Source organism: Narcine bancroftii, chromosome 1, assembly GCF_036971445.1.
Source record: "Narcine bancroftii isolate sNarBan1 chromosome 1, sNarBan1.hap1, whole genome shotgun sequence".
NCBI classification, from domain to species: Eukaryota; Metazoa; Chordata; class Chondrichthyes; order Torpediniformes; family Narcinidae; genus Narcine; species Narcine bancroftii.
In genome coordinates, this window is record NC_091469.1 from 154,986,687 (window position 1) to 155,563,402 (window position 576,716).

The window sequence follows — 576,716 nt, forward strand, 5'->3', positions numbered from 1 at the left end:
ACGGCCTATTAATTGTGGGTGAATGAGTGTGATTGGGCAGCACAGACTCGTGGAAAGGAAGGCGCTATTCAATGTGGGTGAATGTGTGTATATGGGCAACACAGACTCGTGGAATGGATAGGCCTATTAATTGTGTGTGAATGGGTGTGATTGGGCAACACAGACTCGTGGAATGGAAGGGCCTATTAATTGAGGGAGAATGGGTGTGATTGGGCAAAACAGACTCGTGGAAAGGAAGGGCCTATTAATTGTGGGTGAATAAGAGTGATTGGGCAACACAAACGTCTGGAATGGAAGGGCCTATTAATTGTGCGTTAGTGGTTGTGACTGGGCAATACAGAGCTCGTGGAATGGAAGGGCCTATTGATTGTGGGTGAATGTGTGTGATTGGGCAACACAGACTCGTGGAATGGAAGGGCCTATTAATTGTGGGTGAATGGGTGTGATTGGGCAAAACAGACTCGTGGAAAGGAAGGGCCTATTAATTGTGGATTAGTAGTTGTGATTGGGCAGCACAGACTCGTGGAATGGAAGGGCCTATTAATTGTGGGTTAAAGGGTGTGATTGGGCACACAGGCTCGTTAAATGGAAGGGCCTATTAATTGTGGGTGAATGAGTGTGATTGGGCAACACTGGCTCGTGGAAAGGAAGGGCCTATTAATTGTGGTTGAATGGGTGTGATTGGACAACACAGACTCGTGGAAAGCAAGGGCCTATTAATTGTGTGTCAATGAGTGTGATGGGCAGCACAAACTCATGGAATGGAAAGGATTATTAATTGTGGGTAAATGGGTGTGATTGGGCAGCACAGGCTCGTGGAAAGGAATTGCCGATTAACTGTGGGTGAATGAGTGTGATTGGGCAACACAGGCTCGTGGAAAGGAAGGGCCTATTAATTGTGGGTGAATGAGTGTTACTGGGCAGCACAGACTCGTCGAACGGAAGGGCATAAAAATTGTGGGTGAATAAGTGTGATTGGGCAACACAGACGTCTGGAATGGAAGGGCCTATTAATTGTGGGTAAATGGGTGTGATTGGGCAACACAGGCTCATGGAATGGAACGGCCTATTAATTGTGGGTGAATGAGTGTGATTGGGCAGCACAGACTCATGGAAAGGAAGGCGCTATTCATTGTGGGTGAATGTGTGTATATGGGCAACACAGACTCGTGGAATGGATAGGCCTATTAATTGTGTGTGAATGGGTGTGATTGGGCAACACAGACTCGTGGAATGGAAGGGCCTATTAATTGAGGGAGAATGGGTGTGATTGGGCAAAACAGACTCGTGGAAAGGAAGGGCCTATTAATTGTGGATTAATAGGTGTGATTGGGCAGCACAGGCTCATGTAATGGAACGGCCTATTAATTGTGGGTGAATGAGTGTGACTGGGCAGCACAGACTCGTGGAAAGGAAGGACCTATTAATTGTGGGTGAATGGTTGTGATTGGGCATTACAGACCCGTGGAAAGGATGGGCCTATTAATTGTGGGTGAATGTGTGTGACTGGTCAGCACAGACTCGTGAAATGGAATGGCCTATTAATTGTTGGTGAATGGTTGTGACTGGGCAACACAGCCTCGTGGAAACGAAGGGCCTATTAATTGTTGTTGAATGGGTGTGACTGGGCAACACAGGCTCGTGGAATGGAACTGCCTATTAATTGTGGGTGAATGAGTGTGATTGGGCAGTACAGGCTCGTGGAAAGGAATGGCCTATTAATGGTGGGTGAATAAGTGTGATTGGGCAACACAGACGACTGGAATGGAAGGGCCTATGAATTGTGCGTTAATGGTTGTGACTGGGCAATACAGAGCTCGTGGAATGGAAGCACCTATTAATTGTGGGTGAATGGGTGTGATTGGGCAAAACAGACTCGTGGAATGGAAGGGCCTATTAATTGTGGATTAGTAGGTGTGATTGGGCAACACAGGCTCATGGAAAGGAAGGCCCTATTAATTGTGGGTGAATGTGGGTAAGTGGGCAGCACAGACTCGTGAAAGTAAGGGCCTATTAATTGTGGGTGAATGGGTGTGATTGGGCAGCACAGACTCGTGGAGAGTAAGGGCCTATTAATTGTGGGTGAATGTGTGTGACTAGGCAACACACGATCTTGGAAATGAAGGGCCTATTAATTGTGGGAGAATGTTTGTGACTGGGCCGCACAGACTCGTGGAAAGGAAGAGCCTATTAATTGTGGGTGAATGTGTGTGACTGGGCATCACAGACTAGTGGAAAGGAAGGGCCCATTAACTGTTGGTGAATGAGTGTAACTGGGCAGCACAGACTCGTGGAAAGGAAGGAACTATTAATTGTGGGTGAATGCGTGTGACTGGGCAACACAGCCTCGTGGAAACGAAGGGCCTATTAATTGTTGGTGAATGGGTGTGACGGCGCAACACAGACTCGTGTAATGGAACGGCATATTAATTGTTGGTGAATGAGTGTGATTGGGCAGCACAGGCTCGTGATAAGGAAGGGGCTAATAATTGTGGGTGAATGCGTGTGGTTGGGCAGCACAGACTCGAGGAAAGGAAGGGCCTATTAATGGTGGGTGAATAAGAGTGATTGTGCAACACAGACGTCTGGAATGGAAGAGCCTATTAATTGTGCGTTAATGGTTGTGACTGGGCAATACAGAGCTCGTGGAATGGAAGGGCCTATTGATTGTGGGTGAATGTGTGTGATTGGGCAACACAGATTCGTGGAATGGAAGGGCCTATTAATTGTGGGTGAATGGGTGTGATTGGGCAAAACAGACTCGTGGAAAGGAAGGGCCTATTAATTGTGGATAGTAGTTGTGATTGGGCAGCACAGACTCGTAGAATGGAAATGCCTATTAATTGTGGGTTAAAGGGTGTGATTGGGCACACAGGCTCGTGAAATGGAACGGCCTATTAATTGTGGGTGAATGAGTTTGATTGGGCAACACTGGCTCGTGGAAAGGAAGGGCCTATTAATTGTGGTTGAATGGGTATGATTGGACAACACAGACTCGTGGAAAGGAAGGGCCTATTAATTGTGTGTCAATGAGTGTGATGGGCAGCACAAACTCATGGAATGGAAAGGATTATTAATTGTGGGTAAATGGGTGTGATTGGGCAGCACAGGCTCGTGGAAAGGAATTGCCGATTAACTGTGGGTGAATGAGTGTGATTGGGCAACACAGGCTCGTGGAAAGGAAGGGCCTATTAATTGTGGGTGAATGAGTGTAACTGGGCAGCACAGACTCGTCGAACGGAAGGGCATAAAAATTGTGGGTGAATAAGTGTGATTGGGCAACACAGACGTCTGGAATGGAAGGGCCTATTAATTGTGGGTAAATGGGTGTGATTGGGCAACACAGGCTCGTGGAATGGAACGGCCTATTAATTGTGGGTGAATGAGTGTGATTGGGCAGCACAGACTCGTGGAAAGGAAGGCACTATTCAATGTGGGTGAATGTGTGTATATGGGCAACACAGACTCGTGGAATGGATAGGCCTATTAATTGTGTGTGAATGGGTGTGATTGGGCAACACAGACTCGTTGAATGGAAGGGCCTATTAATTGAGGGAGAATGGGTGTGATTGGGCAAAACAGACTCGTGGAAAGGAAGGGCCTATTAATTGTGGATTAATAGGTGTGATTGGGCAGCACAGGCTCGTGGAATGGAATGGCCTATTAATTGTGGGTGAATGAGTGTGATTGAGCAGTACAGGCTCGTGATAAGGAAGGGGCTATTAATTGTGGGTGAATGCGTGTGGTTGGGCAGCACAGACTCGTGGATAGGAAGGGCCTATTAATGGTGGGTGAATAAGTGTGATTGGGCAACACTGACGTCTGGAATGGAAGGGCCTATTTATTGTTCGTTAATGGTTGTTACTGGGCAATACAGAGCTCGTGGAATGGAAGGGCCTATTGATTGTGGGTGAATGTGTGTGATTGGGCAACACAGACTCGTGGAATAGAAGGGCCTATTAATTGTGGGTGAATGGGTGTGATTGGGAAAACAGACTCGTGGAAAGGAAGGGCCTATTAATTGTGGATTAGTAGGTGTGATTGGGCAACACAGGCTCATGGAAAGGAAGGGCCTATTAATTGTGGGTGAATGTGGGTAAGTAGGCAGCACAGCCTTGTGAAAGTAAGGGCCTATTAATTGTGGGGTAATGTGTGTGACTGGGCAGCACAGACTCGAAAAATATAAGAGCCTATTAATTGTGGGTGAATGAGTTTGATTGGGCAACACTGGCTCGTGGAAAGGAAGGGCCTTTTAATTGTGGTTGAATGGGTATGATTGGACAACACAGACTCGTGGAAAGGAAGGGCCTATTAATTGTGTGTCAATGAGTGTGATGGGCAGCACAAACTCATGGAATGGAAAGGATTATTAATTGTGGGTAAATGGGTGTGATTGGGCAGCACAGGCTCGTGGAAAGGAATTGCCGATTAACTGTGGGTGAATGAGTGTGATTGGGCAACACATGCTCGTGGAAAGGAAGGGCCTATTAATTGTGGGTGAATGAGTGTAACTGGGCAGCACAGACTCGTCGAACGGAAGGGCATAAAAATTGTGGGTGAATAAGTGTGATTGGGCAAGACAGACGTCTGGAATGGAAGGGCCTATTAATTGTGGGTAAATGGGTGTGATTGGGCAACACAGGCTCGTGGAATGGAACGGCCTATTAATTGTGGGTGAATGAGTGTGATTGGGCAGCACAGACTCGTGGAAAGGAAGGCGCTATTCAATGTGGGTGAATGTGTGTATATGGGCAACACAGACTCGTGGAATGGATAGGCCTATTAATTGTGTGTGAATGGGTGTGATTGGGCAACACAGACTCGTGGAATGGAAGGGCCTATTAATTGAGGGAGAATGGGTGTGATTGGGCAAAACAGACTCGTGGAAAGGAAGGGCCTATTAATTGTGGATTAATAGGTGTGATTGGGCAGCACAGGCTCGTGGAATGGAATGGCCTATTAATTGTGGGTGAATGAGTGTGATTGGGCAGTACAGGCTCGTGATAAGGAAGGGGCTATTAATTGTGGGTGAATGCGTGTGGTTGGGCAGCACAGACTCGTGGATAGGAAGGGCCTATTAATGGTGGGTGAATAAGTGTGATTGGGCAACACTGACGTCTGGAATGGAAGGGCCTATTTATTGTTCGTTAATGGTTGTGACTGGGCAATACAGAGCTCGTGGAATGGAAGGGCCTATTGATTGTGGGTGAATGTGTGTGATTGGGCAACACAGACTCGTGGAATAGAAGGGCCTATTAATTGTGGGTGAATGGGTGTGATTGGGAAAACAGACTCGTGGAAAGGAAGGGCCTATTAATTGTGGATTAGTAGGTGTGATTGGGCAACACAGGCTCATGGAAAGGAAGGGCCTATTAATTGTGGGTGAATGTGGGTAAGTAGGCAGCACAGCCTTGTGAAAGTAAGGGCCTATTAATTGTGGGGTAATGTGTGTGACTGGGCAGCACAGACTCGAAAAATATAAGAGCCTATTAATTGTAGGTGAATGAGAGTGATTGGGCAGCACAGACTCATGGAATGGAAGGGCCTATTAATTGTGGGTAAATGGGTGTGATTGTGCAGCACAGGCTCGTGGAAAGGAAGGGCCTATTAACTGTGGGTGAATGAGTGTAACTGGGCAGCACAGACTCGTGGAAAGGAAGGGCCTATTAATTGTGGGTGAATGAGTGTGACTGTGGCAGCACAGACTCGTGGAAAGGAAGGACCTATTAATTGTGGGTGAATGGTTGTGATTGGGCATCACAGACCCGTGGAAAGGATGGGCCTATTAATTGTGGGTGAATGTGTGTGACTGGGCAGCACAGACTCGTGAAAAGGAATGGCCTATTAATTGTTGGTGAATGGTTGTGACTGGGCAACACAGCCTCGTGGAAACGAAGGGCCTATTAACTGTGGGTGAATGAGTGTAACTGGGCAGCACAGACTCATAGAAAGGAAGGGCCTATTAATTGTGGGTGAATGAGTGTGACTGGGCAGCACAGACTCGTGGAAAGGAAGGACCTATTAATTGTGGGTGAATGGTTGTGATTGGGCATCACAGACCCGTGGAAATGATGGGCCTATTAATTGTGGGTGAATGCGTGTGACTGGGCAACACAGGCTCGTGGAATGGAACGGCCTATTAATTGTGGGTGAATGAGTGTGATTGGGCAGTACAGGCTTGTGATAAGGAAGGGGCTATTAATTGTGGGTGAATGCGTGTGGTTGGGCAGCACAGACTCATGGAATGGAAGGGCCTATTAATTGTGGGTAAATGGGTGTGATTGTGCAGCACAGGCTCGTGGAAAGGAAGGGCCTATTAACTGTGGGTGAATGAATGTAACTGGGCAGCACAGACTCGTGGAAAGGAAGGGCCTATTAATTGTGGGTGAATGAGTGTGACTGTGGCAGCACAGATTCGTGGAAAGGAAGGACCTATTAATTGTGGGTGAATGGTTGTGATTGGGCATCACAGACCCGTGGAAAGGATGGGCCTATTAATTGTGGGTGAATGTGTGTGACTGGGCAGCACAGACTCGTGAAAAGGAATGGCCTATTAATTGTTGGTGAATGGTTGTGACTGGGCAACACAGCCTCGTGGAAACGAAGGGCCTATTAACTGTGGGTGAATGAGTGTAACTGGGCAGCACAGACTCATAGAAAGGAAGGGCCTATTAATTGTGGGTGAATGAGTGTGACTGGGCAGCACAGACTCGTGGAAAGGAAGGACCTATTAATTGTGGGTGAATGGTTGTGATTGGGCATCACAGACCCGTGGAAATGATGGGCCTATTAATTGTGGGTGAATGCGTGTGACTGGGCAACACAGGCTCGTGGAATGGAACGGCCTATTAATTGTGGGTGAATGAGTGTGATTGGGCAGTACAGGCTTGTGATAAGGAAGGGGCTATTAATTGTGGGTGAATGCGTGTGGTTGGGCAGCACAGACTCGTGGAAAGGAAGGGCCTATTAATGGTGGGTGAATGTGTGTGATTGGGCTGCACAGACTCGTGAAATGGAATGGCCTATTAATTGTTGGTGAATGGTTGTGACTGGGCAACACAGCCTCATGGAAACGAAGGGCCTATTAATTGTTGGTGAATGGGTGTGACTGGTCAACACAGGCTCGTGGATTGGACCGGCCTATTAATTGTGGGTGAATGAGTGTGATTGGGCAGTACAGGCTCGTGATAAGGAAGGGGCTATTAATTGTGGGTGAATGCGTGTGGTTGGGCAGCACACACTCGTGGAAAGGAAGGGGCTATTAATTGTGGATTAGTAGGTGTGATTGGGCAACACAGGCTCATGGAAAGGAAGGCCCTATTAATTGTGGGTGAATGTGGGTAAGTGGGCAGCACAGATTCGTGAAAGTAAGGGCCTATTAATTGTGGGTGAATGGGTGTGATTGGGCAGCACAGACTCGTGGAGAGTAAGGGCCTATTAATTGTGGGTGAATGTGTGTGACTACGCAACACACGATCTTGGAAAGGAAGGGCCTATTAATTGTGGGAGAATGTTTGTGACTGGGTCGCACAGTCTCGTGGAAAGGAAGAGCCTATTAATTGTGGGTGAATGTGTGTGACTGGGCATCACAGACTAGTGGAAAGGAAGGGCCTATTAATTGTGGGTGAATGTGTGTGACTGGGCAGCACAGACACGTGGAAAGGAAGGGCCTATTAATTGTGGGGTAATGTGTGTGACTGGGCAGCACAGACTCGAAAAATACAAGAGGCTATTAATTGTAGGTGAATTAGAGTGATTGGGCAGCACAGACTCATGGAATGGAAGGGCCTATTAATTGTGGGTAAATGGGTGTGATTGGGCAGTACAGGCTCGTGGAAAGGAAGGGCCTATTAACTGTGGGTGAATGAGTGTAACTGGGCAGCACCGACTCGTGGAAAGGATGGAACTATTAATTGTGGGTGAATGAGTGTGACTGGGCAGCACAGACTCGTGGAAAGGAAGGAACTATTAATTGTGGGTGAATGGTTGTGATTGGGCAGCACAGACCCGTGGAAAGGATGGGCCTATTAATTGTGGGTGAATGTGTGTGACTGGGCAGCACAGTCTCGTGAAAAGGAATGGCCTATTAATTGTTGGTGAATGGGTGTGAACACAGGCTCGTGGAATGGAACGGCCTATTAATTGTGGGTGAATGAGTGTGATTGTGCAGTACAGGCTCGTGATAAGGAAGGGGCTATTAATTGTGGGTGAATGCGTGTGGTTGGGCAGCACAGACTCGTGGAAAGGAATGGCCTATTAATGGTGGGTGAATAAGTGTGATTGTGCAACACAGACGTCTGGAATGGAAGGGCCTATTAATTGTGCGTTAATGGTTGTGACTGGGCAATACAGAGCTCATGGAATGGAAGGGTCTATTGATTGTGGGTGAGTGTGTGTGATTGGGCCACACAGACTCGTGGAATGGAAGGGCCTATTAATTGTGGGTGAATGGGTGTGATTGGGCAAAACAAACTCGTGGAAAGGAAGGGCCTATTAATTGTGGATTAGTAGTTGTGATTGGGCAGCACAGACTCGTGGATTGGAAGGGCCTATTAATTGTGGGTTAATGGGTGTGATTGGGCACACAGGCTCGTGAAATGGAAGGGCCTATTATTTGTGGGTGAATGAGTGTGATTGGGCAACACTGGCTCGTGGAAAGGAAGGGCCTATTAATTGTGGTTGAATGGGAGTGATTGGACAACACAGACTCGTGGAAAGGAAGGGCCTATTAATTGTGTGTGAATGAGTGTGATGGGCAGCACAAACTCATGGAATGGAAAGGACTATTAATTGTGGGTAAATGGGTGTGAATGGGCAGCACAGGCTCGTGGAAAGGAATTGCCGATTAACTGTGGGTGAATGAGTGTGATTGGGCAACACAGGATCGTGGAAAGGAATGGCCTATTAATTGTGGGTGAATGAGTGTAACTGGGCAGCACAGACTCGTCGAACGGAAGGGCATAAAAATTGTGGGTGAATAAGTGTGATTGGGCAACACAGACATCTGGAATGGAAGGGCCTATTAATTGTGGGTAAATGGGTGTGATTGGGCAATACAGGCTCGTGGAATGGAACGGCCTATTAATTGTGGGTGAATGAGTGTGATTGGGCAGCACAGACTCGTGGAAAGGAAGGCGCTATTCATTGTGGGTGAATGTGTGTATCTGGGCAACACAGACTCGTGGAATGGATAGGCCTATTAATTGTGGGTGAATGGGTGTGATTGGGCAACACAGACTCGTGGAATGGAAGGGCCTATTAATTGAGGGTGAATGGGTGTGACTGGGCAAAACAGACACGTGGAAAGGAAGGGCCTATTAATTGTGGATTAATAGGTGTGATTGGGCAGCACAGGCACGTGGAATGGAACGGCCTATTAATTGTGGGTGAATGAGTGTGATTGGGCAGTACAGGCTCGTGATAAAGAAGGGGCTATTAATTGTGGGTGAATGCGTGTGGTTGGGCAGCACAGACTCGTGGAAAGGAAGGGCCTATTAATGGTGGGTGAATAAGTGTGATTGGGCAACACAGACGTCTGGAATGGAAGGGCCTATTAATTGTGCGTTAATGGTTGTGACTGGGCAATACAGAGCTCGTGGAATGGAAGGGCCTATTGATTGTGGGTGAATGTGTGTGATTGGGCAACACAGACTCGTGGAATAGAAGGGCATATTAATTGTGGGTTAAAGGGTGTTATTGGGCACACAGGCTCGTGAAATGGAAGGGCCTATTAATTGTGGGTGAATGAGTTTGATTGGGCAACACTGTCTCGTGGAAAGGAAGGGCCTATTAATTGTGGTTGAATGGGTGTGGTTGGACAACACAGACTCGTGGATAGGAAGGGCCTATTAATGGTGGGTGAATAAGTGTGATTGGGCAACACTGACGTCTGGAATGGAAGGGCCTATTTATTGTTCTTAATGGTTGTGACTGGGCAATACAGAGTTCGTGGAATGGAAGGGCCTATTGATTGTGGGTGAATGTGTGTGATTGGGCAACACAGACTCGTGGAATAGAAGGGCCTATTAATTGTGGGTGAATGGGTGTGATTGGGAAAACAGACTCGTGGAAAGGAAGGGCCTATTAATTGTGGATTAGTAGGTGTGATTGGGCAACACAGGCTCATGGAAAGGAAGGGCCTATTAATTGTGGGTGAATGTGGGTAAGTAGGCAGCACAGCCTTGTGAAAGTAAGGGCCTATTAATTGTGGGGTAATGTGTGTGACTGGGCAGCACAGACTCGAAAAATATAAGAGCCTATTAATTGTGGGTGAATGAGTTTGATTGGGCAACACTGGCTCGTGGAAAGGAAGGGCCTATTAATTGTGGTTGAATGGGTATGATTGGACAACACAGACTCGTGGAAAGGAAGGGCCTATTAATTGTGTGTCAATGAGTGTGATGGGCAGCACAAACTCATGGAATGGAAAGGATTATTAATTGTGGGTAAATGGGTGTGATTGGGCAGCACAGGCTCGTGGAAAGGAATTGCCGATTAACTGTGGGTGAATGAGTGTGATTGGGCAACACAGGCTCGTGGAAAGGAAGGGCCTATTAATTGTGGGTGAATGAGTGTAACTGGGCAGCACAGACTCGTCGAACGGAAGGGCATAAAAATTGTGGGTGAATAAGTGTGATTGGGCAACACAGACGTCTGGAATGGAAGGGCCTATTAATTGTGGGTAAATGGGTGTGATTGGGCAACACAGGCTCGTGGAATGGAACGGCCTATTAATTGTGGGTGAATGAGTGTGATTGGGCAGCACAGACTCGTGGAAAGGAAGGCGCTATTCAATGTGGGTGAATGTGTGTATATGGGCAACACAGACTCGTGGAATGGATAGGCCTATTAATTGTGTGTGAATGGGTGTGATTGGGCAACACAGACTCGTGGAATGGAAGGGCCTATTAATTGAGGGAGAATGGGTGTGATTGGGCAAAACAGACTCGTGGAAAGGAAGGGCCTATTAATTGTGGATTAATAGGTGTGATTGGGCAGCACAGGCTCGTGGAATGGAATGGCCTATTAATTGTGGGTGAATGAGTGTGATTGGGCAGTACAGGCTCGTGATAAGGAAGGGGCTATTAATTGTGGGTGAATGCGTGTGGTTGGGCAGCACAGACTCGTGGATAGGAAGGGCCTATTACTGGTGGGTGAATAAGTGTGATTGGGCAACACTGACGTCTGGAATGGAAGGGCCTATTTATTGTTCGTTAATGGTTGTGACTGGGCAATACAGAGCTCGTGGAATGGAAGGGCCTATTGATTGTGGGTGAATGTGTGTGATTGGGCAACACAGACTCGTGGAATAGAAGGGCCTATTAATTGTGGGTGAATGGGTGTGATTGGGAAAACAGACTCGTGGAAGGGAAGGGCCTATTAATTGTGGATTAGTAGGTGTGATTGGGCAACACAGGCTCATGGAAAGGAAGGGCCTATTAATTGTGGGTGAATGTGGGTAAGTAGGCAGCACAGCCTTGTGAAAGTAAGGGCCTATTAATTGTGGGGTAATGTGTGTGACTGGGCAGCACAGACTCGAAAAATATAAGAGCCTATTAATTGTAGGTGAATGAGAGTGATTGGGCAGCACAGACTCATGGAATGGAAGGGCCTATTAATTGTGGGTAAATGGGTGTGATTGTGCAGCACAGGCTCGTGGAAAGGAAGGGCCTATTAACTGTGGGTGAATGAGTGTAACTGGGCAGCACAGACTCGTGGAAAGGAAGGGCCTATTAATTGTGGGTGAATGAGTGTGACTGTGGCAGCACAGACTCGTGGAAAGGAAGGACCTATTAATTGTGGGTGAATGGTTGTGATTGGGCATCACAGACCCGTGGAAAGGATGGGCCTATTAATTGTGGGTGAATGTGTGTGACTGGGCAGCACAGACTCGTGAAAAGGAATGGCCTATTAATTGTTGGTGAATGGTTGTGACTGGGCAACACAGCCTCGTGGAAACGAAGGGCCTATTAACTGTGGGTGAATGAGTGTAACTGGGCAGCACAGACTCATAGAAAGGAAGGGCCTATTAATTGTGGGTGAATGAGTGTGACTGGGCAGCACAGACTCGTGGAAAGGAAGGACCTATTAATTGTGGGTGAATGGTTGTGATTGGGCATCACAGACCCGTGGAAATGATGGGCCTATTAATTGTGGGTGAATGCGTGTGACTGGGCAACACAGGCTCGTGGAATGGAACGGCCTATTAATTGTGGGTGAATGAGTGTGATTGGGCAGTACAGGCTTGTGATAAGGAAGGGGCTATTAATTGTGGGTGAATGCGTGTGGTTGGGCAGCACAGACTCGTGGAAAGGAAGGGCCTATTCATGGTGGGTGAATGTGTGTGACTGGGCTGCACAGACTCGTGAAATGGAATGGCCTATTAATTGTTGGTGAATGGTTGTGACTGGGCAACACAGCCTCATGGATAGGAAGGGCCTATTAATGGTGGGTGAATAAGTGTGATTGGGCAACACTGACGTCTGGAATGGAAGGGCCTATTTATTGTTCGTTAATGGTTGTGACTGGGCAATACAGAGCTCGTGGAATGGAAGGGCCTATTGATTGTGGGTGAATGTGTGTGATTGGGCAACACAGACTCGTGGAATAGAAGGGCCTATTAATTGTGGGTGAATGGGTGTGATTGGGAAAACAGACTCGTGGAAAGGAAGGGCCTATTAATTGTGGATTAGTAGGTGTGATTGGGCAACACAGGCTCATGGAAAGGAAGGGCCTATTAATTGTGGGTGAATGTGGGTAAGTAGGCAGCACAGCCTTGTGAAAGTAAGGGCCTATTAATTGTGGGGTAATGTGTGTGACTGGGCAGCACAGACTCGAAAAATATAAGAGCCTATTAATTGTAGGTGAATGAGAGTGATTGGGCAGCACAGACTCATGGAATGGAAGGGCCTATTAATTGTGGGTAAATGGGTGTGATTGTGCAGCACAGGCTCGTGGAAAGGAAGGGCCTATTAACTGTGGGTGAATGAGTGTAACTGGGCAGCACAGACTCGTGGAAAGGAAGGGCCTATTAATTGTGGGTGAATGAGTGTGACAGTGGCAGCACAGATTCGTGGAAAGGAAGGACCTATTAATTGTGGGTGAATGGTTGTGATTGGGCATCACAGACCCGTGGAAAGGATGGGCCTATTAATTGTGGGTGAATGTGTGTGACTGGGCAGCACAGACTCGTGAAAAGGAATGGCCTATTAATTGTTGGTGAATGGTTGTGACTGGGCAACACAGCCTCGTGGAAACGAAGGGCCTATTAACTGTGGGTGAATGAGTGTAACTGGGCAGCACAGACTCATAGAAAGGAAGGGCCTATTAATTGTGGGTGAATGAGTGTGACTGGGCAGCACAGACTCGTGGAAAGGAAGGACCTATTAATTGTGGGTGAATGGTTGTGATTGGGCATCACAGACCCGTGGAAATGATGGGCCTATTAATTGTGGGTGAATGCGTGTGACTGGGCAACACAGGCTCGTGGAATGGAACGGCCTATTAATTGTGGGTGAATGAGTGTGATTGGGCAGTACAGGCTTGTGATAAGGAAGGGGCTATTAATTGTGGGTGAATGCGTGTGGTTGGGCAGCACAGACTCGTGGAAAGGAAGGGCCTATTAATGGTGGGTGAATGTGTGTGACTGGGCTGCACAGACTCGTGAAATGGAATGGCCTATTAATTGTTGGTGAATGGTTGTGACTGGGCAACACAGCCTCATGGAAACGAAGGGCCTATTAATTGTTGGTGAATGGGTGTGACTGGTCAACACAGGCTCGTGGATTGGACCGGCCTATTAATTGTGGGTGAATGAGTGTGATTGGGCAGTACAGGCTCGTGATAAGGAAGGGGCTATTAATTGTGGGTGAATGCGTGTGGTTGGGCAGCACACACTCGTGGAAAGGAAGGGGCTATTAATTGTGGATTAGTAGGTGTGATTGGGCAACACAGGCTCATGGAAAGGAAGGCCCTATTAATTGTGGGTGAATGTGGGTAAGTGGGCAGCACAGATTCGTGAAAGTAAGGGCCTATTAATTGTGGGTGAATGGGTGTGATTGGGCAGCACAGACTCGTGGAGAGTAAGGGCCTATTAATTGTGGGTGAATGTGTGTGACTACGCAACACACGATCTTGGAAAGGAAGGGCCTATTAATTGTGGGAGAATGTTTGTGACTGGGTCGCACAGTCTCGTGGAAAGGAAGAGCCTATTAATTGTGGGTGAATGTGTGTGACTGGGCATCACAGACTAGTGGAAAGGAAGGGCCTATTAATTGTGGGTGAATGTGTGTGACTGGGCAGCACAGACACGTGGAAAGGAAGGGCCTATTAATTGTGGGGTAATGTGTGTGACTGGGCAGCACAGACTCGAAAAATACAAGAGGCTATTAATTGTAGGTGAATTAGAGTGATTGGGCAGCACAGACTCATGGAATGGAAGGGCCTATTAATTGTGGGTAAATGGGTGTGATTGGGCAGTACAGGCTCGTGGAAAGGAAGGGCCTATTAACTGTGGGTGAATGAGTGTAACTGGGCAGCACCGACTCGTGGAAAGGATGGAACTATTAATTGTGGGTGAATGAGTGTGACTGGGCAGCACAGACTCGTGGAAAGGAAGGAACTATTAATTGTGGGTGAATGGTTGTGATTGGGCAGCACAGACCCGTGGAAAGGATGGGCCTATTAATTGTGGGTGAATGTGTGTGACTGGGCAGCACAGTCTCGTGAAAAGGAATGGCCTATTAATTGTTGGTGAATGGGTGTGAACACAGGCTCGTGGAATGGAACGGCCTATTAATTGTGGGTGAATGAGTGTGATTGTGCAGTACAGGCTCGTGATAAGGAAGGGGCTATTAATTGTGGGTGAATGCGTGTGGTTGGGCAGCACAGACTCGTGGAAAGGAATTTCCTATTAATGGTGGGTGAATAAGTGTGATTGTGCAACACAGACGTCTGGAATGGAAGGGCCTATTAATTGTGCGTTAATGGTTGTGACTGGGCAATACAGAGCTCATGGAATGGAAGGGTCTATTGATTGTGGGTGAGTGTGTGTGATTGGGCCACACAGACTCGTGGAATGGAAGGGCCTATTAATTGTGGGTGAATGGGTGTGATTGGGCAAAACAAACTCGTGGAAAGGAAGGGCCTATTAATTGTGGATTAGTAGTTGTGATTGGGCAGCACAGACTCGTGGATTGGAAGGGCCTATTAATTGTGGGTTAATGGGTGTGATTGGGCACACAGGCTCGTGAAATGGAAGGGCCTATTATTTGTGGGTGAATGAGTGTGATTGGGCAACACTGGCTCGTGGAAAGGAAGGGCCTATTAATTGTGGTTGAATGGGAGTGATTGGACAACACAGACTCGTGGAAAGGAAGGGCCTATTAATTGTGTGTGAATGAGTGTGATGGGCAGCACAAACTCATGGAATGGAAAGGACTATTAATTGTGGGTAAATGGGTGTGAATGGGCAGCACAGGCTCGTGGAAAGGAATTGCCGATTAACTGTGGGTGAATGAGTGTGATTGGGCAACACAGGATCGTGGAAAGGAATGGCCTATTAATTGTGGGTGAATGAGTGTAACTGGGCAGCACAGACTCGTCGAACGGAAGGGCATAAAAATTGTGGGTGAATAAGTGTGATTGGGCAACACAGACATCTGGAATGGAAGGGCCTATTAATTGTGGGTAAATGGGTGTGATTGGGCAATACAGGCTCGTGGAATGGAACGGCCTATTAATTGTGGGTGAATGAGTGTGATTGGGCAGCACAGACTCGTGGAAAGGAAGGCGCTATTCATTGTGGGTGAATGTGTGTATCTGGGCAACACAGACTCGTGGAATGGATAGGCCTATTAATTGTGGGTGAATGGGTGTGATTGGGCAACACAGACTCGTGGAATGGAAGGGCCTATTAATTGAGGGTGAATGGGTGTGACTGGGCAAAACAGACACGTGGAAAGGAAGGGCCTATTAATTGTGGATTAATAGGTGTGATTGGGCAGCACAGGCACGTGGAATGGAACGGCCTATTAATTGTGGGTGAATGAGTGTGATTGGGCAGTACAGGCTCGTGATAAAGAAGGGGCTATTAATTGTGGGTGAATGCGTGTGGTTGGGCAGCACAGACTCGTGGAAAGGAAGGGCCTATTAATGGTGGGTGAATAAGTGTGATTGGGCAACACAGACGTCTGGAATGGAAGGGCCTATTAATTGTGCGTTAATGGTTGTGACTGGGCAATACAGAGCTCGTGGAATGGAAGGGCCTATTGATTGTGGGTGAATGTGTGTGATTGGGCAACACAGACTCGTGGAATAGAAGGGCATATTAATTGTGGGTTAAAGGGTGTTATTGGGCACACAGGCTCGTGAAATGGAAGGGCCTATTAATTGTGGGTGAATGAGTTTGATTGGGCAACACTGGCTCGTGGAAAGGAAGGGCCTATTAATTGTGGTTGAATGGGTGTGGTTGGACAACACAGACTCGTGGATAGGAAGGGCCTATTAATGGTGGGTGAATAAGTGTGATTGGGCAACACTGACGTCTGGAATGGAAGGGCCTATTTATTGTTCGTTAATGGTTGTGACTGGGCAATACAGAGTTCGTGGAATGGAAGGGCCTATTGATTGTGGGTGAATGTGTGTGATTGGGCAACACAGACTCGTGGAATAGAAGGGCCTATTAATTGTGGGTGAATGGGTGTGATTGGGAAAACAGACTCGTGGAAAGGAAGGGCCTATTAATTGTGGATTAGTAGGTGTGATTGGGCAACACAGGCTCATGGAAAGGAAGGGCCTATTAATTGTGGGTGAATGTGGGTAAGTAGGCAGCACAGCCTTGTGAAAGTAAGGGCCTATTAATTGTGGGGTAATGTGTGTGACTGGGCAGCACAGACTCGAAAAATATAAGAGCCTATTAATTGTGGGTGAATGAGTTTGATTGGGCAACACTGGCTCGTGGAAAGGAAGGGCCTATTAATTGTGGTTGAATGGGTATGATTGGACAACACAGACTCGTGGAAAGGAAGGGCCTATTAATTGTGTGTCAATGAGTGTGATGGGCAGCACAAACTCATGGAATGGAAAGGATTATTAATTGTGGGTAAATGGGTGTGATTGGGCAGCACAGGCTCGTGGAAAGGAATTGCCGATTAACTGTGGGTGAATGAGTGTGATTGGGCAACACAGGCTCGTGGAAAGGAAGGGCCTATTAATTGTGGGTGAATGAGTGTAACTGGGCAGCACAGACTCGTCGAACGGAAGGGCATAAAAATTGTGGGTGAATAAGTGTGATTGGGCAACACAGACGTCTGGAATGGAAGGGCCTATTAATTGTGGGTAAATGGGTGTGATTGGGCAACACAGGCTCGTGGAATGGAACGGCCTATTAATTGTGGGTGAATGAGTGTGATTGGGCAGCACAGACTCGTGGAAAGGAAGGCGCTATTCAATGTGGGTGAATGTGTGTATATGGGCAACACAGACTCGTGGAATGGATAGGCCTATTAATTGTGTGTGAATGGGTGTGATTGGGCAACACAGACTCGTGGAATGGAAGGGCCTATTAATTGAGGGAGAATGGGTGTGATTGGGCAAAACAGACTCGTGGAAAGGAAGGGCCTATTAATTGTGGATTAATAGGTGTGATTGGGCAGCACAGGCTCGTGGAATGGAATGGCCTATTAATTGTGGGTGAATGAGTGTGATTGGGCAGTACAGGCTCGTGATAAGGAAGGGGCTATTAATTGTGGGTGAATGCGTGTGGTTGGGCAGCACAGACTCGTGGATAGGAAGGGCCTATTAATGGTGGGTGAATAAGTGTGATTGGGCAACACTGACGTCTGGAATGGAAGGGCCTATTTATTGTTCGTTAATGGTTGTGACTGGGCAATACAGAGCTCGTGGAATGGAAGGGCCTATTGATTGTGGGTGAATGTGTGTGATTGGGCAACACAGACTCGTGGAATAGAAGGGCCTATTAATTGTGGGTGAATGGGTGTGATTGGGAAAACAGACTCGTGGAAGGGAAGGGCCTATTAATTGTGGATTAGTAGGTGTGATTGGGCAACACAGGCTCATGGAAAGGAAGGGCCTATTAATTGTGGGTGAATGTGGGTAAGTAGGCAGCACAGCCTTGTGAAAGTAAGGGCCTATTAATTGTGGGGTAATGTGTGTGACTGGGCAGCACAGACTCGAAAAATATAAGAGCCTATTAATTGTAGGTGAATGAGAGTGATTGGGCAGCACAGACTCATGGAATGGAAGGGCCTATTAATTGTGGGTAAATGGGTGTGATTGTGCAGCACAGGCTCGTGGAAAGGAAGGGCCTATTAACTGTGGGTGAATGAGTGTAACTGGGCAGCACAGACTCGTGGAAAGGAAGGGCCTATTAATTGTGGGTGAATGAGTGTGACTGTGGCAGCACAGACTCGTGGAAAGGAAGGACCTATTAATTGTGGGTGAATGGTTGTGATTGGGCATCACAGACCCGTGGAAAGGATGGGCCTATTAATTGTGGGTGAATGTGTGTGACTGGGCAGCACAGACTCGTGAAAAGGAATGGCCTATTAATTGTTGGTGAATGGTTGTGACTGGGCAACACAGCCTCGTGGAAACGAAGGGCCTATTAACTGTGGGTGAATGAGTGTAACTGGGCAGCACAGACTCATAGAAAGGAAGGGCCTATTAATTGTGGGTGAATGAGTGTGACTGGGCAGCACAGACTCGTGGAAAGGAAGGACCTATTAATTGTGGGTGAATGGTTGTGATTGGGCATCACAGACCCGTGGAAATGATGGGCCTATTAATTGTGGGTGAATGCGTGTGACTGGGCAACACAGGCTCGTGGAATGGAACGGCCTATTAATTGTGGGTGAATGAGTGTGATTGGGCAGTACAGGCTTGTGATAAGGAAGGGGCTATTAATTGTGGGTGAATGCGTGTGGTTGGGCAGCACAGACTCGTGGAAAGGAAGGGCCTATTCATGGTGGGTGAATGTGTGTGACTGGGCTGCACAGACTCGTGAAATGGAATGGCCTATTAATTGTTGGTGAATGGTTGTGACTGGGCAACACAGCCTCATGGATAGGAAGGGCCTATTAATGGTGGGTGAATAAGTGTGATTGGGCAACACTGACGTCTGGAATGGAAGGGCCTATTTATTGTTCGTTAATGGTTGTGACTGGGCAATACAGAGCTCGTGGAATGGAAGGGCCTATTGATTGTGGGTGAATGTGTGTGATTGGGCAACACAGACTCGTGGAATAGAAGGGCCTATTAATTGTGGGTGAATGGGTGTGATTGGGAAAACAGACTCGTGGAAAGGAAGGGCCTATTAATTGTGGATTAGTAGGTGTGATTGGGCAACACAGGCTCATGGAAAGGAAGGGCCTATTAATTGTGGGTGAATGTGGGTAAGTAGGCAGCACAGCCTTGTGAAAGTAAGGGCCTATTAATTGTGGGGTAATGTGTGTGACTGGGCAGCACAGACTCGAAAAATATAAGAGCCTATTAATTGTAGGTGAATGAGAGTGATTGGGCAGCACAGACTCATGGAATGGAAGGGCCTATTAATTGTGGGTAAATGGGTGTGATTGTGCAGCACAGGCTCGTGGAAAGGAAGGGCCTATTAACTGTGGGTGAATGAGTGTAACTGGGCAGCACAGACTCGTGGAAAGGAAGGGCCTATTAATTGTGGGTGAATGAGTGTGACTGTGGCAGCACAGATTCGTGGAAAGGAAGGACCTATTAATTGTGGGTGAATGGTTGTGATTGGGCATCACAGACCCGTGGAAAGGATGGGCCTATTAATTGTGGGTGAATGTGTGTGACTGGGCAGCACAGACTCGTGAAAAGGAATGGCCTATTAATTGTTGGTGAATGGTTGTGACTGGGCAACACAGCCTCGTGGAAACGAAGGGCCTATTAACTGTGGGTGAATGAGTGTAACTGGGCAGCACAGACTCATAGAAAGGAAGGGCCTATTAATTGTGGGTGAATGAGTGTGACTGGGCAGCACAGACTCGTGGAAAGGAAGGACCTATTAATTGTGGGTGAATGGTTGTGATTGGGCATCACAGACCCGTGGAAATGATGGGCCTATTAATTGTGGGTGAATGCGTGTGACTGGGCAACACAGGCTCGTGGAATGGAACGGCCTATTAATTGTGGGTGAATGAGTGTGATTGGGCAGTACAGGCTTGTGATAAGGAAGGGGCTATTAATTGTGGGTGAATGCGTGTGGTTGGGCAGCACAGACTCGTGGAAAGGAAGGGCCTATTAATGGTGGGTGAATGTGTGTGACTGGGCTGCACAGACTCGTGAAATGGAATGGCCTATTAATTGTTGGTGAATGGTTGTGACTGGGCAACACAGCCTCATGGAAACGAAGGGCCTATTAATTGTTGGTGAATGGGTGTGACTGGTCAACACAGGCTCGTGGATTGGACCGGCCTATTAATTGTGGGTGAATGAGTGTGATTGGGCAGTACAGGCTCGTGATAAGGAAGGGGCTATTAATTGTGGGTGAATGCGTGTGGTTGGACAGCACACACTCGTGGAAAGGAAGGGGCTATTAATTGTGGATTAGTAGGTGTGATTGGGCAACACAGGCTCATGGAAAGGAAGGCCCTATTAATTGTGGGTGAATGTGGGTAAGTGGGCAGCACAGATTCGTGAAAGTAAGGGCCTATTAATTGTGGGTGAATGGGTGTGATTGGGCAGCACAGACTCGTGGAGAGTAAGGGCCTATTAATTGTGGGTGAATGTGTGTGACTACGCAACACACGATCTTGGAAAGGAAGGGCCTATTAATTGTGGGAGAATGTTTGTGACTGGGTCGCACAGTCTCGTGGAAAGGAAGAGCCTATTAATTGTGGGTGAATGTGTGTGACTGGGCATCACAGACTAGTGGAAAGGAAGGGCCTATTAATTGTGGGTGAATGTGTGTGACTGGGCAGCACAGACACGTGGAAAGGAAGGGCCTATTAATTGTGGGGTAATGTGTGTGACTGGGCAGCACAGACTCGAAAAATACAAGAGGCTATTAATTGTAGGTGAATTAGAGTGATTGGGCAGCACAGACTCATGGAATGGAAGGGCCTATTAATTGTGGGTAAATGGGTGTGATTGGGCAGTACAGGCTCGTGGAAAGGAAGGGCCTATTAACTGTGGGTGAATGAGTGTAACTGGGCAGCACCGACTCGTGAAAAGGAATGGCCTATTAATTGTTGGTGAATGGGTGTGAACACAGGCTCGTGGAATGGAACGGCCTATTAATTGTGGGTGAATGAGTGTGATTGTGCAGTACAGGCTCGTGATAAGGAAGGGGCTATTAATTGTGGGTGAATGCGTGTGGTTGGGCAGCACAGACTCGTGGAAAGGAATGGCCTATTAATGGTGGGTGAATAAGTGTGATTGTGCAACACAGACGTCTGGAATGGAAGGGCCTATTAATTGTGCGTTAATGGTTGTGACTGGGCAATACAGAGCTCATGGAATGGAAGGGTCTATTGATTGTGGGTGAGTGTGTGTGATTGGGCCACACAGACTCGTGGAATGGAAGGGCCTATTAATTGTGGGTGAATGGGTGTGATTGGGCAAAACAAACTCGTGGAAAGGAAGGGCCTATTAATTGTGGATTAGTAGTTGTGATTGGGCAGCACAGACTCGTGGATTGGAAGGGCCTATTAATTGTGGGTTAATGGGTGTGATTGGGCACACAGGCTCGTGAAATGGAAGGGCCTATTATTTGTGGGTGAATGAGTGTGATTGGGCAACACTGGCTCGTGGAAAGGAAGGGCCTATTAATTGTGGTTGAATGGGAGTGATTGGACAACACAGACTCGTGGAAAGGAAGGGCCTATTAATTGTGTGTGAATGAGTGTGATGGGCAGCACAAACTAATGGAATGGAAAGGACTATTAATTGTGGGTAAATGGGTGTGAATGGGCAGCACAGGCTCGTGGAAAGGAATTGCCGATTAACTGTGGGTGAATGAGTGTGATTGGGCAACACAGGATCGTGGAAAGGAATGGCCTATTAATTGTGGGTGAATGAGTGTAACTGGGCAGCACAGACTCGTCGAACGGAAGGGCATAAAAATTGTGGGTGAATAAGTGTGATTGGGCAACACAGACATCTGGAATGGAAGGGCCTATTAATTGTGGGTAAATGGGTGTGATTGGGCAATACAGGCTCGTGGAATGGAACTGCCTATTAATTGTGGGTGAATGAGTGTGATTGGGCAGCACAGACTCGTGGAAAGGAAGGCGCTATTCATTGTGGGTGAATGTGTGTATCTGGGCAACACAGACTCGTGGAATGGATAGGCCTATTAATTGTGGGTGAATGGGTGTGATTGGGCAACACAGACTCGTGGAATGGAAGGGCCTATTAATTGAGGGTGAATGGGTGTGACTGGGCAAAACAGACACGTGGAAAGGAAGGGCCTATTAATTGTGGATTAATAGGTGTGATTGGGCAGCACAGGCACGTGGAATGGAACGGCCTATTAATTGTGGGTGAATGAGTGTGATTGGGCAGTACAGGCTCGTGATAAAGAAGGGGCTATTAATTGTGGGTGAATGCGTGTGGTTGGGCAGCACAGACTCGTGGAAAGGAAGGGCCTATTAATGGTGGGTGAATAAGTGTGATTGGGCAACACAGACGTCTGGAATGGAAGGGCCTATTAATTGTGCGTTAATGGTTGTGACTGGGCAATACAGAGCTCGTGGAATGGAAGGGCCTATTGATTGTGGGTGAATGTGTGTGATTGGGCAACACAGACTCGTGGAATAGAAGGGCCTATTAATTGTGGGTTAAAGGGTGTTATTGGGCACACAGGCTCGTGAAATGGAAGGGCCTATTAATTGTGGGTGAATGAGTTTGATTGGGCAACACTGGCTCGTGGAAAGGAAGGGCCTATTAATTGTGGTTGAATGGGTGTGGTTGGACAACACAGACTCGTGGATAGGAAGGGCCTATTAATGGTGGGTGAATAAGTGTGATTGGGCAACACTGACGTCTGGAATGGAAGGGCCTATTTATTGTGCGTTAATGGTTGTGACTGGGCAATACAGAGTTCGTGGAATGGAAGGGCCTATTGATTGTGGGTGAATGTGTGTGATTGGGCAACACAGACTCGTGGAAAAGAAGGGCCTATTAATTGTGGGTGAATGGGTGTGATTGGGAAAACATACTCGTGGAAAGGAAGGGCCTATTAATTGTGGATTAGTAGGTGTGATTGGGCAACACAGGCTCATGGAAAGGAAGGGCCTATTAATTGTGGGTGAATGTGGGTAAGTAGGCAGCACAGCCTTGTGAAAGTAAGGGCCTATTAATTGTGGGGTAATGTGTGTGACTGGGCAGCACAGACTCGAAAAATATAAGAGCCTATTAATTGTAGGTGAATGAGAGTGATTGGGCAGCACAGACTCATGGAATGGAAGGGCCTATTAATTGTGGGTAAATGGGTGTGATTGGGCAGCACAGGCTCGTGGAAAGGAAGGGCCTATTAACTGTGGGTGAATGAGTGTAACTGGGCAGCACAGACTAGTGGAAAGGAAGTGCCTATTAATTGTTGGTGAATGGGTGTGACTGGGCAGCACAGACTCGTGGAAAGGAAGGGCCTATTAATTGTGGGCAAATGGGTGTGACTAGGTAGCACAGACTCGTGGAAAGGAAGGGCCTATTAATTGTTGGTGAATGGGTGTGAACACAGGCTCGTGGAATGGAACGGCCTATTAATTGTGGGTGAATGAGTGTGATTGTGCAGTACAGGCTCGTGATAAGGAAGGGGCTATTAATTGTGGGTGAATGCGTGTGGTTGGGCAGCACAGACTCGTGGAAAGGAATGGCCTATTAATGGTGGGTGAATAAGTGTGATTGTGCAACACAGACGTCTGGAATGGAAGGGCCTATTAATTGTGCGTTAATGGTTGTGACTGGGCAATACAGAGCTCATGGAATGGAAGGGTCTATTGATTGTGGGTGAGTGTGTGTGATTGGGCCACACAGACTCGTGGAATGGAAGGGCCTATTAATTGTGGGTGAATGGGTGTGATTGGGCAAAACAAACTCGTGGAAAGGAAGGGCCTATTAATTGTGGATTAGTAGTTGTGATTGGGCAGCACAGACTCGTGGATTGGAAGGGCCTATTAATTGTGGGTTAATGGGTGTGATTGGGCACACAGGCTCGTGAAATGGAAGGGCCTATTATTTGTGGGTGAATGAGTGTGATTGGGCAACACTGGCTCGTGGAAAGGAAGGGCCTATTAATTGTGGTTGAATGGGAGTGATTGGACAACACAGACTCGTGGAAAGGAAGGGCCTATTAATTGTGTGTGAATGAGTGTGATGGGCAGCACAAACTCATGGAATGGAAAGGACTATTAATTGTGGGTAAATGGGTGTGAATGGGCAGCACAGGCTCGTGGAAAGGAATTGCCGATTAACTGTGGGTGAATGAGTGTGATTGGGCAACACAGGATCGTGGAAAGGAATGGCCTATTAATTGTGGGTGAATGAGTGTAACTGGGCAGCACAGACTCGTCGAACGGAAGGGCATAAAAATTGTGGGTGAATAAGTGTGATTGGGCAACACAGACATCTGGAATGGAAGGGCCTATTAATTGTGGGTAAATGGGTGTGATTGGGCAATACAGGCTCGTGGAATGGAACGGCCTATTAATTGTGGGTGAATGAGTGTGATTGGGCAGCACAGACTCGTGGAAAGGAAGGCGCTATTCATTGTGGGTGAATGTGTGTATCTGGGCAACACAGACTCGTGGAATGGATAGGCCTATTAATTGTGGGTGAATGGGTGTGATTGGGCAACACAGACTCGTGGAATGGAAGGGCCTATTAATTGAGGGTGAATGGGTGTGACTGGGCAAAACAGACACGTGGAAAGGAAGGGCCTATTAATTGTGGATTAATAGGTGTGATTGGGCAGCACAGGCACGTGGAATGGAACGGCCTATTAATTGTGGGTGAATGAGTGTGATTGGGCAGTACAGGCTCGTGATAAAGAAGGGGCTATTAATTGTGGGTGAATGCGTGTGGTTGGGCAGCACAGACTCGTGGAAAGGAAGGGCCTATTAATGGTGGGTGAATAAGTGTGATTGGGCAACACAGACGTCTGGAATGGAAGGGCCTATTAATTGTGCGTTAATGGTTGTGACTGGGCAATACAGAGCTCGTGGAATGGAAGGGCCTATTGATTGTGGGTGAATGTGTGTGATTGGGCAACACAGACTCGTGGAATAGAAGGGCATATTAATTGTGGGTTAAAGGGTGTTATTGGGCACACAGGCTCGTGAAATGGAAGGGCCTATTAATTGTGGGTGAATGAGTTTGATTGGGCAACACTGGCTCGTGGAAAGGAAGGGCCTATTAATTGTGGTTGAATGGGTGTGGTTGGACAACACAGACTCGTGGATAGGAAGGGCCTATTAATGGTGGGTGAATAAGTGTGATTGGGCAACACTGACGTCTGGAATGGAAGGGCCTATTTATTGTTCGTTAATGGTTGTGACTGGGCAATACAGAGTTCGTGGAATGGAAGGGCCTATTGATTGTGGGTGAATGTGTGTGATTGGGCAACACAGACTCGTGGAATAGAAGGGCCTATTAATTGTGGGTGAATGGGTGTGATTGGGAAAACAGACTCGTGGAAAGGAAGGGCCTATTAATTGTGGATTAGTAGGTGTGATTGGGCAACACAGGCTCATGGAAAGGAAGGGCCTATTAATTGTGGGTGAATGTGGGTAAGTAGGCAGCACAGCCTTGTGAAAGTAAGGGCCTATTAATTGTGGGGTAATGTGTGTGACTGGGCAGCACAGACTCGAAAAATATAAGAGCCTATTAATTGTGGGTGAATGAGTTTGATTGGGCAACACTGGCTCGTGGAAAGGAAGGGCCTATTAATTGTGGTTGAATGGGTATGATTGGACAACACAGACTCGTGGAAAGGAAGGGCCTATTAATTGTGTGTCAATGAGTGTGATGGGCAGCACAAACTCATGGAATGGAAAGGATTATTAATTGTGGGTAAATGGGTGTGATTGGGCAGCACAGGCTCGTGGAAAGGAATTGCCGATTAACTGTGGGTGAATGAGTGTGATTGGGCAACACAGGCTCGTGGAAAGGAAGGGCCTATTAATTGTGGGTGAATGAGTGTAACTGGGCAGCACAGACTCGTCGAACGGAAGGGCATAAAAATTGTGGGTGAATAAGTGTGATTGGGCAACACAGACGTCTGGAATGGAAGGGCCTATTAATTGTGGGTAAATGGGTGTGATTGGGCAACACAGGCTCGTGGAATGGAACGGCCTATTAATTGTGGGTGAATGAGTGTGATTGGGCAGCACAGACTCGTGGAAAGGAAGGCGCTATTCAATGTGGGTGAATGTGTGTATATGGGCAACACAGACTCGTGGAATGGATAGGCCTATTAATTGTGTGTGAATGGGTGTGATTGGGCAACACAGACTCGTGGAATGGAAGGGCCTATTAATTGAGGGAGAATGGGTGTGATTGGGCAAAACAGACTCGTGGAAAGGAAGGGCCTATTAATTGTGGATTAATAGGTGTGATTGGGCAGCACAGGCTCGTGGAATGGAATGGCCTATTAATTGTGGGTGAATGAGTGTGATTGGGCAGTACAGGCTCGTGATAAGGAAGGGGCTATTAATTGTGGGTGAATGCGTGTGGTTGGGCAGCACAGACTCGTGGATAGGAAGGGCCTATTAATGGTGGGTGAATAAGTGTGATTGGGCAGTACAGGCTTGTGATAAGGAAGGGGCTATTAATTGTGAGTGAATGCGTGTGGTTGGGCAGCACAGACTCGTGGAAAGGAAGGGCCTATTCATGGTGGGTGAATGTGTGTGACTGGGCTGCACAGACTCGTGAAATGGAATGGCCTATTAATTGTTGGTGAATGGTTGTGACTGGGCAACACAGCCTCATGGATAGGAAGGGCCTATTAATGGTGGGTGAATAAGTGTGATTGGGCAACACTGACGTCTGGAATGGAAGGGCCTATTTATTGTTCGTTAATGGTTGTGACTGGGCAATACAGAGCTCGTGGAATGGAAGGGCCTATTGATTGTGGGTGAATGTGTGTGATTGGGCAACACAGACTCGTGGAATAGAAGGGCCTATTAATTGTGGGTGAATGGGTGTGATTGGGAAAACAGACTCGTGGAAAGGAAGGGCCTATTAATTGTGGATTAGTAGGTGTGATTGGGCAACACAGGCTCATGGAAAGGAAGGGCCTATTAATTGTGGGTGAATGTGGGTAAGTAGGCAGCACAGCCTTGTGAAAGTAAGGGCCTATTAATTGTGGGGTAATGTGTGTGACTGGGCAGCACAGACTCGAAAAATATAAGAGCCTATTAATTGTAGGTGAATGAGAGTGATTGGGCAGCACAGACTCATGGAATGGAAGGGCCTATTAATTGTGGGTAAATGGGTGTGATTGTGCAGCACAGGCTCGTGGAAAGGAAGGGCCTATTAACTGTGGGTGAATGAGTGTAACTGGGCAGCACAGACTCGTGGAAAGGAAGGGCCTATTAATTGTGGGTGAATGAGTGTGACTGTGGCAGCACAGATTCGTGGAAAGGAAGGACCTATTAATTGTGGGTGAATGGTTGTGATTGGGCATCACAGACCCGTGGAAAGGATGGGCCTATTAATTGTGGGTGAATGTGTGTGACTGGGCAGCACAGACTCGTGAAAAGGAATGGCCTATTAATTGTTGGTGAATGGTTGTGACTGGGCAACACAGCCTCGTGGAAACGAAGGGCCTATTAACTGTGGGTGAATGAGTGTAACTGGGCAGCACAGACTCATAGAAAGGAAGGGCCTATTAATTGTGGGTGAATGAGTGTGACTGGGCAGCACAGACTCGTGGAAAGGAAGGACCTATTAATTGTGGGTGAATGGTTGTGATTGGGCATCACAGACCCGTGGAAATGATGGGCCTATTAATTGTGGGTGAATGCGTGTGACTGGGCAACACAGGCTCGTGGAATGGAACGGCCTATTAATTGTGGGTGAATGAGTGTGATTGGGCAGTACAGGCTTGTGATAAGGAAGGGGCTATTAATTGTGGGTGAATGCGTGTGGTTGGGCAGCACAGACTCGTGGAAAGGAAGGGCCTATTAATGGTGGGTGAATGTGTGTGACTGGGCTGCACAGACTCGTGAAATGGAATGGCCTATTAATTGTTGGTGAATGGTTGTGACTGGGCAACACAGCCTCATGGAAACGAAGGGCCTATTAATTGTTGGTGAATGGGTGTGACTGGTCAACACAGGCTCGTGGATTGGACCGGCCTATTAATTGTGGGTGAATGAGTGTGATTGGGCAGTACAGGCTCGTGATAAGGAAGGGGCTATTAATTGTGGGTGAATGCGTGTGGTTGGGCAGCACACACTCGTGGAAAGGAAGGGGCTATTAATTGTGGATTAGTAGGTGTGATTGGGCAACACAGGCTCATGGAAAGGAAGGCCCTATTAATTGTGGGTGAATGTGGGTAAGTGGGCAGCACAGATTCGTGAAAGTAAGGGCCTATTAATTGTGGGTGAATGGGTGTGATTGGGCAGCACAGACTCGTGGAGAGTAAGGGCCTATTAATTGTGGGTGAATGTGTGTGACTACGCAACACACGATCTTGGAAAGGAAGGGCCTATTAATTGTGGGAGAATGTTTGTGACTGGGTCGCACAGTCTCGTGGAAAGGAAGAGCCTATTAATTGTGGGTGAATGTGTGTGACTGGGCATCACAGACTAGTGGAAAGGAAGGGCCTATTAATTGTGGGTGAATGTGTGTGACTGGGCAGCACAGACACGTGGAAAGGAAGGGCCTATTAATTGTGGGGTAATGTGTGTGACTGGGCAGCACAGACTCGAAAAATACAAGAGGCTATTAATTGTAGGTGAATTAGAGTGATTGGGCAGCACAGACTCATGGAATGGAAGGGCCTATTAATTGTGGGTAAATGGGTGTGATTGGGCAGTACAGGCTCGTGGAAAGGAAGGGCCTATTAACTGTGGGTGAATGAGTGTAACTGGGCAGCACCGACTCGTGGAAAGGATGGAACTATTAATTGTGGGTGAATGAGTGTGACTGGGCAGCACAGACTCGTGGAAAGGAAGGAACTATTAATTGTGGGTGAATGGTTGTGATTGGGCAGCACAGACCCGTGGAAAGGATGGGCCTATTAATTGTGGGTGAATGTGTGTGACTGGGCAGCACAGTCTCGTGAAAAGGAATGGCCTATTAATTGTTGGTGAATGGGTGTGAACACAGGCTCGTGGAATGGAACGGCCTATTAATTGTGGGTGAATGAGTGTGATTGTGCAGTACAGGCTCGTGATAAGGAAGGGGCTATTAATTGTGGGTGAATGCGTGTGGTTGGGCAGCACAGACTCGTGGAAAGGAATGGCCTATTAATGGTGGGTGAATAAGTGTGATTGTGCAACACAGACGTCTGGAATGGAAGGGCCTATTAATTGTGCGTTAATGGTTGTGACTGGGCAATACAGAGCTCATGGAATGGAAGGGTCTATTGATTGTGGGTGAGTGTGTGTGATTGGGCCACACAGACTCGTGGAATGGAAGGGCCTATTAATTGTGGGTGAATGGGTGTGATTGGGCAAAACAAACTCGTGGAAAGGAAGGGCCTATTAATTGTGGATTAGTAGTTGTGATTGGGCAGCACAGACTCGTGGATTGGAAGGGCCTATTAATTGTGGGTTAATGGGTGTGATTGGGCACACAGGCTCGTGAAATGGAAGGGCCTATTATTTGTGGGTGAATGAGTGTGATTGGGCAACACTGGCTCGTGGAAAGGAAGGGCCTATTAATTGTGGTTGAATGGGAGTGATTGGACAACACAGACTCGTGGAAAGGAAGGGCCTATTAATTGTGTGTGAATGAGTGTGATGGGCAGCACAAACTCATGGAATGGAAAGGACTATTAATTGTGGGTAAATGGGTGTGAATGGGCAGCACAGGCTCGTGGAAAGGAATTGCCGATTAACTGTGGGTGAATGAGTGTGATTGGGCAACACAGGATCGTGGAAAGGAATGGCCTATTAATTGTGGGTGAATGAGTGTAACTGGGCAGCACAGACTCGTCGAACGGAAGGGCATAAAAATTGTGGGTGAATAAGTGTGATTGGGCAACACAGACATCTGGAATGGAAGGGCCTATTAATTGTGGGTAAATGGGTGTGATTGGGCAATACAGGCTCGTGGAATGGAACGGCCTATTAATTGTGGGTGAATGAGTGTGATTGGGCAGCACAGACTCGTGGAAAGGAAGGCGCTATTCATTGTGGGTGAATGTGTGTATCTGGGCAACACAGACTCGTGGAATGGATAGGCCTATTAATTGTGGGTGAATGGGTGTGATTGGGCAACACAGACTCGTGGAATGGAAGGGCCTATTAATTGAGGGTGAATGGGTGTGACTGGGCAAAACAGACACGTGGAAAGGAAGGGCCTATTAATTGTGGATTAATAGGTGTGATTGGGCAGCACAGGCACGTGGAATGGAACGGCCTATTAATTGTGGGTGAATGAGTGTGATTGGGCAGTACAGGCTCGTGATAAAGAAGGGGCTATTAATTGTGGGTGAATGCGTGTGGTTGGGCAGCACAGACTCGTGGAAAGGAAGGGCCTATTAATGGTGGGTGAATAAGTGTGATTGGGCAACACAGACGTCTGGAATGGAAGGGCCTATTAATTGTGCGTTAATGGTTGTGACTGGGCAATACAGAGCTCGTGGAATGGAAGGGCCTATTGATTGTGGGTGAATGTGTGTGATTGGGCAACACAGACTCGTGGAATAGAAGGGCATATTAATTGTGGGTTAAAGGGTGTTATTGGGCACACAGGCTCGTGAAATGGAAGGGCCTATTAATTGTGGGTGAATGAGTTTGATTGGGCAACACTGGCTCGTGGAAAGGAAGGGCCTATTAATTGTGGTTGAATGGGTGTGGTTGGACAACACAGACTCGTGGATAGGAAGGGCCTATTAATGGTGGGTGAATAAGTGTGATTGGGCAACACTGACGTCTGGAATGGAAGGGCCTATTTATTGTTCTTAATGGTTGTGACTGGGCAATACAGAGTTCGTGGAATGGAAGGGCCTATTGATTGTGGGTGAATGTGTGTGATTGGGCAACACAGACTCGTGGAATAGAAGGGCCTATTAATTGTGGGTGAATGGGTGTGATTGGGAAAACAGACTCGTGGAAAGGAAGGGCCTATTAATTGTGGATTAGTAGGTGTGATTGGGCAACACAGGCTCATGGAAAGGAAGGGCCTATTAATTGTGGGTGAATGTGGGTAAGTAGGCAGCACAGCCTTGTGAAAGTAAGGGCCTATTAATTGTGGGGTAATGTGTGTGACTGGGCAGCACAGACTCGAAAAATATAAGAGCCTATTAATTGTGGGTGAATGAGTTTGATTGGGCAACACTGGCTCGTGGAAAGGAAGGGCCTATTAATTGTGGTTGAATGGGTATGATTGGACAACACAGACTCGTGGAAAGGAAGGGCCTATTAATTGTGTGTCAATGAGTGTGATGGGCAGCACAAACTCATGGAATGGAAAGGATTATTAATTGTGGGTAAATGGGTGTGATTGGGCAGCACAGGCTCGTGGAAAGGAATTGCCGATTAACTGTGGGTGAATGAGTGTGATTGGGCAACACAGGCTCGTGGAAAGGAAGGGCCTATTAATTGTGGGTGAATGAGTGTAACTGGGCAGCACAGACTCGTCGAACGGAAGGGCATAAAAATTGTGGGTGAATAAGTGTGATTGGGCAACACAGACGTCTGGAATGGAAGGGCCTATTAATTGTGGGTAAATGGGTGTGATTGGGCAACACAGGCTCGTGGAATGGAACGGCCTATTAATTGTGGGTGAATGAGTGTGATTGGGCAGCACAGACTCGTGGAAAGGAAGGCGCTATTCAATGTGGGTGAATGTGTGTATATGGGCAACACAGACTCGTGGAATGGATAGGCCTATTAATTGTGTGTGAATGGGTGTGATTGGGCAACACAGACTCGTGGAATGGAAGGGCCTATTAATTGAGGGAGAATGGGTGTGATTGGGCAAAACAGACTCGTGGAAAGGAAGGGCCTATTAATTGTGGATTAATAGGTGTGATTGGGCAGCACAGGCTCGTGGAATGGAATGGCCTATTAATTGTGGGTGAATGAGTGTGATTGGGCAGTACAGGCTCGTGATAAGGAAGGGGCTATTAATTGTGGGTGAATGCGTGTGGTTGGGCAGCACAGACTCGTGGATAGGAAGGGCCTATTAATGGTGGGTGAATAAGTGTGATTGGGCAACACTGACGTCTGGAATGGAAGGGCCTATTTATTGTTCGTTAATGGTTGTGACTGGGCAATACAGAGCTCGTGGAATGGAAGGGCCTATTGATTGTGGGTGAATGTGTGTGATTGGGCAACACAGACTCGTGGAATAGAAGGGCCTATTAATTGTGGGTGAATGGGTGTGATTGGGAAAACAGACTCGTGGAAGGGAAGGGCCTATTAATTGTGGATTAGTAGGTGTGATTGGGCAACACAGGCTCATGGAAAGGAAGGGCCTATTAATTGTGGGTGAATGTGGGTAAGTAGGCAGCACAGCCTTGTGAAAGTAAGGGCCTATTAATTGTGGGGTAATGTGTGTGACTGGGCAGCACAGACTCGAAAAATATAAGAGCCTATTAATTGTAGGTGAATGAGAGTGATTGGGCAGCACAGACTCATGGAATGGAAGGGCCTATTAATTGTGGGTAAATGGGTGTGATTGTGCAGCACAGGCTCGTGGAAAGGAAGGGCCTATTAACTGTGGGTGAATGAGTGTAACTGGGCAGCACAGACTCGTGGAAAGGAAGGGCCTATTAATTGTGGGTGAATGAGTGTGACTGTGGCAGCACAGACTCGTGGAAAGGAAGGACCTATTAATTGTGGGTGAATGGTTGTGATTGGGCATCACAGACCCGTGGAAAGGATGGGCCTATTAATTGTGGGTGAATGTGTGTGACTGGGCAGCACAGACTCGTGAAAAGGAATGGCCTATTAATTGTTGGTGAATGGTTGTGACTGGGCAACACAGCCTCGTGGAAACGAAGGGCCTATTAACTGTGGGTGAATGAGTGTAACTGGGCAGCACAGACTCATAGAAAGGAAGGGCCTATTAATTGTGGGTGAATGAGTGTGACTGGGCAGCACAGACTCGTGGAAAGGAAGGACCTATTAATTGTGGGTGAATGGTTGTGATTGGGCATCACAGACCCGTGGAAATGATGGGCCTATTAATTGTGGGTGAATGCGTGTGACTGGGCAACACAGGCTCGTGGAATGGAACGGCCTATTAATTGTGGGTGAATGAGTGTGATTGGGCAGTACAGGCTTGTGATAAGGAAGGGGCTATTAATTGTGGGTGAATGCGTGTGGTTGGGCAGCACAGACTCGTGGAAAGGAAGGGCCTATTCATGGTGGGTGAATGTGTGTGACTGGGCTGCACAGACTCGTGAAATGGAATGGCCTATTAATTGTTGGTGAATGGTTGTGACTGGGCAACACAGCCTCATGGATAGGAAGGGCCTATTAATGGTGGGTGAATAAGTGTGATTGGGCAACACTGACGTCTGGAATGGAAGGGCCTATTTATTGTTCGTTAATGGTTGTGACTGGGCAATACAGAGCTCGTGGAATGGAAGGGCCTATTGATTGTGGGTGAATGTGTGTGATTGGGCAACACAGACTCGTGGAATAGAAGGGCCTATTAATTGTGGGTGAATGGGTGTGATTGGGAAAACAGACTCGTGGAAAGGAAGGGCCTATTAATTGTGGATTAGTAGGTGTGATTGGGCAACACAGGCTCATGGAAAGGAAGGGCCTATTAATTGTGGGTGAATGTGGGTAAGTAGGCAGCACAGCCTTGTGAAAGTAAGGGCCTATTAATTGTGGGGTAATGTGTGTGACTGGGCAGCACAGACTCGAAAAATATAAGAGCCTATTAATTGTAGGTGAATGAGAGTGATTGGGCAGCACAGACTCATGGAATGGAAGGGCCTATTAATTGTGGGTAAATGGGTGTGATTGTGCAGCACAGGCTCGTGGAAAGGAAGGGCCTATTAACTGTGGGTGAATGAGTGTAACTGGGCAGCAAAGACTCGTGGAAAGGAAGGGCCTATTAATTGTGGGTGAATGAGTGTGACTGTGGCAGCACAGATTCGTGGAAAGGAAGGACCTATTAATTGTGGGTGAATGGTTGTGATTGGGCATCACAGACCCGTGGAAAGGATGGGCCTATTAATTGTGGGTGAATGTGTGTGACTGGGCAGCACAGACTCGTGAAAAGGAATGGCCTATTAATTGTTGGTGAATGGTTGTGACTGGGCAACACAGCCTCGTGGAAACGAAGGGCCTATTAACTGTGGGTGAATGAGTGTAACTGGGCAGCACAGACTCATAGAAAGGAAGGGCCTATTAATTGTGGGTGAATGAGTGTGACTGGGCAGCACAGACTCGTGGAAAGGAAGGACCTATTAATTGTGGGTGAATGGTTGTGATTGGGCATCACAGACCCGTGGAAATGATGGGCCTATTAATTGTGGGTGAATGCGTGTGACTGGGCAACACAGGCTCGTGGAATGGAACGGCCTATTAATTGTGGGTGAATGAGTGTGATTGGGCAGTACAGGCTTGTGATAAGGAAGGGGCTATTAATTGTGGGTGAATGCGTGTGGTTGGGCAGCACAGACTCGTGGAAAGGAAGGGCCTATTAATGGTGGGTGAATGTGTGTGACTGGGCTGCACAGACTCGTGAAATGGAATGGCCTATTAATTGTTGGTGAATGGTTGTGACTGGGCAACACAGCCTCATGGAAACGAAGGGCCTATTAATTGTTGGTGAATGGGTGTGACTGGTCAACACAGGCTCGTGGATTGGACCGGCCTATTAATTGTGGGTGAATGAGTGTGACTGGGCAGCACAGACTCGAAAAATATAAGAGCCTATTAATTGTAGGTGAATGAGAGTGATTGGGCAGCACAGACTCATGGAATGGAAGGGCCTATTAATTGTGGGTAAATGGGTGTGATTGGGCAGCACAGGCTCGTGGAAAGGAAGGGCCTATTAACTGTGGGTGAATGAGTGTAACTGGGCAGCACAGACTAGTGGAAAGGAAGTGCCTATTAATTGTTGGTGAATGAGTTTGATTGGGCAACACTGGCTCGTGGAAAGGAAGGGCCTATTAATTGTGGTTGAATGGGTGTGGTTGGACAACACAGACTCGTGGATAGGAAGGGCCTATTAATGGTGGGTGAATAAGTGTGATTGGGCAACACTGACGTCTGGAATGGAAGGGCCTATTTATTGTGCGTTAATGGTTGTGACTGGGCAATACAGAGTTCGTGGAATGGAAGGGCCTATTGATTGTGGGTGAATGTGTGTGATTGGGCAACACAGACTCGTGGAAAAGAAGGGCCTATTAATTGTGGGTGAATGGGTGTGATTGGGAAAACATACTCGTGGAAAGGAAGGGCCTATTAATTGTGGATTAGTAGGTGTGATTGGGCAACACAGGCTCATGGAAAGGAAGGGCCTATTAATTGTGGGTGAATGTGGGTAAGTAGGCAGCACAGCCTTGTGAAAGTAAGGGCCTATTAATTGTGGGGTAATGTGTGTGACTTGGCAGCACAGACTCGAAAAATATAAGAGCCTATTAATTGTAGGTGAATGAGAGTGATTGGGCAGCACAGACTCATGGAATGGAAGGGCCTATTAATTGTGGGTAAATGGGTGTGATTGGGCAGCACAGGCTCGTGGAAAGGAAGGGCCTATTAACTGTGGGTGAATGAGTGTAACTGGGCAGCACAGACTAGTGGAAAGGAAGTGCCTATTAATTGTTGGTGAATGGGTGTGACTGGGCAGCACAGACTCGTGGAAAGGAAGGGCCTATTAATTGTGGGCAAATGGGTGTGACTAGGTAGCACAGACTCGTGGAAAGGAAGGGCCTATTAATTGTGGGTGAATGTGTGTTACTGGGCAGCACAAACTCCTGGAAAGGAAGGGCCTATTAATTGTGGGTGATTGGTTGTGATCTGGCAGCACAGACTCGTGGAAAGGAAGGGCCTATTAATTGTTGGTGAATGGGTGTGACCGGGTCACACAGCCTCGTGGAAACGAAGGGCCTATTAATTTTGGGTGAATGGTTGTGACTATGCAGCACTGACTCGTGGAAAGGAAGGGCCTATTAATTGTGGGTGAATGGGTGTGACTGGGCAGCACAGACTTGTGGAAAGGAATGGCCTATTAATTGTGGGTGAATGAATGTGATTGGGCAGCACAGACTCGTGGAAAGGAAGGGCCTATTAATTGTTGGTGAATGGGTGTGATTGGGCAACACAGACTCGTGGAAAGGAAGGGCCTATTAATTGTGGGTTAATGGGTGTGATTTGGCCATACAGACTCATGGAAAGGAAGGGCCTATTAATTGTGGGTGAATGGGTGTGATTGGGCAGCACAGACTCGTGGAATGGAAGGGCATATTAATTGTGCGTTAATGGGTGTGACTGGGCAATACAGACTCGTGGAAAGGAAGGGCCTATTAATTGTGGGTTAGTGGGTGTGATTGGGCAATACAGGCTCGTGGAATGGAAGGTCCTATTAATTGTGGGTGAATGTGTGTGATTTGGCAGCTCAGACTCGTGGAAAGGAAGGGCCTATTAATTGTGGGTGAATGAGTGTGATTGGGCAACACAGACTCGTGGAATGGAAGGGCCTATGAATTGTGGGTTAATTTGTGTGATAGGGCAACACAGACGTCTGGAAAGAAGAATCAGAATAGGACATACTTGGTAAATGGGAGAGCAATGAGGAATACAGAAGAGCAGAAAGATTTAGGAGTGACGGTACATCGTTCCCTGAAGGAAGAAACTCACGTGAATAGGGTGGTGAAGAAGGCTTTTAGTATGCTGGCCTTTATCAATCATTGCATGGAATATGGGAGTTGGGAGGTAATGTTGAGATTGTATAAGACGTTGGTGCGGCCTAATTTGGGGTTCTGTGTGCAGTTCTGGTCGCCTAATTATAGGAAGGATATAAACAGAGTGGAGAGTGTGCAGAGAAGGTTTACCATAATGTTGCCTGGGTTTAAGCATCTGGAGTATGGGGAGAGATCGGACAGATTGGGTCTTTATTCTTTGGAGCGTAGAAGGTTGAGAGGGGATTTGATAGAAGTATTTAAGATTATGAAAGGGATAGACAGAATGGATGTGGATAGACTATTTCCATTAAGAGGAGGAATGATTAAAACAAGAGGACATGAGTTAAGAATTAAGGGGCAGAGGTTTAGAGGTAACATGAGGGGGAACTTCTTTTCTCAGAGAGTGGTAGCCGTGTGAAATGATCTTCCGGGAGAAATAGTGGCGGCGGAGTCAATTGTATTATTTAAGAAAAGGTTGGCCAGGTATATGGATGAGAAGAAGATGGAGGGTTATGGGCATTGTGCAGGGAGGTGGGACTAGAAAAGGGTGTTTGGTTCGGTGCGGATTAGAAGGGCCTAATGGCCTGTTTCCGTGCTGTAATTGTTATGTTATGTTATGTTCTGTTAACACAGGCTCGTGGAAATGAAGGGCCTATATATTGTGGGTTAATAGGTGTGATTGGTCAGCACAGACTCGTGGAATGGAAGGGCCTATTAATTGTAGGTTAATGGGTGTGATTGGGCAACACAGGCTCGTAGAAAGGAAGGGCCTATTAATTGTGGGTTAATGGGCGTGATTGAGCAGCACAGACTCGTGGAATGGAAGGGCCTATTAATTGTGGGTGAATGGGTGTGACTAGGCAGCACAGACTCGTGGAAAGGAAGGGCCTATTAATTGTGGGTGAATGGGTGAGACTGGGCTGCACAGGCTCATGGAAAGGAAGGGTCTATTAATTGTGGGTTAGTGGGTGTGATTGGGCAATACAGGCTCGTGGAATGGAAGGTCCTATTAATTGTGGGTGAATGTGTGTGATTGGGCAACACAGGATCGTGGAAAGGAATGGCCTATTAATTGTGGGTGAATGAGTGTAACTGGGCAGCACAGACTCGTCGAACGGAAGGGCATAAAAATTGTGGGTGAATAAGTGTGATTGGGCAACACAGACATCTGGAATGGAAGGGCCTATTAATTGTGGGTAAATGGGTGTGATTGGGCAATACAGGCTCGTGGAATGGAACGGCCTATTAATTGTGGGTGAATGAGTGTGATTGGGCAGCACAGACTCGTGGAAAGGAAGGCGCTATTCATTGTGGGTGAATGTGTGTATCTGGGCAACACAGACTCGTGGAATGGATAGGCCTATTAATTGTGGGTGAATGGGTGTGATTGGGCAACACAGACTCGTGGAATGGAAGGGCCTATTAATTGAGGGTGAATGGGTGTGACTGGGCAAAACAGACACGTGGAAAGGAAGGGCCTATTAATTGTGGATTAATAGGTGTGATTGGGCAGCACAGGCACGTGGAATGGAACGGCCTATTAATTGTGGGTGAATGAGTGTGATTGGGCAGTACAGGCTCGTGATAAAGAAGGGGCTATTAATTGTGGGTGAATGCGTGTGATTGGGCAACACAGACTCGTGGAAAAGAAGGGCCTATTAATTGTGGGTGAATGGGTGTGATTGGGAAAACATACTCGTGGAAAGGAAGGGCCTATTAATTGTGGATTAGTAGGTGTGATTGGGCAACACAGGCTCATGGAAAGGAAGGGCCTATTAATTTTGGGTGAATGTGGGTAAGTAGGCAGCACAGCCTTGTGAAAGTAAGGGCCTATTAATTGTGGGGTAATGTGTGTGACTGGGCAGCACAGACTCGAAAAATATAAGAGCCTATTAATTGTAGGTGAATGAGAGTGATTGGGCAGCACAGACTCATGGAATGGAAGGGCCTATTAATTGTGGGTAAATGGGTGTGATTGGGCAGCACAGGCTCGTGGAAAGGAAGGGCCTATTAACTGTGGGTGAATGAGTGTAACTGGGCAGCACAGACTAGTGGAAAGGAAGTGCCTATTAATTGTTGGTGAATGGGTGTGACTGGGCAGCACAGTCTCGTGGAAAGGAAGGGCCTATTAATTGTGGGCAAATGGGTGTGACTAGGTAGCACAGACTCGTGGAAAGGAAGGGCCTATTAATTGTGGGTGAATGTGTGTTACTGGGCAGCACAAACTCCTGGAAAGGAAGGGCCTATTAATTGTGGGTGATTGGTTGTGATCTGGCAGCACAGACTCGTGGAAAGGAAGGGCCTATTAATTGTTGGTGAATGGGTGTGACCGGGTCACACAGCCTCGTGGAAACGAAGGGCCTATTAATTTTGGGTGAATGGTTGTGACTATGCAGCACTGACTCGTGGAAAGGAAGGGCCTATTAATTGTGGGTGAATGGGTGTGACTGGGCAGCACAGACTTGTGGAAAGGAATGGCCTATTAATTGTGGGTGAATGAATGTGATTGGGCAGCACAGACTCGTGGAAAGGAAGGGCCTATTAATTGTTGGTGAATGGGTGTGATTGGGCAACACAGACTCGTGGAAAGGAAGGGCCTATTAATTGTGGGTTAATGGGTGTGATTTGGCCATACAGACTCATGGAAAGGAAGGGCCTATTAATTGTGGGTGAATGGGTGTGATTGGGCAGCACAGACTCGTGGAATGGAAGGGCATATTAATTGTGCGTTAATGGGTGTGACTGGGCAATACAGACTCGTGGAAAGGAAGGGCCTATTAATTGTGGGTTAGTGGGTGTGATTGGGCAATACAGGCTCGTGGAATGGAAGGTCCTATTAATTGTGGGTGAATGTGTGTGATTTGGCAGCTCAGACTCGTGGAAAGGAAGGGCCTATTAATTGTGGGTGAATGAGTGTGATTGGGCAACACAGACTCGTGGAATGGAAGGGCCTATGAATTGTGGGTTAAATTGTGTGATAGGGCAACACAGACGTCTGGAAAGAAGAATCAGAATAGGACATACTTGGTAAATGGGAGAGCAATGAGGAATACAGAAGAGCAGAAAGATTTAGGAGTGACGGTACATCGTTCCCTGAAGGAAGAAACTCACGTGAATAGGGTGGTGAAGAAGGCTTTTAGTATGCTGGCCTTTATCAATCATTGCATGGAATATGGGAGTTGGGAGGTAATGTTGAGATTGTATAAGACGTTGGTGCGGCCTAATTTGGGGTTCTGTGTGCAGTTCTGGTCGCCTAATTATAGGAAGGATATAAACAGAGTGGAGAGTGTGCAGAGAAGGTTTACCATAATGTTGCCTGGGTTTAAGCATCTGGAGTATGGGGAGAGATCGGACAGATTGGGTCTTTATTCTTTGGAGCGTAGAAGGTTGAGAGGGGATTTGATAGAAGTATTTAAGATTATGAAAGGGATAGACAGAATGGATGTGGATAGACTATTTCCATTAAGAGGAGGAATGATTAAAACAAGAGGACATGAGTTAAGAATTAAGGGGCAGAGGTTTAGAGGTAACATGAGGGGGAACTTCTTTTCTCAGAGAGTGGTAGCCGTGTGAAATGATCTTCCGGGAGAAATAGTGGCGGCGGAGTCAATTGTATTATTTAAGAAAAGGTTGGCCAGGTATATGGATGAGAAGAAGATGGAGGGTTATGGGCATTGTGCAGGGAGGTGGGACTAGAAAAGGGTGTTTGGTTCGGTGCGGATTAGAAGGGCCTAATGGCCTGTTTCCGTGCTGTAATTGTTATGTTATGTTATGTTCTGTTAACACAGGCTCGTGGAAATGAAGGGCCTATATATTGTGGGTTAATAGGTGTGATTGGTCAGCACAGACTCGTGGAATGGAAGGGCCTATTAATTGTAGGTTAATGGGTGTGATTGGGCAACACAGGCTCGTAGAAAGGAAGGGCCTATTAATTGTGGGTTAATGGGCGTGATTGAGCAGCACAGACTCGTGGAATGGAAGGGCCTATTAATTGTGGGTGAATGGGTGTGACTAGGCAGCACAGACTCGTGGAAAGGAAGGGCCTATTAATTGTGGGTGAATGGGTGAGACTGGGCTGCACAGGCTCATGGAAAGGAAGGGTCTATTAATTGTGGGTGAATGGGTGTGATTGGGCAGCACAGGCTCGTGGAATGGAAGGGCCTATTAATTGTGGGTGAATGGGGGTGACTGGGCAGCGCAGACTCGTGGAAAGGAAGAGCCTATTAATTGTTGGTGAATGTGTGAGACTGGGCAGCACAGACTAGTGGAAAGTGTGAGAGATGAGAAACACTGACATTGCAATATGAACATGAAGAAATGAAGAAAATAAAATTGATACATAAGTAAATGAATGAAGCCAGTGCAAACAACATGAGACATGGATATTAGAAGGCAGGAAGCTGATACTGTCGGAGTAAGATAAGAATCTCCTACACCAGCAAGTTCACTGAATGAAGGAGAGAAGGACAGACAATTAAGAATAGAAGTAGAGTTAGCTGAATGAGATAAGGGGTGCCAAGCCCCAGATAGAATTAGCAAGGCTTGCATAAATAATTAGAAGACCTTAGATAGTATTAGCAAGTTATACATATATAATTAGTAAGCCATACAACAGATTTTTCAAGTATGCATATTTAACTAGTAAACCCTAGACAAGATTAACGAACCCTGCAGATGAAGGGACTGTAGCCCTGAGAGTCGGGAAGGTGTGAATGGGGACAAGGGCTAGGATGTGAATAAGGAGAATGGGAATAATGGCATAAGAAGACACCGACAGGATACCCCCTGGTCCTCCAAATATACTGAAACTGTACGTACGCAAGAAGGATTGCCTCTGCCAAACCCATCCAGGGGGGCAGAAGAATGTAAGGGGGAGGGTATTCTGATACTGAAATTTACTGTATAAAAGTTGGGTGAGCCCCAGTGTATGTGTGTATTCCCAGGGTAAGGGGAAGCACCCAACTTTGTATTGTTGCTGTAATAAATGTTCTTTGTTCTCTATTTTTGTCTCGAGCAATTTCTTTAAAGGTACATCTATTTCTAACAAATGGGGACTCGTCCGGGATCACACTCCCTCCACTGACAGATTACTCCGACGACGAGAGCTGGTCTCACGGACGACGGGTGGCTGGTCAGTGGAAGAAGCGAGTGATATCCGAGAAGAGGCATTGAGAACAAACGACGGAAGAAACGTTCAGGAAGCGCGCTAGAACCTTGCTACTGGAACCCGGTAAGAGGAATTTTACTTGCCTTTCATTATGGGAAATACAGGTAGCAAGGAAGAGAGTCCTGGTTCAGGATGTGAGGATCAGATAACTACACACAGCCCGCTTGGTTTGATGTTATCTGAGTTGGGCACGGGAAGGACCCGTGGAAAGGACAAACTGACCATGGTCAGGTATTATTGTAGGGACTGGGTTAAATACCCGATAAAAGGGAGCTCCGTGTACTGGCCAAAACTCGGATCCGAGGATGACTGGATGTGTCAAGCATTGAACATCTGGCTCTATCAAAACCAGAGAGATAACCTAGAGAGCAGAGAGCTGGCTTAGGGGATCGTTTGATCAATTGGTTTTGAAAGAAAAAGAGTACAGGGACAAGAGAGAGGAGGAACCTTTTGTCCCTGAACCACAAGGGTGGGATGTGTTACATTCCCTCCCTCCACCTTATGTTCCTCCTATGCCAGCTCCTATCTTTCCTCCCCCTCCAGTAACCTACCCTTCTGCACCTTCCCCACCTCCGCCACCACTAGAGAAGAGAGAAGAGAGCAGGAGTGGTATGATGACTCGCTCACAAAGCACTGGATTACCACCCCCATTGACAGGAGAGAGAGGAGACTTTAATTTAGAACAGTGTGAGACTCTTCAGGAAGAAAGGGCAGAGCCCCCCAATCCATCTCCCAGGGAGCAGGAACCCAGACCTAATCAGCCAGAAACCAACTGGATGCGACCCCTGCGGGAGATTCCCGTAGGAGAGGGTCTCGGTTTCGTTAATGTGCCCCTGACCAGTACTGAAGTGTGTAACTTTAAGAAAGAACTCACCTCCCTGATAGAAGATCCCCAGGGATGTGCTGAACAGTTAGACCAATTTTTGGGACCAAATCTATATACTTGGGAAGAGTTAACATCTATCTTTAGGACCCTGTTTACTTTGGATGAGCGTGGGATGATCCACCAGGCAGGGATTAAAGTCTGGGATAGGGATCAACAAGGGGGACTAGATGCGGTACCAGGAGAAACTAAATTCCCCTTGGTAAGACCTAATTGGGATAAAAATACCAATGATGGTCGGGTATTGATGGAAGAATACAGGGTTAATTTGATAAGAGGAATCAAGGAATCTGTCCCAAAGGGACAGAATTTCAAGAAAGCCTTTGAGGTTCCCCAAGGTCCCGACGAGACCCCTTCCGCATTTCTGAACAGATTGCGTACGGCAATACAGCAATATGGGGGTCTCGACATAGAATCCCCAGCAGGGCAACAATTGGTTTTGTTACCAACTCAGCCCCAGACATTAGAAGAAAGTTACAAAAGACAGAAAATTGGCATGAGCAGGGAATAACCCAGCTTCTACAGATCGCACAAAAAGCATTTGTCCAGAGGTCCGAAGATAAGCAAATAGGGAAGGCAAAAACATTAATCCAAGCAGTCAGAGAGGTAGTAGATGAGCGACCTAAAAAGGATAGGGACTGTGTGCCAGCTCCTGTATGCCATGAGGGAAGCCATGGGTGGGGAAGTGCGGACCCCAGTGGATGGAGGAGTAGAGGAGGATTCCGGGGACGACGACCCTTCCCGGGGCACCTTAGAAACCCAGGTAGAGATTGGGAAACAGTAACATTTGTCTGTTTCCATTGTAAAAAGGAAGGACACTTTAAAAAGGATTGCCCACTGCGAGCCAGGGACACACGATCCTATGCCCTGATGGAAGCAGACTATGAATAGGGGGTTCACGATTCTCAGTCAATACACACTGTGGGGCTGCACGGAGAACCATTAGTTAATTTATGCATAGGACCCCACAGTGACAACATGATATTTTTAGTTGATTCTGGAGCAGCCCGATCTAGTATCTTACACCAACCAAAGGGGGTTAGAATAGAAGGGACAATGATAGTTTCAGGGGTGGGAGGAAGAGACTTCACAGTCCCTGTATTAAGAGAGGTCAGAATCCAAATGGGAAATAAGGTAATAGTAGAGGATCAGTTTCCGCAAAGCAGGCACACAAAACTCAAAACGGTCAACCAGTTTACCTATCTCGGCTGCACCATTTCATCAGATGCAAGGATCGACAATGAGATAGACAACAGACTCGCCAAGGCAAATAGCGCCTTTGGAAGACTACACAAAAGAGTCTGGAAAAACAACCAACTGAAAAACCTCACAAAGATAAGCGTATACAGAGCCGTTGTCATACCCACACTCCTGTTCGGCTCCGAATCATGGGTCCTCTACCGGCACCACCTACGGCTCCTAGAACGCTTCCACCAGCGTTGTCTCCGCTCCATCCTCAACATCCATTGGAGCGCTCACACCCCTAACGTCGAGGTACTCGAGATGGCAGAGGTCGACAGCATCGAGTCCACGCTGCTGAAGATCCAGCTGCGCTGGATGGGTCACGTCTCCAGAATGGAGGACCATCGCCTTCCCAAGATCGTATTATATGGCGAGCTCTCCACTGGCCACCGTGACAGAGGTGCACCAAAGAAAAGGTACAAGGACTGCCTAAAGAAATCTCTTGGTGCCTGCCACATTGACCACCGCCAGTGGGCTGATAACGCCTCAAACCGTGCATCTTGGCGCCTCACAGTTTGGCGGGCAGCAGCCTCCTTTGAAGAAGACCGCAGAGCCCACCTCACTGACAAAAGGCAAAGGAGGAAAAACCCAACACCCAACCCCAACCAACCAATTTTCCCTTGCAACCGCTGCAATCGTGTCTGCCTGTCCCGCATCGGACTGGTCAGCCACAAACGAGCCTGCAGCTGACGTGGACTTTTTACCCCCTCCATAAATCTTCGTCCGCGAAGCCAAGCCAAAGAAAAAAGAGAGGATCTTCTACTACTTCCCCAGGCTGGAGTATGCTTATTAGGACGAGACTTTTAAAACAGTATGAAATAAATGATTAATTAATGAGTGTATATTTACTGCATGGTTCAGGGAAAAAGGAATGTGATTAAGTGGCAATCACAGTATGGAGCAAAGTTGGCTGAGCAAAATTGTCTGCTCCAAAATACAGGGAGAGGAAATGCATAAAACGATTTAGGAGGAATGCTCAAACTAAAGGAGGTGGTGAGTAGCACAGGAGACACAGGCCAGATCAGAACAAAGAATGGTCTGTAAGAAACAAAGGGAATGGAAAACAAGTCTAGGAGGAAGATTAAGGCAGGAGGAGGTGTTAAAGAGAACAGCAGAAATTGGCCAGACAAGAACAGAATGGTGATTAGAAATATCTGGGGATGAATTAATTTCTGATCAACACAACAGGATAGTCTGGCCTGGAGGATTAAGATGGGAGTGCTACACCCCAGATATCTGCAAAACAGGAGATGACTTGTGATAACCCTTATGCAAAAAGATCTAGCAAAGGAAGACAACTTTTGTTCTGTATGATAAGGTTGACCTATATAAACTGGACAATAGGGGTCAGTCTTGGGGAGTAGCTCACTGTGCAAGTGACCTATGAACTAATGAGTGACCCAGAGCTCTGTTTATTCTTGTGCTGTGTAATAAATTGACTGTTGAACCGAATACCTTCTCCTATCACTTCATTCAAAGAACGCGCTGGACTCAGACTACACAGACTAAATTAAGAATAAGTTGAAGCCAGAGTCCGACAATTTGGTGACCCCGACGTGATGAAGATGGAGAAGTGACGGAAGAAAAAGATACGAAACACCGGTTGATTGTGGTGTGGTGATAACAAGTGACCATTCTACAAAGGGAGGTAAGCAGACACCTGTTTAAACAAAGTTCTGCTATTGGCAAAGATAAATTGTGTGTTGTCACTACTCTGCAAAAGCCCTCGTTAAAGCCAAAGAATAAAACAAAAGGGGGTTGGAGTCCCCCTAGTAGAACGGGGTTGGAGTCCCCTGTAGTAGAAGGGGGTTGGAGTCCTCCTAGTAGAACAGGGTTGGAGTCCCCTGTAGTAGAAGGGGGTTGGAGTCCCCCTAGTAGAACAGGGTTGGAGTCCCCTGTAGTAAAAAGGGGGTTGGAGTCCTCCTAGTAGAAAGGGGGTTGGAGTCCTCCTAGTAGAAAGGGGGTTGGAGTCCTCCTAGTCGAACGGGGTTGGAGTCCCCTCGTAGCGATCTCGAGAGATAGCTTTAGACACTTGGCCAATTAGTATAAGGTGTATGGTGATGGTTATTTGCTTCTATAGTGTGTAATAAGTATTTGATTAAGGATCGTGTACCATAGTAGTGTATAAGTATCTGTATAAGGTGCATTGTGATGGTTATTTGTTTTTAAAGTGTGTAATAAGTATTTGATTAAGGATCGTATACCATAGTAGTGTATAATCAGTATCTGTATAAGGTGTATTGTTTTATAGTTATTTGCTTCTATAGTGGTTAAGTATCTGTTTAGGAATCGTCTAGTGTATCATAATATTTTATAATAAGTATTTGTTTAAGGATCGTGGGTAGTGTGCTGCTGGTGTTTATAATAACGTGGGAAGGGACGAAGTAGATTGCAGGGTGTCAAAATCACGAAGTCTAAAGGGTTAAAGATCAGAACGGAGATGGAAGGAGTAAATAGGGATGTAGGGCAAGAGCTCGGGGGAGACAGAGGGGTTCCCCCATCTGTAAACCGACAGTGGGAGAAAACAAGGAATCAATTACTGGGAGGATTACCGAAGGGAGAGGAGGTACAGGCTATGGCACGGTACGAACAGATATGGAGAGAGCTGCAGAATCAGGGGAAGGTTCCACGAGGGTTTGAAAAAAATCCGGCTGGTACTGTACTTAGGAGAAGCAGAGAGGGAAGCAGCCAAGGAGGTACAGGAACATGAGGCAAAAGGACAAGGATCTATATGGAATAGAAGAAGGTTTAAACAACAGAGAGAAGTGAAGGAACAGAGAAGGGCAGATTTACACATTATGACATTGGCTTGCATGGCTGTGGAAGCGAACCTTCAACATGATATTAAAAAGGGATCCCATATCACTAAGGAGAATACGGGGGAGGTTAAGCCGTCAGCCCCGCTATATCCAAAGTTACCAGAGACATTGCCACCACCTTATCCTATTCCCCAAATGCCAGCGATGCAGATAAGTGAGGGAATAGTGAATGTCACTGAGTTAACAGGTCCAGAACTACATGAGGCGAAGGAGAGACTGAAGAGAGTTGCACAGGAGAGAGTGGAGGAAACAAAAGAGTGGGTGCACGAAGTACAGAACGATAGATGTGCAGTAAGGAAAAATAGTAGGGGCTTGGGAAGTACAGATGAGAGAGAGCTGGGACAAGAGGAGAATAGGAAGGGAAATGACCCAGCGAGTGTCAGATGGGAACGGGAGAGAGAGCAGAACGAGGATACTGATCTAGCTAGTGTGAGTGTTGAGAATGAAGAGGAGGAACAGCCAGTCACGATCAGGGGAAGCATGATCACACATAGAAGACAGAGTCAGGATGACCCTCGTTCCCTCGTTGCGGGACAGGGAGGAAGTACGGCTTCCAGAAAGGTATAGACAGATGCCGCTAATTTATAAGGGTCCGCAAATTGGGGAGAGGTATCAACCCTTCTCATTCACTGACATGAATTGTATTTTGGATAAAATGCCACCTCCGACTGAGGGAGGTGGAGCGTGGATGGGAAAGTTCTGCCAATATACGATGGGACATAAGATAGCCATAGGGGATTGGAGAGCATTATTGGGTAAACAGCTTGGGCTGTGGGAGATACAGCAGGTAGAAATGATCGCAGGAATCCCTAGGTGCCTCGATGCCGAGCCATTTGCCAACCATGCTACGGCAATAGGAGGGGCAATGAGAGATAAGTTCCCCGTTCCCCCCGGTGTCATGCAGTCCCTGACCTTTTCCATAAAGGAGGATGAGGAGGTCTCGACTTTTTTGAGTCAGTGTAGGGAGAGTTGGACTGATAAAGCAGGAGTACACCCAGCCACAGATCCCTTGCAGACTACACTCTTTAGGGCTGCAGTAACGAGTGGACTGCCAGCTGTAGTTAGGGAGGCATTAGAGAATAACCCTGATATTCCTGGCTGCTCGAGTGAGCAATGGGAAAAACATTTGACCCATCACATGAAACGTTACAGGGCTAAGCAAAAGGAGGACAAACATACTATGGAGTCGGCACAAGTGCAACTCCTTAAGCTTCAATTGGAAGAGGCTAGAAAAAAGGCAAACGAGGCAAAAAAGATTTCCTCAAAGGGTGCGAACCAGATGATTCAGCAGCCAACGCAGCCACCACAAGGGAATAATATGAGTTGGCACCCGGCCCCATATTTGGCACCGGGTCCCACCTTTGTGGTCAGAATGGGAGGTCCAATGGGGGGATTCCGAGTAAGAGGGAGAGGTCGGGGTGCTCCACGAATGCAGCCAGCCGTATGTTTTGTATGCGGTCAGCCAGGACACTGGAAGAGAGACTGCCCCCTGGCTTGGGATCCTCGGGACACTGGGGGAAGGGGATATGGACCACCACAAAATGAGCATTGGGTCCAGTCCCAGAGATCGTCAGTGCCACCCCCGGTACATCAGGCACCCCATGCGGCTTTAGCTCCAAAGAGACAATTCCCTTTGCTGACAGAGGAGGAGCAATATTGCCCACAGTGACGGAGCCCGAGCACCCACGAGCAGGCTAGGTTGGCAGACCCTTTCCTGCAGATTAAAGTAATGGACATGGAAGTATCCTTTTTAGTGGATACGGGAGCCAGATTTTCAAAACTCACTGGCACTGAATTTCAAGATAAAACATCATCCTCTAGCGTCCAGCTGATAGGGTTCTCGGGTACACCAGAAAATCTGCCGTTTTCTACACCACTAGTCACTTCTGTGGCGGGACAGACTTTTACACATCAATACATTTTGTCAGCCAGGTGCCCTACCAATCTCTTGGGCAGAGACCTGTTGGTCAAGTGCGGAGCATCGATCCTTTGTGGACCCAGCGGAATAGAGGTCACCTTTCCAAATGGATATTCTATGAACTGTTCATTAACTACACTGCATTCCAGTTCTCAGATGTTGTTGGCGGCAGCTGGAGGATCCGTGTCTGAGGGACAATGGGCTGACATTTACTGGGGGCTGTTGGAACCAGAGGACCCACAGAAGGGAGGGCTGATAAAGCTTTATAATCAATGGAAGCCGTGGATCCAGACGTTACACACGTATACCCCTCCCTCGGACCCTCCCCATATGACCCTCTTTTACGATAGGGATGGGGATGAAATGTATCAGCATGCCTTTTATGAAGAGGTAGAGGGCAGGCAATGGGAAATTAATTCAGACTACATAGTGATAGGAAAGGAGGGAGTGGCCGCTGCGGTGGCACTGACATCTGAACAGCTGGAATGGTATGAGATGGCAGGTGAGGCCATTCCTCATGTCACCCTTGCAATTGGCACTACTCATCAGGCAAAAGATTTGGGACCGATGTGTCGGAACTTGAAGTCCCTAAGGGACTGGTCTGACACCCAAATACCGACAGTGCAGTTCTCCTCATCTGGTCAGGCATACAGAATTTTGTCTCCGACACATGATCAAGTCCTCCTTGAGCATAGACAGATTGAACGCTTTCATGGTAGAGAGAAGATGGATCACCCCGACTCGGCCCCTATGCTAGATTCTCTCCCTGAGAACCTGTGGTCAGTGGGACCAGCAGATGTGGGTTTTTGTCAGCAGGTTGATCCCATAACCTTCGAACTGTCAGATTTCACCCCTATTTGGCAGATGCAGTATCCCCACAAACCTGATGCTGAGGAAGGTTTGGCAAAGACCATTGATGGCCTTATGTATTCAGGGGTGTTGGAACATTCGCGTTCTAGTTGGAATACACCCATTTTACCGGTTCCTAAACAAGACACGGGCAAATATCGGATGGCCCATGACTTAAGGCGCATCAATGGTATTGTGAGTACACCCACAGTTCCAGTACCAAACCCATATACTGCCATGACTGCTTTAACCCCCAACCACAAGTGGTTCTCTTGCATAGATTTAGCGAATGCTTTCTTTTGCTTGCCGCTGGCAGAACCATTAAGAGATGTGTTTTCGTTCACGTATAGAGGTAGAAAGTTGCGGTATACTAGGCATCCGCAGGGCTTTATCTTATCTCCAGGGATTTTCAATCAGGTGGTGAAAGAACAGCTGGGGGGGCTAGCACTGCCAGGTGGGGTAGTTCTGATCCAGTATGTAGATGACATCCTATTAGCAGCACCTGATCATACTTCCTGTTTGGAGGCGACCTGTCTCCTGCTAGTGCAGCTGTTCAAGGCAGGCTTTAAAGTCTCTCGCTCAAAGCTGCAATGCTGCAGGCAGGTGGTCACCTTTTTAGGTAGAATGGTCTCAGCGAAAGGCACAGGGATTTCCCCTGCACATCGAACAGCGATACTACATCATCCAAAACCAAAGACAGTAAAAGAGATGCTTTCGTTTTTGGGTTTGTCAGGTTATAGTAGGCAGTTTATCCCATCATATGGTGAGTTGACACATCCACTGCGAACTTTGGTGAATGAGCAGGGGATGAGGAATCTGGGAGCTACACTTGATTGGACTGCACAGGCTGAGATGAGTTTTATTCTATTGAAGCAAGCTCTTACAACAGCTACAGATTTGGCGATTCCAAATTATAAACTACCTTTCTTTTTGGATGTTTCTGAAAAAGCACACACAATTGATGGTGTTCTTTTTCAGAAAAAAGGGGGTGGAAGATGTGTGCTCATGTATGTGAGTATCACACTAGACCCAACGGAAGACAGACACCCACCATGTACGAGACATGCAGCGGGAGTAGCAAAGATTTTACAAAAGGTGGCACACATAGTAATGGGACATGGCCTGATGGTATTAACAACACATAGCATTGTAGCATTTGTGAGCTCGACAGCATTTACAATGACTTCACTAAGGCAGACGAGACTAGAAAAGATCCTGAATGCTCCAAATGTTACATTTACCCATGAAGGCATTAACATGGCAGACAATATGGGAGAGGGAGAACCACACTGTTGTGAGAAGAGGGTAGTGAAGGATATTAAAATAAGACCTGACTTACAGGCTACACCCTTAAGAGAACCAGATGAAACCTTGTTTACAGATGGGTGCTGTTACAGACACCCCACAGATGGATTGAAAGCTGCCTATGCGGTGGTACGAAAAACTACAGGAGGATTTGAAGAAATCATTACAGGGACAGTGAGTGGAAAGGAGTCAGCACAACTCACAGAACTACAGGGAATGATAGCAGCATTAGAATGGGCAGAAGGGAAGGAGGTGAATATATATACAGACTCGGCATATGTGGTAGGGACAATACAGGTTGAACTTAGTCAATGGATTAGAAGTGGGTTTTTAACAGCAGCAATGACCCCAATTAAACACGAGAAGGATGTTAGGAAACTGGCTGAGGCCCTCCTGAAACCAAGGGCATTAGCAGTTCTTAAATGTAAAGGACATGATAGAACAGATACGATGGTGGCTCGGGGAAATCAGGAAGCGGACATGGCCGCTAAAAGGGCAGCAGGATACGGCCCTCAGTTTATTATGATACAGACAGACAGAACAGCACATGACTTATTACCACCGTGTAGGGTAGAAGTAATAATACAGGACAAGCAAAGGCATCACCTCAGGAAAGGATGGTATGGGAGGAAAGGGGGGCAACCAAGGATCAAGGACTATGGAGATCGATAGACGGGAGGCCAGTTTTACCATCTGGACTCATGAAACCCCTCCTCGAGGAGGCGCATGGGCTAACACACTGTGGAAAGAAGCAGATGATAAGGTACTTGATACATTGGTGGCACCCCTTCCTGCCGGCGATGGTGGAGAACCATATTAGAGAGTGTGAGGTATGTATAGCTTTCAATGTAAAGGCGACTGTAAAGCCACATGAAGGTCAGTTCCCGCTACCTAAGTTACCAGGGCAGGAGATCGTACTTGATTATACGGACATGATTGAGAGGGTAAGTGGCTATCGATACCTCTTAGTAGCAGTAGATGTGTTCACAGGGTGGCCGGAGGCAATCCCTGCCAAAAGAGAAGATGCAAGGACGGTATGTAAATTCCTGATCAACCAGTATATTCCGAGACACGGATTTCCTAGAAAAATTAGGTCTGATAATGGAAGTCATTTTAAGAATAATGATCTACAGGAGGTAGAAGCAATATTGGGATTGAAACATGCCTTTGGAACGGTGTACCATCCGCAATCCCAAGGGAAAGTGGAGAGGATGAACCAAACAATAAAAGGTAAGATCGGGAAAGTACAGGCACGGGCCAAACTAAATTGGGTGGATGCGTTGCCCCTGGCATTAATGTCAGTAAGGAGTTCGGTAAGTTCTGTGACAGGATTTACTCCATATGAACTACAAACAGGGCACCAGTTTCCAGGACCGGGAGCCGGAATTCAGACAACGAAGAATGAGGTAAGCTCAATGGGAGGCAAGCTTTATTATGAAAAACTAACGGCTCTGGTGTCAGATTTTTCACAACAGGTCACAAGTCCCATCAGAGAAGGGGAAACACCGATACCTTCAGTCGCGGAGTGGGTTCTGCTAAAGGTCATCAAAAGAAAGTGGTCGGAGCCCAGGTGGACAGGACCCTACAGAGTGGTGGAGAGGACGTCCCACGCGGTTCGACTACAAGGAAAAGGCGAGACGTGGTATCATTGGAGTCAGTGTGCAGCAACGGACCCACCGACACGGACACTGGAACAGATTCGAACGGAGGTGACTGAGAACCTGTGAAGCAACCACGGACTAAGAACACTTAACGTCCCTTTTTTAAAGAGACTATTGGACTACAGTGACTGTGTATCAGTGGTTGACGGCATAATCAATTTATTGGCATCAAAACAATGAAAGGAGCTGGGATGAATACTATGTGGGGACTATGGGTGATGTTGTTCCTAGCCCTTGAAGCATCTGGAGAAGGAAACAACTGTACAAAGTGTTTATGATCAGCCTGGGAGGCCCATAATGAACCGAAACAGTACTTTGCGGAATGGACTGACGTTCCTGAGCACTGTGTTGGGGCCCCCACTGAACTGAAGTGTGTTCATAATGGCCAAGTTTGTGAGGTTAAGTTTAACAAGGGGTCGGAGATGCCGGTCCTTGCAAAAACTCCTGAGGTCTTGGTCCCATAAGTTAACTGGTGGTTGGTCTCATTTTCATGAGACCAAAAGGGGGACTGTGGAATCTAGGGGTTAAAACAGTATGAAATAAATGATTAATTAATGAGTGTATATTTACTGCATGGTTCAGGGAAAAAGGAATGTGATTAAGTGGCAATCACAGTATGGAGCAAAGTTGGCTGAGCAAAATTGTCTGCTCCAAAATACAGGGAGAGGAAATGCATAAAACGATTTAGGAGGAATGCTCAAACTAAAGGAGGTGGTGAGTAGCACAGGAGACACAGGCCAGATCAGAACAAAGAATGGCCTGTAAGAAACAAAGGGAATGGAAAACAAGTCTAGGAGGAAGATTAAGGCAGGAGGAGGTGTTAAAGAGAACAGCAGAAATTGGCCAGACAAGAACAGAATGGTGATTAGAAATATCTGGGGATGAATTAATTTCTGATCAACACAACAGGATAGTCTGGCCTGGAGGATTAAGATGGGAGTGCTACACCCCAGATATCTGCAAAACAGGAGATGACTTGTGATAACCCTTATGCAAAAAGATCTAGCAAAGGAAGACAACTTTTGTTCTGTATGATAATGAAATCTAGCAAAGGAAGCCAACTTTTGTTCTGTATGATAAGGTTGACCTATATAAACTGAACCAACTGGACAATAGGGGTCAGTCTTGGGGAGTAGCTCACTGTGCAAGTGACCTATGAACTAATGAGTGACCCAGAGCTCTGTTAAGTTTTATTCTTGTGCTGTGTAATAAATTGACTGTTGAACCGAATACCTTCTCCTATCACTTCATTCAAAGAACGCGCTGGACTCAGACTACACATAGACTAAATTAAGAGTAAGTTAAAGCCAGAGTCCGACACTATCGGTACCAGACCACTAGAATCAGGCATCGGGGTTCAATTTTATATTTTAAGCGAGGAAGATCGAGAACTTATCAATCCAAGAGTATGGGCAGAAAAAGGCAATAGAGGAGTTTTAGACATTCCTCCCCTCCAAGTTACTTTAAAAGACTCGCAACAAACAATTAGAAGAAAACAGTACCCAATTCCTATGGCTGGCCGCAAAGGTCTGCAGCCCGTAATTGACCAGCTGCTTAAGGATGGTATACTCGAACCTTGTATGTCACCCTTTAATACCCCGATTTTACCTGTCCAGAAACCTGACGGTACCTATTAATTAGTATAGGACTTAAGGGAGTTGAACAAAATCATTCTCACCCGTCACCCTGTTGTACCTAATCCCTATACGATCATGAGTAAAATCGATCCCCAGAGTAAATGGTTTAGTGTGATTGACCTCAAAGATGCTTTCTGGACCTGTCCCTTAGCAACAGAAAGCAGAGACATGTTTGCCTTTGAATGGGAAAACCCTTTTACTGGACGTAAAAATCAATACCGGTGGACTGTCCTTCCTCAGGGCTTTACAGAATCTCCAAATTTATTCGGTCAAGTCCTGGAACAGATATTAGATGAGGCTCCATGGAGAGACAATTGTCAGCTAATACAATACGTAGACGACTTGTTAATTACGGGAAGAACATACGAATTGGCTAAAGAATTTACTGTTGCACTTTTAAATTTTTTAGAAAAGAAAGGTCTTAGAGTGAGCGAATCCAAATTACAATTTGTTCAATCAGAAGTTAAATACTTAGGTCATCTGGTAAGTCAGGGAACTAGGAAAATAAGTCCAGAGAGGATACGTGGTATTCTGCAAATTCCCCCTCCCAAAAATGCCAAGGAACTTAGGAAATTCCTTGGCTTAGTGGGATTCTGTAGAATCTGGATGGAAAATTATTCTAGCCTTGTCAAATTTCTTTACGATAAACTCACGACTATAGAGACCGAACCTCTAGTCTGGACAGACGATGAGATCAAAGATTTTGACTTCGTTAAACATAGCCTTACGCGTGCCCCAGTCTCGGCACTACCCGACTTAAATAAGCCTTTTGATTTATATACTAATGCCAAGGGAGGTGTGGCCACTGGAGTACTAACCCAGGACAGGGCAGGCTATAGACAACCAGTGGCTTTTCTATCAAAGATTTTAGACCCCGTTTGTCGTGGCTGGCCAGAATGTGTACAAGCCATCGCAGCCACTGCTGTTTTAGTTGAGGAAGGATGGAAAATTACTTTCGGCGCCCCTATGATAGTTCACACCCCTCACACAGTCCGCAATATTCTCTTACAATGTGCTGGGAGATGGCTCACGGACCCTAGAATTTTAAAATATGAAACGATCCTAATGGATAGGGATGATTTGACCCTGCTCACGACTAAAACCCTTAACCCAGCAGCCTTCCTCGTTGCTCCAAATTTGGACAATTCCACAAATGAATTAGAACATGAGTGCTTAGAAGTCATAGACCTACAAACCAAGATTAGGGAAGATCTAACTGATGTCTCTTTAAAAGAAGGTGAAAGGTGGTTTATTGACGGCTCTTCACGATGCATTGCAGGAACTCGCTATAGTGGGTACAGTGTAGTGGATGGGAAGCAAGGACTAGTGATTGAAGCTGGTCGCCTCCCTGGTCATTGGTCAGTGCAATCCTGTGAATTATACGCCCTATGTAGAGCACTCCACGGCTTAGAGAACAAAATAGACACTATCTACACTGACTCTAAGTACGCTTTTGGTGTAGTCCACACCTTTGGGAAGATCTGGAAAGAACGGGGAATGATAACTGGTAAAGGACAGAAGTTAGCCCATGAACACTTAATTGTCCAATCCCTAGATGCTCTGACGCTCCCGACTGAAATAGCCGTAGTACATGTCCGAGGACATCAAAGTGGTGACAGTCCTGAAGCTAACGGCAACAGACAGGCTGATGCAGCTGCCAAACAGGCTGCACTTACGGAAAATATTCACATCCACCTATTACTGCCCACACCACTAGAGATTAAAAAAAAACCCCCATCTTTTCACGGGAAGAGGAGGTCTCATTGAAAGATCAGGGATTTCGCCAAACTGCCGACGGGTTGTGGTGGACAGTAGACGGACGTCAAGTCCTTAACTAAGCATTAACCCGCCAAGTGATAGATCAGCTACACCAACAGACACATTTGGGAACTCAGGTGCTTGTTGATGCCTTTCAACGATCTTTATACTGCTCCGGTATATATACAATTGCTAAACTTACAACTCGCAGCTGTCCGATCTGTCAGTGAATCAATAAGAAATCTATGCGCCCTGTAATGCCTGGCGGTCGTGACATCGCAGTTCGCCTGTTTCAGCGCATACAAGTTGATTTTACAGAACTTCCTAAAATTGGTATTTACAAATATCTTCTAGTCATGGTAGATCATTTTACACGATGGGTTGAAGCTTTCCCCACCCCGAATGATCGAGCTCTCACTGTAATCAGAATACTTATTGAATCTGTGATTCCAAGATATGGTCTGATTCAAACCATTGATTCAGACCGAGGAACACATTTTACCTCTCAGGTTCTCCAGGGTGTCTGCAAGAAACTGGGAATAGACTGGCAACTACATACCCCATGGCACCCCCAAAGTTCAGTCGAGTTGAAAGAATGAATCAAACTTTGAAAAATCAACTCACTCGGCTTCATGAAGAGACTGACCTCTCCTGGATTAAATCTTTACCATTAGCCCTGCTTAGAATTCGCACAGCCCCTCGTAAAGACCTTGCAGTCTCACCATACGAAATGATGTTTGGACTTCCATTTATGGGATTCCACACTGATACCCCTATCCCTGAGGCTAATGATCAATACATTTCCAAATTTCTACAGGGTCTTTCTACTTCTATACACGACCTGAAACAGAAGGGATTATTAGCCCAAACGTCAGCCCTGGAATTTCCTATCCATTCTATTAAACCTGGTGATTGGGTTTATGTCAAAGCATGGCAAGATAACCAACTGAAACCTGCCTGGGATGGTCTCTACTGTGTACTTTTGATTTCAGACGCTGCCGTGCGAACAAGAGAAAAAGGCTGGACCCAGATCCAACGGATTAAACCAGCTACCGAACCACAGGATCACGACAGTCAAACTCAACCCTCCACCTGGCGTGCAGTGCCTCATCCTTCTGACCTGAAACTTACACTACGCCGTGAAAAAGTGCCGTAATGTTGTTTTTATTCTTTATTGTATTGTTTAATTGTTGCTTCTCCATTTCTGGGACATCACTTAATTACTCACAATGTATTAAGTCCTCCTGGAATAGGGGCAGCAGAGGTCACAATTTTTTTCCTTTAGAGTTTAGACAAGGTGTAGATTTAGTTTTTAGCCATAGTAAGATATGTTTTAATAAGGGATTCCAATACGGACCAGGGGATCAGAACAGCTGTAGAGACTATCACTTTACTTCCCACATAGATATTAAAGGTATCAGTTCTAAATCTGTAGCACACAGAGAGCGATATGACACAGACACACTGAATGTTAGTAACCAATGCACCTGTCAGACAGAGAAAGAGAAGACGTTTGCTAATGTACACAGACAGGCTTCGACTACTCATACTGTCACAGACATCTCTGATCGTAATACACAATCCTCCCCAGACTGGTCTTTTCTCAAACATCCTTTGGGTTCCGCCGGCATTCACAATCCTACTGCATCGTTAAGGGAAGTCCCAGTTATAAACGGCAACAGCAGCTACAGATCGCTAACGCTCCTTGCCATCTGAAACATCTAATCAGACTCCATGCAGCCTTGGGCATTATCATCCAACACAACACAATGGCCCTGAGGTTACGGGCTGAAGATAAACAACGTTTAACAGACACACTTCAACAAAACCGCCTGCCTCTCGATTACAGCTTCGCTGCTGAACGCAGCACTTGTGAAGGACTCCTTAAAGACACTACTCACAACGGGCAGGCGGTTAAGAACACTTCTTCAGGACGTCGAAAAACTTCCCATGCCCAGGGACAGACTTTGCAACCTCGGTCCTCTGCGGGATGGACTGGACTTTTCACCGGTTACTGGAGTCTGATACTCGCAACCCTTTTAACAGCTGGACTTATTACTCTCACCATCTTACTGCTTCCCTACATACAGACTGTTACACATCGTTTAACTCATCAACCCTTTTGTCAGAACACTTACACCCAAAGGATGTACGATTCCCAACATCTTTCTGAGGACATGGAAACTGCTATCCGTTTATTGACCAGCTGGGAAAACCAACAAGTTCCACTCTACCGCATCAGTGATACTGATCTAAAAGAAAACGGAGGATTGTGAGAGATGAGAAAAACTGACATTGCAATATGAACATGAAGAAATTAAGAAAATAAAATTGATACACAGTAAATGAAGGAAGCCAGTGCAAACAACATGAGACATGGATATTAGAAGGCAGGAAGCTGACACTGTCTGAGTAAGATAAGAATCTCCTACAGCAGCAAGTTCACTGAATGAAGGAGAGAAGGACAGACAATTGATGATAGAAGTAGAGTTAGTCTGAACGAGATAAGGGTCTCCAAGCCGCAGATAGAATTAGCAAGCCTTGCATAAATAATTAGAAAACCTTAGACAGTATTAGCCAGTTCTACATATATAATTAGTAAGCCATACAACAGATTTTTCAAGTATGCATATTTAACTAGTAAACCCTAGACAAGATTAACGAACCCTGCAGATGAAGGGACTGTAGCCCTGAGAGTCGGGAAGGTGTGAATGGGGACAAGGGCTAGGATGTGAATAAGGACAATGGGAATAATGGCATAAAAAGACACCTGATACCCCCTGGTCCTCCAAGTATACTGAAACTGCACGTAGGCAGGAAGGATTGCCTCCGCCAAGCCCATCCAGGGGGCAGAAGAATGTAAGGGGGAGGGTATTCTGATACCGAAATCGACTGTATAAAAGTTGGGTGAGCCCCAGTGTATATGTGTATTCCCAGGGTAAGGGGAAGCACCCAACTTTGCATTGTTGCTGTAATAAATTTTCTTTGTTCTCAATTTTTCTCTCGAGCAATTTCTTTAAAGGTACATCTATTTCTAACAAAAGGAAGGCCTATTAATTGTGGGTGAATGTGTGTGACTGGGAAGCATAGACTCGTGGAAAGGAAGGGCCTATTAATTTTGGGTGAACGGGTGTGAATGGGAAGCACAGACTCGTGGAATGGAAGGGTCTATTAATTGTGGGTGAATGGTTGTAATTGGGCAGCACAGAATCGTGGAAAAGAAGGGCCTAATAATTATGGGTGAATGGGTGTGACTGGGAAACACAGGCTCGTGGAAAGGAAAAGCCTATTAATCGTGGGTGAATGTGTGTCACTGGGCATCACAGACTCGTGGAAAGGAAGGACTTATTATTTGTGGGTGAATGTGTGTGACTGGGCAGCATAGACTCGTGGAAAGGAAGGGCCTATTAATTGTGGGTGAATGGTTGTGATTGGGCAGCACAGACTCGTGGAAAGGAAGGGCCTATTATAATTGTTGGTGAATGGGTGTGACTGGGCAACACAGCCTCCTGGAAACGAAGGGCCTATAAATTGTGCGTGAATGGGGGTGACTGGGCAGCACAGACTCGTGGAAAGGAAGGGCCTATTAATTGTGGGTGAATGGGTGTGACTCGGCAACACAGGTTCGTGGAAAAGAAGGGCCTAATAATTATGGGTGAATGGGTGTGACTGGGAAACACAGGCTCGTGGAAAGGAAAGGCCTATTTATTGTGGGTGAATGTGTGTGACTGGGCATCACAGACTCGTGGAAAGGAAGGACTTATTAATTGTGGGTGAATGGGTGTGATTAGGCAGCACAGACTTGTGGAAAGGAAGAGCCTATTAATTGTGGGTGAACGGGTGTGAATGGGAAGCACAGACTCGTGGAATGGAACGGTCTATTAATTGTGGGTGAATGGGTGTGATTGGGCTACACAGGCTCGTGGAAAGGAAGGGCCTATTAATTGTGGGTGAATGGGTGTGACTCAGCAACACAGGCTCGTGGAAAGGAAGGGCGTATTAAATGTGGGTGAATGGTTGTGATTGGGCAGAACAAACCCGTGGAAAGGATGGGCCTATTAATTGTGGGTGAATGGGTGTGACTGGGCAACACAGGCTCGTGGAAAGGAAGGGCCTATTAATTGTGGATGAATGTGTGTGACTGGGCAGCGCAGATTCGTTGAAAGGAAGGGACTATTAATTGTGGGTGAATGGGTGCGACTGGGCAACACAGGCTCGTGGAAAGGAAGGGCCTATTAATTTTGGGTGAATGTGTGTGACTGGGCAGCACAGACTCGTGGAAAGGAAGGGCCTATTAATTTTGGGTGAACGGGTGTGAATGGGAAGCACAGACTCGTGGAATGGAAGGGTCTATTAATTGTGGGTGAATGGGTGTGATTGGGCTACACAGACTCGTGGAAAGAAAGGGTCTATTAATTGTGGGTGAATGTGTGTGACTGGGCAGCACAGGCTCGTGGAAAGGAAGGGTCTATTAATTGTGGGTGAATGTGTGTGACTGGGCAGCACAGGCTCGTGGAAAGGAAGGGCCTATTAATTGTGGGTGAATGGTTATGATTGGGCAGCACAGACTCGTTGAAAGGAAGGGCCTATTAATTGTGGGTGAATGGGTGTGACTCAGCAACACAGGCTCGTGGAAAGGAGGGGCCTATTAATTGTGGGTGAATGTGAGTGACTAGCCATCACAGACTCGTGGAAAGGAAGGACTTATTAATTGTGGGTGAATGGGTGTGATTAGGCAGCACAGACTCGTGGAAAGAAAGGGCCTATTAAATGTGGGTGAATGGGTGTGAATGGGAAGCACAGACTCGTGGAATGGAAGGGCCTATTAATTCTAGGTGAATGGGTGTGATTGTGCAACACAGGCTCGTGGAAAAGAAGGGCCTATTAATTGTGGGTGAATGGATGTGATTAGGCAACACAGGCTCGTGGAAAGGAAGCGCCTATTAATTGTGGGTGAAAGTGTGTGACTGGGCAGCACAGACTCGTGGAAAGGAAGGGCCTAATAATTATGGGTGAATGGGTGTGACTGGGAAACACAGGCTCGTGGAAAGGAAAAGCCTATTAATCGTGGGTGAATGTGTGTCACTGGGCATCACAGACTCGTGGAAAGGAAGGACTTATTATTTGTGGGTGAATGTGTGTGACTGGGCAGCATAGACTCGTGGAAAGGAAGGGCCTATTAATTGTGGGTGAATGGTTGTGATTGGGCAGCACAGACTCGTGGAAAGGAAGGGCCTATTATAATTGTTGGTGAATGGGTGTGACTGGGCAACACAGCCTCGTGGAAACGAAGGGCCTATAAATTGTGCGTGAATGGGGGTGACTGGGCAGCACAGACTCGTGGAAAGGAAGGGCCTATTTATTGTGGGTGAATGTGTGTGACTGGGCAGCACAGACTCGTGGAAAGGAAGGGCCTATTAATTGTGGGTGAAAGGGTGTGAATGGGAAGCACAGACTCGTGGAATGGAAGAGTCTATTAATTGTGGGTGAATGGGTGTGATTGGGCTACACAGGCTCGTGGAAAGAAAGGGCCTATTAATTGTGGGTGAACGAATGTGATTGGGCAAAAGAGGCTCGTGGAAAGGAAGGGCGTAATAAATGTGGGTGAATGGTTCTGATTGGGCAGCACAGACCCGTGGAAAGGATGGGCCTATTAAATGTGGGTGAATGGGTGTGACTGGGCAACACAGGCTCGAGGAAAGGAAGGGCCTATTAATTGTGGATGAATGTGTGTGACTGGGCAGCACAGACTCGTTGAAAGGAAGGGACTATTAATTTTGGGTGAATGTGTGTGACTGGGCAACACAGTCTCGTGGAAAGGAAGGGCCTATTAATTGTGGGTGAATGTGTGTGACTGGGTAGCACAGACTCGTGGAAAGGAAGGGCCTATTAAATGTGGGTGAATGGTTATGACTGGGCAGCACAGACTCGTGGAAAGGAAGGGCCTATTAATTGTGGGTGAATGGGTGTGACTCGGCAACACAGGTTCGTGGAAAAGAAGGGCCTAATAATTATGGGTGAATGGGTGTGACTGGGAAACACAGGCTCGTGGAAAGGAAAGGCCTATTTATTGTGGGTGAATGTGTGTGACTGGGCATCACAGACTCGTGGAAAGGAAGGACTAATTAATTGTGGGTGAATGGGTGTGATTAGGCAGCACAGACTTGTGGAAAGGAAGAGCCTATTAATTGTGGATGAATGTGTGTGACTGGGCAGCGCAGATTCGTTGAAAGGAAGGGACTATTAATTGTGGGTGAATGTGTGTGACTGGGCAGCGCAGATTCGTTGAAAGGAAGGGACTATTAATTGTGGGTGAATGGGTGCGACTGGGCAACACAGGCTCGTGGAAAGGAAGGGCCCATTAATTTTGGGTGAATGTGTGTGACTGGGCAGCACAGACTCGTGGAAAGGAAGGGCCTATTAATTTTGGGTGAACGGGTGTGAATGGGAAGCACAGACTCGTGGAATGGAAGGGTCTATTAATGGTGGGTGAATGGGTGTGATTGGGCTACACAGGGTCGTCGAAAGGAAGGTCCTATTAATTGTGGGTGAATGGGTGCGACTGGGCAACACAGGCTCGTGGAAAGGAAGGGCCTATTAATTTTGGGTGAATGTGTGTGACTGGGCAGCACAGACTCGTGGAAAGGAAGGGCCTATTAATTTTGGGTGAACGGGTGTGAATGGGAAGCACAGACTCGTGGAATGGAAGGGTCTATTAATTGTGGGTGAATGGGTGTGATTGGGCTACACAGGCTCGTCGAAAGGAAGGGCCTATTAATTGTGGGTGAATGGGTGTGATTGGGCAACACAGGCTCGTGGAAAGGAAGGGCGTATTAAATGTGGGTGAATGGTTGTGATTGGGCAGCACAGACCCGTGGAAAGGATGGGCCTATTAATTGTGGGTGAATGGGTGTGACTGGGCAACACAGGCTCGTGGAAAGGAAGGGCCTATTAATTGTGGATGAATGTGTGTGACTGGGCAGCACAGACTCGTTGAAAGGAAGGGACTATTAATTGTAGGTGAATGGGTGCGACTGGGCAACACATGCTCGTGGAAAGGAAGGGCCTATTAATTGTGGGTGAAAGGGTGTGAATGGGAAGCACAGACTCGTGGAATGGAAGGGTCTATTAATTGTGGGTGAATGGGTGTGATTGGGCTACACAGGCTCGTGGAAAGGAAGGGCCTATTATAATTGTTGGTGAATGGGTGTGACTGGGCAACACAGCCTCGTGGAAACGAAGGGCCTATAAATTGTGCGTGAATGGGGGTGACTGGGCAGCACAGACTCGTGGAAAGGAAGGGCCTATTAATTGTGGGTGAATGGGTGTGACTCGGCAACACAGGTTCGTGGAAAAGAAGGGCCTAATAATTATGGGTGAATGGGTGTGACTGGGAAACACAGGCCCGTGGAAAGGAAAGGCCTATTTATTGTGGGTGAATGTGTGTGACTGGGCATCACAGACTCGTGGAAAGGAAGGACTTATTAATTGTGGGTGAATGGGTGTGATTAGGCAGCACAGACTTGTGGAAAGGAAGAGCCTATTAATTGTGGGTGAACGGGTGTGAATGGGAAGCACAGACTCGTGGAATGGAACGGTCTATTAATTGTGGGTGAATGGGTGTGATTGGGCTACACAGGCTCGCGGAAAGGAAGGGCCTATTAATTGTGGGTGAATGGGTGTGACTCAGCAACACAGGCTCGTGGAAAGGAAGGGCGTATTAAATGTGGGTGAATGGTTGTGATTGGGCAGCACAAACCCGTGGAAAGGATGGGCCTATTAATTGTGGGTGAATGGGTGTGACTGGGCAACACAGGCTCGTGGAAAGGAAGGGCCTATTAATTGTGGATGAATGTGTGTGACTGGGCAGCGCAGATTCGTTGAAAGGAAGGGACTATTAATTGTGGGTGAATGGGTGCGACTGAGCAACACAGGCTCGTGGAAAGGAAGGGCCTATTAATTTTGGGTGAATGTGTGTGACTGGGCAGCACAGACTCGTGGAAAGGAAGGGCCTATTAATTTTGGGTGAACGGGTGTGAATGGGAAGCACAGACTCGTGGAATGGAAGGGTCTATTAATTGTGGGTGAATGTGTGTGATTGGGCTACACAGGCTCGTCGAAAGGAAGGGCCTATTAATTGTGGGTGAATAGGTGTGATTGGGCAACACAGGCTCGTGGAAAGGAAGGGCGTATTAAATGTGGGTGAATGGTTGTGATTGGGCAGCACAGACCCGTGGAAAGGATGGGCCTATTAATTGTGGGTGAATGGGTGTGACTGGGCAACACAGGCTCGTGGAAAGGAAGGGCCTATTAATTGTGGATGAATGTGTGTGACTGGGCAGCACAGACTCGTTGAAAGGAAGGGACTATTAATTGTAGGTGAATGGGTGCGACTGGGCAACACAGGCTCGTGGAAAGGAAGGGCCTATTAATTGTGGGTGAATGTGTGTGACTGGGCAGCACAGGCTCGTGGAAAGGAAGGGCCTATTAATTGTGGGTGAATGGTTATGATTGGGCAGCACAGACTCGTTGAAAGGAAGGGCCTATTAATTGTGGGTGAATGGGTGTGACTCAGCAACACAGGCTCGTGGAAAAGTAGGGCCTATTAATTGTGGGTGAATGGGTGTGACTGGGCAACACAGGCTCGTGGAAAGGAGGGGCCTATTAATTGTGGGTGAATGTGAGTGACTAGCCATCACAGACTCGTGGAAAGGAAGGACTTATTAATTGTGGGTGAATGGGTGTGATTAGGCAGCACAGACTCGTGGAAAGAAAGGGCCTATTAAATGTGGGTGAATGGGTGTGAATGGGAAGCACAGACTCGTGGAATGGAAGGGCCTATTAATTCTAGGTGAATGGGTGTGATTGTGCAACACAGGCTCGTGGAAAAGAAGAGCCTATTAATTGTGGGTGAATGGATGTGATTAGGCAACACAGGCTCGTGGAAAGGAAGCGCCTATTAATTGTGGGTGAACGTGTGTGACTCGGCAACACGGGTTCGTGGAAAAGAAGGGCCTAATGGGTGAATGGGTGTGATTGGGCAACACAGGCTCGTGGAAAGGAAAGGCCTATTTATTGTGGGTGAATGTGTGTGACTGGGCAGCACAGACTCGTGGAAAGGAAGGGCCTATTAATTGTGGGTGAAAGGGTGTGAATGGGAAGCACAGACTCGTGGAATGGAAGGGTCTATTAATTGTGGGTGAATGGGTGTGATTGGGCTACACAGGCTCGTGGAAAGAAAGGGCCTATTAATTGTGGGTGAATTAATGTGATTGGGCAAAAGAGGCTCGTGGAAAGGAAGGGCGTAATAAATGTGGGTGAATGGTTCTGATTGGGCAGCACAGACCCGTGGAAAGGATGGGCCTATTAAATGTGGGTGAATGGGTGTGACTGGGCAACACAGGCTCGAGGAAAGGAAGGGCCTATTAATTGTGGATGAATGTGTGTGACTGGGCAGCACAGACTCGAGGAAAGGAAGGGCCTATTAATTGTGGATGAATGTGTGTGACTGGGCAACACAGCCTCGTGGAAACGAAGGGCCTATAAATTGTGCGTGAATGGGGGTGACTGGGCAGCACAGACTCGTGGAAAGGAAGGGCCTATTAATTGTGGGTGAATGGGTGTGACTCGGCAACACAGGTTCGTGGAAAAGAAGGGCCTAATAATTATGGGTGAATGGGTGTGACTGGGAAACACAGGCCCGTGGAAAGGAAAGGCCTATTTATTGTGGGTGAATGTGTGTGACTGGGCATCACAGACTCGTGGAAAGGAAGGACTTATTAATTGTGGGTGAATGGGTGTGATTAGGCAGCACAGACTTGTGGAAAGGAAGAGCCTATTAATTGTGGGTGAACGGGTGTGAATGGGAAGCACAGACTCGTGGAATGGAACGGTCTATTAATTGTGGGTGAATGGGTGTGATTGGGCTACACAGGCTCGCGGAAAGGAAGGGCCTATTAATTGTGGGTGAATGGGTGTGACTCAGCAACACAGGCTCGTGGAAAGGAAGGGCGTATTAAATGTGGGTGAATGGTTGTGATTGGGCAGCACAAACCCGTGGAAAGGATGGGCCTATTAATTGTGGGTGAATGGGTGTGACTGGGCAACACAGGCTCGTGGAAAGGAAGGGCCTATTAATTGTGGATGAATGTGTGTGACTGGGCAGCGCAGATTCGTTGAAAGGAAGGGACTATTAATTGTGGGTGAATGGGTGCGACTGAGCAACACAGGCTCGTGGAAAGGAAGGGCCTATTAATTTTGGGTGAATGTGTGTGACTGGGCAGCACAGACTCGTGGAAAGGAAGGGCCTATTAATTTTGGGTGAACGGGTGTGAATGGGAAGCACAGACTCGTGGAATGGAAGGGTCTATTAATTGTGGGTGAATGTGTGTGATTGGGCTACACAGGCTCGTCGAAAGGAAGGGCCTATTAATTGTGGGTGAATAGGTGTGATTGGGCAACACAGGCTCGTGGAAAGGAAGGGCGTATTAAATGTGGGTGAATGGTTGTGATTGGGCAGCACAGACCCGTGGAAAGGATGGGCCTATTAATTGTGGGTGAATGGGTGTGACTGGGCAACACAGGCTCGTGGAAAGGAAGGGCCTATTAATTGTGGATGAATGTGTGTGACTGGGCAGCACAGACTCGTTGAAAGGAAGGGACTATTAATTGTAGGTGAATGGGTGCGACTGGGCAACACAGGCTCGTGGAAAGGAAGGGCCTATTAATTGTGGGTGAATGTGTGTGACTGGGCAGCACAGGCTCGTGGAAAGGAAGGGCCTATTAATTGTGGGTGAATGGTTATGATTGGGCAGCACAGACTCGTTGAAAGGAAGGGCCTATTAATTGTGGGTGAATGGGTGTGACTCAGCAACACAGGCTCGTGGAAAAGTAGGGCCTATTAATTGTGGGTGAATGGGTGTGACTGGGCAACACAGGCTCGTGGAAAGGAGGGGCCTATTAATTGTGGGTGAATGTGAGTGACTAGCCATCACAGACTCGTGGAAAGGAAGGACTTATTAATTGTGGGTGAATGGGTGTGATTAGGCAGCACAGACTCGTGGAAAGAAAGGGCCTATTAAATGTGGGTGAATGGGTGTGAATGGGAAGCACAGACTCGTGGAATGGAAGGGCCTATTAATTCTAGGTGAATGGGTGTGATTGTGCAACACAGGCTCGTGGAAAAGAAGAGCCTATTAATTGTGGGTGAATGGATGTGATTAGGCAACACAGGCTCGTGGAAAGGAAGCGCCTATTAATTGTGGGTGAACGTGTGTGACTCGGCAACACGGGTTCGTGGAAAAGAAGGGCCTAATGGGTGAATGGGTGTGATTGGGCAACACAGGCTCGTGGAAAGGAAAGGCCTATTTATTGTGGGTGAATGTGTGTGACTGGGCAGCACAGACTCGTGGAAAGGAAGGGCCTATTAATTGTGGGTGAAAGGGTGTGAATGGGAAGCACAGACTCGTGGAATGGAAGGGTCTATTAATTGTGGGTGAATGGGTGTGATTGGGCTACACAGGCTCGTGGAAAGAAAGGGCCTATTAATTGTGGGTGAATTAATGTGATTGGGCAAAAGAGGCTCGTGGAAAGGAAGGGCGTAATAAATGTGGGTGAATGGTTCTGATTGGGCAGCACAGACCCGTGGAAAGGATGGGCCTATTAAATGTGGGTGAATGGGTGTGACTGGGCAACACAGGCTCGAGGAAAGGAAGGGCCTATTAATTGTGGATGAATGTGTGTGACTGGGCAGCACAGACTCGAGGAAAGGAAGGGCCTATTAATTGTGGATGAATGTGTGTGACTGGGCAGCACAGACTCGTGGAATGGAAGGGCCTATTAATTCTAGGTGAATGGGTGTGACTGGGCAACACAGGCTCGTGGAAAGGAAAGGCCTATTTATTGTGGGTGAATGTGTGTGACTGGGCAGCACAGACTCGTGGAAAGGAAGGGCCTATTAATTGTGGGTGAAAGTGTATGACTGGGCAGCACAGACAAGTGGAAAGGAAGGGCCTATTAATTGTTGGTGAATGGTTGTGATTGGGCAGCACAGACTCGTAGAAAGGAAGGGCCTATTAATTGTGGATGAATGGGTGTGACTAGGCAACACAGGCTCGTGGAAAGGAAGGGCCCATTAATTGTGGTTGAATGTGTGTGTCTGGGCAGCACAGACTTGTGGAAAGGAAGGGCCTATTAATTGTTGGTGAATGTGTGTGACTGGGCAGCAAAGACTCGTGGATAGGAAGAGCTTATTAATTGTGGGTGAATGGGAGTGATTGGGCAGCATAGATTCGTGGAAAGGAAAGGCCTAAAAATTGTGGGTGAATAGGTGTGATTGGGCAGCACAGACTCGTGGAAAGGTAGGGCCTATCAATTGTTGGTGATGAGTGTGATTGGGCAACACAGACTCGTGGAACGAAAGGGCCTATAAATTGTGGGTGAATAGGTGTGATTAGGCAGCACTGACTCGTGGAATAGAAGGGCCTATTACTTGTGGGTTAATGGGTGTGATTGGGCAACACAGGCTCGTGGAAAGGAAGGGCCTATTAATTATGGATGAATGTGTGTGAGTGGGCAGCACAGACTCGTGGAAAGGAAGGGCCTATTAATTGTGGGTGAATGTTTGTGACTAGGCAGCACAGACTCATGGAAAGAAAGGGCCTATTAATTGTTGGTGAATGGGTGTGACTCGGCAACACAGCCTCGTGGAAACGAAGGGCATATTAATTGTTGGTGAATGGGTGTGACTGGGCAACACAGGCTCGTGGAATGGAACGGCCTATTAATTGTGGGTGAATGAGTGTGATTGGGCAGCAGAGACGCGTGGAAAGGAAGGGCCTATTAATGGTGGGTGTATAAGTGTGATTGGGCAACAGGCTCGTGGAAAGGAAGGGCCTATTAATTGTGGGTTAATGGATGTGATTGCGCAGCACAGACTCGTGGAAAGGAAGGACTTATGAATTGTGGGTGAATGGGTGTGATTGCGCAGCACAGACTCCTGGAAAGGAAGGGCCTATTAATTGTGGGTGAATGGGTGTGATTGGGCAGCACTGGCTCACGGAATGGACGGGCCTATTAATTGTGGGTTAATGGGTGTTACTGGTCAGTACAGACTCGTGGAAAGGAAGGGCCTATTATTTGTGGGTGAATGTGTGTGACTGGGCAGCACAGACTTGTGGAAAGGAAGGGCCTATTAATAGTGGGTGAATGGGTGTGATTGGGCTACACAGGCTCGTCGAAAGGAAGGGCCTATTAATTGTGGGTGAATGGGTGTGATTGGGCAACACAGGCTCGTGGAAAGGAAGGGCGTATTAAATGTGGGTGAATGGTTGTGATTGGGCAGTAGAGACCCGTGGAAAGGATGGGCCTATTAATTGTGGGTGAATGGGTGTGACTCAGCAACACAGGCTCGTGGAAAAGTAGGGCCTATTAATTGTGGGTGAATGGGTGTGACTGGGCAACACAGGCTCGTGGAAAGGAGGGCCTATTAATTGTGGGTGAATGTGAGTGACTAGCCATCACAGACTCGTGGAAAGGAAGGACTTATTAATTGTGGGTGAATGGGTGTGATTAGGCAGCACAGACTCGTGGAAAGAAAGGGCCTATTAAATGTGGGTGAATGGGTGTGAATGGGAAGCACAGACTCGTGGAATGGAAGGGCCTATTAATTCTAGGTGAATGGGTGTGATTGTGCAACACAGGCTCGTGGAAAAGAAGAGCCTATTAATTGTGGGTGAATGGATGTGATTAGGCAACACAGGCTCGTGGAAAGGAAGCGCCTATTAATTGTGGGTGAACGTGTGTGACTCGGCAACACGGGTTCGTGGAAAAGAAGGGCCTAATAATTATGGGTGAATGGGTGTGACTGGGCAACACAGGCTCGTGGAAAGGAAAGGCCTATTTATTGTGGGTGAATGTGTGTGACTGGGCAGCACAGACTCGTGGAAAGGAAGGGCCTATTAATTGTGAGTGAAAGGGTGTGAATGGGAAGCACAGACTCGTGGAATGGAAGGGTCTATTAATTGTGGGTGAATGGGTGTGATTGGGCTACACAGGCTCGTGGAAAGGAAGGGCCTATTATAATTGTTGGTGAATGGGTGTGACTGGGCAACACAGCCTCGTGGAAACGAAGGGCCTATAAATTGTGCGTGAATGGGGGTGACTGGGCAGCACAGACTCGTGGAAAGGAAGGGCCTATTAATTGTGGGTGAATGGGTGTGACTCGGCAACACAGGTTCGTGGAAAAGAAGGGCCTAATAATTATGGGTGAATGGGTGTGACTGGGAAACACAGGCTCGTGGAAAGGAAAGGCCTATTTATTGTGGGTGAATGTGTGTGACTGGGCATCACAGACTCGTGGAAAGGAAGGACTTATTAATTGTGGGTGAATGGGTGTGATTAGGCAGCACAGACTTGTGGAAAGGAAGAGCCTATTAATTGTGGGTGAACGGGTGTGAATGGGAAGCACAGACTCGTGGAATGGAACGGTCTATTAATTGTAGGTGAATGGGTGTGATTGGGCTACACAGGCTCGTGGAAAGGAAGGGCCTATTAATTGTGGGTGAATGGGTGTGACTCAGCAACACAGACTCGTGGAATGGAACGGTCTATTAATTGTAGGTGAATGGGTGTGATTGGGCTACACAAACCCGTGGAAAGGATGGGCCTATTAATTGTGGGTGAATGGGTGTGACTGGGCAACACAGGCTCGTGGAAAGGAAGGGCCTATTAATTGTGGATGAATGTGTGTGAATGGGCAGCGCAGATTCGTTGAAAGGAAGGGACTATTAATTGTGGGTGAATGGGTGTGACTCAGCAACACAGGCTCGTGGAAAGGAAGGGCCTATTAATTTTGGGTGAATGTGTGTGACTGGGCAGCACAGACTCGTGGAAAGGAAGGGCCTATTAATTTTGGGTGAACGGGTGTGAATGGGAAGCACAGACTCGTGGAATGGAAGGGTCTATTAATTGTGGGTGAATGGGTGTGATTGGGCTACACAGGCTCGTCGAAAGGAAGGGCCTATTAATTGTGGGTGAATGGGTGTGATTGGGCAACACAGGCTCGTGGAAAGGAAGGGCGTATTAAATGTGGGTGAATGGTTGTGATTGGGCAGCACAGACCCGTGGAAAGGATGGGCCTATTAATTGTGGGTGAATGGGTGTGACTGGGCAACACAGGCTCGTGGAAAGAAAGGGCCTATTAAATGTGGGTGAATGGGTGTGAATGGGAAGCACAGACTCGTGGAATGGAAGGGCCTATTAATTCTAGGTGAATGGGTGTGATTGTGCAACACAGGCTCGTGGAAAAGAAGAGCCTATTAATTGTGGGTGAATGGATGTGATTAGGCAACACAGGCTCGTGGAAAGGAAGCGCCTATTAATTGTGGGTGAACGTGTGTGACTCGGCAACACGGGTTCGTGGAAAAGAAGGGCCTAATAATTATGGGTGAATGGGTGTGACTGGGCAACACAGGCTCGTGGAAAGGAAAGGCCTATTTATTGTGGGTGAATGTGTGTGACTGGGCAGCACAGACTCGTGGAAAGGAAGGGCCTATTAATTGTGGGTGAAAGGGTGTGAATGGGAAGCACAGACTCGTGGAATGGAAGGGTCTATTAATTGTGGGTGAATGGGTGTGATTGGGCTACACAGGCTCGTGGAAAGGAAGGGCCTATTATAATTGTTGGTGAATGGGTGTGACTGGGCAACACAGCCTCGTGGAAACGAAGGGCCTATAAATTGTGCGTGAATGGGGGTGACTGGGCAGCACAGACTCGTGGAAAGGAAGGGCCTATTAATTGTGGGTGAATGGGTGTGACTCGGCAACACAGGTTCGTGGAAAAGAAGGGCCTAATAATTATGGGTGAATGGGTGTGACTGGGAAACACAGGCTCGTGGAAAGGAAAGGCCTATTTATTGTGGGTGAATGTGTGTGACTGGGCATCACAGACTCGTGGAAAGGAAGGACTTATTAATTGTGGGTGAATGGGTGTGATTAGGCAGCACAGACTTGTGGAAAGGAAGAGCCTATTAATTGTGGGTGAACGGGTGTGAATGGGAAGCACAGACTCGTGGAATGGAACGGTCTATTAATTGTAGGTGAATGGGTGTGATTGGGCTACACAGGCTCGTGGAAAGGAAGGGCCTATTAATTGTGGGTGAATGGGTGTGACTCAGCAACACAGGCTCGTGGAACGGAAGGGCGTATTAAATGTGGGTGAATGGTTGTGATTGGGCAGCACAAACCCGTGGAAAGGATGGGCCTATTAATTGTGGGTGAATGGGTGTGACTGGGCAACACAGGCTCGTGGAAAGGAAGGGCCTATTAATTGTGGATGAATGTGTGTGAATGGGCAGCGCAGATTCGTTGAAAGGAAGGGACTATTAATTGTGGGTGAATGGGTGTGACTCAGCAACACAGGCTCGTGGAAAGGAAGGGCCTATTAATTTTGGGTGAATGTGTGTGACTGGGCAGCACAGACTCGTGGAAAGGAAGGGCCTATTAATTTTGGGTGAACGGGTGTGAATGGGAAGCACAGACTCGTGGAATGGAAGGGTCTATTAATTGTGGGTGAATGGGTGTGATTGGGCTACACAGGCTCGTCGAAAGGAAGGGCCTATTAATTGTGGGTGAATGGGTGTGATTGGGCAACACAGGCTCGTGGAAAGGAAGGGCGTATTAAATGTGGGTGAATGGTTGTGATTGGGCAGCACAGACCCGTGGAAAGGATGGGCCTATTAATTGTGGGTGAATGGGTGTGACTGGGCAACACAGGCTCGTGGAAAGGAAGGGCCTATTAATTGTGGATGAATGTGTGTGACTGGGCAGCACAGACTCGTTGAAAGGAAGGGACTATTAATTGTAGGTGAATGGGTGCGACTGGGCAACACAGGCTCGTGGAAAGGAAGGGCCTATTAATTGTGGGTGAATGTGTGTGACTGGGCAGCACAGGCTCGTGGAAAGGAAGGGCCTATTAATTGTGGGTGAATGGTTATGATTGGGCAGCACAGACTCGTTGAAAGGAAGGGCCTATTAATTGTGGGTGAATGGGTGTGACTCAGCAACACAGGCTCATGGAAAAGTAGGGCCTATTAATTGTGGGTGAATGGGTGTGACTGGGCAACACAGGCTCGTGGAAAGGAGGGGCCTATTAATTGTGGGTGAATGTGAGTGACTAGCCATAACAGACTCGTGGAAAGGAAGGACTTATTAATTGTGGGTGAATGGGTGTGATTAGGCAGCACAGACTCGTGGAAAGAAAGGGCCTATTAAATGTGGGTGAATGGGTGTGAATGGGAAGCACAGACTCGTGGAATGGAAGGGCCTATTAATTCTAGGTGAATGGGTGTGATTGTGCAACACAGGCTCGTGGAAAAGAAGAGCCTATTAATTGTGGGTGAATGGATGTGATTAGGCAACACAGGCTCGTGGAAAGGAAGCGCCTATTAATTGTGGGTGAACGTGTGTGACTCGGCAACACGGGTTCGTGGAAAAGAAGGGCCTAATAATTATGGGTGAATGGGTGTGACTGGGCAACACAGGCTCGTGGAAAGGAAAGGCCTATTTATTGTGGGTGAATGTGTGTGACTGGGCAGCACAGACTCGTGGAAAGGAAGGGCCTATTAATTGTGGGTGAAAGGGTGTGAATGGGAAGCACAGACTCGTGGAATGGAAGGGTCTATTAATTGTGGGTGAATGGGTGTGATTGGGCTACACAGGCTCGTGGAAAGGAAGGGCCTATTATAATTGTTGGTGAATGGGTGTGACTGGGCAACACAGCCTCGTGGAAACGAAGGGCCTATAAATTGTGCGTGAATGGGGGTGACTGGGCAGCACAGACTCGTGGAAAGGAAGGGCCTATTAATTGTGGGTGAATGGGTGTGACTCGGCAACACAGGTTCGTGGAAAAGAAGGGCCTAATAATTATGGGTGAATGGGTGTGACTGGAAAACACAGGCTCGTGGAAAGGAAAGGCCTATTTATTGTGGGTGAATGTGTGTGACTGGGCATCACAGACTCGTGGAAAGGAAGGACTTATTAATTGTGGGTGAATGGGTGTGATTAGGCAGCACAGACTTGTGGAAAGGAAGAGCCTATTAATTGTGGGTGAACGGGTGTGAATGGGAAGCACAGACTCGTGGAATGGAACGGTCTATTAATTGTAGGTGAATGGGTGTGATTGGGCTACACAGGCTCGTGGAAAGGAAGGGCCTATTAATTGTGGGTGAATGGGTGTGACTCAGCAACACAGACTCGTGGAATGGAACGGTCTATTAATTGTAGGTGAATGGGTGTGATTGGGCTACACAAACCCGTGGAAAGGATGGGCCTATTAATTGTGGGTGAATGGGTGTGACTGGGCAACACAGGCTCGTGGAAAGGAAGGGCCTATTAATTGTGGATGAATGTGTGTGAATGGGCAGCGCAGATTCGTTGAAAGGAAGGGACTATTAATTGTGGGTGAATGGGTGTGACTCAGCAACACAGGCTCGTGGAAAGGAAGGGCCTATTAATTTTGGGTGAATGTGTGTGACTGGGCAGCACAGACTCGTGGAAAGGAAGGGCCTATTAATTTTGGGTGAACGGGTGTGAATGGGAAGCACAGACTCGTGGAATGGAAGGGTCTATTAATTGTGGGTGAATGGGTGTGATTGGGCTACACAGGCTCGTCGAAAGGAAGGGCCTATTAATTGTGGGTGAATGGGTGTGATTGGGCAACACAGGCTCGTGGAAAGGAAGGGCGTATTAAATGTGGGTGAATGGTTGTGATTGGGCAGCACAGACCCGTGGAAAGGATGGGCCTATTAATTGTGGGTGAATGGGTGTGACTGGGCAACACAGGCTCGTGGAAAGAAAGGGCCTATTAAATGTGGGTGAATGGGTGTGAATGGGAAGCACAGACTCGTGGAAAGGAAGGGCCTATTTATTGTGGGTGAATGTGTGTGACTGGGCAGCACAGACTCGTGGAAAGGAAGGGCCTATTAATTGTGGGTGAAAGGGTGTGAATGGGAAGCACAGACTCGTGGAATGGAAGAGTCTATTAATTGTGGGTGAATGGGTGTGATTGGGCTACACAGGCTCGTGGAAAGAAAGGGCCTATTAATTGTGGGTGAACGAATGTGATTGGGCAAAAGAGGCTCGTGGAAAGGAAGGGCGTAATAAATGTGGGTGAATGGTTCTGATTGGGCAGCACAGACCCGTGGAAAGGATGGGCCTATTAAATGTGGGTGAATGGGTGTGACTGGGCAACACAGGCTCGAGGAAAGGAAGGGCCTATTAATTGTGGATGAATGTGTGTGACTGGGCAGCACAGACTCGTTGAAAGGAAGGGACTATTAATTTTGGGTGAATGTGTGTGACTGGGCAACACAGTCTCGTGGAAAGGAAGGGCCTATTAATTGTGGGTGAATGTGTGTGACTGGGTAGCACAGACTCGTGGAAAGGAAGGGCCTATTAAATGTGGGTGAATGGTTATGACTGGGCAGCACAGACTCGTGGAAAGGAAGGGCCTATTAATTGTGGGTGAATGGGTGTGACTCGGCAACACAGGTTCGTGGAAAAGAAGGGCCTAATAATTATGGGTGAATGGGTGTGACTGGGAAACACAGGCTCGTGGAAAGGAAAGGCCTATTTATTGTGGGTGAATGTGTGTGACTGGGCATCACAGACTCGTGGAAAGGAAGGACTAATTAATTGTGGGTGAATGGGTGTGATTAGGCAGCACAGACTTGTGGAAAGGAAGAGCCTATTAATTGTGGATGAATGTGTGTGACTGGGCAGCGCAGATTCGTTGAAAGGAAGGGACTATTAATTGTGGGTGAATGTGTGTGACTGGGCAGCGCAGATTCGTTGAAAGGAAGGGACTATTAATTGTGGGTGAATGGGTGCGACTGGGCAACACAGGCTCGTGGAAAGGAAGGGCCCATTAATTTTGGGTGAATGTGTGTGACTGGGCAGCACAGACTCGTGGAAAGGAAGGGCCTATTAATTTTGGGTGAACGGGTGTGAATGGGAAGCACAGACTCGTGGAATGGAAGGGTCTATTAATGGTGGGTGAATGGGTGTGATTGGGCTACACAGGGTCGTCGAAAGGAAGGTCCTATTAATTGTGGGTGAATGGGTGCGACTGGGCAACACAGGCTCGTGGAAAGGAAGGGCCTATTAATTTTGGGTGAATGTGTGTGACTGGGCAGCACAGACTCGTGGAAAGGAAGGGCCTATTAATTTTGGGTGAACGGGTGTGAATGGGAAGCACAGACTCGTGGAATGGAAGGGTCTATTAACTGTGGGTGAATGGGTGTGATTGGGCTACACAGGCTCGTCGAAAGGAAGGGCCTATTAATTGTGGGTGAATGGGTGTGATTGGGCAACACAGGCTCGTGGAAAGGAAGGGCGTATTAAATGTGGGTGAATGGTTGTGATTGGGCAGCACAGACCCGTGGAAAGGATGGGCCTATTAATTGTGGGTGAATGGGTGTGACTGGGCAACACAGGCTCGTGGAAAGGAAGGGCCTATTAATTGTGGATGAATGTGTGTGACTGGGCAGCACAGACTCGTTGAAAGGAAGGGACTATTAATTGTAGGTGAATGGGTGCGACTGGGCAACACAAGCTCGTGGAAAGGAAGGGCCTATTAATTGTGGGTGAAAGGGTGTGAATGGGAAGCACAGACTCGTGGAATGGAAGGGTCTATTAATTGTGGGTGAATGGGTGTGATTGGGCTACACAGGCTCGTGGAAAGGAAGGGCCTATTATAATTGTTGGTGAATGGGTGTGACTGGGCAACACAGCCTCGTGGAAACGAAGGGCCTATAAATTGTGCGTGAATGGGGGTGACTGGGCAGCACAGACTCGTGGAAAGGAAGGGCCTATTAATTGTGGGTGAATGGGTGTGACTCGGCAACACAGGTTCGTGGAAAAGAAGGGCCTAATAATTATGGGTGAATGGGTGTGACTGGGAAACACAGGCCCGTGGAAAGGAAAGGCCTATTTATTGTGGGTGAATGTGTGTGACTGGGCATCACAGACTCGTGGAAAGGAAGGACTTATTAATTGTGGGTGAATGGGTGTGATTAGGCAGCACAGACTTGTGGAAAGGAAGAGCCTATTAATTGTGGGTGAACGGGTGTGAATGGGAAGCACAGACTCGTGGAATGGAACGGTCTATTAATTGTGGGTGAATGGGTGTGATTGGGCTACACAGGCTCGCGGAAAGGAAGGGCCTATTAATTGTGGGTGAATGGGTGTGACTCAGCAACACAGGCTCGTGGAAAGGAAGGGCGTATTAAATGTGGGTGAATGGTTGTGATTGGGCAGCACAAACCCGTGGAAAGGATGGGCCTATTAATTGTGGGTGAATGGGTGTGACTGGGCAACACAGGCTCGTGGAAAGGAAGGGCCTATTAATTGTGGATGAATGTGTGTGACTGGGCAGCGCAGATTCGTTGAAAGGAAGGGACTATTAATTGTGGGTGAATGGGTGCGACTGGGCAACACAGGCTCGTGGAAAGGAAGGGCCTATTAATTTTGGGTGAATGTGTGTGACTGGGCAGCACAGACTCGTGGAAAGGAAGGGCCTATTAATTTTGGGTGAACGGGTGTGAATGGGAAGCACAGACTCGTGGAATGGAAGGGTCTATTAATTGTGGGTGAATGTGTGTGATTGGGCTACACAGGCTCGTCGAAAGGAAGGGCCTATTAATTGTGGGTGAATAGGTGTGATTGGGCAACACAGGCTCGTGGAAAGGAAGGGCGTATTAAATGTGGGTGAATGGTTGTGATTGGGCAGCACAGACCCGTGGAAAGGATGGGCCTATTAATTGTGGGTGAATGGGTGTGACTGGGCAACACAGGCTCGTGGAAAGGAAGGGCCTATTAATTGTGGATGAATGTGTGTGACTGGGCAGCACAGACTCGTTGAAAGGAAGGGACTATTAATTGTAGGTGAATGGGTGCGACTGGGCAACACAGGCTCGTGGAAAGGAAGGGCCTATTAATTGTGGGTGAATGTGTGTGACTGGGCAGCACAGGCTCGTGGAAAGGAAGGGCCTATTAATTGTGGGTGAATGGTTATGATTGGGCAGCACAGACTCGTTGAAAGGAAGGGCCTATTAATTGTGGGTGAATGGGTGTGACTCAGCAACACAGGCTCGTGGAAAAGTAGGGCCTATTAATTGTGGGTGAATGGGTGTGACTGGGCAACACAGGCTCGTGGAAAGGAGGGGCCTATTAATTGTGGGTGAATGTGAGTGACTAGCCATCACAGACTCGTGGAAAGGAAGGACTTATTAATTGTGGGTGAATGGGTGTGATTAGGCAGCACAGACTCGTGGAAAGAAAGGGCCTATTAAATGTGGGTGAATGGGTGTGAATGGGAAGCACAGACTCGTGGAATGGAAGGGCCTATTAATTCTAGGTGAATGGGTGTGATTGTGCAACACAGGCTCGTGGAAAAGAAGAGCCTATTAATTGTGGGTGAATGGATGTGATTAGGCAACACAGGCTCGTGGAAAGGAAGCGCCTATTAATTGTGGGTGAACGTGTGTGACTCGGCAACACGGGTTCGTGGAAAAGAAGGGCCTAATGGGTGAATGGGTGTGATTGGGCAACACAGGCTCGTGGAAAGGAAAGGCCTATTTATTGTGGGTGAATGTGTGTGACTGGGCAGCACAGACTCGTGGAAAGGAAGGGCCTATTAATTGTGGGTGAAAGGGTGTGAATGGGAAGCACAGACTCGTGGAATGGAAGGGTCTATTAATTGTGGGTGAATGGGTGTGATTGGGCTACACAGGCTCGTGGAAAGAAAGGGCCTATTAATTGTGGGTGAATTAATGTGATTGGGCAAAAGAGGCTCGTGGAAAGGAAGGGCGTAATAAATGTGGGTGAATGGTTCTGATTGGGCAGCACAGACCCGTGGAAAGGATGGGCCTATTAAATGTGGGTGAATGGGTGTGACTGGGCAACACAGGCTCGAGGAAAGGAAGGGCCTATTAATTGTGGATGAATGTGTGTGACTGGGCAGCACAGACTCGAGGAAAGGAAGGGCCTATTAATTGTGGATGAATGTGTGTGACTGGGCAGCACAGACTCGTGGAATGGAAGGGCCTATTAATTCTAGGTGAATGGGTGTGACTGGGCAACACAGGCTCGTGGAAAGGAAAGGCCTATTTATTGTGGGTGAATGTGTGTGACTGGGCAGCACAGACTCGTGGAAAGGAAGGGCCTATTAATTGTGGGTGAAAGTGTATGACTGGGCAGCACAGACAAGTGGAAAGGAAGGGCCTATTAATTGTTGGTGAATGGTTGTGATTGGGCAGCACAGACTCGTAGAAAGGAAGGGCCTATTAATTGTGGATGAATGGGTGTGACTAGGCAACACAGGCTCGTGGAAAGGAAGGGCCCATTAATTGTGGTTGAATGTGTGTGTCTGGGCAGCACAGACTTGTGGAAAGGAAGGGCCTATTAATTGTTGGTGAATGTGTGTGACTGGGCAGCAAAGACTCGTGGATAGGAAGAGCTTATTAATTGTGGGTGAATGGGAGTGATTGGGCAGCATAGATTCGTGGAAAGGAAAGGCCTAAAAATTGTGGGTGAATAGGTGTGATTGGGCAGCACAGACTCGTGGAAAGGTAGGGCCTATCAATTGTTGGTGATGAGTGTGATTGGGCAACACAGACTCGTGGAACGAAAGGGCCTATAAATTGTGGGTGAATAGGTGTGATTAGGCAGCACTGACTCGTGGAATAGAAGGGCCTATTACTTGTGGGTTAATGGGTGTGATTGGGCAACACAGGCTCGTGGAAAGGAAGGGCCTATTAATTATGGATGAATGTGTGTGAGTGGGCAGCACAGACTCGTGGAAAGGAAGGGCCTATTAATTGTGGGTGAATGTTTGTGACTAGGCAGCACAGACTCATGGAAAGAAAGGGCCTATTAATTGTTGGTGAATGGGTGTGACTCGGCAACACAGCCTCGTGGAAACGAAGGGCATATTAATTGTTGGTGAATGGGTGTGACTGGGCAACACAGGCTCGTGGAATGGAACGGCCTATTAATTGTGGGTGAATGAGTGTGATTGGGCAGCAGAGACGCGTGGAAAGGAAGGGCCTATTAATGGTGGGTGTATAAGTGTGATTGGGCAACAGGCTCGTGGAAAGGAAGGGCCTATTAATTGTGGGTTAATGGATGTGATTGCGCAGCACAGACTCGTGGAAAGGAAGGACTTATGAATTGTGGGTGAATGGGTGTGATTGCGCAGCACAGACTCCTGGAAAGGAAGGGCCTATTAATTGTGGGTGAATGGGTGTGATTGGGCAGCACTGGCTCACGGAATGGACGGGCCTATTAATTGTGGGTTAATGGGTGTTACTGGTCAGTACAGACTCGTGGAAAGGAAGGGCCTATTATTTGTGGGTGAATGTGTGTGACTGGGCAGCACAGACTTGTGGAAAGGAAGGGCCTATTAATAGTGGGTGAATGGGTGTGATTGGGCTACACAGGCTCGTCGAAAGGAAGGGCCTATTAATTGTGGGTGAATGGGTGTGATTGGGCAACACAGGCTCGTGGAAAGGAAGGGCGTATTAAATGTGGGTGAATGGTTGTGATTGGGCAGTAGAGACCCGTGGAAAGGATGGGCCTATTAATTGTGGGTGAATGGGTGTGACTCAGCAACACAGGCTCGTGGAAAAGTAGGGCCTATTAATTGTGGGTGAATGGGTGTGACTGGGCAACACAGGCTCGTGGAAAGGAGGGCCTATTAATTGTGGGTGAATGTGAGTGACTAGCCATCACAGACTCGTGGAAAGGAAGGACTTATTAATTGTGGGTGAATGGGTGTGATTAGGCAGCACAGACTCGTGGAAAGAAAGGGCCTATTAAATGTGGGTGAATGGGTGTGAATGGGAAGCACAGACTCGTGGAATGGAAGGGCCTATTAATTCTAGGTGAATGGGTGTGATTGTGCAACACAGGCTCGTGGAAAAGAAGAGCCTATTAATTGTGGGTGAATGGATGTGATTAGGCAACACAGGCTCGTGGAAAGGAAGCGCCTATTAATTGTGGGTGAACGTGTGTGACTCGGCAACACGGGTTCGTGGAAAAGAAGGGCCTAATAATTATGGGTGAATGGGTGTGACTGGGCAACACAGGCTCGTGGAAAGGAAAGGCCTATTTATTGTGGGTGAATGTGTGTGACTGGGCAGCACAGACTCGTGGAAAGGAAGGGCCTATTAATTGTGAGTGAAAGGGTGTGAATGGGAAGCACAGACTCGTGGAATGGAAGGGTCTATTAATTGTGGGTGAATGGGTGTGATTGGGCTACACAGGCTCGTGGAAAGGAAGGGCCTATTATAATTGTTGGTGAATGGGTGTGACTGGGCAACACAGCCTCGTGGAAACGAAGGGCCTATAAATTGTGCGTGAATGGGGGTGACTGGGCAGCACAGACTCGTGGAAAGGAAGGGCCTATTAATTGTGGGTGAATGGGTGTGACTCGGCAACACAGGTTCGTGGAAAAGAAGGGCCTAATAATTATGGGTGAATGGGTGTGACTGGGAAACACAGGCTCGTGGAAAGGAAAGGCCTATTTATTGTGGGTGAATGTGTGTGACTGGGCATCACAGACTCGTGGAAAGGAAGGACTTATTAATTGTGGGTGAATGGGTGTGATTAGGCAGCACAGACTTGTGGAAAGGAAGAGCCTATTAATTGTGGGTGAACGGGTGTGAATGGGAAGCACAGACTCGTGGAATGGAACGGTCTATTAATTGTAGGTGAATGGGTGTGATTGGGCTACACAGGCTCGTGGAAAGGAAGGGCCTATTAATTGTGGGTGAATGGGTGTGACTCAGCAACACAGACTCGTGGAATGGAACGGTCTATTAATTGTAGGTGAATGGGTGTGATTGGGCTACACAAACCCGTGGAAAGGATGGGCCTATTAATTGTGGGTGAATGGGTGTGACTGGGCAACACAGGCTCGTGGAAAGGAAGGGCCTATTAATTGTGGATGAATGTGTGTGAATGGGCAGCGCAGATTCGTTGAAAGGAAGGGACTATTAATTGTGGGTGAATGGGTGTGACTCAGCAACACAGGCTCGTGGAAAGGAAGGGCCTATTAATTTTGGGTGAATGTGTGTGACTGGGCAGCACAGACTCGTGGAAAGGAAGGGCCTATTAATTTTGGGTGAACGGGTGTGAATGGGAAGCACAGACTCGTGGAATGGAAGGGTCTATTAATTGTGGGTGAATGGGTGTGATTGGGCTACACAGGCTCGTCGAAAGGAAGGGCCTATTAATTGTGGGTGAATGGGTGTGATTGGGCAACACAGGCTCGTGGAAAGGAAGGGCGTATTAAATGTGGGTGAATGGTTGTGATTGGGCAGCACAGACCCGTGGAAAGGATGGGCCTATTAATTGTGGGTGAATGGGTGTGACTGGGCAACACAGGCTCGTGGAAAGAAAGGGCCTATTAAATGTGGGTGAATGGGTGTGAATGGGAAGCACAGACTCGTGGAATGGAAGGGCCTATTAATTCTAGGTGAATGGGTGTGATTGTGCAACACAGGCTCGTGGAAAAGAAGAGCCTATTAATTGTGGGTGAATGGATGTGATTAGGCAACACAGGCTCGTGGAAAGGAAGCGCCTATTAATTGTGGGTGAACGTGTGTGACTCGGCAACACGGGTTCGTGGAAAAGAAGGGCCTAATAATTATGGGTGAATGGGTGTGACTGGGCAACACAGGCTCGTGGAAAGGAAAGGCCTATTTATTGTGGGTGAATGTGTGTGACTGGGCAGCACAGACTCGTGGAAAGGAAGGGCCTATTAATTGTGGGTGAAAGGGTGTGAATGGGAAGCACAGACTCGTGGAATGGAAGGGTCTATTAATTGTGGGTGAATGGGTGTGATTGGGCTACACAGGCTCGTGGAAAGGAAGGGCCTATTATAATTGTTGGTGAATGGGTGTGACTGGGCAACACAGCCTCGTGGAAACGAAGGGCCTATAAATTGTGCGTGAATGGGGGTGACTGGGCAGCACAGACTCGTGGAAAGGAAGGGCCTATTAATTGTGGGTGAATGGGTGTGACTCGGCAACACAGGTTCGTGGAAAAGAAGGGCCTAATAATTATGGGTGAATGGGTGTGACTGGGAAACACAGGCTCGTGGAAAGGAAAGGCCTATTTATTGTGGGTGAATGTGTGTGACTGGGCATCACAGACTCGTGGAAAGGAAGGACTTATTAATTGTGGGTGAATGGGTGTGATTAGGCAGCACAGACTTGTGGAAAGGAAGAGCCTATTAATTGTGGGTGAACGGGTGTGAATGGGAAGCACAGACTCGTGGAATGGAACGGTCTATTAATTGTAGGTGAATGGGTGTGATTGGGCTACACAGGCTCGTGGAAAGGAAGGGCCTATTAATTGTGGGTGAATGGGTGTGACTCAGCAACACAGGCTCGTGGAACGGAAGGGCGTATTAAATGTGGGTGAATGGTTGTGATTGGGCAGCACAAACCCGTGGAAAGGATGGGCCTATTAATTGTGGGTGAATGGGTGTGACTGGGCAACACAGGCTCGTGGAAAGGAAGGGCCTATTAATTGTGGATGAATGTGTGTGAATGGGCAGCGCAGATTCGTTGAAAGGAAGGGACTATTAATTGTGGGTGAATGGGTGTGACTCAGCAACACAGGCTCGTGGAAAGGAAGGGCCTATTAATTTTGGGTGAATGTGTGTGACTGGGCAGCACAGACTCGTGGAAAGGAAGGGCCTATTAATTTTGGGTGAACGGGTGTGAATGGGAAGCACAGACTCGTGGAATGGAAGGGTCTATTAATTGTGGGTGAATGGGTGTGATTGGGCTACACAGGCTCGTCGAAAGGAAGGGCCTATTAATTGTGGGTGAATGGGTGTGATTGGGCAACACAGGCTCGTGGAAAGGAAGGGCGTATTAAATGTGGGTGAATGGTTGTGATTGGGCAGCACAGACCCGTGGAAAGGATGGGCCTATTAATTGTGGGTGAATGGGTGTGACTGGGCAACACAGGCTCGTGGAAAGGAAGGGCCTATTAATTGTGGATGAATGTGTGTGACTGGGCAGCACAGACTCGTTGAAAGGAAGGGACTATTAATTGTAGGTGAATGGGTGCGACTGGGCAACACAGGCTCGTGGAAAGGAAGGGCCTATTAATTGTGGGTGAATGTGTGTGACTGGGCAGCACAGGCTCGTGGAAAGGAAGGGCCTATTAATTGTGGGTGAATGGTTATGATTGGGCAGCACAGACTCGTTGAAAGGAAGGGCCTATTAATTGTGGGTGAATGGGTGTGACTCAGCAACACAGGCTCATGGAAAAGTAGGGCCTATTAATTGTGGGTGAATGGGTGTGACTGGGCAACACAGGCTCGTGGAAAGGAGGGGCCTATTAATTGTGGGTGAATGTGAGTGACTAGCCATAACAGACTCGTGGAAAGGAAGGACTTATTAATTGTGGGTGAATGGGTGTGATTAGGCAGCACAGACTCGTGGAAAGAAAGGGCCTATTAAATGTGGGTGAATGGGTGTGAATGGGAAGCACAGACTCGTGGAATGGAAGGGCCTATTAATTCTAGGTGAATGGGTGTGATTGTGCAACACAGGCTCGTGGAAAAGAAGAGCCTATTAATTGTGGGTGAATGGATGTGATTAGGCAACACAGGCTCGTGGAAAGGAAGCGCCTATTAATTGTGGGTGAACGTGTGTGACTCGGCAACACGGGTTCGTGGAAAAGAAGGGCCTAATAATTATGGGTGAATGGGTGTGACTGGGCAACACAGGCTCGTGGAAAGGAAAGGCCTATTTATTGTGGGTGAATGTGTGTGACTGGGCAGCACAGACTCGTGGAAAGGAAGGGCCTATTAATTGTGGGTGAAAGGGTGTGAATGGGAAGCACAGACTCGTGGAATGGAAGGGTCTATTAATTGTGGGTGAATGGGTGTGATTGGGCTACACAGGCTCGTGGAAAGGAAGGGCCTATTATAATTGTTGGTGAATGGGTGTGACTGGGCAACACAGCCTCGTGGAAACGAAGGGCCTATAAATTGTGCGTGAATGGGGGTGACTGGGCAGCACAGACTCGTGGAAAGGAAGGGCCTATTAATTGTGGGTGAATGGGTGTGACTCGGCAACACAGGTTCGTGGAAAAGAAGGGCCTAATAATTATGGGTGAATGGGTGTGACTGGAAAACACAGGCTCGTGGAAAGGAAAGGCCTATTTATTGTGGGTGAATGTGTGTGACTGGGCATCACAGACTCGTGGAAAGGAAGGACTTATTAATTGTGGGTGAATGGGTGTGATTAGGCAGCACAGACTTGTGGAAAGGAAGAGCCTATTAATTGTGGGTGAACGGGTGTGAATGGGAAGCACAGACTCGTGGAATGGAACGGTCTATTAATTGTAGGTGAATGGGTGTGATTGGGCTACACAGGCTCGTGGAAAGGAAGGGCCTATTAATTGTGGGTGAATGGGTGTGACTCAGCAACACAGACTCGTGGAATGGAACGGTCTATTAATTGTAGGTGAATGGGTGTGATTGGGCTACACAAACCCGTGGAAAGGATGGGCCTATTAATTGTGGGTGAATGGGTGTGACTGGGCAACACAGGCTCGTGGAAAGGAAGGGCCTATTAATTGTGGATGAATGTGTGTGAATGGGCAGCGCAGATTCGTTGAAAGGAAGGGACTATTAATTGTGGGTGAATGGGTGTGACTCAGCAACACAGGCTCGTGGAAAGGAAGGGCCTATTAATTTTGGGTGAATGTGTGTGACTGGGCAGCACAGACTCGTGGAAAGGAAGGGCCTATTAATTTTGGGTGAACGGGTGTGAATGGGAAGCACAGACTCGTGGAATGGAAGGGTCTATTAATTGTGGGTGAATGGGTGTGATTGGGCTACACAGGCTCGTCGAAAGGAAGGGCCTATTAATTGTGGGTGAATGGGTGTGATTGGGCAACACAGGCTCGTGGAAAGGAAGGGCGTATTAAATGTGGGTGAATGGTTGTGATTGGGCAGCACAGACCCGTGGAAAGGATGGGCCTATTAATTGTGGGTGAATGGGTGTGACTGGGCAACACAGGCTCGTGGAAAGAAAGGGCCTATTAAATGTGGGTGAATGGGTGTGAATGGGAAGCACAGACTCGTGGAATGGAAGGGCCTATTAATTCTAGGTGAATGGGTGTGATTGTGCAACACAGGCTCGTGGAAAAGAAGAGCCTATTAATTGTGGGTGAATGGATGTGATTAGGCAACACAGGCTCGTGGAAAGGAAGCGCCTATTAATTGTGGGTGAACGTGTGTGACTCGGCAACACGGGTTCGTGGAAAAGAAGGGCCTAATAATTATGGGTGAATGGGTGTGACTGGGCAACACAGGCTCGTGGAAAGGAAAGGCCTATTTATTGTGGGTGAATGTGTGTGACTGGGCAGCACAGACTCGTGGAAAGGAAGGGCCTATTAATTGTGGGTGAAAGGGTGTGAATGGGAAGCACAGACTCGTGGAATGGAAGGGTCTATTAATTGTGGGTGAATGGGTGTGATTGGGCTACACAGGCTCGTGGAAAGGAAGGGCCTATTATAATTGTTGGTGAATGGGTGTGACTGGGCAACACAGCCTCGTGGAAACGAAGGGCCTATAAATTGTGCGTGAATGGGGGTGACTGGGCAGCACAGACTCGTGGAATGGAAGGGCCTATTAATTGTGGGTGAATGGGTGTGACTCGGCAACACAGGTTCGTGGAAAAGAAGGGCCTAATAATTATGGGTGAATGGGTGTGAGTGGGCAGCACAGACTCGTGGAAAGGAAGGGCCTATTAATTGTGGGTGAATGTTTCTGACTAGGCAGCACAGACTCATGGAAAGAAAGGGCCTATTAATTGTTGGTGAATGGGTGTGACTCGGCAACACAGCCTCGTGGAAACGAAGGGCATATTAATTGTTGGTGAATGGGTGTGACTGGGCAACACAGGCTCGTGGAATGGAACGGCCTATTAATTGTGGGTGAATGAGTGTGATTGGGCAGCAGAGTTTCGTGGAAAGGAAGGGCCTATTAATGGTGGGTGTATAAGTGTGATTGGGCAACAGGCTCGTGGAAAGGAAGGGCCTATTAATTGTGGGTTAATGGGTGTGATTGAGCAGCACAGACTCGTGGAAAGGAAGGACATGAATTGTGGGTGAATGGGTGTGATTGCGCAGCACAGACTCCTGGAAAGGAAGGGCCTATTAATTGTGGGTGAATGGGTGTGATTGGGCAGCACTGGCTCACGGAATGGACGGGCCTATTAATTGTGGGTTAATGGGTGTTACAGGTCAGTACAGACTCGTGGAAAGGAAGGGCCTATTATTTGTGGGTGAATGTGTGTGACTGGGCAGCACAGACTTGTGGAAAGGAAGGGCCTATTAATAGTGGGTGAATGGGTGTGATTGGGCTGCACAGGCTCGTCGAAAGGAAGGGCCTATTAATTGTGGGTGAATGGGTGTGATTGGGCAACACAGGCTCGTGGAAAGGAAGGGCGTATTAAATGTGGGTGAATGGTTGTGATTGGGCAGCACAGACCCGTGGAAAGGATGGGCCTATTAATTGTGGGTGAATGGGTGTGACTGGGCAACACAGGCTCGTGGAAAGGAAGGGCCTATTAATTGTGGATGAATGTGTGTGACTGGGCAGCACAGACTCGTTGAAAGGAAGGGACTATTAATTGTAGGTGAATGGGTGCGACTGGGCAACACAGGCTCGTGGAAAGGAAGGGCCTATTAATTGTGGGTGAATGTGTGTGACTGGTCAGCACAGGCTCGTGGAAAGGAAGGGCCTATTAATTGTGGGTGAATGGTTATGATTGGGCAGCACAGACTCGTTGAAAGGAAGGGCCTATTAATTGTGGGTGAATGGGTGTGACTCAGCAACACAGGCTCGTGGAAAAGTTGGGCCTATTAATTGTGGGTGAATGGGTGTGACTGGGCAACACAGGCTCGTGGAAAGGAGGGGGCTATTAATTGTGGGTGAATGTGAGTGACTAGCCATTACAGACTCGTGGAAAGGAAGGACTTATTAATTGTGGGTGAATGGGTGTGATTAGGCAGCACAGACTCGTGGAAAGAAAGGGCCTATTAAATGTGGGTGAATGGGTGTGAATGGGAAGCACAGACTCGTGGAATGGAAGGGCCTATTAATTCTAGGTGAATGGGTGTGATTGTGCAACACAGGCTCGTGGAAAAGAAGAGCCTATTAATTGTGGGTGAATGGATGTGATTAGGCAACACAGGGTCGTGGAAAGGAAAGGCCTATTTATTGGGGGTGAATGTGTGTGACTGGGCATCACAGACTCGTGGAAAGGAAGGACTTATTAATTGTGGGTGAATGGGTGTGATTAGGCAGCACAGACTTGTGGAAAGGAAGAGCCTATTAATTGTGGGTGAACGGGTGTGAATGGGAAGCACAGACTCGTGGAATGGAACGGTCTATTAATTGTGGGTGAATGGGTGTGATTGGGCGACACAGGCTCGTGGAAAGGAAGGGCCTATTAATTGTGGGTGAATGGGTGTGACTCAGCAACACAGGCTCGTGGAAAGGAAGGGCGTATTAAATGTGGGTGAATGGTTGTGATTGGGCAGCACAAACCCGTGTAAAGGATGGGCCTATTAATTGTGGGTGAATGGGTGTGACTGGGCAACACAGGCTCGTGGAAAGGAAGGGCCTATTAATTGTGGATGAATGTGTGTGACTGGGCAGCGCAGAATCGTTGAAAGGAAGGTACTATTAATTGTGGGTGAATGGGTGCGACTGGGCAACACAGGCTTGTGGAAAGGAAGGGCCTATTAATTTTGGGTGAATGTGTGTGACTGGGCAGCACAGACTCGTGGAAAGGAAGGGTCTATTAATTTTGGGTGAACGGGTGTGAATGGGAAGCACAGACTCGTGGAATGGAAGGGTCTATTAATTGTGGGTGAATGGGTGTGATTGGGCTACAGAGGCTCGTCGAAAGGAAGGGCCTATTAATTGTGGGTGAATGGGTGTGATTGGGCAACACAGGCTCGTGGAAAGGAAGGGCGTATTAAATGTGGGTGAATGGTTGTGATTGGGCAGCACAGACCCGTGGAAAGGATGGGCCTATTAATTGTGGGTGAATGGGTGTGACTGGGCAACACAGGCTCGTGGAAAGGAAGGGCCTATAAATTGTGGATGAATGTGTGTGACTGGGCAGCACAGACTCGTTGAAAGAAAGGGACTATTAATTGTAGTTGAATGGGTGCGACTGGGCAACACAGGCTCGTGGAAAGGAAGGGCCTATTAATTGTGGGTGAATGTGTGTGAATGGGTAGCACAGGCTCGTGGAAAGGAAGGGCCTATTAATTGTGGGTGAATGGTTATGATCGGGCAGCACAGACACGTTGAAAGGAAGGGCCTATTAATTGTGGGTGAATGGGTGTGACTCAGCAACACAGGCTCGTGGAAAAGTAGGGCCTATTAATTGTGGGTGAATGGGTGTGACTGGGCAACACAGGCTCGTGGAAAGGAGGGGCCTATTAATTGTGGGTGAATGTGAGTGACTAGCCATCACAGACTCGTGGAAAGGAAGGACTTATTAATTGTGGGTGAATGGGTGTGATAAGGCAGCACAGACTCGTGGAAAGAAAGGGCCTATTAAATGTGGGTGAATGGGTGTGAATGGGAAACACAGACTCGTGGAATGGAAGGGCCTATTAATTCTAGGTGAATGGGTGTGATTGTGCAACACAGGCTCGTGGAAAAGAAGAGCCTATTAATTGTGGGTGAATGGATGTGATTAGGCAACACAGGCTCGTGGAAAGGAAGCGCCTATTAATTGTGGGTGAACGTGTGTGACTCGGCAACACGGGTTCGTGGAAAAGAAGGGCCTAATAATTATGGGTGAATGGGTGTGACTGGGCAACACAGGCTCGTGGAAAGGAAAGGCCTATTTATTGTGGGTGAATGTGTGTGACTGGGCAGCACAGACTCGTGGAAAGGAAGGGCCTATTAATTGTGGGTGAAAGGGTGTGAATGGGAAGCACAGACTCGTGGAATAAAAGGGTCTATTAATTGTGGGTGAATGGGTGTGATTGGGCTACACAGGCTCGTGGAAAGAAAGGGCCTATTAATTGTGGGTGAATGAATGTGATTGGGCAAAAGAGGCTCGTGGAAAGGAAGGGCGTAATAAATGTGGGTGAATGGTTCTGATTGGGCAGCACAGACCCGTGGAAAGGATGGGCCTATTAAATGTGGGTGAATGGGTGTGACTGGGCAACACAGGCTCGAGGAAAGGAAGGGCCTATTAATTGTGGATGAATGTGTGTGACTGGGCAGCACAGACTCGTGGAATGGAAGGGCCTATTAATTCTAGGTGAATGGGTGTGATTGTGCAACACAGGCTCGTGGAAAAGAAGGGCCTATTAATTGTGGGAGAATGGATGTGATTAGGCAACACAGGCTCGTGGAAAGGAAGCGCCTATTAATTGTGGGTGAACGTGTGTGACCCGACAACACGGGTTCGTGGAAAAGAAGGGCCTAATAATTATGGGTGAATGGGTGTGACTGGGCAACACAGGCTCGTGGAAAGGAAAGGCCTATTTATTGTGGGTGAATGTGTGTGACTGGGCAGCACAGACTCGTGGAAAGGAAGGGCCTATTAATTGTGGGTGAAAGTGTATGACTGGGCAGCACAGACAAGTGGAAAGGAAGGGCCTATTAATTGTTGGTGAATGGTTGTGATTGGGCAGCACAGACTCGTAGAAAGGAAGGGCCTATTAATTGTGGATGAATGGGTGTGACTAGGCAACACAGGCTCGTGGAAAGGAAGGGCCCATTAATTGTGGTTGAATGTGTGTGTCTGGGCAGCACAGACTTGTGGAAAGGAAGGGCCTATTAATTGTTGGTGAATGTGTGTTACTGGGCAGCAAAGACTCGTGGATAGGAAGAGCTTATTAATTGTGGGTGAATTGGAGTGATTGGGCAGCATAGACTCGTGGAAAGGAAAGGCCTAAAAATTGTGGATGAATAGGTGTGATTGGGCAGCACAGACTCGTGGAAAGGTAGGGCCTATCAATTGTTGGTGATGAGTGTGATTGGGCAACACAGACTCGTGGAACGGAAGGGCCTATAAATTGTGGGTGAATAGGTGTGATTAGGCAGCACTGACTCGTGGAATGGAAGGGCCTATTACTTGTGGGTTAATGGGTGTGATTGGGCAACACAGGCTCGTGGAAAGGAAGGGCCTATTAATTATGGATGAATGTGTGTGAGTGGGCAGCACAGACTCGTGGAAAGGAAGGGCCTATTAATTGTGGGTGAATGTTTGTGACTAGGCAGCACAGACTCATGGAAAGAAAGGGCCTATTAATTGTTGGTGAATGGGTGTGACTCGGCAACACAGCCTCGTGGAAACGAAGGGCATATTAATTGTTGGTGAATGGGTGTGACTGGGCAACACAGGCTCGTGGAATGGAACGGCCTATTAATTGTGGGTGAATGAGTGTGATTGGGCAGAAGAGACTCGTGGAAAGGAAGGGCCTATTAATGGTGGGTGTATAAGTGTGATTGGGCAACAGGCTCGTGGAAAGGAAGGGCCTATTAATTGTGGGTTAATGGGTGTAATTGCCCAGCACAGACTCGTGGAAAGGAAGGACTTATGAATTGTGGGTGAATGGGTGTGATTGCGCAGCTCAGACTCCTGGAAAGGAAGGGCCTATTAATTGTGGGTGAATGGGTGTGATTGGGCAGCACTGGCTCACGGAATGGACGGGCCTATTAATTGTGGGTTAATGGGTGTTACTGGTCAGTACAGACTCGTGGAAAGGAAGGGCCTATTATTTGTGGGTGAATGTGTGTGACTGGGCAGCACAGACTTGTGGAAAGGAAGGGCCTATTAATAGTGGGTGAATGGGTGTGATTGGGGAACACAGGCTCGTGGAAAGGAAGGGCCTATTAATTGTGGGTGAAAGCTTGTGATTGGGCAACACAGACTCGTGGAAAGGAAGGGCCTATTAATGGTGGGTGAATGAGTATGATTGGGCAGCACAGAGTCGTGGAATGGAAGGCCCTATTAATTGTGGGTGAATGGGTGTGATTGGGCAACACAGGCTCGCGGAATAGACGGGCCTATTAATTGTGGGTTAATGGGTGTGACTGGGCAGTACAGACTCGTGGAAAGGAAGGGCCTATTAATTGTGGGTGAAAGGTGTGAATGGGTAACACAGACTCATGGAAAGGAAGGGCCTATTAATTGTGGGTGAATGGGTGTGATTGGGCAACACAGACTCGTGGAAAGGATGGGCCTATTAATTGTTGGTGATGGGTGTGATTGGGCAACACAGACTCGTGGAACGGAAGGGCCTATAAATTGTGGGTGAATAGGTGTGATTGGGCTGCACAGACTCGTGGAATGGAAGGGCCTATTAAATGTGGGTGAATGGATGTGATTAGGCAACACAGGCTCGTGGAAAAGAAGGGCCAATTAATTGTGGGAGAATGGATGTGATTAGGCAACACAGGCTCGTGGAAAGGAAGCGCCTGTAAATTATGGGTGAATGGGTGTGATTAGGCAGCACAGACTTGTGGAAAGGAAGAGCCTATTAATTGTGGGTGAACGGGTGTGAATGGGAAGCACAGACTCGTGGAATGGAACGGTCTATTAATTGTGGGTGAATGGGTGTGATTGGGCTACACAGGCTCGTGGAAAGTAAGGGCCTATTAATTGTGGGTGAATGGGTGTGACTCAGCAACACAGGCTCGTGGAAAGGAAGGGCGTATTAAATGTGGGTGAATGGTTGTGATTGGGCAGCACAAACCCGTGTAAAGGATGGGCCTATTAATTGTGGGTGAATGGGTGTTACTGGGCAACACAGGCTCGTGGAAAGGAAGGGCCTATTAATTGTGGATGAATGTGTGTGACTGGGCAGCGCAGAATCGTTGAAAGGAAGGTACTATTAATTGTGGGTGAATGGGTGCGACTGGGCAACACAGGCTCGTGGAAAGGAAGGGCCTATTAATTTTGGGTGAATGTGTGTGACTGGGCAGCACAGACTCGTGGAAAGGAAGGGCCTATTAATTTTGGGTGAACGGGTGTGAATGGGAAGCACAGACTCGTGGAATGGAAGGGTCTATTAATTGTGGGTGAATGGGTGTGATTGGGCTACACAGGCTCGTCGAAAGGAAGGGCCTATTAATTGTGGGTGAATGGGTGTGATTGGGCAACACAGGCTCGTGGAAAGGAAGGGCGTATTAAATGTGGGTGAATGGTTGTGATTGGGCAGCACAGACCCGTGGAAAGGATGGGCCTATTAATTGTGGGTGAATGGGTGTGACTGGGCAACACAGGCTCGTGGAAAGGAAGGGCCTATTAATTGTGGATGAATGTGTGTGACTGTGCAGCACAGACTCGTTGAAAGGAAGGGACTATTAATTGTAGGTGAATGGGTGCGACTGGGCAACACAGGCTCGTGGAAAGGAAGGGCCTTTTAATTGTGGGTGAATGTGTGTGACTGGGCAGCACAGGCTCGTGGAAAGGAAGGGCCTATTAATTGTGGGTGAATGGTTATGATTGGGCAGCACAGACTCGTTGAAAGGAAGGGCCTATTAATTGTGGGTGAATGGGTGTGACTCAGCAACACAGACTCGTGGAAAAGTAGGGCCTATTAATTGTGGGTGAATGGGTGTGACTGGGCAACACAGGCTCGTGGAAAGGAGGGGCCTATTAATTGTGGGTGAATGTGAGTGACTAGCCATCACAGACTCGTGGAAAGGAAGGACTTATTAATTCTGGGTGAATGGGTGTGATTAGGCAGCACAGACTCGTGGAAAGAAAGGGCCTATTAAATGTGGGTGAATGGGTGTGAATGGGAAGCACAGACTCGTGGAATGGAAGGGCCTATTAATTCTAGGTGAATGGGTGTGATTGTGCAACACAGGCTCGTGGAAAAGAAGAGCCTATTAATTGTGGGTGAATGGATGTGATTAGGCAACACAGGCTCGTGGTAAGGAAGCGCCTATTAATTGTGGGTGAACGTGTGTGACTCCGCAACACGGGTTCGTGGAAAAGAAGGGCCTAATAATTATGGGTGAATGGGTGTGACTGGGCAACACAGGCTCGTGGAAAGGAAAGGCCTATTTATTGTGGGTGAATGTGTGTGACTGGGCAGCACAGACTCGTGGAAAGGAAGGGCCTATTAATTGTGGGTGAAAGGGTGTGAATGGGAAGCACAGACTCGTGGAATGGAAGGGTCTATTAATTGTGGGTGAATGGGTGTGATTGGGCTACACAGGCTCGTGGAAAGAAAGGGCCAATTAATTGTGGGTGAATGAATGTGATTGGGCAAAAGAGGCTCGTGGAAAGGAAGGGCGTAATAAATGTGGGTGAATGGTTCTGATTGGGCAGCACAGACCCGTGGAAAGGATGGGCCTATTAAATGTGGGTGAATGGGTGTGACTGGGCAACACAGGCTCGAGGAAAGGAAGGGCCTATTAATTGTGGATGAATGTGTGTGACAAGGCAGCACAGACTCGTGGAATGGAAGGGCCTATTAATTCTAGGTGATTGGGTGTGATTGTGCAACACAGGCTCGTCGAAAAGAAGGGCCTATTAATATTGGGGGAATGGATGTGATTAGGCAACACAGGCTCGTGGAAAGGAAGCGCCTATTAATTGTGGGTGAACGTGTGTGACCCGACAACACGGGTTCGTGGAAAAGAAGGGCCTAATAATTATGGGTGAATGGGTGTGACTGGGCAACACAGGCTCGTGGAAAGGAAAGGCCTATTTATTGTGGGTGAATGTGTGTGACTGGGCAGCACAGACTCGTGGAAAGGAAGGGCCTATTAATTGTGGGTGAAAGTGTATGACTGGGCAGCACAGACAAGTTGAAAGGAAGGGCCTATTAATTGTTGGTGAATGGTTGTGATTGGGCAGCACAGACTCGTAGAAAGGAAGGGCCTATTAATTGTGGATGAATGGGTGTGACTAGGCAACACAGGCTCGTGGAAAGGAAGGGCCCATTAATTGTGGTTGAATGTGTGTGTCTGGGCAGCACAGAATTGTGGAAAGGAAGGGCCTATTAATTGTTGGTGAATGTGTGTGACTGGGCAGCAAAGACTCGTGGATAGGAAGAGCTTATTAATTGTGGGTGAATGGGAGTGATTGGGCAGCAAAGACTCGTGGAAAGGAAAGGCCTAAAAATTGTGGGTGAATAGGTGTGATTGGGCAGCACAGACTCGTGGAAAGGTAGGGCCTATCAATTGTTGGTGATGAGTGTGATTGGGCAACACAGACTCGTGGAACGGAAGGGCCTATAAATTGTGGGTGAATAGGTGTGATTAGGCAGCACTGACTCGTGGAATGGAAGGGCCTATTACTTGTGGGTTAATGGGTGTGATTGGGCAACACAGGCTCGTGGAAAGGAAGGGCCTATTAATTATGGATGAATGTGTGTGAGTGGGCAGCACAGACTCGTGGAAAGGAAGGGCCTATTAATTGTGGGTGAATGTTTGTGACTAGGCAGCACAGACTCATGGAAAGAAAGGGCCTATTAATTGTTGGTGAATGGGTGTGACTCGGCAACACAGCCTCGTGGAAACGAAGGGCATATTAATTGTTGGTGAATGGGTGTTACTGGGCAACACAGGCTCGTGGAATGGAACGGCCTATTAATTGTGGGTGAATGAGTGTGATTGGGCAGCAGAGACTCGTGGAAAGGAAGGGCCTATTAATGGTGGGTGTATAAGTGTGATTGGGCAACAGGCTCGTGGAAAGGAAGGGCCTATTAATTGTGGGTTAATGGGTGTAATTGCGCAGCACAGACTCGTGGAAAGGAAGGACTTATGAATTGTGGGTGAATGGGTGTGATTGCGCAGCACAGACTCCTGGAAAGGAAGGGCCTATTAATTGTGGGTGAATGGGTGTGATTGGGCAGCACTGGCTCACGGAATGGACGGGCCTATTAATTGTGGGTTAATGGGTGTTACTGGTCAGTACAGACTCGTGGAAATGAAGGGCCTATTATTTGTGGGTGAATGTGTGTGACTGGGCAGCACAGACTTGTGGAAAGGAAGGGCCTATTAATAGTGGGTGAATCGGTGTGATTGGGGAACACAGGCTCGTGGAAAGGAAGGGCCTATTAATTGTGGGTGAAAGCGTGTGATTGGGCAACACAGACTCGTGGAAAGGAAGGGCCTATTAATGGTGGGTGAATGAGTATGATTGGGCAGCACAGAGTCGTGGAATGGAAGGGCCTATTAATTGTGGGTGAAAGGTGTGAATGGGTAACACAGACTCATGGAAAGGAAGGGCCTATTAATTGTGGGTGAATGGGTGTGATTGGGCAACACAGACTCGTGGAAAGGATGGGCCTATTAATTGTTGGTGATGGGTGTGATTGGGCAACACAGACTCGTGGAACGGAAGGGCCTATAAATTGTGGGTGAATAGGTGTGATTGGGCTGCACAGACTCGTGGAATGGAAGGGCCTATTAAATGTGGGTGAATGGATGTGATTAGGCAACACAGGCTCGTGGAAAAGAAGGGCCAATTAATTGTGGGAGAATGGATGTGATTAGGCAACACAGGCTCGTGGAAAGGAAGCGCCTGTAAATTATGGGTGAATGGGTGTGATTAGGCAGCACAGACTTGTGGAAAGGAAGAGCCTATTAATTGTGGGTGAACGGGTGTGAATGGGAAGCACAGACTCGTGGAATGGAACGGTCTATTAATTGTGGGTGAATGGGTGTGATTGGGCTACACAGGCTCGTGGAAAGTAAGGGCCTATTAATTGTGGGTGAATGGGTGTGACTCAGCAACACAGGCTCGTGGAAAGGAAGGGCGTATTAAATGTGGGTGAATGGTTGTGATTGGGCAGCACAAACCCGTGTAAAGGATGGGCCTATTAATTGTGGGTGAATGGGTGTTACTGGGCAACACAGGCTCGTGGAAAGGAAGGGCCTATTAATTGTGGATGAATGTGTGTGACTGGGCAGCGCAGAATCGTTGAAAGGAAGGTACTATTAATTGTGGGTGAATGGGTGCGACTGGGCAACACAGGCTCGTGGAAAGGAAGGGCCTATTAATTTTGGGTGAATGTGTGTGACTGGGCAGCACAGACTCGTGGAAAGGAAGGGCCTATTAATTTTGGGTGAACGGGTGTGAATGGGAAGCACAGACTCGTGGAATGGAAGGGTCTATTAATTGTGGGTGAATGGGTGTGATTGGGCTACACAGGCTCGTCGAAAGGAAGGGCCTATTAATTGTGGGTGAATGGGTGTGATTGGGCAACACAGGCTCGTGGAAAGGAAGGGCGTATTAAATGTGGGTGAATGGTTGTGATTGGGCAGCACAGACCCGTGGAAAGGATGGGCCTATTAATTGTGGGTGAATGGGTGTGACTGGGCAACACAGGCTCGTGGAAAGGAAGGGCCTATTAATTGTGGATGAATGTGTGTGACTGTGCAGCACAGACTCGTTGAAAGGAAGGGACTATTAATTGTAGGTGAATGGGTGCGACTGGGCAACACAGGCTCGTGGAAAGGAAGGGCCTTTTAATTGTGGGTGAATGTGTGTGACTGGGCAGCACAGGCTCGTGGAAAGGAAGGGCCTATTAATTGTGGGTGAATGGTTATGATTGGGCAGCACAGACTCGTTGAAAGGAAGGGCCTATTAATTGTGGGTGAATGGGTGTGACTCAGCAACACAGACTCGTGGAAAAGTAGGGCCTATTAATTGTGGGTGAATGGGTGTGACTGGGCAACACAGGCTCGTGGAAAGGAGGGGCCTATTAATTGTGGGTGAATGTGAGTGACTAGCCATCACAGACTCGTGGAAAGGAAGGACTTATTAATTCTGGGTGAATGGGTGTGATTAGGCAGCACAGACTCGTGGAAAGAAAGGGCCTATTAAATGTGGGTGAATGGGTGTGAATGGGAAGCACAGACTCGTGGAATGGAAGGGCCTATTAATTCTAGGTGAATGGGTGTGATTGTGCAACACAGGCTCGTGGAAAAGAAGAGCCTATTAATTGTGGGTGAATGGATGTGATTAGGCAACACAGGCTCGTGGTAAGGAAGCGCCTATTAATTGTGGGTGAACGTGTGTGACTCCGCAACACGGGTTCGTGGAAAAGAAGGGCCTAATAATTATGGGTGAATGGGTGTGACTGGGCAACACAGGCTCGTGGAAAGGAAAGGCCTATTTATTGTGGGTGAATGTGTGTGACTGGGCAGCACAGACTCGTGGAAAGGAAGGGCCTATTAATTGTGGGTGAAAGGGTGTGAATGGGAAGCACAGACTCGTGGAATGGAAGGGTCTATTAATTGTGGGTGAATGGGTGTGATTGGGCTACACAGGCTCGTGGAAAGAAAGGGCCAATTAATTGTGGGTGAATGAATGTGATTGGGCAAAAGAGGCTCGTGGAAAGGAAGGGCGTAATAAATGTGGGTGAATGGTTCTGATTGGGCAGCACAGACCCGTGGAAAGGATGGGCCTATTAAATGTGGGTGAATGGGTGTGACTGGGCAACACAGGCTCGAGGAAAGGAAGGGCCTATTAATTGTGGATGAATGTGTGTGACAAGGCAGCACAGACTCGTGGAATGGAAGGGCCTATTAATTCTAGGTGATTGGGTGTGATTGTGCAACACAGGCTCGTCGAAAAGAAGGGCCTATTAATATTGGGGGAATGGATGTGATTAGGCAACACAGGCTCGTGGAAAGGAAGCGCCTATTAATTGTGGGTGAACGTGTGTGACCCGACAACACGGGTTCGTGGAAAAGAAGGGCCTAATAATTATGGGTGAATGGGTGTGACTGGGCAACACAGGCTCGTGGAAAGGAAAGGCCTATTTATTGTGGGTGAATGTGTGTGACTGGGCAGCACAGACTCGTGGAAAGGAAGGGCCTATTAATTGTGGGTGAAAGTGTATGACTGGGCAGCACAGACAAGTTGAAAGGAAGGGCCTATTAATTGTTGGTGAATGGTTGTGATTGGGCAGCACAGACTCGTAGAAAGGAAGGGCCTATTAATTGTGGATGAATGGGTGTGACTAGGCAACACAGGCTCGTGGAAAGGAAGGGCCCATTAATTGTGGTTGAATGTGTGTGTCTGGGCAGCACAGAATTGTGGAAAGGAAGGGCCTATTAATTGTTGGTGAATGTGTGTGACTGGGCAGCAAAGACTCGTGGATAGGAAGAGCTTATTAATTGTGGGTGAATGGGAGTGATTGGGCAGCAAAGACTCGTGGAAAGGAAAGGCCTAAAAATTGTGGGTGAATAGGTGTGATTGGGCAGCACAGACTCGTGGAAAGGTAGGGCCTATCAATTGTTGGTGATGAGTGTGATTGGGCAACACAGACTCGTGGAACGGAAGGGCCTATAAATTGTGGGTGAATAGGTGTGATTAGGCAGCACTGACTCGTGGAATGGAAGGGCCTATTACTTGTGGGTTAATGGGTGTGATTGGGCAACACAGGCTCGTGGAAAGGAAGGGCCTATTAATTATGGATGAATGTGTGTGAGTGGGCAGCACAGACTCGTGGAAAGGAAGGGCCTATTAATTGTGGGTGAATGTTTGTGACTAGGCAGCACAGACTCATGGAAAGAAAGGGCCTATTAATTGTTGGTGAATGGGTGTGACTCGGCAACACAGCCTCGTGGAAACGAAGGGCATATTAATTGTTGGTGAATGGGTGTTACTGGGCAACACAGGCTCGTGGAATGGAACGGCCTATTAATTGTGGGTGAATGAGTGTGATTGGGCAGCAGAGACTCGTGGAAAGGAAGGGCCTATTAATGGTGGGTGTATAAGTGTGATTGGGCAACAGGCTCGTGGAAAGGAAGGGCCTATTAATTGTGGGTTAATGGGTGTAATTGCGCAGCACAGACTCGTGGAAAGGAAGGACTTATGAATTGTGGGTGAATGGGTGTGATTGCGCAGCACAGACTCCTGGAAAGGAAGGGCCTATTAATTGTGGGTGAATGGGTGTGATTGGGCAGCACTGGCTCACGGAATGGACGGGCCTATTAATTGTGGGTTAATGGGTGTTACTGGTCAGTACAGACTCGTGGAAATGAAGGGCCTATTATTTGTGGGTGAATGTGTGTGACTGGGCAGCACAGACTTGTGGAAAGGAAGGGCCTATTAATAGTGGGTGAATCGGTGTGATTGGGGAACACAGGCTCGTGGAAAGGAAGGGCCTATTAATTGTGGGTGAAAGCGTGTGATTGGGCAACACAGACTCGTGGAAAGGAAGGGCCTATTAATGGTGGGTGAATGAGTATGATTGGGCAGCACAGAGTCGTGGAATGGAAGGGCCTATTAATTGTGGGTGAATGGGTGTGATTGGGCAACACAGGCTCGCGGAATGGACGGGCCTATTAATTGTGGGTTAATGGGTGTGACTGGGCAGTACAGACTCGTGGAAAGGAAGGGCCTATTAATTGTGGGTGAAAGGTGTGAATGGGTAACACAAACTCATGGAAAGGAAGGGCCTATTAATTGTGGGTGAATGGGTGTGATTGGGCAACACAGACTCGTGGAAAGGATGGGCCTATTAATTGTTGGTGATGGGTGTGATTGGGCAACACAGACTCGTGGAACGGAAGGGCCTATAAATTGTGGGTGAATAGGTGTGATTGGGCTGCACAGACTCGTGGAATGGAAGGGCCTATTAGTTGTGGGTGAATGGGTGTGATTGGGCAACTCAGGCTCGTGGAAAGGAAGGGCCTATTTTTTATGGGTGAATGTGTGTGAGTGGGCAGCACAGACTCGTGGAAACGAATGGCCTATTAATTGTTGGTGAATGTTTGTGACTGGGCAGTACAGACTCATGGAAAGGAAGGGCCTATTAATTGTTGGTGAATGGGTGTGAATGGGCAACACTGGCTTGTGGAAAGGAAGGGCCTGTAAATTGTGGGTGAATCGGTGTGACTGGGCAACACAGGCTCTTGGAAAAGAAGGGCCTATTAATTGTGGGTGAATGGTTATGGTTGGGCAGCACAGACTCGTTGAAAGGAAGGGCCTATTAATTGTGGGTGAATGGGTGTGACTCAGCAACACAGGCTCGTGGAAAAGTAGGGCCTATCAATTGTGGGTGAATAGGTGTGACTGGGCAACACAGGCTCGTGGAAAGGAGGGGCCTATTAATTGTGGGTGAATGTGAGTGACTGGCCATCACAGACTCGTGGAAAGGAAGGACTTATTAATTGTGGGTGAATGGGTGTGATTAGGCAGCACAGACTCGTGGAAAGGAAGGGCCTATTAAATGTAGGTGAATGGATGTGATTAGGCAACACAGGCTCGTGGAAAAGAAGGGCCTATTAATTGTGGGAGAATGGATGTGATTAGGCAACACAGTCTCGTGGAAAGGAAGCGCCTATTAATTGTGGGTGAACGTGTGTGACCCGACAACACGGGTTCGTGGAAAAGAAGGGCCTATTAATTATGGATGAATGTGTGTGAGTGGGCAGCACAGACTCGTGGAAAGGAAGGGCCTATTAATTGTGGGTGAATGTTTGTGACTAGGCAGCACAGACTCATGGAAAGAAAGGGCCTATTAATTGTTGGTGAATGGGTGTGACTCGGCAACACAGCCTCGTGGAAACGAAGGGCATATTAATTGTTGGTGAATGGGTGTGACTGGGCAACACAGGCTCGTGGAATGGAACGGCCTATTAATTGTGGGTGAATGAGTGTGATTGGGCAGCAGAGACTCGTGGAAAGGAAGGGCCTATTAATGGTGGGTGTATAAGTGTGATTGGTCAACAGGCTCGTGGAATGGAAGGGCCTATTAATTGTGGGTTAATGGGTGTGATTGCGCAGCACAGACTCGTGGAAAGGAAGGACTTATGAATTGTGGGTGAATGGGTGTCATTGCGCAGCACAGACTCCTGGAAAGGAAGGGCCTATTAATTGTGGGTGAATGGGTGTGATTGGGCAGCACAGGCTCACGGAATGGACGGGCCTATTAATTGTGGGTTAATGGGTGTTACTGGTCAGTACAGACTCGTGGAAAGGAAGGGCCTATTATTTGTGGGTGAATGTGTGTGACTGGGCAGCACAGACTTGTGGAAAGGAAGGGCCTATTAATAGTGGGTGAATGGGTGTGATTGGGGAACACAGGCTCGTGGAAAGGAAGGGCCTATTAATTGTGGGTGAAAGCGTGTGATTGGGCAACACAGACTCGTGGAAAGGAAGGGCGTATTAAATGTGGGTGAATGGTTGTGATTGGGCAGTAGAGAACCGTGGAATGGAAGGGCCTATTAATTGTGGGTGAATGGGTGTGATTGGGCAACACAGGCTCGCGGAATGGACGGGCCTATTAATTGTGGGTTAATGGGTGTGACTGGGCAGTACAGACTCGTGGAAAGGAAGGGCCTATTAATTGTGGGTGAAAGGTGTGAATGGGTAACACAGACTCATGGAAAGGAAGGGCCTATTAATTGTGGGTGAATGGGTGTGATTGGGCAACACAGACTCGTGGAAAGGATGGGCCTATTAATTGTTGGTGATGGGTGTGATTGGGCTGCACAGACTCGTGGAATGGAAGGGCCTATTAGTTGTGGGTGAATGGGTGTGATTGGGCAACTCAGGCTCGTGGAAAGGAAGGGCCTATTTTTTATGGGTGAATGTGTGTGACTCAGCAACACAGTCTCGTGGAAAAGTAGGGCCTCTCAATTGTGGGTGAATGGGTGTGACTGGGCAACACAGGCTCGTGGAAAGGAGGGGCCTATTAATTGACGGTGAATGTGAGTGACTGGCCATCACAGACTCGTGGAAAGGAAGGACTTATTAATTGTGGGTGAATGGGTGTGATTAGGCAGCACAGACTCGTGGAAAGGAAGGGCCTATTAAATGTGGGTGAATGGGTGTGAATGGGAAGCACAGACTCGTGGAATGGAAGGGCCTATTAATTTTAGGTGAATGGGTGTGATTGTGCAACACAGGCTCGTGGAAAAGAAGGGCCTATTAATTGTGGGAGAATGGATGTGATTAGGCAACACAGGCTCGTGGAAAGGAAGCTCCAATTAATTGTGGGTGAACGTGTGTGACCCGACAACACGGGTTCGTGGAAAAGAAGGGCCTAATAATTATGGGTGAATGGGTGTGACGGGGCAACACAGGCTCGTGGAAAGGAAAGGCCTATTTATTGTGTGATTGGGCTACACAGGCTCGTGGAAAGAAAGGGCCTATTAATTGTGGGTGAATGGGTGTGATTGGGCAGCAGGCTCGTTGAAAGGAAGGGTGTAATAAATGTGGGTGAATGGTTCTGATTGGGCAGCACAGACCCGTGGAAAGGATGGGCCTATAAAATGTGGGTGAATGGGTGAGACTGGGCAACACAGGCTCGAGGAAAGGAAGGGCCTATTAATTGTGGATGAATGTGTGTGACTGGGCAGCACAAACTCATTGACAGGAACGGACTATTAATTGTGGGTGAATGGGTGCGACTCGGCAACACAGGCTCGTGGAAAGGAAGGGCCTATTAATTTTGGGTGAATGTGTGTGACTGGGCAACACAGACTCGTGGAAAGGAAGGGCCTATTAATTGTGGGTGAATGTGTGTGACTGGGTAGCACAGACAAGTGGAAAGGAAGGGCCTATTAAATGTGGGTGAATGGTTATGATTCGGCAGCACAGACTCGTTGAAAGGAAGGGCCTATTAATTGTGGGTGAATGGGTGTGATTCAGCAACACAGGCTCGTGGAAAAGTAGGGCCTATTAATTGTGGGTGAATGGGTGTGACTGCGCAACACAGACTCGTGTAAAAGAAGGGCCTATTAATTGTGGGTGAAGGGGTGTGATTGGACAGCACAGACTCGTGGAAAGGAAGTGCCCATTAATTGTGGGTGAATGGGTGTGACTGGGCAACACAGGCTCGTGGAAAGGGCGTATTAATTGTACGTGAATGTGTGTGACTGGGCAGCACAGACTCGTGGAAAGAAAGGGACTATTATTTGTGGGTAAATGTGTGTGACTGGGAAGCACAGACTAGTGGAAAGGAAGGGCCTATTAATTGTGGCTGAATGGGTGTGATTGGGCAACAGGCTCGTGGAAAGGAAGGGCCTATTAATTGTGGGTGAATGGGTGTGATTGCACAGCACAGACTCGTGGAAAAGAAGGGCCTATTAATTGTCGATGAATGAGCGTGATTGGGCAACATAGGCTCGTGGAAAGGAAGGGCCTATTAATTGTGGGTGAATGGGTGTGACTGGGCAGCACAGGTTCGCGGAATGCACGGGCCTATTAATTGTGGGTTAATGGGTGTGACTGGGCAGCACAGACTCGTGGAAAGGAAGGGCCTATTAATTGTGGGTGAATGAGTGTGATTGGGCCACACAGGTTCGTGGAAAGGAACTGCCTATTAATTATACCTGAATGAGTGTGATTGCGCAGCACAGACTTGTGGAATGGAAGGGCCTATTAATTGTGGGTGAATGGGTGTGTATGGGCAACACTGGCTCGTGTAAAGAAAGGGCCTATGAATTGTGGGTGAATAGGTGTGACTGGGCAACACAGGCTCTTGGAAAGGATGGGCCTATTAATTGTGGGTGAATGTGTATGACTTGGCAGCACAGACAAGTGGAAAGGAAGGGCCTATTAATTGTTGGTGAATGGTTGTGATTGGGCAGCACAGACTCGTAGAAAGGAAGGGCCTATTAATTGTGGATGAATGGGTGTGACTAGGCAACACAGGCTCGTGGAAAGGAAGGGCCCATTAATTGTGGTTGAATGTGTGTGTCTGGGCAGCACAGACTTGTGGAAAGGAAGGGCCTATTAATTGTTGGTGAATGTGTGTGACTGGGCAGCAAAGACTCGTGGATAGGAAGAGCTTATTAATTGTGGGTGAATGGGAGTGATTGGGCAGCATAGACTCGTGGAAAGGAAAGGCCTAAAAATTGTGGGTGAATAGGTGTGATTGGGCAGCACAGACTCGTGGAAAGGTATGGCCTATCAATTGTTGGTGATGAGTGTGATTGGGCAACACAGACTCGTGGAACGGAAGGGCCTATAAATTGTGGGTGAATAGGTGTGATTAGGCAGCACTGACTCGTGGAATGGAAGGGCCTATTACTTGTGAGTTAATGGGTGTGATTGGGCAACACAGGCTCGTGGAAAGGAAGGGCCTATTAATTATGGATGAATGTGTGTGAGTGGGCAGCACAGACTCGTGGAAAGGAAGGGCCTATTAATTGTGGGTGAATGTTTGTGACTAGGCAGCACAGACTCATGGAAAGAAAGGGCCTATTAATTGTTGGTGAATGGGTGTGACTCGGCAACACAGCCTCGTGGAAACGAAGGGCATATTAATTGTTGGTGAATGGGTGTGACTGGGCAACACAGGCTCGTGGAATGGAACGGCCTATTAATTGTGGGTGAATGAGTGTGATTGGGCAGCAGAGACTCGTGGAAAGGAAGGGACTATTAATGGTGGGTGTATAAGTGTGATTGGGAAACAGGCTCGTGGAAAGTAAGGGCCTTTTAATTGTGGGTTAATTGGTGTGATTGGGCAGCACAGGCTCACGGAATGGACGGGCCTATTAATTGTGGGTTAATGGGTGTTACTGGTCAGTACAGACTCGTGGAAAGGAAGGGCCTATTATTTGTGGGTGAATGTGTGTGACTGGGCAGCACAGACTTGTGGAAAGGAAGGGCCTATTAATAGTGGGTGAATGGGTGTGATTGGGGAACACAGGCTCGTGGAAAGGAAGGGCCTATTAATTGTGGGTGAAAGCGTGTGATTGGGCAACACAGACTCGTGGAAAGGAAGGGCCTATTAATGGTGGGTGAATGAGTATGATTGGGCAGCACAGAGTCGTGGAATGGAAGGGCCTATTAATTGTGGGTGAATGGGTGTGATTGGGCAACACAGGCTCGCGGAATGGACGGGCCTATTAATTGTGGGTTAATGGGTGTGACTGGGCAGTACAGACTCGTGGAAAGGAAGGGCCTATTAATTGTGGGTGAAAGGTGTGAATGGGTAACACAGACTCATGGAAAGGAAGGGCCTATTAATTGTGGGTGAATGGGTGTGATTGGGCAACACAGACTCGTGGAAAGGATGGGCCTATTAATTGTTGGTGATGGGTGTGATTGGGCAACACAGACTCGTGGAACGGAAGGGCCTATAAATTGTGGGTGAATAGGTGTGATTGGGCTGCACAGACTCGTGGAATGGAAGGGCCTATTAGTTGTGGGTGAATGGGTGTGATTGGGCAACTCAGGCACGTGGAAAGGAAGGGCCTATTTTTTATGGGTGAATGTGTGTGAGTGGGCAGCACAGACTCGTGGAAAGGAATGGCCTATTAATTGTTGGTGAATGTTTGTGACTGGGCAGTACAGACTCATGGAAAGGAAGGGCCTATTAATTGTTGGTGAATGGGTGTGAATGGGCAACACTGGCTTGTGGAAAGGAAGGGCCTGTAAATTGTGGGTGAATCGGTGTGACTGGGCAACACAGGCTCTTGGAAAAGAAGGGCCTATTAGTTGTGGGTGAATGGGTGTGATTGGGCAACTCAGGCTCGTGGAAAGGAAGGGCCTATTTTTTATGGGTGAATGTGTGTGACTCAGCAACACAGTTTCGTGGAAAAGTAGGGCCTCTCAATTGTGGGTGAATGGGTGTGACTGGGCAACACAGGCTCGTGGAAAGGAGGGGCCTATTAATTGACGGTGAATGTGAGTGACTGGCCATCACAGACTCGTGGAAAGGAAGGACTTATTAATTGTGGGTGAATGGGTGTGATTAGGCAGCACAGACTCGTGGAAAGGAAGGGTCTATTAAATGTGGGTGAATGGGTGTGAATGGGAAGCACAGACTCGTGGAATGGAAGGGCCTATTAATTTTAGGTGAATGGGTGTGATTGTGCAACACAGGCTCGTGGAAAAGAAGGGCCTATTAATTGTGGGAGAATGGATGTGATTAGGCAACACAGGCTCGTGGAAAGGAAGCTCCAATTAATTGTGGGTGAACGTGTGTGACCCGACAACACGGGTTCGTGGAAAAGAAGGGCCTAATAATTATGGGTGAATGGGTGTGACGGGGCAACACAGGCTCGTGGAAAGGAAAGGCCTATTTATTGTGGGTGAATGGGTGTGATTGGGCTACACAGGCTCGTGGAAAGAAAGGGCCTATTAATTGTGGGTGAATGGGTGTGATTGGGCAGCAGGCTCGTTGAAAGGAAGGGTGTAATAAATGTGGGTGAATGGTTCTGATTGGGCAGCACAGACCCGTGGAAAGGATGGGCCTATAAAATGTGGGTGAATGGGTGAGACTGGGCAACACAGGCTCGAGGAAAGGAAGGGCCTATTAATTGTGGATGAATGTGTGTGACTGGGCAGCACAAACTCATTGACAGGAACGGACTATTAATTGTGGGTGAATGGGTGCGACTCGGCAACACAGGCTCGTGGAAAGGAAGGGCCTATTAATTTTGGGTGAATGTGTGTGACTGGGCAACACAGACTCGTGGAAAGGAAGGGCCTATTAATTGTGGGTGAATGTGTGTGACTGGGTAGCACAGACAAGTGGAAAGGAAGGGCCTATTAAATGTGGGTGAATGGTTATGATTCGGCAGCACAGACTCGTTGAAAGGAAGGGCCTATTAATTGTGGGTGAATGGGTGTGATTCAGCAACACAGGCTCGTGGAAAAGTAGGGCCTATTAATTGTGGGTGAATGGGTGTGACTGCGCAACACAGACTCGTGTAAAAGAAGGGCCTATTAATTGTGGGTGAAGGGGTGTGATTGGACAGCACAGACTCGTGGAAAGGAAGTGCCCATTAATTGTGGGTGAATGGGTGTGACTGGGCAACACAGGCTCGTGGAAAGGGCGTATTAATTGTACGTGAATGTGTGTGACTGGGCAGCACAGACTCGTGGAAAGAAAGGGACTATTATTTGTGGGTAAATGTGTGTGACTGGGAAGCACAGACTAGTGGAAAGGAAGGGCCTATTAATTGTGGCTGAATGGGTGTGATTGGGCAACAGGCTCGTGGAAAGGAAGGGCCTATTAATTGTGGGTGAATGGGTGTGATTGCACAGCACAGACTCGTGGAAAAGAAGGGCCTATTAATTGTCGATGAATGAGCGTGATTGGGCAACATAGGCTCGTGGAAAGGAAGGGCCTATTAATTGTGGGTGAATGGGTGTGACTGGGCAGCACAGGTTCGCGGAATGCACGGGCCTATTAATTGTGGGTTAATGGGTGTGACTGGGCAGCACAGACTCGTGGAAAGGAAGGGCCTATTAATTGTGGGTGAATGAGTGTGATTGGGCCACACAGGTTCGTGGAAAGGAACTGCCTATTAATTATACCTGAATGAGTGTGATTGCGCAGCACAGACTTGTGGAATGGAAGGGCCTATTAATTGTGGGTGAATGGGTGTGTATGGGCAACACTGGCTCGTGTAAAGAAAGGGCCTATGAATTGTGGGTGAATAGGTGTGACTGGGCAACACAGGCTCTTGGAAAGGATGGGCCTATTAATTGTGGGTGAATGTGTATGACTTGGCAGCACAGACAAGTGGAAAGGAAGGGCCTATTAATTGTTGGTGAATGGTTGTGATTGGGCAGCACAGACTCGTAGAAAGGAAGGGCCTATTAATTGTGGATGAATGGGTGTGACTAGGCAACACAGGCTCGTGGAAAGGAAGGGCCCATTAATTGTGGTTGAATGTGTGTGTCTGGGCAGCACAGACTTGTGGAAAGGAAGGGCCTATTAATTGTTGGTGAATGTGTGTGACTGGGCAGCAAAGACTCGTGGATAGGAAGAGCTTATTAATTGTGGGTGAATGGGAGTGATTGGGCAGCATAGACTCGTGGAAAGGAAAGGCCTAAAAATTGTGGGTGAATAGGTGTGATTGGGCAGCACAGACTCGTGGAAAGGTATGGCCTATCAATTGTTGGTGATGAGTGTGATTGGGCAACACAGACTCGTGGAACGGAAGGGCCTATAAATTGTGGGTGAATAGGTGTGATTAGGCAGCACTGACTCGTGGAATGGAAGGGCCTATTACTTGTGAGTTAATGGGTGTGATTGGGCAACACAGGCTCGTGGAAAGGAAGGGCCTATTAATTATGGATGAATGTGTGTGAGTGGGCAGCACAGACTCGTGGAAAGGAATGGCCTATTAATTGTGGGTGAATGTTTGTGACTAGGCAGCACAGACTCATGGAAAGAAAGGGCCTATTAATTGTTGGTGAATGGGTGTGACTCGGCAACACAGCCTCGTGGAAACGAAGGGCATATTAATTGTTGGTGAATGGGTGTGACTGGGCAACACAGGCTCGTGGAATGGAACGGCCTATTAATTGTGGGTGAATGAGTGTGATTGGGCAGCAGAGACTCGTGGAAAGGAAGGGACTATTAATGGTGGGTGTATAAGTGTGATTGGGAAACAGGCTCGTGGAAAGGAAGGGCCTTTTAATTGTGGGTTAATTGGTGTGATTGGGCAGCACAGGCTCACGGAATGGACGGGCCTATTAATTGTGGGTTAATGGGTGTTACTGGTCAGTACAGACTCGTGGAAAGGAAGGGCCTATTATTTGTGGGTGAATGTGTGTGACTGGGCAGCACAGACTTGTGGAAAGGAAGGGCCTATTAATAGTGGGTGAATGGGTGTGATTGGGGAACACAGGCTCGTGGAAAGGAAGGGCCTATTAATTGTGGGTGAAAGCGTGTGATTGGGCAACACAGACTCGTGGAAAGGAAGGGCCTATTAATGGTGGGTGAATGAGTATGATTGGGCAGCACAGAGTCGTGGAATGGAAGGGCCTATTAATTGTGGGTGAATGGGTGTGATTGGGCAACACAGGCTCGCGGAATGGACGGGCCTATTAATTGTGGGTTAATGGGTGTGACTGGGCAGTACAGACTCGTGGAAAGGAAGGGCCTATTAATTGTGGGTGAAAGGTGTGAATGGGTAACACAGACTCATGGAAAGGAAGGGCCTATTAATTGTGGGTGAATGGGTGTGATTGGGCAACACAGACTCGTGGAAAGGATGGGCCTATTAATTGTTGGTGATGGGTGTGATTGGGCAACACAGACTCGTGGAACGGAAGGGCCTATAAATTGTGGGTGAATAGGTGTGATTGGGCTGCACAGACTCGTGGAATGGAAGGGCCTATTAGTTGTGGGTGAATGGGTGTGATTGGGCAACTCAGGCACGTGGAAAGGAAGGGCCTATTTTTTATGGGTGAATGTGTGTGAGTGGGCAGCACAGACTCGTGGAAAGGAATGGCCTATTAATTGTTGGTGAATGTTTGTGACTGGGCAGTACAGACTCATGGAAAGGAAGGGCCTATTAATTGTTGGTGAATGGGTGTGAATGGGCAACACTGGCTTGTGGAAAGGAAGGGCCTGTAAATTGTGGGTGAATCGGTGTGACTGGGCAACACAGGCTCTTGGAAAAGAAGGGCCTATTAATTGTGGGTGAATGGTTATGGTTGGGCAGCACAGACTCGTTGAAAGGAAGGACTTATTAATTGTGGGTGAATGGGTGTTATTAGGCAGCACAGACTCGTGGAAAGAAAGGGCCTATTAAATGTGGGTGAATGGGTGTGAATGGGAAGCACAGACTCGTGGAATGGAAGGGCCTATTAATTCTAGGTGAATGGGTGTGATTGTGCAACACAGGCTCGTGGAAAAGAAGGGCCTATTAATTGTGGGTGAATGGATGTGATTAGGCAACACAGGCTCGTGGAAAGGAAGCGCCTATTAATTGTGGGTGAACGTGTGTGACTCGGCAACACGGGTTCGTGGAACAGAGGGGCCTAATAAATATGGGTGAATGGGTGTGACTGGGAAACACAGGCTCGTGGAAAGGAAAGGCCTATTTATTGTGGGTGAATGTGTGTGACTGGGCAGCACAGACTCGTGGAAAGGAAGGGCCTATTAATTGTGGGTGAATGGGTGTGATTGGGCTACACAGGCTCGTGGAAAGGAAGGGCCTATTAATTGTGGGTGAATGGATGTGATTGGGCAAAATAGGCTCGTGGAAAGGAAGGGCGTAATAAATGTGGGTGAATGGTTCTGATTGGGCAGCACAAACCCGTGGAAAGGATGGGCCTATTAAATGTGGGTGAATGGGTGTGACAGGGCAACACAGGCTCGAGGAAAGGAAGGGCCTATTAATTGTGGATGAATGTGTGTGACTGGGCAGCACAGACTCGTTGAAAGGAAGGGAATATTAATTGTGGGTGAATGGGTGCGACTGGGCAACACAGGATCGTGGAAAGGAAGTACCTATTAATTGTGGGTGAATGTGTGTGACTGGGTAGCACAGACTCGTGGAAAGGAAGGGCCTATTAAATGTGGGTGAATGGTTATGATTCGGCAGCACAGACTCGTTGAAAGGAAGGGCCTATTAATTGTGGGTGAATGGGTGTGACTCAGCAACACAGGCTCGTGCAAAAGTAGGGCCTATTAATTGTGGGAGAATGGGTGTGACTGGGCAGTACAGACTCGTGGAAAGGAGGGGCCTATTAAATGTGGGTGAATGTGAGTGACTGGCCATCACAGACTCGTGGAATGGAAGGACTTATTAATTGTGGGTGAATGGGTGTGATTAGGCAGCACAGACTCGTGGAAAGGAAGGGCCTATTAAATGTGGGTGAATGGATGTGATTAGGCAACACAGGCTCGTGGAAAAGAAGGGCCTATTAATTGTGGGAGAATGGATGTGATTAGGCAACACAGGCTCGTGGAAAGGAAGCGCCTATTAATTGTGGGTGAACGTGTGTGACCCGACAACACGGGTTCGTGGAAAAGAAGGGCCTATTAATTATGGATGAATGTGTGTGAGTGGGCAGCACAGACTCGTGGAAAGGAAGGGCCTATTAATTGTGGGTGAATGTTTGTGACTAGGCAGCACAGACTCATGGAAAGAAAGGGCCTATTAATTGTTGGTGAATGGGTGTGACTCGGCAACACAGCCTCGTGGAAACGAAGGGCATATTAATTGTTGGTGAATGGGTGTGACTGGGCAACACAGGCTCGTGGAATGGAACGGCCTATTAATTGTGGGTGAATGAGTGTGATTGGGAAGCAGAGACTCGTGGAAAGGAAGGGCCTATTAATGGTGGGTGTATAAGTGTGATTGGTCAACAGGCTCGTGGAATGGAAGGGCCTATTAATTGTGGGTTAATGGGTGTGATTGCGCAGCACAGACTCGTGGAAAGGAAGGACTTATGAATTGTGGGTGAATGGGTGTCATTGCGCAGCACAGACTCCTGGAAAGGAAGGGCCTATTAATTGTGGGTGAATGGGTGTGATTGGGCAGCACAGGCTCACGGAATGGACGGGCCTATTAATTGTGGGTTAATGGGTGTTACTGGTCAGTACAGACTCGTGGAAAGGAAGGGCCTATTATTTGTGGGTGAATGTGTGTGACTGGGCAGCACAGACTTGTGGAAAGGAAGGGCCTATTAATAGTGGGTGAATGGGTGTGATTGGGGAACACAGGCTCGTGGAAAGGAAGGGCCTATTAATTGTGGGTGAAAGCGTGTGATTGGGCAACACAGGCTCGTGGAAAGGAAGGGCGTATTAAATGTGGGTGAATGGTTGTGATTGGGCAGTAGAGAACCGTGGAATGGAAGGGCCTATTAATTGTGGGTGAAAGGTGTGAATGGGTAACACAGACTCATGGAAAGGAAGGGCCTATTAATTGTGGGTGAATGGGTGTGATTGGGCAACACAGACTCGTGGAAAGGATGGGCCTATTAATTGTTGGTGATGGGTGTGATTGGGCTGCACAGACTCGTGGAATGGAAGGGCCTATTAGTTGTGGGTGAATGGGTGTGATTGGGCAACTCAGGCTCGTGGAAAGGAAGGGCCTATTTTTTATGGGTGAATATGTGTGACTCAGCAACACAGTCTCGTGGAAAAGTAGGGCCTCTCAATTGTGGGTGAATGGGTGTGACTGGGCAACACAGGCTCGTGGAAAGGAGGGGCCTATTAATTGACGGTGAATGTGAGTGACTGGCCATCACAGACTCGTGGAAAGGAAGGACTTATTAATTGTGGGTGAATGGGTGTGATTAGGCAGCACAGACTCGTGGAAAGGAAGGGCCTATTAAATGTGGGTGAATGGGTGTGAATGGGAAGCACAGACTTGTGGAATGGAAGGGCCTATTAATTTTAGGTGAATGGGTGTGATTGTGCAACACAGGCTCGTGGAAAAGAAGGGCCTATTAATTGTGGGAGAATGGATGTGATTAGGCAACACAGGCTCGTGGAAAGGAAGCTCCAATTAATTGTGGGTGAACGTGTGTGACCCGACAACACGGGTTCGTGGAAAAGAAGGGCCTAATAATTATGGGTGAATGGGTGTGACGGGGCAACACAGGCTCGTGGAAAGGAAAGGCCTATTTATTGTGGGTGAATGGGTGTGATTGGGCTACACAGGCTCGTGGAAAGAAAGGGCCTATTAATTGTGTGTGAATGGGTGTGATTGGGCAGCAGGCTCGTTGAAAGGAAGGGTGTAATAAATGTGGGTGAATGGTTCTGATTGGGCAGCACAGACCCGTGGAAAGGATGGGCCTATAAAATGTGGGTGAATGGGTGAGACTGGGCAACACAGGCTCGAGGAAAGGAAGGGCCTATTAATTGTGGATGAATGTGTGTGACTGGGCAGCACAAACTCATTGACAGGAACGGACTATTAATTGTGGGTGAATGGGTGCGACTCGGCAACACAGGCTCGTGGAAAGGAAGGGCCTATTAATTTTGGGTGAATGTGTGTGACTGGGCAACACAGACTCGTGGAAAGGAAGGGCCTATTAATTGTGGGTGAATGTGTGTGACTGGGTAGCACAGACAAGTGGAAAGGAAGGGCCTATTAAATGTGGGTGAATGGTTATGATTCGGCAGCACAGACTCGTTGAAAGGAAGGGCCTATTAAATGTGGGTGAATGGATGTGATTAGGCAACACAGGCTCGTGGAAAAGAAGGGCCTATTAATTGTGGGAGAATGGATGTGATTAGGCAACACAGGCTCGTGGAAAGGAAGCGCCTATTAATTGTGGGTGAACGTGTGTGACCCGACAACACGGGTTCGTGGAAAAGAAGGGCCTATTAATTATGGATGAATGTGTGTGAGTGGGCAGCACAGACTCGTGGAAAGGAAGGGCCTATTAATTGTGGGTGAATGTTTGTGACTAGGCAGCACAGACTCATGGAAAGAAAGGGCCTATTAATTGTTGGTGAATGGGTGTGACTCGGCAACACAGCCTCGTGGAAACGAAGGGCATATTAATTGTTGGTGAATGGGTGTGACTGGGCAACACAGGCTCGTGGAATGGAACGGCCTATTAATTGTGGGTGAATGAGTGTGATTGGGAAGCAGAGACTCGTGGAAAGGAAGGGCCTATTAATGGTGGGTGTATAAGTGTGATTGGTCAACAGGCTCGTGGAATGGAAGGGCCTATTAATTGTGGGTTAATGGGTGTGATTGCGCAGCACAGACTCGTGGAAAGGAAGGACTTATGAATTGTGGGTGAATGGGTGTCATTGCGCAGAACAGACTCCTGGAAAGGAAGGGCCTATTAATTGTGGGTGAATGGGTGTGATTGGGCAGCACAGGCTCACGGAATGGACGGGCCTATTAATTGTGGGTTAATGGGTGTTACTGGTCAGTACAGACTCGTGGAAAGGAAGGGCCCATTATTTGTGGGTGAATGTGTGTGACTGGGCAGCACAGACTTGTGGAAAGGAAGGGCCTATTAATAGTGGGTGAATGGGTGTGATTGGGGAACACAGGCTCGTGGAAAGGAAGGGCCTATTAATTGTGGGTGAAAGCGTGTGATTGGGCAACACAGACTCGTGGAAAGGAAGGGCCTATTAATGGTGGGTGAATGAGTATGATTGGGAAGCACAGAGTCGTGGAATGGAAGGGCCTATTAATTGTGGGTGAATGGGTGTGATTGGGCAACACAGGCTCGCGGAATGGACGGGCCTATTAATTGTGGGTTAATGGGTGTGACTGGGCAGTACAGACTCGTGGAAAGGAAGGGCCTATTAATTGTGGGTGAAAGGTGTGAATGGGTAACACAGACTCATGGAAAGGAAGGGCCTATTAATTGTGGGTGAATGGGTGTGATTGGGCAACACAGACTCGTGGAAAGGATGGGCCTATTAATTGTTGGTGATGGGTGTGATTGGGCTGCACAGACTCGTGGAATGGAAGGGCCTATTAGTTGTGGGTGAATGGGTGTGATTGGGCAACTCAGGCTCGTGGAAAGGAAGGGCCTATTTTTTATGGGTGAATGTGTGTGACTCAGCAACACAGTCTCGTGGAAAAGTAGGGCCTCTCAATTGTGGGTGAATGGGTGTGACTGGGCAACACAGGCTCGTGGAAAGGAGGGGCCTATTAATTGTGGGTGAATGTGAGTGACTGGCCATCACAGACTCGTGGAAAGGAAGGACTTATTAATTGTGGGTGAATGGGTGTGACTGGGCAACACAGGCTCGTGGAAAGGGCCTATTAATTGTACGTTAATGTGTGTGACTGGGCAGCACAGACTCGTAGAAAGAAGGGGACTATTATTTGTGGGTAAATGTGTGTGACTTGGCAGCACAGACTAGTGGAAAGGAAGGGCCTATTAATTGTGGGTGAATGGGTGTGATTGGGCAACAGGCTCGTGGAAAGGAAGGGCCTATTAATTGTGGGTGAATGGGTGTGATTGCGCAGGACAGACTCGTGGAAAGGAAGGCCCTATTAATTGTGGGTGAAATAGTGTGATTGGGCAACATAGGCTCGTGGAAAGGAAGGGCCTATTAATTGAGGGTGAATGGGTGTGACTGGGCAGCACAGGTTCGCGGAATGCACGGGCCTATTAATTGTGGGTTAATGGGTGTGACTGGGCAGCACAGACTCGTGGAAAGGAAGGGCCTATTAATTGTGGGTGAATGAGTGTGATTGGGCCTCACAGGTTCGTGGAAAGGAAGGGCTTATTAATTGTGGGTGAATGGGTGTGATTGGGCAGCAGGCTCGTTGAAAGGAAGAGCCTATAAATTGTGGGTGAGTAGGTGTGATTGCGCAGCACAGACTTGTGGAATGGAAGGGACTATTAATTGTGGGTGAATGGGTGTGTATGGGCAACACTGGCTCGTGTAAAGAAAGGGCCTATAAATTGTGGGTGAATAGGTGTGACTGGGCAACACAGGCTCTTGGAAAGGAAGGGCCTATTAATTGTGGGTGAATGGGTGTGTATGGGCAACACTGGCTCATGTAAAGAAAGGGCCTATGAATTGTGGGTGAATAGGTGTGACTGGGCAACACAGGCTCTTGGAAAGGAAGGGCCTATTAATTGTGGGTGAATGTGTATGACTGGGCAGCACAGATAAGTGGAAAGGAAGGGCCTATTAATTGTTGGTGAATGGTTGTGATTGGGCAGCACAGACTCGTAGAAAGGAAGGGCCTATTAATTGTGGATGAATGGGTGTGACTAGGCAACACAGGCTCTTGGAAAGGAAGGGCCTATTAATTGTGGGTGAATGGGTGTGATTGGGCAGCACAGACTCGTGAAAAGGTAGGGCCTATTAATTGTTGGTGATGAGTGTGATTGGGCAACACAGACTCGTGGAACGGAAGGGCCTATAAATTGTGGGTGAATATGTGTGATTGGGCAGCACTGACTCGTGGAATGGAAGGGCCTATTACTTGTGGGTTAATGGGTGTGATTGGGCAACACAGGCTCGTGGAAAGGAAGGGCCTATTAATTATGGATGAATGTGTGTGAGTGGGCAGCACAGACTCGTGGAAAGGAAGGGCCTATTAATTGTGGGTAAATGTTTGTGACTAGGCAGCACAGACTCATGGAAAGAAAGGGCCTATTAATTGTTGGTGAATGGGTGTGACTCGGCAACACAGCCTCGTGGAAACGAAGGGCCTATTAATTGTGGATGAATGGGTGTGACTAGGCAACACAGGCTCTTGGAAAGGAAGGGCCTATTAATTGTGGGTGAATGGGTGTGATTGGGCAGCACAGACTCGTGAAAAGGTAGGGCCTATTAATTGTTGGTGATGAGTGTGATTGGGCAACACAGACTCGTGGAACGGAAGGGCCTATTAAATGTGGGTGAATGGATGTGATTAGGCAACACAGGCTCGTGGAAAAGAAGGGCCTATTAATTGTGGGAGAATGGATGTGATTAGGCAACATAGGCTCGTGGAAAGGAAGCGCCTATTAATTGTGGGTGAACGTGTGTGACCCGACAACACGGGTTCGTGGAAAAGAAGGGCCTATTAATTATGGATGAATGTGTGTGAGTGGGCAGCACAGACTCGTGGAAAGGAAGGGCCTATTAATTGTGGGTGAATGTTTGTGACTAGGCAGCACAGACTCATGGAAAGAAAGGGCCTATTAATTGTTGGTGAATGGGTGTGACTCGGCAACACAGCCTCGTGGAAACGAAGGGCATATTAATTGTTGGTGAATGGGTGTGACTGGGCAACACAGGCTCGTGGAATGGAACGGCCTATTAATTGTGGGTGAATGAGTGTGATTGGGAAGCAGAGACTCGTGGAAAGGAAGGGCCTATTAATGGTGGGTGTATAAGTGTGATTGGTCAACAGGCTCGTGGAATGGAAGGGCCTATTAATTGTGGGTTAATGGGTGTGATTGCGCAGCACAGACTCGTGGAAAGGAAGGACTTATGAATTTTGGGTGAATGGGTGTCATTGCGCAGCACAGACTCCTGGAAAGGAAGGGCCTATTAATTGTGGGTGAATGGGTGTGATTGGGCAGCACAGGCTCATGGAATGGACGGGCCTATTAATTGTGGGTTAATGGGTGTTACTGGTCAGTACAGACTCGTGGAAAGGAAGGGCCTATTATTTGTGGGTGAATGTGTGTGACTGGGCAGCACAGACTTGTGGAAAGGAAGGGCCTATTAATAGTGGGTGAATGGGTGTGATTGGGGAACACAGGCTCGTGGAAAGGAAGGGCCTATTAATTGTGGGTGAAAGCGTGTGATTGGGCAACACAGACTCGTGGAAAGGAAGGGCCTATTAATGGTGGGTGAATGAGTATGATTGGGAAGCACAGAGTCGTGGAATGGAAGGGCCTATTAATTGTGGGTGAATGGGTGTGATTGGGCAACACAGGCTCGCGGAATGGACGGGCCTATTAATTGTGGGTTAATGGGTGTGACTGGGCAGTACAGGCTCGTGGAAAGGAAGGGCCTATTAATTGTGGGTGAAAGGTGTGAATGGGTAACACAGACTCATGGAAAGGAAGGGCCTATTAATTGTGGGTGAATGGGTGTGATTGGGCAACACAGACTCGTGGAAAGGATGGGCCTATTAATTGTTGGTGATGGGTGTGATTGGGCTGCACAGACTCGTGGAATGGAAGGGCCTATTAGTTGTGGGTGAATGGGTGTGATTGGGCAACTCAGGCTCGTGGAAAGGAAGGGCCTATTTTTTATGGGTGAATGTGTGTGACTCAGCAACACAGTCTCGTGGAAAAGTAGGGCCTCTCAATTGTGGGTGAATGGGTGTGACTGGGCAACACAGGCTCGTGGAAAGGAGGGGCCTATTAATTGTGGGTGAATGTGAGTGACTGGCCATCACAGACTCGTGGAAAGGAAGGACTTATTAATTGTGGGTGAATGGGTGTGACTGGGCAACACAGGCTCGTGGAAAGGGCCTATTAATTGTACGTTAATGTGTGTGACTGGGCAGCACAGACTCGTAGAAAGAAGGGGACTATTATTTGTGGGTAAATGTGTGTGACTTGGCAGCACAGACTAGTGGAAAGGAAGGGCCTATTAATTGTGGGTGAATGGGTGTGATTGGGCAACAGGCTCGTGGAAAGGAAGGGCCTATTAATTGTGGGTGAATGGGTGTGATTGCGCAGGACAGACTCGTGGAAAGGAAGGCCCTATTAATTGTGGGTGAAATAGTGTGATTGGGCAACATAGGCTCGTGGAAAGGAAGGGCCTATTAATTGAGGGTGAATGGGTGTGACTGGGCAGCACAGGTTCGCGGAATGCACGGGCCTATTAATTGTGGGTTAATGGGTGTGACTGGGCAGCACAGACTCGTGGAAAGGAAGGGCCTATTAATTGTGGGTGAATGAGTGTGATTGGGCCTCACAGGTTCGTGGAAAGGAAGGGCTTATTAATTGTGGGTGAATGGGTGTGATTGGGCAGCAGGCTCGTTGAAAGGAAGAGCCTATAAATTGTGGGTGAGTAGGTGTGATTGCGCAGCACAGACTTGTGGAATGGAAGGGACTATTAATTGTGGGTGAATGGGTGTGTATGGGCATCACTGGCTCGTGTAAAGAAAGGGCCTATAAATTGTGGGTGAATAGGTGTGACTGGGCAACACAGGCTCTTGGAAAGGAAGGGCCTATTAATTGTGGGTGAATGGGTGTGTATGGGCAACACTGGCTCATGTAAAGAAAGGGCCTATGAATTGTGGGTGAATAGGTGTGACTGGGCAACACAGGCTCTTGGAAAGGAAGGGCCTATTAATTGTGGGTGAATGTGTATGACTGGGCAGCACAGACAAGTGGAAAGGAAGGGCCTATTAATTGTTGGTGAATGGTTGTGATTGGGCAGCACAGACTCGTAGAAAGGAAGGGCCTATTAATTGTGGATGAATGGGTGTGACTAGGCAACACAGGCTCTTGGAAAGGAAGGGCCTATTAATTGTGGGTGAATGGGTGTGATTGGGCAGCACAGACTCGTGAAAAGGTAGGGCCTATTAATTGTTGGTGATGAGTGTGATTGGGCAACACAGACTCGTGGAACGGAAGGGCCTATAAATTGTGGGTGAATATGTGTGATTGGGCAGCACTGACTCGTGGAATGGAAGGGCCTATTACTTGTGGGTTAATGGGTGTGATTGGGCAACACAGGCTCGTGGAAAGGAAGGGCCTATTAATTATGGATGAATGTGTGTGAGTGGGCAGCACAGACTCGTGGAAAGGAAGGGCCTATTAATTGTGGGTAAATGTTTGTGACTAGGCAGCACAGACTCATGGAAAGAAAGGGCCTATTAATTGTTGGTGAATGGGTGTGACTCGGCAACACAGCCTCGTGGAAACGAAGGGCCTATTAATTGTGGGTGAATGAGTGTGATTGGGCAGCAGAGACGCGTGGAAAGGAAGGGCCTATTAATGGTGGGTGTATAAGTGTGATTGGGCAACAGGCTCGTGGAAAGGAAGGGCCTATTAGTTGTGGGTTAATGGGTGTGATTGCGCAGCACAGACTCGTGGAAAGAAAGGACTTATGAATTGTAGGTGAATGGGTGTGATTGCGCAGCACAGACTCGTGGAAAGGAAGGGCCTATTAATTGTGGGTGAATGGGTGTGATTGGGCAGCACAGGCTCACGGAATGGACGGGGCTATTAATTGTGGGTTAATGGGTGTTACTAGTCAGTACAGACTCGTTGAAAGGAAGGGCCTATTATTTTTGGGTGAATGTGTGTGACTGGGCAGCACAGACTCGTGGAAAGGAAGGGCCTATTAATAGTGGGTGAATGGGTGTGATTGGGGAACACAGGCTCGTGGAAAGGAAGGGCCTATTAATTGTGGGTGAAAGCGTGTGATTGGGCAACACAGACTCGTGGAAAGGAAGGGCCTATTAATGGTGGGTGAATAAGTATGATTGGGCAGCACAGAGTCGTGGAATGGAAGGGCCTATTAATTGTGGGTGAATGGGTGTGATTGGGCAACACAGGCTCGCGGAATGGACGGGCCTATTAATTGTGTGTTAATGGGTGTGACAGGGCAGTACAGACTCGTGGAAAGGAAGGGCCTATTAATTGTGGGTGAATGGGTGTGATTGTGCAACACAGGCTCGTGGAAAAGAAGGGCCTATTAATTGTGGGTGAATGGATATGATTAGGCAACACAGGCTCGTGGAAAGGAAGCGCCTATTAATTGTGGGTGAACGTGTGTGACTCGGCAACACGAGTTCGTGGAACAGAAGGGCCTAATAAATATGGGTGAATGGGTGTGACTGGGAAACACAGGCTCGTGGAAAGGAAAGGCCTATTTATTGTGGGTGAATGTGTGTGACTGGGCAGCACAGACTCGTGGAAAGGAAGGGCCTATTAATTGTGGGTGAATGGGTGTGATTGGGCTACACAGGCTCGTGGAAAGGAAGGGCCTATTAATTGTGGGTGAATGGATGTGATTGGGCAAAATAGGCTCGTGGAAAGGAAGGGCGTAATAAATGTGGGTGAATGGTTCTGATTGGGCAGCACAAACCCGTGGAAAGGATGGGCCTATTAAATGTGGGTGAATGGGTGTGACAGGGCAACACAGGCTCGAGGAAAGGAAGGGCCTATTAATTGTGGATGAATGTGTGTGACTGGGCAGCACAGACTCGTTGAAAGGAAGGGAATATTAATTGTGGGTGAATGGGTGCGACTGGGCAACACAGGATCGTGGAAAGGAAGGACCTATTAATTGTGGGTGAATGTGTGTGACTGGGTAGCACAGACTCGTGGAAAGGAAGGGCCTATTAAATGTGGGTGAATGGTTATGATTCGGCAGCACAGACTCGTTGAAAGGAAGGGCCTATTAATTGTGGGTGAATGGGTGTGACTCAGCAACACAGGCTCGTGCAAAAGTAGGGCCTATTAATTGTGGGAGAATGGGTGTGACTGGGCAGTACAGACTCGTGGAAAGGAGGGGCCTATTAATTGTGGGTGAACGTGAGTGACTGGCCATCACAGACTCGTGGAAAGGAAGGACTTATTAATTGTGGGTGAATGGGTGTGATTAGGCAGCACAGACTCGTGGAAAGGAAGGGCCTATTAAATGTGGGTGAATGGATGTGATTAGGCAACACAGGCTCGTGGAAAAGAAGGGCCTATTAATTGTGGGAGAATGGATGTGATTAGGCAACACAGGCTCGTGGAAAGGAAGCGCCTATTAATTGTGGGTGAACGTGTGTGACCCGACAACACGGGTTCGTGGAAAAGAAGGGCCTATTAATTATGGATGAATGTGTGTGAGTGGGCAGCACAGACTCGTGGAAAGGAAGGGCCTATTAATTGTGGGTGAATGTTTGTGACTAGGCAGCACAGACTCATGGAAAGAAAGGGCCTATTAATTGTTGGTGAATGGGTGTGACTCGGCAACACAGCCTCGTGGAAACGAAGGGCATATTAATTGTTGGTGAATGGGTGTGACTGGGCAACACAGGCTCGTGGAATGGAACGGCCTATTAATTGTGGGTGAATGAGTGTGATTGGGAAGCAGAGACTCGTGGAAAGGAAGGGCCTATTAATGGTGGGTGTATAAGTGTGATTGGTCAACAGGCTCGTGGAATGGAAGGGCCTATTAATTGTGGGTTAATGGGTGTGATTGCGCAGCACAGACTCGTGGAAAGGAAGGACTTATGAATTGTGGGTGAATGGGTGTCATTGCGCAGCACAGACTCCTGGAAAGGAAGGGCCTATTAATTGTGGGTGAATGGGTGTGATTGGGCAGCACAGGCTCACGGAATGGACGGGCCTATTAATTGTGGGTTAATGGGTGTTACTGGTCAGTACAGACTCGTGGAAAGGAAGGGCCTATTATTTGTGGGTGAATGTGTGTGACTGGGCAGCACAGACTTGTGGAAAGGAAGGGCCTATTAATAGTGGGTGAATGGGTGTGATTGGGGAACACAGGCTCGTGGAAAGGAAGGGCCTATTAATTGTGGGTGAAAGCGTGTGATTGGGCAACACAGACTCGTGGAAAGGAAGGGCCTATTAATGGTGGGTGAATGAGTATGATTGGGAAGCACAGAGTCGTGGAATGGAAGGGCCTATTAATTGTGGGTGAATGGGTGTGATTGGGCAACACAGGCTCGCGGAATGGACGGGCCTATTAATTGTGGGTTAATGGGTGTGACTGGGCAGTACAGACTCGTGGAAAGGAAGGGCCTATTAATTGTGGGTGAAAGGTGTGAATGGGTAACACAGACTCATGGAAAGGAAGGGCCTATTAATTGTGGGTGAATGGGTGTGATTGGGCAACACAGACTCGTGGAAAGGATGGGCCTATTAATTGTTGGTGATGGGTGTGATTGGGCTGCACAGACTCGTGGAATGGAAGGGCCTATTAGTTGTGGGTGAATGGGTGTGATTGGGCAACTCAGGCTCGTGGAAAGGAAGGGCCTATTTTTTATGGGTGAATGTGTGTGACTCAGCAACACAGTCTCGTGGAAAAGTAGGGCCTCTCAATTGTGGGTGAATGGGTGTGACTGGGCAACACAGGCTCGTGGAAAGGAGGGGCCTATTAATTGTGGGTGAATGTGAGTGACTGGCCATCACAGACTCGTGGAAAGGAAGGACTTATTAATTGTGGGTGAATGGGTGTGACTGGGCAACACAGGCTCGTGGAAAGGGCCTATTAATTGTACGTTAATGTGTGTGACTGGGCAGCACAGACTCGTAGAAAGAAGGGGACTATTATTTGTGGGTAAATGTGTGTGACTTGGCAGCACAGACTAGTGGAAAGGAAGGGCATATTAATTGTGGGTGAATTGGTGTGATTGGGCAACAGGCTCGTGGAAAGGAAGGGCCTATTAATTGTGGGTGAATGGGTGTGATTGCGCAGGACAGACTCGTGGAAAGGAAGGCCCTATTAATTGTGGGTGAAATAGTGTGATTGGGCAACATAGGCTCGTGGAAAGGAAGGGCCTATTAATTGAGGGTGAATGGGTGTGACTGGGCAGCACAGGTTCGCGGAATGCACGGGCCTATTAATTGTGAGTTAATGGGTGTGACTGGGCAGCACAGACTCGTGGAAAGGAAGGGCCTATTAATTGTGGGTGAATGAGTGTGATTGGGCCTCACAGGTTCGTGGAAAGGAAGGGCTTATTAATTGTGGGTGAATGGGTGTGATTGGGCAGCAGGCTCGTTGAAAGGAAGAGCCTATAAATTGTGGGTGAGTAGGTGTGATTGCGCAGCACAGACTTGTGGAATGGAAGGGACTATTAATTGTGGGTGAATGGGTGTGTATGGGCAACACTGGCTCGTGTAAAGAAAGGGCCTATAAATTGTGGGTGAATAGGTGTGACTGGGCAACACAGGCTCTTGGAAAGGAAGGGCCTATTAATTGTGGGTGAATGGGTGTGTATGGGCAACACTGGCTCATGTAAAGAAAGGGCCTATGAATTGTGGGTGAATAGGTGTGACTGGGCAACACAGGCTCTTGGAAAGGAAGGGCCTATTAATTGTGGGTGAATGTGTATGACTGGGCAGCACAGACAAGTGGAAAGGAAGGGCCTATTAATTGTTGGTGAATGGTTGTGATTGGGCAGCACAGACTCGTAGAAAGGAAGGGCCTATTAATTGTGGATGAATGGGTGTGACTAGGCAACACAGGCTCTTGGAAAGGAAGGGCCTATTAATTGTGGGTGAATGGGTGTGATTGGGCAGCACAGACTCGTGAAAAGGTAGGGCCTATTAATTGTTGGTGATGAGTGTGATTGGGCAACACAGACTCGTGGAACGGAAGGGCCTATAAATTGTGGGTGAATATGTGTGATTGGGCAGCACTGACTCGTGGAATGGAAGGGCCTATTACTTGTGGGTTAATGGGTGTGATTGGGCAACACAGGCTCGTGGAAAGGAAGGGCCTTTTAATTGTGGGTTAATTGGTGTGATTGGGCAGCACAGGCTCACGGAATGGACGGGCCTATTAATTGTGGGTTAATGGGTGTTACTGGTCAGTACAGACTCGTGGAAAGGAAGGGCCTATTATTTGTGGGTGAATGTGTGTGACTGGGCAGCACAGACTTGTGGAAAGGAAGGGCCTATTAATAGTGGGTGAATGGGTGTGATTGGGGAACACAGGCTCGTGGAAAGGAAGGGCCTATTAATTGTGGGTGAAAGCGTGTGATTGGGCAACACAGACTCGTGGAAAGGAAGGGCCTATTAATGGTGGGTGAATGAGTATGATTGGGCAGCACAGAGTCGTGGAATGGAAGGGCCTATTAATTGTGGGTGAATGGGTGTGATTGGGCAACACAGGCTCGCGGAATGGACGGGCCTATTAATTGTGGGTTAATGGGTGTGACTGGGCAGTACAGACTCGTGGAAAGGAAGGGCCTATTAATTGTGGGTGAAAGGTGTGAATGGGTAACACAGACTCATGGAAAGGAAGGGCCTATTAATTGTGGGTGAATGGGTGTGATTGGGCAACACAGACTCGTGGAAAGGATGGGCCTATTAATTGTTGGTGATGGGTGTGATTGGGCAACACAGACTCGTGGAACGGAAGGGCCTATAAATTGTGGGTGAATAGGTGTGATTGGGCTGCACAGACTCGTGGAATGGAAGGGCCTATTAGTTGTGGGTGAATGGGTGTGATTGGGCAACTCAGGCACGTGGAAAGGAAGGGCCTATTTTTTATGGGTGAATGTGTGTGAGTGGGCAGCACAGACTCGTGGAAAGGAATGGCCTATTAATTGTTGGTGAATGTTTGTGACTGGGCAGTACAGACTCATGGAAAGGAAGGGCCTATTAATTGTTGGTGAATGGGTGTGAATGGGCAACACTGGCTTGTGGAAAGGAAGGGCCTGTAAATTGTGGGTGAATCGGTGTGACTGGGCAACACAGGCTCTTGGAAAAGAAGGGCCTATTAATTGTGGGTGAATGGTTATGGTTGGGCAGCACAGACTCGTTGAAAGGAAGGACTTATTAATTGTGGGTGAATGGGTGTTATTAGGCAGCACAGACTCGTGGAAAGAAAGGGCCTATTAAATGTGGGTGAATGGGTGTGAATGGGAAGCACAGACTCGTGGAATGGAAGGGCCTATTAATTCTAGGTGAATGGGTGTGATTGTGCAACACAGGCTCGTGGAAAAGAAGGGCCTATTAATTTTGGTGAATGGATGTGATTAGGCAACACAGGCTCGTGGAAAGGAAGCGCCTATTAATTGTGGGTGAACGTGTGTGACTCGGCAACACGGGTTCGTGGAACAGAGGGGCCTAATAAATATGGGTGAATGGGTGTGACTGGGAAACACAGGCTCGTGGAAAGGAAAGGCCTATATATTGTGGGTGAATGTGTGTGACTGGGCAGCACAGACTCGTGGAAAGGAAGGGCCTATTAATTGTGGGTGAATGGGTGTGATTGGGCTACACAGGCTCGTGGAAAGGAAGGGCCTATTAATTGTGGGTGAATGGATGTGATTGGGCAAAATAGGCTCGTGGAAAGGAAGGGCGTAATAAATGTGGGTGAATGGTTCTGATTGGGCAGCACAAACCCGTGGAAAGGATGGGCCTATTAAATGTGGGTGAATGGGTGTGACAGGGCAACACAGGCTCGAGGAAAGGAAGGGCCTATTAATTGTGGATGAATGTGTGTGACTGGGCAGCACAGACTCGTTGAAAGGAAGGGAATATTAATTGTGGGTGAATGGGTGCGACTGGGCAACACAGGATCGTGGAAAGGAAGGACCTATTAATTGTGGGTGAATGTGTGTGACTGGGTAGCACAGACTCGTGGAAAGGAAGGGCCTATTAAATGTGGGTGAATGGTTATGATTCGGCAGCACAGACTCGTTGAAAGGAAGGGCCTATTAATTGTGGGTGAATGGGTGTGTCTCAGCAACACAGGCTCGTGCAAAAGTAGGGCCTATTAATTGTGGGAGAATGGGTGTGACTGGGCAGTACAGACTCGTGGAAAGGAGGGGCCTATTAATTGTGGGTGAATGTGAGTGACTGGCCATCACAGACTCGTGGAATGGAAGGACTTATTAATTGTGGGTGAATGGGTGTGATTAGGCAGCACAGACTCGTGGAAAGGAAGGGCCTATTAAATGTGGGTGAATGGATGTGATTAGGCAACACAGGCTCGTGGAAAAGAAGGGCCTATTAATTGTGGGAGAATGGATGTGATTAGGCAACACAGGCTCGTGGAAAGGAAGCGCCTATTAATTGTGGGTGAACGTGTGTGACCCGACAACACGGGTTCGTGGAAAAGAAGGGCCTATTAATTATGGATGAATGTGTGTGAGTGGGCAGCACAGACTCGTGGAAAGGAAGGGCCTATTAATTGTGGGTGAATGTTTGTGACTAGGCAGCACAGACTCATGGAAAGAAAGGGCCTATTAATTGTTGGTGAATGGGTGTGACTCGGCAACACAGCCTCGTGGAAACGAAGGGCATATTAATTGTTGGTGAATGGGTGTGACTGGGCAACACAGGCTCGTGGAATGGAACGGCCTATTAATTGTGGGTGAATGAGTGTGATTGGGAAGCAGAGACTCGTGGAAAGGAAGGGCCTATTAATTGTGGGTGAATGGGTGTGATTGGGCAGCACAGGCTCACGGAATGGACGGGCCTATTAATTGTGGGTTAATGGGTGTTACTGGTCAGTACAGACTCGTGGAAAGGAAGGGCCTATTATTTGTGGGTGAATGTGTGTGACTGGGCAGCACAGACTTGTGGAAAGGAAGGGCCTATTAATAGTGGGTGAATGGGTGTGATTGGGGAACACAGGCTCGTGGAAAGGAAGGGCCTATTAATTGTGGGTGAAAGCGTGTGATTGGGCAACACAGACTCGTGGAAAGGAAGGGCGTATTAAATGTGGGTGAATGGTTGTGATTGGGCAGTAGAGAACCGTGGAATGGAAGGGCCTATTAATTGTGGGTGAAAGGTGTGAATGGGTAACACAGACTCATGGAAAGGAAGGGCCTATTAATTGTGGGTGAATGGGTGTGATTGGGCAACACAGACTCGTGGAAAGGATGGGCCTATTAATTGTTGGTGATGGGTGTGATTGGGCTGCACAGACTCGTGGAATGGAAGGGCCTATTAGTTGTGGGTGAATGGGTGTGATTGGGCAACTCAGGCTCGTGGAAAGGAAGGGCCTATTTTTTATGGGTGAATGTGTGTGACTCAGCAACACAGTCTCGTGGAAAAGTAGGGCCTCTCAATTGTGGGTGAATGGGTGTGACTGGGCAACACAGGCTCGTGGAAAGGAGGGGCCTATTAATTGACGGTGAATGTGAGTGACTGGCCATCACAGACTCGTGGAAAGGAAGGACTTATTAATTGTGGGTGAATGGGTGTGATTAGGCAGCACAGACTCGTGGAAAGGAAGGGCCTATTAAATGTGGGTGAATGGGTGTGAATGGGAAGCACAGACTTGTGGAATGGAAGGGCCTATTAATTTTAGGTGAATGGGTGTGATTGTGCAACACAGGCTCGTGGAAAAGAAGGGCCTATTAATTGTGGGAAAATGGATGTGATTAGGCAACACAGGCTCGTGGAAAGGAAGCTCCAATTAATTGTGGGTGAACGTGTGTGACCCGACAACACGGGTTCGTGGAAAAGAAGGGCCTAATAATTATGGGTGAATGGGTGTGACGGGGCAACACAGGCTCGTGGAAAGGAAAGGCCTATTTATTGTGGGTGAATGGGTGTGATTGGGCTACACAGGCTCGTGGAAAGAAAGGGCCTATTAGTTGTGGGTGAATGGGTGTGATTGGGCAACTCAGGCTCGTGGAAAGGAAGGGCCTATTTTTTATGGGTGAATGTGTGTGACTCAGCAACACAGTCTCGTGGAAAAGTAGGGCCTCTCAATTGTGGGTGAATGGGTGTGACTGGGCAACACAGGCTCGTGGAAAGGAGGGGCCTATTAATTGTGGGTGAATGTGAGTGACTGGCCATCACAGACTCGTGGAAAGGAAGGACTTATTAATTGTGGGTGAATGGGTGTGACTGGGCAACACAGGCTCGTGGAAAGGGCCTATTAATTGTACGTTAATGTGTGTGACTGGGCAGCACAGACTCGTAGAAAGAAGGGGACTATTATTTGTGGGTAAATGTGTGTGACTTGGCAGCACAGACTAGTGGAAAGGAAGGGCATATTAATTGTGGGTGAATTGGTGTGATTGGGCAACAGGCTCGTGGAAAGGAAGGGCCTATTAATTGTGGGTGAATGGGTGTGATTGCGCAGGACAGACTCGTGGAAAGGAAGGCCCTATTAATTGTGGGTGAAATAGTGTGATTGGGCAACATAGGCTCGTGGAAAGGAAGGGCCTATTAATTGAGGGTGAATGGGTGTGACTGGGCAGCACAGGTTCGCGGAATGCACGGGCCTATTAATTGTGGGTTAATGGGTGTGACTGGGCAGCACAGACTCGTGGAAAGGAAGGGCCTATTAATTGTGGGTGAATGAGTGTGATTGGGCCTCACAGGTTCGTGGAAAGGAAGGGCTTATTAATTGTGGGTGAATGGGTGTGATTGGGCAGCAGGCTCGTTGAAAGGAAGAGCCTATAAATTGTGGGTGAGTAGGTGTGATTGCGCAGCACAGACTTGTGGAATGGAAGGGACTATTAATTGTGGGTGAATGGGTGTGTATGGGCAACACTGGCTCGTGTAAAGAAAGGGCCTATAAATTGTGGGTGAATAGGTGTGACTGGGCAACACAGGCTCTTGGAAAGGAAGGGCCTATTAATTGTGGGTGAATGGGTGTGTATGGGCAACACTGGCTCATGTAAAGAAAGGGCCTATGAATTGTGGGTGAATAGGTGTGACTGGGCAACACAGGCTCTTGGAAAGGAAGGGCCTATTAATTGTGGGTGAATGTGTATGACTGGGCAGCACAGACAAGTGGAAAGGAAGGGCCTATTAATTGTTGGTGAATGGTTGTGATTGGGCAGCACAGACTCGTAGAAAGGAAGGGCCTATTAATTGTGGATGAATGGGTGTGACTAGGCAACACAGGCTCTTGGAAAGGAAGGGCCTATTAATTGTGGGTGAATGGGTGTGATTGGGCAGCACAGACTCGTGAAAAGGTAGGGCCTATTAATTGTTGGTGATGAGTGTGATTGGGCAACACAGACTCGTGGAACGGAAGGGCCTATAAATTGTGGGTGAATATGTGTGATTGGGCAGCACTGACTCGTGGAATGGAAGGGCCTATTACTTGTGGGTTAATGGGTGTGATTGGGCAACACAGGCTCGTGGAAAGGAAGGGCCTTTTAATTGTGGGTTAATTGGTGTGATTGGGCAGCACAGGCTCACGGAATGGACGGGCCTATTAATTGTGGGTTAATGGGTGTTACTGGTCAGTACAGACTCGTGGAAAGGAAGGGCCTATTATTTGTGGGTGAATGTGTGTGACTGGGCAGCACAGACTTGTGGAAAGGAAGGGCCTATTAATAGTGGGTGAATGGGTGTGATTGGGGAACACAGGCTCGTGGAAAGGAAGGGCCTATTAATTGTGGGTGAAAGCGTGTGATTGGGCAACACAGACTCGTGGAAAGGAAGGGCCTATTAATGGTGGGTGAATGAGTATGATTGGGCAGCACAGAGTCGTGGAATGGAAGGGCCTATTAATTGTGGGTGAATGGGTGTGATTGGGCAACACAGGCTCGCGGAATGGACGGGCCTATTAATTGTGGGTTAATGGGTGTGACTGGGCAGTACAGACTCGTGGAAAGGAAGGGCCTATTAATTGTGGGTGAAAGGTGTGAATGGGTAACACAGACTCATGGAAAGGAAGGGCCTATTAATTGTGGGTGAATGGGTGTGATTGGGCAACACAGACTCGTGGAAAGGATGGGCCTATTAATTGTTGGTGATGGGTGTGATTGGGCAACACAGACTCGTGGAACGGAAGGGCCTATAAATTGTGGGTGAATAGGTGTGATTGGGCTGCACAGACTCGTGGAATGGAAGGGCCTATTAGTTGTGGGTGAATGGGTGTGATTGGGCAACTCAGGCACGTGGAAAGGAAGGGCCTATTTTTTATGGGTGAATGTGTGTGAGTGGGCAGCACAGACTCGTGGAAAGGAATGGCCTATTAATTGTTGGTGAATGTTTGTGACTGGGCAGTACAGACTCATGGAAAGGAAGGGCCTATTAATTGTTGGTGAATGGGTGTGAATGGGCAACACTGGCTTGTGGAAAGGAAGGGCCTGTAAATTGTGGGTGAATCGGTGTGACTGGGCAACACAGGCTCTTGGAAAAGAAGGGCCTATTAATTGTGGGTGAATGGTTATGGTTGGGCAGCACAGACTCGTTGAAAGGAAGGACTTATTAATTGTGGGTGAATGGGTGTTATTAGGCAGCACAGACTCGTGGAAAGAAAGGGCCTATTAAATGTGGGTGAATGGGTGTGAATGGGAAGCACAGACTCGTGGAATGGAAGGGCCTATTAATTCTAGGTGAATGGGTGTGATTGTGCAACACAGGCTCGTGGAAAAGAAGGGCCTATTAATTTTGGTGAATGGATGTGATTAGGCAACACAGGCTCGTGGAAAGGAAGCGCCTATTAATTGTGGGTGAACGTGTGTGACTCGGCAACACGGGTTCGTGGAACAGAGGGGCCTAATAAATATGGGTGAATGGGTGTGACTGGGAAACACAGGCTCGTGGAAAGGAAAGGCCTATATATTGTGGGTGAATGTGTGTGACTGGGCAGCACAGACTCGTGGAAAGGAAGGGCCTATTAATTGTGGGTGAATGGGTGTGATTGGGCTACACAGGCTCGTGGAAAGGAAGGGCCTATTAATTGTGGGTGAATGGATGTGATTGGGCAAAATAGGCTCGTGGAAAGGAAGGGCGTAATAAATGTGGGTGAATGGTTCTGATTGGGCAGCACAAACCCGTGGAAAGGATGGGCCTATTAAATGTGGGTGAATGGGTGTGACAGGGCAACACAGGCTCGAGGAAAGGAAGGGCCTATTAATTGTGGATGAATGTGTGTGACTGGGCAGCACAGACTCGTTGAAAGGAAGGGAATATTAATTGTGGGTGAATGGGTGCGACTGGGCAACACAGGATCGTGGAAAGGAAGGACCTATTAATTGTGGGTGAATGTGTGTGACTGGGTAGCACAGACTCGTGGAAAGGAAGGGCCTATTAAATGTGGGTGAATGGTTATGATTCGGCAGCACAGACTCGTTGAAAGGAAGGGCCTATTAATTGTGGGTGAATGGGTGTGTCTCAGCAACACAGGCTCGTGCAAAAGTAGGGCCTATTAATTGTGGGAGAATGGGTGTGACTGGGCAGTACAGACTCGTGGAAAGGAGGGGCCTATTAATTGTGGGTGAATGTGAGTGACTGGCCATCACAGACTCGTGGAATGGAAGGACTTATTAATTGTGGGTGAATGGGTGTGATTAGGCAGCACAGACTCGTGGAAAGGAAGGGCCTATTAAATGTGGGTGAATGGATGTGATTAGGCAACACAGGCTCGTGGAAAAGAAGGGCCTATTAATTGTGGGAGAATGGATGTGATTAGGCAACACAGGCTCGTGGAAAGGAAGCGCCTATTAATTGTGGGTGAACGTGTGTGACCCGACAACACGGGTTCGTGGAAAAGAAGGGCCTATTAATTATGGATGAATGTGTGTGAGTGGGCAGCACAGACTCGTGGAAAGGAAGGGCCTATTAATTGTGGGTGAATGTTTGTGACTAGGCAGCACAGACTCATGGAAAGAAAGGGCCTATTAATTGTTGGTGAATGGGTGTGACTCGGCAACACAGCCTCGTGGAAACGAAGGGCATATTAATTGTTGGTGAATGGGTGTGACTGGGCAACACAGGCTCGTGGAATGGAACGGCCTATTAATTGTGGGTGAATGAGTGTGATTGGGAAGCAGAGACTCGTGGAAAGGAAGGGCCTATTAATTGTGGGTGAATGGGTGTGATTGGGCAGCACAGGCTCACGGAATGGACGGGCCTATTAATTGTGGGTTAATGGGTGTTACTGGTCAGTACAGACTCGTGGAAAGGAAGGGCCTATTATTTGTGGGTGAATGTGTGTGACTGGGCAGCACAGACTTGTGGAAAGGAAGGGCCTATTAATAGTGGGTGAATGGGTGTGATTGGGGAACACAGGCTCGTGGAAAGGAAGGGCCTATTAATTGTGGGTGAAAGCGTGTGATTGGGCAACACAGACTCGTGGAAAGGAAGGGCGTATTAAATGTGGGTGAATGGTTGTGATTGGGCAGTAGAGAACCGTGGAATGGAAGGGCCTATTAATTGTGGGTGAAAGGTGTGAATGGGTAACACAGACTCATGGAAAGGAAGGGCCTATTAATTGTGGGTGAATGGGTGTGATTGGGCAACACAGACTCGTGGAAAGGATGGGCCTATTAATTGTTGGTGATGGGTGTGATTGGGCTGCACAGACTCGTGGAATGGAAGGGCCTATTAGTTGTGGGTGAATGGGTGTGATTGGGCAACTCAGGCTCGTGGAAAGGAAGGGCCTATTTTTTATGGGTGAATGTGTGTGACTCAGCAACACAGTCTCGTGGAAAAGTAGGGCCTCTCAATTGTGGGTGAATGGGTGTGACTGGGCAACACAGGCTCGTGGAAAGGAGGGGCCTATTAATTGACGGTGAATGTGAGTGACTGGCCATCACAGACTCGTGGAAAGGAAGGACTTATTAATTGTGGGTGAATGGGTGTGATTAGGCAGCACAGACTCGTGGAAAGGAAGGGCCTATTAAATGTGGGTGAATGGGTGTGAATGGGAAGCACAGACTTGTGGAATGGAAGGGCCTATTAATTTTAGGTGAATGGGTGTGATTGTGCAACACAGGCTCGTGGAAAAGAAGGGCCTATTAATTGTGGGAAAATGGATGTGATTAGGCAACACAGGCTCGTGGAAAGGAAGCTCCAATTAATTGTGGGTGAACGTGTGTGACCCGACAACACGGGTTCGTGGAAAAGAAGGGCCTAATAATTATGGGTGAATGGGTGTGACGGGGCAACACAGGCTCGTGGAAAGGAAAGGCCTATTTATTGTGGGTGAATGGGTGTGATTGGGCTACACAGGCTCGTGGAAAGAAAGGGCCTATTAATTGTGGGTGAATGGGTGTGATTGGGCAGCAGGCTCGTTGAAAGGAAGGGTGTAATAAATGTGGGTGAATGGTTCTGATTGGGCAGCACAGACCCGTGGAAAGGATGGGCCTATAAAATGTGGGTGAATGGGTGAGACTGGGCAACACAGGCTCGAGGAAAGGAAGGGCCTATTAATTGTGGATGAATGTGTGTGACTGGGCAGCACAAACTCATTGACAGGAACGGACTATTAATTGTGGGTGAATGGGTGCGACTCGGCAACACAGGCTCGTGGAAAGGAAGGGCCTATTAATTTTGGGTGAATGTGTGTGACTGGGCAACACAGACTCGTGGAAAGGAAGGGCCTATTAATTGTGGGTGAATGTGTGTGACTGGGTAGCACAGACAAGTGGAAAGGAAGGGCCTATTAAATGTGGGTGAATGGTTATGATTCGGCAGCACAGACTCGTTGAAAGGAAGGGCCTATTAAATGTGGGTGAATGGATGTGATTAGGCAACACAGGCTCGTGGAAAAGAAGGGCCTATTAATTGTGGGAGAATGGATGTGATTAGGCAACACAGGCTCGTGGAAAGGAAGCGCCTATTAATTGTGGGTGAACGTGTGTGACCCGACAACACGGGTTCGTGGAAAAGAAGGGCCTATTAATTATGGATGAATGTGTGTGAGTGGGCAGCACAGACTCGTGGAAAGGAAGGGCCTATTAATTGTGGGTGAATGTTTGTGACTAGGCAGCACAGACTCATGGAAAGAAAGGGCCTATTAATTGTTGGTGAATGGGTGTGACTCGGCAACACAGCCTCGTGGAAACGAAGGGCATATTAATTGTTGGTGAATGGGTGTGACTGGGCAACACAGGCTCGTGGAATGGAACGGCCTATTAATTGTGGGTGAATGAGTGTGATTGGGAAGCAGAGACTCGTGGAAAGGAAGGGCCTATTAATGGTGGGTGTATAAGTGTGATTGGTCAACAGGCTCGTGGAATGGAAGGGCCTATTAATTGTGGGTTAATGGGTGTGATTGCGCAGCACAGACTCGTGGAAAGGAAGGACTTATGAATTGTGGGTGAATGGGTGTCATTGCGCAGAACAGACTCCTGGAAAGGAAGGGCCTATTAATTGTGGGTGAATGGGTGTGATTGGGCAGCACAGGCTCACGGAATGGACGGGCCTATTAATTGTGGGTTAATGGGTGTTACTGGTCAGTACAGACTCGTGGAAAGGAAGGGCCTATTATTTGTGGGTGAATGTGTGTGACTGGGCAGCACAGACTTGTGGAAAGGAAGGGCCTATTAATAGTGGGTGAATGGGTGTGATTGGGGAACACAGGCTCGTGGAAAGGAAGGGCCTATTAATTGTGGGTGAAAGCGTGTGATTGGGCAACACAGACTCGTGGAAAGGAAGGGCCTATTAATGGTGGGTGAATGAGTATGATTGGGAAGCACAGAGTCGTGGAATGGAAGGGCCTATTAATTGTGGGTGAATGGGTGTGATTGGGCAACACAGGCTCGCGGAATGGACGGGCCTATTAATTGTGGGTTAATGGGTGTGACTGGGCAGTACAGACTCGTGGAAAGGAAGGGCCTCTTAATTGTGGGTGAAAGGTGTGAATGGGTAACACAGACTCATGGAAAGGAAGGGCCTATTAATTGTGGGTGAATGGGTGTGATTGGGCAACACAGACTCGTGGAAAGGATGGGCCTATTAATTGTTGGTGATGGGTGTGATTGGGCTGCACAGACTCGTGGAATGGAAGGGCCTATTAGTTGTGGGTGAATGGGTGTGATTGGGCAACTCAGGCTCGTGGAAAGGAAGGGCCTATTTTTTATGGGTGAATGTGTGTGACTCAGCAACACAGTCTCGTGGAAAAGTAGGGCCTCTCAATTGTGGGTGAATGGGTGTGACTGGGCAACACAGGCTCGTGGAAAGGAGGGGCCTATTAATTGTGGGTGAATGTGAGTGACTGGCCATCACAGACTCGTGGAAAGGAAGGACTTATTAATTGTGGGTGAATGGGTGTGACTGGGCAACACAGGCTCGTGGAAAGGGCCTATTAATTGTACGTTAATGTGTGTGACTGGGCAGCACAGACTCGTAGAAAGAAGGGGACTATTATTTGTGGGTAAATGTGTGTGACTTGGCAGCACAGACTAGTGGAAAGGAAGGGCCTATTAATTGTGGGTGAATGGGTGTGATTGGGCAACAGGCTCGTGGAAAGGAAGGGCCTATTAATTGTGGGTGAATGGGTGTGATTGCGCAGGACAGACTCGTGGAAAGGAAGGCCCTATTAATTGTGGGTGAAATAGTGTGATTGGGCAACATAGGCTCGTGGAAAGGAAGGGCCTATTAATTGAGGGTGAATGGGTGTGACTGGGCAGCACAGGTTCGCGGAATGCACGGGCCTATTAATTGTGGGTTAATGGGTGTGACTGGGCAGCACAGACTCGTGGAAAGGAAGGGCCTATTAATTGTGGGTGAATGAGTGTGATTGGGCCTCACAGGTTCGTGGAAAGGAAGGGCTTATTAATTGTGGGTGAATGGGTGTGATTGGGCAGCAGGCTCGTTGAAAGGAAGAGCCTATAAATTGTGGGTGAGTAGGTGTGATTGCGCAGCACAGACTTGTGGAATGGAAGGGACTATTAATTGTGGGTGAATGGGTGTGTATGGGCAACACTGGCTCGTGTAAAGAAAGGGCCTATAAATTGTGGGTGAATAGGTGTGACTGGGCAACACAGGCTCTTGGAAAGGAAGGGCCTATTAATTGTGGGTGAATGGGTGTGTATGGGCAACACTGGCTCATGTAAAGAAAGGGCCTATGAATTGTGGGTGAATAGGTGTGACTGGGCAACACAGGCTCTTGGAAAGGAAGGGCCTATTAATTGTGGGTGAATGTGTATGACTGGGCAGCACAGACAAGTGGAAAGGAAGGGCCTATTAATTGTTGGTGAATGGTTGTGATTGGGCAGCACAGACTCGTAGAAAGGAAGGGCCTATTAATTGTGGATGAATGGGTGTGACTAGGCAACACAGGCTCTTGGAAAGGAAGGGCCTATTAATTGTGGGTGAATGGGTGTGATTGGGCAGCACAGACTCGTGAAAAGGTAGGGCCTATTAATTGTTGGTGATGAGTGTGATTGGGCAACACAGACTCGTGGAACGGAAGGGCCTATAAATTGTGGGTGAATATGTGTGATTGGGCAGCACTGACTCGTGGAATGGAAGGGCCTATTACTTGTGGGTTAATGGGTGTGATTGGGCAACACAGGCTCGTGGAAAGGAAGGGCCTATTAATTATGGATGAATGTGTGTGAGTGGGCAGCACAGACTCGTGGAAAGGAAGGGCCTATTAATTGTGGGTAAATGTTTGTGACTAGGCAGCACAGACTCATGGAAAGAAAGGGCCTATTAATTGTTGGTGAATGGGTGTGACTCGGCAACACAGCCTCGTGGAAACGAAGGGCCTATTAATTGTGGATGAATGGGTGTGACTAGGCAACACAGGCTCTTGGAAAGGAAGGGCCTATTAATTGTGGGTGAATGGGTGTGATTGGGCAGCACAGACTCGTGAAAAGGTAGGGCCTATTAATTGTTGGTGATGAGTGTGATTGGGCAACACAGACTCGTGGAACGGAAGGGCCTATTAAATGTGGGTGAATGGATGTGATTAGGCAACACAGGCTCGTGGAAAAGAAGGGCCTATTAATTGTGGGAGAATGGATGTGATTAGGCAACATAGGCTCGTGGAAAGGAAGCGCCTATTAATTGTGGGTGAACGTGTGTGACCCGACAACACGGGTTCGTGGAAAAGAAGGGCCTATTAATTATGGATGAATGTGTGTGAGTGGGCAGCACAGACTCGTGGAAAGGAAGGGCCTATTAATTGTGGGTGAATGTTTGTGACTAGGCAGCACAGACTCATGGAAAGAAAGGGCCTATTAATTGTTGGTGAATGGGTGTGACTCGGCAACACAGCCTCGTGGAAACGAAGGGCATATTAATTGTTGGTGAATGGGTGTGACTGGGCAACACAGGCTCGTGGAATGGAACGGCCTATTAATTGTGGGTGAATGAGTGTGATTGGGAAGCAGAGACTCGTGGAAAGGAAGGGCCTATTAATGGTGGGTGTATAAGTGTGATTGGTCAACAGGCTCGTGGAATGGAAGGGCCTATTAATTGTGGGTTAATGGGTGTGATTGCGCAGCACAGACTCGTGGAAAGGAAGGACTTATGAATTGTGGGTGAATGGGTGTCATTGCGCAGCACAGACTCCTGGAAAGGAAGGGCCTATTAATTGTGGGTGAATGGGTGTGATTGGGCAGCACAGGCTCACGGAATGGACGGGCCTATTAATTGTGGGTTAATGGGTGTTACTGGTCAGTACAGACTCGTGGAAAGGAAGGGCCTATTATTTGTGGGTGAATGTGTGTGACTGGGCAGCACAGACTTGTGGAAAGGAAGGGCCTATTAATAGTGGGTGAATGGGTGTGATTGGGGAACACAGGCTCGTGGAAAGGAAGGGCCTATTAATTGTGGGTGAAAGCGTGTGATTGGGCAACACAGACTCGTGGAAAGGAAGGGCCTATTAATGGTGGGTGAATGAGTATGATTGGGAAGCACAGAGTCGTGGAATGGAAGGGCCTATTAATTGTGGGTGAATGGGTGTGATTGGGCAACACAGGCTCGTGGAAAGGAAGGGCCTATTAATTGTGGGTGAAAGGTGTGAATGGGTAACACAGACTCATGGAAAGGAAGGGCCTATTAATTGTGGGTGAATGGGTGTGATTGGGCAACACAGACTCGTGGAAAGGATGGGCCTATTAATTGTTGGTGATGGGTGTGATTGGGCTGCACAGACTCGTGGAATGGAAGGGCCTATTAGTTGTGGGTGAATGGGTGTGATTGGGCAACTCAGGCTCGTGGAAAGGAAGGGCCTATTTTTTATGGGTGAATGTGTGTGACTCAGCAACACAGTCTCGTGGAAAAGTAGGGCCTCTCAATTGTGGGTGAATGGGTGTGACTGGGCAACACAGGCTCGTGGAAAGGAGGGGCCTATTAATTGTGGGTGAATGTGAGTGACTGGCCATCACAGACTCGTGGAAAGGAAGGACTTATTAATTGTGGGTGAATGGGTGTGACTGGGCAACACAGGCTCGTGGAAAGGGCCTATTAATTGTACGTTAATGTGTGTGACTGGGCAGCACAGACTCGTAGAAAGAAGGGGACTATTATTTGTGGGTAAATGTGTGTGACTTGGCAGCACAGACTAGTGGAAAGGAAGGGCCTATTAATTGTGGGTGAATGGGTGTGATTGGGCAACAGGCTCGTGGAAAGGAAGGGCCTATTAATTGTGGGTGAATGGGTGTGATTGCGCAGGACAGACTCGTGGAAAGGAAGGCCCTATTAATTGTGGGTGAAATAGTGTGATTGGGCAACATAGGCTCGTGGAAAGGAAGGGCCTATTAATTGAGGGTGAATGGGTGTGACTGGGCAGCACAGGTTCGCGGAATGCACGGGCCTATTAATTGTGGGTTAATGGGTGTGACTGGGCAGCACAGACTCGTGGAAAGGAAGGGCCTATTAATTGTGGGTGAATGAGTGTGATTGGGCCTCACAGGTTCGTGGAAAGGAAGGGCTTATTAATTGTGGGTGAATGGGTGTGATTGGGCAGCAGGCTCGTTGAAAGGAAGAGCCTATAAATTGTGGGTGAGTAGGTGTGATTGCGCAGCACAGACTTGTGGAATGGAAGGGACTATTAATTGTGGGTGAATGGGTGTGTATGGGCATCACTGGCTCGTGTAAAGAAAGGGCCTATAAATTGTGGGTGAATAGGTGTGACTGGGCAACACAGGCTCTTGGAAAGGAAGGGCCTATTAATTGTGGGTGAATGGGTGTGTATGGGCAACACTGGCTCATGTAAAGAAAGGGCCTATGAATTGTGGGTGAATAGGTGTGACTGGGCAACACAGGCTCTTGGAAAGGAACGGCCTATTAATTGTGGGTGAATGTGTATGACTGGGCAGCACAGACAAGTGGAAAGGAAGGGCCTATTAATTGTTGGTGAATGGTTGTGATTGGGCAGCACAGACTCGTAGAAAGGAAGGGCCTATTAATTGTGGATGAATGGGTGTGACTAGGCAACACAGGCTCTTGGAAAGGAAGGGCCTATTAATTGTGGGTGAATGGGTGTGATTGGGCAGCACAGACTCGTGAAAAGGTAGGGCCTATTAATTGTTGGTGATGAGTGTGATTGGGCAACACAGACTCGTGGAACGGAAGGGCCTATAAATTGTGGGTGAATATGTGTGATTGGGCAGCACTGACTCGTGGAATGGAAGGGCCTATTACTTGTGGGTTAATGGGTGTGATTGGGCAACACAGGCTCGTGGAAAGGAAGGGCCTATTAATTATGGATGAATGTGTGTGAGTGGGCAGCACAGACTCGTGGAAAGGAAGGGCCTATTAATTGTGGGTAAATGTTTGTGACTAGGCAGCACAGACTCATGGAAAGAAAGGGCCTATTAATTGTTGGTGAATGGGTGTGACTCGGCAACACAGCCTCGTGGAAACGAAGGGCCTATTAATTGTGGGTGAATGAGTGTGATTGGGCAGCAGAGACGCGTGGAAAGGAAGGGCCTATTAATGGTGGGTGTATAAGTGTGATTGGGCAACAGGCTCGTGGAAAGGAAGGGCCTATTAGTTGTGGGTTAATGGGTGTGATTGCGCAGCACAGACTCGTGGAAAGAAAGGACTTATGAATTGTAGGTGAATGGGTGTGATTGCGCAGCACAGACTCGTGGAAAGGAAGGGCCTATTAATTGTGGGTGAATGGGTGTGATTGGGCAGCACAGGCTCACGGAATGGACGGGGCTATTAATTGTGGGTTAATGGGTGTTACTAGTCAGTACAGACTCGTTGAAAGGAAGGGCCTATTATTTTTGGGTGAATGTGTGTGACTGGGCAGCACAGACTCGTGGAAAGGAAGGGCCTATTAATAGTGGGTGAATGGGTGTGATTGGGGAACACAGGCTCGTGGAAAGGAAGGGCCTATTAATTGTGGGTGAAAGCGTGTGATTGGGCAACACAGACTCGTGGAAAGGAAGGGCCTATTAATGGTGGGTGAATAAGTATGATTGGGCAGCACAGAGTCGTGGAATGGAAGGGCCTATTAATTGTGGGTGAATGGGTGTGATTGGGCAACACAGGCTCGCGGAATGGACGGGCCTATTAATTGTGTGTTAATGGGTGTGACAGGGCAGTACAGACTCGTGGAAAGGAAGGGCCTATTAATTGTGGGTGAATGGGTGTGATTGTGCAACACAGGCTCGTGGAAAAGAAGGGCCTATTAATTGTGGGTGAATGGATATGATTAGGCAACACAGGCTCGTGGAAAGGAAGCGCCTATTAATTGTGGGTGAACGTGTGTGACTCGGCAACACGGGTTCGTGGAACAGAAGGGCCTAATAAATATGGGTGAATGGGTGTGACTGGGAAACACAGGCTCGTGGAAAGGAAAGGCCTATTTATTGTGGGTGAATGTGTGTGACTGGGCAGCACAGACTCGTGGAAAGGAAGGGCCTATTAATTGTGGGTGAATGGGTGTGATTGGGCTACACAGGCTCGTGGAAAGGAAGGGCCTATTAATTGTGGGTGAATGGATGTGATTGGGCAAAATAGGCTCGTGGAAAGCAAGGGCGTAATAAATGTGGGTGAATGGTTCTGATTGGGCAGCACAAACCCGTGGAAAGGATGGGCCTATTAAATGTGGGTGAATGGGTGTGACAGGGCAACACAGGCTCGAGGAAAGGAAGGGCCTATTAATTGTGGATGAATGTGTGTGACTGGGCAGCACAGACTCGTTGAAAGGAAGGGAATATTAATTGTGGGTGAATGGGTGCGACTGGGCAACACAGGATCGTGGAAAGGAAGGACCTATTAATTGTGGGTGAATGTGTGTGACTGGGTAGCACAGACTCGTGGAAAGGAAGGGCCTATTAAATGTGGGTGAATGGTTATGATTCGGCAGCACAGACTCGTTGAAAGGAAGGGCCTATTAATTGTGGGTGAATGGGTGTGACTCAGCAACACAGGCTCGTGCAAAAGTAGGGCCTATTAATTGTGGGAGAATGGGTGTGACTGGGCAGTACAGACTCGTGGAAAGGAGGGGCCTATTAATTGTGGGTGAACGTGAGTGACTGGCCATCACAGACTCGTGGAAAGGAAGGACTTATTAATTGTGGGTGAATGGGTGTGATTAGGCAGCACAGACTCGTGGAAAGGAAGGGCCTATTAAATGTGGGTGAATGGATGTGATTAGGCAACACAGGCTCGTGGAAAAGAAGGGCCTATTAATTGTGGGAGAATGGATGTGATTAGGCAACACAGGCTCGTGGAAAGGAAGCGCCTATTAATTGTGGGTGAACGTGTGTGACCCGACAACACGGGTTCGTGGAAAAGAAGGGCCTATTAATTATGGATGAATGTGTGTGAGTGGGCAGCACAGACTCGTGGAAAGGAAGGGCCTATTAATTGTGGGTGAATGTTTGTGACTAGGCAGCACAGACTCATGGAAAGAAAGGGCCTATTAATTGTTGGTGAATGGGTGTGACTCGGCAACACAGCCTCGTGGAAACGAAGGGCATATTAATTGTTGGTGAATGGGTGTGACTGGGCAACACAGGCTCGTGGAATGGAACGGCCTATTAATTGTGGGTGAATGAGTGTGATTGGGAAGCAGAGACTCGTGGAAAGGAAGGGCCTATTAATGGTGGGTGTATAAGTGTGATTGGTCAACAGGCTCGTGGAATGGAAGGGCCTATTAATTGTGGGTTAATGGGTGTGATTGCGCAGCACAGACTCGTGGAAAGGAAGGACTTATGAATTGTGGGTGAATGGGTGTCATTGCGCAGCACAGACTCCTGGAAAGGAAGGGCCTATTAATTGTGGGTGAATGGGTGTGATTGGGCAGCACAGGCTCACGGAATGGACGGGCCTATTAATTGTGGGTTAATGGGTGTTACTGGTCAGTACAGACTCGTGGAAAGGAAGGGCCTATTATTTGTGGGTGAATGTGTGTGACTGGGCAGCACAGACTTGTGGAAAGGAAGGGCCTATTAATAGTGGGTGAATGGGTGTGATTGGGGAACACAGGCTCGTGGAAAGGAAGGGCCTATTAATTGTGGGTGAAAGCGTGTGATTGGGCAACACAGACTCGTGGAAAGGAAGGGCCTATTAATGGTGGGTGAATGAGTATGATTGGGAAGCACAGAGTCGTGGAATGGAAGGGCCTATTAATTGTGGGTGAATGGGTGTGATTGGGCAACACAGGCTCGCGGAATGGACGGGCCTATTAATTGTGGGTTAATGGGTGTGACTGGGCAGTACAGACTCGTGGAAAGGAAGGGCCTATTAATTGTGGGTGAAAGGTGTGAATGGGTAACACAGACTCATGGAAAGGAAGGGCCTATTAATTGTGGGTGAATGGGTGTGATTGGGCAACACAGACTCGTGGAAAGGATGGGCCTATTAATTGTTGGTGATGGGTGTGATTGGGCTGCACAGACTCGTGGAATGGAAGGGCCTATTAGTTGTGGGTGAATGGGTGTGATTGGGCAACTCAGGCTCGTTGAAAGGAAGGGCCTATTTTTTATGGGTGAATGTGTGTGACTCTGCAACACAGTCTCGTGGAAAAGTAGGGCCTCTCAATTGTGGGTGAATGGGTGTGACTGGGCAACACAGGCTCGTGGAAAGGAGGGGCCTATTAATTGTGGGTGAATGTGAGTGACTGGCCATCACAGACTCGTGGAAAGGAAGGACTTATTAATTGTGGGTGAATGGGTGTGACTGGGCAACACAGGCTCGTGGAAAGGGCCTATTAATTGTACGTTAATGTGTGTGACTGGGCAGCACAGACTCGTAGAAAGAAGGGGACTATTATTTGTGGGTAAATGTGTGTGACTTGGCAGCACAGACTAGTGGAAAGGAAGGGCATATTAATTGTGGGTGAATTGGTGTGATTGGGCAACAGGCTCGTGGAAAGGAAGGGCCTATTAATTGTGGGTGAATGGGTGTGATTGCGCAGGACAGACTCGTGGAAAGGAAGGCCCTATTAATTGTGGGTGAAATAGTGTGATTGGGCAACATAGGCTCGTGGAAAGGAAGGGCCTATTAATTGAGGGTGAATGGGTGTGACTGGGCAGCACAGGTTCGCGGAATGCACGGGCCTATTAATTGTGGGTTAATGGGTGTGACTGGGCAGCACAGACTCGTGGAAATGAAGGGCCTATTAATTGTGGGTGAATGAGTGTGATTGGGCCTCACAGGTTCGTGGAAAGGAAGGGCTTATTAATTGTGGGTGAATGGGTGTGATTGGGCAGCAGGCTCGTTGAAAGGAAGAGCCTATAAATTGTGGGTGAGTAGGTGTGATTGCGCAGCACAGACTTGTGGAATGGAAGGGACTATTAATTGTGGGTGAATGGGTGTGAATGGGCAACACTGGCTCGTGTAAAGAAAGGGCCTATAAATTGTGGGTGAATAGGTGTGACTGGGCAACACAGGCTCTTGGAAAGGAAGGGCCTATTAATTGTGGGTGAATGGGTGTGTATGGGCAACACTGGCTCATGTAAAGAAAGGGCCTATGAATTGTGGGTGAATAGGTGTGACTGGGCAACACAGGCTCTTGGAAAGGAAGGGCCTATTAATTGTGGGTGAATGTGTATGACTGGGCAGCACAGACAAGTGGAAAGGAAGGGCCTATTAATTGTTGGTGAATGGTTGTGATTGGGCAGCACAGACTCGTAGAAAGGAAGGGCCTATTAATTGTGGATGAATGGGTGTGACTAGGCAACACAGGCTCTTGGAAAGGAAGGGCCTATTAATTGTGGGTGAATGGGTGTGATTGGGCAGCACAGACTCGTGAAAAGGTAGGGCCTATTAATTGTTGGTGATGAGTGTGATTGGGCAACACAGACTCGTGGAACGGAAGGGCCTATAAATTGTGGGTGAATATGTGTGATTGGGCAGCACTGACTCGTGGAATGGAAGGGCCTATTACTTGTGGGTTAATGGGTGTGATTGGGCAACACAGGCTCGTGGAAAGGAAGGGCCTATTAATTATGGATGAATGTGTGTGAGTGGGCAGCACAGACTCGTGGAAAGGAAGGGCCTATTAATTGTGGGTAAATGTTTGTGACTAGGCAGCACAGACTCATGGAAAGAAAGGGCCTATTAATTGTTGGTGAATGGGTGTGACTCGGCAACACAGCCTCGTGGAAACGAAGGGCCTATTAATTGTTGGTGAATGGGTGTGACTGGGTAACACAGGCTCGTGGAATGGAACGGCCTATTAATTGTGGGTGAATGAGTGTGATTGGGCAGCAGAGACGCGTGGAAAGGAAGGGCCTATTAATGGTGGGTGTATAAGTGTGATTGGGCAACAGGCTCGTGGAAAGGAAGGGCCTATTAATTGTGGGTTAATGGGTGTGATTGCGCAGCACAGACTCGTGGAAAGAAAGGACTTATGAATTGTAGGTGAATGGGTGTGATTGCGCAGCACAGACTCGTGGAAAGGAAGGGCCTATTAATTGTGGGTGAATGGGTGTGATTGGGCAGCACAGGCTCACGGAATGGACGGGGCTATTAATTGTGGGTTAATGGGTGTTACTAGTCAGTACAGACTCGTTGAAGGGAAGGGCCTATTATTTTTGGGTGAATGTGTGTGACTGGGCAGCACAGACTCGTGGAAAGGAAGGGCCTATTAATAGTGGGTGAATGGGTGTGATTGGGGAACACAGGCTCGTGAAAAGGAAGGGCCTATTAATTGTGGGTGAAAGCGTGTGATTGGGCAACACAGACTCGTGGAAAGGAAGGGCCTATTAATGGTGGGTGAATAAGTATGATTGGGCAGCACAGAGTCGTGGAATGGAAGGGCCTATTAATTGTGGGTGAATGGGTGTGATTGGGCAACACAGGCTCGTGGAATGGACGGGCCTATTAATTGTGTGTTAATGGGTGTGACAGGGCAGTACAGACTCGTGGAAAGGAAGGGCCTATTAATTGTGGGTGAATGGGTGTGATTGTGCAACACAGGCTCGTGGAAAAGAAGGGCCTATTAATTGTGGGTGAATGGATGTGATTAGGCAACACAGGCTCGTGGAAAGGAAGCGCCTATTAATTGTGGGTGAACGTGTGTGACTCGGCAACACGGGTTCGTGGAACAGAAGGGCCTAATAAATATGGGTGAATGGGTGTGACTGGGAAACACAGGCTCGTGGAAAGGAAAGGCCTATTTATTGTGGGTGAATGTGTGTGACTGGGCAGCACAGACTCGTGGAAAGGAAGGGCCTATTAATTGTGGGTGAATGGGTGTGATTGGGCTACACAGGCTCGTGGAAAGGAAGGGCCTATTAATTGTGGGTGAATGGATGTGATTGGGCAAAATAGGCTCGTGGAAAGGAAGGGCGTAATAAATGTGGGTGACTGGTTCTGATTGGGCAGCACAAACCCGTGGAAAGGATGGGCCTATTAAATGTGGGTGAATTGGTGTGACAGGGCAACACAGGCTCGAGGAAAGGAAGGGCCTATTAATTGTGGATGAATGTGTGTGACTGGGCAGCACAGACTCGTTGAAAGGAAGGGAATATTAATTGTGGGTGAATGGGTGCGACTGGGCAACACAGGATCGTGGAAAGGAAGGACCTATTAATTGTGGGTGAATGTGTGTGACTGGGTAGCACAGACTCGTGGAAAGGAAGGGCCTATTAAATGTGGGTGAATGGTTATGATTCGGCAGCACAGACTCGTTGAAAGGAAGGGCCTATTAATTGTGGGTGAATGGGTGTGACTCAGCAACACAGGCTCGTGCAAAAGTAGGGCCTATTAATTGTGGGAGAATGGGTGTGACTGGGCAGTACAGACTCGTGGAAAGGAGGGGCCTATTAATTGTGGGTGAACGTGAGTGACTGGCCATCACAGACTCGTGGAAAGGAAGGACTTATTAATTGTGGGTGAATGGGTGTGATTAGGCAGCACAGACTCGTGGAAAGGAAGGGCCTATTAAATGTGGGTGAATGGATGTGATTAGGCAACACAGGCTCGTGGAAAAGAAGGGCCTATTAATTGTGGGAGAATGGATGTGATTAGGCAACACAGGCTCGTGGAAAGGAAGCGCCTATTAATTGTGGGTGAACGTGTGTGACCCGACAACACGGGTTCGTGGAAAAGAAGGGCCTATTAATTATGGATGAATGTGTGTGAGTGGGCAGCACAGACTCGTGGAAAGGAAGGGCCTATTAATTGTGGGTGAATGTTTGTGACTAGGCAGCACAGAATCATGGAAAGAAAGGGCCTATTAATTGTTGGTGAATGGGTGTGACTCGGCAACACAGCCTCGTGGAAACGAAGGGCATATTAATTGTTGGTGAATGGGTGTGACTGGGCAACACAGGCTCGTGGAATGGAACGGCCTATTAATTGTGGGTGACTGAGTGTGATTGGGAAGCAGAGACTCGTGGAAAGGAAGGGCCTATTAATGGTGGGTGTATAAGTGTGATTGGTCAACAGGCTCGTGGAATGGAAGGGCCTATTAATTGTGGGTTAATGGGTGTGATTGCGCAGCACAGACTCGTGGAAAGGAAGGACTTATGAATTGTGGGTGAATGGGTGTCATTGCGCAGCACAGACTCCTGGAAAGGAAGGGCCTATTAATTGTGGGTGAATGGGTGTGATTGGGCAGCACAGGCTCACGGAATGGACGGGCCTATTAATTGTGGGTTAATGGGTGTTACTGGTCAGTACAGACTCGTGGAAAGGAAGGGCCTATTATTTGTGGGTGAATGTGTGTGACTGGGCAGCACAGACTTGTGGAAAGGAAGGGCCTATTAATAGTGGGTGAATGGGTGTGATTGGGGAACACAGGCTCGTGGAAAGGAAGGGCCTATTAATTGTGGGTGAAAGCGTGTGATTGGGCAACACAGACTCGTGGAAAGGAAGGGCCTATTAATGGTGGGTGAATGAGTATGATTGGGAAGCACAGAGTCGTGGAATGGAAGGGCCTATTAATTGTGGGTGAATGGGTGTGATTGGGCAACACAGGCTCGCGGAATGGACGGGCCTATTAATTGTGGGTTAATGGGTGTGACTGGGCAGTACAGACTCGTGGAAAGGAAGGGCCTATTAATTGTGGGTGAAAGGTGTGAATGGGTAACACAGACTCATGGAAAGGAAGGGCCTATTAATTGTGGGTGAATGGGTGTGATTGGGCAACACAGACTCGTGGAAAGGATGGGCCTATTAATTGTTGGTGATGGGTGTGATTGGGCTGCACAGACTCGTGGAATGGAAGGGCCTATTAGTTGTGGGTGAATGGGTGTGATTGGGCAACTCAGGCTCGTGGAAAGGAAGGGCCTATTTTTTATGGGTGAATGTGTGTGACTCAGCAACACAGTCTCGTGGAAAAGTAGGGCCTCTCAATTGTGGGTGAATGGGTGTGACTGGGCAACACAGGCTCGTGGAAAGGAGGGGCCTATTAATTGTGGGTGAATGTGAGTGACTGGCCATCACAGACTCGTGGAAAGGAAGGACTTATTAATTGTGGGTGAATGGGTGTGACTGGGCAACACAGGCTCGTGGAAAGGGCCTATTAATTGTACGTTAATGTGTGTGACTGGGCAGCACAGACTCGTAGAAAGAAGGGGACTATTATTTGTGGGTAAATGTGTGTGACTTGGCAGCACAGACTAGTGGAAAGGAAGGGCCTATTAATTGTGGGTGAATGGGTGTGATTGGGCAACAGGCTCGTGGAAAGGAAGGGCCTATTAATTGTGGGTGAATGGGTGTGATTGCGCAGGACAGACTCGTGGAAAGGAAGGCCCTATTAATTGTGGGTGAAATAGTGTGATTGGGCAACATAGGCTCGTGGAAAGGAAGGGCCTATTAATTGAGGGTGAATGGGTGTGACTGGGCAGCACAGGTTCGCGGAATGCACGGGCCTATTAATTGTGGGTTAATGGGTGTGACTGGGCAGCACAGACTCGTGGAAAGGAAGGGCCTATTAATTGTGGGTGAATGAGTGTGATTGGGCCTCACAGGTTCGTGGAAAGGAAGGGCTTATTAATTGTGGGTGAATGGGTGTGATTGGGCAGCAGGCTCGTTGAAAGGAAGAGCCTATAAATTGTGGGTGAGTAGGTGTGATTGCGCAGCACAGACTTGTGGAATGGAAGGGACTATTAATTGTGGGTGAATGGGTGTGTATGGGCAACACTGGCTCGTGTAAAGAAAGGGCCTATAAATTGTGGGTGAATAGGTGTGACTGGGCAACACAGGCTCTTGGAAAGGAAGGGCCTATTAATTGTGGGTGAATGGGTGTGTATGGGCAACACTGGCTCATGTAAAGAAAGGGCCTATGAATTGTGGGTGAATAGGTGTGACTGGGCAACACAGGCTCTTGGAAAGGAAGGGCCTATTAATTGTGGGTGAATGTGTATGACTGGGCAGCACAGACAAGTGGAAAGGAAGGGCCTATTAATTGTTGGTGAATGGTTGTGATTGGGCAGCACAGACTCGTAGAAAGGAAGGGCCTATTAATTGTGGATGAATGGGTGTGACTAGGCAACACAGGCTCTTGGAAAGGAAGGGCCTATTAATTGTGGGTGAATGGGTGTGATTGGGCAGCACAGACTCGTGAAAAGGTAGGGCCTATTAATTGTTGGTGATGAGTGTGATTGGGCAACACAGACTCGTGGAACGGAAGGGCCTATAAATTGTGGGTGAATATGTGTGATTGGGCAGCACTGACTCGTGGAATGGAAGGGCCTATTACTTGTGGGTTAATGGGTGTGATTGGGCAACACAGGCTCGTGGAAAGGAAGGGCCTATTAATTATGGATGAATGTGTGTGAGTGGGCAGCACAGACTCGTGGAAAGGAAGGGCCTATTAATTGTGGGTAAATGTTTGTGACTAGGCAGCACAGACTCATGGAAAGAAAGGGCCTATTAATTGTTGGTGAATGGGTGTGACACGGCAACACAGCCTCGTGGAAACGAAGGGCCTATTAATTGTGGATGAATGGGTGTGACTAGGCAACACGGGCTCTTGGAAAGGAAGGGCCTATTAATTGTGGGTGAATGGGTGTGATTGGGCAGCACAGACTCGTGAAAAGGTAGGGCCTATTAATTGTTGGTGATGAGTGTGATTGGGCAACACAGACTCGTGGAACGGAAGGGCCTATAAATTGTGGGTGAATATGTGTGATTGGGCAGCACTGACTCGTGGAATGGAAGGGCCTATTACTTGTGGGTTAATGGGTGTGATTGGGCAACACAGGCTCGTGGAAAGGAAGGGCCTATTAATTATGGATGAATGTGTGTGAGTGGGCAGCACAGACTCGTGGAAAGGAAGGGCCTATTAATTGTGGGTAAATGTTTGTGACTAGGCAGCACAGACTCATGGAAAGAAAGGGCCTATTAATTGTTGGTGAATGGGTGTGACTCGGCAACACAGCCTCGTGGAAACGAAGGGCCTATTAATTGTTGGTGAATGGGTGTGACTGGGTAACACAGGCTCGTGGAATGGAACGGCCTATTAATTGTGGGTGAATGAGTGTGATTGGGCAGCAGAGACGCGTGGAAAGGAAGGGCCTATTAATGGTGGGTGTATAAGTGTGATTGGGCAACAGGCTCGTGGAAAGGAAGGGCCTATTAATTGTGGTTTAATGGGTGTGATTGCGCAGCACAGACTCGTGGAAAGAAAGGACTTATGAATTGTAGGTGAATGGGTGTGATTGCGCAGCACAGACTCGTGGAAAGGAAGGGCCTATTAATTGTGGGTGAATGGGTGTGATTGGGCAGCACAGGCTCACGGAATGGACGGGGCTATTAATTGTGGGTTAATGGGTGTTACTAGTCAGTACAGACTCGTTGAAAGGAAGGACCTATTATTTTTGGGTGAATGTGTGTGACTGGGCAGCACAGACTCGTGGAAAGGAAGGGCCTATTAATAGTGGGTGAATGGGTGTGATTGGGGAACACAGGCTCGTGGAAAGGAAGGGCCTATTAATTGTGGGTGAAAGCGTGTGATTGGGCAACACAGACTCGTGGAAAGGAAGGGCCTATTAATGGTGGGTGAATAAGTATGATTGGGCAGCACAGAGTCGTGGAATGGAAGGGCCTATTAATTGTGGGTGAATGGGTGTGATTGGGCAACACAGGCTCGCGGAATGGACGGGCCTATTAATTGTGTGTTAATGGGTGTGACAGGGCAGTACAGACTCGTGGAAAGGAAGGGCCTATTAATTGTGGGTGAAAGGTGTGAATGGGTAACACAGACTCATGGAAAGGAAGGGCCTATTAATTGTGGGTGAATGGGTGTGATTGGGCAACACAGACTCGTGGAAAGGAAGGGCCTATTAATTGTTGGTGATGGGTGTGATTGGGCAACACAGACTCGTGGAACGGAAGGGCCTAGAAATTGTGGGTGAATCGGTGTGATTGGGCTGCACAGACTCGTGGAATGGAAGGGCCTATTAGTTGTGGGTGAATGGGTGTGATTGGGCAACTCAGGCTCGTGGAAAGGAAGGGCCTATTTTTTATGGGTGAATGTGTGTGAGTGGGCAGCACAGACTCGTGGAAAGGAATGGCCTATTAATTGTGGGTGAATGTTTGTGACTGGGCAGTACAGACTCATGGAATGGAAGGGCCTATTAATTGTTGGTGAATGGGTGTGAATGGGCAACACTGGCTTGTGGAAAGGAAGGGCCTGTAAATTGTGGGTGAATCGGTGTGACTGGGCAACACAGGCTCTTGGAAAAGAAGGGCCTATTAATTGTGGGTGAATGTGTGTGACTGGCCAGCACAGACTCGTGGAAAGGAAGGCCTTATTAATGGTGGGTGTAAAAGTGTGATTGGGCAGCACAGACTCGTGGAATGGAAGGGCATATTTTTTATGGGTGAATGTGTGTGAGTGGGCAGCACAGACTCGTGGAAAGGAATGGCCTATTAATTGTGGGTGAATGTTTGTGACTGGGCAGTAGAGACTCATGGAAAGGAAGGGCCTATAAATTGTGGGTGAATGGGTGTGATTGGGCAACACAGACTCGTGGAAAGGAAGGGCCTATTAATTGTTGGTGATGGGTGTGATTGGGCAACACAGACTCGTGGAACGGAAAGGCCTATAAATTGTGGGTGAATAGGTGTTATTGGGCTGCACAGACTCGTGGAATGGAAGGGCCTATTAATTGTGGGTGAATGGGTGTGATTGGGCAACACAGACTCGTGGAACGGAAGGGCCTATAAATTGTGGGTGAATAGGTGTGATTGGGCAGCACAGAGTCGTGGAATGGAATGGCCTATTTATTGTGGGTGAATGTTTGTGACTGGGCAGTACAGACTCATGGAAAGGAAGGGCCTATTAATTGTGGGTGAATGGGTGTGATTGGGCAACACAGACTCGTGGAAAGGAAGGGCCTATTAATTGTTGGTGATGGGTGTGATTGGGCAACACAGACTCGTGGAACGGAAGGGCCTATAAATTGTGGGTGAATAGGTGTGATTGGGCTGCACAGACTCGTGGAATGGAAGGGCCTATTACTTGTGGGTGAATGGGTGTGATTGGGCAACTCAGGCTCGTGGAAAGGAAGGGCCTATTTTTTATGGGTGAATGTGTGTGAGTGGGCAGCACAGACTCGTGGAAAGGAATGTCCTATTAATTGTGGGTGAATGTTTGTGACTGGGCAGTACAGACTCATGGAAAGGAAGGGCCTATTAATTGTTGGTGAATGGGTGTGAATGGGCAACACTGGCTTGTGGAAAGGAAGGGCCTGTAAATTGTGGGTGAATCGGTGTGACTGGGCAACACAGGCTCTTAGAAAAGAAGGGCCTATTAATTGTGGGTGAATGTGTGTGACTGGCCAGCACAGACTCGTTGAAAGGAAGGGCTTATTAATGGTGGGTGAAAAAGTGTGATTGGGCAGCAAAGAGTCGTGGAATGGAAGGGCCTATTAATTGTGGGTGAATGGGTGTGATTGTGCAACACAGGCTCGTGGAAAGGAAGGGCTTATTAATTGTGGGTGAATGGGTGTGATTGGGCAGCAGGCTCGTTGAAAGGAAGAGCCTATAAATTGTGGGTGAGTAGGTGTGATTGCGCAGCACAGACTTGTGGAATGGAAGGGACTATTAATTGTGGGTGAATGGGTGTGTATGGGCAACACTGGCTCGTGTAAAGAAAGGGCCTATAAATTGTGGGTGAATAGGTGTGACTGGGCAACACAGGCTCTTGGAAAGGAAGGGCCTATTAATTGTGGGTGAATGGGTGTGTATGGGCAACACTGGCTCATGTAAAGAAAGGGCCTATGAATTGTGGGTGAATAGGTGTGACTGGGCAACACAGGCTCTTGGAAAGGAAGGGCCTATTAATTGTGGGTGAATGTGTATGACTGGGCAGCACAGACAAGTGGAAAGGAAGGGCCTATTAATTGTTGGTGAATAGTTGTGATTGGGCAGCACAGACTCGTAGAAAGGAAGGGCCTATTAATTGTGGATGAATGGGTGTGACTAGGCAACACAGGCTCTTGGAAAGGAAGGGCCTATTAATTGTGGGTGAATGGGTGTGATTGGGCAGCACAGACTCGTGAAAAGGTAGGGCCTATTAATTGTTGGTGATGAGTGTGATTGGGCAACACAGACTCGTGGAACGGAAGGGCCTATAAATTGTGGGTGAATATGTGTGATTGGGCAGCACTGACTCGTGGAATGGAAGGGCCTATTACTTGTGGGTTAATGGGTGTGATTGGGCAACACAGGCTCGTGGAAAGGAAGGGCCTATTAATTATGGATGAATGTGTGTGAGTGGGCAGCACAGACTCGTGGAAAGGAAGGGCCTATTAATTGTGGGTAAATGTTTGTGACTAGGCAGCACAGACTCATGGAAAGAAAGGGCCTATTAATTGTTGGTGAATGGGTGTGACTCGGCAACACAGCCTCGTGGAAACGAAGGGCCTATTAATTGTGGATGAATGGGTGTGACTAGGCAACACAGGCTCTTGGAAAGGAAGGGCCTATTAATTGTGGGTGAATGGGTGTGATTGGGCAGCACAGACTCGTGAAAAGGTAGGGCCTATTAATTGTTGGTGATGAGTGTGATTGGGCAACACAGACTCGTGGAACGGAAGGGCCTATAAATTGTGGGTGAATATGTGTGATTGGGCAGCACTGACTCGTGGAATGGAAGGGCCTATTACTTGTGGGTTAATGGGTGTGATTGGGCAACACAGGCTCGTGGAAAGGAAGGGCCTATTAATTATGGATGAATGTGTGTGAGTGGGCAACACAGACTCGTGGAAAGGAAGGGCCTATTAATTGTGGGTAAATGTTTGTGACTAGGCAGCACAGACTCATGGACAGAAAGGGCCTATTAATTGTTGGTGAATGGGTGTGACTCGGCAACACAGCCTCGTGGAAACGAAGGGCCTATTAATTGTTGGTGAATGGGTGTGACTGGGTAACACAGGCTCGTGGAATGGAACGGCCTATTAATTGTGGGTGAATGAGTGTGATTGGGCAGCAGAGACGCGTGGAAAGGAAGGGCCTATTAATGGTGGGTGTATAAGTGTGATTGGGCAACAGGCTCGTGGAAAGGAAGGGCCTATTATTTTTGGGTGAATGTGTGTGACTGGGCAGCACAGACTCGTGGAAAGGAAGGGCCTATTAATAGTGGGTGAATGGGTGTGATTGGGGAACACAGGCTCGTGGAAAGGAAGGGCCTATTAATTGTGGGTGAAAGCGTGTGATTGGGCAACACAGACTCGTGGAAAGGAAGGGCCTATTAATGGTGGGTGAATAAGTATGATTGGGCAGCACAGAGTCGTGGAATGGAAGGGCCTATTAATTGTGGGTGAATGGGTGTGATTGGGCAACACAGGCTCGCGGAATGGACGGGCCTATTAATTGTGTGTTAATGGGTGTGACAGGGCAGTACAGACTCGTGGAAAGGAAGGGCCTATTAATTGTGGGTGAAAGGTGTGAATGGGTAACACAGACTCATGGAAAGGAAGGGCCTATTAATTGTGGGTGAATGGGTGTGATTGGGCAACACAGACTCGTGGAAAGGAAGGGCCTATTAATTGTTGGTGATGGGTGTGATTGGGCAACACAGACTCGTGGAACGGAAGGGCCTAGAAATTGTGGGTGAATAGGTGTGATTGGGCTGCACAGACTCGTGGAATGGAAGGGCCTATTAGTTGTGGGTGAATGGGTGTGATTGGGCAACTCAGGCTCGTGGAAAGGAAGGGCCTATTTTTTATGGGTGAATGTGTGTGAGTGGGCAGCACAGACTCGTGGAAAGGAATGGCCTATTAATTGTGGGTGAATGTTTGTGACTGGGCAGTACAGACTCATGGAATGGAAGGGCCTATTAATTGTTGGTGAATGGGTGTGAATGGGCAACACTGGCTTGTGGAAAGGAAGGGCCTGTAAATTGTGGGTGAATCGGTGTGACTGGGCAACACAGGCTCTTGGAAAAGAAGGGCCTATTAATTGTGGGTGAATGTGTGTGACTGGCCAGCACAGACTCGTGGAAAGGAAGGCCTTATTAATGGTGGGTGTAAAAGTGTGATTGGGCAGCACAGACTCGTGGAATGGAAGGGCCTATTTTTTATGGGTGAATGTGTGTGAGTGGGCAGCACAGACTCGTGGAAAGGAATGGCCTATTAATTGTGGGTGAATGTTTGTGACTGGGCAGTAGAGACTCATGGAAAGGAAGGGCCTATAAATTGTGGGTGAATGGGTGTGATTGGGCAACACAGACTCGTGGAAAGGAAGGGCCTATTAATTGTTGGTGATGGGTGTGATTGGGCAACACAGACTCGTGGAACGGAAAGGCCTATAAATTGTGGGTGAATAGGTGTTATTGGGCTGCACAGACTCGTGGAATGGAAGGGCCTATTAATTGTGGGTGAATGGGTGTGATTGGGCAACACAGACTCGTGGAACGGAAGGGCCTATAAATTGTGGGTGAATAGGTGTGATTGGGCAGCACAGAGTCGTGGAATGGAATGGCCTATTTATTGTGGGTGAATGTTTGTGACTGGGCAGTACAGACTCATGGAAAGGAAGGGCCTATTAATTGTGGGTGAATGGGTGTGATTGGGCAACACAGACTCGTGGAAAGGAAGGGCCTATTAATTGTTGGTGATGGGTGTGATTGGGCAACACAGACTCGTGGAACGGAAGGGCCTATAAATTGTGGGTGAATAGGTGTGATTGGGCTGCACAGACTCGTGGAATGGAAGGGCCTATTACTTGTGGGTGAATGGGTGTGATTGGGCAACTCAGGCTCGTGGAAAGGAAGGGCCTATTTTTTATGGGTGAATGTGTGTGAGTGGGCAGCACAGACTCGTGGAAAGGAATGTCCTATTAATTGTGGGTGAATGTTTGTGACTGGGCAGTACAGACTCATGGAAAGGAAGGGCCTATTAATTGTTGGTGAATGGGTGTGAATGGGCAACACTGGCTTGTGGAAAGAAAGGGCCTGTAAATTGTGGGTGAATCGGTGTGACTGGGCAACACAGGCTCTTAGAAAAGAAGGGCCTATTAATTGTGGGTGAATGTGTGTGACTGGCCAGCACAGACTCGTTGAAAGGAAGGGCTTATTAATGGTGGGTGAAAAAGTGTGATTGGGCAGCAAAGAGTCGTGGAATGGAAGGGCCTATTAATTGTGGGTGAATGGGTGTGATTGTGCAACACAGGCTCGTGGAAAGGAAGGGCTTATTAATTGTGGGTGAATGGGTGTGATTGGGCAGCAGGCTCGTTGAAAGGAAGAGCCTATAAATTGTGGGTGAGTAGGTGTGATTGCGCAGCACAGACTTGTGGAATGGAAGGGACTATTAATTGTGGGTGAATGGGTGTGTATGGGCAACACTGGCTCGTGTAAAGAAAGGGCCTATAAATTGTGGGTGAATAGGTGTGACTGGGCAACACAGGCTCTTGGAAAGGAAGGGCCTATTAATTGTGGGTGAATGGGTGTGTATGGGCAACACTGGCTCATGTAAAGAAAGGGCCTATGAATTGTGGGTGAATAGGTGTGACTGGGCAACACAGGCTCTTGGAAAGGAAGGGCCTATTAATTGTGGGTGAATGTGTATGACTGGGCAGCACAGACAAGTGGCAAGGAAGGGCCTATTAATTGTTGGTGAATAGTTGTGATTGGGCAGCACAGACTCGTAGAAAGGAAGGGCCTATTAATTGTGGATGAATGGGTGTGACTAGGCAACACAGGCTCTTGGAAAGGAAGGGCCTATTAATTGTGGGTGAATGGGTGTGATTGGGCAGCACAGACTCGTGAAAAGGTAGGGCCTATTAATTGTTGGTGATGAGTGTGATTGGGCAACACAGACTCGTGGAACGGAAGGGCCTATAAATTGTGGGTGAATATGTGTGATTGGGCAGCACTGACTCGTGGAATGGAAGGGCCTATTACTTGTGGGTTAATGGGTGTGATTGGGCAACACAGGCTCGTGGAAAGGAAGGGCCTATTAATTATGGATGAATGTGTGTGAGTGGGCAGCACAGACTCGTGGAAAGGAAGGGCCTATTAATTGTGGGTAAATGTTTGTGACTAGGCAGCACAGACTCATGGAAAGAAAGGGCCTATTAATTGTTGGTGAATGGGTGTGACTCGGCAACACAGCCTCGTGGAAACGAAGGGCCTATTAATTGTGGATGAATGGGTGTGACTAGGCAACACAGGCTCTTGGAAAGGAAGGGCCTATTAATTGTGGGTGAATGGGTGTGATTGGGCAGCACAGACTCGTGAAAAGGTAGGGCCTATTAATTGTTGGTGATGAGTGTGATTGGGCAACACAGACTCGTGGAACGGAAGGGCCTATAAATTGTGGGTGAATATGTGTGATTGGGCAGCACTGACTCGTGGAATGGAAGGGCCTATTACTTGTGGGTTAATGGGTGTGATTGGGCAACACAGGCTCGTGGAAAGGAAGGGCCTATTAATTATGGATGAATGTGTGTGAGTGGGCAGCACAGACTCGTGGAAAGGAAGGGCCTATTAATTGTGGGTAAATGTTTGTGACTAGGCAGCACAGACTCATGGAAAGAAAGGGCCTATTAATTGTTGGTGAATGGGTGTGACTCGGCAACACAGCCTCGTGGAAACGAAGGGCCTATTAATTGTTGGTGAATGGGTGTGACTGGGTAACACAGGCTCGTGGAATGGAACGGCCTATTAATTGTGGGTGAATGAGTGTGATTGGGCAGCAGAGACGCGTGGAAAGGAAGGGCCTATTAATGGTGGGTGTATAAGTGTGATTGGGCAACAGGCTCGTGGAAAGGAAGGGCCTATTAATTGTGGGTTAATGGGTGTGATTGCGCAGCACAGACTCGTGGAAAGAAAGGACTTATGAATTGTAGGTGAATGGGTGTGATTGCGCAGCACAGACTCGTGGAAAGGAAGGGCCTATTAATTGTGGGTGAATGGGTGTGATTGGGCAGCACAGGCTCACGGAATGGACGGGGCTATTAATTGTGGGTTAATGGGTGTTACTAGTCAGTACAGACTTGTTGAAAGGAAGGGCCTATTATTTTTGGGTGAATGTGTGTGACTGGGCAGCACAGACTCGTGGAAAGGAAGGGCCTATTAATAGTGGGTGAATGGGTGTGATTGGGGAACACAGGCTCGTGGAAAGGAAGGGCCTATTAATGGTGGGTGAATAAGTATGATTGGGCAGCACAGAGTCGTGGAATGGAAGGGCCCATTAATTGTGGGTGAATGGGTGTGATTGGGCAACACAGGCTCGCGGAATGGACGGGCCTATTAATTGTGTGTTAATGGGTGTGACAGGGCAGTACAGACTCGTGGAAAGGAAGGGCCTATTAATTGTGGGTGAAAGGTGTGAATGGGTAACACAGACTCATGGAAAGGAAGGGCCTATTAATTGTGGGTGAATGGGTGTGATTGGGCAACACAGACTCGTGGAAAGGAAGGGCCTATTAATTGTTGGTGATGGGTGTGATTGGGCAACACAGACTCGTGGAACGGAAGGGCCTAGAAATTGTGGGTGAATAGGTGTGATTGGGCTGCACAGACTCGTGGAATGGAAGGGCCTATTAGTTGTGGGTGAATGGGTGTGATTGGGCAACTCAGGCTCGTGGAAAGGAAGGGCCTATTTTTTATGGGTGAATGTGTGTGAGTGGGCAGCACAGACTCGTGGAAAGGAATGGCCTATTAATTGTGGGTGAATGTTTGTGACTGGGCAGTACAGACTCATGGAATGGAAGGGCCTATTAATTGTTGGTGAATGGGTGTGAATGGGCAACACTGGCTTGTGGAAAGGAAGGGCCTGTGAATTGTGCGTGAATCGGTGTGACTGGGCAACACAGGCTCTTGGAAAAGAAGGGCCTATTAATTGTGGGTGAATGTGTGTGACTGGCCAGCACAGACTCATGGAAAGGAAGGCCTTATTAATGGTGGGTGTAAAAGTGTGATTGGGCAGCACAGACTCGTGGAATGGAAGGGCCTATTTTTTATGGGTGAATGTGTGTGAGTGGGCAGCACAGACTCGTGGAAAGGAATGGCCTATTAATTGTGGGTGAATGTTTGTGACTGGGCAGTACAGACTCATGGAAAGGAAGGGCCTATTAATTGTTGGTGAATGGGTGTGAATGGGCAACACTGGCTTGTGGAAAGGAAGGGCCTGTAAATTGTGGGTGAATCGGTGTGACTGGGCAACACAGGCTCTTAGAAAAGAAGGGCCTATTAATTGTGGGTGAATGTGTGTGACTGGCCAGCACAGACTCGTGGAAAGGAAGGGCTTATTAATGGTGGGTGAAAAAGTGTGATTGGGCAGCAAAGAGTCATGGAATGGAAGGGCCTATTAATTGTGGGTGAATGGGTGTGATTGTGCAACACAGGCTCGTGGAAAGGAAGGGCTTATTAATTGTGGGTGAATGGGTGTGATTGGGCAGCAGGCTCGTTGAAAGGAAGAGCCTATAAATTGTGGGTGAGTAGGTGTGATTGCGCAGCACAGACTTGTGGAATGGAAGGGACTATTAATTGTGGGTGAATGGGTGTGTATGGGCAACACTGGCTCGTGTAAAGAAAGGGCCTATAAATTGTGGGTGAATAGGTGTGACTGGGCAACACAGGCTCTTGGAAAGGAAGGGCCTATTAATTGTGGGTGAATGGGTGTGTATGGGCAACACTGGCTCATGTAAAGAAAGGGCCTATGAATTGTGGGTGAATAGGTGTGACTGGGCAACACTGGCTCTTGGAAAGGAAGGGCCTATTAATTGTGGGTGAATGTGTATGACTGGGCAGCACAGACAAGTGGAAAGGAAGGGCCTATTAATTGTTGGTGAATGGTTGTGATTGGGCAGCACAGACTCGTAGAAAGGAAGGGCCTATTAATTGTGGATGAAGGGGTGTGACTAGGCAACACAGGCTCTTGGAAAGGAAGGGCCTATTAATTGTGGGTGAATTGGTGTGATTGGGCAGCACAGACTCGTGAAAAGGTAGGGCCTATTAATTGTTGGTGATGAGTGTGATTGGGCAACACAGACTCGTGGAACGGAAGGGCCTATAAATTGTGGGTGAATATGTGTGATTGGGCAGCACTGACTCGTGGAATGGAAGGGCCTATTACTTGTGGGTTAATGGGTGTGATTGGGCAACACAGGCTCGTGGAAAGGAAGGGCCTATTAATTGTGGGTGAATGGGTGTGATTGGGCAGCACAGGCTCACGGAATGGACGGGGCTATTAATTGTGGGTTAATGGGTGTTACTAGTCAGTACAGACTCGTTGAAAGGAAGGGCCTATTACTTGTGGGTGAATGGGTGTGATTGGGCAACACAGACTCGTGGAAAGGAAGGGCCTATTAATGGTGGGTGAATGAGTATGATTGGGCAGCACAGAGTCGTGGAATTGAAGGGCCTATTAATTGTGGGTGAATGGGTGTGACTGGGCAACACAGACTCGTGGAAAGGAAGGGCATATTAATTGTGGGTGAATGTGTGTGACTGGGTAGCACAGACTCGTGGAAAGGAAAGGCCTATTAAATGTGGGTGACTGGTTATGATTGGGCAGCACAGACTCGTTGAAAGGAAGGGACTATTAATTGTGGGTGAATGGGTGTGACTCAGCAACACAGGCTCTTGTAAAAGTAGGGCCTATTAATTGTGGGTGAATGGGTGCGACTGCGCAACACAGACACGTGGAAAGGAAGGGCCTATTAATTGTGGGTGAAGGGGTGTGATTGGACAGCACAGACTCGTGGAAAGGAAGGGCCTATTAATTGTGGGTGAATGGGTGTGACTGGGCAACACAGGCTCGTGGAAAGGGCCTATTAATTGTACGTGAATGTGTGTGACTGGGCAGCATAGACTCGTGGAAAGAAAGGGACTATTATTTGTGGGTAAATGTGTGTGACTGGGCAGCACAGACTGTGGAAAGGAAGGGCCTATTAATTGTGGGTGAATGGGTGTGATTGGGCAACACAGACTCGTGGAAAGGAAGGGCTTATTAATTGTTGGTGATGGGTGTAATTTGGCAACACAGACTCGTGGAACGGAAGGGCCTATAAATTGTGGGTGAATAGGTGTGATTGGGCTGCACAGACTCGTGGAATGGAAGGGCCTATTACCTGTGGGTGAATGGGTGTGATTGGGCAACTCAGGCTCATGGAAAGGAAGGGCCTATTTTTTATGGGTGAATGTGTGTGAGTGGGCAGCACAGACTCGTGGAAAGGAATGGCCTATTAATTGTGGGTGTATGTTTGTGACTGGGCAGTACAGACTCATGGAAAGGAAGGGCCTATTAATTGTTGGTGAATGGGTGTGAATGGGCAACACTGGCTTGTGGAAAGGAAGGGCCTGTAAATTGTGGGTGAATCGGTGTGACTGGGCAACACAGGCTCTTGGAAAAGAAGGGCCTATTAATTGTGGGTGAATGTGTGTGACTGGCCAGCACAGACTCGTGGAAAGGTAGGGCTTATTAATGGTGGGTGAAAAAGTGTGATTGGGCAGCACAGAGTCGTGGAATGGAAGGGCCCATTAATTGTGGGTGAATGGGTGTGATTGGGCAACACAGACTCGTGGAAAGGAAGGGCCCATTAATTGTGGGGTAATGGGTGTGTTTGGGCAACAAAGGCTCGGTGAAAAGAAGGACCTATTAATTGAGGGTGAATGGGTGTGACTGGGCAGCACGGGCGCGCGGAATGGAAGGGCCTATTAATTCTAGGTGAATCGGTGTGATTGTACAACACAGGCTCGTGGAAAAGAAGGGCCTATTAATTGTGGGTGAATGGATGTGATTAGGTAACACAGGCTCGTGGAAAGGAAGCGCCTATTAATTGTGGGTTAACGTGTGTGACTCGGCAACACGGGTTCGTGGAAAAGAAGGGCCTAATAATAATGGGTGAATGGGTGTGACTGGGCAACACAGGCTCGTGGAAAGGAAAGACCTATTTATTGTGGGTGAATGTGTGTGACTGTGCAGCACAGATTCGTGGAAAGGAAGGGCCTATTAATTGTGGGTGAAAGGGTGTGAATGGGTAGCACAGACTCGTGGAACGGAAGTGTCTATTAATTGTGGGTGAATGGGTGTGATTGGGCTACACAGGCTCGTGGAAAGGAAGTGCCTATTAATTGTGGGTGAATTGATGTTATTGGGCAAAATTGGCTCGTGGAAAGGAAGGGCCTATTAATTGTGGGTGAATGTGTGTGACTGGGTAGCACAGACTCGTGGAAAGGAAGGGCCTATTAAATGTGGGTGAATGGTTATGATTGGGCAGCACAGACTCGTTGAAAGGAAGGGCCTATTAATTGTGGGTGAATGGGTGTGACTCAGCAACACAGGCTCGTGGAAAAGTAGGGCCTATTACTTGTGAGTGAATGGGTGTGACTGCGCAACACAGACTCGTGGAAAGGAAGGGCCTATTAATTGTGGGTGAATGTTTGTGACTGGGCAGTACAGACTCATGGAAAGGAAGGGCCTATAAATTGTGGGTGAATGGGTGTGATTGGGCAACACAGACTCGTGGAAAGGAAGGGCCTATTAATTGTTGGTGATGGGTGTGATTGGGCAACACAGACTCGTGGAACGGAAAGGCCTATAAATTGTGGGTGAATAGGTGTTATTGGGCTGCACAGACTCGTGGAATGGAAGGGCCTATTAATTGTGGGTGAATGGGTGTGATTGGGCAACACAGACTCGTGGAACGGAATGGCCTATAAATTGTGGGTGAATAGGTGTGATTGGGCAGCACAGAGTCGTGGAATGGAATGGCCTATTTATTGTGGGTGAATGTTTGTGACTGGGCAGTACAGACTCATGGAAAGGAAGGGCCTATTAATTGTGGGTGAATGGGTGTGATTGGGCAACACAGACTCGTGGAAAGGAAGGACCTATTAATTGTTGGTGATGGGTGTGATTGGGCAACACAGACTCGTGGAAAGGAAGGGCCTATTAATTGTCGGTGAATAGGTGTGATTGGGCTGCACAGACTCGTGGAATGGAAGGGCCTATTACTTGTGGGTGAATGGGTGTGATTGGGCAACTCAGGCTCGTGGAAAGGAAGGGCCTATTTTTTATGGGTGAATGTGTGTGAATGGGCAGCACAGACTCGTGGAAAGGAATGGCCTATTAATTGTGGGTGAATGTTTGTGACTGGGCAGTACAGACTCATGGAAAGGAAGGGCCTATTAATTGTTGGTGAATGGGTGTGAATGGGCAACACTGGCTTGTGGAAAGGAAGGGCCTGTAAATTGTGGGTGTATCGGTGTGACTGGGCAACACAGGCTCTTGGAAAAGAAGGGCCTATTAATTGTGGGTGAATGTGTGTGACTGGCCAGCACAGACTCGTGGAAAGGAAGGGCTTATTAATGGTGGGTGAAAAAGTGTGATTGGGCAGCAGAGAGTCGTGGAATGGAAGGGCCTATTAAATGTGGGTGAATGGGTGTGATTGGGCAACACAGGCTCGTCGAATGCAAGCGCCTATTAATTGTGGGTGACTGAGTGTGATTGGACAGCACAGGCTCGTGGAATGGAAGGGCCTATTAATTGTGGGTGAAAGGTGGGACTGGGCAACACAGACTCGTGGAAAGGAAGGGCCTATTAATTGTGGGTGAATGGGTGTGATTGGGCAACACAGACTCGTGGAAAGGAAGGGCCCATTAATTGTGGGGTAATGGGAGTGTTTGGGCAACAAAGGCTCGGAGAAATGAAGGACCTATTAATTGAGGGTGAATGGGTGTGACTGGGCAGCACGGGCTCGCGGAATGGAAGGGCCTATTAATTCTAGGTGAATGGTTATGATTGGGCAGCACAGACTCGTTGAAAGGAAGGGCCTATTAATTGTGGGTGAATGGGTGTGACTCAGCAACACAAGCTCGTGGAAAAGTAGGGCCTATTAATTGTGGGTGAATGGGTGTGACTGCGCAACACAGACTCGTGGAAAGGAAGGGCCTATTAATTGTGGGTGAAGGGGTGTGATTGGACAGCACAGACTCGTGGAAAGGAAGGGCCTATTAATAGTTGGTGAATGGGTGTGATTGGGGAACACAATCTCGTGGAAAGGAAGGGCCTATTAATTGTGGGTGAAAGCGTGTGATTGGGCAACACAGACTCGTGGATAGGAAGGGCCTATTAATGGTGGGCGAATAAGTATGATTGGGCAGCACAGAGTCGTGGAATGGAAGGGCCTATTAATTGTGGGTGAATGGGTGTGATTGGGCAACACAGGCTCGCGGAATGGACGGGCCTATTAATTGTGGGTTATTGGGTGTGACAGGGCAGTACAGACTCGTGGAAAGGAAGGGCCTATTAATTGTGGGTGAAAGGTGTGAATGGGTGACACAGACTCATGGAAAGGAAGGTCCTATTAATTGTGGGTGAATGGGTGTGATTGGGCAACACAGACTCATGGAAAGGAAGGGCCTATTAATTGTTGGTGATGGGTGTGATTGGGCAACACAGACTCGTGGAACGGAAGGGCCTATAAATTGTGGGTGAATAGGTGTGATTGGGCTGCACAGACTCGTGGAAAGGAAGGGCCTATTAGTTGTGGGTGAATGGGTGTGATTGGGCAACTCAGGCTCGTGGAAAGGAAGGGCCTATTTTTTATGGGTGTATGTGTGTGAGTGGGCAGCACAGACTCGTGGAAAGGAATGGCCTATTAATTGTGGGTGAATGTTTGTGACTGGGCAGTACAGACTCATGGAGTGGAAGGGCCTATTAATTGTTGGTGAATGGGTGTGAATGGGCAACACTGGCTTGTGGAAAGGAAGGGCCTGTAAATTGTGGATGAATCGGTGTGACTGGGCAACACAGGCTCTTGGAAAAGAAGGGCCTATTAATTGTGGGTGAATGTGTGTGACTGGCTAGCACAGACTCTTGGAAAGGAAGGGCTTATTAATGGTGGGTGTAAAAGTGTGATTGGGCAGCACAGAGTCCTGGAATGGAAGGGCCTATTAATTGTGGGTGAATGCTTGTGACTGGGCAGTACAGACTCATGGAAAGGAAGGGCCTATTAATTGTGGGTGAATGGGAGTGATTGGGCAACACAGACTCGTGCAAAGGAAGGGCCTATTAATTGTGGGTGAATGGGTGTGATTGGGCAACTCAGGCTCGTGGAAAGGAAGGGCCTATTTTTTATGTGTGAATGTGTGTGAGTGGGAAGCACACACTCGTGGAAAGGAATGGCCTATTAATTGTGGCTGAATGTTTGTGACTGGGCAGTACAGACTCATGGAAAGGAAGGGCCTATAAATTGTGGGTGAATGGGTATGATTGGGCAACACAGACTCGTGGAAAGGAAGGGCCTATTAATTGTTGGTGATGGGTGTGATTCGGCAACACAGACTCGTGGAACGGAAAGGCCTATAAATTGTGGGTGAATAGGTGTTATTGGGCTGCACAGACTCGTGGAATGGAAGGGCCTATTAATTGTGGGTGAATGGGTGTGATTGGGCAACACAGACTCGTCGAACGGAAGGGCCTATAAATTGTGGGTGAATAGGTGTGATTGGGCAGCACAGAGTCGTGGAATGGAATGGCCTATTAATTGTGGGTGAATGTTTGTGACTGGGCAGTACAGACTCATGGAAAGGAAGAGCCTATTTATTGTGGGTGAATGGGTGTGATTGGGCAAAACAGACTTGTGGAAAGGAAGGGCCTATTCATTGTTGGTGATGGGTGTGATTGGGCAACACAGACTCGTGGAACGGAAGGGCCTATAAATTGTGGGTGAATAGGTGTGATTGGGCTGCACAGACTCGTGGAATGGAAGGGCCTATTAGTTGTGGGTGAATGGGTGTGATTGGGCAACTCAGGCTCGTGGAAAGGAAGGGCCTATTTTTTATGGGTGAATGTGTGTGAGTGGGCAGCACAGACTCGTGGAAAGGAATGGCCTATTAATTGTGGGTGAATGTTTGTGACTGGGCAGTACAGACTCATGGAAAGGAAGGGCCTATTAATTGTTGGTGAATGGGTGTGAATGGGCAACACTTGCTTGTGGAAAGGAAGGGCCTGTAAATTGTGGGTGAATCGGTGTGACTTGGCAACACAGACTCGTCGAATATAAGACCCTATTAATTGTGGGTGAATGAGTGTGATTGGACAGCACAGGCTCGTGGAATGGAAGGGCCTATTAATTGTGGGTGAAAGGTGTGACTGGGCAACACAGACTCGTGGAAAGGAAGGGCCTATTAATTGTGGGTGAATGGGTGTGATTGGGCAACACAGACTCGTGGAAAGGAAGGGCCCATTAATTGTGGGGTAATGGGTGTGTTTGGGCAACAAATGCTCGGAGAAAAGAAGGACCTATTAATTGAGGGTGAATGTGTGTGACTGGGCAGCATGGGCTCGCGGAATGGAAGGGCCTATTAATTCTAGGTGAATGGGTGTGATTGTGCAACACAGGCTCGTGGAAAAGAAGGGCCTATTAATTGTGAGTGAATGGATGTGATTAGGCAACACAGGCTCGTGGAAAGGAAGCGCCTATTAATTGTGGGTGAACGTGTGTGACTCGGCAACACGGGTTCGTGGAAAAGAAGGGCCTAATAATTATGGGTGAATGGGTGTGACTGGGCAACACAGGCTCGTGGAAAGGAAAGGCCTATTTATTGTGGGTGAATGTGTGTGACTGGGCTGCACAGACTCGTGGAAAGGAAGGGCCTATTAATTGTGGGTGAAAGGGTGTGAATGGGAAGCACAGACTCGTGGAATGGAAGGGTCTATTAATTGTGGGTGAATGGGTGTGATTGGGCTACACAGGCTCGTGGAAAGGAAGGGCCTATTAATTGTGGGTGAATGGATGTGATTGGGCAATATAGGCTCGTGGAAATGAAGGGCCTATTAATTGTGGGTGAATGTGTGTGACTGGGTAGCACAGACTCGTGGAAAGGAAGGGCCTATTAAATGTGGGTGAATGGTTATGATTGGGCAGCACAGACTCGTTGAAAGGAAGGGCCTATTAATTGTAGGTGAATGGGTGTGACTCAGCAACACAAGCTCGTGGAAAAGTAGGGCCTATTAATTGTGGGTGAATGGGTGTGACTGCGCAACACAGACTCGTGGAAAGGAAGGGCTTATTAATGGTGGGTGTAAAAGTGTGATTGGGCAGCACAGAGTCCTGGAATGGAAGGGCCTATTAATTGTGGGTGAATGTTTGTGACTGGGCAGTACAGACTCATGGAAAGGAAGGGCCTATTAATTGTGGGTGAATGGGTGTGATTGGGCAACACAGACTCGTGGAAAGGAATGGCCTATTAATTGTTGGTGATGGGTGTGATTGGGCAACACAGACTCGTGGAACGGAAGGGCCTATAAATTGTGGGTGAATAGGTGTGATTGGGCTGCACAGACTCGTGGAATGGAAGGGCCTATTAGTTGTGGGTGAATGGGTGTGATTGGGCAACTCAGGCTCGTGGAAAGGAAGGGCCTATTTTTTATGGGTGAATGTGAGTGAGTGGGAAGCACAGACTCGTGGAAAGGAATAGCCTATTAATTGTGGGTGAATGTTTGTGACTGGGCAGTACAGACTCATGGAAAGGAAGGGCCTATAAATTGTGGGTGAATGGGTGTGATTGGGCAACACAGACTCGTGGAAAGGAAGGGCCTATTAATTGTTGGTGATGGGTGTGATTCGGCAACACAGACTCGTGGAACGGAAAGGCCTATAAATTGTGGGTGAATAGGTGTTATTGGGCTGCACAGACTCGTGGAATGGAAGGGCCTATTAATTGTGGGTGAATGGGTGTGATTGGGCAACACAGACTCGTGGAACGGAAGGGCCTATAAATTGTGGGTGAATAGGTGTGATTGGGCAGCACAGAGTCGTGGAATGGAATGGCCTACTAATTGTGGGTGAATGTTTGTGACTGGGCAGTACAGACTCGTGGAAAGGAAGGGCCTATTTATTGTGGGTGAATGGGTGTGATTGGGCAAAACAGACTCGTGGAAAGGACGGGCCTATTAATTGTTGGTGATGGGTGTGATTGGGCAACACAGACTCGTGGAACGGAAGGGCCTATAAATTGTGGGTGAATAGGTGTGATTGGGCTGCACAGACTCGTGGAATGGAAGGGCCTATTAGTTGTGGGTGAATGGGTGTGATTGGGCAACTAGGCTCGTGGAAAGGAAGGGCCTATTTTTTATGGGTGAATGTGTGTGAGTGGGAAGCACAGACTCGTGGAAAGGAATGCCCTATTAATTGTGGGTGAATGTTTGTGACTGGGCAGTACAGACTCATGGAAAGGAAGGGCCTATAAATTGTAGGTGAATGGGTGTGGTTGGGCAACACAGACTCGTGGAAAGGAAGGGCCTATTAATTGTTGGTGATGGGTGTGATTCGGCAACACAGACTCGTGGAACGGAAAGGCCTATAAATTGTGGGTGAATAGGTGTTATTGGGCTGCACAGACTCGTGGAATGGAAGGGCCTATTAATTGTGGGTGAATGGGTGTGATTGGGCAACACAGACTCGTCGAACGGAAGGGCCTATAAATTGTGGGTGAATAGGTGTGATTGGGCAGCACAGAGTCGTGGAATGGAATGGCCTATTAATTGTGGGTGAATGTTTGTGACTGGGCAGTACAGACTCATGGAACGGAAGAGCCTAATTATTGTGGGTGAATGGGTGTGATTGGGCAAAACAGACTCGTGGAAAGGAAGGGCCTATTCATTGTTGGTGATGGGTGTGATTGGGCAACACAGACTCTTGGAACGGAAGGGCCTATAAATTGTGGGTGAATAGGTGTGATTGGGCTGCACAGACTCGTGGAATGGAAGGGCCTATTAGTTGTGGGTGAATGGGTGTGATTGGGCAACTCAGGCTCGTGGAAAGGAAGGGCCTATTTTTTATGGGTGAATGTGTGTGAGTGGGCAGCACAGACTCGTGGAAAGGAATGGCCTATTAATTGTGGGTGAATGTTTGTGACTGGGCAGTACAGACTCATGGAAAGGAAGGGCCTATTAATTGTTGGTGAATGGGTGTGAATGGGCAACACTTGCTTGTGGAAAGGAAGGGCCTGTAAATTGTGGGTGAATCGGTGTGACTGGGCAACACAGACTCGTCGAATATAAGACCCTATTAATTGTGGGTGAATGAGTGTGATTGGACAGCACAGGCTCGTGGAATGGAAGGGCCTATTAATTGTGGGTGAAAGGTGTGACTGGGCAACACAGACTCGTGGAAAGGAAGGGCCTATTAATTGTGGGTGAATGGGTGTGATTGGGCAACACAGACTCGTGGAACGGAAGGGCCTATAAATTGTGGGTGAATACGTGTGATTGGGCTGCACAGACTCGTGGAATGGAAGGGCCTATTAGTTGTGGGTGAATGGGTGTGATTGGGCAACTCAGGCTCGTGGAAAGGAAGGGCCTATTTTTTATGGGTGAATGTGTGTGAGTGGGCAGCACAGACTCGTGGAAAGGAATGGCCTATTAATTGTGGGTGAATGTTTGTGACTGGGCAGTACAGACTCATGGAAAGGAAGGGCCTATTAATTGTTGGTGAATGGGTGTGAATGGGCAACACTTGCTTGTGGAAAGGAAGGGCCTGTAAATTGTGGGTGAATCGGTGTGACTGGGCAACACAGGCTCTTGGAAAAGAAGGGCCTATAAATTATGGGTGAATGTGTGTGACTGGCCAGCACAGACTCGTGGAAAGGAAGGGCTTATTAATGGTGGGTGAAAAAGTGTGATTGGGCAGCACAGAGTCGTGGAATGGAAGGGCCTATTAATTGTGGGTGAATGGGTGTGATTGGGCAACACAGGCTCGTCGAATGCAAGACCCTATTAATTGTGGGTGAATGAGTGTGATTGGACAGCACAGGCTCGTGGAATGGAAGGGCCTATTAATTGTGGGTGAAAGGTGTGACTGGGCAACACAGACTCGTGGAAAAGAAGGGCCTATTAATTGTGGGTGAATGGGTGTGATTGGGCAACACAGACTCGTGGAAAGGAAGGGCCCATTAATTGTGGGGTAATGGGTGTGTTTGTGCAACACAGGCTCGTCGAATGCAAGACCCTATTAATTGTGGGTGAATGAGTGTGATTGGACAGCACAGGCTCGTGGAATGGAAGGGCCTATTAATTGTGGGTGAAAGGTGTGACTGGGCAACACAGACTCGTGGAAAGGAAGGGCCTATTAATTGTTGGTGATGGGTGTGATTGGGCAACACAGACTCGTGGAACGGAAGGGCCTATAAATTGTGGGTGAATAGGTGTGATTGGTGCTGCACAGACTCGTGGAATGGAAGGGCCTATTAGTTGTGGGTGAATGGGTGTGATTGGGCAACTCAGGCTCGTGGAAAGGAAGGGCCTATTTTTTATGGGTGAATGTGTGTGAGTGGGAAGCACAGACTCGTGGAAAGGAATGGCCTATTAATTGTGGGTGAATGTTTGTGACTGGGCAGTACAGACTCATGGAAAGGAAGGGCCTATAAATTGTGGGTGAATGGGTGTGATTGGGCAACACAGACTCGTGCAAAGGAAGGTCCTATTAATTGTTGGTGATGGGTGTGATTCGGCAACACAGACTCGTGGAACGGAAAGGCCTATAAATTGTGGGTGAATAGGTGTTATTGGGCTGCACAGACTCGTGGAATGGAAGGGCCTATTAATTGTGGGTGAATGGGTGTGATTGGGCAACACAGACTCGTGGAACGGAAGGGCCTATAAATTGTGGGTGAATAGGTGTGATTGGGCAGCACAGAGTCGTGGAATGGAATGGCCTATTAATTGTGGGTGAATGTTTGTGACTGGGCAGTACAGACTCATGGAAAGGAAGGGCCTATTCATTATTGGTGATGGGTGTGATTGGGCAACACAGACTCGTGGAACGGAAGGGCCTATAAATTGTGGGTGAATAGGTGTGATTGGGCTGCACATACTCGTGGAATGGAAGGGCCTATTAGTTGTGGGTGAATGGGTGTGATTGGGCAACTCAGGCTTGTGGAAAGGAAGGGCCTGTAAATTGTGGGTGAATCGGTGTGACTGGGCAACACAGACTCGTCGAATATAAGACCCTATTAATTGTGGGTGAATGAGTGTGATTGGACAGCACAGGCTCGTGGAATGGAAGGGCCTATTAATTGTGGGTGAAAGGTGTGACTGGGCAACACAGACTCGTGGAAAGGAAGGGCCTATTAATTGTGGGTGAATGGGTGTGATTGGGCAACACAGACTCGTGGAACGGAAGGGCCTATAAATTGTGGGTGAATACGTGTGATTGGGCTGCACAGACTCGTGGAATGGAAGGGCCTATTAGTTGTGGGTGAATGGGTGTGATTGGGCAACTCAGGCTCGTGGAAAGGAAGGGCCTATTTTTTATGGGTGAATGTGTGTGAGTGGGCAGCACAGACTCGTGGAAAGGAATGGCCTATTAATTGTGGGTGAATGTTTGTGACTGGGCAGTACAGACTCATGGAAAGGAAGGGCCTATTAATTGTTGGTGAATGGGTGTGAATGGGCAACACTTGCTTGTGGAAAGGAAGGGCCTGTAAATTGTGGGTGAATCGGTGTGACTGGGCAACACAGGCTCTTGGAAAAGAAGGGCCTATAAATTATGGGTGAATGTGTGTGACTGGCCAGCACAGACTCGTGGAAAGGAAGGGCTTATTAATGGTGGGTGAAAAAGTGTGATTGGGCAGCACAGAGTCGTGGAATGGAAGGGCCTATTAATTGTGGGTGAATGGGTGTGATTGGGCAACACAGGCTCGTCGAATGCAAGACCCTATTAATTGTGGGTGAATGAGTGTGATTGGACAGCACAGGCTCGTGGAATGGAAGGGCCTATTAATTGTGGGTGAAAGGTGTGACTGGGCAACACAGACTCGTGGAAAAGAAGGGCCTATTAATTGTGGGTGAATGGGTGTGATTGGGCAACACAGACTCGTGGAAAGGAAGGGCCCATTAATTGTGGGGTAATGGGTGTGTTTGGGCAACACAGGCTCGTCGAATGCAAGACCCTATTAATTGTGGGTGAATGAGTGTGATTGGACAGCACAGGCTCGTGGAATGGAAGGGCCTATTAATTGTGGGTGAAAGGTGTGACTGGGCAACACAGACTCGTGGAAAGGAAGGGCCTATTAATTGTTGGTGATGGGTGTGATTGGGCAACACAGACTCGTGGAACGGAAGGGCCTATAAATTGTGGGTGAATAGGTGTGATTGGTGCTGCACAGACTCGTGGAATGGAAGGGCCTATTAGTTGTGGGTGAATGGGTGTGATTGGGCAACTCAGGCTCGTGGAAAGGAAGGGCCTATTTTTTATGGGTGAATGTGTGTGAGTGGGAAGCACAGACTCGTGGAAAGGAATGGCCTATTAATTGTGGGTGAATGTTTGTGACTGGGCAGTACAGACTCATGGAAAGGAAGGGCCTATAAATTGTGGGTGAATGGGTGTGATTGGGCAACACAGACTCGTGCAAAGGAAGGTCCTATTAATTGTTGGTGATGGGTGTGATTCGGCAACACAGACTCGTGGAACGGAAAGGCCTATAAATTGTGGGTGAATAGGTGTTATTGGGCTGCACAGACTCGTGGAATGGAAGGGCCTATTAATTGTGGGTGAATGGGTGTGATTGGGCAACACAGACTCGTGGAACGGAAGGGCCTATAAATTGTGGGTGAATAGGTGTGATTGGGCAGCACAGAGTCGTGGAATGGAATGGCCTATTAATTGTGGGTGAATGTTTGTGACTGGGCAGTACAGACTCATGGAAAGGAAGGGCCTATTCATTATTGGTGATGGGTGTGATTGGGCAACACAGACTCGTGGAACGGAAGGGCCTATAAATTGTGGGTGAATAGGTGTGATTGGGCTGCACAGACTCGTGGAATGGAAGGGCCTATTAGTTGTGGGTGAATGGGTGTGATTGGGCAACTCAGGCTCGTGGAAAGGAAGGGCCTGTAAATTGTGGATGAATCGGTGTGACTGGGCAACACAGGCTCTTGGAAAAGAAGGGCCTATTAATTGTGGGTGAATGTGTGTGACTGGCTAGCACAGACTCGTGGAAAGGAAGGGCTTATTAATGGTGGGTGTAAAAGTGTGATTGGGCAGCACAGAGTCCTGGAATGGAAGGGCCTATTAATTGTGGGTGAATGTTTGTGACTGGGCAGTACAGACTCATGGAAAGGAATGGGCCTATTAATTGTGGGTGAATGGGTGTGATTGGGCAACACAGACTCGTGCAAAGGAAGGGCCTATTAATTGTGGGTGAATGGGTGTGATTGGGCAACTCAGGCTCGTGGAAAGGAAGGGCCTATTTTTTATGGGTGAATGTGTGTGAGTGGGAAGCACACACTCGTGGAAAGGAATGGCCTATTAATTGTGGCTGAATGTTTGTGACTGGGCAGTACAGACTCATGGAAAGGAAGGGCCTATAAATTGTGGGTGAATGGGTGTGATTGGGCAACACAGACTCGTGGAAAGGAAGGGCCTATTAATTGTTGGTGATGGGTGTGATTCGGCAACACAGACTCGTGGAACGGAAAGGCCTATAAATTGTGGGTGAATAGGTGTTATTGGGCTGCACAGACTCGTGGAATGGAAGGGCCTATTAATTGTGGGTGAATGGGTGTGATTGGGCAACACAGACTCGTCGAACGGAAGGGCCTATAAATTGTGGGTGAATAGGTGTGATTGGGCAGCACAGAGTCGTGGAATGGAATGGCCTATTAATTGTGGGTGAATGTTTGTGACTGGGCAGTACAGACTCATGGAAAGGAAGAGCCTATTTATTGTGGGTGAATGGGTGTGATTGGGCAAAACAGACTCGTGGAAAGGAAGGGCCTATTCATTGTTGGTGATGGGTGTGATTGGGCAACACAGACTCGTGGAACGGAAGGGCCTATAAATTGTGGGTGAATAGGTGTGATTGGGCTGCACAGACTCGTGGAATGGAAGGGCCTATTAGTTGTGGGTGAATGGGTGTGATTGGGCAACTCAGGCTCGTGGAAAGGAAGGGCCTATTTTTTATGGGTGAATGTGTGTGAGTGGGCAGCACAGACTCGTGGAAAGGAATGGCCTATTAATTGTGGGTGAATGTTTGTGACTGGGCAGTACAGACTCATGGAAAGGAAGGGCCTATTAATTGTTGGTGAATGGGTGTGAATGGGCAACACTTGCTTGTGGAAAGGAAGGGCCTGTAAATTGTGGGTGAATCGGTGTGACTTGGCAACACAGACTCGTCGAATATAAGACCCTATTAATTGTGGGTGAATGAGTGTGATTGGACAGCACAGGCTCGTGGAATGGAAGGGCCTATTAATTGTGGGTGAATGGGTGAGATTGGGCAGCAGGCTCGTGGAAAGGAAGGGCCCATTAATTGTGGGGTAATGGGAGTGTTTGGGCAACAAAGGCTCGGAGAAATGAAGGACCTATTAATTGAGGGTGAATGGGTGTGACTGGGCAGCACGGGCTCGCGGAATGGAAGGTCCTATTAATTCTAGGTGAATGGTTATGATTGGGCAGCACAGACTCGTTGAAAGGAAGGGCCTATTAATTGTGGGTGAATGGGTGTGACTCAGCAACACAAGCTCGTGGAAAAGTAGGGCCTATTAATTGTGGGTGAATGGGTGTGACTGCGCAACACAGACTCGTGGAAAGGAAGGGCCTATTAATTGTGGGTGAAGGGGTGTGATTGGACAGCACAGACTCGTGGAAAGGAAGGGCCTATTAATAGTTGGTGAATGGGTGTGATTGGGGAACACAATCTCGTGGAAAGGAAGGGCCTATTAATTGTGGGTGAAAGCGTGTGATTGGGCAACACAGACTCGTGGATAGGAAGGGCCTATTAATGGTGGGCGAATAAGTATGATTGGGCAGCACAGAGTCGTGGAATGGAAGGGCCTATTAATTGTGGGTGAATGGGTGTGATTGGGCAACACAGGCTCGCGGAATGGACGGGCCTATTAATTGTGGGTTATTGGGTGTGACAGGGCAGTACAGACTCGTGGAAAGGAAGGGCCTATTAATTGTGGGTGAAAGGTGTGAATGGGTGACACAGACTCATGGAAAGGAAGGTCCTATTAATTGTGGGTGAATGGGTGTGATTGGGCAACACAGACTCGTGGAACGGAAGGGCCTATAAATTGTGGGTGAATAGGTGTGATTGGGCTGCACAGACTCGTGGAAAGGAAGGGCCTATTAGTTGTGGGTGAATGGGTGTGATTGGGCAACTCAGGCTCGTGGAAAGGAAGGGCCTATTTTTTATGGGTGTATGTGTGTGAGTGGGCAGCACAGACTCGTGGAAAGGAATGGCCTATTAATTGTGGGTGAATGTTTGTGACTGGGCAGTACAGACTCATGGAGTGGAAGGGCCTATTAATTGTTGGTGAATGGGTGTGAATGGGCAACACTGGCTTGTGGAAAGGAAGGGCCTGTAAATTGTGGATGAATCGGTGTGACTGGGCAACACAGGCTCTTGGAAAAGAAGGGCCTATTAATTGTGGGTGAATGTGTGTGACTGGCTAGCACAGACTCGTGGAAAGGAAGGGCTTATTAATGGTGGGTGTAAAAGTGTGATTGGGCAGCACAGAGTCCTGGAATGGAAGGGCCCATTAATTGTGGGTGAATGGGTGTGATTGGGCAACACAGACTCGTGGAAAGGAAGGGCCCATTAATTGTGGGGTAATGGGTGTGTTTGGGCAACAAAGGCTCGGTGAAAAGAAGGACCTATTAATTGAGGGTGAATGGGTGTGACTGGGCAGCACGGGCGCGCGGAATGGAAGGGCCTATTAATTCTAGGTGAATCGGTGTGATTGTACAACACAGGCTCGTGGAAAAGAAGGGCCTATTAATTGTGGGTGAATGGATGTGATTAGGTAACACAGGCTCGTGGAAAGGAAGCGCCTATTAATTGTGGGTTAACGTGTGTGACTCGGCAACACGGGTTCGTGGAAAAGAAGGGCCTAATAATAATGGGTGAATGGGTGTGACTGGGCAACACAGGCTCGTGGAAAGGAAAGACCTATTTATTGTGGGTGAATGTGTGTGACTGTGCAGCACAGATTCGTGGAAAGGAAGGGCCTATTAATTGTGGGTGAAAGGGTGTGAATGGGTAGCACAGACTCGTGGAACGGAAGTGTCTATTAATTGTGGGTGAATGGGTGTGATTGGGCTACACAGGCTCGTGGAAAGGAAGTGCCTATTAATTGTGGGTGAATTGATGTTATTGGGCAAAATTGGCTCGTGGAAAGGAAGGGCCTATTAATTGTGGGTGAATGTGTGTGACTGGGTAGCACAGACTCGTGGAAAGGAAGGGCCTATTAAATGTGGGTGAATGGTTATGATTGGGCAGCACAGACTCGTTGAAAGGAAGGGCCTATTAATTGTGGGTGAATGGGTGTGACTCAGCAACACAGGCTCGTGGAAAAGTAGGGCCTATTACTTGTGAGTGAATGGGTGTGACTGCGCAACACAGACTCGTGGAAAGGAAGGGCCTATTAATTGTGGGTGAATGTTTGTGACTGGGCAGTACAGACTCATGGAAAGGAAGGGCCTATAAATTGTGGGTGAATGGGTGTGATTGGGCAACACAGACTCGTGGAAAGGAAGGGCCTATTAATTGTTGGTGATGGGTGTGATTGGGCAACACAGACTCGTGGAACGGAAAGGCCTATAAATTGTGGGTGAATAGGTGTTATTGGGCTGCACAGACTCGTGGAATGGAAGGGCCTATTAATTGTGGGTGAATGGGTGTGATTGGGCAACACAGACTCGTGGAACGGAATGGCCTATAAATTGTGGGTGAATAGGTGTGATTGGGCAGCACAGAGTCGTGGAATGGAATGGCCTATTTATTGTGGGTGAATGTTTGTGACTGGGCAGTACAGACTCATGGAAAGGAAGGGCCTATTAATTGTGGGTGAATGGGTGTGATTGGGCAACACAGACTCGTGGAAAGGAAGGACCTATTAATTGTTGGTGATGGGTGTGATTGGGCAACAAAGGCTCGGTGAAAAGAAGGACCTATTAATTGAGGGTGAATGGGTGTGACTGGGCAGCACGGGCGCGCGGAATGGAAGGGCCTATTAATTCTAGGTGAATCGGTGTGATTGTACAACACAGGCTCGTGGAAAAGAAGGGCCTATTAATTGTGGGTGAATGGATGTGATTAGGTAACACAGGCTCGTGGAAAGGAAGCGCCTATTAATTGTGGGTTAACGTGTGTGACTCGGCAACACGGGTTCGTGGAAAAGAAGGGCCTAATAATAATGGGTGAATGGGTGTGACTGGGCAACACAGGCTCGTGGAAAGGAAAGACCTATTTATTGTGGGTGAATGTGTGTGACTGTGCAGCACAGATTCGTGGAAAGGAAGGGCCTATTAATTGTGGGTGAAAGGGTGTGAATGGGTAGCACAGACTCGTGGAACGGAAGTGTCTATTAATTGTGGGTGAATGGGTGTGATTGGGCTACACAGGCTCGTGGAAAGGAAGTGCCTATTAATTGTGGGTGAATTGATGTTATTGGGCAAAATTGGCTCGTGGAAAGGAAGGGCCTATTAATTGTGGGTGAATGTGTGTGACTGGGTAGCACAGACTCGTGGAAAGGAAGGGCCTATTAAATGTGGGTGAATGGTTATGATTGGGCAGCACAGACTCGTTGAAAGGAAGGGCCTATTAATTGTGGGTGAATGGGTGTGACTCAGCAACACAGGCTCGTGGAAAAGTAGGGCCTATTACTTGTGAGTGAATGGGTGTGACTGCGCAACACAGACTCGTGGAAAGGAAGGGCCTATTAATTGTGGGTGAATGTTTGTGACTGGGCAGTACAGACTCATGGAAAGGAAGGGCCTATAAATTGTGGGTGAATGGGTGTGATTGGGCAACACAGACTCGTGGAAAGGAAGGGCCTATTAATTGTTGGTGATGGGTGTGATTGGGCAACACAGACTCGTGGAACGGAAAGGCCTATAAATTGTGGGTGAATAGGTGTTATTGGGCTGCACAGACTCGTGGAATGGAAGGGCCTATTAATTGTGGGTGAATGGGTGTGATTGGGCAACACAGACTCGTGGAACGGAATGGCCTATAAATTGTGGGTGAATAGGTGTGATTGGGCAGCACAGAGTCGTGGAATGGAATGGCCTATTTATTGTGGGTGAATGTTTGTGACTGGGCAGTACAGACTCATGGAAAGGAAGGGCCTATTAATTGTGGGTGAATGGGTGTGATTGGGCAACACAGACTCGTGGAAAGGAAGGACCTATTAATTGTTGGTGATGGGTGTGATTGGGCAACACAGACTCGTGGAAAGGAAGGGCCTATTAATTGTCGGTGAATAGGTGTGATTGGGCTGCACAGACTCGTGGAATGGAAGGGCCTATTACTTGTGGGTGAATGGGTGTGATTGGGCAACTCAGGCTCGTGGAAAGGAAGGGCCTATTTTTTATGGGTGAATGTGTGTGAATGGGCAGCACAGACTCGTGGAAAGGAATGGCCTATTAATTGTGGGTGAATGTTTGTGACTGGGCAGTACAGACTCATGGAAAGGAAGGGCCTATTAATTGTTGGTGAATGGGTGTGAATGGGCAACACTGGCTTGTGGAAAGGAAGGGCCTGTAAATTGTGGGTGTATCGGTGTGACTGGGCAACACAGGCTCTTGGAAAAGAAGGGCCTATTAATTGTGGGTGAATGTGTGTGACTGGCCAGCACAGACTCGTGGAAAGGAAGGGCTTATTAATGGTGGGTGAAAAAGTGTGATTGGGCAGCAGAGAGTCGTGGAATGGAAGGGCCTATTAAATGTGGGTGAATGGGTGTGATTGGGCAACACAGGCTCGTCGAATGCAAGCGCCTATTAATTGTGGGTGACTGAGTGTGATTGGACAGCACAGGCTCGTGGAATGGAAGGGCCTATTAATTGTGGGTGAAAGGTGGGACTGGGCAACACAGACTCGTGGAAAGGAAGGGCCTATTAATTGTGGGTGAATGGGTGTGATTGGGCAACACAGACTCGTGGAAAGGAAGGGCCCATTAATTGTGGGGTAATGGGAGTGTTTGGGCAACAAAGGCTCGGAGAAATGAAGGACCTATTAATTGAGGGTGAATGGGTGTGACTGGGCAGCACGGGCTCGCGGAATGGAAGGGCCTATTAATTCTAGGTGAATGGTTATGATTGGGCAGCACAGACTCGTTGAAAGGAAGGGCCTATTAATTGTGGGTGAATGGGTGTGACTCAGCAACACAAGCTCGTGGAAAAGTAGGGCCTATTAATTGTGGGTGAATGGGTGTGACTGCGCAACACAGACTCGTGGAAAGGAAGGGCCTATTAATTGTGGGTGAAGGGGTGTGATTGGACAGCACAGACTCGTGGAAAGGAAGGGCCTATTAATAGTTGGTGAATGGGTGTGATTGGGGAACACAATCTCGTGGAAAGGAAGGGCCTATTAATTGTGGGTGAAAGCGTGTGATTGGGCAACACAGACTCGTGGATAGGAAGGGCCTATTAATGGTGGGCGAATAAGTATGATTGGGCAGCACAGAGTCGTGGAATGGAAGGGCCTATTAATTGTGGGTGAATGGGTGTGATTGGGCAACACAGGCTCGCGGAATGGACGGGCCTATTAATTGTGGGTTATTGGGTGTGACAGGGCAGTACAGACTCGTGGAAAGGAAGGGCCTATTAATTGTGGGTGAAAGGTGTGAATGGGTGACACAGACTCATGGAAAGGAAGGTCCTATTAATTGTGGGTGAATGGGTGTGATTGGGCAACACAGACTCATGGAAAGGAAGGGCCTATTAATTGTTGGTGATGGGTGTGATTGGGCAACACAGACTCGTGGAACGGAAGGGCCTATAAATTGTGGGTGAATAGGTGTGATTGGGCTGCACAGACTCGTGGAAAGGAAGGGCCTATTAGTTGTGGGTGAATGGGTGTGATTGGGCAACTCAGGCTCGTGGAAAGGAAGGGCCTATTTTTTATGGGTGTATGTGTGTGAGTGGGCAGCACAGACTCGTGGAAAGGAATGGCCTATTAATTGTGGGTGAATGTTTGTGACTGGGCAGTACAGACTCATGGAGTGGAAGGGCCTATTAATTGTTGGTGAATGGGTGTGAATGGGCAACACTGGCTTGTGGAAAGGAAGGGCCTGTAAATTGTGGATGAATCGGTGTGACTGGGCAACACAGGCTCTTGGAAAAGAAGGGCCTATTAATTGTGGGTGAATGTGTGTGACTGGCTAGCACAGACTCTTGGAAAGGAAGGGCTTATTAATGGTGGGTGTAAAAGTGTGATTGGGCAGCACAGAGTCCTGGAATGGAAGGGCCTATTAATTGTGGGTGAATGTTTGTGACTGGGCAGTACAGACTCATGGAAAGGAAGGGCCTATTAATTGTGGGTGAATGGGAGTGATTGGGCAACACAGACTCGTGCAAAGGAAGGGCCTATTAATTGTGGGTGAATGGGTGTGATTGGGCAACTCAGGCTCGTGGAAAGGAAGGGCCTATTTTTTATGTGTGAATGTGTGTGAGTGGGAAGCACACACTCGTGGAAAGGAATGGCCTATTAATTGTGGCTGAATGTTTGTGACTGGGCAGTACAGACTCATGGAAAGGAAGGGCCTATAAATTGTGGGTGAATGGGTATGATTGGGCAACACAGACTCGTGGAAAGGAAGGGCCTATTAATTGTTGGTGATGGGTGTGATTCGGCAACACAGACTCGTGGAACGGAAAGGCCTATAAATTGTGGGTGAATAGGTGTTATTGGGCTGCACAGACTCGTGGAATGGAAGGGCCTATTAATTGTGGGTGAATGGGTGTGATTGGGCAACACAGACTCGTCGAACGGAAGGGCCTATAAATTGTGGGTGAATAGGTGTGATTGGGCAGCACAGAGTCGTGGAATGGAATGGCCTATTAATTGTGGGTGAATGTTTGTGACTGGGCAGTACAGACTCATGGAAAGGAAGAGCCTATTTATTGTGGGTGAATGGGTGTGATTGGGCAAAACAGACTTGTGGAAAGGAAGGGCCTATTCATTGTTGGTGATGGGTGTGATTGGGCAACACAGACTCGTGGAACGGAAGGGCCTATAAATTGTGGGTGAATAGGTGTGATTGGGCTGCACAGACTCGTGGAATGGAAGGGCCTATTAGTTGTGGGTGAATGGGTGTGATTGGGCAACTCAGGCTCGTGGAAAGGAAGGGCCTATTTTTTATGGGTGAATGTGTGTGAGTGGGCAGCACAGACTCGTGGAAAGGAATGGCCTATTAATTGTGGGTGAATGTTTGTGACTGGGCAGTACAGACTCATGGAAAGGAAGGGCCTATTAATTGTTGGTGAATGGGTGTGAATGGGCAACACTTGCTTGTGGAAAGGAAGGGCCTGTAAATTGTGGGTGAATCGGTGTGACTTGGCAACACAGACTCGTCGAATATAAGACCCTATTAATTGTGGGTGAATGAGTGTGATTGGACAGCACAGGCTCGTGGAATGGAAGGGCCTATTAATTGTGGGTGAAAGGTGTGACTGGGCAACACAGACTCGTGGAAAGGAAGGGCCTATTAATTGTGGGTGAATGGGTGTGATTGGGCAACACAGACTCGTGGAAAGGAAGGGCCCATTAATTGTGGGGTAATGGGTGTGTTTGGGCAACAAATGCTCGGAGAAAAGAAGGACCTATTAATTGAGGGTGAATGTGTGTGACTGGGCAGCATGGGCTCGCGGAATGGAAGGGCCTATTAATTCTAGGTGAATGGGTGTGATTGTGCAACACAGGCTCGTGGAAAAGAAGGGCCTATTAATTGTGAGTGAATGGATGTGATTAGGCAACACAGGCTCGTGGAAAGGAAGCGCCTATTAATTGTGGGTGAACGTGTGTGACTCGGCAACACGGGTTCGTGGAAAAGAAGGGCCTAATAATTATGGGTGAATGGGTGTGACTGGGCAACACAGGCTCGTGGAAAGGAAAGGCCTATTTATTGTGGGTGAATGTGTGTGACTGGGCTGCACAGACTCGTGGAAAGGAAGGGCCTATTAATTGTGGGTGAAAGGGTGTGAATGGGAAGCACAGACTCGTGGAATGGAAGGGTCTATTAATTGTGGGTGAATGGGTGTGATTGGGCTACACAGGCTCGTGGAAAGGAAGGGCCTATTAATTGTGGGTGAATGGATGTGATTGGGCAATATAGGCTCGTGGAAATGAAGGGCCTATTAATTGTGGGTGAATGTGTGTGACTGGGTAGCACAGACTCGTGGAAAGGAAGGGCCTATTAAATGTGGGTGAATGGTTATGATTGGGCAGCACAGACTCGTTGAAAGGAAGGGCCTATTAATTGTAGGTGAATGGGTGTGACTCAGCAACACAAGCTCGTGGAAAAGTAGGGCCTATTAATTGTGGGTGAATGGGTGTGACTGCGCAACACAGACTCGTGGAAAGGAAGGGCTTATTAATGGTGGGTGTAAAAGTGTGATTGGGCAGCACAGAGTCCTGGAATGGAAGGGCCTATTAATTGTGGGTGAATGTTTGTGACTGGGCAGTACAGACTCATGGAAAGGAAGGGCCTATTAATTGTGGGTGAATGGGTGTGATTGGGCAACACAGACTCGTGGAAAGGAATGGCCTATTAATTGTTGGTGATGGGTGTGATTGGGCAACACAGACTCGTGGAACGGAAGGGCCTATAAATTGTGGGTGAATAGGTGTGATTGGGCTGCACAGACTCGTGGAATGGAAGGGCCTATTAGTTGTGGGTGAATGGGTGTGATTGGGCAACTCAGGCTCGTGGAAAGGAAGGGCCTATTTTTTATGGGTGAATGTGAGTGAGTGGGAAGCACAGACTCGTGGAAAGGAATAGCCTATTAATTGTGGGTGAATGTTTGTGACTGGGCAGTACAGACTCATGGAAAGGAAGGGCCTATAAATTGTGGGTGAATGGGTGTGATTGGGCAACACAGACTCGTGGAAAGGAAGGGCCTATTAATTGTTGGTGATGGGTGTGATTCGGCAACACAGACTCGTGGAACGGAAAGGCCTATAAATTGTGGGTGAATAGGTGTTATTGGGCTGCACAGACTCGTGGAATGGAAGGGCCTATTAATTGTGGGTGAATGGGTGTGATTGGGCAACACAGACTCGTGGAACGGAAGGGCCTATAAATTGTGGGTGAATAGGTGTGATTGGGCAGCACAGAGTCGTGGAATGGAATGGCCTACTAATTGTGGGTGAATGTTTGTGACTGGGCAGTACAGACTCGTGGAAAGGAAGGGCCTATTTATTGTGGGTGAATGGGTGTGATTGGGCAAAACAGACTCGTGGAAAGGACGGGCCTATTAATTGTTGGTGATGGGTGTGATTGGGCAACACAGACTCGTGGAACGGAAGGGCCTATAAATTGTGGGTGAATAGGTGTGATTGGGCTGCACAGACTCGTGGAATGGAAGGGCCTATTAGTTGTGGGTGAATGGGTGTGATTGGGCAACTAGGCTCGTGGAAAGGAAGGGCCTATTTTTTATGGGTGAATGTGTGTGAGTGGGAAGCACAGACTCGTGGAAAGGAATGCCCTATTAATTGTGGGTGAATGTTTGTGACTGGGCAGTACAGACTCATGGAAAGGAAGGGCCTATAAATTGTAGGTGAATGGGTGTGATTGGGCAACACAGACTCGTGGAAAGGAAGGGCCTATTAATTGTTGGTGATGGGTGTGATTCGGCAACACAGACTCGTGGAACGGAAAGGCCTATAAATTGTGGGTGAATAGGTGTTATTGGGCTGCACAGACTCGTGGAATGGAAGGGCCTATTAATTGTGGGTGAATGGGTGTGATTGGGCAACACAGACTCGTCGAACGGAAGGGCCTATAAATTGTGGGTGAATAGGTGTGATTGGGCAGCACAGAGTCGTGGAATGGAATGGCCTATTAATTGTGGGTGAATGTTTGTGACTGGGCAGTACAGACTCATGGAACGGAAGAGCCTAATTATTGTGGGTGAATGGGTGTGATTGGGCAAAACAGACTCGTGGAAAGGAAGGGCCTATTCATTGTTGGTGATGGGTGTGATTGGGCAACACAGACTCTTGGAACGGAAGGGCCTATAAATTGTGGGTGAATAGGTGTGATTGGGCTGCGCAGACTCGTGGAATGGAAGGGCCTATTAGTTGTGGGTGAATGGGTGTGATTGGGCAACTCAGGCTCGTGGAAAGGAAGGGCCTATTTTTTATGGGTGAATGTGTGTGAGTGGGCAGCACAGACTCGTGGAAAGGAATGGCCTATTAATTGTGGGTGAATGTTTGTGACTGGGCAGTACAGACTCATGGAAAGGAAGGGCCTATTAATTGTTGGTGAATGGGTGTGAATGGGCAACACTTGCTTGTGGAAAGGAAGGGCCTGTAAATTGTGGGTGAATCGGTGTGACTGGGCAACACAGACTCGTCGAATATAAGACCCTATTAATTGTGGGTGAATGAGTGTGATTGGACAGCACAGGCTCGTGGAATGGAAGGGCCTATTAATTGTGGGTGAAAGGTGTGACTGGGCAACACAGACTCGTGGAAAGGAAGGGCCTATTAATTGTGGGTGAATGGGTGTGATTGGGCAACACAGACTCGTGGAACGGAAGGGCCTATAAATTGTGGGTGAATACGTGTGATTGGGCTGCACAGACTCGTGGAATGGAAGGGCCTATTAGTTGTGGGTGAATGGGTGTGATTGGGCAACTCAGGCTCGTGGAAAGGAAGGGCCTATTTTTTATGGGTGAATGTGTGTGAGTGGGCAGCACAGACTCGTGGAAAGGAATGGCCTATTAATTGTGGGTGAATGTTTGTGACTGGGCAGTACAGACTCATGGAAAGGAAGGGCCTATTAATTGTTGGTGAATGGGTGTGAATGGGCAACACTTGCTTGTGGAAAGGAAGGGCCTGTAAATTGTGGGTGAATCGGTGTGACTGGGCAACACAGGCTCTTGGAAAAGAAGGGCCTATAAATTATGGGTGAATGTGTGTGACTGGCCAGCACAGACTCGTGGAAAGGAAGGGCTTATTAATGGTGGGTGAAAAAGTGTGATTGGGCAGCACAGAGTCGTGGAATGGAAGGGCCTATTAATTGTGGGTGAATGGGTGTGATTGGGCAACACAGGCTCGTCGAATGCAAGACCCTATTAATTGTGGGTGAATGAGTGTGATTGGACAGCACAGGCTCGTGGAATGGAAGGGCCTATTAATTGTGGGTGAAAGGTGTGACTGGGCAACACAGACTCGTGGAAAAGAAGGGCCTATTAATTGTGGGTGAATGGGTGTGATTGGGCAACACAGACTCGTGGAAAGGAAGGGCCCATTAATTGTGGGGTAATGGGTGTGTTTGTGCAACACAGGCTCGTCGAATGCAAGACCCTATTAATTGTGGGTGAATGAGTGTGATTGGACAGCACAGGCTCGTGGAATGGAAGGGCCTATTAATTGTGGGTGAAAGGTGTGACTGGGCAACACAGACTCGTGGAAAGGAAGGGCCTATTAATTGTTGGTGATGGGTGTGATTGGGCAACACAGACTCGTGGAACGGAAGGGCCTATAAATTGTGGGTGAATAGGTGTGATTGGTGCTGCACAGACTCGTGGAATGGAAGGGCCTATTAGTTGTGGGTGAATGGGTGTGATTGGGCAACTCAGGCTCGTGGAAAGGAAGGGCCTATTTTTTATGGGTGAATGTGTGTGAGTGGGAAGCACAGACTCGTGGAAAGGAATGGCCTATTAATTGTGGGTGAATGTTTGTGACTGGGCAGTACAGACTCATGGAAAGGAAGGGCCTATAAATTGTGGGTGAATGGGTGTGATTGGGCAACACAGACTCGTGCAAAGGAAGGTCCTATTAATTGTTGGTGATGGGTGTGATTCGGCAACACAGACTCGTGGAACGGAAAGGCCTATAAATTGTGGGTGAATAGGTGTTATTGGGCTGCACAGACTCGTGGAATGGAAGGGCCTATTAATTGTGGGTGAATGGGTGTGATTGGGCAACACAGACTCGTGGAACGGAAGGGCCTATAAATTGTGGGTGAATAGGTGTGATTGGGCAGCACAGAGTCGTGGAATGGAATGGCCTATTAATTGTGGGTGAATGTTTGTGACTGGGCAGTACAGACTCATGGAAAGGAAGGGCCTATTCATTATTGGTGATGGGTGTGATTGGGCAACACAGACTCGTGGAACGGAAGGGCCTATAAATTGTGGGTGAATAGGTGTGATTGGGCTGCACAGACTCGTGGAATGGAAGGGCCTATTAGTTGTGGGTGAATGGGTGTGATTGGGCAACTCAGGCTCGTGGAAAGGAAGGGCCTGTAAATTGTGGATGAATCGGTGTGACTGGGCAACACAGGCTCTTGGAAAAGAAGGGCCTATTAATTGTGGGTGAATGTGTGTGACTGGCTAGCACAGACTCGTGGAAAGGAAGGGCTTATTAATGGTGGGTGTAAAAGTGTGATTGGGCAGCACAGAGTCCTGGAATGGAAGGGCCTATTAATTGTGGGTGAATGTTTGTGACTGGGCAGTACAGACTCATGGAAAGGAATGGGCCTATTAATTGTGGGTGAATGGGTGTGATTGGGCAACACAGACTCGTGCAAAGGAAGGGCCTATTAATTGTGGGTGAATGGGTGTGATTGGGCAACTCAGGCTCGTGGAAAGGAAGGGCCTATTTTTTATGGGTGAATGTGTGTGAGTGGGAAGCACACACTCGTGGAAAGGAATGGCCTATTAATTGTGGCTGAATGTTTGTGACTGGGCAGTACAGACTCATGGAAAGGAAGGGCCTATAAATTGTGGGTGAATGGGTGTGATTGGGCAACACAGACTCGTGGAAAGGAAGGGCCTATTAATTGTTGGTGATGGGTGTGATTCGGCAACACAGACTCGTGGAACGGAAAGGCCTATAAATTGTGGGTGAATAGGTGTTATTGGGCTGCACAGACTCGTGGAATGGAAGGGCCTATTAATTGTGGGTGAATGGGTGTGATTGGGCAACACAGACTCGTCGAACGGAAGGGCCTATAAATTGTGGGTGAATAGGTGTGATTGGGCAGCACAGAGTCGTGGAATGGAATGGCCTATTAATTGTGGGTGAATGTTTGTGACTGGGCAGTACAGACTCATGGAAAGGAAGAGCCTATTTATTGTGGGTGAATGGGTGTGATTGGGCAAAACAGACTCGTGGAAAGGAAGGGCCTATTCATTGTTGGTGATGGGTGTGATTGGGCAACACAGACTCGTGGAACGGAAGGGCCTATAAATTGTGGGTGAATAGGTGTGATTGGGCTGCACAGACTCGTGGAATGGAAGGGCCTATTAGTTGTGGGTGAATGGGTGTGATTGGGCAACTCAGGCTCGTGGAAAGGAAGGGCCTATTTTTTATGGGTGAATGTGTGTGAGTGGGCAGCACAGACTCGTGGAAAGGAATGGCCTATTAATTGTGGGTGAATGTTTGTGACTGGGCAGTACAGACTCATGGAAAGGAAGGGCCTATTAATTGTTGGTGAATGGGTGTGAATGGGCAACACTTGCTTGTGGAAAGGAAGGGCCTGTAAATTGTGGGTGAATCGGTGTGACTTGGCAACACAGACTCGTCGAATATAAGACCCTATTAATTGTGGGTGAATGAGTGTGATTGGACAGCACAGGCTCGTGGAATGGAAGGGCCTATTAATTGTGGGTGAATGGGTGAGATTGGGCAGCAGGCTCGTGGAAAGGAAGGGCCCATTAATTGTGGGGTAATGGGAGTGTTTGGGCAACAAAGGCTCGGAGAAATGAAGGACCTATTAATTGAGGGTGAATGGGTGTGACTGGGCAGCACGGGCTCGCGGAATGGAAGGTCCTATTAATTCTAGGTGAATGGTTATGATTGGGCAGCACAGACTCGTTGAAAGGAAGGGCCTATTAATTGTGGGTGAATGGGTGTGACTCAGCAACACAAGCTCGTGGAAAAGTAGGGCCTATTAATTGTGGGTGAATGGGTGTGACTGCGCAACACAGACTCGTGGAAAGGAAGGGCCTATTAATTGTGGGTGAAGGGGTGTGATTGGACAGCACAGACTCGTGGAAAGGAAGGGCCTATTAATAGTTGGTGAATGGGTGTGATTGGGGAACACAATCTCGTGGAAAGGAAGGGCCTATTAATTGTGGGTGAAAGCGTGTGATTGGGCAACACAGACTCGTGGATAGGAAGGGCCTATTAATGGTGGGCGAATAAGTATGATTGGGCAGCACAGAGTCGTGGAATGGAAGGGCCTATTAATTGTGGGTGAATGGGTGTGATTGGGCAACACAGGCTCGCGGAATGGACGGGCCTATTAATTGTGGGTTATTGGGTGTGACAGGGCAGTACAGACTCGTGGAAAGGAAGGGCCTATTAATTGTGGGTGAAAGGTGTGAATGGGTGACACAGACTCATGGAAAGGAAGGTCCTATTAATTGTGGGTGAATGGGTGTGATTGGGCAACACAGACTCATGGAAAGGAAGGGCCTATTAATTGTTGGTGATGGGTGTGATTGGGCAACACAGACTCGTGGAACGGAAGGGCCTATAAATTGTGGGTGAATAGGTGTGATTGGGCTGCACAGACTCGTGGAAAGGAAGGGCCTATTAGTTGTGGGTGAATGGGTGTGATTGGGCAACTCAGGCTCGTGGAAAGGAAGGGCCTATTTTTTATGGGTGTATGTGTGTGAGTGGGCAGCACAGACTCGTGGAAAGGAATGGCCTATTAATTGTGGGTGAATGTTTGTGACTGGGCAGTACAGACTCATGGAGTGGAAGGGCCTATTAATTGTTGGTGAATGGGTGTGAATGGGCAACACTGGCTTGTGGAAAGGAAGGGCCTGTAAATTGTGGATGAATCGGTGTGACTGGGCAACACAGGCTCTTGGAAAAGAAGGGCCTATTAATTGTGGGTGAATGTGTGTGACTGGCTAGCACAGACTCGTGGAAAGGAAGGGCTTATTAATGGTGGGTGTAAAAGTGTGATTGGGCAGCACAGAGTCCTGGAATGGAAGGGCCTATTTATTGTGGGTGAATGGGTGTGATTGGGCAACACAGACTCGTGGAAAGGAAGGGCCTATTAATTGTTGGTGATGGGTGTGATTCGGCAACACAGACTCGTGGAACGGAAAGGCCTATAAATTGTGGGTGAATAGGTGTTATTGGGCTGCACAGACTCGTGGAATGGAAGGGCCTATTAATTGTGGGTGAATGGGTGTGATTGGGCAACACAGACTCGTCGAACGGAAGGGCCTATAAATTGTGGGTGAATAGGTGTGATTGGGCAGCACAGAGTCGTGGAATGGAATGGCCTATTAATTGTGGGTGAATGTTTGTGACTGGGCAGTACAGACTCATGGAAAGGAAGAGCCTATTTATTGTGGGTGAATGGGTGTGATTGGGCAAAACAGACTTGTGGAAAGGAAGGGCCTATTCATTGTTGGTGATGGGTGTGATTGGGCAACACAGACTCGTGGAACGGAAGGGCCTATAAATTGTGGGTGAATAGGTGTGATTGGGCTGCACAGACTCGTGGAATGGAAGGGCCTATTAGTTGTGGGTGAATGGGTGTGATTGGGGAACACAATCTCGTGGAAAGGAAGGGCCTATTAATTGTGGGTGAAAGCGTGTGATTGGGCAACACAGACTCGTGGATAGGAAGGGCCTATTAATGGTGGGCGAATAAGTATGATTGGGCAGCACAGAGTCGTGGAATGGAAGGGCCTATTAATTGTGGGTGAATGGGTGTGATTGGGCATCACAGGCTCGCGGAATGGACGGGCCTATTAATTGTGGGTTATTGGGTGTGACAGGGCAGTACAGACTCGTGGAAAGGAAGGGCCTATTAATTGTGGGTGAAAGGTGTGAATGGGTGACACAGACTCATGGAAAGGAAGGTCCTATTAATTGTGGGTGAATGGGTGTGATTGGGCAACACAGACTCATGGAAAGGAAGGGCCTATTAATTGTTGGTGATGGGTGTGATTGGGCAACACAGACTCGTGGAACGGAAGGGCCTATAAATTGTGGGTGAATAGGTGTGATTGGGCTGCACAGACTCGTGGAAAGGAAGGGCCTATTAGTTGTGGGTGAATGGGTGTGATTGGGCAACTCAGGCTCGTGGAAAGGAAGGGCCTATTTTTTATGGGTGTATGTGTGTGAGTGGGCAGCACAGACTCGTGGAAAGGAATGGCCTATTAATTGTGGGTGAATGTTTGTGACTGGGCAGTACAGACTCATGGAAAGGAAGAGCCTATTTATTGTGGGTGAATGGGTGTGATTGGGCAAAACAGACTTGTGGAAAGGAAGGGCCTATTCATTGTTGGTGATGGGTGTGATTGGGCAACACAGACTCGTGGAACGGAAGGGCCTATAAATTGTGGGTGAATAGGTGTGATTGGGCTGCACAGACTCGTGGAATGGAAGGGCCTATTAGTTGTGGGTGAATGGGTGTGATTGGGGAACACAATCTCGTGGAAAGGAAGGGCCTATTAATTGTGGGAGAAAGCGTGTGATTGGGCAACACAGACTCGTGGATAGGAAGGGCCTATTAATGGTGGGCGAATAAGTATGATTGGGCAGCACAGAGTCGTGGAATGGAAGGGCCTATTAATTGTGGGTGAATGGGTGTGATTGGGCAACACAGGCTCGCGGAATGGACGGGCCTATTAATTGTGGGTTATTGGGTGTGACAGGGCAGTACAGACTCGTGGAAAGGAAGGGCCTATTAATTGTGGGTGAAAGGTGTGAATGGGTGACACAGACTCATGGAAAGGAAGGTCCTATTAATTGTGGGTGAATGGGTGTGATTGGGCAACACAGACTCATGGAAAGGAAGGGCCTATTAATTGTTGGTGATGGGTGTGATTGGGCAACACAGACTCGTGGAACGGAAGGGCCTATAAATTGTGGGTGAATAGGTGTGATTGGGCTGCACAGACTCGTGGAAAGGAAGGGCCTATTAGTTGTGGGTGAATGGGTGTGATTGGGCAACTCAGGCTCGTGGAAAGGAAGGGCCTATTTTTTATGGGTGTATGTGTGTGAGTGGGCAGCACAGACTCGTGGAAAGGAATGGCCTATTAATTGTGGGTGAATGTTTGTGACTGGGCAGTACAGACTCATGGAGTGGAAGGGCCTATTAATTGTTGGTGAATGGGTGTGAATGGGCAACACTGGCTTGTGGAAAGGAAGGGCCTGTAAATTGTGGGTGAATGTGTGTGACTGGCTAGCACAGACTCGTGGAATGGAAGGGCTTATTAATGGTGGATGTAAAAGTGTGATTGGGCAGCACAGAGTCCTGGAATGGAAGGGCCTATTAATTGTGGGTGAATGTTTGTGACTGGGCAGTACAGACTCATGGAAAGGAAGGGCCTATTAATTGTGGGTGAATGGGTGTGATTGGGCAACACAGACTCGTGCAAAGGAAGGGCCTATTAATTGTGGGTGAATGGGTGTGATTGGGCAACTCAGGCTCGTGGAAAGGAAGGGCCTATTTTTTATGGGTGAATGTGTGTGAGTGGGAAGCACACACTCGTGGAAAGGAATGGCCTATTAATTGTGGCTGAATGTTTGTGACTGGGCAGTACAGACTCATGGAAAGGAAGGGCCTATAAATTGTGGGTGAATGGGTGTGATTGGGCAACACAGACTCGTGGAAAGGAAGGGCCTATTAATTGTTGGTGATGGGTGTGATTCGGCAACACAGACTCGTGGAACGGAAAGGCCTATAAATTGTGGGTGAATAGGTGTTATTGGGCTGCACAGACTCGTGGAATGGAAGGGCCTATTAATTGTGGGTGAATGGGTGTGATTGGGCAACACAGACTCGTCGAACGGAAGGGCCTATAAATTGTGGGTGAATAGGTGTGATTGGGCAGCACAGAGTCGTGGAATGGAATGGCCTATTAATTGTGGGTGAATGTTTGTGACTGGGCAGTACAGACTCATGGAAAGGAAGAGCCTATTTATTGTGGGTGAATGGGTGTGATTGGGCAAAACAGACTCGTGGAAAGGAAGGGCCTATTCATTGTTGGTGATGGGTGTGATTGGGCAACACAGACTCGTGGAACGGAAGGGCCTATAAATTGTGGGTGAATAGGTGTGATTGGGCTGCACAGACTCGTGGAATGGAAGGGCCTATTAGTTGTGGGTGAATGGGTGTGATTGGGCAACTCAGGCTCGTGGAAAGGAAGGGCCTATTTTTTATGGGTGAATGTGTGTGAGTGGGCAGCACAGACTCGTGGAAAGGAATGGCCTATTAATTGTGGGTGAATGTTTGTGACTGGGCAGTACAGACTCATGGAAAGGAAGGGCCTATTAATTGTTGGTGAATGGGTGTGAATGGGCAACACTTGCTTGTGGAAAGGAAGGGCCTGTAAATTGTGGGTGAATCGGTGTGACTTGGCAACACAGACTCGTCGAATATAAGACCCTATTAATTGTGGGTGAATGAGTGTGATTGGACAGCACAGGCTCGTGGAATGGAAGGGCCTATTAATTGTGGGTGAAAGGTGTGACTGGGCAACACAGACTCGTGGAAAGGAAGGGCCTATTAATTGTGGGTGAATGGGTGTGATTGGGCAACACAGACTCGTGGAAAGGAAGGGCCCATTAATTGTGGGGTAATGGGTGTGTTTGGGCAACAAAGGCTCGGTGAAAAGAAGGACCTATTAATTGAGGGTGAATGGGTGTGACTGGGCAGCACGGGCTCGCGGAATGGAAGGGCCTATTAATTTTAGGTGAATGGGTGTGATTGTGCAACACAGGCTCGTGGAAAAGAAGGGCCTATTAATTGTGAGTGAATGGATGTGATTAGGCAACACAGGCTCGTGGAAAGGAAGCGTCTATTAATTGTGGGTGAACGTGTGTGACTCGGCAACACGGGTTCGTGGAAAAGAAGGGCCTAATAATTATGGGTGAATGGGTGTGACTGGGCAACACAGGCTCGTGGAAAGGAAAGGCCTATTTATTGTGGGTGAATGTGTGTGACTGGGCTGCACAGACTCGTGGAAAGGAAGGGCCTATTAATTGTGGGTGAAAGGGTGTGAATGGGAAGCACAGACTCGTGGAATGGAAGGGTCTATTAATTGTGGGTGAATGGGTGTGATTGGGCTACACAGGCTCGTGGAAAGGAAGGGCCTATTAATTGTGGGTGAATGGATGTGATTGGGCAATATAGGCTCGTGGAAATGAAGGGCCTATTAATTGTGGGTGAATGTGTGTGACTGGGTAGCACAGACTCGTGGAAAGGAAGGGCCTATTAAATGTGGGTGAATGGTTATGATTGGGCAGCACAGACTCGTTGAAAGGAAGGGCCTATTAATTGTGGGTGAATGGGTGTGACTCAGCAACACAAGCTCGTGGAAAAGTAGGGCCTATTAATTGTGGGTGAATGGGTGTGACTGCGCAACACAGACTCGTGGAAAGGAAGGGCTTATTAATGGTGGGTGTAAAAGTGTGATTGGGCAGCACAGAGTCCTGGAATGGAAGGGCCTATTAATTGTGGGTGAATGTTTGTGACTGGGCAGTACAGACTCATGGAAAGGAAGGGCCTATTAATTGTGGGTGAATGGGTGTGATTGGGCAACACAGACTCGTGGAAAGGAATGGCCTATTAATTGTTGGTGATGGGTGTGATTGGGCAACACAGACTCGTGGAACGGACGGGCCTATAAATTGTGGGTGAATAGGTGTGATTGGGCTGCACAGACTCGTGGAATGGAAGGGCCTATTAGTTGTGGGTGAATGGGTGTGATTGGGCAACTCAGGGTCGTGGAAAGGAAGGGCCTATTTTTTATGGGTGAATGTGTGTGAGTGGGAAGCACAGACTCGTGGAAAGGAATGGCCTATTAATTGTGGGTGAATGTTTGTGACTGGGCAGTACAGACTCATGGAAAGGAAGGGCCTATAAATTGTGGGTGAATGGGTGTGATTGGGCAAAACAGACTCGTGGAAAGGACGGGCCTATTAATTGTTGGTGATGGGTGTGATTGGGCAACACAGGCTCATGGAAAGGAAGGGCCTATAAATTGTGGGTGAATAGGTGTGATTGGGCAGCACAGAGTCGTGGAATGGAATGGCCTACTAATTGTGGGTGAATGTTTGTGACTGGGCAGTACAGACTCGTGGAAAGGAAGGGCCTATTTATTGTGGGTGAATGGGTGTGATTGGGCAAAACAGACTCGTGGAAAGGACGGGCCTATTAATTGTTGGTGATGGGTGTGATTGGGCAACACAGACTCGTGGAACGGAAGGGCCTATAAATTGTGGGTGAATAGGTGTGATTGGGCTGCACAGACTCGTGGAATGGAAGGGCCTATTAGTTGTGGGTGAATGAGTGTGATTGGGCAACTAGGCTCGTGGAAAAGAAGGGCCTATTTTTTATGGGTGAATGTGTGTGAGTGGGAAGCACAGACTCGTGGAAAGGAATGGCCTATTAATTGTGGGTGAATGTTTGTGACTGGGCAGTACAGACTCATGGAAAGGAAGGGCCTATAAATTGTAGGTGAATGGGTGTGATTGGGCAACACAGACTCGTGGAAAGGAAGGGCCTATTAATTGTTGGTGATGGGTGTGATTCGGCAACACAGACTCGTGGAACGGAAAGGCCTATAAATTGTGGGTGAATAGGTGTTATTGGGCTGCACAGACTCGTGGAATGGAAGGGCCTATTAATTGTGGGTGAATGGGTGTGATTGGGCAACACAGACTCGTCGAACGGAAGGGCCTATAAATTGTGGGTGAATAGGTGTGATTGGGCAGCACAGAGTCGTGGAATGGAATGGCCTATTAATTGTGGGTGAATGTTTGTGACTGGGCAGTACAGACTCATGGAACGGAAGAGCCTATTTATTGTGGGTGAATGGGTGTGATTGGGCAAAACAGACTCGTGGAAAGGAAGGGCCTATTCATTGTTGGTGATGGGTGTGATTGGGCAACACAGACTCTTGGAACGGAAGGGCCTATAAATTGTGGGTGAATAGGTGTGATTGGGCTGCACAGACTCGTGGAATGGAAGGGCCTATTAGTTGTGGGTGAATGGGTGTGATTGGGCAACTCAGGCTCGTGGAAAGGAAGGGCCTATTTTTTATGGGTGAATGTGTGTGAGTGGGCAGCACAGACTCGTGGAAAGGAATGGCCTATTAATTGTGGGTGAATGTTTGTGACTGGGCAGTACAGACTCATGGAAAGGAAGGGCCTATTAATTGTTGGTGAATGGGTGTGAATGGGCAACACTTGCTTGTGGAAAGGAAGGGCCTGTAAATTGTGGGTGAATCGGTGTGACTGGGCAACACAGACTCGTCGAATATAAGACCCTATTAATTGTGGGTGAATGAGTGTGATTGGACAGCACAGGCTCGTGGAATGGAAGGGCCTATTAATTGTGGGTGAAAGGTGTGACTGGGCAAAACAGACTCGTGGAAAGGAAGGGCCTATTAATTGTGGGTGAATGGGTGTGATTGGGCAACACAGACTCGTGGAACGGAAGGGCCTATAAATTGTGGGTGAATACGTGTGATTGGGCTGCACAGACTCGTGGAATGGAAGGGCCTATTAGTTGTGGGTGAATGGGTGTGATTGGGCAACTCAGGCTCGTGGAAAGGAAGGGCCTATTTTTTATGGGTGAATGTGTGTGAGTGGGCAGCACAGACTCGTGGAAAGGAATGGCCTATTAATTGTGGGTGAATGTTTGTGACTGGGCAGTACAGACTCATTGAAAGGAAGGGCCTATTAATTGTTGGTGAATGGGTGTGAATGGGCAACACTTGCTTGTGGAAAGGAAGGGCCTGTAAATTGTGGGTGAATCGGTGTGACTGGGCAACACAGGCTCTTGGAAAAGAAGGGCCTATTAATTTTGGGTGAATGTGTGTGACTGGCCAGCACAGACTCGTGGAAAGGAAGGGCTTATTAATGGTGGGTGAAAAAGTGTGATTGGGCAGCACAGAGTCGTGGAATGGAAGGGCCTATTAATTGTGGGTGAATGGGTGTGATTGGGCAACACAGGCTCGTCGAATGCAAGACCCTATTAATTGTGGGTGAATGAGTGTGATTGGACAGCACAGGCTCGTGGAATGGAAGGGCCTATTAATTGTGGGTGAAAGGTGTGACTGGGCAACACAGACTCGTGGAAAAGAAGGGCCTATTAATTGTGGGTGAATGGGTGTGATTGGGCAACACAGACTCGTGGAAAGGAAGGGCCCATTAATTGTGGGGTAATGGGTGTGTTTGGGCAACACAGGCTCGTCGAATGCAAGACCCTATTAATTGTGGGTGAATGAGTGTGATTGGACAGCACAGGCTCGTGGAATGGAAGGGCCTATTAATTGTGGGTGAAAGGTGTGACTGGGCAACACAGACTCGTGGAAAGGAAGGGCCTATTAATTGTGGGTGAATGGGTGTGATTGGGCAACACAGACTCGTGGAACGGAAGGGCCTATAAATTGTGGGTGAATACGTGTGATTGGGCTGCACAGACTCGTGGAATGGAAGGGCCTATTAGTTGTGGGTGAATGGGTGTGATTGGGCAACTCAGGCTCGTGGAAAGGAAGGGCCTATTTTTTATGGGTGAATGTGTGTGAGTGGGCAGCACAGACTCGTGGAAAGGAATGGCCTATTAATTGTGGGTGAATGTTTGTGACTGGGCAGTACAGACTCATTGAAAGGAAGGGCCTATTAATTGTTGGTGAATGGGTGTGAATGGGCAACACTTGCTTGTGGAAAGGAAGGGCCTGTAAATTGTGGGTGAATCGGTGTGACTGGGCAACACAGGCTCTTGGAAAAGAAGGGCCTATTAATTTTGGGTGAATGTGTGTGACTGGCCAGCACAGACTCGTGGAAAGGAAGGGCTTATTAATGGTGGGTGAAAAAGTGTGATTGGGCAGCACAGAGTCGTGGAATGGAAGGGCCTATTAATTGTGGGTGAATGGGTGTGATTGGGCAACACAGGCTCGTCGAATGCAAGACCCTATTAATTGTGGGTGAATGAGTGTGATTGGACAGCACAGGCTCGTGGAATGGAAGGGCCTATTAATTGTGGGTGAAAGGTGTGACTGGGCAACACAGACTCGTGGAAAAGAAGGGCCTATTAATTGTGGGTGAATGGGTGTGATTGGGCAACACAGACTCGTGGAAAGGAAGGGCCCATTAATTGTGGGGTAATGGGTGTGTTTGGGCAACACAGGCTCGTCGAATGCAAGACCCTATTAATTGTGGGTGAATGAGTGTGATTGGACAGCACAGGCTCGTGGAATGGAAGGGCCTATTAATTGTGGGTGAAAGGTGTGACTGGGCAACACAGACTCGTGGAAAGGAAGGGCCTATTAATTGTTGGTGATGGGTGTGATTGGGCAACACAGACTCGTGGAACGGAAGGGCCTATAAATTGTGGGTGAATAGGTGTGATTGGGCTGCACAGACTCATGGAATGGAAGGGCCTATTAGTTGTGGGTGAATGGGTGTGATTGGGCAACTCAGGTTCGTTGAAAGGAAGGGCCTATTTTTTATGGGTGAATGTGTGTGAGTGGGAAGCACAGACTCGTGGAAAGGAATGGCCTATTAATTGTGGGTGAATGTTTGTGACTGGGCAGTACAGACTCATGGAAAGGAAGGGCCTATAAATTGTGGGTGAATGGGTGTGATTGGGCAACACAGACTCGTGGAAAGGAAGGGCCTATTAATTGTTGGTGATGGGTGTGATTCGGCAACACAGACTCGTGGAACGGAAAGGCCTATAAATTGTGGGTGAATAGGTGTTATTGGGCTGCACAGACTCGTGGAATGGAAGGGCCTATTAATTGTGGGTGAATGGGTGTGATTGGGCAACACAGACTCGTGGAACGGAAGGGCCTATAAATTGTGGGTGAATAGGTGTGATTGGGCAGCACAGAGTCGTGGAATGGAATGGCCTATTAATTGTGGGTGAATGTTTGTGACTGGGCAGTACAGACTCATGGAAAGGAAGGGCCTATTCATTATTGGTGATGGGTGTGATTGGGCAACACAGACTCGTGGAACGGAAGGGCCTATAAATTGTGGGTGAATAGGTGTGATTGGGCTGCACAGACTCGTGGAATGGAAGGGCCTATTAGTTGTGGGTGAATGGGTGTGATTGGGCAACTCAGGCTCGTGGAAAGGAATGGCCTATTTTTTATGGGTGAATGTGTGTGAGTGGGCAGCACAGACTCGTGGAAAGGAATGGCCTATTAATTGTGGGTGAATGTTTGTGACTGGGCAGTACAGACTCATGGAAAGGAAGGGCCTATTAATTGTTGGTGAATGGGTGTGAATGGGCAACACTTGCTTGTGGAAAGGAAGGGCCTGTAAATTGTGGGTGAATCGGTGTGACTGGGCAGCACAGGCTCTTGGAAAAGAAGGGCCTATTAATTTTGGGTGAATGTGTGTGACTGGCCAGCACAGACTCGTGGAAAGGAAGGGCTTATTAATGGTGGGTGAAAAAGTGTGATTGGTCAGCACAGAGTCGTGGAATGGAAGGGCCTATTAATTGTGGGTGAATGGGTGTGATTGGGCAACACAGGCTCGTCGAATGCAAGACCCTATTAATTGTGGGTGAATGAGTGTGATTGGACAGCACAGGCTCGTGGAATGGAAGGGCCTATTAATTGTGGGTGAAAGGTGTGACTGGGCAACACAGACTCGTGGAAAGGAAGGGCCTATTAATTGTGGGTGAATGGGTGTGATTGGGCAACACAGACTCGTGGAAAGGAAGGGCCCATTAATTGTGGAGTAATGGGTGTGTTTGGGCAACAAAGGCTCGGAGAAAAGAAGGACCTATTAATTGAGGGTGAATGGGTGAAACTGGGCAGCACGGGCTCGCGGAATGGAAGGGCCTATTAATTCTAGGTGAATGGGTGTGATTGTGCAACACAGGCTCGTGGAAAAGAAGGGCCTATTAATTGTGGGTGAATGGATGTGATTAGGCAACACAGGCTCGTGGAAAGGAAGCGCCTATTAATTGTGGGTGAACGTGTGTGACTCGGCAACACGGGTTCGTGGAAAAGAAGGGCCTAATAATTATGGGTGAATGGGTGTGACTGGGCAACACAGGCTCGTGGCAAGGAAAGGCCTATTTATTGTGGATGAATGTGTGTGACTGGGCTGCACAGACTCGTGGAAAGGAAGGGCCTATTAATTGTGGGTGAAAGGGTGTGAATGGGAAGCACAGACTCGTGGAATGGAAGGGTCTATTAATTGTGGGTGAATGGGTGTGATTGGGCTACACAGGCTCGTGGAAAGGAAGGGCCTATTAATTGTGGGTGAATGGATGTGATTGGGCAATATAGGCTCGTGGAAAGGAAGGGCCTATTAATTGTGGGTGAATGTGTGTGACTGGGTAGCACAGACTTGTGCAAAAGGAAGGGCCTATTAAATGTGGGTGAATGGTTATGATTGGGCAGCACAGACTCGTTGAAAGGAAGGGCCTATTAATTGTGGGTGAATGGGTGTGACTCAGCAACACAAGCTCGTGGAAAAGTAGGGCCTATTAATTGTGGGTGAATGGGTGTGACTGCGCAACACAGACTCGTGGAAAGGAAGGGCCTATTAATTGTGGGTGAAGGGGTGTGATTGGACAGCACAGACTCGTGGAAAGGAAGGGCCTATTAATAGTTGGTGAATGGGTGTGATTGGGGAACACAGACTCGTGGATAAGAAGGGCCTATTAATGGTGGGCGAATAAGTATGATTGGGCAGCACAGATTCGTGGAATGGAAGGGCCTATTAATTGTGGGTGAATGGGTGTGATTGGGCAACACAGGCTCGCGGAATGGACGGGCCTATTAGTTGTGGGTTATTGGGTGTGACAGGGCAGTACAGACTCGTGCAAAGGAAGGGCCTATTAATTGTGGGTGAAAGGTGTGAATGGGTGACACAGACTCATGGAAAGGAAGGTCCTATTAATTGTGGGTGAATGGGTGTGATTGGGCAACACAGACTCATGGAAAGGAAGGGACTATTAATTGTTGGTGATGGGTGTGATTGGGCAACACAGACTCGTGGAACGGAAGGGCCTATAAATTGTGCGTGAATAGGTGTGATTGGGCTGCACAGACTCGTGGAAAAGTAGGGCCTATTAGTTGTGGGTGAATTGGTGTGATTGGGCAACTCAGGCTCGTGTAAAGGAAGGGCCTATTTTTTATGGGTGTATGTGTGTGAGTGGGCAGCACAGACTCGTGGAAAGGAATGGCCTATTAATTGTGGGTGAATGTTTGTGACTGGGCAGTACAGACTCATGGAGTGGAAGGGCCTATTAATTGTGGGTGAATGGGTGTGATTGGGGAACACAGACTCGTGCAAAGGAAGGGCCTATTAATTGTGGGTGAATGGGTGTGATTGGGCAACTCAGGCTCGTGGAAAGGAAGGGCCTATTTTTTATGGGTGAATGTGTGTGAGTGGGAAGCACACACTCGTGGAAAGGAATGGCCTATTAATTGTGGGTGAATGTTTGTGACTGGGCAGTACAGACTCATGGAAAGGAAGGGCCTATAAATTGTGGGTGAATGGGTGTGATTGGGCAACACAGACTCGTGGAAAGGAAGGGCCTATTAATTGTTGGTGATGGGTGTGATTCGGCAACACAGACTCGTGGAACGGAAAGGCCTATAAATTGTGGGTGAATAGGTGTTATTGGGCTGCACAGACTCGTGGAATGGAAGGGCCTATTAATTGTGGGTGAATGGGTGTGATTGGGCAACACAGACTCGTCGAACGGAAGGGCGTATAAATTGTGGGTGAATAGGTGTGATTGGGCAGCACAGAGTCGTGGAATGGAATGGCCTATTAATTGTGGGTGAATGTTTGTGACTGGGCAGTACAGACTCATGGAAAGGAAGAGCCTATTTATTGTGGGTGAATGGGTGTGATTGGGCAAAACAGACTCGTGGAAAGGAAGGGCCTATTCATTGTTGGTGATGGGTGTGATTGGGCAACACAGACTCGTGGAACGGAAGGGCCTATAAATTGTGGGTGAATAGGTGTGATTGGGCTGCACAGACTCGTGGAATGGAAGGGCCTATTAGTTGTGGGTGAATTGGTGTGATTGGGCAACTCAGGCTCGTGGAAAGGAAGGGCCTATTTTTTATGGGTGAATGTGTGTGAGTGGGCAGCACAGACTCGTGGAAAGGAATGGCCTATTAATTGTGGGTGAATGTTTGTGACTGGGCAGTACAGACTCATGGAAAGGAAGGGCCTATTAATTGTTGGTGAATGGGTGTGAATGGGCAACACTTGCTTGTGGAAAGGAAGGGCCTGTAAATTGTGGGTGAATCGGTGTGACTGGGCAACACAGACTCGTCGAATATAAGACCCTATTAATTGTGGGTGAATGAGTGTGATTGGACAGCACAGGCTCGTGGAATGGAAGGGCCTATTAATTGTGGGTGAAAGGTGTGACTGGGCAACACAGACTCATGGAAAGGAAGGGCCTATTAATTGTGGGTGAATGGGTGTGATTGGGCAACACAGACTCGTGGAAAGGAAGGGCCCATTAATTGTGGGGTAATGGGTGTGTTTGGGCAACAAAGGCTCGGAGAAAAGAAGGACCTATTAATTGAGGGTGAATGGGTGTGACTGGGCAGCACGGGCTCGCGGAATGGAAGGGCCTATTAATTCTAGGTGAATGGGTGTGATTGTGAAACACAGGCTCGTGGAAAAGAAGGGCCTATTAATTGTGAGTGAATGGATGTGATTAGGCAACACAGGCTCGTGGAAAGGAAGCGCCTATTAATTGTGGGTGAACGTGTGTGACTCGGCAACACGGGTTCGTGGAAAAGAAGGGCCTAATAATTATGGGTGAATGGGTGTGACTGGGCAACACAGGCTCGTGGAAAGGAAAGGCCTATTTATTGTGGGTGAATGTGTGTGACTGGGCTGCACAGACTCGTGGAAAGGAAGGGCCTATTAATTGTGGGTGAAAGGGTGTGAATGGGAAGCACAGACTCGTGGAATGGAAGGGTCTATTAATTGTGGGTGAATGGGTGTGATTGGGCTACACAGGCTCGTGGAAAGGAAGGGCCTATTAATTGTGGGTGAATGGATGTGATTGGGCAATATAGGCTCGTGGAAATGAAGGGCCTATTAATTGTGGGTGAATGTGTGTGACTGGGTAGCACAGACTCGTGGAAAGGAAGGGCCTATTAAATGTGGGTGAATGGTTATGATTGGGCAGCACAGACTCGTTGAAAGGAAGGGCCTATTAATTGTGGGTGAATGGGTGTGACTCAGCAACACAAGCTCGTGGAAAAGTAGGGCCTATTAATTGTGGGTGAATGGGTGTGACTGCGCAACACAGACTCGTGGAAAGGAAGGGCTTATTAATGGTGGGTGTAAAAGTTTGATTGGGCAGCACAGAGTCCTGGAATGGAAGGGCCTATTAATTGTGGGTGAATGTTTGTGACTGGGCAACACAGACTCGTGGAAAGGAATGGCCTATTAATTGTTGGTGATGGGTGTGATTGGGCAACACAGACTCGTGGAACGGAAGGGCCTATAAATTGTGGGTGAATAGGTGTGATTGGGCTGCACAGACTCGTGGAATGGAAGGGCCTATTAGTTGTGGGTGAATGGGTGTGATTGGGCAACTCAGGCTCGTGGAAAGGAAGGGCCTATTTTTTATGGGTGAATGTGTGTGAGTGGGAAGCACAGACTCGTGGAAAGGAATGGCCTATTAATTGTGGGTGAATGTTTGTGACTGGGCAGTACAGACTCATGGAAAGGAAGGGCCTATAAATTGTGGGTGAATGGGTGTGATTGGGCAACACAGACTCGTGGAAAGGAAGGGCCTATTAATTGTTGGTGATGGGTGTGATTCGGCAACACAGACTCGTGGAACGGAAAGGCCTATAAATTGTGGGTGAATAGGTGTTATTGGGCTGCACAGACTCGTGGAATGGAAGGGCCTATTAATTGTGGGTGAATGGGTGTGATTGGGCAACACAGACTCGTGGAACGGAAGGGCCTATAAATTGTGGGTGAATAGGTGTGATTGGGCAGCACAGAGTCGTGGAATGGAATGGCCTACTAATTGTGGGTGAATGTTTGTGACTGGGCAGTACAGACTCGTGGAAAGGAAGGGCCTATTTATTGTGGGTGAATGGGTGTGATTGGGCAAAACAGACTCGTTGAAAGGAAGGGTCTATTCATTGTTGGTGATGGGTGTGATTGGGCAACACAGACTCGTGGAACGGAAGGGCCTATAAATTGTGGGTGAATAGGTGTGATTGGGCTGCACAGACTCGTGGAATGGAAGGGCCTATTAGTTGTGGGTGAATGGGTGTGATTGGGCAACTCAGGCTCGTGGAAAGGAAGGGCCTATTTTTTATGGGTGAATGTGTGTGAGTGGGCAGCACAGACTCGTGGAAAGGAATGGCCTATTAATTGTGGGTGAATGTTTGTGACTGGGCAGTACAGACTCATGGAAAGGAAGGGCCTATTAATTGTTGGTGAATGGGTGTGAATGGGCAACACTTGCTTGTGGAAAGGAAGGGCCTGGAAATTGTGGGTGAATCGGTGTGACTGGGCAACACAGGCTCTTGGAAAAGAAGGGCCTATTAATTTTGGGTGAATGTGTGTGACTGGCCAGCACAGACTCGTGGAAAGGAAGGGCATATTAATGGTGGGTGAAAAAGTGTGATTGGGCAGCACAGAGTCGTGGAATGGAAGGGCCTATTAATTGTGGGTGAATGGGTGTGATTGGGCAACACAGGCTCGTCGAATGCAAGACCCTGTTAATTGTGGGTGAATGAGTGTGATTGGACAGCACAGGCTCGTGGAATGGAAGGGCCTATTAATTGTGGGTGAAAGGTGTGACTGGGCAACACAGACTCGTGGAAAGGAAAGGCCTATTAATTGTGGGTGAATGGGTGTGATTGGGCAACACAGACTCGTGGAAAGGAAGGGCCTTTTAATTGTGGGGTAATGGGTGTGTTTGGGCAACAAAGGCTCGGAGAAAAGAAGGACCTATTAATTGAGGGTGAATGGGTGTGACTGGGCAGCACGGGCTCGCGGAATGGAAGGGCCTATTAATTCTAGGTGAATGGGTGTGATTGTGCAACACAGGCTCGTGGAAAAGAAGGGCCTATTAATTGTGGGTGAATGGATGTGATTAGGCAACACAGGCTCGTGGAAAGGAAGCGCCTATTAATTGTTGGTGAATGGGTGTGAATGGGCAACACTTGCTTGTGGAAAGGAAGGGCCTGTAAATTGTGGGTGAATCGGTGTGACTGGGCAACACAGACTCGTCGAATATAAGACCCTATTAATTGTGGGTGAATGAGTGTGATTGGACAGCACAGGCTCGTGGAATGGAAGGGCCTATTAATTGTGGGTGAAAGGTGTGACTGGGCAACACAGACTCGTGGAAAGGAAGGGCCTATTAATTGTGGGTGAATGTGTGTGATTGGGCAACACAGACTCGTGGAACGGAAGGGCCTATAAATTGTGGGTGAATACGTGTGATTGGGCTGCACAGACTCGTGGAATGGAAGGGCCTATTAGTTGTGGGTGAATGGGTGTGATTGGGCAACTCAGGCTCGTGGAAAGGAAGGGCCTATTTTTTATGGGTGAATGTGTGTGAGTGGGCAGCACAGACTCGTGGAAAGGAATGGCCTATTAATTGTGGGTGAATGTTTGTGACTGGGCAGTACAGACTCATTGAAAGGAAGGGCCTATTAATTGTTGGTGAATGGGTGTGAATGGGCAACACTTGCTTGTGGAAAGGAAGGGCCTGTAAATTGTGGGTGAATCGGTGTGACTGGGCAACACAGGCTCTTGGAAAAGAAGGGCCTATTAATTTTGGGTGAATGTGTGTGACTGGCCAGCACAGACTCGTGGAAAGGAAGGGCTTATTAATGGTGGGTGAAAAAGTGTGATTGGGCAGCACAGAGTCGTGGAATGGAAGGGCCTATTAATTGTGGGTGAATGGGTGTGATTGGGCAACACAGGCTCGTCGAATGCAAGACCCTATTAATTGTGGGTGAATGAGTGTGATTGGACAGCACAGGCTCGTGGAATGGAAGGGCCTATTAATTGTGGGTGAAAGGTGTGACTGGGCAACACAGACTCGTGGAAAAGAAGGGCCTATTAATTGTGGGTGAATGGGTGTGATTGGGCAACACAGACTCGTGGAAAGGAAGGGCCCATTAATTGTGGGGTAATGGGTGTGTTTGGGCAACACAGGCTCGTCGAATGCAAGACCCTATTAATTGTGGGTGAATGAGTGTGATTGGACAGCACAGGCTCGTGGAATGGAAGGGCCTATTAATTGTGGGTGAAAGGTGTGACTGGGCAACACAGACTCGTGGAAAGGAAGGGCCTATTAATTGTTGGTGATGGGTGTGATTGGGCAACACAGACTCGTGGAACGGAAGGGCCTATAAATTGTGGGTGAATAGGTGTGATTGGGCTGCACAGACTCATGGAATGGAAGGGCCTATTAGTTGTGGGTGAATGGGTGTGATTGGGCAACTCAGGCTCGTGGAAAGGAAGGGCCTATTTTTTATGGGTGAATGTGTGTGAGTGGGAAGCACAGACTCGTGGAAAGGAATGGCCTATTAATTGTGGGTGAATGTTTGTGACTGGGCAGTACAGACTCATGGAAAGGAAGGGCCTATAAATTGTGGGTGAATGGGTGTGATTGGGCAACACAGACTCGTGGAAAGGAAGGGCCTATTAATTGTTGGTGATGGGTGTGATTCGGCAACACAGACTCGTGGAACGGAAAGGCCTATAAATTGTGGGTGAATAGGTGTTATTGGGCTGCACAGACTCGTGGAATGGAAGGGCCTATTAATTGTGGGTGAATGGGTGTGATTGGGCAACACAGACCGTGGAACGGAAGGGCCTATAAATTGTGGGTGAATAGGTGTGATTGGGCAGCACAGAGTCGTGGAATGGAATGGCCTATTAATTGTGGGTGAATGTTTGTGACTGGGCAGTACAGACTCATGGAAAGGAAGGGCCTATTCATTATTGGTGATGGGTGTGATTGGGCAACACAGACTCGTGGAACGGAAGGGCCTATAAATTGTGGGTGAATAGGTGTGATTGGGCTGCACAGACTCGTGGAATGGAAGGGCCTATTAGTTGTGGGTGAATGGGTGTGATTGGGCAACTCAGGCTCGTGGAAAGGAATGGCCTATTTTTTATGGGTGAATGTGTGTGAGTGGGCAGCACAGACTCGTGGAAAGGAATGGCCTATTAATTGTGGGTGAATGTTTGTGACTGGGCAGTACAGACTCATGGAAAGGAAGGGCCTATTAATTGTTGGTGAATGGGTGTGAATGGGCAACACTTGCTTGTGGAAAGGAAGGGCCTGTAAATTGTGGGTGAATCGGTGTGACTGGGCAGCACAGGCTCTTGGAAAAGAAGGGCCTATTAATTTTGGGTGAATGTGTGTGACTGGCCAGCACAGACTCGTGGAAAGGAAGGGCTTATTAATGGTGGGTGAAAAAGTGTGATTGGTCAGCACAGAGTCGTGGAATGGAAGGGCCTATTAATTGTGGGTGAATGGGTGTGATTGGGCAACACAGGCTCGTCGAATGCAAGACCCTATTAATTGTGGGTGAATGAGTGTGATTGGACAGCACAGGCTCGTGGAATGGAAGGGCCTATTAATTGTGGGTGAAAGGTGTGACTGGGCAACACAGACTCGTGGAAAGGAAGGGCCTATTAATTGTGGGTGAATGGGTGTGTTTGGGCAACAAAGGCTCGGAGAAAAGAAGGACCTATTAATTGAGGGTGAATGGGTGAAACTGGGCAGCACGGGCTCGCGGAATGGAAGGGCCTATTAATTCTAGGTGAATGGGTGTGATTGTGCAACACAGGCTCGTGGAAAAGAAGGGCCTATTAATTGTGGGTGAATGGATGTGATTAGGCAACACAGGCTCGTGGAAAGGAAGCGCCTATTAATTGTGGGTGAACGTGTGTGACTCGGCAACACGGGTTCGTGGAAAAGAAGGGCCTAATAATTATGGGTGAATGGGTGTGACTGGGCAACACAGGCTCGTGGAAAGGAAAGGCCTATTTATTGTGGATGAATGTGTGTGACTGGGCTGCACAGACTCGTGGAAGGGAAGGGCCTATTAATTGTGGGTGAAAGGGTGTGAATGGGAAGCACAGACTCGTGGAATGGAAGGGTCTATTAATTGTGGGTGAATGGGTGTGATTGGGCTACACAGGCTCGTGGAAAGGAAGGGCCTATTAATTGTGGGTGAATGGATGTGATTGGGCAATATAGGCTCGTGGAAAGGAAGGGCCTTTTAATTGTGGGTGAATGTGTGTGACTGGGTAGCACAGACTTGTGGAAAGGAAGGGCCTATTAAATGTGGGTGAATGGTTATGATTGGGCAGCACAGACTCGTTGAAAGGAAGGGCCTATTAATTGTGGGTGAATGGGTGTGACTCAGCAACACAAGCTCGTGGAAAAGTAGGGCCTATTAATTGTGGGTGAATGGGTGTGACTGCGCAACACAGACTCGTGGAAAGGAAGGGCCTATTAATTGTGGGTGAAGGGGTGTGATTGGACAGCACAGGCTCGTGGAAAGGAAGGGCCTATTAATAGTTGGTGAATGGGTGTGATTGGGGAACACAGACTCGTTAATAAGAAGGGCCTATTAATGGTGGGCGAATAAGTATGATTGGGCAGCACAGATTCGTGGAATGGAAGGGCCTATTAATTGTGGGTGAATGGGTGTGATTGGGCAACTCAGGCTCGTGGAAAGGAAGGGCCTATTTTTTATGGGTGTATGTGTGTGAGTGGGCAGCACAGACTCGTGGAAAGGAATGGCCTATTAATTGTGGGTGAATGTTTGTGACTGGGCAGTACAGACTCATGGAGTGGAAGGGCCTATTAATTGTGGGTGAATGGGTGTGATTGGGCAACACAGACTCGTGCAAAGGAAGGGCCTATTAATTGTGGGTGAATGGGTGTGATTGGGCTGCACAGACTCGTGGAATGGAAGGGCCTATTAGTTGTGGGTGAATGGGTGTGATTGGGCAACTCAGGCTCGTGGAAAGGAAGGGCCTATTTTTTATGGGTGAATGTGTGTGAGTGGGCAGCACAGACTCGTGGAAAGGAATGGCCTATTAATTGTGGGTGAATGTTTGTGACTGGGCAGTACAGACTCATGGAAAGGAAGGGCCTATTAATTGTTGGTGAATGGGTGTGAATGGGCAACACTTGCTTGTGGAAAGGAAGGGCCTGTAAATTGTGGGTGAATCGGTGTGACTGGGCAACACAGACTCGTCGAATATAAGACCCTATTAATTGTGGGTGAATGAGTGTGATTGGACAGCACAGGCTCGTGGAATGGAAGGGCCTATTAATTGTGGGTGAAAGGTGTGACTGGGCAACACAGACTCGTGGAAAGGAAGGGCCCATTAATTGTGGGGTAATGGGTGTGTTTGGGCAACAAAGGCTCGGAGAAAAGAAGGACCTATTAATTGAGGGTGAATGGGTGTGACTGGGCAGCACGGGCTCGCGGAATGGAAGGGCCTATTAATTCTAGGTGAATGGGTGTGATTGTGAAACACAGGCTCGTGGAAAAGAAGGGCCTATTAATTGTGAGTGAATGGATGTGATTAGGCAACACAGGCTCGTGGAAAGGAAGCGCCTATTAATTGTGGGTGAACGTGTGTGACTCGGCAACACGGGTTCGTGGAAAAGCAGGGCCTAATAATTATGGGTGAATGGGTGTGACTGGGCAACACAGGCTCGTGGAAAGGAAAGGCCTATTTATTGTGGGTGAATGTGTGTGACTGGGCTGCACAGACTCGTGGAAAGGAAGGGCCTATTAATTGTGGGTGAAAGGGTGTGAATGGGAAGCACAGACTCGTGGAATGGAAGGGTCTATTAATTGTGGGTGAATGGGTGTGATTGGGCTACACAGGCTCGTGGAAAGGAAGGGCCTATTAATTGTGGGTGAATGGATGTGATTGGGCAATATAGGCTCGTGGAAATGAAGGGCCTATTAATTGTGGGTGAATGTGTGTGACTGGGTAGCACAGACTCGTGGAAAGGAAGGGCCTATTAAATGTGGGTGAATGGTTATGATTGGGCAGCACAGACTCGTTGAAAGGAAGGGCCTATTAATTGTGGGTGAATGGGTGTGACTCAGCAACACAAGCTCGTGGAAAAGTAGGGCCTATTAATTGTGGGTGAATGGGTGTGACTGCGCAACACAGACTCGTGGAAAGGAAGGGCTTATTAATGGTGGGTGTAAAAGTTTGATTGGGCAGCACAGAGTCCTGGAATGGAAGGGCCTATTAATTGTGGGTGAATGTTTGTGACTGGGCAACACAGACTCGTGGAAAGGAATGGCCTATTAATTGTTGGTGATGGGTGTGATTGGGCAACACAGACTCGTGGAACGGAAGGGCCTATAAATTGTGGGTGAATAGGTGTGATTGGGCTGCACAGACTCGTGGAATGGAAGGGCCTATTAGTTGTGGGTGAATGGGTGTGATTGGGCAACTCAGGCTCGTGGAAAGGAAGGGCCTATTTTTTATGGGTGAATGTGTGTGAGTGGGAAGCACAGACTCGTGGAAAGGAATGGCCTATTAATTGTGGGTGAATGTTTGTGACTGGGCAGTACAGACTCATGGAAAGGAAGGGCCTATAAATTGTGGGTGAATGGGTGTGATTCGGCAACACAGACTCGTGGAACGGAAAGGCCTATAAATTGTGGGTGAATAGGTGTTATTGGGCTGCACAGACTCGTGGAATGGAAGGGCCTATTAATTGTGGGTGAATGGGTGTGATTGGGCAACACAGACTCGTGGAACGGAAGGGCCTATAAATTGTGGGTGAATAGGTGTGATTGGGCAGCACAGAGTCGTGGAATGGAATGGCCTACTAATTGTGGGTGAATGTTTGTGACTGGGCAGTACAGACTCGTGGAAAGGAAGGGCCTATTTATTGTGGGTGAATGGGTGTGATTGGGCAAAACAGACTCGTTGAAAGGAAGGGTCTATTCATTGTTGGTGATGGGTGTGATTGGGCAACACAGACTCGTGGAACGGAAGGGCCTATAAATTGTGGGTGAATAGGTGTGATTGGGCTGCACAGACTCGTGGAATGGAAGGGCCTATTAGTTGTGGGTGAATGGGTGTGATTGGGCAACTCAGGCTCGTGGAAAGGAAGGGCCTATATTTTATGGGTGAATGTGTGTGAGTGGGCAGCACAGACTCGTGGAAAGGAATGGCCTATTAATTGTGGGTGAATGTTTGTGACTGGGCAGTACAGACTCATGGAAAGGAAGGGCCTATTAATTGTTGGTGAATGGGTGTGAATGGGCAACACTTGCTTGTGGAAAGGAAGGGCCTGGAAATTGTGGGTGAATCGGTGTGACTGGGCAACACAGGCTCTTGGAAAAGAAGGGCCTATTAATTTTGGGTGAATGTGTGTGACTGGCCAGCACAGACTCGTGGAAAGGAAGGGCTTATTAATGGTGGGTGAAAAAGTGTGATTGGGCAGCACAGAGTCGTGGAATGGAAGGGCCTATTAATTGTGGGTGAATGGGTGTGATTGGGCAACACAGGCTCGTCGAATGCAAGACCCTGTTAATTGTGGGTGAATGAGTGTGATTGGACAGCACAGGCTCGTGGAATGGAAGGGCCTATTAATTGTGGGTGAAAGGTGTGACTGGGCAACACAGACTCGTGGAAAGGAAAGGCCTATTAATTGTGGGTGAATGGGTGTGATTGGGCAACACAGACTCGTGGAAAGGAAGGGCCTTTTAATTGTGGGGTAATGGGTGTGTTTGGGCAACAAAGGCTCGGAGAAAAGAAGGACCTATTAATTGAGGGTGAATGGGTGTGACTGGGCAGCACGGGCTCGCGGAATGGAAGCGCCTATTAATTCTAGGTGAATGGGTGTGATTGTGCAACACAGGCTCGTGGAAAAGAAGGGCCTATTAATTGTGGGTGAATGGATGTGATTAGGCAACACAGGCTCGTAGAAAGGAAGCGCCTATTAATTGTGGGTGAACGTGTGTGACTCGTCAACACTGGTTCGTGGAAAAGAAGGGCCTATTAATTATGGGTGAATGGGTGTGACTGGGCAACACAGGCTCGTGGAAAGGAAAGGCCTATTTATTGTGGGTGAATGTGTGTGACTGGGCTGCACAGACTCGTGGAAAGGAAGGGCCTATTAATTGTGGGTGAAAGGGTGTGAATGGGAAGCTCAGACTCGTGGAATGGAAGGGTCTATTAATTGTGGGTGAATGGGTGTGATTGGGCTACACAGGCTCGTGGAAAGGAAGGGCCTATTAATTGTGGGTGAATGGATGTGATTGGGCAATATAGGCTCGTGGAAAGGAAGGGCCTATTAATTGTGGGTGAATGTGTGTGACTGGGTAGCACAGACTCGTGGAAAGGAAGGGCCTATTAAATGTGGGTGAATGGTTATGATTGGGCAGCACAGACTCGTTGAAAGGAAGGGCCTATTAATTGTGGGTGAATGGGTGTGATTCAGCAACACAAGCTCGTGGAAAAGTAGGGCCTTTTTATTGTGGGTGAATGGGTGTGACTGCGCAACACAGACTCGTGGAAAGGAAGGGCCTATTAATTGTGGGTGAAGGGGTGTGATTGGACAGCACGGACTCGTGGAAAGGAAGGGCCTATTAATTGTGGGTGAATGGGTGTGACTGGGCAATACAGGCTCGTGGAAAGGGCCTATTAATTGTACGTGAATGTGTGTGACTGGGCAGCACAGGCTCGTGGAAAGAAAGGGACTATTATTTGTGGGTAAATGTGTGTGACTGGGCAGCACAGACCAGTGGAAAGGAAGGGCCTATTAATTGTGGGTGAATGGGTGTGATTGGGCAACAGTCTCGTGGAAAGGAAGGGCCTATTAATTGTGGGTGAATGGGTGTGGTTGCGCAGGACAGACTCGTGGAAAGGAAGGGCCTATTAATTGTGGGTGAATGAGTGTGATTGGGCAACATAGGCTCGTGGAAAGGAAGGGCCTATTAATTGTGGGTGAATTGGTGTGACTGGGCAGCACAGGTTCGCGGAATGCACGGGCCTATTAATTGTGGGTTAATGGGTGTGACTGGGCAGCACAGACTCGTGGAAAGGAAGGGCCTATTAATTGTGGGTGAATGAGTGTGATTGGGCCACACAGGTTCGTGGAAAGGAACTGCCTATTAATTATACCTGAATGAGTGTGATTGGGCAGCACAGACTCGTGGAAAGGAAGGGCCTATTAATTGTGGGTGAATGGGTGTGATTGGGTAGCAGGCTCGTTGAAAGGAAAGGCCTATAAATTGTGGGTGAATAGGTGTGATTGCGCAGCACAGACTTGTGGAATGGAAGGGCCTATGAATTGTGGGTGAATAGGTTTGACTGGGCAACACAGGCTCTTGGAAAGGAAGGGCCTATTAATTGTGGGTGAATGTGTATGACTGTGCAGCACAGACAAGTGGAAAGGAAGGGCCCATTAATTGTGGTTGAATGTGTGTGTCTGGTCAGCACAGACTTGTGGAAAGGAAGGGCCTATTAATTGTTGGTGAATGTGTGTGACTGGGCAGCAAAGACTCGTGGATAGGAAGAGCTTATTAATTGTGGGTGAATGGGAGTGATTGGGCAGCACAGACTCGTGGAAAAGAAAGGCCTAAAAATTGTGGGTGAATAGGTGTGATTGGGCAGCACAGACTCGTGGAAAGGTAGGGCCTATTAATTGTTGGTGATGAGTGTGATTGGGCAACACAGACTCGTGGAACGGAAGGGCCTATAAATTGTGGGTGAATAGGTGTGATTGGGCAGCACTGACTCGTGGAATGGAAGGGCCTATTACTTGTGGGTTAATGTGTGAGAGTGGGCAGCACAGACTCGTGGAAAGGAAGGGCCTATTAATTGTGGGTGAATATTTGTGACAAGGCAGCACAGACTCATGGAAAGAAAGGGCCTATTAATTGTTGGTGAATGGGTGTGACTCGGCAACTCAGCCTCGTGGATACGAAGGGCCTATTAATTGTTGGTGAATGGGTGTGACTGGGCAACAGAGGCTCGTGGAATGGAACGGCCTATTAATTGTGGGTGAATGAGTGTGATTGGGCTGCAGAGACTCGTGGAAAGGAAGGGCCTATTAATGGTGGGTGTATAAGTGTGATTGGGCAACAGGCTCGTGGAAAGGAAGGGCCTATTAATTGTGGGTTAATGGGTGTGATTGCGCAGCACAGACTCGTGGAAAGGAAGGGCTTATGAATTGTGGGTGAATGGGTGTGATTGCGCAGCACAGACTCGTGGAAAGGAAGGGCCTATTAGTTGTGGGTGAAAGGGTGTGATTGGGCAGCACAGGCTCACGGAATGGACGGGACTATTAATTGTGGGTTAATGGGTGTTACTGGTCAGTACAGACTCGTGGAAAGGAAGGGCCTATTATTTGTGGGTGAATGTGTGTGAGTGGGCAGAACAGACTCGTGGAAAGGAAGGGCCTATTAATAGTGGGTGAATGGGTGTGATTGGGGAACACAGGCTCGTGGAAAGGAAGGGCCTATTAATTGTGGGTGAAAGCGTGTGATTGGGCAACACAGACTCGTGGAAAGGAAGGGCTTATTAATGGTGGGTGAATGGGTGTGACTGGGCAACACAGACTCGTGGAAAGGAAGGGCCTATTAATTGTGGGTGAATGTGTGTGACTGGGTAGCACAGACTCGTGGAAAGGAAGGGCCTATTAAATGTGGGTGAATGGTTATGATTGGGCAGCACAGACTCGTTGAAAGGAAGGGCCTATTAATTGTGGGTGAATGGGTGTGACTCAGCAACACAGGCTCGTGTAAAAGTAGGGCCTATTAATTGTGGGTGAATGGGTGTGACTGCGCAACACAGACTCGTGGAAAGGAAGGGCCTATTAATTTTGGGTGAAGGGGTGTGATTGGACAGCACAGACTCGTGGAAAGGAAGGGCCTATTAATTGTGGGTGAATGGGTGTGACTGGGCAAAACAGGCTCGTGGAAAGGGCCTATTAATTGTACGTGAATGTGTTTGACTGGGCAGCACAGACTCGTCGAAAGAAAGGGACTATTATTTGTGGGTAAATGTGTGTGACTGGGCAGCACAGACTGTGGAAAGGAAGGGCCTATTAATTGTGGGTGAATGGGTGTGATTGGGCAACAGGCTCGTGGAAAGGAAGGGCCTATTAATTGTCGGTGAATGGGTGTGATTGCGCAGGACAGACTCGTGGAAAGGAAGGGCCTACTAATTGTGGGTGAATGAGTGTGATTGGGCAACATAGGCTCGTGGAAAGGAAGGGCCTATTAATTGTGGGTGAATGGGTGTGACTGGGCAGCACAGGTTCGCGGAATGCAAGGGCCTATTATTGTGGGTTAATGGGTGTGACTGGGCAGCACAGACTCGTGGAAAGGAAGGGCCTATTAATTTTGGGTTAATGAGTGTGATTGGGCCACACAGGTTCGTGGAAAGGAACTGCCTATTAATTGTACCTGAATGAGTGTGATTGGGCAGCACAGACTCGTGGAAAGGAAGGGCCAATTAATTGTGGGTGAATGGGTGTGATTGGGCAGCAGGCTCGTTGAAAGGAAGGGCCTATTAATTGTGGGTGAATGTGTATGACTGGACAGCACACACAAGTGGAAAGGAAGGGCCTATTAATTGTTGTTGAATGGTTGTGATTGGGCAGCGCAGACTCGTAGAAAGGAAGGGCCTATTAATTGTGGATGAATGGGTGTGACTAGGCTACACAGGCTCGTGGAAAGGAAGGGCCCATTAATTGTAGTTGAATGTGTGTGTCTGGGCAGCACAGACTTGTGGAAAGGAAGGGCCTATTAATTGTTGGTGAATGTGTGTGACTGGGCAGCAAAGACTCGTGGATAGGAAGAGCTTATTAATTGTGGGTGAATGGGAGTGATTGGGCAGCACAGACTCGTGGAAAGGAAAGGCCTAATAATTATGGGTGAATAGGTGTGATTGGGCAGCACAGACTCGTGGAAAGGTAGGGCCTATTAATTGTTGGTGATGAGTGTGATTGGGCAACACAGACTCGTGGAACGGAAGGGCCTATAAATTGTGGGTGAATAGGTGTGATTGGGCAGCACTGACTCGTGAAATGGAAGGGCCTATTACTTGTGGGTTAATGGGTGTGATTGGGCAACATAGGCTCGTGCAAAGGAAGGGCCTATTAATTATGGATGAATGTGTGTGAGTGGGCAGCACAGACTCGTGGAAAGGAAGGGCCTATTAATTGTGGGTGAATGTTTGTGACAAGGCAGCACAGACTCATGGAAAGAAAGGGCCTATTAATTGTTGGTGAATGGGTGTGACTCGGCAACACAGCCTCGTGGAAACGAAGGGCCTGTTAATTGTTGGTGAATGGGTGTGACTGGGCAACACAGGCTCGTGGAATGGAACGGCCTATTAATTGTGGGTCAATGAGTGTGATTGGGCAGCAGAGACTCTTGGAAAGGAAGGGCCTATTAATGGTGGGTGTATTAGTGTGATTGGGCAACAGGCTCGTGGAAAGGAAGGGCCTATTAATTGTGGGTTAATGGGTGTGATTGCGCAGCACAGACTCGTGGAAAGGAAGGACTTATGAATTGTGGGTGAATGGGTGTGATTGCGCAGCACAGACTCGTGGAAAGGAAGGGCCTATTAATTGTGGGTGAATGGGTGTGATTGGGCAGCACAGACTCGTGGAAAGGAAGGGCCTATTAATTGTGGGTGAATGGGTGTGATTGGGCAGCAGAGACTCGTGGAAAGGAAGGGCCTATTAATAGTGGGTGAATGGGTGTGATTGGGGAACACAGGCTCGTGGAAAGGAAGGGCCTATTAATTGTGGGTGAAAGTTTGTGATTGGGCAACACAGACTCGTGGAAAGGAAGGGCCTATTAATGGTGGGTGAATGAGTATGATTGGGCAGCACAGAGTCGTGGAATGGAAGGGCCTATTAATTGTGGGTGAATGGGTGTGACTGGGCAACACAGACTCGTGGAAAGGAAGGGCCTATTAAATGTGGGTGAATGGTTATGATTGGGCAGCACAGACTCGTTGAAAGGAAGGGCCTATTAATTGTGGGTGAATGGGTGTGACTCAGCAACACAGGCTCGTGTAAAAGTAGGGCCTATTAATTGTGGGTGAATGGGTGTGACTGCGCAACACAGACTCGTGGAAAGGAAGGGCCTATTAATTGTGGGTGAAGGGGTGTGATTGGACAGCACAGACTCGTGGAAAGGAAGGGCCTATTAATTGTGGGTGAATGGGTGTGACTGGGCAACACAGGCTCGTGGAAATGGCCTATTAATTGTACGTGAATGTGTGTGACTGGGCAGCACAGACTCGTGGAAAGAAAGGGACTATTATTTGTGGGTAAATGTGTGTGACTGGGCAGCACAGACTGTGGAAAGGAAGGGCCTATTAATTGTGGGTGAATGGGTGTGATTGGGCAACAGGCTCGTGGAAAGGAAGGGCCTATTAATTGTGGGTGAATGGGTGTGATTGCGCAGGACAGACTCGTGGAAAGGAAGGGCCTATTAATTGTGGGTGAATGAGTGTGATTGGGCAACATAGGCTCGTGGAAAGGAAGGGCCTATTAATTGTGGGTGAATGTGTGTGAATGGGCAGCACAGGTTCGCGGAATGCACGGGCCTATTATTGTGGGTTAATGGGTGTTACTGGGCAGCACAGACTCGTGGAAAGGAAGGGCCTATTAATTCTGGGGAATGAGTGTGATTGGGCCACACAGGTTCGTTGAAAGGAACTGCCTATTAATTATACCTGAATGAATGTGATTGGGCAGCACAGACTCGTGGAAAGGAAGGGCCTATTAATTGTGGGTGAATGGGTGTGATTGGGCAGCAGGCCCGTTGAAAGGAAGGGCCTAAAAATTGTGGGTGAATAGGTGTGATTGCGCAGCACAGACTTGTGGAATGGAAGGGCCTATTAATTGTGGGTGAATGGGTGTGTATGGGCAACACTGGTTCGTGTAAAGAAAGGGCCTATTAATTGTGGGTGAAAGGTGTGAATGGGAAAAACAGACTCATGGAAAGGAAGGGCCTATTAATTGTGGGTGAATGGGTGTGATTGGGCAACACAGACTCGTGGAAAGGAATGGCCTATTAATTGTGGGTGAATGTTTGTGACTGGGCAGTACAGACTCATGGAAAGGAAGGGCCTATAAATTGTGGGTGAATGGGTGTGATTGGGCAACACAGACTCGTGGAAAGGAAGGGCCTATTAATTGTTGGTGATGGGTGTGATTCGGCAACACAGACTCGTGGAACGGAAAGGCCTATAAATTGTGGGTGAATAGGTGTTATTGGGCTGCACAGACTCGTGGAATGGAGGGGCCTATTAATTGTGGGTGAATGGGTGTGATTGGGCAACACCGACTCGTGGAACGGAAGGGCCTATAAATTGTGGGTGAATAGGTGTGATTGGGCAGCACAGAGTCGTGGAATGGAATGGCCTATTAATTGTGGGTGAATGTTTGTGACTGGGCAGTACAGACTCATGGAAAGGAAGGGCCTATTTATTGTGGGTGAATGGGTGTGATTGGGCAAAACAGACTCGTGGAAAGGAAGGGCCTATTCATTGTTGGTGATGGGTGTGATTGGGCAACACAGACTCGTGGAACGGAAGGGCCTATAAATTGTGGGTGAATAGGTGTGATTGGGCTGCACAGACTCGTGGAATGGAAGGGCCTATTAGTTGTGGGTGAATGGGTGTGATTGGGCAACTCAGGCTCGTGGAAAGGAAGGGCCTATTTTTTATGGGTGAAAGTGTGTGAGTGGGCAGCACAGACTCGTGGAAAGGAATGGTCTATTAATTGTGGGTGAATGTTTGTGACTGGGCAGTACAGACTCATGGAAAGGAAGGGCCTATTAATTGTTGGTGAATGGGTGTGAATGGGCAACACTTGCAGGTGGAAAGGAAGGGCCTGTAAATTGTGGGTGAATCGGTGTGATTGGGTAACACAGGCTCTTGGAAAAGAAGGGCCTATTAATTTTGGGTGAATGTGTGTGACTGGACAGCACAGACTCGTGGAAAGGAAGGGCTTATTAATGGTGGGTGAAAAAGTGTAATTGGGCAGCACAGAGTCGTGGAATGGAAGGGCCTATTAATTGTGGGTGAATGGGTGTGATTGGGCAACACAGGCTCGTCGAATGCAAGACCCTATTAATTGTGGGTGAATGAGTGTGATTGGACAGCACAGGCTCCTGGAATGGAAGGGCCTATTAATTGTGGGTGAAAGGTGTGACTGGGCAACACAGACTCGTGGAAAGGAAGGGCCTATTAATTGTGGGTGAATGGGTGTGATTGGGCAACACAGACTCGTGGAAAGGAAGGGCCCATTAATTGTGGGGTAATGGGTGTGTTTGGGCAACAAAGGCTCGGAGAAAAGAAGGACCTATTAATTGAGGGTGAATGGGTGTGACTGGCCAGCACGGGCTCGCGGAATGGAAGGGCCTATTAATTCTAGGTGAAAGGGTGTGATTGTGCAACACAGGCTCGTGGAAAAGAAGGGCCTATTAATTGTGGGTGAATGGATGTGATTAGGCAACACAGGCTCGTGGAAAGGAAGCGCCTATTAATTGTGGGTGAACGTGTGTGACTCGGCAACACGGGTTCGTGGAAAAGAAGGGCCTAATAATAATGGGTGAATGGGTGTGACTGGGCAACACAGTCTCGTGGAAAGGAAAGGCCTATTTATTGTGGGTGAATGTGTGTGACTGGGCTGCACAGACTCGTGGAAAGGAAGGGCCTATTAATTGTGGGTGAAAGGGTGTGAATGGGAAGCACAGACTCGTGGAATGGAAGGGTCTATTAATTGTGGGTGAATGGGTGTGATTGGGCTACACAGGCTCGTGGAAAGGAAGGGCCTATTAATTGTGGGTGAATGTGTGTGACTGGGTAGCACAGACTCGTGGAAAGGAAGGGCCTATTAAATGTGGGTGAATGGTTATGATTGGGCAGCACAGACTCGTTGAAAGGAAGGGCCTATTAATTGTGGGTGAATGGGTGTGACTCAGCAACACAAGCTCGTGGAAAAGTAGGGCCTATTAATTGTGGGTGAATGTGTGTGACTGCGCAACACAGACTCGTGGAAAGGAAGGGCCTATTAATTGTGGGTGAAGGGGTGTGATTGGACAGCACAGACTCGTGGAAAGGAAGGGCCTATTAATTGTGGGTGAATGGGTGTGACTGGGCAATACAGGCACGTGGAAAGGGCCTATTAATTATACGTGAATGTGTGTGACTGGGCAGCACAGACTCGTGGAAAGAAAGGGACTATTATTTGTGGGTAAATGTGTGTGACTGGGCAGCACAGACCAGTGGAAAGGAAGGGCCTATTAATTGTGGGTGAATGGGTGTGATTGGGCAACAGGCTCGTGGAAAGGAAGGGCCTATTAATTGTGGGTGAATGGGTGTGATTGCGCAGGACAGACTCGTGGAAAGGAAGGGCCTATTAATTGTGGGTGAATGAGTGTGATTGGGCAACATAGGCTCGTGGAAAGGAAGGGCCTATTAATTGTGGGTGAATGGGTGTGACTGGGCAGCACAGGTTCGCTGAATGCACGGGCCTATTAATTGTGGGTTAATGGGTGTGACTGGGCAGCACAGACTCGTGGAAAGGAAGGGCCTATTAATTGTGGGTGAATGAGTGTGATTGGGCCACACAGGTTCGTGGAAAGGAACTGCCTATTAATTATACCTGAATGAGTGTGATTGGGCAGCACAGACTCGTGGAAAGGAAGGGCCTATTAATTGTGGGTGAATGGGTGTGATTGGGTAGCAGGCTCGTTGAAAGGAAGGGCCTATAAATTGTGGGTGAATAGGTGTGATTGCGCAGCACAGACTTGTGGAACGGAAGGGCCTATTAATTGTGGGTGAATGGATGTGATTAGGCAACACAGGCTCGTGGAAAGGAAGCGCCTATTAATTGTGGATGAACGTGTGTGACTCGGCAACACGGGTTCGTGGAAAAGAAGGGCCTAATAATTATGGGTGAATGGGTGTGACTGGCCAACACAGGCTCGTGGAAAGGAAAGGCCTATTTATTGTGGGTGAATGTGTGTGACTGGGCTGCACAGACTCGTGGAAAGGAAGGGCCTATTAATTGTGGGTGAAAGGGTGTGAATGGGAAGCACAGACTCGTGGAATGGAAGCGTCTATTAATTGTGGGTGAATGGGTGTGATTGGGCTACACAGGCTCGTGGAAAGGAAGGGCCTATTAATTGTGGGTGAATGGATGTGATTGGGCAATATAGGCTCGTGGAAAGGAAGGGCCTATTAATTGTGGGTGAATGTGTGTGACTGGGTAGCACAGACTCGTGGAAAGGAAGGGCCTATTAAATGTAGGTGAATGGTTATGATTGGGCACCACAGACTTGTTGAAAGGAAGGGCCTATTAATTGTGGGTGAATGGGTGTGACTCAGCAACACAAGCTCGTGGAAAAGTAGGGCCTATTAATTGTGGGTGAATGGGTGTGACTGCGCAACACAGACTCGTGGAAAGTGTGAGAGATGGGAAAATTGATCTAAAATTATGAACATGGAAGAAACTAAAGTTCATCAGTAAAATGGCTGAAACCAGTTCAAACAGGATAAGTTTGGGGCTTAGGATGCAGGAAAGCAGAGTCAGCACGATTAACATAAGAATCTTCTATCCTTTGTGACAAGACCATAGGACTAAGATAAGGAATGGTAAGGTACAATAGAATGTAGGAAGTTGAGGTAGTCTGGATCAGATAAGGGTCTCCTAGCCCTGGACAGAAGTACCAAGTCATACATTTCTAATTAGCTAACCATACACAGATTTATACATATGAAATTAGCCAACCCTAGATAGAATGAGTCAACTCTGCATATCAAGAGACTGTAGCCCAGAGAATCAGGAAGGTGTGAATAAGGACAATGACATGATGGGACACCCACAGGATACCCCCTGGTCCTCCAAGTGTACTGAAACTGCACGTAGGCAGGAAGAATTACCTATGCCAAACCCATCCAGGGGGCAGAAGAATGTAAGGGGGAGGGCATTCTGATACTGAAATTGACTGTATAAAAGTTGGGTGAGCCCCAGTATGTGTGTGTATTCCCAGGGTAAGAGGAAGCACCCAACTTTGCATTGTTGTAGTAATAAATGTTCTTTGTTCTCAATTTTTGTCTCGAGCAATTTCTTTAAAGGTACTTTAATTCCTAACAAATGGGGGCTCGTCCGGGATCACACTCCCTCCACTGACAGAGTACCCCGACGACGAGAGTAGGTGCACCCCGGCTGATTCAGCTGGACTCACGGGCGACGGGTGGCTGGTCAGTGGAAGAAGCGAGTGATATCCGAGAAGAGGCATTGAGAACAAACGGCGGAAGGACGCGCGCTAGAGCAGTACTGCCAGAACTCGGTAAGAGTATTTTACTTGTTCCTAAGTATGGGAATAGCGGGCAGTAGAGATGAGAGTCCTGACACAGGACGTGACCACCAGATAGCTACGTACAGCCCGCTTGGGATGATGTTATCTGAGTGGGGCACAGGAAAGACCCGCGGTAAAGACAAACTGACGACGGTCAGGTATTGTTGTAATGAATGGGTGGGATACCCGGTTAAAGGGAGCTCCGTGTACTGGCCAAAATTCGGATCCGAGGATGAATGGATGTGTGAAGCTTTGAACTTATGGCTCTATCAAAACCAGAAAGACAATGTTGAGAGCAGGGAATATGCAGCCTGCTGGCTCAAGGGATCCATTGAACAGCTGGTTTTGAATGAGAAAGAATCCAGGGATAAGAGAGAGGAGGAACCTCTTGTCCCTGAATCACAGGGTTGGGATGTGTTACATTCCCTCCCTCCACCCTATGTTCCTCCTATGCCAGCTCCTATCTTTCCTTCCCCTCCTATGACCTACACTTCTGCACCTTCCCCACCTCCCCCACCACTAGAGAAGAGAGAAGAGAGCAGGAGTGGTATGATAACTTGCTCACAAAGCACTCGATTACCACCTCTGTTGGCAGGAGAGAGAGGTAACTTTAATTCAGAACAGCGTGAGACTCTTCAGGAAGAAAGGGCAGAACCCTTTGATTCATTTCCCAGGGAGCAGGAACCCAGACCTAATAAGCCAGAAACCAATTGGATGAGACCACTGCGGGAAGTTCCCATGGGAGAGGGTCTCGGTTTCGTAAATGTGCCCCTGACCAGTACTGAAGTGTGTAACTTTAAGAAAGAACTGACCTCCCTGATAGAAGATCCCCAGGGATGTGCCGAACAGTTAGACCAATTTTTGGGACCAAATATATATACAATATGGGGGTCTCGACATAGAATCCCCAGCAGGGGAACAATTGGTACTAACAGGTTTTGTTACCAACTCAGCCCCAGACATTAAGAGAAAATTACAAAAGACAGAAAATTGGCATGAGCAGGGAATAACCCAGCTTCTACAGATCACACAAAAAGCATTTGTCCAGACATCTGAGGATAAGCAGAAAGCAAAGGCTAACATTTTGATGCAAGCAGTTAAAGTAATAGTAGATGAGTAACATGAAAAAGGCAGGGACTGTGTGCCAGCTCCTGAATGTTGGGAGAAGTGCAGGGAGTGGGAGAGTAGAGACCAGAGATAATTTCATAAATCACGACTTCCCACTTCAGTCACTGACCAATATTGATTAAAATTCATGCTAAAAATTTAAATGTCATAAATGATCGTTTTTCAATACTGTAGAATTAGCGAATTTAACTACCAGTTAATTCCAATTTATGAAATAAATTGTATTTAAATGTGATTTTGCACAGGGAGTACCTGAGAGTTGAGTGATGTTATAACATTTGCAGGGAGAAATGTTTGCGCAAATAGGGTGAGTTCTATACATCTTAACTTTAAGTGTATGTGAGATAAAGAAAGGATCTGATGTGTAAAGTGGCTGGTTCAGCCAGTTGAAGCAGGAGTGTGCATGTCCCTTTAAGTGCACTGTGGCACTTGAAATTGAGGCTTCAGGCTCTTGTCTTGCAGTTAGAGGTATTTCTTCTACACATTCAGCAGTCAAGGTCCGTGAGTTTAAAGATCACCCACCTCTGGAGAATAAAGATACCTCTGGGGATTCCTATGGGGATTCCTATAAGTTTAATCATTCATTTCTCTGGTGCATTTTCCTCCGGAGTGAAATTAATGCCTCAGCACAATTTCTCTGTATTGCCGCTGTTATTTAATTCATGATAACTTTCCCCCATTCATCAGGTTTATATTTAAATCCAGTAGTGCGGAAGTTACATTGTAAATAATCACGGAGGTAAACCCTGCGCAACTGGATTCAGCTTAATGGAGAAATAAACCTGCGAACGGGTCTATGGTGCTGTGTGAGTACTGCAATAGGTGGAATATGATTTAAATTGGTGGCATCGTTCAGAACAATTGGGTGCATAAGAATAATAATATCATTAAGAACTCACAGATCTTGTACCAGATGCTATTCAGTACATCTTGACTTAAGGACTGGAGAAATTGGCATGTTAGAATGAGATTGGCATGGTACCAATATTTCTTGATTCAATAATGACTCCACAAGCTCCAGGATTCATGCAGCAGAACTTTTAAGTGGAATATAATAGAAACTAGCCTGTACTTAAATTATTGTGTGTGCAATCTTCATAAGAACATCTTTAACTTTTTTTGGTGCCTGTTTTACAGACTGTTTTAAATAAGGCCAGCTCCTGTGAGCTGTGGCACAAGGCATTTTACTTAAGGCAGAACTAAAGGTTGAATATGTTTCAAGTTCTCTTGCAGGGGCTCTTGTGCTGCAATGTCTGTTATGTACTCACTCTAACAAATTGGAGGGTTGTGCCCCATACAGACAAGCAGCTCCAACTGCATTTTAATAAGGTCTAACATATTCAAAACCCATGCAAATATGGTTTGTGTTTCATTTTACAATTTTTACACTAACACAAAGGAAAGTCAGATTGTTATTCATTTTATTAAAATCTAGTGATTGGTTATATGTAAAAGCATGGCAAGAGGATCAACTAAAACCTGCCTGGGATGGTCCCTTCTGTGTACTTTTAATTACAGACACAGCAGTAAGAACAAGAGAGAAAGGCTGGACCCACATTCAAAGAATTAATGACAAAGTGCCATAATGTTACAATTTTATTCGTTTTTTTAATGGTTTATTCAGTTTTGTGTATTTTATTGCTGTTTTCAATGAGCTTTACATTTATCGTGGTTTATTCAGTTTTTGTGCATTTTATTGCTGTTTTCAATGAGCTTTACATTTATTGTGGTTTTATTCAGTTCTTCTTGCATTTTATTGCTGTTTTCAATGAGCTTTACATTTATTGTGGTTTTATTCAGTTCTTCTTGCATTTTATTGCAGTTTTCAATGAGCTTTACATTTATTGTGGTTTTATTCAGTTCTTGCATTTTATTGCACTTTTCAATGAGCTTTACATTTTTTGTGTTTTATTAAGTTCTTATTGTATTTTAATGAGCTTACATGTATTCTTCATTGTTGTTTACTAATTTCTTTGGAATATTGTTCGTTAATGTTTTAAGCCCCCCTGGAATAGGGGCAGCAGAGGTTACAATTCAGCTCCTTTAGAATGTAGACAGGGCATAGATTTAATGTATAGTCATAATGGGATATAAGGGATCCCAATACGGACCAGGGGAATTAAACAGCTTTAGTGGAGTACTCTCGATGTTTTAAGTACTTCTGGAGAAGGGGTAGCAGAGGTTACAGATTGTACTGTTTTACAGGCTAGAGAGGGCATAGAGGCAAGGTATTTAGAATACGGATCAGGGAAACACAGTGGGGATAGGCAGTCACACAGTGAGGCACCTGTGTACACAGACTAACCGCAAAACAAACAATGTACATTTCACACAAAGGGGGAAACTAACAAGCTAACCGCAAAACAAACAGACACTTCACACAACCACGAGACACATAATCCCCCACCTGGCTCTCTCTCTCTGATCATCCCTGAAGGGGAACACCTGTTTTCAGGGAGCTGCTGCTCATCTGGTGCTTATATAACGTGGAAAGGAGCGAAGTAGAGTGCAGGGTGTCAAAATCCTCACAAAGGACATTGGATTGTACATGTAGCAGAGAGAGAGAGAGTTGACACATATGCTAATGTACACAGACAGGCTGCAACTCACAAGTTCAATGAATGTTAGCAGACAAGCTGCAACACACAGTTAAATCACAAGAAACAATCCCCCCCCTGCTTGGTCACTTTTCATCACCCCATGAAAGGGAGCACCAGTTTCCAACAACGTGAGCTGCTTGACACTTTAATATCAGGCTCCAAACAGCCTTCGGAGATCGGTGGCCCTAGGGTTCGGGGCTGAAGAGGACATCAGATACGAGCCACAATCAAACGGAACCGCCTGACTACTGCTACTCGTTCGCTGCTGAAGGCAGCGCTTCTCATAGACTGCGACTCGTTCGCTGCTAAAGGCAGCGCTTCTCATAGACTGCGACTCGTTCGCTGCTGAAGGCAGCGCCTCTCACAGACTTCGTCGGGACAACACTTACAAAGGTCGTGTGCTTCAAAGACACTGCTTCAATATTTCAACGTATGGGATGGACTAGACTCTTTACTGAGAACTGGAGCCTGATACTCCAAACCCTAATAAGCAGCTGGACTCACTCCCCTGACCTTCATGGTGCTCCCCTACCTAAAGACTTTACACAGACATTACAATTCGGTTATTGACCAGATGGGTAAAACTACACCTTACACTTGAAAGATCAGTGTTACTGATCTAAAAGAAAAGTGAGGAGAGGGGGGCGGGGGGATCAGTCACACTGACACTAGTAACCAAAGATCAGTAACACTGATCATGGTGAAAGATCAGTATTACTGATCTAAAAGAAAAGTGAGGATTGTGAGAGATGGGAAAATTGATCTAAAATTATGAACATGGAAGAAACTAAAGTTCATCAGTAAAATGGCTGAAACCAGTTCAAACAGGATAAGTTTGGGGCTTAGGATGCAGGAAAGCAGAGTCAGCACGATTAACATAAGAATCTTCTATCCTTTGTGACAAGACCATAGGACTAAGATAAGGAATGGTAAGGTACAATAGAATGTAGGAAGTTGAGGTAGTCTGGATCAGATAAGGGTCTCCTAGCCCTGGACAGAAGTACCAAGTCATACATTTCTAATTAGCTAACCATACACAGATTTATACATATGAAATTAGCCAACCCTAGATAGAATGAGTCAACTCTGCATATCAAGAGACTGTAGCCCAGAGAATCAGGAAGGTGTGAATAAGGACAATGACATGATGGGACACCCACAGGATACCCCCTGGTCCTCCAAGTGTACTGAAACTGCACGTAGGCAGGAAGAATTACCTATGCCAAACCCATCCAGGGGGCAGAAGAATGTAAGGGGGAGGGCATTCTGATACTGAAATTGACTGTATAAAAGTTGGGTGAGCCCCAGTATGTGTGTGTATTCCCAGGGTAAGAGGAAGCACCCAACTTTGCATTGTTGTAGTAATAAATGTTCTTTGTTCTCAATTTTTGTCTCGAGCAATTTCTTTAAAGGTACTTTAATTCCTAACAAAAGGAAGGGCCTATTAATTGTGGGTGAAGGGGTGTGATTGGACAGCACAGACTCGTGGAAAGGAAGGGCCTATTACTTGTGGGTGAATGGGTGTGACTGGGCAATATAGGCTCGTGGAAAGGGCCTATTAATTGTACGTGAATGTGTGTGACTGGGCAGCACAGACTCGTGGAAAGAAAGGGACTATTATTTGTGGGTAAATGTGTGTGACTGGCCAGCACAGACTCGTGGAAAGGAAGGGCTTATTAATGGTGGGTGAAAAAGTGTGATTGGGCAGCACAGAGTCGTGGAATGGAAGGGCCTATTAATTGTGGGTGAATGGGTGTGATTGGGCAACACAGGCTCGTCGAATGCAAGACCCTGTTAATTGTGGGTGAATGAGTGTGATTGGACAGCACAGGCTCGTGGAATGGAAGGGCCTATTAATTGTGGGTGAAAGGTGTGACTGGGCAACACAGACTCGTGGAAAGGAAAGGCCTATTAATTGTGGGTGAATGGGTGTGATTGGGCAACACAGACTCGTGGAAAGGAAGGGCCTTTTAATTGTGGGGTAATGGGTGTGTTTGGGCAACAAAGGCTCGGAGAAAAGAAGGACCTATTAATTGAGGGTGAATGGGTGTGACTGGGCAGCACGGGCTCGCGGAATGGAAGCGCCTATTAATTCTAGGTGAATGGGTGTGATTGTGCAACACAGGCTCGTGGAAAAGAAGGGCCTATTAATTGTGGGTGAATGGATGTGATTAGGCAACACAGGCTCGTAGAAAGGAAGCGCCTATTAATTGTGGGTGAACGTGTGTGACTCGTCAACACTGGTTCGTGGAAAAGAAGGGCCTATTAATTATGGGTGAATGGGTGTGACTGGGCAACACAGGCTCGTGGAAAGGAAAGGCCTATTTATTGTGGGTGAATGTGTGTGACTGGGCTGCACAGACTCGTGGAAAGGAAGGGCCTATTAATTGTGGGTGAAAGGGTGTGAATGGGAAGCTCAGACTCGTGGAATGGAAGGGTCTATTAATTGTGGGTGAATGGGTGTGATTGGGCTACACAGGCTCGTGGAAAGGAAGGGCCTATTAATTGTGGGTGAATGGATGTGATTGGGCAATATAGGCTCGTGGAAAGGAAGGGCCTATTAATTGTGGGTGAATGTGTGTGACTGGGTAGCACAGACTCGTGGAAAGGAAGGGCCTATTAAATGTGGGTGAATGGTTATGATTGGGCAGCACAGACTCGTTGAAAGGAAGGGCCTATTAATTGTGGGTGAATGGGTGTGATTCAGCAACACAAGCTCGTGGAAAAGTAGGGCCTTTTTATTGTGGGTGAATGGGTGTGACTGCGCAACACAGACTCGTGGAAAGGAAGGGCCTATTAATTGTGGGTGAAGGGGTGTGATTGGACAGCACGGACTCGTGGAAAGGAAGGGCCTATTAATTGTGGGTGAATGGGTGTGACTGGGCAATACAGGCTCGTGGAAAGGGCCTATTAATTGTACGTGAATGTGTGTGACTGGGCAGCACAGGCTCGTGGAAAGAAAGGGACTATTATTTGTGGGTAAATGTGTGTGACTGGGCAGCACAGACCAGTGGAAAGGAAGGGCCTATTAATTGTGGGTGAATGGGTGTGATTGGGCAACAGTCTCGTGGAAAGGAAGGGCCTATTAATTGTGGGTGAATGGGTGTGGTTGCGCAGGACAGACTCGTGGAAAGGAAGGGCCTATTAATTGTGGGTGAATGAGTGTGATTGGGCAACATAGGCTCGTGGAAAGGAAGGGCCTATTAATTGTGGGTGAATTGGTGTGACTGGGCAGCACAGGTTCGCGGAATGCACGGGCCTATTAATTGTGGGTTAATGGGTGTGACTGGGCAGCACAGACTCGTGGAAAGGAAGGGCCTATTAATTGTGGGTGAATGAGTGTGATTGGGCCACACAGGTTCGTGGAAAGGAACTGCCTATTAATTATACCTGAATGAGTGTGATTGGGCAGCACAGACTCGTGGAAAGGAAGGGCCTATTAATTGTGGGTGAATGGGTGTGATTGGGTAGCAGGCTCGTTGAAAGGAAAGGCCTATAAATTGTGGGTGAATAGGTGTGATTGCGCAGCACAGACTTGTGGAATGGAAGGGCCTATGAATTGTGGGTGAATAGGTTTGACTGGGCAACACAGGCTCTTGGAAAGGAAGGGCCTATTAATTGTGGGTGAATGTGTATGACTGTGCAGCACAGACAAGTGGAAAGGAAGGGCCCATTAATTGTGGTTGAATGTGTGTGTCTGGTCAGCACAGACTTGTGGAAAGGAAGGGCCTATTAATTGTTGGTGAATGTGTGTGACTGGGCAGCAAAGACTCGTGGATAGGAAGAGCTTATTAATTATGGGTGAATGGGAGTGATTGGGCAGCACAGACTCGTGGAAAAGAAAGGCCTAAAAATTGTGGGTGAATAGGTGTGATTGGGCAGCACAGACTCGTGGAAAGGTAGGGCCTATTAATTGTTGGTGATGAGTGTGATTGGGCAACACAGACTCGTGGAACGGAAGGGCCTATAAATTGTGGGTGAATAGGTGTGATTGGGCAGCACTGACTCGTGGAATGGAAGGGCCTATTACTTGTGGGTTAATGTGTGAGAGTGGGCAGCACAGACTCGTGGAAAGGAAGGGCCTATTAATTGTGGGTGAATATTTGTGACAAGGCAGCACAGACTCATGGAAAGAAAGGGCCTATTAATTGTTGGTGAATGGGTGTGACTCGGCAACTCAGCCTCGTGGATACGAAGGGCCTATTAATTGTTGGTGAATGGGTGTGACTGGGCAACAGAGGCTCGTGGAATGGAACGGCCTATTAATTGTGGGTGAATGAGTGTGATTGGGCTGCAGAGACTCGTGGAAAGGAAGGGCCTATTAATGGTGGGTGTATAAGTGTGATTGGGCAACAGGCTCGTGGAAAGGAAGGGCCTATTAATTGTGGGTTAATGGGTGTGATTGCGCAGCACAGACTCGTGGAAAGGAAGGGCTTATGAATTGTGGGTGAATGGGTGTGATTGCGCAGCACAGACTCGTGGAAAGGAAGGGCCTATTAGTTGTGGGTGAAAGGGTGTGATTGGGCAGCACAGGCTCACGGAATGGACGGGACTATTAATTGTGGGTTAATGGGTGTTACTGGTCAGTACAGACTCGTGGAAAGGAAGGGCCTATTATTTGTGGGTGAATGTGTGTGAGTGGGCAGAACAGACTCGTGGAAAGGAAGGGCCTATTAATAGTGGGTGAATGGGTGTGATTGGGGAACACAGGCTCGTGGAAAGGAAGGGCCTATTAATTGTGGGTGAAAGCGTGTGATTGGGCAACACAGACTCGTGGAAAGGAAGGGCTTATTAATGGTGGGTGAATGGGTGTGACTGGGCAACACAGACTCGTGGAAAGGAAGGGCCTATTAATTGTGGGTGAATGTGTGTGACTGGGTAGCACAGACTCGTGGAAAGGAAGGGCCTATTAAATGTGGGTGAATGGTTATGATTGGGCAGCACAGACTCGTTGAAAGGAAGGGCCTATTAATTGTGGGTGAATGGGTGTGACTCAGCAACACAGGCTCGTGTAAAAGTAGGGCCTATTAATTGTGGGTGAATGGGTGTGACTGCGCAACACAGACTCGTGGAAAGGAAGGGCCTATTAATTTTGGGTGAAGGGGTGTGATTGGACAGCACAGACTCGTGGAAAGGAAGGGCCTATTAATTGTGGGTGAATGGGTGTGACTGGGCAAAACAGGCTCGTGGAAAGGGCCTATTAATTGTACGTGAATGTGTTTGACTGGGCAGCACAGACTCGTGGAAAGAAAGGGACTATTATTTGTGGGTAAATGTGTGTGACTGGGCAGCACAGACTGTGGAAAGGAAGGGCCTATTAATTGTGGGTGAATGGGTGTGATTGGGCAACAGGCTCGTGGAAAGGAAGGGCCTATTAATTGTCGGTGAATGGGTGTGATTGCGCAGGACAGACTCGTGGAAAGGAAGGGCCTACTAATTGTGGGTGAATGAGTGTGATTGGGCAACATAGGCTCGTGGAAAGGAAGGGCCTATTAATTGTGGGTGAATGGGTGTGACTGGGCAGCACAGGTTCGCGGAATGCAAGGGCCTATTATTGTGGGTTAATGGGTGTGACTGGGCAGCACAGACTCGTGGAAAGGAAGGGCCTATTAATTTTGGGTTAATGAGTGTGATTGGGCCACACAGGTTCGTGGAAAGGAACTGCCTATTAATTATACCTGAATGAGTGTGATTGGGCAGCACAGACTCGTGGAAAGGAAGGGCCAATTAATTGTGGGTGAATGGGTGTGATTGGGCAGCAGGCTCGTTGAAAGGAAGGGCCTATTAATTGTGGGTGAATGTGTATGACTGGACAGCACACACAAGTGGAAAGGAAGGGCCTATTAATTGTTGTTGAATGGTTGTGATTGGGCAGCGCAGACTCGTAGAAAGGAAGGGCCTATTAATTGTGGATGAATGGGTGTGACTAGGCAACACAGGCTCGTGGAAAGGAAGGGCCCATTAATTGTGGTTGAATGTGTGTGTCTGGGCAGCACAGACTTGTGGAAAGGAAGGGCCTATTAATTGTTGGTGAATGTGTGTGACTGGGCAGCAAAGACTCGTGGATAGGAAGAGCTTATTAATTGTGGGTGAATGGGAGTGATTGGGCAGCACAGACTCGTGGAAAGGAAAGGCCTAATAATTATGGGTGAATAGGTGTGATTGGGCAGCACAGACTCGTGGAAAGGTAGGGCCTATTAATTGTTGGTGATGAGTGTGATTGGGCAACACAGACTCGTGGAACGGAAGGGCCTATAAATTGTGGGTGAATAGGTGTGATTGGGCAGCACTGACTCGTGAAATGGAAGGGCCTATTACTTGTGGGTTAATGGGTGTGATTGGGCAACATAGGCTCGTGCAAAGGAAGGGCCTATTAATTATGGATGAATGTGTGTGAGTGGGCAGCACAGACTCGTGGAAAGGAAGGGCCTATTAATTGTGGGTGAATGTTTGTGACAAGGCAGCACAGACTCATGGAAAGAAAGGGCCTATTAATTGTTGGTGAATGGGTGTGACTCGGCAACACAGCCTCGTGGAAACGAAGGGCCTGTTAATTGTTGGTGAATGGGTGTGACTGGGCAACACAGGCTCGTGGAATGGAACGGCCTATTAATTGTGGGTCAATGAGTGTGATTGGGCAGCAGAGACTCTTGGAAAGGAAGGGCCTATTAATGGTGGGTGTATTAGTGTGATTGGGCAACAGGCTCGTGGAAAGGAAGGGCCTATTAATTGTGGGTTAATGGGTGTGATTGCGCAGCACAGACTCGTGGAAAGGAAGGACTTATGAATTGTGGGTGAATGGGTGTGATTGCGCAGCACAGACTCGTGGAAAGGAAGGGCCTATTAATTGTGGGTGAATGGGTGTGATTGGGCAGCACAGACTCGTGGAAAGGAAGGGCCTATTAATTGTGGGTGAATGGGTGTGATTGGGCAGCAGAGACTCGTGGAAAGGAAGGGCCTATTAATAGTGGGTGAATGGGTGTGATTGGGGAACACAGGCTCGTGGAAAGGAAGGGCCTATTAATTGTGGGTGAAAGTTTGTGATTGGGCAACACAGACTCGTGGAAAGGAAGGGCCTATTAATGGTGGGTGAATGAGTATGATTGGGCAGCACAGAGTCGTGGAATGGAAGGGCCTATTAATTGTGGGTGAATGGGTGTGACTGGGCAACACAGACTCGTGGAAAGGAAGGGCCTATTAAATGTGGGTGAATGGTTATGATTGGGCAGCACAGACTCGTTGAAAGGAAGGGCCTATTAATTGTGGGTGAATGGGTGTGACTCAGCAACACAGGCTCGTGTAAAAGTAGGGCCTATTAATTGTGGGTGAATGGGTGTGACTGCGCAACACAGACTCGTGGAAAGGAAGGGCCTATTAATTGTGGGTGAAGGGGTGTGATTGGACAGCACAGACTCGTGGAAAGGAAGGGCCTATTAATTGTGGGTGAATGGGTGTGACTGGGCAACACAGGCTCGTGGAAATGGCCTATTAATTGTACGTGAATGTGTGTGACTGGGCAGCACAGACTCGTGGAAAGAAAGGGACTATTATTTGTGGGTAAATGTGTGTGACTGGGCAGCACAGACTGTGGAAAGGAAGGGCCTATTAATTGTGGGTGAATGGGTGTGATTGGGCAACAGGCTCGTGGAAAGGAAGGGCCTATTAATTGTGGGTGAATGGGTGTGATTGCGCAGGACAGACTCGTGGAAAGGAAGGGCCTATTAATTGTGGGTGAATGAGTGTGATTGGGCAACATAGGCTCGTGGAAAGGAAGGGCCTATTAATTGTGGGTGAATGTGTGTGAATGGGCAGCACAGGTTCGCGGAATGCACGGGCCTATTATTGTGGGTTAATGGGTGTTACTGGGCAGCACAGACTCGTGGAAAGGAAGGGCCTATTAATTCTGGGGAATGAGTGTGATTGGGCCACACAGGTTCGTTGAAAGGAACTGCCTATTAATTATACCTGAATGAATGTGATTGGGCAGCACAGACTCGTGGAAAGGAAGGGCCTATTAATTGTGGGTGAATGGGTGTGATTGGGCAACACTGGTTCGTGTAAAGAAAGGGCCTATTAATTGTGGGTGAAAGGTGTGAATGGGAAACACAGACTCATGGAAAGGAAGGGCCTATTAATTGTGGGTGAATGGGTGTGATTGGGCAACACAGACTCGTGGAAAGGAATGGCCTTTTAATTGTGGGTGAATGTTTGTGACTGGGCAGTACAGACTCATGGAAAGGAAGGGCCTATAAATTGTGGGTGAATGGGTGTGATTGGGCAACACAGACTCGTGGAAAGGAAGGGCCTATTAATTGTTGGTGATGGGTGTGATTCGGCAACACAGACTCGTGGAACGGAAAGGCCTATAAATTGTGGGTGAATAGGTGTTATTGGGCTGCACAGACTCGTGGAATGGAGGGGCCTATTAATTGTGGGTGAATGGGTGTGATTGGGCAACACCGACTCGTGGAACGGAAGGGCCTATAAATTGTGGGTGAATAGGTGTGATTGGGCAGCACAGAGTCGTGGAATGGAATGGCCTATTAATTGTGGGTGAATGTTTGTGACTGGGCAGTACAGACTCATGGAAAGGAAGGGCCTATTTATTGTGGGTGAATGGGTGTGATTGGGCAAAACAGACTCGTGGAAAGGAAGGGCCTATTCATTGTTGGTGATGGGTGTGATTGGGCAACACAGACTCGTGGAACGGAAGGGCCTATAAATTGTGGGTGAATAGGTGTGATTGGGCTGCACAGACTCGTGGAATGGAAGGGCCTATTAGTTGTGGGTGAATGGGTGTGATTGGGCAACTCAGGCTCGTGGAAAGGAAGGGCCTATTTTTTATGGGTGAAAGTGTGTGAGTGGGCAGCACAGACTCGTGGAAAGGAATGGTCTATTAATTGTGGGTGAATGTTTGTGACTGGGCAGTACAGACTCATGGAAAGGAAGGGCCTATTAATTGTTGGTGAATGGGTGTGAATGGGCAACACTTGCAGGTGGAAAGGAAGGGCCTGTAAATTGTGGGTGAATCGGTGTGATTGGGTAACACAGGCTCTTGGAAAAGAAGGGCCTATTAATTTTGGGTGAATGTGTGTGACTGGCCAGCACAGACTCGTGGAAAGGAAGGGCTTATTAATGGTGGGTGAAAAAGTGTAATTGGGCAGCACAGAGTCGTGGAATGGAAGGGCCTATTAATTGTGGGTGAATGGGTGTGATTGGGCAACACAGGCTCGTCGAATGCAAGACCCTATTAATTGTGGGTGAATGAGTGTGATTGGACAGCACAGGCTCCTGGAATGGAAGGGCCTATTAATTGTGGGTGAAAGGTGTGACTGGGCAACACAGACTCGTGGAAAGGAAGGGCCTATTAATTGTGGGTGAATGGGTGTGATTGGGCAACACAGACTCGTGGAAAGGAAGGGCCCATTAATTGTGGGGTAATGGGTGTGTTTGGGCAACAAAGGCTCGGAGAAAAGAAGGACCTATTAATTGAGGGTGAATGGGTGTGACCGGGCAGCACGGGCTCGCGGAATGGAAGGGCCTATTAATTCTAGGTGAAAGGGTGTGATTGTGCAACACAGGCTCGTGGAAAAGAAGGGCCTATTAATTGTGGGTGAATGGATGTGATTAGGCAACACAGGCTCGTGGAAAGGAAGCGCCTATTAATTGTGGGTGAACGTGTGTGACTCGGCAACACGGGTTCGTGGAAAAGAAGGGCCTAATAATAATGGGTGAATGGGTGTGACTGGGCAACACAGTCTCGTGGAAAGGAAAGGCCTATTTATTGTGGGTGAATGTGTGTGACTGGGCTGCACAGACTCGTGGAAAGGAAGGGCCTATTAAATGTGGGTGAATGGTTATGATTGGGCAGCACAGACTCGTTGAAAGGAAGGGCCTATTAATTGTGGGTGAATGGGTGTGACTCAGCAACACAAGCTCGTGGAAAAGTAGGGCCTATTAATTGTGGGTGAATGTGTGTGACTGCGCAACACAGACTCGTGGAAAGGAAGGGCCTATTAATTGTGGGTGAAGGGGTGTGATTGGACAGCACAGACTCGTGGAAAGGAAGGGCCTATTAATTGTGGGTGAATGGGTGTGACTGGGCAATACAGGCACGTGGCAAGGGCCTATTAATTATACGTGAATGTGTGTGACTGGGCAGCACAGACTCGTGGAAAGCAAGGGACTATTATTTGTGGGTAAATGTGTGTGACTGGGCAGCACACACAAGTGGAAAGGAAGGGCCTATTAATTGTTGGTGAATGGTTGTGATTGGGCAGCACAGACTCGTAGAAAGGAAGGGCCTATTAATTGTGGATGAATGGGTGTGACTAGGCAACACAGGCTCGTGGAAAGGAAGGGCCCATTAATTGTGGTTGAATGTGTGTGACTGGGCAGCAAAGACTCGTGGATAGGAAGAGCTTATTAATTGTGGGTGAATGGGAGTGATTGGGCACCACAGACGCGTGGAAAGGAAAGGGCTAATAATTGTGGGTGAATAGGTGTGATTGGGCAGCACAGACTCGTGGAAAGGTAGGGCCTATTAATTGTTGGTGATGAGTGTGATTGGGCAATACAGACTCGTGGAACGGAAGGGCCTATAAATTGTGGGTGAATAGGTGTGATTGGGCAGCACTGACTCGTGAAATGGAAGGGCCTATTACTTGTGGGTTAATGGGTGTGATTGGGCAACACAGGCTCGTGCAAAGGAAGGGCCTATTGATTATGGATGAATGTGTGTGAGTGGGCAGCACAGACTCATGGAAAGAAAGGGCCTATTAATTGTTGGTGAATGGGTGTGACTGGGCAACACAGGCTCGTCGAATGGAATGGCCTATTAATTGTGGGTGAATGAGTGTGATTGGGCAGCAGAGACTCTTGGAAAGGAAGGGCCTATTAATGGTGGGTGTATAAGTGTGATTGGGCAACAGGCTCGTGGAAAGGAAGGACTTATGAATTGTGGGTGAATGGGTGTGATTGCGCAGCACAGACTCGTGGAAAGGAAGGGCCTATTAATTGTGGGTGAATGGGTGTGATTGGGCAGCACAGACTCGTGGAAAGAAAGGGCCTATTAATAGTGGGTGAATGGGTGCGATTGGGGAACACAGGCTCGTGGAAAGGAAGGGCCTATTAATTGTGGGTGAAAGCTTGTGATTGGGCAACACAGACTCGTGGAAAGGAAGGGCCTATTAATGGTGGGTGAAAGAGTATGATTGGGCAGCACAGAGTCGTGGAATGGATGGGCCTATTAATTGTGGGTGAATGGGTGTGACTGGGCAACACAGACTCGTGGAAAGGAAGGGCTTATTAATTGTGGGTGAATGTGTGTGACTGGGTAGCACAGACTCGTGGAAAGGAAGGGCCTATTAAATGTGGGTGAATGGTTATGATTGGGCAGCACAGACTCGTTGAAAGGAAGGGCCTATTAATTGTGGGTGAATGGGTGTGACTCAGCAACACAGGCTCGTGTAAAAGTAGGGCCTATTAATTGTGGGTGAATGGGTGTGACTGCGCAACACAGACTCGTCTAAAGGAAGGGCCTATTAATTGTGGGTGAAGGGGTGTGATTGGACAGCACAGACTCGTGGAAACCAAGGGCCTATTAATTGTGGGTGAATGGGTGTGACTGGGCAACACAGGCTCGTGGAAAGGGCCTATTAATTGTACGTGAATGTGTGTGACTGGGCAGCACAGACTCGTGGAAAGAAAGGGACTATTATTTGTGGGTAAATGTGTGTGACTGGGCAGCACAGACTGTGGAAAGGAAGGGCCTATTAATTGTGGGTTAATGGGTGTGATTGCGCAGCACAGACTCGTGGAAAGGAAGGACTTATGAATTGTGGGTGAATGGGTGTGATTGCGCAGCACAGACTCGTGGAAAGGAAGGGCCTATTAATTGTGGGTGAATGGGTGTGATTGGGCAGCACAGACTCGTGGAAAGGAAGGGCCTATTAATAGTGGGTGAATGGGTGTGATTGGGGAACACAGGCTCGTGGAAAGGAAGGGCCTATTAATTGTGGGTGAAAGCTTGTGATTGGGCAACACAGACTCGTGGAAAGGAAGGGCCTATTAATGGTGGGTGAAAGAGTATGATTGGGCAGCACAGAGTCGTGGAATGGATGGGCCTATTAATTGTGGGTGAATGGGTGTGACTGGGCAACACAGACTCGTGGAAAGGAAGGGCTTATTAATTGTGGGTGAATGTGTGTGACTGGGTAGCACAGACTCGTGGAAAGGAAGGGCCTATTAAATGTGGGTGAATGGTTATGATTGGGCAGCACAGACTCGTTGAAAGGAAGGGCCTATTAATTGTGGGTGAATAGGTGTGACTCAGCAACACAGGCTCGTGTAAAAGTAGGGCCTATTAATTGTGGGTGAATGGGTGTGACTGCGCAACACAGACTCGTCTAAAGGAAGGGCCTATTAATTGTGGGTGAAGGGGTGTGATTGGACAGCACAGACTCGTGGAAACCAAGGGCCTATTAATTGTGGGTGAATGGGTGTGACTGGGCAACACAGGCTCGTGGAAAGGGCCTATTAATTGTACGTGAATGTGTGTGACTGGGCAGCACAGACTCGTGGAAAGAAAGGGACTATTATTTGTGGGTAAATGTGTGTGACTGGGCAGCACAGACTGTGGAAAGGAAGGGCCTATTAATTGTGGGTGAATGGGTGTGATTGGGCAACAGGCTCGTGGAAAGGAAGGGCCTATTAATTGTCGGTGAATGGGTGTGATTGCGCAGGACAGACTCGTGGAAAGGAAGGGCCTATTAATTGTGGGTGAATGAGTGTGATTGGGCAACATAGGCTCGTGGAAAGGAAGGGCCTATTAATTGTGGGTGAATGGGCGTGACTGGGCAGCACAGGTTCGCGGAATGCACGGGCCTATTATTGTGGGTTAATGGGTGTGACTGGGCAGCACAGACTCGTTGAAAGGAAGGTCCTATTAATTGTGGGTGAATGAGTGTGATTGGGCCACACAGGTTCGTTGAAAGGAACTGCCTATTAATTATACCTGAATGAGTGTGATTGGGCAGCACAGACTCGTGGAAAGGAAGGGCCTATTAATTGTGGGTGAATGGGTGTGATTTGGCAGCAGGCTCGTTGAAAGGAAGGGCCTATAAATTGTGGGTGAATAGGTGTGATTGCGCAGCACAGACTTGTGGAATGGAAGGGCCTATTAATATTGGGTGAATGGGTGTGTATGGGCAACACTGGCTCGTGTAAAGAAAGGGCCTATGAATTGTGGGTGAATAGGTGTGACTGGGCAACACAGGCTCTTGGAAAGGAAGGGCCTATTAATTGTGGGTGAATGTGTATGACTGGGCAGCACAGACAAGTGGAAAGGAAGGGCCTATTAATTGTGGGTGAAAGGTGTGAATGGGAAACACAGACTCATGGAAAGGAAGGGCCTATTAATTGTTGGTGAATGGGTATGATGGGGCAACACAGACTCGTGGAAAGGAAGGGCCTATTAATTGTTGGTGATGGGTGTGATTGGGCAACACAGACTCGTGGAACGGAAGGGCCTATAAATTGTGTGTGAAAGGGTGTGATTGGGCTGCACAGACTCGTGGAATGGAAGGGCCTATTAGTTGTGGGTGAATGGGTGTGATTGGGCAAATCAGGCTCGTGGAAAGGAAGGGCCGATTTTTTATGGGTGAATGAGTGTGATTGGGCAGCAGAGACTCTTGGAAAGGAAGGGCCTATTAATGGTGGGTGTATAAGTGTGATTGGGCAACAGGCTCGTGGAAAGGAAGGGCCTATTAATTGTGGGTTAATGGGTGTGATTGCGCAGCACAGACTCGTGGAAAGGAAGGACTTATGAATTGTGGGTGAATGGGTGTGATTGCGCAGCACAGACTCGTGGAAAGGAAGGGCCTATTAATTGTGGGTGAATGGGTGTGAGTGGGGAGCACAGACTCGTGGAAAGGAAGGGCCTATTAATAGTGGATGAATGGGTGTGATTGGGGAACACAGACTCGTGGAAAGGAAGGGCCTATTAATTGTGGGTGAAAGCTTGTGATTGGGCAACACAGACTCGTGGAAAGGAAGGGCCTATTAATGGTGGGTGAATGAGTATGATTGGGCAGCACAGAGTCGTGGAATGGAAGGGCCTATTAATTGTGGGTGAATGGGTGTGACTGGGTAGCACAGACTCGTGGAAAGGAAGGGCCTATTAAATGTGGGTGAATGGTTATGATTGGGCAGCACAGACTCGTTGAAAGGAAGGGCCTATTAATTGTGGGTGAATGGGTGTGACTCAGCAACGCAGGCTCGTGTAAAAGTAGGGCCTATTAATTGTGGGTGGATGGTGTGACTGCGCAACACAGACTCGTGGAAAGGAAGGGCCTATTAATTGTGGGTGAAGGGGTGTGATTGGACAGCACAGTCTCGTGGAAAGGAAGGGCCTATTAATTGTTGGTGAATGGGTGTGACTGGGCAACACAGGCTCGTGGAAAGGGCCGATTAATTGTACGTGAATGTGTGTGACTGGGCAGCACAGACTCGTGGAAAGAAAGGGACTATTATTTGTGGGTAAATGTGTGTGACTGGGCAGCACAGACTGTGGAAAGGAAGGGCCTATTAATTGTGGGTGAATGGGTGTGATTGGGCAACAGGCTCGTGGAAAGGAAGGGCCTATGAATTGTGGGTGAATGGGTGTGATTGCGCAGGACAGACTCGTGGAAAGGAAGGGCCTATTAATTGTGGGTGAATGAGTGTGATAGGGCAACATAGGCTCGTGGAAAGGAAGGGCCTATTAATTGTGGGTGAATGAGTGTGACTGGGCAGCACAGGTTCGCGGAATGCACGGGCCTATTATTGTGGGTTAATGGGTGTGACTGGGCTCACAGACTCGTGGAAAGGAAGGGCCTATTAATTGTGGTTGAATGAGTGTGATTGAACCACACAGGTTCGTTGAAAGGAAGGGCCTATTAATTGTGGGTGAATGGGTGTGATTGGGCAGCAGGCTCGTTGAAAGGAAGGGCCTATAAATTGTGGGTCAATAGGTGTGATTGCGCAGCACAGACTTGTGGAATGGAAGGGCCTATTAATTGTGGGTGAATGGGTGTGTATGGGCAACACTGGCTCGTGTAAAGAAAGGGCCTATGAATTGTGGGTGAATAGGTGTGACTGGGCAACACAGGCTCTTGGAAAGGAAGGGCCTATTAATTGTGGGTGAATGTGTATGACTGGGCAGCACAGACAAGTGGAAAGGAAGGGCCTATTAATTGTGGGTGTAAGGTGTGAATGGGTAACACAGACTCGTGGAAAGGAAGGGCCTATTAATTGTGGGTGAATGGGTGTGATTGGGCAGCAGGCTCGTTGAAAGGAAGGGCCTATAAATTGTGGGTGAATAGGTGTGATTGCGCAGCACAGACTTGTGGAAAGGAAGGACTTATGAATTGTGGGTGAATGTGTGTGATTGCGCAGCACAGACTCGTGGAAAGGAAGGGCCTATTAATTGTGGGTGAATGGGTGTGAGTGGGGAGCACAGACTCGTGGAAAGGAAGGGCCTATTAATAGTGGATGAATGGGTGTGATTGGGGAACACAGACTCGTGGAAAGGAAGGGCCTATTAATTGTGGGTGAAAGCTTGTGATTGGGCAACACAGACTCGTGGAAAGGAAGGGCCTATTAATGGTGGGTGAATGAGTATGATTGGGCAGCACAGAGTCGTGGAATGGAAGGGCCTATTAATTGTGGGTGAATGGGTGTGACTGGGTAGCACAGACTCGTGGAAAGGAAGGGCCTATTAAATGTGGGTGAATGGTTATGATTGGGCAGCACAGACTCGTTGAAAGGAAGGGCCTATTAATTGTGGGTGAATGGGTGTGACTCAGCAACGCAGGCTCGTGTAAAAGTAGGGCCTATTAATTATGGGTGGATGGTGTGACTGCGCAACACAGACTCGTGGAAAGGAAGGGCCTATTAATTGTGGGTGAAGGGGTGTGATTGGACAGCACAGTCTCGTGGAAAGGAAGGGCCTATTAATTGTTGGTGAATGGGTGTGACTGGGCAACACAGGCTCGTGGAAAGGGCCGATTAATTGTACGTGAATGTGTGTGACTGGGCAGCACAGACTCGTGGAAAGAAAGGGACTATTATTTGTGGGTAAATGTGTGTGACTGGGCAGCACAGACTGTGGAAAGGAAGGGCCTATTAATTGTGGGTGAATGGGTGTGATTGGGCAACAGGCTCGTGGAAAGGAAGGGCCTATGAATTGTGGGTGAATGGGTGTGATTGCGCAGGACAGACTCGTGGAAAGGAAGGGCCTATTAATTGTGGGTGAATGAGTGTGATAGGGCAACATAGGCTCGTGGAAAGGAAGGGCCTATTAATTGTGGGTGAATGAGTGTGACTGGGCAGCACAGGTTCGCGGAATGCACGGGCCTATTATTGTGGGTTAATGGGTGTGACTGGGCTCACAGACTCGTGGAAAGGAAGGGCCTATTAATTGTGGTTGAATGAGTGTGATTGAACCACACAGGTTCGTTGAAAGGAAGGGCCTATTAATTGTGGGTGAATGGGTGTGATTGGGCAGCAGGCTCGTTGAAAGGAAGGGCCTATAAATTGTGGGTCAATAGGTGTGATTGCGCAGCACAGACTTGTGGAATGGAAGGGCCTATTAATTGTGGGTGAATGGGTGTGTATGGGCAACACTGGCTCGTGTAAAGAAAGGGCCTATGAATTGTGGGTGAATAGGTGTGACTGGGCAACACAGGCTCTTGGAAAGGAAGGGCCTATTAATTGTGGGTGAATGTGTATGACTGGGCAGCACAGACAAGTGGAAAGGAAGGGCCTATTAATTGTGGGTGTAAGGTGTGAATGGGTAACACAGACTCGTGGAAAGGAAGGGCCTATTAATTGTGGGTGAATGGGTGTGATTGGGCAGCAGGCTCGTTGAAAGGAAGGGCCTATAAATTGTGGGTGAATAGGTGTGATTGCGCAGCACAGACTTGTGGAATGGAAGGGCCTATTAATTGTGGGTGAATGGGTGTGTATGGGCAACACTGGCTCGTGTAAAGAAAGGGCCAATGAATTGTGGGTGAATAGGTGTGACTGGGCAACACAGGCTCTTGGAAAGGAAGGGCCTATTAATTGTGGGTGAATGTGTATGACTGGGCAGCACAGACAAGTGGAAAGGAAGGGCCTATTAATTGTGGGTGAAAGGTGTGAATGGGAAACACAGACTCATGGAAAGGAAGGGCCTATTAATTGTGGGTGAATGGGTGTGATTGGGCAACACAGACTCGTGGAAAGGAAGGGCCTATTAATTGTTGGTGATGGGTGTGATTGGGCAACACAGACTCGTGGAACGGAAGGGCCTATAAATTGTGGGTGAATAGGTGTGATTGGGCTGCACAGACTCGTGGAATGGAAGGGCCTATTAGTTGTGGGTGAATGGTTGTGATTGGGCAACTCAGGCTCGTGGAAAGGAAGGGCCGATTTTTTATGGGTGAATGTGTGTGAGTGGGCAGCACAGACTCGTGGAAAGGAATGGCCTATTAATTGTTGGTGAATGTGAGTGACTGGGCATCACAGACTCGTGGAAAGGAAGGACTTATTAATTGTGGGTGAATGGGTGTGATTAGGCAGCACAGACTCGTGGAAAGGAAGGGCCTATTAAATGTGGGTGATGGGTGTGAATGGGAAGCACAGACTCGTGGAATGGAAGGGCCTATTAATTCTAGGTGAATGGGTGTGATTGTGCAACAGAGGCTCGTGGAAAAGAAGGGCCTATTAATTGTGGGTGAATGGATGTGATTAGGCAACACAGGCTCGTGGAAAGGAAGCGCCTATTAATTGTGGGTGAACGTGTGTGACTCGGCAACACGGGTTCGTGGAAAAGAAGGGCCTAATAATTATGGGTGAATGGGTGTGACTGGGCAACACAGGCTCTTGGAAAGGAACGGCCTATTTATTGTGGGTGAATGTGTGTGACTGGGCAGCACAGACTCGTGGAAAGGAAGGGCCTATTAATTGTGGGTGAAAGGGTGTGAATGGGAAGCACAGACTCGTGGAATGGAAGGGTCTATTAATTGTGGGTGAATGGGTGTGATTGGGCTACACAGGCTCGTGGAAAGGAAGGGCCTATTAATTGTGGGTGAATGGATGTGATTGGGCAAAATAGGCTCGTGGAAAGGAAGGGCGTAATAAATGTGGGTGAATGGTTCTGATTGTGCAGCACAGACCCGTGGAAAGGATGGGCCTATTAAATGTGGGTGAATGGGTGTGACTGGGCAACACAGGCTCGAGGAAAGGAAGGGCCTATTAATTGTGGATGAATGTGTGTGACTGGGCAGCACAGACTCGTTGAAAGGAAGGGACTATTAATTGTGGGTGAATGGGTGCGACTGGGCAACGCAGAATCATGGAAAGGAAGGGCCTATTAATTTTGGGTGAATGTTTGTGACTGGGCAACACAGACTCGTGGAAAGGAAGGGCCTATTAATAGTGGGTGAATGTGTGTGACTGGGTAGCACAGACTCTTGGAAAGGAAGGGCCTATTAAATGTGGGTGAATGGTTATGATTGGGCAGCACAGACTCGTTGAAAGGAATGGCCTATTAATTGTGGGTGAATGGGTGTGACTGTGCAACACAGACTCGTGGAAAGGAAGGGCCTATTAATTGTGGGTGAAGGGGTGTGATTGGACAGCACAGACTCGTGGAAAGGAAGGGCCTATTAATTGTGGGTGAATGGGTGTTACTGGGCAACACAGGCTCGTGGAAAGGGCCTATTAATTGTACCTGAATGTGTGTGACTGGGCAGCACAGACTCGTGGAAAGAAAGGGACTATTATTTGTGGGTAAATGTGTGTGACTGGGCAGCACAGACTAGTGGAAAGGAAGGGCCTATTAATTGTGGGTGAATGGGTGTGATAGGGCAACAGGCTCGTGGAAAGGAAGGGCCTATTAATTGTGGTTGAATGGGTGTGATTGCGCAGGATAGACTCGTGGAAAGGAAGGGCCTATTAATTGTGGGTGAATGAGTGTGATTGGGCAACATAGGCTCGTGGAAAGGAAGGGCCTATTAATTGTGGGTGAATGGGTGTGACTGGGCAGCACAGGTTCGCGGAATGCACGGGCCTATTAATTGTGGGTTAATGGGTGTGACTGGGCAGCAGGCTCGTTGAAAGGAAGGGCCTATAAATTGTGGGTGAATAGGTGTGATTGCGCAGCACAGACTTGTGGAATGGAAGGGCCTATTAATTGTGGGTGAATGGGTGTGTATGGGCAACACTGGCTCGTGTAAAGAAAGGGCCTATGAATTGTGGGTGAATAGGTGTGACTGGGCAGCACAGACTCGTGGAAAGGAAGGGCCTATTAATTTTGGGTTAATGAGTGTGATTGGGCCACACAGGTTCGTGGAAAGGAACTGCCTATTAATTATACCTGAATGAGTGTGATTGGGCAGCACAGACTCGTGGAAAGGAAGGGCCTATTAATTATGGGTGAATGGGTGTGATTGGGCAGCAGGCTCGTTGAAAGGAAGGGCCTATTAATTGTGGGTGAATGTGCATGACTGGGCAGCACACACAAGTGGAAAGGAAGGGCCTATTAATTGTTGGTGAATGGTTGTGATTGGGCAGCACAGACTCGTAGAAAGGAAGGGCCTATTAATTGTGGATGAATGGGTGTGACTAGGCAACACAGGCTCGTGGAAAGGAAGGGCCCATTAATTGTGGTTGAATGTGTGTGTCTGGGCAGCACAGACTTGTGGAAAGGAAGTGCCTATTAACTGTTGGTGAATGTGTGTGACTGGGCAGCAAAGACTCGTGGATAGGAAAGGCCTAATAATTGTGGGTGAATAGGTGTGATTGGGCAGCACAGACTCGTGGAAAGGTAGGGCCTATTAATTGTTGGTGATGAGTGTGATTGGGCAATACAGACTAGTGGAACGGAAGGGCCTATAAATTGTGGGTGAATAGGTGTGATTGGGCAGCACTGACTCGTGAAATGGAAGGGCCTATTAATTGTGACGGGGCAACACAGACTCGTGGAAAGGAAGGACTTATGAATTGTGGGTGAATTGGTGTGATTGCGCAGCACATAGTCGTGGAAAGAACGGGCGTATTAATTGTGGGTGAATGGGTGTGATTGGGCAGCACAGACACGTGGAAAGGAAGGGCCTAATAATTGTGCGTGTATGGGTGAGATTGGGCAACAGGCTCATGGAAAGGAAGGGCCTATTAATTGTGGGTGAATGGGTGTGACTGGGCAGCACAGACTCGTGGAATGGACGGGCCTATTAATTGTGGGTGAATGAGTGTGATTGGGCCACACAGGTTCGTGGAAAGGAACTTCCTATTAATTATAGCTGAATGAGTGTGATTGCGCAGCACAGACTCGTGGAAAGAACAGGGGTATTAATTGTGGGTGAATGGGTGTGATTGGGCAGCACAGAATTGTGGAAAGGAAGGGCCTAATAATTGTGGGTGAATGGGTGAGATTGGGCAACAGGCTCATGGAAAGGAAGGGCCAATTAGTTGTGGGTGAATGGGTGTGACTGGGCAGCACAGAATGTGGAAAGGAAGGGCCTGTAAATTATGGGTGAATGGGTGTGATTGGGCAGCACAGACTCGTGGAAAGGAAGGGACTAAAAATTGTGGGTGAATAGGTGTGATTGGGCAGCACAGACTCGTGGAACGGAAGGGCCTATAAATTGTGGGTGAATGGTATGTTTGGGCAGCACAGACTCGTGGAATGGAAGGGCCTATTAATTGTGGGTGAATGAGTGTGATTGAGCCACACAGGTTCGTGGAAAGGAACTTCCTATTAATTATAGCTGAATGAGTGTGATTGGGCAGCACAGACTCGTGGAAAGGAAGGGCCTATTAATTGTGGATGAATGGGTGTGATTGGGCAGCAAGCTCGTGGAAAGGAAGGCCCTATTAATTGTGGGTGAATGGGTGTGACTGGGCAGCACAGGCTTGCGGAATGGACAGGCCTATTAATTGTGGGTGAATGAGTGTGACGGGGCAACACAGACTCGTGGAAAGGAAGGACTTATGAATTGTGGGTGAATTGGTGTGATTGCGCAGCACATAGTCGTGGAAAGAACGGGCGTATTAATTGTGGGTGAATGGGTGTGATTGGGCAGCACAGACACGTGGAAAGGAAGGGCCTAATAATTGTGCGTGTATGGGTGAGATTGGGCAACAGGCTCATGGAAAGGAAGGGCCTATTAATTGTGGGTGAATGGGTGTGACTGGGCAGCACAGACTCGTGGAATGGACGGGCCTATTAATTGTGGGTGAATGAGTGTGATTGGGCCACACAGGTTCGTGGAAAGGAACTTCCTATTAATTATAGCTGAATGAGTGTGATTGGGCAGCACAGACTCGTGGAAAGGAAGGGCCTATTAATTGTGGGTGAATGGGTGTGATTGGGCAGCAGGGTCGTGGAAAGGAAGGGCCTATTAATTGTGGGTGAATTGGTGTGACTGGGCAGCACAGGCTCTCGGAATGGACAGGCCTATTAATTGTGGGTGAATGTGTGTGACTGGGAAGCACAGACTCGTGGAAAGGAAGCGCCTATTATTTGTGGGTGAATGTGTGTGACTGGGAAGCACAGAATCGTGGAAAGGAAGGGCCTATTAATTGTAGGTGAATGGGTGTGATTGGGCAGCACAGACTCGTGGAAAGGAAGGGCCTATTAATTGTGGATGAATGGGTGTGAATGGGCAACATGCTCGTGGAAAGGAACGGCCTATTAATTGTGCGTCAATGGGTGTGATTGCGCAGCACAGACTCGTCGAAAGGAAGGGCCTATTAATTGTGGGTGAATGGGTGTGATTGGGCAAATGGCTCGTGGAAAGGAAGGGCCTATTATTTGTGGGTGAATGGGTGTGATTGGGCAACAGGCTCGTGGAAAGGAAGGGCCTATTAATTGTGGGTGAAAGCGTGTGATTGGGGAACAGGCTCGTGGAATGGAATGGCCCATTAAATGTGGGTGAATGGGTTGTGATTGGGCAACACAGACTCGTGGAATGGAAGGGCCTAATAATTGTTGGTGAATGGGTGTGAATGGGCAACACTGGCTCGTGGAAAGGAAGGGCCTATTAATTGTGGATGAATGGGTGTGATTGGGCAGCAAGCTCGTGGAAAGGAAGGCCCTATTAATTGTGGGTGAATTGGTGTGACTGGGCAGCACAGGCTCGCGGAATGGACAGGCCTATTAATTGTGGGTTAATGAGTGTGACGGGGCAACACAGACTCGTGGAAAGGAAGGACTTATGAATTGTGGGTGAATTGGTGTGATTGCGCAGCACAGAGTCGTGGAAAGAACGGGCGTATTAATTGTGGGTGAATGGGTGTGATTGGGCAGCACAGACTCGTGGAAAGGAAGGGCCTAATAATTGTGCGTATATGGGTGAGATTGGGCAACAGGCTCATGGAAAGGAAGGGCCTATTAATTGTGGGTGAATGGGTGTGACTGGGCAGCACAGACTCGTGGAATGGACGGGCCTATTAATTGTGGGTGAATGAGTGTGATTGGGCCACACAGGTTCGTGGAAAGGAACTTCCTATTAATTATAGCTGAATGAGTGTGATTGGGCAGCACAGACTCGTGGAAAGGAAGGGCCTATTAATTGTGGGTGAATGGGTGTGATTGGGCAGCAGGGTCGTGGAAAGGAAGGGCCTATTAATTGTGGGTGAATGGGTGTGACTGGGCAGCACAGGCTCTCGGAATGGACAGGCCTATTAATTGTGGGTGAATGTGTGTGACTGGGAAGCACAGACTCGTGGAAAGGAAGCGCCTATTATTTGTGGGTGAATGTGTGTGACTGGGAAGCACAGAATCGTGGAAAGGAAGGTCCTATTAATTGTAGGTGAATGGGTGTGATTGGGCAGCACAGACTCGTGGAAAGGAAGGGCCTATTAATTGTGGATGAATGGGTGTGATTGGGCAACATGCTCGTGGAAAGGAAGGGCCTATTAATTGTGCGTCAATGGGTGTGATTGCGCAGCACAGACTCGTCGAAAGGAAGGGCCTATTAATTGTGGGTGAATGGGTGTGATTGGGCAAATGGCTCGTGGAAAGGAAGGGCCTATTATTTGTGGGTGAATGAGTGTGATTGGGCAACAGGCTCGTGGAAAGGAAGGGCCTATTAATTGTGGGTGAAAGCGTGTGATTGGGGAACAGGCTCGTGGAATGGAATGGCCCATTAAATGTGGGTGAATGGGTTGTGATTGGGCAACACAGACTCGTGGAATGGAAGGGCCTAATAATTGTTGGTGAATGGCTGTGATTGGGCAACTCAGACTCGTGGAAACGAAGGGCCTATTAATTGTTGGTGAATGGGTGTGACTGGGCAACACAGGCTCGTGGAATGGAACGGCCAATTAATTGTGGGTGAATGAGTGTGATTGGGCAGTACAGACTCATTGAAAGGAAGGGCGTATTAATTGTGGGTGAATGGGTGTGATTGGGCAGCACAGACTCGTGGAAAAGAAGGGCCTATTAATTGTGGGTGAATGGGTTTGATTGGGCAACAGGCTCGTGGAAAGGAAGGGCCTATTAATTGTGGGTGAATGGGTGTGATTGCGCAGCACAGACTCGTGGAAAGGAAGGGCCTATTAATTGGGGGTGAATGTGTGTGATTGGGAAAATGGCTCGTTGAAAGGAAGGGCCTATTAATTGTGTGTGAATAGGTGCGATTGGGCAGCACAGACTCGTGGAAAGGAAGGGCCTGTAAATTATGGGTGAATGGGTGTGATTGGGCAGCACAGACTCGTGGAAAGGAAGCACATATTATTTGTGGATGAATGTGTGTGACTTGGCAGCACAAAATCGTGGAAAGGAAGGGACTATTAATTGTTGGTGAATGGGTGTGACTGGGCAACACAGCCTCGTGGAAACGAAGGGCCTATTAATTTTTGGTGAATGGGTGTGACGGGGCAACACAGACTCGTGGAAAGGAAGGACTTATGAATTGTGGGTGAATTGGTGTGATTGCGCAGCACAGACTCGTGGAAAGAACGGACGTATTAATTGTGGGTGAATGGGTGTGATTGGGCAGCACAGAATCGTGGAAAGGAAGGGCCTAATAATTGTGGGTGAATGGGTGAGATTGGGCAACAGGCTCATGGAACGGAAGGGCCTATTAATTGTGGGTGAATGTATGTGACTGTGCAGCACAGACTCATGGAAAGGAAGGGCCTATTAATTGTTGGTGAATGGGTGTGACTCGGCAACACAGCCTCGTGGAAACGAAGGGCCTATTAATTGTTGGTGAATGGGTGTTACTGGGCAACACAGGCTCGTGGAATGGAACGGCCAATTAATTGTGGGTGAATGAGTGTGATTGGGCAGCACGGACTCATTGAAAAAAAGGGCGTATTAATTGTGGGTGAATGGGTGTGATTGGGCAGCACAGACTCGTGGAAAAGAAGGGCCTATTAATTGTGGGTGAATGGGTGTGATTGGGCAACAGGCTCGTGGAAAGGAAGGGCCTATTAATTGTGGGTGAATGGGTGTGATTGCGCAGCACAGACTCGTGGAAAGGAAGGGCCTATTAATTGGGGGTGAATGTGTGTGATTGGGAAAATGGCTCGTGGAAAGAAAGGGCCTATTAATTGTATGTGAATAGGTGCGATTTGGCAGCACAGACTCGTGGAAAGGAAGGGCCTGTAAATTATGGGTGAATGGGTGTGATTGGGCAGCACAGACTCGTGGAAAGGAAGCACATATTATTTGTGGATGAATGTGTGTGACTTGGCAGCACAGAATCGTGGAAAGGAAGGGACTATTAAATGTTGGTGAAAGGGTGTGACTGGGCAACAAAGCCTCATGGAAACGAAGGGCCTATTAATTGTTGGTGAATGTGTGTGACGGGGCAACACAGACTCGTGGAAAGGAAGGACTTATGAATTGTGGGTGAATTGGTGTGATTGCGCAGCACAGACTCGTGGAAAGAACGGGCGTATTAATTGTGGGTGAATGGGTGTGATTGGGCAGCACAGAATTGTGGAAAGGAAGGGCCTAATAATTGTGGGTGAATGGGTGAGATTGGGCAACAGGCTCATGGAAAGGAAGGGCCAATTAGTTGTGGGTGAATGGGTGTGACTGGGCAGCACAGAATGTGGAAAGGAAGGGCCTGTAAATTATGGGTGAATGGGTGTGATTGGGCAGCACAGACTCGTGGAAAGGAAGGGACTAAAAATTGTGGGTGAATAGGTGTGATTGGGCAGCACAGACTCGTGGAATGGAAGGGCCTAAAAATTGTGGGTGAATGGTATGTTTGGGCAGCACAGACTCGTGGAATGGAAGGGCCTATTAATTGTGGGTGAATGAGTGTGATTGAGCCACACAGGTTCGTGGAAAGGAACTTCCTATTAATTATAGCTGAATGAGTGTGATTGGGCAGCACAGACTCGTGGAAAGGAAGGGCCTATTAATTGTGGATGAATGGGTGTGATTGGGCAGCAAGCTCGTGGAAAGGAAGGCCCTATTAATTGTGGGTGAATGGGTGTGACTGGGCAGCACAGGCTTGCGGAATGGACAGGCCTATTAATTGTGGGTGAATGAGTGTGACGGGGCAACACAGACTCGTGGAAAGGAAGGACTTATGAATTGTGGGTGAATTGGTGTGATTGCGCAGCACATAGTCGTGGAAAGAACGGGCGTATTAATTGTGGGTGAATGGGTGTGATTGGGCAGCACAGACACGTGGAAAGGAAGGGCCTAATAATTGTGCGTGTATGGGTGAGATTGGGCAACAGGCTCATGGAAAGGAAGGGCCTATTAATTGTGGGTGAATGGGTGTGACTGGGCAGCACAGACTCGTGGAATGGACGGGCCTATTAATTGTGGGTGAATGAGTGTGATTGGGCCACACAGGTTCGTGGAAAGGAACTTCCTATTAATTATAGCTGAATGAGTGTGATTGGGCAGCACAGACTCGTGGAAAGGAAGGGCCTATTAATTGTGGGTGAATGGGTGTGATTGGGCAGCAGGGTCGTGGAAAGGAAGGGCCTATTAATTGTGGGTGAATTGGTGTGACTGGGCAGCACAGGCTCTCGGAATGGACAGGCCTATTAATTGTGGGTGAATGTGTGTGACTGGGAAGCACAGACTCGTGGAAAGGAAGCGCCTATTATTTGTGGGTGAATGTGTGTGATTGGGCAGCACAGACTCGTGGAAAGGAAGGGCCTATTAATTGTGGATGAATGGGTGTGATTGGGCAACATGCTCGTGGAAAGGAACGGCCTATTAATTGTGCGTCAATGGGTGTGATTGCGCAGCACAGACTCGTCGAAAGGAAGGGCCTATTAATTGTGGGTGAATGGGTGTGATTGGGCAAATGGCTCGTGGAAAGGAAGGGCCTATTATTTGTGGGTGAATGGGTGTGATTGGGCAACAGGCTCGTGGAAAGGAAGGGCCTATTAATTGTGGGTGAAAGCGTGTGATTGGGGAACAGGCTCGTGGAATGGAATGGCCCATTAAATGTGGGTGAATGGGTTGTGATTGGGCAACACAGACTCGTGGAATGGAAGGGCCTAATAATTGTTGGTGAATGGGTGTGAATGGGCAACACTGGCTCGTGGAAAGGAAGGGCCTGTAAATTGTGGGTTAATCGGTGTGACAGGGCAACACAGGCTCTTGGAAAAGAAGGGCCTAATAATTGTGGGTGAATGTGTGTGAATGGCCAGTACCGACTCGTGGAAAGGAAGGGCCTATTAATGGTGGGTGAAAAAGTGTGATTGGGCAGCACAGAGTCGTGGAATGGAAGGGCGTATTAATTGTGGGTGAATGGGTGTGATTGGGCGACATAGGCTCGTTGAATGCAAGCGCCTATTAATTGTGGGTGAATGGGTGTGATTGGGCAGCACAGGCTCGAGGAATGGAAGGGCCTATTAATTGTGGGTGAAAGGTGTGACTGGGCAACACAGACTCATGGAAAGGAAGGGCCTATTAATTGTGGGTGAATGGCTGTGACTGGGCAACACAGACTCGTGGAAAGGAAGGGCCCATTAATTGTGGGGTAATGGGTGTGATTGGGCAACAAAGGCTCGGGGAACAGAAGGACCTATTAATTGTGGGTGAATGGGTGTGACTGGGCAACACAGGCTAGTGGAAGGAAAGGGTCAATTAATTGTGGGTGAATGTTTGTGACTGGGCATCACAGACTCGTGGAAAGGAAGGACTTATTAATTGTGGGTGAATGGCTGTGATTGCACAGCACAGACTTGTGGAAAGGAAGGGCCTATTAATTGTGGGTGAATGGGTGTGATTGTGCAACACCGGCTCGTAGAAATGAAGGGCCTATTAATTGAGGGTGAATGGGTGTGATTGGGCAACACAGGCTCGTGGAAAGGAAGGGCCTATTAATTGTGTGTGAATGGGTGTGATTGGGCAAAAGGCTCGTGGAAAGGAAGGGCCTATTAATTGTGGGTGAAAGCGTGTGATTGGTCAACACAGACTCTTGGAAAGGAAGGGCCTATTAATCGTGGGTGAATAAGTATATTTGGGCAGCACAGAGTCGTGGAATGGAAGGGACTATTAATTGTGGATGAATGGGTGTGATTCGGCAACACAGGCTCGCGGAATGGACGGGCCTATTAATTGTGGGTTAATGGGTGTGACTGGGCATTACAGACTCGTGGAAAGGAAGGGCCTATTAATTGTGGGTGAATGGGTGTGATTGGGCAGCAGGGTCGTGGAAAGGAAGGGCCTATTAATTGTGGGTGAATGGGTGTGACTGGGCAGCACAGGCTCTCGGAATGGACAGGCCTATTAATTGTGGGTGAATGTGTGTGACTGGGAAGCACAGACTCGTGGAAAGGAAGCGCCTATTATTTGTGGGTGAATGTGTGTGACTGGGAAGCACAGAATCGTGGAAAGGAAGGTCCTATTAATTGTAGGTGAATGGGTGTGATTGGGCAGCACAGACTCGTGGAAAGGAAGGGCCTATTAATTGTGGATGAATGGGTGTGATTGGGCAACATGCTCGTGGAAAGGAAGGGCCTATTAATTGTGCGTCAATGGGTGTGATTGCGCAGCACAGACTCGTCGAAAGGAAGGGCCTATTAATTGTGGGTGAATGGGTGTGATTGGGCAAATGGCTCGTGGAAAGGAAGGGCCTATTATTTGTGGGTGAATGAGTGTGATTGGGCAACAGGCTCGTGGAAAGGAAGGGCCTATTAATTGTGGGTGAAAGCGTGTGATTGGGGAACAGGCTCGTGGAATGGAATGGCCCATTAAATGTGGGTGAATGGGTTGTGATTGGGCAACACAGACTCGTGGAATGGAAGGGCCTAATAATTGTTGGTGAATGGCTGTGATTGGGCAACTCAGACTCGTGGAAACGAAGGGCCTATTAATTGTTGGTGAATGGGTGTGACTGGGCAACACAGGCTCGTGGAATGGAACGGCCAATTAATTGTGGGTGAATGAGTGTGATTGGGCAGTACAGACTCATTGAAAGGAAGGGCGTATTAATTGTGGGTGAATGGGTGTGATTGGGCAGCACAGACTCGTGGAAAAGAAGGGCCTATTAATTGTGGGTGAATGGGTTTGATTGGGCAACAGGCTCGTGGAAAGGAAGGGCCTATTAATTGTGGGTGAATGGGTGTGATTGCGCAGCACAGACTCGTGGAAAGGAAGGGCCTATTAATTGGGGGTGAATGTGTGTGATTGGGAAAATGGCTCGTTGAAAGGAAGGGCCTATTAATTGTGTGTGAATAGGTGCGATTGGGCAGCACAGACTCGTGGAAAGGAAGGGCCTGTAAATTATGGGTGAATGGGTGTGATTGGGCAGCACAGACTCGTGGAAAGGAAGCACATATTATTTGTGGATGAATGTGTGTGACTTGGCAGCACAAAATCGTGGAAAGGAAGGGACTATTAATTGTTGGTGAATGGGTGTGACTGGGCAACACAGCCTCGTGGAAACGAAGGGCCTATTAATTTTTGGTGAATGGGTGTGACGGGGCAACACAGACTCGTGGAAAGGAAGGACTTATGAATTGTGGGTGAATTGGTGTGATTGCGCAGCACAGACTCGTGGAAAGAACGGACGTATTAATTGTGGGTGAATGGGTGTGATTGGGCAGCACAGAATCGTGGAAAGGAAGGGCCTAATAATTGTGGGTGAATGGGTGAGATTGGGCAACAGGCTCATGGAACGGAAGGGCCTATTAATTGTGGGTGAATGTATGTGACTGTGCAGCACAGACTCATGGAAAGGAAGGGCCTATTAATTGTTGGTGAATGGGTGTGACTCGGCAACACAGCCTCGTGGAAACGAAGGGCCTATTAATTGTTGGTGAATGGGTGTTACTGGGCAACACAGGCTCGTGGAATGGAACGGCCAATTAATTGTGGGTGAATGAGTGTGATTGGGCAGCACGGACTCATTGAAAAAAAGGGCGTATTAATTGTGGGTGAATGGGTGTGATTGGGCAGCACAGACTCGTGGAAAAGAAGGGCCTATTAATTGTGGGTGAATGGGTGTGATTGGGCAACAGGCTCGTGGAAAGGAAGGGCCTATTAATTGTGGGTGAATGGGTGTGATTGCGCAGCACAGACTCGTCGAAAGGAAGGGCCTATTAATTGGGGGTGAATGTGTGTGATTGGGAAAATGGCTCGTGGAAAGAAAGGGCCTATTAATTGTATGTGAATAGGTGCGATTTGGCAGCACAGACTCGTGGAAAGGAAGGGCCTGTAAATTATGGGTGAATGGGTGTGATTGGGCAGCACAGACTCGTGGAAAGGAAGCACATATTATTTGTGGATGAATGTGTGTGACTTGGCAGCACAGAATCGTGGAAAGGAAGGGACTATTAAATGTTGGTGAAAGGGTGTGACTGGGCAACAAAGCCTCATGGAAACGAAGGGCCTATTAATTGTTGGTGAATGTGTGTGACGGGGCAACACAGACTCGTGGAAAGGAAGGACTTATGAATTGTGGGTGAATTGGTGTGATTGCGCAGCACAGACTCGTGGAAAGAACGGGCGTATTAATTGTGGGTGAATGGGTGTGATTGGGCAGCACAGAATTGTGGAAAGGAAGGGCCTAATAATTGTGGGTGAATGGGTGAGATTGGGCAACAGGCTCATGGAAAGGAAGGGCCAATTAGTTGTGGGTGAATGGGTGTGACTGGGCAGCACAGAATGTGGAAAGGAAGGGCCTGTAAATTATGGGTGAATGGGTGTGATTGGGCAGCACAGACTCGTGGAAAGGAAGGGACTAAAAATTGTGGGTGAATAGGTGTGATTGGGCAGCACAGACTCGTGGAATGGAAGGGCCTAAAAATTGTGGGTGAATGGTATGTTTGGGCAGCACAGACTCGTGGAATGGAAGGGCCTATTAATTGTGGGTGAATGAGTGTGATTGAGCCACACAGGTTCGTGGAAAGGAACTTCCTATTAATTATAGCTGAATGAGTGTGATTGGGCAGCACAGACTCGTGGAAAGGAAGGGCCTATTAATTGTGGATGAATGGGTGTGATTGGGCAGCAAGCTCGTGGAAAGGAAGGCCCTATTAATTGTGGGTGAATGGGTGTGACTGGGCAGCACAGGCTTGCGGAATGGACAGGCCTATTAATTGTGGGTGAATGAGTGTGACGGGGCAACACAGACTCGTGGAAAGGAAGGACTTATGAATTGTGGGTGAATTGGTGTGATTGCGCAGCACATAGTCGTGGAAAGAACGGGCGTATTAATTGTGGGTGAATGGGTGTGATTGGGCAGCACAGACACGTGGAAAGGAAGGGCCTAATAATTGTGCGTGTATGGGTGAGATTGGGCAACAGGCTCATGGAAAGGAAGGGCCTATTAATTGTGGGTGAATGGGTGTGACTGGGCAGCACAGACTCGTGGAATGGACGGGCCTATTAATTGTGGGTGAATGAGTGTGATTGGGCCACACAGGTTCGTGGAAAGGAACTTCCTATTAATTATAGCTGAATGAGTGTGATTGGGCAGCACAGACTCGTGGAAAGGAAGGGCCTATTAATTGTGGGTGAATGGGTGTGATTGGGCAGCAGGGTCGTGGAAAGGAAGGGCCTATTAATTGTGGGTGAATTGGTGTGACTGGGCAGCACAGGCTCTCGGAATGGACAGGCCTATTAATTGTGGGTGAATGTGTGTGACTGGGAAGCACAGACTCGTGGAAAGGAAGCGCCTATTATTTGTGGGTGAATGTGTGTGATTGGGCAGCACAGACTCGTGGAAAGGAAGGGCCTATTAATTGTGGATGAATGGGTGTGATTGGGCAACATGCTCGTGGAAAGGAACGGCCTATTAATTGTGCGTCAATGGGTGTGATTGCGCAGCACAGACTCGTCGAAAGGAAGGGCCTATTAATTGTGGGTGAATGGGTGTGATTGGGCAAATGGCTCGTGGAAAGGAAGGGCCTATTATTTGTGGGTGAATGGGTGTGATTGGGCAACAGGCTCGTGGAAAGGAAGGGCCTATTAATTGTGGGTGAAAGCGTGTGATTGGGGAACAGGCTCGTGGAATGGAATGGCCCATTAAATGTGGGTGAATGGGTTGTGATTGGGCAACACAGACTCGTGGAATGGAAGGGCCTAATAATTGTTGGTGAATGGGTGTGAATGGGCAACACTGGCTCGTGGAAAGGAAGGGCCTGTAAATTGTGGGTGAATCGGTGTGACAGGGCAACACAGGCTCTTGGAAAAGAAGGGCCTAATAATTGTGGGTGAATGTGTGTGAATGGCCAGTACCGACTCGTGGAAAGGAAGGGCCTATTAATGGTGGGTGAAAAAGTGTGATTGGGCAGCACAGAGTCGTGGAATGGAAGGGCGTATTAATTGTGGGTGAATGGGTGTGATTGGGCGACATAGGCTCGTTGAATGCAAGCGCCTATTAATTGTGGGTGAATGGGTGTGATTGGGCAGCACAGGCTCGAGGAATGGAAGGGCCTATTAATTGTGGGTGAAAGGTGTGACTGGGCAACACAGACTCATGGAAAGGAAGGGCCTATTAATTGTGGGTGAATGGCTGTGACTGGGCAACACAGACTCGTGGAAAGGAAGGGCCCATTAATTGTGGGGTAATGGGTGTGATTGGGCAACAAAGGCTCGGGGAACAGAAGGACCTATTAATTGTGGGTGAATGGGTGTGACTGGGCAACACAGGCTAGTGGAAGGAAAGGGTCAATTAATTGTGGGTGAATGTTTGTGACTGGGCATCACAGACTCGTGGAAAGGAAGGACTTATTAATTGTGGGTGAATGGCTGTGATTGCACAGCACAGACTTGTGGAAAGGAAGGGCCTATTAATTGTGGGTGAATGGGTGTGATTGTGCAACACCGGCTCGTAGAAATGAAGGGCCTATTAATTGAGGGTGAATGGGTGTGATTGGGCAACACAGGCTCGTGGAAAGGAAGGGCCTATTAATTGTGTGTGAATGGGTGTGATTGGGCAAAAGGCTCGTGGAAAGGAAGGGCCTATTAATTGTGGGTGAAAGCGTGTGATTGGTCAACACAGACTCTTGGAAAGGAAGGGCCTATTAATCGTGGGTGAATAAGTATATTTGGGCAGCACAGAGTCGTGGAATGGAAGGGACTATTAATTGTGGATGAATGGGTGTGATTCGGCAACACAGGCTCGCGGAATGGACGGGCCTATTAATTGTGGGTTAATGGGTGTGACTGGGCATTACAGACTCGTGGAAAGGAAGGGCCTATTAATTGTGGGTGAATGGGTGTGATTGGGCAATGGGCTCGTGGAAAGGAAGGGCCTATAAATCGTGGGTGAATAGGTGTGATTGTGCAGCACAGACTCGTGGAATGGAAGGGCCTATTCATTGTTGGTGAATGGGTGTGAATGTGCAACACTGGCTCGTGGAAAGGAAGGGCCTGTAAATTGTGTGTGAATCGGTGTGACTGGGCAACACAGGCTCTTGGAAAAGAAGGGCCTATTAATTGTGGGTGAATGTGTGTGACTTGCCAGCACTGACTGTTGGAAAGGAAGGGCCTATTAATGGTGGGTGAAAAAGTGTGATTGGGCAGCACAGAGTCGTGGAATGGAAGAGCCTATTAATTTGGGTGAATGGGTGTGATTTGGCAACACCCGCTCGTGGAAAGGAAGGGCCTATTAATTGTGGGAGAATGGGTGTGACTGGGCAGCACAGGCTCACGGAATGGACGGGCCTATTAATTGTGGGTTAATCGGTGTTACTGGTCAGTACAGACTTGTGGAAAGGAATGGCCTATTAATTGTGGGTGAAAGCGTGTGATTGGGGAACACAGGCTTGTGGAAAGGAAGGGCCTATTAATTGTGTGTGAATGGGTGTGATTGGGCAACAGACTCGTGGAAAGGAAGGGCCCATTAATTGTGGGTTAATGGGTGTGATTGGGCAACAAAGTCTCGAAGAAAAGAAGGACCTATGAATTGTGGGTGAATGGGTGTCACTGGGCAACACAGGCTAGTGGAAAAGACGGGTCTATTAATTGTGGGTGAATGTGTGTGACTGGCCATCACAGACTCGTGGAAAGGAAGGACTTATGAATTGTGGGTGAAAGGGAGTGATTGCGCAGCACAGACTCGTCGAAAGGAAGGGCCTATTAATTGTGGGAGAATGGGTGTGACTGGCCACACAGGCTCGCGGAATGGACGGGCCTATAAATTGTGGGTTAATGGGTGTTACTGGTCAGTACACACTCGTGGAAAGGAAGGGCCTATTATTTGCTGGTGAATGTGTGTGACTGCTCAGCACAGACTCGTGGAATGGACGGGCCGATTAATTGTGGGTGAAAGCGTGTGATTGGGGAACACAGGCTCGTGGAAAGGAAGGGCATATTAATTGTAGGTGAAAGCGTGTGATTGGGGCTCACAGGCTCGTGGAAAGGAAGGGCCTATTAATTGTGTGTGAATGGGTGTGATTGGGCAACACAGGCTCGTGGAAAGGAAGGGCCTATTAATTGTGGGTGAATGGGTGTGATTGGGCAGCAGGCTCGTGGAAAGGAAGGGCCGATTAATTGTGGGTGAAAGCGTGTGATTGGGAAACACAGGCTCGTGGAAAGGAAGGGCATATTAATTGTGGGTGAAAGCGTGTGATTGGGGAACACAGGCTCATGGAAAGGAAGGGCCTATTAATTGTGTGTGAATGGGTGTGATTGGGCAACACAGGCTCGCGGAATGGACGGGCCTATTAATTGTGGGTTAATGGGTGTGACTGGGCAGTACAGACTCATGGAAAGGAAGGGCCTATTACTTGTGGGTGAATCGGTGTGATTGGGCAATGGGCTCGTGGAAAGGAAGGGCCTATAAATTGTGGGAGAATGGGTGTGACTGGCCACACAGGCTCGCGGAATGGACGGGCCTATAAATTGTGGGTTAATGGGTGTTACTGGTCAGTACACACTCGTGGAAAGGAAGGGCCTATTATTTGCTGGTGAATGTGTGTGACTGCTCAGCACAGACTCGTGGAATGGACGGGCCTATTAATTGTGGGTTAATGGGTGTGACTGGGCAGCACAGACTCGTCGAAAGGAAGGGTCTATTAATTGTGGGTGAATGAGTGTGATTGTGCCACACAGGTTCGTGGAAAGGAACTTACTATTAATTATAGCTGAATGGGTGTGATTGGGCAGCAGGTTCGTGGAAAGGAAGGGCCTATTAATTGTGGGTGAATGGGTGTGACTGGGCAGCACAGGCTCGCGGAATGGACAGGCCTATTAATTGTGGGTGAATGTGTGTGACTGGGCAGCACAGACTCGTGGAAAGGAAGCGCCTATTATTTGTGGGTGAATGTGTGTGACTGGGCAGCACAGAATCGTGGAAAGGAAGGGCCTATTAATTGTGGATGAATGGGTGTGATTGGGCAGCACAGACTCGCGGAATGGACAGGCCTATTAATTGGTGGTGAATGTGTGTGACTGGGCAGCACAGACTCGTGGAAAGGAAGCGCCTATTATTTGTGGGTGAATGTGTGTGACTGGACAGCACAGAATCGTGGAAAGGAAGGGCCGATTAAATGTGGGTGAATGGGTGTGATTGGGCACATGCTCGTGGAAAGGAAAGGCCTATTAATTGTGGGTGAATGGGTGTGATTGCGCAGCACAGACTCGTGGAAAGGAAGCACATATTATTTGTGGATGAATGTGTGTGACTTGGCAGCACAGAATCGTGGAAAGGAAGGGACTATTAATTGTTGGTGAATGGGTGTGACTGGGCAACACAGCCTCGTGGAAACGAAGGGCCTATTAATTGTTGGTGAATGGGTGTGACGGGGCAACACAGACTCGTGGAAAGGAAGGACTTATGAATTGTGGGTGAATTGGTGTGATTGCGCAGCACAGACTCGTGGAAAGAACGGACGTATTAATTGTGGGTGAATGGGTGTGATTGGGCAGCACAGAATCGTGGAAAGGAAGGGCCTAATAATTGTGGGTGAATGGGTGAGATTGGGCAACAGGCTCATGGAAAGGAAGGGCCTATTAATTGTGGGTGAATGTATGTGACTGTGCAGCACAGACTCATGGAAAGGAAGGGCCTATTAATTGTTGGTGAATGGGTGTGACTCGGCAACACAGCCTCGTGGAAACGAAGGGCCTATTAATTGTTGGTGAATGGGTGTGACTGGGCAACACAGGCTCGTGGAATGGAACGGCCAATTAATTGTGGGTGAATGAGTGTGATTGGGCAGCACAGACTCATTGAAAAAAAGGGCGTATTAATTGTGGGTGAATGGGTGTGATTGGGCAGCACAGACTCGTGGAAAAGAAGGGCCTATTAATTGTGGGTGAATGGGTGTGATTGGGCAACAGGCTCGTGGAAAGGAAGGGCCTATTAATTGTGGGTGAATGGGTGTGAATGCGCAGCACAGACTCGTGGAAAGGAAGGGCCTATTAATTGGGGGTGAATGTGTGTGATTGGGAAAATGGCTCGTTGAAAGAAAGGGCCTATTAATTGTGTGTGAATAGGTGCGATTTGGCAGCACAGACTCGTGGAAAGGAAGGGCCTGTAAATTATGGGTGAATGGGTGTGATTGGGCAGTACAGACTCGTGGAAAGGAAGCACATATTATTTGTGGATGAATGTGTGTGACTTGGCAGCACAGAATCGTGGAAAAGAAGGGACTATTAATTGTTGGTGAATGGGTGTGACTGGGCAACACAGCCTCGTGGAAACGAAGGGCCTATTAATTGTTGGTGAATGGGTGTGACGGGGCAACACAGACTCGTGGAAAGGAAGGACTTATGAATTGTGGGTGAATTGGTGTGATTGCGCAGCACAGACTCGTGGAAAGAACGGGCGTATTAATTGTGGGTGAATGGGTGTGATTGGGCAGCACAGAATCGTGGAAAGGAAGGGCCTAATAATTGTGGGTGAATGGGTGAGATTGGGCAACAGGCTCATGGAAAGGAAGGGCCTATTAATTGTGGGTGAATGGGTGTGACTGGGCAGCACAGACTCGTGGAATGGACGGGCCTATTAATTGTGGGTTAATTGGTGTGACTGGGCAGCACAGACTCGTGGAAAGGAAGGGCCTGTAAATTATGGGTGAATGGGTGTGATTGGGCAGCACAGACTCGTGGAAAGGACAGGACTAAAAATTGTGGGTGAATAGGTGTGATTGGGCAGCACAGACTCGTGGAACGGAAGGGCCTATAAATTGTGGGTGAATGGTATGATTGGGCAGCACAGACTCGTGGAATGGAAGGGCCTATTAATTGTGGGTGAATGAGTGTGATTGAGCCACACAGGTTCGTGGAAAGGAACTTCCTACAAATTTTAGCTGAATGAGTGTGATTGGGCAGCACAGACTCGTGGAAAGGAAGGGCCTATTAATTGTGGATGAATGGGTGTGATTGGGCAGAAAGCTCGCGGAATGGACAGGCCTATTAATTGTGGGTGAATGAGTGTGATTGGGCCACACAGGTTCGTGGATAGGAACTTCCTATTAATTATAGCTGAATGAGTGTGATTGGGCAGCACAGACTCGTGGAAAGGAAGCACATATTATTTTTGGGTGAATGTGTGTGACTGGGCAGCACAGAATCGTGGAAAGGAAGGGACTATTAATTGTTGGTGAATGGGTGTGACTGGGCAACACAGCCTCGTGGAAACGAAGGGCCTATTAATTGTTGGTGAATGGGTGTGACGGGGCAACACAGACTCGTGGAAAGGAAGGACTTATGAATTGTGGGTGAATTGGTGTGATTGCGCAGCACAGAGTCGTGGAAAGAACGGGCGTATTAATTGTGGGTGAATGGGTGCGATTGGGCAGCACAGACTCGTGGAAAGGAAGGGCCTGTAAATTATGGGTGAATGGGTGTGATTGGGAGGCACAGACTCGTGGAAATGAAGCACATATTATTTGTGGATGAATGTGTGTGACTTGGCAGCACAGAATCGTGGAAAGGAAGGGACTATTAATTGTTGGTGAATGGGTGTGACTGGGCAACACAGCTTCGTGGAAACGAAGGGCCTATTAATTGTTGGTGAATGGGTGTGACGGGGCAACACAGACTCGTGGAAAGGAAGGACTTATGAATTGTGGGTGAATTGGTGTGATTGCGCAGCACAGACTCGTGGAAAGAACGGGCGTATTAATTGTGGGTGAATGGGTGTGATTGGGCAGCACAGAATCGTGGAAAGGAAGGGCCTAATAATTGTGGGTGAATGGGTGAGATTGGGCAACAGACTCGTGGAAAGGAAGTGCCTATTATTTGTGGGTGAATGTGTGTGACTGGGCAGCACAGAATCGTGGAAAGGAAGGGCCTATTAATTGTGGGTGAATGGGTGTGATTGGGCAGCACAGACTCGTGGAAAGGAAGGGCCTATTAATTGTGGGTGAATGGGTGTGATTGTGCAGCATGCTCATGGAAAGGAAGGGCCTATTAATTGTGGGTGAATAGGTGCGATTGGGCAGCACAGACTCGTGGATAGGAAGGGCCTATTAAATAGTGGGTGAATGGGTGTGATTGGGGAATAGGCTCGTGGAAAGGAAGGGCCTATTAATTGTGGGTGAATGGGTGTGATTGGGCAACACAGACTCGTGGAATGGAAGGGCCTAATAATTGTTGGTGAATGGGTTTGAATGGGCAACACTGGCTCGTGGAAAGGAAGGGCCTGTAAATTGTGGGTGAATCGGTGTGACAGGGCAACACAGGCTCTTGGAAAAGAAGGGCCTAATAATTGTGGGTGAATGTGTGTGAATGGCCAGTACCGACTCGTGGAAAGGAAGGGCCTATTTATGGTGGGTGAAAAAGTGTGATTGGGCAGCACAGAGTCGTGGAATGGAAGGGCGTATTAATTGTGGGTGAATGGGTGTGATTGGGCGACATAGGCTCGTTGAATGCAAGCGCCTATTTATTGTGGGTGAATGGGTGTGATTGGGCAGCACAGGCTCGTGGAATGGAAGGGCCTATTAATTATGGGTGAAAGGTGTGACTGGGTAACACAGACTCGTGGAAAGGAAGGGCCTATTAATTGTGGGTGAATGGCTGTGATTAGGCAACACAGACTCGTGGAAAGGAAGGGCCCATTAATTGTGGGGTAATGGGTGTGATTGGGCAACAAAGGCTCGGGGAACAGAAGGACCTATTAATTGTGGGTGAATGGGTGTGACTGGGCAACACAGGCTAGTGGAAGTGAAGGGTCAATTAATTGTGGGTGAATGTTTGTGACTGGGCATCACAGACTCGTGGAAAGGAAGGACTTATTAATTGTGGGTGAATGGCTCTGATTGCGCAGCACAGACTCGTGGAAAGGAAGGGCCTATTAATTGTGGGTGAATGGGTGTGATTGTGCAACACCGGCTCGTAGAAATGAAGGGCCTATTAATTGAGGGTGAATGGTTGTGATTGGGCAACACAGGCTCGTGGAAAGGAAGGGCTTATTAATTGTGGGTGAATGGGTGTGATTGGGCAAAAGGCTCGTGGAAAGGAAGGGCCTATTAATTGTGGGTGAAAGCGTGTGATTGGTCAACACAGACTCTTGGAAAGGAAGGGCCTATTAATCGTGCGTGAATAAGTATATTTGGGCAGCACAGAGTCGTGGAATGGAAGGGACTATTAATTGTGGATGAATGGGTGTGATTCGGCAACACAGGCTCGCTGAATGGACGGGCCTATTAATTGTGGGTTAATGGGTGTGATTGGGCAATGGGCTCGTGGAAAGGATGGGCCTATAAATCGTGGGTGAATAGGTGTGATTGCGCAGCACAGACTCGTGGAATGGAAGGGCCTATTCATTGTTGGTGAATGGGTGTGAATGTGCAACACTGGCTCGTGGAAAGGAAGGGCCTGTAAATTGTGTGTGAATCGGTGAGACTGGGCAACACAGGCTCTTGGAAAAGAAGGGCCTATTAATTGTGGGTGAATGTGTGTGACTTGCCAGCACTGACTGTTGGAAAGGAAGGGCCTATTAATGGTGGGTGAAAAAGTGTGATTGGGCAGCACAGAGTCGTGGAATGGAAGAGCCTATAAATTTGGGTGAATGGGTGTGATTTGGCAACACCCGCTCGTGGAAAGGAAGGGCCTATTAATTGTGGGAGAATGGGTGTGACTGGGCAGCTCAGGCTCGCGGAATGGACGGGCCTATTAATTGTGGGTTAATCGGTGTTACTGGTCAGTACAGACTCGTGGAAAGGACGGGCCTATTAATTGTGGGTGAATGGGTGTGATTGGGCAACAGACTTGTGGAAAGGAAGGGCCCATTAATTGTGGGTTAATGGGTGTGATTGGGCAACAAAGTCTCGAAGAAAAGAAGGACCTATTTATTGTGGGTGAATGGGTGTCACTGGCCATCACAGACTCGTGGAAAGGAAGGACTTATGAATTGTGGGTGAATGGGTGTGATTGCGCAGCACAGACTCGTCGAAAGGAAGGGCCTATTAATTGTGGGTAAATGGGTGTGATTGGGCAACACCGGCTCGTGGAAAGGAAGGGCCTATTAATTGTGGGAGAATGGGTGTGACTGGCCACACAGGCTCGCGGAATGGACGGGCCTATAAATTGTGGGTTAATGGGTGTTACTGGTCAGTACACACTCATGGAAAGGAAGGGCCTATTATTTACGGGTGAATGTGTGTGACTGGGTAGCACAGACTTGTGGAAAGGAATGGCCTATTAATAGTGGGTGAATGGGTGTGATTGGGGAACACAGGCTCGTGGAAAGGAAGGGCCTATTAATTGTGGGTGAATGGGTGTGATTGGCCAACAGGCTCATGGAAAGGAAGGGCCGATTAATTGTGGGTGAAAGCGTGTGATTGGGGAACACAGGCTCGTGGAAAGGAAGGGCATATTAATTGTGGGTGAAAGCGTGTGATTGGGGAACACAGGCTCGTGGAAAGGAAGGGCCTATTAATTGTGTGTGAATGGGTGTGATTGGGCAACACAGGCTCGCGGAATGGACGGGCCTATTAATTGTGGGTTAATTGGTGTGACTGGGCAGTACAGACTCATGGAAAGGAAGGGCCTATTAATTGTGGGTGAATCGGTGTGATTGGGCAATGGGCTTGTGGAAAGGAAGGGCCTATAAATTGTGGGTGAATAGGTGCATAGACTCGTGGAACGGAAGGGCCTATTAATTGTTGGTGAATGGGTGTGAATGGGCAACACTTGATCGTGGAAAGGAAGGGCCTATAAATTGTGGGTGAATCGGTGTGACTGGGCAACACAGGCTCTTGGACAAGAAGGGCCTATTAATTGTGGGTGAATGTGTGTGACTGGCCAGCACAGACTCGTGGAAAGGAAGGGCCTATTAATTGTGGGTGAATGAGTGTGATTGGGCAATGGGCTCGTGGAAAAGAAGGTCCTATAAATTGTGGGTGAAAGGTGTGACTGGGCAGCACAGACTCGTGGAAAGGAAGGGACTAATAATTGTGGGTGAATGGGTGTGACTGGGCAGCACAGACTCGTGGAATGGACGGGCCTATTAATTGTGGGTTAATGGGTGTGACTGGGCAGCACAGACTCGTCGAAAGGAAGGGCCTATTAATTGTGGGTGAATGGGTGTGATTGGGTAACAGGCTCGTGGAAAGGAAGGGCCTATTAATTGTGGGTGAAAGCGTGTTATTGGTCAACACAGACTCGTGGAAAGGAAGGGCCTATTAATGGTGGGTGAATGGGTGTGATTGCGCAGCACAGACTCGTCGAAAGGAAGGGCCTATTAATTGTGGGTAAATGGGTGTGATTGGGCAACACCGGCTCGTGGAAAGGAAGGGCCTATTAATTGTGGGAGAATGGGTGTGACTGGCCACACAGGCTCGCGGAATGGACGGGCCTATAAATTGTGGGTTAATGGGTGTTACTGGTCAGTACACACTCGTGGAAAGGAAGGGCCTATTATTTGCGGGTGAATGTGTGTGACTGGGTAGCACAGACTTGTGGAAAGGAATGGCCTATTAATAGTGGGTGAATGGGTGTGATTGGGGAACACAGGCTCGTGGAAAGGAAGGGCCTATTAATTGTGGGTGAATGGGTGTGATTGGGCAACAGGCTCGTGGAAAGGAAGGGCCGATTAATTGTGGGTGAAAGCGTGTGATTGGGGAACACAGGCTCGTGGAAAGGAAGGGCATATTAATTGTGGGTGAAAGCGTGTGATTGGGGAACACAGGCTCGTGGAAAGGAAGGGCCTATTAATTGTTTGTGAATGGGTGTGATTGGGCAACACAGGCTCGCGGAATGGACGGGCCTATTAATTGTGGGTTAATTGGTGTGACTGGGCAGTACAGACTCATGGAAAGGAAGGGCCTATTAATTGTGGGTGAAAGCGTGTGATTGGTCAACACAGACTCTTGGAAAGGAAGGGCCTATTAATCGTGCGTGAATATGTATATTTGGGCAGCACAGAGTCGTGGAATGGAAGGGACTATTAATTGTGGATGAATGGGTGTGATTCGGCAACACAGGCTCGCTGAATGGACGGGCCTATTAATTGTGGGTTAATGGGTGTGATTGGGCAATGGGCTCGTGGAATGGAAGGGCCTATAAATCGTGGGTGAATAGGTGTGATTGCGCAGCATAGACTCGTGGAATGGAAGGGCCTATTCATTGTTGGTGAATGGGTGTGAATGTGCAACACTGGCTCGTGGAAAGGAAGGGCCTGTAAATTGTGTGTGAATCGGTGAGACTGGGCAACACAGGCTCTTGGAAAAGAAGGGCCTATTAATTGTGGGTGAATGTGTGTGACTTGCCAGCACTGACTGTTGGAAAGGAAGGGCCTATTAATGGTGGGTGAAAAAGTGTGATTGGGCAGCACAGAGTCGTGGAATGGAAGAGCCTATTAATTTGGGAGAATGGGTGTGATTTGGCAACACCCGCTCGTGGAAAGGAAGGGCCTATTAATTGTGGGAGAATGGGTGTGACTGGGCAGCACAGGCTCGCGGAATGGACGGGCCTATTAATTGTGGGTTAATCGGTGTTACTCGTCAGTACAGACTCGTGGAAAGGACGGGCCTATTGTTTGCGGTTGAATGTGTGTGACTGGGTAGCACAGACTCGTGGAAAGGAAGGGCCTATTAATTGTGGGTGAATGGGTGTGATTGGGCAACAGACTTGTGGAAAGGAAGGGCCCATTAATTGTGGGTTAATGGGTGTGATTGGGCAACAAAGTCTCGAAGAAAAGAAGGACCTATTTATTGTGGGTGAATGGGTGTCACTGGGCAACACAGGCTAGTGGAAAGGACGGGTATATTAATTGTGGGTGAATGTGTGTGACTGGGCAACAGGCTCATGGAAAGGAAGGGCCGATTAATTGTGGGTGAAAGCGTGTGATTGGGGAACACAGGCTCGTGGAAAGGAAGGGCATATTAATTGTGGGTGAAAGCGTGTGATTGGGGAACACAGGCTCGTGGAAAGGAAGGGCCTATTAATTGTGTGTGAATGGGTGTGATTGGGCAACAGGCTCATGGAAAGGAAGGGCCGATTAATTGTGGGTGAAAGCGTGTGATTGGGGAACACAGGCTCGTGGAAAGGAAGGGCCTATTAATTGTGTGTGAATGGGTGTGATTGGGCAACACAGGCTCGCGGAATGGACGGGCCTATTAATTGTGTGTTAATTGGTGTGACTGGGCAGTATAGACTCATGGAAAGGAAGGGCCTATTAATTGTGGGTGAATCGGTGTGATTGGGCAATGGGCTCGTGGAAAGGAAGGGCCTATAAATTGTGGGTGAATAGGTGCATAGACTTGTGGAATGGAAGGGCCTATTAATTGTTGGTGAATGGGTGTGAATGGGCAACACTTGATCGTGGAAAGGAAGGGCCTATAAATTGTGGGTGAATCGGTGTGACTGGGCAACACAGGCTCTTGGACAAGAAGGGCCTATTAATTGTGGGTGAATGTGTGTGACTGGCCAGCACAGACTCGTGGAAAGGAAGGGCCTATTAATTGTGGGTGAATGAGTGTGATTGGGCAATGGGCTCGTGGAAAAGAAGGTCCTATAAATTGTGGGTGAATAGGTGTGATTGCGCAGCACAGACTCGTGGAATGGAAGGGCCTGTTAATTGTGGGTGAATGGGTGTGATTTGGCAGCACAGGCTCGTGGAATGGAAGGGCCTATTAATTGTGGGTGAAAGGTGTGACTGAGCAACACAGACTCGTGGAAAGGAACGGCCTATTAATTGTGGGTGAATGGCTGTGATTGGGCAATACAGACTCATGGAAAGGAAGGGCCCATTAATTGTGGGGTAAAGGGTGTGATTGGGCAACAAAGGCTCGGGGAACAGAAGGACCTATTAATTGTGGGTGAATGGGTGTGACTGGGCAACACAGGCAAGTGGAAAGGTAGGGTCAATTAATTGTGGGTGAATGGGTTTGATTGGGCAACACCGGCTCGTGGAAATGAAGGGTCTATTAATTGTGGGTGAATGAGTGTGATTGTGCCACACAGGTTCGTGGAAAGGAACTTCCTATTAATCATAGCTGAATGAGTGTGATTGGGAAGCACAGACTCGTGGAAAGGAAGGGCCTATTAATTATGGGTGAATGGGTGTGTTTGGGCAGCAGGTTCGTGGAAAGGAAGGGCCTATTAATTGAGGGTGAATGGGTGTGACTGGGCAGCACAGGCTCGCGGAATGGACAGGCCTATTAATTGTGGGTGAATGTGTGTGACTGGGCAGCACAGACTCGTGGAAAGGAAGCGCCTATTATTTGTGGGTGAATGTGTGTGACTGGGCAGCACAGAATCGTGGAAAGGAAGGGCCTATTAATTGTGGGTGAATGGGTGTGATTGGGCAGCACAGACTCGCGGAATGGACAGGCCTATTAATTGTGGGTGAATGTGTGTGACTGGGCAGCACAGACTCGTGGAAAGGAAGCGCCTATTATTTGTGGGTGAATGTGTGTGACTGGGCAGCACAGAATCATGGAAAGGAAGGGCCTATTAATTGTGGGTGAATGGGTGTGATTGCGCAGCACAGACTCGTGGAAATGAAGGGCCTATTAATTGTCGGTGAATGGATGTGATTTGGCAGCACAGACTCGTGGAAAGGAAGGATCTAATAATTGTGGGTGAATGGGTGTGACTGGGCAGCACAGACCCGTGGAATGGACCGGCCTATTAATTGTGGGTTAATGGGTGTGACTGGGCTGCACAGACTCGTCGAAAGGAAGGATCTATTAATTGTGGGTGAATGAGTGTGATTGTGCCACACAGGTTCGTGGAAAGGAACTTCCTATTAATTATAGCTGAATGAGTGTGATTGGGAAGCACAGACTCGTGGAAAGGAAGGGCCTATTGATTATGGGTTAATGGGTGTGATTGGGCAGCAGGTTCGTGGAAAGGAAGGGCCTATTAATTGTGGGTGAATGGGTGTGACTTGGCAGCACAGGCTCGCGGAATGGACAGGCCTATTAATTGTGGGTGAATGTGTGTGACTGGGCAGCACAGACACGTGGAAAGGAAGCGCCTATTATTTGTGGGTGAATGTGTGTGACTGGGCAGCACAGAATCGTGGAAAGGAAGGGCCTATTAATTGAGGGTGAATGGGTGTGATTGGGCAGCACAGACTCGCGGAATGGACAGGCCTATTAATTGTGGGTGAATGTGTGTGACTGGGCAGCACAGACTCGTGGAAAGGAAGCGCCTATTATTTGTGGGTGAATGTGTGTGACTGGGCAGCACAGAATCGTGGAAAGGAAGGGCCTATTAATTGTGGGTGAATGGGTGTGATTGCGCAGTACAGACTCGTGGAAAGGAAGGGCCTATTAAGTGTGGGTGAATGGGTTTGATTGGGCAAATGGCTCGTGGAAAGGAAGGGCCTATTAATTGTGGGTGAATAGGTGCGATTGGGCAGCACAGACTCGTGGAAAGGAAGGGCCTGTAAATTATGTGTGAATGGGTGTGATTGGGCAGCACAGACTCGTGGAAAGGAAGGGCCCAAAAATTGTGGGAGAATAGGTGTGATTGGGCAGCACAGACCCGTGGAATGGAAATGCCTATTAATTGTTGGTGATGGGTGTGATTGGGCAACACAGACTCGTGGAACGGAAGGGCCTATAAATTGTGGTTGAATGGTATGATTGGGCAGCACAGACTCGTGGAATAGAAGGGCCTATTAATTGTGGGTGAATCGGTGTGATTGGGCAATGGTCTCGTGGAAAGGAAGGGCCTATAAATTTTGGGTGAAAAGGTGTGATTGCGCAGCACAGACTCTTGGAATGGAAGGGCCAATTAATTGTAGGTGAATGGGTGTGATTGGGCAACACAGGCTCCTGGAAAGGAAGGGCCTATTAATTGTGGGTGAATGTTTGTGACTGGGCAGCTCAGACTCATGGAAAGGAAGGGCCTATTAATTATTGGTGAATGGGTGTGACTGAGCAACACAGACTCGTGTAAACGAAGGGCCGATTAATTGTTGGTGAATGGGTGTGACAGGGCAACACAGGCTCGTGGAATGGAACGGCCTATTAATTGTGGGTGAAAAAGTGTGATTGGGAAGCACAGGGTCGTGGAATGGAAGGGCGTATTAATTGTGGGTGAATGGGTGTGATTGGGCGACACAGGCTCGTCGAGTGCAAGCGCCTATTAATTGTGGGTGAATGGGTGTGATTGGGCAGCACAGGCTCGTGGAATGGAAGGGCCTATTAATTGTGGGTGAAAGGTGTGACTGGGCAACACAGACTCGTGGAAAGGAAGGGCCTATTAATTGTGGGTGAATGGCTGTGATTGGGCAACACAGACTCATGGAAAGGAAGGGCCCATTAATTGTGGGGTAATGGGTGTGATTGGGCAACAAAGGCTCGGGGAACAGAAGGACCTATTAATTGTGGGTGAATGGGTGTGACTGGTCAACACAGGCTAGTGGAAAGGAAGGGTCAATTAATTGTGGGTGAATGTTTGTTTCAGGGCATCACAGACTGGTGGAAAGGAAGGTCTTATTAATTGTGGGTGAATGGGTGTCATTGCGCAGCACAGATTCGTGGAAAGGAAGGGCCTATTAATTGTGGGTGAATGGGTTTGATTGGGCAACACCGGCTCGTGGAAATGAAGGGCCTATTAATTGTGGGTGAATGGATGTGATTGGGCAGCACAGACTCGTGGAAAGGAAGGGCCTAATAATTGTGGGTGAATGGGTGTGACTGGGCAGCACAGACTCGTGGAATGGACGGGCCTATTAATTGTGGGTTAATGGGTGTGACTGGGCAGCACAGACTCGTCGAAAGGAAGGGTCTATTAATTGTGGGTGAATGAGTGTGATTGTGCCACACAGGTTCGTGGAAAGGAACTTCCTATTAATCATAGCTGAATGAGTGAGATTGGGAAGCACAGACTCGTGGAAAGGAAGGGCCTATTAATTATGGGTGAATGGGTGTGTTTGGGCAGCAGGTTCGTGGAAAGGAAGGGCCTATTAATTGAGGGTGAATGGGTGTGACTGGGCAGCACAGGCTCGCGGAATGGACAGGCCTATTAATTGTGGGTGAATGTGTGTGACTGGGCAGCACAGACTCGTGGAAAGGAAGCGCCTATTATTTGTGGGTGAATGTGTGTGACTGGGCAGCACAGAATCGTGGAAAGGAAGGGCCTATTAATTGTGGGTGAATGGGTGTGATTGGGCAGCACAGACTCGCGGAATGGACAGGCCTATTAATTGTGGGTGAATGTGTGTGACTGGTCAGCACAGACTCGTGGAAAGGAAGCGCCTATTATTTGTGGGTGAATGTGTGTGACTGGGCAGCACAGAATCGTGGAAAGGAAGGGCCTATTAATTGTGGGTGAATGGGTGTGATTGCGCAGCACAGACTCGTGGAAATGAAGGGCCTATTAATTGTCGGTGAATGGATGTGATTAGGCAGCACAGACTCGTGGAAAGGAAGGATCTAATAATTGTGGGTCAATGGGTGTGACTGGGCAGCACAGACCCGTGGAATGGACGGGCATATTAATTGTGGGTTAATGGGTGTGACTGGGCTGCACAGACTCGTCGAAAAGAAGGATCTATTAATTGTGGGTGAATGAGTGTGATTGTGCCACACAGGTTCGTGGAAAGGAACTTCCTATTAATTATAGCTGAATGAGTGTGATTGGGAAGCACAGACTCGTGGAAAGGAAGGGCCTATTGATTATGGGTTAATGGGTGTGATTGGGCAGCAGGTTCGTGGAAAGGAAGGGCCTATTAATTGTGGGTGAATGGGTGTGACTTGGCAGCACAGGCTCGCGGAATGGACAGGCCTATTAATTGTGGGTGAATGTGTGTGACTGGGCAGCACAGACTCGTGGAAAGGAAGCGCCTATTATTTGTGGGTGAATGTGTGTGACTGGGCAGCACAGAATCGTGGAAAGGAAGGGCCTATTAATTGAGGGTGAATGGGTGTGATTGGGCAGCACAGACTCGCGGAATGGACAGGCCTATTAATTGTGGGTGAATGTGTGTGACTGGGCAGCACAGACTCGTGGAAAGGAAGCGCCTATTATTTGTGGGTGAATGTGTGTGACTGGGCAGCACAGAATCGTGGAAAGGAAGGGCCTATTAATTGTGGGTGAATGGGTGTGATTGCGCAGTACAGACTCGTGGAAAGGAAGGGCCTATTAAGTGTGGGTGAATGGGTTTGATTGGGCAAATGGCTCGTGGAAAGGAAGGGCCTATTAATTGTGGGTGAATAGGTGCGATTGGGCAGCACAGACTCGTGGAAAGGAAGGGCCTGTAAATTATGTGTGAATGGGTGTGATTGGGCAGCACAGACTCGTGGAAAGGAAGGGCCCAAAAATTGTGGGTGAATAGGTGTGATTGGGCAGCACAGACCCGTGGAATGGAAATGCCTATTAATTGTTGGTGATGGGTGTGATTGGGCAACACAGACTCGTGGAACGGAAGGGCCTATAAATTGTGGTTGAATGGTATGATTGGGCAGCACAGACTCGTGGAATAGAAGGGCCTATTAATTGTGGGTGAATCGGTGTGATTGGGCAATGGTCTCGTGGAAAGGAAGGGCCTATAAATTTTGGGTGAAAAGGTGTGATTGCGCAGCACAGACTCTTGGAATGGAAGGGCCAATTAATTGTAGGTGAATGGGTGTGATTGGGCAACACAGGCTCCTGGAAAGGAAGGGCCTATTAATTGTGGGTGAATGTTTGTGACTGGGCAGCTCAGACTCATGGAAAGGAAGGGCCTATTAATTATTGGTGAATGGGTGTGACTGAGCAACACAGACTCGTGTAAACGAAGGGCCGATTAATTGTTGGTGAATGGGTGTGACAGGGCAACACAGGCTCGTGGAATGGAACGGCCTATTAATTGTGGGTGAAAAAGTGTGATTGGGAAGCACAGGGTCGTGGAATGGAAGGGCGTATTAATTGTGGGTGAATGGGTGTGATTGGGCGACACAGGCTCGTCGAGTGCAAGCGCCTATTAATTGTGGGTGAATGGGTGTGATTGGGCAGCACAGGCTCGTGGAATGGAAGGGCCTATTAATTGTGGGTGAAAGATGTGACTGGGCAACACAGACTCGTGGAAAGGAAGGGCCTATTAATTGTGGGTGAATGGCTGTGATTGGGCAACACAGACTCATGGAAAGGAAGGGCCCATTAATTGTGGGGTAATGGGTGTGATTGGGCAACAAAGGCTCGGGGAACAGAAGGACCTATTAATTGTGGGTGAATGGGTGTGACTGGTCAACACAGGCTAGTGGAAAGGAAGGGTCAATTAATTGTGGGTGAATGTTTGTTTCAGGGCATCACAGACTCGTGGAAAGGAAGGTCTTATTAATTGTGGGTGAATGGGTGTGATTGCGCAGCACAGATTCGTGGAAAGGAAGGGCCTATTAATTGCGGGTGAATGGGTTTGATTGGGCAACACCGGCTCGTGGAAATGAAGGGCCTATTAATTGTGGGTGAATGGATGTGATTGGGCAGCACAGACTCGTGGAAAGGAAGGGCCTAATAATTGTGGGTGAATGGGTGTGACTGGGCAGCACAGACTCGTGGAATGGACGGGCCTATTAATTGTGGGTTAATGGGTGTGACTGGGCAGCACAGACTCGTCGAAAGGAAGGGTCTATTAATTGTGGGTGAATGAGTGTGATTGTGCCACACAGGTTCGTGGAAAGGAACTTCCTATTAATCATAGCTGAATGAGTGTGATTGGGAAGCACAGACTCGTGGAAAGGAAGGGCCTATTAATTATGGGTGAATGGGTGTGTTTGGGCAGCAGGTTCGTGGAAAGGAAGGGCCTATTAATTGAGGGTGAATGGGTGTGACTGGGCAGCACAGGCTCGCGGAATGGACAGGCCTATTAATTGTGGGTGAATGTGTGTGACTGGGCAGCACAGACTCGTGGAAAGGAAGCGCCTATTATTTGTGGGTGAATGTGTGTGACTGGGCAGCACAGAATCGTGGAAAGGAAGGGCCTATTAATTGTGGGTGAATGGGTGTGATTGGGCAGCACAGACTCGCGGAATGGACAGGCCTATTAATTGTGGGTGAATGTGTGTGACTGGTCAGCACAGACTCGTGGAAAGGAAGCGCCTATTATTTGTGGGTGAATGTGTGTGATTGGGAAGCACAGGGTCGTGGAATGGAAGGGCGTATTAATTGTGGGTGAATGGGTGTGATTGGGCGACACAGGCTCGTCGAGTGCAAGCGCCTATTAATTGTGGGTGAATGGGTGTGATTGGGCAGCACAGGCTCGTGGAATGGAAGGGCCTATTAATTGTGGGTGAAAGATGTGACTGGGCAACACAGACTCGTGGAAAGGAAGGGCCTATTAATTGTGGGTGAATGGCTGTGATTGGGCAACACAGACTCATGGAAAGGAAGGGCCCATTAATTGTGGGGTAATGGGTGTGATTGGGCAACAAAGGCTCGGGGAACAGAAGGACCTATTAATTGTGGGTGAATGGGTGTGACTGGTCAACACAGGCTAGTGGAAAGGAAGGGTCAATTAATTGTGGGTGAATGTTTGTTTCAGGGCATCACAGACTCGTGGAAAGGAAGGTCTTATTAATTGTGGGTGAATGGGTGTGATTGCGCAGCACAGATTCGTGGAAAGGAAGGGCCTATTAATTGCGGGTGAATGGGTTTGATTGGGCAACACCGGCTCGTGGAAATGAAGGGCCTATTAATTGTGGGTGAATGGATGTGATTGGGCAGCACAGACTCGTGGAAAGGAAGGGCCTAATAATTGTGGGTGAATGGGTGTGACTGGGCAGCACAGACTCGTGGAATGGACGGGCCTATTAATTGTGGGTTAATGGGTGTGACTGGGCAGCACAGACTCGTCGAAAGGAAGGGTCTATTAATTGTGGGTGAATGAGTGTGATTGTGCCACACAGGTTCGTGGAAAGGAACTTCCTATTAATCATAGCTGAATGAGTGTGATTGGGAAGCACAGACTCGTGGAAAGGAAGGGCCTATTAATTATGGGTGAATGGGTGTGTTTGGGCAGCAGGTTCGTGGAAAGGAAGGGCCTATTAATTGAGGGTGAATGGGTGTGACTGGGCAGCACAGGCTCGCGGAATGGACAGGCCTATTAATTGTGGGTGAATGTGTGTGACTGGGCAGCACAGACTCGTGGAAAGGAAGCGCCTATTATTTGTGGGTGAATGTGTGTGACTGGGCAGCACAGAATCGTGGAAAGGAAGGGCCTATTAATTGTGGGTGAATGGGTGTGATTGGGCAGCACAGACTCGCGGAATGGACAGGCCTATTAATTGTGGGTGAATGTGTGTGACTGGTCAGCACAGACTCGTGGAAAGGAAGCGCCTATTATTTGTGGGTGAATGTGTGTGACTGGGCAGCACAGAATCGTGGAAAGGAAGGGCCTATTAATTGTGGGTGAATGGGTGTGATTGCGCAGCACAGACTCGTGGAAATGAAGGGCCTATTAATTGTCGGTGAATGGATGTGATTAGGCAGCACAGACTCGTGGAAAGGAAGGATCTAATAATTGTGGGTGAATGGGTGTGACTGGGCAGCACAGACCCGTGGAATGGACGGGCCTATTAATTGTGGGTTAATGGGTGTGACTGGGCTGCACAGACTCTTGGAATGGAAGGGCCAATTAATTGTAGGGGAATGGGTGTGATTGGGCAACACAGGCTCCTGGAAAGGAAGGGCCTATTAATTGTGGGTGAATGTTTGTTACTGGGCAGCTCAGACTCATGGAAAGGAAGGGCCTATTAATTATTGGTGAATGGGTGTGACTGAGCAACACAGACTCGTGTAAACGAAGGGCCGATTAATTGTTGGTGAATGGGTGTGACAGGGCAACACAGGCTCGTGGAATGGAACGGCCTATTAATTGTGGGTGAAAAAGTGTGATTGGGAAGCACAGGGTCGTGGAATGGAAGGGCGTATTAATTGTGGGTGAATGGGTGTGATTGGGCGACACAGGCTCGTCGAGTGCAAGCGCCTATTAATTGTGGGTGAATGGGTGTGATTGGGCAGCACAGGCTCGTGGAATGGAAGGGCCTATTAATTGTGGGTGAAAGGTGTGACTGGGCAACACAGACTCGTGGAAAGGAAGGGCCTATTAATTGTGGGTGAATGGCTGTGATTGGGCAACACAGACTCATGGAAAGGAAGGGCCCATTAATTGTGGGGTAATGGGTGTGATTGGGCAACAAAGGCTCGGGGAACAGAAGGACATATTAATTGTGGGTGAATGGGTGTGACTGGTCAACACAGGCTAGTGGAAAGGAAGGGTCAATTAATTGTGGGTGAATGTTTGTTTCAGGGCATCACGGACTCGTGGAAAGGAAGGTCTTATTAATTGTGGGTGAATGGGTGTGATTGCGCAGCACAGATTCGTGGAAAGGAAGGGCCTATTAATTGTGGGTGAATGGGTTTGATTGGGCAACACCGGCTCGTGGAAATGAAGGGCCTATTAATTGTGGGTGAATGGATGTGATTGGGCAGCACAGACTCGTGGAAAGGAAGGGCCTAATAATTGTGGGTGAATGGGTGTGACTGGGCAGCACAGACTCGTGGAATGGACGGGCCTATTAATTGTGGGTTAATGGGTGTGACTGGGCAGCACAGACTCGTCGAAAGGAAGGGTCTATTAATTGTGGGTGAATGAGTGTGATTGTGCCACACAGGTTCGTGGAAAGGAACTTCCTATTAATCATAGCTGAATGAGTGTGATTGGGAAGCACAGACTCGTGGAAAGGAAGGGCCTATTAATTATGGGTGAATGGGTGTGTTTGGGCAGCAGGTTCGTGGAAAGGAAGGGCCTATTAATTGAGGGTGAATGGGTGTGACTGGGCAGCACAGGCTCGCGGAATGGACAGGCCTATTAATTGTGGGTGAATGTGTGTGACTGGGCAGCACAGACTCGTGGAAAGGAAGCGCCTATTATTTGTGGGTGAATGTGTGTGACTGGGCAGCACAGAATCGTGGAAAGGAAGGGCCTATTAATTGTGGGTGAATGGGTGTGATTGGGCAGCACAGACTCGCGGAATGGACAGGCCTATTAATTGTGGGTGAATGTGTGTGACTGGTCAGCACAGACTCGTGGAAAGGAAGCGCCTATTATTTGTGGGTGAATGTGTGTGACTGGGCAGCACAGAATCGTGGAAAGGAAGGGCCTATTAATTGTGGGTGAATGGGTGTGATTGCGCAGCACAGACTCGTGGAAATGAAGGGCCTATTAATTGTCGGTGAATGGATGTGATTAGGCAGCACAGACTCGTGGAAAGGAAGGATCTAATAATTGTGGGTGAATGGGTGTGACTGGGCAGCACAGACCCGTGGAATGGACGGGCCTATTAATTGTGGGTTAATGGGTGTGACTGGGCTGCACAGACTCGTCGAAAGGAAGGATCTATTAATTGTGGGTGAATGAGTGTGATTGTGCCACACAGGTTCGTGGAAAGGAACTTCCTATTAATTATAGCTGAATGAGTGTGATTGGGAAGCACAGACTCGTGGAAAGGAAGGGCCTATTGATTATGGGTTAATGGGTGTGATTGGGCAGCAGGTTCGTGGAAAGGAAGGGCCTATTAATTGTGGGTGAATGGGTGTGACTTGGCAGCACAGGCTCGCGGAATGGACAGGCCTATTAATTGTGGGTGAATGTGTGTGACTGGGCAGCACAGACTCGTGGAAAGGAAGCGCCTATTATTTGTGGGTGAATGTGTGTGACTGGGCAGCACAGAATCGTGGAAAGGAAGGGCCTATTAATTGAGGGTGAATGGGTGTGATTGGGCAGCACAGACTCGCGGAATGGACAGGCCTATTAAATGTGGGTGAATGTGTGTGACTGGGCAGCACAGACTCGTGGAAAGGAAGCGCCTATTATTTGTGGGTGAATGTGTGTGACTGGGCAGCACAGAATCGTGGAAAGGAAGGGCCTATTAATTGTGGGTGAATGGGTGTGATTGCGCAGTACAGACTCGTGGAAAGGAAGGGCCTATTAAGTGTGGGTGAATGGGTTTGATTGGGCAAATGGCTCGTGGAAAGGAAGGGCCTATTAATTGTGGGTGAATAGGTGCGATTGGGCAGCACAGACTCGTGGAAAGGAAGGGCCTGTAAATTATGTGTGAATGGGTGTGATTGGGCAGCACAGACTCGTGGAAAGGAAGGGCCCAAAAATTGTGGGTGAATAGGTGTGATTGGGCAGCACAGACCCGTGGAATGGAAATGCCTATTAATTGTTGGTGATGGGTGTGATTGGGCAACACAGACTCGTGGAACGGAAGGGCCTATAAATTGTGGTTGAATGGTATGATTGGGCAGCACAGACTCGTGGAATAGAAGGGCCTATTAATTGTGGGTGAATCGGTGTGATTGGGCAATGGTCTCGTGGAAAGGAAGGGCCTATAAATTTTGGGTGAAAAGGTGTGATTGCGCAGCACAGACTCTTGGAATGGAAGGGCCAATTAATTGTAGGTGAATGGGTGTGATTGGGCAACACAGGCTCCTGGAAAGGAAGGGCCTATTAATTGTGGGTGAATGTTTGTGACTGGGCAGCTCAGACTCATGGAGAGGAAGGGCCTATTAATTATTGGTGAATGGGTGTGACTGAGCAACACAAACTCGTGTAAACGAAGGGCCGATTAATTGTTGGTGAATGTGTGTGACAGGGCAACACAGGCTCGTGGAATGGAACGGCCTATTAATTGTGGGTGAAAAAGTGTGATTGGGAAGCACAGGGTCGTGGAATGGAAGGGCGTATTAATTGTGGGTGAATGGGTGTGATTGGGCGACACAGGCTCGTCGAGTGCAAGCGCCTATTAATTGTGGGTGAATGGGTGTGATTGGGCAGCACAGGCTCGTGGAATGGAAGGGCCTATTAATTGTGGGTGAAAGGTGTGACTGGGCAACACAGACTCGTGGAAAGGAAGGGCCTATTAATTGTGGGTGAATGGCTGTGATTGGGCAACACAGACTCATGGAAAGGAAGGGCCCATTAATTGTGGGGTAATGGGTGTGATTGGGCAACAAAGGCTCGGGGAACAGAAGGACCTATTAATTGTGGGTGAATGGGTGTGACTGGGCAACACAGGCTTGTGGAAAGGAAGGGTCAATTAATTGTGGGTGAATGTTTGTGACAGGGCATCACAGACTCTTGGAAAGGAAGGACTTATTAATTGTGGGTGAATGGGTGTGATTGCGCAGCACAGACTCGTGGACAGGAAGGGCCTATTAATTGTGGGTGAATGGCTTTGATTGGGCAACACCGGTTCGTGGAAATGAAGGGCCTATTAATTGTGGGTGAATGGGTCTGATTGGGGAACACAGGCTCGTGGAAAGGAAGGGCCTATTAATTGTGGGTGAATGGGTGTGATTGGGCAACAGGCTCGTGGAAAGTAAGGTCCTATTAATTGTGGGTGAAAGCGTGTGATTGGTCAACACAGACTCGTGGAAAGGAAGTGCCTATTAATGGTGGGTGAATAAATATATTTGGGCAGCACAGAGTCGTTGAATGGAAGGGCCTATTAATTGTGGGTGAATGTGTGTGATTTGGCAATGGGCTCGTGGAAAGGAAGGGCCTATAAATTGTGGGTGAATAGGTGTGATTGCGGAGCACAGACTCGTGGAATGGAAGGGCCTAATAATTGTTGGTGAATGGGTGTGAATGGGCAACACTGGCTCGTGGAAAGGAAGGGCCTGTAAATTGTGGGTGAATCAGTGTGACTGGGCAACACAGGCTCTTCGAAAAGATGGGCCTATTAATTGTGGGTGAAAGTGTGAGACTGGCCAGCACAGACTCGTGGAAAGGAACGGCCTATTAATTGTGGGTGAATGGGTGTGATTGGGCAGCACAGGCTCGTGGAATGGAAGGGCCTATTAATTGTGGGTGAAAGGTGTGACTGGGCAACACAGACTCATGGAAAGGAAGGGCCCATTAATTGTGGGGTAATGGGTGTGATTGGGCAACAAAGGCTCGGGGAACAGAAGGACCTATTAATTGTGGGTGAATGGGTGTGACTGGTCAACACAGGCTAGTGGAAAGGAAGGGTCAATTAATTGTGGGTGAATGTTTGTTTCAGGGCATCACAGACTCGTGGAAAGGAAGGACTTATTAATTGTGGGTGAATGGGTGTGATTGGGCAGCACAGGCTCGTGGAATGGAAGGGCCTATTAATTGTGGGTGAATGGGTGTGATTGGGCAGCACAGGCTCGTGGAATGGAAGGGCCTATTAATTGTGGGTGAAAGGTGTGACTGGGCAACACAGACTCGTGGAAAGGAAGGGCCTATTAATTGTGGGTGAATGGCTGTGATTGGGCAACACAAACTCATGGAAAGGAAGGGCCTATTAATTGTGGGTGAATCGGTGTGATTGGGCAATGGTCTCGTGGAAAGGAAGGGCCTATAAATTTTGGGTGAAAAGGTGTGATTGCGCAGCACAGACTCTTGGAATGGAAGGGCCAATTAATTGTAGGTGAATGGGTGTGATTGGGCAACACAGGCTCCTGGAAAGGAAGGGCCTATTAATTGTGGGTGAATGTTTGTGACTGGGCAGCTCAGACTCATGGAAAGGAAGGGCCTATTAATTATTGGTGAATGGGTGTGACTGAGCAACACAGACTCGTGTAAACGAAGGGCCGATTAATTGTTGGTGAATGGGTGTGACAGGGCAACACAGGCTCGTGGAATGGAACGGCCTATTAATTGTGGGTGAAAAAGTGTGATTGGGAAGCACAGGGTCGTGGAATGGAAGGGCGTATTAATTGTGGGTGAATGGGTGTGATTGGGCGACACAGGCTCGTCGAGTGCAAGCGCCTATTAATTGTGGGTGAATGGGTGTGATTGGGCAGCACAGGCTCGTGGAATGGAAGGGCCTATTAATTGTGGGTGAAAGGTGTGACTGGGCAACACAGACTCGTGGAAAGGAAGGGCCTATTAATTGTGGGTGAATGGCTGTGATTGGGCAACACAGACTCATGGAAAGGAAGGGCCCATTAATTGTGGGGTAATGGGTGTGATTGGGCAACAAAGGCTCGGGGAACAGAAGGACCTATTAATTGTGGGTGAATGGGTGTGACTGGTCAACACAGGCTAGTGGAAAGGAAGGGTCAATTAATTGTGGGTGAATGTTTGTTTCAGGGCATCACGGACTCGTGGAAAGGAAGGTCTTATTAATTGTGGGTGAATGGGTGTGATTGCGCAGCACAGATTCGTGGAAAGGAAGGGCCTATTAATTGTGGGTGAATGGGTTTGATTGGGCAACACCGGCTCGTGGAAATGAAGGGCCTATTAATTGTGGGTGAATGGATGTGATTGGGCAGCACAGACTCGTGGAAAGGAAGGGCCTAATAATTGTGGGTGAATGGGTGTGACTGGGCAGCACAGACTCGTGGAATGGACGGGCCTATTAATTGTGGGTTAATGGGTGTGACTGGGCAGCACAGACTCGTCGAAAGGAAGGGTCTATTAATTGTGGGTGAATGAGTGTGATTGTGCCACACAGGTTCGTGGAAAGGAACTTCCTATTAATCATAGCTGAATGAGTGTGATTGGGAAGCACAGACTCGTGGAAAGGAAGGGCCTATTAATTATGGGTGAATGGGTGTGTTTGGGCAGCAGGTTCGTGGAAAGGAAGGGCCTATTAATTGAGGGTGAATGGGTGTGACTGGGCAGCACAGGCTCGCGGAATGGACAGGCCTATTAATTGTGGGTGAATGTGTGTGACTGGGCAGCACAGACTCGTGGAAAGGAAGCGCCTATTATTTGTGGGTGAATGTGTGTGACTGGGCAGCACAGAATCGTGGAAAGGAAGGGCCTATTAATTGTGGGTGAATGGGTGTGATTGGGCAGCACAGACTCGCGGAATGGACAGGCCTATTAATTGTGGGTGAATGTGTGTGACTGGTCAGCACAGACTCGTGGAAAGGAAGCGCCTATTATTTGTGGGTGAATGTGTGTGACTGGGCAGCACAGAATCGTGGAAAGGAAGGGCCTATTAATTGTGGGTGAATGGGTGTGATTGCGCAGCACAGACTCGTGGAAATGAAGGGCCTATTAATTGTCGGTGAATGGATGTGATTAGGCAGCACAGACTCGTGGAAAGGAAGGATCTAATAATTGTGGGTGAATGGGTGTGACTGGGCAGCACAGACCCGTGGAATGGACGGGCCTATTAATTGTGGGTTAATGGGTGTGACTGGGCTGCACAGACTCGTCGAAAGGAAGGATCTATTAATTGTGGGTGAATGAGTGTGATTGTGCCACACAGGTTCGTGGAAAGGAACTTCCTATTAATTATAGCTGAATGAGTGTGATTGGGAAGCACAGACTCGTGGAAAGGAAGGGCCTATTGATTATGGGTTAATGGGTGTGATTGGGCAGCAGGTTCGTGGAAAGGAAGGGCCTATTAATTGTGGGTGAATGGGTGTGACTTGGCAGCACAGGCTCGCGGAATGGACAGGCCTATTAATTGTGGGTGAATGTGTGTGACTGGGCAGCACAGACTCGTGGAAAGGAAGCGCCTATTATTTGTGGGTGAATGTGTGTGACTGGGCAGCACAGAATCGTGGAAAGGAAGGGCCTATTAATTGAGGGTGAATGGGTGTGATTGGGCAGCACAGACTCGCGGAATGGACAGGCCTATTAATTGTGGGTGAATGTGTGTGACTGGGCAGCACAGACTCGTGGAAAGGAAGCGCCTATTATTTGTGGGTGAATGTGTGTGACTGGGCAGCACAGAATCGTGGAAAGGAAGGGCCTATTAATTGTGGGTGAATGGGTGTGATTGCGCAGTACAGACTCGTGGAAAGGAAGGGCCTATTAAGTGTGGGTGAATGGGTTTGATTGGGCAAATGGCTCGTGGAAAGGAAGGGCCTATTAATTGTGGGTGAATAGGTGCGATTGGGCAGCACAGACTCGTGGAAAGGAAGGGCCTGTAAATTATGTGTGAATGGGTGTGATTGGGCAGCACAGACTCGTGGAAAGGAAGGGCCCAAAAATTGTGGGTGAATAGGTGTGATTGGGCAGCACAGACCCGTGGAATGGAAATGCCTATTAATTGTTGGTGATGGGTGTGATTGGGCAACACAGACTCGTGGAACGGAAGGGCCTATAAATTGTGGTTGAATGGTATGATTGGGCAGCACAGACTCGTGGAATAGAAGGGCCTATTAATTGTGGGTGAATCGGTGTGATTGGCCAATGGTCTCGTGGAAAGGAAGGGCCTATAAATTTTGGGTGAAAAGGTGTGATTGCGCAGCACAGACTCTTGGAATGGAAGGGCCAATTAATTGTAGGTGAATGGGTGTGATTGGGCAACACAGGCTCCTGGAAAGGAAGGGCCTATTAATTGTGGGTGAATGTTTGTGACTGGGCAGCTCAGACTCATGGAGAGGAAGGGCCTATTAATTATTGGTGAATGGGTGTGACTGAGCAACACAGACTCGTGTAAACGAAGGGCCGATTAATTGTTGGTGAATGTGTGTGACAGGGCAACACAGGCTCGTGGAATGGAACGGCCTATTAATTGTGGGTGAAAAAGTGTGATTGGGAAGCACAGGGTCGTGGAATGGAAGGGCGTATTAATTGTGGGTGAATGGGTGTGATTGGGCGACACAGGCTCGTCGAGTGCAAGCGCCTATTAATTGTGGGTGAATGGGTGTGATTGGGCAGCACAGGCTCGTGGAATGGAAGGGCCTATTAATTGTGGGTGAAAGGTGTGACTGGGCAACACAGACTCGTGGAAAGGAAGGGCCTATTAATTGTGGGTGAATGGCTGTGATTGGGCAACACAGACTCATGGAAAGGAAGGGCCCATTAATTGTGGGGTAATGGGTGTGATTGGGCAACAAAGGCTCGGGGAACAGAAGGACCTATTAATTGTGGGTGAATGGGTGTGACTGGGCAACACAGGCTTGTGGAAAGGAAGGGTCAATTAATTGTGGGTGAATGTTTGTGACAGGGCATCACAGACTCTTGGAAAGGAAGGACTTATTAATTGTGGGTGAATGGGTGTGATTGCGCAGCACAGACTCGTGGACAGGAAGGGCCTATTAATTGTGGGTGAATGGCTTTGATTGGGCAACACCGGTTCGTGGAAATGAAGGGCCTATTAATTGTGGGTGAATGGGTCTGATTGGGGAACACAGGCTCGTGGAAAGGAAGGGCCTATTAATTGTGGGTGAATGGGTGTGATTGGGCAACAGGCTCGTGGAAAGTAAGGTCCTATTAATTGTGGGTGAAAGCGTGTGATTGGTCAACACAGACTCGTGGAAAGGAAGTGCCTATTAATGGTGGGTGAATAAATATATTTGGGCAGCACAGAGTCGTGGAATGGAAGGGCCTATTAATTGTGGGTGAATGTGTGTGATTTGGCAATGGGCTCGTGGAAAGGAAGGGCCTATAAATTGTGGGTGAATAGGTGTGATTGCGGAGCACAGACTCGTGGAATGGAAGGGCCTAATAATTGTTGGTGAATGGGTGTGAATGGGCAACACTGGCTCGTGGAAAGGAAGGGCCTGTAAATTGTGGGTGAATCAGTGTGACTGGGCAACACAGGCTCTTCGAAAAGATGGGCCTATTAATTGTGGGTGAAAGTGTGAGACTGGCCAGCACAGACTCGTGGAAAGGAACGGCCTATTAATTGTGGGTGAATGGGTGTGATTGGGCAGCACAGGCTCGTGGAATGGAAGGGCCTATTAATTGTGGGTGAAAGGTGTGACTGGGCAACACAGACTCATGGAAAGGAAGGGCCCATTAATTGTGGGGTAATGGGTGTGATTGGGCAACAAAGGCTCGGGGAACAGAAGGACCTATTAATTGTGGGTGAATGGGTGTGACTGGTCAACACAGGCTAGTGGAAAGGAAGGGTCAATTAATTGTGGGTGAATGTTTGTTTCAGGGCATCACAGACTCGTGGAAAGGAAGGACTTATTAATTGTGGGTGAATGGGTGTGATTGGGCAGCACAGGCTCGTGGAATGGAAGGGCCTATTAATTGTGGGTGAATGGGTGTGATTGGGCAGCACAGGCTCGTGGAATGGAAGGGCCTATTAATTGTGGGTGAAAGGTGTGACTGGGCAACACAGACTCGTGGAAAGGAAGGGCCTATTAATTGTGGGTGAATGGCTGTGATTGGGCAACACAAACTCATGGAAAGGAAGGGCCTATTAATTGTGGGTGAATCGGTGTGATTGGGCAATGGTCTCGTGGAAAGGAAGGGCCTATAAATTTTGGGTGAAAAGGTGTGATTGCGCAGCACAGACTCTTGGAATGGAAGGGCCAATTAATTGTAGGTGAATGGGTGTGATTGGGCAACACAGGCTCCTGGAAAGGAAGGGCCTATTAATTGTGGGTGAATGTTTGTGACTGGGCAGCTCAGACTCATGGAAAGGAAGGGCCTATTAATTATTGGTGAATGGGTGTGACTGAGCAACACAGACTCGTGTAAACGAAGGGCCGATTAATTGTTGGTGAATGGGTGTGACAGGGCAACACAGGCTCGTGGAATGGAACGGCCTATTAATTGTGGGTGAAAAAGTGTGATTGGGAAGCACAGGGTCGTGGAATGGAAGGGCGTATTAATTGTGGGTGAATGGGTGTGATTGGGCGACACAGGCTCGTCGAGTGCAAGCGCCTATTAATTGTGGGTGAATGGGTGTGATTGGGCAGCACAGGCTCGTGGAATGGAAGGGCCTATTAATTGTGGGTGAAAGGTGTGACTGGGCAACACAGACTCGTGGAAAGGAAGGGCCTATTAATTGTGGGTGAATGGCTGTGATTGGGCAACACAGACTCATGGAAAGGAAGGGCCCATTAATTGTGGGGTAATGGGTGTGATTGGGCAACAAAGGCTCGGGGAACAGAAGGACCTATTAATTGTGGGTGAATGGGTGTGACTGGTCAACACAGGCTAGTGGAAAGGAAGGGTCAATTAATTGTGGGTGAATGTTTGTTTCAGGGCATCACGGACTCGTGGAAAGGAAGGTCTTATTAATTGTGGGTGAATGGGTGTGATTGCGCAGCACAGATTCGTGGAAAGGAAGGGCCTATTAATTGTGGGTGAATGGGTTTGATTGGGCAACACCGGCTCGTGGAAATGAAGGGCCTATTAATTGTGGGTGAATGGATGTGATTGGGCAGCACAGACTCGTGGAAAGGAAGGGCCTAATAATTGTGGGTGAATGGGTGTGACTGGGCAGCACAGACTCGTGGAATGGACGGGCCTATTAATTGTGGGTTAATGGGTGTGACTGGGCAGCACAGACTCGTCGAAAGGAAGGGTCTATTAATTGTGGGTGAATGAGTGTGATTGTGCCACACAGGTTCGTGGAAAGGAACTTCCTATTAATCATAGCTGAATGAGTGTGATTGGGAAGCACAGACTCGTGGAAAGGAAGGGCCTATTAATTATGGGTGAATGGGTGTGTTTGGGCAGCAGGTTCGTGGAAAGGAAGGGCCTATTAATTGAGGGTGAATGGGTGTGACTGGGCAGCACAGGCTCGCGGAATGGACAGGCCTATTAATTGTGGGTGAATGTGTGTGACTGGGCAGCACAGACTCGTGGAAAGGAAGCGCCTATTATTTGTGGGTGAATGTGTGTGACTGGGCAGCACAGAATCGTGGAAAGGAAGGGCCTATTAATTGTGGGTGAATGGGTGTGATTGGGCAGCACAGACTCGCGGAATGGACAGGCCTATTAATTGTGGGTGAATGTGTGTGACTGGTCAGCACAGACTCGTGGAAAGGAAGCGCCTATTATTTGTGGGTGAATGTGTGTGACTGGGCAGCACAGAATCGTGGAAAGGAAGGGCCTATTAATTGTGGGTGAATGGGTGTGATTGCGCAGCACAGACTCGTGGAAATGAAGGGCCTATTAATTGTCGGTGAATGGATGTGATTAGGCAGCACAGACTCGTGGAAAGGAAGGATCTAATAATTGTGGGTGAATGGGTGTGACTGGGCAGCACAGACCCGTGGAATGGACGGGCCTATTAATTGTGGGTTAATGGGTGTGACTGGGCTGCACAGACTCGTCGAAAGGAAGGATCTATTAATTGTGGGTGAATGAGTGTGATTGTGCCACACAGGTTCGTGGAAAGGAACTTCCTATTAATTATAGCTGAATGAGTGTGATTGGGAAGCACAGACTCGTGGAAAGGAAGGGCCTATTGATTATGGGTTAATGGGTGTGATTGGGCAGCAGGTTCGTGGAAAGGAAGGGCCTATTAATTGTGGGTGAATGGGTGTGACTTGGCAGCACAGGCTCGCGGAATGGACAGGCCTATTAATTGTGGGTGAATGTGTGTGACTGGGCAGCACAGACTCGTGGAAAGGAAGCGCCTATTATTTGTGGGTGAATGTGTGTGACTGGGCAGCACAGAATCGTGGAAAGGAAGGGCCTATTAATTGAGGGTGAATGGGTGTGATTGGGCAGCACAGACTCGCGGAATGGACAGGCCTATTAATTGTGGGTGAATGTGTGTGACTGGGCAGCACAGACTCGTGGAAAGGAAGCGCCTATTATTTGTGGGTGAATGTGTGTGACTGGGCAGCACAGAATCGTGGAAAGGAAGGGCCTATTAATTGTGGGTGAATGGGTGTGATTGCGCAGTACAGACTCGTGGAAAGGAAGGGCCTATTAAGTGTGGGTGAATGGGTTTGATTGGGCAAATGGCTCGTGGAAAGGAAGGGCCTATTAATTGTGGGTGAATAGGTGCGATTGGGCAGCACAGACTCGTGGAAAGGAAGGGCCTGTAAATTATGTGTGAATGGGTGTGATTGGGCAGCACAGACTCGTGGAAAGGAAGGGCCCAAAAATTGTGGGTGAATAGGTGTGATTGGGCAGCACAGACCCGTGGAATGGAAATGCCTATTAATTGTTGGTGATGGGTGTGATTGGGCAACACAGACTCGTGGAACGGAAGGGCCTATAAATTGTGGTTGAATGGTATGATTGGGCAGCACAGACTCGTGGAATAGAAGGGCCTATTAATTGTGGGTGAATCGGTGTGATTGGCCAATGGTCTCGTGGAAAGGAAGGGCCTATAAATTTTGGGTGAAAAGGTGTGATTGCGCAGCACAGACTCTTGGAATGGAAGGGCCAATTAATTGTAGGTGAATGGGTGTGATTGGGCAACACAGGCTCCTGGAAAGGAAGGGCCTATTAATTGTGGGTGAATGTTTGTGACTGGGCAGCTCAGACTCATGGAGAGGAAGGGCCTATTAATTATTGGTGAATGGGTGTGACTGAGCAACACAGACTCGTGTAAACGAAGGGCCGATTAATTGTTGGTGAATGTGTGTGACAGGGCAACACAGGCTCGTGGAATGGAACGGCCTATTAATTGTGGGTGAAAAAGTGTGATTGGGAAGCACAAGGTCGTGGAATGGAAGGGCGTATTAATTGTGGGTGAATGGGTGTGATTGGGCGACACAGGCTCGTCGAGTGCAAGCGCCTATTAATTGTGGGTGAATGGGTGTGATTGGGCAGCACAGGCTCGTGGAATGGAAGGGCCTATTAATTGTGGGTGAAAGGTGTGACTGGGCAACACAGACTCGTGGAAAGGAAGGGCCTATTAATTGTGGGTGAATGGCTGTGATTGGGCAACACAGACTCATGGAAAGGAAGGGCCCATTAATTGTGGGGTAATGGGTGTGATTGGGCAACAAAGGCTCGGGGAACAGAAGGACCTATTAATTGTGGGTGAATGGGTGTGACTGGGCAACACAGGCTTGTGGAAAGGAAGGGTCAATTAATTGTGGGTGAATGTTTGTGACAGGGCATCACAGACTCTTGGAAAGGAAGGACTTATTAATTGTGGGTGAATGGGTGTGATTGCGCAGCACAGACTCGTGGACAGGAAGGGCCTATTAATTGTGGGTGAATGGCTTTGATTGGGCAACACCGGCTCGTGGAAATGAAGGGCCTATTAATTGTGGGTGAATGGGTCTGATTGGGGAACACAGGCTCGTGGAAAGGAAGGGCCTATTAATTGTGGGTGAATGGGTGTGATTGGGCAACAGGCTCGTGGAAAGTAAGGTCCTATTAATTGTGGGTGAAAGCGTGTGATTGGTCAACACAGACTCGTGGAAAGGAAGGGCCTATTAATGGTGGGTGAATAAATATATTTGGGCAGCACAGAGTCGTGGAATGGAAGGGCCTATTAATTGTGGGTGAATGTGTGTGATTTGGCAATGGGCTCGTGGAAAGGAAGGGCCTATAAATTGTGGGTGAATAGGTGTGATTGCGGAGCACAGACTCGTGGAATGGAAGGGCCTAATAATTGTTGGTGAATGGGTGTGAATGGGCAACACTGGCTCGTGGAAAGGAAGGGCCTGTAAATTGTGGGTGAATCAGTGTGACTGGGCAACACAGGCTCTTCGAAAAGATGGGCCTATTAATTGTGGGTGAATGTGTGAGACTGGCCAGCACAGACTCGTGGAAAGGAAGGGCCTAATAATTGTGGGTGAAAGGTGTGACTGGGCAACACAGACTCATGGAAAGGAACGGCCTATTAATTGTGGGTGAATGGGTGTGATTGGGCAGCACAGGCTCGTGGAATGGAAGGGCCTATTAATTGTGGGTGAAAGGTGTGACTGGGCAACACAGACTCATGGAAAGGAAGGGCCCATTAATTGTGGGGTAATGGGTGTGATTGGGCAACAAAGGCTCGGGGAACAGAAGGACCTATTAATTGTGGGTGAATGGGTGTGACTGGTCAACACAGGCTAGTGGAAAGGAAGGGTCAATTAATTGTGGGTGAATGTTTGTTTCAGGGCATCACAGACTCGTGGAAAGGAAGGACTTATTAATTGTGGGTGAATGGGTGTGATTGCGCAGCACAGATTCGTGGAAAGGAAGGGCCTATTAATTGTGGGTGAATGGGTTTGATTGGGCAACACCGGCTCGTGGAAATGAAGGGCCTATTAATTGTGGGTGAATGGATGTGATTGGGCAGCACAGACTCGTGGAAAGGAAGCGCCTATTATTTGTGGGTGAATGTGTGTGACTGGGCAGCACAGAATCGTGGAAAGGAAGGGCCTATTAATTGTGGGTGAATGGGTGTGATTGGGCAGCACATACTCGCGGAATGGAGAGGCCTATTAATTGTGGGTGAATGTGTGTGACTGGGCAGCACAGAATCGTGGAAAGGAAGGGCCTATTAATTGTGGGTGAATGGGTGTGATTGGGCAACATGCTCGTGGAAAGGAAGCGCCTATTAATTGTGGGTGAATGGGTGTGATTGCGCAGCACAGACTCGTGGAAATGAAGGGCCTATTAATTGTCGGTGAATGGATGTGATTCGGCAGCACAGACTCGTGGAAAGGAAGGATCTAATAATTGTGGGTGAATGGGTGTGACTGGGCAGCACAGACCCGTGGAATGGACGGGCCTATTAATTGTGGGTTAATGGGTGTGACTGGGCTGCACAGACTCGTCGAAAGGAAGGATCTATTAATTGTGGGTGAATGAGTGTGATTGTGCCACACAGGTTCGTGGAAAGGAACTTCCTATTAATTATAGCTGAATGAGTGTGATTGGGAAGCACAGACTCGTGGAAAGGAAGGGCCTATTGATTATGGGTTAATGGGTGTGATTGGGCAGCAGGTTCGTGGAAAGGAAGGGCCTATTAATTGTGGGTGAATGGGTGTGACTTGGCAGCACAGGCTCGCGGAATGGACAGGCCTATTAATTGTGGGTGAATGTGTGTGACTGGGCAGCACAGACTCGTGGAAAGGAAGCGCCTATTATTTGTGGGTGAATGTGTGTGACTGGGCAGCACAGAATCGTGGAAAGGAAGGGCCTATTAATTGAGGGTGAATGGGTGTGATTGGGCAGCACAGACTCGCGGAATGGACAGGCCTATTAATTGTGGGTGAATGTGTGTGACTGGGCAGCACAGACTCGTGGAAAGGAAGCGCCTATTATTTGTGGGTGAATGTGTGTGACTGGGCAGCACAGAATCGTGGAAAGGAAGGGCCTATTAATTGTGGGTGAATGGGTGTGATTGCGCAGTACAGACTCGTGGAAAGGAAGGGCCTATTAAGTGTGGGTGAATAGGTTTGATTGGGCAAATGGCTCGTGGAAAGGAAGGGCCTATTAATTGTGGGTGAATAGGTGCGATTGGGCAGCACAGACTTGTGGAAAGGAAGGGCCTTTTAATTGTGGGTGAATCGGTGTGATTGGGCAATGGTCTCGTGGAAAGGAAGGGCCTATTAATTGTGGGTGAATAGGTGTGATTGCGCAGCACAGACTCGTGGAATGGAAGGGCCTAATAATTGTTGGTGAATGGGTGTGAATGGGCAACACTGGCTCGTGGAAAGGAAGGGCCTGTAAATTGTGGGTGAATCGGTGTGACTGGGCAACACAGGCTCTTGGAAAAGAAGGGCCTATTAATTGTGGGTGAATGTGTGTGACTGGCCAGCACAGACTCGTGGAAAGGAAGGGCCTATTAATGGTGGGTGAAAAAATGTGATTGGGCAGCACAGTGTTTTGGAATGGAAGGGCCTATTAATGGTGAGTGAATGGGTTTGATTGGGCAACACCGGCTCGTGGAAATGAAGGGCCTATTAATCGTGGGTGAATGGGTGTGATTGGGCAGCACAGACTCGTGGAAAGGAAGTGCCTATTAATTGTGGGTGAATGGGTGTGACTGGGCAGCACAGACTCGTGGAATGGACGGGCCTATTAATTATGGGTTAATGGGTGTGACTGGGCAGCACAGACTCGTCGAAAGGAAGGGTCTATTAATTGTGGGTGAATGAGTGTGATTGGGCCACACAGGTTCGTGGAAAGGAACTTCCTATTAATTATAGCTGAATGAGTGTGATTGGGAAGCACAGACTCGTGGAAAGGAAGGGCCTATTAATTGTGGGTGAATGGGTGTGACTGGGCAGCACATGCTCGCGGAATGGACAGGCCTATCAATTGTGGGTGAATGTGTGTGACTGGGCAGCACAGACTCGTGGAAAGGAAGCGCCTATTATTTGTGGGTGAATGTGTGTGGCTGGGCAGCACAGAATCGTGGAAAGGAAGGGCCTATTATTTGTGGGTGAATGGGTGTGATTGGGCAACATGCTCGTGGAAAGGAAGGGCCTATTAATTGTGGGTGAATGGGTGTGATTGCGCAGTATAGACTCGTGGAAAGGAAGGGCCTATTAATTGTGGGTGAATGGGTGTGACTGGGCAGCACATGCTCGCGGAATGGACAGGCCTATTAATTGTGGGTGAATGTGTGTGACTGGGCAGCACAGACTCGTGGAAAGGAAGCGCCTATTATTTGTGGGTGAATGTGTGTGGCTGGGCAGCACAGAATCGTGGAAAGGAAGGGCCTATTAATTGTGGGTGAATGGGTGTGATTGGGCAAATGGCTCGTGGAAAGGAAGGGCCTATAAATTGTGGGTGAATAGGTGCGATTGGGCAGCTCTGACTCGTTGAAAGGAAGGGCCTGTAAATTATGTGTGAATGGGTGTGATTGGTCAGCACAGACTCGTGGAAAGGAAGGGCCTAAAAATTGTGGGTGAATAGGTGTGATTGGGCAGCACAGACCCGTGGAATGGAAGGGCCTATTAATTGTTGGTGATGGGTGTGATTGGGCAACACAGACTCGTGGAACGGAAGGGCCTATAAATTGTGGGTGAATAGTATGATTGGGCAGCACAGACTCGTGGAATGGAAGGGCCGATTAATTGTAGGTGAATGGGTGTGATTGGGCAACACAGGCTCCTGGAAAGGAAGGGGCTATTAATTGTGGGTGAACGTGTGTCACTGGGCAGCACAGACTCGTGGAAAGGAAGTGCTTATTAATTGTGGGTGAACGTGTGTGACTTGGCAGCAGAGATTCGTGGAAAGGAAGGGCCTCTTAATTGTGGGTGAATGTTTGTGACTGGGCAGCTCTGACTCATGGAAAGGAAGGGCCTATTCTTTCTTTGGCTTGGCTTCACGGACGACGATTTATGGAGGGGGTAAAAAGTGCACGTCAGCTGCAGGCTCGTTTGTGGCTGACAAGTCCGATGCGGGACAGGCAGACACGATTGCAGCGGTTGCAGGGGAAAATTGGTTGGTTGGGGTTGGGTGTTGGGTTTTTCCTCCTTTGCCTTTTGTCAGTGAGGTGGGCTCTGCGGTCTTCTTCAAAGGAGGTTGCTGCCCGCCAAACTGTGAGGCGCCAAGATGCACGGTTTGAGGCGTTATCAGCCCACTGGCGGTGGTCAATGTGGCAGGCACCAAGAGATTTCTTTAGGCAGTCCTTGTACCTTTTCTTTGGTGCACCTCTGTCACGGTGGCCAGTGGAGAGCTCGCCATATAACACGATCTTGGGAAGGCGATGGTCCTCCATTCTGGAGACGTGACCCATCCAGCGCAGCTGGATCTTCAGCAGCGTGGACTCGATGCTGTCGACTTCTGCCATCTCGAGTACTTCGACGTTAGGGATGTAAGCGCTCCAATGGATGTTGAGGATGGAGCGGAGACAACGCAGGTGGAAGCGTTCTAGGAGCCGTAGGTGGTGCCGGTAGAGGACCCATGATTCGGAGCCGAACAGGAGTGTGGGTATGACAACGGCTCTGTATACGCTTATCTTTGTGAGGTTTTTCAGTTGGTTGTTTTTCCAGACTCTTTTGTGTAGTCTTCCAAAGGCGCTATTTGCCTTGGCGAGTCTGTTGTCTATCTCATTGTCGATTCTTGCATCTGATGAAATGGTGCAGCCGAGATAGGTAAACTGGTTGACCGTTTTGAGTTTTGTGTGCCCGATGGAGATGTGGGGGGGCTGGTAATCATGGTGGGGAGCTGGCTGATGGAGGACCTCAGTTTTCTTCAGGCTGACTTCCAGGCCAAACATTTTGGCAGTTTCCGCAAAGCAGGACGTCAAGCGCTGAAGAGCTGGCTCTGAATGGGCAACTAAAGCGGCATTGTCTGCAAAGAGTAGTTCACGGACAAGTTTCTCTTGTGTCTTGGTGTGAGCTTGCAGGCGCCTCAGATTGAAGAGACTGCCATCCGTGCGGTACCGGATGTAAACAGCGTCTTCATTGTTGGGGTCTTTCATGGCTTGGTTCAGCATCATGCTGAAGAAGATTGAAAAGAGGGTTGGTGCCAGAACACAGCCTTGCTTCACGCCATTGTTAATGGAGAAGTGTTCAGAGAGCTCATTGCTGTATCTGACCCGACCTTGTTGGTTTTTGTGCAGTTGGATAATCATGTTGAGGAACTTTGGGGGACATCCGATGCGCTCTAGTATTTGCCAAAGCCCTTTCCTGCTCACGGTGTCGAAGGCTTTGGTGAGGTCAACAAAGGTGATGTAGAGTCCTTTGTTTTGTTCTCTGCATTTTTCTTGGAGCTGTCTGAGGGCAAAGACCATGTCAGTAGTTCCTCTGTTTGCGCGAAAGCCGCACTGTGATTCTGGGAGAATATTCTCGGCGACACTAGGTATTATTCTATTTAGTAGAATCCTAGCGAAGATTTTGCCTGCAATGGAGAGCAACGTGATTCCCCTGTAGTTTGAGCAGTCTGATTTCTCGCCTTTGTTTTTGTACAGGGTGATGATGGTGGCATCACGAAGATCCTGAGGCAGTTTACCTTGGTCACAACAAAGCTTGAAAAACTCATGCAGTTTGGCATGCAGAGTTTTGCCGCCAGCCTTCCAGACTTCTGGGGGGATTCCATCCATACCTGCTGCTTTGCCACTTTTCAGTTGTTCGATTGCCTTATATGTCTCATCCAGGGTGGGAACCTCATCCAGCTCTAGCCTTAGGGGCTGTTGAGGGAGCTGGAGCAGGGCGGAATCTTGGACTGAGCGGTTGGCACTGAAAAGAGATTGGAAGTGTTCTGACCATCGGTTGAGGATGGAGATCTTGTCGCTGAGGAGGACTTTGCCGTCTGAGCTGCGCAGCGGGCTTTGGACTTGGGGTGAGGGGCCGTACACGGCCTTTAGAGCCTCGTAGAAACCCCTGAAGTCGCCAATGTCCGTGCTGAGCTGGGTTCGTTTGGCGAGGCTAGTCCACCACTCATTTTGGATCTCCCGGAGTTTGCGCTGAAGATGGCTGCATGCGTGACGGAAGGCTTGTTTCTTCTCTGGACAGGACAGCTTTGTAAGGTGAGCCTGGTGGGCAGCTCGCTTCTTTGCCAGCAGCTCCTAGATTTCCTGGCTGTTTTCGTCAAACCAGTCCTTGTTTTTCCTGGAGGAGAAGCCCAGTACCTCTTCAGTGGATTGCAGTATGGTAGTCTTCAACTGATCCCAGAGGGTTTCAGGGGACGGGTCCGTGAGGCGGGTTGCATCGTCGAGCTTTGCTTTGAGGTTTGCCTGGAAGTTTCCTCTCGCTTCGTCTGACTGCAGGTTTCCAACATTGAACCTCTTTCTGGGGGCTTTATTGTTCCTGGGCTTTGGCTTGAAGTGAAGGTTGAGCTTGCAGCGAACCAGCTGGTGGTCAGTGTGGCATTCCGCGCTAGGCATGACCCTGGTGTGGAGCACATCTCATTTGTCTCTTTCTCGCACCAGGACGTAGTCCAGGAGGTGCCAGTGTTTGGATCGGGGATGCATCCAGGTGGTCTTAAGGCTGTCCCTCTGCTGAAAAAGGGTGTTTGTAATGACAAGCCGCTGTTCTGCGCAGAGCTCCAACAGGAGGCGCCCATTGTCGTTGCACTTGCCGACGCCATGCTTGCCCAGGATTCCTGGCCAGGTTTCTGAGTCTTTGCCGACACGAGCGTTGAAGTCGCCCAGGATGACAACCTTGTCGGCTGTAGGGGTACGTTGGATGAGGTTGCGCAGGTCGCTGTAGAACTTGTCCTTTTCTGCTGGTTCCGCCTGGAGGGTTGGAGCATAGACACTGATGAGGGTGATGTGACGCTTGTTTTGAAGTGGGAGTCGCATGGACATGATTCGGTCCGAGAGGCCTGTCGGAAGGTTTTCGAGTTTGGAGGCAATGAAGCTCTTGACCATGAAGCCTACACCAGATAGGCGTCGTTCATCCGAAGGCTTGCCAGACCAGTAAAGTGTGTAGCCCGCGCCGCGTTCTTGGAGGCTGCCTACATCTGCCAGGCGGACTTCACTGAGAGCGGCTATGTCGATGTCAAGTCTGAGGAGTTCATGTGCAATGAGGGCAGACCGACGTTCAGGTCGGTGGCTGTCAGCCTTGTCTAGCATGGTTCTGATGTTCCAGCATGCTAGCTTGAGTTTGTGAGCATCTTTTGAGGGGGAGGACGTGGAGGGGGAGGACGTGGAGGGGGAGGACGTGGAGGGGGAGGACGTGGAGGGGGAGGACGTGGAGGGGGAGGACGTGGAGGGGGAGGACGTGGAGGGGGAGGACGTGGAGGGGGAGGACGTGGAGGGGGAGGACGTGGAGGGGGAGGACGTGGAGGGGGAGGACGTGGAGGGGGAGGACGTGGAGGGGTAGGACGTGGACTTGTCCTCGGGCCTGCGCAAAGGGGCTTTTAGGTGGAGTGCAGTGCGCGCAGTACTGGCCCCACCCTTTACACCCATGGTTCGTGTGCCGTGGCCAAGCAAGCTGGGACGTGGCAGCGAGGTCCTTGGGTCGTAGGTTTTATATCGGAGTGGCCTTCTCCTATGCAGGTTTCTTACCCGGGCTGGAGGGGCCTGCCTCCCCTCCTAGGTCGGTCCATACTGCCCGGACCGGGGCCGAGGCCGCCGCAGCTCACCCTGTGCCTGGACTGGGGCCGCCGCCTCCCACTCTCTGCCCGGATCGGGGCCTCCACCTGCCTCGCTCGACCGAGGCCGGGGCCGCCGTCTCCCCCTTGCTCCTGCCCGTATCGGGGCCGCCGCCGTCTACCCTTCGCCCGGACCGGGGCCGGGGCCGCTGCTGCTCTCCCTGTGCCCGGACTGGGGCCGCCGCCTCCAACTCTCTGCCCGGATCGGGGCCTCCGCCTACCTCACTCGACCGAGGCCGGGGCCGCCGTCTCCCCCTTGCTCCTGCCCGTATCGGGGCCGCCGCCGTCTACCCTTCGCCCGGACCGGGGCCGGGGCCGCTGCTGCTCTCCCTGTGCCTGGACTGGGGCCGCCGCCTCCCACTCCCTGTCCGGACCGGAGCCTCCACCTGCCTCACTCGACCGAGGCCGGGGCCGCCGTCTCCCCCTTGCTCCTGCCCGTATCGGGGCCGCCGCCGTCTACCCTTCGCCCGGACCGGGGCCGGGGCAGCTGCTGCTCTCCCTGTGCCCGGAATGGGGCCGCCGCCTCCAACTCTCTGCCCGGATCGGGACCTCCGCCTACCTCACTCGACCGAGGCCGGGGCCGCCGTCTCCCCCTTGCTCCTGCCCGTATCAGGGCCGCCGCCGTCTACCCTTCGCCCGGACCGGGGCCGGGGCCGCTGCTGCTCTCCCTGTGCCTGGACTGGGGCCGCCGCCTCCCACTCTCTGTCCGGACCGGGGCCTCCGCCTGCCTCACTCGACCGAGGCCGGGGCCGCCGTCTCCCCCTTGCTCCTGCCCGTATCGGGGCCGCCGCCGTCTACCCTTCGCCCGGACCGGGGCCGGGTCCGGGGCCGCTGCTGCTCTCCCTGTGTCCGGACTGGGGCCGCCGCCTCCAACTCTCTGCCCGTATCGGGGCCTCCGCCTGCCTCACTCGACCGAGGCCGGGGCCGCCATCTCCCCCTTGCTCCTGCAAGGGGGAAGGGCCTATTAATTGTTTGTGAATGGGTGTGACTGAGCAACACAGACTCGTGTAAACGAAGGTCCGATTAATTGTTGGTGAATGGGTGTGACTGGGCAACACAGGCTCGTGGAATGGAATGGCCTATTAATTGTGGGTGAATGAGTGTGATTGGGCAGCAGAGACTCGTGGAAAGGAAGAGCCTATTAATGGTGGGTGAATGGGTGTGATTGGGCAGCAGAGACTCGTTGAAAGAAGGGCGTATTAATTGTGGGTGAATGGGTGTGATTGCGCAGCACAGACTCGTGGAAAGGAAGGGCCTAATAATTGTGGGTGAATGGGTGTGATTGGGCAACAGGCACGTGGAAAGGAAGGGCCTATTAATTGTGGGTGAATGGGTGTGACTGGGCAGCACAGACTCGTGGAATGGACGGGCCTATTAATTGTGGGTTAATGGGTGTGACTGGGTAGCACAGACTCGTGGAAAGGAAGGGCCTATTAATTGTGGGTGAATGAGTGTGATTGGGCAGCAGAGACTCGTGGAAAGGAAGAGCCTATTAATGGTGGGTGAATGGGTGTGATTGGGCAGCAGAGACTCGTTGAAAGAAGGGCGTATTAATTGTGGGTGAATGGGTGTGATTGCGCAGCACAGACTCGTGGAAAGGAAGGGCCTAATAATTGTGGGTGAATGGGTGTGATTGGGCAACAGGCACGTGGAAAGGAAGGGCCTATTAATTGTGGGTGAATGGGTGTGACTGGGCAGCACAGACTCGTGGAATGGACGGGCCTATTAATTGTGGGTTAATGGGTGTGACTGGGTAGCACAGACTCGTGGAAAGGAAGGGCCTATTAATTGTGGGTGAATGAGTGTGATTGGGCAACACAGGGTCGTGGAAAGGAAATTCATATTAATTATAGCTGAATGAGTGTGATTGGGCAGCACAGATTCGTGTAAAGGAAGGACTTATTAATTGTGGGTGAATGGGTGTGATTGCGCAGCACAGACTCGTGGAAAGGAAGGGCCTATTAATTGTGGGTGAATGGGTTTGATTGGGCAACACCGGCTCGTGGAAATGAAGGGCCTATTAATTGTGGGTGAATGGGTGAGATTGGGGAACACAGGCTCGTGGAAAGGAAGGGCCTATTAATTGTGGGTGAATGGGTGTGATTGGGCAACAGTCTCGAGGAAAGGAAGGGCCTATTAATTGTGGGTGAAAGCGTGTGATTGGTCAACACAGACTCGTGGAAAGGAAGGGCCTATTAATGGTGGGTGAATGGGTTTGATTGGGCAACACCGGCTCGTGGAAATGAAGGGCCTATTAATTGTGGGTGAATGGGTGTGATTGGGCAGCACAGACTCGTGGAAAGGAAGGCCTTAATAATTATGGCTGAATGGGTGTGACTGGGCAGCACAGACTCGTGGAATGGACGGGCCTATTAATTGTGGGTTAATGGGTGTGACTGGGCAGCACAGACTCGTCGAAAGGAAGTGTCTATTAATTGTGGGTGAATGAGTGTGATTGGGCCACACAGGTTCGTGGAAAGAAACTTCCTATTAATTATAGCTGAATGAGCGTGACTGGGCAACACAGGCTCGTGGAATGGAACGGCCTATTAATTGTGGGTGAATGAGTGTGATTGGGCAGCAGAGACTCGTGGAAAGGAAGGGCCTATTAATGGTGGGTGAATGGGTGTGATTGGGCAGCAGAGACTCGTTGAAAGAAGGGCCTATTAATTGTGGGTGAATGGGTGTGACTGGGCAGCACAGACTCGTGGAATGGACGGGCCTATTAATTGTGGGTTAATGGGTGTGACTGGGTAGCACAGACTCGTGGAAAGGAAGGGCCTATTAATTGTGGGTGAATGAGTGTGATTGGGCAACACAGGGTCGTGGAAAGGAAATTCCTATTAATTATAGCTGAATGAGTGTGATTGGGCAGCACAGATTCGTGTAAAGGAAGGACTTATTAATTGTGGGTGAATGGGTGTGATTGCGCAGCACAGACTCGTGGAAAGGAAGGGCCTATTAATTGTGGGTGAATGGGTTTGATTGGGCAACACCGGCTCGTGGAAATGAAGGGCCTATTAATTGTGGGTGAATGGGTGAGATTGGGGAACACAGGCTCGTGGAAAGGAAGGGCCTATTAATTGTGGGTGAATGGGTGTGATTGGGCAACAGGCTCGAGGAAAGGAAGGGCCTATTAATTGTGGGTGAAAGCGTGTGATTGGTCAACACAGACTCGTGGAAAGGAAGGGCCTATTAATGGTGGGTGAATGGGTTTGATTGGGCAACACCGGCTCGTGGAAATGAAGGGTCTATTAATTGTGGGTGAATGGGTGTGATTGGGCAGCACAGACTCGTGGAAAGGAAGGCCTTAATAATTATGGCTGAATGGGTGTGACTGGGCAGCACAGACACGTGGAATGGACGGGCCTATTAATTGTGGGTTAATGGGTGTGACTGGGCAGCACAGACTCGTCGAAAGGAAGGGTCTATTAATTGTGGGTGAATGAGTGTGATTGGGCGACACAGGTTCGTGGAAAGAAACTTCCTATTAATTATAGCTGAATGAGCTTGACTGGGCAACACAGGCTCGTGGAATGGAACGGCCTATTAATTGTGGGTGAATGAGTGTGATTGGGCAGCAGAGACTCGTGGAAAGGAAGGGCCTATTAATGGTGGGTGAATGGGTGTGATTGGGCAGCAGAGACTCGTTGAAAGAAGGGCGTATTAATTGTGGGTGAATGGGTGTGATTGGGCAGCACAGACTCGTGGAAAGGAAGGGCCTAATAATTGTGGGTGAATGGGTGTGATTGGGCAACAGGCACGTGGAAAGGAAGGACCTATTAATTGTGGGTGAATGGGTGTGACTGGGCAGCACGGACTCGTGGAAAGGAAGGGCCTATTAATGGTGGGTGAATGGGTGTGATTGGGCAGCAGAGACTCGTTGAAAGAAGGGCGTATTAATTGTGGGTGAATGGGTGTGATTGGGCAGCACAGACTCGTGGAAAGGAAGGGCCTAATAATTGTGGGTGAATGGGTGTGATTGGGCAACACAGGGTCGTGGAAAGGAAATTCCTATTAATTATAGCTGAATGAGTGTGATTGGGCAGAACAGATTCGTGTAAAGGAAGGACTTATTAATTGTGGGTGAATGGGTGTGATTGCGCAGCACAGACTCGTGGAAAGGAAGGGCCTATTAATTGTGGGTGAATGGGTTTGATTGGGCAACACCGGCTCGTGGAAATGAAGGGCCTATTAATTGTGGGTGAATGGGTGAGATTGGGGAACACAGGCTCGTGGAAAGGAAGGGCCTATTAATTGTGGGTGAATGGGTGTGATTGGGCAACAGTCTCGAGGAAAGGAAGGGCCTATTAATTGTGGGTGAAAGCGTGTGATTTGTCAACACAGACTCGTGGAAAGGAAGGGCCTATTAATGGTGGGTGAATGGGTTTGATTGGGCAACACCGGCTCGTGGAAATGAAGGGCCTATTAATTGTGGGTGAATGGGTGTGATTGGGCAGCACAGACTCGTGGAAAGGAAGGCCTTAATAATTATGGCTGAATGGGTGTGACTGGGCAGCACAGACTCGTGGAATGGACGGGCCTATTAATTGTGGGTTAATGGGTGTGACTGGGCAGCACAGACTCGTCGAAAGGAAGGGTCTATTAATTGTGGGTGAATGAGTGTGATTGGGCCACACAGGTTCGTGGAAAGAAACTTCCTATTAATTATAGCTGAATGCGCGTGAATGGGCAACACAGGCTCGTGGAATGGAACGGCCTATTAATTGTGGGTGAATGAGTGTGATTGGGCAGCAGAGACTCGTGGAAAGGAAGGGCCTATTAATGGTGGGTGAATGGGTGTGATTGGGCAGCAGAGACTCGTTGAAAGAAGGGCGTATTAATTGTGGGTGAATGGGTGTGATTGGGCAGCACAGACTCGTGGAAAGGAAGGGCCTAATAATTGTGGGTGAAAGCGTGTGATTGGTCAACACAGACTCGTGGAAAGGAAGGGCCTATTAATGGTGGGTGAATGGGTTTGATTGGGCAACACCGGCTCGTGGAAATGAAGGGCCTATTAATTGTGGGTGAATGGGTGTGATTGGGCAGCACAGACTCGTGGAAAGGAAGGCCTTAATAATTATGGCTGAATGGGTGTGACTGGGCAGCACAGACACGTGGAATGGACGGGCCTATTAATTGTGGGTTAATGGGTGTGACTGGGCAGCACAGACTCGTCGAAAGGAAGGGTCTATTAATTGTGGGTGAATGAGTGTGATTGGGCGACACAGGTTCGTGGAAAGAAACTTCCTATTAATTATAGCTGAATGAGCTTGACTGGGCAACACAGGCTCGTGGAATGGAACGGCCTATTAATTGTGGGTGAATGAGTGTGATTGGGCAGCAGAGACTCGTGGAAAGGAAGGGCCTATTAATGGTGGGTGAATGGGTGTGATTGGGCAGCAGAGACTCGTTGAAAGAAGGGCGTATTAATTGTGGGTGAATGGGTGTGATTGGGCAGCACAGACTCGTGGAAAGGAAGGGCCTAATAATTGTGGGTGAATGGGTGTGATTGGGCAACAGGCACGTGGAAAGGAAGGGCCTATTAATTGTGGGTGAATGGGTGTGACTGGGCAGCACAGACTCGTGGAATGGACGGGCCTATTAATTGTGGGTTAATGGGTGTGACTGGGTAGCACAGACTCGTGGAAAGGAAGGGCCTATTAATTGTGGGTGAATGAGTGTGATTGGGCAACACAGGGTTGTGGAAAGGAAATTCCTATTAATTATAGCTGAATGAGTGTGATTGGGCAGCACAGATTCGTGTAAAGGAAGGACTTATTAATTGTGGGTGAATGGGTGTGATTGCGCAGCACAGACTCGTGGAAAGGAAGGGCCTATTAATTGTGGGTGAATGGGTTTGATTGGGCAACACCGGCTCGTGGAAATGAAGGGCCTATTAATTGTGGATGAATGGGTGAGATTGGGGAACACAGGCTCGTGGAAAGGAAGGGCCTATTAATTGTGGGTGAATGGGTGTGATTGGGCAACAGGCTCGAGGAAAGGAAGGGCCTATTAATTGTGGGTGAAAGCGTGTGATTGGTCAACACAGACTCGTGGAAAGGAAGGGCCTATTAATGGTGGGTGAATGGGTTTGATTGGGCAACACCGGCTCGTGGAAATGAAGGGCCTATTAATTGTGGGTGAATGGGTGTGATTGGGCAGCAGAGACTCGTTGAAAGAAGGGCGTATTAATTGTGGGTGAATGGGTGTGATTGGGCAGCACAGACTCGTGGATAGGAAGGGCCAAATAATTGTGGGTGAATGGGTGTGATTGGGCAACAGGCACGTGGAAAGGAAGGACCTATTAATTATGGGTGAATGGGTGTGACTGGGCAGCAAAGACTCGTGGAATGGACGGGCCTATTAATTGTGGGTTAATGGGTGTGACTGGGTAGCACAGACTCGTGGAAAGGAAGGGCCTATTAATTGTGGGTGAATGAGTGTGATTGGGCAACACAGGGTCGTGGAAAGGAAATTCCTATTAATTATAGCTGAATGAGTGTGATTGGGCAGAACAGATTCGTGTAAAGGAAGGACTTATTAATTGTGGGTGAATGGGTGTGATTGCGCAGCACAGACTCGTGGAAAGGAAGGGCCTATTAATTGTGGGTGAATGGGTTTGATTTGGCAACACCGGCTCGTGGAAATGAAGGGCCTATTAATTGTGGGTGAATGGGTGAGATTGGGGAACACAGGCTCGTGGAAAAGAAGGGCCTATTAATTGTGGGTGAATGGGTGTGATTGGGCAACAGGCTCGAGGAAAAGAAGGGCCTATTAATTGTGGGTGAAAGCGTGTGATTGGTCAACACAGTCTCGTGGAAAGGAAGGGCCTATTAATGGTGGGTGAATGGGTTTGATTGGGCAACACCGGCTCGTGGAAATGAAGGGCCTATTAATTGTGGGTGAATGGGTGTGATTGGGCAGCACAGACTCGTGGAAAGGAAGGCCTTAATAATTATGGGTGAATGGGTGTGACTGGGCAGCACAGACTCGTGGAATGGACGGGCCTATTAATTGTGGGTTAATGGGTGTGACTGCGCAGCACAGACTCGTCGAAAGGAAGGGTCTATTAATTGTGGGTGAATGAGTGTGATTGGGCAGCAGAGACTCGTGGAAAGGAAGGGCCTATTAATGGTGGGTGAATGGGTGTGATTGGGCAGCAGAGACTCGTTGAAAGAAGGGCGTATTAATTGTGGGTGAATGGGTGTGATTGGGCAGCACAGACTCGTGGAAAGGAAGGGCCTAATAATTGTGGGTGAATGGGTGTGATTGGGCAACAGGCACGTGGAAAGGAAGGGCCTATTAATTGTGGGTGAATGGGTGTGACTGGGCAGCACAGACTCGTGGAATGGACGGGCCTATTAATTGTGGGTTAATGGGTGTGACTGGGTAGCACAGACTCGTGGAAAGGAAGGGCCTATTAATTGTGGGTGAATGAGTGTGATTGGGCAACACAGGGTCGTGGAAAGGAAATTCCTATTAATTATAGCTGAATGAGTGTGATTGGGCAGCACAGATTCGTGTAAAGGAAGGACTTATTAATTGTGGGTGAATGGGTGTGATTGCGCAGCACAGACTCGTGGAAAGGAAGGGCCTATTAATTGTGGGTGAATGGGTTTGATTGGGCAACACCGGCTCGTGGAAATGAAGGGCCTATTAATTGTGGATGAATGGGTGAGATTGGGGAACACAGGCTCGTGGAAAGGAAGGGCCTATTAATTGTGGGTGAATGGGTGTGATTGGGCAACAGGCTCGAGGAAAGGAAGTGCCTATTAATTGTGGGTGAAAGCGTGTGATTGGTCAACACAGACTGGTGGAAAGGAAGGGCCTATTAATGGTGGGTGAATGGGTTTGATTGGGCAACACCGGCTCGTGGAAATGAAGGGCCTATTAATTGTGGGTGAATGGGTGTGATTGGGCAGCACAGACTCGTGGAAAGGAAGGCCTTAATAATTATGGCTGAATGGGTGTGACTGGGCAGCACAGACTCGTGGAATGGACAGGCCTATTAATTGTGGGTTAATGGGTGTGACTGGGCAGCACAGACTCGTCGAAAGGAAGGGTCTATTAATTGTGGGTGAATGAGTGTGATTGGGCCACACAGGTTCGTGGAAAGAAACTTCCTATTAATTATAGCTGAATGAGCGTGACTGGGCAACACAGGCTCGTGGAATGGAACGGCCTATTAATTGTGGGTGAATGAGTGTGATTGGGCAGCAGAGACTCGTGGAAAGGAAGGGCCTATTAATTGTGGGTGAATGGGTTTGATTGGGCAACACCGGCTCGTGGAAATGAAGGGCCTATTAATTGTGGGTGAATGGGTGAGATTGGGGAACACAGGCTCGTGGAAAAGAAGGGCCTATTAATTGTGGGTGAATGGGTGTGATTGGGCAACAGGCTCGAGGAAAAGAAGGGCCTATTAATTGTGGGTGAAAGCGTGTGATTGGTCAACACAGACTCGTGGAAAGGAAGGGCCTATTAATGGTGGGTGAATGGGTTTGATTGGGCAACACCGGCTCGTGGAAATGAAGGGCCTATTAATTGTGGGTGAATGGGTGTGATTGGGCAGCACAGACTCGTGGAAAGGAAGGGCTTAATAATTGTGGGTGAATGGGTGTGACTGGGCAGCACAGACTCGTGGAATGGACGGGCCTATTAATTGTGGGTTAATGGGTGTGACTGGGCAGCACAGACTCGTCGAAAGGAAGGGTCTATTAATTGTGGGTGAATGAGTGTGATTGGGCCACACAGGTTCGTGGAAAGGAACTTCCTATTAATTATAGCTGAATGAGTGTGATTGGGAAGCACAGACTCGTGGCAAGGAAGGGCCTATTAATTGTGGGTGAATGGGTGTGATTGGGCAGCAGGTTCGTGGAAAGGAAGGGCCTATTAATTGTGGGTGAATGGGTGTGACTGGGCAGCACAGGCTCGCGGAATGGACAGGCCTATTAATTGTGGGTTAATGTGTGTGATTGGGCAGCACAGACTCGTGGAATGGAAGCGCCTATTATTTGTGGGTGAATGTGTGTGACTGGGCAGCACAGAATCGTGGAAAGGCAGGGCCTATTAATTGTGGGTGAATGGGTGTGATTGGGCAGCACAGACTCGCGGAATGGACAGGCCTATTAATTGTGGGTGAATGTGTGTGACTGGGCAGCACAGACTCGTGGAAAGGAAGCGCCTATTATTTGTGGGTGAATGTGTGTGACTGGGCAGCACAGAATCGTGGAAAGGAAGGGCCTATTAATTGTGGGTGAATGGGTGTGATTGCGCAGTACAGACTCGTGGAAAGGAATGGCCTATTAATTGTGGGTGAATGGGTGTGATTGGGCAAATGGCTCGTGGAAAGGAAGGGCCTATTAATTGTGGGTGAATAGGTGCGATTGGGCAGCACAGACTCGTGGAAAGGAAGGGCCTGTAAATTATGTGTGAATGGGTGTGATTGGGCAGCACAGACTCGTGGAAAGGAAGGGCCTAAAAATTGTGGGTGAATAGGTGTGATTGGGCAGCACAGACCCGTGGAATGGAAGGGCCTATTAATTGTTGGTGATGGGTGTGATTGGGCAACACAGACTCGTGGAACGGAAGGGCCTATAAATTGTGGGTGAATGGTATGATTGGGCAGCAGACACTCGTGGAATGGAAGGGCCGATTAATTGTAGGTGAATGGGTGTGATTGGGCAACACAGGCTCCTGGAAAGGAAGGGGCTATTAATTGTGGGTGAACGTGTGTCACTGGGCAGCACAGACTCGTGGAAAGGAAGTGCTTATTAATTGTGGGTGAACGTGTGTGACTTGGCAGCAGAGATTCGTGGAAAGGAAGGGCCTATTAATTGTGGGTGAATGTTTGTGACTGGGCAGCTCAGACTCATGGAAAGGAAGGGCCTATTAATTGTTGGTGAATGTGTGTGACTGAGCAACACAGACTCGTGTAAACGAAGGGCCGATTAATTGTTGGTGAATGGGTGTGACTGGGCAACACAGGCTCGTGGAATGGAACGGCCTATTAATTGTGGGTGAATGAGTGTGATTGGGCAGCAGAGACTCGTGGAAACGAAGGGCCTATTAATGGTGGGTGAATGGGTGTGATTGGGAAGCACGGACTCATGGAATGGAAGGGCCTATTAATTGTGGGTGAATGGGTGTGATTGGGCAGAACAAACTCGTTGAAAGGAAGGGCGTATTAATTGTGGGTGAATGGGTGTGATTGGGCAGCACAGACTCGTGGAAAGGAAGGGCATAATAATTGTGGGTGAATGGGTGTGATTGGGCAACAGGCTCGTGGAAAGGAAGGGCCTAATAATTGTGGGTGAATGGGTGTGACTGGGCAGCACAGACTCGTGGAATGGACGGGCCTATTAATTGTGGGTTAATGGGTATGACTGGGCAGCACAGATCGTGGAAAGGAAGGGCCTATTAATTGTGGGTGAATGAGTGTGATTGGGCCACACAGGGTCGTGGAAAGGAAATTCCTATTAATTATAGCTGAATGAGTGTGATTGGGCAGCACAGACTGGTGGAAAGAAAGGGCCTATTAGTGTGGGTGAATGGGTGTTATTGGGCAGCAGGCTCGTGGAAAGGAAGGGCCTATTAATTGTGGGTGAATGGGTGTGACTGGGCAGCACAGGCTCGCGGAATGGACGGTCCTATTAATTGTGGGTTAATGGGTTTTACTGGTCAGTACAGACTCGTGGAAAGGAAGGGCCTATTATTTGCGGGTGAATGTGTGTGACAGGGTAGCACAGACTCGTGGAAAGGAAGGGCCTATTAATAGTGGGTGAATGGGTGTGATTGGGGAACACAGGCTCGTGGAAAGGAAGGGCCTATTAATTGTGGGTGAATGGGTGTGATTGGGAAGCACAGACTCGTGGAATGGAAGGGCCTATTAATTGTGGGTGAATGGGTGTGATTGGGCAGCACAGACTCGTTGAAAGGAAGGGCGTATTAATTGTGGGTGAATGGGTGTGATTGGGCAGCACAGACTCGTGGAAAGGAAGGGCATAATAATTGTGGGTGAATGGGTGTGATTGGGCAACAGGCTCGTGGAAAGGAAGGGCCTATTAATTGTGGGTGAATGGGTGTGACTGGGCAGCACAGACTCGTGGAATGGACGGGCCTATTAATTGTGGGTTAATGGGTATGACTGGGCAGCACAGATCGTGGAAAGGAAGGGCCTATTAATTGTGGGTGAATGTTTGTGACTGGGCAGCTCAGACTCGTGGAAAGGAAGGGCCTATTTATGGTGGGTGAATGGGTGTGATTGGGAAGCACAGACTCGTGGAATGGAAGGGCCTATTAATTGTGGGTGAATGGGTGTGATTGGGCAGCAGAGACTCGTTGAAAGAAGGGCGTATTAATTGTGGGTGAATGGGTGTGATTGGGCAGCACAGACTCGTGGAAAGGAAGGGCCTAATAATTGTGGGTGAATGGGTGTGATTGGGCAACAGGCACGTGGAAAGGAAGGGCCTATTAATTGTGGGTGAATGGGTGTGACTGGGCAGCACAGACTCGTGGAATGGACGGGCCTATTAATTGTGGGTTAATGGGTGTGACTGGGTAGCACAGACTCGTGGAAAGGAAAGGCCTATTAATTGTGGGTGAATGAGTGTGATTGGGCTACACAGGGTCGTGGAAAGGAAATTCCTATTAATTATAGCTGAATGAGTGTGATTGGGCAGCACAGATTCGTGTAAAGGAAGGACTTATTAATTGTGGGTGAATGGGTGTGATTGCGCAGCACAGACTCGTGGAAAGGAAGGGCCTGTTAATTGTGGGTGAATGGGTTTGATTGGGCAACACCGGCTCGTGGAAATGAAGGGACTATTAATTGTGGGTGAATGGGTGAGATTGGGGAACACAGGCTCGTGGAAAGGAAGGGCATATTAATTGTGGGTGAATGGGTGTGATTGGGCAACAGGCTCGAGGAAAGGAAGGGCCTATTAATTGTGGGTGAAAGCGTGTGATTGGTCAACACAGACTAGTGGAAAGGAAGGGCCTATTAATGGTGGGTGAATGGGTTTGATTGGGCAACACCGGCTCGTGGAAATGAAGGGCCTATTAATTGTGGATGAATGTGTGTGATTGGGCAGCACAGACTCGTGGAAAGGAAGGGCTTAATAATTGTGGGTGAATGGGTGTGACTGGGCAGCACAGACTCGTGGAATGGACGGGCCTATTAATTGTGGGTTAATGGGTGTGACTGGGCAGCACAGACTCGTCGAAAGGAAGGGTCTATTAATTGTGGGTGAATGAGTGTGATTGGGCCACACAGGTTCGTGGAAAGGAACTTCCTATTAATTATAGCTGAATGAGTGTGATTGGGAAGCACAGACTCGTGGCAAGGAAGGGCCTATTAATTGTGGGTGAATGGGTGTGATTGGGCAGCAGGTTCGTGGAAAGGAAGGGCCTATTAATTGTGGGTGAATGGGTGTGACTGGGCAGCACAGGCTCGCGGAATGGACAGGCCTATTAATTGTGGGTGAATGTGTGTGATTGGGCAGCACAGACTCGTGGAATGGAAGCGCCTATTATTTGTGGGTGAATGTGTGTGACTGGGCAGCACAGAATCGTGGAAAGGCAGGGCCTATTAATTGTGGGTGAATGGGTGTGATTGGGCAGCACAGACTCGCGGAATGGACAGGCCTATTAATTGTGGGTGAATGTGTGTGACTGGGCAGCACAGACTCGTGGAAAGGAAGCGCCTATTATTTGTGGGTGAATGTGTGTGACTGGGCAGCACAGAATCGTGGAAAGGAAGGGCCTATTAATTGTGGGTGAATGGGTGTGATTGCGCAGTACAGACTCGTGGAAAGGAATGGCCTATTAATTGTGGGTGAATGGGTGTGATTGGGCAAATGGCTCGTGGAAAGGAAGGGCCTATTAATTGTGGGTGAATAGGTGCGATTGGGCAGCACAGACTCGTGGAAAGGAAGGGCCTGTAAATTATGTGTGAATGGGTGTGATTGGGCAGCACAGACTCGTGGAAAGGAAGGGCCTAAAAATTGTGGGTGAATAGGTGTGATTGGGCAGCACAGACCCGTGGAATGGAAGGGCCTATTAATTGTTGGTGATGGGTGTGATTGGGCAACACAGACTCGTGGAACGGAAGGGCCTATAAATTGTGGGTGAATGGTATGATTGGGCAGCACACACTCGTGGAATGGAAGGGCCGATTAATTGTAGGTGAATGGGTGTGATTGGGCAACACAGGCTCCTGGAAAGGAAGGGGCTATTAATTGTGGGTGAACGTGTGTCACTGGGCAGCACAGACTCGTGGAAAGGAATTGCTTATTAATTGTGGGTGAACGTGTGTGACTTGGCAGCAGAGATTCGTGGAAAGGAAGGGCCTATTAATTGTGGGTGAATGTTTGTGACTGGGCAGCTCAGACTCATGGAAAGGAAGGGCCTATTAATTGTTGGTGAATGTGTGTGACTGAGCAACACAGACTCGTGTAAACGAAGGGCCGATTAATTGTTGGTGAATGGGTGTGACTGGGCAACACAGGCTCGTGGAATGGAACGGCCTATTAATTGTGGGTGAATGAGTGTGATTGGGCAGCAGAGACTCGTGGAAACGAAGGGCCTATTAATGGTGGGTGAATGGGTGTGATTGGGAAGCACGGACTCATGGAATGGAAGGGCCTATTAATTGTGGGTGAATGGGTGTGATTGGGCAGAACAAACTCGTTGAAAGGAAGGGCGTATTAATTGTGGGTGAATGGGTGTGATTGGGCAGCACAGACTCGTGGAAAGGAAGGGCATAATAATTGTGGGTGAATGGGTGTGATTGGGCAACAGGCTCGTGGAAAGGAAGGGCCTAATAATTGTGGGTGAATGGGTGTGACTGGGCAGCACAGACTCGTGGAATGGACGGGCCTATTAATTGTGGGTTAATGGGTATGACTGGGCAGCACAGATCGTGGAAAGGAAGGGCCTATTAATTGTGGGTGAATGAGTGTGATTGGGCCACACAGGGTCGTGGAAAGGAAATTCCTATTAATTATAGCTGAATGAGTGTGATTGGGCAGCACAGACTGGTGGAAAGAAAGGGCCTATTAGTGTGGGTGAATGGGTGTTATTGGGCAGCAGGCTCGTGGAACGGAAGGGCCTATTAATTGTGGGTGAATGGGTGTGACTGGGCAGCACAGGCTCGCGGAATGGACGGTCCTATTAATTGTGGGTTAATGGGTTTTACTGGTCAGTACAGACTCGTGGAAAGGAAGGGCCTATTATTTGCGGGTGAATGTGTGTGACAGGGTAGCACAGACTCGTGGAAAGGAAGGGCCTATTAATAGTGGGTGAATGGGTGTGATTGGGGAACACAGGCTCGTGGAAAGGAAGGGCCTATTAATTGTGGGTGAATGGGTGTGATTGGGCAACAGGCTCGTGGAAAGGAAGGGCCTATTAATTGTGGGTGAAAGCATGTGATTGGGGAACACAGGCTCGTGGAAAGGAAGGGCCTATTAATTGTGGGTGAATGGGTGTGATTGGGCAACACAGGCTCGCGGAATAGACGGGCCTATTAATTGTGGGTGAATGGGTGTGATTGGGCAAATGGCTCGTGGAAAGGAAGGGCCTATTAATTGTGGGTGAATAGGTGCGATTGGGCAGCACAGACTCGTGGAAAGGAAGGGCCTGTAAATTATGTGTGAATGGGTGTGATTGGGCAGCACAGACTCGTGGAAAGGAAGGGCCTAAAAATTGTGGGTGAATAGGTGTGATTGGGCAGCACAGACCCGTGGAATGGAAGGGCCTATTAATTGTTGGTGATGGGTGTGATTGGGCAACACAGACTCGTGGAACGGAAGGGCCTATAAATTGTGGGTGAATGGTATGATTGGGCAGCACACACTCGTGGAATGGAAGGGCCGATTAATTGTAGGTGAATGGGTGTGATTGGGCAACACAGGCTCCTGGAAAGGAAGGGGCTATTAATTGTGGGTGAACGTGTGTCACTGGGCAGCACAGACTCGTGGAAAGGAATTGCTTATTAATTGTGGGTGAACGTGTGTGACTTGGCAGCAGAGATTCGTGGAAAGGAAGGGCCTATTAATTGTGGGTGAATGTTTGTGACTGGGCAGCTCAGACTCATGGAAAGGAAGGGCCTATTAATTGTTGGTGAATGTGTGTGACTGAGCAACACAGACTCGTGTAAACGAAGGGCCGATTAATTGTTGGTGAATGGGTGTGACTGGGCAACACAGGCTCGTGGAATGGAACGGCCTATTAATTGTGGGTGAATGAGTGTGATTGGGCAGCAGAGACTCGTGGAAACGAAGGGCCTATTAATGGTGGGTGAATGGGTGTGATTGGGAAGCACGGACTCATGGAATGGAAGGGCCTATTAATTGTGGGTGAATGGGTGTGATTGGGCAGAACAAACTCGTTGAAAGGAAGGGCGTATTAATTGTGGGTGAATGGGTGTGATTGGGCAGCACAGACTCGTGGAAAGGAAGGGCATAATAATTGTGGGTGAATGGGTGTGATTGGGCAACAGGCTCGTGGAAAGGAAGGGCCTAATAATTGTGGGTGAATGGGTGTGACTGGGCAGCACAGACTCGTGGAATGGACGGGCCTATTAATTGTGGGTTAATGGGTATGACTGGGCAGCACAGATCGTGGAAAGGAAGGGCCTATTAATTGTGGGTGAATGAGTGTGATTGGGCCACACAGGGTCGTGGAAAGGAAATTCCTATTAATTATAGCTGAATGAGTGTGATTGGGCAGCACAGACTGGTGGAAAGAAAGGGCCTATTAGTGTGGGTGAATGGGTGTTATTGGGCAGCAGGCTCGTGGAACGGAAGGGCCTATTAATTGTGGGTGAATGGGTGTGACTGGGCAGCACAGGCTCGCGGAATGGACGGTCCTATTAATTGTGGGTTAATGGGTTTTACTGGTCAGTACAGACTCGTGGAAAGGAAGGGCCTATTATTTGCGGGTGAATGTGTGTGACAGGGTAGCACAGACTCGTGGAAAGGAAGGGCCTATTAATAGTGGGTGAATGGGTGTGATTGGGGAACACAGGCTCGTGGAAAGGAAGGGCCTATTAATTGTGGGTGAATGGGTGTGATTGGGCAACAGGCTCGTGGAAAGGAAGGGCCTATTAATTGTGGGTGAAAGCATGTGATTGGGGAACACAGGCTCGTGGAAAGGAAGGGCCTATTAATTGTGGGTGAATGGGTGTGATTGGGCAACACAGGCTCGCGGAATAGACGGGCCTATTAATTGTGGGTGAATGGGTGTGATTGGGCAAATGGCTCGTGGAAAGGAAGGGCCTATTAATTGTGGGTGAATAGGTGCGATTGGGCAGCACAGACTCGTGGAAAGGAAGGGCCTGTAAATTATGTGTGAATGGGTGTGATTGGGCAGCACAGACTCGTGGAAAGGAAGGGCCTAAAAATTGTGGGTGAATAGGTGTGATTGGGCAGCACAGACCCGTGGAATGGAAGGGCCTATTAATTGTTGGTGATGGGTGTGATTGGGCAACACAGACTCGTGGAACGGAAGGGCCTATAAATTGTGGGTGAATGGTATGATTGGGCAGCACACACTCGTGGAATGGAAGGGCCGATTAATTGTAGGTGAATGGGTGTGATTGGGCAACACAGGCTCCTGGAAAGGAAGGGGCTATTAATTGTGGGTGAACGTGTGTCACTGGGCAGCACAGACTCGTGGAAAGGAATTGCTTATTAATTGTGGGTGAACGTGTGTGACTTGGCAGCAGAGATTCGTGGAAAGGAAGGGCCTATTAATTGTGGGTGAATGTTTGTGACTGGGCAGCTCAGACTCATGGAAAGGAAGGGCCTATTAATTGTTGGTGAATGTGTGTGACTGAGCAACACAGACTCGTGTAAACGAAGGGCCGATTAATTGTTGGTGAATGGGTGTGACTGGGCAACACAGGCTCGTGGAATGGAACGGCCTATTAATTGTGGGTGAATGAGTGTGATTGGGCAGCAGAGACTCGTGGAAACGAAGGGCCTATTAATGGTGGGTGAATGGGTGTGATTGGGAAGCACGGACTCATGGAATGGAAGGGCCTATTAATTGTGGGTGAATGGGTGTGATTGGGCAGAACAAACTCGTTGAAAGGAAGGGCGTATTAATTGTGGGTGAATGGGTGTGATTGGGCAGCACAGACTCGTGGAAAGGAAGGGCATAATAATTGTGGGTGAATGGGTGTGATTGGGCAACAGGCACGTGGAAAGGAAGGGCCTATTAATTGTGGGTGAATGGGTGTGACTGGGCAGCACAGACTCGTGGAATGGACGGGCCTATTAATTGTGGGTTAATGGGTGTGACTGGGTAGCACAGACTCGTGGAAAGGAAGGGCCTATTAATTGTGGGTGAATGAGTGTGATTGGGCAACACAGGGTCGTGGAAAGGAAATTCCTATTAATTATAGCTGAATGAGTGTGATTGGGCAGCACAGATTCGTGTAAAGGAAGGACTTATTAATTGTGGGTGAATGGGTGTGATTGCGCAGCACAGACTCGTGGAAAGGAAGGGCCTATTAATTGTGGGTGAATGGGTTTGATTGGGCAACACCGGCTCGTGGAAATGAAGGGCCTATTAATTGTGGATGAATGGGTGAGATTGGGGAACACAGGCTCGTGGAAAGGAAGGGCCTATTAATTGTGGGTGAATGGGTGTGATTGGGCAACAGGCTCGAGGAAAGGAAGGGCCTATTAATTGTGGGTGAAAGCGTGTGATTGGTCAACACAGACTCGTGGAAAGGAAGGGCCTATTAATGGTGGGTGAATGGGTTTGATTGGGCAACACCGGCTCGTGGAAATGAAGGGCCTATTAATTGTGGGTGAATGGGTGTGATTGGGCAGCACAGACTCGTGGAAAGGAAGGCCTTAATAATTATGGGTGAATGGGTGTGACTGGGCAGCACAGACTCGTGGAATGGACGGGCCTATTAATTGTGGGTTAATGGGTGTGACTGGGCAGCACAGACTCGTCGAAAGGAAGGGTCTATTAATTGTGGGTGAATGAGTGTGATTGGGCCACACAGGTTCGTGGAAAGAAACTTCCTATTAATTATAGCTGAATGAGTGTGATTGGGAAGCACAGACTCGTGGAAAGGTAGGGCCTATTAATTGTGGGTGAATGGGTGTGATTGGGCAGCAGGTTCGTGGAAAGGAAGGGCCTATTAATTGTGGGTAAATGGGTGTGACTGGGCAGCACAGGCTCGCGGAATAGACAGGCCTATTAATTGTGGTTGAATGTGTGTGATTGGGCAGCACAGACTCGTGGAAAGGAAGCGCCTATTATTTGTGGGTGAATGTGTGTGACTGGGCAGCACAGAATCGTGGAAAGGAAGGGCCTAATAATTGTGGGTGAATGGGTGTGATTGGGAGGCACAGACTCGTGGAATGGACAGGCCTATTAATTGTGGGTTAATGGGTGTGACTGGGCAGCACAGACTCGTCGAAAGGAAGGGTCTATTAATTGTGGGTGAATGAGTGTGATTGGGCGACACAGGTTCGTGGAAAGAAACTTCCTATTAATTATAGCTGAATGAGCTTGACTGGGCAACACAGGCTCGTGGAATGGAACGGCCTATTAATTGTGGGTGAATGAGTGTGATTGGGCAGCAGAGACTCGTGGAAAGGAAGGGCCTATTAATGGTGGCTGAATGGGTGTGATTGGGCAGCAGAGACTCGTTGAAAGAAGGGCGTAGTAATTGTGGGTGAATGGGTGTGATTGGGCAGCACAGACTCGTGGAAAGGAAGGGCCTAATAATTGTGGGTGAATGGGTGTGATTGGGCAACAGGCACGTGGAAAGGAAGGACCTATTAATTGTGGGTGAATGGGTGTGACTGGGCAGCACGGACTCGTGGAAAGGAAGGGCCTATTAATGGTGGGTGAATGGGTGTGATTGGGCAGCAGAGACTCGTTGAAAGAAGGGCGTATTAATTGTGGGTGAATGGGTGTGATTGGGCAGCACAGACTCGTGGAAAGGAAGGGCCTAATAATTGTGGGTGAATGGGTGTGATTGGGCAACACAGGGTCGTGGAAAGGAAATTCCTATTAATTATAGCTGAATGAGTGTGATTGGGCAGCACAGATTCGTGTAAAGGAAGGACTTATTAATTGTGGCTGAATGGGTGTGATTGCGCAGCACAGACTCGTGGAAAGGAAGGGCCTATTAATTGTGGGTGAATGGGTTTGATTGGGCAACACCGGCTCGTGGAAATGAAGGGCCTATTAATTGTGGGTGAATGGGTGAGATTGGGGAACACAGGCTCGTGGAAAGGAAGGGCCTATTAATTGTGGGTGAATGGGTGTGATTGGGCAACAGTCTCGAGGAAAGGAAGGGCCTATTAATTGTGGGTGAAAGCGTGTGATTGGTCAACACAGACTCGTGGAAAGGAAGGGCCTATTAATGGTGGGTGAATGGGTTTGATTGGGCAACACCGGCTCGTGGAAATGAAGGGCCTATTAATTGTGGGTGAATGGGTGTGATTGGGCAGCACAGACTCGTGGAAAGGAAGGCCTTAATAATTATGGGTGAATGGGTGTGACTGGGCAGCACAGACTCGTGGAATGGACGGGCCTATTAATTGTGGGTTAATGGGTGTGACTGGGCAGCACAGACTCGTCGAAAGGAAGGGTCTATTAATTGTGGGTGAATGAGTGTGATTGGGCCACACAGGTTCGTGGAAAGAAACTTCCTATTAATTATAGCTGAATGAGTGTGATTGGGAAGCACAGACTCGTGGAAAGGTAGGGCCTATTAATTGTGGGTGAATGGGTGTGATTGGGCAGCAGGTTCGTGGAAAGGAAGGGCCTATTAATTGTGGGTGAATGGGTGTGACTGGGCAGCACAGGCTCGCGGAATAGACAGGCCTATTAATTGTGGTTGAATGTGTGTGATTGGGCAGCACAGACTCGTGGAAAGGAAGCGCCTATTATTTGTGGGTGAATGTGTGTGACTGGGCAGCACAGAATCGTGGAAAGAAAGGGCCTAATAATTGTGGGTGAATGGGTGTGATTGGGAGGCACAGACTCGTGGAATGGACAGGCCTATTAATTGTGGGTTAATGGGTGTGACTGGGCAGCACAGACTCGTCGAAAGGAAGGGTCTATTAATTGTGGGTGAATGAGTGTGATTGGGCGACACAGGTTCGTGGAAAGAAACTTCCTATTAATTATAGCTGAATGAGCTTGACTGGGCAACACAGGCTCGTGGAATGGAACGGCCTATTAATTGTGGGTGAATGAGTGTGATTGGGCAGCAGAGACTCGTGGAAAGGAAGGGCCTATTAATGGTGGGTGAATGGGTGTGATTGGGCAGCAGAGACTCGTTGAAAGAAGGGCGTAGTAATTGTGGGTGAATGGGTGTGATTGGGCAGCATAGACTCGTGGAAAGGAAGGGCCTAATAATTGTGGGTGAATGGGTGTGATTGGGCAACAGGCACGTGGAAAGGAAGGACCTATTAATTGTGGGTGAATGGGTGTGACTGGGCAGCACGGACTCGTGGAAAGGAAGGGCCTATTAATTGTGGATGAATGGGTGAGATTGGGGAACACAGGCTCGTGGAAAGGAAGGGCCTATTAATTGTGGGTGAATGGGTGTGATTGGGCAACAGGCTCGAGGAAAGGAAGGGCCTATTAATTGTGGGTGAAAGCGTGTGATTGGTCAACACAGACTCGTGGAAAGGAAGGGCCTATTAATGGTGGGTGAATGGGTTTGATTGGGCAACACCGGCTCGTGGAAATGAAGGGCCTATTAATTGTGGGTGAATGGGTGTGATTGGGCAGCACAGACTCGTGGAAAGGAAGGCCTTAATAATTATGGGTGAATGGGTGTGACTGGGCAGCACAGACTCGTGGAATGGACGGGCCTATTAATTGTGGGTTAATGGGTGTGACTGGGCAGCACAGACTCGTCGAAAGGAAGGGTCTATTAATTGTGGGTGAATGAGTGTGATTGGGCCACACAGGTTCGTGGAAAGAAACTTCCTATTAATTATAGCTGAATGAGTGTGATTGGGAAGCACAGACTCGTGGAAAGGTAGGGCCTATTAATTGTGGGTGAATGGGTGTGATTGGGCAGCAGGTTCGTGGAAAGGAAGGGCCTATTATTTGTGGGTGAATGGGTGTGACTGGGCAGCACAGGCTCGCGGAATAGACAGGCCTATTAATTGTGGTTGAATGTGTGTGATTGGGCAGCACAGACTCGTGGAAAGGAAGCGCCTATTAATTGTGGGTGAATGAGTGTGATTGGGCGACACAGGTTCGTGGAAAGAAACTTCCTATTAATTATAGCTGAATGAGCTTGACTGGGCAACACAGGCTCGTGGAATGGAACGGCCTATTAATTGTGGGTGAATGAGTGTGATTGGGCAGCAGAGACTCGTGGAAAGGAAGGGCCTATTAATGGTGGCTGAATGGGTGTGATTGGGCAGCAGAGACTCGTTGAAAGAAGGGCGTAGTAATTGTGGGTGAATGGGTGTGATTGGGCAGCACAGACTCGTGGAAAGGAAGGGCCTAATAATTGTGGGTGAATGGGTGTGATTGGGCAACAGGCACGTGGAAAGGAAGGACCTATTAATTGTGGGTGAATGGGTGTGACTGGGCAGCACGGACTCGTGGAAAGGAAGGGCCTATTAATGGTGGGTGAATGGGTGTGATTGGGCAGCAGAGACTCGTTGAAAGAAGGGCGTATTAATTGTGGGTGAATGGGTGTGATTGGGCAGCACAGACTCGTGGGAAGGAAGGGCCTAATAATTGTGGGTGAATGGGTGTGATTGGGCAACACAGGGTCGTGGAAAGGAAATTCCTATTAATTATAGCTGAATGAGTGTGATTGGGCAGCACAGATTCGTGTAAAGGAAGGACTTATTAATTGTGGGTGAATGGGTGTGATTGCGCAGCACAGACTCGTGGAAAGGAAGGGCCTATTAATTGTGGGTGAATGGGTTTGATTGGGCAACACCGGCTCGTGGAAATGAAGGGCCTATTAATTGTGGGTGAATGGGTGAGATTGGGGAACACAGGCTCGTGGAAAGGAAGGGCCTATTAATTGTGGGTGAATGGGTGTGATTGGGCAACAGTCTCGAGGAAAGGAAGGGCCTATTAATTGTGGGTGAAAGCGTGTGATTGGTCAACACAGACTCGTGGAAAGGAAGGGCCTATTAATGGTGGGTGAATGGGTTTGATTGGGCAACACCGGCTCGTGGAAATGAAGGGCCTATTAATTGTGGGTGAATGGGTGTGATTGGGCAGCACAGACTCGTGGAAAGGAAGGCCTTAATAATTATGGGTGAATGGGTGTGACTGGGCAGCACAGACTCGTGGAATGGACGGGCCTATTAATTGTGGGTTAATGGGTGTGACTGGGCAGCACAGACTCGTCGAAAGGAAGGGTCTATTAATTGTGGGTGAATGAGTGTGATTGGGCCACACAGGTTCGTGGAAAGAAACTTCCTATTAATTATAGCTGAATGAGTGTGATTGGGAAGCACAGACTCGTGGAAAGGTAGGGCCTATTAATTGTGGGTGAATGGGTGTGATTGGGCAGCAGGTTCGTGGAAAGGAAGGGCCTATTAATTGTGGGTGAATGGGTGTGACTGGGCAGCACAGGCTCGCGGAATAGACAGGCCTATTAATTGTGGTTGAATGTGTGTGATTGGGCAGCACAGACTCGTGGAAAGGAAGCGCCTATTATTTGTGGGTGAATGTGTGTGACTGGGCAGCACAGAATCGTGGAAAGGAAGGGCCTAATAATTGTGGGTCAATGGGTGTGATTGGGAGGCACAGACTCGTGGAATGGACAGGCCTATTAATTGTGGGTTAATGGGTGTGACTGGGCAGCACAGACTCGTCGAAAGGAAGGGTCTATTAATTGTGGGTGAATGAGTGTGATTGGGCGACACAGGTTCGTGGAAAGAAACTTCCTATTAATTATAGCTGAATGAGCTTGACTGGGCAACACAGGCTCGTGGAATGGAACGGCCTATTAATTGTGGGTGAATGAGTGTGATTGGGCAGCAGAGACTCGTGGATAGGAAGGGCCTATTAATGGTGGGTGAATGGGTGTGATTGGGCAGCAGAGACTCGTTGAAAGAAGGGCGTAGTAATTGTGGGTGAATGGGTGTGATTGGGCAGCACAGACTCGTGGAAAGGAAGGGCCTAATAATTGTGGGTGAATGGGTGTGATTGGGCAACAGGCACGTGGAAAGGAAGGACCTATTAATTGTGGGTGAATGGGTGTGTCTGGGCAGCACGGACTCGTGGAAAGGAAGGGCCTATTAATGGTGGGTGAATGGGTGTGATTGGGCAGCAGAGACTCGTTGAAAGAAGGGCGTATTAATTGTGGGTGAATGGGTGTGATTGGGCAGCACAGACTCGTGGAAAGGAAGGGCCTAATAATTGTGGGTGAATGGGTGTGATTGGGCAACACAGGGTCGTGGAAAGGAAATTCCTATTAATTATAGCTGAATGAGTGTGATTGGGCAGCACAGATTCGTGTAAAGGAAGGACTTATTAATTGTGGGTGAATGGGTGTGATTGCGCAGCACAGACTCGTGGAAAAGAAGGGCCTATTAATTGTGGGTGAATGGGTTTGATTGGGCAACACCGGCTCGTGGAAATGAAGGGCCTATTAATTGTGGGTGAATGGGTGAGATTGGGGAACACAGGCTCGTGGAAAGGAAGGGCCTATTAATTGTGGGTGAATGGGTGTGATTGGGCAACAGTCTCGAGGAAAGGAAGGGCCTATTAATTGTGGGTGAAAGCGTGTGATTGGTCAACACAGACTCGTGGAAAGGAAGGGCCTATTAATGGTAGGTGAATGGGTTTGATTGGGCAACACCGGCTCGTGGAAATGAAGGGCCTATTAATTGTGGGTGAATGGGTGTGATTGGGCAGCACAGACTCGTGGAAAGGAAGGCCTTAATAATTATGGCTGAATGGGTGTGACTGGGCAGCACAGACTCGTGGAATGGACGGGCCTATTAATTGTGGGTTAATGGGTGTGACTGGGCAGCACAGACTCGTCGAAAGGAAGGGTCTATTAATTTTGGGTGAATGAGTGTGATTGGGCCACACAGGTTCGTGGAAAGAAACTTCCTATTAATTATAGCTGAATGAGCGTGACTGGGCAACACAGGCTCGTGGAATGGAACGGCCTATTAATTGTGGGTGAATGAGTGTGATTGGGCAGCAGAGACTCGTGGAAAGGAAGGGCCTATTAATGGTGGGTGAATGGGTGTGATTGAGCAGCAGAGACTCGTTGAAAGAAGGGCGTATTAATTGTGGGTGAATGGGTGTGATTGGGCAGCACAGACTCGTGGAAAGGAAGGGCCTAATAATTGTGGGTGAATGTGTGTGATTGGGCAACAGGCACGTGGAAAGGAAGGGCCTATTAATTGTGGGTGAATGGGTGTGACTGGGCAGCACAGACTCGTGGAATGGACGGGCCTATTAATTGTGGGTTAATGGGTGTGACTGGGTAGCACAGACTCATGGAAAGGAAGGGCCTATTAATTGTGGGTGAATTAGTGTGATTGGGCAACACAGGGTCGTGGAAAGGAAATTCCTATTAATTATAGCTGAATGAGTGTGATTGGGCAGCACAGATTCGTGTAAAGGAAGGACTTATTAATTGTGGGTGAATGGGTGTGATTGCGCAGCACAGACTCGTGGAAAGGAAGGGCCTATTAATTGTGGGTGAATGGGTTTGATTGGGCAACACCGGCTCGTGGAAATGAAGGGCCTATTAATTGTGGATGAATGGGTGAGATTGGGGAACACAGGCTCGTGGAAAGGAAGGGCCTATTAATTGTGGGTGAATGGGTGTGATTGGGAAACAGGCTCGAGGAAAGGAAGGGCCTATTAATTGTGGGTGAAAGCGTGTGATTGGTCAACACAGACTCGTGGAAAGGAAGGGCCTATTAATGGTGGGTGAATGGGTTTGATTGGGCAACACCGGCTCGTGGAAATGAAGGGCCTATTAATTGTGGGTGAATGGGTGTGATTGGGCAGCACAGACTCGTGGAAAGGAAGGCCTTAATAATTATGGCTGAATGGGTGTGACTGGGCAGCACAGACTCGTGGAATGGACGGGCCTATTAATTGTGGGTTAATGGGTGTGACTGGGCAGCACAGACTCGTCGAAAGGAAGGGTCTATTAATTGTGGGTGAATGAGTGTGATTGGGCCACACAGATTCGTGGAAAGAAACTTCCTATTAATTATAGCTGAATGAGCGTGACTGGGCAACACAGGCTCGTGGAATGGAACGGCCTATTAATTGTGGGTGAATGAGTGTGATTGGGCAGCAGAGACTCGTGGAAAGGAAGGGCCTATTAATGGTGGGTGAATGGGTGTGATTGGGCAGCAGAGACTCGTTGAAAGAAGGGCGTATTAATTGTGGGTGAATGGGTGTGATTGGGCAGCACAGACTCGTGGAAAGGAAGGGCCAAATAATTGTGGGTGAATGGGTGTGATTGGGCAACAGGCACGTGGAAAGGAAGGACCTATTAATTGTGGGTGAATGGGTGTGACTTGGCAGCAAAGACTCGTGGAATGGACGGGCCTATTAATTGTGGGTTAATGGGTGTGACTGGGTAGCACAGACTCGTGGAAAGGAAGGGCCTATTAATTGTGGGTGAATGAGTGTGATTGGGCAACACAGGGTCGTGGAAAGGAAATTCCTATTAATTATAGCTGAATGAGTGTGATTGGGCAGAACAGATTTGTGTAAAGGAAGGACTTATTAATTGTGGGTGAATGGGTGTGATTGCGCAGCACAGACTCGTGGAAAGGAAGGGCCTATTAATTGTGGGTGAATGGGTTTGATTTGGCAACACCGGCTCGTGGAAATGAATGGCCTATTAATTGTGGGTGAATGGGTGAGATTGGGGAACACAGGCTCGTGGAAAAGAAGGGCCTATTAATTGTGGGTGAATGGGTGTGATTGGGCAACAGGCTCGAGGAAAAGAAGGGCCTATTAATTGTGGGTGAAAGCATGTGATTGGTCAACACAGTCTCGTGGAAAGGAAGGGCCTATTAATGGTGGGTGAATGGGTTTGATTGGGCAACACCGGCTCGTGGAAATGAAGGGCCTATTAATTGTGGGTGAATGGGTGTGATTGGGCAGCACAGACTCGTGGAAAGGAAGGCCTTAATAATTATGGGTGAATGGGTGTGACTGGGCAGCACAGACTCGTGGAATGGACGGGCCTATTAATTGTGGGTTAATGGGTGTGACTGGGCAGCACAGACTCGTCGAAAGGAAGGGTCTATTAATTGTGGGTGAATGAGTGTGATTGGGCAGCAGAGACTCGTGGAAAGGAAGGGCCTATTAATGGTGGGTGAATGGGTGTGATTGGGCAGCAGAGACTCGTTGAAAGAAGGGCGTATTAATTGTGGGTGAATGGGTGTGATTGGGCAGCACAGACTCGTGGAAAGGAAGGGCCTAATAATTGTGGGTGAATGGGTGTGATTGGGCAACAGGCACGTGGAAAGGAAGGGCGTATTAATTGTGGGTGAATGGGTGTGACTGGGCAGCACAGACTCGTGGAATGGACGGGCCTATTAATTGTGGGTTAATGGGTGTGACTGGGTAGCACAGACTCGTGGAAAGGAAGGGCCTATTAATTGTGGGTGAATGAGTGTGATTGGGCAACACAGGGTCGTGGAAAGGAAATTCCTATTAATTATAGCTGAATGAGTGTGATTGGGCAGCACAGATTCGTGTAAAGGAAGGACTTATTAATTGTGGGTGAATGGGTGTGATTCAGCAGCACAGACTCGTGGAAAGGAAGGGCCTATTAATTGTGGGTGAATGGGTTTGATTGGGCAACACCGGCTCGTGGAAATGAAGGGCCTATTAATTGTGGATGAATGGGTGAGATTGGGGAACACAGGCTCGTGGAAAGGAAGGGCCTATTAATTTTGGGTGAATGGGTGTGATTGGGCAACAGGCTCGAGGAAAGGAAGTGCCTATTAATTGTGGGTGAAAGCGTGTGATTGGTCAACACAGACTGGTGGAAAGGAAGGGCCTATTAATGGTGGGTGAATGGGTTTGATTGGGCAACACAGACTCGTGGAAAGGAAGGCCTTAATAATTATGGCTGAATGGGTGTGACTGGGCAGCACAGACTCGTGGAATGGACGGGCCTATTAATTGTGGGTTAATGGGTGTGACTGGGCAGCACAGACTCGTCGAAAGGAAGGGTCTATTAATTGTGGGTGAATGAGTGTGATTGGGCCACACAGGTTCGTGGAAAGAAACTTCCTATTAATTATAGCTGAATGAGCGTGACTGGGCAACACAGGCTCGTGGAATGGAACGGCCTATTAATTGTGGGTGAATGAGTGTGATTGGGCAGCAGAGACTCGTGGAAAGGAAGGGCCTATTAATTGTGGGTGAATGGGTTTGATTGGGCAACACCGGCTCGTGGAAATGAAGGGCCTATTAATTGTGGGTGAATGGGTGAGATTGGGGAACACAGGCTCGTGGAAAAGAAGGGCCTATTAATTGTGGGTGAATGGGTGTGATTGGGCAACAGGCTCGAGGAAAAGAAGGGCCTATTAATTGTGGGTAAAAGCGTGTGATTGGTCAACACAGACTCGTGGAAAGGAAGGGCCTATTAATGGTGGGTGAATGGGTTTGATTGGGCAACACCGGCTCGTGGAAATGAAGGGCCTATTAATTGTGGGTGAATGGGTGTGATTGGGCAGCACAGACTCGTGGAAAGGAAGGCCTTAATAATTATGGGTGAATGGGTGTGACTGGGCAGCACAGACTCGTGGAATGGACGGGCCTATTAATTGTGGGTTAATGGGTGTGACTGGGCAGCACAGACTCGTCGAAAGGAAGGGTCTATTAATTGTGGGTGAATGAGTGTGATTGGGCAGCAGAGACTCGTGGAAAGGAAGGGCCTATTAATGGTGGGTGAATGGGTGTGATTGGGCAGCAGAGACTCGTTGAAAGAAGGGCGTATTAATTGTGGGTGAATGGGTGTGATTGGGCAGCACAGACTCGTGGAAAGGAAGGGCCTAATAATTGTGGGTGAATTGGTGTGATTGGGCAACAGGCACGTGGAAAGGAAGGGATATTAATTGTGGGTGAATGGGTGTGACTGGGCAGCACAGACTCGTGGAATGGACGGGCCTATTAATTGTGGGTTAATGGGTGTGACTGGGTAGCACAGACTCGTGGAAAGGAAGGGCCTATTAATTGTGGGTGAATGAGTGTGATTGGGCAACACAGGGTCGTGGAAAGGAAATTCCTATTAATTATAGCTGAATGAGTGTGATTGGGCAGCACAGATTCGTGTAAAGGAAGGACTTATTAATTGTGGGTGAATGGGTGTGATTGGGCAGCAGAGACTCGTGGAAAGGAAGGGCCTATTAATGGTGGGTGAATGGGTGTGATTGGGCAGCAGAGACTCGTTGAAAGAAGGGCGTAGTAATTGTGGGTGAATGGGTGTGATTGGGCAGCACAGACTCGTGGAAAGGAAGGGCCTAATAATTGTGGGTGAATGGGTGTGATTGGGCAACAGGCACGTGGAAAGGAAGGACCTATTAATTGTGGGTGAATGGGTGTGACTGGGCAGCACGGACTCGTGGAAAGGAAGGGCCTATTAATGGTGGGTGAATGGGTGTGATTGGGCAGCAGAGACTCGTTGAAAGAAGGGCGTATTAATTGTGGGTGAATGGGTGTGATTGGGCAGCACAGACTCGTGGAAAGGAAGGGCCTAATAATTGTGGGTGAATGGGTGTGATTGGGCAACACAGGGTCGTGGAAAGGAAATTCCTATTAATTATAGCTGAATGAGTGTGATTGGGCAGCACAGATTCGTGTAAAGGAAGGACTTATTAATTGTGGCTGAATGGGTGTGATTGCGCAGCACAGACTCGTGGAAAGGAAGGGCCTATTAATTGTGGGTGAATGGGTTTGATTGGGCAACACCGGCTCGTGGAAATGAAGGGCCTATTAATTGTGGGTGAATGGGTGAGATTGGGGAACACAGGCTCGTGGAAAGGAAGGGCCTATTAATTGTGGGTGAATGGGTGTGATTGGGCAACAGTCTCGAGGAAAGGAAGGGCCTATTAATTGTGGGTGAAAGCGTGTGATTGGTCAACACAGACTCGTGGAAAGGAAGGGCCTATTAATGGTGGGTGAATGGGTTTGATTGGGCAACACCGGCTCGTGGAAATGAAGGGCCTATTAATTGTGGGTGAATGGGTGTGATTGGGCAGCACAGACTCGTGGAAAGGAAGGCCTTAATAATTATGGGTGAATGGGTGTGACTGGGCAGCACAGACTCGTGGAATGGACGGGCCTATTAATTGTGGGTTAATGGGTGTGACTGGGCAGCACAGACTCGTCGAAAGGAAGGGTCTATTAATTGTGGGTGAATGAGTGTGATTGGGCCACACAGGTTCGTGGAAAGAAACTTCCTATTAATTATAGCTGAATGAGTGTGATTGGGAAGCACAGACTCGTGGAAAGGTAGGGCCTATTAATTGTGGGTTAATGGGTGTGATTGGGCAGCAGGTTCGTGGAAAGGAAGGGCCTATTAATTGTGGGTGAATGGGTGTGACTGGGCAGCACAGGCTCGCGGAATAGACAGGCCTATTAATTGTGGTTGAATGTGTGTGATTGGGCAGCACAGACTCGTGGAAAAGAAGCGCCTATTATTTGTGGGTGAATGTGTGTGACTGGGCAGCACAGAATCGTGGAAAGGAAGGGCCTAATAATTGTGGGTGAATGGGTGTGATTGGGAGGCACAGACTCGTGGAATGGACAGGCCTATTAATTGTGGGTTAATGGGTGTGACTGGGCAGCACAGACTCGTCGAAAGGAAGGGTCTATTAATTGTGGGTGAATGAGTGTGATTGGGCGACACAGGTTCGTGGAAAGAAACTTCCTATTAATTATAGCTGAATGAGCTTGACTGGGCAACACAGGCTCGTGGAATGGAACGGCCTATTAATTGTGGGTGAATGAGTGTGATTGGGCAGCAGAGACTCGTGGAAAGGAAGGGCCTATTAATGGTGGGTGAATGGGTGTGATTGGGCAGCAGAGACTCGTTGAAAGAAGGGCGTAGTAATTGTGGGTGAATGGGTGTGATTGGGCAGCATAGACTCGTGGAAAGGAAGGGCCTAATAATTGTGGGTGAATGGGTGTGATTGGGCAACAGGCACGTGGAAAGGAAGGACCTATTAATTGTGGGTGAATGGGTGTGACTGGGCAGCACGGACTCGTGGAAAGGAAGGGCCTATTAATTGTGGATGAATGGGTGAGATTGGGGAACACAGGCTCGTGGAAAGGAAGGGCCTATTAATTGTGGGTGAATGGGTGTGATTGGGCAACAGGCTCGAGGAAAGGAAGGGCCTATTAATTGTGGGTGAAAGCGTGTGATTGGTCAACACAGACTCGTGGAAAGGAAGGGCCTATTAATGGTGGGTGAATGGGTTTGATTGGGCAACACCGGCTCGTGGAAATGAAGGGCCTATTAATTGTGGGTGAATGGGAGTGATTGGGCAGCACAGACTCGTGGAAAGGAAGGCCTTAATAATTATGGGTGAATGGGTGTGACTGGGCAGCACAGACTCGTGGAATGGACGGGCCTATTAATTGTGGGTTAATGGGTGTGACTGGGCAGCACAGACTCGTCGAAAGGAAGGGTCTATTAATTGTGGGTGAATGAGTGTGATTGGGCCACACAGGTTCGTGGAAAGAAACTTCCTATTAATTATAGCTGAATGAGTGTGATTGGGAAGCACAGACTCGTGGAAAGGTAGGGCCTATTAATTGTGGGTGAATGGGTGTGATTGGGCAGCAGGTTCGTGGAAAGGAAGGGCCTATTAATTGTGGGTGAATGGGTGTGACTGGGCAGCACAGGCTCGCGGAATAGACAGGCCTATTAATTGTGGTTGAATGTGTGTGATTGGGCAGCACAGACTCGTGGAAAGGAAGCGCCTATTAATTGTGGGTGAATGAGTGTGATTGGGCGACACAGGTTCGTGGAAAGAAACTTCCTATTAATTATAGCTGAATGAGCTTGACTGGGCAACACAGGCTCGTGGAATGGAACGGCCTATTAATTGTGGGTGAATGAGTGTGATTGGGCAGCAGAGACTCGTGGAAAGGAAGGGCCTATTAATGGTGGCTGAATGGGTGTGATTGGGCAGCAGAGACTCGTTGAAAGAAGGGCGTAGTAATTGTGGGTGAATGGGTGTGATTGGGCAGCACAGACTCGTGGAAAGGAAGGGCCTAATAATTGTGGGTGAATGGGTGTGATTGGGCAACAGGCACGTGGAAAGGAAGGACCTATTAATTGTGGGTGAATGGGTGTGACTGGGCAGCACGGACTCGTGGAAAGGAAGGGCATATTAATGGTGGGTGAATGGGTGTGATTGGGCAGCAGAGACTCGTTGAAAGAAGGGCGTATTAATTGTGGGTGAATGGGTGTGATTGGGCAGCACAGACTCGTGGAAAGGAAGGGCCTAATAATTGTGGGTGAATGGGTGTGATTGGGCAACACAGGGTCGTGGAAAGGAAATTCCTATTAATTATAGCTGAATGAGTGTGATTGGGCAGCACAGATTCGTGTAAAGGAAGGACTTATTAATTGTGGGTGAATGGGTGTGATTGCGCAGCACAGACTCGTGGAAAGGAAGGGCCTATTAATTGTGGGTGAATGGGTTTGATTGGGCAACACCGGCTCGTGGAAATGAAGGGCCTATTAATTGTGGGTGAATGGGTGAGATTGGGGAACACAGGCTCGTGGAAAGGAAGGGCCTATTAATTGTGGGTGAATGGGTGTGATTGGGCAACAGTCTCGAGGAAAGGAAGGGCCTATTAATTGTGGGTGAAAGCGTGTGATTGGTCAACACAGACTCGTGGAAAGGAAGGGCCTATTAATGGTGGGTGAATGGGTTTGATTGGGCAACACCGGCTCGTGGAAATGAAGGGCCTATTAATTGTGGGTGAATGGGTGTGATTGGGCAGCACAGACTCGTGGAAAGGAAGGCCTTAATAATTATGGGTGAATGGGTGTGACTGGGCAGCACAGACTCGTGGAATGGACGGGCCTATTAATTGTGGGTTAATGGGTGTGACTGGGCAGCACAGACTCGTCGAAAGGAAGGGTCTATTAATTGTGGGTGAATGAGTGTGATTGGGCCACACAGGTTCGTGGAAAGAAACTTCCTATTAATTATAGCTGAATGAGTGTGATTGGGAAGCACAGACTCGTGGAAAGGTAGGGCCTATTAATTGTGGGTGAATGGGTGTGATTGGGCAGCAGGTTCGTGGAAAGGAAGGGCCTATTAATTGTGGGTGAATGGGTGTGACTGGGCAGCACAGGCTCGCGGAATAGACAGGCCTATTAATTGTGGTTGAATGTGTGTGATTGGGCAGCACAGACTCGTGGAAAGGAAGCGCCTATTATTTGTGGGTGAATGTGTGTGACTGGGCAGCACAGAATCGTGGAAAGGAAGGGCCTAATAATTGTGGGTCAATGGGTGTGATTGGGAGGCACAGACTCGTGGAATGGACAGGCCTATTAATTGTGGGTTAATGGGTGTGACTGGGCAGCACAGACTCGTCGAAAGGAAGGGTCTATTAATTGTGGGTGAATGAGTGTGATTGGGCGACACAGGTTCGTGGAAAGAAACTTCCTATTAATTATAGCTGAATGAGCTTGACTGGGCAACACAGGCTCGGGGAATGGAACGGCCTATTAATTGTGGGTGAATGAGTGTGACTGGGCAGCAGAGACTCGTGGAAAGGAAGGGCCTATTAATGGTGGGTGAATGGGTGTGATTGGGCAGCAGAGACTCGTTGAAAGAAGGGCGTAGTAATTGTGGGTGAATGGGTGTGATTGGGCAGCACAGACTCGTGGAAAGGAAGGGCCTAATAATTGTGGGTGAATGGGTGTGATTGGGCAACAGGCACGTGGAAAGGAAGGACCTATTAATTGTGGGTGAATGGGTGTGTCTGGGCAGCACGGACTCGTGGAAAGGAAGGGCCTATTAATGGTGGGTGAATGGGTGTGATTGGGCAGCATAGACTCGTTGAAAGAAGGGCGTATTAATTGTGGGTGAATGGGTGTGATTGGGCAGCACAGACTCGTGGAAAGGAAGGGCCTAATAATTGTGGGTGAATGGGTGTGATTGGGCAACACAGGGTCGTGGAAAGGAAATTCCTATTAATTATAGCTGAATGAGTGTGATTGGGCAGCACAGATTCGTGTAAAGGAAGGACTTATTAATTGTGGGTGAATGGGTGTGATTGCGCAGCACAGACTCGTGGAAAGGAAGGGCCTATTAATTGTGGGTGAATGGGTTTGATTGGGCAACACCGGCTCGTGGAAATGAAGGGCCTATTAATTGTGGGTGAATGGGTGAGATTGGGAACACAGGCTCGTGGAAAGGAAGGGCCTATTAATTGTGGGTGAATGGGTGTGATTGGGCAACAGTCTCGAGGAAAGGAAGGGCCTATTAATTGTGGGTGAAAGCGTGTGATTGGTCAACACAGACTCGTGGAAAGGAAGGGCCTATTAATGGTAGGTGAATGGGTTTGATTGGGCAACACCGGCTCGTGGAAATGAAGGGCCTATTAATTGTGGGTGAATGGGTGTGATTGGGCAGCACAGACTCGTGGAAAGGAAGGCCTTAATAATTATGGCTGAATGGGTGTGACTGGGCAGCACAGACTCGTGGAATGGACGGGCCTATTAATTGTGGGTTAATGGGTGTGACTGGGCAGCACAGACTCGTCGAAAGGAAGGGTCTATTAATTTTGGGTGAATGAGTGTGATTGGGCCACACAGGTTCGTGGAAAGAAACTTCCTATTAATTATAGCTGAATGAACGTGACTGGGCAACACAGGCTCGTGGAATGGAACGGCCTATTAATTGTGGGTGAATGAGTGTGATTGGGCAGCAGAGACTCGTGGAAAGGAAGGGCCTATTAATGGTGGGTGAATGGGTGTGATTGAGCAGCAGAGACTCGTTGAAAGAAGGGCGTATTAATTGTGGGTGAATGGGTGTGATTGGGCAGCACAGACTCGTGGAAAGGAAGGGCCTAATAATTGTGGGTGAATGTGTGTGATTGGGCAACAGGCACGTGGAAAGGAAGGGCCTATTAATTGTGGGTGAATGGGTGTGACTGGGCAGCACAGACTCGTGGAATGGACGGGCCTATTAATTGTGGGTTAATGGGTGTGACTGGGTAGCACAGACTCGTGGAAAGGAAGGGCCTATTAATTGTGGGTGAATTAGTGTGATTGGGCAACACAGGGTCGTGGAAAGGAAATTCCTATTAATTATAGCTGAATGAGTGTGATTGGGCAGCACAGATTCGTGTAAAGGAAGGACTTATTAATTGTGGGTGAATGGGTGTGATTGCGCAGCACAGACTCGTGGAAAGGAAGGGCCTATTAATTGTGGGTGAATGGGTTTGATTGGGCAACACCGGCTCGTGGAAATGAAGGGCCTATTAATTGTGGATGAATGGGTGAGATTGGGGAACACAGGCTCGTGGAAAGGAAGGGCCTATTAATTGTGGGTGAATGGGTGTGATTGGGAAACAGGCTCGAGGAAAGGAAGGGCCTATTAATTGTGGGTGAAAGCGTGTGATTGGTCAACACAGACTCGTGGAAAGGAAGGGCCTATTAATGGTGGGTGAATGGGTTTGATTGGGCAACACCGGCTCGTGGAAATGAAGGGCCTATTAATTGTGGGTGAATGGGTGTGATTGGGCAGCACAGACTCGTGGAAAGGAAGGCCTTAATAATTATGGCTGAATGGGTGGAACTGGGCAGCACAGACTCGTGGAATGGACGGGCCTATTAATTGTGGGTTAATGGGTGTGACTGGGCAGCACAGACTCGTCGAAAGGAAGGGTCTATTAATTGTGGGTGAATGAGTGTGATTGGGCCACACAGATTCGTGGAAAGAAACTTCCTATTAATTATAGCTGAATGAGCGTGACTGGGCAACACAGGCTCGTGGAATGGAACGGCCTATTAATTGTGGGTGAATGAGTGTGATTGGGCAGCAGAGACTCGTGGAAAGGAAGGGCCTATTAATGGTGGGTGAATGGGTGTGATTGGGCAGCAGAGACTCGTTGAAAGAAGGGCGTATTAATTGTGGGTGAATGGGTGTGATTGGGCAGCACAGACTCGTGGAAAGGAAGGGCCAAATAATTGTGGGTGAATGGGTGTGATTGGGCAACAGGCACGTGGAAAGGAAGGACCTATTAATTGTGGGTGAATGGGTGTGACTTGGCAGCAAAGACTCGTGGAATGGACGGGCCTATTAATTGTGGGTTAATGGGTGTGACTGGGTAGCACAGACTCGTGGAAAGGAAGGGCCTATTAATTGTGGGTGAATGAGTGTGATTGGGCAACACAGGGTCGTGGAAAGGAAATTCCTATTAATTATAGCTGAATGAGTGTGATTGGGCAGAACAGATTCGTGTAAAGGAAGGACTTATTAATTGTGGGTGAATGGGTGTGATTGCGCAGCACAGACTCGTGGAAAGGAAGGGCCTATTAATTGTGGGTGAATGGGTTTGATTTGGCAACACCGGCTCGTGGAAATGAAGGGCCTATTAATTGTGGGTGAATGGGTGAGATTGGGGAACACAGGCTCGTGGAAAAGAAGGGCCTATTAATTGTGGGTGAATGGGTGTGATTGGGCAACAGGCTCGAGGAAAAGAAGGGCCTATTAATTGTGGGTGAAAGCATGTGATTGGTCAACACAGTCTCGTGGAAAGGAAGGGCCTATTAATGGTGGGTGAATGGGTTTGATTGGGCAACACCGGCTCGTGGAAATGAAGGGCCTATTAATTGTGGGTGAATGGGTGTGATTGGGCAGCACAGACTCGTGGAAAGGAAGGCCTTAATAATTATGGGTGAATGGGTGTGACTGGGCAGCACAGACTCGTGGAATGGACGGGCCTATTAATTGTGGGTTAATGGGTGTGACTGGGCAGCACAGATTCGTCGAAAGGAAGGGTCTATTAATTGTGGGTGAATGAGTGTGATTGGGCAGCAGAGACTCGTGGAAAGGAAGGGCCTATTAATGGTGGGTGAATGGGTGTGATTGGGCAGCAGAGACTCGTTGAAAGAAGGGCGTATTAATTGTGGGTGAATGGGTGTGATTGGGCAGCACAGACTCGTGGAAAGGAAGGGCCTAATAATTGTGGGTGAATGGGTGTGATTGGGCAACAGGCACGTGGAAAGGAAGGGCGTATTAATTGTGGGTGAATGGGTGTGACTGGGCAGCACAGACTCGTGGAATGGACGGGCCTATTAATTGTGGGTTAATGGGTGTGACTGGGTAGCACAGACTCGTGGAAAGGAAGGGCCTATTAATTGTGGGTGAATGAGTGTGATTGGGCAACACAGGGTCGTGGAAAGGAAATTCCTATTAATTATAGCTGAATGAGTGTGATTGGGCAGCACAGATTCGTGTAAAGGAAGGACTTATTAATTGTGGGTGAATGGGTGTGATTGCGCAGCACAGACTCGTGGAAAGGAAGGGCCTATTAATTGTGGGTGAATGGGTTTGATTGGGCAACACCGGCTCGTGGAAATGAAGGGCCTATTAATTGTGGATGAATGGGTGAGATTGGGGAACACAGGCTCGTGGAAAGGAAGGGCCTATTAATTTTGGGTGAATGGGTGTGATTGGGCAACAGGCTCGAGGAAAGGAAGTGCCTATTAATTGTGGGTGAAAGCGTGTGATTGGTCAACACAGACTGGTGGAAAGGAAGGGCCTATTAATGGTGGGTGAATGGGTTTGATTGGGCAACACCGGCTCGTGGAAATGAAGGGCCTATTAATTGTGGGTGAATGGGTGTGATTGGGCAGCACAGACTCGTGGAAAGGAAGGCCTTAATAATTATGGCTGAATGGGTGTGACTGGGCAGCACAGACTCGTGGAATGGACGGGCCTATTAATTGTGGGTTAATGGGTGTGACTGGGCAGCACAGACTCGTCGAAAGGAAGGGTCTATTAATTGTGGGTGAATGAGTGTGATTGGGCCACACAGGTTCGTGGAAAGAAACTTCCTATTAATTATAGCTGAATGAGCGTGACTGGGCAACACAGGCTCGTGGAATGGAACGGCCTATTAATTGTGGGTGAATGAGTGTGATTGGGCAGCAGAGACTCGTGGAAAGGAAGGGCCTATTAATTGTGGGTGAATGGGTTTGATTGGGCAACACCGGCTCGTGGAAATGAAGGGCCTATTAATTGTGGGTGAATGGGTGAGATTGGGGAACACAGGCTCGTGGAAAAGAAGGGCCTATTAATTGTGGGTGAATGGGTGTGATTGGGCAACAGGCTCGAGGAAAAGAAGGGCCTATTAATTGTGGGTAAAAGCGTGTGATTGGTCAACACAGACTCGTGGAAAGGAAGGGCCTATTAATGGTGGGTGAATGGGTTTGATTGGGCAACACCGGCTCGTGGAAATGAAGGGCCTATTAATTGTGGGTGAATGGGTGTGATTGGGCAGCACAGACTCGTGGAAAGGAAGGCCTTAATAATTATGGGTGAATGGGTGTGACTGGGCAGCACAGACTCGTGGAATGGACGGGCCTATTAATTGTGGGTTAATGGGTGTGACTGGGCAGCACAGACTCGTCGAAAGGAAGGGTCTATTAATTGTGGGTGAATGAGTGTGATTGGGCAGCAGAGACTCGTGGAAAGGAAGGGCCTATTAATGGTGGGTGAATGGGTGTGATTGGGCAGCAGAGACTCGTTGAAAGAAGGGCGTATTAATTGTGGGTGAATGGGTGTGATTGGGCAGCACAGACTCGTGGAAAGGAAGGGCCTAATAATTGTGGGTGAATGGGTGTGATTGGGCAGCACAGACTCGTGGAATGGACGGGCCTATTAATTGTGGGTTAATGGGTGTGACTGGGTAGCACAGACTCGTGGAAAGGAAGGGCCTATTAATTGTGGGTGAATGAGTGTGATTGGGCAACACAGGGTCGTGGAAAGGAAATTCCTATTAATTATAGCTGAATGAGTGTGATTGGGCAGCACAGATTCGTGTAAAGGAAGGACTTATTAATTGTGGGTGAATGGGTGTGATTGCGCAGCACAGACTCGTGGAAAGGAAGGGCCTATTGTGGGTGAATGGGTTTGATTGGGCAACACCGGCTCGTGGAAATGAAGGGCCTATTAATTGTGGATGAATGGGTGAGATTGGGGAACACAGGCTCGTGGAAAGGAAGGGCCTATTAATTGTGGGTGAATGGGTGTGATTGGGCAACAGGCTCGAGGAAAGGAAGGGCCTATTAATTGTGGGTGAAAGCGTGTGATTGGTCAACACAGACTCGTGGAAAGGAAGGGCCTATTAATGGTGGGTGAATGGGTTTGATTGGGCAACACCGGCTCGTGGAAATGAAGGGCCTATTAATTGTGGGTGAATGGGTGTGATTGGGCAGCACAGACTCGTGGAAAGGAAGGCCTTAATAATTATGGGTGAATGGGTGTGACTGGGCAGCACAGACTCGTGGAATGGACGGGCCTATTAATTGTGGGTTAATGGGTGTGACTGGGCAGCACAGACTCGTCGAATGGAAGGGTCTATTAATTGTGGGTGAATGAGTGTGATTGGGCCACACAGGTTCGTGGAAAGAAACTTCCTATTAATTATAGCTGAATGAGTGTGATTGGGAAGCACAGACTCGTGGAAAGGTAGGGCCTATTAATTGTGGGTGAATGGGTGTGATTGGGCAGCAGGTTCGTGGAAAGGAAGGGCCTATTAATTGTGGGTGAATGGGTGTGACTGGGCAGCACAGGCTCGCGGAATAGACAGGCCTATTAATTGTGGGTGAATGTGTGTGATTGGGCAGAACAGACTCGTGGAAAGGAAGCGCCTATTATTTGTGGGTGAATGTGTGTGACTGGGCAGCACAGAATCGTGGAAAGGAAGGTCCTAATAATTGTGGGTGAATGGGTGTGATTGGGAGGCACAGACTCGTGGAATGGACAGGCCTATTAATTGTGGGTTAATGGGTGTGACTGGGCAGCACAGACTCGTCGAAAGGAAGGGTCTATTAATTGTGGGTGAATGAGTGTGATTGGGCGACACAGGTTCGTGGAAAGAAACTTCCTATTAATTATAGCTGAATGAGCTTGACTGGGCAACACAGGCTCGTGGAATGGAACGGCCTATTAATTGTGGGTGAATGAGTGTGATTGGGCAGCAGAGACTCGTGGAAAGGAAGGGCCTATTAATGGTGGGTGAATGGGTGTGATTGGGCAGCAGAGACTCGTTGAAAGAAGGGCGTATTAATTGTGGGTGAATGGGTGTGATTGGGCAGCACAGACTCGTGGAAAGGAAGGGCCTAATAATTGTGGGTGAATGGGTGTGATTGGGCAACAGGCACGTTGAAAGGAAGGACCTATTAATTGTGGGTGAATGGGTGTGACTGGGCAGCACGGACTCGTGGAAAGGAAGGGCCTATTAATGGTGGGTGAATGGGTGTGATTGGGCAGCAGAGACTCGTTGAAAGAAGGGCGTATTAATTGTGGGTGAATGGGTGTGATTGGGCAGCACAGACTCGTGGAAAGGAAGGGCCTAATAATTGTGGGTGAATGGGTGTGATTGGGCAACACAGGTTCGTGGAAAGGAAATTCCTATTAATTATAGCTGAATGAGTGTGATTGGGCAGCACAGATTCGTGTAAAGGAAGGACTTATTAATTGTGGGTGAATGGGTGTGATTGCGCAGCACAGACTCGTGGAAAGGAAGGGCCTATTAATTGTGGGTGAATGGGTTTGATTGGGCAACACCGGCTCGTGGAAATGAAGGGCCTATTAATTGTGGGTGAATGGGTGAGATTGGGGAACACAGGCTCGTGGAAAGGAAGGGCCTATTAATTGTGGGTGAATGGGTGTGATTGGGCAACAGTCTCGAGGAAAGGAAGGGCCTATTAATTGTGGGTGAAAGCGTGTGATTGGTCAACACAGACTCGTGGAAAGGAAGGGCCTATTAATGGTGGGTGAATGGGTTTGATTGGGCAACACCGGCTCGTGGAAATGAAGGGCCTATTAATTGTGGGTGAATGGGTGTGATTGGGCAGCACAGACTCGTGGAAAGGAAGGCCTTAATAATTATGGCTGAATGGGTGTGACTGGGCAGCACAGACTCGTGGAATGGACGGGCCTATTAATTGTGGGTTAATGGGTGTGACTGGGCAGCACAGACTCGTCGAAAGGAAGGGTCTATTAATTGTGGGTGAATGAGTGTGATTGGGCCACACAGGTTCGTGGAAAGAAACTTCCTATTAATTATAGCTGAATGAGCGTGACTGGGCAACACAGGCTCGTGGAATGGAACGGCCTATTAATTGTGGGTGAATGAGTGTGATTGGGCAGCAGAGACTCGTGGAAAGGAAGGGCCTATTAAAGGTGGGTGAATGGGTGTGATTGAGCAGCAGAGACTCGTTGAAAGAAGGGCGTATTAATTGTGGGTGAATGGGTGTGATTGGGCAGCACAGACTCGTGGAAAGGAAGGGCCTAATAATTGTGGGTGAATGGGTGTGATTGGGCAACAGGCACGTGGAAAGGAAGGGCCTATTAATTGTGGGTGAATGGGTGTGACTGGGCAGCACAGACTCGTGGAATGGACGGGCCTATTAATTGTGGGTTAATGGGTGTGACTGGGTAGCACAGACTCGTGGAAAGGAAGGGCCTATTAATTGTGGGTGAATGAGTGTGATTGGGCAACACAGGGTCGTGGAAAGAAAATTCCTATTAATTATAGCTGAATGAGTGTGATTGGGCAGCACAGATTCGTGTAAAGGAAGGACTTATTAATTGTGGGTGAATGGGTGTGATTGCGCAGCACAGACTCGTGGAAAGGAAGGGCCTATTAATTGTGGGTGAATGGGTTTGATTGGGCAACACCGGCTCGTGGAAATGAAGGGCCTATTAATTGTGGATGAATGGGTGAGATTGGGGAACACAGGCTCGTGGAAAGGAAGGGCCTATTAATTGTGGGTGAATGGGTGTGATTGGGCAACAGGCTCGAGGAAAGGAAGGGCCTATTAATTGTGGGTGAAAGCGTGTGATTGGTCAACACAGACTCGTGGAAAGGAAGGGCCTATTAATGGTGGGTGAATGGGTTTGATTGGGCAACACCGGCTCGTGGAAATGAAGGGCCTATTAATTGTGGGTGAATGGGTGTGATTGGGCAGCACAGACTCGTGGAAAGGAAGGCCTTAATAATTATGGCTGAATGGGTGTGACTGGGCAGCACAGACTCGTGGAATGGACGGGCCTATTAATTGTGGGTTAATGGGTGTGACTGGGCAGCACAGACTCGTCGAAAGGAAGGGTCTATTAATTGTGGGTGAATGAGTGTGATTGGGCCACACAGGTTCGTGGAAAGAAACTTCCTATTAATTATAGCTGAATGAGCGTGACTGGGCAACACAGGCTCGTGGAATGGAACGGCCTATTAATTGTGGGTGAATGAGTGTGATTGGGCAGCAGAGACTCGTGGAAAGGAAGGGCCTATTAATGGTGGGTGAATGGGTGTGATTGGGCAGCAGAGACTCGTTGAAAGAAGGGCGTATTAATTGTGGGTGAATGGGTGTGATTGGGCAGCACAGACTCGTGGAAAGGAAGGGCCAAATAATTGTGGGTGAATGGGTGTGATTGGGCAACAGGCACGTGGAAAGGAAGGACCTATTAATTGTGGGTGAATGGGTGTGACTTGGCAGCAAAGACTCGTGGAATGGACGGGCCTATTAATTGTGGGTTAATGGGTGTGACTGGGTAGCACAGACTCGTGGAAAGGAAGGGCCTATTAATTGTGGGTGAATGAGTGTGATTGGGCAACACAGGGTCGTGGAAAGGAAATTCCTATTAATTATAGCTGAATGAGTGTGATTGGGCAGAACAGATTCGTGTAAAGTAAGGACTTATTAATTGTGGGTGAATGGGTGTGATTGCGCAGCACAGACTCGTGGAAAGGAAGGGCCTATTAATTGTGGGTGAATGGGTTTGATTTGGCAACACCGGCTCGTGGAAATGAAGGGCCTATTAATTGTGGGTGAATGGGTGAGATTGGGGAACACAGGCTCGTGGAAAAGAAGGGCCTATTAATTGTGGGTGAATGGGTGTGATTGGGCAACAGGCTCGAGGAAAAGAAGGGCCTATTAATTGTGGGTGAAAGCGTGTGATTGGTCAACACAGTCTCGTGGAAAGGAAGGGCCTATTAATGGTGGGTGAATGGGTTTGATTGGGCAACACCGGCTCGTGGAAATGAAGGGCCTATTAATTGTGGGTGAATGGGTGTGATTGGGCAGCACAGACTCGTGGAAAGGAAGGCCTTAATAATTATGGGTGAATGGGTGTGACTGGGCAGCACAGACTCGTGGAATGGACGGGCCTATTAATTGTGGGTTAATGGGTGTGACTGGGCAGCACAGACTCGTCGAAAGGAAGGGTCTATTAATTGTGGGTGAATGAGTGTGATTGGGCAGCAGAGACTCGTGGAAAGGAAGGGCCTATTAATGGTGGGTGAATGGGTGTGATTGGGCAGCAGAGACTCGTTGAAAGAAGGGCGTATTAATTGTGGGTGAATGGGTGTGATTGGGCAGCACAGACTCGTGGAAAGGAAGGGCCTAATAATTGTGGGTGAATGGGTGTGATTGGGCAACAGTAACGTGGAATGGAAGGGCCTATTAATTGTGGGTGAATGGGTGTGACTGGGCAGCACAGACTCGTGGAATGGACGGGCCTATTAATTGTGGGTTAATGGGTGTGACTGGGTAGCACAGACTCGTGGAAACGAAGGGCCTATTAATTGTGGGTGAATGAGTGTGATTGGGCAACACAGGGTCGTGGAAAGGAAATTCCTATTAATTATAGCTGAATGAGTGTGATTGGGCAGCACAGATTCGTGTAAAGGAAGGACTTATTAATTGTGGGTGAATGGGTGTGATTGCGCAGCACAGACTCGTGGAAAGGAAGGGCCTATTAATTGTGGGTGAATGGGTTTGATTGGGCAACACCGGCTCGTGGAAATGAAGGGCCTATTAATTGTGGATGAATGGGTGAGATTGGGGAACACAGGCTCGTGGAAAGGAAGGGCCTATTAATTTTGGGTGAATGGGTGTGATTGGGCAACAGGCTCGAGGAAAGGAAGTGCCTATTAATTGTGGGTGAAAGCGTGTGATTGGTCAACACAGACTGGTGGAAAGGAAGGGCCTATTAATGGTGGGTGAATGGGTTTGATTGGGCAACACCGGCTCGTGGAAATGAAGGGCCTATTAATTGTGGGTGAATGGGTGTGATTGGGCAGCACAGACTCGTGGAAAGGAAGGCCTTAATAATTATGGCTGAATGGGTGTGACTGGGCAGCACAGACTCGTGGAATGGACGGGCCTATTAATTGTGGGTTAATGGGTGTGACTGGGCAGCACAGACTCGTCGAAAGGAAGGGTCTATTAATTGTGGGTGAATGAGTGTGATTGGGCCACACAGGTTCGTGGAAAGAAACTTCCTATTAATTATAGCTGAATGAGCGTGACTGGGCAACACAGGCTCGTGGAATGGAACGGCCTATTAATTGTGGGTGAATGAGTGTGATTGGGCAGCAGAGACTCGTGGAAAGGAAGGGCCTATTAATTGTGGGTGAAAGCGTGTGATTGGTCAACACAGACTCGTGGAAAGGAAGGGCCTATTAATGGTGGGTGAATGGGTTTGATTGGGCAACACCGGCTCGTGGAAATGAAGGGCCTATTAATTGTGGGTGAATGGGTGTGATTGGGCAGCACAGACTCGTGGAAAGGAAGGCCTTAATAATTATGGGTGAATGGGTGTGACTGGGCAGCACAGACTCGTGGAATGGACGGGCCTATTAATTGTGGGTTAATGGGTGTGACTGGGCAGCACAGACTCGTCGAAAGGAAGGGTCTATTAATTGTGGGTGAATGAGTGTGATTGGGCCACACAGGTTCGTGGAAAGAAACTTCCTATTAATTATAGCTGAATGAGTGTGATTGGGAAGCACAGACTCGTGGAAAGGTAGGGCCTATTAATTGTGGGTGAATGGGTGTGATTGGGCAGCAGGTTCGTGGAAAGGAAGGGCCTATTAATTGTGGGTGAATGGGTGTGACTGGGCAGCACAGGCTCGCGGAATAGACAGGCCTATTAATTGTGGGTGAATGTGTGTGATTGGGCAGCACAGACTCGTGGAAAGGAAGCGCCTATTATTTGTGGGTGAATGTGTGTGACTGGGCAGCACAGAATCGTGGAAAGGAAGGGCCTAATAATTGTGGGTGAATGGGTGTGATTGGGAGGCACAGACTCGTGGAATGGACAGGCCTATTAATTGTGGGTGAATGTGTGTGACTGGGCAGCACAGACTCGTGGAAAGGAAGCGCCTATTATTTGTGGGTGAATGTGTGTGACTGGGCAGCACAGAATCGTGGAAAGGAAGGGCCTATTAATTGTGGGTGAATGGGTGTGATTGCGCAGTACAGACTCGTGGAAAGAAATGGCCTATTAATTGTGGGTGAATGGGTGTGATTGGGCAAATGGCTCGTGGAAAGGAAGGGCCTATTAATTGTGGGTGAATAGGTGCGATTGGGCAGCACAGACTCGTGGAAAGGAAGGGCCTGTAAATTATGTGTGAATGGGTGTCATTGGGCAGCACAGACTCGTGGAAAGGAAGGGCCTAAAAATTGTGGGTGAATAGGTGTGATTGGGCAGCACAGACCCGTGGAATGGAAGGGCCTATTAATTGTTGGTGATGGGTGTGATTGGGCAACACAGACTCGTGGAAAGGAAGGGCCGATTAATTGTAGGTGAATGGGTGTGATTGGGCAACACAGGCTCCTGGAAAGGAAGGGGCTATTAATTGTGTGTGAACGTGTGTGACTGGGCAGCACAGACTCGTGGAATGGAAGGGCCTAATAATTGTGGGTGAATGTTTGTGACTGGGCAGCTCAGACTCATGGAAAGGAAGGGCCTATTAATTGTTGGTGAATGTGTGTGACTGAGCAACACAGACTCGTGTAAACGAATGGCCGATTAATTGTTGGTGAATGGGTGTGACTGGGCAACACAGGCTCGTGGAATGGAACGGCCTATTAATTGTGGGTGAATGAGTGTGATTGGGCAGCAGAGACTCGTGGAAAGGAAGGGCCTATTAACGGTGGGTGAATGGGTGTGATTGGGAAGCACAGACTCGTGGAATGGAAGGGCCTATTAATTGTGGGTGAATGGGTGTGATTGGGCAGCACAGACTCGTTGAAAGGAAGGGCGTATTAATTGTGGGTGAATGGGTGTGATTGGGCAGCACAGACTCGTGGAAAGGAAGGGCATAATAATTGTGGGTGAATGGGTGTGATTGGGCAACAGGCTCGTGGAAAGGAAGGGCCTATTAATTGTGGGTGAATGGGTGTGACTGGGCAGCACAGACTCGTGGAATGGACGGGCCTATTAATTGTGGGTTAATGGGTATGACTGGGCAGCACAGATCGTGGAAAGGAAGGGCCTATTAATTGTGGGTGAATGTTTGTGACTGGGCAGCTCAGACTCGTGGAAAGGAAGGGCCTATTTATGGTGGGTGAATGGGTGTGATTGGGAAGCACAGACTCGTGGAATGGAAGGGCCTATTAATTGTGGGTGAATGGGTGTGATTGGGCAGCAGAGACTCGTTGAAAGAAGGGCGTATTAATTGTGGGTGAATGGGTGTGATTGGGCAGCACAGACTCGTGGAAAGGAAGGGCCTAATAATTGTGGGTGAATTGGTGTGATTGGGCAACAGGCACGTGGAAAGGAAGGGCCTATTAATTGTGGGTGAATGGTTGTGACTGGGCAGCACAGACTCGTGGAATGGACGGGCCTATTAATTGTGGGTTAATGGGTGTGACTGGGTAGCACAGACTCGTGGAAAGGAAAGGCCTATTAATTGTGGGTGAATGAGTGTGATTGGGCTACACAGGGTCGTGGAAAGGAAATTCCTATTAATTATAGCTGAATGAGTGTGATTGGGCAGCACAGATTCGTGTAAAGGAAGGACTTATTAATTGTGGGTGAATGGGTGTGATTGCGCAGCACAGACTCGTGGAAAGGAAGGGCCTGTTAATTGTGGGTGAATGGGTTTGATTGGGCAACACCGGCTCGTGGAAATGAAGGGACTATTAATTGTGGGTGAATGGGTGAGATTGGGGAACACAGGCTCGTGGAAAGGAAGGGCATATTAATTGTGGGTGAATGGGTGTGATTGGGCAACAGGCTCGAGGAAAGGAAGGGCCTATTAATTGTGGGTGAAAGCGTGTGATTGGTCAACACAGACTAGTGGAAAGGAAGGGCCTATTAATGGTGGGTGAATGGGTTTGATTGGGCAACACCGGCTCGTGGAAATGAAGGGCCTATTAATTGTGGATGAATGTGTGTGATTGGGCAGCACAGACTCGTGGAAAGGAAGGGCTTAATAATTGTGGGTGAATGGGTGTGACTGGGCAGCACAGACTCGTGGAATGGACGGGCCTATTAATTGTGGGTTAATGGGTGTGACTGGGCAGCACAGACTCGTCGAAAGGAAGGGTCTATTAATTGTGGGTGAATGAGTGTGATTGGGCCACACAGGTTCGTGGAAAGGAACTTCCTATTAATTATAGCTGAATGAGTGTGATTGGGAAGCACAGACTCGTGGCAAGGAAGGGCCTATTAATTGTGGGTGAATGGGTGTGATTGGGCAGCAGGTTCGTGGAAAGGAAGGGCCTATTAATTGTGGGTGAATGGGTGTGACTGGGCAGCACAGGCTCGCGGAATGGACAGGCCTATTAATTGTGGGTGAATGTGTGTGATTGGGCAGCACAGACTCGTGGAATGGAAGCGCCTATTATTTGTGGGTGAATGTGTGTGACTGGGCAGCACAGAATCGTGGAAAGGCAGGGCCTATTAATTGTGGGTGAATGGGTGTGATTGGGCAGCACAGACTCGCGGAATGGACAGGCCTATTAATTGTGGGTGAATGTGTGTGACTGGGCAGCACAGACTCGTGGAAAGGAAGCGCCTATTATTTGTGGGTGAATGTGTGTGACTGGGCAGCACAGAATCGTGGAAAGGAAGGGCCTATTAATTGTGGGTGAATGGGTGTGATTGCGCAGTACAGACTCGTGGAAAGGAATGGCCTATTAATTGTGGGTGAATGGGTGTGATTGGGCAAATGGCTCGTGGAAAGGAAGGGCCTATTAATTGTGGGTGAATAGGTGCGATTGGGCAGCACAGACTCGTGGAAAGGAAGGGCCTGTAAATTATGTGTGAATGGGTGTGATTGGGCAGCACAGACTCGTGGAAAGGAAGGGCCTAAAAATTGTGGGTGAATAGGTGTGATTGGGCAGCACAGACCCGTGGAATGGAAGGGCCTATTAATTGTTGGTGATGGGTGTGATTGGGCAACACAGACTCGTGGAACGGAAGGGCCTATAAATTGTGGGTGAATGGTATGATTGGGCAGCACACACTCGTGGAATGGAAGGGCCGATTAATTGTAGGTGAATGGGTGTGATTGGGCAACACAGGCTCCTGGAAAGGAAGGGGCTATTAATTGTGGGTGAACGTGTGTCACTGGGCAGCACAGACTCGTGGAAAGGAAGTGCTTATTAATTGTGGGTGAACGTGTGTGACTTGGCAGCAGAGATTCGTGGAAAGGAAGGGCCTATTAATTGTGGGTGAATGTTTGTGACTGGGCAGCTCAGACTCATGGAAATGAAGGGCCTATTAATTGTTGGTGAATGTGTGTGACTGAGCAACACAGACTCGTGTAAACGAAGGGCCGATTAATTGTTGGTGAATGGGTGTGACTGGGCAACACAGGCTCGTGGAATGGAACGGCCTATTAATTGTGGGTGAATGAGTGTGATTGGGCAGCAGAGACTCGTGGAAAGGAAGGGCCTATTAATGGTGGGTGAATGGGTGTGATTGGGAAGCACGGACTCATGGAATGGAAGGGCCTATTAATTGTGGGTGAATGGGTGTGATTGGGCAGAACAAACTCGTTGAAAGGAAGGGCGTATTAATTGTGGGTGAATGGGTGTGATTGGGCAGCACAGACTCGTGGAAAGGAAGGGCATAATAATTGTGGGTGAATGGGTGTGATTGGGCAACAGGCTCGTGGAAAGGAAGGGCCTAATAATTGTGGGTGAATTGGTGTGACTGGGCAGCACAGACTCGTGGAATGGACGGGCCTATTAATTGTGGGTTAATGGGTATGACTGGGCAGCACAGATCGTGGAAAGGAAGGGCCTATTAATTGTGGGTGAATGAGTGTGATTGGGCCACACAGGGTCGTGGAAAGGAAATTCCTATTAATTATAGCTGAATGAGTGTGATTGGGCAGCACAGACTGGTGGAAAGAAAGGGCCTATTAGTGTGGGTGAATGGGTGTTATTGGGCAGCAGGCTCGTGGAAAGGAAGGGCCTATTAATTGTGGGTGAATGGGTGTGACTGGGCAGCACAGGCTCGCGGAATGGACGGTCCTATTAATTGTGGGTTAATGGGTTTTACTGGTCAGTACAGACTCGTGGAAAGGAAGGGACTATTATTTGCGGGTGAATGTGTGTGACAGGGTAGCACAGACTCGTGGAAAGGAAGGGCCTATTAATAGTGGGTGAATGGGTGTGATTGGGGAACACAGGCTCGTGGAAAGGAAGGGCCTATTAATTGTGGGTGAATGGGTGTGATTGGGCAACAGGCTCGTGGAAAGGAAGGGCCTATTAATTGTGGGTGAAAGCATGTGATTGGGGAACACAGGCTCGTGGAAAGGAAGGGCCTATTAATTGTGGGTGAATAGGTGCGATTGGGCAGCACAGACTCGTGGAAAGGAAGGGCCTGTAAATTATGTGTGAATGGGTGTCATTGGGCAGCACAGACTCGTGGAAAGGAAGGGCCTAAAAATTATGGGTGAATAGGTGTGATTGGGCAGCACAGACCCGTGGAATGGAAGGGCCTATTAATTGTTGGTGATGGGTGTGATTGGGCAACACAGACTCGTGGAAAGGAAGGGCCGATTAATTGTAGGTGAATGGGTGTGATTGGGCAACACAGGCTCCTGGAAAGGAAGGGGCTATTAATTGTGTGTGAACGTGTGTGACTGGGCAGCACAGACTCGTGGAATGGAAGGGCCTAATAATTGTGGGTGAATGTTTGTGACTGGGCAGCTCAGACTCATGGAAAGGAAGGGCCTATTAATTGTTGGTGAATGTGTGTGACTGAGCAACACAGACTCGTGTAAACGAATGGCCGATTAATTGTTGGTGAATGGGTGTGACTGGGCAACACAGGCTCGTGGAATGGAACGGCCTATTAATTGTGGGTGAATGAGTGTGATTGGGCAGCAGAGACTCGTGGAAAGGAAGGGCCTATTAACGGTGGGTGAATGGGTGTGATTGGGAAGCACAGACTCGTGGAATGGAAGGGCCTATTAATTGTGGGTGAATGGGTGTGATTGGGCAGCACAGACTCGTTGAAAGGAAGGGCGTATTAATTGTGGGTGAATGGGTGTGATTGGGCAGCACAGACTCGTGGAAAGGAAGGGCATAATAATTGTGGGTGAATGGGTGTGATTGGGCAACAGGCTCGTGGAAAGGAAGGGCCTATTAATTGTGGGTGAATGGGTGTGACTGGGCAGCACAGACTCGTGGAATGGACGGGCCTATTAATTGTGGGTTAATGGGTATGACTGGGCAGCACAGATCGTGGAAAGGAAGGGCCTATTAATTGTGGGTGAATGTTTGTGACTGGGCAGCTCAGACTCGTGGAAAGGAAGGGCCTATTTATGGTGGGTGAATGGGTGTGATTGGGAAGCACAGACTCGTGGAATGGAAGGGCCTATTAATTGTGGGTGAATGGGTGTGATTGGGCAGCAGAGACTCGTTGAAAGAAGGGCGTATTAATTGTGGGTGAATGGGTGTGATTGGGCAGCACAGACTCGTGGAAAGGAAGGGCCTAATAATTGTGGGTGAATGGGTGTGATTGGGCAACAGGCACGTGGAAAGGAAGGGCCTATTAATTGTGGGTGAATGGTTGTGACTGGGCAGCACAGACTCGTGGAATGGACGGGCCTATTAATTGTGGGTTAATGGGTGTGACTGGGTAGCACAGACTCGTGGAAAGGAAAGGCCTATTAATTGTGGGTGAATGAGTGTGATTGGGCTACACAGGGTCGTGGAAAGGAAATTCCTATTAATTATAGCTGAATGAGTGTGATTGGGCAGCACAGATTCGTGTAAAGGAAGGACTTATTAATTGTGGGTGAATGGGTGTGATTGCGCAGCACAGACTCGTGGAAAGGAAGGGCCTGTTAATTGTGGGTGAATGGGTTTGATTGGGCAACACCGGCTCGTGGAAATGAAGGGACTATTAATTGTGGGTGAATGGGTGAGATTGGGGAACACAGGCTCGTGGAAAGGAAGGGCATATTAATTGTGGGTGAATGGGTGTGATTGGGCAACAGGCTCGAGGAAAGGAAGGGCCTATTAATTGTGGGTGAAAGCGTGTGATTGGTCAACACAGACTAGTGGAAAGGAAGGGCCTATTAATGGTGGGTGAATGGGTTTGATTGGGCAACACCGGCTCGTGGAAATGAAGGGCCTATTAATTGTGGATGAATGTGTGTGATTGGGCAGCACAGACTCGTGGAAAGGAAGGGCTTAATAATTGTGGGTGAATGGGTGTGACTGGGCAGCACAGACTCGTGGAATGGACGGGCCTATTAATTGTGGGTTAATGGGTGTGACTGGGCAGCACAGACTCGTCGAAAGGAAGGGTCTATTAATTGTGGGTGAATGAGTGTGATTGGGCCACACAGGTTCGTGGAAAGGAACTTCCTATTAATTATAGCTGAATGAGTGTGATTGGGAAGCACAGACTCGTGGCAAGGAAGGGCCTATTAATTGTGGGTGAATGGGTGTGATTGGGCAGCAGGTTCGTGGAAAGGAAGGGCCTATTAATTGTGGGTGAATGGGTGTGACTGGGCAGCACAGGCTCGCGGAATGGACAGGCCTATTAATTGTGGGTGAATGTGTGTGATTGGGCAGCACAGACTCGTGGAATGGAAGCGCCTATTATTTGTGGGTGAATGTGTGTGACTGGGCAGCACAGAATCGTGGAAAGGCAGGGCCTATTAATTGTGGGTGAATGGGTGTGATTGGGCAGCACAGACTCGCGGAATGGACAGGCCTATTAATTGTGGGTGAATGTGTGTGACTGGGCAGCACAGACTCGTGGAAAGGAAGCGCCTATTATTTGTGGGTGAATGTGTGTGACTGGGCAGCACAGAATCGTGGAAAGGAAGGGCCTATTAATTGTGGGTGAATGGGTGTGATTGCGCAGTACAGACTCGTGGAAAGGAATGGCCTATTAATTGTGGGTGAATGGGTGTGATTGGGCAAATGGCTCGTGGAAAGGAAGGGCCTATTAATTGTGGGTGAATAGGTGCGATTGGGCAGCACAGACTCGTGGAAAGGAAGGGCCTGTAAATTATGTGTGAATGGGTGTGATTGGGCAGCACAGACTCGTGGAAAGGAAGGGCCTAAAAATTGTGGGTGAATAGGTGTGATTGGGCAGCACAGACCCGTGGAATGGAAGGGCCTATTAATTGTTGGTGATGGGTGTGATTGGGCAACACAGACTCGTGGAACGGAAGGGCCTATAAATTGTGGGTGAATGGTATGATTGGGCAGCACACACTCGTGGAATGGAAGGGCCGATTAATTGTAGGTGAATGGGTGTGATTGGGCAACACAGGCTCCTGGAAAGGAAGGGGCTATTAATTGTGGGTGAACGTGTGTCACTGGGCAGCACAGACTCGTGGAAAGGAAGTGCTTATTAATTGTGGGTGAACGTGTGTGACTTGGCAGCAGAGATTCGTGGAAAGGAAGGGCCTATTAATTGTGGGTGAATGTTTGTGACTGGGCAGCTCAGACTCATGGAAATGAAGGGCCTATTAATTGTTGGTGAATGTGTGTGACTGAGCAACACAGACTCGTGTAAACGAAGGGCCGATTAATTGTTGGTGAATGGGTGTGACTGGGCAACACAGGCTCGTGGAATGGAACGGCCTATTAATTGTGGGTGAATGAGTGTGATTGGGCAGCAGAGACTCGTGGAAAGGAAGGGCCTATTAATGGTGGGTGAATGGGTGTGATTGGGAAGCACGGACTCATGGAATGGAAGGGCCTATTAATTGTGGGTGAATGGGTGTGATTGGGCAGAACAAACTCGTTGAAAGGAAGGGCGTATTAATTGTGGGTGAATGGGTGTGATTGGGCAGCACAGACTCGTGGAAAGGAAGGGCATAATAATTGTGGGTGAATGGGTGTGATTGTGCAACAGGCTCGTGGAAAGGAAGGGCCTAATAATTGTGGGTGAATTGGTGTGACTGGGCAGCACAGACTCGTGGAATGGACGGGCCTATTAATTGTGGGTTAATGGGTATGACTGGGCAGCACAGATCGTGGAAAGGAAGGGCCTATTAATTGTGGGTGAATGAGTGTGATTGGGCCACACAGGGTCGTGGAAAGGAAATTCCTATTAATTATAGCTGAATGAGTGTGATTGGGCAGCACAGACTGGTGGAAAGAAAGGGCCTATTAGTGTGGGTGAATGGGTGTTATTGGGCAGCAGGCTCGTGGAAAGGAAGGGCCTATTAATTGTGGGTGAATGGGTGTGACTGGGCAGCACAGGCTCGCGGAATGGACGGTCCTATTAATTGTGGGTTAATGGGTTTTACTGGTCAGTACAGACTCGTGGAAAGGAAGGGACTATTATTTGCGGGTGAATGTGTGTGACAGGGTAGCACAGACTCGTGGAAAGGAAGGGCCTATTAATAGTGGGTGAATGGGTGTGATTGGGGAACACAGGCTCGTGGAAAGGAAGGGCCTATTAATTGTGGGTGAATGGGTGTGATTGGGCAACAGGCTCGTGGAAAGGAAGGGCCTATTAATTGTGGGTGAAAGCATGTGATTGGGGAACACAGGCTCGTGGAAAGGAAGGGCCTATAAATTGTGGGTGAAAGCGTGTGATTGGTCAACACAGACTCGTGGAAAGGAAGGGCCTCTTAATGGTGGGTGAATAAGTATATTTGGGCAGCACAGAGTCGTGGAATGGAAGGGCCTATTAATTGTGGGTGAATGGGTGTGATTGGGCAATGGGCTCGTGGAAAGGAAGGGCCTATAAATTGTGGGTGAATAGGTGTGATTGCGCAGCACAGACTCTTGGAATGGAAGGGACTATTAATTGTTGGTGAATGCGTGTGAATGGGCAACACTGGCTCGTGGAAAGGAAGGGCCTGTAAATTGTGGGTGAATCGGTGTGACTGGGCAACACAGGCTCTTGGAAAAGAAGGGCCTATTAATTGTGGGTGAATGTGTGTGACTGGCCAGCACAGACACGTGGATAGGAAGGGACTATTAATGATGGGTGAAAAAGTGTGATTGGGCAGCACAGTGTCGTGGAATGGAATGGCATATTAATTGTGGGTGAATGGGTGTGATTGGGCGACACAGGCTCGTCGAATGCAAGCGCCTATTAATTGTGGGTGAATGGGTGTGATTGGGCAACAGGCACGTGGAAAGGAAGGGCCTATTAATTGTGGGTGAATGGGTGTGACTGGGCAGCACAGACTCGTGGAATGGACGGGCCTATTAATTGTGGGTTAATGGGTGTGACTGGGTAGCACAGACTCGTGGAAAGGAAGGGCCTATTAATTGTGGGTGAATGAGTGTGATTGGGCAACACAGGGTCGTGGAAAGGAAATTCCTATTAATTATAGCTGAATGAGTGTGATTGGGCAGCACAGATTCGTGTAAAGGAAGGACTTATTAATTGTGGGTGAATGGGTGTGATTGCGCAGCACAGACTCGTGGAAAGGAAGGGCCTATTAATTGTGGGTGAATGGGTTTGATTGGGCAACGCCGGCTCGTGGAAATGAAGGGCCTATTAATTGTGGATGAATGGGTGAGATTGGGGAACACAGGCTCGTGGAAAGGAAGGGCCTATTAATTGTGGGTGAATGGGTGTGATTGGGCAACAGGCTCGAGGAAAGGAAGGGCCTATTAATTGTGGGTGAAAGCGTGTGATTGGTCAACACAGACTCGTGGAAAGGAAGGGCCTATTAATGGTGGGTGAATGGGTTTGATTGGGCAACACCGGCTCGTGGAAATGAAGGGCCTATTAATTGTGGGTGAATGGGTGTGATTGGGCAGCACAGACTCGTGGAAAGGAAGGCCTTAATAATTATGGGTGAATGGGTGTGACTGGGCAGCACAGACTCGTGGAATGGACGGGCCTATTAATTGTGGGTTAATGGGTGTGACTGGGCAGCACAGACTCGTCGAAAGGAAGGGTCTATTAATTGTGGGTGAATGAGTGTGATTGGGCCACACAGGTTCGTGGAAAGAAACTTCCTATTAATTATAGCTGAATGAGTGTGATTGGGAAGCACAGACTCGTGGAAAGGTAGGGCCTATTAATTGTGGGTGAATGGGTGTGATTGGGCAGCAGGTTCGTGGAAAGGAAGGGCCTATTAATTGTGGGTGAATGGGTGTGACTGGGCAGCACAGGCTCGCGGAATAGACAGGCCTATTAATTGTGGTTGAATGTGTGTGATTGGGCAGCACAGACTCGTGGAAAGGAAGCGCCTATTATTTGTGGGTGAATGTGTGTGACTGGGCAGCACAGAATCGTGGAAAGGAAGGGCCTAATAATTGTGGGTGAATGGGTGTGATTGGGAGGCACAGACTCGTGGAATGGACAGGCCTATTAATTGTGGGTGAATGTGTGTGACTGGGCAGCACAGACTCGTGGAAAGGAAGCGCCTATTATTTGTGGGTGAATGTGTGTGACTGGGCAGCACAGAATCATGGAAAGGAAGGGCCTATTAATTGTGGGTGAATGGGTGTGATTGCGCAGTACAGACTCGTGGAAAGAAATGGCCTATTAATTGTGGGTGAATGGGTGTGATTGGGCAAATGGCTCGTGGAAAGGAAGGGTCTATTAATTGTGGGTGAATAGGTGCGATTGGGCAGCACAGACTCGTGGAAAGGAAGGGCCTGTAAATTATGTGTGAATGGGTGTCATTGGGCAGCACAGACTCGTGGAAAGGAAGGGCCTAAAAATTGTGGGTGAATGGTATGATTGGGCAGCACAGACTCGTGGAATGGAAGGGCTGATTAATTGTAGGTGAATGGGTGTGATTGGGCAACACAGGCTCCTGGAAAGGAAGGGGCTATTAATTGTGGGTGAACGTGTGTCACTGGGCAGCACAGACTCGTGGAAAGGAAGTGCTTATTAATTGTGGGTGAACGTGTGTGACTTGGCAGCAGAGATTCGTGGAAAGGAAGGGCCTATTAATTGTGGGTGAATGTTTGTGACTGGGCAGCTCAGACTCATGGAAAGGAAGGGCCTATTAATTGTTGGTGAATGTGTGTGACTGAGCAACACAGACTCGTGTAAACGAATGGCCGATTAATTGTTGGTGAATGGGTGTGACTGGGCAACACAGGCTCGTGGAATGGAACAGCCTATTAATTGTGGGTGAATGAGTGTGATTGGGCAGCAGAGACTCGTGGAAAGGAAGGGCCTATTAATGGTGGGTGAATGGGTGTGATTGGGAAGCACAGACTCGTGGAATGGAAGGGCCTATTAATTGTGGGTGAATGGGTGTGATTGGGCAGCACAGACTCGTTGAAAGGAAGGGCGTATTAATTGTGGGTGAATGGGTGTGATTGGGCAGCACAGACTCGTGGAAAGGAAGGGCATAATAATTGTGGGTGAATGGGTGTGATTGGGCAACAGGCTCGTGGAAAGGAAGGGCCTATTAATTGTGGGTGAATGGGTGTGACTGGGCAGCACAGACTCGTGGAATGGACGGGCCTATTAATTGTGGGTTAATGGGTATGACTGGGCAGCACAGATCGTGGAAAGGAAGGGCCTATTAATTGTGGGTGAATGTTTGTGACTGGGCAGCTCAGACTCGTGGAAAGGAAGGGCCTATTTATGGTGGGTGAATGGGTGTGATTGGGAAGCACAGACTCGTGGAATGGAAGGGCCTATTAATTGTGGGTGAATGGGTGTGATTGGGCAGCAGAGACTCGTTGAAAGAAGGGCGTATTAATTGTGGGTGAATGGGTGTGATTGGGCAGCACAGACTCGTGGAAAGGAAGGGCCTAATAATTGTGGGTGAATGGGTGTGATTGGGCAACAGGCACGTGGAAAGGAAGGGCCTATTAATTGTGGGTGAATGGGTGTGACTGGGCAGCACAGACTCGTGGAATGGACGGGCCTATTAATTGTGGGTTAATGGGTGTGACTGGGTAGCACAGACTCGTGGAAAGGAAAGGCCTATTAATTGTGGGTGAATGAGTGTGATTTGGCTACACAGGGTCGTGGAAAGGAAATTCCTATTAATTATAGCTGAATGAGTGTGATTGGGCAGCACAGATTCGTGTAAAGGAAGGACTTATTAATTGTGGGTGAATGGGTGTGATTGCGCAGCACAGACTCGTGGAAAGGAAGGGCCTGTTAATTGTGGGTGAATGGGTTTGATTGGGCAACACCGGCTCGTGGAAATGAAGGGACTATTAATTGTGGGTGAATGGGTGAGATTGGGGAACACAGGCTCGTGGAAAGGAAGGGCCTATTAATTGTGGGTGAATGGGTGTGATTGGGCAACAGGCTCGAGGAAAGGAAGGGCCTATTAATTGTGGGTGAAAGCGTGTGATTGGTCAACACAGACTAGTGGAAAGGAAGGGCCTATTAATCGTGGGTGAATGGGTTTGATTGGGCAACACCGGCTCGTGGAAATGAAGGGCCTATTAATTGTGGATGAATGTGTGTGATTGGGCAGCACAGACTCGTGGAAAGGAAGGGCTTAATAATTGTGGGTGAATGGGTGTGACTGGGCAGCACAGACTCGTGGAATGGACGGGCCTATTAATTGTGGGTTAATGGGTGTGACTGGGCAGCACAGACTCGTCGAAAGGAAGGGTCTATTAATTGTGGGTGAATGAGTGTGATTGGGCCACACAGGTTCGTGGAAAGGAACTTCCTATTAATTATAGCTGAATGAGTGTGATTGGGAAGCACAGACTCGTGGCAAGGAAGGGCCTATTAATTGTGGGTGAATGGGTGTGATTGGGCAGCAGGTTCGTGGAAAGGAAGGGCCTATTAATTGTGGGTGAATGGGTGTGACTGGGCAGCACAGGCTCGCGGAATGGACAGGCCTATTAATTGTGGGTGAATGTGTGTGGTTGGGCAGCACAGACTCGTGGAATGGAAGCGCCTATTATTTGTGGGTGAATGTGTGTGACTGGGCAGCACAGAATCGTGGAAAGACAGGGCCTATTAATTGTGGGTGAATGGGTGTGATTGGGCAGCACAGACTCGCGGAATGGACAGGCCTATTAATTGTGGGTGAATGGGTGTGATTGGGCAACAGGCTCGTGGAAAGGAAGGGCCTATTAATTGTGGGTGAAAGCATGTGATTGGGGAACACAGGCTCGTGGAAAGATAGGGCCTATTAATTGTGGGTGAATGGGTGTGATTGGGCAACACAGGCTCTTGGAAAAGAAGGGCCTATTAATTGTGGGTGAATGTGTGTGACTGGCCAGCACAGACTCGTGGAAAGGAAGGGCCTATTTATGGTGGGTAAAAAAGTGTCATTGGGCAGCACAGTGACGTGGAATGGAAGGGCGTATTAAATGTGGGTGAATGGGTGTGATTGGGCGACACAGGCTCGTCGAATGCAAGCGCCTATTAATTGTGGGTGAATGGGTGTGATTGGGCAGCACAGGCTCGTGGAAAGGAAGGGCCTATTAATTGTGGGTGAATGGGTGTGATTGGGCAACTGGCTCGTGGAAAGGAAGGGCCTATAAATTGTGGGTGAAAGCGTGTGATTGGTCAACACAGACTCGTGGAAAGGAAGGGCCTCTTAATGGTGGGTGAATAAGTATATTTGGGCAGCACAGAGTCGTGGAATGGAAGGGCCTATTAATTGTGGGTGAATGGGTGTGATTGGGCAATGGGCTCGTGGAAAGGAAGGGCCTATAAATTGTGGGTGAATAGGTGTGATTGCGCAGCACAGACTCTTGGAATGGAAGGGACTATTAATTGTTGGTGAATGCGTGTGAATGGGCAACACTGGCTCGTGGAAAGGAAGGGCCTGTAAATTGTGGGTGAATCGGTGTGACTGGGCAACACAGGCTCTTGGAAAAGAAGGGCCTATTAATTGTGGGTGAATGTGTGTGACTGGCCTGCACAGACACGTGGATAGGAAGGGCCTATTAACGATGGGTGAAAAAGTGTGATTGGGCAGCACAGTGTCGTGGAATGGAATGGCATATTAATTGTGGGTGAATGGGTGTGATTGGGCGACACAGGCTCGTCGAATGCAAGCGCCTATTAATTGTGGGTGAATGGGTGTGATTGGTCAGCACTGGCTTGTGGAATGGAAGGGCCTATTAATTGTGGGTGAAGTGTGTGACTGGGCAACACAGACTCGTGGAAAGGAAGGGCCTATTAATTGTGGGTGAATGGCTGTGATTGGGCAACACAGACTCATGGAAAGGAAGGGCCCATTAATTGTGGGGTAATGGGTGTGATTGGGCAACAAAGGCTCGGGGAACAGAAGGACCAATTAATTGTGGGTGAATGGGTGTGACTGGGCAACACAGGCTTTTGGAAAGGAAAGGTCAATTAATTGTGGGTGAATGTTTGTGACAGGACATCACAGACTCGTGGAATGGACGGGCCTATTAATTGTGGGTTAATGGGTGTGACTGGGCAGCACAGACTCGTCGAATGGAAGGGTCTATTAATTGTGGGTGAATGAGTGTGATTTGGCCACACAGGTTCGTGGAAAGGAACGTCCTATTAATTATAGTTGAATGAGTGTGATTGGGAAGCACAGACTCGTGGAAAAGAAGGGCCTATTAATTGTGGGTGAATGGGTGTGATTGGGCAGCAGGTTCGTGGAAAGGAAGGGCCTATTAATTGTGGGTGAATGGGTGTGACTGGGCCGCACAGGCTCGCGGAATGGACAGGCCTATTAATTGTGCGTGAATGTGTGTGACTGGGCAGCACAGACTCGTGGAAAGGAAGCGACTATTATTTGTGGGTGAATGTGTGTGACTTGGCAGCACAGAATCATGGAAAGGATGGGCCTATTAATTATGGGTGAATGGGTTTGATTGGGCAGCACAGACTCGTGGAAAGGAACGGCCTATTAATTGTGGGTGACTGGGTGTGATTGGGCAACATGCTCGTGGAAATGAAGGGCCTATTAATTGTGGGTGAATGGGTGTGATTGGGCAGCACAGGCTCGTGGAAAGGAAGGGCCTATTAATTGTGGGTGAATCGGTGTGATTGGGCAATGGTCTCGTGGAAAGGAAGGGGCTATAAATTGTGGGTGAATAGGTGTGATTGCGCAGCACAGACTCGTGGAATGGAAGGGCCTAATAATTGTTGGTGAATGGGTGTGAATGGGCAACACTTGCTCGTGGAAAGGAAGGTCCTATAAATTGTGTGTGACTGGCCAGCACAGACTCGTGGAAAGGAAGGGCCTATTAATGGTGGGTGAAAAAGTGTGATTGGGCAACACAGTGTCGTGGAATGGATGGGCGTATTAATTGTGGGTGAATGGGTGTGATTGGGCGACACAGGCTCGTCGAATGCAAGCGCCTATTAATTGTGGGTGAATGGGTGTCATTGGGCAGCACAGGCTCGTGGAATGGAAGGGCCTATTAATTGTGGGTGAAAGGTGTGACTGGGCAACACAGACTCGTGGAAAGGAAGGGCCTATTAATTGTGGGTGAATGGCTGTGATTGGGCAACACAGACTCATGGAAAGGAAAGGCCCATTAATTGTGGGGTAATGGGTGTGATTGGGCAACAAAGGCTCGGCGAACAGAAGGACCTATTAATTGTTGGTGAATGGGTGTGACTGGGCAACACAGGCTAGTGGAAAGGAAGGGTCAATTAATTGTGGGTGAATGTTTGTGACAGGGATTCACAGACTCTTAGAAAGGAAGGACTTATTAATTGTGGGTGAATGGGTGTGATTGCGCAGCACAGACTCGTGGAAAGGAAGGGCCTATTAATTGTGGGTGAATGGGTGTGATTGGGCAACAGGCTCGTGGAAAGGAAGGGCCTATTAATTGTGGGTGAAAGCGTGTGATTGGTCAACACAGACTCGTGGAAAGGAAGGGCCTATTAATGGTGGGTGAATAAGTATATTTGGGCAGCACAGAGTCGTGGAATGGAAGGGGCTATTAATTGTGGGTGAATGGGTGTGATTGGGCAATGGGCTCGTGGAAAGGAAGGGCCTATAAATTGTGGGTGAATAGGTGTGATTGCGCAGCACAGACTCGTGGAATGGAAGGGCCTAATAATTGTTGGCTAATGTGTGTGAATGGGCAACACTGGCTCGTGGAAAGGAAGGGCATGTAAATTGTGGGTGAATTGGTGTGACTGGGCAACACAGGCTCTTGGAAAAGAAGGGCCTATTAATTGTGTGTGAATGTGGGTGACTGGCCAGCACAGACTCGTGGAAAGGAAGGGCCTATTAATGGTGGGTGAAAAAGTGTGATTGGGCAGCACAGTGTCGTGGAATGGAAGGGCCTATTAATTGTGGTTGAATGGGTGTGATTGGGCGACACAGGCTCGTCGAATGCAAGCGCCTATTAATTGTGGATGAATGGGTGTGATTGGGCAGCACAGGCTCGTAGGAATGGAAGGGCCTATTAATTGTGGGTGAAATGTGTGACTGGGAAACACAGACTCGTGGAAAGAAAGGGCCTATTAATTGTGGGTGAATGGCTGTGATTGGGCAACACAGACTCATGGAAAGGAAGGGCCCATTAATTGTGGGGTAATGGGTTTGATTGGGCAACAAAGGTTCGGGGAACAGAAGGACCTATTAATTGTGGGTGAATGGGTGTGTCTGGGCAACACAGGCTAGTGGAAAGGAAGGGTCAATTAATTGTGGGTGAATGTTTGTGACAGGGCAACACAGACTGGTGGAAAGGAAGGACTTATTAATTTTAGCTGAATGGGTGTGATTGCGCAGCACAGACTCGTGAAAGGAAGGGCCTATTAATTGTGGGTGAATGGGTTTGAATGGGCAACACCGGCTCGTGGAAATGAAAAGCCTATTAATTGTGGGTGAATGGGTGTGATTGGGGAACACAGGCTCGTGGAAAGGAAGGGCCTATTAATTGTGGGTGAATGGGTGTGATTGGGCAACAGGCTCGTGGAAAGGAAGGGCCTATTAATTGTGGGTGAAAGCGTGCGATTGGTCAACACAGACTCGTGGAAAGGAAGGGCCTATTAATGGTGGGTGAATAAGTATATTTGGGCAGCACAGAGTCGTGGAATGGAAGGGCCTATTAATTGTGGGTGAATGGGTGTGATTGGGCAACACAGGCTCGCGGAATGGACGGGCCTATTAATTGTGGGTTAATGGGTGTGACTGGGCAGTACAGACTCGTGGAAAGGAAGGGCCTATTAATTGTGGGTGAATCGGTGTGATTGGGCAATGGTCTCGTGGAAAGGAAGGGCCTATAAATTGTGGGTGAATAGGTGTGATTGCGCAGCACAGACTCGTGGAATGGAAGGGCCTAATAATTGTTGGTGAATGGGTGTGAATGGGCAACACTTGCTCGTGGAAAGGAAGGGCCTGTAAATTGTGGGTGAATGTGTGTGACTGGCCAGCACAGACTCGTGGAAAGGAAGGGCCTATTAATGGTGGGTGAAAAAGTGTGATTGGGCAACACAGTGTCGTGGAATGGATGGGCGTATTAATTGTGGGTGAATGGGTGTGATTGGGCGACACAGGCTCGTCGAATGCAAGCGCCTATTAATTGTGGGTGAATGGGTGTCATTGGGCAGCACAGGCTCGTGGAATGGAAGGGCCTATTAATTGTGGGTGAAAGGTGTGACTGGGCAACACAGACTCGTGGAAAGGAAGGGCCTATTAATTGTGGGGGAATGGCTGTGATTGGGCAACACAGACACGTGGAAAGGAAGGGCCTATTAATTGTGGGTGAATGAGTGTGATTGGGCAGCAGAGACTCGTGGAAAGGAAGGGCCTATTAATGGTGGGTGAATGGGTGTGATTGGGAAGCACGGACTCATGGAATGGAAGGGCCTATTAATTGTGGGTGAATGGGTGTGATTGGGCAGAACAAACTCGTTGAAAGGAAGGGCGTATTAATTGTGGGTGAATGGGTGTGATTGGGCAGCACAGACTCGTGGAAAGGAAGGGCATAATAATTGTGGGTGAATGGGTGTGATTGGGCAACAGGCTCGTGGAAAGGAAGGGCCTAATAATTGTGGGTGAATTGGTGTGACTGGGCAGCACAGACTCGTGGAATGGACGGGCCTATTAATTGTGGGTTAATGGGTATGACTGGGCAGCACAGATCGTGGAAAGGAAGGGCCTATTAATTGTGGGTGAATGAGTGTGATTGGGCCACACAGGGTCGTGGAAAGGAAATTCCTATTAATTATAGCTGAATGAGTGTGATTGGGCAGCACAGACTGGTGGAAAGAAAGGGCCTATTAGTGTGGGTGAATGGGTGTTATTGGGCAGCAGGCTCGTGGAAAGGAAGGGCCTATTAATTGTGGGTGAATGGGTGTGACTGGGCAGCACAGGCTCGCGGAATGGACGGTCCTATTAATTGTGGGTTAATGGGTTTTACTGGTCAGTACAGACTCGTGGAAAGGAAGGGACTATTATTTGCGGGTGAATGTGTGTGACAGGGTAGCACAGACTCGTGGAAAGGAAGGGCCTATTAATAGTGGGTGAATGGGTGTGATTGGGGAACACAGGCTCGTGGAAAGGAAGGGCCTATTAATTGTGGGTGAATGGGTGTGATTGGGCAACAGGCTCGTGGAAAGGAAGGGCCTATTAATTGTGGGTGAAAGCATGTGATTGGGGAACACAGGCTCGTGGAAAGGAAGGGCCTATTAATTGTGGGTGAATGGGTGTGATTGGGCAACACAGGCTCGCGGAATAGACGGGCCTATTAATTGTGGGTGAATGGGTGTGATTGGGCAGCAGGCTCGTGTAAAGGAAGGGCCTGTAAATTGTGGGTGAATCGGTGTGACTGGGCAACACAGGCTCTTGGAAAAGAAGGGCCTATTAATTGTGGGTGAATGTGTGTGACTGGCCAGCACAGACTCGTGGAAAGGAAGGGCCTATTTATGGTGGGTAAAAAAGTGTGATTGGGCAGCACAGTGACGTGGAATGGAAGGGCGTATTAAATGTGGGTGAATGGGTGTGATTGGGCGACACAGGCTCGTCGAATGCAAGCGCCTATTAATTGTGGGTGAATGGGTGTGATTGGGCAGCACAGGCTCGTGGAAAGGAAGGGCCTATTAATTGTGTGTGAATGGGTGTGATTGGGCAACTGGCTCGTGGAAAGGAAGGGCCTATAAATTGTGGGTGAAAGCGTGTGATTGGTCAACACAGACTCGTGGAAAGGAAGGGCCTCTTAATGGTGGGTGAATAAGTATATTTGGGCAGCACAGAGTCGTGGAATGGAAGGGCCTATTAATTGTGGGTGAATGGGTGTGATTGGGCAATGGGCTCGTGGAAAGGAAGGGCCTATAAATTGTGGGTGAATAGGTGTGATTGCGCAGCACAGACTCTTGGAATGGAAGGGACTATTAATTGTTGGTGAATGCGTGTGAATGGGCAACACTGGCTCGTGGAAAGGAAGGGCCTGTAAATTGTGGGTGAATCGGTGTGACTGGGCAACACAGGCTCTTAGAAAAGAAGGGCCTATTAATTGTGGGTGAATGTGTGTGACTGGCCAGCACAGACACGTGGATAGGAAGGGCCTATTAATGATGGGTGAAAAAGTGTGATTGGGCAGCACAGTGTCGTGGAATGGAATGGCATATTAATTGTGGGTGAATGGGTGTGATTGGGCGACACAGGCTCGTCGAATGCAAGCGCCTATTAATTGTGGGTGAATGGGTGTGATTGGGCAACAGGCACGTGGAAAGGAAGGGCCTATTAATTGTGGGTGAATGGGTGTGACTGGGCAGCACAGACTCGTGGAATGGACGGGCCTATTAATTGTGGGTTAATGGGTGTGACTGGGTAGCACAGACTCGTGGAAAGGAAGGGCCTATTAATTGTGGGTGAATGAGTGTGATTGGGCAACACAGGGTCGTGGAAAGGAAATTCCTATTAATTATAGCTGAATGAGTGTGATTGGGCAGCACAGATTCGTGTAAAGGAAGGACTTATTTATTGTGGGTGAATGGGTGTGATTGCGCAGCACAGACTCGTGGAAAGGAAGGGCCTATTAATTGTGGGTGAATGGGTTTGATTGGGCAACGCCGGCTCGTGGAAATGAAGGGCCTATTAATTGTGGATGAATGGGTGAGATTGGGGAACACAGGCTCGTGGAAAGGAAGGGCCTATTAATTGTGGGTGAATGGGTGTGATTGGGCAACAGGCTCGAGGAAAGGAAGGGCCTATTAATTGTGGGTGAAAGCGTGTGATTGGTCAACACAGACTCGTGGAAAGGAAGGGCCTATTAATGGTGGGTGAATGGGTTTGATTGGGCAACACCGGCTCGTGGAAATGAAGGGCCTATTAATTGTGGGTGAATGGGTGTGATTGGGCAGCACAGACTCGTGGAAAGGAAGGCCTTAATAATTATGGGTGAATGGGTGTGACTGGGCAGCACAGACTCGTGGAATGGACGGGCCTATTAATTGTGGGTTAATGGGTGTGACTGGGCAGCACAGACTCGTCGAAAGGAAGGGTCTATTAATTGTGGGTGAATGAGTGTGATTGGGCCACACAGGTTCGTGGAAAGAAACTTCCTATTAATTATAGCTGAATGAGTGTGATTGGGAAGCACAGACTCGTGGAAAGGTAGGGCCTATTAATTGTGGGTGAATGGGTGTGATTGGGCAGCAGGTTCGTGGAAAGGAAGGGCCTATTAATTGTGGGTGAATGGGTGTGACTGGGCAGCACAGGCTCGCGGAATAGACAGGCCTATTAATTGTGGTTGAATGTGTGTGATTGGGCAGCACAGACTCGTGGAAAGGAAGCGCCTATTATTTGTGGGTGAATGTGTGTGACTGGGCAGCACAGAATCGTGGAAAGGAAGGGCCTAATAATTGTGGGTGAATGGGTGTGATTGGGAGGCACAGACTCGTGGAATGGACAGGCCTATTAATTGTGGGTGAATGTGTGTGACTGGGCAGCACAGACTCGTGGAAAGGAAGCGCCTATTATTTGTGGGTGAATGTGTGTGACTGGGCAGCACAGAATCATGGAAAGGAAGGGCCTATTAATTGTGGGTGAATGGGTGTGATTGCGCAGTACAGACTCGTGGAAAGAAATGGCCTATTAATTGTGGGTGAATGGGTGTGATTGGGCAAATGGCTCGTGGAAAGGAAGGGTCTATTAATTGTGGGTGAATAGGTGCGATTGGGCAGCACAGACTCGTGGAAAGGAAGGGCCTGTAAATTATGTGTGAATGGGTGTCATTGGGCAGCACAGACTCGTGGAAAGGAAGGGCCTAAAAATTGTGGGTGAATGGTATGATTGGGCAGCACAGACTCGTGGAATGGAAGGGCTGATTAATTGTAGGTGAATGGGTGTGATTGGGCAACACAGGCTCCTGGAAAGGAAGGGGCTATTAATTGTGGGTGAACGTGTGTCACTGGGCAGCACAGACTCGTGGAAAGGAAGTGCTTATTAATTGTGGGTGAACGTGTGTGACTTGGCAGCAGAGATTCGTGGAAAGGAAGGGCCTATTAATTGTGGGTGAATGTTTGTGACTGGGCAGCTCAGACTCATGGAAAGGAAGGGCCTATTAATTGTTGGTGAATGTGTGTGACTGAGCAACACAGACTCGTGTAAACGAATGGCCGATTAATTGTTGGTGAATGGGTGTGACTGGGCAACACAGGCTCGTGGAATGGAACAGCCTATTAATTGTGGGTGAATGAGTGTGATTGGGCAGCAGAGACTCGTGGAAAGGAAGGGCCTATTAATGGTGGGTGAATGGGTGTGATTGGGAAGCACAGACTCGTGGAATGGAAGGGCCTATTAATTGTGGGTGAATGGGTGTGATTGGGCAGCACAGACTCGTTGAAAGGAAGGGCGTATTAATTGTGGGTGAATGGGTGTGATTGGGCAGCACAGACTCGTGGAAAGGAAGGGCATAATAATTGTGGGTGAATGGGTGTGATTGGGCAACAGGCTCGTGGAAAGGAAGGGCCTATTAATTGTGGGTGAATGGGTGTGACTGGGCAGCACAGACTCGTGGAATGGACGGGCCTATTAATTGTGGGTTAATGGGTATGACTGGGCAGCACAGATCGTGGAAAGGAAGGGCCTATTAATTGTGGGTGAATGTTTGTGACTGGGCAGCTCAGACTCGTGGAAAGGAAGGGCCTATTTATGGTGGGTGAATGGGTGTGATTGGGAAGCACAGACTCGTGGAATGGAAGGGCCTATTAATTGTGGGTGAATGGGTGTGATTGGGCAGCAGAGACTCGTTGAAAGAAGGGCGTATTAATTGTGGGTGAATGGGTGTGATTGGGCAGCACAGACTCGTGGAAAGGAAGGGCCTAATAATTGTGGGTGAATGGGTGTGATTGGGCAACAGGCACGTGGAAAGGAAGGGCCTATTAATTGTGGGTGAATGGGTGTGACTGGGCAGCACTGACTCGTGGAATGGACGGGCCTATTAATTGTGGGTTAATGGGTGTGACTGGGTAGCACAGACTCGTGGAAAGGAAAGGCCTATTAATTGTGGGTGAATGAGTGTGATTTGGCTACACAGGGTCGTGGAAAGGAAATTCCTATTAATTATAGCTGAATGAGTGTGATTGGGCAGCACAGATTCGTGTAAAGGAAGGACTTATTAATTGTGGGTGAATGGGTGTGATTGCGCAGCACAGACTCGTGGAAAGGAAGGGCCTGTTAATTGTGGGTGAATGGGTTTGATTGGGCAACACCGGCTCGTGGAAATGAAGGGACTATTAATTGTGGGTGAATGGGTGAGATTGGGGAACACAGGCTCGTGGAAAGGAAGGGCCTATTAATTGTGGGTGAATGGGTGTGATTGGGCAACAGGCTCGAGGAAAGGAAGGGCCTATTAATTGTGGGTGAAAGCGTGTGATTGGTCAACACAGACTAGTGGAAAGGAAGGGCCTATTAATCGTGGGTGAATGGGTTTGATTGGGCAACACCGGCTCGTGGAAATGAAGGGCCTATTAATTGTGGATGAATGTGTGTGATTGGGCAGCACAGACTCGTGGAAAGGAAGGGCTTAATAATTGTGGGTGAATGGGTGTGACTGGGCAGCACAGACTCGTGGAATGGACGGGCCTATTAATTGTGGGTTAATGGGTGTGACTGGGCAGCACAGACTCGTCGAAAGGAAGGGTCTATTAATTGTGGGTGAATGAGTGTGATTGGGCCACACAGGTTCGTGGAAAGGAACTTCCTATTAATTATAGCTGAATGAGTGTGATTGGGAAGCACAGACTCGTGGCAAGGAAGGGCCTATTAATTGTGGGTGAATGGGTGTGATTGGGCAGCAGGTTCGTGGAAAGGAAGGGCCTATTAATTGTGGGTGAATGGGTGTGACTGGGCAGCACAGGCTCGCGGAATGGACAGGCCTATTAATTGTGGGTGAATGTGTGTGGTTGGGCAGCACAGACTCGTGGAATGGAAGCGCCTATTATTTGTGGGTGAATGTGTGTGACTGGGCAGCACAGAATCGTGGAAAGACAGGGCCTATTAATTGTGGGTGAATGGGTGTGATTGGGCAGCACAGACTCGCGGAATGGACAGGCCTATTAATTGTGGGTGAATGGGTGTGATTGGGCAACAGGCTCGTGGAAAGGAAGGGCCTATTAATTGTGGGTGAAAGCATGTGATTGGGGAACACAGGCTCGTGGAAAGATAGGGCCTATTAATTGTGGGTGAATGGGTGTGATTGGGCAACACAGGCTCTTGGAAAAGAAGGGCCTATTAATTGTGGGTGAATGTGTGTGACTGGCCAGCACAGACTCGTGGAAAGGAAGGGCCTATTTATGGTGGGTAAAAAAGTGTGATTGGGCAGCACAGTGACGTGGAATGGAAGGGCGTATTAAATGTGGGTGAATGGGTGTGATTGGGCGACACAGGCTCGTCGAATGCAAGCGCCTATTAATTGTGGGTGAATGGGTGTGATTGGGCAGCACAGGCTCGTGGAAAGGAAGGGCCTATTAATTGTGGGTGAATGGGTGTGATTGGGCAACTGGCTCGTGGAAAGGAAGGGCCTATAAATTGTGGGTGAAAGCGTGTGATTGGTCAACACAGACTCGTGGAAAGGAAGGGCCTCTTAATGGTGGGTGAATAAGTATATTTGGGCAGCACAGAGTCGTGGAATGGAAGGGCCTATTAATTGTGGGTGAATGGGTGTGATTGGGCAATGGGCTCGTGGAAAGGAAGGGCCTATAAATTGTGGGTGAATAGGTGTGATTGCGCAGCACAGACTCTTGGAATGGAAGGGACTATTAATTGTTGGTGAATGCGTGTGAATGGGCAACACTGGCTCGTGGAAAGGAAGGGCCTGTAAATTGTGGGTGAATCGGTGTGACTGGGCAACACAGGCTCTTGGAAAAGAAGGGCCTATTAATTGTGGGTGAATGTGTGTGACTGGCCAGCACAGACACGTGGATAGGAAGGGCCTATTAACGATGGGTGAAAAAGTGTGATTGGGCAGCACAGTGTCGTGGAATGGAATGGCATATTAATTGTGGGTGAATGGGTGTGATTGGGCGACACAGGCTCGTCGAATGCAAGCGCCTATTAATTGTGGGTGAATGGGTGTGATTGGTCAGCACTGGCTTGTGGAATGGAAGGGCCTATTAATTGTGGGTGAAGTGTGTGACTGGGCAACACAGACTCGTGGAAAGGAAGGGCCTATTAATTGTGGGTGAATGGCTGTGATTGGGCAACACAGACTCATGGAAAGGAAGGGCCCATTAATTGTGGGGTAATGGGTGTGATTGGGCAACAAAGGCTCGGGGAACAGAAGGACCAATTAATTGTGGGTGAATGGGTGTGACTGGGCAACACAGGCTTTTGGAAAGGAAAGGTCAATTAATTGTGGGTGAATGTTTGTGACAGGACATCACAGACTCGTGGAATGGACGGGCCTATTAATTGTGGGTTAATGGGTGTGACTGGGCAGCACAGACTCGTCGAATGGAAGGGTCTATTAATTGTGGGTGAATGAGTGTGATTTGGCCACACAGGTTCGTGGAAAGGAACGTCCTATTAATTATAGTTGAATGAGTGTGATTGGGAAGCACAGACTCGTGGAAAAGAAGGGCCTATTAATTGTGGGTGAATGGGTGTGATTGGGCAGCAGGTTCGTGGAAAGGAAGGGCCTATTAATTGTGGGTGAATGGGTGTGACTGGGCCGCACAGGCTCGCGGAATGGACAGGCCTATTAATTGTGCGTGAATGTGTGTGACTGGGCAGCACAGACTCGTGGAAAGGAAGCGACTATTATTTGTGGGTGAATGTGTGTGACTTGGCAGCACAGAATCATGGAAAGGATGGGCCTATTAATTATGGGTGAATGGGTTTGATTGGGCAGCACAGACTCGTGGAAAGGAAGGGCCTATTAATTGTGGGTGACTGGGTGTGATTGGGCAACATGCTCGTGGAAATGAAGGGCCTATTAATTGTGGGTGAATGGGTGTGATTGGGCAGCACAGGCTCGTGGAAAGGAAGGGCCTATTAATTGTGGGTGAATCGGTGTGATTGGGCAATGGTCTCGTGGAAAGGAAGGGGCTATAAATTGTGGGTGAATAGGTGTGATTGCGCAGCACAGACTCGTGGAATGGAAGGGCCTAATAATTGTTGGTGAATGGGTGTGAATGGGCAACACTTGCTCGTGGAAAGGAAGGTCCTATAAATTGTGTGTGACTGGCCAGCACAGACTCGTGGAAAGGAAGGGCCTATTAATGGTGGGTGAAAAAGTGTGATTGGGCAACACAGTGTCGTGGAATGGATGGGCGTATTAATTGTGGGTGAATGGGTGTGATTGGGCGACACAGGCTCGTCGAATGCAAGCGCCTATTAATTGTGGGTGAATGGGTGTCATTGGGCAGCACAGGCTCGTGGAATGTAAGGGCCTATTAATTGTGGGTGAAAGGTGTGACTGGGCAACACAGACTCGTGGAAAGGAAGGGCCTATTAATTGTGGGTGAATGGCTGTGATTGGGCAACACAGACTCATGGAAAGGAAAGGCCCATTAATTGTGGGGTAATGGGTGTGATTGGGCAACAAAGGCTCGGCGAACAGAAGGACCTATTAATTGTTGGTGAATGGGTGTGACTGGGCAACACAGGCTAGTGGAAAGGAAGGGTCAATTAATTGTGGGTGAATGTTTGTGACAGGGATTCACAGACTCGTAGAAAGGAAGGACTTATTAATTGTGGGTGAATGGGTGTGATTGCGCAGCACAGACTCGTGGAAAGGAAGGGCCTATTAATTGTGGGTGAATGGGTGTGATTGGGCAACAGGCTCGTGGAAAGGAAGGGCCTATTAATTGTGGGTGAAAGCGTGTGATTGGTCAACACAGACTCGTGGAAAGGAAGGGCCTATTAATGGTGGGTGAATAAGTATATTTGGGCAGCACAGAGTCGTGGAATGGAAGGGGCTATTAATTGTGGGTGAATGGGTGTGATTGGGCAATGGGCTCGTGGAAAGGAAGGGCCTATAAATTGTGGGTGAATAGGTGTGATTGCGCAGCACAGACTCGTGGAATGGAAGGGCCTAATAATTGTTGGCTAATGTGTGTGAATGGGCAACACTGGCTCGTGGAAAGGAAGGGCATGTAAATTGTGGGTGAATTGGTGTGACTGGGCAACACAGGCTCTTGGAAAAGAAGGGCCTATTAATTGTGTGTGAATGTGGGTGACTGGCCAGCACAGACTCGTGGAAAGGAAGGGCCTATTAATGGTGGGTGAAAAAGTGTGATTGGGCAGCACAGTGTCGTGGAATGGAAGGGCCTATTAATTGTGGTTGAATGGGTGTGATTGGGCGACACAGGCTCGTCGAATGCAAGCGCCTATTAATTGTGGATGAATGGGTGTGATTGGGCAGCACAGGCTCGTAGGAATGGAAGGGCCTATTAATTGTGGGTGAAATGTGTGACTGGGAAACACAGACTCGTGGAAAGAAAGGGCCTATTAATTGTGGGTGAATGGCTGTGATTGGGCAACACAGACTCATGGAAAGGAAGGGCCCATTAATTGTGGGGTAATGGGTTTGATTGGGCAACAAAGGTTCGGGGAACAGAAGGACCTATTAATTGTGGGTGAATGGGTGTGTCTGGGCAACACAGGCTAGTGGAAAGGAAGGGTCAATTAATTGTGGGTGAATGTTTGTGACAGGGCAACACAGACTGGTGGAAAGGAAGGACTTATTAATTTTAGCTGAATGGGTGTGATTGCGCAGCACAGACTCGTGAAAGGAAGGGCCTATTAATTGTGGGTGAATGGGTTTGAATGGGCAACACCGGCTCGTGGAAATGAAAAGCCTATTAATTGTGGGTGAATGGGTGTGATTGGGGAACACAGGCTCGTGGAAAGGAAGGGCCTATTAATTGTGGGTGAATGGGTGTGATTGGGCAACAGGCTCGTGGAAAGGAAGGGCCTATTAATTGTGGGTGAAAGCGTGCGATTGGTCAACACAGACTCGTGGAAAGGAAGGGCCTATTAATGGTGGGTGAATAAGTATATTTGGGCAGCACAGAGTCGTGGAATGGAAGGGCCTATTAATTGTGGGTGAATGGGTGTGATTGGGCAACACAGGCTCGCGGAATGGACGGGCCTATTAATTGTGGGTTAATGGGTGTGACTGGGCAGTACAGACTCGTGGAAAGGAAGGGCCTATTAATTGTGGGTGAATCGGTGTGATTGGGCAATGGTCTCGTGGAAAGGAAGGGCCTATAAATTGTGGGTGAATAGGTGTGATTGCGCAGCACAGACTCGTGGAATGGAAGGGCCTAATAATTGTTGGTGAATGGGTGTGAATGGGCAACACTTGCTCGTGGAAAGGAAGGGCCTGTAAATTGTGGGTGAATGTGTGTGACTGGCCAGCACAGACTCGTGGAAAGGAAGGGCCTATTAATGGTGGGTGAAAAAGTGTGATTGGGCAACACAGTGTCGTGGAATGGATGGGCGTATTAATTGTGGGTGAATGGGTGTGATTGGGCGACACAGGCTCGTCGAATGCAAGCGCCTATTAATTGTGGGTGAATGGGTGTCATTGGGCAGCACAGGCTCGTGGAATGGAAGGGCCTATTAATTGTGGGTGAAAGGTGTGACTGGGCAACACAGACTCGTGGAAAGGAAGGGCCTATTAATTGTGGGGGAATGGCTGTGATTGGGCAACACAGACTCATGGAAAGGAAAGGCCCATTAATTGTGGGGTAATGGGTGTGATTGGGCAACAAAGGTTCGGCGAACAGAATGACCTATTAATTGTTGGTGAATGGGTGTGACTGGGCAACACAGGCTAGTGGAAAGGAAGGGTCAATTAATTGTGGGTGAATGTTTGTGACAGGGATTCACAGACTCGTGGAAAGGAAGGACTTATTAATTGTGGGTGAATGGGTGTGATTGCGCAGCACAGACTCGTGGAAAGGAAGGGCCTATTAATTGTGGGTGAATGGGTGTGATTGGGCAACAGGCTCGTGGAAAGGAAGGGCCTATTAATTGTGGGTGAAAGCGTGTGATTGGTCAACACAGACTCGTGGAAAGGAAGGGCCTATTAATGGTGGGTGAATAAGTATATTTGGGCAGCACAGAGTCGTGGAATGGAAGGGGCTATTAATTGTGGGTGAATGGGTGTGATTGGGCAATGGGCTCGTGGAAAGGAAGGGCCTATAAATTGTGGGTGAATAGGTGTGATTGCGCAGCACAGACTCGTGGAATGGAAGGGCCTAATAATTGTTGGCTAATGTGTGAGAATGGGCAACACTGGCTCGTGGAAAGGAAGGGCATGTAAATTGTGGGTGAATCAGTGTGACTGGGCAACACAGGCTCTTGGAAAAGAAGGGCCTATTAATTGTGGGTGAATGTGGGTGACTGGCCAGCACAGACTCGTGGAAAGGAAGGGCCAATTAATGGTGGGTGAAAAAGTGTGATTGGGCAGCACAGTGTCGTGGAATGGAAGGGCCTATTAATTGTGGTTGAATGGGTGTGATTGGGCGACACAGGCTCGTCGAATGCAAGCGCCTATTAATTGTGGATGAATGGGTGTTATTGGGCAGCACAGGCTCGGAGGAATGGAAGGGCCTATTAATTGTGGGTGAAATGTGTGACTGGGAAACACAGACTCGTGGAAAGAAAGGGCCTATTAATTGTGGGTGAATGGCTGTGATTGGGCAACACAGACTCATGGAAAGGAAGGGCCCATTAATTGTGGGGTAATGGGTTTGATTGGGCAACAAAGGTTCGGGGAACAGAAGGACCTATTAATTGTGGGTGAATCGGTGTGTCTGGGCAACACAGGCTAGTGGAAAGGAAGGGTCAATTAATTGTGGGTGAATGTTTGTGACAGGGCATCACAGACTGGTGGAAAGGAAGGACTTATTAATTTTAGGTGAATGGGTGTGATTGCGCAGCACAGACTCGTGAAAGGAAGGGCCTATTAATTGTGGGTGAATGGGTTTGAATGGGCAACACCGGCTCGTGGAAATGAAAAGCCTATTAATTGTGGGTGAATGGGTGTGATTGGGGAACACAGGCTCGTGGAAAGGAAGGGCCTATTAATTGTGGGTGAATGGGTGTGATTGGGCAACAGGCTCGTGGAAAGGAAGGGCCTATTAATTGTGGATGAAAGGGTGTGATTGGTCAACACAGACTCGTGGAAAGGAAGGGCCTATTAATGGTGGGTGAATAAGTATATTTGGGCAGCACAGAGTCGTGGAATGGAAGGGCCTATTAATTGTGGGTGAATGGGTGTGATTGGGCAACACTGGCTCGCGGAATGGACGGGCCTATTAATTGTGGGTTAATGGGTGTGACTGGGCAGTACAGACTCGTGGAAAGGAAGGGCCTATTAATTGTGGGTGAATGAGTGTGATTGGGCGACACAGGTTCGTGGAAAGGAACTGCCTATTATAGCTGAATGAGTGTGATTGGGCAGCATAGACTCGTGGAAAGGAAGGGCCTATTAATTGTTGGTGAATGGGTGTGATTGAGCAATGGGCTCGTGGAAAGGAAAGGCTTATAAATTGTGGGTGAATAGGTGTGATTGCGCAGCACAGACTCATGGAATGGAAGGGCCTATAAATTGTGGGTGAAAGTTGTGACTGGGCAACACAGACTTGTGGAAAGGAAGGTCTTATTAATTGTGGGTGAATGGCTGTGATTGGGCAACACAGACTCATGGAAAGGAAGGGCCCATTAATTGTGGGGTAATGGGTTTGATTGGGCAACAAAGGCTCGGGGAACAGAAGGACCTATTAATTGTGGGTGAATGGGTGTGACTGGGCAACAGAGGCTAGTGTAAAGGAAGGGTCAATTAATTGTGGGTGAATGTTTGTGACAGGGCATCACAGACTCGTGGAAAGGAAGGACTTATTAATTTTGGGTGAATGGGTGTGATTGCGCAGCACAGACTCGTGGAAAGGAAGGGCCTATTAATTGTGGGTGAATGGGTTTGATTGGGCAACACCGGCTCGTGGAAATGAAGGGCCTATTAATTGTGGGTGAATGGGTGTGATTGGGGAACACAGGCTCGTGGAAAGGAAGGGCCTATTAATTGTGGGTGAATGGGTGTGATTGGGCAACAGGCTCGTGGAAAGGAAGGGCCTATTAATTGTGGGTGAAAGCGTGTGATTGGTCAACACAGACTCGTAGAAAGGAAGGGCCTATTAATGAAGGGTGAATAAGTATATTTGGGCAGCGCAGAGTCGTGGAATGGAAGGTCCTATTAATTGTGGGTGAATGGGTGTGATTGGGCAACACAGGCTCGCGGAATGGACGGGCCTATTAATTGTGGGTTAATGGGTGTGACTGGGCAGTACAGATTCGTGGAAAGGAAGGGCCTATTAATTGTGGGTGAATGAGTGTGATTGGGCGACACAGAGTCGTGGAATGGAAGGGCCTATTAATTGTGGGTGAATGGGTTTGATTGTTCGACACAGGCTCGGCGAATGCAAGCGTCTATTAATTGTGGGTGAATGGTTGTGATTGGGCAGCACAGGCTGGTGGAATGGAAGGGCCTATTAATTGTGGGTGAAAAGTGTGACTGGGCAACACAGACTCGTGGAAAGGAAGGGCCTATTATTTGTGGGTGAATGGCTGTGATTGGGCAACACAGACTCATGGAAAGGAAGGGCCCATTATTTGTGGGGTAATGGGTGTGATTGGGCAGCACAGACTCGTGGAAAGGAAGGGCCTAATAATTGTGGGTGAATGGGTGTGTTTGGGCAACAGGCTCGTGGAAAAGAAGGGCCTATTAATTGTGGGTGAATGGGTGTGATTGGGCAGCACAGACTCGTGGAAAGGAAAGGCCTATTAATTGTGGGTGAATGAGTGTGATTGGGCCACACAGGGTCGTGGAAAGGAAATTCCTATTAATTAGAGCTGAATGAGTGTGATTGGGCAGCACAGACTCGTGGAAAGGAAGGGCCTATTATTTGTGGGTGAATGGGTGTGATTCGGCAGCATGCTTGTGGAAAGGAAGGGCCTATTAATTGTGGGTGAATGGGTGTGACTGGGCAGCACAGGTTTGCGGAATGGACGGTCCAATTAATTGTGGGTTAATGGGTTTTACTGGTCAGTACAGACTCGTGGAAAGAAAGGGCCTATTATTTGCGGGTGAATGTGTGGGACTGGGTAGCACAGACTGTTGGAAAGGAAGGGCCTATTAATAGTGGGTGAATGGGTGTGATTGGGGAACAGAGGCTCGTGGAAAGGAAGGGCCTATTAATTGTGGGTGAATGGGTGTGATTGGGCAACAGGCTCGTGGAAAGGAAGGGCCTATTAATTGTGGGTGAAAGCATGTGATTGTGGAACACAGGCTCGTGGAAAGGAAGGGCCTATTAATTGTGGGTGAATGGGTGCGATTGGGCAACACAGGGTCGCGGAATGGACGGACCTATTAATTGTGTGTTAATGGGTGTGACTGGGCACTACAGACTCGTGGAAAGGAAGGGCCTATTAATTGTGGGTGAATCGGTGTTATTGGGCAATGGTCTCGTGGAAAGGAAGGGCCTATAAATTGTGGGTGAATAGGTGTGATTGCGCAGCACAGACTCGTGGAATGGAAGGGCCTAATAATTGTTGGTGAGTGCTTGTGAATGGGCAACACTGGCTCGTGGAAAGGAAGGGCCTGTAAATTGTGGGTGAATCGGTGTGACTGGGCAACACAGGCTCTTGGAAAAGATGGGCCTATTAATTGTGGGTGAATGTGTGTGACTGGCCAGCACAGACTCGTGGAAAGGAAGGGCCTATTAATGGTGGGTGAAAAAGTGTGATTGGGCAGCACAGTGTCGTGGAATGGAAGGGCCTATTAATTGTGGGTGAAAGGTGTGACTGGGCAACACAGACTCGTGGAAAGGAAGGGCCTATTTATTGTGGGTGAATGGGTGTGATTGGGCAGCACAGTGTCGTGGAAAAGAAGGTCCTATAAATTGTGGGTGAATAGGTGTGATTGCGCAGCACGGACTCGTGGAATGGAAGGGCCTATTAATTGTGGGTGAATGGTTGTTATTGGTCAGCACAGACTCGTGGAAAGGAAGGTCCTATTAATTGTGGGTGATTGGGTGTGATTGGGTAACAGGCTCGTGGACAGGATGGGCCTATTAATTGTGGGTGAATGTGTGTCACTGGGCAACACAGGCTCGTGGAAAGGAAGCGCCTATTAATTGTGGGTGAATGGTTGTGATTGGGCAGCACAGACTCGTTGAAAGGAAGGGCATATTAAATGTGGGTGAATGGGTGTGATTGCGCAGCACAGACTCGTGGAAAGGAAGGGCCCATTAATTGTGGGTGAATGGGTGTGATTGGGCAACACCGGCTCGTGGAAAGGAAGGACCTATTAATTGTGGGAGAATGGGTGTGACTGGGCAGCACAGGCTCGCGGTATGGACGGACCTATTAATTGTTGGTTAATGGGTGTTACTGGTCACTACAGACTCGTGGAAAGGAAGGGCCTATTATTTGCGGGTGAATGTGTGTGACTGGGTAGCACAGACTTGTGGAAAGGAAGGGCCTATTAATAGTGGGTGAATGGGTGTGATTGGGGAATACAGGCTCGTGGAAAGGAAGGGCCTATTAATTGTGGATGAATGAGTGTGATTGGGCAACAGACTCGTGGAAAGGAAGGGCCTATTAATTGTGGGTGAAAGCGTGTGATTGGGGAACACAGGATTGTGGAAAGGAAGGGCCTATTAATTGTGGGTGAATGGGTGTGATTGGGCAACACAGGCTCGCGGAATGTACGGGCCTATTAATTGTGGGTTAATGGGTGTGACTGGGCAGTACAGACTCGTGGAAAAGAAGGGCCTATTAATTGTTGGTGAATGGGTGTGTATGGGCAACACTGGCTCGTGGAAAGGAAGGGCCTATAAATTGTGGGTGAATCGGTGTGACTGGGCAACACAGGCTCTTGGAAAAGAAGGGCCTATTAATTGTGGATGAATGCGTGTGATTGGGCAACAGACTCGTGGAAAGGAAGGGCCTATTAATTGTGGATGAAAGCGTGTGATTGGGGAACACAGGATCGTGGAAAGGAAGGGCCTATTAATTGTGGGTGAATGTGTGTCACTGGTCGACACAGACACGTGGAATGGACGGGCCTATTATTTGTGGGTGAATGGGTGTGATTGGGCAACACAGACTCGTGGAATGGAACGGCCTATTAATTGTGGGTGATTGGGTGTGATTCGGCAAAACAGACTCGTGGAAAGGAAGGGCCTATTAATTGTGGATTAATAGGTGTGATTGGGCAGGACAGACTCGTGGAATGGAAAGGCCTATTAATTGTGCGTTAATGGGTGTGATTGGGCACACAGGCTCGTGAAATGGAAGGGTCTATTAATTGTGGGTGAATGGGTGTGACTGGGCAGCACAGGTTTGCGGAATGGACGGTCCAATTAATTGTGGGTTAATGGGTTTTACTGGTCAGTACAGACTCGTGGAAAGGAAGGGCCTATTATTTGCGGGTGAATGTGTGTGACTGGGTAGCACAGACTCTTGGAAAGGAAGGGCCTATTAATAGTGGGTGAATGGGTGTGATTGGGGAACAGAGGCTCGTGGAAAGGAAGGGCCTATTAATTGTGGGTGAATGGGTGTGATTGGGCAACAGGCTCGTGGAAAGGAAGGGCCTATTAATTGTGGGTGAAAGCATGTGATTGGGGAACACAGGCTCGTGGAAAGGAAGGGCCTATTAATTGTGGGTGAATGGGTGTGATTTGGCAACACAGGGTCGCGGAATGGACGGGCCTATTAATTGTGGGTTAATGGGTGTGACTGGGCACTACAGACTCGTGGAAAGGAAGGGCCTATTAATTTTGGGTGAATCGGTGTTATTGGGCAATGGTCTCGTGGAAAGGAAGGGCCTATAAATTGTGGGTGAATAGGTGTGATTGCGCAGCACAGACTCGTGGAATGGAAGGGCCTCATAATTGTTGGTGAGTGGGTGTGAATGGGCAACACTGGCTCGTGGAAAGGAAGGGCCTGTAAATTGTGGGTGAATCGGTGTGACAGGGCAACACAGGCTCTTGGAAAAGATGGGCCTATTAATTGTGGGTGAATGTGTGTGACTGGCCAGCACAGACTCGTGGAAAGGAAGGGCCTATTAATGGTGGGTGAAAAAGTGTGATTGGGCAGCACAGTGTCATGGAATGGAAGGGCCTATTAATTGTGGGTGAAAGGTGTGACTGGGCAACACAGACTCGTGGAAAGGAAGGGCCTATTAATTGTGGGTGAATGGCTGTGATTGGGCAACACAGACTCATGGAAAGGAAGGGCCCATTAATTGTGGGGTAATGGGTGTGATTGGGCAACAAAAGCTTGGGGAACAGAAGGACCTATTAATTGTGGGTGAATGGGTGTGACTGGGCAACACAGGCTAGTGGAAAGGAAGGGTCAATTAATTGTGGGTGAATGTTTGTGACAGGGCATCACAGACTGGTGGAAAGGAAGGACTTATTAATTTTGGGTGAATGGGTGTGATTGCGCAGCACAGACTCGTGGAAAGGGAGTGCCTATTAATTGTGGGTGAATGGGTTTGATTGGGCAACACCGGCTCGTGGAAATGAAGGGCCTATTAATTGTGGGTGAATGGGTGTGATTGGGCAACACAGGCTCGTGGAAATCAAGGGCCTAATATTTGTGGGTGAATGGGTGTGACTGGGCAGCACAGACTCGTGGAATGGACGGGCCTATTAATTGTGGGTTAATGGGTGTGACTGGGAAGCACAGACGCGTTGAAAGGAAGGGTCTATTAATTGTGGGTGAATGAGTGTGATTGGGCCACACAGGTTCGTGGAAAGGAACTTCCTATTAATTATAGCTGAATGAGTGTGATTGGGAAGCACAGACTCGTGGAAAGGAAGGGCCTATTAATTGTGGGTGAATGATTGTGATTGGGCGACACAGGTTCGTGGAAAGGTACTTCCTATTAATTATAGCTGAATGAGTGTGATTGGGAAGCACAGACATGTGGAAAGGAAGGGCCTATTAATTGTGGGTGAATGGGTGTGATTGGGCAATGGGCTCGTGGAAAGGAAGGGCCTATAAATTGTGGGTGAATAGGTGTGATTGCGCAGCACAGACTCGTGGAATGGAAGGGCCTATTAATTGTGGGTGAAAGGTGTGACTGGGCAACACAGACTCGTGGAAAGGAAGGGCCTATTAATTGTGGGTGAATGGCTGTGATTGGGCCACACAGACTCATGGAAAGGAAGGGCCCATTAATTGTGGGGTAATGGGGTTGATTCGGCAACAAAGGCTCGGTGAACAGAAGGACCTATTAATTGTGGGTGAATGGGTGTGACTGGGCAACACAGGCTAGTGGAAAGGAAGCGTCAATTAATTGTGGGTGAATGTTTGTGACAGGGCATCACAGACTCGTGGAAAGGAAGGACTTATTAACTTTGGGTGAATGGGTGTGATTGCGCAGAACAGACTCGTGGAAAGGAAGAGCCTATTAATTGTGGGTGAATGGGTTTGATTGGGCAACACCGGCTCGTGGAAATGAAGGGCCTATTAATTGTGGGTGAATGGGTGTGATTGGGGAACACAGGCTCGTGGAAAGGAAGGGCCTATTATTTGTGGGTGAATGGGTGTGATTGGGCAACAGGCTCGTGGAAAGGAAGGGCCTATTAATCGTGGGTGAAAGTGTGTGATTGGTCAACACAGACTCGTGGAAAGGAAGGGCCTATTAATGATGGGTGAATAAGTATATTTTGACAGCACAGGGTTGTGGAATGGAAGGGCCTATTAATTGTGGGTGAATGGGTGTGATTGGGCAACACAGGCTCGCGGAATGGAAGGGCCTATTAATTGTGGGTTAATGGGTGTGACTGGGCAGTACAGACTCGTGGAAAGGAAGGGCCTATTAATTGAGGGTGAATGGGTGTGATTGGGCAATGGGCTCATGGAAAGGAAAGGCCTATAAATTGTGGGTGAATAAGTGTGATTGCACAGTACAGACTCGTGGATTGGAAGGGCCTATTAATTGTTGGTGAATGTGTGTGAATGGGCAACACTGGCTCGTTGAAAGGAAGGGCCTGTAAATTGTGCGTGAATCGGTGTGACTGGGCAACACAGGCTCTTGGAAAAGAAGGGCCTATTAATTGTGGGTGAATGTGTGTGACTGGCCAGCACTGACTCGTGGAAAGGAAGGGCTTATTAATTGTGGGTGAATGAGTGTAATTGGACGACACAGGTTCGTGGAAAGGAACTGCCTATTAATTATAGCTGAATGAGTGTGATTGGGCAGCATAGACTCGTGGAAAGGAAGGGCCTATTAATTGTGGGTGAATGGGTGTGATTGGGCAATGGGCTCGTGGGAAAGAAGGTCCTATAAATTGTGGGTGAATAGGTGTGATTGCGCAGCACGGACTCGTGGAAAGGAAGGGCCCATTGATTGTTGGTGAATGGGTCAGACTGGGCAACACAGGCTCGTGGAATGGAACAGCCTATTAATTGTGGGTGAATGAGTGTGATTGGGCAGCAGAGACTCGTGGAAAGGAAGGGCCTATTAATTGTGGGTGAATGGTTGTTATTGGTCAGCACAGACTCGTGGAAAGGAAGGTCCTATTAATTGTGGGTGATTGGGTGTGATTGGGTAACAGGCTCGTGGACAGGATGGGCCTATTAATTGTGGGTGAATGTGTGTGACTGGGCAACACAGGCTCGTGGAAAGGAAGCGCCTATTAATTGTGGGTGAATGGTTGTGATTGGGCAGCACAGACTCGTTGAAAGGAAGGGCGTATTAATTGTGGCTGAATGGGTGTGATTGCGCAGCACAGACTCGTGGAAAGGAAGGGCCTATTAATTGTGGGTGAATGGGTGTGATTGGGCAACACCGGCTCGTGGAAAGGAAGGACCTATTAATTGTGGGAGAATGGGTGTGACTGGGCAGCACAGGCTCGCGGTATGGACGGACCTATTAATTGTTGCTTAATGGGTGTTACTGGTCACTACAGACTCGTGGAAAGGAAGGGCCTATTATTTGCGGGTGAATGTGTGTGACTGGGTAGCACAAACTTGTGGAAAGGAAGGGCCTATTAATAGTGGGTGAATGGGTGTGATTGGGGAATACAGGCTCGTGGAAAGGAACGGCCTATTAATTGTGGATGAATGAGTGTGATTGGGCTACAGACTCGTGGAAAGGAAGGGCCTATTAATTGTGGGTGAAAGCGTGTGATTGGGGAACACAGGATCGTGGAAAGGAAGGGCCTATTAATTGTGGGTGAATGGGTGTGATTGGGCAACACAGGCTCGCGGAATGGACGGGCCTATTAATTGTGGGTTAATGGGTGTGACTGGGCACTACAGACTCGTGGAAAGGAAGGGCCTATTAATTTTGGGTGAATCGGTGTTATTGGGCAATGGTCTCGTGGAAAGGAAGGGCCTATAAATTGTGGGTGAATAGGTGTGATTGCGCAGCACAGACTCGTGGAATGGAAGGGCCTCATAATTGTTGGTGAGTGGGTGTGAATGGGCAACACTGGCTCGTGGAAAGGAAGGGCCTGTAAATTGTGGGTGAATCGGTGTGACTGGGCAACACAGGCTCTTGGAAAAGATGGGCCTATTAATTGTGGGTGAATGTGTGTGACTGGCCAGCACAGACTCGTGGAAAGGAAGGGCCTATTAATGGTGGGTGAAAAAGTGTGATTGGGCAGCACAGTGTCATGGAATGGAAGGGCCTATTAATTGTGGGTGAAAGGTGTGACTGGGCAACACAGACTCGTGGAAAGGAAGGGCCTATTAATTGTGGGTGAATGGCTGTGATTGGGCAACACAGACTCATGGGAAGGAAGGGCCCATTAATTGTGGGGTAATGGGTGTGATTGGGCAACAAAAGCTTGGGGAACAGAAGGACCTATTAATTGTGGGTGAATGGGTGTGACTGGGCAACACAGGCTAGTGGAAAGGAAGGGTCAATTAATTGTGGGTGAATGTTTGTGACAGGGCATCACAGACTGGTGGAAAGGAAGGACTTATTAATTTTGGGTGAATGGGTGTGATTGCGCAGCACAGACTCGTGGAAAGGGAGTGCCTATTAATTGTGGGTGAATGGGTTTGATTGGGCAACACCGGCTCGTGGAAATGAAGGGCCTATTAATTGTGGGTGAATGGGTGTGATTGGGCAACACAGGCTCGTGGAAATCAAGGGCCTAATATTTGTGGGTGAATGGGTGTGACTGGGCAGCACAGACTCGTGGAATGGACGGGCCTATTAATTGTGGGTTAATGGGTGTGACTGGGAAGCACAGACGCGTTGAAAGGAAGGGTCTATTAATTCTGGGTGAATGAGTGTGATTGGGCCACACAGGTTCGTGGAAAGGAACTTCCTATTAATTATAGCTGAATGAGTGTGATTGGGAAGCACAGACTCGTGGAAAGGAAGGGCCTATTAATTGTGGGTGAATGATTGTGATTGGGCGACACAGGTTCGTGGAAAGGTACTTCCTATTAATTATAGCTGAATGAGTGTGATTGGGAAGCACAGACATGTGGAAAGGAAGGGCCTATTAATTGTGGGTGAATGGGTGTGATTGGGCAATGGGCTCGTGGAAAGGAAGGGCCTATAAATTGTGGGTGAATAGGTGTGATTGCGCAGCACAGACTCGTGGAATGGAAGGGCCTATTAATTGTGGGTGAAAGGTGTGACTGGGCAACACAGACTCGTGGAAAGGAAGGGCCTATTAATTGTGGGTGAATGGCTGTGATTGGGCCACACAGACTCATGGAAAGGAAGGGCCCATTAATTGTGGGGTAATGGGGTTGATTCGGCAACAAAGGCTCGGTGAACAGAAGGACCTATTAATTGTGGGTGAATGGGTGTGACTGGGCAACACAGGCTAGTGGAAAGGAAGCGTCAATTAATTGTGGGTGAATGTTTGTGACAGGGCATCACAGACTCGTGGAAAGGAAGGACTTATTAACTTTGGGTGAATGGGTGTGATTGCGCAGAACAGACTCATGGAAAGGAAGAGCCTATTAATTGTGGGTGAATGGGTTTGATTGGGCAACACAGGCTCGCGGAATGGAAGGGCCTATTAATTGTGGGTTAATGGGTGTGACTGGGCAGTACAGACTCGTGGAAAGGAAGGGCCTATTAATTGAGGGTGAATGGGTGTGATTGGGCAATGGGCTCATGGAAAGGAAAGGCCTATAAATTGTGGGTGAATAAGTGTGATTGCACAGTACAGACTCGTGGATTGGAAGGGCCTATTAATTGTTGGTGAATGTGTGTGAATGGGCAACACTGGCTCGTTGAAAGGAAGGGCCTGTAAATTGTGCGTGAATCGGTGTGACTGGGCAACACAGGCTCTTGGAAAAGAAGGGCGTATTAATTGTGGGTGAATGTGTGTGACTGGCCAGCACTGACTCGTGGAAAGGAAGGGCTTATTAATTGTGGGTGAATGAGTGTAATTGGACGACACAGGTTCGTGGAAAGGAACTGCCTATTAATTATAGCTGAATGAGTGTGATTGGGCAGCATAGACTCGTGGAAAGGAAGGGCCTATTAATTGTGGGTGAATGGGTGTGATTGGGCAATGGGCTCGTGGGAAAGAAAGTCCTATAAATTGTGGGTGAATAGGTGTGATTGCGCAGCACGGACTCGTGGAAAGGAAGGGCCCATTGATTGTTGGTGAATGGGTCAGACTGGGCAACACAGGCTCGTGGAATGGAACAGCCTATTAATTGTGGGTGAATGAGTGTGATTGGGCAGCAGAGACTCGTGGAAAGGAAGGGCCTATTAATTGTGGGTGAATGGTTGTTATTGGTCAGCACAGACTCGTGGAAAGGAAGGTCCTATTAATTGTGGGTGAATGTGTGTGACTGGGCAACACAGGCTCGTGGAAAGGAAGCGCCTATTAATTGTGGGTGAATGGTTGTGATTGGGCAGCACAGACTCGTTGAAAGGAAGGGCGTATTAATTGTGGCTGAATGGGTGTGATTGCGCAGCACAGACTCGTGGAAAGGAAGGGCCTATTAATTGTGGGTGAATGGGTGTGATTGGGCAACACCGGCTCGTGGAAAGGAAGGACCTATTAATTGTGGGAGAATGGGTGTGACTGGGCAGCACAGGCTCGCGGTATGGACGGACCTATTAATTGTTGCTTAATGGGTGTTACTGGTCACTACAGACTCGTGGAAAGGAAGGGCCTATTATTTGCGGGTGAATGTGTGTGACTGGGTAGCACAGACTTGTGGAAAGGAAGGGCCTATTAATAGTGGGTGAATGGGTGTGATTGGGGAATACAGGCTCGTGGAAAGGAACGGCCTATTAATTGTGGATGAATGAGTGTGATTGGGCAACAGACTCGTGGAAAGGAAGGGCCTATTAATTGTGGGTGAAAGCGTGTGATTGGGGAACACAGGATCGTGGAAAGGAAGGGCCTATTAATTGTGGGTGAATGGGTGTGATTGGGCAACACAGGCTCGCGGAATGGACGGGCCTATTAATTGTGGGTTAATGGGTGTGACTGAGCAGTACAGACTCGTGGAAAAGAAGGGCCTATTAGTTGTGGGTGAATCGGTGTGATTGGGCAATGGGCTCGTGGAAAGGAAGGGCCTATAAATTGTGGGTGAATAGGTGCATAGACTCGTGGAATGGAAGGGCCTATTAATTGTTGGTGAATGGGTGTGTATGGGCAACACTGGCTCGTGGAAAGGAAGGGCCTGTAAATTGTGGGTGAATCAGTGTGACTGGGCAACACAGGCTCTTGGAAAAGAAGGGCCTATTAATTGTGGATGAATGCGTGAGATTGGGCAACAGACTCGTGGAAAGGAAGGGCCTATTAATTGTGGGTGAAAGCGTGTGATTGGGGAACACAGGATCGTGGAAAGGAAGGGCCTATTAATTGTGGGTGAATGGGTTTGATTGGGCAGCACAGACTCGTGGAAAGGAAAGGCCTAAAAATTGTGGGTGAATAGGTTTGATTGGGCAGCACAGACTTGTGGAAAGGCAGGGCCTATTAATTGTTGGTGATGGGTGTGATTGGGCAACACAGACACGTGGAACGGAAGGGCCTATAAATTGTGGGTGAATAGGTGTGAGTGGGCAGCACTGACTCGTGGAATGGAAGGGCCTATTAGTTGTGGGTTAATGGGTGTGACTGGGCAACACAGGCTCAAGGAAAAGAAGGGCCTATTAATTATGGGTGAATGTGTGAGACTGGCCAGCCCAGACTCGTGGAAAGGAAGGGCCTATTAATGGTGGGTGAAAAAGTGTGATTGGGCAGCACAGAGTCGTGGAATGGAAGGGCCTATTAATTGTGGGTGAATGGGTTTGATTGGTCGACACAGGCTCGGCGAATGCAAGCGTCTATTAATTGTGGGTGAATGGGTGTGATTGGGCAGCACAGGCTGGTGGAATGGAAGGGCCTATTATTTGTGGGTGAATGGCTGTGATTGGGCAACACAGACTCATGGAAAGGAAGGGACCATTATTTGTGGGGTAATGGGTGTGATTGGGCAGCACAGACTCGTGGAAAGGAAGGGCCTAATAATTGTGGGTGAATGGGTGTGATTGGGCAACAGGCTCGTGGAAAAGAAGGGCCTATTAATTGTGGGTGAATGGGTGTGACTGGGCAGCACAGACTCGTGGAAAGGAAAGGCCTATTAATTGTGGGTGAATGAGTGTGATTGGGCCACACAGGGTCGTGGAAAGGAAATTCCTATTAATTATAGCTGAATGAGTGTGATTGGGCAGCACAGACTCGTGGAAAGGAAGGGCCTATTATTTGTGGGTGAATGGCTGTGATTGGGCAACACAGACTCATGGAAAGGAAGGGACCATTATTTGTGGGGTAATGGGTGTGATTGGGCAGCACAGACTCGTGGAAAGGAAGGGCCTAATAATTGTGGGTGAATGGGTGTGATTGGGCAACAGGCTCGTGGAAAAGAAGGGCCTATTAATTGTGGGTGAATGGGTGTGACTGGGCAGCACAGCCTCGTGGAAAGGAAAGGCCTATTAATTGTGGGTGAATGAGTGTGATTGGGCCACACAGGGTCGTGGAAAGGAAATTCCTATTAATTATAGCTGAATGAGTGTGATTGGGCAGCACAGACTCGTGGAATGGAAGGGCCTATTAATTGTGGGTGAAAGGTGTGACTGGGCAACACAGACTCGTGGAAAGGAAGGACCTATTAATTGTGGGTGAATGGCTGTAATTGGGCCACACAGACTCATGGAAAGGAAGGGCCCATTAATTGTGGGGTAATGGGGTTGATTCGGCAACAAAGGCTCGGTGAACAGAAGGACCTATTAATTGTGGGTGAATGGGTGTGATTGGGCAACACAGGCTAGTGGAAAGGAAGGGTCAATTAATTGTGGGTGAATGTTTGTGACAGGGCATCACAGACTGGTGGAAAGGAAGGACTTATTAATTTTGGGTGAATGGGTGTGATTGCGCAGAACAGACTCGTGGAAAGGAAGAGCCTATTAATTGTGGGTGAATGGGTTTGATTGGGCAACACCGGCTCGTGGAAATGAAGGGCCTATTAATTGTGGGTGAATGGGTGTGATTGGGGAACACAGGCTCGTGGAAAGGAAGGGCCTATTATTTGTGGGTGAATGGGTGTGATTGGGCAACAGGCTCGTGGAAAGGAAGGGCCTATTAATCGTGGGTGAAAGTGTGTGATTGGTCAACACAGACTCGTGGAAAGGAAGGGCCTATTAATTGTGGGTGAATGGGTGTGATTGGGCAACACAGGCTCGCGGAATGGAAGGGCCTATTAATTGTGGGTTAATGGGTGTGACTGGGCAGTACAGACTCGTGGAAAGGAAGGGCCTATTAATTGTGGGTGAATGGGTGTGATTGGGCAATGGGCTCATGGAAAGGAAAGGCCTATAAATTGTGGGTGAATAAGTGTGATTGCACAGTACAGACTCGTGGATTGGAAGGGCCTATTAATTGTTGGTGAATGTGTGTTAATGGTCAACACTGGCTCGTTGAAAGGAAGGGCCTGTAAATTGTGCGTGAATCGGTGTGACTGGGCAACACAGGCTCTTGGAAAAGAAGGGCCTATTAATTGTGGGTGAATGTGTGTGACTGGCCAGCACTGGCTCGTGGAAAGGAAGGGCTTATTAATTGTGGGTGAATGAGTGTAATTGGACGACACAGGTTCGTGGAAAGGAACTGCCTATTAATTATAGCTGAATGAGTGTGATTGGGCAGCATAGACTCGTGGAAAGGAAGGGCCTATTAATTGTGGGTGAATGGGTGTGATTGGGCAATGGGCTCGTGGGAAAGAAGGTCCTATAAATTGTGGGTGAATAGGTGTGATTGCGCAGCACGGACTCGTGGAATGGAAGTGCCTATTAATTGTGGGTGAATGGTTGTTATTGGTCAGCACAGACTCGTGGAAAGGAAGGTCCTATTAATTGTGGGTGATTGGGTGTGATTGGGTAACAGGCTCGTGGACAGGATGGTCCTATTAATTGTGGGTGAATGTGTGTGACTGGGCAACACAGGCTCGTGGAAAGGAAGCGCCTATTAATTGTGGGTGAATGATTGTGATTGGGCAGCACAGACTCGTTGAAAGGAAGGGCGTATTAATTGTGGGTGAATGGGTGTGATTGCGCAGCACAGACTCGTAGAAAGGAAGGGCCTATTAATTGTGGATGAATGGGTGTGATTGGGCAACACATGCTCGTGGAAAGGAAGGACCTATTAATTGTGGGAGAATGGGTGTGACTGGGCAGCGCAGGCTCGCGGTATGGACGGACCTATTAATTGTTGGTTAATGGGTATTACTGGTCACTACAGACTCGTGGAAAGGAAGGGCCTATTATTTGCGATTGAATGTGTGTGACTGGGTAGCACAGACTTGTGGAAAGGAAGGGCCTATTAATAGTGGGTGAATGGGTGTGATTGGGGAATACAGGCTCGTGGAAAGGAAGGGCCTATTAATTGTGGATGAATGAGTGTGATTGGGCAACAGACTCGTGGAAAGGAAGGGCCTATTAATTGTGGGTGAAAGCGTGTGATTGGGGAACACAGGATCGTGGAAAGGAAGAGCCTATTAATTGTGGGTGAAAGCGTGTGATTGGGGAACACAGGATCGTGGAAAGGAAGGGCCTATTAATTGTGGGTGAATGGGTGTGATTGGGCAACACAGGCTCGCGGAATGGACGGGCCTATTAATTGTGGGTTAATGGGTGTGACTCGGCAGTACAGACTCGTGGAAAAGAAGGGCCTATTAGTTGTGGGTGAATCGGTGTGATTGGGCAATGGGCTCGTGGAAAGGAAGGGCCTATAAATTGTGGGTGAATAGGTGCATAGACTCGTGGAATGGAAGGGCCTATTAATTGTTGGTGAATGGGTGTGTATGGGCAACACTGGCTCGTGGAAAGGAAGGGCCTGTAAATTGTGGGTGAATCGGTGTGACTGGGCAACACAGGCTCTTGGAAAAGAAGGGCCTATTAATTGTGGATGAATGCGTGAGATTGGGCAACAGACTCGTGGAAAGGAAGGGCCTATTAATTGTGGGTGAAAGCGTGTGATTGGGGAACACAGGATCGTGGAAAGGAAGGGCCTATTAATTGTGGGTGAATGGGTTTGATTGGGCAGCACAGACTCGTGGAAAGGAAAGGTCTAAAAATTGTGGGTGAATAGGTTTGATTGGGCAGCACAGACTCGTGGAAAGGCAGGGCCTATTAATTGTTGGTGATGGGTGTGATTGGGCAACACAGACTCGTGGAACGGAAGGGCCTATAAATTGTGGGTGAATAGGTGTGAGTGGGCAGCACTGACTCGTGGAATGGAAGGGCCTATTAGTTGTGGGTTAATGGGTGTGACTGCGCAACACAGGCTCTAGGAAAAGAAGGGCCTATTAATTGTGGGTGAATGTGTGAGACTGGCCAGCCCAGACTCGTGGAAAGGAAGGGCCTATTAATGGTGGGTGAAAAAGTGTGATTGGGCAGCACAGAGTCGTGGAATGGAAGGGCCTATTAATTGTGGGTGAATGGGTTTGATTGGTCGACAAAGGCTCGGCGAATGCAAGCGTCTATTAATTGTGGGTGAATGGGTGTGATTGGGCAGCACAGGCTGGTGGAATGGAAGGGCCTATTAATTGTGGGTGAAAGGTGTGACTGGGCAACACAGACTCGTGGAAAGGAAGGGCCTATTATTTGTGGGTGAATGGCTGTGATTGGGCAACACAGACTCATGGAAAGGAAGGGCCCATTATTTGTGGGGTAATGGGTGTGATTGGGCAGCACAGACTCGTGGAAAGGAAGGGCCTAATAATTGTGGGTGAATGGGTGTGATTGGGCAACAGGCTCGTGGAAAAGAAGGGCCTATTAATTGTGGGTGAATGGGTGTGACTGGGCAGCACAGACTCGTGGAAAGGAAAGGCCTATTAATTGTGGGTGAATGAGTGTGATTGGGCCACACAGGGTCGTGGAAAACAAATTCCTATTAATTATAGCTGAATGAGTGTGATTGGGCAGCACAGACTCGTGGAAAGGAAGGGACTATTATTTGTGGGTGAATGGGTGTGATTGGGCAGCAGGCTTGTGGAAAGGAAGGGCCTATTAATTGTGGGTGAATGGGTGTGACTGGGCAGCACAGGTTTGCGGAATGGACGGTCCAATTAATTGTGGGTTAATGGGTTTTACTGGTCAGTACAGACTCGTGGAAAGGAAGGGCCTATTATTTGCGGGTGAATGTGTGTGACTGGGTAGCACAGACTCTTGTAAAGGAAGGGCCTATTAATAGTGGGTGAGTGGGTGTGATTGGGGAACAGAGGCTCATGGAAGGAAGGGCCTATTAATTGTGGGTGAAAGCATGTGATTGGGGAACACAGGCTCGTGGAAAGGAAGGGCCTATTAATTGTGGGTGAATGGGTGTGATTGGGCAACACAGGGTCGCGGAATGGACGGGCCTATTAATTGTGGGTTAATGGGTGTGACTGGGCACTACAGACTCGTGGAAAGGAAGGGCGTATTATTTGCGGGTGAATGGGTGTGATTGGGCAGCACAGGCTCGTGGAAAGGAAGGGCCTATTAATTGTGGGTGAAAGGTGTGACTGGGCAACACAGACTCGTGGAAAGGAAGGGCCTATTAATTGTGGGTGAATCGGTGTTATTGGGCAATGGTCTCGTGGAAAGGAATGGCCTCTAAATTGTGGGTGAATAGGTGTGATTGCACAGCACAGACTCGTGGAATGGAAGGGCCTAATAATTGTTGGTGAGTGAGTGTGAATGGGCAACACTGGCTCGTGGAAAGGAAGGGCCTGTAAATTGTGGGTGAATCGGTGTGACTGGGCAACACAGGCTCTTGGAAAAGATGGGCCTATTAATTGTGGGTGAATGTGTGTGACTGGCCAGCACAGACTCGTGGAAAGGAAGGGCCTATTAATGGTGGGTGAAAAAGTGTGATTGGGCAGCACAGTGTCGTGGAATGGAAGGGCCTATTAATTGTGGGTGAATGGGTGTGATTGGGCGACACAGGTTCGTCGAATGCAAGCGCCTATTAATTGTGGGTGAATGGGTGTGATTGGGCAGCACAGACTCGTGGAAAGGAAGGGCCTATTAATTGTGGGTGAATGGCTGTGATTTGGCAACACAGACTCATGGAAAGGAAGGGCCCATTAATTGTGGGGTAATTGGTGTGATTCGGCAACAAAGGCTCGGGGAACAGAAGGATCTATTAATTGTGGGTGAATGGGTGTTACTGGGCAACACAGGCTAGTGGAAAGGAAGGGTCAATTAATTGTGGGTGAATGTTTGTGACAGGGCATCACAGACTGGTCGAAAGGAAGGACTTATTAATTGTGGGTGAATGGGTGTGATTGCGCAGCACAGACTCGTGGAAAGGGAGGGCCTATTAATTGTGGGTGAATGGGTTTGAATGGGCAACACCGGCTCGTGGAAATGAAGGACCTATAAATTGTGGGTGAATTGGTGTGATTGGGCAGCACAGACTCGTGGAAAGGAAGGGCCTAATAATTGTGGGTGAATGGGTGTGACTGGGCAGCACAGACTCGTGGAATGGACGGGCCAATTAATTGTGGGTTAATGGGTGTGAATGGGCAACACTGGCTCGTGGAAAGGAAGGGCCTGTAAATTGTGGGTGAATCGGTGTGACTGGGCAATACAGGCTCTTGGAAAGCAAGCGCCTATTAATTGTGGGTGAATGGGTGTGATTGGGCAGCACAGACTCGTGGAAAGGAAAGGCCTAAAAATTGTGGGTGAATAGGTGTGATTGGGCAGCACAGACTCGTGGAAAGGCAGGGCCTATTAATTGTTGGTGATGGGTGTGATTGGGCAAAACAGACTCGTGGAACGGAAGGGACTATAAATTGTGGGTGAATAGGTGTGAGTGGGCAGCACTGACACGTGGAATGGAAGGGCCTATTCTTTGTGGGTTAATGGGTGTGATTGGGCAACACAGGCTCGTGGAAACGATGGACCTATTAATTATGGGTGAATGTGTGTGAGTGGGCAGCACAGACTCGTGGAAAGGAAGGGCCTATTAATTGTGGATGAATGTGTGTGACTGGGCAGCATAGACTCATGGAATGGAAGGGCCTATTAATTGTTGGTGAATGGGTGTGACTCGGCAACACAGCCTCGTTGAAAGGAAGGGCCTGTAAATTGTGTGTGAATCGAAGTGACTGGAAAACACAGGCTCTAGGAAAAGAAGGGCCTATTAATTGTGGGTGAATGTGTGTGACTGGCCAGCACAGACTCGTAGAAAGGAAGGGCCTATTAATGGTGGGTGAAAAAGTGTGATTGGGAAGCTCAGAGTCGTGGAATGGAAGGGCCTATTAATTGTGGGTGAATGGGTGTGATTGGGCAGCACAGACTCGCGGAATGGACAGGCCTATGAATTGATGGTGAATGTGTGTGACTGGGCAGCACAGACTCATGGAATGGAAGGGCCTATTAATTGTTGGTGAATGGGTGTGACTCGGCAACACAGCCTCGTTGAAAGGAAGGGCCTGTAAATTGTGTGTGAATGGGTTTGAATGGGCAACACCGGCTCGTGGAAATGAAGGACCTATAAATTGTGGGTGAATGGGTGTGATTGGGCAGCACAGACTCGTGGAAAGGAAGGGCCTAATAATTGTGGGTGAATGGGTGTGACTGGGCAGCACAGACTCGTGGAATGGACGGGCCTATTAATTGTGGGTTAATGGGTGTGAATGGGCAACATTGGCTCGTGGAAAGGAAGGGCCTGTAAATTGTGGGTGAATCGGTGTGACTGGGCAATACAGGCTCTTGGAAAAGAAGGGCCTATTAATTGTGGGTGAATGTGTGTGACTGGCCAGCACAGACTCGTGGAAAGGAAGGACCTATTAATGGTGGGTGAAAAAGTGTGATTGGGCAGCACAGAGTCATGGAATGGAAGGGCCTATAAAATGTGGGTGAATGGGTGTGATTGGTCGACGCAGGCTCGTCGAATGCAAGCGCCTATTAATTGTGCGTGAATGGGTGTGATTGGGCAGCACAGGCTGGTGGAATGGAAGGGCCTATTAATTGTGGGTGAAAGGTGTGACTGGGCAGCACAGACTCGTGGAAAGGAAGGGCCTATTAATGGTGGGTGAAAAAGTGTGATTGGGCAGCACAGAGTCATGGAATGGAAGGGCTTATAAAATGTGGGTGAATGGGTGTGATTGGGCGACACAGGCTCGTCGAATGCAAGCGCCTATTAATTGTGGGTGAATGGGTGTGATTGGGCAGCACAGACTCGTGGAAAGGAAAGGCCTAAAAATTGTGGGTGAATAGGTGTGATTGGGCAGCACAGACTCGTGGAAAGGCAGGGCCTATTAATTGTTGGTGATGGGTGTGATTGGGCAAAACAGACTCGTGGAACGGAAGGGACTATAAATTGTGGGTGAATAGGTGTGAGTGGGCAGCACTGACACGTGGAATGGAAGGGCCTATTAGTTGTGGGTTAATGGGTGTGATTGGGCAACACAGGCTCGTGGAAACGATGGACCTATTAATTATGGGTGAATGTGTGTGAGTGGGCAGCACAGACTCGTGGAAAGGAAGGGCCTATTAATTGTGGATGAATGTGTGTGACTGGGCAGCACAGACTCATGGAATGGAAGGGCCTATTAATTGTTGGTGAATGGGTGTGACTCGGCAACACAGCCTCGTTGAAAGGAAGGGCCTGTAAATTGTGTGTGAATCGAAGTGACTGGAAAACACAGGCTCTAGGAAAAGAAGGGCCTATTAATTGTGGGTGAATGTGTGTGACTGGCCAGCACAGACTCGTAGAAAGGAAGGGCCTATTAATGGTGGGTGAAAAAGTGTGATTGGGAAGCTCAGAGTCGTGGAATGGAAGGGCCTATTAATTGTGGGTGAAAGGTGTGACTGTGCAACACAGACTCGTGGAAAGGTAGGGCCTATTAATTGTGGGTGAATGGTTGTGATTGGGCAGCACAGACTCGTTGAAAGGAAGGGCGTATTAATTGTGGGTGAATGGGTGTGATTGCGCAGCACAGACTCGTGGAAAGGAAGGGCCTATTAATTGTGGGTGAATGGGTGTGATTGGGCAACACCGGCTCGTGGAAATGAAGGGCCTATTAATTGTGGGAGAATGGGTGTGACTGGGCAGCACAGGCTCTCGGAATGGACGGGCCTATTAATTGTGGTTTAATGGGTGTTACTGGTCAGTACAGACTCGTGGAAAGGAAGGGCCTATTATTTGCGGGTGAATGTGTGTGACTGAGTAGCACAGACTCGTGGAAAGGAAGGGCCTATTAATAGTGGGTGAATGGGTGTGATTGGGGAATACAGGCTCGTGGAAAGGAAGGGCCTATTAATTGTGGGTGAATGCATGTGATTGGGCAACAGACTCGTGGAAGGAAGGGCCTATTAATTGTGGGTGAAAGCGTGTGATTGGGGAACACAGGCTCGTGGAAAGGAAGGGCCTATTAATTGTGGGTGAATGGGTGTGATTGGGCAACACAGGCTCGTGGAATGGACAGGCCTATTAATTGTGGGTTAATGGGTGTGACTGGGCAGTACAGACTCGTGGAAAATAAGGGCCTATTAATTGTGGGTGAATCGGTGTGATTGGGCAATGGGCTCGTGGAAAGGAAGGGCCTATAAATTGTGGGTGAATAGGTGCATAGACTCGTGGAATAAAGGGCCTATTAATTGTTGGTGAATGGGTGTGAATGGGCAACACTGGCTCGTGGAAAGGAAGGGCCTGTAAATTGTGGGTGAATCGGTGTGACTGGGCTACACAGGCTCTTGGAAAAGAAGAGCCTATTAATTGTGGGTGAATGTGTTTGACTGGCCAGCACAGACTCGTGGAAAGGAAGGGCCTATTAATGGTGGGTGAAAAAGTGTGATTGGGCAGCACAGAGTCATGGAATGGAAGGGCCTATTAATTGTGGGTGAATGGATGTGATTGGGCGACACAGGCTCGTCGAATGCAAGCGCCTATTAATTGTGGGTGAATGGGTGTGATTGGGCAGCACAGACTCGTGGAAAGGAAAGGCCAAAAATTTGTGGGTGAATATGTGTGATTGGGCAGCACAGACTCGTGGAAAGGCAGGGCCTATTAATTGTTGGTGATGGGTGTGATTGGGCAACACAAACTCGTGGAACGGAAGGGCCTATAAATTGTGGGTGAATAGGTGTGAGTGGGCAGCACTGACTCGTGGAATGGAAGGGCCTATTAGTTGTGGGTTAATGGGTGTGATTTGGCAACACAGGCTCGTGGAAAGGAAGGGCCTATTAATTACGGGTGAATGTGTGTGAGTGGGCAGCACAGATTCGTGGAAAGGAAGGGCCTATTAATTGTGGATGAATGTGTGTGACTGGGCAGCACAGACTCATGGAAAGGAAGGGCCTATTAATTGTTGGTGAATGGGTGTGACTCGGCAACACAGCCTCGTGGAAAGGAAGGGCATGTAAATAGTGGGTGAATCGGTGTGACTGGGCAACACAGGCTCTAGGAAAAGAAGGGCCTATTAATTGTGGGTGAATGTGTGTGACTGGCCAGCACAGACTCGTGGAAAGGAAGGGCCTATTAATGGTGGGTGAAAAAGTGTGATTGGGCAGCACAGAGTCGTGGAATGGAAGGGCCTATTAATTGTGGGTGAATGGGTTTGATTGGTCGACACAGGCTCGTCGAATGCAAGCGCCTATTAATTGTGGGTGAATGTGTGTGATTGGGCAGCACAGACTCGTGGAAAGGAAGGGCCTAATAATTGTGGGTGAATGGGTGTGATTGGGCAACAGGCTCGTGGAAAGGAAGGTCCTATTAATTGTGGGTGAATGGATGTGACTGGGCAGCACAGACTCGTGGAATGGACGGGCCTATTAATTGTGGGTTAATGTGTGTGATTGGGCAGCACAGACTCGTGGAAAGGAAGTGCCTAATAATTGTGGGTGAATGGGTGTGATTGGGCAACAGGCTCGTGGAAAGGAAGGTCCTATTAATTGTGGGTGAATGGGTGTGATTGGGCAGCACAGACTCGTGGAAAGGAAGGGCCTAATAATTGTGGGTGAATGAGTGTGATTGGGCAACAGACTTGTGGAAAGGAAGGGCCTAATAATTGTGGGTGAATGGGTGTGACTGGGCAGCACAGACTCGTGGAATGGACGGGCCTATTAATTGTGGGTTAATGCGTGTGACTGGGCAACACAGACTCGTGGAAAGGAAAGGCCTATTAATTGTGGGTGAATTAGTGTGATTGGGGCACACAGGGTCGTGGAACGGAAATTCCTATTAATTATAGCAGAATGAGTGTAATTGGGCAGCACAGACTCGTGGAAAGGAAGGGCCTATTAATTGTGGGTGAATGGTTGTGATTGGGCAGCACTGACGCGTTGAAAGGTAGGGCCTATTAATTGTGGGTGAATGGTTGTGATTGGGCTGTACAGACTCGTTGAAAGGAAGGGCGTATTAATTGTGGGTGAATGGGTGTGATTGCGCAGCACAGACTCGTGGAAAGGAAGGGCCTATTAATTGTGAAGTGAATGGGTGTGATTGGGCAACACCGGCTCGTGGAAATGAAGGGCCTATTAATTTTGGGAGAATGGGTGTGACTGGGCAGCACAGGCTCTCGGAATGGACGGGCCTATTAATTGTGGTTTAATGGGTGTTACTGGTCAGTACAGACTCGTGGAAAGGAAGGGCCTATTATTTGCGGGTGAATGTGTGTGACTGAGTAGCACAGACTCGTGGAAAGGAAGGGCCTATTAATAGTGGGTGAATGGGTGTGATTGGGGAATACAGGCTCGTGGAAAGGAAGGGCCTATTAATTGTGGGTGAATGCATGTGATTGGGCAACAGACTCGTAGAAGGAAGGGCCTATTAATTGTGGGTGAAAGCGTGTGATTGGGGAACACAGGCTCGTGGAAAGGAAGGGCCTATTAATTGTGGGTGAATGGGTGTGATTGGGCAACACAGGCTCGTGGAATGGACGGGCCTATTAATTGTGGGTTAATGGGTGTGACTGGGCAGTACAGACTCGTGGAAAATAAGGGCCTATTAATTGTGGGTGAATCGGTGTGATTGGGCAATGGGCTCGTGGAAAGGAAGGGCCTATAAATTGTGGGTGAATAGGTGCATAGACTCGTGGAATAAAGGGCCTATTAATTGTTGGTGAATGGGTGTGAATGGGCAAGACTGGCTCGTGGAAAGGAAGGGCCTGTAAATTGTGGGTGAATCGGTGTGACTGGGCTACACAGGCTCTTGGAAAAGAAGAGCCTATTAATTGAGGGTGAATGTGTTTGACTGGCCAGCACAGACTCGTGGAAAGGAAGGGCCTATTAATGGTGGGTGAAAAAGTGTGATTGGGCAGCACAGAGTCATGGAATGGAAGGGCCTATTAATTGTGGGTGAATGGGTGTGATTGGGCGACACAGGCTCGTCGAATGCAAGCGCCTATTAATTGTGGGTGAATGGGTGTGATTGGGCAGCACAGACTCGTGGAAAGGAAAGGCCTAAAATTTGTGGGTGAATATGTGTGATTGGGCAGCACAGACTCGTGGAAAGGCAGGGCCTATTAATTGTTGGTGATGGGTGTGATTGGGCAACACAAACTCGTGGAACGGAAGGGCCTATAAATTGTGGGTGAATAGGTGTGAGTGGGCAGCACTGACTCGTGCAATGGAAGGGCCTATTAGTTGTGGGTTAATGGGTGTGATTTGACAACACATGCTCGTGGAAAGGAAGGGCCTATTAATTACGGGTGAATGTGTGTGAGTGGGCAGCACAGATTCGTGGAAAGGAAGGGCCTATTAATTGTGGATGAATGTGTCTGACTGGGCAGCACAGACTCATGGAAAGGAAGGGCCTATTAATTGTTGGTGAATGGGTGTGACTCAGCAACACAGCCTCGTGGAAAGGAAGGGCATGTAAATAGTGGGTGAATCGGTGTGACTGGGCAACACAGGCTCTAGGAAATGAAGGGCCTATTAATTGTGGGTGAATGTGTGTGACTGGCCAGCACAGACTCGTGGAAAGGAAGGGCCTATTAATGGTGGTTGAAAAAGTGTGATTGGGCAGCACAGAGTCGTGGAAAGGAAGGGCCTATTAATTGTGGGTGAATGGGTTTGATTGGTCGACACAGGCTCGTCGAATGCAAGCGCCTATTAATTGTGGGTGAATGTGTGTGATTGGGCAGCACAGACTCGTGGAAAGGAAGGGCCTAATAATTGTGGGTGAATGGGTGTGATTGGGCAACAGGCTCGTGGAAAGGAAGGTCCTATTAATTGTGGGTGAATGGGTGTGACTGGGCAGCACAGACTCGTGGAATGGACGGGCCTATTAATTGTGGGTTAATGTGTGTGATTGGGCAGCACAGACTCGTGGAAAGGAAGTGCCTAATAATTGTGGGTGAATGGGTGTGATTGGGCAACAGGCTCGTGGAAAGGAAGGTCCTATTAATTGTGGGTGAATGGGTGTGATTGGGCAGCACAGACTCGTGGAAAGGAAGGGCCTAATAATTGTGGGTGAATGAGTGTGATTGGGCAACAGGCTCGTGGAAAGGAAGGGCCTAATAATTGTGGGTGAATGCGTGTGACTGGGCAACACAGACTCGTGGAAAGGAAAGGCCTATTAATTGTGGGTGAATGAGTGTGATTGGGGCACACAGGGTCGTGGAACGGAAATTCCTATTAATTATAGCTGAATGAGTGTGATTGGGCAGCACAGACTCGTGGAAAGGAAGGGCCTATTATTTGTGGGTGAATGGGTGTGATTGGGCAGCAGGCTTGTGGAAAGGAAGGGCCTATTAATTGTGGGTGAATGTGTGTGACTGGGCAGCACAGTCTCGCGGAATTGACGGTCCTATTAATTGTGGGTTAATGGGTTTTACTGGTCAGTACAGACTCGTGGAAAGGAAGGGCCTATTATTTGCGGGTGAATGTGTGTGACTGGGTAGCACAGACTCTTGGAAAGGAAGGGCCTATTAATAGTGGGTGAATGGGTGTGATTGGGCAACAGGCTCGTGGAAAGGAAGGGCCTATTAATTGTGGGTGAAAGCATGTGATTGGGGAACACAGGCTCGTGGAAAGGAAGGGCCTATTAATTGTGGGTGAATGGGTGTGATTGGGCAACACAGGGTCGCGGAATGGACGGGCCTATTAATTGTGGGTTAATGGGTGTGACTGGGCACTACAGACTAGTGGAAAGGAAGGGCCTATTAATTGTGGGTGAATCGGTGTTATTGGGCAATGGTCTCGTGGAAAGGAAGGGCCTATAAATTGTGGGTGAATAGGTGTGATTGCGCAGCACAGACTCGTGGAATGGAAGGGCCTAATAATTATTGGTGAGTGGGTGTGAATGGGCAACACTGGCTCGTGGAAAGGAAGGGCCTATTAATTGTGGGTGAATGTGTGTGACTGGCCAGCACAGACTCGTGGAAAGGAAGGGCCTATTAATGGTGGGTGAAAAAGTGTGATTGGGCAGCACAGTGTCGTGGAATGGAAGGGCCTATTAATTGTGGGTGAATGGGTGTGATTGGGCGACACAGGCTCGTCGAATGCAAGCGCCTATTAATTGTGGGTGAATGGGTGTGATTGGGCAGCACAGGCTCGTGGAATGGAAGGGCCTATTAGTTGTGGGTGAAAGGTGTGACTGGGCAACACAGATTCGTGGAAAGGAAGGGCCTATTAATTGTGGGTGAATGGCTGTGATTTGGCAACACAGACTCATGGAAAGGAAGGGCCCATTAATTGTGGGGTAATGGGTGTGATTGGGCAACAAAGGCTCGGGGAATAGAAGGACCTATTAATTGTGGGTGAATGGGTGTGACTGGGCAACACAGGCTAGTGGAAAGGAAGGGTCAATTAATTGTGGGTGAATGTTTGTGACAGGGCATCACAGACTGGGGGAAAGGAAGGACTTATTAATTGTGGGTGAATGGGTGTGATTGCGCAGCACAGACTCGTGGAAAGGGAGGGCCTATTAATTGTGGGTGAATGGGTTTGAATGGGCAACACCGGCTCGTGGAAAAGAAGGACCTATAAATTGTGGGTGAATGGGTGTGATTGGGCAGCACAGACTCGTGGAAAGGAAGGGCCTAATAATTGTGGGTGAATGGGTGTGACTGGGCAGCACAGACTCGTGGAATGGACGGGCCTATTAATTGTGGGTTAATGGGTGTGAATGGGCAACATTGGCTCGTGGAATGGAAGGGCCTGTAAATTGTGGGTGAATCGGTGTGACTGGGCAATACAGGCTCTTGGAAAAGAAGGGCCTATTAATTGTGGGTGAATGTGTGTTACTGGCCAGCACAGACTCGTGGAAAGGAAGGGCCTATTAATGGTGGGTGAAAAAGTGTGATTGGGCAGCACAGAGTCATGGAATGGAAGGGCCTATAAAATGTGGGTGAATGGGTGTGATTGGGCGACACAGGCTCGTCGAATGCAAGCGCCTATTAATTGTGGGTGAATGGGTGTGATTGGGCAGCACAGACTCGTGGAAAGGAAAGGCCTAAAAATTGTGGGTGAATAGGTGTGATTGGGCAGCACAGACTCGTGGAAAGGCAGGGCCTATTAATTGTTGGTGATGGGTGTGATTGGGCAAAACAGACTCGTGGAACGGAAGGGACTATAAATTGTGGGTGAATAGGTGTGAGTGGGCAGCACTGACACGTGGAATGGAAGGGCCTATTAGTTGTGGGTTAATGGGTGTGATTGGGCAACACAGGCTCGTGGAAACGAAGGGCCTATTAATTTTGGGTGAATGTGTGTGAGTGGGCAGCACAGACTCGTGGAAAGGAAGGGTCTATTAATTGTGGATGAATGTGTGTGACTGGGCAGCACAGACTCATGGAATGGAAGGGCCTATTAATTGTTGGTGAATGGGTGTGACTCGGCAACACAGCCTCGTTGAAAGGAAGGGCCTGTAAATTGTGGGTGAATCGAAGTGACTGGGAAACACAGGCTCTAGGAAAAGAAGGGCCTATTAATTGTGGGTGAATGTGTGTGACTGGCCAGCACAGACTCGTGGAAAGGAAGGGCCTATTAATGGTGGGTGAAAAAGTGTGATTGGGCAGCACAGAGTCGTGGAATGGAAGGGCCTATTAATTGTGGGTGAATGGGTTTGATTGGTCGACACAGGCTGGTCGAATGCAAGCGCCTATTAATTGTGCGTGAATGGTTGTGATAGGGCAGCACAGGCTGGTGGAATGGAAGGGCCTATTAATTGTGGGTGAAACGTGTGACTGGGCAACATAGACTCGTGGAAAGGTAGGGCCTATTAATTGTGGGTGAATGGTTGTGATTGGGCAGCACAGACTCGTTGAAAGGAAGGGCGTATTAATTGTGGGTTAATGGGTGTTACTGGTCAGTACAGACTCGTGGAAAGGAAGGGCCTATTATTTGCGGGTGAATGTGTGTGACTGAGTAGCACAGACTCGTGGAAAGGAAGGGCCTATTAATAGTGGGTGAATGGGTGCGATTGGGGAACACAGGCTCGTGGAAAGGAAGGGCCTATTAATTGTGGGTGAATGCATGTGATTGGGCAACAGACTCGTGGAAGGAAGGGCCTATTAATTGTGGGTGAAAGCGTGTGATTGGGGAACACAGGCTCGTGGAAAGGAAGGGCCTATTAATTGTGGGTGAATGGGTGTGATTGGGCAACACAGGCTCGTGGAATGGACGGGCCTATTAATTGTGGGTTAATGGGTGTGACTGGGCAGTACAGACTCGTGGAAAATAAGGGCCTATTAATTGTGGGTGAATCGGTGTGATTGGGCAATGGGCTCGTGGAAAGGAAGGGCCTATAAATTGTGGGTGAATAGGTGCATAGACTCGTGGAATAAAGGGTCTATTAATTGTTGGTGAATGGGTGTGAATGGGCAACACTGGCTCGTGGAAAGGAAGGGCCTGTAAATTGTGGGTGAATCGGTGTGACTGGGCTACACAGGCTCTTGGAAAAGAAGAGCCTATTAATTGTGGGTGAATGTGTTTGACTGGCCAGCACAGACTCGTGGAAAGGAAGGGCCTATTAATGGTGGGTGAAAAAGTGTGATTGGGCAGCACAGAGTCATGGAATGGAAGGGCCTATTAATTGTGGGTGAATGGGTGTGATTGGGCGACACAGGCTCGTCGAATGCAAGCGCCTATTAATTGTGGGTGAATGGGTGTGATTGGGCAGCACAGACTTCTGGAAAGGAAAGGCCAAAAATTTGTGGGTGAATATGTGTGATTGGGCAGCACAGACTCGTGGAAAGGCAGGGCCTATTAATTGTTGGTGATGGGTGTGATTGGGCAACACAAACTCGTGGAACGGAAGGGCCTATAAATTGTGGGTGAATAGGTGTGAGTGGGCAGCACTGACTCGTGGAATGGAAGGGCCTATTAGTTGTGGGTTAATGGGTGTGATTTGGCAACACAGGCTCGTGGAAAGGAAGGGCCTATTAATTACGGGTGAATGTGTGTGAGTGGGCAGCACAGATTCGTGGAAAGGAAGGGCCTATTAATTGTGGATGAATGTGTGTGACTGGGCAGCACAGACTCATGGAAAGGAAGGGCCTATTAATTGTTGGTGAATGGGTGTGACTCGGCAACACAGCCTCGTGGAAAGGAAGGGCATGTAAATAGTGCGTGAATCGGTGTGACTGGGCAACACAGGCTCTAGGAAAAGAAGGGCCTATTAATTGTGGGTGAATGTGTGTGACTGGCCAGCACAGACTCGTGGAAAGGAAGGGCCTATTAATGGTGGGTGAAAAAGTGTGATTGGGCAGCACAGAGTCGTGGAATGGAAGGGCCTATTAATTGTGGGTGAATGGGTTTGATTGGTCGACACAGGCTCGTCGAATGCAAGCGCCTATTAATTGTGGGTGAATGTGTGTGATTGGGCAGCACAGACTCGTGGAAAGGAAGGGCCTAATAATTGTGGGTGAATGGGTGTGATTGGGCAACAGGCTCGTGGAAAGGAAGGTCCTATTAATTGTGGGTGAATGGGTGTGACTGGGCAGCACAGACTCGTGGAATGGACGGGCCTATTAATTGTGGGTTAATGTGTGTGATTGGGCAGCACAGACTCGTGGAAAGGAAGTGCCTAATAAGTGTGGGTGAATGGGTGTGATTGGGCAACAGGCTCGTGGAAAGGAAGGTCCTATTAATTGTGGGTGAATGGGTGTGATTGGGCAGCACAGACTCGTGGAAAGGAAGGGCCTAATAATTGTGGGTGAATGAGTGTGATTGGGCAACAGGCTCGTGGAAAGGAAGGGCCTAATAATTGTGGGTGAATGGGTGTGACTGGGCAGCACAGACTCGTGGAATGGACGGGCCTATTAATTGTGGGTTAATGCGTGTGACTGGGCAACACAGACTCGTGGAAAGGAAAGGCCTATTAATTGTGGGTGAATGAGTGTGATTGGGGCACACAGGGTCGTGGAACGGAAATTCCTATTAATTATAGCAGAATGAGTGTGATTGGGCAGCACAGACTCGTGGAAAGGAAGGGCCTATTAATTGTGGGTGAATGGTTGTGATTGGGCAGCACAGACGCGTTGAAAGGAAGGGCGTATTAATTGTGGGTGAATGGGTGTGATTGCGCAGCACAGACTCGTGGAAAGGTAGGGCCTATTAATTGTGGGTGAATGGTTGTGATTGGGCAGCACAGACTCGTTGAAAGGAAGGGCGTATTAATTGTGGGTGAATGGGTGTGATTGCGCAGCACAGACTCGTGGAAAGGAAGGGCCTATTAATTGTGAAGTGAATGGGTGTGATTGGACAACACCGGCTCGTGGAAATGAAGGGCCTATTAATTTTGGGAGAATGGGTGTGACTGGGCAGCACAGGCTCTCGGAATGGACGGGCCTATTAATTGTGGTTTAATGGGTGTTACTGGTCAGTACAGACTCGTGGAAAGGAAGGGCCTATTATTTGCGGGTGAATGTGTGTGACTGAGTAGCACAGACTCGTGGAAAGGAAGGGCCTATTAATAGTGGGTGAATGGGTGTGATTGGGGAATACAGGCTCGTGGAAAGGAAGGGCCTATTAATTGTGGGTGAATGCATGTGATTGGGCAACAGACTCGTAGAAGGAAGGGCCTATTAATTGTGGGTGAAAGCGTGTGATTGGGGAACACAGGCTCGTGGAAAGGAAGGGCCTATTAATTGTGGGTGAATGGGTGTGATTGGGCAACACAGGCTCGTGGAATGGACGGGCCTATTAATTGTGGGTTAATGGGTGTGACTGGGCAGTACAGACTCGTGGAAAATAAGGGCCTATTAATTGTGGGTGAATCGGTGTGATTGGGCAATGGGCTCGTGGAAAGGAAGGGCCTATAAATTGTGGGTGAATAGGTGCATAGACTCGTGGAATAAAGGGCCTATTAATTGTTGGTGAATGGGTGTGAATGGGCAAGACTGGCTCGTGGAAAGGAAGGGCCTGTAAATTGTGGGTGAATCGGTGTGACTGGGCTACACAGGCTCTTGGAAAAGAAGAGCCTATTAATTGTGGGTGAATGTGTTTGACTGGCCAGCACAGACTCGTGGAAAGGAAGGGCCTATTAATGGTGGGTGAAAAAGTGTGATTGGGCAGCACAGAGTCATGGAATGGAAGGGCCTATTAATTGTGGGTGAATGGGTGTGATTGGGCGACACAGGCTCGTCGAATGCAAGCGCCTATTAATTGTGGGTGAATGGGTGTGATTGGGCAGCACAGACTCGTGGAAAGGAAAGGCCAAAAATTTGTGGGTGAATATGTGTGATTGGGCAGCACAGACTCGTGGAAAGGCAGGGCCTATTAATTGTTGGTGATGGGTGTGATTGGGCAACACAAACTCGTGGAACGGAAGGGCCTATAAATTGTGGGTGAATAGGTGTGAGTGGGCAGCACTGACTCGTGGAATGGAAGGGCCTATTAGTTGTGGGTTAATGGGTGTGATTTGGCAACACATGCTCGTGGAAAGGAAGGGCCAATTAATTACGGGTGAATGTGTGTGAGTGGGCAGCACAGATTCGTGGAAAGGAAGGGCCTATTAATTGTGGATGAATGTGTCTGACTGGGCAGCACAGACTCATGGAAAGGAAGGGCCTATTAATTGTTGGTGAATGGGTGTGACTCGGCAACACAGCCTCGTGGAAAGGAAGGGCATGTAAATAGTGGGTGAATCGGTGTGACTGGGCAACACAGGCTCCAGGAAATGAAGGGCCTATTAATTGTGGGTGAATGTGTGTGACTGGCCAGCACAGACTCGTGGAAAGGAAGGGGCTATTAATGGTGGTTGAAAAAGTGTGATTGGGCAGCACAGAGTCGTGGAATGGAAGGGCCTATTAATTGTGGGTGAATGGGTTTGATTGGTCGACACAGGCTCGTCGAATGCAAGCGCCTATTAATTGTGGGTGAATGTGTGTGATTGGGCAGCACAGACTCGTGGAAAGGAAGGGCCTAATAATTGTGGGTGAATGGGTGTGATTGGGCAACAGGCTCGTGGAAAGGAAGGTCCTATTAATTGTGGGTGAATGGGTGTGACTGGGCAGCACAGACTCGTGGAATGGACGGGCCTCTTAATTGTGGGTTAATGTGTGTGATTGGGCAGCACAGACGCGTTGAAAGGAAGGGCGTATTAATTGTGAGTGAATGGGTGTGATTGCGCAGCACAGACTCGTGGAAAGGTAGGGCCTATTAATTGTGGGTGAATGGTTGTGATTGGGCAGCACAGACTCGTTGAAAGGAAGGGCGTATTAATTGTGGGTGAATGGGTGTGATTGCGCAGCACAGACTCGTGGAAAGGAAGGGCCTATTAATTGTGAAGTGAATGGGTGTGATTGGACAACACCGGCTCGTGGAAATGAAGGGCCTATTAATTTTGGGAGAATGGGTGTGACTGGGCAGCACAGGCTCTCGGAATGGACGGGCCTATTAATTGTGGTTTAATGGGTGTTACTGGTCAGTACAGACTCGTGGAAAGGAAGGGCCTATTATTTGCGGGTGAATGTGTGTGACTGAGTAGCACAGACTCGTGGAAAGGAAGGGCCTATTAATAGTGGGTGAATGGGTGTGATTGGGGAATACAGGCTCGTGGAAAGGAAGGGCCTATTAATTGTGGGTGAATGCATGTGATTGGGCAACAGACTCGTAGAAGGAAGGGCCTATTAATTGTGGGTGAAAGCGTGTGATTGGGGAACACAGGCTCGTGGAAAGGAAGGGCCTATTAATTGTGGGTGAATGGGTGTTATTGGGCAACACAGGCTCGCGGAATGGACGGGCCTATTAATTGTGGGTTAATGGGTGTGACTGGGCAGTACAGACTCGTGGAAAGGAAGGGACTATTAATTGTGGGTGAATGAGTGTGATTCGGCGACACAAGTTCGTGGAAAGGAACTGCCTATTAATTATAGCTGAATGAGTGTGATTGGGCAGCATAGACTAGTGGAAAGGAAGGACCAATTAATTGTGGGTGAATGGGTGTGATTGGGCAATGGGCTCGTGGAAAGGAAGGGCCTACAAATTGTGGGTGAATAGGTGTGATTGCGCAGCACAGACTCGTGGAATGGAAGGGCCTATTAATTTTGGGTGAATGGGTGTGATTGGGCAACACAGGCTCGCGGAATGGACGGGCCTATTAATTGTGGTTTAATGGGTGTGACTGGGCAGTACAGACTCGTGGAAAGGAAGGGCTATTAATTGTGGGTGAGTGAGTGTGATTGGGCGACACAGGTTCGTGGAAAGGAACTGCCTATTAATTATAGCTGAATGAATGTGATTGGGCAGCATAGACTCGTGGAAAGGAAGTCCCTATTAATTGTGGGTTAATGGGTGTGATTGGGCAATGGGCTCGTGGAAAGGAAGGGCCTATAAATTGTGGGTGAATATGTGTGATTGCGCAGCACATACTCGTGGAATAGAAGGGCCTATTATTTGTGGTTGAATGTGTGTGACTGGGCAGCAGAGACTCGTGGAAAGGAAGGGCCTATTAATAGTGGGTGAATGGGTGTGATTGGGGAACACAGGCTCGTGGAAAGGAAGGGCTTATTAATTGTGGGTGAATGGATGTGATTGGGCAACACAGGCTCGCGGAATGGACGGGCCTATTAATTGTGGGCGAAAGCGTGTGATTGGGCAACACAGACTCGTGGAAAGGAAGGGCCTATTAATGGTGGGTGAATAAGTATATTTGGGCATCACAGAGTCGTGGAATGGAAGGGCCTATTAATTGTGGATGAATGGGTGTGATTGTGCAACACAGGCTCGTGGAATGGACGGGCCTATTAATTGGGGATTAATGGGTGTGACTGGGCAGTACAGACTCGTGAAAAGGAAGGGATTATTAATTGTGGGTGAAGCAGTGTGATTGGGCGACACAGGTTCGTGGAACGGAACTGCCTATTAATTATAGCTGAAAGAGTGTGATTGGGCAGCATAGACTCGTGGAAAGGAAGGGCCTATTAATTGTGGGTGAATGGGTGTGATTGTGCAATGGGCTCGTGGAAAGGAAGGGCCTATAAATTGTGGGTGAATATGTGTGATTGCGCAGCACAGACTCGTGGAATGGAAGGGCCTATTATTTGTGGGTGAATGTGTGTGACTGGGCAGCACAGACTCGTGGAAAGGAAGGGCCTATTAATAGTGGGTGAATGGGTGTGATTGGGGAACACAGGCTCGTGGAAAGGAAGGGCCTATTAATTGTGGGTGAATGGATATGATTGGGCAACACAGGCTCGCGGAATTGACGGGCCTATTAATTGTGGGCGAAAGCGTGTGATTGGGCAACACAGACTCGTGGAAAGGAAGGGCCTATTAATGGTGGGTGAATAAGTATATTTGGGCAGCACAGAGTCATGGAATGGAAGGGCCTATTAATTGTGTATGAATGGGTGTGATTGTGCAACACAGGCTCGTGGAATGGACGGGCCTATTAATTGGGGGTTAATGGGTGTGACTGGGCAGTAAAGACTCGTGAAAAGGAAGGGACTATTAATTGTGGGTGAAGCAGTGTGATTGGGCGACACAGGTTCGTGGAACGGAACTGCCTATTAATTATTGCTGAATGAGTGTGATTGGGCAGCATAGACTCGTGGAAAGGAAGGGCCTATTAATTGTGGGTGAATGGGTGTGATTGGGCAATGGGCTCGTTGAAAGGAAGGGCCTATATATTGTGGGTGAATATGTGTGATTGCGCAGCACAGACTCGTGGAATGGAAGGGCCTATTATTTGTGGGTGAATGTGTGTGACTGCGCAGCACAGACTCGTGGAATGGAAGGGCCTATTGATTGTGGGTGAATGGGTTTGATTGGTCGACACAGGCTCGTCGCATGCAAGCGCCTATTAATTGTGGGTGAATGGGTGTGATTGGGCAGCACAGGCTCGTGGAATGGAAGGGCCTATTAATTGTGGGTGAAAGGTGTGACTGGGCAACACAGACTCGTGGAAAGGAAGGGCCTATTAATTGTGGGTCAATGGCTGTGATTGGGCAACACAGACTCATGGAAAGGAAGGGCCCATTAATTTTGGGGTAATGGGTGTGATTGGGCAACAAAGGCTCTGGGAACAGAAGGACCTATTAATTGTGGGTGAATGGGTGTGACTGGGCAACACAGGCTAGTGGAAAGGAAGTGTCAATTAATTGTTGGTGAATGTTTGTGATTGGGCATCACAGACTCGTAGAAAGGAAGGACTTATTAATTGTGGGTGAATGGGTGTGATTGCGCAGCACAGACTCGTGGAATGGAAGGGCCTATTATTTGTGGTTGAATGTGTGTGACTGGGCAGCACAGATTCGTGGAAAGGAAGGGCCTATTAATAGTGGGTGAATGGGTGTGATTGGGGAACACAGGCTCGTGGAAAGGAAGGGCCTATTAATTGTGGGTGAATGGATGTGATTGGGCAACACAGGCTCACGGAATGAACGGGCCTATTAATTGTGGGCGAAAGCGTGTGATTGGGCAACACAGACTCGTGGAAAGGAAGGGCCTATTAATGGTGGGTGAATAAGTATATTTGGGCAGCACAGAGTCGTGGAATGGAAGGGCCTATTAATTGTGGGTGAATGGGTGTGATTGGGCAACACAGGCTCGTGGAATGGACGGGCCTATTAATTGTGGGTTAATGGGTGTGACTGGGAAGTACAGACTTGTGGAAAGGAAGGGACTATTAATTGTGGGTGAAGCAGTGTGATTGGGCAACACAGGTTCGTGGAACGGAACTGCCTATTAATTATAGCTGAATGAGTGTGATTGGGCAGCATAGACTCGTGGAAAGGAAGGGCCTATTAATTGTGGGTGAATGGGTGTGATTGGGCAATGTGCTCGTGGAAAGGAAGGGACTATAAATTGTGGGTGAATATGTGTGATTGCGCAGCACAGACTCGTGGAATGGAAGGGCCTATTATTTGTGGGTGAATGTGTGTGACTGGGCAGCACAGACTCGTGGAAAGGAAGGGCCTATTAATAGTGGGTGAAAGGGTGTGATTGGGGAACACAGGCTCGTGGAAAGAAAGTGCCTATTAATTGTGGGCGAAAGCGTGTGATTGGGCAACAGAGACTCGTGGAATGGAAGGGCCTATTAATTGTGGGTGAATAGGTTTGATTGGTCGACACAGGCTCGTCGAATGCAAGCACCTATTAATTTTGGGTGAATGGGTGTGATTGGGCAGCACAGGCTCGTGGAATGGAAGGGCTTATTAATTGTGGGTGAAAGGTGTGACTGGACAACACAGACTCGTGGAAAGGAAGGGCCTATTAATTGTGGGTGAATGGCTGTGATTGGGCAACACTGACTCATGGAAAGGAAGGGCCCATTAATTGTGGGTTAATGGGTGTGATTGGGCAACAAAGGCTCGGGGAAAAGAAGGACCTATTAATTGTGGGTGAATGGGTGTGACTGGGCAATACAGGCTAGTGGAAGGAAGGGTCAATTAATTGCGGGTAAATGTTTGTGACTGGACATCACAGACTCGTGGAAAGGAAGGACTTATTAATTGTGGGTGAATGGGTGTGATTGCGCAGCACAGACTCGTGGAAAAGAAGGGTCTATTAATAGTGGGTGAATTGGAGTGATTGGGGAACACAGGCTCGTGGAAAGGAAGGGCCTATTAATTATGGGTGAATGTATGTGATTGGGGAACAGGCTCATGGAAAGGAAGTGCCTATTAATTGTGTGCGAAAGCGTGTGATTGGGCAACACAGACTCGTGGAAAGAAAGGGCCTATTAATGGTGGGTGAATAAATATATTTGGGCAGCACAGAGTCGTGGAATGGAAGGGCCTATTAATTGTGGGTGAATGGGTGTGATTGGGCAACACAGGCTCGCGGAATGGACAGGCCTTTTAATTGTGGGTTAATGGGTGTGACCGGGCAGTACAGACTCGTGGAAAGGAAGGGCCTATTAATTATGGGTGAATGAGTGTGATTGGGCGACACAGGTTCGTGGAAAGGAACTGCCTATTAATTATAGCTGAATGAGTGTGATTGGGCAGCATAGACTCGTGGAAAGGAAGGGCCTATTAATTGTGGGTGAATGGGTGTGATTGGGCAATGGGCTCGTGGAACGGAAGGGCCTATAAATTGTGGGTGAATAGGTGTGATTGCGCAGCACAGACTCGTGGAATGGAAGGGCCTATTAGTTGTAGGTGAATGGGTTTGATTGGTCGACACAGGCTCGTCGAATGCAAGCGCCTATTAATTGTGGGTGAATGGGTGTGATTGGGCAGCACAGGCTCGTGGAGTGGAAGGGCCTATTAACTGTGGGTGAAAGGTGTGACTGGGCAACACAGACTCGTGGAAAGGAAGGGCCTATTAATGGGGGTGAATAGGTATATTTGGGCAGCACAGAGTCGTGGAATGGAAGGGCCTATTAATTCCGGGTGAATGGGTGTGATTGGGCAACACAGGATCGCGGAATGGACGGGCCTATTAATTGTGGGTTAATGGGTGTGACTGGGCAGTACAGACTCGTGGAAAGGAAGGGCTTATTAATTGTGGGTGAATGAGTGTGATTGGGCAACAGGCTCGTGGAAAGGAAGGTCCTATTAATTGTGGATGAAAGCGTGTGATTGGTCAACACAGACTCGTGGAAAGGAAGAGCCTATTAATGGTGGGTGAATAAGTATATTTGGGCAGCACAGAGTCGTGGAATGGAAGGGCCTATTAATTCCGGGTGAATGGGTGTGATTGGGCAACAAAGGCTCGCGGAATGGACGGGCCTATTAATTGTGGGTTAATGGGTGTGACTGGGCAGTACAGACTCGTGGAAAGGAAGGGACTATTAATTGTGGGTGAATGAGTGTGATTGGGCGACCCAAGTTCGTGGAAAGGAACTGCCTATTAATTATAGCTGAATGAGTGTTATTGGGCAGCATAGACTCGTGGAAAGGAAGGGCCAATTAATTGTGGGTGAATGGGTGTGATTGGGCAATGGGCTCGTGGAAAGGAAGGGCCTACAAATTGTGGGTGAATAGGTGTGATTGCGCAGCACAGAGTCGTGGAATGGAAGGGCCTATTAATTGTGGGTGAATGGGTGTGATTGGGCAACACAGGCTCGCGCAATGGACGGGCCTATTAATTGTGGTTTAATGGGTGTGACTGGGCAGTACAGACTCGTGGAAAGGAAGGGCTATTAATTGTGGGTGAGTGAGTGTGATTGGGCGACACAGGTTCGTGGAAAGGAACTGCCTATTAATTATAGCTGAATGAGTGTGATTGGGCAGCATGGACTCGTGGAAAGGAAGTCCCTATTAATTGTGGGTTAATGGGTGTGATTGGGCAATGGGCTCGTGGAAAGGAAGGGCCTATAAATTGTGGGTGAATATGTGTGATTGCGCAGCACAGACTCGTGGAATGGAAGGGCCTATTATTTGTGGTTGAATGTGTGTTACTGGGCAGCACAGACTCGTGGAAAGGAAGGGCCTAATAATAGTGGGTGAATGGGTGTGATTGGGGAACACAGGCTCGTGGAAAGGAAGGGCCTATTAATTGTGGGTGAATGGATGTGATTGGGCAACTGTAAGGTAAAACATCATGAGATTGGAATGTGTAAGGAGTTACCCTGTACAGGGCTGTAACAAGATGTGAATGCATCCTTGTACTTACAAGGTAAGAGAGACATTGATGGATTGAGAGGCAGGAAGCTAGCAGGGAAAGGATAGCAACAGTTTTAGTCATTGGACAAGTAATGATATGATGGTGTTCTAAGCATGTATCCAAGGGTATAAAAAATCACCATTTTGCTGATAACGGCAGAATGCATTCTCCGACTAACATTGTTAGTTGCAAGTGTTACAATCCGGTAATAAAGAACAAAGAACCCTGATTTCGACTCAGTCTGGTGTTTGTCTCACTCATTCATGAACAAAGCAGACCTAACAGCAACACAGGCTCGCGGAATGGACGGGCCTATTAATTGTGGGCGAAAGCGTGTGATTGGGCAACACAGACTCGTGGAAAGGAAGGGCCTATTAATGGTGGGTGAATAAGTATATTTGGGCAGCACAGAGTCGTGGAATGGAAGGGCCTATTAATTGTGGGTGAATGGGTGTGATTGGGCAACACAGGCTCGCGGAATGGATGGGCCAATTAATTGTGGGTTAATGTGTGAGACTGGGCAGTACAGACTCGTGGAAAGGAAGGGCATATAAAGTGTGGGTGTATGAGTGTGATTGGGCGACACAGGTTCGTGGAAAGGAACTGCCTATTAATTATAGCTGAATGAGTGTGATTGGGCAGCATAGACTCATGGAAATGAAGGACCTATTAATTGTGGGTGAATGGGTGTGATTGGGCAATGGGCTCGTGGAAAGGAAGGGCCTATAAATTGTGGGTGAATAGGTGTGATTGCGCTGCACAGACTCGTGGAATGGAAGGGCCTATTAATTGTGGGTGAATGGGTGTGATTGAGCAACACAAGCTTGCGGAATGGACGGGCCTATTAATTGTGGGTTAATGGGTGTGACTGAGCAGTACAGACTCGTGGAAAGGAAGGGCCTATTAATTGTGGGTGAATGAGTGTGATTGGGTGACACAGGTTCGTGGAAAGGAACTGCCTATTAATTATAGCTGAATGAGTGTGATTGGGCAGCACAGACTCATGGAAAGGAAGGGCCTATTAATAGTGGGTGAATGGGTGTGATTGGGGAACACAGACTCGTGGAATGGAAAGGCCTATTAATTGTGGGTGAATGGGTTTGATTGGTCGACACAGGCTCGTCGAATGCAAGCGCCTATTAATTGAGGGTGAATGGGTTTGATTGGGCACCACAGGCCCGTGGAATGGAAGGGCCTATTAATTGTGGGTGAAAGGTGTGACTGGGCAACACAGACTCGTGGAAAGGAAGGGCCTATTAATTGTGGGTGAATGGCTGTGATTGGGCAACACAGACTCATGGAAAGGAAGGGCCCATTAATTGTGGGGTAATGGGTGTGATGGGGCAACAAAGGCTCGCGGAACAGAAGGACCTTTTAATTGTGGGTGAATGGGTGTGACTGGAAAACACAGACTCGTGGAAAGGAAGGGCCTATTAATGGTGGGTGTATAAGTATATTTGGACAGCACAGACTCGTGGTATGGAAGGGCCTATTAATTGTGGGTGAATGGGTGTGATTGGGCAACACAGGCTGGCGGAATGGACGGGCCTATTAATTGTGGGTTAATGGGTGTGACTGGGCAGTACAGCCTCGTGGAAAGGAAGGGCCTATTAATTGTGTTGAATGAGTGTGATTGGGCAGCATAGACTCGTGGAAAGGATGGGCCTATTAATTGTGGGTGAATGGGTGTGATTGGGCAATGGGCTCGTGGAAAGGAAGGGCCTATAAATTGTGGGTGAATAGTTGTGATTGCGCAGCACAGACTCATGGAATGGAAGGGCCTATTGATTGTGGGTGAATGGGTTTGATTGGTCGACACAGGCTCGTCGAATGCAAGCGCCTATTAATTGTGAGTGAATGGGTGTGATTGGGCAGCACAGGCTCGTGGAATGGAAGGGCCTATTAATTGTGGGTGAAAGGTGTGACTGGGCAACACAGACTCGTGGAAAGGAAGGGCCTATTAATTGTGGGTCAATGGCTGTGATTGGGCAACACAGACACATGGAAAGGAAGGGCCCATTAATTTTGGGGTAATGGGTGTGATTGGGCAACAAAGGCTCTGGGAACAGAAGGACCTATTAATTGTGGGTGAATGGGTGTGACTGGGCAACACAGACTCATGGAAAGGAAGGGCCTATTAATAGTGGGTGAATGGGTGTGATTGGGGAACACAGACTCGTGGAATGGAAAGGCCTATTAATTGTGGGTGAATGGGTTTGATTGGTCGACACAGGCTCGTCGAATGCAAGCGCCTATTAATTGAGGGTGAATGGGTTTGATTGGGCACCACAGGCCCGTGGAATGGAAGGGCCTATTAATTGTGGGTGAAAGGTGTGACTGGGCAACACAGACTCGTGGAAAGGAAGGGCCTATTAATTGTGGGTGAATGGCTGTGATTGGGCAACACAGACTCATGGAAAGGAAGGGCCCATTAATTGTGGGGTAATGGGTGTGATGGGGCAACAAAGGCTCGCGGAACAGAAGGACCTTTTAATTGTGGGTGAATGGGTGTGACTGGAAAACACAGACTCGTGGAAAGGAAGGGCCTATTAATGGTGGGTGTATAAGTATATTTGGGCAGCACAGACTCGTGGTATGGAAGGGCCTATTAATTGTGGGTGAATGGGTGTGATTGGGCAACACAGGCTGGCGGAATGGACGGGCCTATTAATTGTGGGTTAATGGGTGTGACTGGGCAGTACAGCCTCGTGGAAAGGAAGGGCCTATTAATTGTGTTGAATGAGTGTGATTGGGCAGCATAGACTCGTGGAAAGGATGGGCCTATTAATTGTGGGTGAATGGGTGTGATTGGGCAATGGGCTCGTGGAAAGGAAGGGCCTATAAATTGTGGGTGAATAGTTGTGATTGCGCAGCACAGACTCATGGAATGGAAGGGCCTATTGATTGTGGGTGAATGGGTTTGATTGGTCGACACAGGCTCGTCGAATGCAAGCGCCTATTAATTGTGAGTGAATGGGTGTGATTGGGCAGCACAGGCTCGTGGAATGGAAGGGCCTATTAATTGTGGGTGAAAGGTGTGACTGGGCAACACAGACTCGTGGAAAGGAAGGGCCTATTAATTGTGGGTCAATGGCTGTGATTGGGCAACACAGACACATGGAAAGGAAGGGCCCATTAATTTTGGGGTAATGGGTGTGATTGGGCAACAAAGGCTCTGGGAACAGAAGGACCTATTAATTGTGGGTGAATGGGTGTGACTGGGCAACACAGGCTAGTGGAAAGGAAGTGTCAATTAATTGTTGGTGAATGTTTGTGATTGGGCATCACAGACTCGTGGAAAGCAAGGGCCTATTAATTGTGGGTGAATGGGTGTGATTGGGGAACACAGGCTCGTGGAAATGAAGGGCCTATTAAATGTGGGTGAATGGGTGTGATTGGGCAACAGGCTCGTGGAAAGGAAGGGCCTATTATTTGTGGATGAAAGCGTGTGATTGGTCAACACAGACTCGTGGAAAGGAAGGGCCTATTAATGGGGGTGAATAGGTATATTTGGGCAGCACAGAGTCGTGGAATGGAAGGGCCTATTAATTCCGGGTGAATGGGTGTGATTGGGCAACACAGGATCGCGGAATGGACGGGCCTATTAATTGTGGGTTAATGGGTGTGACTGGGCAGTACAGACTCGTGGAAAGGAAGGGCATATTAATTGTGGGTGAATGAGTGTGATTGGGCAACAGGCTCGTGGGAAGGAAGGTCCTATTAATTGTGGATGAAAGCGTGTGATTGGTCAACACAGACTCGTGGAAAGGAAGAGCCTATTAATGGTGGGTGAATAAGTATATTTGGGCAGTACAGAGTCGTGGAATGGAAGGGCCTATTAATTCCGGGTGAATGGGTGTGATTGGGCAACAAAGGCTCGCGGAATGGACGGGCCTATTAATTGTGGGTTAATGGGTGTGACTGGGCAGTACAGACTCGTGGAAAGGAAGGGACTATTAATTGTGGGTGAATGAGTGTGATTGGACGACCCAAGTTCGTGGAAAGCAACTGCCTATTAATTATAGCTGAATGAGTGTGATTGGGCAGCATAGATTCGTGGAAAGGAAGGGCCAATTAATTGTGGGTGAATGGGTGTTTTTGGGCAATGGGCTCGTGGAAAGGAAGGGCCTACAAATTGTGGGTGAATAGGTGTGATTGCGCAGCACAGAGTCGTGGAATGGAAGGGCCTATTAATTGTGGGTGAATGGGTGTGATTGGGCAACACAGGCTCGCGGAATGGACGGGCCTATTAATTGTGGTTTAATGGGTGTGACTGGGCAGTACAGACTCGTGGAAAGGAAGGGCTATTAATTGTGTGTGAGTGAGTGTGATTGGGCGACACAGGTTCGTGGAAAGGAACTGCCTATTAATTATAGCTGAATGAGTGTGATTGGGCAGCATAGACTCGTGGAAAGGAAGTCCCTATTAATTGTGGGTTAATGGGTGTGATTGGGCAATGGGCTCGTGGAAAGGAAGGGCCTATAAATTGTGGGTGAATATGTGTGATTGCGCAGCACAGACTCGTGGAATGGAAGGGCCTATTATTTGTGGTTGAATGTGTGTTACTGGGCAGCACAGACTCGTGGAAAGGAAGGGCCTAATAATAGTTGGTGAATGGGTGTGATTGGGGAACGCAGGCTCGTGGAAAGGAAGGGCCTATTAATTGTGGGTGAATGGATGTGATTGGGCAACTGTAAGGTAAAACATCATGAGATGGGAATGTGTAAGGAGTTACCCTGTACAGGGCTGTAACAAGATGTGAATGCATCCTTGTACTTACAAGGTAAGAGAGACATTGATGGATTGAGAGGCAGGAAGCTAGCAGGGAAAGGATAGGAACAGTTTTAGTCATTGGACAAGTAATGATATGATGGTGTTCTAAGCATGTATCCAAGGGTATAAAAAATCACCATTTTGCTGATAACGGCAGAATGCATACTCCGACTAACATTGTTAGCTGGAAGTGTTACAATCCGGTAATAAAGAACAAAGAACCCTGATTTCGACTCAGTCTGGTGTTTGTCTCACTCATTCATGAACAAAGCAGACCTAACAGCAACACAGGCTCGCGGAATGGACGGGCCTATTAATTGTGGGCGAAAGCGTGTGATTGGGCAACACAGACTCGTGGAAAGGAAGGGCCTATTAATGGTGGGTGAATAAGTATATTTGGGCAGCACAGAGTCGTGGAATGGAAGGGCCTATTAATTGTGGGTGAATGGGTGTGATTGGGCAACACAGGCTCGTGGAATGGACGGGCCTATTAATTGTGGGTTAATGGGTGTGACTGGGCAGTACAGACTTGTGGAAAGGAAGGGACTATTAATTGTGGGTGAAGCAGTGTGATTGGGCGACACAGGTTCGTGGAACGGAACTGCCTATTAATTATAGCTGAATGAGTGTGATTGGGCAGCATAGACTCGTGGAAAGGAAGGGCCTATTAATTGTGGGTGAATGGGTGTGATTGGGCAATGGGCTCGTGGAAAGGAAGGGCCTATAAATTGTGGGTGAATATGTGTGATTGCGCAGCACAGACTCGTGGAATGGAAGGGCCTATTATTTGTGGGTGAATGTGTGTGAATGGGCAGCACAGACTCGTGGAAAGGAAGGGCCTATTAATAGTGGGTGAAATGGTGTGATTGGGGAACACAGGCTCGTGGAAAGGAAGGGCCTATTAATTGTGGGTGAATGGATGTGATTGGGCAACAGTCTCGTGGAAAGAAAGTGCCTATTAATTGTGGGCGAAAGCGTGTGATTGGGCAACACAGACTCGTGGAATGGAAGGGCCTATTAATTGTGGGTGAATAGGTTTGATTGGTCGACACAGGCTCGTCGAATGCAAGCGCCTATTAATTTTGGGTGAATGGGTGCGATTGGGCAGCACAGGCTCGTGGAATGGAAGGGCTTATTAATTGTGGGTGAAAGGTGTGACTGGGCAACACAGACTCGTGGAAAGGAAGGGCCTATTAATTGTGGGTGAATGGCTGTGATTGGGCAACACTGACTCATGGAAAGGAAGGGCTCATTAATTGTGGAGTAATGGGTGTGATTGGGCAACAAAGGCTCGGGGAAAAGAAGGACCTATTAATTGTGGGTTAATGCGTGTGACTGGGCAACACAGGCTAGTGGAAAGGAAGGGTCAATTAATTGCGGGTGAATGTTTGTAACTGGACATCACAGACTCGTGGAAAGGAAGGACTTATTAATTGTGGGTGAATGTGTGTGATTGCGCAGCACAGACTCGTGGAAAAGAAGGGCCTATTAATAGTGGGTGAATGGGAGTGATTGGGGAACACAGGCTCGTGGAAAGGAAGGGCCTATTAATTGTGGGTGAATGGATGTGATTAGGGAACAGGCTCGTGGAAAGGAAGTGCCTATTAATTGTGTGCGAAAGCGTGTGATTGGGCAACACAGACTCGTGGAAAGAAAGGGCCTATTAATGGTGGGTGAATAAATATATTTGGGCAGCACAGAGTCGTGGAATGGAAGGGCCTATTAATTGTGGGTGAATGGGTGTGATTGGGCAACACAGGCTCGCGGAATGGACAGGCCTTTTAATTGTGGGTTAATGGGTGTGACCGGGCAGTACAGACTCGTGGAAAGGAAGGGCCTATTAATTATGGGTGAATGAGTGTGATTGGGCGACACAGGTTCGTGGAAAGGAACTGCCTATTAATTATAGCTGAATGAGTGTGATTGGGCAGCATAGACTTGTGGAAAGGAAGGGCCTATTAATTGTGGGTGAATGGGTGTGATTGGGCAATGGGCTCGTGGAACGGAAGGGCCTATAAATTGTGGGTGAATAGGTGTGATTGCGCAGCACAGACTCGTGGAATGGAAGGGCCTATTAGTTGTAGGTGAATGGGTTTGATTGGTCGACACAGGCTCGTCGAATGCAAGCGCCTATTAATTGTGGGTGAATGGGTGTGATTGGGCAGCACAGGCTCGTGGAGTGGAAGGGCCTATTAACTGTGGGTGAAAGGTGTGACTGGGCAACACAGACTCGTGGAAAGGAAGGGCCTATTAATTGTGGGTGAATGGCTGTAATTGGGCAACACAGACTCATGGAAAGGAAGTGCCCATTAATTGTGGGGTAATGGGTGTGATTGGGCAACAAAGGCTCGGGGAACAGAAGGACCTATTAATTGTGAGTGAATGGGTGTGACTGGGCAACACAGGCTAGTGGAAAGGAAATGTCAATTAATTGTGGGTGAATGTTTGTGACTGGGCATCACAGACTCGTGGAAAAGAAGGACTTATTAATTGTGGTTGAATGTGTGTGATTGCGCAGCACAGACTTGTGGAAAGGAAGGGCCTATTAAATGTGGGTGAATGGGTGTGATTGGGGAACAGGCTTGTGGAAAGGAAGTGCCTATTAATTGTGGATGAAAGCGTGTGATTGGTCAACACAGACTCGTGGAACGGAAGGGCCTATTAATGGTGGGTGAATAAGTATATTTGGGCAGCACAGAGTCGTGGAATGGAAGGGCCTATTAATTGTGGGTGAATGGGTGTAATTGGGCAACACAGGCTCGTGGAATGGACGGGCCTATTAATTGTGGGTTAATGGGTGTGACTGGGCAGTACAGACTTGTGGAAAGGAAGGGACTATTAATTGTGGGTGAAGCAGTGTGATTGGGCGACACAGGTTCGTGGAATGGAAGGGCCTATTATTTGTGGGTGAATGTGTGTGACTGGGCAGCACAGACTCGTGGAAAGGAAGGGCCTATTAATAGTGGGTGAAAGGGTGTGATTGGGGAACACAGGCTCGTGGAAAGGAAGGGCCTATTAATTGTGGGTGAATGGATGTGATTGGGCAACAGGCTCGTGGAAAGAAAGTGCCTATTAATTGTGGGCGAAAGCGTGTGATTGGGCAACACAGACTCGTGGAACGGAAGGGCCTATTAATGGTGGGTGAATAAGTATATTTGGGCAGCACAGAGTCGTGGAATGGAAGGTCCTATTAATTGAGGGTGAAAGGGTGTGATTGGGCAACACAGGCTCGCGGAATGGATGGGCCTATTAATTGTGGGTTAATGAGTGAGACTGGGCAGTACAGACTCGTGGAAAGGAAGGGCATATTAAGTGTGGGTGTATGAGTGTGATTGGGCGACACAGGTTCGTGGAAAGGAACTGCTTATTAATTATAGCTGAATGAGTGTGAATGGGCAGCATAGACTCGAGGAAAGGAAGGGCCAATTAATTGTGGGTGAATGGGTGTGATTGGGCAATGGGCTCGTGTAAAGGAAGGGCCTATAAATTGTGGGTGAATAGGTGTGATTGCGCTGCACAGACTCGTGGAATGGAAGGGCCTATTAATTGTGGGTGAATGGGTGTGATTGAGCAACACAGGCTTGCGGAATGGACGGGCCTATTAATTGTGGGTTAATGGGTGTGACTGGGCAGTACAGACTCATGGAAAGGAAGGGCCTATTAATTGTGGGTGAATGTGTGTGATTGGGTGACACAGGTTCGTGGAAAGGAACTGCCTATTAATTATAGCTGAATGAGTGTGATTGGGCAGCATAGACTCGTGGAAAGGAAGGACCAATTAATTGTGGGTGAATGGGTGTGATTGGGCAATGGGCTCGTGGAAAGGAAGGGCCTACATATTGTGGGTGAATAGGTGTGATTGCGCAGCACAGACTCGTGGAATGGAAGGGCCTATTAATTGTGGGTGAATGGGTGTGATTGGGCAACACAGGCTCGCGGAATGGACGGGCCTATTAATTGTGGTTTAATGGGTGTGACTGGGCAGTACAGACTCGTGGAAAGGAAGGGCTATTAATTGTGGGTGAGTGAGTGTGATTAGGCGACACAGGTTCGTGGAACGGAACTGCCTATTAATTATAGCTGAATGAGTGTGATTGGGCAGCATAGACTCGTGGAAAGGAAGGGCCTATTAATTGTGGGTGAATGGGTGTGATTGGGCAATGGGCTCGTGGAAAGGAAGGGCCTATAAATTGTGGGTGAATATGTGTGATTGCGCAGCACAGACTCGTGGAATGGAAGGGCCTTTTATTTGTGGGTGAATGTGTGTGACTGGGCAGCACAGACTCGTGGAAAGGAAGGGCCTATTAATAGTGGGTGAAAGGGTGTGATTAGGGAACACAGGCTCGTGGAAAGGAAGGGCCTATTAATTGTGGGTGAATGGATGTGATTGGGCAACAGTCTCGTGGAAAGAAAGTGCCTATTAATTGTGGGCGAAAGCGTGTGATTGGGCAACACAGACTCGTGGAACGGAAGGGCCTATTAATGGTGGGTGAATAAGTATATTTGGACAGCACAGAGTCGTGGAATGGAAGGTCCTATTAATTGAGGGTGAATGGGTGTGATTGGGCAGCACAGGCTCGTGGAATGGAAGGGCTTATTAATTGTGGGTGAAAGGTGTGACTGGGCAACACAGACTCGTGGAAAGGAAGGGCCTATTAATTGTGGGTGAATGGCTGTGATTGGGCAACACTGACTCATGGAAAGGAAAGGCCCATTAATTGTGGGGTAATGGGTGTGATTGGGCAACAAAGGCTCGGGGAAAAGAAGGACCTATTAATTGTGGGTTAATGGGTGTGACTGGGCAACACAGGCTAGTGGAAAGGAAGGGTCAATTAATTGCGGGTGAATGTTTGTAACTGGACATCACAGACTCGTGGAAAGGAAGGACTTATTAATTGTGGGTGAATGGGTGTGATTGCGCAGCACAGACTCGTGGAAAAGAAGGGCCTATTAATAGTGGGTGAATGGGAGTGATTGGGGAACACAGGCTCGTGGAAAGGAAGGGCCTATTAATCGTGGGTGAATGGATGTGATTAGGGAACAGGCTCGTGGAAAGGAAGTGCCTATTAATTGTGTGCGAAAGCGTGTGATTGGGCAACACAGACTCGTGGAAAGAAAGGGCCTATTAATGGTGGGTGAATAAATATATTTGGGCAGCACAGAGTCGTGGAATGGAAGGGCCTATTAATTGTGGGTGAATGGGTGTGATTGGGCAACACAGGCTCGCGGAATGGACAGGCCTTTTAATTGTGGGTGAATGGGTGTGACCGGGCAGTACAGACTCGTGGAAAGTAAGGGCCTATTAATTATGGGTGAATGAGTGTGATTGGGCGACACAGGTTCGTGGAAAGGAACTGCCTATTAATTATAGCTGAATGAGTGTGATTGGGCAGCATAGACTCGTGGAAAGGAAGGGCCTATTAATTGTGGGTGAATGGGTGTGATTGGGCAATGGGCTCGTGGAACGGAAGGGCCTATAAATTGTGGGTGAATAGGTGTGATTGAGCAGCACAGACTCGTGGAATGGAAGGGCCTATTAGTTGTAGGTGAATGGGTTTGATTGGTCGACACAGGCTCGTCGAATGCAAGCGCCTATTAATTGTGGGTGAATGGGTGTGATTGGGCAGCACAGGCTCGTGGAGTGGAAGGGCCTATTAACTGTGGGTGAAAGGTGTGACTGGGCAACACAGACTCGTGGAAAGGAAGGGCCTATTAATTGTGGGTGAATGGCTGTAATTGGGCAACACAGACTCATGGAAAGGAAGGGCCCATTAAATGTGGGGTAATGGGTGTGATTGGGCAACCAAGTCTCGGGGAACAGAAGGACCTATTAATTGTGAGTGAATGGGTGTGACTGGGCAACACAGGCAAGTGGAAAGGAAATGTCAATTAATTGTGGGTGAATGTTTGTGACTGGGCATCACAGACTCGTGGAAAAGAAGGACTTATTAATTGTGGTTGAATGGGTGTGATTGCGCAGCACAGACTTGTGGAAAGGAAGGGCCTATTAAATGTGGGTGAATGGGTGTGATTGGGGAACAGGCTTGTGGAAAGGAAGTGCCTATTAATTGTGGATGAAAGCGTGTGATTGGTCAACACAGACTCGTGGAACGGAAGGGCCTATTAATGGTGGGTGAATAAGTATATTTGGGCAGCACAGAGTCGTGGAATGGAAGGTCCTATTAATTGAGGGTGAATGGGTGTGATTGGGCAACACAGGCTCGCGGAATGGATGGGCCTATTAATTGTGGGTTAATGAGTGAGACTGGGCAGTACAGACTCGTGGAAAGGAAGGGCATATTAAGTGTGGGTGTATGAGTGTGATTGGGCGACACAGGTTCGTGGAAAGGAACTGCTTATTAATTATAGCTGAATGAGTGTGATTGGGCAGCATAGACTCGAGGAAAGGACGGGCCAATTAATTGTGGGTGAATGGGTGTGATTGGGCAATGGGCTCGTGGAAAGGAAGGGCCTATAAATTGTGGGTGAATAGGTGTGATTGCGCTGCACAGACTCGTGGAATAGAAGGGCCTATTAATTGTGGGTGAATGGGTGTGATTGAGCAACACAGGCTTGCGGAATGGACGGGCCTATTAATTGTGGGTTAATGGGTTTGACTGGGCATTACAGACTCATGGAAAGGAAGGGCCTATTAATTGTGGGTGAATGAGTGTGATTGGGCAACACAGACTCGTGGAAAGGAAGGGCCTATTAATGGTGGGTGAATAAGTATATTTGGGCAGCACAGAGTCGTGGAATGGAAGGGCCTATTAATTGTGGGTGAATGGGTGTAATTGGGCAACACAGGCTCGTGGAATGGACGGGCCTATTAATTGTGGGTTAATGGGTGTGACTGGGCAGTACAGACTTGTGGAAAGGAAGGGACTATTAATTGTGGGTGAAGCAGTGTGATTGGGCGACACAGGTTCGTGGAATGGAAGGGCCTATTATTTGTGGGTGAATGTGTGTGACTGGGCAGCACAGACTCGTGGAAAGGAAGGGCCTATTAATAGTGGGTGAAAGGGTGTGATTGGGGAACACAGGCTCGTGGAAAGGAAGGGCCTATTAATTGTGGGTGAATGGATGTGATTGGGCAACAGGCTCGTGGAAAGAAAGTGCCTATTAATTGTGGGCGAAAGCGTGTGATTGGGCAACACAGACTCGTGGAACGGAAGGGCCTATTAATGGTGGGTGAATAAGTATATTTGGGCAGCACAGAGTCGTGGAATGGAAGGTCCTATTAATTGAGGGTGAAAGGGTGTGATTGGGCAACACAGGCTCGCGGAATGGATGGGCCTATTAATTGTGGGTTAATGAGTGAGACTGGGCAGTACAGACTCGTGGAAAGGAAGGGCATATTAAGTGTGGGTGTATGAGTGTGATTGGGCGACACAGGTTCGTGGAAAGGAACTGCTTATTAATTATAGCTGAATGAGTGTGAATGGGCAGCATAGACTCGAGGAAAGGAAGGGCCAATTAATTGTGGGTGAATGGGTGTGATTGGGCAATGGGCTCGTGTAAAGGAAGGGCCTATAAATTGTGGGTGAATAGGTGTGATTGCGCTGCACAGACTCGTGGAATGGAAGGGCCTATTAATTGTGGGTGAATGGGTGTGATTGAGCAACACAGGCTTGCGGAATGGACGGGCCTATTAATTGTGGGTTAATGGGTGTGACTGGGCAGTACAGACTCATGGAAAGGAAGGGCCTATTAATTGTGGGTGAATGAGTGTGATTGGGTGACACAGGTTCGTGGAAAGGAACTGCCTATTAATTATAGCTGAATGAGTGTGATTGGGCAGCATAGACTCGTGGAAAGGAAGGACCAATTAATTGTGGGTGAATGGGTGTGATTGGGCAATGGGCTCGTGGAAAGAAAGGGCCTACATATTGTGGGTGAATAGGTGTGATTGCGCAGCACAGACTCGTGGAATGGAAGGGCCTATTAATTGTGGGTGAATGGGTGTGATTGGGCAACACAGGCTCGCGGAATGGACGGGCCTATTAATTGTGGTTTAATGGGTGTGACTGGGCAGTACAGACTCGTGGAAAGGAAGGGCTATTAATTGTGGGTGAGTGAGTGTGATTAGGCGACACAGGTTCGTGGAAAGGAACTGCCTATTAATTATAGCTGAATGAGTGTGATTGGGCAGCATAGACTCGTGGAAAGGAAGTCCCTATTAATTGTGGGTTAATGGGTGTGATTGGGCAATGGGCTCGTGGAAAGGAAGGGCCTATAAATTGTGGGTGAATATGTGTGATTGCACAGCACAGACTCGTGGAATGGAAGGGCCTATTATTTGTGGTTGAATGTGTGTGACTGGGCAGCACAGACTCGTGGAAAGGAAGGGCCTATTAATAGTGGGTGAAAGGGTGTGATTGGGGAACACAGGCTCGTGGAAAGGAAGGGCCTATTAATTGTGGGTGAATGGATGTGATTGGGCAACTGTAAGGTAAAACATCATGAGATGGGAATGTGTAAGGAGTTACCCTGTACAGGGTTGTAACAAGATGTGAATGCATCCTTGTACTTACAAGATAAGAGAGACATTGATGGATTGAGAGGCAGGAAGCTAGCAGGGAAAGGATAGCAACAGTTTTAGTCATTGGACAAGTAATGATATGATGGTGTTCTAAGCATGTATCCAAGGGTATAAAAAATCACCATTTTGCTGATAACGGCAGAATGCATTCTCCGACTAACATTGTTAGTTGCAAGTGTTACAATCCGGTAATAAAGAACAAAGAACCCTGATTTCGACTCAGTCTGGTGTTTGTCTCACTCATTCATGAACAAAGCAGACCTAACAGCAACACAGGCTCGCGGAATGGACGGGCCTATTAATTGTGGGCGAAAGCGTGTGATTGGGCAACACAGACTCGTGGAACGGAAGGGCCTATTAATGGTGGGTGAATAAGTATATTTGGGCAGCACAGAGTCGTGGAATGGAAGGTCCTATTAATTGAGGGTGAAAGGGTGTGATTGGGCAACACAGGCTCGCGGAATGGATGGGCCTATTAATTGTGGGTTAATGAGTGAGACTGGGCAGTACAGACTCGTGGAAAGGAAGGGCATATTAAGTGTGGGTGTATGAGTGTGATTGGGCGACACAGGTTCGTGGAAAGGAACTGCTTATTAATTATAGCTGAATGAGTGTGAATGGGCAGCATAGACTCGAGGAAAGGAAGGGCCAATTAATTGTGGGTTAATGGGTGTGATTGGGCAATGGGCTCGTGTAAAGGAAGGGCCTATAAATTGTGGGTGAATAGGTGTGATTGCGCTGCACAGACTCGTGGAATGGAAGGGCCTATTAATTGTGGGTGAATGGGTGTGATTGAGCAACACAGGCTTGCGGAATGGACGGGCCTATTAATTGTGGGTTAATGGGTGTGACTGGGCAGTACAGACTCATGGAAAGGAAGGGCCTATTAATTGTGGGTGAATGAGTGTGATTGGGTGACACAGGTTCGTGGAAAGGAACTGCCTATTAATTATAGCTGAATGAGTGTGATTGGGCAGCATAGACTCATGGAAAGGAAGGACCTATTAATTATGGGTGAATGGGTGTGATTGGGCAATGGGCTTGTGGAAAGGAAGGGCCTATAAATTGTGGGTGAATATGTGTGATTGCGCAGCACAGACTCGTGGAATGGAAGGGCCTATTAATTGTGGGTGAATGGGTGTGATTGAGCAACACAGGCTTGCGCAATGGACGGGCCTATTAATTGTGGGTTAATGGGTTTGACTGGGCAGTACAGACTCATGGAAAGGAAGGGCCTATTAATTGTGGGTGAATGAGTGTGATTGGGTGACACAGGTTCGTGGAAAGGAACTGCCTATTAATTATAGCTGAATGAGTGTGATTGGGCAGCATAGACTCATGGAAAGGAAGGACCTATTAATTATGGGTGAATGGGTGTGATTGGGCAATAGGCTCGTGGAAAGGAAGGGCCTATAAATTGTGGGTAAATATGTGTGATTGCGCAGCACAGACTCGTGGAATGGAAGGGCCTATTATTTGTGGGTGAATGTGTGTGACTGGGCAGCACAGACTCATGGAAAGGAAGGGCCTATTAATAGTGGGTGAATGAGTGTGATTGGGCGACACAAGTTCGTGGAAAGGAACTGCCTATTAATTATAGCTGAATGAGTGTGATTGGGCAGCATAGACTCGTGGAAAGGAAGGACCAATTAATTGTGGGTGAATGGGTGTGATTGGGCAATGGGCTCGTGGAAAGGAAGGGCCTACATATTGTGGGTGAATAGGTGTGATTGCGCAGCACAGACACGTGGAATGGAAGGGCCTATTAATTGTGGGTGAATGGGTGTGATTGGGCAACACAGGCTCGCGGAATGGACGGGCCTATTAATTGTGGTTTAATGGGTGTGACTGGGAAGTACAGACTCGTGGAAAGGAAGGGCTATTAATTGTGGGTGAGTGAGTGTGATTAGGCGACACAGGTTCGTGGAAAGGAACTGCCTATTAATTATAGCTGAATGAGTGTGATTGGGCAGCATAGACTCGTGGAAAGGAAGTCCCTATTAATTGTGGGTTAATGGGTGTGATTGGGCAATGGGCTCGTGGAAAGGAAGGGCCTATAAATTGTGGGTGAATATGTGTGATTGCACAGCACAGACTCGTGGAAAGGAAGGGCCTATTAATGGTGGGTGAATAAGTATATTTGGGCAGCACAGAGTCGTGGAATGGAAGGGCCTATTAATTGTGGGTGAATGGGTGTAATTGGGCAACACAGGCTCGTGGAATGGACGGGCCTATTAATTGTGGGTTAATGGGTGTGACTGGGCAGTACAGACTTGTGGAAAGGAAGGGACTATTAATTGTGGGTGAAGCAGTGTGATTGGGCGACACAGGTTCGTGGAACGGAACTGCCTATTAATTATAGCTGAATGAGTGTGATTGGGCAGCATAGACTCGTGGAAAGGAAGGGCCTATTAATTGTGGGTGAATGGGTGTGATTGGGCAATGGGCTCGTGGAAAGGAAGGGCCTATAAATTGTGGGTGAATATGTGTGATTGCGCAGCACAGACTCGTGGAATGGAAGGGCCTATTATTTGTGGTTGAATGTGTGTGACTGGGCAGCACAGACTCGTGGAAAGGAAGGGCCTATTAATAGTGGGTGAAAGGGTGTGATTGGCGAACACAGGCTCGTGGAAAGGAAGGGCCTATTAATTGTGGGTGAATGGATGTGATTGGGCAACTGTAAGGTAAAACATCATGAGATGGGAATGTGTAAGGAGTTACCCTGTACAGGGTTGTAACAAGATGTGAATGCATCCTTGTACTTACAAGATAAGAGAGACATTGATGGATTGAGAGGCAGGAAGCTAGCAGGGAAAGGATAGCAACAGTTTTAGTCATTGGACAAGTAATGATATGATGGTGTTCTAAGCATGTATCCAAGGGTATAAAAAATCACCATTTTGCTGATAACGGCAGAATGCATTCTCCGACTAACATTGTTAGTTGCAAGTGTTACAATCCGGTAATAAAGAACAAAGAACCCTGATTTCGACTCAGTCTGGTGTTTGTCTCACTCATTCATGAACAAAGCAGACCTAACAGCAACACAGGCTCGCGGAATGGACGGGCCTATTAATTGTGGGCGAAAGCGTGTGATTGGGCAACACAGACTCGTGGAAAGGAAGGGCCTATTAATGGTGGGTGAATAAGTATATTTGGGCAGCACAGAGTCGTGGAATGGAAGGGCCTATTAATTGTGGGTGAATGGGTGTAATTGGGCAACACAGGCTCGTGGAATGGACGGGCCTATTAATTGTGGGTTAATGGGTGTGACTGGGCAGTACAGACTTGTGGAAAGGAAGGGACTATTAATTGTGGGTGAAGCAGTGTGATTGGGCGACACAGGTTCGTGGAACGGAACTGCCTATTAATTATAGCTGAATGAGTGTGATTGGGCAGCATAGACTCGTGGAAAGGAAGGGCCTATTAATTGTGGGTGAATGGGTGTGATTGGGCAATGGGCTCGTGGAAAGGAAGGGCCTATAAATTGTGGGTGAATATGTGTGATTGCGCAGCACAGACTCGTGGAATGGAAGGGCCTATTATTTGTGGTTGAATGTGTGTGACTGGGCAGCACAGACTCGTGGAAAGGAAGGGCCTATTAATAGTGGGTGAAAGGGTGTGATTGGCGAACACAGGCTCGTGGAAAGGAAGGGCCTATTAATTGTGGGTGAATGGATGTGATTGGGCAACTGTAAGGTAAAACATCATGAGATGGGAATGTGTAAGGAGTTACCCTGTACAGGGTTGTAACAAGATGTGAATGCATCCTTGTACTTACAAGATAAGAGAGACATTGATGGATTGAGAGGCAGGAAGCTAGCAGGGAAAGGATAGCAACAGTTTTAGTCATTGGACAAGTAATGATATGATGGTGTTCTAAGCATGTATCCAAGGGTATAAAAAATCACCATTTTGCTGATAACGGCAGAATGCATTCTCCGACTAACATTGTTAGTTGCAAGTGTTACAATCCGGTAATAAAGAACAAAGAACCCTGATTTCGACTCAGTCTGGTGTTTGTCTCACTCATTCATGAACAAAGCAGACCTAACAGCAACACAGGCTCGCGGAATGGACGGGCCTATTAATTGTGGGCGAAAGCGTGTGATTGGGCAACACAGACTCGTGGAAAGGAAGGGCCTATTAATGGTGGGTGAATAAGTATATTTGGGCAGCACAGAGTCGTGGAATGGAAGGGCCTATTAATTGTGGGTGAATGGGTGTAATTGGGCAACACAGGCTCGTGGAATGGACGGGCCTATTAATTGTGGGTTAATGGGTGTGACTGGGCAGTACAGACTTGTGGAAAGGAAGGGACTATTAATTGTGGGTGAAGCAGTGTGATTGGGCGACACAGGTTCGTGGAACGGAACTGCCTATTAATTATAGCTGAATGAGTGTGATTGGGCAGCATAGACTCGTGGAAAGGAAGGGCCTATTAATTGTGGGTGAATGGGTGTGATTGGGCAATGGGCTCGTGGAAAGGAAGGGCCTATAAATTGTGGGTGAATATGTGTGATTGCGCAGCACAGACTCGTGGAATGGAAGGGCCTATTATTTGTGGGTGAATGTGTGTGACTGGGCAGCACAGACTCGTGGAAAGGAAGGGCCTATTAATAGTGGGTGAAAGGGTGTGATTGGCGAACACAGGCTCGTGGAAAGGAAGGGCCTATTAATTGTGGGTGAATGGATGTGATTGGGCAACAGGCTCGTGGAAAGAAAGTGCCTATTAATTGTGGGCGAAAGCGTGTGATTGGGCAACACAGACTCGTGGAACGGAAGGGCCTATTAATGGTGGGTGAATAAGTATATTTGGGCAGCACAGAGTCGTGGAATGGAAGGTCCTATTAATTGAGGGTGAATGGGTGTGATTGGGCAACACAGGCTCGCGGAATGGATGGGCCTATTAATTGTGGGTTAATGAGTGAGACTGGGCAGTACAGACTCGTGGAAAGGAAGGGCATATTAAGTGTGGGTGTATGAGTGTGATTGGGCGACACAGGTTCGTGGAAAGGAACTGCTTATTAATTATAGCTGAATGAGTGTGAATGGGCAGCATAGACTCGAGGAAAGGAAGGGCCAATTAATTGTGGGTGAATGGGTGTGATTGGGCAATGGGCTCGTGTAAAGGAAGGGCCTATAAATTGTGGGTGAATAGGTGTGATTGCGCTGCACAGACTCGTGGAATGGAAGGGCCTATTAATTGTGGGTGAATGGGTGTGATTGAGCAACACAGGCTTGCGGAATGGACGGGCCTATTAATTGTGGGTTAATGGGTGTGACTGGGCAGTACAGACTCATGGAAAGGAAGGGCCTATTAATTGTGGGTGAATGAGTGTGATTGGGTGACACAGGTTCGTGGAAAGGAACTGCCTATTAATTATAGCTGAATGAGTGTGATTGGGCAGCATAGACTCATGGAAAGGAAGGACCTATTAATAGTGGGTGAAAGGGTGTGATTGGCGAACACAGGCTCGTGGAAAGGAAGGGCCTATTAATTGTGGGTGAATGGATGTGATTGGGCAACTGTAAGGTAAAACATCATGAGATGGGAATGTGTAAGGAGTTACCCTGTACAGGGTTGTAACAAGATGTGAATGCATCCTTGTACTTACAAGATAAGAGAGACATTGATGGATTGAGAGGCAGGAAGCTAGCAGGGAAAGGATAGCAACAGTTTTAGTCATTGGACAAGTAATGATATGATGGTGTTCTAAGCATGTATCCAAGGGTATAAAAAATCACCATTTTGCTGATAACGGCAGAATGCATTCTCCGACTAACATTGTTAGTTGCAAGTGTTACAATCCGGTAATAAAGAACAAAGAACCCTGATTTCGACTCAGTCTGGTGTTTGTCTCACTCATTCATGAACAAAGCAGACCTAACAGCAACACAGGCTCGCGGAATGGACGGGCCTATTAATTGTGGGCGAAAGCGTGTGATTGGGCAACACAGACTCGTGGAAAGGAAGGGCCTATTAATGGTGGGTGAATAAGTATATTTGGGCAGCACAGAGTCGTGGAATGGAAGGGCCTATTAATTGTGGGTGAATGGGTGTAATTGGGCAACACAGGCTCGTGGAATGGACGGGCCTATTAATTGTGGGTTAATGGGTGTGACTGGGCAGTACAGACTTGTGGAAAGGAAGGGACTATTAATTGTGGGTGAAGCAGTGTGATTGGGCGACACAGGTTCGTGGAACGGAACTGCCTATTAATTATAGCTGAATGAGTGTGATTGGGCAGCATAGACTCGTGGAAAGGAAGGGCCTATTAATTGTGGGTGAATGGGTGTGATTGGGCAATGGGCTCGTGGAAAGGAAGGGCCTATAAATTGTGGGTGAATATGTGTGATTGCGCAGCACAGACTCGTGGAATGGAAGGGCCTATTATTTGTGGGTGAATGTGTGTGACTGGGCAGCACAGACTCGTGGAAAGGAAGGGCCTATTAATAGTGGGTGAAAGGGTGTGATTGGCGAACACAGGCTCGTGGAAAGGAAGGGCCTATTAATTGTGGGTGAATGGATGTGATTGGGCAACAGGCTCGTGGAAAGAAAGTGCCTATTAATTGTGGGCGAAAGCGTGTGATTGGGCAACACAGACTCGTGGAACGGAAGGGCCTATTAATGGTGGGTGAATAAGTATATTTGGGCAGCACAGAGTCGTGGAATGGAAGGTCCTATTAATTGAGGGTGAATGGGTGTGATTGGGCAACACAGGCTCGCGGAATGGATGGGCCTATTAATTGTGGGTTAATGAGTGAGACTGGGCAGTACAGACTCGTGGAAAGGAAGGGCATATTAAGTGTGGGTGTATGAGTGTGATTGGGCGACACAGGTTCGTGGAAAGGAACTGCTTATTAATTATAGCTGAATGAGTGTGAATGGGCAGCATAGACTCGAGGAAAGGAAGGGCCAATTAATTGTGGGTGAATGGGTGTGATTGGGCAATGGGCTCGTGTAAAGGAAGGGCCTATAAATTGTGGGTGAATAGGTGTGATTGCGCTGCACAGACTCGTGGAATGGAAGGGCCTATTAATTGTGGGTGAATGAGTGTGATTGGGCGACACAAGTTCGTGGAAAGGAACTGCCTATTAATTATAGCTGAATGAGTGTGATTGGGCAGCATAGACTCGTGGAAAGGAAGGACCAATTAATTGTGGGTGAATGGGTGTGATTGGGCAATGGGCTCGTGGAAAGGAAGGGCCTACATATAGTGGGTGAATAGGTGTGATTGCGCAGCACAGACTCGTGGAATGGAAGGGCCTATTAATTGTGGGTGAATGGGTGTGATTGGGCAACACAGGCTCGCGGAATGGACGGGCCTATTAATTGTGGTTTAATGGGTGTGACTGGGCAGTACAGACTCGTGGAAAGGAAGGGCTATTAATTGTGGGTGAGTGAGTGTGATTAGGCGACACAGGTTCGTGGAAAGGAACTGCCTATTAATTATAGCTGAATGAGTGTGATTGGGCAGCATAGACTCGTGGAAAGGAAGTCCCTATTAATTGTGGGTTAATGGGTGTGATTGGGCAATGGGCTCGTGGAAAGGAAGGGCCTATAAATTGTGGGTGAATATGTGTGATTGCGCAGTACAGACTCGTGGAATGGAAGGGCCTATTAATTGTGGGTTAATGAGTGAGACTGGGCAGTACAGACTCGTGGAAAGGAAGGGCATATTAAGTGTGGGTGTATGAGTGTGATTGGGCGACACAGGTTCGTGGAAAGGAACTGCTTATTAATTATAGCTGAATGAGTGTGAATGGGCAGCATAGACTCGATGAAAGGAAGGGCCAATTAATTGTGGGTGAATGGGTGTGATTGGGCAATGGGCTCGTGTAAAGGAAGGGCCTATAAATTGTGGGTGAATAGGTGTGATTGCGCTGCACAGACTCGTGGAATGGAAGGGCCTATTAATTGTGGGTGAATGGGTGTGATTGAGCAACACAGGCTTGCGGAATGGACGGGCCTATTAATTGTGGGTTAATGGGTGTGACTGGGCAGTACAGACTCATGGAAAGGAAGGACCTATTAATTGTGGGTGAATGAGTGTGATTGGGTGACACAGGTTCGTGGAAAGGAACTGCCTATTAATTATAGCTGAATGAGTGTGATTGGGCAGCATAGACTCGTGGAAAGGAAGGACCTATTAATTGTGGGTGAATGGGTGTGATTGGGCAATGGGCTCGTGGAAAGGAAGGGCCTATAAATTGTGGGTGAATAGTTGTGATTGCGCAGCACAGACTCATGGAATGGAAGGGCCTATTGATTGTGGGTGAATGGGTTTGATTGGTCGACACAGGCTCGTCGAATGCAAGCGCCTATTAATTGTGAGTGAATGGGTGTGATTGGGCAGCACAGGCTCGTGGAATGGAAGGGCCTATTAATTGTGGGTGAAAGGTGTGACTGGGCAACACAGACTCGTGGAAAGGAAGGGCCTATTAATTGTGGGTCAATGGCTGTGATTGGGCAACACAGACACATGGAAAGGAAGGGCCCATTAATTTTGGGGTAATGGGTGTGATTGGGCAACAAAGGCTCTGGGAACAGAAGGACCTATTAATTGTGGGTGAATGGGTGTGACTGGGCAACACAGGCTAGTGGAAAGGAAGTGTCAATTAATTGTTGGTGAATGTTTGTGATTGGGCATCACAGACTCGTGGAAAGGAAGGGCCTATTAATTGTGGGTGAATGGGTGTGATTGGGGAACACAGGCTCGTGGAAATGAAGGGCCTATTAAATGTGGGTGAATGGGTGTGATTGGGCAACAGGCTCGTGGAAAGGAAGGGCCTATTATTTGTGGATGAAAGCGTGTGATTGGTCAACACAGACTCGTGGAAAGGAAGGGCCTATTAATGGGGGTGAATAGGTATATTTGGGCAGCACAGAGTCGTGGAATGGAAGGGCCTATTAATTCCGGGTGAATGGGTGTGATTGGGCAACACAGGATCGCGGAATGGACGGGCCTATTAATTGTGGGTTAATGGGTGTGACTGGGCAGTACAGACTCGTGGAAAGGAAGGGCATATTAATTGTGGGTGAATGAGTGTGATTGGGCAACAGGCTCGTGGAAAGGAAGGTCCTATTAATTGTGGATGAAAGCGTGTGATTGGTCAACACAGACTCGTGGAAAGGAAGAGCCTATTAATGGTGGGTGAATAAGTATATTTGGGCAGTACAGAGTCGTGGAATGGAAGGGCCTATTAATTCCGGGTGAATGGGTGTGATTGGGCAACAAAGGCTCGCGGAATGGACGGGCCTATTAATTGTGGGTTAATGGGTGTGACTGGGCAGTACAGACTCGTGGAAAGGAAGGGACTATTAATTGTGGGTGAATGAGTGTGATTGGACGACCCAAGTTCGTGGAAAGCAACTGCCTATTAATTATAGCTGAATGAGTGTGATTGGGCAGCATAGACTCGTGGAAAGGAAGGGCCAATTAATTGTGGGTGAATGGGTGTTTTTGGGCAATGGGCTCGTGGAAAGGAAGGGCCTACAAATTGTGGGTGAATAGGTGTGATTGCGCAGCACAGAGTCGTGGAATGGAAGGGCCTATTAATTGTGGGTGAATGGGTGTGATTGGGCAACACAGGCTCGCGGAATGGACGGGCCTATTAATTGTGGTTTAATGGGTGTGACTGGGCAGTACAGACTCGTGGAAAGGAAGGGCTATTAATTGTGTGTGAGTGAGTGTGATTGGGCGACACAGGTTCGTGGAAAGGAACTGCCTATTAATTATAGCTGAATGAGTGTGATTGGGCAGCATAGACTCGTGGAAAGGAAGTCCCTATTAATTGTGGGTTAATGGGTGTGTTTGGGCAATGGGCTCGTGGAAAGGAAGGGCCTATAAATTGTGGGTGAATATGTGTGATTGCGCAGCACAGACTCGTGGAATGGAAGGGCCTATTATTTGTGGTTGAATGTGTGTTACTGGGCAGCACAGACTCGTGGAAAGGAAGGGCCTAATAATAGTTGGTGAATGGGTGTGATTGGGGAACGCAGGCTCGTGGAAAGGAAGGGCCTATTAATTGTGGGTGAATGGATGTGATTGGGCAACTGTAAGGTAAAACATCATGAGATGGGAATGTGTAAGGAGTTACCCTGTACAGGGCTGTAACAAGATGTGAATGCATCCTTGTACTTACAAGGTAAGAGAGACATTGATGGATTGAGAGGCAGGAAGCTAGCAGGGAAAGAATAGGAACAGTTTTAGTCATTGGACAAGTAATGATATGATGGTGTTCTAAGCATGTATCCAAGGGTATAAAAAATCACCATTTTGCTGATAACGGCAGAATGCATACTCCGACTAACATTGTTAGCTGGAAGTGTTACAATCCGGTAATAAAGAACAAAGAACCCTGATTTCGACTCAGTCTGGTGTTTGTCTCACTCATTCATGAACAAAGCAGACCTAACAGCAACACAGGCTCGCGGAATGGACGGGCCTATTAATTGTGGGCGAAAGCGTGTGATTGGGCAACACAGACTCGTGGAAAGGAAGGGCCAATTAATGGTGGGTGAATAAGTATATTTGGGCAGCACAGAGTCGTGGAATGGAAGGGCCTATTAATTGTGGGTGAATGGGTGTGATTGGGCAACACAGGCTCGTGGAATGGACGGGCCTATTAATTGTGGGTTAATGGGTGTGACTGGGCAGTACAGACTTGTGGAAAGGAAGGGACTATTAATTGTGGGTGAAGCAGTGTGATTGGGCGACACAGGTTCGTGGAACGGAACTGCCTATTAATTATAGCTGAATGAGTGTGATTGGGCAGCATAGACTCGTGGAAAGGAAGGGCCTATTAATTGTGGGTGAATGGGTGTGATTGGGCAATGGGCTCGTGGAAAGGAAGGGCCTATAAATTGTGGGTGAATATGTGTGATTGCGCAGCACAGACTCGTGGAATGGAAGGGCCTATTATTTGTGGGTGAATGTGTGTGAATGGGCAGCACAGACTCGTGGAAAGGAAGGGCCTATTAATAGTGGGTGAAATGGTGTGATTGGGGAACACAGGCTCGTGGAAAGGAAGGGCCTATTAATTGTGGGTGAATGGATGTGATTGGGCAACAGTCTCGTGGAAAGAAAGTGCCTATTAATTGTGGGCGAAAGCGTGTGATTGGGCAACACAGACTCGTGGAATGGAAGGGCCTATTAATTGTGGGTGAATAGGTTTGATTGGTCGACACAGGCTCGTCGAATGCAAGCGCCTATTAATTTTGGGTGAATGGGTGCGATTGGGCAGCACAGGCTCGTGGAATGGAAGGGCTTATTAATTGTGGGTGAAAGGTGTGACTGGGCAACACAGACTCGTGGAAAGGAAGGGCCTATTAATTGTGGGTGAATGGCTGTGATTGGGCAACACTGACTCATGGAAAGGAAGGGCCCATTAATTGTGGAGTAATGGGTGTGATTGGGCAACAAAGGCTCGGGGAAAAGAAGGACCTATTAATTGTGGGTTAATGCGTGTGACTGGGCAACACAGGCTAGTGGAAAGGAAGGGTCAATTAATTGCGGGTGAATGTTTGTAACTGGACATCACAGACTCGTGGAAAGGAAGGACTTATTAATTGTGGGTGAATGGGTGTGATTGCGCAGCACAGACTCGTGGAAAAGAAGGGCCTATTAATAGTGGGTGAATGGGAGTGATTGGGGAACACAGGCTCGTGGAAAGGAAGGGCCTATTAATTGTGGGTGAATGGATGTGATTAGGGAACAGGCTCGTGGAAAGGAAGTGCCTATTAATTGTGTGCGAAAGCGTGTGATTGGGCAACACAGACTCGTGGAAAGAAAGGGCCTATTAATGGTGGGTGAATAAATATATTTGGGCAGCACAGAGTCGTGGAATGGAAGGGCCTATTAATTGTGGGTGAATGGGTGTGATTGGGCAACACAGGCTCGCGGAATGGACAGGCCTTTTAATTGTGGGTTAATGGGTGTGACCGGGCAGTACAGACTCGTGGAAAGGAAGGGCCTATTAATTATGGGTGAATGAGTGTGATTGGGCGACACAGGTTCGTGGAAAGGAACTGCCTATTAATTATAGCTGAATGAGTGTGATTGGGCAGCATAGACTTGTGGAAAGGAAGGGCCTATTAATTGTGGGTGAATGGGTGTGATTGGGCAATGGGCTCGTGGAACGGAAGGGCCTATAAATTGTGGGTGAATAGGTGTGATTGCGCAGCACAGACTCGTGGAATGGAAGGGCCTATTAGTTGTAGGTGAATGGGTTTGATTGGTCGACACAGGCTCGTCGAATGCAAGCGCCTATTAATTGTGGGTGAATGGGTGTGATTGGGCAGCACAGGCTCGTGGAGTGGAAGGGCCTATTAACTGTGGGTGAAAGGTGTGACTGGGCAACACAGACTCGTGGAAAGGAAGGGCCTATTAATTGTGGGTGAATGGCTGTAATTGGGCAACACAGACTCATGGAAAGGAAGTGCCCATTAATTGTGGGGTAATGGGTGTGATTGGGCAACAAAGGCTCGGGGAACAGAAGGACCTATTAATTGTGAGTGAATGGGTGTGACTGGGCAACACAGGCTAGTGGAAAGGAAATGTCAATTAATTGTGGGTGAATGTTTGTGACTGGGCATCACAGACTCGTGGAAAAGAAGGACTTATTAATTGTGGTTGAATGTGTGTGATTGCGCAGCACAGACTTGTGGAAAGGAAGGGCCTATTAAATGTGGGTGAATGGGTGTGATTGGGGAACAGGCTTGTGGAAAGGAAGTGCCTATTAATTGTGGATGAAAGCGTGTGATTGGTCAACACAGACTCGTGGAACGGAAGGGCCTATTAATGGTGGGTGAATAAGTATATTTGGGCAGCACAGAGTCGTGGAATGGAAGGGCCTATTAATTGTGGGTGAATGGGTGTAATTGGGCAACACAGGCTCGTGGAATGGACGGGCCTATTAATTGTGGGTTAATGGGTGTGACTGGGCAGTACAGACTTGTGGAAAGGAAGGGACTATTAATTGTGGGTGAAGCAGTGTGATTGGGCGACACAGGTTCGTGGAATGGAAGGGCCTATTATTTGTGGGTGAATGTGTGTGACTGGGCAGCACAGACTCGTGGAAAGGAAGGGCCTATTAATAGTGGGTGAAAGGGTGTGATTGGGGAACACAGGCTCGTGGAAAGGAAGGGCCTATTAATTGTGGGTGAATGGATGTGATTGGGCAACAGGCTCGTGGAAAGAAAGTGCCTATTAATTGTGGGCGAAAGCGTGTGATTGGGCAACACAGACTCGTGGAACGGAAGGGCCTATTAATGGTGGGTGAATAAGTATATTTGGGCAGCACAGAGTCGTGGAATGGAAGGTCCTATTAATTGAGGGTGAAAGGGTGTGATTGGGCAACACAGGCTCGCGGAATGGATGGGCCTATTAATTGTGGGTTAATGAGTGAGACTGGGCAGTACAGACTCGTGGAAAGGAAGGGCATATTAAGTGTGGGTGTATGAGTGTGATTGGGCGACACAGGTTCGTGGAAAGGAACTGCTTATTAATTATAGCTGAATGAGTGTGAATGGGCAGCATAGACTCGAGGAAAGGAAGGGCCAATTAATTGTGGGTGAATGGGTGTGATTGGGCAATGGGCTCGTGTAAAGGAAGGGCCTATAAATTGTGGGTGAATAGGTGTGATTGCGCTGCACAGACTCGTGGAATGGAAGGGCCTATTAATTGTGGGTGAATGGGTGTGATTGAGCAACACAGGCTTGCGGAATGGACGGGCCTATTAATTGTGGGTTAATGGGTGTGACTGGGCAGTACAGACTCATGGAAAGGAAGGGCCTATTAATTGTGGGTGAATGAGTGTGATTGGGTGACACAGGTTCGTGGAAAGGAACTGCCTATTAATTATAGCTGAATGAGTGTGATTGGGCAGCATAGACTCGTGGAAAGGAAGGACCAATTAATTGTGGGTGAATGGGTGTGATTGGGCAATGGGCTCGTGGAAAGGAAGGGCCTACATATTGTGGGTGAATAGGTGTGATTGCGCAGCACAGACTCGTGGAATGGAAGGGCCTATTAATTGTGGGTGAATGGGTGTGATTGGGCAACACAGGCTCGCGGAATGGACGGGCCTATTAATTGTGGTTTAATGGGTGTGACTGGGCAGTACAGACTCGTGGAAAGGAAGGGCTATTAATTGTGGGTGAGTGAGTGTGATTAGGCGACACAGGTTCGTGGAACGGAACTGCCTATTAATTATAGCTGAATGAGTGTGATTGGGCAGCATAGACTCGTGGAAAGGAAGGGCCTATTAATTGTGGGTGAATGGGTGTGATTGGGCAATGGGCTCGTGGAAAGGAAGGGCCTATAAATTGTGGGTGAATATGTGTGATTGCGCAGCACAGACTCGTGGAATGGAAGGGCCTTTTATTTGTGGGTGAATGTGTGTGACTGGGCAGCACAGACTCGTGGAAAGGAAGGGCCTATTAATAGTGGGTGAAAGGGTGTGATTAGGGAACACAGGCTCGTGGAAAGGAAGGGCCTATTAATTGTGGGTGAATGGATGTGATTGGGCAACAGTCTCGTGGAAAGAAAGTGCCTATTAATTGTGGGCGAAAGCGTGTGATTGGGCAACACAGACTCGTGGAACGGAAGGGCCTATTAATGGTGGGTGAATAAGTATATTTGGACAGCACAGAGTCGTGGAATGGAAGGTCCTATTAATTGAGGGTGAATGGGTGTGATTGGGCAGCACAGGCTCGTGGAATGGAAGGGCTTATTAATTGTGGGTGAAAGGTGTGACTGGGCAACACAGACTCGTGGAAAGGAAGGGCCTATTAATTGTGGGTGAATGGCTGTGATTGGGCAACACTGACTCATGGAAAGGAAGGGCCCATTAATTGTGGAGTAATGGGTGTGATTGGGCAACAAAGGCTCGGGGAAAAGAAGGACCTATTAATTGTGGGTTAATGCGTGTGACTGGGCAACACAGGCTAGTGGAAAGGAAGGGTCAATTAATTGCGGGTGAATGTTTGTAACTGGACATCACAGACTCGTGGAAAGGAAGGACTTATTAATTGTGGGTGAATGGGTGTGATTGCGCAGCACAGACTCGTGGAAAAGAAGGGCCTATTAATAGTGGGTGAATGGGAGTGATTGGGGAACACAGGCTCGTGGAAAGGAAGGGCCTATTAATTGTGGGTGAATGGATGTGATTAGGGAACAGGCTCGTGGAAAGGAAGTGCCTATTAATTGTGTGCGAAAGCGTGTGATTGGGCAACACAGACTCGTGGAAAGAAAGGGCCTATTAATGGTGGGTGAATAAATATATTTGGGCAGCACAGAGTCGTGGAATGGAAGGGCCTATTAATTGTGGGTGAATGGGTGTGATTGGGCAACACAGGCTCGCGGAATGGACAGGCCTTTTAATTGTGGGTTAATGGGTGTGACCGGGCAGTACAGACTCGTGGAAAGGAAGGGCCTATTAATTATGGGTGAATGAGTGTGATTGGGCGACACAGGTTCGTGGAAAGGAACTGCCTATTAATTATAGCTGAATGAGTGTGATTGGGCAGCATAGACTTGTGGAAAGGAAGGGCCTATTAATTGTGGGTGAATGGGTGTGATTGGGCAATGGGCTCGTGGAACGGAAGGGCCTATAAATTGTGGGTGAATAGGTGTGATTGCGCAGCACAGACTCGTGGAATGGAAGGGCCTATTAGTTGTAGGTGAATGGGTTTGATTGGTCGACACAGGCTCGTCGAATGCAAGCGCCTATTAATTGTGGGTGAATGGGTGTGATTGGGCAGCACAGGCTCGTGGAGTGGAAGGGCCTATTAACTGTGGGTGAAAGGTGTGACTGGGCAACACAGACTCGTGGAAAGGAAGGGCCTATTAATTGTGGGTGAATGGCTGTAATTGGGCAACACAGACTCATGGAAAGGAAGTGCCCATTAATTGTGGGGTAATGGGTGTGATTGGGCAACAAAGGCTCGGGGAACAGAAGGACCTATTAATTGTGAGTGAATGGGTGTGACTGGGCAACACAGGCTAGTGGAAAGGAAATGTCAATTAATTGTGGGTGAATGTTTGTGACTGGGCATCACAGACTCGTGGAAAAGAAGGACTTATTAATTGTGGTTGAATGTGTGTGATTGCGCAGCACAGACTTGTGGAAAGGAAGGGCCTATTAAATGTGGGTGAATGGGTGTGATTGGGGAACAGGCTTGTGGAAAGGAAGTGCCTATTAATTGTGGATGAAAGCGTGTGATTGGTCAACACAGACTCGTGGAACGGAAGGGCCTATTAATGGTGGGTGAATAAGTATATTTGGGCAGCACAGAGTCGTGGAATGGAAGGGCCTATTAATTGTGGGTGAATGGGTGTAATTGGGCAACACAGGCTCGTGGAATGGACGGGCCTATTAATTGTGGGTTAATGGGTGTGACTGGGCAGTACAGACTTGTGGAAAGGAAGGGACTATTAATTGTGGGTGAAGCAGTGTGATTGGGCGACACAGGTTCGTGGAATGGAAGGGCCTATTATTTGTGGGTGAATGTGTGTGACTGGGCAGCACAGACTCGTGGAAAGGAAGGGCCTATTAATAGTGGGTGAAAGGGTGTGATTGGGGAACACAGGCTCGTGGAAAGGAAGGGCCTATTAATTGTGGGTGAATGGATGTGATTGGGCAACAGGCTCGTGGAAAGAAAGTGCCTATTAATTGTGGGCGAAAGCGTGTGATTGGGCAACACAGACTCGTGGAACGGAAGGGCCTATTAATGGTGGGTGAATAAGTATATTTGGGCAGCACAGAGTCGTGGAATGGAAGGTCCTATTAATTGAGGGTGAAAGGGTGTGATTGGGCAACACAGGCTCGCGGAATGGATGGGCCTATTAATTGTGGGTTAATGAGTGAGACTGGGCAGTACAGACTCGTGGAAAGGAAGGGCATATTAAGTGTGGGTGTATGAGTGTGATTGGGCGACACAGGTTCGTGGAAAGGAACTGCTTATTAATTATAGCTGAATGAGTGTGAATGGGCAGCATAGACTCGAGGAAAGGAAGGGCCAATTAATTGTGGGTGAATGGGTGTGATTGGGCAATGGGCTCGTGTAAAGGAAGGGCCTATAAATTGTGGGTGAATAGGTGTGATTGCGCTGCACAGACTCGTGGAATGGAAGGGCCTATTAATTGTGGGTGAATGGGTGTGATTGAGCAACACAGGCTTGCGGAATGGACGGGCCTATTAATTGTGGTTTAATGGGTGTGACTGGGCAGTACAGACTCGTGGAAAGGAAGGGCTATTAATTGTGGGTGAGTGAGTGTGATTAGGCGACACAGGTTCGTGGAACGGAACTGCCTATTAATTATAGCTGAATGAGTGTGATTGGGCAGCATAGACTCGTGGAAAGGAAGGGCCTATTAATTGTGGGTGAATGGGTGTGATTGGGCAATGGGCTCGTGGAAAGGAAGGGCCTATAAATTGTGGGTGAATATGTGTGATTGCGCAGCACAGACTCGTGGAATGGAAGGGCCTTTTATTTGTGGGTGAATGTGTGTGACTGGGCAGCACAGACTCGTGGAAAGGAAGGGCCTATTAATAGTGGGTGAAAGGGTGTGATTAGGGAACACAGGCTCGTGGAAAGGAAGGGCCTATTAATTGTGGGTGAATGGATGTGATTGGGCAACAGTCTCGTGGAAAGAAAGTGCCTATTAATTGTGGGCGAAAGCGTGTGATTGGGCAACACAGACTCGTGGAACGGAAGGGCCTATTAATGGTGGGTGAATAAGTATATTTGGACAGCACAGAGTCGTGGAATGGAAGGTCCTATTAATTGAGGGTGAATGGGTGTGATTGGGCAGCACAGGCTCGTGGAATGGAAGGGCTTATTAATTGTGGGTGAAAGGTGTGACTGGGCAACACAGACTCGTGGAAAGGAAGGGCCTATTAATTGTGGGTGAATGGCTGTGATTGGGCAACACTGACTCATGGAAAGGAAAGGCCCATTAATTGTGGGGTAATGGGTGTGATTGGGCAACAAAGGCTCGGGGAAAAGAAGGACCTATTAATTGTGGGTTAATGGGTGTGACTGGGCAACACAGGCTAGTGGAAAGGAAGGGTCAATTAATTGCGGGTGAATGTTTGTAACTGGACATCACAGACTCGTGGAAAGGAAGGACTTATTAATTGTGGGTGAATGGGTGTGATTGCGCAGCACAGACTCGTTGAAAAGAAGGGCCTATTAATAGTGTGTGAATGGGAGTGATTGGGGAACACAGGCTCGTGGAAAGGAAGGGCCTATTAATCGTGGGTGAATGGATGTGATTAGGGAACAGGCTCGTGGAAAGGAAGTGCCTATTAATTGTGTGCGAAAGCGTGTGATTGGGCAACACAGACTCGTGGAAAGAAAGGGCCTATTAATGGTGGGTGAATAAATATATTTGGGCAGCACAGAGTCGTGGAATGGAAGGGCCTATTAATTGTGGGTGAATGGGTGTGATTGGGCAACACAGGCTCGCGGAATGGACAGGCCTTTTAATTGTGGGTGAATGGGTGTGACCGGGCAGTACAGACTCGTGGAAAGTAAGGGCCTATTAATTATGGGTGAATGAGTGTGATTGGGCGACACAGGTTCGTGGAAAGGAACTGCCTATTAATTATAGCTGAATGAGTGTGATTGGGCAGCATAGACTCGTGGAAAGGAAGGGCCTATTAATTGTGGGTGAATGGGTGTGATTGGGCAATGGGCTCGTGGAACGGAAGGGCCTATAAATTGTGGGTGAATAGGTGTGATTGAGCAGCACAGACTCGTGGAATGGAAGGGCCTATTAGTTGTAGGTGAATGGGTTTGATTGGTCGACACAGGCTCGTCGAATGCAAGCGCCTATTAATTGTGGGTGAATGGGTGTGATTGGGCAGCACAGGCTCGTGGAGTGCAAGGGCCTATTAACTGTGGGTGAAAGGTGTGACTGGGCAACACAGACTCGTGGAAAGGAAGGGCCTATTAATTGTGGGTGAATGGCTGTAATTGGGCAACACAGACTCATGGAAAGGAAGGGCCCATTAATTGTGGGGTAATGGGTGTGATTGGGCAACCAAGTCTCGGGGAACAGAAGGACCTATTAATTGTGAGTGAATGGGTGTGACTGGGCAACACAGGCAAGTGGAAAGGAAATGTCAATTAATTGTGGGTGAATGTTTGTGACTGGGCATCACAGACTCGTGGAAAAGAAGGACTTATTAATTGTGGTTGAATGGGTGTGATTGCGCAGCACAGACTTGTGGAAAGGAAGGGCCTATTAAATGTGGGTGAATGGGTGTGATTGGGGAACAGGCTTGTGGAAAGGAAGTGCCTATTAATTGTGGATGAAAGCATGTGATTGGTCAACACAGACTCGTGGAACGGAAGGGCCTATTAATGGTGGGTGAATAAGTATATTTGGGCAGCACAGAGTCGTGGAATGGAAGGTCCTATTAATTGAGGGTGAATGGGTGTGATTGGGCAACACAGGCTCGCGGAATGGATGGGCCTATTAATTGTGGGTTAATGAGTGAGACTGGGCAGTACAGACTCGTGGAAAGGAAGGGCATATTAAGTGTGGGTGTATGAGTGTGATTGGGCGACACAGGTTCGTGGAAAGGAACTGCTTATTAATTATAGCTGAATGAGTGTGATTGGGCAGCATAGACTCGAGGAAAGGAAGGGCCAATTAATTGTGGGTGAATGGGTGTGATTGGGCAATGGGCTCGTGGAAAGGAAGGGCCTATAAATTGTGGGTGAATAGGTGTGATTGCGCTGCACAGACTCGTGGAATGGAAGGGCCTATTAATTGTGGGTGAATGGGTGTGATTGAGCAACACAGGCTTGCGGAATGGACGGGCCTATTAATTGTGGGTTAATGGGTTTGACTGGGCATTACAGACTCATGGAAAGGAAGGGCCTATTAATTGTGGGTGAATGAGTGTGATTGGGCAACACAGACTCGTGGAAAGGAAGGGCCTATTAATGGTGGGTGAATAAGTATATTTGGGCAGCACAGAGTCGTGGAATGGAAGGGCCTATTAATTGTGGGTGAATGGGTGTAATTGGGCAACACAGGCTCGTGGAATGGACGGGCCTATTAATTGTGGGTTAATGGGTGTGACTGGGCAGTACAGACTTGTGGAAAGGAAGGGACTATTAATTGTGGGTGAAGCAGTGTGATTGGGCGACACAGGTTCGTGGAATGGAAGGGCCTATTATTTGTGGGTGAATGTGTGTGACTGGGCAGCACAGACTCGTGGAAAGGAAGGGCCTATTAATAGTGGGTGAAAGGGTGTGATTGGGGAACACAGGCTCGTGGAAAGGAAGGGCCTATTAATTGTGGGTGAATGGATGTGATTGGGCAACAGGCTCGTGGAAAGAAAGTGCCTATTAATTGTGGGCGAAAGCGTGTGATTGGGCAACACAGACTCGTGGAACGGAAGGGCCTATTAATGGTGGGTGAATATGTATATTTGGGCAGCACAGAGTCGTGGAATGGAAGGTCCTATTAATTGAGGGTGAAAGGGTGTGATTGGGCAACACAGGCTCGCGGAATGGATGGGCCTATTAATTGTGGGTTAATGAGTGAGACTGGGCAGTACAGACTCGTGGAAAGGAAGGGCATATTAAGTGTGGGTGTATGAGTGTGATTGGGCGACACAGGTTCGTGGAAAGGAACTGCTTATTAATTATAGCTGAATGAGTGTGAATGGGCAGCATAGACTCGAGGAAAGGAAGGGCCAATTAATTGTGGGTGAATGGGTGTGATTGGGCAATGGGCTCGTGTAAAGGAAGGGCCTATAAATTGTGGGTGAATAGGTGTGATTGCGCTGCACAGACTCGTGGAATGGAAGGGCCTATTAATTGTGGGTGAATGGGTGTGATTGAGCAACACAGGCTTGCGGAATGGACGGGCCTATTAATTGTGGGTTAATGGGTGTGACTGGGCAGTACAGACTCATGGAAAGGAAGGGCCTATTAATTGTGGGTGAATGAGTGTGATTGGGTGACACAGGTTCGTGGAAAGGAACTGCCTATTAATTATAGCTGAATGAGTGTGATTGGGCAGCATAGACTCGTGGAAAGGAAGGACCAATTAATTGTGGGTGAATGGGTGTGATTGGGCAATGGGCTCGTGGAAAGGAAGGGCCTACATATTGTGGGTGAATAGGTGTGATTGCGCAGCACAGACTCGTGGAATGGAAGGGCCTATTAATTGTGGGTGAATGGGTGTGATTGGGCAACACAGGCTCGCGGAATGGACGGGCCTATTAATTGTGGTTTAATGGGTGTGACTGGGCAGTACAGACTCGTGGAAAGGAAGGGCTATTAATTGTGGGTGAGTGAGTGTGATTAGGCGACACAGGTTCGTGGAAAGGAACTGCCTATTAATTATAGCTGAATGAGTGTGATTGGGCAGCATAGACTCGTGGAAAGGAAGTCCCTATTAATTGTGGGTTAATGGGTGTGATTGGGCAATGGGCTCGTGGAAAGGAAGGGCCTATAAATTGTGGGTGAATATGTGTGATTGCACAGCACAGACTCGTGGAATGGAAGGGCCTATTATTTGTGGTTGAATGTGTGTGACTGGGCAGCACAGACTCGTGGAAAGGAAGGGCCTATTAATAGTGGGTGAAAGGGTGTGATTGGGGAACACAGGCTCGTGGAAAGGAAGGGCCTATTAATTGTGGGTGAATGGATGTGATTGGGCAACTGTAAGGTAAAACATCATGAGATGGGAATGTGTAAGGAGTTACCCTGTACAGGGTTGTAACAAGATGTGAATGCATCCTTGTACTTACAAGATAAGAGAGACATTGATGGATTGAGAGGCAGGAAGCTAGCAGGGAAAGGATAGCAACAGTTTTAGTCATTGGACAAGTAATGATATGATGGTGTTCTAAGCATGTATCCAAGGGTATAAAAAATCACCATTTTGCTGATAACGGCAGAATGCATTCTCCGACTAACATTGTTAGTTGCAAGTGTTACAATCCGGTAATAAAGAACAAAGAACCCTGATTTCGACTCAGTCTGGTGTTTGTCTCACTCATTCATGAACAAAGCAGACCTAACAGCAACACAGGCTCGCGGAATGGACGGGCCTATTAATTGTGGGCGAAAGCGTGTGATTGGGCAACACAGACTCGTGGAACGGAAGGGCCTATTAATGGTGGGTGAATAAGTATATTTGGGCAGCACAGAGTCGTGGAATGGAAGGTCCTATTAATTGAGGGTGAAAGGGTGTGATTGGGCAACACAGGCTCGCGGAATGGATGGGCCTATTAATTGTGGGTTAATGAGTGAGACTGGGCAGTACAGACTCGTGGAAAGGAAGGGCATATTAAGTGTGGGTGTATGAGTGTGATTGGGCGACACAGGTTCGTGGAAAGGAACTGCTTATTAATTATAGCTGAATGAGTGTGAATGGGCAGCATAGACTCGAGGAAAGGAAGGGCCAATTAATTGTGGGTTAATGGGTGTGATTGGGCAATGGGCTCGTGTAAAGGAAGGGCCTATAAATTGTGGGTGAATAGGTGTGATTGCGCTGCACAGACTCGTGGAATGGAAGGGCCTATTAATTGTGGGTGAATGGGTGTGATTGAGCAACACAGGCTTGCGGAATGGACGGGCCTATTAATTGTGGGTTAATGGGTGTGACTGGGCAGTACAGACTCATGGAAAGGAAGGGCCTATTAATTGTGGGTGAATGAGTGTGATTGGGTGACACAGGTTCGTGGAAAGGAACTGCCTATTAATTATAGCTGAATGAGTGTGATTGGGCAGCATAGACTCATGGAAAGGAAGGACCTATTAATTATGGGTGAATGGGTGTGATTGGGCAATGGGCTCGTGGAAAGGAAGGGCCTATAAATTGTGGGTGAATATGTGTGATTGCGCAGCACAGACTCGTGGAATGGAAGGGCCTATTAATTGTGGGTGAATGGGTGTGATTGAGCAACACAGGCTTGCGCAATGGACGGGCCTATTAATTGTGGGTTAATGGGTTTGACTGGGCAGTACAGACTCATGGAAAGGAAGGGTCTATTAATTGTGGGTGAATGAGTGTGATTGGGTGACACAGGTTCGTGGAAAGGAACTGCCTATTAATTATAGCTGAATGAGTGTGATTGGGCAGCATAGACTCATGGAAAGGAAGGACCTATTAATTATGGGTGAATGGGTGTGATTGGGCAATAGGCTCGTGGAAAGGAAGTGCCTATAAATTGTGGGTGAATATGTGTGATTGCGCAGCACAGACTCGTGGAATGGAAGGGCCTATTATTTGTGGGTGAATGTGTGTGACTGGGCAGCACAGACTCATGGAAAGGAAGGGCCTATTAATAGTGGGTGAATGAGTGTGATTGGGCGACACAAGTTCGTGGAAAGGAACTGCCTATTAATTATAGCTGAATGAGTGTGATTTGGCAGCATAGACTCGTGGAAAGGAAGGACCAATTAATTGTGGGTGAATGGGTGTGATTGGGCAATGGGCTCGTGGAAAGGAAGGGCCTACATATTGTGGGTGAATAGGTGTGATTGCGCAGCACAGACACGTGGAATGGAAGGGCCTATTAATTGTGGGTGAATGGGTGTGATTGGGCAACACAGGCTCGCGGAATGGACGGGCCTATTAATTGTGGTTTAATGGGTGTGACTGGGAAGTACAGACTCGTGGAAAGGAAGGGCTATTAATTGTGGGTGAGTGAGTGTGATTAGGCGACACAGGTTCGTGGAAAGGAACTGCCTATTAATTATAGCTGAATGAGTGTGATTGGGCAGCATAGACTCGTGGAAAGGAAGTCCCTATTAATTGTGGGTTAATGGGTGTGATTGGGCAATGGGCTCGTGGAAAGGAAGGGCCTATAAATTGTGGGTGAATATGTGTGATTGCACAGCACAGACTCGTGGAATGGAAGGGCCTATTATTTGTGGTTGAATGTGTGTGACTGGGCAGCACAGACTCGTGGAAAGGAAGGGCCTATTAATAGTGGGTGAAAGGGTGTGATTGGGGAACACAGGCTCGTGGAAAGGAAGGGCCTATTAATTGTGGGTGAATGGATGTGATTGGGCAACTGTAAGGTAAAACATCATGAGATGGGAATGTGTAAGGAGTTACCCTGTACAGGGTTGTAACAAGATGTGAATGCATCCTTGTACTTACAAGATAAGAGAGACATTGATGGATTGAGAGGCAGGAAGCTAGCAGGGAAAGGATAGCAACAGTTTTAGTCATTGGACAAGTAATGATATGATGGTGTTCTAAGCATGTATCCAAGGGTATAAAAAATCACCATTTTGCTGATAACGGCAGAATGCATTCTCCGACTAACATTGTTAGTTGCAAGTGTTACAATCCGGTAATAAAGAACAAAGAACCCTGATTTCGACTCAGTCTGGTGTTTGTCTCACTCATTCATGAACAAAGCAGACCTAACAGCAACACAGGCTCGCGGAATGGACGGGCCTATTAATTGTGGGCGAAAGCGTGTGATTGGGCAACACAGACTCGTGGAAAGGAAGGGCCTATTAATGGTGGGTGAATAAGTATATTTGGGCAGCACAGAGTCGTGGAATGGAAGGGCCTATTAATTGTGGGTGAATGGGTGTAATTGGGCAACACAGGCTCGTGGAATGGACGGGCCTATTAATTGTGGGTTAATGGGTGTGACTGGGCAGTACAGACTTGTGGAAAGGAAGGGACTATTAATTGTGGGTGAAGCAGTGTGATTGGGCGACACAGGTTCGTGGAACGGAACTGCCTATTAATTATAGCTGAATGAGTGTGATTGGGCAGCATAGACTCGTGGAAAGGAAGGGCCTATTAATTGTGGGTGAATGGGTGTGATTGGGCAATGGGCTCGTGGAAAGGAAGGGCCTATAAATTGTGGGTGAATATGTGTGATTGCGCAGCACAGACTCGTGGAATGGAAGGGCCTATTATTTGTGGTTGAATGTGTGTGACTGGGCAGCACAGACTCGTGGAAAGGAAGGGCCTATTAATAGTGGGTGAAAGGGTGTGATTGGCGAACACAGGCTCGTGGAAAGGAAGGGCCTATTAATTGTGGGTGAATGGATGTGATTGGGCAACTGTAAGGTAAAACATCATGAGATGGGAATGTGTAAGGAGTTACCCTGTACAGGGTTGTAACAAGATGTGAATGCATCCTTGTACTTACAAGATAAGAGAGACATTGATGGATTGAGAGGCAGGAAGCTAGCAGGGAAAGGATAGCAACAGTTTTAGTCATTGGACAAGTAATGATATGATGGTGTTCTAAGCATGTATCCAAGGGTATAAAAAATCACCATTTTGCTGATAACGGCAGAATGCATTCTCCGACTAACATTGTTAGTTGCAAGTGTTACAATCCGGTAATAAAGAACAAAGAACCCTGATTTCGACTCAGTCTGGTGTTTGTCTCACTCATTCATGAACAAAGCAGACCTAACAGCAACACAGGCTCGCGGAATGGACGGGCCTATTAATTGTGGGCGAAAGCGTGTGATTGGGCAACACAGACTCGTGGAAAGGAAGGGCCTATTAATGGTGGGTGAATAAGTATATTTGGGCAGCACAGAGTCGTGGAATGGAAGGGCCTATTAATTGTGGGTGAATGGGTGTAATTGGGCAACACAGGCTCGTGGAATGGACGGGCCTATTAATTGTGGGTTAATGGGTGTGACTGGGCAGTACAGACTTGTGGAAAGGAAGGGACTATTAATTGTGGGTGAAGCAGTGTGATTGGGCGACACAGGTTCGTGGAACGGAACTGCCTATTAATTATAGCTGAATGAGTGTGATTGGGCAGCATAGACTCGTGGAAAGGAAGGGCCTATTAATTGTGGGTGAATGGGTGTGATTGGGCAATGGGCTCGTGGAAAGGAAGGGCCTATAAATTGTGGGTGAATATGTGTGATTGCGCAGCACAGACTCGTGGAATGGAAGGGCCTATTATTTGTGGGTGAATGTGTGTGACTGGGCAGCACAGACTCGTGGAAAGGAAGGGCCTATTAATAGTGGGTGAAAGGGTGTGATTGGCGAACACAGGCTCGTGGAAAGGAAGGGCCTATTAATTGTGGGTGAATGGATGTGATTGGGCAACAGGCTCGTGGAAAGAAAGTGCCTATTAATTGTGGGCGAAAGCGTGTGATTGGGCAACACAGACTCGTGGAACGGAAGGGCCTATTAATGGTGGGTGAATAAGTATATTTGGGCAGCACAGAGTCGTGGAATGGAAGGTCCTATTAATTGAGGGTGAATGGGTGTGATTGGGCAACACAGGCTCGCGGAATGGATGGGCCTATTAATTGTGGGTTAATGAGTGAGACTGGGCAGTACAGACTCGTGGAAAGGAAGGGCATATTAAGTGTGGGTGTATGAGTGTGATTGGGCGACACAGGTTCGTGGAAAGGAACTGCTTATTAATTATAGCTGAATGAGTGTGAATGGGCAGCATAGACTCGAGGAAAGGAAGGGCCAATTAATTGTGGGTGAATGGGTGTGATTGGGCAATGGGCTCGTGTAAAGGAAGGGCCTATAAATTGTGGGTGAATAGGTGTGATTGCGCTGCACAGACTCGTGGAATGGAAGGGCCTATTAATTGTGGGTGAATGGGTGTGATTGAGCAACACAGGCTTGCGGAATGGACGGGCCTATTAATTGTGGGTTAATGGGTGTGACTGGGCAGTACAGACTCATGGAAAGGAAGGGCCTATTAATTGTGGGTGAATGAGTGTGATTGGGTGACACAGGTTCGTGGAAAGGAACTGCCTATTAATTATAGCTGAATGAGTGTGATTGGGCAGCATAGACTCATGGAAAGGAAGGACCTATTAATAGTGGGTGAAAGGGTGTGATTGGCGAACACAGGCTCGTGGAAAGGAAGGGCCTATTAATTGTGGGTGAATGGATGTGATTGGGCAACTGTAAGGTAAAACATCATGAGATGGGAATGTGTAAGGAGTTACCCTGTACAGGGTTGTAACAAGATGTGAATGCATCCTTGTACTTACAAGATAAGAGAGACATTGATGGATTGAGAGGCAGGAAGCTAGCAGGGAAAGGATAGCAACAGTTTTAGTCATTGGACAAGTAATGATATGATGGTGTTCTAAGCATGTATCCAAGGGTATAAAAAATCACCATTTTGCTGATAACGGCAGAATGCATTCTCCGACTAACATTGTTAGTTGCAAGTGTTACAATCCGGTAATAAAGAACAAAGAACCCTGATTTCGACTCAGTCTGGTGTTTGTCTCACTCATTCATGAACAAAGCAGACCTAACAGCAACACAGGCTCGCGGAATGGACGGGCCTATTAATTGTGGGCGAAAGCGTGTGATTGGGCAACACAGACTCGTGGAAAGGAAGGGCCTATTAATGGTGGGTGAATAAGTATATTTGGGCAGCACAGAGTCGTGGAATGGAAGGGCCTATTAATTGTGGGTGAATGGGTGTAATTGGGCAACACAGGCTCGTGGAATGGACGGGCCTATTAATTGTGGGTTAATGGGTGTGACTGGGCAGTACAGACTTGTGGAAAGGAAGGGACTATTAATTGTGGGTGAAGCAGTGTGATTGGGCGACACAGGTTCGTGGAACGGAACTGCCTATTAATTATAGCTGAATGAGTGTGATTGGGCAGCATAGACTCGTGGAAAGGAAGGGCCTATTAATTGTGGGTGAATGGGTGTGATTGGGCAATGGGCTCGTGGAAAGGAAGGGCCTATAAATTGTGGGTGAATATGTGTGATTGCGCAGCACAGACTCGTGGAATGGAAGGGCCTATTATTTGTGGGTGAATGTGTGTGACTGGGCAGCACAGACTCGTGGAAAGGAAGGGCCTATTAATAGTGGGTGAAAGGGTGTGATTGGCGAACACAGGCTCGTGGAAAGGAAGGGCCTATTAATTGTGGGTGAATGGATGTGATTGGGCAACAGGCTCGTGGAAAGAAAGTGCCTATTAATTGTGGGCGAAAGCGTGTGATTGGGCAACACAGACTCGTGGAACGGAAGGGCCTATTAATGGTGGGTGAATAAGTATATTTGGGCAGCACAGAGTCGTGGAATGGAAGGTCCTATTAATTGAGGGTGAATGGGTGTGATTGGGCAACACAGGCTCGCGGAATGGATGGGCCTATTAATTGTGGGTTAATGAGTGAGACTGGGCAGTACAGACTCGTGGAAAGGAAGGGCATATTAAGTGTGGGTGTATGAGTGTGATTGGGCGACACAGGTTCGTGGAAAGGAACTGCTTATTAATTATAGCTGAATGAGTGTGAATGGGCAGCATAGACTCGAGGAAAGGAAGGGCCAATTAATTGTGGGTGAATGGGTGTGATTGGGCAATGGGCTCGTGTAAAGGAAGGGCCTATAAATTGTGGGTGAATAGGTGTGATTGCGCTGCACAGACTCGTGGAATGGAAGGGCCTATTAATTGTGGGTGAATGGGTGTGATTGAGCAACACAGGCTTGCGGAATGGACGGGCCTATTAATTGTGGGTTAATGGGTGTGACTGGGCAGTACAGACTCATGGAAAGGAAGGGCCTATTAATTGTGGGTGAATGAGTGTGATTGGGTGACACAGGTTCGTGGAAAGGAACTGCCTATTAATTATAGCTGAATGAGTGTGATTGGGCAGCATAGACTCATGGAAAGGAAGGACCTATTAATTATGGGTGAATGGGTGTGATTGGGCAATGGGCTCATGGAAAGGAAGGGCCTATAAATTGTGGGTGAATATGTGTGATTGCGCAGCACAGACTCGTGGAAAGGAAGGGCCTATTAATAGTGGGTGAATGAGTGTGATTGGGCGACACAAGTTCGTGGAAAGGAACTGCCTATTAATTATAGCTGAATGAGTGTGATTGGGCAGCATAGACTCGTGGAAAGGAAGGACCAATTAATTGTGGGTGAATGGGTGTGATTGGGCAATGGGCTCGTGGAAAGGAAGGGCCTACATATAGTGGGTGAATAGGTGTGATTGCGCAGCACAGACTCGTGGAATGGAAGGGCCTATTAATTGTGGGTGAATGGGTGTGATTGGGCAACACAGGCTCGCGGAATGGACGGGCCTATTAATTGTGGTTTAATGGGTGTGACTGGGCAGTACAGACTCGTGGAAAGGAAGGGCTATTAATTGTGGGTGAGTGAGTGTGATTAGGCGACACAGGTTCGTGGAAAGGAACTGCCTATTAATTATAGCTGAATGAGTGTGATTGGGCAGCATAGACTCGTGGAAAGGAAGTCCCTATTAATTGTGGGTTAATGGGTGTGATTGGGCAATGGGCTCGTGGAAAGGAAGGGCCTATAAATTGTGGGTGAATATGTGTGATTGCGCAGTACAGACTCGTGGAATGGAAGGGCCTATTAATTGTGGGTTAATGAGTGAGACTGGGCAGTACAGACTCGTGGAAAGGAAGGGCATATTAAGTGTGGGTGTATGAGTGTGATTGGGCGACACAGGTTCGTGGAAAGGAACTGCTTATTAATTATAGCTGAATGAGTGTGAATGGGCAGCATAGACTCGAGGAAAGGAAGGGCCAATTAATTGTGGGTGAATGGGTGTGATTGGGCAATGGGCTCGTGTAAAGGAAGGGCCTATAAATTGTGGGTGAATAGGTGTGATTGCGCTGCACAGACTCGTGGAATGGAAGGGCCTATTAATTGTGGGTGAATGGGTGTGATTGAGCAACACAGGCTTGCGGAATGGACGGGCCTATTAATTGTGGGTTAATGGGTGTGACTGGGCAGTACAGACTCATGGAAAGGAAGGACCTATTAATTGTGGGTGAATGAGTGTGATTGGGTGACACAGGTTCGTGGAAAGGAACTGCCTATTAATTATAGCTGAATGAGTGTGATTGGGCAGCATAGACTCATGGAAAGGAAGGACCTATTAATTATGGGTGAATGGGTGTGATTGGGCAATGGGCTCGTGGAAAGGAAGGGCCTATAAATTGTGGGTGAATATGTGTGATTGCGCAGCACAGACTCGTGGAAAGGAAGGGCCTATTAATAGTGGGTGAATGAGTGTGATTGGGCGACACAAGTTCGTGGAAAGGAACTGCCTATTAATTATAGCTGAATGAGTGTGATTGGGCAGCATAGACTCATGGAAAGGAAGGACCTATTAATTATGGGTGAATGGGTGTGATTGGGCAATGGGCTCGTGGAAAGGAAGGGCCTATAAATTGTGGGTGAATATGTGTGATTGCGCAGCACAGACTCGTGGAAAGGAAGGGCCTATTAATAGTGGGTGAATGAGTGTGATTGGGCGACACAAGTTCGTGGAAAGGAACTGCCTATTAATTATAGCTGAATGAGTGTGATTGGGCAGCATAGACTCGTGGAAAGGAAGGACCAATTAATTGTGGGTGAATGGGAGTGATTGGGCAATGGGCTCGTGGAAAGGAAGGGCCTACATATTGTGGGTGAATAGGTGTGATTGCGCAGCACAGACTCGTGGAATGGAAGGGCCTATTAATTGTGGGTGAATGGGTGTGATTGGGCAACACAGGCTCGCGGAATGGACGGGCCTATTAATTGTGGTTTAATGGGTGTGACTGGGCAGTACAGACTCGTGGAAAGGAAGGGCTATTAATTGTGGGTGAGTGAGTGTGATTAGGCGACACAGTTTCGTGGAAAGGAACTGCCTATTAATTATAGCTGAATGAGTGTGATTGGGCAGCATAGACTCGTGGAAAGGAAGTCCCTATTAATTGTGGGTTAATGGGTGTGATTGGGCAATGGGCTCGTGGAAAGGAAGGGCCTATAAATTGTGGGTGAATATGTGTGATTGCGCAGCACAGACTCGTGGAATGGATGGGCCTATTAATTGTGGGTTAATGAGTGAGACTGGGCAGTACAGACTCGTGGAAAGGAAGGGCCTATTAATAGTGGGTGAATGGGTGTGATTGGGGAACACAGGCTCGTGGAAAGGAAGGGCCTATTAATTGTGGGTGAATGGGTGTGATTGAGCAACACAGGCTTGCGGAATGGACGGGCCTATTAATTGTGGGTTAATGGGTGTGACTGGGCAGTACAGACTCATGGAAAGGAAGGGCCTATTAATTGTGGGTGAATGAGTGTGATTGGGTGACACAGGTTCGTGGAAAGGAACTGCCTATTAATTATAGCTGAATGAGTGTGATTGGGCAGCATAGACTCATGGAAAGGAAGGACCTATTAATTATGGGTGAATGGGTGTGATTGGGCAATGGGCTCGTGGAAAGGAAGGGCCTATAAATTGTGGGTGAATATGTGTGATTGCGCAGCACAGACTCGTGGAAAGGAAGGGCCTATTAATAGTGGGTGAATGAGTGTGATTGGGCGACACAAGTTCGTGGAAAGGAACTGCCTATTAATTATAGCTGAATGAGTGTGATTGGGCAGCATAGACTCGTGGAAAGGAAGGACCAATTAATTGTGGGTGAATGGGTGTGATTGGGCAATGGGCTCGTGGAAAGGAAGGGCCTACATATTGTGGGTGAATAGGTGTGATTGCGCAGCACAGACTCGTGGAATGGAAGGGCCTATTAATTGTGGGTGAATGGGTGTGATTGCGCAACACAGGCTCGCGGAATGGACGGGCGTATTAATTGTGGTTTAATGGGTGTGACTGGGCAGTACAGACTCGTGGAAAGGAAGGGCTATTAATTGTGGGTGAGTGAGTGTGATTAGGCGACACAGGTTCGTGGAAAGGAACTGCCTATTAATTATAGCTGAATGAGTGTGATTGGGCAGCATAGACTCGTGGAAAGGAAGTCCCTATTAATTTTGGGTTAATGGGTGTGATTGGGCAATGGGCTCGTGGAAAGGAAGGGCCTATAAATTGTGGGTGAATATGTGTGATTGCGCAGCACAGACTCGTGGAATGGAAGGGCCTATTAATTGTGGGTTAATGAGTGAGACTGGGCAGTACAGACTCGTGGAAAGGAAGGGCATATTAAGTGTGGGTGTATGAGTGTGATTGGGCGACACAGGTTCGTGGAAAGGAACTGCTTATTAATTATAGCTGAATGAGTGTGAATGGGCAGCATAGACTCGAGGAAAGGAAGGGCCAATTAATTGTGGGTGAATGGGTGTGATTGGGCAATGGGCTCGTGTAAAGGAAGGGCCTATAAATTGTGGGTGAATAGGTGTGATTGCGCTGCACAGACTCGTGGAATGGAAGGGCCTATTAATTGTGGGTGAATGAGTGTGATTGGGTGACACAGGTTCGTGGAAAGGAACTGCCTATTAATTATAGCTGAATGAGTGTGATTGGGCAGCATAGACTCATGGAAAGGAAGGACCTATTAATTATGGGTGAATGGGTGTGATTGGGCAATGGGCTCGTGGAAAGGAAGGGCCTATAAATTGTGGGTGAATATGTGTGATTGCGCAGCACAGACTCGTGGAAAGGAAGGGCCTATTAATAGTGGGTGAATGAGTGTGATTGGGCGACACAAGTTCGTGGAAAGGAACTGCCTATTAATTATAGCTGAATGAGTGTGATTGGGCAGCAAAGACTCGTGGAAAGGAAGGACCAATTAATTGTGGGTGAATGGGTGTGATTGGGCAATGGGCTCGTGGAAAGGAAGGGCCTACATATTGTGGGTGAATAGGTGTGATTGCGCAGCACAGACTCGTGGAATGGAAGGGCCTATTAATTGTGGGTGAATGGGTGTGATTGGGCAACACAGGTTCTTGGAAAGGAACTGCCTATTAATTATAGCTGAATGAGTGTGATTGGGCAGCATAGACTCGTGGAAAGGAAGTCCCTATTAATTGTGGGGTAATGGGTGTGATTGGGCAAGGGGCTAGTGGAAAGGAAGGGCCTATAAATTGTGGGTGAATATGTGTGATTGCGCAGCACAGACTCGTGGAATGGAAGGGCCTATTATTTGTGGTTGAATGTGTGTGACTGGGCAGCACAGACTCGTGGAAAGGAAGGGCCTATTAATAGTGGGTGAATGGGTGTGATTGGGGAACACAGGCTCGTGGAAAGGAAGGGCCTATTAATTGTGGGTGAATGGATGTGATTGGGCAACTGTAAGGTAAAACATCATGAGATGGGAATGTGTAAGGAGTTACCCTGTACAGGGCTGTAACAAGATGTGAATGCATCCTTGTACTTACAAGATAAGAGAGACATTGATGGATTGAGAGGCAGGAAGCTAGCAGGGAAAGGATAGCAACAGTTTTAGTCATTGGACAAGTAATGATATGATGGTGTTCTAAGCATGTATCCAAGGGTATAAAAAATCACCATTTTGCTGATAACGGCAGAATGCATTCTCCGACTAACATTGTTAGTTGCAAGTGTTACAATCCGGTAATAAAGAACAAAGAACCCTGATTTCGACTCAGTCTGGTGTTTGTCTCACTCATTCATGAACAAAGCAGACCTAACAGCAACACAGGCTCGCGGAATGGACGGGCCTATTAATTGTGGGCGAAAGCGTGTGATTGGGCAACACAGACTCGTGGAAAGGAAGGGCCTATTAATGGTGGGTGAATAAGTATATTTGGGCAGCACAGAGTCGTGGAATGGAAGGGCCTATTAATTGTGGGTGAATGGGTGTAATTGGGCAACACAGGCTCGCGGAATGGACGGGCCTATTAATTGTGGTTTAATGGGTGTGACTGGGCAGTACAGACTCGTGGAAAGGAAGGGCTATTAATTGTGGGTGAGTGAGTGTGATTGGGCGACACAGGTTCTTGGAAAGGAACTGCCTATTAATTATAGCTGAATGAGTGTGATTGGGCAGCATAGACTCGTGGAAAGGAAGTCCCTATTAATTGTGGGGTAATGGGTGTGATTGGGCAAGGGGCTAGTGGAAAGGAAGGGCCTATAAATTGTGGGTGAATATGTGTGATTGCGCAGCACAGACTCGTGGAATGGAAGGGCCTATTATTTGTGGTTGAATGTGTGTGACTGGGCAGCACAGACTAGTGGAAAGGAAGGGCCTATTAATAGTGGGTGAATGGGTGTGATTGGGGAACACAGGCTCGTGGAAAGGAAGGGCCTATTAATTGTGGGTGAATGGATGTGATTGGGCAACTGTAAGGTAAAACATCATGAGATGGGAATGTGTAAGGAGTTACCCTGTACAGGGCTGTAACAAGATGTGAATGCATCCTTGTACTTACAAGATAAGAGAGACATTGATGGATTGAGAGGCAGGAAGCTAGCAGGGAAAGGATAGCAACAGTTTTAGTCATTGGACAAGTAATGATATGATGGTGTTCTAAGCATGTATCCAAGGGTATAAAAAATCACCATTTTGCTGATAACGGCAGAATGCATTCTCCGACTAACATTGTTAGTTGCAAGTGTTACAATCCGGTAATAAAGAACAAAGAACCCTGATTTCGACTCAGTCTGGTGTTTGTCTCACTCATTCATGAACAAAGCAGACCTAACAGCAACACAGGCTCGCGGAATGGACGGGCCTATTAATTGTGGGCGAAAGCGTGTGATTGGGCAACACAGACTCGTGGAAAGGAAGGGCCTATTAATGGTGGGTGAATAAGTATATTTGGGCAGCACAGAGTCGTGGAATGGAAGGGCCTATTAATTGTGGGTGAATGGGTGTAATTGGGCAACACAGGCTCGTGGAATGGACGGGCGTATTAATTGTGGGTTAATGGGTGTGACTGGGCAGTACAGACTTGTGGAAAGAAAGGGACTATTAATTGTGGGTGAAGCAGTGTGATTGGGCGACACAGGTTCGTGGAACGGAACTGCCTATTAATTATAGCTGAATGAGTGTGATTGGGCAGCATAGACTCGTGGAAAGGAAGGGCCTATTAATTGTGGGTGAATGGGTTTGATTGGGCAATGGGCTCGTGGATAGGAAGGGCCTATAAATTGTGGGTGAATATGTGTGATTGCGCAGCACAGACTCGTGGAATGGAAGGGCCTATTATTTGTGGGTGAATGTGTGTGACTGGGCAGCACAGACTCGTGGAAAGGAAGGGCCTATTAATAGTGGGTGAAAGGGTGTGATTGGGGAACACAGGCTCGTGGAAAGGAAGGGCCTATTAATTGTGGGTGAATGGATGTGATTGGGCAACAGGCTCGTGGAAAGAAAGTGCCTATTAATTGTGGGCGAAAGCGTGTGATTGGGCAACACAGACTCGTGGAATGGAAGGGCCTATTAATTGTGGGTGAATAGGTTTGATTGGTCGACACAGGCTCGTCGAATGCAAGCGCCTATTATTTGTGGGTGAATGTGTGCGACTGGGCAGCACAGAAGCGTGGAAAGGAAGGGCCTATTAATTGTGGGTGAATGGGTGTGATTGCGCAGCACAGACTCGTGGAAAGGGCCTATTAATTGTGGGTGAATATGTGTGACTGGGCAGCACAGATTCGTGGAAAGGAAGACCCTATAAATTGTGGGGAAATAGGTGTGATTGCGCACCACAGACTCGTGGAAAGGAAGGGCCTATTAATTGTGGGTGAATGGGTGTGATTGGGCAATGGGCTCGTGGAAAGGAAGGGCCTATTAATTGTGGGTGAAAGCGTGTGATTGGGCAGCACAGACTCATGGAAAGGAAGGGCCTATTAATGGTGGGTGAAAAAGTGTGATTGGGCAGCACAGAGTCGTGGAATGGAAGGGCCAATTAATTGTGGGTGAATGGGTGTGATTGGGCAACACAGGCTCGTCGAATGAAAGCGCCTATTAATTGTGGGTGAATGGGTGTGATTGGGCAGCACAGGCTCGTGGAATGGGAGGGCCTACTAATTGTGGGTGAAAGATGTGACTGGGCAACACAGACTCGTGGAAAGGAAGGGCCTATTAATTCTGGGTTAATGGGTGTGATTGGGCAACACAGACTCGTGGAAAGGAAGGGCCCATTGATTGTTGGTGAATGGGTCAGACTGGGCAACACAGGCTCGTGGAATGGAACAGCCTATTAATTGTGGGTGAATGAGTGTGATTGGGCAGCAGAGACTCGTGGAAAGGAAGGGCCTATTAATGGTGGGTGAATAGGTGTGATTGAGCAGCACAGACTCCTGGAATGGAAGGTCCTATTAATTGTGGCTGAATGGTTGTGATTGGGCAGCACTAACTCGTGGAAAGGAAGGGCCTATTAATTGTGGGTGAATGGGTGTGATTGCGCAGCACAGACTCGTGGAAAGGAAGGGCCTCTTAATAGTGGGTGAATGAGTGTGATTGGGCGACACAAGTTCGTGGAAAGGAACTGCCTATTAATTATAGCTGAATGAGTGTGATTGGGCAGCAAAGACTCGTGGAAAGGAAGGACCAATTAATTGTGGGTGAATGGGTGTGATTGGGCAATGGGCTCGTGGAAAGGAAGGGCCTACATATTGTGGGTGAATAGGTGTGATTGCGCAGCACAGACTCGTGGAATGGAAGGGCCTATTAATTGTGGGTGAATGGGTGTGATTGGGCAACACAGGCTCGCGGAATGGACGGGCCTATTAATTGTGGTTTAATGGGTGTGACTGGGCAGTACAGACTCGTGGAAAGGAAGGGCTATTAATTGTGGGTGAGTGAGTGTGATTGGGCGACACAGGTTCTTGGAAAGGAACTGCCTATTAATTATAGCTGAATGAGTGTGATTGGGCAGCATAGACTCGTGGAAAGGAAGTCCCTATTAATTGTGGGTTAATGGGTGTGATTGGGCAAGGGGCTCGTGGAAAGGAAGGGCCTATAAATTGTGGGTGAATATGTGTGATTGCGCAGCACAGACTCGTGGAATGGAAGGGCCTATTATTTGTGGTTGAATGTGTGTGACTGGGCAGCACAGACTCGTGGAAAGGAAGGGCCTATTAATAGTGGGTGAATGGGTGTGATTGGGGAACACAGGCTCGTGGAAAGGAAGGGCCTATTAATTGTGGGTGAATGGATGTGATTGGGCAACTGTAAGGTAAAACATCATGAGATGGGAATGTGTAAGGAGTTACCCTGTACAGGGCTGTAACAAGATGTGAATGCATCCTTGTACTTACAAGATAAGAGAGACATTGATGGATTGAGAGGCAGGAAGCTAGCAGGGAAAGGATAGCAACAGTTTTAGTCATTGGACAAGTAATGATATGATGGTGTTCTAAGCATGTATCCAAGGGTATAAAAAATCACCATTTTGCTGATAACGGCAGAATGCATTCTCCGACTAACATTGTTAGTTGCAAGTGTTACAATCCGGTAATAAAGAACAAAGAACCCTGATTTCGACTCAGTCTGGTGTTTGTCTCACTCATTCATGAACAAAGCAGACCTAACAGCAACACAGGCTCGCGGAATGGACGGGCCTATTAATTGTGGGCGAAAGCGTGTGATTGGGCAACACAGACTCGTGGAAAGGAAGGGCCTATTAATGGTGGGTGAATAAGTATATTTGGGCAGCACAGAGTCGTGGAATGGAAGGGCCTATTAATTGTGGGTGAATGGGTGTAATTGGGCAACACAGGCTCGTGGAATGGACGGGCCTATTAATTGTGGGTTAATGGGTGTGACTGGGCAGTACAGACTTGTGGAAAGGAAGGGACTATTAATTGTGGGTGAAGCAGTGTGATTGGGCGACACAGGTTCGTGGAACGGAACTGCCTATTAATTATAGCTGAATGAGTGTGATTGGGCAGCATAGACTCGTGGAAAGGAAGGGCCTATTAATTGTGGGTGAATGGGTTTGATTGGGCAATGGGCTCGAGGAAAGGAAGGGCCTATAAATTGTGGGTGAATATGTGTGATTGCGCAGCACAGACTCGTGGAATGGAAGGGCCTATTATTTGTGGGTGAATGTGTGTGACTGGGCAGCACAGACTCGTGGAAAGGAAGGGCCTATTAATAGTGGGTGAAAGGGTGTGATTGGGGAACACAGGCTCGTGGAAAGGAAGGGCCTATTAATTGTGGGTGAATGGATGTGATTGGGCAACAGGCTCGTGGAAAGAAAGTGCCTATTAATTGTGGGCGAAAGCGTGTGATTGGGCAACACAGACTCGTGGAATGGAAGGGCCTATTAATTGTGGGTGAATAGGTTTGATTGGTCGACACAGGCTCGTCGAATGCAAGCGCCTATTATTTGTGGGTGAATGTGTGCGACTGGGCAGCACAGAAGCGTGGAAAGGAAGGGCCTATTAATTGTGGGTGAATGGGTGTGATTGCGCAGCACAGACTCGTGGAAAGGGCCTATTAATTGTGGGTGAATATGTGTGACTGGGCAGCACAGATTCGTGGAAAGGAAGAGCCTATAAATTGTGGGGAAATAGGTGTGATTGCGCACCACAGACTCGTGGAAAGGAAGGGCCTATTAATTGTGGGTGAATGGGTGTGATTGGGCAATGGGCTCGTGGAAAGGAAGGGCCTATTAATTGTGGGTGAAAGCGTGTGATTGGGCAGCACAGACTCGTGGAAAGGAAGGGCCTATTAATGGTGGGTGAAAAAGTGTGATTGGGCAGCACAGAGTCGTGGAATGGAAGGGCCAATTAATTGTGGGTGAATGGGTGTGATTGGGCAACACAGGCTCGTCGAATGAAAGCGCCTATTAATTGTGGGTGAATGGGTGTGATTGGGCAGCACAGGCTCGTGGAATGGGAGGGCCTACTAATTGTGGGTGAAAGATGTGACTGGGCAACACAGACTCGTGGAAAGGAAGGGCCTATTAATTCTGGGTGAATGGGTGTGATTGGGCAACACAGACTCGTGGAAAGGAAGGGCCCATTGATTGTTGGTGAATGGGTCAGACTGGGCAACACAGGCTCGTGGAATGGAACAGCCTATTAATTGTGGGTGAATGAGTGTGATTGGGCAGCAGAGACTCGTGGAAAGGAAGGGCCTATTAATGGTGGGTGAATAGGTGTGATTGAGCAGCACAGACTCCTGGAATGGAAGGTCCTATTAATTGTGGGTGAATGGTTGTGATTGGGCAGCACTAACTCGTGGAAAGGAAGGGCCTATTAATTGTGGGTGAATGGGTGTGATTGGGCAACAGGCTCGTGAAAGGAAGGGCCTATTAATTGTGGGTGAAAGCGTGTGGTTGGGCAGCACAGACTCGTGGAAAGGAAGGGCCTATTAATGGTGGGTGAAAAAGTGTGATTGGGCAGCACAGAGTCGTGGAATGGAAGGGCCTATAAATTGTGGGTGAATGGGTGTGATTGGGCAACACAGGCTCGTCGAATGCAAGCGCCTATTAATTGTGGGTGAATGGGTGTGATTGGGCAGCACAGGTTCGTGGAATGGGAGGGCCTACTAATTGTGGGTGAAAGGTGTGACTGGGCAACACAGACTCGTGGAAAGGAAGCGCCTATTAATTGTGGGTGAATTGGTGTGACTGGGCAGCACAGGTTCGCGGAATGGACTGGCTAATTAATTGTGGGTTAATGGGTGTGACTGGGCAGTACAGACTCGTGGAAAGGAAGGGCCTATTAATTGTGGGTGAACGAGTGTGATTGGGCAACGGGATCGTGGAAAGGAAGGGCCTATTAATTGTGGGTGAATGGGTGTTACTGGGCAGCACAGACTCGTGGAAAGGAAGGGCCTATTAACAGTGGGTGAATGGGTGTGATTGGGCAACACAGACTTGTGGAAAGGAAGGGTCCCATTAATTGTGGGATAATGGGTGCGATTGGGCAACAAAGTCTCGGGGAAAAGAAGGACCTATTAATTGTGGGTGAAAGGTTGTGACTGGGCAACACAGGCTAGTGGAAAGGAAGGGTCTATTAATTGTGGGTGAATGTGTGTGACTGGGCATCACAGACTCGTGGAAAGGAAGGACTTATGAATTGTGGATGAATGGGTGTGATTGCGCAGCACAGACTCGTGGAAAGGAAGGGCCTATTAATTGTGGGTGAATGCGTGTGATTGGGCAACACCGGCTCGTGGAAAGGAAGGGCCTATTAATTGTGGGAGAATGGGTGTGACTGGGCATCACAAGCTCGCGGAATGGACGGGCCTATTAATTGTTGGTTAATGGGTGCTACTGGTCAGTACAGACTCGTGGAAAGGAAGGGCCTACTATTTCTGGGATAATGTGTGTGACTGGACAGCACAGATTCGTGGAAAGGAAGGGCCTATTAATTGTGGGAGAATGTGTGTGACTGGGCAGCACAGCCTCGCAGAATGGACGGGCCTATTCATTGTGGGTCAATGGGAGTGATTGGGCAGCACAGACTCGTTGAAAGGAAGGGCCTAATAATTGTGGGTGAATGGGTGTGATTGGGCAACAGGCTCGTGGAAAGGAAGGGCCTATTAATTGTGGGTGAATGGGTGTGACTGCGCAGCACAGACTCGTGGAATGGACGGGCCTATTAATTGTGGGTTAATGGGTGTGACTTGGCAGCACAGACTCGTGGAAAGAAAGGGCCTCTAAATTGGGGGTGAATGAGTGTGATTGGGCCACACAGGTTCGTGGAAAGGAACTTCCTATTAATTATAGCTGAATGAGTGTGATTGGGCAGCACAGACTCGTGGAAAGGAAGGGCCTATTAATTGTGGGTGAATGGCTGTGATTGGGCAGCAGGCTCGTGGAAAGGAAGGGCCTATTAATTGTGGGTGAATGTGTGTGACTGGGCAGCACAGAATCGTGGAAAGGAAGCGCCTATTATTTGTGGGTGAATGTGTGCGACTGGGCAGCACAGAAGCGTGGAAAGGAAGGGCCTATTAATTGTGGGTGAATGGGTGTGATTGCGCAGCACAGACTCGTGGAAAGGGCCTATTAATTGTGGGTGAATATGTGTGACTGGGCAGCACAGATTCGTGGAAAGGAAGAGCCTATAAATTGTGGGGGAATAGGTGTGATTGCGCCACACAGACTCGTGGAAAGGAAGGGCCTATTAATGGTGGGTGAAAAAGTGTGATTGGGCAGCACAGAGTCGTGGAATGGAAGGGCCTATTAATTGTGGGTGAATGGGTGTGATTGGGCAACACAGGCTCGTCGAATGAAAGCGCCTATTAATTGTGGGTGAATGGGTGTGATTGGGCAGCACAGGCTCGTGGAATGGGAGGGCCTACTAATTGTGGGTGAAAGATGTGACTGGGCAACACAGACTCGTGGAAAGGAAGGGCCTATTAATTCTGGGTGAATGGGTGTGAATGGGCAACACAGACTCGTGGAAAGGAAGGGCCCATTGATTGTTGGTGAATGGGTCAGACTGGGCAACACAGGCTCGTGGAATGGAACAGCCTATTAATTGTGGGTGAATGAGTGTGATTGGGCAGCAGAGACTCGTGGAAAGGAAGGGCCTATTAATGGTGGGTGAATAGGTGTGATTGAGCAGCACAGACTCCTGGAATGGAAGGTCCTATTAATTGTGGGTGAATGGTTGTGATTGGGCAGCACTGACTCATCGAAAGGAAGGGCCTATTAATTGTGGGTGAATGGGTGTGATTGGGCAACAGGCTCGTGAAAGGAAGGGCCTATTAATTGTGGGTGAAAGCGTGTGGTTGGGCAGCACAGACTCGTGGAAAGGAAGGGCCTATTAATGGTGGGTGAAAAAGTGTGATTGGGCAGCACAGAGTCGTGGAATGGAAGGGCCTATAAATTGTGGGTGAATGGGTGTGATTGGGCAACACAGGCTCGTCGAATGCAAGCGCCTATTAATTGTGGGTGAATGGGTGTGATTGGGCAGCACCGGTTCGTGGAATGGGAGGGCCTACTAATTGTGGGTGAAAGGTGTGACTGGGCAACACAGACTCGTGGAAATGAAGCGCCTATTAATTGTGGGTGAATTGGTGTGACTGGGCAGCACAGGTTCGCGGAATGGACTGGCTAATTAATTGTGGGTTAATGGGTGTGACTGGGCAGTACAGACTCGTGGAAAGGAAGGGCCTATTAATTGTGGGTGAACGAGTGTTATTGGGCAACGGGATCGTGGAAAGGAAGGGCCTATTAATTGTGGGTGAATGGGTGTTACTGGGCAGCACAGACTCGTGGAAAGGAAGGGCCTATTAACAGTGGGTGAATGGGTGTGATTGGGCAACACAGACTTGTGGAAAGGAAGGGTCCCATTAATTGTGGGATAATGGGTGCGATTGGGCAACAAAGTCTCGGGGAAAAGAAGGACCTATTAATTGTGGGTGAATGGTTGTGACTGGGCAACACAGACTAGTGGAAAGGAAGGGTCTATTAATTGTGGGTGAATGTGTGTGACTGGGCATCACAGACTCGTGGAAAGGAAGGACTTATGAATTGTGGATGAATGGGTGTGATTGCGCAGCACAGACTCGTGGAAAGGAAGGGCCTATTAATTGTGGGTGAATGCGTGTGATTGGGCAACACCGGCTCGTGGAAAGGAAGGGCCTATTAATTGTGGGAGAATGGGTGTGACTGGGCATCACAAGCTCGCGGAATGGACGGGCCTATTAATTGTTGGTTAATGGGTGCTACTGGTCAGTACAGACTCGTGGAAAGGAAGGGCCTACTATTTCTGGGATAATGTGTGTGACTGGACAGCACAGATTCGTGGAAAGGAAGGGCCTATTAATTGTGGGAGAATGGGTGTGACTGGGCAGCACAGCCTCGCAGAATGGACGGGCCTATTCATTGTGGGTCAATGGGAGTGATTGGGCAGCACAGACTCGTTGAAAGGAAGGGCCTAATAATTGTGGGTGAATGGGTGTGATTGGGCAACAGGCTCGTGGAAAGGAAGGGCCTATTAATTGTGGGTGAATGGGTGTGACTGCGCAGCACAGACTCGTGGAATGGACGGGCCTATTAATTGTGGGTTAATGGGTGTGACTGGGCAGCACAGACTCGTGGAAAGAAAGGGCCTCTAAATTGGGGGTGAATGAGTGTGATTGGGCCACACAGGTTCGTGGAAAGGAACTTCCTATTAATTATAGCTGAATGAGTGTGATTGGGCAGCACAGACTCGTGGAAAGGAAGGGCCTATTAATTGTGGGTGAATGGTTGTGATTGGGCAGCAGGCTCGTGGAAAGGAAGGGCCTATTAATTGTGGGTGAATGTGTGTGACTGGGCAGCACAGAATCGTGGAAAGGAAGCGCCTATTATTTGTGGGTGAATGTGTGCGACTGGGCAGCACAGAAGCGTGGAAAGGAAGGGCCTATTAATTGTGGGTGAATGGGTGTGATTGGGCAATGGGCTCGTGGAAAGGAAGGGCCTATTAATTGTGGGTGAAAGCGTGTGATTGGGCAGCACAGACTCGTGGAAAGGAAGGGCCTATTAATGGTGGGTGAAAAAGTGTGATTGGGCAGCACAGAGTCGTGGAATGGGAGGGCCTACTAATTGTGGGTGACAGATGTGACTGGGCAACACAGACTCGTGGAAAGGAAGGGACTATTAATTCTGGGTGAATGGGTGTGATTGGGCAACACAGACTCGTGGAAAGGAAGGGCCCATTGATTGTTGGTGAATGGGTCAGACTGGGCAACACAGGCTCGTGGAATGGAACAGCCTATTAATTGTGGGTGAATGAGTGTGATTGGGCAGCAGAGACTCGTGGAAAGGAAGGGCCTATTAATGGTGGGTGAACAGGTGTGATTGAGCAGCACAGACTCCTGGAATGGAAGGTCCTATTAATTGTGGGTGAATTGTTGTGATTGGGCAGCACTGACTCGTGGAAAGGAAGGGCCTATTAATTGTGGGTGAATGGGTGTGATTGGGCAACAGGCTCGTGAAAGGAAGGGCCTATTAATTGTGGGTGAAAGCGTGTGGTTGGGCAGCACAGACTCGTGGAAAGGAAGGGCCTATTAATGGTGGGTGAAAAAGTGTGATTGGGCAGCACAGAGTCGTGGAATGGAAGGGCCTATAAATTGTGGGTGAATGGGTGTGATTGGGCAACACAGGCTCGTCGAATGCAAGCGCCTATTAATTGTGGGTGAATGGGTGTGATTGGGCAGCACAGGTTCGTGGAATGGGAGGGCCTACTAATTGTGGGTGAAAGGTGTGACTGGGCAACACAGACTCGTGGATAGGAAGAGCCTATTAATTGTGGGTGAATTGGTGTGACTGGGCAGCACAGTTTCGCGGAATGGACTGGCTCATTAATTGTGGGTTAATGGGTGTGACTGGGCAGTACAGACTCGTGGAAAGGAAGGGCCTATTAATTGTGGGTGAACGAGTGTGATTGGGCAACGGGATCGTGGAAAGGAAGGGCCCATTAATTGTGGGTGAATGGGTGTTACTGGGCAGCACAGACTCGTGGAAAGGAAGGGCCTATTAATTGTGGGTGAATGGGTGTGATTGGGCAACACAGACTTGTGGAAAGGAAGGGCCCATTAATTGTGGGATAATGGGTGCGATTGGGCAACAAAGTCTCGGGGAAAAGAAGGACCTATTAATTGTGGGTGAAAATGTGACTGGGCAACAAGGCTGGTGGAAAGGAAGGGTCAATTAATTGTGGGTGAATGTGTGTGACTGGGCATCACAGACTCGTGGAAAGGAAGGACTTATTAATTGTGGGTGAATGGGTGTGATTGCGCAGCACAGACTCGTGGAAAGGGCCTATTAATTGTGGGTGAATGGGTGTGATTGGGCAACACCGGCTCGTGGAAAGGAAGGGCCTATTAATTGTGGGTGAATGGGTGTGACTGGGCAGCACAGGCTCGCGGAATGGACGGGCTTATTAATTGTGGGTTCATGGGTGTGACTGGGCAGTACAGCCTCGTGGAAACGAAGGGCCTATTAATTGTTGGTGAATGGGTCAGACTGGGCAACTCAGGCTCGTGGAATAGAACGGCCTATTAATTGTGGGTGAATGAGTGTGATTGGGCAGCAGAGACTCGTGGAAAGGAAGGGCCTATTAATGGTGGGTGAATGGTTGTGATTGCGCAGCACTGACTCGTGGAAATGAAGGGCCTTTTAATTGTGGATGAATGGGTGTGACTGGGCAACACAGGCTCGTGGAAAGGAAGGGCCTATTAATTGTGGGTGAATGTGTGTGACTGGGCAGCATAGACTAGTGGAAAGGAAGAGCCTATAAATTGTGGGAGAATAGGTGTGATTGCGCAGCACAGATTCGTGGAAAGGAAGGGCCTATTAATTGTGGGTGAATAGGTGTGATTGGGCAACAGGCTCGTGGAAAGGAAGGGCCCATTAATTGTGGGTGAAAGCGTGTGATTAGGCAGCGCAGACTCGTGGAATGGAAGAGCCTATTAATGGTGGGTGAAAAAGTGTGATTGGGCAGCACAGAGTCGTGGAATGGAAGGGCCTATTAACTGTGGGTGAATGGGTGTGATTGGGCAGCACAGGCTCGTGGAATGGGAGGGCCTACTAATTGTGGGTGAAAGGTGTGACTGGGCAACACAGACTCGTGGAAAGGAAGGGCCTATTAATTGTGGGTGAATGGGTGTGATTGGGCAACACAGGCTCGTGGAATGGAACGGCATATTAATTGTGGGTGAATGAGTGTGATTGGGCAGCAGAGACTCGTGAAAGGAAGGGCCTATTAATGGTGGGTGAATAGGTGTGATTGCGCAGCACAGACTCCTGGAATGGAAGGGCCTATTCATTGTGGGTGAATGGTTGTGATTGGGCAGCGCTGACTCGTGGAAATGAAGGGCCTATTAATTGTGGAATAATGGGTGTGACTGGGTAACACAGGCTCGTGGAAAATAAGGGCCTATTAATGGTGGGTGAAAAAGTGTGATTGGGCAGCAGAGAGTCGTGGATTGGAAGGGCCTATTAATTGTGGGTGAATGGGTGTGATTGGGCAACACAGGCTCATGGAAAGAAAGGGCCCATTAATTGTGGGGTAATGGGTGCGATTGGGCAACAAAGGCTCGGGGAAAAGAAGGACCTATTAATTGTGGGTGAATGTGTGTGACTGGGCAACACAGGCTAGTGGAAAGGAAGGGTCAATTAATTGTGGGTGAATTTGTGTGACTGGGCATCACAGACTCGTGGAAAGGAAGGACTTATTAATTGTGGGTGAATGGGTGTGATTGCGCAGCACAGACTCGTGGAAAGGGCCGATTAATTGTGGGTGAATTGGTGTGATTGGGCAACACCGGCTCGTGGAAAGGAAGGGCCTATTAATTGTGGGTGAATGGGTGTGACTGGGCAGCACAGGCTCGCGGAATGGACGGGCTTATTAATTGTGGGTTAATGGGTGTGACTGGGCAGTACAGACTCGTGGAAAGGAAGGGCCTATTAATTGTGGGTGAACGAGTGTGATTGAGCAACGGGATCGTGGAAAGGAAGGGCCCATTAATTGTGGGTGAATGGGTGTTACTGGGCAGCACAGACTCGTGGAAAGGAAGGGCCTATTAATTGTGGGTGAATGGGTGTGATTGGGCAACACAGACTTGTGGAAAGGAAGGGCCCATTAATTGTGGGATAATGGGTGCGATTGGGCAACAAAGTCTCGGGGAAAAGAAGGACCTATTAATTGTGGGTGTATGTGTGACTGGGCAACAAGGCTGGTGGAAAGGAAGGGTCAATTAATTGTGGGTGAATGTGTGTGATTGGGCATCACAGACTCGTGGAAAGGAAGGACTTATTAATTGTGGGTGAATGGGTGTGATTGCGCAGCACAGACTCGTGGAAAGGGCCTATTAATTGTGGGTGAATGGGTGTGACTGGGCAACACAGGCTCGTGGAAAGGAAGGGCCTATTAATTGTGGGTGAATGTGTGTGACTGGGCAGCATAGACTAGTGGAAAGGAAGAGCCTATAAATTGTGGGAGAATAGGTGTGATTGCGCAGCACAGATTCGTGGAAAGGAAGGGCCTATTAATTGTGGGTGAATAGGTGTGATTGGGCAACAGGCTCGTGGAAAGGAAGGGCCTATTAATTGTGGGTGAAAGCGTGTGATTAGGCAGCGCAGACTCGTGGAATGGAAGAGCCTATTAATGGTGGGTGAAAAAGTGTGATTGGGCAGCACAGAGTCGTGGAATGGAAGGGCCTATTAACTGTGGGTGAATGGGTGTGATTGGGCAGCGCAGGCTCGTGGAATGGGAGGGCCTACTAATTGTGGGTGAAAGGTGTGACTGGGCAACACAGACTCGTGGAAAGGAAGGGCCTATTAATTGTGGGTGAATGGGTGTGATTGGGCAACACAGGCTCGTGGAATGGAACGGCATATTAATTGTGGGTGAATGAGTGTGATTGGGCAGCAGAGACTCGTGAAAGGAAGGGCCTATTAATGGTGGGTGAATAGGTGTGATTGCGCAGCACAGACTCCTGGAATGGAAGGGCCTATTCATTGTGGGTGAATGGTTGTGATTGGGCAGCGCTGACTCGTGGAAATGAAGTGCCTATTAATTGTGGAATAATGGGTGTGACTGGGTAACACAGGCTCGTGGAAAATAAGGGCCTATTAATTGTGGGTGAATGTGTGTGACTGGGCAGCACAGACTCGTGGAAAGGAAGAGCCTATAAATTGTGGGAGAATAGGTGTGATTGCGCACCACAGGCTCGTGGAAAGGAAGGGCTTATTAATTGTGGGTGAATGGGTGTGATTGGGCAACAGGCTCGTGGAAAGGAAGGGCCTATTAATTGTGGGTGAAAGCGTGTGGTTGGGCATCACAGACTCGTGGAATGGATGGGCCTATTAATGGTGGGTGAAAAAGTGTGATTGGGCAGCACAGAGTCCTGGAATGGAAGGGCCTATTAATTGTGGGTGAATGGGTGTGATTGGGCAACACAGGCTCATGGAAAGAAAGGGCCCATTAATTGTGGGGTAATGGGTGCGATTGGGCAACAAAGGCTCGGGGAAAAGAAGGACCTATTAATTGTGGGTGAATGTGTGTGACTGGGCAACACAGGCTAGTGGAAAGGAAGGGTCAATTAATTGTGGGTGAATTTGTGTGACTGGGCATCACAGACTCGTGGAAAGGAAGGACTTATTAATTGTGGGTGAATGGGTGTGATTGCGCAGCACAGACTCGTGGAAAGGGCCGATTAATTGTGGGTGAATTGGTGTGATTGGGCAACTCCGGCTCGTGGAAAGGAAGGGCCTAATAATTGTGGGTGAATGGGTGTGACTGGGCAGCACAGGCTCGCGGAATGGACGGGCTTATTAATTGTGGGTTAATGGGTGTGACTGGGCAGTACAGACTCGTGGAAAGGAAGGGCGAATTAATTGTGGGTGAACGAGTGTGATTGGGCGACACAGGTTCGTGGAAAGGAACTGCCTATTAATTATAGCTGAATGAGTGTGATTGGGCCGCATAGACTCGTGGAAAAGAAGGGCGTATTAATTATGGGTAAATGGGTGTGAATGGGCAATGGGCTCGTGGAAAGGAAGGGCCTATAAATTGTGGGTTAATGGGTGTGACTGGGCAGCATAGACTCGTTGAAAGGAAGGGCCTATTAATTGTGGGTGAATGGGTGTGATTGGGCAATGGGCTCTTGGAAAGGAATGGCCTATTAATTGTAGGTGAATGGGTGTGATTGCGCAGCACAGACTCGTGGAAAGGAAGGGCCTATTAATTGTGGGTGAATGGGTGTGATTGGGCAACAGGCTCGTGGAAAGGAAGGGCCTATTAATTGTGGGTGAATGGGTGTGACTGGGCAGCACAGACTCGTGGAATGGAAGTGCCTATTAATTGTGGGTGAATGGGTGTGATTGGGCAACAGGCTCGTGGAAAGGAAGGGCCTATTAATTGTGGGTGAATGAGTGTGATTGCGCAGCACAGGCTCGTGGAATGGAAGGGCCTATTAATTATGGGTGAATGGGTGTGATTGGGCAAATGGCTCTTGGAAAGGAATGGCCTGTAAATTATGGGTGAATGGGTTTGATTGGGCAGCACAGACTCGTGGAAAGGAAGGGCCTAAAAATTGTGGGTGAATAGGTGTGATTGGGCAGCACAGACTCGTGGAAAGGAAGGGCCTATTAATTATTGGTGATGGGTGTGATTGGACAACACAGACTCGTGGAACGGAAGGCCCTATAAATTGTGGGTGAATGGTATGATTGGGCAGCACAGACTCGTGGAATGGAAGGGCCTATTAATTGTAGGTGAATGGGTGTGATTGGGCAACACAGGCTCCTGGAAAGGAAGGGGCTATTAATTGTGGGTGAACATGTGTGACTGCGCAGCACAGACTCGTGGAAAGGAAGGTTCTATTAATTGTGGGTGAACGTGTGTGACTTGGCAGCACAGGTTCGTGGAAAGGAAGGGCCTATTAATTGTGGGAGAATGGGTGTGACTGGGCAGCACAGGCTCGCGGAATGGACGGGCTTATTAATTGTAGGTGAATGGGAGTGATTGGGCAGCACAGACTCGTGGAAAGGAAGGGCCTAATAATTGTGGGTGAATGGGTGTGATTGGGCAACAAGTTCGTGGAAAGGAAGGGCCTATTAATTGTGGGTGAATGGGTGTGACTGGGCAGCACACACTCGTGGAAAGGAAGGGCCTATTAATTGTGGGTGAATGAGTATGATTGGACCACACAGGTTCGTGGAAAGGAACTTCCTATTAATTATAGCTGAATGAGTGTGATTGGGCAGCACAGACTTGTGGAAAGGAAGTGCCTATTAATTGTGGGTGAGTGGGTGAGATTGGGCAGAAGCTCGTGGAAAGGAAGGGCCTATTTATTGTGGGTGAATGGGTCAGTGGGCAACACAGGCTCGTGGAATGGAACGGCCTATTAATTGTGGGTGAATGAGTGTGATTGGGCAGCAGAGACTCGTGGAAAGGAAGGGCCTATTAATGGTGGGTGAATGGTTGTGATTGGGCAGCACTTACTCGTTGAAAGGAAGAGCCTATAAATTGTGGGAGAATAGGTGTAATTGCGCACCACAGACTCGTGGAAAGGAACGGCCTATTAATTGTGGGTGAATGGGTGTCATTGGGCAACAGGCTCGTGGAAAGGAAGGGCCTATTAATTGTGGGTGAAAGCGTGTGATTGGGCAGCACAGACTCGTGGAAAGGAAGGGCCCATTGATTGTTGGTGAATGGGTCAGACTGGGCAACACAGGCTCGTGGAATGGAACAGCCTATTAATTGTGGGTGAATGAGTGTGATTGGGCAGCAGAGACTCGTGGAAAGGAAGGGCCTATTAATTGTGGGTGAGTGGGTGAGATTGGGCAGAAGCTCGTGGAAAGGAAGGGCCTATTTATTGTGGGTGAATGGGTCAGACTGGGCAACACAGGCTCGTGGAATGGAACGGCCTATTAATTGTGGGTAAATGAGTGTGATTGGGCAGCAGAGACTCGTGGAAAGGAAGGGCCTATTAATTGTGGGTGAATGTGTGTGACTGGGCAGCACAGATTCGTGGAAAGTAAGAGCCTATAAATTGTTGGGCAATAGGTGTGATTGCGCACCACAGACTCGTGGAAAGGAAGGGCCTATTAATTGTGGGTGAATGGGTGTGATTTGGCAATGGGCTCGTGGAAAGGAAGGGCCTATTAATTGTGGGTGAATGGGTGTGACTGGGCAGCACAGGCTCGCGGAATGGACGGGCTTATTAATTGTTGGTTCATGGGTGTGACTGGGCAGTACAGCCTCGTGGAAACGAAGGGCCTATTAATTGTTGGTGAATGGGTCAGACTGGGCAACACAGGCTCGTGGAATAGAACGGCCTATTAATTGTGGGTGAATGAGTGTGATTGGGCAGCAGAGACTCGTGGAAAGGAAGGGCCTATTAATGGTGGGTGAATGGTTGTGATTGCGCAGCACTGACTCGTGGAAATGAAGGGCCTTTTAATTGTGGATGAATGGGTGTGACTGGGCAACACAGGCTCGTGGAAAGGAAGGGCCTATTAATTGTGGGTGAATGTGTGTGACTGGGCAGCATAGACTAGTGGAAAGGAAGAGCCTATAAATTGTGGGAGAATAGGTGTGATTGCGCACCACAGACTCGTGGAAAGGAAGGGCCTATTAATTGTGGGTGAATGGGTGTGATTGGGCAATGGGCTCGTGGAAAGGAAGGGCCTATTAATTGTGGGTGAAAGCGTGTGATTGGGCAGCACAGACTCGTGGAAAGGAAGGGCCTATTAATGGTGGGTGAAAAAGTGTGATTGGGCAGCACAGAGTCGTGGAATGGGAGGGCCTACTAATTGTGGGTGACAGATGTGACTGGGCAACACAGACTCGTGGAAAGGAAGGGACTATTAATTCTGGGTGAATGGGTGTGATTGGGCAACACAGACTCGTGGAAAGGAAGGGCCCATTGATTGTTGGTGAATGGGTCAGACTGGGCAACACAGGCTCGTGGAATGGAACAGCCTATTAATTGTGGGTGAATGAGTGTGATTGGGCAGCAGAGACTCGTGGAAAGGAAGGGCCTATTAATGGTGGGTGAACAGGTGTGATTGAGCAGCACAGACTCCTGGAATGGAAGGTCCTATTAATTGTGGGTGAATTGTTGTGATTGGGCAGCACTGACTCGTGGAAAGGAAGGGCCTATTAATTGTGGGTGAGTGGGTGTGATTGGGCAACAGGCTCGTGAAAGGAAGGGCCTATTAATTGTGGGTGAAAGCGTGTGGTTGGGCAGCACAGACTCGTGGAAAGGAAGGGCCTATTAATTGTGGGTGAATGGGTGTGATTGGGCAACACAGACTTGTGGAAAGGAAGGGCCCATTAATTGTGGGATAATGGGTGCGATTGGGCAACAAAGTCTCGGGGAAAAGAAGGACCTATTAATTGTGGGTGTATGTGTGACTGGGCAACAAGGCTGGTGGAAAGGAAGGGTCAATTAATTGTGGGTGAATGTGTGTGATTGGGCATCACAGACTCGTGGAAAGGAAGGACTTATTAATTGTGGGTGAATGGGTGTGATTGCGCAGCACAGACTCGTGGAAAGGGCCTATTAATTGTGGGTGAATGGGTGTCATTGGGCAACACCGGCTCGTGGAAAGGAAGGGCATATTAATTGTGGGTGAATGGGTGTGACTGGGCAGCACAGGCTCGCGGAATGGACGGGCTTATTAATTGTGGGTTCATGGGTGTGACTGGGCAGTACAGCCTCGTGGAAACGAAGGGCCTATTAATTGTTGGTGAATGGGTCAGACTGGGCAACACAGGCTCGTGGAATAGAACGGCCTATTAATTGTGGGTGAATGAGTGTGATTGGGCAGCAGAGACTCGTGGAAAGGAAGGGCCTATTAATGGTGGGTGAATGGTTGTGATTGCGCAGCACTGACTCGTGGAAATGAAGGGCCTTTTAATTGTGGATGAATGGGTGTGACTGGGCAACACAGGCTCGTGGAAAGGAAGGGCCTATTAATTGTGGGTGAATGTGTGTGACTGGGCAGCATAGACTAGTGGAAAGGAAGAGCCAATAAATTGTGGGAGAATAGGTGTGATTGCGCAGCACAGATTCGTGGAAAGGAAGGGCCTATTAATTGTGGGTGAATAGGTGTGATTGGGCAACAGGCTCGTGGAAAGGAAGGGCCTATTAATTGTGGGTGAAAGCGTGTGATTAGGCAGCGCAGACTCGTGGAATGGAAGAGCCTATTAATGGTAGGTGAAAAAGTGTGATTGGGCAGCACAGAGTCGTGGAATGGAAGGGCCTATTAACTGTGGGTGAATGGGTGTGATTGGGCAGCGCAGGCTCGTGGAATGGGAGGGCCTACTAATTGTGGGTGAAAGGTGTGACTGGGCAACACAGACTCGTGGAAAGGAAGGGCCTATTAATTGTGGGTGAATGGGTGTGATTGGGCAACACAGGCTCGTGGAATGGAACGGCATATTAATTGTGGGTGAATGAGTGTGATTGGGCAGCAGAGACTCGTGAAAGGAAGGGCCTATTAATGGTGGGTGAATAGGTGTGATTGCGCAGCACAGACTCCTGGAATGGAAGGGCCTATTCATTGTGGGTGAATGGTTGTGATTGGGCAGCGCTGACTCGTGGAAATGAAGTGCCTATTAATTGTGGAATAATGGGTGTGACTGGGTAACACAGGCTCGTGGAAAATAAGGGCCTATTAATTGTGGGTGAATGTGTGTGACTGGGCAGCACAGACTCGTGGAAAGGAAGAGCCTATAAATTGTGGGAGAATAGGTGTGATTGCGCACCACAGGCTCGTGGAAAGGAAGGGCTTATTAATTGTGGGTGAATGGGTGTGATTGGGCAACAGGCTCGTGGAAAGGAAGGGCCTATTAATTGTGGGTGAAAGCGTGTGGTTGGGCATCACAGACTCGTGGAATGGATGGGCCTATTAATGGTGGGTGAAAAAGTGTGATTGGGCAGCACAGAGTCCTGGAATGGAAGGGCCTATTAATTGTGGGTGAATGGGTGTGATTGGGCAACACAGGCTCATGGAAAGAAAGGGCCCATTAATTGTGGGGTAATGGGTGCGATTGGGCAACAAAGGCTCGGTGAAAAGAAGGACCTATTAATTGTGGGTGAATGTGTGTGACTGGGCAACACAGGCTAGTGGAAAGGAAGGGTCAATTAATTGTGGGTGAATTTGTGTGACTGGGCATCACAGACTCGTGGAAAGGAAGGACTTATTAATTGTGGGTGAATGGGTGTGATTGCGCAGCACAGACTCGTGGAAAGGGCCGATTAATTGTGGGTGAATTGGTGTGATTGGGCAAGTCCGGCTCGTGGAAAGGAAGGGCCTAATAATTGTGGGTGAATGGGTGTGACTGGGCAGCACAGGCTCGCGGAATGGACGGGCTTATTAATTGTGGGTTAATGGGTGTGACTGGGCAGTACAGACTCGTGAAAAGGAAGGGCGAATTAATTGTGGGTGAACGAGTGTGATTGGGCGACACAGGTTCGTGGAAAGGAACTGCCTATTAATTATAGCTGAATGAGTGTGATTGGGCCGCATAGACTCGTGGAAAAGAAGGGCCTATTAATTATGGGTAAATGGGTGTGAATGGGCAATGGGCTCGTGGAAAGGAAGGGCCTATAAATTGTGGGTTAATGGGTGTGACTGGGCAGCATAGACTCGTTGAAAGGAAGGGCCTATTAATTGTGGGTGAATGGGTGTGATTGGGCAATGGGCTCTTGGAAAGGAAGGGCCTATTAATTGTAGGTGAATGGGTGTGATTGCGCAGCACAGACTCGTGGAAAGGAAGGGCCTATTAATTGTGGGTGAATGGGTGTGATTGGGCAACAGGCTCGTGGAAAGGAAGGGCCTATTAATTGTGGGTGAATGGGTGTGACTGGGCAGCACAGACTCGTGGAATGGAAGTGCCTATTAATTGTGGGTGAATGGGTGTGATTGGGCAACAGGCTCGTGGAAAGGAAGGGCCTATTAATTGTGGGTGAATGAGTGTGATTGCGCAGCACAGGCTCGTGGAATGGAAGGGCCTATTAATTATGGGTGAATGGGTGTGATTGGGCAAATGGCTCTTGGAAAGGAATGGCCTGTAAATTATGGGTGAATGGGTGTGATTGGGCAGCACAGACTCGTGGAAAGGAAGGGCCTAAAAATTGTGGGTGAATAGGTGTGATTGGGCAGCACAGACTCGTGGAAAGGAAGGGCCTATTAATTATTGGTGATGGGTGTGATTGGACAACACAGACTCGTGGAACGGAAGGCCCTATAAATTGTGGGTGAATGGTATGATTGGGCAGCACAGACTCGTGGAATGGAAGGGCCTATTAATTGTAGGTGAATGGGTGTGATTGGGCAACACAGGCTCCTGGAAAGGAAGGGGCTATTAATTGTGGGTGAACATGTGTGACTGCGCAGCACAGACTCGTGGAAAGGAAGGTTCTATTAATTGTGGGTGAACGTGTGTGACTTGGCAGCACAGGTTCGTGGAAAGGAAGGGCCTATTATTTCTGGGTAAATGTGTGTGACTGGGCATCACAGACTCGTGGAAAGGAAGGGCCTATTAATTGTGGGAGAATGGGTGTGACTGGGCAGCACAGGCTCGCGGAATGGACCGGCTTATTAATTGTAGGTGAATGGGAGTGATTGGGCAGCACAGACTCGTGGAAAGGAAGGGCCTAATAATTGTGGGTGAATGGGTGTGATTGGGCAACAAGTTCGTGGAAAGGAAGGGCCTATTAATTGTGGGTGAATGGGTGTGACTGGGCAGCACACACTCGTGGAAAGGAAGGGCCTATTAATGGTGGGTGAATGGTTGTGATTGCGCAGCACTGACTCGTGGAAATGAAGGGCCTTTTAATTGTGGATGAATGGGTGTGACTGGGCAACACAGGCTCGTGGAAAGGAAGGGCCTATTAATTGTGGGTGAATGTGTGTGACTGGGCAGCATAGACTAGTGGAAAGGAAGAGCCTCTAAATTGTGGGAGAATAGGTGTGATTGCGCACCACAGACTCGTGGAAAGGAAGGGCCTATTAATTGTGGGTGAATGGGTGTGATTGGGCAATGGGCTCGTGGAAAGGAAGGGCCTATTAATTGTGGGTGAAAGCGTGTGATTGGGCAGCACAGACTCGTGGAAAGGAAGGGCCTATTAATGGTGGGTGAAAAAGTGTGATTGGGCAGCACAGAGTCGTGGAATGGGAGGGCCTACTAATTGTGGGTGACAGATGTGACTGGGCAACACAGACTCGTGGAAAGGAAGGGACTATTAATTCTGGGTGAATGGGTGTGATTGGGCAACACAGACTCGTGGAAAGGAAGGGCCCATTGATTGTTGGTGAATGGGTCAGACTGGGCAACACAGGCTCGTGGAATGGAACAGCCTATTAATTGTGGGTGAATGAGTGTGATTGGGCAGCAGAGACTCGTGGAAAGGAAGGGCCTATTAATGGTGGGTGAACAGGTGTGATTGAGCAGCACAGACTCCTGGAATGGAAGGTCCTATTAATTGTGGGTGAATTGTTGTGATTGGGCAGCACTGACTCGTGGAAAGGAAGGGCCTATTAATTGTGGGTGAGTGGGTGTGATTGGGCAACAGGCTCGTGAAAGGAAGGGCCTATTAATTGTGGGTGAAAGCGTGTGGTTGGGCAGCACAGACTCGTGGAAAGGAAGGGCCTATTAATTGTGGGTGAATGGGTGTGATTGGGCAACACAGACTTGTGGAAAGGAAGGGCCCATTAATTGTGGGATAATGGGTGCGATTGGGCAACAAAGTCTCGGGGAAAAGAAGGACCTATTAATTGTGGGTGTATGTGTGACTGGGCAACAAGGCTGGTGGAAAGGAAGGGTCAATTAATTGTGGGTGAATGTGTGTGATTGGGCATCACAGACTCGTGGAAAGGAAGGACTTATTAATTGTGGGTGAATGGGTGTGATTGCGCAGCACAGACTCGTGGAAAGGGCCTATTAATTGTGGGTGAATGGGTGTCATTGGGCAACACCGGCTCGTGGAAAGGAAGGGCATATTAATTGTGGGTGAATGGGTGTGACTGGGCAGCACAGGCTCGCGGAATGGACGGGCTTATTAATTGTGGGTTCATGGGTGTGACTGGGCAGTACAGCCTCGTGGAAACGAAGGGCCTATTAATTGTTGGTGAATGTGTGTGACTGGGCAGCATAGACTAGTGGAAAGGAAGAGCCTATAAATTGTGGGAGAATAGGTGTGATTGCGCAGCACAGATTCGTGGAAAGGAAGGGCCTATTAATTGTGGGTCAATAGGTGTGATTGGGCAACAGGCTCGTGGAAAGGAAGGGCCTATTAATTGTGGGTGAAAGCGTGTGATTAGGCAGCGCAGACTCGTGGAATGGAAGAGCCTATTAATGGTGGGTGAAAAAGTGTGATTGGGCAGCACAGAGTCGTGGAATGGAAGGGCCTATTAACTGTGGGTGAATGGGTGTGATTGGGCAGCGCAGGCTCGTGGAATGGGAGGGCCTACTAATTGTGGGTGAAAGGTGTGACTGGGCAACACAGACTCGTGGAAAGGAAGGGCCTATTAATTGTGGGTGAATGGGTGTGATTGGGCAACACAGGCTCGTGGAATGGAACGGCATATTAATTGTGGGTGAATGAGTGTGATTGGGCAGCAGAGACTCGTGAAAGGAAGGGCCTATTAATGGTGGGTGAATAGGTGTGATTGCGCAGCACAGACTCCTGGAATGGAAGGGCCTATTCATTGTGGGTGAATGGTTGTGATTGGGCAGCGCTGACTCGTGGAAATGAAGTGCCTATTAATTGTGGAATAATGGGTGTGACTGGGTAACACAGGCTCGTGGAAAATAAGGGCCTATTAATTGTGGGTGAATGTGTGTGACTGGGCAGCACAGACTCGTGGAAAGGAAGAGCCTATAAATTGTGGGAGAATAGGTGTGATTGCGCACCACAGGCTCGTGGAAAGGAAGGGCTTATTAATTGTGGGTGAATGGGTGTGATTGGGCAACAGGCTCGTGGAAAGGAAGGGCCTATTAATTGTGGGTGAAAGCGTGTGGTTGGGCATCACAGACTCGTGGAATGGATGGGCCTATTAATGGTGGGTGAAAAAGTGTGATTGGGCAGCACAGAGTCCTGGAATGGAAGGGCCTAAAAATTGTGGGTGAATAGGTGTGATTGGGCAGCACAGACTCGTGGAAAGGAAGGGCCTAAAAATTGTGGGTGAATAGGTGTGATTGGGCAGCACAGACTCGTGGAAAGGAAGGGCCTATTAATTATTGGTGATGGGTGTGATTGGACAACACAGACTCGTGGAACGGAAGGCCCTATAAATTGTGGGTGAATGGTATGATTGGGCAGCACAGACTCGTGGAATGGAAGGGCCTATTAATTGTAGGTGAATGGGTGTGATTGGGCAACACAGGCTCCTGGAAAGGAAGGGGCTATTAATTGTGGGTGAACATGTGTGACTGCGCAGCACAGACTCGTGGAAAGGAAGGTTCTATTAATTGTGGGTGAACGTGTGTGACTTGGCAGCACAGGTTCGTGGAAAGGAAGGGCCTATTATTTCTGGGTAAATGTGTGTGACTGGGCATCACAGACTCGTGGAAAGGAAGGGCCTATTAATTGTGGGAGAATGGGTGTGACTGGGCAGCACAGGCTCGCGGAATGGACGGGCTTATTAATTGTAGGTGAATGGGAGTGATTGGGCAGCACAGACTCGTGGAAAGGAAGGGCCTAATAATTGTGGGTGAATGGGTGTGATTGGGCAACAAGTTCGTGGAAAGGAAGGGCCTATTAATTGTGGGTGAATGGGTGTGACTGGGCAGCACACACTCGTGGAAAGGAAGGGCCTATTAATTGTGGGTGAATGAGTGTGATTGGACCACACAGGTTCGTGGAAAGGAACTTCCTATTAATTATAGCTGAATGAGTGTGATTGGGCAGCACAGACTTGGGGAAAGGAAGTGCCTATTAATTGTGGGTGAGTGGGTGAGATTGGGCAGAAGCTCGTGGAAAGGAAGGGCCTATTTATTGTGGGTGAATGGGTCAGTGGGCAACACAGGCTCGTGGAATGGAACGGCCTATTAATTGTGGGTGAATGAGTGTGATTGGGCAGCAGAGACTCGTGGAAAGGAAGGGCCTATTAATGGTGGGTGAATGGTTGTGATTGGGCAGCACTTACTCGTTGAAAGGAAGAGCCTATAAATTGTGGGAGAATAGGTGTAATTGCGCACCACAGACTCGGGGAAAGGAACGGCCTATTAATTGTGGGTGAATGGGTGTCATTGGGCAACAGGCTCGTGGAAAGGAAGGGCCTATTAATTGTGGGTGAAAGCGTGTGATTGGGCAGCACAGACTCGTGGAAAGGAAGGGCCCATTGATTGTTGGTGAATGGGTCAGACTGGGCAACACAGGCTCGTGGAATGGAACAGCCTATTAATTGTGGGTGAATGAGTGTGATTGGGCAGCAGAGACTCGTGGAAAGGAAGGGCCTATTAATTGTGGGTGAGTGGGTGAGTTTGGGCAGAAGCTCGTGGAAAGGAAGGGCCTATTTATTGTGGGTGAATGGGTCAGACTGGGCAACACAGGCTCGTGGAATGGAACGGCCTATTAATTGTGGGTAAATGAGTGTGATTGGGCAGCAGAGACTCGTGGAAAGGAAGGGCCTATTAATTGTGGGTGAATGTGTGTGACTGGGCAGCACAGATTCGTGGAAAGTAAGAGCCTATAAATTGTTGGGCAATAGGTGTGATTGCGCACCACAGACTCGTGGAAAGGAAGGGCCTATTAATTGTGGGTGAATGGGTGTGATTTGGCAATGGGCTCGTGGAAAGGAAGGGCCTATTAATTGTGGGTGAATGGGTGTGACTGGGCAGCACAGGCTCGCGGAATGGACGGGCTTATTAATTGTTGGTTCATGGGTGTGACTGGGCAGTACAGCCTCGTGGAAACGAAGGGCCTATTAATTGTTGGTGAATGGGTCAGACTGGGCAACACAGGCTCGTGGAATAGAACGGCCTATTAATTGTGGGTGAATGAGTGTGATTGGGCAGCAGAGACTCGTGGAAAGGAAGGGCCTATTAATGGTAGGTGAATGGTTGTGATTGCGCAGCACTGACTCGTGGAAATGAAGGGCCTTTTAATTGTGGATGAATGGGTGTGACTGGGCAACACAGGCTCGTGGAAAGGAAGGGCCTATTAATTGTGGGTGAATGTGTGTGACTGGGCAGCATAGACTAGTGGAAAGGAAGAGCCTATAAATTGTGGGAGAATAGGTGTGATTGCGCACCACAGACTCGTGGAAAGGAAGGGCCTATTAATTGTGGGTGAATGGGTGTGATTGGGCAATGGGCTCGTGGAAAGGAAGGGCCTATTAATTGTGGGTGAAAGCGTGTGATTGGGCAGCACAGACTCGTGGAAAGGAAGGGCCTATTAATGGTGGGTGAAAAAGTGTGATTGGGCAGCACAGAGTCGTGGAATGGGAGGGCCTACTAATTGTGGGTGACAGATGTGACTGGGCAACACAGACTCGTGGAAAGGAAGGGACTATTAATTCTGGGTGAATGGGTGTGATTGGGCAACACAGACTCGTGGAAAGGAAGGGCCCATTGATTGTTGGTGAATGGGTCAGACTGGGCAACACAGGCTAGTGGAATGGAACAGCCTATTAATTGTGGGTGAATGAGTGTGATTGGGCAGCAGAGACTCGTGGAAAGGAAGGGCCTATTAATGGTGGGTGAACAGGTGTGATTGAGCAGCACAGACTCCTGGAATGGAAGGTCCTATTAATTGTGGGTGAATTGTTGTGATTGGGCAGCACTGACTCGTGGAAAGGAAGGGCCTATTAATTGTGGGTGAGTGGGTGTGATTGGGCAACAGGCTCGTGAAAGGAAGGGCCTATTAATTGTGGGTGAAAGCGTGTGGTTGGGCAGCACAGACTCGTGGAAAGGAAGGGCCTATTAATGGTGGGTGAAAAAGTGTGATTGGGCAGCACAGAGTCGTGGAATGGAAGGGCCTATAAATTGTGGGTGAATGGGTGTGATTGGGCAACACAGGCTCGTCGAATGCAAGCGCCTATTAATTGTGGGTGAATGGGTGTGATTGGGCAGCACAGGTTCGTGGAATGGGAGGGCCTACTAATTGTGGGTGAAAGGTGTGACTGGGCAACACAGACTCGTGGATAGGAAGAGCCTATTAATTGTGGGTGAATTGGTGTGACTGGGCAGCACAGGTTCGCGGAATGGACTGGCTCATTAATTGTGGGTTAATGGGTGTGACTGGGCAGTACAGACTCGTGGAAAGGAAGGGCCTATTAATTGTGGGTGAACGAGTGTGATTGGGCAACGGGATCGTGGAAAGGAAGGGCCCATTAATTGTGGGTGAATGGGTATTACTGGGCAGCACAGACTCGTGGAAAGGAAGGGCCTATTAATTGTGGGTGAATGGGTGTGATTGGGCAACACAGACTTGTGGAAAGGAAGGGCCCATTAATTGTGGGATAATGGGTGCGATTGGGCAACAAAGTCTCGGGGAAAAGAAGGACCTATTAATTGTGGGTGAAAATGTGACTGGGCAACAAGGCTGGTGGAAAGGAAGGGTCAATTAATTGTGGGTGAATGTGTGTGACTGGGCATCACAGACTCGTGGAAAGGAAGGACTTATTAATTGTGGGTGAATGGGTGTGATTGCGCAGCACAGACTCGTGGAAAGGGCCTATTAATTGTGGGTGAATGGGTGTGATTGGGCAACACCGGCTCGTGGAAAGGAAGGGCCTATTAATTGTGGGTGAATGGGTGTGACTGGGCAGCACAGGCTCGCGGAATGGACGGGCTTATTAATTGTGGGTTCATGGGTGTGACTGGGCAGTACAGCCTCGTGGAAACGAAGGGCCTATTAATTGTTGGTGAATGGGTCAGACTGGGCAACTCAGGCTCGTGGAATAGAACGGCCTATTAATTGTGGTGAATGAGTGTGATTGGGCAGCAGAGACTCGTGGAAAGGAAGGGCCTATTAATGGTGGGTGAATGGTTGTGATTGCGCAGCACTGACTCGTGGAAATGAAGGGCCTTTTAATTGTGGATGAATGGGTGTGACTGGGCAACACAGGCTCGTGGAAAGGAAGGGCCTATTAATTGTGGGTGAATGTGTGTGACTGGGCAGCATAGACTAGTGGAAAGGAAGAGCCTATAAATTGTGGGAGAATAGGTGTGATTGCGCAGCACAGATTCGTGGAAAGGAAGGGCCTATTAATTGTGGGTGAATAGGTGTGATTGGGCAACAGGCTCGTGGAAAGGAAGGGCCCATTAATTGTGGGTGAAAGCGTGTGATTAGGCAGCGCAGACTCGTGGAATGGAAGAGCCTATTAATGGTGGGTGAAAAAGTGTGATTGGGCAGCACAGAGTCGTGGAATGGAAGGGCCTATTAACTGTGGGTGAATGGGTGTGATTGGGCAGCACAGGCTCGTGGAATGGGAGGGCCTACTAATTGTGGGTGAAAGGTGTGACTGGGCAACACAGACTCGTGGAAAGGAAGGGCCTATTAATTGTGGGTGAATGGGTGTGATTGGGCAACACAGGCTCGTGGAATGGAACGGCATATTAATTGTGGGTGAATGAGTGTGATTGGGCAGCAGAGACTCGTGAAAGGAAGGGCCTATTAATGGTGGGTGAATAGGTGTGATTGCGCAGCACAGACTCCTGGAATGGAAGGGCCTATTCATTGTGGGTGAATGGTTGTGATTGGGCAGCGCTGACTCGTGGAAATGAAGGGCCTATTAATTGTGGAATAATGGGTGTGACTGGGTAACACAGGCTCGTGGAAAATAAGGGCCTATTAATGGTGGGTGAAAAAGTGTGATTGGGCAGCAGAGAGTCGTGGATTGGAAGGGCCTATTAATTGTGGGTGAATGGGTGTGATTGGGCAACACAGGCTCATGGAAAGAAAGGGCCCATTAATTGTGGGGTAATGGGTGCGATTGGGCAACAAAGGCTCGGGGAAAAGAAGGACCTATTAATTGTGGGTGAATGTGTGTGACTGGGCAACACAGGCTAGTGGAAAGGAAGGGTCAATTAATTGTGGGTGAATTTGTGTGACTGGGCATCACAGACTCGTGGAAAGGAAGGACTTATTAATTGTGGGTGAATGGGTGTGATTGCGCAGCACAGACTCGTGGAAAGGGCCGATTAATTGTGGGTGAATTGGTGTGATTGGGCAACACCGGCTCGTGGAAAGGAAGGGCCTATTAATTATGGGTGAATGGGTGTGACTGGGCAGCACAGGCTCGCGGAATGGACGGGCTTATTAATTGTGGGTTAATGGGTGTGACTGGGCAGTACAGACTCGTGGAAAGGAAGGGCCTATTAATTGTGGGTGAACGAGTGTGATTGAGCAACGGGATCGTGGAAAGGAAGGGCCCATTAATTGTGGGTGAATGGGTGTTACTGGGCAGCACAGACTCGTGGAAAGGAAGGGCCTATTAATTGTGGGTGAATGGGTGTGATTGGGCAACACAGACTTGTGGAAAGGAAGGGCCCATTAATTGTGGGATAATGGGTGCGATTGGGCAACAAAGTCTCGGGGAAAAGAAAAACCTATTAATTGTGGGTGTATGTGTGACTGGGCAACAAGGCTGGTGGAAAGGAAGGGTCAATTAATTGTGGGTGAATGTGTGTGATTGGGCATCACAGACTCGTGGAAAGGAAGGACTTATTAATTGTGGGTGAATGGGTGTGATTGCGCAGCACAGACTCGTGGAAAGGGCCTATTAATTGTGGGTGAATGGGTGTCATTGGGCAACACCGGCTCGTGGAAAGGAAGGGCATATTAATTGTGGGTGAATGGGTGTGACTGGGCAGCACAGGCTCGCGGAATGGACGGGCTTATTAATTGTGGGTTCATGGGTGTGACTGGGCAGTACAGCCTCGTGGAAACGAAGGGCCTATTAATTGTTGGTGAATGGGTCAGACTGGGCAACACAGGCTCGTGGAATAGAACGGCCTATTAATTGTGGGTGAATGAGTGTGATTGGGCAGCAGAGACTCGTGGAAAGGAAGGGCCTATTAATGGTGGGTGAATGGTTGTGATTGCGCAGCACTGACTCGTGGAAATGAAGGGCCTTTTAATTGTGGATGAATGGGTGTGACTGGGCAACACAGGCTCGTGGAAAGGAAGGGCCTATTAATTGTGGGTGAATGTGTGTGACTGGGCAGCATAGACTAGTGGAAAGGAAGAGCCTATAAATTGTGGGAGAATAGGTGTGATTGCGCAGCACAGATTCGTGGAAAGGAAGGGCCTATTAATTGTGGGTGAATAGGTGTGATTGGGCAACAGGCTCGTGGAAAGGAAGGGCCTATTAATTGTGGGTGAAAGCGTGTGATTAGGCAGCGCAGACTCGTGGAATGGAAGAGCCTATTAATGGTGGGTGAAAAAGTGTGATTGGGCAGCACAGAGTCGTGGAATGGAAGGGCCTATTAACTGTGGGTGAATGGGTGTGATTGGGCAGCGCAGGCTCGTGGAATGGGAGGGCCTACTAATTGTGGGTGAAAGGTGTGACTGGGCAACACAGACTCGTGGAAAGGAAGGGCCTATTAATTGTGGGTGAATGGGTGTGATTGGGCAACACAGGCTCGTGGAATGGAACGGCATATTAATTGTGGGTGAATGAGTGTGATTGGGCAGCAGAGACTCGTGAAAGGAAGGGCCTATTAATGGTGGGTGAATAGGTGTGATTGCGCAGCACAGACTCCTGGAATGGAAGGGCCTATTCATTGTGGGTGAATGGTTGTGATTGGGCAGCGCTGACACGTGGAAATGAAGTGCCTATTAATTGTGGAATAATGGGTGTGACTGGGTAACACAGGCTCGTGGAAAATAAGGGCCTATTAATTGTGGGTGAATGTGTGTGACTGGGCAGCACAGACTCGTGGAAAGGAAGAGCCTATAAATTGTGGGAGAATAGGTGTGATTGCGCACCACAGGCTCGTGGAAAGGAAGGGCTTATTAATTGTGGGTGAATGGGTGTGATTGGGCAACAGGCTCGTGGAAAGGAAGGGCCTATTAATTGTGGGTGAAAGCGTGTGGTTGGGCATCACAGACTCGTGGAATGGATGGGCCTATTAATGGTGGGTGAAAAAGTGTGATTGGGCAGCACAGAGTCCTGGAATGGAAGGGCCTATTAATTGTGGGTGAATGGGTGTGATTGGGCAACACAGGCTCATGGAAAGAAAGGGCCCATTAATTGTGGGGTAATGGGTGCGATTGGGCAACAAAGGCTCGGGGAAAAGAAGGACCTATTAATTGTGGGTGAATGTGTGTGACTGGGCAACACAGGCTAGTGGAAAGGAAGGGTCAATTAATTGTGGGTGAATTTGTGTGACTGGGCATCACAGACTCGTGGAAAGGAAGGACTTATTAATTGTGGGTGAATGGGTGTGATTGCGCAGCACAGACTCGTGGAAAGGGCCGATTAATTGTGGGTGAATTGGTGTGATTGGGCAACTCCGGCTCGTGGAAAGGAAGGGCCTAATAATTGTGGGTGAATGGGTGTGACTGGGCAGCACAGGCTCGCGGAATGGACGGGCTTATTAATTGTGGGTTAATGGGTGTGACTGGGCAGTACAGACTCGTGGAAAGGAAGGGCGAATTAATTGTGGGTGAACGAGTGTGATTGGGCGACACAGGTTCGTGGAAAGGAACTGCCTATTAATTATAGCTGAATGAGTGTGATTGGGCCGCATAGACTCGTGGAAAAGAAGGGCCTATTAATTATGGGTAAATGGGTGTGAATGGGCAATGGGCTCGTGGAAAGGAAGGGCCTATAAATTGTGGGTTAATGGGTGTGACTGGGCAGCATAGACTCGTTGAAAGGAAGGGCCTATTAATTGTGGGTGAATGGGTGTGATTGGGCAATGGGCTCTTGGAAAGGAAGGGCCTATTAATTGTAGGTGAATGGGTGTGATTGCGCAGCACAGACTCGTGGAAAGGAAGGGCCTATTAATTGTGGGTGAATGGGTGTGATTGGGCAACACAGGCTCCTGGAAAGGAAGGGGCTATTAATTGTGGGTGAACATGTGTGACTGCGCAGCACAGACTCGTGGAAAGGAAGGTTCTATTAATTGTGGGTGAACGTGTGTGACTTGGCAGCACAGGTTCGTGGAAAGGAAGGGCCTATTATTTCTGGGTAAATGTGTGTGACTGGGCATCACAGACTCGTGGAAAGGAAGGGCCTATTAATTGTGGGAGAATGGGTGTGACTGGGCAGCACAGGCTCGCGGAATGGACGGGCTTATTAATTGTAGGTGAATGGGAGTGATTGGGCAGCACAGACTCGTGGAAAGGAAGGGCCTAATAATTGTGGGTGAATGGGTGTGATTGGGCAACAAGTTCGTGGAAAGGAAGGGCCTATTAATTGTGGGTGAATGGGTGTGACTGGGCAGCACACACTCGTGGAAAGGAAGGGCCTATTAATTGTGGGTGAATGAGTGTGATTGGACCACACAGGTTCGTGGAAAGGAACTTCCTATTAATTATAGCTGAATGAGTGTGATTGGGCAGCACAGACTTGTGGAAAGGAAGTGCCTATTAATTGTGGGTGAGTGGGTGAGATTGGGCAGAAGCTCGTGGAAAGGAAGGGCCTATTTATTGTGGGTGAATGGGTCAGTGGGCAACACAGGCTCGTGGAATGGAACGGCCTATTAATTGTGGGTGAATGAGTGTGATTGGGCAGCAGAGACTCGTGGAAAGGAAGGGCCTATTAATGGTGGGTGAATGGTTGTGATTGGGCAGCACTTACTCGTTGAAAGGAAGAGCCTATAAATTGTGGGAGAATAGGTGTAATTGCGCACCACAGACTCGTGGAAAGGAACGGCCTATTAATTGTGGGTGAATGGGTGTCATTGGGCAACAGGCTCGTGGAAAGGAAGGGCCTATTAATTGTGGGTGAAAGCGTGTGATTGGGCAGCACAGACTCGTGGAAAGGAAGGGCCCATTGATTGTTGGTGAATGGGTCAGACTGGGCAACACAGGCTCGTGGAATGGAACAGCCTATTAATTGTGGGTGAATGAGTGTGATTGGGCAGCAGAGACTCGTGGAAAGGAAGGGCCTATTAATTGTGGGTGAGTGGGTGAGATTGGGCAGAAGCTCGTGGAAAGGAAGGGCCTATTTATTGTGGGTGAATGGGTCAGACTGGGCAACACAGGCTCGTGGAATGGAACGGCCTATTAATTGTGGGTGAATGAGTGTGATTGGGCAGCAGAGACTCGTGGAAAGGAAGGGCCTATTAATTGTGGGTGAATGTGTGTGATTTGGCAATGGGCTCGTGGAAAGGAAGGGCCTATTAATTGTGGGTGAATGGGTGTGACTGGGCAGCACAGGCTCGCGGAATGGACGGGCTTATTAATTGTTGGTTCATGGGTGTGACTGGGCAGTACAGCCTCGTGGAAACGAAGGGCCTATTAATTGTTGGTGAATGGGTCAGACTGGGCAACACAGGCTCGTGGAATAGAACGGCCTATTAATTGTGGGTGAATGAGTGTGATTGGGCAGCAGAGACTCGTGGAAAGGAAGGGCCTATTAATGGTGGGTGAATGGTTGTGATTGCGCAGCACTGACTCGTGGAAATGAAGGGCCTTTTAATTGTGGATGAATGGGTGTGACTGGGCAACACAGGCTCGTGGAAAGGAAGGGCCTATTAATTGTGGGTGAATGTGTGTGACTGGGCAGCATAGACTAGTGGAAAGGAAGAGCCTATAAATTGTGGGAGAATAGGTGTGATTGCGCAGCAAAGATTCGTGGAAAGGAAGGGCCTATTAATTGTGGGTGAATAGGTGTGATTGGGCAACAGGCTCGTGGAAAGGAAGGGCCTATTAATTGTGGGTGAAAGCGTGTGATTAGGCAGCGCAGACTCGTGGAATGGAAGAGCCTATTAATGGTGGGTGAAAAAGTGTGATTGGGCAGCACAGAGTCGTGGAATGGAAGGGCCTATTAACTGTGGGTGAATGGGTGTGATTGGGCAGCGCAGGCTCGTGGAATGGGAGGGCCTACTAATTGTGGGTGAAAGGTGTGACTGGGCAACACAGACTCGTGGAAAGGAAGGGCCTATTAATTGTGGGTGAATGGGTGTGATTGGGCAACACAGGCTCGTGGAATGGAACGGCATATTAATTGTGGGTGAATGAGTGTGATTGGGCAGCAGAGACTCGTGAAAGGAAGGGCCTATTAATGGTGGGTGAATAGGTGTGATTGCGCAGCACAGACTCCTGGAATGGAAGGGCCTATTCATTGTGGGTGAATGGTTGTGATTGGGCAGCGCTGACTCGTGGAAATGAAGGGCCTATTAATTGTGGAATAATGGGTGTGACTGGGTAACACAGGCTCGTGGAAAATAAGGGCCTATTAATTGTGGGTGAATGTGTGTGACTGGGCAGCACAGACTCGTGGAAAGGAAGAGCCTATAAATTGTGGGAGAATAGGTGTGATTGCGCACCACAGGCTCGTGGAAAGGAAGGGCTTATTAATTGTGGGTGAATGGGTGTGATTGGGCAACAGGCTCGTGGAAAGGAAGGGCCTATTAATTGTGGGTGAAAGCGTGTGGTTGGGCATCACAGACTCGTGGAATGGATGGGCCTATTAATGGTGGGTGAAAAAGTGTGATTGGGCAGCACAGAGTCGTGGAATGGAAGGGCCTATTAATTGTGGGTGAATGGGTGTGATTGGGCAACACAGGCTCATGGAAAGAAAGGGCCCATTAATTGTGGGGTAATGGGTGCGATTGGGCAACAAAGGCTCGGGGAAAAGAAGGACCTATTAATTGTGGGTGAATGTGTGTGACTGGGCAACACAGGCTAGTGGAAAGGAAGGGTCAATTAATTGTGGGTGAATTTGTGTGACTGGGCATCACAGACTCGTGGAAAGGAAGGACTTATTAATTGTGGGTGAATGGGTGTGATTGCGCAGCACAGACTCGTGGAAAGGGCCGATTAATTGTGGGTGAATTGGTGTGATTGGGCAACTCCGGCTCGTGGAAAGGAAGGGCCTAATAATTGTGGGTGAATGGGTGTGATTGGGCAACAGGCTCGTGGAAAGGAAGGGCCTATTAATTGTGGGTGAATGGGTGTGACTGGGCAGTACAGACTCGTGGAAAGGAAGGGCGAATTAATTGTGGGTGAACGAGTGTGATTGGGCGACACAGGTTCGTGGAAAGGAACTGCCTATTAATTATAGCTGAATGAGTGTGATTGGGCCGCATAGACTCGTGGAAAAGAAGGGCCTATTAATTATGGGTAAATGGGTGTGAATGGGCAATGGGCTCGTGGAAAGGAAGGGCCTATTAATTGTAGGTGAATGGGTGTGATTGCGCAGCACAGACTCGTGGAAAGGAAGGGCCTATTAATTGTGGGTGAATGGGTGTGATTGGGCAACAGGCTCGTGGAAAGGAAGGGCCTATTAATTGTGGGTGAATGGGTGTGACTGGGCAGCACAGACTCGTGGATTGGAAGGGCCTATTAATTGTGGGTGAATGGGTGTGATTGGGCAACAGGCTCGTGGAAAGGAAGGGCCTATTAATTGTGGGTGAATGGGTGTGATTGCGCAGCACAGACTCGTGGAATGGAAGGGCCTATTAATTATGGGTGAATGGGTGTGATTGGGCAAATGGCTCTTGGAAAGGAATGGCCTGTAAATTATGGGTGAATGGGTGTGATTGGGCAGCACAGACTCGTGGAAAGGAAGGGCCTAAAAATTGTGGGTGAATAGGTGTGATTGGGCAGCACAGACTCGTGGAAAGGAAGGGCCTATTAATTATTGGTGATGGGTGTGATTGGACAACACAGACTCGTGGAACGGAAGGCCCTATAAATTGTGGGTGAATGGTATGATTGGGCAGCACAGACTCGTGGAATGGAAGGGCCTATTAATTGTAGGTGAATGGGTGTGATTGGGCAACACAGGCTCCTGGAAAGGAAGGGGCTATTAATTGTGGGTGAACATGTGTGACTGCGCAGCACAGACTCGTGGAAAGGAAGGTTCTATTAATTGTGGGTGAACGTGTGTGACTTGGCAGCACAGGTTCGTGGAAAGGAAGGGCCTATTATTTCTGGGTAAATGTGTGTGACTGGGCATCACAGACTCGTGGAAAGGAAGGGCCTATTAATTGTGGGAGAATGGGTGTGACTGGGCAGCATAGGCTCGCGGAATGGACGGGCTTATTAATTGTAGGTGAATGGGAGTGATTGGGCAGCACAGACTCGTGGAAAGGAAGGGCCTAATAATTGTGGGTGAATGGGTGTGATTGGGCAACAAGTTCGTGGAAAGGAAGGGCCTATTAATTGTGGGTGAATGGGTGTAACTGGGCAGCACACACTCGTGGAAAGGAAGGGCCTATTAATTGTGGGTGAATGAGTGTGATTGGACCACACAGGTTCGTGGAAAGGAACTTCCTATTAATTATAGCTGAATGAGTGTGATTGGGCAGCACAGACTTGTGGAAAGGAAGTGCCTATTAATTGTGGGTGAGTGGGTGAGATTGGGCAGAAGCTCGTGGAAAGGAAGGGCCTATTTATTGTGGGTGAATGGGTCAGACTGGACAACACAGGCTCGTGGAATGGAACGGCCTATTAATTGTGGGTGAATGAGTGTGATTGGGCAGCAGAGACACGTGGAAAGGAAGGGCCTATTAATGGTGGGTGAATGGTTGTGATTGGGCAGCACTTACTCGTTGAAGGGAAGAGCCTATAAATTGTGGGAGATTAGGTGTAATTGCGCACCACAGACTCGTGGAAAGGAACGGCCTATTAATTGTGGGTGAATGGGTGTCATTGGGCAACAGGCTCGTGGAAAGGAAGGGCCTATTAATTGTGGGTGAAAGCGTGTGATTGGGCAGCACAGACTCGTGGAAATGAAGGGCCCATTGATTGTTGGTGAATGGGTCAGACTGGGCAACACAGGCTCGTGGAATGGAACAGCCTATTAATTGTGGGTGAATGAGTGTGATTGGGCAGCAGAGACTCGTGGAAAGGAAGGGCCTATTAATTGTGGGTGAGTGGGTGAGATTGGGCAGAAGCTCGTGGAAAGGAAGGGCCTATTTATTGTGGGTGAATGGGTCAGACTGGGCAACACAGGCTCGTGGAATGGAACGGCCTATTAATTGTGGGTGAATGAGTGTGATTGGGCAGCAGAGACTCGTGGAAAGGAAGGGCCTATTAATTGTGGGTGAATGTGTGTGACTGGGCAGCACAGATTCGTGGAAAGTAAGAGCCTATAAATTGTTGGGCAATAGGTGTGATTGCGCACCACAGACTCGTGGAAAGGAAGGGCCTATTAATTGTGGGTGAATGGGTGTGATTTGGCAATGGGCTCGTGGAAAGGAAGGGCCTATTAATTGTGGGTGAAAGCGTGTGATTGGGCAGCACAGACTCGTGGAAAGGAAGGGCCTATTAATGGTGGGTGAAAAAGTGTGATTGGGCAGCACAGAGTCGTGGAATGGAAGGGCCTATAAATTGTGGGTGAATGGGTGTGACTGGGCAGCACAGGCTCGTCGAATGAAAGTGCCTATTAATTGTGGGTGAATGGGTGTGATTGGGCAGCACAGGCTCGTGGAATGGGAGGGCCTACTAATTGTGGGTGAAAGATGTGACTGGGCAACACAGTCTCGTGGAAAGGAAGGGCCCATTGATTGTTGGTGAATGGGTCAGACTGGGCAACACAGGCTCGTGGAATGGAACAGCCTATTAATTGTGGGTGAATGAGTGTGATTGGGCAGCAGAGACTCGTGGAAAGAAAGGGCCTATTAATGGTGGGTGAATAGGTGTGATTGAGCAGCACAGACTCCTGGAATGGAAGGTCCTATTAATTGTGGGTGCATGGTTGTGATTGGGCAGCACTGACTCGTGGAAAGGAAGGGCATATTAATTGTGGGTGAATGGGTGTGATCGGGCAACAGGCTCGTGAAAGGAAGGGCCTATTAATTGTGGGTGAAAGCGTGTGGTTGGGCAGCACAGACTCATGGAAAGGAAGGGCCTATTAATTGTGGGTGAAAAAGTGTGATTGGGCAGCACAGAGTCGTGGAATGGAAGGGCCAATAAATTGTGGGTGAATGGGTGTGATTGGGCAACACAGGCTCGTCGAATGCAAGCGCCTATTAATTGTGGGTGAATGGGTGTGATTGGGCAGCACAGGTTCGTTGAATGGGAGGGCCTACTAATTGTGGGTGAAAGGTGTGACTGGGCAACACAGACTCGTGGAAAGGAAGAGCCTATTAATTGTGGGTGAATTGGTGTGACTGGGCAGCACAGGTTCGCGGAATGGACTGGCTCATTAATTGTGGGTTAATGGGTGTGACTGGGCAGTACAGACTCGTGGAAAGGAAGGGCCTATTAATTGTGGGTGAACGAGTGTGATTGGGCAACGGGATCGTGGAAAGGAAGGGCCTATTAATTGTGGGTGAATGGGTGTGATTGGGCAACACAGACTTGTGGAAAGGAAGGGCCCATTAATTGTGGGATAATGGGTGCGATTGGGCAACAAAGTCTCGGGGAAAAGAAGGACCTATTAATTGTGGGTGAATGTGTGACTGGGCAACAAGGCTGGTGGAAAGGAAGGGTCAATTAATTGTGGGTGAATGTGTGTGACTGGGCATCACAGACTCGTGGAAAGGAAGGACTTATTAATTGTGGGTGAATGGGCGTGATTGCGCAGCACAGACTCGTGGAAAGGGCCTATTAATTGTGGGTGAATGGGTGTGATTGGGCAACACCGGCTCGTGGAAAGGAAGGGCCTATTAATTGTGGGTGAATGGGTGTGACTGGGCAGCACAGGCTCGCGGAATGGATGGGCTTATTAATTGTGGGTTCATGGGTGTGACTGGGCAGTACAGCCTCGTGGAAACGAAGGGCCTATTAATTGTTGGTGAATGGGTCAGACTGGGCAACACAGGCTCGTGGAATAGAACGGCCTATTAATTGTGGGTGAATGAGTGTGATTGGGCAGCAGAGACTCGTGGAAAGGAAGGGCCTATTATTGGTGGGTGAATGGTTGTGATTGCGCAGCACTGACTCGTGGAAATGAAGGGCCTTTTAATTGTGGATGAATGGGTGTGACTGGGCAACACAGGCTCGTGGAAAGGAAGGGCCTATTAATTGTGGGTGAATGTGTGTGACTGGGCAGCATAGACTAGTGGAAAGGAAGAGCCTATAAATTGTGGGAGAATAGGTGTGATTGCGCAGCACAGATTCGTGGAAAGGAAGGGCCTATTAATTGTGGGTGAATAGGTGTGATTGGGCAACAGGCTCGTGGAAAGGAAGGGCCTATTGATTGTGGGTGAAAGCGTGTGATTGGGCAGCGCAGACTCGTGGAATGGAAGAGCCTATTAATGGTGGGTGAAAAAGTGTGATTGGGCAGCACAGAGTCGTGGAATGGAAGGGCCTATTAACTGTGGGTGAATGGGTGTGATTGGGCAGCACAGGCACGTGGAATGGGAGGGCCTACTAATTGTGGGTGAAAGGTGTGACTGGGCAACACAGACTCGTGGAAAGGAAGGGCCTATTAATTGTGGGTGAATGGGTGTGATTTTGCAACACAGGCTCGTGGAATGGAACGGCATATTAATTGTGGGTGAATGAGTGTGATTGGGCAGCAGAGACTCGTGGAAAGGAAGGGCCTATTAATGGTGGGTGAATAGGTGTGATTGCGCAGCACAGACTCCTGGAATGGAAGGGCCTATTCTTTGTGGGTGAATGGTTGTGATTGGGCAGCGCTGACTCGTGGAAATGAAGGGCCTATTAATTGTGGAATAATGGGTGTGACTGGGTAACACAGGCTCGTGGAAAATAAGGGCCTATTAATTATGGGTAAATGGGTGTGAATGGGCAATGGGCTCGTGGAAAGGAAGGGCCTATAAATTGTGGGTTAATGGGTGTGACTGGGCAGCATAGACTCGTTGAAAGGAAGGGCCTATTAATTGTGGGTGAATGGGTGTCATTGGGCAATGGGCTCGTGGAAAGGAAGGGCCTATTAATTGTGGGTGAATGGGTGTGATTGCGCAGCACAGACTCGTGGAAAGGAAGGGCCTATTAATTGTGGGTGAATGGGTGTGACTGGGCAGCACAGACTCGTGGAATGGAAGGGCCTATTAATTGTGGGTGAATGGGTGTGATTGGGCAACAGGCTCGTGGAAAGGAAGGGCCTATTAATTGTGGGTGAATGGGTGTGATTGCGCAGCACAGACTCGTGGAATGGAAGGGCCTATTAATTATGGGTGAATGGGTGTGATTGGGCAAATGGCTCGTGGAAAGGAATGGCCTGTAAATTATGGGTGAATGGGTGTGATTGGGCAGCAGAGACTCGTGGAAAGGAAATGCCTAAAAATTGTGGGTGAATAGGTGTGATTGGGCTGCACAGACTCGTGGAAAGGAAGGGCCTATTAATTATTGGTGATGGGTGTGATTGGACAACACAGACTCGTGGAACGGAAGGCCCTATAAATTGTGGGTGAATGGTATGATTGGGCAGCACAGACTCGTGGAATGGAAGGGCCTATTAATTGTAGGTGAATGGGTGTGATTGGGCAACACAGGCTCCTGGAAAGGAAGGGGCTATTAATTGTGGGTGGACATGTGTGACTGCGCAGCACAGACTCGTGGAAAGGAAGGTTCTATTAATTGTGGGTGAACGTGTGTGACTTGGCAGCACAGGTTCGTGGAAAGGAAGGGCCTATTATTTCTGGGAAAATGTGTGTGACTGGGCATCACAGACTCGTGGAAAGGAAGGGCCTATTAATTGTGGGAGAATGGGTTTGACTGGGCAGCACAGGCTCGCGGAATGGACGGGCTTATTAATTTTAGGTGAATGGGAGTGATTGGGCAGCACAGACTCGTGGAAAGGAAGGGCCTAATAATTGTGGGTGAATGGGTGCGATTGGGGAACACAGGCTCGTGGAAAGGAAGGGCCTATTAATTGTGGGTGAATGGGTGTGATTGGGCAGCACAGACTCATGGAATGGAAGGGCCTATTAATTCTGGGTAAATGGGTGTGACTGGGCAGCACAGACTCGTGGAAAGGAAGGGCCAATTAATTGTGGGTGAATGAGTGTGATTGGGCCACACAGGTTCGTGGAAAGGAACTTCCTATTAATTATAGCTGAATGAGTGTGATTTGGCAGCACAGACTCGTGGAAAGGAAGGGCCTATTAATTGTGGGTGAATGGGTGTGATTGGGCAGCAGGCTCGTGAAAAGGAAGGGCCTATTAATTGTGGGTGAATGGGTGTGACTGGGCAGCACAGGCTCGCGGAATGGACGGGCTTAGTAATTGTGGGTTAATGGGTGTGACTGGGCAGTACAGACTCGTGGAAATGAAGGGCGAATTAATTGTGGGTGAACGAGTGTGATTGGGCGACACAGGTTCGTGGAAATGAACTGCCTATTAATTATAGCTGAATGAGTGTGATTGGGCCGCATAGACTCGTGGAAAAGAAGGGCCTATTAATTATGGGTAAATGGGTGTGAATGGGCAATGGGCTCGTGGAAAGGAAGGGCCTATAAATTGTGGGTTAATGGGTGTGACTGGGCAGCATAGACTCGTTGAAAGTAAGGGCCTATTAATTGTGGGTGAATGGGTGTCATTGGGTAATGGGCTCATGGAAAGGAAGGGCCTATTAATTGTGGGTGAATGGGTGTGATTGCGCAGCACAGACTCGTGGAAAGGAAGGGCCTATTAATTGTGGGTGAATGGGTGTGACTAGGCAGCACTGACTCGTGGAATGGAAGGGCCTATTAATTGTGGGTGAATGGGTGTGATTGGGCAACAGGCTCGTGGAAAGGAAGGGCCTATTAATTGTGGGTGAATGGGTGTGATTGCGCAGCACAGACTCGTGGAATGGAAGGGCCTATTAATTATGGGTGAATGGGTGTGATTGGGCAAATGGCTCGTGGAAAGGAATGGCCTGTAAATTATGGGTGAATGGGTGTGATTGGGCAGCAGAGACTCGTGGAAAGGAAGGGCCTAAAAATTGTGGGTGAATAGGTGTGATTGGGCTGCACAGACTCGTGGAAAGGAAGGGCCTATTAATTATTGGTGATGGGTGTGATTGGACAACACAGACTCGTGGAACGGAAGGCCCTATAAATTGTGGGTGAATGGTATGATTGGGCAGCACAGACTCGTGGAATGGAAGGGCCTATTAATTGTAGGTGAATGGGTGTGATTGGGCAACACAGGCTCCTGGAAAGGAAGGGGCTATTAATTGTGGGTGGACATGTGTGACTGCGCAGCACAGACTCGTGGAAAGGAAGGTTCTATTAATTGTGGGTGAACGTGTGTGACTTGGCAGCACAGGTTCGTGGAAAGGAAGGGCCTATTATTTCTGGGAAAATGTGTGTGACTGGGCATCACAGACTCGTGGAAAGGAAGGGCCTATTAATTGTGGGAGAATGGGTGTGACTGGGCAGCACAGGCTCGCGGAATGGACGGGCTTATTAATTTTAGGTGAATGGGAGTGATTGGGCAGCACAGACTCGTGGAAAGGAAGGGCCTAATAATTGTGGGTGAATGGGTGTGATTGGGCAACAAGTTCGTGGAAAGGAACGGCCTATTAATTGTGGGTGAATGGGTGTGACTGGGCAGCACACACTCGTGGAATGGACGGGCCTATTAATTGTGGGTTAATGGGTGTGCTGGGCAGCACAGACTCGTGGAAAGGAAGGGCATATTAATTAAGGGTGAATGAGTGTGATTGGACCACACAGGTTCGTGGAAAGGAACTTCCTATTAATTATAGCTGAATGAGTGTGATTGGGCAGCACAGACGTGGAAAGGAAGGGCCTATTAATTGTGGGTGAGTGGGTGAGATTGGGCAGAAGCTCGTGGAAAGGAAGGACCTATTTATTGTGGGTGAATGGGTCAGACTGGGCAACACAGGCTCGTGGAATGGAACAGCCTATTAATTGTGGGTGAATGAGTGTGATTGGGCAGCAGAGACTCGTGGAAAGGAAGGGCCTATTAATGGTGGGTGAATGGTTGTGATTGGGCAGCACTTACTCGTTGAAAGGAAGAGCCTATAAATTGTGGGAGAATAGGTGTAATTGCGCACCACAGACTCGTTGAAAGGAACGGCCTATTAATTGTGGGTGAATGGTTGTCATTGGGCAACAGGCTCGTGGAAAGAAAGGGCCTATTAATTGTGGGTGAGTGGGTGAGATTGGGCAGAAGCTCGTGGAAAGGAAGGGCCTATTTATTGTGGGTGAATGGGTCAGACTGGGCAACACAGGCTCGTGGAATGGAACGGCCTATTAATTGTGGGTGAATGAGTGTGATTGGGCAGCAGAGACTCGTGGAAAGGAAGGGCCTATTAATTGTGGGTGGATGTTTGTGACTGGGCAACAGGTTCGTGGAAAGGAAGGGCCTATTAATTGTGGGTGAATGGTTGTGACTGGGCAGCACACACTCGTGGAATGGACGGTCCTATTAATTGTGGGTTAATGGGTGTGACTGGGCAGCAAAGACTCGTGGAAAGGAAGGGCCTATTAATTGTGGGTGAATGAGTGTGATTGGACCACACAGGTTCGTGGAAAGGAACTTCCTATTAATTATAGCTGAATGAGTGTGATTGGGCAGCACAGACTTGTGGAAAGGAAGGGCCTATTAATTGTGGGTGAGTGGGTGAGATTGGGCAGCAGGCTCGTGGAAAGGAAGGGCCTATTTATTGTGGGTGAATGGGTGTGACTGGGCAACACAGCCTCGTGGAAACGAAGGGCCTATTAATTGTTGGTGAATGGGTCAGACTGGGCAACACAGGCTCGTGGAATGGAACGGCCTATTAATTGTGGGTGAATGAGTGTGATTGGTCAGCAGAGACTCGTGGAAAGGAAGGACTTATTAATTGTGGGTGAATGGGTGTGATTGCGCAGCACAGACTCGTTTAAAGGGCCTATTAATTGTGGGTGAATGGGTGTGACTGGGCAGCACAGGCTCGCGGAATGGACGGGCTTATTAATTGTGGGTTAATGGGTGTGACTGGGCAGTACAGACTCGTGGAAAGGAAGGGCGAATTAATTGTGGGTGAACGAGTGTGATTGGGCGACACAGGTTCGTGGAAAGGAACTGCCTATTAATTATAGCTGAATGAGTGTGATTGGGCCGCATAGACTCGTGGAAAAGAAGGGCCTATTAATTATGGGTAAATGGGTGTGAATGGGCAATGGGCTCGTGGAAAGGAAGGGCCTATAAATTGTGGGTTAATGGGTGTGACTGGGCAGCATAGACTCGTTGAAAGGAAGGGCCTATTAATTGTGGGTGAATGGGTGTGATTGGGCAATGGGCTCGTGGAAAGGAAGGGCCTATTAATTGTGGGTGAATGGGTGTGATTGCGCAGCACAGACTCGTGGAAAGGAAGGGCCTATTAATTGTGGGTGAATGGGTGTGACTGGGCAGCACAGACTCGTGGAATGGAAGGGCCTATTAATTGTGGGTGAATGGGTGTGATTGGGCAACAGGCTCGAGGAAAGGAAGGGCCTATTAATTGTGGGTGAATGGGTGTGATTGCGCAGCACAGACTCGTGGAATGGGTGAATGGGTGTGATTGGGCAAATGGCTCGTGGAAAGGAATGGCCTGTAAATTATGGGTGAATGGGTGTGATTGGGCAGCAGAGACTCGTGGAAAGGAAGGGCCTAAAAATTGTGGGTGAATAGGTGTGATTGGGCTGCACAGACTCGTGGAAAGGAAGGGCCTATTAATTGTGGGTGAATGGGTGTGATTGGGCAACACAGGCTCGTGGAATGGAACGGCATATTAATTGTGGGTGAATGAGTGTCATTGGGCAGCAGAGACTCGTGAAAGGAAGGGCCTATTAATGGTGGGTGAATAGGTGTGATTGCGCAGCACAGACTCCTGGAATGGAAGGGCCTATTCATTGTGGGTGAATGGTTGTGATTGGGCAGCGCTGACTCGTGGAAATGAAGGGCCTATTAATTGTGGAATAATGGGTGTGACTGGGTAACACAGGATCGTGGAATATAAGGGCCTATTAATTGTGGGTGAATGTGTGTGACTGGGCAGCACAGACTCGTCGAAAGGAAGAGCCTATAAATTGTGGGAGAATAGGTGTGATTGCGCACCACAGGCTCGTGGAAAGGAAGGGCTTATTAATTGTGGGTGAATGGGTGTGATTGGGCAACAGGCTCGTGGAAAGGAAGGGCCTATTAATTGTGGTTGAAAGCGTGTGGTTGGGCATCACAGACTCGTGGAATGGATGGGCCTATTAATGATGGGTGAAGAAGTGTGATTGGGCAGCACAGAGTCGTGGAATGGAAGGGCCTATTAATTGTGGGTGAATGGGTGTGATTGGGCAACACAGGCTCATGGAAAGAAAGGGCCCATTAATTGTGGGGTAATGGGTGCGATTGGGCAACAAAGGCTCGGGGAAAAGAAGGACCTATTAATTGTGGGTGAATGTGTGTGACTGGGCAACACAGGCTAGTGGAAAGGAAGGGTCAATTAATTGTGGGTGAATTTGTGTGACTGGGCATCACAGACTCGTGCAAAGGAAGGACTTATTAATTGTGGGTGAATGGGTGTGATTGCGCAGCACAGACTCGTGGAAAGGGCCGATTAATTGTGGGTGAATTGGTGTGATTGGGCAACACCGGCTCGTGGAAAGGAAGGGCCTATTAATTGTGGGTGAATGGGTGTGACTGGGCAGCACAGGCTCGCGGAATGGACGGGCTTATTAATTGTGGGTTAATGGGTGTGACTGGGCAGTACAGACTCGTGGAAAGGAAGGGCGAATTCATTGTGGGTGAACGAGTGTGATTGGGCGACACAGGTTCGTGGAAAGGAACTGCCTATTAATTATAGCTGAATGAGTGTGATTGGGCCGCATAGACTCGTGGAAAAGAAGGGCCTATAAATTGTGGGTTAATGGGTGTGACTGGGCAGTACAGACTCGTTGAAAGGAAGGGCCTATTAATTGTGGGTGAATGGGTGTGATTGGGCAATGGGCTCTTGGAAAGGAAGGGCCTATTAATTGTAGGTGAATGGGTGTGATTGCGCAGCACAGACTCGTGGAAAGGAAGGGCCTATTAATTGTGGGTGAATGGGTGTGATTGGGCAACAGGCTCGTGGAAAGGAAGGGCCTATTAATTGTGGGTGAATGGGTGTGACTGGGCAGCACAGACTCGTGGAATGGAAGGGCCTATTAATTATGGGTGAATGGGTGTGATTGGGCAAATGGCTCGTGGAAAGGAATGGCCTGTAAATTATGGGTGAATGGGTGTGATTGGGCAGCACAGACTCGTGGAAAGGAAGGGCCTAAAAATTGTGGGTGAATAGGTGTGATTGGGCAGCACAGACTCGTGGAAAGGAAGGGCCTATTAATTATTGGTGATGGGTGTGATTGGACAACACAGGCTCCTGGAAAGGAAGGGGCTATTAATTGTGGGTGAACATGTGTGACTGCGCAGCACAGACTCGTGGAAAGGAAGGTTCTATTCATTGTGGGTGAACGTGTGTGACTTGGCAGCACAGGTTCGTGGAAAGGAAGGGCCTATTATTTCTGGGTAAATGTGTGTGACTGGGCATCACAGACTCGTGGAAAGGAAGGGCCTATTAATTGTGGGAGAATGGGTGTGACTGGGCAGCACAGGCTCGCGGAATGGACGGGCTTATTAATTGTAGGTGAATGGGAGTGATTGGGCAGCACAGACTCGTCGAAAGGAAGGGCCTAATAATTGTGGGTGAATGGGTGTGATTGGGCAACAAGTTCGTGGAAAGGAAGGGCCTATTAATTGTGGGTGAATGGGTGTGACTGGGCAGCACACACTCGTGGAAAGGAAGGGCCTATTAATTGTGGATGAATTAGTGTGATTGGACCACACATGTTCGTGGAAAGGAACTTCCTATTAATTATAGCTGAATGAGTGTGATTGGGCAGCACAGACTTGTGGAAAGGAAGTGCCTATTAATTGTGGGTGAGTGGGTGAGATTGGGCAGAAGCTCGTGGAAAGGAAGGGCCTATTTATTGTGGGTGAATGGGTCAGACTGGGCAACACAGGCTCGTGGAATGGAACGGCCTATTAATTGTGGGTGAATGAGTGTGATTGGGCAGCAGAGACTCGTGGAAAGGAAGGGCCTATTAATGGTGGGTGAATGGTTGTGATTGGGCAGCACTTACTCGTTGAAAGGAAGAGCCTATAAATTGTGGGAGAATAGGTGTAATTGCGCACCACAGACTCGTGGAAAGGAACGGCCTATTAATTGTGGGTGAATGGGTGTCATTGGGCAACAGGCTCGTGGAAAGGAAGGGCCTATTAATTGTGGGTGAAAGCGTGTGATTGGGCAGCACAGACTCGTGGAAAGGAAGGGCCCATTGATTGTTGGTGAATTGGTCAGACTGGGAAACACAGGCTCGTGGAATGGAACAGCCTATTAATTGTGGGTGAATGAGTGTGATTGGTCAGCAGAGACTCGTGGAAAGGAAGGGCCTATTAATTGTGGGTGAGTGGGTGAGATTGGGCAGAAGCTCGTGGAAAGGAAGGGCCTATTTATTGTGGGTGAATGGGTCAGACTGGGCAACACAGGCTCGTGGAATGGAACGGCCTATTAATTGTGGGTGAATGAGTGTGATTGGGCAGCAGAGACTCGTGGAAAGGAAGGGCCTATTAATTGTGGGTGAATGTGTGTGACTGGGCAGCACAGATTCGTGGAAAGTAAGAGCCTATAAATTGTTGGGCAATAGGTGTGATTGCGCACCACAGACTCGTGGAAAGGAAGGGCCTATTAATTGTGGGTGAATGGGTGTGATTTGGCAATGGGCTCGTGGAAAGGAAGGGCCTATTAATTGTGGGTGAAAGCGTGTGATTGGGCAGCACAGACTCGTGGAAAGGAAGGGCCTATTAATGGTGGGTGAAAAAGTGTGATTGGGCAGCACAGAGTCGTGGAATGGAAGGGCCTATTAACTGTGGGTGAATGGGTGTGATTGGGCAACACAGGCTCGTCGAATCAAAGCGCCTATTAATTGTGGGTGAATGGGTGTGATTGGGCAGCACAGGCTCGTGGAATGGGAGGGCCTACTAATTGTGGGTGAAAGATGTGACTGGGCAACACAGACTCGTGGAAAGGAAGGGCCTATTAATTCTGGGTGAATGGGTGTGATTGGGCAACACAGACTCGTGGAAAGGAAGGGCCCATTGATTGTTGGTGAATGGGTCAGACTGGGCAACACAGGCTCGTGGAATGGAACAGCCTATTAATTGTGGGTGAATGAGTGTGATTGGGCAGCAGAGACTCGTGGAAAGAAAGGGCCTATTAATGGTGGGTGAATAGGTGTGATTGAGCAGCACAGACTCCTGGAATGGAAGGTCCTATTAATTGTGGGTGCATGGTTGTGATTGGGCAGCACTGACTCGTGGAAAGGAAGGGCATATTAATTGTGGGTGAATGGGTGTGATTGGGCAACAGGCTCGTGAAAGGAAGGGCCTATTAATTGTGGGTGAAAGCGTGTGGTTGGGCAGCACAGACTCGTGGAAAGGAAGGGCCTATTAATGGTGGGTGAAAAAGTGTGATTGGGCAGCACAGAGTCGTGGAATGGAAGGGCCTATAAATTGTGGGTGAATGGGTGTGATTGGGCAACACAGGCTCGTAGAATGCAAGCGCCTATTAATTGTGGGTGAATGGGTGTGATTGGGCAGCACAGGTTCGTGGAATGGGAGGGCCTACTAATTGTGGGTGAAAGGTGTGACTGGGCAACACAGACTCGTGGAAAGGAAGAGCCTATTAATTGTGGGTGAATTGGTGTGACTGGGCAGCACAGGTTCGCGGAATGGACTGGCTCATTAATTGTGGGTTAATGGGTGTGACTGGGCAGTACAGACTCGTGGAAAGGAAGGGCCTATTAATTGTGGGTGAACGAGTGTGATTGGGCAACGGGATCGTGGAAAGGAAGGGCCTATTAATTGTGGGTGAATGGGTGTTACTGGGCAGCACAGACTCGTGGAAAGGAAGGGCCTATTAATTGTGGGTGAATGGGTGTGATTGGGCAACACAGACTTGTGGAAAGGAAGGGCCCATTAATTGTGGGATAATGGGTGCGATTGGGCAACAAAGTCTCGGGGAAAAGAAGGACCTATTAATTGTGGGTGAATGTGTGACTGGGCAACAAGGCTGGTGGAAAGGAAGGGTCAATTAATTGTGGGTGAATGTGTGTGACTGGGCATCACAGACTCGTGGAAAGGAAGGACTTATTAATTGTGGGTGAATGGGCGTGATTGCGCAGCACAGACTCGTGGAAAGGGCCTATTAATTGTGGGTGAATGGGTGTGATTGGGCAACACCGGCTCGTGGAAAGGAAGGGCCTATTAATTGTGGGTGAATGGGTGTGACTGGGCAGAACAGGCTCGCGGAATGGATGGGCTTATTAATTGTGGGTTCATGGGTGTGACTGGGCAGTACAGCCTCGTGGAAACGAAGGGCCTATTAATTGTTGGTGAATGGGTCAGACTGGGCAACACAGGCTCGTGGAATAGAACGGCCTATTAATTGTGGGTGAATGAGTGTGATTGGGCAGCAGAGACTCGTGGAAAGGAAGGGCCTATTATTGGTGGGTGAATGGTTGTGATTGCGCAGCACTGACTCGTGGAAATGAAGGGCCTTTTAATTGTGGATGAATGGGTGTGACTGGCCAACACAGGCTCGTGGAAAGGAAGGGCCTATTAATTGTGGGTGAATGTGTGTGACTGGGCAGCATAGACTAGTGGAAAGGAAGAGCCTATAAATTGTGGGAGAATAGGTGTGATTGCGCAGCACAGATTCGTGGAAAGGAAGGGCCTATTAATTGTGGGTGAATAGGTGTGATTGGGTAACAGGCTCGTGGAAAGGAAGGGCCTATTAATTGTGGGTGAAAGCGTGTGATTGGGCAGCGCAGACTCGTGGAATGGAAGAGCCTATTAATGGTGGGTGAAAAAGTGTGATTGGGCAGCAGAGAGTCGTGGAATGGAAGGGCCTATTAACTGTGGGTGAATGGGTGTGATTGGGCAGCACAGGCACGTGGAATGGGAGGGCCTACTAATTGTGGGTGAAAGGTGTGACTGGGCAACACAGACTCGTGGAAAGGAAGGGCCTATTAATTGTGGGTGAATGGGTGTGATTTTGCAACACAGGCTCGTGGAATGGAACGGCATATTAATTGTGGGTGAATGAGTGTGATTGGGCAGCAGAGACTCGTGGAAAGGAAGGGCCTATTAATGGTGGGTGAATAGGTGTGATTGCGCAGCACAGACTCCTGGAATGGAAGGGCCTATTCATTGTGGGTGAATGGTTGTGATTGGGCAGCGCTGATTCGTGGAAATGAAGGGCCTATTAATTGTGGAATAATGGGTGTGACTGGGTAACACAGGCTCATGGAAAATAAGGGCCTATTAATTGTGGGTGAATGTGTGTGACTGGGCAGCACAGACTCGTGGAAAGGAAGAGCCTATAAATTGTGGGAGAATAGGTGTGATTGCGCACCACAGGCTCGTGGAAAGGAAGGGCTTATTAATTGTGGGTGAATGGGTGTGATTGGGCAACAGGCTCGTGGAAAGGAAGGGCCTATTAATTGTGGGTGAAAGCGTGTGGTTGGGCAGCACAGACTCGTTGAATGGATGGGCCTATTAATGGTGGGTGAAAAAGTGTGATTGGGCAGCACAGAGTCGTGGAATGGAAGGGCCTATTAATTGTGGGTGAATGGGTGTGATTGGGCAACACAGGCTCATGGAAAGAAAGGGCCCATTAATTGTGGGGTAATGGGTGCGATTGGGCAACAAAGGCTCGGGGAAAAGAAGGACCTATTAATTGTGGGTGAATGTGTGTGACTGGGCAACACAGGCTAGTGGAAAGGAAGGGTCAATTAATTGTGGGTGAATTTGTGTGACTGGGCATCAAAGACTCGTGGAAAGGAAGGACTTATTAATTGTGGGTGAATGGGTGTGATTGCGCAGCACAGACTCGTGGAAAGGGCCTATTAATTGTGGGTGAATTGGTGTGATTGGGCAACACCGGCTCGTGGAAAGGAAGGGCCTATTAATTGTGGGTGAATGGGTGTGACTGGGCAGCACAGGCTCGCGGAATGGACGGGCTTAGTAATTGTGGGTTAATTGGTGTGACTGGGCAGTACAGACTCGTGGAAAGGAAGGGCGAATTAATTGTGGGTGAACGAGTGTGATTGGGCGACACAGGTTCGTGGAAAGGAACTGCCTATTAATTATAGCTGAATGAGTGTGATTGGGCCGCATAGACTCGTGGAAAGGAAGGGCCTATTAATTGTGGGTGAAAGCGTGTGATTGGGCAGCACAGACTCGTGGAAAGGAAGGGCCTATTAATGGTGGGTGAAAAAGTGTGATTGGGCAGCACAGAGTCGTGGAATGGAAGGGCCTATTAACTGTGGGTGAATGGGTGTGATTGGGCAACACAGGCTCGTCGAATCAAAGCGCCTATTAATTGTGGGTGAATGGGTGTGATTGGGCAGCACAGGCTCGTGGAATGGGAGGGCCTACTAATTGTGGGTGAAAGACGTGACTGGGCAACACAGACTCGTGTAAAGGAAGGGCCTATTAATTCTGGGTGAATGGGTGTGATTGGGCAACACAGACTCGTGGAAAGGAAGGGCCCATTGATTGTTGGTGAATGGGTCAGACTGGGCAACACAGGCTCGTTGAATGGAACAGCCTCTTAATTGTGGGTGAATGAGTGTGATTGGGCAGCAGAGACTCGTGGAAAGAAAGGGCCTATTAATGGTGGGTGAATAGGTGTGATTGAGCAGCACAGACTCCTGGAATGGATGGTCCTATTAATTGTGGGTGCATGGTTGTGATTGGGCAGCACTGACTCGTGGAAAGGAAGGGCATATTAATTGTGGGTGAATGGGTGTGATTGGGCAACAGGCTCGTGAAAGGAAGGGCCTATTAATTGTGGGTGAAAGCGTGTGGTTGGGCAGCACAGACTCGTGGAAAGGAAGGGCCTATTAATGGTGGGTGAAAAAGTGTGATTGGGCAGCACAGAGTCGTGGAATGGAAGGGCCTATAAATTGTGGGTGAATGGGTGTGATTGGGCAACACAGGCTCGTCGAATGCAAGCGCCTATTAATTGTGGGTGAATGGGTGTGATTGGGCAGCACAGGTTCGTGGAATGGGAGGGCCTACTAATTGTGGGTGAAAGGTGTGACTGGGCAACACAGACTCGTGGAAAGGAAGAGCCTATTAATTGTGGGTGAATTGGTGTGACTGGGCAGCACAGGTTCGCGGAATGGACTGGCTCATTAATTGTGGGTTAATGGGTGTGACTGGGCAGTACAGACTCGTGGAAAGGAAGGGCCTATTAATTGTGGGTGAACGAGTGTGATTGGGCAACGGGATCGTGGAAAGGAAGGGCCTATTAATTGTGGGTGAATGGGTGTTACTGGGCAGCACAGACTCGTGGAAAGGAAGGGCCTATTAATTGTGGGTGAATGGGTGTGATTGGGCAACACAGACTTGTGGAAAGGAAGGGCCCATTAATTGTGGGATAATGGGTGCGATTGGGCAACAAAGTCTCGGGGAAAAGAAGGACCTATTAATTGTGGGTGAATGTGTGACTGGGCAACAAGGCTGGTGGAAAGGAAGGGTCAATTAATTGTGGGTGAATGTGTGTGACTGGGCATCACAGACTCGTGGAAAGGAAGGACTTATTAATTGTGGGTGAATGGGCGTGATTGCGCAGCACAGACTCGTGAAAAGGGCCTATTAATTGTGGGTGAATGGGTGTGATTGGGCAACACCGGCTCGTGGAAAGGAAGGGCCTATTAATTGTGGGTGAATGGGTGTGACTGGGCAGAACAGGCTCGCGGAATGGATGGGCTTATTAATTGTGGGTTCATGGGTGTGACTGGGCAGTACAGCCTCGTGGAAACGAAGGGCCTATTAATTGTTGGTGAATGGGTCAGACTGGGCAACACAGGCTCGTGGAATAGAACGGCCTATTAATTGTGGGTGAATGAGTGTGATTGGGCAGCAGAGACTCGTGGAAAGGAAGGGCCTATTATTGGTGGGTGAATGGTTGTGATTGCGCAGCACTGACTCGTGGAAATGAAGGGCCTTTTAATTGTGGATGAATGGGTGTGACTGGCCAACACAGGCTCGTGGAAAGGAAGGGCCTATTAATTGTGGGTGAATGTGTGTGACTGGGCAGCATAGACTAGTGGAAAGGAAGAGCCTATAAATTGTGGGAGAATAGGTGTGATTGCGCAGCACAGATTCGTGGAAAGGAAGGGCCTATTAATTGTGGGTGAATAGGTGTGATTGGGTAACAGGCTCGTGGAAAGGAAGGGCCTATTAATTGTGGGTGAAAGCGTGTGATTGGGCAGCGCAGACTCGTGGAATGGAAGAGCCTATTAATGGTGGGTGAAAAAGTGTGATTGGGCAGCACAGAGTCGTGGAATGGAAGGGCCTATTAACTGTGGGTGAATGGGTGTGATTGGGCAGCACAGGCACGTGGAATGGGAGGGCCTACTAATTGTGGGTGAAAGGTGTGACTGGGCAACACAGACTCGTGGAAAGGAAGGGCCTATTAATTGTGGGTGAATGGGTGTGATTTTGCAACACAGGCTCGTGGAATGGAACGGCATATTAATTGTGGGTGAATGAGTGTGATTGGGCAGCAGAGACTCGTGGAAAGGAAGGGCCTATTAATGGTGGGTGAATAGGTGTGATTGCGCAGCACAGACTCCTGGAATGGAAGGGCCTATTCATTGTGGGTGAATGGTTGTGATTGGGCAGCGCTGATTCGTGGAAATGAAGGGCCTATTAATTGTGGAATAATGGGTGTGACTGGGTAACACAGGCTCGTGGAAAATAAGGGCCTATTAATTGTGGGTGAATGTGTGTGACTGGGCAGCACAGACTCGTGGAAAGGAAGAGCCTATAAATTGTGGGAGAATAGGTGTGATTGCGCACCACAGGCTCGTGGAAAGGAAGGGCTTATTAATTGTGGGTGAATGGGTGTGATTGGGCAACAGGCTCGTGGAAAGGAAGGGCCTATTAATTGTGGGTGAAAGCGTGTGGTTGGGCAGCACAGACTCGTGGAATGGATGGGCCTATTAATGGTGGGTGAAAAAGTGTGATTGGGCAGCACAGAGTCGTGGAATGGAAGGGCCTATTAATTGTGGGTGAATGGGTGTGATTGGGCAACACAGGCTCATGGAAAGAAAGGGCCCATTAATTGTGGGGTAATGGGTGCGATTGGGCAACAAAGGCTCGGGGAAAAGAAGGACCTATTAATTGTGGGTGAATGTGTGTGACTGGGCAACACAGGCTAGTGGAAAGGAAGGGTCAATTAATTGTGGGTGAATTTGTGTGACTGGGCATCAAAGACTCGTGGAAAGGAAGGACTTATTAATTGTGGGTGAATGGGTGTGATTGCGCAGCACAGACTCGTGGAAAGGGCCTATTAATTGTGGGTGAATTGGTGTGATTGGGCAACACCGGCTCGTGGAAAGGAAGGGCCTATTAATTGTGGGTGAATGGGTGTGACTGGGCAGCACAGGCTCGCGGAATGGACGGGCTTAGTAATTGTGGGTTAATGGGTGTGACTGGGCAGTACAGACTCGTGGAAAGGAAGGGCGAATTAATTGTGGGTGAACGAGTGTGATTGGGCGACACAGGTTCGTGGAAAGGAACTGCCTATTAATTATAGCTGAATGAGTGTGATTGGGCCGCATAGACTCGTGGAAAGGAAGGGCCTATTAATTGTGGGTGAAAGCGTGTGATTGGGCAGCACAGACTCGTGGAAAGGAAGGGCCTATTAATGGTGGGTGAAAAAGTGTGATTGGGCAGCACAGAGTCGTGGAATGGAAGGGCCTATTAACTGTGGGTGAATGGGTGTGATTGGGCAACACAGGCTCGTCGAATCAAAGCGCCTATTAATTGTGGGTGAATGGGTGTGATTGGGCAGCACAGGCTCGTGGAATGGGAGGGCCTACTAATTGTGGGTGAAAGATGTGACTGGGCAACACAGACTCGTGGAAAGGAAGGGCCTATTAATTCTGGGTGAATGGGTGTGATTGGGCAACACAGACTCGTGGAAAGGAAGGGCCCATTGATTGTTGGTGAATGGGTCAGACTGGGCAACACAGGCTCGTGGAATGGAACAGCCTATTAATTGTGGGTGAATGAGTGTGATTGGGCAGCAGAGACTCGTGGAAAGAAAGGGCCTATTAATGGTGGGTGAATAGGTGTGATTGAGCAGCACAGCCTCCTGGAATGGATGGTCCTATTAATTGTGGGTGCATGGTTGTGATTGGGCAGCACTGACTCGTGGAAAGGAAGGGCATATTAATTGTGGGTGAATGGGTGTGATTGGGCAACAGGCTCGTGAAAGGAAGGGCCTATTAATTGTGGGTGAAAGCGTGTGGTTGGGCAGCACAGACTCGTGGAAAGGAAGGGCCTATTAATGGTGGGTGAAAAAGTGTGATTGGGCAGCACAGAGTCGTGGAATGGAAGGGCCTATAAATTGTGGGTGAATGGGTGTGATTGGGCAACACAGGCTCGTCGAATGCAAGCGCCTATTAATTGTGGGTGAATGGGTGTGATTGGGCAGCACAGGTTCGTGGAATGGGAGGGCCTACTAATTGTGGGTGAAAGGTGTGACTGGGCAACACAGACTCGTGGAAAGGAAGGGCCTATTAATTGTGGGTGAATGGGTGTGACTGGGCAGAACAGGCTCGCGGAATGGATGGGCTTATTAATTGTGGGTTCATGGGTGTGACTGGGCAGTACAGCCTCGTGGAAACGAAGGGCCTATTAATTGTTGGTGAATGGGTCAGACTGGGCAACACAGGCTCGTGGAATAGAACGGCCTATTAATTGTGGGTGAATGAGTGTGATTGGGCAGCAGAGACTCGTGGAAAGGAAGGGCCTATTATTGGTGGGTGAATGGTTGTGATTGCGCAGCACTGACTCGTGGAAATGAAGGGCCTTTTAATTGTGGATGAATGGGTGTGACTGGCCAACACAGGCTCGTGGAAAGGAAGGGCCTATTAATTGTGGGTGAATGTGTGTGACTGGGCAGCATAGACTAGTGGAAAGGAAGAGCCTATAAATTGTGGGAGAATAGGTGTGATTGCGCAGCACAGATTCGTGGAAAGGAAGGGCCTATTAATTGTGGGTGAATAGGTGTGATTGGGCAACAGGCTCGTGGAAAGGAAGGGCCTATTAATTGTGGGTGAAAGCGTGTGATTGGGCAGCGCAGACTCGTGGAATGGAAGAGCCTATTAATGGTGGGTGAAAAAGTGTGATTGGGCAGCACAGAGTCGTGGAATGGAAGGGCCTATTAACTGTGGGTGAATGGGTGTGATTGGGCAGCACAGGCTCGTGGAATGGGAGGGCCTACTAATTGTGGGTGAAAGGTGTGACTGGGCAACACAGACTCGTGGAAAGGAAGGGCCTATTAATTGTGGGTGAATGGGTGTGATTTTGCAACACAGGCTCGTGGAATGGAACGGCATATTAATTGTGGGTGAATGAGTGTGATTGGGCAGCAGAGACTCGTGGAAAGGAAGGGCCTATTAATGGTGGGTGAATAGGTGTGATTGCGCAGCACAGACTCCTGGAATGGAAGGGCCTATTCATTGTGGGTGAATGGTTGTGATTGGGCAGCGCTGACTCGTGGAAATGAAGGGCCTATTAATTGTGGAATAATGGGTGTGACTGGGTAACACAGGCTCGTGGAAAATAAGGGCCTATTAATTGTGGGTGAATGTGTGTGACTGGGCAGCACAGAGTCGTGGAAAGGAAGAGCCTATAAATTGTGGGAGAATAGGTGTGATTGCGCACCACAGGCTCGTGGAAAGGAAGGGCTTATTAATTGTGGGTGAATGGGTGTGATTGGGCAACAGGCTCGTGGAAAGGAAGGGCCTATTAATTGTGGGTGAAAGCGTGTGGTTGGGCAGCACAGACTCGTGGAATGGATGGGCCTATTAATGGTGGGTGAAAAAGTGTGATTGGGCAGCACAGAGTCGTGGAATGGAAGGGCCTATTAATTGTGGGTGAATGGGTGTGATTGGGCAACACAGGCTCATGGAAAGAAAGGGCCCATTAATTGTGGGGTAATGGGTGCGATTGGGCAACAAAGGCTCGGGGAAAAGAAGGACCTATTAATTGTGGGTGAATGTGTGTGACTGGGCAACACAGGCTAGTGGAAAGGAAGGGTCAATTAATTGTGGGTGAATTTGTGTGACTGGGCATCACAGACTCGTGGAAACGAAGGACTTATTAATTGTGGGTGAATGGGTGTGATTGCGCAGCACAGACTCGTGGAAAGGGCCTATTAATTGTGGGTGAATTGGTGTGATTGGGCAACACCGGCTCGTGGAAAGGAAGGGCCTATTAATTGTGGGTGAATGGGTGTGACTGGGCAGCACAGGCTCGCGGAATGGACGGGCTTATTAATTGTCGGTTAATGGGTGTGACTGGGCAGTACAGACTCGTGGAAAGGAAGGGCGAATTAATTGTGGGTGAACGAGTGTGATTGGGCGACACAGGTTCGTGGAAAGGAACTGCCTATTAATTATAGCTGAATGAGTGTGATTGGGCCGCATAGACTCGTGGAAAAGAAGGGCCTATTAATTATGGGTAAATGGGTGTGAATGGGCAATGGGCTCGTGGAAAGGAAGGGCCTATAAATTGTGGGTTAATGGGTGTGACTGGGCAGCATAGACTCGTTGAAAGGAAGGGCCTATTAATTGTGGGTGAATGGGTGTCATTGGGCAATGGGCTCGTGGAAAGGAAGGGCCTATTAATTGTGGGTGAATGGGTGTGATTGCGCAGCACAGACTCGTGGAAAGGAAGGGCCTATTAATTGTGGGTGAATGGGTGTGACTGGGCAGCACAGACTCGTGGAATGGAAGGGCCTATTAATTGTGGGTGAATGGGTGTGATTGGGCAACAGGCTCGTGGAAAGGAAGGGCCTATTAATTGTGGGTGAATGGGTGTGATTGGGCAAATGGCTCGTGGAAAGGAATGGCCTGTAAATTATGGGTGAATGGGTGTGATTGGGCAGCAGAGACTCGTGGAAAGGAAGGGCCTAAAAATTGTGGGTGAATAGGTGTGATTGGGCTGCACAGACTCGTGGAAAGGAAGGGCCTATTAATTATTGGTGATGGGTGTGATTGGACAACACAGACTCGTGGAACGGAAGGCCCTATAAATTGTGGGTGAATGGTATGATTGGGCAGCACAGACTCGTGGAATGGAAGGGCCTATTAATTGTAGGTGAATGGGTGTGATTGGGCAACACAGGCTCCTGGAAAGGAAGGGGCTATTAATTGTGGGTGGACATGTGTGACTGCGCAGCACAGACTCGTGGAAAGGAAGGTTCTATTAATTGTGGGTGAACGTGTGTGACTTGGCAGCACAGGTTCGTGGAAAGGAAGGGCCTATTATTTCTGGGAAAATGTGTGTGACTGGGCATCACAGACTCGTGGAAAGGAAGGGCCTATTAATTGTGGGAGAATGGGTGTGACTGGGCAGCACAGGCTCGCGGAATGGACGGGCTTATTAAATGTAGGTGAATGGGAGTGATTGGGCAGCACAGACTCGTGGAAAGGAAGGGCCTAATAATTGTGGGTGAATGGGTGTGATTGGGCAACAAGTTCGTGGAAAGGAAGGGCCTATTAATTGTGGGTGAATGGGTGTGACTGGGCAGCACACACTCGTGGAATGGACGGGCCTATTAATTGTGGGTTAATGGGTGTGCTGGGCAGCACAGACTCGTGGAAAGGAAGGGCCTATTAATTGTGGTTGAATGAGTGTGATTGGACCACACAGGTTCGTGGAAAGGAACTTCCTATTAATTATAGCTGAATGAGTGTGATTGGGCAGCACAGACTTGTGGAAAGGAAGGGCCTATTAATTGTGGGTGAGTGGGTGAGATTGGGCAGAAGCTCGTGGAAAGGAAGGGCCTATTTATTGTGGGTGAATGGGTCAGACTGGGCAACACAGGCTCGTGGAATGGAACAGCCTATTAATTGTGGGTGAATGAGTGTGATTGGGCAGCAGAGACTCGTGGAAAGGAATGGCCAATTAATGGTGGGTGAATGGTTGTGATTGGGCAGCACTTACTCGTTGAAAGGAAGAGCCTATAAATTGTGGGAGAATAGGTGTAATTGCGCACCACAGATTCGTTGAAAGGAACGGCCTATTAATTGTGGGTGAATGGTTGTCATTGGGCAACAGGCTCGTGGAAAGGAAGGGCCTATTAATTGTGGGTGAAAGCGTGTGATTGGGCAGCACAGACTCGTGGAAAGGAAGGGCCCATTGATTGTTGGTGAATGGGTCAGACTGGGCAACACAAGCTCGTGGAATGGAACAGCCTATTAATTGTGGGTGAATGAGTGTGATTGGGCAGCAGAGACTCGTGGAAAGGAAGGGCCTATTAATTGTGGGTGAGTGGGTGAGATTGGGCGGAAGCTCGTGGAAAGGAAGGGCCTATTTATTGTGGGTGAATGGGTCAGACTGGGCAACACAGGCTCGTGGAATGGAACGGCCTATTAATTGTGGGTGAATGAGTGTGATTGGGCAGCAGAGACTCGTGGAAAGGAAGGGCCTATTAATTGTGGGTGAATGTGTGTGACTGGGCAACAGGTTCGTGGAAAGGAAGGGCCTATTAATTGTGGGTGAATGGTTGTGACTGGGCAGCACACACTCGTGGAATGGACGGTCCTATTAATTGTGGGTTAATGGGTGTGACTGGGCAGCAAAGACTCGTGGAAAGGAAGGGCCTATTAATTGTGGGTGAATGAGTGTGATTGGACCACACAGGTTCGTGGAAAGGAACTTCCTATTAATTATAGCTGAATGAGTGTGATTGGGCAGCACAGACTTGTGGAAAGGAAGGGCCTATTAATTGTGGGTGAGTGGGTGAGATTGGGCAGCAGGCTCGTGGAAAGGAAGGGCCTATTTATTGTGGGTGAATGGGTGTGACTGGGCAACACAGCCTCGTGGAAACGAAGGGCCTATTAATTGTTGGTGAATGGGTCAGACTGGGCAACACAGGCTCGTGGAATGGAACGGCCTATTAATTGTGGGTGAATGAGTGTGATTGGGCAGCAGAGACTCGTGGAAAGGAAGGACTTATTAATTGTGGGTGAATGGGTGTGATTGCGCAGCACAGACTCTTGGAAAGGGCCTATTAATTGTGGGTGAATTGGTGTGATTGGGCAACACCGGCTCGTGGAAAGGAAGGGCCTATTAATTGTGGGTGAATGGGTGTGACTGGGCAGCACAGGCTCGCGGAATGGACGGGCTTATTAATTGTGGGTTAATGGGTGTGACTGGGCAGTACAGACTCGTGGAAAGGAAGGGCGAATTAATTGTGGGTGAACGAGTGTGATTGGGCGACACAGGTTCGTGGAAAGGAACTGCCTATTAATTATAGCTGAATGAGTGTGATTGGGCCGCATAGACTCGTGGAAAAGAAGGGCCTATTAATTATGGGTAAATGGGTGTGAATGGGCAATGGGCTCGTGGAAAGGAAGGGCCTATAAATTGTGGGTTAATGGGTGTGACTGGGCAGCATAGACTCGTTGAAAGGAAGGGCCTATTAATTGTGGGTGAATGGGTGTCATTGGGCAATGGGCTCGTGGAAAGGAAGGGCCTATTAATTGTGGGTGAATGGGTGTGATTGCGCAGCACAGACTCGTGGAAAGGAAGGGCCTATTAATTGTGTGTGAATGGGTGTGACTGGGCAGCACAGACTCGTGGAATGGAAGGGCCTATTAATTGTGGGTGAATGGGTGTGATTGGGCAACAGGCTCGTGTAAAGGAAGGGCCTATTAATTGTGGGTGAATGGGTGTGATTGCGCAGCACAGACTCGTGGAATGGAAGGGCCTATTAATTATGGGTGAATGGGTGTGATTGGGCAAATGGCTCGTGGAAAGGAATGGCCGGTAAATTATGGGTGAATGCGTGTGATTGGGCAGCAGAGACTCGTGGAAAGGAAGGGCCTAAAAATTGTGGGTGAATAGGTGTGATTGGGCTGCACAGACTCGTGGAAAGGAAGGGCCTATTAATTATTGGTGATGGGTGTGATTGGACAACACAGACTCGTGGAACGGAAGGCCCTATAAATTGTGGGTGAATGGTATGATTAGGCAGCACAGACTCGTGGAATGGAAGGGCCTATTAATTGTAGGTGAATGGGTGTGATTGGGCAACACAGGCTCCTGGAAAGGAAGGGGCTATTAATTGTGGGTGGACATGTGTGACTGCGCAGCAAAGACTCGTGGAAAGGAAGGTTCTATTAATTGTGGGTGAACGTGTGTGACTTGGCAGCACAGGTTCGTGGAAAGGAAGGGCCTATTATTTCTGGGAAAATGTGTGTGACTGGGCATCACAGACTCGTGGAAAGGAAGGGCCTATTAATTGTGGGAGAATGGGTGTGACTGGGCAGCACAGGCTCGCAGAATGGACGGGCTTATTAATTGTAGGTGAATGGGAGTGATTGGGCAGCACAGACTCGTGGAAAGGAAGGGCCTAATAATTGTGGGTGAATGGGTGTGATTGGGCAACAAGTTCGTGGAAAGGAAGGGCCTATTAATTGTGGGTGAATGGGTGTGACTGGGCAGCACACACTCGTGGAATGGACGGGCCTATTAATTGTGGGTTAATGGGTGTGCTGGGCAGCACAGACTCGTGGAAAGGAAGGGCCTATTAATTGTGGGTGAATGAGTGTGATTGGACCACACAGGTTCGTGGAAAGGAACTTCCTATTAATTATAGCTGAATGAGTGTGATTGGGCAGCACAGACTTGTGGAAAGGAAGGGCCTATTAATTGTGGGTGAGATTGGGCAGAAGCTCGTGGAAAGGAAGGGCCTATTTATTGTGGGTGAATGGGTCAGACTGGGCAACACAGGCTCGTGGAATGGAACAGCCTATTAATTGTGGGTGAATGAGTGTGATTGGGCAGCAGAGACTCGTGGAAAGGAAGGGCCTATTAATGGTGGGTGAATGGTTATGATTGGGCAGCACTTACTCGTTGAAAGGAAGAGCCTATAAATTGTGGGAGAATAGGTGTAATTGCGCACCACAGACTCGTTGAAAGGAACGGCCTATTAATTGTGGGTGAATGGTTGTCATTGGGCAACAGGCTCGTTGAAAGGAAGGGCCTATTAATTGTGGGTGAAAGCGTGTGATTGGGCAGCACAGAATCGTGGAAAGGAAGGGCCCATTGATTGTTGGTGAATGGGTCAGACTGGGCAACACAAGCTCGTGGAATGGAACAGCCTATTAATTGTGGGTGAATGAGTGTGATTGGGCAGCAGAGACTCGTGGAAAGGAAGGGCCTATTAATTGTGGGTGAGTGGGTGAGATTGGGTAGAAGCTCGTGGAAAGGAAGGGCCTATTTATTGTGGGTGAATGGGTCAGACTGGGCAACACAGGCTCGTGGAAGGGAACGGCCTATTAATTGTGGGTGAATGAGTGTGATTGGGCAGCAGAGACTCGTGGAAAGGAAGGGCCTATTAATTGTGGGTGAATGTGTGTGACTGGGCAACAGGTTCGTGCAAAGGAAGGGCCTATTAATTGTGGGTGAATGGTTGTGACTGGGCAGCACACACTCGTGGAATGGATGGTCCTATTAATTGTGGGTTAATGGGTGTGACTGGGCAGCAAAGACTCGTGGAAAGGAAGGGCCTATTAATTGTGGGTGAATGAGTGTGATTGGACCACACAGGTTCGTGGAAAGGAACTTCCTATTAATTATAGCTGAATGAGTGTGATTGGGCAGCACAGACTTGTGGAAAGGAAGGGCCTATTAATTGTGGGTGAGTGGGTGAGATTGGGCAGCAGGCTCGTGGAAAGGAAGGGCCTATTTATTGTGGGTGAATGGGTGTGACTGGGCAACACAGCCTCGTGGAAACGAAGGGCCTATTAATTGTTGGTGAATGGGTCAGAATGGGCAACACAGGCTCGTGGAATGGAGCGGCCTATTAATTGTGGGTGAATGAGTGTGATTGGGCAGCAGAGACTCGTGGAAAGGAAGGGCCTATTAATGGTGGGTGAAAGTTTGTGATTGGGCAGCACTTACTCGTTGAAAGGAAGAGCCTATAAATTGTGGGAGAATAGGTGCGATTGCGCTCCACAGACTCGTGGAACGGAACGGCCTATTAATTGTGGGTGAATGGGTGTCATTGGGCAACAGGCTCGTGGAAAGGAAGGGCCTATTAATTGTGGGTGAAAGCGTGTGATTGGGCAGCACAGACTCGTGGAAAGGAAGGGCCTATTAATGGTGGGTGAAAAAGTGTGATTGGGCAGCACAGAGTCGTGGAATGGAAGGGCCTATTAATTGTGGGTGAATGGGTGTGATTGGGCAACACAGGCTCGTCGAATGAAAGCGCCTATTAATTGTGGGTGAATGGGTGTGATTGGGCAGCACAGGCTCGTGGAATGGGAGGGCCTACTAATTGTGGGTGAATGGGTGTGATTGGGCAACACAGACTCGTGGAAAGGAAGAGCCCATTAATTGTTGGTGAATGGGTCAGACTGGGCAACACAAGCTCGTGGAATGGAACGGCATATTAATTGTGGGTGAATGAGTTTGATTGGGCAGGAGAGACTCGTGGAAAGGAAGGGCCTATTAATGGTGGGTGAATAGGTGTGATTGCGCAGCACAGACTCCTGGAATGGAAGGGCCTATTAATTGTGTGTGAATGGTTGTGATTGGGCAGCGCTGACTCATGGAAATGAAGGGCCTATTAATTGTAGATGAATGGGTTTGACTGGGTAACACAGGCTCGTGGAAAATAAGGGCCTATTAATTGTGGGTGAATGAGTGTGACTGGGCAGCACAGACTCGTGGAAAGGAAGAGCCTATAAATTTTTGGAGATAGGTGTGATTGCGCACCACAGGCTCGTGGAAAGGAAGGACCTATTAATTGTGGGTGAATGGGTGTGATTGGGTAACAGTCTCGTGGAAAGGAAGGGCCTATTAATTGTGGGTGAAAGCGTGTGGTTGGGCAGCACAGACTCGTGGAAAGGATGGGCCTATTAATGGTGGGTGAACAAGTGTGATTGGGCAGCACAGGCTCATGGAAAGAAAGGTCCCATTAATTGTGAGGTAATGGGTGCGATTGGGCAACAAAGGCTCGGGGAAAAGAAGGACCTATTAATTGTGGGTGTATGTGTGTGACTGGGCAACACAGGCTAGTGGAAAGGAAGGGTCAATTAATTGTGGGTGAATGTGTGTGACTGGGCATCGCAGACTCATGGAAAGGAAGGACTTATTAATTGTGGGTGAATGGGTGTGATTGCGCAGCACAGACTCGTGGAAAGGGCCTATTAATTGTGGGTGAATTGGTGTGATTAGGCAACACCGGCTCGTGGAAAGGAAGGGCCTATTAATTGTGGGTGAATGGGTGTGACTGGGCAGCACAGGCTCGCGGAATGGACGGGCTTATTAATTGTGGGTTAATGGGTGTGACTGGGCAGTACAGACTTGTGGAAAGGAAGGGCGAATTAATTGTGGGTGAACGAGTGAGATTCGGCGACACAGGTTCGTGGAAAGGAACTGCCTATTAATTATAGCTGAATGAGTGTAATTGGGCCGCATAGACTCGTGGAAAGGAAGGGCCTATTAATTATGGGTAAATGGGTGTGAATGGGCAATGGGTTCGTGGAACGGAAGGGCCTATAAATTGTGGGTTAATGGGTGTGACTGGGCAGCATAGACTCGTTGAAAGGAAGGGCCTATTAATTGTGGGTGAATGGGTGTGATTGTGCAATGGGCTCGTGGAAAGGAAGGGCCTATTAATTGGGGGTGAATGGGTGTGATTGCGCAGCACAGACTCGTGGAAAGGAAGGGCCTATTAATTGTGGGTGAATGGGTGTGATTGGGCAACAGGCTCGTGGAAAGGAAGGGCCTATTAATTGTGTGTGAATGGGTGTGACTGGGCAGCACAGACTCGTGGAAAGGAAGGGCCTATTAATTGTAGGTGAATGGGTGTGATTGGGCAACAGGCTCGTGGAAAGGAAGGGCCTATTAATTGTGGGTGAATGGGTGTGTTTGCGCAGCACAGACTCGTGGAATGGAAGGGCCTATTAATTATGGGTGAATGGGTGTGATTGGGCAAATGGCTCGTGGAAAGGAAGGGCCTGTAAATTATGGGTGAATAGGTGTGATTGGTCAGCACAGTCTCGTGGAAAGGAAGGGCCTAAAAATTGTGGGTGAATAGTTGTGATTGGGCAGCACAGACTCGTGGAATGGAAGGGCCTATTAATTATTGGTGATGGGTGTGATTGGACAACACAGACTCGTGGAACGGAAGGCCCTATATATTGTGGGTGAATGGTATGATTGGGCAGCACAGACTCGTGGAATGGAAGGGCCTATTAATTGTAGGTGAATGGGTGTGATTGGGCAACACAGGCTCCTGGAAAGGAAGGGGCTATTAATTGTGGGTGAACGTGTGTGACTTGGCAGCACAGGTTCGTGGAAAGGAAGGGCCTATTATTTCTGGGTAAATGTGTGTAACTGGGCATCACAGACTCGTGGAAAGGAAGGGCCTATTAATTGTGGGAGAATGGGTGTGACTGGGCAGCACAGTCTCGCGGAATGGACGGGCCTATTAATTGTAGGTGAATGGGAGTGATTGGGCAGCACAGACTCGTGGAAAGGAAGGGCCTATTAATTGTGGGTGAATGGGTGTCATTGGGCAACAGGCTCGTGGAAAGGAAGGGTCTATTAATTGTGGGTGAAAGCGTGTGATTGGGCAGCACAGACTCGTGGAAAGGAAGGGCCTATTAATTGTGGGTGAAGGTGTGTGACTTGGCAGCACAGGTTCGTGGAAAGGAAGGGCCTATTATTTCTGGGTATATGTGTGTAACTGGGCATCACAGACTCGTGGAAAGGAAGGGCCTATTAATTGTGGGAGAATGGGTGTGACTGGGCAGCACAGTCTCGCGGAATGGACGGGCCTATTAATTGTAGGTGAATGGGAGTGATTGGGCAGCACAGACTCATGGAAAGGAAGGGCCTCTTAATTGTGGGTGAATGGGTGTAATTGGGCAACAGGCTCGTGGAAAGGAAGGGTCTATTAATTGTGGGTGAAAGCGTGTGATTGGGCAGCACAGACTCGTGGAAAGGAAGGGCCTATTAATGGTGGGTGAAAAAGTGTGATTGGGCAGCACAGAGTCGTGGAATGGAAGGGCTAATTAATTGTGGGTGAATGGGTGTGATTGGGCAACACAGGCTCGTCGAATGAAAGCGCCTATTAATTGTGGGTGAATGGGTGTGATTGGGCAGCACAGGCTCGTGGAATGGGAGGGCCTACTAATTGTGGGTGAAAGATGTGACTGGGCAACACAGACTCGTGGAAAGGAAGGGCCTATTAATTCTGGGTGAATGGGTGTGATTGGGCAACACAGACTCGTGGAAAGGAAGGGCCCATTAATTGTTGATGAATGGGTCAGACTGGGCAAGACAGGCTCGTGGAATGGAACAGCCTATTAATTGTGGGTGAATGAGTGTGATTGGGCAGCAGAGACTCGTGTAAAGGAAGGGCCTATTAATTGTGCGTGAAAGCGTGTGGTTGGGCAGCACAGACTCGTGGAAAGGATGGGCCTATTAATGGTGGGTGAACAAGTGTGATTGGGCAGCACAGGCTCATGGAAAGAAAGATCCCATTAATTGTGAGGTAATGGGTGCGATTGGGCAACAAAGGCTCGGGGAAAAGAAGGACCTATTAATTGTGGGTGAATGTGTGTGACTGGGCAACACAGGCTAGTGGAAAGGAAGGGTCAATTAATTGTGGGTGAATGTGTGTGACTGGGCATCGCAGACTCATGGAAAGGAAGGACTTATTAATTGTGGGTGAATGGGTGTGATTGCGCAGCACAGACTCGTGGAAAGGGCCTATTAATTGTGGGTGAATTGGTGTGATTAGGCAACACCGGCTCGTGGAAAGGAAGGGCCTATTAATTGTGGGTGAATGGGTGTGACTGGGCAGCACAGGCTCGCGGAATGGACGGGCTTATTAATTGTGGGTTAATGGGTGTGACTGGGCAGTACAGACTCGTGGAAAGGAAGGGCGAATTAATTGTGGGTGAACGAGTGTGATTCGGCGACACAGGTTCGTGGAAAGGAACTGCCTATTAATTATAGCTGAATGAGTGTGATTGGGCCGCATAGACTCGTGGAAAGGAAGGGCCTATTAATTATGGGTAAATGGGTGTGAATGGGCAATGGGCTCGTGGAACGGAAGGGCCTATAAATTGTGGGTTAATGGGTGTGACTGGGCAGCATAGACTCGTTGAACGGAAGGGCCTATTAATTGTGGGTGAATGGGTGTGATTGGGCAATGGGCTCGTGGAAAGGAAGGGCCTATTAATTGGGGGTGAATGGGTGTGATTGCGCAGCACAGACTCGTGGAAAGGAAGGGCCTATTAATTGTGGGTGAATGGGTGTGATTGGGCAACAGGCTCGTGGAAAGGAAGGGCCTATTAATTGTGTGTGAATGGGTGTGACTGGGCAGCACAGACTCGTGGAAAGGAAGGGCCTATTAATTGTAGGTGAATGGGTGTGATTGGGCAACAGGCTCGTGGAAAGGAAGGGCCTATTAATTGTGGGTGAATGGGTGTGTTTGCGCAGCACAGACTCGTGGAATGGAAGGGCCTATTAATTATGGGTGAATGGGTGTGATTGGGCAAATGGCTCGTGGAAAGGAAGGGCCTGTAAATTATGGGTGAATAGGTGTGATTGGGCAGCACAGACTCGTGGAAAGGAAGGGCCTAAAAATTGTGGGTGAATAGTTGTGATTGGGCAGCACAGACTCGTGGAATGGAAGGGCCTATTAATTATTGGTGATGGGTGTGATTGGACAACACAGACTCGTGGAACGGAAGGCCCTATATATTGTGGGTGAATGGTATGATTGGGCAGCACAGACTCGTGGAATGGAAGGGCCTATTAATTGTAGGTGAATGGGTGTGATTGGGCAACACAGGCTCCTGGAAAGGAAGGGGCTATTAATTGTGGGTGAACGTGTGTGACTTGGCAGCACAGGTTCGTGGAAAGAAAGGGCCTGTTATTTCTGGGTAAATGTGTGTAACTGGGCATCACAGACTCGTGGAAAGGAAGGGCCTATTAATTGTGGGAGAATGGGTGTGACTGGGCAGCAAAGTCTCGCGGAATGGACGGGCCTATTAATTGTAGGTGAATGGGAGTGATTGGGAAGCACAGACTCGTGGAAAGGAAGGGCCTATTAATTGTGGGTGAATGGGTGTCATTGGGCAACAGGCTCGTGGAAAGGAAGGGTCTATTAATTGTGGGTGAAAGCGTGTGATTGGGCAGCACAGACTCGTGGAAAGGAAGGGCCTATTAATTGTGGGTGAAGGTGTGTGACTTGGCAGCACAGGTTCGTGGAAAGGAAGGGCCTATTATTTCTGGGTATATGTGTGTAACTGGGCATCACAGACTCGTGGAAAGGAAGGGCCTATTAATTGTGGGAGAATGGGTGTGACTGGGCAGCACAGTCTCGCGGAATGGACGGGCCTATTAATTGTAGGTGAATGGGAGTGATTGGGCAGCACAGACTAGTGGAAAGGAAGGGCCTATTAATTGTGGGTGAATGGGTGTCATTGGGCAACAGGCTCGTGGAAAGGAAGGGTCTATTAATTGTGGGTGAAAGCGTGTGATTGGGCAGCACAGACTCGTGGAAAGGAAGGGCCTATTAATGGTGGGTGAAAAAGTGTGATTGGGCAGCACAGAGTCGTGGAATGGAAGGGCCTATTAATTGTGGGTGAATGGGTGTGATTGGGCAACACAGGCTCGTCGAATGAAAGCGCCTATTAATTGTGGGTGAATGGGTGTGATTGGGCAGCACAGGCTCGTGGAATGGGAGGGCCTACTAATTGTGGGTGAAAGATGTGACTGGGCAACACAGACTCGTGGAAAGGAAGGGCCTATTAATTCTGGGTGAATGGGTGTGATTGGGCAACACAGACTCGTGGAAAGGAAGGGCCCATTAATTGTTGATGAATGGGTCAGACTGGGCAAGACAGGCTCGTGGAATGGAACAGCCTATTAATTGTGGGTGAATGAGTGTGATTGGGCAGCAGAGACTCGTGTAAAGGAAGGGCCTATTAATGGTGGGTGAATAGGTGTGATTGAGCAGCACAGACTCCTGGAATGGAAGGTCCTATTAATTGTGGGTGAATGGTTGTGATTGGGCAGCACTGACTCGTGGAAAGGAAGGGCCTATTAATTGTGGGTGAATGGGTGTGATTGGGCAACAGGCTCGTGAAAGGAAGGGCCTATAAATTGTGGGTGAATGCGTGTGGTTGGGCAGCACAGACTCGTGGAAAGGAAGGGCCTATTAATGGTGGGTGAAAAGGTGTGATTGGGCAGCACAGAGTCGTGGAATGGAGGGCCTATTAATTGTGGGTGAATGGGTGTGATTGGGCAACACAGGCTCGTCGAATGCAAGCGCCTATTAATTGTGGGTGAATGGGTGTGATTGGGCAGCACAGGTTCGTGGAATGGGAGGGCCTACTAATTGTGGGTGAAAGGTGTGACTGGGCAACACAGACTCGTGGAAAGGAAGCGCCTATTAATTGTGGGTGAATGCGTGTGACTGGGCAGAACAGGTTCGCGGAATGGACTTGCTTATTAATTGTGGGTTAATGGGTGTGACTGGGCAGTACAGACTCGTGGAAAGGAAGGGCCTATTAATTGTGGGTGAGTGGGTGAGATTGGGCAGAATCTCGTGGAAAGGAAGGGCCTATTTATTGTGGGTGAATGGGTCAGACTGGGCAACACAGGCTCGTGGAAAGGAAGGGCCCATTAATTGTGGGGTAATGGGTGCGATTGGGCAACAAAGGCTTGGGGAAAAGAAGGACCTATTAATTGTGGGTGAATGTGTGTGACTGGGCAACACAGGCTAGTGGAAAGGAAGGGTCAATTAATTGTTGATGAATGGGTCAGACTGGGCAACAGAGGCTCGTGGAAGGGAACGGCATATTAATTGTGGGTAAATGAGTGTGATTGCGCAGCGCAGACTCGTGGAAAAAAGAGCCTATTAATGGTGGGTGAAAATGTGTGATTGGGCAGCACAGAGTCGTGGAATGGAAGGGCCTATTAACTGTGGGTGAATGGGTGTGATTGGGCAACACAGGCTTGTCGAATGAAAGCGCCTATTAATTGTGGGTGAATGGGTGTGATTGGCAGCACTGGCTCGTGGAATGGGAGGGCCTACTAATTGTGGGTGAAAGGTGTGACTGGGCAACACAGACTCGTGGAAAGGAAGGGCCTATTAATTGTGGGTGAATGTGTGTGACTGGGCAACACAGGCTAGTGGAAAGGAAGGGTCAATTAATTGTTGGTGAATGGGTCGGACTGGGCAACAGCGGCTCGTGGAATGGAACGGCATATTAATTGTGGGTAAATGAGTGTGATTGCGCAGCGCAGACTCGTGGAAAGGAAGAGCCTATTAATGGTGGGTGAAAAAGTGTGATTGGGCAGCACAGAGCCGTGGAATGGAAGGGCCTATTAACTGTGGGTGAATGGGTGTGATTGGGCAACACAGGCTAGTCGAATGAAAGCGCCTATTAATTGTGGGTGAATGGGTGTGATTGGCAGCACAGGCTCGTGGAATTGGAGGGCCTACTAATTGTGGGTGAAAGGTGTGACTGGGCAACACAGACTCGTGGAAAGGAAGGGCCTATTAATTCTGGGTGAATGGGTGTGATTGGGCAACACAAACTCGTGGAAAAGAAGGGCCCATTAATTGTTGGTGAATGGGTCAGACTGGGCAACACAGGCTCGTGGAATGGAACAGCCTATTAATTGTGGGTGAATGAGTGTGATTGGGCAGCAGAGACTCGTGGAAAGGAAGGGCCTATTAATGGTGGGTGAATAGGTGTGATTGAGCAGCACAGACTCCTGGAATGGGAGGGCCTACTAATTGTGGGTGAATGTGTGTGACTGGGCAACACAGGCTAGTGGAAAGGAAGGGTCAATTAATTGTGGGTGAATGTGTGTGACTGGGCATCACAGACTCGTGGAAAGGAAGGACTTATTAATTGTGGGTGAATGGGTGTGATTGCGCAGCACAGACTCGTGGAAAAGGCCTATTAATTGTGGGTGAATGGGTGTATTTGGGCAACACCGGCTCGTGGAAAGGAAGGGCCTATTAATTGTGGGAGAATGGGTGTGACTGGGCAGCACAGGCTCGCGGAATGGACGGGCTTATTAATTGTGGGTTAATGGGTGTGACTGGGCAGTACAGCCTCGTGGAAACGAAGGGCCTATTAATTGTTGGTGAATGGGTCAGACTGGGCAACACAGGCTCGTGGAATAGAACGGCCTATTAATTGTGGGTGAATGAGTGTGATTGGGCAGCAGAGACTCGTGGAAAGGAAGAGCCTATTAATGGTGGGTGAATGGTTGTGATTGGGAAGCACTGACTCGTGGAAATGAAGGGCCTTTTAATTGTGGATGAATGGGTGTGACTGGGCAACACAGGCTCGTGGAAAGGAAGGGCCTATTAATTGTGGGTGAATGTGTGTGACTGGGCAGCACACACTCGTGGAAAGGAAGAGCCTATAAATTGTGGGAGAATAGGTGTGATTGCGCAGCACAGATTCGTGGAAAGGAAGGGCCTATTAATTGTGGGTGAATGGGTGTGACTGGGCAGCACAGGTTCGCGGAATGGACTGGCTTATTAATTGTGGGTGAATGGGTGTGATTGGGCAGCACAGACTCGTGGAAAGGAAGGGCCTATTAATTGTGGGTTAATGGGTGTGATTGGGCAACACAGACGCGTGGAAAGGAAGGGCACATTAATTGTTGGTGAATGGGTCAGACTGGGCAACACAGGCTCGTGGAATGGAACGGCATATTAATTGTGGGTAAATGAGTGTGATTGGGCAGCACAGGCTCGTGGAATGGGAGGGCCTACTAATTGTGGGTGAAAGATGTGACTGGGCAACACAGACTCGTGGAAAGGAAGGGCCTATTAATTCTGGGTGAATGGGTGTGATTGGGCAACACAGACTCGTGGAAAGGAAGGGCCCATTAATTGTTGATGAATGGGTCAGATTGGGCAAGACAGGATCGTGGAATGGAACAGCCTATTAATTGTGGGTGAATGAGTGTGATTGGGCAGCAGAGACTCGTGTAAAGGAAGGGCCTATTAATGGTGGGTGAATAGGTGTGATTGAGCAGCACAGACTCCTGGAATGGAAGGTCCTATTAATTGTGGGTGAATGGTTGTGATTGGGCAGCACTGACTCGTGGAAAGGAAGGGCCTATTAATTGTGGGTGAATGGGTGTGATTGGGCAACAGGCTCGTGAAAGGAAGGGCCTATAAATTGTGGGTGAAAGCTTGTGGTTGGGCAGCACAGACTCGTGGAAAGGAAGGGCCTATTAATGGTGGGTGAAAAAGTGTGATTGGGCAGCACAGAGTCGTGGAATGGAGGGCCTATTAATTGTGGGTGAATGGGTGTGATTGGGCAACACAGGCTCGTCGAATGCAAGCGCCTATTAATTGTGGGTGAATGGGTGTGATTGGGCAGCACAGGTTCGTGGAATGGGAGGGCCTACTAATTGTGGGTGAAAGGTGTGACTGGGCAACACAGACTCGTGGAAAGGAAGCGCCTATTAATTGTGGGTGAATGGGTGTGACTGGGCAGAACAGGTTCGCGGAATGGACTTGCTTATTAATTGTGGGTTAATGGGTGTGACTGGGCAGTACAGACTCGTGGAAAGGAAGGGCCTATTAATTGTGGGTGAGTGGGTGAGATTGGGCAGAAGCTCGTGGAAAGGAAGGGCCTATTTATTGTGGGTGAATGGGTCAGACTGGGCAACACAGGCTCGTGGAATGGAACGGCCTATTAATTGTGGGTGAATGAGTGTGATTGGGCAACACAGACTTGTGGAAAGGAAGGGCCCATTAATTGTGGGGTAATGAGTGCGATTGGGCAACAAAGGCTTGGGGAAAAGAAGGACCTATTAATTGTGGGTGAATGTGTGTGACTGGGCAACACAGGCTAGTGGAAAGGAAGGGTCAATTAATTGTTGATGAATGGGTCAGACTGGGCAACAGAGGCTCGTGGAATGGAACGGCATATTAATTGTGGGTAAATGAGTGTGATTGCGCAGCGCAGACTTGTGGAAAAAAGAGCCTATTAATGGTGGATGAAAAAGTGTGATTGGGCAGCACAGAGTCGTGGAATGGAAGGGCCTATTAACTGTGGGTGAATGGGTGTGATTGGGCAACACAGGCTTGTCGAATGAAAGCGCCTATTAATTGTGGGTGAATGGGTGTGATTGGCAGCACAGGCTCGTGGAATGGGAGGGTCTACTAATTGTGGGTGAAAGGTGTGACTGGGCAACACAGACTCGTGGAAAGGAAGGGCCTATTAATTGTGGGTGAATGTGTGTGACTGGGCAACACAGGCTAGTGGAAAGGAAGGGTTAATTAATTGTTGGTGAATGGGTCAGACTGGGCAACAGCGGCTCGTGGAATGGAACGGCATATTAATTGTGGGTAAATGAGTGTGATTGCGCAGCGCAGACTCGTGGAAAGGAAGAGCCTATTAATGGTGGGTGAAAAAGTGTGATTGGGCAGCACAGAGTCGTGGAATGGAAGGGCCTATTAACTGTGGGTGAATGGGTGTGATTGGGCAACACAGGCTTGTCGAATGAAAGCGCCTATTAATTGTGGGTGAATGGGTGTGATTGGCAGCACAGGCTCGTGGAATTGGAGGGCCTACTAATTGTGGGTGAAAGGTGTGACTGGGCAACACAGACTCGTGGAATGGAACAGCCTATTAATTGTGGGTGAATGAGTGTGATTGGGCAGCAGAGACACGTGGAAAGGAAGGGCCTATTAATGGTGGGTGAATAGGTGTGATTGAGCAGCACAGACTCCTGGAATGGGAGGGCCTACTAATTGTGGGTGATAGGTGTGACTAGGCAACACAGACTCGTGGGAAGGAAGCGCCTATTAATTGTGGGTGAATGGGTGTTACTGGGCAGCACAGGTTCGCGGAATGGACTGGCTTATTAATTGTGGGTTAATGGGTGTGTCTGGGCAGTACAGACTCGTGGAAAGGAAGGGCCTATTAATTGTGAGTGAACGAGTGTGATTGGGCAACGGGCTCGTGGAAAGGAAGGGCCTATTAATTGTGGGTGAATGGGTGTGACTGGGCAGCACAGACTCGTGGAAAGGAAGGGCCTATTAATTGTGGGTGAATGGGTGTGATTGGGCAACACAGACTCGTGGAAAGGAAGGGCCCATTAATTGTGGGGTAATGGGTGCGATTGGGCAACAAAGGCTTGGGGAAAAGAAGGACCTATTAATTGTGGGTGAATGTGTGTGACTGGGCAACACAGGCTAGTGGAAAGGAAGGGTCAATTAATTGTGGGTGAATGTGTGTGACTGGGCATCACAAACTCGTGGAAAGGAAGGACTTATTAATTGTGGGTGAATGGGTGTGATTGCGCAGCACAGACTCGTGGAAAGGGCCTATTAACTGTGGGTGAATGGGTGTGATTGGGCAACACCGGCTCATGGAAAGGAAGGGCCTATTAATTGTGGGAGAATGGGTGTGACTGGGCAGCACAGGCTCGCGGAATGGACGGGCTTATTAATTGTGGGTTAATGGGTGTGACTGGGCAGTACAGCCTCGTGGAAACGAAGGGCCTATTAATTGTTGGTGAATGGGTCAGACTGGGCAACACAGGCTCGTGGAATAGAACGGCCTATTAATTGTGGGTGAATGAGTGTGATTGGGCAGCAGAGACTCGTGGAATGGAAGAGCCTATTAATGGTGGGTGAATGGTTGTGATTGGGAAGCACTGACTCGTGGAAATGAAGGGCCTTTTCATTGTGGATGAATGGGTGTGACTGGGCAACACAGGCTCGTGGAAAGGAAGGGCCTATTAATTGTGGGAGAATAGGTGTGATTGCGCAGCACAGATTCGTGGAAAGGAAGGGCCTATTAATTGTGGGTGAATGGGTGTGACTGGGCAGCACAGGTTCGCGGAATGGACTGGCTTATTAATTGTGGGTGAATGGGTGTGATTGGGCAGCACAGACTCGTGGAAAGGAAGGGCCTATTAATTGTGGGTTAATGGGTGTGATTGGGCAACACAGACGCGTGGAAAGGAAGGGCCCATTAATTGTTGGTGAATGGGTCAGACTGGGCAACACAGGCTCGTGGAATGGAACGGCATATTAATTGTGGGTAAATGAGTGTGATTGGGCAGCACAGGCTCGTGGAATGGGAGGGCCTACTAATTGTGGGTGAAAGATGTGACTGGGCAACACAGACTCGTGGAAAGGAAGGGCCTATTAATTCTGGGTGAATGGGTGTGATTGGGCAACACAGACTCGTGGAAAGGAAGGGCCCATTAATTGTTGATGAATGGGTCAGACTGGGCAAGACAGGATCGTGGAATGGAACAGCCTATTAATTGTGGGTGAATGAGTGTGATTGGGCAGCAGAGACTCGTGTAAAGGAAGGGCCTATTAATGGTGGGTGAATAGGTGTGATTGAGCAGCACAGACTCCTGGAATGGAAGGTCCTATTAATTGTGGGTGAATGGTTGTGATTGGGCAGCACTGACTCGTGGAAAGGAAGGGCCTATTAATTGTGGGTGAATGGGTGTGATTGGGCAACAGGCTCGTGAAAGGAAGGGCCTATAAATTGTGGGTGAAAGCGTGTGGTTGGGCAGCACAGACTCGTGGAAAGGAAGGGCCTATTAATGGTGGGTGAAAAAGTGTGATTGGGCAGCACAGAGTCGTGGAATGGAGGGCCTATTAATTGTGGGTGAATGGGTGTGATTGGGCAACACAGGCTCGTCGAATGCAAGCGCCTATTAATTGTGGGTGAATGGGTGTGATTGGGCAGCACAGGTTCGTGGAATGGGAGGGCCTACTAATTGTGGGTGAAAGGTGTGACTGGGCAACACAGACTCGTGGAAAGGAAGCGCCTATTAATTGTGGGTGAATGTGTGTGACTGGGCAGAACAGGTTCGCGGAATGGACTTGCTTATTAATTCTAGGTTAATGGGTGTGACTGGGCAGTACAGACTCGTGGAAAGGAAGGGCCTATTAATTGTGGGTGAGTGGGTGAGATTGGGCAGAAGCTCGTGGAAAGGAAGGGCCTATTTATTGTGGGTGAATGGGTCAGACTGGGCAACACAGGCTCGTGGAATGGAACGGCCTATTAATTGTGGGTGAATGAGTGTGATTGGGCAACACAGACTCGTGGAAAGGAAGGGCCCATTAATTGTGGGGTAATGGGTGCGATTGGGCAACAAAGGCTTGGGGAAAAGAAGGACCTATTAATTGTGGGTGAATGTGTGTGACTGGGCAACACAGGCTAGTGGAAAGGAAGGGTCAATTAATTGTTGATGAATGGGTCAGACTGGGCAACAGAGGCTCGTGGAATGGAACGGCATATTAATTGTGGGTAAATGAGTGTGATTGCGCAGCGCAGACTCGTGGAAAAAAGAGCCTATTAATGGTGGGTGAAAAAGTGTGATTGGGCAGCACAGAGTCGTGGAATGGAAGGGCCTGTTAACTGTGGGTGAATGGGTGTGATTGGGCAACACAGGCTTGTCGAATGACAGCGCCTATTAATTGTGGGTGAATCGGTGTGATTGGCAGCACAGGCTCATGGAATGGGAGGGCCTACTAATTGTGGGTGAAAGGTGTGACTGGGCAACACAGACTCGTGGAAAGGAAGGGCCTATTAATTGTGGGTGAATGTGTGTGACTGGGCAACACAGGCTAGTGGAAAGGAAGGGTCAATTCATTGTTGGTGAATGGGTCAGACTGGGCAACAGCGGCTCGTGGAAAGGAACGGCATATTAATTGTGGGTAAATGAGTGTGATTGCGCAGCGCAGACTCGTGGAAAGGAAGAGCCTATTAATGGTGGGTGAAAAAGTGTGATTGGGCAGCACAGAGTCGTGGAATGGAAGGGCCTATTAACTGTGGGTGAATGGGTGTGATTGGGCAACACAGGCTTGTCGAATGAAAGCGCCTATTAATTGTGGGTGAATGGGTGTGATTGGCAGCACAGGCTCGTGGAATTGGAGGGCCTACTAATTGTGGGTGAAAGGTGTGACTGGGCAACACAGACTCGTGGAATGGAACAGCCTATTAATTGTGGGTGAATGAGTGTGATTGGGCAGCAGAGACACGTGGAAAGGAAGGGCCTATTAATGGTGGGTGAATAGGTGTGATTGAGCAGCACAGACTCCTGGAATGGGAGGGCCTACTAATTGTGGGTGAAAGGTGTGACTAGGCAACACAGACTCGTGGGAAGGAAGCGCCTATTAATTGTGGGTGAATGGGTGTGACTGGGCAGCACAGGTTCGCGGAATGGACTGGCTTATTAAAAGTGGGTTAATGGGTGTGTCTGGGCAGTACAGACTCGTGGAAAGGAAGGGCCTATTAATTGTGAGTGAACGAGTGTGATTGGGCAACGGGCTCGTGGAAAGGAAGGGCCTATTAATTGTGGGTGAATGGGTGTGACTGGGCAGCACAGACTCGTGGAAAGGAAGGGCCTATTAATTGTGGGTGAATGGGTGTGATTGGGCAACACAGACTCGTGGAAAGGAAGGGCCCATTAATTGTGGGGTAATGGGTGTGATTGGGCAACAAAGGCTTGGGGAAAAGAAGGACCTATTAATTGTGGGTGAATGTGTGTGACTGGGCAACACAGGCTAGTGGAAAGGAAGGGTCAATTAATTGTGGGTGAATGTGTGTGACTGGGCATCACAAACTCGTGGAAAGGAAGGACTTATTAATTGTGGGTGAATGGGTGTGATTGCGCAGCACAGACTCGTGGAAAGGGCCTATTAATTGTGGGTGAATGGGTGTGATTGGGCAACACCGGCTCGTGGAAAGGAAGGGCCTATTAATTGTGGGAGAATGGGTGTGACTGGGCAGCACAGGCTCGCGGAATGGACGGGCTTATTAATTGTGGGTTAATGGGTGTGACTGGCAGTACAGCCTCGTGGAAACGAAGGGCCTATTAATTGTTGGTGAATGGGTCAGACTGGGCAACACAGGCTCGTGGAATAGAACGGCCTATTAATTGTGGGTGAATGAGTGTGATTGGGCAGCAGAGACTCGTGGAATGGAAGAGCCCATTAATGGTGGGTGAATGGTTGTGATTGGGAAGCACTGACTCGTGGAAATGAAGGGCCTTTTCATTGTGGATGAATGGGTGTGACTGGGCAACACAGGCTCGTGGAAAGGAAGGGCCTATTAATTGTGGGAGAATAGGTGTGATTGCGCAGCACAGATTCGTGGAAAGGAAGGGCCTATTAATTGTGGGTGAATGGGTGTGACTGGGCAGCACAGGTTCGCGGAATGGACTGGCTTATTAATTGTGGGTGAATGGGTGTGATTGGGCAGCACAGACTCGTGGAAAGGAAGGGCCTATTAATTGTGGGTTAATGGGTGTGATTGGGCAACACAGACGCGTGGAAAGGAAGGGCCCATTAATTGTTGGTGAATGGGTCAGACTGGGTAACACAGGCTCGTGGAATGGAACGGCATATTAATTGTGGGTAAATGAGTGTGATTGGGCAGCACAGGCTCGTGGAATGGGAGGGCCTACTAATTGTGGGTGAAAGATGTGACTGGGCAACACAGACTCGTGGAAAGGAAGGGCCTATTAATTCTGGGTGAATGGGTGTGATTGGGCAACACAGACTCGTGGAAAGGAAGGGCCCATTAATTGTTGATGAATGGGTCAGACTGGGCAAGACAGGATCGTGGAATGGAACAGCCTATTAATTGTGGGTGAATGAGTGTGATTGGGCAGCAGAGACTCGTGTAAAGGAAGGGCCTATTAATGGTGGGTGAATAGGTGTGATTGAGCAGCACAGACTCCTGGAATGGAAGGTCCTATTAATTGTGGGTGAATGGTTGTGATTGGGCAGCACTGACTCGTGGAAAGGAAGGGCCTATTAATTGTGGGTGAATGGGTGTGATTGGGCAACAGGCTCGTGAAAGGAAGGGCCTATAAATTGTGGGTGAAAGCGTGTGGTTGGGCAGCACAGACTCGTGGAAAGGAAGGGCCTATTAATGGTGGGTGAAAAAGTGTGATTGGGCAGCACAGAGTCGTGGAATGGAGGGCCTATTAATTGTGGGTGAATGGGTGTGATTGGGCAACACAGGCTCGTCGAATGCAAGCGCCTATTAATTGTGGGTGAATGGGTGTGATTGGGCAGCACAGGTTCGTGGAATGGGAGGGCCTACTAATTGTGGGTGAAAGGTGTGACTGGGCAACACAGACTCGTGGAAAGGAAGCGCCTATTAATTGTGGGTGAATGTGTGTGACTGGGCAGAACAGGTTCGCGGAATGGACTTGCTTATTAATTCTAGGTTAATGGGTGTGACTGGGCAGTACAGACTCGTGGAAAGGAAGGGCCTATTAATTGTGGGTGAGTGGGTGAGATTGGGCAGAAGCTCGTGGAAAGGAAGGGCCTATTTATTGTGGGTGAATGGGTCAGACTGGGCAACACAGGCTCGTGGAATGGAACGGCCTATTAATTGTGGGTGAATGAGTGTGATTGGGCAACACAGACTCGTGGAAAGGAAGGGCCCATTAATTGTGGGGTAATGGGTGCGATTGGGCAACAAAGGCTTGGGGAAAAGAAGGACCTATTAATTGTGGGTGAATGTGTGTGACTGGGCAACACAGGCTAGTGGAAAGGAAGGGTCAATTAATTGTTGATGAATGAGTCAGACTGGGCAACAGAGGCTCGTGGAATGGAACGGCATATTAATTGTGGGTAAATGAGTGTGATTGCGCAGCGCAGACTCGTGGAAAAAAGAGCCTATTAATGGTGGGTGAAAAAGTGTGATTGGGCAGCACAGAGTCGTGGAATGGAAGGGCCTATTAACTGTGGGTGAATGGGTGTGATTGGGCAACACAGGCTTGTCGAATGACAGCGCCTATTAATTGTGGGTGAATGGGTGTGATTGGCAGCACAGGCTCATGGAATGGGAGGGCCTACTAATTGTGGGTGAAAGGTGTGACTGGGCAACACAGACTCGTGGAAAGGAAGGGCCTATTAATTGTGGGTGAATGTGTGTGACTGGGCAACACAGGCTAGTGGAAAGGAAGGGTCAATTCATTGTTGGTGAATGGGTCAGACTGGGCAACAGCGGCTCGTGGAATGGAACGGCATATTAATTGTGGGTAAATGAGTGTGATTGCGCAGCGCAGACTCGTGGAAAGGAAGAGCCTATTAATGGTGGGTGAAAAAGTGTGATTGGGCAGCACAGAGTCGTGGAATGGAAGGGCCTATTAACTGTGGGTGAATGGGTGTGATTGGGCAACACAGGCTTGTCGAATGAAAGCGCCTATTAATTGTGGGTGAATGGGTGTGATTGGCAGCACAGGCTCGTGGAATTGGAGGGCCTACTAATTGTGGGTGAAAGGTGTGACTGGGCAACACAGACTCGTGGAATGGAACAGCCTATTAATTGTGGGTGAATGAGTGTGATTGGGCAGCAGAGACACGTGGAAAGGAAGGGCCTATTAATGGTGGGTGAATAGGTGTGATTGAGCAGCACAGACTCCTGGAATGGGAGGGCCTACTAATTGTGGGTGAAAGGTGTGACTAGGCAACACAGACTCGTGGGAAGGAAGCGCCTATTAATTGTGGGTGAATGGGTGTGACTGGGCAGCACAGGTTCGCGGAATGGACTGGCTTATTAAAAGTGGGTTAATGGGTGTGTCTGGGCAGTACAGACTCGTGGAAAGGAAGGGCCTATTAATTGTGAGTGAACGAGTATGATTGGGCAACGGGCTCGTGGAAAGGAAGGGCCTATTAATTGTGGGTGAATGGGTGTGACTGGGCAGCACAGACTCGTGGAAAGGAAGGGCCTATTAATTGTGGGTGAATGGGTGTGATTGGGCAACACAGACTTGTGGAAAGGAAGGGCCCATTAATTGTCGGGTAATGAGTGCGATTGTGCAACAAAGGCTTGGGGAAAAGAAGGACCTATTAATTGTGGGTGAATGTGTGTGACTGGGCAACACAGGCTAGTGGAAAGGAAGGGTCAATTAATTGTTGATGAATGGGTCAGACTGGGCAACAGAGGCTCGTGGAATGGAACGGCATATTAATTGTGGGTAAATGAGTGTGATTGCGCAGCGCAGACTCGTGGAAAAAAGAGCCTATTAATGGTGGATGAAAAAGTGTGATTGGGCAGCACAGAGTCGTGGAATGGAAGGGCCTATTAACTGTGGGTGAATGGGTGTGATTGGGCAACACAGGCTTGTCGAATGAAAGCGCCTATTAATTGTGGGTGAATGGGTGTGATTGGCAGCACAGGCTCGTGGAATGGGAGGGCCTACTAATTGTGGGTGAAAGGTGTGACTGGGCAACACAGACTCGTGGAAAGGAAGGGCCTATTAATTGTGGGTGAATGTGTGTGACTGGGCAACACAGGCTAGTGGAAAGGAAGGGTTAATTAATTGTTGGTGAATGGGTCAGACTGGGCAACAGCGGCTCGTGGAATGGAACGGCATATTAATTGTGGGTAAATGAGTGTGATTGCGCAGCGCAGACTCGTGGAAAGGAAGAGCCTATTAATGGTGGGTGAAAAAGTGTGATTGGGCAGCACAGAGTCGTGGAATGGAAGGGCCTATTAACTGTGGGTGAATGGGTGTGATTGGGCAACACAGGCTTGTCGAATGAAAGCGCCTATTAATTGTGGGTGAATGGGTGTGATTGGCAGCACAGGCTCGTGGAATTGGAGGGCCTACTAATTGTGGGTGAAAGGTGTGACTGGGCAACACAGACTCGTGGAATGGAACAGCCTATTAATTGTGGGTGAATGAGTGTGATTGGGCAGCAGAGACACGTGGAAAGGAAGGGCCTATTAATGGTGGGTGAATAGGTGTGATTGAGCAGCACAGACTCCTGGAATGGGAGGGCCTACTAATTGTGGGTGATAGGTGTGACTGGGCAACACAGACTCGTGGGAAGGAAGCGCCTATTAATTGTGGGTGAATGGGTGTGTTTGCGCAGCACAGACTCGTGGAATGGAAGGGCCTATTAATTATGGGTGAATGGGTGTGATTGGGCAAATGGCTCGTGGAAAGGAAGGGCCTGTAAATTATGGGTGAATAGGTGTGATTGGGCAGCACAGACTCGTGGAAAGGAAGGGCCTAAAAATTGTGGGTGAATAGTTGTGATTGGGCAGCACAGACTCGTGGAATGGAAGGGCCTATTAATTATTGGTGATGGGTGTGATTGGACAACACAGACTCGTGGAACGGAAGGCCCTATATATTGTGGGTGAATGGTATGATTGGGCAGCACAGACTCGTGGAATGGAAGGGCCTATTAATTGTAGGTGAATGGGTGTGATTGGGCAACACAGGCTCCTGGAAAGGAAGGGGCTATTAATTGTGGGTGAACGTGTGTGACTTGGCAGCACAGGTTCGTGGAAAGGAAGGGCCTATTATTTCTGGGTAAATGTGTGTAACTGGGCATCACAGACTCGTGGAAAGGAAGGGCCTATTAATTGTGGGAGAATGGGTGTGACTGGGCAGCACAGTCTCGCGGAATGGACGGGCCTATTAATTGTAGGTGAATGGGAGTGATTGGGCAGCACAGACTCGTGGAAAGGAAGGGCCTATTAATTGTGGGTGAATGGGTGTCATTGGGCAACAGGCTCGTGGAAAGGAAGGGTCTATTAATTGTGGGTGAAAGCGTGTGATTGGGCAGCACAGACTCGTGGAAAGGAAGGGCCTATTAATTGTGGGTGAAGGTGTGTGACTTGGCAGCACAGGTTCGTGGAAAGGAAGGGCCTATTATTTCTGGGTATATGTGTGTAACTGGGCATCACAGACTCGTGGAAAGGAAGGGCCTATTAATTGTGGGAGAATGGGTGTGACTGGGCAGCACAGTCTCGCGGAATGGACGGGCCTATTAATTGTAGGTGAATGGGAGTGATTGGGCAGCACAGACTCGTGGAAAGGAAGGGCCTATTAATTGTGGGTGAATGGGTGTCATTGGGCAACAGCATCGTGGAAAGGAAGGGTCTATTAATTGTGGGTGAAAGCGTGTGATTGGGCAGCAAAGACTCGTGGAAAGGAAGGGCCTATTAATGGTGGGTGAAAAAGTGTGATTGGGCAGCACAGAGTCGTGGAATGGAAGGGCCTATTAATTGTGGGTGAATGGGTGTGATTGGGCAACACAGGCTCGTCGAATGAAAGCGCCTATTAATTGTGGGTGAATGGGTGTGATTGGGCAGCACAGGATCGTGGAATGGGAGGGCCTACTAATTGTGGGTGAAAGATGTGACTGGGCAACACAGACTCGTGGAAAGGAAGGGCCTATTAATTCTGGGTGAATGGGTGTGATTGGGCAACACAGACTCGTGGAAAGGAAGGGCCCATTAATTGTTGATGAATGGGTCAGACTGGGCAAGGCAGGCTCGTGGAATGGAACAGCCTATTAATTGTGGGTGAATGGGTGTGACTGGGCAGAACAGGTTCGCGGAATGGACTTGCTTATTAATTGTGGGTTAATGGGTGTGACTGGGCAGTACAGACTCGTGGAAAGGAAGGGCCTATTAATTGTGGGTGAGTGGGTGAGATTGGGCAGAAGCTCGTGGAAAGGAAGGGCCTATTTATTGTGGGTGAATGGGTCAGACTGGGCAACACAGGCTCGTGGAATGGAACGGCCTATTAATTGTGGGTGAATGAGTGTGATTGGGCAACACAGACTCGTGGAAAGGAAGGGCCTATTAATTGTGGGTGAATGTGTGTGACTGGGCAACACAGGCTAGTGGAAAGGAAGGGTCAATTCATTGTTGGTGAATGGGTCAGACTGGGCAACAGCGGCTCGTGGAATGGAACGGCATATTAATTGTGGGTAAATGAGTGTGATTGCGCAGCGCAGACTCGTGGAAAGGAAGAGCCTATTAATGGTGGGTGAAAAAGTGTGATTGGGCAGCACAGAGTCGTGGAATGGAAGGGCCTATTAACTGTGGGTGAATGGGTGTGATTGGGCAACACAGGCTTGTCGAATGAAAGCGCCTATTAATTGTGGGTGAATGGGTGTGATTGGCAGCACAGGCTCGTGGAATTGGAGGGCCTACTAATTGTGGGTGAAAGGTGTGACTGGGCAACACAGACTCGTGGAATGGAACAGCCTATTAATTGTGGGTGAATGAGTGTGATTGGGCAGCAGAGACACGTGGAAAGGAAGGGCCTATTAATTGTGGGTGAATGGGTGTGATTGGGCAACAGGCTCGTGAAAGGAAGGGCCTATAAATTGTGGGCGAATGCGTGTGGTTGGGCAGCACAGACTCGTGGAAAGGAAGGGCCTATTAATGGTGGGTGAAAAAGTGTGATTGGGCAGCACAGAGTCGTGGAATGGAGGGCCTATTAATTGTGGGTGAATGGGTGTGATTGGGCAACACAGGCTCGTCGAATGCAAGCGCCTATTAATTGTGGGTGAATGGGTGTGATTGGGCAGCACAGGTTCGTGGAATAGGAGGGCCTACTAATTGTGGGTGAAAGGTGTGACTGGGCAACACAGACTCGTGGAAAGGAAGCGCCTATTAATTGTGGGTGAATGGGTGTGACTGGGCAGAACAGGTTCGCGGAATGGACTTGCTTATTAATTGTGGGTTAATGGGTGTGACTGGGCAGTACAGACTCGTGGAAAGGAAGGGCCTATTAATTGTGGGTGAGTGGGTGAGATTGGGCAGAAGCTCGTGGAAAGGAAGGGCCTATTTATTGTGGGTGAATGGGTCAGACTGGGCAACACAGGCTCGTGGAATGGAACGGCCTATTAATTGTGGGTGAATGAGTGTGATTGGGCAACACAGACTCGTGGAAAGGAAGGGCCTATTAATTGTGGGTGAATGTGTGTGACTGGGCAACACAGGCTAGTGGAAAGGAAGGGTCAATTCATTGTTGGTGAATGGGTCAGACTGGGCAACAGCGGCTCGTGGAATGGAACGGCATATTAATTGTGGGTAAATGAGTGTGATTGCGCAGCGCAGACTCGTGGAAAGGAAGAGCCTATTAATGGTGGGTGAAAAAGTGTGATTGGGCAGCACAGAGTCGTGGAATGGAAGGGCCTATTAACTGTGGGTGAATGGGTGTGATTGGGCAACACAGGCTTGTCGAATGAAAGCGCCTATTAATTGTGGGTGAATGGGTGTGATTGGCAGCACAGGCTCGTGGAATTGGAGGGCCTACTAATTGTGGGTGAAAGGTGTGACTGGGCAACACAGACTCGTGGAATGGAACAGCCTATTAATTGTGGGTGAATGAGTGTGATTGGGCAGCAGAGACACGTGGAAAGGAAGGGCCTATTAATTGTGGGTGAATGGGTGTGATTGGGCAACAGGCTCGTGAAAGGAAGGGCCTATAAATTGTGGGCGAATGCGTGTGGTTGGGCAGCACAGACTCGTGGAAAGGAAGGGCCTATTAATGGTGGGTGAAAAAGTGTGATTGGGCAGCACAGAGTCGTGGAATGGAGGGCCTATTAATTGTGGGTGAATGGGTGTGATTGGGCAACACAGGCTCGTCGAATGCAAGCGCCTATTAATTGTGGGTGAATGGGTGTGATTGGGCAGCACAGGTTCGTGGAATGGGAGGGCCTACTAATTGTGGGTGAAAGGTGTGACTGGGCAACACAGACTCGTGGAAAGGAAGCGCCTATTAATTGTGGGTGAATGGGTGTGACTGGGCAGAACAGGTTCGCGGAATGGACTTGCTTATTAATTGTGGGTTAATGGGTGTGACTGGGCAGTACAGACTCGTGGAAAGGAAGGGCCTATTAATTGTGGGTGAGTGGGTGAGATTGGGCAGAAGCTCGTGGAAAGGAAGGGCCTATTTATTGTGGGTGAATGGGTCAGACTGGGCAACACAGGCTCGTGGAATGGAACGGCCTATTAATTGTGGGTGAATGAGTGTGATTGGGCAACACAGACTCGTGGAAAGGAAGGGCCCATTAATTGTGGGGTAATGGGTGCGATTGGGCAACAAAGGCTTGGGGAAAAGAAGGACCTATTAATTGTGGGTGAATGTGTGTGACTGGGCAACACAGGCTAGTGGAAAGCAAGGGTCAATTAATTGTTGATGAATGGGTCAGACTGGGCAACAGAGGCTCGTGGAAGGGAACGGCATATTAATTGTGGGTAAATGAGTGTGATTGCGCAGCGCAGACTCGTGGAAAAAAGAGCCTATTAATGGTGGGTGAAAAAGTGTGATTGGGCAGCACAGAGTCGTGGAATGGAAGGGCCTATTAACTGTGGGTGAATGGGTGTGATTGGGCAACACAGGCTTGTCGAATGAAAGCGCCTATTAATTGTGGGTGAATGGGTGTGATTGGCAGCACAGGCTCGTGGAATGGGAGGGCCTACTAATTGTGGGTGAAAGGTGTGACTGGGCAACACAGACTCGTGGAAAGGAAGGGCCTATTAATTGTGGGTGAATGTGTGTGACTGGGCAACACAGGCTAGTGGAAAGGAAGGGTCTATTAATGGTGGGTGAATAGGTGTGATTGAGCAGCACAGACTCCTGGAATGGGAGGGCCTACTAATTGTGGGTGATAGGTGTGACTGGGCAGCGCAGACTCGTGGGAAGGAAGCGCCTATTAATGGTGGGTGAATGGGTGTGTTTGCGCAGCACAGACTCGTGGAATGGAAGGGCCTATTAATTATGGGTGAATGGGTGTGATTGGGCAAATGGCTCGTGGAAAGGAAGGGCCTGTAAATTATGGGTGAATAGGTGTGATTGGGCAGCACAGACTCGTGGAAAGGAAGGGCCTAAAAATTGTGGGTGAATAGTTGTGATTGGGCAGCACAGACTCGTGGAATGGAAGGGCCTATTAATTATTGGTGATGGGTGTGATTGGACAACACAGACTCGTGGAACGGAAGGCCCTATATATTGTGGGTGAATGGTATGATTGGGCAGCACAGACTCGTGGAATGGAAGGGCCTATTAATTGTAGGTGAATGGGTGTGATTGGGCAACACAGGCTCCTGGAAAGGAAGGGGCTATTAATTGTGGGTGAACGTGTGTGACTTGGCAGCACAGGTTCGTGGAAAGGAAGGGCCTATTATTTCTGGGTAAATGTGTGTAACTGGGCATCACAGACTCGTGGAAAGGAAGGGCCTATTAATTGTGGGAGAATGGGTGTGACTGGGCAGCACAGTCTCGCGGAATGGACGGGCCTATTAATTGTAGGTGAATGGGAGTGATTGGGCAGCACAGACTCGTGGAAAGGAAGGGCCTATTAATTGTGGGTGAATGGGTGTCATTGGGCAACAGGCTCGTGGAAAGGAAGGGTCTATTAATTGTGGGTGAAAGCGTGTGATTGGGCAGCACAGACTCGTGGAAAGGAAGGGCCTATTAATTGTGGGTGAAGGTGTGTGACTTGGCAGCACAGGTTCGTGGAAAGGAAGGGCCTATTATTTCTGGGTATATGTGTGTAACTGGGCATCACAGACTCGTGGAAAGGAAGGGCCTATTAATTGTGGGAGAATGGGTGTGACTGGGCAGCACAGTCTCGCGGAATGGACGGGCCTATTAATTGTAGGTGAATGGGAGTGATTGGGCAGCACAGACTCGTGGAAAGGAAGGGCCTATTAATTGTGGGTGAATGGGTGTCATTGGGCAACAGCATCGTGGAAAGGAAGGGTCTATTAATTGTGGGTGAAAGCGTGTGATTGGGCAGCAAAGACTCGTGGAAAGGATGGGCCTATTAATGGTGGGTGAAAAAGTGTGATTGGGCAGCACAGAGTCGTGGAATGGAAGGGCCTATTAATTGTGGGTGAATGGGTGTGATTGGGCAACACAGGCTCGTCGAATGAAAGCGCCTATTAATTGTGGGTGAATGGGTGTGATTGGGCAGCACAGGATCGTGGAATGGGAGGGCCTATTAATTGTGGGTGAAAGATGTGACTGGGCAACACAGACTCGTGGAAAGGAAGGGCCTATTAATTCTGGGTGAATGGGTGTGATTGGGCAACACAGACTCGTGGAAAGGAAGGGCCCATTAATTGTTGATGAATGGGTCAGACTGGGCAAGGCAGGCTCGTGGAATGGAACAGCCTATTAATTGTGGGTGAATGGGTGTGACTGGGCAGAACAGGTTCGCGGAATGGACTTGCTTATTAATTGTGGGTTAATGGGTGTGACTGGGCAGTACAGACTCGTGGAAAGGAAGGGCCTATTAATTGTGGGTGAGTGGGTGAGATTGGGCAGAAGCTCGTGGAAAGGAAGGGCCTATTTATTGTGGGTGAATGGGTCAGACTGGGCAACACAGGCTCGTGGAATGGAACGGCCTATTAATTGTGGGTGAATGAGTGTGATTGGGCAACACAGACTCGTGGAAAGGAAGGGCCTATTAATTGTGGGTGAATGTGTGTGACTGGGCAACACAGGCTAGTGGAAAGGAAGGGTCAATTCATTGTTGGTGAATGGGTCAGACTGGGCAACAGCGGCTCGTGGAATGGAACGGCATATTAATTGTGGGTAAATGAGTGTGATTGCGCAGCGCAGACTCATGGAAAGGAAGAGCCTATTAATGGTGGGTGAAAAAGTGTGATTGGGCAGCACAGAGTCGTGGAATGGAAGGGCCTATTAACTGTGGGTGAATGGGTGTGATTGGGCAACACAGGCTTGTCGAATGAAAGCGCCTATTAATTGTGGGTGAATGGGTGTGATTGGCAGCACAGGCTCGTGGAATTGGAGGGCCTACTAATTGTGGGTGAAAGGTGTGACTGGGCAACACAGACTCGTGGAATGGAACAGCCTATTAATTGTGGGTGAATGAGTGTGATTGGGCAGCAGAGACACGTGGAAAGGAAGGGCCTATTAATTGTGGGTGAATGGGTGTGATTGGGCAACAGGCTCGTGAAAGGAAGGGCCTATAAATTGTGGGCGAATGCGTGTGGTTGGGCAGCACAGACTCGTGGAAAGGAAGGGCCTATTAATGGTGGGTGAAAAAGTGTGATTGGGCAGCACAGAGTCGTGGAATGGAGGGCCTATTAATTGTGGGTGAATGGGTGTGATTGGGCAACACAGGCTCGTCGAATGCAAGCGCCTATTAATTGTGGGTGAATGGGTGTGATTGGGCAGCACAGGTTCGTGGAATGGGAGGGCCTACTAATTGTGGGTGAAAGGTGTGACTGGGCAACACAGACTCGTGGAAAGGAAGCGCCTATTAATTGTGGGTGAATGGGTGTGACTGGGCAGAACAGGTTCGCGGAATGGACTTGCTTATTAATTGTGGGTTAATGGGTGTGACTGGGCAGTACAGACTCGTGGAAAGGAAGGGCCTATTAATTGTGGGTGAGTGGGTGAGATTGGGCAGAAGCTCGTGGAAAGGAAGGGCCTATTTATTGTGGGTGAATGGGTCAGACTGGGCAACACAGGCTCGTGGAATGGAACGGCCTATTAATTGTGGGTGAATGAGTGTGATTGGGCAACACAGACTCGTGGAAAGGAAGGGCCCATTAATTGTGGGGTAATGGGTGCGATTGGGCAACAAAGGCTTGGGGAAAAGAAGGACCTATTAATTGTGGGTGAATGTGTGTGACTGGGCAACACAGGCTAGTGGAAAGGAAGGGTCAATTAATTGTTGATGAATGGGTCAGACTGGGCAACAGAGGCTCGTGGAAGGGAACGGCATATTAATTGTGGGTAAATGAGTGTGATTGCGCAGCGCAGACTCGTGGAAAAAAGAGCCTATTAATGGTGGGTGAAAAAGTGTGATTGGGCAGCACAGAGTCGTGGAATGGAAGGGCCTATTAATTGTGGGTGAATGGGTGTGATTGGGCAACACAGGCTAGTGGAAAGGAAGGGTCAATTAATTGTTGGTGAATGGGTCGGACTGGGCAACAGCGGCTCGTGGAATGGAACGGCATATTAATTGTGGGTAAATGAGTGTGATTGCGCAGCGCAGACTCGTGGAAAGGAAGAGCCTATTAATGGTGGGTGAAAAAGTGTGATTGGGCAGCACAGAGCCGTGGAATGGAAGGGCCTATTAACTGTGGGTGAATGGGTGTGATTGGGCAACACAGGCTTGTCGAATGAAAGCGCCTATTAATTGTGGGTGAATGGGTGTGATTGGCAGCACAGGCTCGTGGAATTGGAGGGCCTACTAATTGTGGGTGAAAGGTGTGACTGGGCAACACAGACTCGTGGAAAGGAAGGGCCTATTAATTCTGGGTGAATGGGTGTGATTGGGCAACACAAACTCGTGGAAAAGAAGGGCCCATTAATTGTTGGTGAATGGGTCAGACTGGGCAACACAGGCTCGTGGAATGGAACAGCCTATTAATTGTGGGTGAATGAGTGTGATTGGGCAGCAGAGACTCGTGGAAAGGAAGGGCCTATTAATGGTGGGTGAATAGGTGTGATTGAGCAGCACAGACTCCTGGAATGGGAGGGCCTACTAATTGTGGGTGAAAGGTGTGACTAGGCAACACAGACTCGTGGGAAGGAAGCGCCTATTAATTGTGGGTGAATGGGTGTGACTGGGCAGCACAGGTTCGCGGAATGGACTGGCTTATTAAAAGTGGGTTAATGGGTGTGTCTGGGCAGTACAGACTCGTGGAAAGGAAGGGCCCATTAATTGTGGGGTAATGGGTGCGATTGGGCAACAAAGGCTTGGGGAAAAGAAGGACCTATTAATTGTGGGTGAATGTGTGTGACTGGGCAACACAGGCTAGTGGAAAGGAAGGGTCAATTAATTGTTGATGAATGGGTCAGACTGGGCAACAGAGGCTCGTGGAATGGAACGGCATATTAATTGTGGGTAAATGAGTGTGATTGCGCAGCGCAGACTCGTGGAAAAAAGAGCCTATTAATGGTGGGTGAAAAAGTGTGATTGGGCAGCACAGAGTCGTGGAATGGAAGGGCCTATTAACTGTGGGTGAATGGGTGTGATTGGGCAACACAGGCTTGTCGAATGACAGCGCCTATTAATTGTGGGTGAATGGGTGTGATTGGCAGCACAGGCTCATGGAATGGGAGGGCCTACTAATTGTGGGTGAAAGGTGTGACTGGGCAACACAGACTCGTGGAAAGGAAGGGCCTATTAATTGTGGGTGAATGTGTGTGACTGGGCAACACAGGCTAGTGGAAAGGAAGGGTCAATTCATTGTTGGTGAATGGGTCAGACTGGGCAACAGCGGCTCGTGGAATGGAACGGCATATTAATTGTGGGTAAATGAGTGTGATTGCGCAGCGCAGACTCGTGGAAAGGAAGAGCCTATTAATGGTGGGTGAAAAAGTGTGATTGGGCAGCACAGAGTCGTGGAATGGAAGGGCCTATTAACTGTGGGTGAATGGGTGTGATTGGGCAACACAGGCTTGTCGAATGAAAGCGCCTATTAATTGTGGGTGAATGGGTGTGATTGGCAGCACAGGCTCGTGGAATTGGAGGGCCTACTAATTGTGGGTGAAAGGTGTGACTGGGCAACACAGACTCGTGGAATGGAACAGCCTATTAATTGTGGGTGAATGAGTGTGATTGGGCAGCAGAGACACGTGGAAAGGAAGGGCCTATTAATGGTGGGTGAATAGGTGTGATTGAGCAGCACAGACTCCTGGAATGGGAGGGCCTACTAATTGTGGGTGAAAGGTGTGACTAGGCAACACAGACTCGTGGGAAGGAAGCGCCTATTAATTGTGGGTGAATGGGTGTGACTGGGCAGCACAGGTTCGCGGAATGGACTGGCTTATTAAAAGTGGGTTAATGGGTGTGTCTGGGCAGTACAGACTCGTGGAAGGGAAGGGCCTATTAATTGTGAGTGAACGAGTATGATTGGGCAACGGGCTCGTGGAAAGGAAGGGCCTATTAATTGTGGGTGAATGGGTGTGACTGGGCAGCACAGACTCGTGGAAAGGAAGGGCCTATTAATTGTGGGTGAATGGGTGTGATTGGGCAACACAGACTTGTGGAAAGGAAGGGCCCATTAATTGTCGGGTAATGAGTGCGATTGTGCAACAAAGGCTTGGGGAAAAGAAGGACCTATTAATTGTGGGTGAATGTGTGTGACTGGGCAACACAGGCTAGTGGAAAGGAAGGGTCAATTAATTGTTGATGAATGGGTCAGACTGGGCAACAGAGGCTCGTGGAATGGAACGGCATATTAATTGTGGGTAAATGAGTGTGATTGCGCAGCGCAGACTCGTGGAAAAAAGAGCCTATTAATGGTGGATGAAAAAGTGTGATTGGGCAGCACAGAGTCGTGGAATGGAAGGGCCTATTAACTGTGGGTGAATGGGTGTGATTGGGCAACACAGGCTTGTCGAATGAAAGCGCCTATTAATTGTGGGTGAATGGGTGTGATTGGCAGCACAGGCTCGTGGAATGGGAGGGCCTACTAATTGTGGGTGAAAGGTGTGACTGGGCAACACAGACTCGTGGAAAGGAAGGGCCTATTAATTGTGGGTGAATGTGTGTGACTGGGCAACACAGGCTAGTGGAAAGGAAGGGTTAATTAATTGTTGGTGAATGGGTCAGACTGGGCAACAGCGGCTCGTGGAATGGAACGGCATATTAATTGTGGGTAAATGAGTGTGATTGCGCAGCGCAGACTCGTGGAAAGGAAGAGCCTATTAATGGTGGGTGAAAAAGTGTGATTGGGCAGCACAGAGTCGTGGAATGGAAGGGCCTATTAACTGTGGGTGAATGGGTGTGATTGGGCAACACAGGCTTGTCGAATGAAAGCGCCTATTAATTGTGGGTGAATGGGTGTGATTGGCAGCACAGGCTCGTGGAATTGGAGGGCCTACTAATTGTGGGTGAAAGGTGTGACTGGGCAACACAGACTCGTGGAATGGAACAGCCTATTAATTGTGGGTGAATGAGTGTGATTGGGCAGCAGAGACACGTGGAAAGGAAGGGCCTATTAATGGTGGGTGAATAGGTGTGATTGAGCAGCACAGACTCCTGGAATGGGAGGGCCTACTAATTGTGGGTGATAGGTGTGACTAGGCAACACAGACTCGTGGGAAGGAAGCGCCTATTAATTGTGGGTGAATGGGTGTGTTTGCGCAGCACAGACTCGTGGAATGGAAGGGCCTATTAATTATGGGTGAATGGGTGTGATTGGGCAAATGGCTCGTGGAAAGGAAGGGCCTGTAAATTATGGGTGAATAGGTGTGATTGGGCAGCACAGACTCGTGGAAAGGAAGGGCCTAAAAATTGTGGGTGAATAGTTGTGATTGGGCAGCACAGACTCGTGGAATGGAAGGGCCTATTAATTATTGGTGATGGGTGTGATTGGACAACACAGACTCGTGGAACGGAAGGCCCTATATATTGTGGGTGAATGGTATGATTGGGCAGCACAGACTCGTGGAATGGAAGGGCCTATTAATTGTAGGTGAATGGGTGTGATTGGGCAACACAGGCTCCTGGAAAGGAAGGGGCTATTAATTGTGGGTGAACGTGTGTGACTTGGCAGCACAGGTTCGTGGAAAGGAAGGGCCTATTATTTCTGGGTAAATGTGTGTAACTGGGCATCACAGACTCGTGGAAAGGAAGGGCCTATTAATTGTGGGAGAATGGGTGTGACTGGGCAGCACAGTCTCGCGGAATGGACGGGCCTATTAATTGTAGGTGAATGGGAGTGATTGGGCAGCACAGACTCGTGGAAAGGAAGGGCCTATTAATTGTGGGTGAATGGGTGTCATTGGGCAACAGGCTCGTGGAAAGGAAGGGTCTATTAATTGTGGGTGAAAGCGTGTGATTGGGCAGCACAGACTCGTGGAAAGGAAGGGCCTATTAATTGTGGGTGAAGGTGTGTGACTTGGCAGCACAGGTTCGTGGAAAGGAAGGGCCTATTATTTCTGGGTATATGTGTGTAACTGGGCATCACAGACTCGTGGAAAGGAAGGGCCTATTAATTGTGGGAGAATGGGTGTGACTGGGCAGCACAGTCTCGCGGAATGGACGGGCCTATTAATTGTAGGTGGATGGGAGTGATTGGGCAGCACAGACTCGTGGAAAGGAAGGGCCTATTAATTGTGGGTGAATGGGTGTCATTGGGCAACAGCATCGTGGAAAGGAAGGGTCTATTAATTGTGGGTGAAAGCGTGTGATTGGGCAGCAAAGACTCGTGGAAAGGAAGGGCCTATTAATGGTGGGTGAAAAAGTGTGATTGGGCAGCACAGAGTCGTGGAATGGAAGGGCCTATTAATTGTGGGTGAATGGGTGTGATTGGGCAACACAGGCTCGTCGAATGAAAGCGCCTATTAATTGTGGGTGAATGGGTGTGATTGGGCAGCACAGGCTCGTGGAATGGGAGGGCCTACTAATTGTGGGTGAAAGATGTGACTGGGCAACACAGACTCGTGGAAAGGAAGGGCCTATTAATTCTGGGTGAATGGGTGTGATTGGGCAACACAGACTCGTGGAAAGGAAGGGCCCATTAATTGTTGATGAATGGGTCAGACTGGGCAAGGCAGGCTCGTGGAATGGAACAGCCTATTAATTGTGGGTGAATGAGTGTGATTGGGCAGCAGAGACTCGTGTAAAGGAAGGGCCTATTAATGGTGGGTGAATAGGTGTGATTGAGCAGCACAGACTCCTGGAATGGAAGGTCCTATTAATTGTGGGTGAATGGTTGTGATTGGGCAGCACTGACTCGTGGAAAGGAAGGGCCTATTAATTGTGGGTGAATGGGTGTGATTGGGCAACAGGCTCGTGAAAGGAAGGGCCTATAAATTGTGGGCGAATGCGTGTGGTTGGGCAGCACAGACTCGTGGAAAGGAAGGGCCTATTAATGGTGGGTGAAAAAGTGTGATTGGGCAGCACAGAGTCGTGGAATGGAGGGCCTATTAATTGTGGGTGAATGGGTGTGATTGGGCAACACAGGCTCGTCGAATGCAAGCGCCTATTAATTGTGGGTGAATGGGTGTGATTGGGCAGCACAGGTTCGTGGAATGGGAGGGCCTACTAATTGTGGGTGAAAGGTGTGACTGGGCAACACAGACTCGTGGAAAGGAAGCGCCTATTAATTGTGGGTGAATGGGTGTGTCTGGGCAGTACAGACTCGTGGAAAGGAAGGGCCTATTAATTGTGGGTGAGTGGGTGAGATTGGGCAGAAGCTCGTGGAAAGGAAGGGCCTATTTATTGTGGGTGAATGGGTCAGACTGGGCAACACAGGCTCGTGGAATGGAACGGCCTATTAATTGTGGGTGAATGAGTGTGATTGGGCAACACAGACTCGTGGAAAGGAAGGGCCCATTAATTGTGGGGTAATGGGTGAGATTGGGCAGAAGCTCGTGGAAAGGAAGGGCCTATTTATTGTGGGTGAATGGGTCAGACTGGGCAACACAGGCTCGTGGAATGGAACGGCCTATTAATTGTGGGTGAATGAGTGTGATTGGGCAACACAGACTCGTGGAAAGGAAGGGCCCATTAATTGTGGGGTAATGGGTGCGATTGGGCAACAAAGGCTTGGGGAAAAGAAGGACCTATTAATTGTGGGTGAATGTGTGTGACTGGGCAACACAGGCTAGTGGAAAGGAAGGGTCAATTAATTGTTGATGAATGGGTCAGACTGGGCAACAGAGGCTCGTGGAAGGGAACGGCATATTAATTGTGGGTAAATGAGTGTGATTGCGCAGCGCAGACTCGTGGAAAAAAGAGCCTATTAATGGTGGGTGAAAAAGTGTGATTGGGCAGCACAGAGTCGTGGAATGGAAGGGCCTATTAACTGTGGGTGAATGGGTGTGATTGGGCAACACAGGCTTGTCGAATGAAAGCGCCTATTAATTGTGGGTGAATGGGTGTGATTGGCAGCACAGGCTCGTGGAATGGGAGGGCCTACTAATTGTGGGTGAAAGGTGTGACTGGGCAACACAGACTCGTGGAAAGGAAGGGCCTATTAATTGTGGGTGAATGTGTGTGACTGGGCAACACAGGCTAGTGGAAAGGAAGGGTCAATTAATTGTTGGTGAATGGGTCGGACTGGGCAACAGCGGCTCGTGGAATGGAACGGCATATTAATTGTGGGTAAATGAGTGTGATTGCGCAGCGCAGACTCGTGGAAAGGAAGAGCCTATTAATGGTGGGTGAAAAAGTGTGATTGGGCAGCACAGAGCCGTGGAATGGAAGGGCCTATTAACTGTGGGTGAATGGGTGTGATTGGGCAACACAGGCTTGTCGAATGAAAGCGCCTATTAATTGTGGGTGAATGGGTGTGATTGGCAGCACAGGCTCGTGGAATTGGAGGGCCTACTAATTGTGGGTGAAAGGTGTGACTGAGCAACACAGACTCGTGGAAAGGAAGGGCCTATTAATTCTGGGTGAATGGGTGTGATTGGGCAACACAAACTCGTGGAAAAGAAGGGCCCATTAATTGTTGGTGAATGGGTCAGACTGGGCAACACAGGCTCGTGGAATGGAACAGCCTATTAATTGTGGGTGAATGAGTGTGATTGGGCAGCAGAGACTCGTGGAAAGGAAGGGCCTATTAATGGTGGGTGAATAGGTGTGATTGAGCAGCACAGACTCCTGGAATGGGAGGGCCTACTAATTGTGGGTGAAAGGTGTGACTAGGCAACACAGACTCGTGGGAAGGAAGCGCCTATTAATTGTGGGTGAATGGGTGTGACTGGGCAGCACAGGTTCGCGGAATGGACTGGCTTATTAAAAGTGGGTTAATGGGTGTGTCTGGGCAGTACAGACTCGTGGAAAGGAAGGGCCTATTAATTGTGAGTGAACGAGTGTGATTGGGCAACGGGCTCGTGGAAAGGAAGGGCCTATTAATTGTGGGTGAATGGGTGTGACTGGGCAGCACAGACTCGTGGAAAGGAAGGGCCTATTAATTGTGGGTGAATGGGTGTGATTGGGCAACACAGACTCGTGGAAAGAAAGGGCCCATTAATTGTGGGGTAATGGGTGCGATTGGGCAACAAAGGCTTGGGGAAAAGAAGGACCTATTAATTGTGGGTGAATGTGTGTGACTGGGCAACACAGGCTAGGGGAAAGGAAGGGTCAATTAATTGTGGGTGAATGTGTGTGACTGGGCATCACAGACTCGTGGAAAGGAAGGACTTATTAATTGTGGGTGAATGGGTGTGATTGCGCAGCACAGACTCGTGGAAAGGGCCTATTAATTGTGGGTGAATGGGTGTGATTGGGCAACACCGGCTCGTGGAAAGGAAGGGCCTATTAATTGTGGGAGAATGGGTGTGACTGGGCAGCACAGGCTCGCGGAATGGACGGGCTTATTAATTGTGGGTTAATGGGTGTGACTGGGCAGTACAGCCTCGTGGAAATGAAGGGCCTATTAATTGTTGGTGAATGGGTCAGACTGGGCAACACAGGCTCGTTGAATAGAACGGCCTATTAATTGTGGGTGAATGAGTGTGATTGGGCAGCAGAGACTCGTGGAAAGGAAGAGCCTATTAATGGTGGGTGAATGGTTGTGATTGGGAAGCACTGACTCGTGGAAATGAAGGGCCTTTTAATTGTGGATGAATGGGTGTGACTGGGCAACACAGGCTCGTGGAAAGGAAGGGCCTATTAATTGTGGGTGAATGTGTGTGACTGGGCAGCACACACTCGTGGAAAGGAAGAGCCTATAAATTGTGGGAGAATAGGTGTGATTGCGCAGCACAGATTCGTGGAAAGGAAGGGCCTATTAATTGTGGGTGAATGGGTGTGACTGGGCAGCACAGGTTCGCGGAATGGACTGGCTTATTAATTGTGGGTGAATGGGTGTGATTGGGCAGCACAGACTCGTGGAAAGGAAGGGCCTATTAATTGTGGGTTAATGGGTGTGATTGGGCAACACAGACGCGTGGAAAGGAAGGGCACATTAATTGTTGGTGAATGGGTCAGACTGGGCAACACAGGCTCGTGGAATGGAACGGCATATTAATTGTGGGTAAATGAGTGTGATTGGGCAGCACAGGCTCGTGGAATGGGAGGGCCTACTAATTGTGGGTGAAAGATGTGACTGGGCAACACAGACTCGTGGAAAGGAAGGGCCTATTAATTCTGGGTGAATGGGTGTGATTGGGCAACACAGACACGTGGAAAGGAAGGGCCCATTAATTGTTGATGAATGGGTCAGACTGGGCAAGACAGGATCGTGGAATGGAACAGCCTATTAATTGTGGGTGAATGAGTGTGATTGGGCAGCAGAGACTCGTGTAAAGGAAGGGCCTATTAATGGTGGGTGAATAGGTGTGATTGAGCAGCACAGACTCCTGGAATGGAAGGTCCTATTAATTGTGGGTGAATGGTTGTGATTGGGCAGCACTGACTCGTGGAAAGGAAGGGCCTATTAATTGTGGGTGAATGGGTGTGATTGGGCAACAGGCTCGTGAAAGGAAGGGCCTATAAATTGTGGGTGAAAGCGTGTGGTTGGGCAGCACAGACTCGTGGAAAGGAAGGGCCTATTAATGGTGGGTGAAAAAGTGTGATTGGGCAGCACAGAGTCGTGGAATGGAGGGCCTATTAATTGTGGGTGAATGGGTGTGATTGGGCAACACAGGCTCGTCGAATGCAAGCGCCTATTAATTGTGGGTGAATGGGTGTGATTGGGCAGCACAGGTTCGTGGAATGGGAGGGCCTACTAATTGTGGGTGAAAGGTGTGACTGGGCAACACAGACTCGTGGAAAGGAAGCGCCTATTAATTGTGGGTGAATGGGTGTGACTGGGCAGAACAGGTTCGCGGAATGGACTTGCTTATTAATTGTGGGTTAATGGGTGTGACTGGGCAGTACAGACTCGTGGAAAGGAAGGGCCTATTAATTGTGGGTGAGTGGGTGAGATTGGGCAGAAGCTCGTGGAAAGGAAGGGCCTATTTATTGTGGGTGAATGGGTCAGACTGGGCAACACAGGCTCGTGGAATGGAACGGCCTATTAATTGTGGGTGAATGAGTGTGATTGGGCAACACAGACTTGTGGAAAGGAAGGGCCCATTAATTGTGGGGTAATGAGTGCGATTGGGCAACAAAGGCTTGGGGAAAAGAAGGACCTATTAATTGTGGGTGAATGTGTGTGACTGGGCAACACAGGCTAGTGGAAAGGAAGGGTCAATTAATTGTTGATGAATGGGTCAGACTGGGCAACAGAGGCTCGTGGAATGGAACGGCATATTAATTGTGGGTAAATGAGTGTGATTGCGCAGCGCAGACTCGTGGAAAAAAGAGCCTATTAATGGTGGATGAAAAAGTGTGATTGGGCAGCACAGAGTCGTGGAATGGAAGGGCCTATTAACTGTGGATGAATGGGTGTGATTGGGCAACACAGGCTTGTCGAATGAAAGCGCCTATTAATTGTGGGTGAATGGGTGTGATTGGCAGCACAGGCTCGTGGAATGGGAGGGTCTACTAATTGTGGGTGAAAGGTGTGACTGGGCAACACAGACTCGTGGAAAGGAAGGGCCTATTAATTGTGGGTGAATGTGTGTGACTGGGCAACACAGGCTAGTGGAAAGGAAGGGTTAATTAATTGTTGGTGAATGGGTCAGACTGGGCAACAGCGGCTCGTGGAATGGAACGGCATATTAATTGTGGGTAAATGAGTGTGATTGCACAGCGCAGACTCGTGGAAAGGAAGAGCCTATTAATGGTGGGTGAAAAAGTGTGATTGGGCAGCACAGAGTCGTGGAATGGAAGGGCCTATTAACTGTGGGTGAATGGGTGTGATTGGGCAACACAGGCTTGTCGAATGAAAGCGCCTATTAATTGTGGGTGAATGGGTGTGATTGGCAGCACAGGCTCGTGGAATTGGAGGGCCTACTAATTGTGGGTGAAAGGTGTGACTGGGCAACACAGACTCGTGGAATGGAACAGCCTATTAATTGTGGGTGAATGAGTGTGATTGGGCAGCAGAGACACGTGGAAAGGAAGGGCCTATTAATGGTGGGTGAATAGGTGTGATTGAGCAGCACAGACTCCTGGAATGGGAGGGCCTACTAATTGTGGGTGATAGGTGTGACTAGGCAACACAGACTCGTGGGAAGGAAGCGCCTATTAATTGTGGGTGAATGGGTGTTACTGGGCAGCACAGGTTCGCGGAATGGACTGGCTTATTAATTATGGGTTAATGGGTGTGTCTGGGCAGTACAGACTCGTGGAAAGGAAGGGCCTATTAATTGTGAGTGAACGAGTGTGATTGGGCAACGGCCTCGTGGAAAGGAAGGGCCTATTAATTGTGGGTGAATGGGTGTGACTGGGCAGCACAGACTCGTGGAAAGGAAGGGCCTATTAATTGTGGGTGAATGGGTGTGATTGGGCAACACAGACTCGTGGAAAGGAAGGGCCCATTAATTGTCGGGTAATGGGTGCGATTGGGCAACAAAGGCTTGGGGAAAAGAAGGACCTATTAATTGTGGGTGAATGTGTGTGACTGGGCAACACAGGCTAGTGGAAAGGAAGGGTCAATTAATTGTGGGTGAATGTGTGTGACTGGGCATCACAAACTCGTGGAAAGGAAGGACTTATTAATTGTGGGTGAATGGGTGTGATTGCGCAGCACAGACTCGTGGAAAGGGCCTATTAATTGTGGGTGAATGGGTGTGATTGGGCAACACCGGCTCGTGGAAAGGAAGGGCCTATTAATTGTGGGAGAATGGGTGTGACTGGGCAGCACAGGCTCGCGGAATGGACGGGCTTATTAATTGTGGGTTAATGGGTGTGACTGGGCAGTACAGCCTCGTGGAAACGAAGGGCCTATTAATTGTTGGTGAATGGGTCAGACTGGGCAACACAGGCTCGTGGAATAGAACGGCCTATTAATTGTGGGTGAATGAGTGTGATTGGGCAGCAGAGACTCGTGGAATGGAAGAGCCTATTAATGGTGGGTGAATGGTTGTGATTGGGAAGCACTGACTCGTGGAAATGAAGGGCCTTTTCATTGTGGATGAATGGGTGTGACTGGGCAACACAGGCTCGTGGAAAGGAAGGGCCTATTAATTGTGGGAGAATAGGTGTGATTGCGCAGCACAGATTCGTGGAAAGGAAGGGCCTATTAATTGTGGGTGAATGGGTGTGACTGGGCAGCACAGGTTCGCGGAATGGACTGGCTTATTAATTGTGGGTGAATGGGTGTGATTGGGCAACACAGACGCGTGGAAAGGAAGGGCCCATTAATTGTTGGTGAATGGGTCAGACTGGGCAACACAGGCTCGTGGAATGGAACGGCATATTAATTGTGGGTAAATGAGTGTGATTGGGCAGCACAGGCTCGTGGAATGGGAGGGCCTACTAATTGTGGGTGAAAGATGTGACTGGGCAACACAGACTCGTGGAAAGGAAGGGCCTATTAATTCTGGGTGAATGGGTGTGATTGGGCAACACAGACTCGTGGAAAGGAAGGGCCCATTAATTGTTGATGAATGGGTCAGACTGGGCAAGACAGGATCGTGGAATGGAACAGCCTATTAATTGTGGGTGAATGAGTGTGATTGGGCAGCAGAGACTCATGTAAAGGAAGGGCCTATTAATGGTGGGTGAATAGGTGTGATTGAGCAGCACAGACTCCTGGAATGGAAGGTCCTATTAATTGTGGGTGAATGGTTGTGATTGGGCAGCACTGACTCGTGGAAAGGAAGGGCCTATTAATTGTGGGTGAATGGGTGTGATTGGGCAACAGGCTCGTGAAAGGAAGGGCCTATAAATTGTGGGTGAAAGCGTGTGGTTGGGCAGCACAGACTCGTGGAAAGGAAGGGCCTATTAATGGTGGGTGAAAAAGTGTGATTGGGCAGCACAGAGTCGTGGAATGGAGGGCCTATTAATTGTGGGTGAATGGGTGTGATTGGGCAACACAGGCTCGTCGAATGCAAGCGCCTATTAATTGTGGGTGAATGGGTGTGATTGGGCAGCACAGGTTCGTGGAATGGGAGGGCCTACTAATTGTGGGTGAAAGGTGTGACTGGGCAACACAGACTCGTGGAAAGGAAGCGCCTATTAATTGTGGGTGAATGTGTGTGACTGGGCAGAACAGGTTCGCGGAATGGACTTGCTTATTAATTCTAGGTTAATGGGTGTGACTGGGCAGTACAGACTCGTGGAAAGGAAGGGCCTATTAATTGTGGGTGAGTGGGTGAGATTGGGCAGAAGCTCGTGGAAAGGAAGGGCCTATTTATTGTGGGTGAATGGGTCAGACTGGGCAACACAGGCTCGTGGAATGGAACGGCCTATTAATTGTGGGTGAATGAGTGTGATTGGGCAACACAGACTCGTGGAAAGGAAGGGCCCATTAATTGTGGGGTAATGGGTGCGATTGGGCAACAAAGGCTTGGGGAAAAGAAGGACCTATTAATTGTGGGTGAATGTGTGTGACTGGGCAACACAGGCTAGTGGAAAGGAAGGGTCAATTAATTGTTGATGAATGGGTCAGACTGGGCAACAGAGGCTCGTGGAATGGAACGGCATATTAATTGTGGGTAAATGAGTGTGATTGCGCAGCGCAGACTCGTGGAAAAAAGAGCCTATTAATGGTGGGTGAAAAAGTGTGATTGGGCAGCACAGAGTCGTGGAATGGAAGGGCCTATTAACTGTGGGTGAATGGGTGTGATTGGGCAACACAGGCTTGTCGAATGACAGCGCCTATTAATTGTGGGTGAATGGGTGTGATTGGCAGCACAGGCTCGTGGAATGGGAGGGCCTACTAATTGTGGGTGAAAGGTGTGACTGGGCAACACAGACTCGTGGAAAGGAAGGGCCTATTAATTGTGGGTGAATGTGTGTGACTGGGCAACACAGGCTAGTGGAAAGGAAGGGTCAATTCATTGTTGGTGAATGGGTCAGACTGGGCAACAGCGGCTCGTGGAATGGAACGGCATATTAATTGTGGGTAAATGAGTGTGATTGCGCAGCGCAGACTCGTGGAAAGGAAGAGCCTATTAATGGTGAGTGAAAAAGTGTGATTGGGCAGCACAGAGTCGTGGAATGGAAGGGCCTATTAACTGTGGGTGAATGGGTGTGATTGGGCAACACAGGCTTGTCGAATGAAAGCGCCTATTAATGGTGGGTGAATAGGTGTGATTGAGCAGCACAGACTCCTGGAATGGAAGGTCCTATTAATTGTGGGTGAATGGTTGTGATTGGGCAGCACTGACTCGTGGAAAGGAAGGGCCTATTAATTGTGGGTGAATGGGTGTGATTGCGCAGCACAGACTCGTGGAAAGGGCCTATTAATTGTGGGTGAATGGGTGTGATTGGGCAACACCGGCTCGTGGAAAGGAAGGGCCTATTAATTGTGGGAGAATGGGTGTGACTGGGCAGCACAGGCTCGCGGAATGGACGGGCTTATTAATTGTGGGTTAATGGGTGTGACTGGGCAGTACAGCCTCGTGGAAACGAAGGGCCTATTAATTGTTGGTGAATGGGTCAGACTGGGCAACACAGGCTCGTGGAATAGAACGGCCTATTAATTGTGGGTGAATGAGTGTGATTGGGCAGCAGAGACTCGTGGAATGCAAGAGCCTATTAATGGTGGGTGAATGGTTGTGATTGGGAAGCACTGACTCGTGGAAATGAAGGGCCTTTTCATTGTGGATGAATGGGTGTGACTGGGCAACACAGGCTCGTGGAAAGGAAGGGCCTATTAATTGTGGGAGAATAGGTGTGATTGCGCAGCACAGATTCGTGGAAAGGAAGGGCCTATTAATTGTGGGTGAATGGGTGTGACTGGGCAGCACAGGTTCGCGGAATGGACTGGCTTATTAATTGTGGGTGAATGGGTGTGATTGGGCAGCACAGACTCGTGGAAAGGAAGGGCCTATTAATTGTGGGTTAATGGGTGTGATTGGGCAACACAGACGCGTGGAAAGGAAGGGCCCATTAATTGTTGGTGAATGGGTCAGACTGGGCAACACAGGCTCGTGGAATGGAACGGCATATTAATTGTGGGTAAATGAGTGTGATTGGGCAGCACAGGCTCGTGGAATGGGAGGGCCTACTAATTGTGGGTGAAAGATGTGACTGGGCAACACAGACTCGTGGAAAGGAAGGGCCTATTAATTCTGGGTGAATGGGTGTGATTGGGCAACACAGACTCGTGGAAAGGAAGGGCCCATTAATTGTTGATGAATGGGTCAGACTGGGCAAGACAGGATCGTGGAATGGAACGGCATATTAATTGTGGGTAAATGAGTGTGATTGGGCAGCACAGGCTCGTGGAATGGGAGGGCCTACTAATTGTGGGTGAAAGATGTGACTGGGCAACACAGACTCGTGGAAAGGAAGGGCCTATTAATTCTGGGTGAATGGGTGTGATTGGGCAACACAGACTCGTGGAAAGGAAGGGCCCATTAATTGTTGATGAATGGGTCAGACTGGGCAAGACAGGATCGTGGAATGGAACAGCCTATTAATTGTGGGTGAATGAGTGTGATTGGGCAGCAGAGACTCATGTAAAGGAAGGGCCTATTAATGGTGGGTGAATAGGTGTGATTGAGCAGCACAGACTCCAGGAATGGAAGGTCCTATTAATTGTGGGTGAATGGTTGTGATTGGGCAGCACTGACTCGTGGAAAGGAAGGGCCTATTAATTGTGGGTGAATGGGTGTGATTGGGCAACAGGCTCGTGAAAGGAAGGGCCTATAAATTGTGGGTGAAAGCGTGTGGTTGGGCAGCACAGACTCGTGGAAAGGAAGGGCCTATTAATGGTGGGTGAAAAAGTGTGATTGGGCAGCACAGAGTCGTGGAATGGAGGGCCTATTAATTGTGGGTGAATGGGTGTGATTGGGCAACACAGGCTCGTCGAATGCAAGCGCCTATTAATTGTGGGTGAATGGGTGTGATTGGGCAGCACAGGTTCGTGGAATGGGAGGGCCTACTAATTGTGGGTGAAAGGTGTGACTGGGCAACACAGACTCGTGGAAAGGAAGCGCCTATTAATTGTGGGTGAATGTGTGTGACTGGGCAGAACAGGTTCGCGGAATGGACTTGCTTATTAATTCTAGGTTAATGGGTGTGACTGGGCAGTACAGACTCGTGGAAAGGAAGGGCCTATTAATTGTGGGTGAGTGGGTGAGATTGGGCAGAAGCTCGTGGAAAGGAAGGGCCTATTTATTGTGGGTGAATGGGTCAGACTGGGCAACACAGGCTCGTGGAATGGAACGGCCTATTAATTGTGGGTGAATGAGTGTGATTGGGCAACACAGACTCGTGGAAAGGAAGGGCCCATTAATTGTGGGGTAATGGGTGCGATTGGGCAACAAAGGCTTGGGGAAAAGAAGGACCTATTAATTGTGGGTGAATGTGTGTGACTGGGCAACACAGGCTAGTGGAAAGGAAGGGTCAATTAATTGTTGATGAATGGGTCAGACTGGGCAACAGAGGCTCGTGGAATGGAACGGCATATTAATTGTGGGTAAATGAGTGTGATTGCGCAGCGCAGACTCGTGGAAAAAAGAGCCTATTAATGGTGGGTGAAAAAGTGTGATTGGGCAGCACAGAGTCGTGGAATGGAAGGGCCTATTAACTGTGGGTGAATGGGTGTGATTGGGCAACACAGGCTTGTCGAATGACAGCGCCTATTAATTGTGGGTGAATGGGTGTGATTGGCAGCACAGGCTCGTGGAATGGGAGGGCCTACTAATTGTGGGTGAAAGGTGTGACTGGGCAACACAGACTCGTGGAAAGGAAGGGCCTATTAATTGTGGGTGAATGTGTGTGACTGGGCAACACAGGCTAGTGGAAAGGAAGGGTCAATTCATTGTTGGTGAATGGGTCAGACTGGGCAACAGCGGCTCGTGGAATGGAACGGCATATTAATTGTGGGTAAATGAGTGTGATTGCGCAGCGCAGACTCGTGGAAAGGAAGAGCCTATTAATGGTGAGTGAAAAAGTGTGATTGGGCAGCACAGAGTCGTGGAATGGAAGGGCCTATTAACTGTGGGTGAATGGGTGTGATTGGGCAACACAGGCTTGTCGAATGAAAGCGCCTATTAATGGTGGGTGAATAGGTGTGATTGAGCAGCACAGACTCCTGGAATGGAAGGTCCTATTAATTGTGGGTGAATGGTTGTGATTGGGCAGCACTGACTCGTGGAAAGGAAGGGCCTATTAATTGTGGGTGAATGGGTGTGATTGCGCAGCACAGACTCGTGGAAAGGGCCTATTAATTGTGGGTGAATGGGTGTGATTGGGCAACACCGGCTCGTGGAAAGGAAGGGCCTATTAATTGTGGGAGAATGGGTGTGACTGGGCAGCACAGGCTCGCGGAATGGACGGGCTTATTAATTGTGGGTTAATGGGTGTGACTGGGCAGTACAGCCTCGTGGAAACGAAGGGCCTATTAATTGTTGGTGAATGGGTCAGACTGGGCAACACAGGCTCGTGGAATAGAACGGCCTATTAATTGTGGGTGAATGAGTGTGATTGGGCAGCAGAGACTCGTGGAATGCAAGAGCCTATTAATGGTGGGTGAATGGTTGTGATTGGGAAGCACTGACTCGTGGAAATGAAGGGCCTTTTCATTGTGGATGAATGGGTGTGACTGGGCAACACAGGCTCGTGGAAAGGAAGGGCCTATTAATTGTGGGAGAATAGGTGTGATTGCGCAGCACAGATTCGTGGAAAGGAAGGGCCTATTAATTGTGGGTGAATGGGTGTGACTGGGCAGCACAGGTTCGCGGAATGGACTGGCTTATTAATTGTGGGTGAATGGGTGTGATTGGGCAGCACAGACTCGTGGAAAGGAAGGGCCTATTAATTGTGGGTTAATGGGTGTGATTGGGCAACACAGACGCGTGGAAAGGAAGGGCCCATTAATTGTTGGTGAATGGGTCAGACTGGGCAACACAGGCTCGTGGAATGGAACGGCATATTAATTGTGGGTAAATGAGTGTGATTGGGCAGCACAGGCTCGTGGAATGGGAGGGCCTACTAATTGTGGGTGAAAGATGTGACTGGGCAACACAGACTCGTGGAAAGGAAGGGCCTATTAATTCTGGGTGAATGGGTGTGATTGGGCAACACAGACTCGTGGAAAGGAAGGGCCCATTAATTGTTGATGAATGGGTCAGACTGGGCAAGACAGGATCGTGGAATGGAACAGCCTATTAATTGTGGGTGAATGAGTGTGATTGGGCAGCAGAAACTCGTGTAAAGGAAGGGCCTATTAATGGTGGGTGAATAGGTGTGATTGAGCAGCACAGACTCGTGGAAAGGAAGGGCCTATTAATTGTGGGTTAATGGGTGTGATTGGGCAACACAGACGCGTGGAAAGGAAGGGCACATTAATTGTTGGTGAATGGGTCAGACTGGGCAACACAGGCTCGTGGAATGGAACGGCATATTAATTGTGGGTAAATGAGTGTGATTGGGCAGCACAGGCTCGTGGAATGGGAGGGCCTACTAATTGTGGGTGAAAGATGTGACTGGGCAACACAGACTCGTGGAAAGGAAGGGCCTATTAATTCTGGGTGAATGGGTGTGATTGGGCAACACAGACACGTGGAAAGGAAGGGCCCATTAATTGTTGATGAATGGGTCAGACTGGGCAAGACAGGATCGTGGAATGGAACAGCCTATTAATTGTGGGTGAATGAGTGTGATTGGGCAGCAGAGACTCGTGTAAAGGAAGGGCCTATTAATGGTGGGTGAATAGGTGTGATTGAGCAGCACAGACTCCTGGAATGGAAGGTCCTATTAATTGTGGGTGAATGGTTGTGATTGGGCAGCACTGACTCGTGGAAAGGAAGGGCCTATTAATTGTGGGTGAATGGGTGTGATTGGGCAACAGGCTCGTGAAAGGAAGGGCCTATAAATTGTGGGTGAAAGCGTGTGGTTGGGCAGCACAGACTCGTGGAAAGGAAGGGCCTATTAATGGTGGGTGAAAAAGTGTGATTGGGCAGCACAGAGTCGTGGAATGGAGGGCCTATTAATTGTGGGTTAATGGGTGTGATTGGGCAACACAGGCTCGTCGAATGCAAGCGCCTATTAATTGTGGGTGAATGGGTGTGATTGGGCAGCACAGGTTCGTGGAATGGGAGGGCCTACTAATTGTGGGTGAAAGGTGTGACTGGGCAACACAGACTCGTGGAAAGGAAGCGCCTATTAATTGTGGGTGAATGTGTGTGACTGGGCAGAACAGGTTCGCGGAATGGACTTGCTTATTAATTCTAGGTTAATGGGTGTGACTGGGCAGTACAGACTCGTGGAAAGGAAGGGCCTATTAATTGTGGGTGAGTGGGTGAGATTGGGCAGAAGCTCGTGGAAAGGAAGGGCCTATTTATTGTGGGTGAATGGGTCAGACTGGGCAACACAGGCTCGTGGAATGGAACGGCCTATTAATTGTGGGTGAATGAGTGTGATTGGGCAACACAGACTCGTGGAAAGGAAGGGCCCATTAATTGTGGGGTAATGGGTGCGATTGGGCAACAAAGGCTTGGGGAAAGAAGGACCTATTAATTGTGGGTGAATGTGTGTGACTGGGCAACACAGGCTAGTGGAAAGGAAGGGTCAATTAATTGTTGATGAATGGGTCAGACTGGGCAACAGAGGCTCGTGGAATGGAACGGCATATTAATTGTGGGTAAATGAGTGTGATTGCGCAGCGCAGACTCGTGGAAAAAAGAGCCTATTAATGGTGGGTGAAAAAGTGTGATTGGGCAGCACAGAGTCGTGGAATGGAAGGGCCTATTAACTGTGGGTGAATGGGTGTGATTGGGCAACACAGGCTTGTCGAATGACAGCGCCTATTAATTGTGGGTGAATGGGTGTGATTGGCAGCACAGGCTCGTGGAATGGGAGGGCCTACTAATTGTGGGTGAAAGGTGTGACTGGGCAACACAGACTCGTGGAAAGGAAGGGCCTATTAATTGTGGGTGAATGTGTGTGACTGGGCAACACAGGCTAGTGGAAAGGAAGGGTCAATTCATTGTTGGTGAATGGGTCAGACTGGGCAACAGCGGCTCGTGGAATGGAACGGCATATTAATTGTGGGTAAATGAGTGTGATTGCGCAGCGCAGACTCGTGGAAAGGAAGAGCCTATTAATGGTGGGTGAAAAAGTGTGATTGGGCAGCACAGAGTCGTGGAATGGAAGGGCCTATTAACTGTGGGTGAATGGGTGTGATTGGGCAACACAGGCTTGTCGAATGAAAGCGCCTATTATTTGTGGGTGAATGGGTGTGATTGGCAGCACAGGCTCGTGGAATGCAACAGCCTATTAATTATGGGTGAATGAGTGTGATTGGGCAGCAGAGACACGTGGAAAGGAAGGGCCTATTAATGGTGGGTGAATAGGTGTGATTGAGCAGCACAGACTCCTGGAATGGGAGGGCCTACTAATTGTGGGTGAAAGGTGTGACTAGGCAACACAGACTCGTGGGAAGGAAGCGCCTATTAATTGTGGGTGAATGGGTGTGACTGGGCAGCACAGGTTCGCGGAATGGACTGGCTTATTAAAAGTGGGTTAATGGGTGTGTCTGGGCAGTACAGACTCGTGGAAAGGAAGGGCCTATTAATTGTGAGTGAACGAGTATGATTGGGCAACGGGCTCGTGGAAAGGAAGGGCCTATTAATTGTGGGTGAATGGGTGTGACTGGGCAGCACAGACTCGTGGAAAGGAAGGGCCTATTAATTGTGGGTGAATGGGTGTGATTGGGCAACACAGACTCGTGGAAAGGAAGGGCCCATTAATTGTGTGGTAATGGGTGCGATTGGGCAACAAAGGCTTGGGGAAAAGAAGGACCTATTAATTGTGGGTGAATGTGTGTGACTGGGCAACACAGGCTAGTGGAAAGGAAGGGTCAATTAATTGTGGGTGAATGTGTGTGACTGGGCATCACAGACTCGTGGAAAGGAAGGACTTATTAATTGTGGGTGAATGGGTGTGATTGCGCAGCACAGACTCGTGGAAAGGGCCTATTAATTGTGGGTGAATGGGTGTGATTGGGCAACACCGGCTCGTGGAAAGGAAGGGCCTATTAATTGTGGGAGAATGGGTGTGACTGGGCAGCACAGGCTCGCGGAATGGACGGGCTTATTAATTGTGGGTTAATGGTGTGACTAGGCAGTACAGCCTCGTGGAAACGAAGGGCCTATTAATTGTTGGTGAATGGGTCAGACTGGGCAACACAGGCTCGTGGAATAGAACGGCCTATTAATTGTGGGTGAATGAGTGTGATTGGGCAGCAGAGACTCGTGGAAAGGAAGAGCCTATTAATGGTGGGTGAATGGTTGTGATTGGGAAGCACTGACTCGTGGAAATGAAGGGCCTTTTCATTGTGGATGAATGGGTGTGACTGGGCAACACAGGCTCGTGGAAAGGAAGGGCCTATTAATTGTGGGAGAATAGGTGTGATTGCGCAGCACAGATTCGTGGAAAGGAAGGGCCTATTAATTGTGGGTGAATGGGTGTGACTGGGCAGCACAGGTTCGCGGAATGGACTGGCTTATTAATTGTGGGTGAATGGGTGTGATTGGGCAGCACAGACTCGTGGAAAGGAAGGGCCTATTAATTGTGGGTTAATGGGTGTGATTGGGCAACACAGACGCGTGGAAAGGAAGGGCCCATTAATTGTTGGTGAATGGGTCAGACAGGGCAACACAGGCTCGTGGAATGGAACGGCATATTAATTGTGGGTAAATGAGTGTGATTGGGCAGCACAGGCTCGTGGAATGGGAGGGCCTACTAATTGTGGGTGAAAGATGTGACTGGGCAACACAGACTCGTGGAAAGGAAGGGCCTATTAATTCTGGGTGAATGGGTGTGATTGGGCAACACAGACTCGTGGAAAGGAAGGGCCCATTAATTGTTGATGAATGGGTCAGACTGGGCAAGACAGGATCGTGGAATGGAACAGCCTATTAATTGTGGGTGAATGAGTGTGATTGGGCAGCAGAGACTCGTGTAAAGGAAGGGCCTATTAATGGTGGGTGAATAGGTGTGATTGAGCAGCACAGACTCCTGGAATGGAAGGTCCTATTAATTGTGGGTGAATGGTTGTGATTGGGCAGCACTGACTCGTGGAAAGGAAGGGCCTATTAATTGTGGGTGAATGGGTGTGATTGGGCAACAGGCTCGTGAAAGGAAGGGCCTATAAATTGTGGGTGAAAGCGTGTGGTTGGGCAGCACAGACTCGTGGAAAGGAAGGGCCTATTAATGGTGGGTGAAAAAGTGTGATTGGGCAGCACAGAGTCGTGGAATGGAGGGCCTAATAATTGTGGGTGAATGGGTGTGATTGGGCAACACAGGCTCGTCGAATGCAAGCGCCTATTAATTGTGGGTGAATGGGTGTGATTGGGCAGCACATGTTCGTGAAATGGGAGGGCCTACTAATTGTGGGTGAAAGGTGTGACTGGGCAACACAGACTCGTGGAAAGGAAGCGCCTATTAATTGTGGGTGAATGTGTGTGACTGGGCAGAACAGGTTCGCGGAATGGACTTGCTTATTAATTCTGGGTTAATGGGTGTGACTGGGCAGTACAGACTCGTGGAAAGGAAGGGCCTATTAATTGTGGGTGAGTGGGTGAGATTGGGCAGAAGCTCGTGGAAAGGAAGGGCCTATTTATTGTGGGTGAATGGGTCAGACTGGGCAACACAGGCTCGTGGAATGGAACGGCCTATTAATTGTGGGTGAATGAGTGTGATTGGGCAACACAGACTCGTGGAAAGGAAGGGCCCATTAATTGTGGGGTAATGGGTGCGATTGGGCAACAAAGGCTTGGGGAAAAGAAGGACCTATTAATTGTGGGTGAATGTGTGTGACTGGGCAACACAGGCTAGTGGAAAGGAAGGGTCAATTAATTGTTGATAAATGGGTCAGACTGGGCAACAGAGGCTCGTGGAATGGAACGGCATATTAATTGTGGGTAAATGAGTGTGATTGCGCAGCGCAGACTCGTGGAAAAAAGAGCCTATTAATGGTGGGTGAAAAAGTGTGATTGGGCAGCACAGAGTCGTGGAATGGAAGGGCCTATTAACTGTGGGTGAATGGGTGTGATTGGGCAACACAGGCTTGTCGAATGACAGCGCCTATTAATTGTGGGTGAATGGGTGTGATTGGCAGCACAGGCTCGTGGAATGGGAGGGCCTACTAATTGTGGGTGAAAGGTGTGACTGGGCAACACAGACTCGTGGAAAGGAAGGGCCTATTAATTGTGGGTGAATGTGTGTGACTGGGCAACACAGGCTAGTGGAAAGGAAGGGTCAATTCATTGTTGGTGAATGGGTCAGACTGGGCAACAGCGGCTCGTGGAATGGAACGGCATATTAATTGTGGGTAAATGAGTGTGATTGCGCAGCGCAGACTCGTGGAAAGGAAGAGCCTATTAATGGTGGGTGAAAAAGTGTGATTGGGCAGCACAGAGTCGTGGAATGGAAGGGCCTATTAACTGTGGGTGAATGGGTGTGATTGGGCAACACAGGCTTGTCGAATGAAAGCGCCTATTAATTGTGGGTGAATGGGTGTGATTGGCAGCACAGGCTCGTGGAATTGGAGGGCCTACTAATTGTGGGTGAAAGGTGTGACTGGGCAACACAGACTCGTGGAATGGAACAGCCTATTAATTGTGGGTGAATGAGTGTGATTGGGCAGCAGAGACACGTGGAAAGGAAGGGCCTATTAATGGTGGGTGAATAGGTGTGATTGAGCAGCACAGACTCCTGGAATGGGAGGGCCTACTAATTGTGGGTGAAAGGTGTGACTAGGCAACACAGACTCGTGGGAAGGAAGCGCCTATTAATTGTGGGTGAATGGGTGTGACTGGGCAGCACAGGTTCGCGGAATGGACTGGCTTATTAAAAGTGGGTTAATGGGTGTGTCTGGGCAGTACAGACTCGTGGAAAGGAAGGGCCTATTAATTGTGGGTGAATGAGTGTGATTGGGCAGCAGAGACACGTGGAAAGGAAGGGCCTATTAATGGTGGGTGAATAGGTGTGATTGAGCAGCACAGACTCCTGGAATGGGAGGGCCTACTAATTGTGGGTGATAGGTGTGACTAGGCAACACAGACTCGTGGGAAGGAAGCGCCTATTAATTGTGGGTGAATGGGTGTTACTGGGCAGCACAGGTTCGCGGAATGGACTGGCTTATTAATTGTGGGTTAATGGGTGTGTCTGGGCAGTACAGACTCGTGGAAAGGAAGGGCCTATTAATTGTGAGTGAACGAGTGTGATTGGGCAACGGGCTCGTGGAAAGGAAGGGCCTATTAATTGTGGGTGAATGGGTGTGACTGGGCAGCACAGACTCGTGGAAAGGAAGGGCCTATTAATTGTGGGTGAATGGGTGTGATTGGGCAACACAGACTCGTGGAAAGGAAGGGCCCATTAATTGTGTGGTAATGGGTGCGATTGGGCAACAAAGGCTTGGGGAAAAGAAGGACCTATTAATTGTGGGTGAATGTGTGTGACTGGGCAACACAGGCTAGTGGAAAGGAAGGGTCAATTAATTGTGGGTGAATGTGTGTGACTGGGCATCACAGACTCGTGGAAAGGAAGGACTTATTAATTGTGGGTGAATGGGTGTGATTGCGCAGCACAGACTCGTGGAAAGGGCCTATTAATTGTGGGTGAATGGGTGTGATTGGGCAACACCGGCTCGTGGAAAGGAAGGGCCTATTAATTGTGGGAGAATGGGTGTGACTGGGCAGCACAGGCTCGCGGAATGGACGGGCTTATTAATTGTGGGTTAATGGTGTGACTAGGCAGTACAGCCTCGTGGAAACGAAGGGCCTATTAATTGTTGGTGAATGGGTCAGACTGGGCAACACAGGCTCGTGGAATAGAACGGCCTATTAATTGTGGGTGAATGAGTGTGATTGGGCAGCAGAGACTCGTGGAAAGGAAGAGCCTATTAATGGTGGGTGAATGGTTGTGATTGGGAAGCACTGACTCGTGGAAATGAAGGGCCTTTTCATTGTGGATGAATGGGTGTGACTGGGCAACACAGGCTCGTGGAAAGGAAGGGCCTATTAATTGTGGGAGAATAGGTGTGATTGCGCAGCACAGATTCGTGGAAAGGAAGGGCCTATTAATTGTGGGTGAATGGGTGTGACTGGGCAGCACAGGTTCGCGGAATGGACTGGCTTATTAATTGTGGGTGAATGGGTGTGATTGGGCAGCACAGACTCGTGGAAAGGAAGGGCCTATTAATTGTGGGTTAATGGGTGTGATTGGGCAACACAGACGCGTGGAAAGGAAGGGCCCATTAATTGTTGGTGAATGGGTCAGACAGGGCAACACAGGCTCGTGGAATGGAACGGCATATTAATTGTGGGTAAATGAGTGTGATTGGGCAGCACAGGCTCGTGGAATGGGAGGGCCTACTAATTGTGGGTGAAAGATGTGACTGGGCAACACAGACTCGTGGAAAGGAAGGGCCTATTAATTCTGGGTGAATGGGTGTGATTGGGCAACACAGACTCGTGGAAAGGAAGGGCCCATTAATTGTTGATGAATGGGTCAGACTGGGCAAGACAGGATCGTGGAATGGAACAGCCTATTAATTGTGGGTGAATGAGTGTGATTGGGCAGCAGAGACTCGTGTAAAGGAAGGGCCTATTAATGGTGGGTGAATAGGTGTGATTGAGCAGCACAGACTCCTGGAATGGAAGGTCCTATTAATTGTGGGTGAATGGTTGTGATTGGGCAGCACTGACTCGTGGAAAGGAAGGGCCTATTAATTGTGGGTGAATGGGTGTGATTGGGCAACAGGCTCGTGAAAGGAAGGGCCTATAAATTGTGGGTGAAAGCGTGTGGTTGGGCAGCACAGACTCGTGGAAAGGAAGGGCCTATTAATGGTGGGTGAAAAAGTGTGATTGGGCAGCACAGAGTCGTGGAATGGAGGGCCTAATAATTGTGGGTGAATGGGTGTGATTGGGCAACACAGGCTCGTCGAATGCAAGCGCCTATTAATTGTGGGTGAATGGGTGTGATTGGGCAGCACATGTTCGTGAAATGGGAGGGCCTACTAATTGTGGGTGAAAGGTGTGACTGGGCAACACAGACTCGTGGAAAGGAAGCGCCTATTAATTGTGGGTGAATGTGTGTGACTGGGCAGAACAGGTTCGCGGAATGGACTTGCTTATTAATTCTGGGTTAATGGGTGTGACTGGGCAGTACAGACTCGTGGAAAGGAAGGGCCTATTAATTGTGGGTGAGTGGGTGAGATTGGGCAGAAGCTCGTGGAAAGGAAGGGCCTATTTATTGTGGGTGAATGGGTCAGACTGGGCAACACAGGCTCGTGGAATGGAACGGCCTATTAATTGTGGGTGAATGAGTGTGATTGGGCAACACAGACTCGTGGAAAGGAAGGGCCCATTAATTGTGGGGTAATGGGTGCGATTGGGCAACAAAGGCTTGGGGAAAAGAAGGACCTATTAATTGTGGGTGAATGTGTGTGACTGGGCAACACAGGCTAGTGGAAAGGAAGGGTCAATTAATTGTTGATGAATGGGTCAGACTGGGCAACAGAGGCTCGTGGAATGGAACGGCATATTAATTGTGGGTAAATGAGTGTGATTGCGCAGCGCAGACTCGTGGAAAAAAGAGCCTATTAATGGTGGGTGAAAAAGTGTGATTGGGCAGCACAGAGTCGTGGAATGGAAGGGCCTATTAACTGTGGGTGAATGGGTGTGATTGGGCAACACAGGCTTGTCGAATGACAGCGCCTATTAATTGTGGGTGAATGGGTGTGATTGGCAGCACAGGCTCGTGGAATGGGAGGGCCTACTAATTGTGGGTGAAAGGTGTGACTGGGCAACACAGACTCGTGGAAAGGAAGGGCCTATTAATTGTGGGTGAATGTGTGTGACTGGGCAACACAGGCTAGTGGAAAGGAAGGGTCAATTCATTGTTGGTGAATGGGTCAGACTGGGCAACAGCGGCTCGTGGAATGGAACGGCATATTAATTGTGGGTAAATGAGTGTGATTGCGCAGCGCAGACTCGTGGAAAGGAAGAGCCTATTAATGGTGGGTGAAAAAGTGTGATTGGGCAGCACAGAGTCGTGGAATGGAAGGGCCTATTAACTGTGGGTGAATGGGTGTGATTGGGCAACACAGGCTTGTCGAATGAAAGCGCCTATTAATTGTGGGTGAATGGGTGTGATTGGCAGCACAGGCTCGTGGAATTGGAGGGCCTACTAATTGTGGGTGAAAGGTGTGACTGGGCAACACAGACTCGTGGAATGGAACAGCCTATTAATTGTGGGTGAATGAGTGTGATTGGGCAGCAGAGACACGTGGAAAGGAAGGGCCTATTAATGGTGGGTGAATAGGTGTGATTGAGCAGCACAGACTCCTGGAATGGGAGGGCCTACTAATTGTGGGTGAAAGGTGTGACTAGGCAACACAGACTCGTGGGAAGGAAGCGCCTATTAATTGTGGGTGAATGGGTGTGACTGGGCAGCACAGGTTCGCGGAATGGACTGGCTTATTAAAAGTGGGTTAATGGGTGTGTCTGGGCAGTACAGACTCGTGGAAAGGAAGGGCCTATTAATTGTGAGTGAACGAGTGTGATTGGGCAACGGGCTCGTGGAAAGGAAGGTCCTATTAATTGTGGGTGAATGGGTGTGACTGGGCAGCACAGACTCGTGGAAAGGAAGGGCCTATTAATTGTGGGTGAATGGGTGTGATTGGGCAACACAGACTCGTGGAAAGGAAGGGCCGATTAATTGTGGGGTAATGGGTGCGATTGGGCAACAAAGGCTTGGGGAAAAGAAGGACCTATTAATTGTGGGTGAATGTGTGTGACTGGGCAACACAGGCTAGTGGAAAGGAAGGGTCAATTAATTGTGGGTGAATGTGTGTGACTGGGCATCACAGACTCGTGGAAAGGAAGGACTTATTAATTGTGGGTGAATGGGTGTGATTGCGCAGCACAGACTCGTGGAAAGGGCCTATTAATTGTGGGTGAATGGGTGTGATTGGGCAACACCGGCTCGTGGAAAGGAAGGGCCTATTAATTGTGGGAGAATGGGTGTGACTGGGCAGCACAGGCTCGCGGAATGGACGGGCTTATTAATTGTGGGTTAATGGGTGTGACTGGGCAGTACAGCCTCGTGGAAACGAAGGGCCTATTAATTGTTGGTGAATGGGTCAGACTGGGCAACACAGGCTCGTGGAATAGAACGGCCTATTAATTGTGGGTGAATGAGTGTGATTGGGCAGCAGAGACTCGTGGAAAGGAAGAGCCTATTAATGGTGGGTGAATGGTTGTGATTGGGAAGCACTGACTCGTGGAAATGAAGGGCCTTTTAATTGTGGATGAATGGGTGTGACTGGGCAACACAGGCTCGTGGAAAGGAAGGGCCTATTAATTGTGGGTGAATGTGTGTGACTGGGCAGCACACACTCGTGGAAAGGAAGAGCCTATAAATTGTGGGAGAATAGGTGTGATTGCGCAGCACAGATTCGTGGAAAGGAAGGGCCTATTAATTGTGGGTGAATGGGTGTGACTGGGCAGCACAGGTTCGCGGAATGGACTGGCTTATTAATTGTGGGTGAATGGGTGTGATTGGGCAGCACAGACTCGTGGAAAGGAAGGGCCTATTAATTGTGGGTGAATGGGTGTGATTGGGCAACACAGGCTCGTCGAATGCAAGCGCCTATTTATTGTGGGTGAATGGGTGTGATTGGGCAGCACAGGTTCGTGGAATGGGAGGGCCTACTAATTGTGGGTGAAAGGTGTGACTGGGCAACACAGACTCGTGGAAAGGAAGCGCCTATTAATTGTGGGTGAATGGGTGTGACTGGGCAGAACAGGTTCGCGGAATGGACTTGCTTATTAATTGTGGGTTAATGGGTGTGACTGGGCAGTACAGACTCGTGGAAAGGAAGGGCCTATTAATTGTGGGTGAGTGGGTGAGATTGGGCAGAAGCTCGTGGAAAGGAAGGGCCTATTTATTGTGGGTGAATGGGTCAGACTGGGCAACACAGGCTCGTGGAATGGAACGGCCTATTAATTGTGGGTGAATGAGTGTGATTGGGCAACACAGACTTGTGGAAAGGAAGGGCCCATTAATTGTGGGGTAATGAGTGCGATTGGGCAACAAAGGCTTGGGGAAAAGAAGGACCTATTAATTGTGGGTGCATGTGTGTGACTGGGCAACACAGGCTAGTGGAAAGGAAGGGTCAATTAATTGTTGATGAATGGGTCAGACTGGGCAACAGAGGCTCGTGGAATGGAACGGCATATTAATTGTGGGTAAATGAGTGTGATTGCGCAGCGCAGACTCGTGGAAAAAAGAGCCTATTAATGGTGGATGAAAAAGTGTGATTGGGCAGCACAGAGTCGTGGAATGGAAGGGCCTATTAACTGTGGGTGAATGGGTGTGATTGGGCAACACAGGCTTGTCGAATGAAAGCGCCTATTAATTGTGGGTGAATGGGTGTGATTGGCAGCACAGGCTCGTGGAATGGGAGGGCCTACTAATTGTGGGTGAAAGGTGTGACTGGGCAACACAGACTCGTGGAAAGGAAGGGCCTATTAATTGTGGGTGAATGTGTGTGACTGGGCAACACAGGCTAGTGGAAAGGAAGGGTTAATTAATTGTTGGTGAATGGGTCAGACTGGGCAACAGCGGCTCGTGGAATGGAACGGCATATTAATTGTGGGTAAATGAGTGTGATTGCGCAGCGCAGACTCGTGGAAAAAAGAGCCTATTAATGGTGGGTGAAAAAGTGTGATTGGGCAGCACAGAGTCGTGGAATGGAAGGGCCTATTAACTGTGGGTGAATGGGTGTGATTGGGCAACACAGGCTTGTCGAATGAAAGCGCCTATTAATTGTGGGTGAATGGGTGTGATTGGCAGCACAGGCTCGTGGAATGGGAGGGCCTACTAATTGTGGGTGAAAGGTGTGACTGGGCAACACAGACTCGTGGAAAGGAAGGGCCTATTAATTGTGGGTGAATGTGTGTGACTGGGCAACACAGGCTAGTGGAAAGGAAGGGTTAATTAATTGTTGGTGAATGGGTCAGACTGGGCAACAGCGGCTCGTGGAATGGAACGGCATATTAATTGTGGGTAAATGAGTGTGATTGCGCAGCGCAGACTCGTGGAAAGGAAGAGCCTATTAATGGTGGGTGAAAAAGTGTGATTGGGCAGCACAGAGTCGTGGAATGGAAGGGCCTATTAACTGTGGGTGAATGGGTGTGATTGGGCAACACAGGCTTGTCGAATGAAAGCGCCTATTAATTGTGGGTGAATTGGTGTGATTGGCAGCACAGGCTCGTGGAATTGGAGGGCCTACTAATTGTGGGTGAAAGGTGTGACTGGGCAACACAGACTCGTGGAATGGAACAGCCTATTAATTGTGGGTGAATGAGTGTGATTGGGCAGCAGAGACACGTGGAAAGGAAGGGCCTATTAATGGTGGGTGAATAGGTGTGATTGAGCAGCACAGACTCCTGGAATGGGAGGGCCTACTAATTGTGGGTGATAGGTGTGACTAGGCAACACAGACTCGTGGGAAGGAAGCGCCTATTAATTGTGGGTGAATGGGTGTTACTGGGCAGCACAGGTTCGCGGAATGGACTGGCTTATTAATTGTGGGTTAATGGGTGTGTCTGGGCAGTACAGACTCGTGGAAAGGAAGGGCCTATTAATTGTGAGTGAACGAGTGTGATTGGGCAACGGGCTCGTGGAAAGGAAGGGCCTATTAATTGTGGGTGAATGGGTGTGACTGGGCAGCACGGACTCGTGGAAAGGAAGGGCCTATTAATTGTGGGTGAATGGGTGTGATTGGGCAACACAGACTCGTGGAAAGGAAGGGCCCATTAATTGTGGGGTAATGGGTGCGATTGGGCAACAAAGGCTTGGGGAAAAGAAGGACCTATTAATTGTGGGTGAATGTGTGTGACTGGGCAACACAGGCTAGTGGAAAGGAAGGGTCAATTAATTGTGGGTGAATGTGTGTGACTGGGCATCACAGACTCGTGGAAAGGAAGGACTTATTAATTGTGGGTGAATGGGTGTGATTGCGCAGCACAGACTCATGGAAAGGGCCTATTAATTGTGGGTGAATGGGTGTGATTGGGCAACACCGGCTCGTGGAAAGGAAGGGCCTATTAATTGTGGGAG